Source organism: Miniopterus schreibersii (assembly GCF_964146895.1).
Source record: "Miniopterus schreibersii genome assembly, chromosome: 19".
NCBI lineage: Eukaryota > Metazoa > Chordata > Mammalia > Chiroptera > Miniopteridae > Miniopterus > Miniopterus schreibersii.
Window position 1 is genome coordinate 5,986,283 of NC_138119.1, and position 569,158 is coordinate 6,555,440.

Here is a 569,158-nt window from a genome sequence, read left to right on the forward strand (position 1 = left end):
CTTACTGATTATTTATTATGTGTCAACTAATGTTCTAGATCTAAAGACAGTGGTCAAGTTTGGATTTTATTGTAAGTGAGCCACGAAGCCACTAGAAGGGCATAGCAGGGATGGCGGGGTGATGAAAATTCAATATTGGTAAGAGGGGGCTGGGATAGAGTCACAGAACTTAGGAAAAAACGTTCATTGTGATTGCAGCTGATGTACTGAGTTCCGAGCCTTCATGTGACATGCCTTGGAGATTGAAGACATAGATATGGGTGGGAGACCAGGGTCCCCGTGAAGGCAAGGGGCAGTAAAATTGGGTATTGTTATAAATGTAATTACATCTCTAGCTAAAGCATGACAAAGCTTGGAGAAAAATTAACCTCTCTGAGGACAAGGATTTCTGTTCAGTGCTATATTCCCATTGCCTGAAGCAGTGCCTGACATACTACAAGAGTTTAACAAGCACTTGTTGAATGAATGCATCGAAGAAGGCAGGACGGGAGGTAGGACCTAACAAGTGGAGTATTCCAAGCGTTGGACTAGGTCCTTTAATATGTTATCTCCCATGTGGTGGATATTGTTACAAGTGAGGAAATTGAGATCGTGGGTGGAAAACTCGCCCAAGATCATGTAGTTAATAGTTAGCAGAGCTGCTTTTCAAGGTTGGGCTCCCTTGACACCACAATGCGTTGGTTTGAAGAAGCCATGTCACAAAGACTTGAAAGGGGACTTCGAGGGTGGGGCTGGTGCTTAGCAGTCAGTTTTAGTTACATCCTTCATTTGTTGGTTAAAGTTCACTTATGAGAGTGGTGACTCATGGAGACTGAACACTGGAAACACTGGAGGTTAGAAAGCATCTCTGAGTCTGAGATCTGGTCCAGAGCTTCTCGGAAATCTTCCCAGTCCTTGCTATTGGATCTACCTAGGACCACAAAGGTGACCAAGTCAACAAAGACCTTCCAGCCATTCCTCTGGAACTTTGATGATGGTAATGGTGTCCTTGAACTCTCGTACATTATGAAAACTCACTCCTTCAGTATTGGAGTCTGACTGGAAAGAGGTGGGGTGTGCACAGGGTTACAGAAGGACCCTGATCTGGGTGGGTATGGGGAAGTGCTCCTCTCACCACGTCACATGGGTGGCACCCACCCAGATGCAAGGGCACCATTTTTTGTAGTTGCTGTTGGTTGTCCTCACCAGAGGATATTTTTTCCATTGATTTTTAGAGAGAGTGGAAGGGAGGGAGGGGAGGGGAAGGAGGGGGAGAGAGAGAGAGAGAGAGAGAAACATCGATGTGAGAGAGACACATTGATTGGTTGCCTTCCCATACCCATCCTGACTGGGGCCTGGGATTGAATCTGCAGCCCAGGTACGTGCCCTTGACCGGGAATTGAACCCGTGACCCCTTTGGTGTACCGACCGATGTTCTAACCACTGAGCAACACCGGCCATTTTTTAGATTTGCACAAAGGTACCCTTGGAGTTAGCTGTAGCCCTGGGCATGGAGGTGAGAGATTGGAAGTGCACTGACATTTATTAAATGCCAATTATAGGTCAGTCCCTTGCCATGCAAGATTTGTTCTGCAGTGTCTCCTGAATTCTCATGGCAGCCTTAAGAGGTGACAATGATTAGAGACATTTCATAGATGAACCAAGGCTTAGGTAGATGGAGTAACTTCCACAAGGTCATGGAGCTAGTAAACGACAGACGAGGACCTATTGGGAACCGGCTTTGAGTGGCTTTAAAGCCTGTGTCCATTCTACCCCCAGAAGAGAGAGGTTGGTATCTAAGAAAGACCAGAAAGTAGGGCTTGGAAAGTCTATTTTCCTCTCTTCTGATCTGGACACATCCATCCTCCAGCATCCTTAGACCCAAGTCCTGCTTTGAGTGACAAATTCTTTTGTAACATTTCGAAACACTATTTTGTAATTATTTTATCCTAAAATCAAATTCATGGATAACATCACCTACCACATATGATTTCATAAACAATATAATGCCATAATATTAATGTAAAGAAGAAAAAATAATTCCCAATAAAATAACATATATAAATGCTCAGCTGTAACTGCTTTAGAAGACAATGAAGTAGCCAGGCTCTTGCACTGTATAATGACCAATGCCTAAGTCTAGAGTTAAGAGAGGAGGTGAGATGCCATTTCATGCAGGCTGCGTAGGAAAACAAAAGAGCAGAGTGATCACCGGACACCTTTATTCCCTGGGTTTATCTCTTTAGGGTCCCAACTAAAAGCCCAGGGTGTTTTCCAGTCCTCCCTCCTCCATGATCCGCCTAATTTTTGCTCCCCAGCTTTCAGAGACTCTGTTCCCAGTTCTGCTAGAACCTTCTGCTTCTCGGCCAGCTTTTTAATTAGCGAATGTTCAAAGGGAAGAGCGCGCCAACTGTTGGGCGCACGCACCACTTTGGTTTTTCTTCTGTCTGGGATCTTGGCCCTGCATGTTTTTTCTTCTTTGGTATATCTCTGACGACACCACATATTTTATTTAGTCTAGCTTTTTAATCTCTCCTCAGCCAGAGGATCAGTTGGAACCCAACCAAAACACCAATGAGGGAACGAGTCGTCATATTATCAAAGTACTTTGTAAGACATGTTGCATGTCACTAATAATGTAAACACTAATTTCAAAAACACTGTGGGTACCTAAAATGTTAATAAAAATGAAAGTTATCGATCAATGCCAAGATTTCTTTACACTTTACCATTCATGTTACTGAAATTTGAGTAGACAGAATGCTTGGAGTAAATTATACGATAATTTTGAAATTGTATCTTTGTTTCTCATAATGACCTTCTCCTATATTACTGGGCTTTCTGCATCCTTTCTTTTAAAAAAAAAAAAAAAGTCCAGCTATTATATATGTCAAGTATGGCCAATTATTTTTGTAGCATCCAGCAGGACATGTAGGACAAGAGACAATGCCCTGCCAGGTGTCCAGCCTCCCCGGCCCATCGAGAGGGGCATCCCTCCAATAATTTTTAGCAAGCAAAATGCTTTCATGAGTGTCCAAAATATCCTCCAGGACTCAGCAGCACTTTTTGGAAACCCTACCTTCGATTTATAAAATCATCCCCTGCTTACAATGCTAGCCCAGGGTAAGCGTGGATCCCAGGGTCGTCCTTAGGGGCCAAAGGGTTGTATGGACCAGTCACACGGTGCGCTCTGTTGCCTCCCACACCTGACGATTCCTACAGCCATCCTAAAGTCGAGTGCAAACAAGTTAGTGACAATGTCCCCGAGAGAGGTAAAGAAGTCAGCACACACCCAGCTGCTGCTGCTTGGGTCGGGGATGGGAGGGAGCGCTCCAGCTGGCTGGGTATTGTCTCCCGTAAGAATAACCCTTTGCACTGCCCCTTACCAAGTTCCAGACACCGAATTTCTTTAAATCTGTTATCTCGGTCCTCTCAACAACCCTGTAAAGAGGAATTATTCTCAATTTAGAGATAAGGAAACGGGACTTAGACATTTAAGTGACTGCCCAAGATTTTAAAACTAGCAGCACTTCTGTGATTCTGTTGCACTCTTACTGCTCCACTCACGGCCTCCAGCGATGCTAAAAGCTTGTGCTCCCTTTAGGGGGACAAGGGGACAACCTGATGGGAAGGGCTGGAGGAAAAGAAAGGTCTAAGATGCGCCTAATGGGGAACGATCCGGGCCCCATTCGGTCCCCAATTCCCCGGCTCTGGTCGTCGCCCCGGGAGCCCACCTCCTAGTCCCTGAGCCCAGTGGCCCGAATTTCCAGGCACTCTGAGCCCGTGTCCCCTCTGTCCTCAGCACATTCCCGATGGCCCAGTTTCCAAAACCCTTGGGCCCAGCCCTCCCCCGGAGCCCCTGCAGCCGCGGGCCCAGCCCGGCCACCTTCCCCCAGCCCCGCCCCAGGCCCCGCCCTCCCCGCCCAGGCCCCGCCCTCCCCGCCCAGGCCCCGCCCTCCCCGCCCCAGGCCCCGCCCTCCCCGCCCCAGGCCCCGCCCCCGGGTTCCCTCCGCGCGGCCGCCTCCCTTGCCGCGCAGGCGCGCTGGGAGCCACGCCGCGGGGCCCGCGCGCGTCCGTTCCCTTGGCAACGCGGTACACAAATGCAAACCCGGACCGGGAACGCGATGCGCTTCAACCGAGCGGGTGAGGGGGGCTGCGGCCCAGCGGGAGGAGTAGGGCGCAGGGGGCCCGGGGGGCTGGGAAAGGCCGAGGGCAGGAAACGCAGGCCGGTCCCCTTCTGGCACTGGGGCCTGGTGTGTGTTAAGAGCTCCTCTGCCCCGCCTCTCCACATCCACCCCCAAGTCCTCCCCCCCCCCAAGCTCCCACTTAGACCCCTCACGCGGAGTTTCTGCTCTTTCTGGACCCTCAGAATCGCTGGTTCACTACCACTTTGGAACGTGTCAGCAGAAGAAGATCTTCCCTCACTTCCACCCCCACAACTTTTTGGGGAACAAGTTTATGCCTATTAGGGGAGCACCCCACAGAGGGCCTGGATGTTACGGCACCGAGAGTGTGAGTACTCACCTTCCCCGAGGTGGCTCCCCGCTCCCCATCTATTTAAAGACAGCCCCCTTTAGTGAAAGAAAATCTCCGACTCTGTGGCCCTCAGGGTCCCAGCATGAGAAAGGGCTTTTGTTCTTTGCAACCAGCCCTCAGGGTCAATGTCAGAGCTAAAGGACCATTGCTCCCTGCTTCCAACCCGCACCCCCCCCCAAAAAAAAACGCAAGGCTTTGCTTCATATGGTTAACAGGATAGTCCCCACTCCATTCCCACCTCCACAGACTTGTGAGCCAAGCCAGTTATCCTGCCGTTAATCCAAACCTGGATTGCGGATGTGCTGGTAGGTGGGTTTATGATATAAAAGTCAGACACACTTGCATTAGAGCAAGTTCAGCTCTGTGGCGCAGGGGGCTGGATTCACTGGAAGGCATAGAAATGTCACTTACTCTGCCTATCCAGGCACATCCCGCAGCAGAGTACCTGTTCCTTATGTCATTGTTCCCATGGTCTTGACTCAGAGGAGTCAAGAGAGAGCAACTTTTGCAGAGAAAATTCAAATAAGACCATTCTAAGTTCACTCTGTTTTTGATGACTATAACGTTCTCTGTTTTTTTCTTTCTTTGTTTATTTTTTTAATATGTTCTACCCAAAGAGGTATGACTGGGTGTACAACCTCTCCAAGATCCCGACCAGTATAAAAGGATATACTTTGGGAGCCAGAACATCCGTGAGGTTTAAGCAAGCCAAGGTTAGACATGGTTGGATGTGCTTAAATTTTCGTGTGATCCGTGGTGGTGGTGTGTGTATTTGCACTGGGAGCACAGAGCAGTGAGTGGGAGGTTACCTAAATAGTAGGCTCTGAAATTCAAGAATTATAGGCAATTTATTCAAAAGCCATTAAGCCTATCTGAAAAGCTTGGGCGTTAGCATTGCAGATGTGTGTGTGAGCGTCCTGGGAGAATGGGAAACAATGCTCAGGAGAAGTGGTACCAAGTCAGTTTCGTTGCCCACTGAGACACCTGATGTTAAAATACTGGAAGCTTTGTTGTATGCATTGGGTTATCCTCTCAGTTAAAAACCAAATTCCACCCCGGCCAGTGTGACTCAGTGGGTTGGAGCGTCATCCAGGGCACCGAAAGGTTGCCGGATTCCCCGTCAGGGCACATACCTAGGTTTCAGATGGATGCTTCTCTCTCTCTCCCTCTTCCTCTCTCTCCCTTCCTCGCTCTAAAATCAATAAATCAACAAACATAACCCCGTGTGAGGATTAGAAAAACCCAAATTCCAACTTTTCCATCCTTTTGTGTCATTGGATTTCAAGTCTGAACGTTTTCAGTATAGCATCCTAATCTCGTGGGCCCTTTGCTGACACGGTCTCCGAGTGGGATGGAGGGTAGCAGCTGCACCGAGTTAACTTGGTTCTCCACCCAGCTTAGGTTGATTCCTGCAACTGAAGCATTAGGTACCTTCAGGCAGTTGACCCGCACGTGCCTTGGCTCTCTACCTATGGTAGGCCTACTTCTGTAGCTTGAGGGGGTCAAACAGTAGCTGATACATGAACAGGGAGAGGATGACTCTGTCTTGGTTTGGCTTTTGCTTGTTTTGTTTACTTAGAAAGCTTTATATGTGTATACCTGTGTGTCACCCTCTAACGTACTGGTCTTTTTCTTGGAAACAGGATGCGACACCTCATCCAGGCACGTACCAGTCAGTCAGTCTTCAGGAACAAAAACACAAACAAAGTTTTGCTCCATTTAATGCCATGTTGCCTCGATTTAGGACATGCTCAAAGGACATGTGTTATCCTGGGTATGTCTCCTCTTTTCTGGGGCACTTCCACAGAGAGCGATAAGAAAGGAAGGACAGCTAAAGAGCCACTCATCTTTCAGATTCCACCTCTTGCCTTCCAGATCTCTGGCATCATAGAAGTGAAAATCATCGTGATTCATTAAATAAATATTTATAAATGTGTCTACACCAAAAGACAAAGCAATCACGAACAAAAGCAGCTATAAAATAATCCCACTGTCAAGAAAATTTAACTGGTTCTGCTCTGCTGTCCCTAGATTGCTGATAGATTGAATTATCCCAGCACTTTTATCCCATTTCAAATGGTGGGCAGTACTAATTCATCACTGTGGTAGATTGCTCTTAACACCCACCACTCCTGGGATCTGGCCTCTCAGCTAAGATGCAGAATTGCAGAAATATTTTTAAAATTAGAGTCAATTTTTACCTTAGCTGGATGTCAAGACTAGATATCTTTCACACGAATACCTAATTAGAAATACATTAACAGGCGAAGGAACCAACATTAAAAACCTGGTCAATCTGTTGCCTTTTATCAGGAAGTTAGACCTGGTTCAGGGACAGCTCTGATACTGATGGATGGGGTTCCCAAATGGTCACTAACTCATAGACATCATGTCACATATTTTTATTTCCAGCCCTGGCACGTACAACCCAGAGATAAAGCCACCCCCAAAAGTTACCTGGCCAATGAAATTTGGATCTCCAGATTGGGCTCAGGTTCCATGTCTACAGAAAAGAACCATAAAAGCTGAGGTAATAAGACGGGGCATCTTCCTAACACCATCTGGTTCTTCCTAACTGGGAGTCTGTGAATGAGCTTTAAAAAGTCCTGCCCCCCCCCCCCCAAATTATATGTACAATTTTGTGTGTATATGCATATGGGGATTCGGGGAGAAAGTTGAGCAATTGTATTAGATTTTTAAAGGTGTGCATGACTGCATAAAAGTTACATTTTCTTATTTAATCCTCAAGTAATCTGTGGTAGGTACAGGAAAATTATCTGTATATGATAGAAGAGGGAATCGAGACTCAGTTGGATTAAGCCACTTGTGCAGGCTACACAGCATGAATCTAGGTCTTGTGACTCCTAGGCCCCTGCTCTTTCCATCACACCCCTTGAGTATTAGATCATCAGGGGGTTGTAGAACATTCTGGCAAGAGCATGGATTGCCAGGACAGACTGCCTGGGTTCAAATCCTAGCTCCAGTACTTACTTGCTGTGTGATCTTGGACAAGTCCACAAATTTTTCCAAGCCTCAGTTTTCTTTTCTTTAAAATGAGTACAATAATAGAATCAATCTGATAAGGTTGTAAAGATTAAGATAAGGTAGAAAAGCATTTAACACCGTATCTACAACATAATAAATGCTCAATCCATGTTAGCTGTCATAATCCCAAAGGTGCCTTTTATTTCCTAATGGAATTTTGCATTAATTTCATGAATATTTATTAAACGCCTGATGTATCAGTATAATCGTGTTAGGGCCTATAGGTAACATTCAAGAATGAAACATATAATCTGTGTTTTCAAGGAGTTTGCCAGCTAACTCTTAGAGATTTACCAAATAAAAAATAATTCTTAACATGATAGACACCAGAGTAAGATGACAAAGAGTCACTGTAAGTGCAAAAGTTGAGAGAATCAGCCCTGGCCAGTGTGGCTCAGTTGGTTGCCAGTTCAATTCCTGGTCTAAAGGTTGCCGGTTCAATTCCTGGTCAGGTCACATGCTCCAGTTGCAGGCTTGATCCCTGGTAGGGGGCATGCAGGAGGGTTACACTCTCACATCGATGTTTCTTTCTCTCTCCCTTCCTCTCTCTCTAAAAAAAATTTTATATATGTATTTTATATATATATATATACATATAAAAAACTTTTTAAAAAGTTGACTGAGGCTAGAGGCTAGACAGCTGTGGGCTGGGGTTTAGCTAGGTCACAAAAGCTGCAGCGGGCAGCTCATTTTGCACAGCCAGGAAGATCAGAGGCAGAGGGTTCTCATCAGAATCGGGTCTGAGACAACATTCTTTCGTTGCAGCTGCCCACTGACAAGGACTTCAGAAGACACCGGAACCGGTTGGCCTACTTGAGCTTGTTCTACGATTGAGAAGCTGGGCCTTCGCTCACAGGCTCCCCCTGGCCGCAGGATGTCCTGGATGGACAGAGCTGCTCTTCTCCCTCTGCCCCGCTGTGGTCCCCTGTCTGCCAGCACGGGGCCCGGGGAGGGGCAAGGGCTCGTGACCACCACGTGAGAGCATAAAGACAGTTCAGAACCTTCTCTTCCACGTGCTGGCTCGTTGTATTCCTGCTTAGATGGGTCTGGGGGTTCCTGTTGCGTGTTCAGTGGGGTGGCAAACACTGCGAACCATTCATCGATCAGTCTGAATTTTCAGCACAGGATTTGACTGAACACAATCAATTCAAGTTGGAAGGGAAATCAAATTAGTGATATTCTTCTGCCATTGACATGGATGAAATAGAATTGAGTACGGCTTTGGGGCTGTGGGAAAGATGGTGCCATACACTTCAAAACCCAAAAAGGAAGGTCAGGTAGATTTTTTTTTTTAAGTGAAAAGTGTTCCCCGGCCATCATCTCACCTTTCTCCAGGCTGCTGTGCTCAGAGCCATGAAAAGCCGGGGTGTGGGATCTCAAGAGTAGAAGGGTAGTTGCCCTGGCCGGGTGGCTCAGGTGGTTGGAGCTTTGGGTGCATCAGAAGGATGCCATTTGATTCCAGGTCAAGGCCCAGGCCCAGGCTACAGGTTCGATTCCCGGTCATAGAGTGTACAGGAGGCAACTGAGTGATGTTTCTCTCTCTCACAAATTAATAAAAGCATATTCTCAGGTGAGGATTTTATATATATATACACACACACACATATATTTATCCATATATATGTATATATGTGTAAATATATGCGGTTCCCCTCCATAAAAAACAAACAAAAACCCCCCAGCTGTTTCTGATCAGATTTCGGCCTTCAGAGCGCCTATTGAAATGCTAAGGTTTCTTTTTCTCTCTAACATTCCTAAGTCGGGGAGAAGTCTGGATCATGTTCTTTTCCAGAATATTCAGAGAGAAGTGTTGGAGGGAGGCTGCCGGGAGGGGCGGTGACCTGGGTCCAGGGCCTCCCGCAGAGCCCACGAGTCCTCCCACAGACCCGCTCCCCTGGGTCCTCGCCCGCTGGCCAGTGAGCAGATCCCCTGACACCGCCGCCGCTAAGTTTCCATTTCGAATAAATGACTGAAAGCAGAACACACACAAAAAGACGCCTTGGAAGGAACTTCAGAGACGTTCGGAGTTCCCTGATTTATTGGCTGTGGGAAGTAAGACGGTGAGCAGAAGGGGTCAGGACAGTTAGAAGGCCGCGGCCAGTCCACGGGCACGTCGGCCGCCGCAGCGTCCTGCGGGCAGGGTGCGGGCTGCCTCCGCTGTCTAGGCCGAGAAGGCAAAGCCCACCCTGTTGTTGGCCATGTCGTAGACGGAGTAGTACTCCTTGAGGAAGACGTCTCCCAGGATCCACAGCGGCTGCCCGCTGGGGGAGGGCAGGTAGGTGGCCTCAATCCCCAGCCTGCAGTAGCCATTGTCCTAAGGAGACGGAGGACGTGCGTGTATAACCAGTGACACCGTAGAGACCTCCCCCCACCTTATGTTCCATGGCACTCCTTGGGGCCTCTGAACCCTTGGCCACCCTCAGCCCTGCCCCTGGGGGCTCCCCATGGCTGCCCAGATGTGAGCTGGGACTCGGGACAGCTGTGGGGCCCATCCAGTCACATAGCCGGGGAGCCTGGGAGTGACTACGTACGTTGAAGACGTAGGCAGAGGGAGGCAGAGGGAACTGGGACCCGCTGATGGTGAAGGTGATGGTGGGCAGGCTCTGCACGGAGTTGCAGTCGACCACGAACTGGGAGACAGAAAAGGCAACGCTGTAGAGCCCCGACGAGGGGCCGAACCCCCTTTTCCTATGAGACTCTCTTCCTGACCTTCCAGCAGAGGCTCTTCCAGAGCCTGGACAGCAAGGCCCCACCCCCAGGTACAACTCTGACCAGACACTCCTGCTTCTTGAGTCCTCTCCTTAAATGCATCTCAGCCCTTAGGCTTTGGTTGTATCAATATGGTCAAAAGGAGTTGGGCTCATTCCAGAATACAATTTCTAACCTCAGAAAGTACAAATTACAGAGAAAAGGCATGGATATACAGGTGTAGAAATGCACACGCACACCCGCACTCCCCCACCCCACCCCGAGGAACCAGGATTTCGTCTGGGCCCCTGCTCTCGCATTCAGGGAAAAGCAAACTACGGATATGTGTACACAGGGAGGAGGGGTGGGGACAGGAGGCTTCTTGGTAAAACCCAAAGGTGTATTCCTAGTGAAGACAGAAACCCCGTGGAATGGAAAAATGCATTGGGCCCTGATGACAGTGCAGTCAAATGACAGTGGCCAGACCAAGCTGACGTGCTCCTAGGACCTGCGATGGATTAATAGCACCTCCTGACAACCGCTGAGCCCACAGTCACCGTCTGGATGGAGCCGGTATTACTCGTCCCCTTACCCTTCCTTGCATTGAGGGTTCATGCTGATGTGCCATGCTGTGTCCCCACGTGATCTGTCCTGCCAGGGACTCAGGTGCCCACCCAGCCCTCCCTCCTCCTTCCCGTGAACTCATTGCCCGAGCTTGGGCTCCTATGTGGAGGCTGCCTGGCCGTGCAGACACACCCGTGGCTTCTGGTTACTCACATCACCATTCTGAGCTTGCTGGGCTCCTGTTGCCTGCAGGAAGGAGCCCATGTACTGCTGGGGGACAGCCAGCAAGAAGGTGCCCGTGTCCACGATGGCCTGGCAGCCCTGGGAGCACCAGCCAGTGGCCTGGTGACCGATGGCAAACCTGAGGGGGACACCAGCACAGAGAGAGTCAGGAGCCTCTGCCGCAGACATGGTTCATGCCCCCCCTCATCCACCAACCCTGCAGCTTCAGCGTCTGGCTCTTCCAGGAAGCCAGGCCACCCCTTAACACCTCTGCCCCGGCAATGCTTTCGTGTCTTTGTGATCACTGGCGTGATAGCCTCAGTCTTGGCCTGGCAACCCCTCCGGCTCTGGCTGAAAGCTCTTGGAAGGCAGGAACTGGATCTTCCTTAATCTACCTGTATGTACTTGTATGGTTCCCCACACATGTCCCAAACACAGTCATGGCTTGAAATCAATTAATAAGTACATTTTGAGTACCTACCACGAGCCAAACACTCTTACAGGGCTTAAGGGGATATCAGGAGGGGGTGAGTTGTACTTACTATTTTTAAGGAGCTTATTCTAATAGAGATGAGGCAACATAGTGCATTAAACCATGACTAACGCCATGAGGCAGTAGCTAATAAACTCCATACTGTGGGACTTAAAGTCCCACGTGACTCGGCCCCGATTCCTTGCCCAGCTTTTTCTGCTGCTCAACCTTTCCTCTTCATTCCACATGCGTGTGTTTGGTGCTGTCCATAAGCCAAGGTGCTTGGAGACACGGTGGCGAACGAGACAGATACCACAGTCTAGCGGAAAAGCCGGACACTTAACGAAAATACACAAATGATGCAGCTCCAACAAGTGCCATGAAGGGAATGCTCTGTGCCTGAGAAGAGGGGACTTGATCTAGTCGGGGGGGGGGGGGTCAGGCAAGGATTTTTCTGAGAAAGTGATGCTTTTAAAAGGATGAGAAAAAGGCAATTCTATTCCAAGCACATTCAACTAGTCCCCAGACATGCCAAGCTCTTACCCCTCTCTCTTGCACATTGGGCCATTTCCCAGAGTCTTACCCAATGATTAGGACATAGAAATTGAGACAGGAGCACAGATAAATACTACAGGAGAGATAAGGGGTGGGGGAGAGAGAGAGAGAGAGAGATATCACTGTGGACTGAGCCCCCTGAGAAGACTTTTTGGAGGAGGTAGGAATTAATCCAGACTCTGAAGGATGCCCAAAATTCGAGTAAGCACAGGGGAGAGGAGTCACACATCAGGAGATATATTCAAAAGTAAAGAAGCAAGAAAGGCATGGCAGGCTGCAAGGACTTGCTGAAGTCTATGCTTCAGATCAGGGAGCAGTGAGAGGCTGTATTCATGGGCAGAGCCTTGCTTACGTATGGTCTTGAGCAGAGGCCCAAGGAGTTTTGTCTTCAATTTGCATGCGATGGAGAACTTTTGAAGACCTTGAGCAGTGGCATAACTGATTCATGATCATGAGCTTTGGGGTTAGATACACTTGTGCTCGGATTTTGAAATTTGTGACAGGCGTGCCTTGGGTAAGTTGCTTAACCTCTGAGCCGTGGTTTCTTTATCTATAGAATGAAATACACTGCTGACCCCCTTATGTTGTTGTGGAAATCATGTGCACTCCTCTACGTAAAGTATTTAGCATAGTCTCTGGCACATAGAGGACCTTAATGACAGCTATTCCTCTTCCTGATGATGGAAGCGGTAAAGATGATGTCAGCTGGGATCATGAAACTTCCAAGAATGAAGACAGAGGCACCCAGCGCCTAGGAATGGACCGATCTGCTATCATGACGAGGCTCGGTGACCAGGTCAAAAGATTCAGTCAAAAGCTAGACGCCAGAGCCTCTCTCAGCCTGAGGGTTTGGGGATTCTCTGAGAAAGCTGTGACAGGAACAGGAAATATTGTCATGCTGGAGAAACGCCCCATGAGTGTCCATAATCCACGGGAACTCTCTACTTCTCTACTTACTCCTGAATGGCGATCTGCCAGTACAGTTCCTGGGTCACCGGGGCCCAGACAATCTGACCCGAATAAAGTCGGTTGTCCACACCTCCCAGGATGAGCTCCCCACCATACTGATGGGTTGGTTGGCTGAAAAGAAATGTAGACAAACATGAGTTTCCATAACACAAATGGAAACTCCCCCCACCTTCCCTCCCTCCTACACAGGGGTGCCGCAGAAGGAGGAGATGTTCTTCAGACTTCGCCTGGCTCAAGGTACCGTGGAAAGGAAATTCTCCGAGAAGCACCCAAAGTATCAGAGAATTGGAAACACAGACCATGCCCATAAAGAAGATGGAATTGGAAACCAGGCACCAGAAAAGAAACTATAAAGGTATACCAGAGAGCCCGGCCGGCATGGCTCAGTGGTTGATCATTGACCCATGAACCAAGAGGTCACTGGTTTGATTCCCCATCAGGGCACATGCCCTGGTTGTGGGCTCGATCCCCAGTAGGGAGAGTGCAGGAAGCAGCCGATCAATGATGTTTCTCATTGGTGTTTCTCTCTCTCTCTCCCTCTCCCTTCCTCTCTCTCTAAAAATCAATTAAAATGTGTGTGTGTTTTTAAAAAGTATCCCAGAGAAACCCTGCCTGGGACAAAGTGAGAAATCCCTCTGAGAGTACCTGGAATGGGCCTGACAGAGATCACAAGGGTACTATGATGGGGCTGCTACTGTCCTGGTCAGTTGGCCACTAGGTGATGTTAAGAGGATATAGGCCTGTTGCTTTCACTACCCTGCACCTGCCAGTCATAGAAGGAAGACATTTGGACTTCAGGTTCCCTGAGGATCATGTGTGTAGGAAAAAGGAGTGAAGCATGTCACAGAAGTTCAAGGCCAGATGGAGTAAGAAAAACACTGGATTTCAGATGAAAATATTTGTGTTTGAGTCTCAGTTTTACACCCACCATGGGTGACCTTTCTCAACATTCACAACCTGTTCGAGCTTCCATTTCCAGGTTGGCAAAATGAGGCTAATACTAGGATTTTTAAGATGCCATTTGAAGTCACTGCTACAAGAGCCCTTCATAAAGCCAGAGGTGTCATTATAATTACCATCTCATTACCATCATTTGGAGTCACTGCTACAAGAACCCTTCATAAAGCCAGAGGTGCTGTTATAATTACCATCTCAGTATTGTGCTCTTCACTGGTAAAAGTCCATGGGCTTTTCTACGGCTCTACAGCTGTGTCAGTCTATTACAGCAACCTCCAGGATTACTGAGCAAATATCGAGGGCCTATTGCTTATTTTTTTAGAAAAGAGTCATCATATGGTTTATGGCCATACTTAAAATTTTTTCCAGTGCATTTAAAAGAAAATCCTCCCCCCAAACATGATTATAAATTTTCAGACATATGTGGATTATAAATAGCAAGTTCTGTTCATTGAGTCAGAAAACTTCATCCCCTGAGCCCCGCCTGATGGTGAATTGTCCAAAGGCCCACGGAGCCTCGCTTGCTGAGCTCTTCCCGGGACACGGCTTCTTACCGAGAGAAGTAGAAGCTGAAGATGGGCAGGGAGAGCTGGCCCTGCTGCAGCATCCCCTGCATGACCGTCGGGGCATTGCCCACGGCCATGTTGGGGTAGGCCATCCCCAGGATCCCGTCAAAGTCGGAGTAGTAGAAGGGGCTGCTGGGCTCATTCTCGCTCAGGCCAAACTCCTGGTTATTGACGACGATGTTCTGAACCTGGGGCGAGCAGACAGAGGAGCTGAGCAATTCATGTGGACGAATCCTTCATGGACATAGGTGCCCAGGCTCTGGAATCTAGAACTTCCCTTGGGGAGAGCAGTTGGCTTCCTTCGTGCTGAACTCACTCACGGGCGTGGGTGTGGAAGGTGAAAAGGCCAGAGCGTCGCCCAACCACATGTGTTTTAAGAAAAACAGTGGGGGTGCTGGGGAGGCAGAAGTGGTATTTTCTGGAGTTCTAGTTTCCATTTCCATGGGTAGTGACTGGTTTTATATTGAACTATCCATGTGCAAGAATAACAGAGAAACTGGGAAGGTTGTACCTAACTAGTGATCATGGATTTCTCTGAGAGCTTAAGTTCTAGAAATGGGAGCCCCCCATAGACCCCTGTAGGCTCTGAGAACATCACTCACAGTCACGGTGTCATATCCCAGGACCACACTCAGGCTGCCGCTCCCGTAGGACAGTGTGTAGGTTTGTCCGTTGTTCCTGAAGGTGGAGGACAGGCTGGGGTTGAACCTGTGGTGATTGGCTGTGGAAAGACAGAAGGAAATATAAGCGTCATTCACTGTCACCCAAAAGGCTTGGAGGAAACTTTCCCTCATGGCCTGCGATCATCAGACCAAGTCTAGGATGGGGCTCGGCCTCAGAGCCTTCGTAATACAGACAAGCTGGGTCAGGCCCAGAAAAGCCTGTCCCCTTGGGCAACAAACATTGCCCGAATCCTTCCAATCCTTCATTCCCTGAGGGACGGATCCCTTCAAAAGTGTCAGGGATTGTGGCCCACTGGAGAGAGCAGAGGGAAAGGGGCAATGCGGCAAGAAGTGGAAGTTTTAGTCTAGTTCTGGTGTCTGTCTCCAGAACTGTCGCTGAAATGCAGGCTGAGGGCAAGATTTCTAGAGGTTCCTCATTTAAGAAGGATGAGACCATGGCTAAGCACCAAGAGCCCTGGACTTGACATTACGAGCCTGGGTCCCCCCTCACTCTGCCCCCGTCATGGGCAGGTGGTGACAGGTATACTCACAGCAGGCCTGGCTCTGGCAGTAGGTGGAGGGCACCCACAGGTTGGAGGAGCCCGTGTCAAAGAGAACCAGGAAATTTTGGGGTGGTGTCCCAATGCTGATCTCCCCAAAATAGAAAGCCTGCAGAGAAAGGGTTGTCCACCTCATCAAGCAGCTTAGCCTTGTCCTAAGGATGGGCAAGAAGTTGACCCCCTGGGAGTCACATTTTGCCTAATTTTCTCAGGGGAGTAAGAGGCTTCTCCCACAATCCCCCCCCCCCATGTGGAGCCAGCTCCTCTCAATGTTTTACATTTTTGTTCCTAATTGTTAGCCTTTGACCAGCTGAGACAGTCTTGCAAGACAATACCCTCTTCTAAATGTGTTTTCTGCTTTGCAGTAAGGTGGTATCGCCATGGATTTGCCGTGCTTGACAGAACACCCAAAGTTGGAGAAGCAGTCGCTCTTTTCTCCTTTCCAAGTATCCATCCACTCTCCCCCCAACCCCCCCTCACACACACACACCCCTCCCCTTCTCTTCCAGTGCTAGATGCTTCCACCACCACTCTCCTCCCTCCTGGCCTCACTCTAGCAAAGGGTGCTAGGGTGTCTAAGGTGAGCGGTCTCGTGAAAAGCAAGAAGAGAATTCCACCGAGGGGCAGTTTGAGTTCTAAGTGAATGTGGGCCAGTCGTGTCACTTACCCGCCTCTATTCCTCCATCTGGAAAATGTGAGGCCCCTGAAGAGCCTTCCATCTCTGACGCTCTGTGTAACATCTCACTAAGGACAGTCCGCAGGACGCCAGTAAGCTGGGATGCCCTGAGCAGACATTGCAGCCTCAAGAACATTCAAATACTTTCTTTGGGGGACACCAGTGTATCTTTCCAAAGGGGCATTTTCCCTGCTGGCCTTGCACGTGTTTTCTTTCTTTCTCCTGCAGCTCATTGCTAGGACTTCCTCGGGGTCTCTTGACTGGGTTGAACATCACATCTATAAATCTCTTTACCATATAAACAGGGCTTTGGAGAGATGGGCCAGTAATGAGAGGAACGAGGGAACGAAAGGGCGCTACTATCCTATTAGATAACATCAACTCATAATTTATTCAGATACTTCCCATAGGAAAGTGAGACTTGGGTTTAGTTATTAGTCCAAATCAGAGCTAATGAGGGATATAAATGAGTATTTAAAAATGGTTCTCAGCCAAGAGTTATGGGCACCCCCTCTGCCTTCACTCACGTCCAAGTAGTTGGTGATGGGCTCGTAAGCAACGGCATCATTGTTGAAGCGATACTTGGCAGCTGGGTCATCCTTCCCATGGTTCTTCAGGAATTCCTCCAGGACACCCTTCTCCTCCATTGTCTGGCGGATAGACTTGCCTTTTTTCAGAATGACTCTGCAGAAAATAGAGTTAAAAAAAAGAATGAGCTTCACCTCGTCCCCTTAAAACAACCTCTTCGAAGACCTGACCTGCCATTTTCAATCCTCTCCAGTACTCTGCTCAAAAAGAGCCTGTTGCAGGAAATTGTCCTGGATCTCAGCAAGTTCTGACCAACAAATACACCCAACCCACCCTTACACACCCACACATCCACACGTACACACGCACACAGACACACACCCACCGTCCATCCATTTCAAGCCTTGGCCCCCAGCGCGTGTTCAGTTGATGGTACCAAGAGACGATCTGACCGCCTCTCCAAGAGACCTGCGCCCCTTTGCTCCCCCCTAGCTTGTCATGCCCCCCTTGGGCTGGGATCCACAATGAGGCTGAACCCTAATACACACCTTTCCACACCCTCGGAGAGGTGTAGGCAAACCAAGACCAAGACCAGGATCTTCATGGTGCTGATTTTCACCAACACACAGGAGGCGGTGACAGACCCAAGTGTTGGGACACACGGAGGGAGGCTGGGTCCCTCTCTTATACCTCGATCTCCCTGCACTTTTCGTCTCTAGGACACGGGCTTTTCCACCTGTGGGACAGCCCGTTCCCCTACACTTCCACGGCCTCTGTTTGTTTTTCCCTTTGGCAGGCGCGAAGGACTTTAATGTCTGCTCTGTGGTCTATTTAAAAAGCAATTAATGGCTTTGCTGATGGAATCTAAAGATTAGGGTGTGATAACAAATGTAAAGTGTACTTGGGACAAAAGATCCTGGTGCCGGTGTCTACTGGGAAGGGTGCTGGCAACTTCTGCCAGGACAACGGAACAGCTTGCTCTTTAGCTCCAAAGGGCAACGTGCTCTTCGGAGATTTACAACCCACCCCCTCCTTCCTCTCTGCTCCATCTTCCTCTGCCCGGGCTCACCTACAGCTTCCCACGTGTGATTCTCTGCTCTTCATTTTCAATGTCTCAGTCCCCAAATTAGCCAACATTTATTGAATGCCTACTCCACGCTCACCTCTGTACTGAGATCTGGAAATGCAGAGATCCTCAGGAAATGGCCCTTGTCTGCCAATGTCTGCATTCTTGCTGGAATGACTGGCCCGTAACTGAATTACGAGGCCACGTGATTACTCTAGAAATTCAAATGTGTGTGGAAGGAGTGAGAGGGGTAGCGACTGTATTCATGGAGCGAGCAGGGGGAGGAAATGCGGCTCCTCATGTCGTTGTAGCTTTGAAAACTCTTTTCTACTCCAGAGACCATTTGAAATGGAAAGGCCTATAACACTGAAATAGGAATACTATTGAGTCTACAATACGGTGTTAAAGCAGTACGTATTTGGTACTTAACTGTTATTCTACCCATTACTCGTGACATGCCTCGTTAGTGATTGCAACGCACCAGGGCTAGAACTCCGGGACGACAGGCCTACGTGTCTATCTGGACGTGACCAGGTTGTAAGGCAGACCCTCCATACCGGGCTAAGGAATATTGACTTTGTTCTGTAAACGGTAAGGAGCCGTTGAAGTTTTTTAAATCCAGCAAATGACACACTTAATGCCTTCTATATACCGTTTCTGCCATGTGGCGTTTTAGAAGCATTAGTGGAAATGGCCGGCTACCAACATGATTCTCTAAGTAAAATCGTAGCTGGCGTGGGAGAAGTTACTGGAACTTTGTCAGGAGCCTACCCTTGAAGCCACTGAGCTCTGCAGAGACCGGAAGAAGTTTCCAAGTTCGTGGGTATGATATAAAATTTCTTTATAGAAATAAAATTATTTGAGGGAAACAAGAGCTACAGAGGATATAACAATAACTCCCACTCGTCGAACACCGTGCGTGTCCCAGCACCTATTTCATGTAACCTTTGCTAAGTTAATTCCCCCGAGATCGCATAGTTGATGAGCAGCAGAGCTGGGGCTGGGGCTGGTTTGTCTGAATCAGCTTCTACTTAACCCCAGCCTCCTCTAGGCCTGGTGCACGCGAGCTCCCTTTGCTTCAGTGTGCGTGACCCTATCGACTTTAACCATAAAGAGATTTAGACTTGCTGTCCCCTTTTTAGCAGAAAGGTGTTCTAATTGTTTTTTCACACTCCCAGCTTTCCTTCAGGCCCCGTAAAAAATGTAACCCTGCGTGCTGCCGCCACCTGGTGGCAGCATTCCTCACTTACAAAAACCGTTTTTAAGATATTCCAGTCTTTTCTTGCACCTTCTCGGCCCCAGTCCAAGAATCAGTCATCTCTTCAAGGATCCCCAGATCCTTTTATTGGAAAACAAAATTTAGAAATCAAGACCTGGGCGTTAGATGCACGTACAGCTTCTGCAATGTCATTGCTTCCGGGCCCTCTCAGTGGTCCAAGCTAGGAATCTATTTGTGTACACACACTGTATTTCTATATCAATTTTCTATTGACCTATCTGTATATACTTTTAGAACCAGGATTTCACACTGATACCTCCGATGCTAACACCACAGGGTTCATTCTGGCCTTTCCCTGTCTAGCCTGTTTGGTCAGTCACTATGTTTTGGGGTTGTTTGTTATGCAGCTTAACTGATTTGTGATTTGTGCTGTTGGCAAGATGGGCCTGTGACCACGAACCCACACGTGTGTAGGTGCATCATTCATCTGTTTCAGTCATTTTTGATAGGTGCCTGGCCCCACAGGAATTTTATTTTGATACTTTTATCTTAAAAACTTGGAGACTGCACTTCCAAAAGAACTTGGAGACTGCACTTCGGTGGTAGGTATGGCACCCACTCTGAGCATCATGGTCTCCTAGAAGGGGAGGGCTAGAAATCCTGTGTCTGTACTAACTTATGAGGGTCCTTCATGCCCAGGAAAACACCAAGTAGGTAGATCGCAGTGTGTAGTAAGTGAGAATTGATGTTTCTGGAGGAGGCCTGGGAGAAGCGTGCAGGAAACACACAACAATAGCGTTTTCCCTTCCTCTCAACCACTTCTTATGGAAAGAATGGGTGGGAAATTGTTTCAGAGACAGCTAAGATTTTACCAAGCAGGGACTATAATTGGAAGATTCAACCTCCCCCTCCTCCCAGCCTCCCTTGTGGATTATGGAAAAATTCTCTAGAAGTGATTCTGGTTCTGACCAAAGTAAAATGAGAGGTGGTTCCCAGCAGAGAGAGAAGCACATAATCCACAATGGAAAACATCCGTGTGGGCCACACACAACTCCCTCTTTCCAAAAACAGCAGCTGGGGAAAGTGACCTTGAAGAGGAGCAGCTGACATTGAGTTGCACAGGTCACTTCGAGAAAGTGACTTCCAACTTGGGGTGGTGAACACACAATACATATACAGATGATGTATTATAGAACTGTACCTCTGAAACCGATATGATTTTATTAACCAATGTCACCCCAATAAATTAATTTTAAAAGAAAGAAAGAAACTTCAAAGAACTCAGATGGATTCTTTATTTCTAGTTTACTTAACAGAGAAGAGATTAGCTCACTGTGGCTTTGGGACCTCCTTTGCCCCATGAAAGGTTTGTGAATAGTTGGGCACAGGAGGCTTCTGCCAGGTGACCTGGAAGAATAGACAAGGGCTTTCCCCAGCGTCTGCCACCAACAGAGCTCAGGCTCCTTGATCCACAGCTGAGTTTTCTTTCTTTAGAGAGAGAACACTGGTTGGAAGGGTCGTCAGGTTGACAGAATGGTTTCCATCAATGGGAACAAAGGGGTTGTCAAAGCAAGAGAAATGTGTCCTGGGAGCTAGGTGACAAGCCAGAAGGTAGCATCCTGTTTTCAGCTTCCATCTAAAGACCAAAGTGACCTATCAGAGGTCGGTGCCCACCTCAGATGTCAAATTCTCTCCGCTTAGAGTCTTTGTCTTCCCAACAGGGGTCCCTGTCATCTTTCCCGAGGGGACAGACATCTTTGCAGGTGCTACAGCCTTCCTCCCGTGGACCATTCTCTTCACTCCAGAGGTCTCAGTCGGAAGATGCACAGAGGCCATCGTCATCTGTTCAGGGATCACAGGGGTCATGGCGTTTTCCCCAGGGGCCTCAGTCTTCCCTTGTAGAACCACAGTGTGCTTTACAAAGGATGCAGCTCCCCTTGTAGGGGTCACAACCCCACCTCTGGGGATTGTAGTCATATTTTCCATCTTTCTCGGGGTCTCAGTGGCCACACCCTCTCCTCCTGGGAAGAAAATCCCCGAATCTTTGGGCAGTGCCTTGGTCACAGCCAGCCATCCAGGGCCAGTCCTTGAAGAATTCATAGCAGATGAGAGCCAACATTTTGGTGAAAGGGTTGAACTGGACTCTACAGAAAATCATCAGAAAAGGGTGAGAGTCCTCCCTCTTTCTTCCCACCCCATAATTACTGGCAGGGCTAGCACCACTCCAGGGCAGAAGTACCTGCTCCCCAAATCCAGAACAGAAGGATCCCACAACGCACCCGCTTGAGAACATAGATTAAAATCCCGCCACACGGAAGCCCTGCTCCCCACCTCATCATGTTAACATGACCCCAGGCACCCGTGGGCGCCCAGGGGATTTGCTTCGGTCCCGGTGAATGGCCCTAGGAAAGAGCCTGCCAGGTTCTCTATCCTTACACCCTCACATTGACCCCGCGGACGACATCTTCAGCAAGACCTTGCTCCCAAGGCCTAAGTCCTTACTTGTTGAATCCTCAAGGAGAAACCTCCTGTGTCCCCCGGGGTAGGAGGCACCAGGGACAGCGTGAGGTCAAGAAGGCTGCTCTAGACAGCTTGTCGTAAGGAATCAGGATGGGGTCCCGTCTCCACCCCTGACTAGCTCTGGTACCTTTCTGAGCCCCAGGCTCCTTACCATAAAGTGAGGATTATCAACCATCAGGGAGCATGCCATCTCCTAACTGCCCGGGAAGTCTCTACTATCAAAGAGATATCAAAAGAAATCTAATTTCCTTTTCTGGCCCTTGACCAGGAAAGCAGGAGAAAAAAAACAGAACAGAAATAAACTAACATATACTGAGTGCTAACTAGGAGCTAACCCAGTTTTCATTCCATATCTCATTTGGTTCTCATACTAATGTCAGGAGTATAGGATCATTCCCATTTTACAGATACAGAAAACCAAGGTCAGAGAGGTCAGACGGAGGACACATCCAAACCAAGATTAGAAAACAGATGCGCCTGAGAACAGTCAAAACGTATCTTCTCCTCTCAGTGTCACGTTGCCTCACCAAAGCCTTGAGATCTAACAGAAGGGACCCACCCAGTGCCTCCTTATGCAATTTCCGACCCCAGCTTCCAGGTCATGGCTACTTACCAGCCTGCAGCAGGAGGTTCTTTAACACGTGGACAAGGGGGAAAGGGCCAGTGCCACAGAAAGTGCCCCTGACGTCATCCAGGTCCAATGTCCATACCATGGCCCCCCCATAGTGCTCTCTCTTTACGAAAGATGCCTACAAAGGGAGCAGTCAGTCAACCTGCTATACTGGCCACCTCCAGACTGGGCACCATGGCGAAAAACAGAAGATGGGCTCCCAGGAGGCAATACAGCAGGATGGGTAGGAGAAGAGCCTGTCTTTGAATCTAGCCCCTACCACTTATTAGCTATGGGACCTTGAAAAAACCGAGATTTCTTCTCTTTAAAATAAGGATTAGACTAGATGGGATTAGGAAATTAATTCAGGTGTGCCTGAGACTCACCGGATAGGGTCACCCTCACCCTCTCATCTTCCACCCAGTGCGCGCGCACACACACAGAGCACAGAGAGACACACACACACAGAGCACAGACACACACACACAGAGCACAGAGAGACACACACACACAGAGCACAGACAGACACACACACAGAGCACAGAGAGACACACACACACAGAGCACAGACAGACACACACACAGAGCACAGAGAGACACACACACACAGAGCACAGACAGACACACACACAGAGCACAGAGAGACACACACACACAGAGCACAGACAGACACACACACACAGAGCACAGACAGACACACACACACAGAGCACAGACACGCACACGCACACGCACAGCACAGGCAAGGGCCTCCTGCAGCCGGGGGGAAGCTATGTGCTGGATCAAGAAAGAACCAGGCCGCACCTTGTACCTGAAGCTGATGGGGTCGTCATAGCCAACCCACTCGTCCCCCTTGTGGGCATAAGGGACATGCTGATGATCGATCCAGTGTGTCCTCGCTCTCCAGACAAAGGAGCAAACCTGCCAGGAGGATGGCGGGTTAGCTCCGCGAAGGGCCGCGGGGAGCAGCACTGGCAGGCGCGCTGTCCCTCGCCCAGGAATAGAGAATCTAAGGCTCCCTCGCCAGGGACTGAGGAGAGGGTGGACCAGAGAGGGCCTGGGGAAGCCGGGTGGGGAGGCTTCACTGACAGACGGAGGCCCCTGTTCCTGTCACCTCGTAATAAGCCAAGAAGCCAGGCTGCTTGGTGTACTTCCCTGGAGGCGCAGGTCCCACCGCTTCAGCCTGCAGCCAATTCTCAGAGGCCTTGAGGAGGCGAAACGTCCGTCCATAGGTGGGGAACCCCATGAGGAGCTTCTCCGAGGGGGCCCCCAGTTTCCGCCAGTGATTCATGGCATAGGCCTGCACGTGGGACATCACGGCCCTCCTGTTACTATGGCCGGGGCTAGGGGGCAAAGGTCGGCTGCCTCTGAGACCCTCCCCTCTCTTACCGCAGATTTGGGGTCTCCAAGGCGAGAGAACAGGGGGCTGTTGTGTCCTGTGAACTTTTCCCAGCTCCCATGCATGTCATAAGTCAAGACGTTGATGAAATCCAGGAGTCTGTAGAGAGCAGGAGGAAGAAATGTGTATAAAGTTTGGGCTAGCTAGATGTTTAAGTCTGATCATCACAGTGCCAACTAGCTAACTAGCTAACTAGCTGCGCATTGGCCACCCAAGCTTCCCTGCCCGAGGGCCCTGTCCAAGCTGTGCCATCCACTTAAGATAGTGCCACAAGAACAGACTGCCACAGTTGTCCTCTGGGACGGCAGAGGCCAGGCCTATGGGACTCTCTCTTGTGAGACCTAGCAACGGGCTACACAGAAGATTCTACCTAGGCTGATGTTGTGGGGGCTGGTACTACATCACCTCCCTCTGACTCCTAAAGAAAGCCTGGGGCTAATGGAGCCGATCCTTGTCCCCAAACTTGCACTTACCCCAGCGCAGGCACACGGGAAGCTCAGGGACAGTTTGGGAGCAGCTCTGGGCATCTGAGCTTGAGATGCCTCCTTCCTTTCAATGCCCTGCCTGCCCTCTGAGGCAGCACCCACTCACCTTCCCAGACGGGGCACATCATAAGCTCTTTGGATGATCTTCGGGTCCCCAGAGACAGCAGCAGAGAGCAACAGCCTTGGGCACCTGCTGCGCTGGGCCTCCTTCTGGAAGGCCAACAGCAGCTCCTGCAAAGTAAGAGAGGCAAATGCAGCGAACCAGACAAACAGTGAGGGAAAGAGAGCACCACCCAGGGAATCTTTGTTTGTGGAGCCTTGATCCAGGCTCTGGAAACAGAAAGGTGAGTCAGATGCAGGCCCTGGCCACAGGCCCTTTAGAGATAACTGATTTCATAGAGGGGTGGCAGGCTGGCTCAGGAGCACAGGGCTCGGACCGCCTGCCTGCCTGTGGGAGTCCAGGAAGACACCCGAAGAAGGCATCACCTGAGCTGGAGGACTGGAGCAAGAGCTGGATACAACAGAGAAAAAGGGCCACCAAGGGGCACCTGCTCAGCAGCTCTTTGGCCCAACACCTCTAGGGCTTTCCTGCCCTTGCCCTTGGCCTCCTGCTCCTCCTGTGCCATGAGCCCACATTATGATAAAAATATAATCATTTCCAGATTCGGGAGCTGTCAGACTGGCCTTACTTGAATTAAGGAGAGAAAGTTCCACCGGTCATGCATGGGGCTGCCTCTTAGCCCAGGGTACAAGAAGCAGAGGTCCAGACCATCGAAGTTGTGTGTCCTCAGGAGGGATATAGCTGAATTGATAAACTTCTCCCGGGTGGCAGATGTGGACAGCATAGTGGTGAACCTGCAGGGAGATGGGGGCACTCTCTGTAGAGCCATGACCTCCTTGCAAGGTCCCTTAGCCCCTGTCCCATGCAGGGCACAGGGATGTGTCTAGAGGAGAGGAAGGCAGGTCTTTGAAACTCTCAAACCTCTTCAAACCCCCTCCCAGCACCAGGGGCTGAGTATCCAGGAATAGGGCTTCAGGCAGCAAGGGGGAGTGGCAGATCTTGACCTGGCCCTGGGCAGATGGCACACGGGGCAGCAGGCACAAAACAAGTGCCCGCCTGGGTGGAAAGTGGGCTGTCTCAAGGGCTGCAGAACACATGGTGCCCGAAGGCCAGGCACTCTACCCCCTGCTGTTCCTCATGGGGGAGGGGGGGAACTATTCAGTCCCTACCACTTGTCCTAGCAGGACATTCTTTGCCTGACCCAACTAAGGGAGGGAACCCCAGGCAAGGGCCAGCATTTCCACCAAGGTCTCGGAGCTCATCTAGGCCTGGGCTGCAAAACATCAGACGAGAGGCCCAGGCTCTGATAGGGGTTCTGGACTCTTGGCTCTTTTGTTCATTGGCTGTTTGGTTTTTGTACTTTTTCTACGTTATTGGAAAACTTCTGATTTATGGGAGTTGAACTCTAAGCAATTCTGGGCTAGTTCTTTGTGCAGTGATTAGACAGCAGATTTGGGGTGAGGCAGGCCCGGGTTCCGTGATCTATCTGCCCCCTCTTAGCCTGGTCATCCCTGAGGAACACCTGCGTGAAATACTGCAAGTTCCTTAAAGCCTCCACGCCTGCTTTCTTTTCTGCAAATGTGGAAGGTAAACGACCACGCTCTGAGTGTGTTCCCAGTAATCACGAGACAAGTGTGTAAGCGCCTGGCCCAGAGTCTGCACAGGTGCAGCGCTCAGAACCTGCCAGAGGGGGGAGGGAGGCGTGGCCACGGAGGGAGAGGCGGGGCCACAGCTGGGAGGCGGGGCCACAGGGAGGCGTGGTCACAGGGGGAGTGACCACAGAGGGAGGCGTGGCCATAGGTGGGCGTGGTCGTAGAGGGCGTGGCCTGGGTGGGCGGAGCCTTGCCCCCCAGCAGCCCCAGTCTTCTCTCCAGGGTCCACAGGCGCACCCTCACGCCCCCAGGCCGCCAGGGCGCCCTCTCCTGAAGCGCCTTCCTCCCAGGCGAGGAGACAGGCGCGGCCTCTACCCCTGACCTCCGCCTCGGAATTGGGGAAATGCTCCTTCAGGGAACACGAGGGCAGTTTTTCATCTCCGCGCTGCCTCTTGGAGGGTCCCGTGCGCACAGAGCAGCCACCGTGTGCCAAGGCCCTACTGTGGCATTTCATTTCTGCTACTCCCCCCCCCCCCCTTTGAGGTGGATATTTATAAACATCCATTTACAAAGTGAGGAAACCCAGGCCCTGTGAAGTTGGGGGTTTCTTCTTGTTCTAAACAAGATGCCTCCCCTGTCTTAAGACAAAACCCCTGCCTCTTATGAAAGGTTGAGGGGACAACTGTGAGGACGCCCATTTTGCCCCTCATTTCCCCCCAACCCCTTTCCCATCACCTGCTGAAACTTCCCTGTTTCTCTCATTCACCCTGGAGGAGAGGTCAGGGGGCCTTGATTCCAGGGCCAGGGCAGGACCCGCACAGTGTCTGCACCAGCCCTTCTCCCCAGGGCCACGCTGGCCTCCCGCCCTGTCCTCACTCCACCCCCCACCCCAGAGAGAAGATGGGGGCGGCAGACTCTCACCTTGATGTGCCGAAGTTCCAGCCGCCGATGGACAGCAGCGTTTTCAGCTGCCAGTTCCTGTGATGTGGGAGAGAGTCAGTGAGCTGGGTCCACACCCCAGTGGACAGCTGCAGTCACCACTGCTTGTTTCCTTCATTTGGGGGAACAATGGGAAGGAGGGGGTGGGAGGGAGGGAAAGTGAAAGGGCAGGTGGAGGGAAGGAGCAGAGCAGAGCCCAGGAAAGCGGAACAAAGGAGAAGAGAGGAGCGTAACCAACCCACAGGCATCACCCCCAGGAAGCCCCAGGCTGTCCAAAGTCCACCCAAGTCCCCTCTCCCCCCCCAATCCCCATAATGATCCCATGAACAGGAAAAGAAAAACAGTGTGCAATGTTTCTCTTCACTCGTATTCTTAGTCAAGAAATATTTATTGAGCAATTACTATGTGCCACTGAGTGCTTTAGGTTCTTGAAATACAACAGTGAGCAAGACAGCCGGGCTCCCCCCGCCCTCAGGGAGCCTGTGATCAGTGGCGCGGGATTTCTGTCCTGTGCATCTATAGCCATTCACGCAGGGACAGAGAGAGAACCCAGGAGCTGCGGAGAAAGGATTAAACCAGCATGTCCTGAGTGCCAGCTCTATGCCAGGCACTGACCTAGCCCCTGGAGCACAGGGATAGCGGACACCCTGCCCCTTCCCTTGGGGGTGCACAGCTTGGGGGTTGCAGGAGAGTGGCAATAAAAATGCCAGCATTTGTGAAGTGTTTGTGATGAGCAGGCCCCCTTTGAAGCATTGGAGGAACATTGATAAATAACAGGAGGAAATGCTTAATTCTGTTCCATCCGTAAAATCTGGAATTAGGACCCTCACATTCCATATGAACCCACCTCTCCTTGAGCTTGTTGAACTCGGGGTAGAGGATCTTCTCATCGTAGGAGTCCTTAGCCACCATCCGATTGTCGCTCATTGAGGCAAAGGCAAATATCAGGTGGGTACAGAGAAAGGGGTCCAGGTCTCTGGGCAAGACCAAGGCTGAGCCGGGTCGACTGTGTGCCCAGTTGGTGAAATAACACACCAGTTTGTGGGCAGCGCCTGGCAAGGGAGAGCTCACATTAGTTGGCAGAGACCAAAGGAGGGGATGGAGCTCAGCTTTCACAGACACAGCCACTGCAACATTCTCCCCCCCCACCCTCGCCACACACACACTCAATGCGACACCGAGGACCCCCATTGCTGAGATCTGAGGTCCCAGAAGAAAAGGATGCCTTCTGAAATCCTGGTCAGAACGGATCCTCGAGACTGGGTCCCAGCACACAGAGAGGGACACAAACAGCAGGTGACAAAATTCTCTGCTGGACTGGATTGGGCCAGTGATCCCTGACACAGGACCGAGGCAAGGTAAGGATGCAGGGGACACTAAACGCAGAGCACGGCTCAGCCAGAGGATGACCTGGCTCAGAGAGGGGGCACAATTTCCTCACCATCGTGTTGTTTCAGCATCAGAACCAGCCCTGCAGGAAACAAAGGGATCACACACAAAGTGAGTGGCACACCCCAGCATGCCCTCAGCCCCCTGAGAGCACCCACCAACCCGGCACCAAAGCCAGAGGCAGACACATGAGTGGAGACACACGTTGTTCACTCATTTGCTCATCTCTAAGCTGAGTCCGTGGAGCCAGAGCTATCTAAGCTCCTTGTCACTCTAATAAACACTATTATGAGTGTACACACGTGCTACACACAGGGACAGCCAGGACTTTCAGGAGCCCCGGCAGGAGCTCTCGGCCAGCACCTCTCAAACCTGCCTGCAAATTGCAAAGCAGTGGCATCCTGGCTCCTCCCCACGTAGATTCTGATTTCACTAGTCAGAGGTGGAAACCAGACATAGGAATGTTTAACGTGCAGCCAGGTCTGAGAATCACCTCTGGTCACCCCTCCCTGGGGCCCTCTGGCCCTTCACCAGGTCTGGTCCCACCTCTATCGAGCCCAGACCACCCGAGGCTGAGGCCCAGGCTGGTACCTGCTGGACTGAGTGACACACTCACCAACCCACAGCAACAGTCTCCTCATGTCCATGGTCTGAGAGTTGTGAGGCTAGAGCTTGGGTCCCTTTTATAGGAGCTTCCCCAGGGACAACCGTGGGACGGGACCGGGTTGGCCCAGCTGCACACACAGGAAACAGGGGCAGCGATTAATGGGCTGCTGCCCCAGAGTCACAGCGACCCCACCGCCTCCTGTCCTCCCTCTCCGGCTCTCAGAACCAACAAAGCAAAGCTCCATCAGACGATGGCATGGAGAGGGTGTCACCACGGGCCAGGGTGAGGGCAGGGCAGTGCCAGTCCCTCTTCCTGGTATTCAGTCCACATGGGCTGAGGGTAAGAAAGAAACATGCATGGGAGCAGCCGTTCCATTGTTATAAGATGATTAGTTAGGAAACAGTGTATTATAAAGTTTTCAAGCCCCAGCTGGGGACTCAGGCAGACCAAAGTCTGAATCTCAGTGTCACCAATTAGAAGTTTTATAGTCTTGGGCATACTACTTAACTCTTTGAGCTTCAGCTCCCACACTTGGGAAATGGAAACGATAGCTCATACTTACTCCGTAGGGTTTTAGAGGAATTAAAGAGATAACGTCTGAAAAGTATTAGGTCAGTGCTGGGCAGATAGTAAGGGCTCGGTGAAAGGTAGCTGTTGGCAGGGAGGCCAAATGAGTTGCCCAGCGGAGCAGGGTTCTCACACTCCAGTGTTGACACTCGCCAGGCAGATAATATGTATGGTTGGGGGGGTCTCGATAAAGTAGCTCACTCTCCACTTTATCAGACAAAAAGCAGTTTGAGCCCAGGGATGCACATCAGGTGCGTGAGGCGTCTGGGTCAGGAGAGAGCAGAGGTTGGTACGGGGGCCCATCGCTCCGTAGCCACTGGCGGCCACCACGCAGTGAAGTAGGCCCGCTGTTGGCAGATTCTTTGATTTCTCAAGACGGAGCCTGAATTTCTGTTTGAGCCAACAGCGTTTGAGCCAGTATATGAGCCAATGGGGGGGGGGGGGAATGTGTCAGGAACCTAAGGAATATAATGAACACAGTTCTGGATACCTGAGAGCCAAAATTTAAAAACACAACAGAGCAAGGTGAGAAATACACAGAACAGGTCTGCCGCCAGGCGCTTTTGTGACCCACCCGTTTCCTTTTTTCTGCCACGGAAGACCTCGGCCCATGGGTCGGTCCCAGGTCCCGGGATCTGAGTGTCAGCGATGGAGGACCCGCAATCGGATGTGCTCGGTGTATCCAGTACGCGCATCCTCGGGGACTGACACTATCACCTAATCCACATGTCACCGAGGCGCTAACCAGAGGCCACTATGGTAAATGACACAGAAAAATAACAGTGACTAATGGTTGGATTTGCTCCAGGGGAATGAACTTTCCTATCAGCAGTTTGCCTGGATCGCACAGAATAAAAACAGTGGGCGGTGCAGAGAGTTCAGGGCGAGGGCGTCTCTCTGGGGCTCTGGGAGAGCCTAACGGGGTGTCTGCCTAACAGAGACTGTCTCCCTTTGTTCAGCTCAGGCTCCTGCCAAGGGGCACGGGCGACTAACGCTGTACCCGTCGCAGGGCCAAGTTCGCCTTGCGAAGCGCGTTCGGCTGCACCGGGGCCAGTCCTCCGGGTGCGGTTCATGCCTGCGGGAGGCACCGGTACTGCCGAGGAGGGCGCCACGGCGCAGCGATGCCCAGCAATGACCCCTCCGCCTCGCTCGGCCACGGCCGTGCCAGGGGCTGGCAGCTGCGCCTCTGTGCCAGCAGGCGATGAATGTGAGACGCTGAGTGGGCGGCCTGCTGAGGATCCGTGAGCCGCGTCCCTCTGTCCTCAATCTTTCTCCTGAGTTCTTGCTGTCAAAAAATACAATCGCTGCTTTTAATTTTTATACATTCAACCGGATACTTAAAAACCCTCCCCTCTCGGGCTTAGCCTGTTCTCATGAAATGAGAAAAGACATTTGCAAATGTCCTACAGGTGACTTGCTGAAGAAACCCCTACACCAGCGCAACCGCTTCTGTATTATCCAACCCTCCGCGACGTGAGGGCAAGACCACGGGCACGGAGGGAGCCGTTTGGTTTCAGCAGAGCATTTGACCGCATCTTTCTGAGGCCCGTGAGCGAACTGGAGAAGTAGGACTTGAACAAAGTCAATCGGTTGAAGGCTGTAAGAACTCAGAGTGCTGGCTGCAGATCAGTGCGAACGTCAAAGAGCCTTACCACGTCTTTAAAAGAAAGGATATTCATAAAATAAAGGCTATTGACTAGAGCAGCATTTTCCAGCATTTAATATAAAAGATGATTTTTGGTTTGCATGAGCATTTTTTAATTTTAATATTTATTTTAATATGCATTAGAAAATGTATATTACCTCCCCAAACCATAATTTCCTAGATATTGTTTAAAAGCTGAGGCAGTTAAAAAGTCTATTTTAAAAAAGTAGGAGAGGTCAGTACTATGTCCAAATGAGCTTCATTACTGTCAGCCGGGGACCCCAGGTAAGGGTTTCTGCTGAAATGGAAAAGTTCCGTTTGAAACTAAAGTTCCTAATGCTTATGACATGGAGCCTCCCCAGGGGACATGCTTGACGGGAATCCTGCGGCACCACCGTGGACGGGACGGGGGAGCCGCGTCCCTGTCCCCTGAAGGAACCAGCCGGAGCGCTGCTGGGCCCTCACCAGGAAGCTCAAGGATGCTGTCTGGGGATTCGACTCTCTGTACCGATCTTTTGAATTTTAAGGACCAATTCTATCTTGAAGCTGCAGGACATGATTTATGAGACAAAGAGAGTTTCCACAATATGTTATGGACTACATCACACCTTATTCCACATCAAAGGACATTGCAAGATCATGGAGTGAGATGTCTTCTGTACCTTAAAACAAGTTACCCCCTCCTCTCCTGACCTCCACACCTCACAGTCTCTCTGGATTGTACCATCTCTAGTAATGTGACCATGTAATGAATCAGGAGGATGAACACCTCTACAATTCCTTTTTAATGGAGAACTCAAGAAAATGTGTTTTGGGTCCAGGATTGGTCCACTCGCTTTAGTTTTCCAAAACCGTGCTATATGGGCTGTTGATGTTCTTGGAGAAATTCTAATTAACTCAAAAGTGAGACTAGAGCTAGCTTACCCTTTTTCCAAATAGTTTCCTGCACGAGTGATTCTGTCTGTTGTGTGACCCACGGACTGGTAGTAAGAAACTCGCTACAAAAGTTAATTGTTCATGAAGTCCCAGCTTCTCGCACCTATGCTGACTTTCCTTAGATGCCCTAAGGCTGCCCTAGAACACATCAAAGCCTGCAGTGCATGTCTTACTGAACGACTTAAGTATACTTTGAAGCAAACCTATTCTTTTAGTTTGTAGATACAAAGTTAAGTCAAGCAACTACTGAGATGCAAATATGAAAGGCACAATAGTCACTCTGTCCAAATATATCAAGACCCTGCCTCTTAAAGAGCCTCTACTTTCAGGTCTAGACGTGGCAAGTCTTGGAGCCCTCTGAAGAGAAATGAAACTATGGGGACACTCCCCTCTGGCCCCATTTCCTGCCCTTTCTAACATGCTATTCGGAAGAAACATGGCTGGAAGCCCAAAGCAGTCAGAGCTTGGGTGACTTTGCTGCTGGAATGTGACTGAATCAGTAGGTGACGCCTGCACAGCCGTTTGTATGAAAGAACCCGCCTCCCACCGTCCTGGGGGGCAGGATACCTCAGGCATCAGCCCACTGCCTGGTGCCACCTGCATCTGGACCAAGCCTTCCTGCTTGCTGTGGACCCGAGGGCCACCCCAGGGTGAGCCTCCTATGCCCTGGACCAGAGATCAGCTGTGAAATTCAGTAGGTTTAGTTCTAAAGCTACTTTGTCCACCCGTATCAAGGGACTTCAGCATAACAAAAACAAGGAAATGGACTTACTCCGACATTCGGACATCTAAACCAGTGAAATTAAACACACATGCTTGTGTGGTTTTAAACAAAATGAGCCCAATCCCACCTGTCACAGCAAGTCCATGCTCCCTCTACGGAAACTATTCTCAAGTCTGCAATTGTGGTAGCCATTCCTACTGCGACTCTGATTAGGCTTACAAGTGTCTTGGTGGCAATCAATAGATGCGAATTACTCTCATCAGCACAGATCTGAATCCAAACTATTATTTTTTACAGTAAGATAATATGGTTCTTCAAAAGCTGTTTTCCTTCTCTGATGCCATTTTCACCACCTTAACATATCCACACACTTCCTTGGATTCTTCTCTCTTCCAGTTTCCTCTCTGCCATTCTCAAGGGCTGTGCGAGTTCAATTCCTACCCACCTTACCCCTGGCCTTCCCATCTCTAATCACAAGTTTTAAGTGTTTTGTTTTTTAAAAATATTTATTGATTTCAGAGAGAGGAAGGAAGAGGAGAGAGAGAAACATCAATGATGAGAGTCATTGATTGCCTGCTTCCTGCACGCCCCCTGCTGGGGATCGAGCCCACAGCCCGGGCACGTGCCCTGACCAGGAATTAAACCGTGACCTCCTAGATCCCAGGTCGATGCTCAACCGCTGAGCCACAATGGCCGAGCACGAATTTTTAAGTTTTTACCTCTGGGAAGAACTTGTGTTTCCACCCATTTACCCTATTACCTCCCAAGAAGTTACAGTTAAGAACAGTGAAGGCAAATAAATAAAAATAAAAAATAAATCATTTAAGATTTTCCTAAAAAAAGAACAGTGAAGGCTTTATTCCCACCTCACCCCAAACCCGGTAGATCACATGACAATTCCCACGGATTTTCACTTAAGGGTAATTGTGAGAACTGAGCTCGAGCTTGGCAATGAATAAATAAATAAATAAATGGCTGCAAGACTGATGCCCTGATAAGTGAAATATGTCGAACTGCACACAAGACGCGCTGGAAAAGACAGGCCCACAAAGCCTAAACTTTTTATTTCATCAGCCAGTATTTCCAAGTCTCTGATGCCACCATTTAAAATCTGCAGTCCACAAAAACAGTCTTCACACTGCCCATATCCGCAGAAAGGTGCCCAGAGACAGGAGAGGTCAGGCCCAGGCTGTTTCCAGGTAAGAAAAGTGGCAGACATTTCCCTGCCAGTCAGGTCAGTTTCTAACTCAACTGAAATGCCTCTAAGCTCTCCCCTGTCCCCATCTATGACATCTGACATCTATGACAGAAAAACACTCATCTGTCCTGTACACAACTCCACAGGGAGTGGGGGGCATTATCTAGGCCAGGAAATGGACTTCGGACTCAGTTTAATGGCAAGATGTGTAAAACTGTGGTGAGCGACCTGGCTCTTCCTCAAGGCAAGCTGGGCTGGATTCTGTGAATGGAGCACTGCCCATGTTAAAGTGAATTAAGTTCTATAAAAAAACTAAGCTGCTCCTATCCTGCGAGTAGTACATGGGCTGCTCCTAGAATCCAGAAATGCCCACAGCCCACACCTCATCCACATACGGCCAACTCCTCATGCACAGCTACACGGGAAGCATAAAAGCCTTTTATAAACTCTTTTTGTAGGGGGGCGGGGACAGTGGGTCCTGGGAACAATGTGGGATGGATTTTTGATCCCCTCCCCCCACCAAGAAACACACACACACACACACACACACACACACACTCAGACATACATACCTATCCATTTCCCAGATAGTTTCTCCCCTATGACTACAGGATCCCAGAATCCAGCCACCCCAGGCTGAAACATGCCTACTAACTGCCCAGACCTGGGGTATCAGCAACCGCTGAGGCTCCAGTGTGGCCTCACAGACTGAGAGGCCGGGGCAAAGGGTGAGGCTACTCCTGGGGGATTTGTTTTCTGTCTTAAATCCAATCTAGTCGGCAACACTGTTAGGTCCAGGGGCTGGGAGAGGCTCTGTGGGCAGCAGGTGGTGGATGACCTGGTGGTCCCAGCCCACGGTGGTGAGGAGGGAGTGATTGAGTGAAGACCAAGTGGCATCTCTCACAAAGTCTCTGTGGGCTCGACTTCTAAACCTAAAAAAGGAAAGAAAGTTTGAGCATGGTAGGAGACAGGAGGAAAAATGACCTGAAGAAGAGAACCCACCATATCCAGGGCGCATTTTTGGGATGTGTTATACACATGTCATCATAGACGGCCTTGCCACCAGGATAGCATTGTACCCAAAGGATTTCATCGATCACTATTTTCACAGACAAAGAAATGATGGCTAGAGCAACAACAGGGATATGGGCCAAGAGCAAGAGCAGGGATATGGGCCAAGAAGCAAGAACAATCCAGACCTGCTGTCTGGTGCCCCTCACCGGGTAACAGGCTATAATTCACTATGCGCTTCTTATGGGAGGAGGGCAGACTGCCCTCCCGGGAGACAGCTGGAATGCCAGCCTCAGAAATGCCACCCACCACCACACTCCCTCTACGAGGGACAGGGCTGGTTGTGAATCCGCCTCGGGGAGGGAGACGGTCAACACTCGGCCTGCTGCCACCACTGGGCCCCTTGAAAGGGACATTGTGTTTTGTGAAGAGGAAAGGGCCCAGCCACCGCTGCTCTCCTCCCGCCTGCTGACCACAGGCTCCACCCCGACTTACACCTGGGACAGGCTGGCGTCCAGCACAGCGAGGGAGCAGTCTTCACTGACAGAGGCCAGGAGGGGGGCACTAGGAGAGGAAGGAGACGGTGTGAAAGGGAAAGCATGGGTCCCAGGACAAACCCCGACGGGCCAGCCCCCACCCCCCACTCTAAAGTGGCCTGGAGAAGGGGGCCTGATCCCCACGTTGGGTTAAGGTCTGGCTACCACTCAAGCCCATATTATAGGTTCCATGGAAAGATGAGGTAAACGGAGGAAAGCCAGGGTTGACAGTCGCCCTGGCAACTAACCATCCCATCTGGTCCCTCCCTGCAGCTCCAGCAACAACCCAGAAACACAGGCTTCTCAACCACTGTCCCAGAAAGGACTCATCTTCAGAGGCCTCTGACATTGTGAAAGCTCAGCAGAGCAGTGTCTGCTTTCAGGAACCCCTATTGGCTAATGCTTGGCTGACATAAAGCAAGCCCCCTCGCTGTGCCCACGCATCCCCAGCAGGCCCGATGACAAAGAACAGTACCTGTGTGGGGAGAACACCAGCCTGGTGACACACTGGGAGTGCACAGCTGAGCTGAGGACACAGCTTGCACTCTTGGTGTCCACAAGGGAGATAGTCCCATTCTCATCGCCTACAAGAGAGAGAGAGCGTGGGCACTGGAGTCAGCCAGGCCTGGGTGTGAAGATGCTGGTCCCTCGATGTTGGACAAGTTAACCACTCTGAGGATTACCTTTCTCTTTTGCTAAGTAGGAATACTTAGTTATTGGGTGGTTGTGAAAAATTGAATTAATGGATGATGTAGTTATTAGTTTAAGCACAAACCATATCTCCACGATGGCACCACAACCATCCATAGTAGAACCAATTTACCCCAGGCTCACTGATATAAACAAGATTTAAGCTCCTGTGGTGTCTCGTCAATGTTGTAACAAAACAATGTTGAGTGAAGTGAGCTTCAAGGGCCTGCTGTATAGTAATCCATGTGCTTTGTGGCCCACTGACTTCTGGCCATGCCCAAGATACAGGAACGAGAACAATCAGGACTGAAATCCACTGAGGAAAAATCATCATGTTGTCCAAAGCTAACCAAAACCACTTTTGGCGCACGCCTCCCCCAGCCCCCATCAGCACCTTTCATCTGGCGCCCAGGGGTGCTGATGAGATGGAGCAGCCAGAGCCTGTGCGTTACGGAGTCAGCACTCCCTCTCCTCCTCCCCCTTCCCAGAGTCAACACACAGTTCGAGATGCTCTCTTACCCAAGACAAAGACTTCGCTCTGCTGAGGGTGCCAAGCCAGGGAGGTAGGAAGGTAGCCAGAGGCTGCGCAGCCTGCAGAGAAAAGGGGGGTGCTGTACAAGACCCAGAGCCCAGCTCTGAGAAGAAGTTTCTCTGGTGAAGTCAGTCCAGGTTCCAGGAGCACTCTATTCTGTTTCCAAACCCCACTAAGGCAGCCGTGTCCTTGCCCTTGACCCTCATAACCTCCATTTATCCATCAGCCTCCTGCCCTTTCTGGGCACAAGTCACAGGCAAGCTTCAGGCATAAACATGAAGATATCAACTCTGGCCCCTTTGTCGACCCATCTAGGAAATGTAAAGTAAATCACCCACCCAGAAACCAGCCCTTCCTCTTGGTACCAGCTGCATAAAATGGGGTCAGCAGAGCTTTGGTGGGAAAGAGAGCGATTATGTAACTTATGTCACAGCAACTGGGCATTTGGCAACTTTTCCTTTGACTCTGGCCAAGGGAAGCCTCTTCTGGTTGGGTTCCCAGTACCACTCTCCCACCACTGGCTCAAAGACTCACCCATCTGTGATGCTGGCTTGGGACAGCGGGTATCCCAGAGTAAAATTCTACTGTCCTAGAAGCAGAGGAACAGAAAAAGGGCTTCAGAATCCAAAGCAGCAGCTGCCTGCCAGGAGGTCTCCATGCTGGATTCTGGCCTAGAGGGTTGGAGTGTGGTTGGGGAGTGGGGAGGGAAGAAGAGGCCGTTTCTCACCTCACTGCACGAAAGAAACATGGAGTCCTGGTGGGGGGAGGCAGCAACACAGGTGACCTGCCCAGAGTGAGCTATAAAGGAAAGAGAGAGAGAAATATGGCAGAGAAGAGGCTGGAGCCACCACTATCCAACAGCCCAGACCCTACCAAGGGGTAGGAGGGAGAGGGTAAGAAACAGGCCTAGGCTAACAATGCAATTTAATAAATTTCATAAGAGATTCTGAACTAGACAAAACCTAAGAGGAGATGTTGATGGAGTTATAAAACCTAAAAAGGGCTTGGGGAAAAATTAATTAGCAAAGATAATGCAAAAAATTAGGGACTAAGCAAGAATAGTGAAGGGAGTCATAGTTAACACCCCAGAAGAGTAACCTTCATGCTGCAGGACACATGCCTCACAGGAGTTCTAGACACAGAGCTTTAAGGGAATAGAGTTCTTGAATGTTCTCTTTCCTAAAAGTGAATGAGTAGCTGCCTGTAGTCGTCAGTGCTCCTTTCCTTCCTCCAGCTTCACCATCAGCCTTCTTCCACGTCCCAGAAGGAGCACATGTCTGTCACCCATCCCAATCTTACCACGGCACAATGCTCAGGGGAATAAAAATCAAAGGTATAACACAAGAGGGGCTTCTCCCTGAGAGCCAAAGAGCAAAGGAAAGAGCCTGTGGGTGAAATTCAGAGGTGGAATTGGCCTTGCTCCATCCACACCACAAACAGAGTGGTTCTGCGCCTCATCTCTGCTTCTAACAATGAGAATTTTGAAAACCATGACAGATTCATAAGCCTCAAGACTCACACTTGAAGAATGCTAGGATCTGCTGTGAGTGGGTTTAGCTAATGTGGAATGCTCAGAGAGGGAGTGACAGTAGAAGGACTTGAATGCCATGACGAGAAAATGGGACTTCAATCTACGAGCCACGAGGAACCAATGAAAGAACAGAGATTACAGGTGCAGCGATGAGAGCCACTGTCTGTGTGAGTTATACCTGAAAGCAAATGGGAGCATAAGAAATGGAAAGAAGGTCACTGGCAAAATGGGAAAAGACTCAAAAGAACTTGGTGACCAATGGACAGCGGGAAAGCAGGAGGGATGGAAGATGGCTGAGGTTTGAGCCTTGGGTGGCCAAGAAGGTGGTGAGGCCATCAACAGAAGTGGAGGAATTAAGTAAAGGGCAAGGGATGGGCATTAGGGCCTGACTATAGCTTTGGAAGAAAACCATCAGGCAGGAGAGTGAGGACCTGCTGCCCTTAACATCCAAGCAAAGTTCAAAGAGCCCAAAGAGAAAAATAAAAACAAAACAGCGAAGGCCAGGACTGGAAAAGAAAGAAAAGGCACTCACCCCGGTATGAATTCAGTACCATCTGCTGAGCGAGGTCCCAAACCTTGATGCTAAGGAGCAAAAGGAAACCAATACTTCAGTGGGTTGCAAAATCTTTAGAGAGATCTTACGGACACTAGGTTAGTCACTAGGTTCTGGTAATGAGTCCCAAACTTTATATAACGAGGGTAATCGGATAGTAAAGACATCCAAAGGAGGCCCGGAGCCAGGAGTGGTGAGAACAAGGACCCACCAGAAGTCTTTGCTCCCGCTGACAGCCTGTGCGCCGGAGCTCAGGACACTGACGGCACACACTATGTCATCGTGCTCGTACTTGCAGAACTTGCTGACAATGAGCGTCTCATTCTCATCTAGCTCCCACAACTCAACAGCACCTGGTGGGGGCGGGATGCGGGATGAAGGAAACAAGCCTGAGTTACACTGAGAGAGCAACTCACTTCTTGGGTTCAAATAGTCCCCGGTCCCTGAACTAACAGAGTTTCTTCTATACAATCAAAGGCCCTATCATTAGAGGGCTTAGCTAACTTCCAAGCCATTTGCCTTTACGCTGGCATCACTCTCTTCCTAAGGACAGTCCAGATAATTAGGTGGGGAAGGCTTCTAGAGCAAGACAGAAAAAGATGGATCAGCTGGTAAAATCCGTTACCCAGCTTCTAGTGAGAAAATATTGGAAAACAAGTTCCCGGGAGAAAGGATGGCATCTCCACAACTGTCTGTGTAGCAAACAGTCCAACTGCAATGTGTGTGGGACAATTTCAATGAATGTCTTACAGAGTCTTAAACAAAATAGCCACAGCTCGGTATCGTGCACAGTGACTGGCTGAGTACCGACAACCAAAAGTTGTCTTGAATACATGTAGTGCCCAAGCTCAACAGCCAGAGAGGCTCAGTTTTTAACGCCCACATTTACCCTCCCCTGTGATGCCTGCCAACACCCCAATTCTGATTTTTTAAAATAATAAAGTCTCCACTGTTGGGTCTGACATTCGAAACAAAGAAAGCAGAATGGAGACGTTTAAGAAGAGAATGGGCCCGGCCGGGCGTGCCTCAGTGGTTGAGCGTTGACCTAAGATCCAGGTGATCGGGTTCGATTCCCAGCCAGGGCACATGACCGGGTTGCGGCCTTGATCAATGACTCTCTCATCATTGATGTTTCTATCTCTCCCTGTCCCTCTCCTTTCCTCTCTCTGAAATCAATAAAAATATATTTAAAAAAAAAAAAAAAAAAAAGAAGAGAATGGGAAGGTATGGAAAGAGGCAGCACAGATTGGCTTCAGCGCCACCTGTAAGATTCAGATTATCCTTGGTCTGGATTGGGGGGCGGGGGGATATGGGACAGATTACATAGAAGAAAAAATGGTTCCAATCCATTTCTTAATTTTGTTATGGCTTTTCCTAGAAATTCCCATCAGCGAATTCAGAATCTTGGAAAAGGTATTTCCACCTACACAGCAGTTCTTCTTGGGGATCAAACCCCTCAATACCCCGAGCACCGCATGTGGGGCATGAAAGACTGAACCTAGCCCGCCCCGTACTCCTCGGCCTCTGCTGCACCTGGGGGTGGAGGAGAAGGTGACTCACCTGAATCGGAAGCCACTAGGATACCTCTGTCCCCCACCCACGTGAGGTCAGCCACTCCAGCCTCCGTCTGGACTCCAGCGGAACAGAAACCTTCGTTGGGGGCGGCACAAGGGTCCTTGAAAAACCAGAGGGAGCCAGCCCAGCAGCGGCCACTCAGGCTGGAGGCCCCGAGCAGGAGCGCCCCGTCTGCGGGAGGGACAAGCTGTCAGCGCGTGCGGAGCGTGAGGGCCCGTCTCCATGGCGACCGCCCGGGAAACCACGCGGGCCCGGTCCGGACGCGAGCTCAGGATCGCGGGGCACGGTTAGGGACGGAGTTCAGCGAGGGAAGGGCCAGGATGGCAGGCGGGGCGGGGGCGGGCGAGGAGGATCAGCCTCGGGAAGGGTCGCCCGGAGCCGGGGTGAGGGGAGCCCCAGGCCCGGGATCTCGGCTCACCCGACCGGTACCGCGCAGCCTCCAACTGCCGCTCCATACAGGCGGGCGCATTAGGGGGCAGGTTCCACTCGCGATCCTCCGGGGGTACTAGAGGAGGCGGGGTTTCCTTCCTCATCTCCACGGTTTCAATGCCAACCTGGACCCAAACGGGACGCCCGAGGGAGATTCAGCTCCGACAGTTCCCACGTGGTACCCTCCTGGGCCTCCGCCCCTCTGGACGAGCGACTGCCACTCTACATCTCGCGAGATTTGCAGCTCTAGCCCGCTTTCGCTCGACTGCAGGTTCTCTGTGCTCTGTGCCCCTTCTCGCGAGAAAAAAAAAAATTCGAGAGGAAGTAGAAGGGAACGAGGTTTGCGTTCTCTCCTCGCGAGACTTGCGAGCGACCATCTTGCCCTGCCTCTGACAGATTCCTCCCTGCAGGTCACCGGGACGCCAAGGCCGCGGAGCGGACCCTCGCTGACCATGCTGTCCCGGGTGGTGCTTTCTGCTGCAGCCACAGCAGGTGAGAGGGGTAGACCCTGGTCGGGGCTTTCAGAGTGACCGTAAAGAGGCGCGTCCATGGTTACGCGGAGGGGGTGGAAGGCAGCGGGCGAAGAAACGCTAGCGAGGCTTGGGCCTGAGCTGGGAGTAGTAGCGCCGCTCCGAAGGTGAGCGTGGGGTCTCGGGGGACAGGAAAGGGGGGTGAATGGCCTTAGTGTTCGGGCCCCGCGGGGACCGAGGGAGGGGCAGACCACATTTCACCTTGACCTTGCTGACCTGCGCCTTGTGTATTTGCAGCCCCCTCTCTGAAGAACGCGGCCCTCCTCGGTCCCGGGTGAGTGAGAGGGGTTAATACTCCCCTTCGTCCTTGGTTTTTTTCGTCTCATTTCGCTTCTCGGTGACCTTGTCTTCGCTTTGGGCCAGAAATTACCTTTCTTTAGGTAATTTTGGAACGCGCAAAATTCAAACACTTGGGCTTTTGTAACTGCCTGGGACGACATGGTCGTAGCACATAGTGGCAAACGTTAAGATTTTTAAGTGGCGTGTTCTAACTCAACTATAAACTGGTTTTGATGTCTCCTAAGCCCCGCCCCTCTCCCCGTGACCTTCAGCTAGACACAGCTGCCGCGGCGCGAATCAGAGTTCTTGTAATCAGAATTTTTGCATACTCAAGAACAAGTTTTTGTTTTGTTTTTAATTAAACTTGTTGGGGTGACACTGGTAAATAACACAGTTTAAAGCGCACGGTTCCGTGATACAGCGTCTGTATGCTGCATTGTGTGCTCACCACCCAGTCTAGTCTCCTTTCCTCACCGTATATCGGACCCCCTTTATTCTCTACACCCTTCCTCCACCCCCCTTCCCCTCTGGTAACCTTCATACTGTTGTCTGTGTCTATGAATTTATTTGCTTTGTTTGTTTGTTTGTTTGTTGCTTCCTGTTTCATATCTCACATATGGGAGAGCAAGTTTTTTAAAGTAAAACAATGAATCGGGTTGTATTTTTACTGCTAGCTCATAAGTGAGGGGAAATCTGTTGATTCAGTCGGTATTTATTTGCCACCTGGAGATAGAAAAATGAGCAAGGCTAAGTACCTGCCTTTATGGAACTCGCGCGGTCTAGAGAGGAGGTAGCTATAGAGCGGTGGTTTGGAGCAGCTGTTTTCAACCAGTGTGCTGCAAGGATTTTTAAAACATGAGGTCCCGCTGACCTCTTTTCTTTTCCCTTAGATTGTCAAATAAAAAAATGACAACAGCCAACACAGCATTAGCCATCAGGTGTGAATTAATCAAAATTATACTTTTATACTTTTTTTTTTTTTTGGTAAGATAGGCAAAAAATATATTTTTTGGTGTGCCACAGAATTTTAGTAATTAGTTTATGTGTGCCATGAGGTGAAAAAGTTTGAAAATCACTGGTTTAGAGTGAGGTCTCCAAAGCTAGAAGAGGGGTACACCTGGCCTCTCCACTTACCAGCTATGTGACCTCAGTTTCCTCATGTGCAAAAGGGACATAATAGTACATTATGGGTTATGAAAATTAAAATACTTAATTCCTGTGAAACTGTAAAAACAGTGCCTGATACATAGTATGTGTTTAGTAAATGTTAGCAGCTGTTACTGTTAATATTGTTTCATAAATTGTGTCATGGGGCGGGGGTGTTTTTAGTCCTAAATCTTGTAAAATTTGATAACTATTCAGTGGCTTGAAAAAGTGGCTTAAATCTGTTTTTTGAGTATGCAATAAAGGCTGTAATTGACTGCTTCCAGCTTTTGAGAGAAAAAAGATTCCATACAGACAAGTAGATAATCACAATACAGGTAATGAGTAAAATACACAAAACACGTACATAAGATACAAGGAACATCCTCGATTTCTCTCTCACATTCCGTATCTAATATATCAGCAAGGCTCTCCCACCAGATTACACCTGGACTCTGACCACTTCTTCCAGTTCCACTATTCCTGGGGTATGACCCTCCATCACTTTCACCCAGGCTAGTCCAGTAGTCTCTTAACTAGTCTCCTTTCATCTCTCTTCTTTCCCATTATGGGCCATTCTCCCAGGAGCCATAGGAATTAAGTCAGTCCCCTTACCTCACCCCCACAAAACCCTCCAGAGCTCCGTATCCCATTTGAAATAAAATCCAAATTAACATAACCCAGAAGGTCCAAACTGAATTGATCCCATCCTACCTCTTTATTTTCTTCCGCTGTCTTTTTAGCTCATTCTGTAGCCTTATTGGCCTTCTTCCTTTGAAAACTGCCAAGCTTATTTTTTCCTTGCTCAGAATCTTTGTACTTGTTCTCTTTCCCCCAGGTCATTTGCTCAAATGTCCTCTGGCCTTCTACCGAAAACGTCTTTCCCCCATTCTCTGTTGCTCCCTATCCCCTTACCTTGCTCCATTTTTCTTCATAGAACTTAGAACAGTTGCCTCAAATTCTGTATGGATCTATACACACACTCCCCACACCCTACTAGAGTGTTGAAGGCTGAGACTTTGCTCGTTGCTATGCTTTCAGGGCCTGACATAAGTAGAAAGTCAGAGAATGTTTGTAGAATGAATGAATGTTAGCCCAAGATTAGAGCAGCCTTTATAAAGGATATACTTGAGATGTTCTAAAGGCTGGTTGGGCTTGGTAGTTATGAAGCAAAAAGCATATCAGGCTGAAGGAGCAACATGAAGTGTGTTTTTGGTTTTTGTTTGTTATTGAGAGCTCTAAGTACTTCCATATGGCTAGAGGGTAGGAGAATAGTGGAAGGTGAGCGCCTAAATTTGACAGGTGCTAAATCACCTGTGCTACATTAAGTAGTTTTTTTTCTGTAGGCAGGAGACACCCTGTTAGAGAGTTTTTAAGTCAAACTTGCATTTTAAAAACATTAGCAGCATGTGGAGGGGGGTAGGTTTAAGGGGTATTTGACCAGAAGAAGAGAGACCAGATTTTGGATTAAGTTCAGGCAAGAGATAAGGGCTACAGTAGATGGGAAAAAGAGTGAATTTTATTTCATCTGAAACCTAATGAGACACTAGTTTGTTATAACTACTAAAAATGCAGTCTTAGGCTACTTCAATACAAGAATAATTTGCAAATAATACAGTAGTTCAAGCCCAATAATGGCAAAGCAAGTTCAAAATATATATTTGTAGAGTGAGTGATTTGGTCATACTATGTTAAGTATTACATTCAGTTCTGTATACTACCTTATTTTTGTAAACCAAACCAGAGAGCTCTTTGTGGTGGACAATCAATATTGGATTGTGAGAGGAGTGAGATGTTTAACCCAGATACAGGAACGTTGTCTTTCTTACTGAGAAAAATAAAATTAGAGCCAATGGAAGGAGGTTTCAAAGACATGTAGCAGTTCAGTTCAACAGTGAACATAATTAGAACTACCTCACACTGAAAAAGCCTGTTTCACTTAGAATTGGTCAACACCCTACCACAGAGAATATTCAAAATGTCAAAGTTCTTGCCATCAGGGAACTCACAACACAGTAGGCATGTAATAGTTAACCACTTACATAGAACTTTAACGAATGCCAAGTACCATTCTAAACACTACATGTATTAACTCAATTCTCACAACCCCCTTATAAGGTTGTATCCTTTATTTCCCCTTTACTTAGAGAAACTAGAGAGTACAAGTTTACATCATTTGCTCAAAGTCAAGTGGCAGGTTTAGGATTTGAACCCAGATAGTCTGGCTGCAGTCTATGTTCTTAAATTTATTTCAGTGCTGATAGAAGACAGATGACTGATGAGACTTAGAGGAGGGATTCTAGTATTGGGTAGAAGATTACATACAGCTTTATGTAAGTCATTTTCCCTGGTCACACAGCTGGTGAATAGACCCTGACCTTCCCATGCTTGGTCTGTTCTCTTTCTGACACTGGGAAACCGCCCCAGTCCTCATCCCCATTCATTGTTTCTCCTGTTTACACACGGTGTTCTCTTTAAAGAACAGGCTTTAAAGTTGTGTAACTGCTACCTGTAGGGTGCTGCAGGCAACCAGGATCTTTCACACTGGGCAGCCAAGTCTTGCCCCTGTACCACCTCTTCCTGAATATGGAGGCAAAGTTCGTCATGGGCTGATCCCTGAGGAGTTCTTCCAGTTCCTTTATCCTAAAACTGGTGTGACAGGTAAGCATTTGCGCGGTGTTTGATAGTATGTTTGGATGGTGTGGTTTATATTAACCTAGGATTTTAGTGGCCGCTTACCTCTTCAATATACCACAGAAATCCAGTCAGCACCCCAGTTTCCCCGCTCCTCCACCGCAGTGTTCAAGGGTCAGCAGCATGGCCTTTAATCTCTAACACAGCCTCACATCCTTTGGTGCTCGTGTTGCTCAGAAACACTGTAAAATGCTGCCCTGAAGGCCCGCTTTGTCTGCTTAGCATCTTGTGAGGGAAGAAAAGGCTATATTTGAAGCATTTGAAGATGCCGCAGGAATTGAGAATCCTGGTATCAGATCTTCCTTTTTTATATGTACTACTTTATAGTTGTTTGTTTTTTGTTCTTATTTTCAGTTTCAGGTTCCTATTAAATAAAAATAAGCAGTAGTGGATAGAATTTATCCTGACCAATGTTCCCATTCAATAAATTGTACATTTTGCAACACAAGTTATTTCTGAAAGTTACCTGACATCTTTGTGGAATAGTTCCTGCTTGTTGAGCAGTTGTGCTAGGCACTTGTCATACATTATGTTTAATTTCGTCAGCTCTGTGAAGGAGGTACTGTTCTCATTTTACAGAGAAGGAAACTAAGCTCAGAGGTTATTTACATTGCTCAGTTTCTAAGTTGTAGAGACAGATTTTCTTGAGTCCAGGTCCTTGTTCTCTCAACTCTACCATAATGCTTCGCAACCCAGGGTTCTGTCTTTGAATCCAGTTATTTTAATCATCACTTAACTTTGCCTTCAGCTAAATAAATGCAGAAGTATCTTTTTGTCTTCTCCTTTTAGATCTAGCATATCCATCATAAAATACTTTTTCTTCTTTTAGGACCCTATGTGCTCGGAACTGGGCTTATCTTATATTTCCTATCTAAAGAAATATATGTGGTTACTCCAGAAACCATCTCTGCCATATCAACAATAGGGTTGCTTGTCTATATAGTTAAAAAATATGGTGCCTCTATTGGGGAATTTGCTGATAAACTCAATGAGGTAAGAACCATAAACCTTGTTTCCCATTTTAAACCATAGTAGAAGCATTAAGGCCATCAAGTGATGTTTTTGATATGAATGTATATGTATTTGTATAAATATTCAGTATAATTAGAAATTAATGATAATGAATACAATTTCAGGCATTAATATGTTACTAATTTGAGACCGGAAGTCAAAATAAATTTTTGAAAATTTACCAAACTTTTCCAGTCTTTTTGTAGCTTTGTTCATTCAACAGATATTGTGTAGCTGTCATGGGCAATTCTTCTTAAGGATTTGTGCATTTCTTCATATATGTGTATGTTTCTTTGTGGGTTTTTTTTTTATATATGAGGGTTATAACTTTGAGGAAAAATAAAATGAATCTGTTTTTATTACCCTTGGTGCTTTCATTGATCTTTGTTATAAATATTATAATTGCAGCAAAAAATTGCCCAACTAGAAGAAGCAAAACAGGCTTCCATCAAAGGCATCCAAGATGCAATTGATCTGGAGAAGTCCCAGCAGGCACTGGTTCAAAAGCGTCATTACCTTTTTGATGTCCAGAGGGTAGGTTTCAGAACTTTCTAAGGAGAATGAAGTTACTCATTTGTGTGCATTTAAAACAAAAATTTAGAATTTCTTACATGAAGAATGGCTGAAGATTGAGCATATTTTATTTAGAAAAGAGATTTGGGTGGGGTTTGACAGTTATGGCTGTTTAGATATTGAAGACCTATCAAGCAGACAAATGATTAGAATTATTACCCTAAAATTAGAAAGAGTAAAGGTTATAAATCCACACAAAGAAAATAGTCATTAAATTAAGCTGATTAAAGGATGGAATTCGGTGTCTAGGGCATGTCATGAGGAAACATATTTGCTGCAAGAAAACCTGATACTTACATTCCAAATTCACAAGCAGATTCAGGTAGCAGTAGAGCTTTTACCATAGTCAGAGCAGAATTAGATCCTAAAATATTTTGTTTCTAAATCCACTTTAGGAACATGTCCAAGTATTTTGTTGTTATTTACTTTGAGCGCAACACTTTATGCCTGATATTTAAAGTGAGATTTCCTTATGAGGAGGTTTTATGTTATAGAAGCGCCTATGAAGTTAAAAATGAGGTGTTAAGATAAAGTAGGTACCTGACGAGGATGGCCCTTTTCCTGTATTTCTTAGCATCATATGTGCATCAATCATTTGGTGCAGGGCTTTGGACCCATTCTAAGTCCTGTGGAATCAGAACCTCTGCTAGGAGTTATCCAAAAATCTGTATTTTTAAAAACAGGATTCCTAAAGATTCTTAAGTACATGGATGTTTGAAAACCTCAGAAAATTTTAAACCCTCTTTCCAATGCATATTGAGGTTACAACCAGAGAATGCTTTCTGCCTCATGCATAATTTGTACACACAAAAACTGGCTTTTGAAGATGTAGCTTTTTCAAAGAACCAAATGATAGTCATTAACTTTTTTATGTATTTAATATTTATTGAGTTCCTCTTCTGGAGACACCAGTCAGGCCAGGGTTCTGGGGTTACAGCAGAGAACAGAACAAAGTCTGCCTTCATGAGTCTACTTTCTAGCCAAAGGTTGAGAGGAGGCCAGAAAAAAAATTAATAAGACATGAGTGTCAACTGGTAATAAGTGCTATGTAGAGCAATAAACTAATGTTAAAAGGAAAGAGATTTTAGAATGAGGGAGTTACTGTTTTAATGGACAGTCTAGAAAGGCCTCTAATGTGATTTTTGAGCAGTGAAGAAGTGATAGTACAAGCTCTGTGGACTTCTGGGGAAATAGTATTCCAGGCAGAGGAAAGAACAATTGTAAGTTCATCCCTAAACCTGGAAGCTTGCTCAGTATAGTCAAGGGAAAGAAGGAGGCCAATGTAGCTGAAGTAGATGGATGAAGAGGAGAATTTAGAAAAGCAAGGTGGCCAGGGGCTCGATCATGCAGTCTTACAGCCTTCTGGAAGAACTTTGACTTGTTCTCTGAAGGAGAGAGAAAGTCACTGAAGCTTTTAAGCAAAGGAGCAATATGATCTCACATTTTGAAGGGCCACTCTGATTGCCTTGTTGCAAATAGCCTTTAGTCTTGTATGCATTGGTTTAAAATGACTGTGAGTTGGTGAAGTAGAGTTATTGGAGGACTGTTAGGTGAGTCTGGAATTGATGGGGAGAATTCCAGGCTGCAGATTTGGGAGTCATGAGCTTACAGCTGGCACTTAAAGCTGTAAGACTGGAACACAAGGGAAAAAACAAGGACTTTTTCAATTTGTGGTCACTCTACTTATGGTCAGGTAATAAAGGGCCTAAGAATTTGCCGTAGGATTTAGCAACATGGATTTTCTTGGGGCCCTTGGTAAGGACTATTTTAGTGAAGTGATTGGAGTAGGTTGGAGGGGAAAAAATGGGAGAAAAGAAATTGGAGTTAGTTTTACAAACTCAGAATTGCCAGGGAGTTATGGTAAGCAAAGAAATTAGTAGCTAGGAGGGGAGGGTGCAGGAACCGAGAGGGTTTTTAAAGATGGACGGTATCATTGCATGTGATCATCCGGTAGAGGTTAGAAAATTAATGTAAGAAAGGGGAGAGGAATTTGCTTCAGTGACATCCTTCAGTAGGCTAGAGGGCTTTGACTAGAATGCACAAGTGGAGGGCGTGGCTTCAAGAGTATAGATAGCTCCACCATAGTTTCGGGCAGGAGTGCTACGTGTATGAATATAGGATCAGGCAGGTTGGCTTGTGTGGTGGGAGAAGTTGGTGGGAATTCTTATCGCACCCTTTTTCTCAGTGGAATGGGAAGGAAGGTCATTTGCTGAGAGTTGACAGTAGTGAAGGGTATGTGAGAGTTTTGAGGAGAAAGAAGAGCAGGGGTGAATGGACTAAAGAACTACACTGAAAAGTGTTAAGGGCCTACTTGAGATTGATACATCAAGCCTTTACATTTGATAGGCAGACTTGTCAGGATCTCATCACATACTAGAAGATGACGATATCCTACCACCATTATTAATTTGATAAAGTTCTGGAGGCAGTAGTTGATATTAGAGAAGAGAAAGAAACAAGAGGTATAAAAATTCAAAAAGGCAAAGTTAATCCTACTTATAGATTACCTGATTATATACCTAGAAATCCTGAGAATCAGCATAAATCATAAAGCAATAAGCAAATTCAGCAAGGTGTCCGGATGCAAAATTAATATTGAATAAAATCAGTAGCCTTCTTTATATAAATAGCAGTCCATTAGAAAATATACTGGAAGAAGATACTCCATTTAGGAAAAGGTGTCTAGGAGTAAACTTAACTAGAAATGTATAATCTTTTTACTTTGTGAAGTGCTTGTGAGGTACAAGGCTCTAAGATTGGAAGGCTCAGTGTTATAAATACATCAATTCTACTTGAATCTCTAACACATTCCTAGACAGAAAATACTAAGAGATGGGGGGGCAGAGGAAGGGGAGATGTTGGGACTTGGACAAATTGATTAATAGAAAAAGTAAAAAGAATATACAGGAGTATTCTGAAAAAGTGAAGTCAAGAATTTTAAAATTCATTATAAAATTAGAATAAACTTGATATAGTATGGTACAGTGTATGAATAGAAAGATTGGCACAACAGGTTGGAGGGTTTAGAGATAGACCTAAACTCATAAGGCATTTTACATAGGTAGCATTTTATGTCTGTTAAACCTCAATAAAAGGAAAATTTGGAAACTATAAGAGTGGAAGCGATCCTTCAACTGTGCAAACAGTTTCATCATTTCTTAATTTTGCTTCAGAATAACATCGCTATGGCCTTGGAGGTTACTTACCGGGAACGGCTGCATAGAGTATACAAGGAGGTAAAGAATCGCCTGGACTATCATATCTCGGTGCAGAATATGATGCGTCGGAAGGAACAAGAGCACATGGTACAGTGGGTGGAGAAGCACGTGGTGCAGAGCATCTCTGCACAGCAGGTACATGATGCTTGAAGCTTCTGGAGTTGGAGTGGCACAAGCCTTTGACAGGCATCTGCTGATGGCTCTGTTAGGATTGAATAACTAGCCAGGAGTCTTTAGAGACAGGCTCTGGTTGATTTTCCTGGATGGTGAAACCTAGAAAACGCTGCACAGCTGCCCCGGTGGCTCCCTCCTTCCTCAAAGTTTGGTTAAGGGCCTCTTAGCTCAGGTTGGAACAGTGGAAAACTTGTTCAGAACACTGGTTGTTGCAGACTGTGTTCAAGTTCCATCATTTGGGAAACATTAACCAACATTTAATTTCTCTGTAAAACATAGAGACTGGACAAGGCTATTTCTGAGCCCCTTCTATTGCCTAATTCCATGATTTTCATTCCATTTCCTCTTCCCCACCATCTGGTGTATTGGTCTTGAACAAAAAGGTTTTCTATTATTTACATAAACTTGATTTTCTTTTTAGAATTTACATTATTTATTTACTTTTGTCATGATTAAACTGTCTTTTACATAAAAGTAATATATACTTAAGAAACTTGGAAAATACAAAAAGTACAGAAAATAAATTAATTTTTATTCTTAACAATTCTGTATTACTAATGTTCATTAGTTTGGTGTTTTTCAAGCAGCTAATAGCTGTACAAGCTAACACTGGTGGCATGTGGTTACAGAAGTATCTGGCTTCAAACTCTATAGGTTTCACTTATAAAAGCTATGAGCCAGGGGATTTTAACTGATTTTTTTGACTTGCTTAAAATAAATTGCATCTTCCCTCTGTAAACAAATAATTCCTAGTAGTCGATCAGATGAAACCAGTAATCTATCTTGAGATTGTGTAGGAAACTCAAGGTCTTGCAGGAGGTGAGAATTATAGGGTTCATATCCTTCCATGATTTAGAAAGGTCTAACCAGATTTCTCTTCCCTATCACAGGAAAAGGAGACAATTGCCAAGTGCATTGCAGATCTAAAGCTGCTTGCAAAGAAGGCTCAGGCACAGCCAGTTATGTAAATCATCTGTCCCGACGGAGACAGCTAGAAACACTTGACTGACAAATGGAAACTAGGCTGTGACAAAAGTTTTCTGTATCGCCACCTGCTGGAGTTACAGTTTACCCCACCTAAAATGAAGAGCGTGAGTTTCATCTAGTGAGAGAATTAAAACAGTGTTGGCCAGTGAGCTGTTTCCTGTCCTTCTTGTTCTGCAGTTTGAATTGCTCCATGATCACTTTTGAATAAGCAGTTTGCTTTTCGTACAGTTTGGTGCCTGACTAAAGACTACCAAGTTATAGTTTATATTTGTAATTAATGCTGCCATCTTACACTAAAGTAACAGTTGAAACAAGGTCTTTCGAATTGCATAATCTTCTGAAATATTATTTCAACATTTGCCATATGGGTGAAAATTGATAATCTTGTTTATAAGACTATTATTGGTAAATTGCTTCTGGCTGACAGGTTATGGGCAATTTAAAGCTTTTAGTATTCTTAAAATAATGAAAGGAAATATTGTACATCAAATCATACCATTGACTTTGTTATCATTTTAGTAGTATGTCAGTGGGAAATATTGTGGACTCAGTGTATTGTAAAGTCACTCTTAAGAATCCAGCAGATAAATCAGGAAGTTCTGCCCTTCTGTAGATTTGTCTGCATTTAGTTCTTCCATGCTTACATAAAGATTTACTTGTACACAAGTGGACAACTTACATAATAGGAAATATTTGAAAATATGTATCATATGGGTAATTGCTATTTTCTTGACTTCCTAGGATTTTAATTTATGTAACATCATTTAGGTCAATATTTATTGATGGCTAATATATCCATCTACTATAGAACTCAGAGGGACATCTTTATTGTTACTTAAAAGAGATTTTGATATGGTCAACAGGGGTGTTCTAAATTATTCATTTAACAATTACAAATACCTAGTTCATGCTAAGCACCATCCTGCGCTTGTCATACAGAGATAAAAGTCAGTCCCTACCTCAAAGAGTTTAAAATTTAGTAGAAAGGCAACAAGAATGTGTGATACAATGTCAGAGAACCATCTACTAGGATGTATGTTTATATAAAGGGATTTGACTTCACGGAACAGGCAGTTAAGAAGGGAAGATGAATATAAATTGAGAGAGGGTAGGAATGAGCGGAAATCATAAGCACACACCACCGAAATTGTCAGTTTTATTCCCTCTGACCTTGATGATAAGATTGTCCTACAAAACCCCAGGTCCTTTATCACACACACGTACATGGTCCAAAGGTTAGAGAAGCTGGAGGCTGATCCAGGGAAAGGTTGGGAAGTTGCAGGCCCAGCACAACTGGGTGAGCCAACAGATGACGACATGTCACTGCCTCACACCCACCCTCTAATCTCTGTGGCTCACTCTTGCTAGAATGTTCAAGGAAGAGAATTCTGGAAAGTAGTTCAGCCTAAGCAATTTGACGTGTTATGACCCACCACAACTATCCTATCAAATGTTTAGCTGGATGAGTAATACTTAAAGCAAAAATTCTAGTCCCAAGAAGGCAATGAAAGCGCCCAATAAAACATGGAGAGAGCAGAAAAACAACAGGTCAGAAAAGATGTCTGAGTTGGCATTTGAAAGAGGAAGTCAGCCTGGCTGGCGTGGCTCAGCAGTTGAGCGTCGACCTAGGATCCAGAAGATCACAGTTCGATTCCTGGTCAGGGCACATGCCTGGGTTGCCAGCTTGTTCCCCAGTAGGGGACATGCAGGAGGCAGGCGATCAATAACTCTCTCATCATTGATGTTTCTATCTCTCTCCCTCTCCCTTCCTCTTCCTGAAATCAATAAAGATTTTATTTATTTATTTATTTTAAAGAGAGAAAACATTAAGAAAAAGAGGAAGTCAGCCAAAAGTGTTGGGATTGGAGTCCAGGAAGGTGGAGCAGCATCTGTGATCATAGAGAAGCCACTCTAGAAGAGTAACATTTTTTAAACTCAAGAAGTTAAGAGTGAAACAAATAGTAAGAATTTACATTAGGGTTCCTAAATGCTATGCTTAGAAGTTAGATTTTGTTCTGAGGACAGGGACGCCAATGGAAAGGTCTGAAGCAGAGGAGTGATGAGCAGATTCTTGTTTCAGAGCAATCACTAGCAACTAGAGGGCAGTTTGGAGAGAATGTTGGCTCATTCTAACTAAAGGACATTGGAGACCTTGACTAAAGGCCTTGGCAGTGTGGATAGAAAGGAAGGAATTGGTGAGAAATACTCAAGGCAACATTAGTAGGACTTGAGTAGGGAGAATCTGGAAGAAGGGATGTATTAAGATGAGTCACAGTCTTGTTTGAGAGAGAAGAAAAGGGGAGAACTGTTCCCTGTGATTTGGAATATAGGGGTGTTTCAGGAAAGAACACGTCAGAGCAGTGTCAGAGAAAGCAAATTCTGCAAAAGCGAAAATGGCCAGTCATAGGAGGAAAACCAGGAGAAAGTGGAGCTGTGAAGTCAACAGACTAGAGAGTTTCATGTAAGAAGAGCCAATTTTTCAGGGAGACTAAGAGGATTGAAAGTACCCATAGAGTTAATAGCTTGGAGTCTTTGGGGGCCCTCCTTAGAGTCACTTTGGTTGAATGGCAGGGACAGGAGATAGATTATAGTGGTGGTAAGGGATTGAAAGGCAGTGAGGAAATAGACCTATGTAGGTTAATTTCCAGAACACTACTCATCCCAGTAGATGGTAACTAGAGGGAGCCACAGGTGGGCTCAGAGGAATGTTGTTTGAAGATGAGACAGGCTGGAACAAATAATAGCTGTGAAGGAAAAGCCATAGAAGGAAGAGGGCGAAAGATAGCAGGGATGATAGAAGTAGTCAAGTCCCGAGGTGGGAAGTGACACTCAGGTGACACGTGGAGGAATTAGCCTTCAGCAGGAGGGAGACTTCCCTCTGAAACCAGCAAGGTAAGGATGGGCCTTGAAAGAATGAAGCTTTTCAGTGGGAAACAGAAAACTCATTTGATAGTCACTTAGGAAAAGCACACTACGTGTCAGGCACTGCTCAAAACTAGGATTAGTAGGACTGTAATTTTTGCCCGTCAAGCTTACAGTCTAGCAATCTAGACATTGAACAACGTTAGACACTGTTCCTAATACTCACTGGGGTGTGATGGGGGCACATGCAAATGAACTTATTCTAGTATAGGAGATCATGAAATGCCTTCTGGAACAAACTATGTTTAATATCTGAAGGAAGGGAGATGTTAAGACAGAGAACCATTGTGCAAAGACCCTGAGATGAGAAAGCGTGGCACCTTGAAAAACAGTCCTGGAGCACAGAAAGGGAAGGAGAGAGGCAGGAGACTGCTGGAGAGGTAGGTTGTCCAGATTACGTAGGTTTATGCTCACCCTGAGGGGATGGGGTCAGAGGAGGTCTTTCTTCAGCAATTAAGTGACAACTAAAAGGGGCATCACTTTTATTCATAGTCCAGCAGCCAGAACTCATCACATGGCGCTACCCAGCCACCAGCGAGGCTCTGAGACAAAAGGAGAGGACATCTGGTTGTGGCTGAGCACTAGTACTGTCTACCACACAAATCGAGATCTCTTTCATGAGCCCCGGACCTGTGCATCCAACTACCTTCTCCACATCTCTACCTGAATGTTCCACAGGCATCCTAAACTCACTGTCCAAAAGCAAACTCGTTATTTACGCCCAATCCTACACCCCCTTCTTCCATATTCTGTGAGACAGTGCAGAACACTGGGAGTTATCCCGAGCCCTCTGTCTTCCTTACCTTCCTCTCAACTAATAAATGAATATATTCATCACTCATCTGCCCTACCTCTTCTTACCATGGCCTCGGCCTCTGATCGGATCATCTCCGTTTCTCCTCTGGAACTCTGCAGCACTAAAGCACCCAGTGCCTGGCCCCTCACCAGTCGCTCCTACTCTCTGTTGCCTGAGCCCAAATGTGATCATGCTACTTCAGCAGTCTCTCCGTTGCCTCTAGGGTCCTCCATCACATAGTCTTGCTCTTCTCTCCAGCCTTTCTTCCCTCTACCATCCCCATCCCCACCCCGCCCCGCCCTCATACCCTACAGCACCAGTAATGACGAAATACTTGCATTTCTCTGAAGATGACGAGGTGTGCCTGTGCTCATGCTGTTCCTCTGCATCGAACAGCTTCCTCCTAGAAAAGGTGACTCATCTTGCAAGATGCAATTCACACGTCTCCATTATGCTTTTCTTGACACCCACTCTCCCTCCTTTTCTCCCTCCTCCCTCCTTGACACCCACTTCTCCTTTTCTCTTTTGGGTCCCACTCCATCCTGTGGTGATGCCCAACATGGCATCTACAGCATTTCATTGCGTTGATGCACTCCAGAACATAGCATTGTGTTTGGATCATAGTAGGTGCTCAGTAAATGTCTGATTAACTCATTAATCCTCACTCTAAACCTTGAGCTATTGCTGTTTCCTTCTTCTATCTGTTCTTTGGTGACATCTTTGACCGCAGTATTTGACGTTTTGCCCTCCCTTGTTTTGTTCCCACTCTCCTAAATGCCTCTCAACTGAATTTATATCCCTTCACCTCGCTACTGCTGGTCAGAGCTACTATTATCCTTCAACTGGGTCATGGCAGTAACCTCTCAGCCAGGCTTTTCATACCTGTTCTGGTTGCCTTCCAATCTGCTCTTCTCCAGTTGCAGTGATTCTTTCAGGCTGCACGTTTGATTGTGCCACCCTTGTTCAAATATCTTTAGTATAGAGGAACCCGCTTCTCTTATAATGAAGACGAAAGCTCTGAGGGAACTGGCTTCTTCCTGCCTCGTTAGCTTCGTCCCCTCCATGCTCCACATCCCCCAGCAGCCTGCATCACTCACTCCCTTGCTTGGGAAACTATCTGCCACACTTGTTTGCGTGTTTGGGCTTCCTGCCCTCCTTTCTGACACAGGGCTTTTGAATTTTAATGTTCTGTTCCCTGTGATCCCCCCACCCCCCAGGGTCTAGTGAAACTCCAACTCACACCTCAGATTTTGGTTTGTTTTCCTCCAGGAAGCCCACCCTGGTTCCCTGTGTCACAGACATACACAGCCCGGGGGGCCTGCTCCTTCACAGCTCATGGAATTGCTACCATTTCTTTGGTCACAGCTTCCTTTAATTAATGAGAGTTCCATGAAGGCAGGAAAAGGCCATATTTTGCTCACTGTTATATCCTCAGAACTTAGACTCACACATGGCACAAAATAATTGTTCACTGTGAAGTGGGTGAAAAAATGAATTCAGCCACTGAGATTCAAAAACTTGACATAATCATGGACTTACCAAGTCATAACTTCCAATCTTATGACAGGTTTCCAGTGGGTTCCTCCTCATCCCTGCTGCTCATGCCCTTGTTAAATGCCTAAAATATTGCCCTACTCTCCTAACTTGTTTCCTCACCCCTCTCTACCCACAAATTATGATGTGATGGGGTGGAGTCTCCCTTAAAGGTCATGTTTGTTATATCCCAATTCAAAACCCTTTAGTGGTTCCTTATTAACACTTAACATAATATTTATTGCTTAGATTGAAAGACCTCCACGATCTGGCTGAAACCCACCTTTGGAACTGCTTTTGCTTCCCACCCCTTAAAAATGCCCCACCCTTAAACTGTTGATACCTCAGAAATACATCGCTTGAATGCCAGCAATGAGGCCTGGGCCTGGGCCCTCCTCATACAGTGATTTCTTTCTCCCTCCATCCAAACCCCATCCAGACCCCAGGCCCCAGCCCCAGGTCTGGGCATGCAGCCTCGCCAGACTTTGCCAGCTCTGCTAGCTCCTCCCTCTCAATAAACCTGTGAGTTGCCCTCTGCCTCCCCCAGGCGCTCTGCCTGGCCAGCTGTCGAGTCCTCTGGTTGTCACAGTGCTTGTCTCCTCCTTGCACAGGCCTGGCCGGGCACCCATGTTACTTAACGATCCTCCCATTACCCTCGAGCATGGCATTCTGCTGCTTGTCCCCAGGATTAGTCATGTGTTTATCGAGTCTCTTCTCAATTAGATGGCAGGCTTCCTGAGGAACTTCTCTGCTTTGCTCTCAATTACCCGCAGTACTCAGCCTGCGGTAGGACCCATCGTATTTATTTAATGAGTACATTTATGAATAGATGTTTGTAAATGATTTCCCTTCTCTTTGAAGGGCCCTCCAAGCTCTTAACACATTTAAAGTCTGCACTTAACTCTAACACAACTGTTTTGTTTTTTTCTTCACCTCAACTCCAGGGTTAGAATAAATGACACAGTAAGATGCTTGATGACAATGATCAGGTCACATTGCTGTGACCCCCCCCACCATATCTGGTGTGTGGTTACTCGACATGTACTTAATTAGAAATAAACTTGTCTTATCCCTTGTACTTGACATTCATGTATCAAAAGATACAAAAATTCTGTGCTTATGAGATTAAAAAAACTATGGTGTTGGCCTCAAAGAGGAAGTCTGCCCTGGAGTTTAGTTGATTTGCAACACATAGCTTGACAGTGGCTATTTTGGGTATTTCATCATTTCTGAAAAATAGGAGTAGCCACGGAAGCAAAAGTTCAGTTTTAGACCGTGGCATCTCGTGACTGGACTTTTTCTTTAAAGGTAAATGCATTTACACCATGCTTTTAATTTAGACAAAATAATCATTCACCAAAGGAAAATGTCATCTCATTGGGTTTCTGTCATCTCTTTCTTTTAAACTGTATTTGGTGGGGAAAGGGTTGTGTTTTAATGTCTGCATTGAGTTGGTGAATTTAATGGCAATTGAGAAGATTCTTCGGTGCCAGCCAGAATGTGAAAAGGTATGTATGGTATTGTTTCTATTTTAATTTATGCTTCTGTCGAGTGTGTGAGTGTTGTTTTTAAAGGGAAATGTGCTTCCTTCTCTTCTCGGCCTGGATCTGTAAGGAGCTATTGCCCCGTGGTGTCGTGTGATGGTTTTGTCTTTCAGGGTGAGTTGGCCCAACTTTTATTCAAGGTGGCTGTGGTAGCATTTCTTTGGGATGGTTGCAAATTCTGAGCCACTGATGTGAAGGTTAAGATTTTACAGAAACCTACAATCTTCTCTTCCACCTCCCCGGGGGTAAGGTCTAGTATAAGTTTATAGGTTAAGTTCATGCTCTATTTAGTACAAACACCTATTTCAGTATATTTAAAATGCTATATAAATATTTTATGGTGCTTTACAAAGAGCCTTGTTGACTTTTGAATGAAAACAGGAACAAAAAAGTGCTGAAAAGCCATTACCACTGCTGATTCTGCTGTGCGTGGTGTGCTTTCTGTTCCCCTGGCTCAGGGTTCTCACCCCGTTTCCCAGTGGGTGCCTTCCTGATTATCCCACATGCTGATCTGAAAAGGTTTGGTCTGATTGTAAGGCACTTGATATGTCGCTGCTGCTACTGGCCCATGGCAGTGAGGTCCGGCTCCCAACCCTCCCCATGTCCCCAGGACTTGGAAATTGCTTCACTTTTGAGAGCTGAACAATTAAACAAAGAATTGATGGCATTTGTTGTCTAAATGAATTACCTTAAAATACAACATATACAGGAGAGCCAAAAATTCTTATCATGGGTTTACTTAATATGAAGTAAAATTGTGGCCACCTAGAACTGTTTTATTTTATTATAAAATAATAAAATATAAATAATAATAAAAGTGGAAACAATGTTTATCAACAGTCAGGGAACTGGTTAAGCAAATAATAGTACATAGTTGTAACAGAAAGAACTGTCGCCATGAAAATGCTTATGGAAAGTTTTTAGTGACATGGGAGAATGCCAATGATAAAAAGCTTAGTTTTAAAAAACAGGATGTATGAAGAAATATCTCAACTAGTCTTTTAAAAATGCATGACAGACAAACACTGTGGTCTCACTTATATGTGGAATCTCTAAAAATTGACTTCATACATGGAAAGAACAAATGCCAGAGAGGAGTGAGGGGGGTGGGGGGGTGTGGCGGGGGAATGGGTGAAGGTGGTCAAAGGTACAAACCCAGTTATAAGATAAAGAAGTCCTGGGGACGTAATGTACAGCATGGTGATTATAATTAATAATACTGTATTGTATATTTGAAAGTTGCTAAGAGAGTAGATCTTAAACATTGGCATCACAAGAAAAATAATTTGTAACTCTGTGAGGTGATGGATGTTAGCTGAACTCATTGAGGTGATCATTTTGCAAATAAATCTATGTCAAATCATTAATTGGTACACCTTAAACTAATACAATGTGATATGTCAATTATATCTCAATAAAACTGGAAAAAAGAAAAACGAAAAAGGAATTTAAAATTCATGGAAATGCAACTAAAAAGAAATACACTAAAATATTAACCATGGGTAGTGGGAGTTTGGATGATTTTACTTTTCTGCTTTTCAGCGCTTTGTACTTTTTGGAACAAATAAATAAAAGCGGGAAAGTATAGAAAACTTTACATAACAAATAGAATCATAGCCTAGGCAAGGCTATTTTCACTCGAAAAGACAACATGTGAACGGAAGTGTCTGATGGAGCCTAGAGGAAGGATCTCCAGCAGCAAATTTGTTAAAGTTTGCCCAGTACTTGCCAGGGGAGGGGGAAGCAGAGGCGTCAGACCTAGATGACACTAAGTGTTAAAAACACGCATTCATCTTCTCCCACCCTGGCTTCAGTTCAATGTTTGCCAAGCAAAATTATGGTTTCAGTTCGGTTTCTTAGAGGTTCTGAGAGAATGCTGCTCGTTACAGCAACATGCTCCTTATGTCATTTCTGTTTATACATCAGTCTCCTGTGGGTTGGTTGGTGGGAGTTAGTTCCGGAGTAATCAGTCAATTCTAGGTGCCCTGATAACATCAAATTTCTGGACCTGCAAAGCTGAGGATGCTGCTGAGCTGTGGCAACCACACCACATGAAGTTCGTGACCACTGACTTCACTAGAACACCTGCCCACGACTTGCCTCTCTCGTTGTTACTGCTCTCGTATTGAGATCACAGTGGACTCCTCCACTGCCTCTCCTTTCCAGGCTTTCTCAGAGGTACCTTCTTTATTTTCAGGGGAAGACAGCATGGGAGGAAGTCAATCCAACACTGGTAAGTTCAGGACAGAAACCATTACCTGCCTCACTGCCGGGTTAAGATGAACTGGAAAAACTGGAAAGTGTGCTGAGGGGCCGTAATGGGACGTTTCTGAACTTGGAAGAATCAGATTTCACCATGCAGTAACGCCCAGGGGGGTGAAAAGGGGAACCAGAGGCTATGGTCTGATCCTCCAAATTTTGAGTAAAGGGTGGGTGTCTCTGTGCTTGGTATTAGACCAGTTAGGTAGTTTGTGGAAATCTAGTTTACTTCTCTTACTACCCACGCCGGTGGTGGTGCAGGTATTGGGAAAACTCACCGTGGCTGCCTTTGACTTGCCTGCAAACAAATGAACAAACCGAAATAAGGCAGCAGGTGCCAAGGTCAGATTCCCGAGGACCTTGGGAAACACTAGTTCTGTGATTCACCTTTGGTACTTGACTCTCTGGCCTGGGATTCTCTGCTTAAATCCAAGGGAGCATATCTACCTAGGAGTCCTATTAAAATCCTTGAGGGAGACCCAGGAGATGTTTTTGTTTTTTTTTTATCAAAGGGACATCTGGGGCTACAGAACCACCAGGCTTTTCTTTCACTTGTGTAGCTGATGGTTTTTTAAGTTCCAGTTCTAATTTCCACCTTAAAGGCTCTGGGATCTAACAAACGATGCGCTCTTCATTCGCAGACTTGTAGCCCCCTTCATTGATCTCCACTGGTTGCTCGGATAGGGCGAGGAACCTGGGGACACTTAAGCTGGAAAGTTCATGCGAAGTGGCAGATATGCTAATCCCCTTCATGTTCTCTCATAGGCAAGCAAACAGCCCTCACCACTATAGCTCCCACAGCTTCCCCTGCACCCTGCTTCTCCAAGTAAGTGAACATTCTCCTGACCATTTCCTCTTGTACCACATGGTGTTGGATTTTGTGTTGACAGTTTTGCATTATGGGCTTGGGGAGGGGCATCTGGAGAGAAGAAGCCAGAACCAATGGACAAACTCACTCAGTTTTTTACCCTCTTAGTGTTTTTCTTAACCTAGGGACCCCCAAGCCTCAAGAGTTCCATGAATCATTTACTTTTAAAAATAAGATTTGCTGTGTAGGGCCACTTATGGACATTTTAAAAAATGACAGTTGACATACCACGTTATATTGGTTTCAGGTGTATAACATAGTGGCTCAACATTTACATAACTTACAACAGATCCTGCTGATCCTTACAATACTTAACATCTGGTAACTGTCGATATTTTCTCTGTATCTATGAATTTGTTTCTGTTTTGTTTATTTTGTTTTTTGGATTCCACATATAAGTGAAATCATATGCTATTTTTCTTTGTCTGGCTTATTTCACTGAGCATAATATCCTCTAGGTCCATCCATGTTGTCTCAAATGGCAAGATTTCATTCTTTTTTATGGCTGAGTAATATTCCATATATTACTCACATATATATATATATACACACTCACCCCCCCCCCCCCCCATTTTCTTTATCCATTTGTCTGTTGGTGGACACTTAGGTTGTTTCCACATCTTGCCTACTGTAAATAATGCTGCAATGAACATAGGGATGCATATGTTTTTATAATTAGTGTTTTGGATTTCTTCAAATAAATACCCAGAAGTAGAATCACTGGGTCATAAGGCAGTTCCATTATTAATATTTTGAGAAACCTCCATACTGTTTTATATAGTAGCTGCATGAGGGTTTCCTTTTCTCCACATTCTTGCCAACACTTATTTGTTGATTTGTTGATGGTAGCCATTCTGACAGGTGTAAGGTGCTATCTTACTGTGGCTTTAATTTGCATTTCCCTGATGTTGAGCAAATTTTCATGTCTCTTGGCCATCTGTGTGTCCTCTGGAGAAATGTTCTATTCAGGTCCTCTGCCCATGTTTTAATTGGTTTATTTTCTTAGTGTTAAGTTGTATGAGTTCTTTATATATTTTGAGTATTAACCCCATTTTGGATGTATTATTGGCAAATATCTTCTTCCATTCAGTAGGTTGTCTTTTTGTTTTTATTTTTTTGATGGTTTCCTTCGCTGTGCAAAAACTTTTTAGTTTGATGTAGCCTCATGGTGGTTGTATTTTGCTGTTATTGTTTCTCTTGCCCAAGAAGACACACCCAAAAAGATACTACTGAGAGCAATGTCAGAGAGTTTACTGCCTGTGTTTTCTTTTAGGAGTTTTATGGTTCCGAGTCTTACATTTAAGTCTTTAATCCATTTTGAGTTTATTCTTGTAAGAAAGTGGTCCATTTTCATTATTTTGCATGTGTCTGTCCAGTTTCCCCAACACTGTTTACTGAAGAGACTGTCTGTACCCAACTATATTCTTGCCTCCTTTGTCATATATTAATTGATCATATAGGTGTGGGCTTATTTCTGGCCTCTCTGTTCTATCCCATTGAGCTATGTGTCTCTTTTGATGCTGGTACCATGCTGTTTTGATTACTATGGCCTTGTGGTATAGTTCGATATCAGCATACAACCTCCAACTTTGTTCTTCTTTTTCAAGATGGCTTTGGCTATTTGGGGTCTTTTATGGCTCCATATAAATTTTAGGATTATTTATTCTAGTTTTGTGAAAAATGCTATTGGTGTTTTGATAGAGATTGCATTGAAATCTGTAAATTGCTTTAGATCGTATGGATATTTTAATGGTGTTAATTCTTCCTATCCATGAGTATGGTATAGAATTTCATTTATTTGTGTCTTCTTCAGTTTCTTTCTTCAGTGTCTTATAGTTTTTGAGTACAGGTCTTTTGCCTCCTTGGTTGAATTTATTCCTAGGTATTTCATTCTTGCTGATGTAATTGTAAATGGGATTGTTTTCTTAATTTCTCTTTCAGGTAGTCTGTTATTGTGTATAAAAATGCAACCAATTTCTGAATATTAATTTTTTTATCTTGCTATTTAATGAGCTCATTTATTCTAGTAGTTTTTTGGTGGATTTTTTAGGGTTCTTTCTATATAGTATCATGTCATCTGCAAATAATGACACTTTTACTTCTTCCTTTCCAATTTGGATGCCCTTTCTTTCTTTCTTTCTTTCTTTCTTTCTTTCTTTCTTTCTTTTCTTTCTTTTCTTTTCTTTCTTTCTTTCTTTTTTTCCCCATCTGATTGTTGTGGCTAGGACTTCCAATACTATGTTAAATAAAAGGGGACATTCTTGACTTGTTTCTGATTTAAAGAAAAAGCTTTTAGCTTTTCACCATTGAGTATGTTTCCTCTATCCTCACTTTGCTGAGAATGTGTATCATAAATGGATGCTGGATTTGTCCAATGCTTTTTCTGCATCTATTGATATAATCATATGATTTTTTCATTATGCTTCTGTGGTGTATCACATTAATTAATTTGTGGATATTGAACCAGCTTTGCATCCCAGGAATAAATCCCACTTAATCATGGTATATGATTTTTTTCAATGTATTGCTGAATTCGGCTTACTAATATTTTGTTGAGGATTATTACATCTATATTCATGGCCTATAATTTTTTTTTTAAGTGTCTTTGTCTGGTTTTGGTACCAGGGTAATGCTGGCCTCGAAAAATGAATTTGGGAGCCTTTCCTCGTCATTAATTTTTTTGAATAGTTTGAGAACTATGTACATTTCTTGAGGGAAAACCTTTCACTGAAGCTTCAAAAGGATCTTGAACTCAAAACCAAAAAGTTGAAAACAGTGGGAAGTGTGAAAGCTATTTTAGAGGTTTTCCCATTGGAGGGAAATGTTACATTCTGGTCTTTAGAAAAGGCCTTCAAAAAGCCCAGAAGGTCATCTGCTCCCTTTATTTACCACAACAGCAAAGAACTTCATTTGGCCTTAGCCTTTCTTGCTGGGGTTCTACTGACACTGCTGCTGGTAGCCCTTGTCTTCCTCATCATGAAGAACTACAGAAAATGTAAGTGGCCTCCGAGCGATGGGATGGCTCTTTTTTCTCTGCCATTGAGAATAGAGTTAGTCTTGAGTGGCTAACAGGAAAGAGGGGATAAAACCTGCTCAGCCCACCTTCTCTGCAGACTGCAGATTCCAATCCCTCCACTTCTCACCTGCCCTCCTGACCCTCCACCTTTCCCACCTGCACCACCTCCTCCCAGCCCACGCCTTCACCCAAGACTGAAGGGAGAGACTTCCAATTCCTCCAGACCCCATTGGTGAGATTTGTCCCTTTTCTTCCTCGCACTTGTGGCAGGTCATTCAAGTCCCCAAGCTCTGGATCCTCACTCAGATTCTCTTGCCAAGGTAAGATGACCATGCTGTTTCTGTGACACTGGAGACCTGCTGCCATTGGAATTTCCCTCTACACTATGTCTTATCCACTAGACTAGTGGTATTGCTTTCTGGATGCTGGGCAAGTGATTCTTTGAAGGGTTCTTCTGATTTCTTTGGGTCTTCTCTCACCAAAGCTTCCAAGTTGCTCTGAAGAGGTCCTTGCTTCTCAAGAGGCACATTCCTCCAAACTGAACTCTCTCATTCCTCCTCCTTCGTCCTCTGCAGTTATCATCCACCCCGGAGGAGACGCTCACCTATGCCAGCGTGGATCTCAAAATGTCAGAAGAGAAGAGGGGCGACTTGATTGCAAACCATTCTGCAGGCCTGAACTCCGTTGTCTATGCTCAGATTAAGTGACAGATTCATCCTGAGTTTCCAATAAGGCTCGGATCCAGTTCCTCTCATGTCAGCTCCATCTTCATACATCACTTTCCCTTTTTAGAGATTTTGGACCACAGTCTGTGTGAAACTGCAGGTGGAGTTGTTTGGGTGTGATCTGGCAATCTTAGCCAGCAGTTTTGTGACCCAGGGTCAGTCTTTTTCCTGGGCCTCCCACTGGGACTAACAGGATGTAAGCTCTCTGAGGGCCAAGACTGCCTCCCTTTGTCCCTTCCAAAGTGTATGGTACAGGCTTGGTGCACCAAGAGTGCTCACTCAGTGTCCCAAGTGTCAACTTAGGAGAAGTCAACAAAATGGACAATCTAGCAGGAATGACAAATAAAAGCAAACCCTTTGCAATACTGGCTCCTTCATCCTGTGTCCCTGTTACCTGCAGATGTCAGGGCCACAAGTCCAGAGCTCATCCACAGCAGGAAAAGACTAACCGAGGTGATGGTAATCAAGTTCAGGATTGATTGGGGTACAGGTCTCAACCTCTACCACTAACTAGCCATATTCATTTGGGCAAGTTCGTTAAACTTTTAAAGCTTCAATTCCTTTATCTGGAAGACAGAGCTGAAAACACCTCTTAGCGTGGGAATAAATGAGATATAATACACACGAGCCGTCTGTATATCCCAGAGCTCCACACAGATACAAGGTCCCTGTCGATTAAAGCACTATTCAAATGTGGATGTCCGTCTCCTTACGATATCATGAGCTATGCATAACATTATACAGGAGCTAAAGATTAACTCTAAATCTCCCCAGTCCCACTGGATAATTCGGTAGACGATCCCAGTAAAAAATATCAATACAATTATTTTTTACTCAGCAAGATTACTCTAAAAATCCTATGTTAACAATAACCAGAAAAGCAAATCCAGGAAAGTTCATAAAAATAAGTAAAAGTAACGTGGGAAGCCTCACCCTAACAGGTAACTGGAAGTACTGTTTCATTAAGCATATTTAGACTAATTAAAATGATATGTAAATAGTACATGAGTAAACAAATCAGTGGGATACAATAAAAAGACCAGAAATAGACCAAAACACATAAGGAAATTCAGACTATGATGAAGGTGACTTACCAAGTCACCGGGGGGATGGGTTATTCTATCAACGGTACTGAGACAAGTTGGTGCCCTCCAGCCAGCGAGCGGCAGAATAAAATCTAAATCAGATCCTCTGCCGCCAGATTCCTGGCATCTGGCCTCCACCCCCCGCTGCCCCGGAGCACCCACAGTGGAAGAGAAACCAGAGGTGAAGTCAGGTGACACGGGCAGGAAAGGGAGACTTTCCCGAGGCAGGGAGCTGCTCCTGACAGCGGGCTCCGGAGGAGGCAGTGGGATTGGGGTTTGATGAGCGAGCGGCCCGCTGTGGGCGCCCACAGGTCTCGGAGGAAGGCAGGTTAGGGAAGCAGGGAGCCAGCCCCACGCGGTCTCTTCTCCAGCAAGGAGGCCTCGCTCACTTTCCGCTGTCCCCAAACCCTAGGCTGACACCAAACCAGTCTGCCCACCCTCACGCTAGGAGCCCCATCCGCTTTCCAGTTCAGAGCCAGTGCCTGAGAAACAGCTCACGGATGAGTAAGCCTTGTCCTGGGCCACCCACCTGCGCGTGGAATGTCAGATGAATTGTCCTGCCCTCTTTTCCCGAAGCTTCTCATTTTTAACAGCACAGCCCTCTGTTTACAAAGCCGTGCCTTTTGTCCCCCTGTGGTGAGCAGCGGTGCGCAGCTAGCCTTGCTGGAGAGTGGAATGAGCGGGTCAATAACTGATTATCGATTGGAAAAGTCTTTGCAGGTGAGGGAAGAAACAGGGCTCTTGAACCCTGGATCACAGCAGCAGAACAAACCTGTAGGGTCCTCAGGGAAGTAGTTTTCCAGACAGGTAAGTGTAAATCTCCCAGGACATCTAGAGTGGCTTCCTCTGTCGTGGAGGGTGGCTGTCTGCTCTCTTGCCTGGTATTGGAGGAGGTCCTAACGGAGCCCAGACTGGGCTGCTGTTTGCAGAGCCCAGGGGCTAGTGGCTCCTCTGTGTGGGTTCAGTGCATGGTCACAGAGCGGGGATTGGGGTTGATTTGTGGCTGAGGGGTAAGAGCACCTCTGATGTTTGAGCTGAGATTCTGGAAGGAAGGGAGACGGACTGTATGGAAACGCGGAAGATGCAGGAATGGGATGAGCTCCCACCTAAGGAGAGAGGGCTTCTTTAGGGCGGACGCCGAAGGAACCATTTTCATGGAAGGCTTTGTGAGAGCCTGGACCTAAACGTGCAGGGTATGTGCAGAATCGAGCCAATCTCCCTGTCCCAGCCCTGCTCAAAGGGCCACTTGAGTATCCTGAGCACTGAGACTGGCCAGCACCCTATTGGAAGAGACCAGAAAAGCAAGGTATTTATGAGGGCAGCAGAGGCAGTTTGGGGAGACCCTGGGAGCTCCCTGAAATAGCGGGAGAGACACTACATAGGGAGAGAGGGTGCAGACACGCAGGTGAGATCTAAGACAGGTGGGTGCAGACATGCAGCTGGGAGCTAAGAGCTTTGGTAATTCGGGTGTTAATGACAATACAACCTCACTTGCACCCATAGCGGCTAATGCCTTAGTCTTGATTTGTGTTCCCTGATTTGAATGAATATTTCATTTAAGTTTTCTCACTTTGGGTTCTCATGGACCAGAACCGGCATCCATTCACTCTGGAGGCAGTTTCCCATGCAGGACAGTCTTTTCACCTGGAGAATCTGTGAACCCTGGATCTAGCCTATCTCCCTCCCTTTCTTTGGGTAGGACAGCACATGACACCAATTCCGGAATTAATTGGAATATCATACTTTAAAGGAAAAGTTTCCAGAAATACTTTTCCAGTGACATCCTAGGAGAAGGAAGTCATACTTTGGAGTTCATTCAACACTGGTTAGAAATTTATTGGCTCACAGATAAAATATCTCCTAGGCGCCCAACCGAGATTCTGCCCCTCCTCTTGGCTTCCGGCTGGCCCAGTGCGTGAGAACTAAGATCTTGAGATGTCCTCTGACTAGTCTTGCTCAGGCGTGGCCTGGTGTAGCTCCTCTGGCCACCCCTGCTCTTACCTAACTGCAGATGTGGTTGCCATGGTGACTCTATTGGAGCTTCACTTTGCTTATGAACTACATAAAAGAAACCTTCAGTCACATCTGTCCAGCTTGAGCCAGTTCCTTTGGAGTCAGGACACACGAGAGGGGCGTCAAGGAGTAGTTCACTTTGTTGGAAACAGAAAGGAAAAGTGGGGTTGAGATCTATTGCCCACCCCGGAGGAGTGTTTCTTCAATGAAGCTGCCCACTCTCTCATGAGGGCTTTGTGGGGACTAAACACCAAAGTTGGGTTTCAGGGCCGAAATCAGATTATTAATACTTGGAAGTCGGCTGGTCGGTCAATAGGAAAGCTTGGTACATGAGCTGGCATTCACCTCTCACCAAGCCCGGTGATATGCATGCAACTGGACTCTTTCGGAGCCCAAGGCTGTCAAGGCCAGGAGGGACCTTGATTCAGGCTGCCGGGCTGCAGTTGCCTGAGTGCGAGGAAGCCGGCCAGGCTGTGCTACTGCTTGCTAAGAAGGGGTAGGGTTGGGGTCCGTTGCCTCAACTTTCTGTACTGACTCTAGTTGACAGTTTTACATTGTGTGTGTGTGAGAGAGAGAGATGGTTTGTCTCCCTCCCACGCTATAGTATAAGCTCCACAAAGACACGTGCTATTTCTTTCACTCATCTTTGTATCCCCACCACCTAGCATGGTCCTTGTTTATTTAATGAATGGATTGAATGTATGGATGAAAGGTCCTGGAGAGTCTGAGAATGGGGTCCTCAAGGTGTGCAGAAGAAAAGAGGCCCATGCTCTTGGAAAAGTCACGCCTTAAGTGACAGTGGTTTTTGTAAAAACCTAGACTACAGTTGTTTCCCAAAGGGAGGGTCTTGGGCAAAACTGAGAAAGATGTTGCCTTGTCTATAACCCCCACCTCCCTAGTTCCCCAAGCTCTTAGAGGACAGAGGCCAGGAAAGCTGCGGGGCCAGTACTCTTTATTTCTCAGGGGCTCCTGCTCGGGCCACGGGACCAGATGATCACAGGGAGAGTATGAGACCTGGGAGCCTTCCTTTGGAATCTCAGATTCTCCTGGCTATAGACCTTTGTGTTTCATTAACAGGTGTCTCCAGGTTTTCTGAAATGCTATTTTTCGACATTTTCATAGCCAGAGAACGTTGGAGTCTGTCTTGTAATTATACCTACAGTCTCTCCATTGCTCAAGGTATTTCCGTGCATTCTAAGCATTTAAAATAACAAAACAAGAAAAATCTATTGGCCAAACAGCGGCATCTGTGTCTGGTGTCCTCTCTACCCCATGTCCTTGTGGGAGGCTCACAGAATCCCCACGTGGTGGCTTTCAGGATTTGGGTTTCTCGGAGCTGCCCCATAGGAAAGGTGGACAGCTCTGCACAGCCCGTCCGGAATGGAGTTCCTGTTCCCTGTTCTCTGCTTAGGAGCGGGGAGCCCTAAACATCAGGCAGTTGTGGCCCACCGAGCCCAGGCCAGAAGATTCAAGGAGGGAACCTACCAGAGGTGTGGCGATCGCAGAAGCAGCTTGCCTGGTCTTCTGGCTTCTAGTTAGGCCTTTACCTGTAATCGCTCGGAGGGAGAGGAAGGCACAGAGCTTACCGGCCACTCCTCCCATGGCCCAAGGCTAGGGTTGAGGCCCTTGGGCCCATCCTTCCACTCCTGACCCTTCTTCATGTGCTGGGCGGGCAGGTGGCCCCGAGACACGGCACCTGCGGTGTGGTCGTCTCAGGGCCTCCCTCCTCCCTGGTCCGCACACACCTCTGCTTACGAAGGGGACAGTGCTCTCTCTGTCAGCTCTCGTGATGCCTTTGTCACCGTGAAGCAGAACCTCCCCAGGCCACTGGCTGGCCGCGCTGGCTTCCGGGGGTCCAGGCAACAAGAGGGTCGCCTTCACCCATTTGAAAGCTGCTCCTTGATCTCTTTCACCTCCCCGCCAACACACTACTTACCTCCTCTGGTTCTTTGATTGCGCCTCTGTCTGAACAAGTGAATCATTATGGAGATGATCCCCACCCCTGTGATGAGCATGCAGGGCACAAGGACAGACAGCCTGGAAGGAACCACAGACATCATGTCCCTTGGGAGGAGCCAGCTTTTGGCTCTTTGCTCAGGATCCCCTCGTCTGAGATCCCCTTGCCCGAGGTGGGTGTCTGACTGCTCAGGGCTGAGCCCCTTCCTCAGAAACTAGCCTGGGCCGGGGGGAGAACCCGGGCTGGGACTCGCAAGGCCTTAGAAGGGGAGATAAGCGCTCAGGAGCCAGACATGTCTCCCGGGGCCGAAACGAAGCGCAAAGGGCAGGGCAGAGCGGGAAGCCCACGGGACACGGAGCTGGGCCACCCTCGCCTTGGAGTCACCGCTCTCCCCAACTCCCTTTTAACGAAGACGGCGACAGAGCACTTCTGCTGCTTGCAACCCAGAGCCCTAACCTGCATCCTTCTGGAAGAAACCAACCGGTCCCAGGGAAGAGACCCCGAGGTGGAGAAGCGGCAGGTGCGAGTCAGTGGTCACCTGGGTTGTTACCCCCCGGCCCCCGCCAAATGGGCTTTTCTCCTGAGCCGCTGCTCACCTGAAGTGATCTGCCTTGTGCACGTGTTTGGAAGCCCTGCAGCTTCTGTTCATGTTCCCCGATGGCTCTGCGTCACAAAGGATTTGTTAAGGGTCCATCAGGGCCCGTTCCCAGGCCCACCCTTTGCCTCTGCATCTCTGTCTGTCATTTCCTTCCATCTCCGGGGCATGACTGATGGCTGGTCAAGCAGAGGCACCAAGCACAGCGGTATGAACGTGCCCCGCACAGGGGTGAGGTCCCTGAGCCACCACTGTGGGGGACCCCCAAGCAGACCCCTGGCGTGCCCCTTACCCTTCACAGACCAAAAGTCACTGGTGTGGGCTCCTCTGTAGTCAGTCACAACCAGCTCGGTGAAATCCATCTCATCCCGGGCAAAGTCCCGCTGGATGCCACACCAGTACCAGCCTGTGTCCTCCTTGGTCAGGCAGGACACGGTGACAATGAGCTGGTTGCCCGTGTCATTCAGGGCCACGCGGCCGGAGCTGTTGGGTGTGAAGGCAACGATGCTGCAGTAGTCCCGGTAGTAGCCTCGGCACCAGTACTTGGGGTGGTCCTTGTAGTGGGTGTCGTAGCTGCAGACAGCAGACGCTGTGTCCAGCACAAAGCTTTCCTTGACCTTGTTGTCCATGACCATGGCTTCTGTCAAAAACACGCCTACAGGGGGAGGGCAAAGGGGGGGGGTAAATGCTGATGGAAGGAGACTTGACTTGGGCCGGTGAACACACAATACAATATACAGACGATGCGTTATAGAATTGTACCCCTGAAACATATAATTTTATTAACCAATGTCACCCCAGTAAATTCAATTAAAAAACAAACAAACATGCACACGCATGAAAACACCATAATTTTTTTAAACACGTTGTAGCTCCTGCCCTCCTGGAGGAAAATTAATGAAAGCCTTGGAGGCTGGTTTTTGCCCGTTTGGGGCTGGCAACTGTTACGGGCTGAGTAGTGCCCCCTAAAACTCATACACTGAAATACTACCCCCAGTGCCTCAAAATGTGACTATATTTGGAGATAGGGCCTTTAAAGAGACAATTAAGTTGAAATGGGGTTGCTGGAATGGGCCCTAGTCCAACATGACCGTTGTCTTTACAAAAAAGGAGATTAGGACACGTGACAGAGGGAAAGACCACGTGAGGACACAGCGGGAAGGCGGCCCTCTGCACACCAAGAAGAGAGGCCTCGGGAGAAGCCACACCGCCAACACCTTGACCTTGAACTCCTAGCCCCCATGACTGTACGGAAAGAAGTCCCTGTTGTCTAAGCCGCCCGGTCTGTGGTGCTTGTTACAGCTGGCCTAGCGAAGGAACATGGCAGCCCTGGAGAAGTCTTCCTCCCTGGCCTCCGGGCAGGGAAAATACGGACCCCCCTCTGCAGGAACTGAGGTGGCCTCTCGCCCTTGCTCGGCGAGAGGCTCCAAGAGCCTGAGGCTTGCTGTTCGTAGATCCTCTGCCCCCAGGCCCCCCGTTCCACCTTGGACCCTCAAAAAGAAAGCGAGAAGGGCTGAGGGCTTCTGTTGGCTGTGTGGGGCTAAAAACAGAGGGAGTCAGGCTCTGTCCTTAGGGATCAAGAACTTCTTATTTCCTCCCCACAAGGCCAGTGTGAGCACCTCTATCATCTCAGGATATTGCGTAACGAGGAAGCTGTGCACACCACGTCCAGCTTGACTGTGGCGGGCAAGTGTCCAACCAAGAAGAGATGGGGGGCAGCAACGCGTCTGTGTCTCGGCCTCCAGACATGAGCTGGGGTCCCCTCCAGTGCCACCTCCAATGTGGCTCGCGGGGGGTGGGACCAGCCTACAAAGCAGGTGCATGTCCTTGATGCCAGTTGATACCATTTGGTATTTTGTTCTCATGTCAACCCCACAAGGAAGATCGTGTGGTGCTGTTTACTGACAGGGACGCTGGCCCAGAGAGACACCCAGCAAGTCTCCAAGGTCATATGGCTGGAGGGAGGCAGAGCCCGGGCCAGCCCAGTCCTCGGAGCTTTGTCTGTGGCATCAAGAATGGGAAGAAAGGGGAAAAGTCTCAGGCTCATATATCCGCAAAACATTTTTTAAGGGAAGAAGTGGAAGGGAAGCGGAACCTAGACTGAGAGAGACGATACAGGGCCCTCGTTTTAGCTGAGGGCTTCAATTTCCCCGAAGCCCTCTAATCAGAGCGAAGAGCAAGAACGATTTTGGACAGGATCTCTTTGCCTCCTCTGATTCCCCCATCCCGCTCCTTCGGTGGTGAGCTGATAGGTAGGAGAGGGAAGGAAACGCAAGGCCTCCGGGGAGCTGGGAAGGCTGGAGATGTCTCTTCCCGGCTTCTTACCTGAAAAGCCGGTCAAGGAGAGCAGGAGGAAGAGCCCCATGACGGGGCGGAGACCAGCCTTCAGCGGCCAGAGGGGCCCAGGGGTCTCAGCAGTCCTGGATCTGTTTAAGGGAAACAGGTATTTTTGAGCTCAAGGCCGTTTTATGCTCTTTGGAGAAGTCAGGGAAAAGGTAACGACCAGCTAATCCCAGGTGCCCAGGTCTGCGCTGCACGGGGGCACCTCATCGGAGGGGTGCCGTTCATGGACACAAACTTATCAAGTGGGGCAAATGGGAAAGTTCTGGGCTTCCTGGCAGAGCCCCAAACAGGAATGGAGATTCCCATCCTGGATAAACCCACCCAGACACGAAGCCCTGGACACGCTCAGAGCAGCACATGTGCACACCGTTGCTGGCACACACTCGTGTGCACAGCTGGGCCTGCCCTGCCAAGGGTCCGAGTGTCCCAGGGGCCACTCCTCCGGCCCGTCCGCCACTCTCAGAGGCCCGATTCCTCTTCAGCTCAGAGGAAGACTGGTGAGGAAACTCCTAGCTTCCCAGACTCCTGAGTGGAAGGACCCTGAAGCCTCGCTGGGGGTGGGGCTGGGGGTGGAGCATGAGGCTGTCACCAGCAGACGTGGCTGTGGCCAGCGCCTCTGCAGCACGTGAGCAGGCCCACAGCCAGCCCAGGAAGCCAGCCCGCTGGAAGTCAGATGGGCAGGAAGTCAGGCCACCCTCTCTAGCAAGAGCCCAGGCTGCCCAACAGCCACCCCTGTGCACAATCAGCCCCAAGTGGCCAGGACTTGATAATAACTGACGGCGTCCCTAAATTTCCCCCTGCTTCCAACTTGGGACCAACCAGAAAAAGTCCAACATGCTCCCCTAACCAAGCACACAGGGGCGCCCCTGTAGTTAGCCCGCCTGCAGCTTCCCCAGGACAACGGCCTCCAGTCAGGCCCCCAAGCCTCCCTTTCTCCCGATGCAGAGCCTCCCACTCCTCCTCCCGCCTCAGTCTCTGCCAAGGTGCCTGTGACAGTGGCCGACCCCCTTGCTCAGTAAACTCAGAATAAGTAGCCTTCCGTCTGCTTATTTCCATAGTTGACTTGATAGAACATTCGGGCAAACAGACCCAGCTACTCGGCATCTGTCTTTGTTCCAGCGAAGTCATACGGGGGGAGAGGGAGCGGCCTCAGTTTCGTCTGGGTGGTCTTTCTGCTTTATTCCTTCAGAGTGAAAGCCCGACAGCCACCCGCCCGCTACTGTTCAGCCGAGGGGAGCTGGCCAGGGATAGCGTCAGGGAGGCCCTGTGACATTATCTGGAAACCTGAAACCAGGGTGGAACTCGCCACTTCTACCCAAGCTCCACACCCAGGATTCTTGGTTCATCTTTTTTGAATTCACTCCAAAGGCCATTTTCTCTTTAAGGGCTTCTTCTGGGCTGATGGAACACCTTGGCCCAGGGGATGCCCATTTGACCAAATAACAAAAATCAGCTCCACGGGGAAGGAAAAGAAAGGGCAGGGAAAGGGGCAGGAGGAGCAAGGGAGAAAAGAAAACTGTTTTTCGGAATCTCAGGAGCTACAGCCTCTATGATGACATCAGATGACCCCGGACAGGCTGCTGTTTTGTTTAGAGGGAAATGATCGCTTTAAACCAAGTTTCCAAAAAAGGGCAGGTGCTGAGTGTTGCTACAGCAGCAGAGTTCGAGATTGCAAATTAAGAAGCTCGTGTGAAGATGGGCAGGAACTTAGAACGAACCAGTACTTCCCTCAAGTTACCAACTCGGCAAAGGTGGCTCCAGGGCAGAACAGTGTGCCGGGGTCACCAGTAGCCCCAGAGTAAACCCAGGGCCTTGTCCCGGAGGGACGTTTTAACGAAACACAAATATTAATTCAGGGGGGAAAGGCTTGACTCAAATAAGGAGAGACCACTAAGAAAAACACCAGGGAGTAGGTTGAATTCTTAAGGGAAAATATCCCCCAAAATGTTGAAGGGGAGCTCGTCAGGCATAAAGCCATCCCCTACCCCCAAGGCCCCAGGGAGCTGTGGCGCTGTGTTCCAGCCTTCTGCCCCCAAGATACGATTGTGAGGGACCGACAGGGAGCGGGTGGGTGCGGTGACCAACTCAGACTTCCCAGAGAGTGTTCACTCTTCCTGGGGGTCCTGGGCAAGGGGTGAGGGGAACACAGGTGACCATGCCACGTGGCTCCAGGTAGCCAGGAGGCGAAATGCCAAGAGCAGCCAGCTGGATCTTCAAGCCCCAAGCGACCCTGGCCCTCAGCAAAGAGCTACACAATCGCTGGCTATCGTCTTTTATTTACACAAATACAAGTACAGGTGAATTCAGCAGTTTAAGTCCCCCTTAAACTCCGTTCACTCCTGTTCCCACCGTCTCCCAGGCACCTGCGGGGAGCAGGGCTCTCTGCTTAGCTCCCCCACGGAGTGGAACTGAGTCACCATCACATGCACGTCCAGCCTGAGCGGGGCCTTCGGTCAGTAAGCCAGTGAGGCACCCTTCAGCTTCCATGACTTCTGTCTGGGAAGGAGGAACAGGGTCGATATTAACAATAGACCATTGTCCTTAAGCCAGGCATCCAGAAAATTGAATTAGGGAGCAAGGACAAGGGAGAAAAAAATCGAATTAGAGGAAGAAGGTACAATGGGAGACAGCCAGCCAAGTGCGCCCCACATCCGTGGGAGGAATCGAGTGTGTGAAAGACCTGGGCCCAGGTAGGTGGGCCCTGACGCGGGTGCGGATGTTGAAGCTGAAGATCAGGGGGGCAGGCAGTCATCCTTCACTAAGAAATCTGTTCAATATCTGGTTCCAAGGACTCAGAGGCCTGGCAGTTCATACAGGCTTTGAAGATAAAGAAATAGGTTTCCTTGAACTTCTTTATTTTAAAAGCATACACGATAGGGTTCATCATGGAGTTAGCGTGGGACAGCAGGATGCCCAAGTACATCACCCCTGGGGACACGTCGCCTTTGAAGTAGATGATGCAGTTGATGATGGACAGAGGCAGCCAGGACAAAGCGAACAGAAAGAGCACCAGGAACAGGGACTTGGCCGTCTTGAACTCCCGCCCGTAGAACGCGCCTGACTCCTTGGAGCCTGAGAAGTTCTGGGCGAGCTTGTTGCGGATGACACAGAAGATGTCAATATAGATGGCGCACATGGCCACCAGGGGGATGAAAATCCAGGTGAAGAAGCTGAAGTACACCATGTAGTCCATCCTCATGACCGCGCGGAACCGGCAAGGAAGGGCGGTGTCGTTTCTGTGCGACTCCGGGGACAGTTTCATGTTCCAGCCGAACATGGGGGTCAGTCCCACCAGGAGGGACAGCAGCCAGCAAAGGCCCAGGGCACACCATATTCTTTTCTGGGTGGTGACCCTCCTGTATCTGTTTGGATGGAAGAGAGCGGGTGAGTTCACAGCGTTTGCTAAGGGGGGGGGGGGGTTGGAGGCAGAACTGGCGAAGGAGAGGAGAGGCGGGGAGCGCTGGCAGGTGGATGACCGCGGCTGAACTCCACCAGGCATGAAAACAAGAGGAGCAGACAGTAAATTCGAGGGAAGTCAGCAAACCTCTCTGGGGGGACCGTTCCAAAGAGGGGCGATCTGTAATGGGTCAGGAATGAGCTCCCTGGGCTCAGGTGCTTGCGCGCTCCACTCACAAGCCCACTCCCAGCCCAAGAATTCTTCAGTTCCTGGGAGGTAGGAGTCATCTGAGTCTCCCGGGATCGCCTCCCTGGCGAGAAATGATCTCAAAGCATGTTTACCTGCATTGCTGTTTCTCCGGGGGTGTTTTTTGTGTGCTGGTGTCCTTTCGTTAGGCTCTGCCCCCCCCCCCACGCTCCCTCTTCCCTCTCACACTGACTCCACACTTGGTGTTTGAGGTCAGTGAATCCGTGGGGCTGGGAAGGTCATGCTGAAATGCTCCCAGGACCAGAAAAAGCTCATCCAACGAGAGTCACCATTTCTCCTTAAACCATCCCCCCTGACAACTTTCTGCACAGACTGCAAGGAGAGCACTGATCCTGTCGATTACTGTGTACTCAGCAGACTTCCTCTGAATGAAATCTCACAACAAACTGTATATATTTTGGGATAATCTCCATTCCATTGACGGTAATAGTGAAAATAAATGGTATATCGTTACCATTTACTGAGTCTGTCAGCCGTAGACGGTGGGCCGGGCATTTTTCTAAGAGCCCTTGCATGTGCTGATTCACTTAATCTTATGAGGAAGGTGTCATTCACCGTCTCCAGGTTACAGGTGAGAAAATGAATCAGACAAGTTAAGTCACTGGTGCAGGCTAGAAGCGGGGAAGCTTAAACTGAAAAGAGATCAGGCTGGGCGCAGAGCACCTGAGCCATCGGGGTGAGAGGAGGAACTGAAGCAGCGGAAGTTCTATCACGTGCCCAAGATCAGATTTCAAGATCTGGGATTTGAACGCAGGCTTGTTTTTATCAAAAGCTCATCTATAACTTTCTCACCATGCTCCTTCCCCAAGAGAAGAGAAAAACAAGACCCATGCAGTCAGGGCACTTGGGGAATTGGATGCCTCTGTTGGGAGGCCTGTTCTGTTCACATGGGCACATGAAAGACTGTCACCACTTTGGGGAACTTTTGTAGCCACATCTCAGCTCGGAGGAGGGAGCCAAGTGACAACCACCTTAACCTACATCTGCAAAGAACAGAAGCGTGAATTTATCTCCTCTTATTATCTGCCTGTTCGTTGTCTTATCTAGCAGGTTGCTATCGTTTGTGCAAGTCAAGAGCATTGTTTTGACTAGTTCAAGATGCACCGAGCTCCCCCGTCGCTAGCTGCCCGGAGCTCGCACCTCAGCCAGCGGAGGGGGCTTCTTGTTTCTTGTTTCTGAGCCTCAGCTCATCACTGCCGAACCCCTCACACGCCAGGTGGTGAAAAGAACCCCTTTCAGGCTCAGAGGCCAATCTGGATTTGTTTGTCGCTCCACTTCCCAGGCACCTCTCCCACTGCCCCACACCGCCCCTCCCGGAGCAGATTACCTGACCGTGAGCTTGACCCGCAGGTAGCGGTCCACAGCGATGGCCAGCAAGAACATGATGGAGGCGTGGGTGAAGATCAGCAGCAGGCAGGTCATGAGGAGGCAGCTGTAGAAGTGGACCGTGATGCCCAGGCTGATGACAACGGCCAGAGGCATCACTAGCACCCCAACAGCAATATCAGCCAGCGCTAGGGAGACGATGAAGTAGAAGGTGGTGGTCTGCAGGCTGGGGTTCAGCTTGACTACCCAGATGACCAGCGTGTTGCCCACGATGGAGCAGAGCCCGATGACAGTCTCCATGGTGATGTAGCCAATGGTAGCCAACGACGGGGCAGTGCTGTTGACAGTCATCTTGCTTTCCAAGGGGAGCCTGCCGAGTGACAGGTGCACAGACGGGATCCGCGTGGGCCAGTGAATCCAGCGCTTGCCGGGGGTCCAGGTGCAGCAGCCACAGCCTGAAACTCACAGCTCGCCCATTCCTCCCCGTCTCCGGGGGCGCTGTCCTGGGGGCGGCCTCTCCTCAGGGAGAGCCCATCACGGCGCAGTCACTTCCAGCCGCCCTTCCTGCCGCGCATCCCCGGCTTCCCAAAAGCCTGGAGGGCGGCTCTTTGTGGGCTGACTCGGAAAGAGCTGTCGCTGCTCTTAGTTCCCCAGGCAGATTTGCTCAAGGGCTCCGCCTTCCCCTGTCCCCGAGGGCTCGTGAGGCTCCATCAAGATACGCAACCCTCTTCGGGGTGTTTCAGGAAGTGAGATGGGACAAGAGGAAGCAGGAGCCGGGGACCCTCGGCAGGAAGGTGGGAAGAGCAGGGGGGCGTGAGCGGCAGGGAGAAAGCTCAGCACTCAATCATCGGGACCAGATGCCGGAGGCGAGCAGAGTTCGGGGAAGGTGGGAGAGGATCTGGGAGCACGGATGACGTAATACTCTGGCTTTCTGCTGGCTTAGCAAGAAACCCTGGGGCAGAGAGGTGAACAGAGACAGAGAGGGGCAAGAAATAGACTTTGGTGGCAGGCCCCTCACGTTAGCCGGAGTTTACTCTTCCAGTGCACAGAGCAGAGAGACTGACTGTGTGTCCCTCCCAAATTCACGTGTTGAAATCCACTCCTCAAGACAACGGTGTTTGGAGGTAGGGCCTTCAGGAGATTACTAGGTCAGGAGGGTGGAGCCCTCATGGATGGGATTAGTGTCCTTATAAGAGACCCCACGGAGCTCCCCGGCCCCTCCCACCGTCCATGAGCCAGGAAGTGTGTCCCCATCAGACACCGATTCTGCCTGGGCCTTGATCTTGAAGTTCCAGCCTCTTGAACTGTGAGAAATAAATTTTCCGTTGTTTATAAACCACCCATTCTGCTGGGCACAGCTGGAACCCAGCCTTCATAGCAAAGGTGTTTTGCCAAAGGGACAAGCTAAGACTCCTTGCTCAGGAGAGCAAAAATTCAGGACCTCCCATGAGCATTACATCTGCTGGGGCTCCACCTCCCCTTCCCAGCCCACACCCCACCTGACCCACCTCCCCTTCCCAGCCCACACCCCACCTGACCCACCTCCCCTTCCCAGCCCACACCCCACCTGACCCACCTCCCCTTCCCAGCCCACACCCCACCTGACCCACCTCCCCTTCCCAGCCCACACCCCACCTGACCCACCTCCCCTTCCCAGCCCACACCCCACCTGACCCACCTCCCCTTCCCAGCCCACACCCCACCAGACCCACCTCCCCTTCCCAGCCCACACCCCACCTGACCGACCTCCCCTTCCCAGCCCACACCCCACCTGACAGGCCTCCCCTTCCCAGCCCACACCCCACCTGACCCGCCTCCCCTTCCCAGCCCACACCCCACCTGACCCGCCTCCCCTTCCCAGCCCACACCCCACCTGACCGGCCTCCCCTTCCCAGCCCACACCCCACCTGACCGGCCTCCCCTTCCCAGCCCACACCCCATTGAGCCCTCACACCAGCAACCACCTGTGTCAAGTCTATTTGAGGAATAGCTGGACGACAGGATGACCAGCCATGTAGAAAGGAAGGAAAGGGTAACATGTGTATGTGATCACAAGGCATCCCCTCTTCCCTTGTGCCCCGAACCCCACGCCCACCCCCACCTGCAGGAACAGGTGTCTGTCTGGGAGTAGGGCCCTTTCCTTGAGGCCGCTCACCAGGTCTCCACTCCTGGGAACCAGACACTTGAAGGCAATTGTCATTTGAGGGCCACCTAGTTCAGGTGCTTCTCAATGCCACCCAAGGGGGTCATTTACAGAAACAGTTGGACCTAAGCCCACACAGTGGGTTAAAGGGTTTGTGAAATTTACCTTAAAGCACCAAAAACAAAATTCAGCGAAAACCAAGTGCTACTCTGGGGCTTACTAGCAGCTTCCACTGGGGCACTGGGAGATGCGTCAGCTGGGGTGGGCCAGGGTCTCCTTCATCACCCACCGATCCCCGCTGCGCCCTGAGGGTCCAGGTCTGCCTGAGCACCTGCCTTGCCTTGTCTCTCTGAGTGATCTCCCCAGACACGAAGGGGTGGCCTCTCTGACTGTGTTTCCTCAAATTAGCTATGCCCACATCCCTGTGCTGTGGGCACTTGCCAATCTTCGTGGCTTCCCATGTGGCCTTTCATAAACATCTCTCCTGCAACCGCTCTCTTTATCTTTGCTTCAGAGAAGGAAGTCACAGGGTGACTTCCAGGAGGCTGTGTGCTAATGGAACTAGCTGTTCTCACTCTACAGCGATCTTCGAGTCTCAGTGAGTCGCTCATTGAGGGCACTCTCCCCCGGCCCCGACCTCCCACCCAGTAGCACCCAGGAACCTGGTGAGAGCAAGACCCTCTGCAGAGGGGGACAGTTGTGCTGCCTGGTTGTGGCCCTGGGACAGCTGAGGAGAAGCTTTCCTGGAGGGCTTGGCAGCCCCGGGTCTGCTTGCAGCCCAGCCTGTGGTGGCCCAGGGAGGAGGGGCCCATGGGAGAGCAGAGCACAGGGTCTGTGTTTGAGAGCAGAGCACAGGCTCTGTGTTTGAGACAATGGACAGCTCCTGCTTTTTGAAAGAAAATGATTGTGGCCCTACTTAGGTGGCTATGGAAAGGTGGTGGAGGCCAGGAAAAGTACCTGAGCCATGGAACCAGCCACCGGAAGAGGTGGTAGGATTGCAGGTGACAGCTGGAGCTGAGGCCTGACTGGCATGTGCTTTCAGAGCCTGGCTCTCTTCTCTAGCACCCAGGTGAGTCCTTTCAGAGCCAGCCCATCTCAGCTGAGTGAGAGAAGCCAAGGACAAGGGGTTTGTCCGAGCACCGGTCACAAGAGCAGCGTGGTAGGGACAGGATGGCCCGTGAGAGATTAACCCATGCGACAAAGGAGAGGCGGGACACACTGGGGCCCCCCCGGACCAGGCCACCTATTCTCACCTGGGAATTCCGTTTCTAGAATTCTCTGGCAGACCTGGGACTTGCTCTCATGAACAAGGAAGTCCTTCCTTTACATTTGATGACTAGACAGAGCCCATCGCTGCTTGGGGGGCAATTTGAGGGGTGGGAGGAAAGGCCTTCACAGCCACTTAACATCTGGGCCCAGGACAGGGCCTTGAGTGTCCTTTCAGCCAAAAGGCAGGAGGGGAATGAAAACATAGAGGCCACAACCACTCCTGGTTAAGTAACTTCCCTCATCCCCTTGTGCCGAGGCCACTCCAACCTCCTAACCCATCCCCAGAGGCAAGGTTCCCAGGCAGCCTCCGTGTTGCCCCAAGGTCAAGTTCAGACTCCTTGGAATGGCGCACAGGACCCTCTGCAATGGGGTCTCCCGGCCCCTGCGGCCTCCTGTCGACTGGTTTCCCAGAAATCACAGGCCACACTGCTAACCACCGGGCCTCCAGGCTGCTTTCACTTCCTCTCCCCTGTGCGTATGCCCTGGCGGTCTAGAAAGGCCCTTCTCCCCACTCTGCCCAGCAGACACGCCCTGTTCCTTCCAGACTGTTCTCAAACAGGACCTTGAAGAAAAAGTCCCCGACACCGCCCCCTTCTGGGACCCCAAACGCTGTGTCTCTCCTGCAAGCTCAGGGGGCAGGGACCGCTACTTTTCCTATCTGCATGTTGCCATATTATCAGCAGGGGGTTCTGACCTCATGTCTGGCAAAGAAAGAAGCGGCTGAGACCATGGGAGCAAAGGGCAAGTGTAAAGTGGATCTGGCCCCAGCTCTGAGTTAGGCAGAGAGGAATGAACCAGACAGACGCTGTACGAGGGAGCCCTGGACCAGAAAGAAAATTTTTCATTGGACCAAGATGCCAAAAAAGAATTATTTTAAGTAATAAAATAAATTATCAGTGAAACATGGCTCTGGGATTTTCCCTTCTAAAAGGAGGGTCATGTCGGTTTCAGTTCTACTGGAAGAACCTGAACTTCATGGAGGAGGCAAGGATCTGGGAAAAACCCTGGGCCTGAATCACAGGAAAGGCCACTGGTGTCCTGGGGAAAGGCCTCACCTGTACCCAGCCCAGGCCAGGAGCCTCTTTGGGCTGACACGACTGCTTAACCACAAGGCTGCAACCTTGGCCTTGGAGTTCTGTTTAACATCCTGGCCAGAGACTCGTGTGATTTTTTGCAACTTCTCAGAAAAGCCTTGGAAACCCCAGCAACCGGCCTGCAAAAGCGGCAGGAGGCAGTGTTAGCGGGGGGGCCCAGGAAAGGGACCCTGAGCCCTGAGACTGGCGCAGGTGGCTGCGGAGACAGGATGTCAGGCAGGCGGAAGGTGGCAGGCTCTCCCAGACTCGGCTGCTGCCTGCAAAGTTGCACAAAATCAGTTTGCTCACTTCCTCTTGGCTCCGGGGCGACTTCCCCAAAGCCTCATAGTTGTACAGCGCTGTAGGCTTACTGGCCAACTGCAGGGGCTTAGGCGGGACGAGAGCCCGGGGGGCAGCCGAGGGAGGCGGCCAGCCCTTACTCCCTGCTCCCTGCACCCCTCCGCCCTCTGCCTCTCAGCCAAGCCCAAGGGAGAGCCATCTGGGCCCTTCAGATGGCTTCCTCAAGGGGCTGATCTGGAGCCACTGTCCCCAGGGGACTTCTTACTGGGCCCAGTGACTTGAGCCAATCGAGCTGTGGCCAAGGAGCCAGGGACTCCTGACACCTGTAGAGCTGCAGGAGACTCGCTTAGAGCCAGTGCGAGGGGGAAGGGGGAGGCCAGGGCTCCTTCGCTTTGAGTAACAGGAAATCCTGCCAGCAAAGGGGGACAGCTCCAGGCGCCACACCCCACCTACCGACCCCCCACCCACATCAGTGTGCCAGAAGGTCTGGGGCCCTAGGGGGGAATCCAGAGAAGGGCTCAGCTAGCTGGGTTCTAGGCGCTGGGAAAGTGAGGAGGTATTTGAACGACACGCGGGTCTTAGCGGGTAGAAGCTTCCAGGCGCCCGCTTGGAAAGGCTCATTCCTGCCCCTGCTGGGGCGCTGTGCTCAGCAGCGACCACCGGGTGGCAGCACATTTCCACTGCCACCAAGACGCAGGCCCGCCTTGGAGCCCTCCTCTGCCTGCGGGCTCTCCACGCGCCTCGCTGCCCCTGCGTGGAGCCCACGGTGGCCCGACGACATCGCGAAACCATACACTTTAGCCCCCTGCTGAGACCTTAACTCGGCTCTTAAGTAAAGGACTGCCTGGAACGCCGCGCGTCTCAGCGTTTCCTCGCCACTGCAGACGCCTCTGGGGCTAGGCTGCTAACGGGACGTCTCCGAGATAAATGCCTCTGGAGAGCTTAGGGCTGCGACAGAGGTCGCTTTCCTTCAGCAGCTGGCCTGCTCTGTCCGCCTGCTTCGTGGCGGAGCTCTGTGTGATTTCGCGTGGGCAGCGGAGGGGCTGGGAGCCGGTGGCCCGTCTCAGGGGCGACGCTTCGCTCTGTTTTCCAAGGCGCCTGTCTGCCCCCCGCCGCCCCCCGGCTCCCGTGGCCTGGCAACTCCATCAAACCCCGTTCTTTCACTCTGAGCCACTTCCCACCCTTTTTTGGAAGTAGGCAAGGCATAAATAATAAAGACGTAGAACTGACATCTTGTTAACACTGATTATTCCAGGCTGTTGGGCGAAAAGATTCTTGCCAGCTTCTCCACCCCCCCCCCCCCAGGACTTTGGGGCGAGAATCTTTTCCTCTACACGTGCTGCAGAATCACAGCTTAGGTGGTCAGTTTGGGCAAAAGAAAAAACCATCACGGAGACTAAAAATGCCCTCTGGGGTTGGGTGAGCCCTTTAAGGAAAGTTTTCAATATAGTAATTGGATCATCAATATCCAGTAATATGTAGTAAACGCTCCCTCAGGGATGGTGCTGAACAGGGCATAATATTATGGTTCCCCCAGGTGGGATTTATTTCTATTTGTGGACACCCCACCTCCTGCCACAAAGGACTGCAGCTACCACGAGGCTGAGTCAACAGCTTCCTCCTCTGCGCTCCCACATCGGCTTACACACTTCTCTATCTGGGCGCTTACTACACTATTTTGTGGCTATTTATTTACATGACTGCTTCTCCTGCTAGGTAGGAGACTCCCACCAGCTCATAAACAGCTTATGCAAATTCTACAAAAAATATGCTTTATTTCTCTATCTCCCTCCCACTCCCCTTCTCCCCAAAGTACCAAGAACCTGAAATAACACCTGGCACATACGGGGCCCGCAGTAAATTCCCACCGAGTGTCAAATGTACTAGTCCCTGGCTTGTCTTCTCCTCGCCTGGTGAGGATGCCGCCCGAGCCTCTCTACGCGCCACGAGGAGTCAGGAAGGATCTAGAAAGGCCTCCCCCTCAACAGAAATAGCCTTTGGCATCTGACTTCAATCTCAGACCGGTACAGGTGAAAAACAGCGTGAGACCAGCTGGGGTCTAGTCGAAGGGGCCCTGGGAGCGAATGTCTGATGTGGACATTACGGTTCGTGGTTTCAGCATTTTTACATACGATAACCCATTTCATCGCTCATCTGTGATTCTAAAACGATGCCCCCTTTACACACACACACACACACACACACACACACACACACCTGCGCGCTCTCCATAACCACACTATTTCCTGTGTTACCCCTTTCACAATCAGAACTAGTTCATTCATTTCCCCACTTGTCCTGCAGGGCCTAGAGCCACCTGTGGCCCCAGCTGGCCACTTCGTCTAACACATGATGTCACGGGGCTCATGAAGCCCAGTGACTTGCCCCAGATCACTGTGTTTGACATGGGGTTTCCTGGACCCAAGGATTGGGGTGAGCTGGAGCACCAGAGGAAACTGACGCTCGGAGTGGCTAGTTCAAGGTCAAACCTGGGTCCAGCAAGCAGCCAGGTCCTTCACTAACAAAAAGGGCCGGGAATCCACGAGGATCATTCCCCAGGTCCCGAGACTCTTCCGCTGACTCTCAGTCTCTCCGCAAGGGTCCTATTCCCGTTTCAAATCCCTGACGGCGCTCCTGGCTTCAGAAATGGAAAGCGTCCCAAGGGGACTTGGGGGGCAGTAACACCTTCCTCTCCCGCACACTTGGCGGGAAGCACCTCGCTTCCCCCATCCTGAGTGGCTGGTGAGCACCGGGGAGGCGCCCACCTGCCAGGGAAGCATAAGCAGATGGATGATGCTCAGTTCCCAAGGACGGGCCACCGCCAGGTCACCAGCCCTTGAGAGCCGCTTGGGCTCCCAACTTGCCGCAGGTGAAACTCCCAAGCAACTGTCATCGTTTGTTTCTCCTGTGTCGTTCGTCCCATAGGGCTTCGCAGTCCGCTGGGCACTGTTCACTGTGAAGGGGCCCCTCCTGCGCAGGATGTTAGCGTAGCCAGATAGGCAGCCAGCTCTTGCCCAAACAGCTGCAAGGCGAACGTGGGGGGCCCGCGAGGCCCTAATTTAATCTGCATTCCATTCGTTTGTACTTGCTCTCAACCCTCCACACCAAGCTTCATCTAATCTCTCATTAACTTTGGAATCTTTCCTGATTTCCAAGAAACAAGAAATAGAATGTGTTCTAGGTCAAGGGTTTGGCCTCAGGGCCAGGCTGGGCTCCGACCCGTCGTGGCCCCTAAGGTCCGCAAGAGTCACGCTCTGTCCCTGCCCTCCCAAGATGAGTCAACTGACCGGCTCTGGCCATCCCCAGAGGAAAGCTGGACCTCGCTGCAGCGACCAGGACTTCAGCTGGAGCAACGGGACTCTAGGTCGCTGCGTCCCCACCCCCAGCCCGCACCCCCGCCCGGCGCCCATGACTGGGGCTTTTTGTGTTATTGTGGAGCTGGCACCCTCTCCATCTCCTGCCTATAATGCTGGCTGTTGTTTCTGAGCAAATGGAACAAATGACCGATGTGAACCCCATGCCATCCGCAAACTAGAGACCTGCTGGGAGGCCAGGGCAGCGGGGGGGCTGGGGCGAGGCTGCAGGGGAGGGTGGGTGGGGCTGTGGGGAAGATGCCAGAACCTCGGAGAGGAGGGCAAAGGGCACAGCTCCAACCCAGCCACCAAAGGCGAGGGGCCCTGGAGTGAGGCCCTAACCTTTCTGCCAGGCCCCCCCAACTCCCCTCCCCCTTTTCACTGGCAAATGAAGGAAGTTTATGCACAGCCTTGTATGAATATCATTTTAAATGTTAAATTCTATGTTAAAGCTGAAATGGAGCTTAGGAAACAGTAAGTCCATTTCACAGATGTGAGCAAAGGCCCAGAGAGGGAATGGAGGTAGTGCATTCGTGGCAAAGTCTAAAGTAGATCCAGCACCGTGTGTGTGTGTGTGTGTGTGTGTGTGTGTGTGTGTGTGTGCGCGCGCGCGCGCAGTTCGGGTTCGGGACTTTCCTCTAATACAGGAATAGCAACCACCCCTCTTGTGGGCCTCCTATGGGCCTGGCACCATGCCAAGCGTTGTCACAGGCTCTTCCTGGATCCTGGGTGTGGCCCAGTGACGGAGCCCCCGACATTTTCATCACATCTGCTTTTTGCAGGTGAGGAAGTTGACCTTGAGAAAGGTTATGTAACCTGCCAAAGGCTGCACTGCCTGTGGATCAGGGAGCCAGCCTCCAGCTCAGCAGTCACTTGCCCGGGCAGCTCCTGGGGCCCCAGGGCCAGTCTCTACAGAGGAGTGACAGAGGTCGAGACTCTGGAATCCTTAATTCAACAGGACGATGGCCCCAGGGTTGGCTCTTCCCCTAAAGAAGGAGCCTCTGGAGCGAAAGCCCAGTTCTCAGCCCAGACTCTAAGGTGGTCCGGCCTTTATAAGCCCAGCATGGACTGGTCACTGGCCCGTGGGACACACACTGGCTCTTCTCGCCCCTTGTCCCATGGTCTTTGGAACCAGGATGCCTGCCCAGTGAGGACTGAGTCTCAGTTCCCCCAGGCTGTGGACAGAAAGCACCTATTTCCTACGCTGTGCTTGTCCCCAGCCCTGCTTATCTGATGGAGTCACCAGGGACCTGCGCTTTTAGGCCCTGGCTGCTCGGCTGGCCTAAGAGCTGGGGAGAGGGCAGGGGCTGTGGGCTCCCTGGTGGGAACTGGGGCTGTTGTCAGTCATCCCCAGCAGATATAAGGCAGGAGGTCTCCACGACCGTCCCCGGCACCAAAAGCTGCTGGGCTCTGGGGCCACACTTGCAGTGCCCCAGCTGTAGGTCTGAGAGCTGGAGGAAGCCAGAGGTGACAGACGTTGGGACTTGTCACCTGGGCATCCCCCAGGAGCTAGGGTGTGGTCAGCTCAATTCCCCATTCTGATGCGGAGGTGGAGAGGGTGAGACCGTCATGTGATTCACCAGGGACACGAGGATACTCCTACACCCTCCGGACATGCTCCTCTGAAACTGGAACTTCGTGACCCCAGGGCCTGGAGGGTATCCCCGCAGACAGCACAGGGAGCTGAGCATCTCCGTGCCGCCTCAGTACATGGCCCCGGGGAGCCTGCAGGCTCCCTGTGACTCCTGCTGGTAACCGATCCGGGCCCCTCTTCACCCCCACCCCCGCCAGGGCCTGAGCCTGAAGCTGGGAGGCCTCGGACAGCCCGGCCGTGAACTCAGTCAGGCTTGGACCCTGCCTGCCAGGATGGCACCCTTGGCTCCCTCCTCCCCGCCCGTCACTGTCCTACACAGCCAGCCCTCGCCTCCCAGGACCCGGCCCCACAGCCCCAGCCTGAGCTGGTCTAAGCAGGAAGCTGCTGTCAGAGGGGAGCGGGATGAAGGCCCAAAGGAAGTCTCAAAGATCGGCTTAAAAATAACCCCCTCTCACATCAGTCATGGGGGGGAGGCTGCGCAGGAGCCAAGTTCGGGCGATGGTGGCTCAGAAAGGCCTGAAGGCAAATTTGCAGAGGCTCATCTAGGAGCACGCGGGTCCTTATCAGACCCCAAAGCCACTGCCCGAGCCCTGTCTTCCCAGGGGCTTCCGCCCAACCTGCATCTGCTTCCTCTCCTGCGTTTAGACCACCAGGTTCGTAAGCTTGGAAGAGCTTTTCTGTTCAGGGAAGGGCACAGCCTCCTTCAGAGCGCACAGGGCGTGGGGTGGCCCCGGGCGAGCGGAGCCCAGACTTCCTGAGAGGGCCTCCCGCCAGCTTCTGCGCTCGCCACGGGCGGCCGGGGGGCCTGCCCACACAGGGCGTGATGCCTTCCGACGCCGGATGGGGCGACGGGCCCCAGGAAAGCCAGAAACCACACTTATCTCTCAGCCCAGCCCCGGTCATCGGTGTGTGCGACCCCCTAACGCTGCTGGTTTCGGGACCTAGTCAGGCCTCTTGGCTATTTTTAGGCACCGTTTCCGCCCTGTCTAAACAGAACTGTTTGTTTGGAGAAAGGCCACCGCTGCTAGCAGCGACCTTTTCCTGGTCTTGCTGGTTCCTCCCTCCTGGGCTATTGTGGTCTCATCCCACCACACACACACACACACACACACACGCACACACAGACATAGACACGCACATAGACACACACCGACATGCACCCACATATAGACACTTGCACACATATGTGCTCCTGCTCACTTTATGAAACGTTTAGAGAGAGGAAGGCTGCCTCAGGAACCCTCTGGAAAGCATCTCATGGCAGAAAGTACCAATACTGAGTAACCTAACTTAGCAACGTCATAGGCTAATTAAACTGGCCTCAAGCCGGCAGGCCCCCGCCATAACCAAGAACCGGTCCCCACGCGTGGCCTCGAGCTGCTATGACAGTGCCCGATGCCTTTCCTGGGCTCAGCGGCTGTCACTGGGGAAAGGCAGAGCCGTCTCCTGCCGCTGCGTCCTGGGCCCCTTTCCTCACCCCCGCGCACCCCAGGCCGTTTGTCTCAGCCAGGACTGGAGATGGAGGCTCGGCTTTAGGTTCTTCTGCCTCCCCTTGCACGTGGAGCCCAACTAGCCGAGTGTTTTCTAACCAGGAATTTCCCCGACTTGGCTCAGCCCCACAAAAACACGCTGGATTCAAAATTTCGGCTCCTCCCCTTGGGGCTGCGTGAGCTTGGGCAAGTCCCTCTCATTGTTTGGAACCTGTCTTCGTATCTGTGAAATAATAACACCGAAGTGGGTTAATAAAAGCCATTTCCGAGCGTTGTCAAGGGGACGCAATGAGATGTATTTGTAAACCCCGGACCCCTCGCCCAGCAGCTCTTAGCGGGTCCGTGGCGGGTCGATGAACTTTCTATTGCCATGTGAATTACTGTTTGGCTTGTGTTCCCCTTCGCACTTCTTATGAAAACCAGTGGCCCTCTCAGCACCGGCTCCATGTGACCTTCCTTGGAATAACAGCAAATACCAGTTGAGTATCGCTGTGCTACGCAGACTCATCTTTTGTGTCTTAACACAGCTCTGTGAGGCAGGTGTCCCTGTCGTCCCCATTTCATAGGTAAGTAGACCGAGGTTCAATGACTTGCCCGAGAGCACACCTGTAGTAGATGGTAGAGCCGGGACGTGGACCCAGGCAGGCCGCCGCGGTTCCCGGGACTGCCGGTACCACTGTTAGGGGAAAGCCTTCGGCCTTTCAGCATGACGTCTGCCATAGGTTTTCACAGATGCCTGATGCCAGACGGAGGAAGTTCCCTTCAACTCCCAGGGGGAGTTCTATGATGGGCATCGGAGTGCTGTTCGTGCTGGGGGGCAGAGGGTCCGAGATCTGAGACCTGACACCTGACAAGGTACCACTATCGATGCCGCGGCTCTGGTGCGGTGTGTGCTCCATGCCGGTGAGTTGACCGACTCGTGGTGGCCCGTGAAGGAGTGACGCCCACCATGTCCTGTCCTCGACAGCCCTCCAGCTCCTGCAGACTCCTGCCTAGGGCTTCTTTTATGGGGTGAGCCCATCTCGTGCTTGGTCTCCCTCTTTTCCTGGTGCCTTCCATTTCCCCAGCATTACTCTCTTTTCCAAGGAACCCTGCCTTCTCGTGATGTGCCCAAGTAGGACAGCTTCGGTTTCGTCACTTTTGCCTCCAGGGATGTTTCAGGCTTAGTCTGCTCTAGGACCCACCTGTTGCTCTTTCTGGTGGCCCAGGGCATCTGCAGAGCTCTGCTCCAACACCGTGCTTCAAGGGAGTCATTCCCCCCCCCCCATCAGCCTCCTTCACCGTCCAGCTTTCACATTCGTACGTAGCTATTGGGAACACGGGGGTGTGGGTGGTTTTAGCTTCGGTCTCTAATAACACATCCTTCCTGATTCTTCCATTGCTGCCCTTCCGGGTCTCCGCCTTCTCTTGATTTCTCGGCTGCGGACTGCATTTGAAGTGACGACTGAACCAACGTAGGCAACATCTTTAACATTCTCAATGTCTTTATTGTGTGTGTTTAACTTGGGTATCAGGGAACTACTCGATTAGAAAATAGCTCCTATGTGCACTGGAAAGGGCAAACTAGCATAATGTTATAATGTACAAACTTAATGCATACATTCGCCAGCTTTGGAGTTGAACAGAGCTGGGTTCAGATCCCACCTCCGCCACAAATGAGCGGCCAGGATAAGACTCTCCTCTGGTGCCCGGTTTCATCCACCTGTGAAAGGAGATGAGCTTCCTCATCGCGGCACCTCAGTGTGAGAAATGCTCGAGTATGATCCCACCATCCCCACTCAGCAAACACAGCTCCAATCACGACGACGGGAGCTACCTAGGGAGGAGACGGTGACCGTGGGAAGGAGGTGGGAAGGTGCTACCTCTCCATACCTGTCACGACAAAGGCGATCATCCCCCCTTGCTCTAAAGTGACGTCCACGCAAGCCTAGGGAAAATCTAAGGACATCTCATCTGTGCTCCAAAGATCAAAGCTGTCAGAAATATCCCGAGTGAGGAGGGCTGTTCTCGGCCCTGACTGGCAGTCCTTTAGAGGCTACCTTTCCCAGAAAGTCCGCCTCTTTTGTGACAGTGCCCACACACGAGACCCTGGGAGCCACCGGGCTGAGCGCCACCTGACCGCCAGGAAGGCCCCGGCCTGAGAGGCAGGAGCGCGCCCCTTCCTCCAGGGACCTTGGCTCCAGGTCAGGGAGGAAGGTCGATGGGCTGAGAGCAGACGCGGCAAAGGAGCTCCTGGGATCTGCTGAAGTGGGGCCACCTCACAGGGACCTGTCCCCAGGCCAGCAAGGCGTCCCGGCGGCTGGAACGTGATCCCTTGGCGCGTGGGTGTGGGTGGCCCTGTTGATCGTCGCCGCTCTACGCGGGGAGGGATCAACCTGCATTTGCATTTTCAGAGACACGGAGCCCAGCCCTGCTTTACAACGGCAACCTGTCCGCGCCGTACACCCGACACCAATACCCAAGAAAGTGTTGAACGCAGACTATAATAAAAACTTGAATTAAAAAAAAAATTTTAAAGTAAAATAAAACAGCAACCTCTCTTTCAAACTGGAAAACCCAGTCTCAGGATGGACACTGGTGCGTCGTGATTGAAATTCTCCCTGGGGCCCCTTGACCATCCCCCCGAAAGGATACTACCTGGTTAACTTGTAAAGTGTGCAAAATACTTCATTTCTGTGCATGGGCACACGGGGGTCTCCTTCCACCGGGACGTGGCATTTCAGCGTGGGTGGTGGAAGGTGCCCGTGTTAGGCATCCCAGTCCCTCGCCACACTCTGACGCGCCCATTTCAGCCCCTCTCCCTTCCCTGTTGCCTCTCCCGGCCTCTCGGTGCTCCTCCCTTTTCTCTCCTTTCTCTCTTCATTTTTCTTTTTTTTTTTTATTGCAGGAAAATCCACCTAACATAAAATGTATCATCTTAACCAGTTTTCGATGCACAGGTCAGTGGCATGAAGTCCATTCACACCGTGGGGCAGCCACCACCGCCATCCATCTCCAGGACCCTTCATCGCGTAAAACTGAAACCCGGTGCCCACTGAACACTAACCTCCACCCCCCCCCCCCAGCCCCCGGCGAGCGCCGCTCCCCTTCCTGTCTCTGTGATTTTGACTCAGCACCTCAGGGCCGCCTCTTACCTTTGAGTCATAGTCTAACTCCTCGCTGCTCACAAGCCCAACTCGCTTCCCATCCTGTCCCCCTAGAAACACACTGTGTGTAACCCTTTGAGGGTCAACGCTTGCGGCAGCCCTCGAAGGATTTCTAAAGCTGTACGCAAATAATAAGATCAATAATAATGCCGAAAAGTACAAACGTGTGGATTATAAAAATAACATTTCCTGCGCTGTCCTTCATCCCACCCACCGTTGATTTCCGCACCCCTTGGCCAGCCGTTGTTCGCGGTTTGCCGTGTGCTTGTCTAGAACTGGGCTGTGCTCAGTAACAGGCGCCCTGGGGCCAGGATGCGGGGCTTGAATTCTGACTTTGCCACTTAGCTGGGTGACCCTGAGCAAGCTACTTGACTTCTCTGAGCTTCGACTTCATATGAAACTGAGATGAGTGTCCATTTCATAGGATTGCCTTTGAGGATTAATACATTAACAAATACCCGAGGAAAAATGCCTAGTGCATAATTAGCACTATACAGATATTGCTACTTGTGTGTTTTTATTACTGTTGTTATGCAGGTATTTTTATCTTTGTCACACAAATGGGATGGTACTGTGCATACAGTTGCGCACGCTTATTTCATCTAATAAACACACCGTGGGCGTCTTACGATATTAATTCAACCTCCTTCGTTGTAATGACAACACAGCATTCGATTGTATGGTTGTAAGAGTTGCAGTTGTTTTGAAACCCTGGGTACAAGAAACTATAGAGCATATGACAGCATATCATAGAATATGTCCCCCTGTACACCTGACACTAATACAATATTGTATGTCAACTATAACTGAAAAATTTTAAAATAGTTAAAAAAAAATAATATGTTCCCAGATGACCACCTTGGGGCCCTGGGTTGTGGGCACGCGTGGGAGTGACACGTCAGGAATGGCGTTTGCTTGTGTCGACACCGAGCCCGTGAAGGACAGGACCAATTTCCCGCTGCCTTCCGAGAGCTGGCGATTGCACCGTCTCACTTGCAGAAACGGGGCCTTCACGGTTGCCGCGCTTACGGATCGACCCTTGTAAGTGTCCCTTTCCAAACATGGTTTTCCGGCCAGCCCTTGGAAAGGAAGTCATCCCCTCCCTGCCCCTTCCCATGACCGAGAGGAGAAAGGCCTGATCCCTCGGGGAAGGACTATGTATAACCTGGCAGGAAAGGAGCCTCTGAGAGCACATGAGTGATGGGAATAGAAAATAAATAAATGGACCAGCTTGTGAGTGTGTGCCGTGTGTGCATGTGTGTGCACGTGGATGTGTGCTTGCTCCATGCACGACTTCTTCCCTTACCCTACACCCCCGTCGACTCTCCCATTACTTTCTGCTCATCTTATGTCTGGGAACCTGAGTATAAAGACAATAAATAGTCAAGAATCGAATTCAGAACTAAAACACAGCATGGTCCCCAGGACACCAAGAGGCGTGAAAGTGAGGGGCACACTCTGCTCACAGGGGATTAATACAGTGTCTGGCTCCGGGCATCACACCTGGGGTCCTGGCTCAGCTACCTCGCAGCTTCATGATCTAGCCTCTCTGTGCCCCAGTTTGCTCAAAATTAACATTGAAGACAATAATATCTATTTTATGGACTCACTTTGAGGATTAAATGAATTAAATTCACAAAGAACCCCTCCCAGCGAGCGCTGACTAAATGTCCACTGCGTTGTTACTGTATCTAAGCCCACCTGCGGCCACCTCTGTAAGCCCCAGTCTCCTTCTGGGTCAGCTCCTTATGCTCCACGCGTTTAAGGAGAAGCCACAGGAAAACGATCCCACAGAGGCTCAGCAGGAAAAGTAGTTTATCATTTTAGAAATTTTTCGCAAAGACGGGGTCAGAGTTGCGTCAGGGGCCATCTGATGGTATCTACTGGGCAGTAGGCACAGCGGTCCCTCCGGACATTCGGAATCAGATGGGCGCTTGTCCAGCACATTCCTGCGCCGGGTAGTTTACAAAATTCAACCAACGCAGCAGAAAGGCCCGCAGTCCAGAAACTTCCCCACCGAACACGGCCATCAGAGGCAGGGCAAGCGTGAGACGGGGTAAAGGGGCGAGCGCTCCCTGCTTGGTGGAAGCACATGAGTGATTCGGCGGCCGGAGCAGCTCCTGTCCTGTCCGACGGCCTCTCGGCCCCTAGACTTCCCAGCCAGGCCCAGCCGGCGTTTCCTTCTCCAGGCCAGTGTGTCCTTAGGGCGTGTCTCCAGAAGAGGCGATTCGGGAGGAATCGGAAAGATGCTGGCCACTGAGCCCCAGAAAGCCAGCTGCCTTCGCCCCGCTTCTGGACTCGCAACAGCTCCACTGCGCGCGAAGGAGACAGCCCGCTGCGTTCCTGCGGGCGGACTTGAACTTGGCCCTCCAGCGCGGAGTAGCAGCCAGCCCCCAGCCGGGGCACCCCTCCTCTCCTCTGCTCTCCCCTCCATCTCGGCCGGAGGCTTTAGTTCCATTTAAGTCCAGGGGACGCGGCAAGAACAACACTCCCAGCGCCACTTCCATTTTTGGCCATGGGATCCTTCAGCCGGAGACAAACAGCCCGGCTCCTGGTCCTCCCCGCCCTCGCCCTCGGGGCACCTCACAGCCGGTGCTCTGCGCTCACTTCTGGGGGAAGCGTTGCGGTTCATTTTCTAACTTGTGTTTTAAGGAGAAAGAACATGGACATCAGCAGAGACGACAGAGTCTCGGGTTATTAACGCTGGCAGGATGTTAGCTAGTCACCAATCAACTGCCCCGGTTTTCAGATGGGGAGACTGAGGCCAAAGAGGCTAACAGCCCGGGCAGCAATTGGGACCCCAGAGAGGCTGACAGCCACACTTCTTTCCGTGTCCCTGTGCTGTTCCTTCCCATCAGCACGTGCGGACAAACTGCTTTGCACCGACTGCTGTATCAAGAGAAGGAAGCAGAATTCAGCCCTGCAGGAGTTTTTATAGCGACTAGTTCACTTCTTTTTCTTTGAATCCATTCTTCCCTCACACTCCTCAGCCCTGTCGTGTTTCGTGTCCACTCCCTTTTAATCCACTGGGTGCTGTCAATTAGCCGATTAAATACTTCATTATCCTCTGGACAGACTTATTCATCTCCCTCCGTGTGCCAAGCGCGGCCCCTTTCCACTGGGCGCCTCTCTTTTCTCTCCATCGGTCCTCTCATCACCCCAATCCCAGGCCTCATTACCTTCCAAGAGCCTGGCATTTGTCAGACCTGCCCGGCTGCCTCTGGGCCGACCTCTCTGTCTCCAACAGGTCACGTCCGACCAATTTTCCTTGAACAGCTCCCGGGTCAAGCTGTCCTGCCCCGCAGCTCGCAGCTGACTGCCTCCCGTTTCTCACCAGCTCAGGTCCAGTTCCTGGCCCTGGTTTCCAGGTTCTCCTGCGACCGCGTTATCTACACAAACTTACTTCCCCGCAGTTCTCACCTAACTCTTCTTCAGCTGGTAGAATTTCATTCATCCTTCAAGGCCTGGGGTCAACGCTCACTGGCTTGCTAAAAAGTCCCTCTTCTGCCCTGGCCGGTGTGGCTCAGTTGGTTGGGCCTTGTCTGGTTCAGTTCCTGGCGGGGCACATGCCCGGGCTGTGGGCTCGATCCCAGCAGGGGGTGTGCAGGGGGCAACCCATCGATGTTTCACTCTCACATTGATGTCTCTCTCTCTCCTTCTCCCTACCTCCCTCTAAAAATCAATTAAAAAATATATATCTTTAAAAGTTGCTTTTCCCTCCCTTTTAGCTGTCCCTGGGCACCCCCCCACACACACGAGGTGACTCAGGTTGCCATGAGGTTATTTGTCCACCTGCTGGCTTCTCACCCAGCCTCTGAGCTCTCCGAGCACAAGAAGGACCCTCTTTACTGTATTCTCATGTCCAGCAGAGTGCAGGTGCTCAAGAAATACCCGCTTGGAATGAATCAACAGCTCCTAGCACGGCGCTGACTCCTACTCAAGTGCTCAGTGAAGGCTGGCCAGGCGCTCGAAGGTAATCTGACACTAGAGCTCATGGCCCAGTGACGCCGGCGGGACGGTAAATGAAAATTATGATGCAAGACATATGTTCATGAGAGCATTGCTGCTTAAACGGGGGAGCTTCCCTTTTTGGGTGACCCAGGCCAACGAGGCTGGAAATCTGAGCAGCACTTTTGAAAGTTGTCCCTGGACAAGCTGTGTTAGGACACCAGGGAGTTCTCCTTTCCAAGGGAACCATGCCCTTTCGATATGTAATTTTAGAGAATGAAAACGGAGGTGGTCTGAACTTACTCGTAGATGCTAGGGAGTAACAATGTCATGCGTCCAAGGGGAACGGTCCTACTTCCCCAAGCCTATGGAAGACACGTCCAACCTGGAACTAATAAACTCTAAAATTAAGACAGTATACTTAGCAACATGAGATGGGGGGACATGATAATTAAGATTAAAATGGATATGATCACTTTGTTGGACTGTTTTAATTACTATTCATTTATTCAAGACCATCCCCCCCCCCCCCCCCGTGCTCTTACTTGTAAAATGGCCCTCTTACTGTTTTCTTTAAATACTTTCCTTACAAACCTAAGCATTTAAGATAAAAAAACACTTGTCTGCTTTTTCCCCCCCACACACTTGTTTGCTTTTTGTCAGCTCATGTGGCACCTTCACAATTTTTAAAAAGAATAAGTGCATCAGAAAATGGGACGTCTCAGGGTGATGCCATGGGTGTGACACCAGCCATTAAAAAACACGCTTCCTGTGATGTGCAGAAAACGACAGCAATTTCACTGAAAAACACAATTATTCTTCGGGAATGAGATCTCATATCAAACATTTACCAAGTGCATTGGATAAGTAGGCTGGACGGGTGTTAGCTAGGCCCGCATCGCCTCCCGCCTTGTCCAGTGGGCCTTATCATGGACACGATACTATGCAGAAAACCAGCTTGTACCCAAGCGACTCCTTACTCTTAGGTTTTCCAAATACAGAGAAAGGATTTGAGTTGGGAAGTTCATGACACACCCGTAATTCACGAGTCTGCAAAAACTGTGAGGTCTTCCCATGATCAAGTTCATTGTTTAGACACGCCATGTGTCTGTGTGTGATTAGTGGCGCTGAGCAGGGCGTGAGGAGGAGGTTCCTGTGAGGATGTGTCCCTTTTGTTGTGGCTGCTGAGTCAGCCTGCTCCTGGCATCTGGCCCTGTGCGGTGGGCACTTACACTGCGTCTACTCTGCCCTAAGCGCATTTGTTCATCTTTGATGTCGCAGGAACCAAGCCCACTGGGCCTCCTTTGGGTTTAGAACCATATCGTCTATGAAATAATTGCAACATCTACAGTTATTGGAGGGCGTTTGGAGAAACGTCCTCGAGAATTGAAAACCCAATATCGCATGAAACATGTTTCCATCTAAATGCGCCGTGGAACAAGGTCCCCGGGGCCTCTGGCATTTCTCCAGGAAAGCACAACTATAGCACAGAGGGGCTGGACTGTTGCCTGCCGGCCTTTGGAATGACCTGAATTTTATATACTTCTTCAAGCAGATGCCCAGCATAGTGCCCTGGCGACAGAGAATGTTCCCAGTCTGTGATACAGAAGTCATCTGCTACTTCCATGCCTCTGCAAGATTTCACCAAATATTCTACCCCCCCAACGAGCCTGATCCTCGGGACCAATACTAGAGGATTTCTCCCCCTGAGCCTCCCTTTGCCATTGGCAGTGACATCCATCCACCCTTAGCTGCAGGCACTTGCCTTGGAGACACAAAATTCCTTCAAGGTTTGTTAAACTAATTTTAATAGACATTATCTATGTGCCCAAAAGCGTGCCTAGCCACCAAAACTGAAGCAAAAGATCTGAGCCCTGGTCTTGTCAAGCTTCCAGACAACTGCAATGTGATATATTGTCTGAACCAAACAGCGTAGACTGGGGACCCCTGAGACCCAGGAGAGAGCATCGTATCCAACATGGGAGTTTGGGAAAAGCTTCTTGGAGAAGAGGGCAGGTAGCCTAATTCCTAAAAGAAGAATTAGGAGAAGTCGCTCCCCCCAAATAGGAAGGGTGTCCTTGGCAGAGGGAACAGTATAAGCAAAGGCCCAGCAGTATAGAGAGAATGGGCTGTGATAAGCAGCTGGGCATTAACTACCAAACACGTTCAAGGGAAAGCAGCTCCATAAATTCTCATTCCTTGACACCTTTAGCCAAATGCCTGTAAACTCTTTCTGAAAAGGGACAGATAATAAATATTTTAGGCTTTGGGAGCCACAGCTACCCAACTCTGTGGTGGGAGCTCAAAAGCAGTCATAGACAGGAAGCGTGGGAATGGGTGTGGCTGTGTTCTAATAAAACTTTATTTACAAAAACGGACAGCACGCCAGATTTGGCCCAAGAGGCATAGCTTGCCAACTTGTTGCACGAAAGGTAAAGCTTTACGTGAACAAGGGTTTGCTGCTGTGGGATATTTTAATGACAAAACCAGCTGTCATTAAATAGGATTGATTGGTGACTTCTAAGCGTGCCGGAGAACTTTGGGCGAGAAAATGATGAGCTCGGGGCTTTATTCTTAGCTCAAGGCCCGTGTAGGGGACCAGAAATATTCCATGAGCACCTGAAAGAATCCTGAACTGAAATCAGGAGATAATTTGCAGGGCCAGCCGCAAAAGCGGGAGTAAATCTGCAGAGGCTGTGATGTGGGTCCTGCCAAGTGTGAAGTGCCTGGGGAAGGTGCAAGCGGAGGTGTTTAGTAGGCACGTGCGCGATGGTCACGGTCACGGTCACGGTCACCGTCACGAGCACCAATGAGATAACCAGGAAAAAGCAAAGGAAGGAGAAGAGCCGTGGGCAGAACGCCAGGGGACACAACACTCAGCGGGTGAGCAGGAAAGACAGACGCATCTTTTTTTGCTCTTGTTAATCCTTCCACTGATTTTTAGAGAGAGTAGAAAGGAGGGAGGGAGGGGGAGAGAGAGAGAAAGAGAGAAACATCACACCAACTGATTGGTTGCACAGGGGCCAAGATGGAACCTGCAACCCAGGTGTGTGCCCTTGACCGGAATCAAACCTGTGACCCTTCAGTGCAAGGGCCGACGCTCTAACCACTGAGCCACACCGGCCAGGCAGGGACCTATCATCTTTTATGGGCCTGAGACCCCAAGGAGAGAGCAGCCTCACAGAGGCCAAGGAAATGGAGGGTGTCAAGAAGCTAAGAGTGACCGCAATAAAATATGTAAGTTTTATTGAGGCCGAAGTTGAGAAACCGGGTGAGGCAACACTGCTACTGCCCTCAATAAAAAACAAGGGAGACGTGAATTTTTACGAGGCCTATGTCACCAGGTCATCTTACTGGCGTTCCCTTCTTTAAATAGTCGTTGAATTGGGGACCAGGCACAAAGGTTAGATAAAGGAGAAGTGGCTCTGTGGCTCCTGGCCACATGGGTGAGAGGACGGCGCCGGATGAGAGGCGGGAGTGGCAGGAAGCGACCGGACGGCCTCTGCCATTTGATGGAGCAAGTACCAGGCACAGTCATTGAGGGGGGGAGGCCAGGGCTGCGGAGACAGTCCGAAGAGAGAAGCAAAATTTGGAACAGTCCCTTGAGGGTGGGGAAATTTCCCTTAAAGCCGTGCAGACCTCTTGCTCCACGGCCATATGACAGCGTCCTTTGGTCTGTGACTTATAATGTCAGGGAAGCATTTCTCTTACGTGCAGACTTACGATACCAGACAAGCCTGTCCCCATCCAGACCAGTTCTTGAATTCAGAATTTGTCGTGTAGATGTCTTTCTGTAACCATGGATAATTGAAGAATAAATTAAAACGTTCCTGGTTCTTAGCAGCTCTGAGAGCATCCTTTTAAGTTCCCAATTTTCTAAGGAAATTCTCGGAGCACTCAGACGGACGACCTAACCAGGCCTGCAGAGCTACAATGGTTTTGACTCCCCAATATCTCACCAGAGGACTGCGTGCAGGTTTCTGTTTATTTCGCTGTGAAACGTCCTGGGATTTGCCCTAGGAGCCCGCAGCCTGCCCGGCTGGAATGCCAGGCAGCCGCGTGTCTACCCTTTCCCAAACCCAGTGCGCTCCGGATCAAGGGAAACCTAAAAACCCTAATTGGGAATGCGATGGGAAGCTGACATCGCAAGTCCGTTTGTAGAGCCCCCCACTGGGTTAGAACATTTCTATAGAAATTCTTTGTGTTAAACACACACACACACACACAACAGAAGTATGAGTTATTTGGTAAAATGTAGTTTTACTGATGAAGAAGAAAAAAGTAATTCTGTGTGAACTCAAGTACATATATAGAAATATAATATTTAATAATATATATGTTGAACCTTAAAAGCAGAGGAGAGCTTGATTTTGAAAGGAAAACTGAAGAATTTCCTTCCCGAGAAGATTCACTACCAAACTCGGAAAGCGACACTGTCTGGCCCCCTCCCTGACGCCTCCTCCCGCACTCCAGCCAGACTGATCTCCCAGACACACCAGTGGACAAGGTCATCCTTCTGCCTCAGACTCCCAGGAGGGAGAGTTCACCGAAATGTTAACACACTCATTTCTTGGTGTCTCAGCGCTTTGGGGTAATGAAAAGTGGGTTTTCCGCACTGAAAGACTGGGCCCTGCCTTGAGAAGGAGCGGGGAAGACACTCGAGCACAGATTGGACAGCTTCAACTAAAAATAGGATTATACCTGTTCCTGCACTACCCTTCATCTCGGCGGCCAGAGCGGGCATCTTTGCAGGCGGTGGGGTTTGCTGATTTTCAGCCTTGGGCCTTCTCAGGGAGACTAGGCTGCGAGCTGCAGAGAAAGGCCCTTCCCTTAGGGGGCGCTGCACTCCCCAGGCCTCCCCTGTACGCCATGCTGAAGGCCCCCAAATCTTATTTCCAGCCCTGGGCTCTCCCTAGGCACGGGTTAGAGGCCATAATTTCCAGCCAAATGCACAGTCTTCGATTGGAAGTCAACATGTTCCAAGTCAAATTTGCCATTTGTCCCCAAACATCAGCCTCCCCTTTCTAACTCACTCGTCTCTGTCAGTGAAATTATTCTCCTAATGATCCGGACTTGAAACCTGAAGAGGGTTCGCTCATTTTTTATTCATTTCTCTTTCTTAAATGGAGATCAAGTCTGTATAACATAAAATTTACCATTTTTACCAAGTTTAAAGTGTACAATTCAGTAATTTTTAGTATATTCAAATATTGTACAACCACCACCTCTCTCTAATTCCGGAACATTTCCATCTCCCTAAAAAGAGACCCTGCACTTTTCACTTCCCTCCTCCCGCATCCCTTGGCAGCTACTAATCTATATTCTGTCCCTATGGGTTTGACTAGTCCAGACATCTGTATAAATGGAACAACAGGATACGTGACCCTTTGTGTCCGGCTCCTTTCACTGAGCATAACGCTCTCACGGCTCATCCACGTTGTAGCCTGTATCAGTGCTTCGCTCCTTTTTTATGGCCGAATAATATTCCAGTGCGTGAATAGACCACGTCTGGTTACTCACATTGTTGTAGAACAATCGCCACCACCCATCTGTAGAACTCATTTCATCTTCTATCACTGACGCTCACCCCAACCCCCCAGCCCCTGACAACCACCGTTCTCCTTTCCGTGTCCATGAATCTGACGACTCTGGGTACCTCATGTAAGTAGAGTCATAGGATATTTGTCCCTTTGTGACTGGCTTCTTTAACTTATTGCCCTCAAAGTTCATCCACCTTGTAGCACGTATCAGAATCGCCTTCCTTTTTAAGGCTGAAAAATATTCCACTGCGTGTATGTACCACGTTTAGTTTATCCACTCATCTGATGGGCACTTGGTTCGCTTCCACTTTGGGCTATTGCGAATGATGCTGCTATAAACATGGGTGTGCAAATATCTGTTTGGGTCCCTGCTTTCAATTCTTTGGGGCATATACCCAGACCTGAAACTGCTGGATCATATGGTAATCCTTTTTTTTTTTTAATTTTTTGCGGAACCACTATGTCGTTTTTCCACAACAGCTGCACCATTTTACATTCCCACCAGCAGCGCACAAAGGAACCAGCTTCTCCACATCCTCGCCAACACTTATCATTTTCTGTTATTTTGTCTGGTTTTGGCTTTCTTTTTTGAAAAAAGCCATTTTAATGGGTTTGAATGATGCCTTCCAAACAATGGTTTATCCCTAAATATTTTATTCTTTTTGATGGTATTATAAATAAAATTGCTTTCTTAATTTTATTTTTGGGTCATGTATTGTCCTGTATAGAAATACAACTGATTTTTATATATTGATCTCCTATCCTTCAACTTTGCTAAACTTGTTTGCTAGCACTAATTAAGTGTGTGTGTGCGTGTGTTCTTTAGGGTTTTCTATATTTAAATTGTACACAGATCACATCACCTGTGGGAAAGATGGTTTTACTTCTTTCTTTCCAAACTGGATGCCTTTTATCTCTTCTCTTGCCGAATTACCCTGGCTAGAACGTCCAATTGCATGTCGAGTAGAAGTGGGCAGAGTGGTCCTTTTTGTCTTTTTCCTGATTTCGTCTTGTTCCTGATTTCAGGGGAAAGATTTCAGCCTTTCCCCATAAACTATGATGTTGCCTGTCAGTTTTTCGTAGCCAACCTTTATCAGATTGAGGAATTTCCCTTCTATTTCTGGTTTAGTTGGATGCTTTTATTATGAAAGAGTGTTGGATTTCGTCAAGTGCCTTTTCTGTGTCTATTAAGATAATCACGTGCTTCCCCTTTATTCTATAAATAAGTTGTATTACGTTGTTTGTATACCATACAAGAAATGCACCAGTCTTTCATTCCTGGGTTAAACCCCACCTGGTCATGATGTAAGATCTTTTTTATACGCTGCTGGGTTCAGCTTGCCGGCATTTTATTGAGGGTTTTTGCATCTACTTTCATGAGGAATTTGATCTGCAGTTTCCTTCTGACGTCTTTGGTTTTGATATCCTCCTGGAATAAGTTAGGGAGTGTTCGCTGCCCTTGATTTTTTGGAAGTATTGGAGTGGGGTTGGTATTACTTCTTTGAGCATTGGGTAGAATTCACCAGTGAAGCCATCTGGTCCTGGGTTTTCCTTTGTTGGAAGGTTTTTGCTTGTGTGTTTTTTTTAATTACTGACTCAATATTTTTACCTTTTACAGGTCGATTCAGATTTTCTATTTATTCTCGGATCAGTTTTTGGCAGTTTGTGCGTTTCTTCAGATTTGTTCATTTCATCCAGGTCGTTGGCACGCAACGGTGGACGGCGTTCTCTTTGTTCGCGAACGGTTTCCTGTGGGTACGCGCTGTGTCCCCGCCCTTGTCCCCGCCCTGGTCCCCAGCGGGGAGGAAGCGTGGCCCGAGCAGGAGCCGAAGGGGACTGGCTGCAGTGGCTCAGGGCATGGGCACCGAGGCTGGAGATCCCAGGCTCAAATACCTACCACTCATTGGCTGTGTGACTCTGGCCGTATTTTCTACGCCTCCATTTCTTCATCTTTAAAATGGGAACAATGATAACGATCATGCCCATCTCACAGACTTGTGAAAATAAAATAATACACACAAAAATACGCTGAAGGTCAAGGTAGAGACATCGCAGAAATTAGAGCTACGAGGACCCGCAGAGGTGTGCGAGTATCGAAGGACTTCATTTCTGAAAACCTTGCTGCTTTAAACCTCTCGGAGCCACCAGGCCAAATCCAACAAACATCTTCTATTTGGAAATAAAATAAAAGAAAATATGTGAAGGTTAAAGATGAAACCACAGCACAAACCTAAAGAGGAGGTTGAAAGCTAAAGCTGGGGGCTGTTCCGGAGCATCTGTTTTTTGATTTTTTGTCTGTTCTGTTTTGTTTTTATTGAATTTATTGGGCCTAGAGCATTTGTTTTCATGGCCACTTGGAGGCAGCACAATAGGTCTGAGGTTCACACAAGTTGAAGAGTAAGGTCAGAAACCCAAACATTTACCCAGGAGTTGCAAAGGATTATACACTCCAAGAAACAGCTAAAGAAGACACATATATCCATCAAAGGAATATAGTGAAATTAAATTAATATATCATTCGTGGCATTTGGTACATGGTCCGAACGTCCTTTGTGAATTTTTAACCACACGTGAGATCTCCAATAGGTTTGGGGCCAGATTCCAGCTTTCCTTCATGTTCAAAAAAACCTAAATCAAAAATGTGGTCAAAGTGATTGGTCTCAGTGGTCCCAGATTAGTAGCACCCACACCTCTGGCAACAGCAAACAAATTCTCTCTACTCAAGCCTCTAAGAATTCCCACAGAGTTCAAAGAATGTTAGCTCACAATCAAAAATCACAAACTACATGAGGACACACAGTTCCCGGAGTGAGAGACAGCAGATGAATGGGGGGGAAATCACCTGTGGAGACTTTAAATATAAGTATTAATGTTACAGAATATTAAATAAGCGCACAGTGAAATTCATAGAGACAGAATGGTGGTTGCCAGGGCCTGGGGGGAGAGTTAGTGTTTCATGGATATAAAAATTTCAGTTTTAGAAGATAAACATTCTGGAGATGAATGACGGTAATGGTTGCAATGACGGTAAAAAAGTGACCGAGTGACCAAAACATTGATAAATCTACCACGACAGTGATAAATTTTTTACTTACCTCTTTTGGTAACTGATAGAACAAGCTGACTGCAATGCCAATAAGGTATGATTCACTTATGCAGTAGGCTTGATGAAACGGATTATGTATAAAACATGGTCCCAGCAAGTAAAGGTTTTACTTTTACATAAATTAAACATATACTAGGCCACACCTAAGACAGAGTGAATGATCAGTTTTATTTAATCACAGACCGTTACTATTCTCCCCTATTGCTAACAACTGTTGAATTTTTTGTGATTTCTCCTCATTTATGGAAGTTTCTGTTAGTGGAAATCTTTTTCTCGTGTGTGTGTATACATATAATTTAAAAAGGGCCTGAGTTGGGTCAATTCTACCAGAAAAGTGTCTGAAATTGATCTATTTGGGGTGCTGTACAGTAACACATCTACATTTATGTCCTTCGAATTTTCTGAACAAAAATCAAGATGCATGGTCTGAAAACGGGGCAGATGATTGGAAAATGGAAAATATATTTGAAAATATGTCATTGTGCCCCACACCTATGTCCCATAACCACTCCATCAACATCTCAGGATTAATATGCCAATACCCCTTCCTCTACCCAAAGCCACTCTCATGGGTCAAGTGAGATTTATCAGTTGTTGACCCAAGAAAATTGCTTTTATATTGCTTTTTCAGCCTCTGCCTGGGTCAGGAAGCCATAACCCTTTCGGTTCTTATAGCTACACTGTGAGAGTCAAGCCAAAACTGGTCATGAATTGCTATTTGCTTTCTTTGCTTTACTACCAGTTCTCAATCAAGTATTTGGGGAAAACCCAATACTAGTACATCTGTGCCTAGTGTCATATTAGCAGCTATTGTTCAGAAAGTACAATTGATTAGCCTTTTGCTATGTACTAGGCACTGACTCAAGAACTTTGGTGCCCTGTCCAGTAGCTCAGTTGGTTAGAGCCCTTGTCCCACACACCAAGGTTGCGGGATTGGCCCCCAGTCAAGGCACATACAAGAATCAATCACTGAATGTGTAAATAAGTGGACGCATTGATGTTTCTCTCTCTCTCACTCTCCATTCCTCTCTCTTTAAAATCAATCAATAAAACACTTTTAAAAAGAACTTTGAATACATAATCTCTTTTAATTCTCACAACACTTTACAAATGCTATTATTAAGATGTCAATACTGTGGATAAGACTAGTGCTTAAAGAGACTACCTTACCTAAAGTCCTACACAGCAAGTAAGTAGCAAAGCCAAGATTTAAGCCCAGGATTTAATGATTCTGAAGTCTGTGCTCTTAACACAAGCAGTTTACAGTCTATCTGGGCAGATAAGACATTCACAAGTGAAATAACTGGAAGATAGCATTCATTAAAATGCCAAAATGCGGCTCCGTAAGTCACAAGTTATGGTGGTTCTTCAAGGCCAGATTGAGATTTGTTTTTCTGAGCCCGATGGGATCTACAGGAGGAAAGGATCTGGGTTTTATAACAAAATAAAAGTTTACAAGAGCCCCGAGTTGTATATGATCGATAAACCCAATGATTGAATGTGTAGGGTTGGCAGACAAGAGGACACAAGGGAAAATGCCTAGAGTCCCAGTCCCTTCTATTTCTCAAACACGTTACAGTTCACGGCGCACTTTCCCATGTCTCATGTCGTGTCATCTTCACAGCTATTCTGTGAATTACAAGTTATCTCCTTTTGCAAGAGAAGACGAAGCATTGATTGAGTCGCTTGCCCCATGTCACCGAGTCACGTTCCAAAGTGATCAACATGCAGACCCTGCCCCAGATCGTCGCCTCCAGCTCTTACGTTTTCTGCCCGGCCCACTGCCCCTCGGGATGCAGGCAGCCCCCAAAGCCCACCCGGCTGCCTCTCCCAGGAGCTTCCCTACCTGGCCCCGGCCTCCTCCTCGCATCCTGCTGGAGTCCCTTCCATCAGTCCAACTGGTGGTCCCCTTCACCAACTGCCACGGAAGCTTCCAGCAGCCACGTTCCACCCCGATACAGGGGCAGAGGGTGGACACACTCATGGAGCCCCCGCCTCCTAAAACTCACGGTTGTCCTGTTTCTCCTACAACAATGTTTGCCCCGTAAATCAAGGAAAAGCTTGGGTGACTTTTCACGCATTTGGGCACTTTGAAATCTGAAATGGGAAAAATATTGTGATTTCTGGAACTCTGTGGCGGATGGCCTTGTCACCTTTTCCCTGTCCCCAAGCTCCCCTTTAACCTCCTTGCAGCCAATAAATATTTATCGAGCACCTGTTAGATGTCCAGGATTGTTCTAGAAATGCAGCATTGACCAAAACAGAAGAGTCCCTACTCTCATGAAACCCACAGTCTGGCAGGGAGATCAGGTTAATTAAGTCAGGAGCCGGGCTGTGGCACCTTGATGAAGAAGGGGGTGGGAAAAGGAATGGCAGAATCGGGGCTATTTTTAAGAGGTTGGCCTGGGGAGGCAGCTTTAACAAGGTCTCTAAATGTAGTGAGGAAACGAGCAAAGTCCGCTGGTCCGCCAGGTCCCAGAGCAGGGCAGGGCCCAGGGTCCCCGGCTCCTGCAGGGCCCAGAGGGCATTGCTGGTGCTCAGCCACTGGACCTCATTCAGACAAACCCAGCGGCTCTTTCGGGCCCGGATGGCTGGGGGCCGAAGATGAAAAGGAGAGTAGGACAGAGCCCCGACGGTCAGGCACAGACGCTATGGAAAAGGCCAGGGAGCAGGCAACGCTGTCCCAGCGTGAGAAGTGCCGTGGTCAGGCTCAGCACAAATGCTCCAGGGCCGCCTGCACCTGGGGACATCGGAGGAAGCGACATGTAGACCTCTGCTGTCTAATAGGACGACCACCCCACTAGCCACGTGGGGTCATCAAGCACGTCAAATGTGACTAGTATGACTGAAGAACAGAATTTTTCGTTTTGTTTAATTTAATGTAAAGTGAGGAAGCCCTGGCGGGGCAGCTCAGTTGGTTAGAGTGTCTTCCCAAGACACCAAGGTCGCAGGTTGCAGGGCACATCCGAGAATTAACCAATGAATGCTTAAATAAGTGGGACAGCAAATCGATGTTCCTCTCTCTCTCTCTGCCCCCCCTCCTCTCTTTAAATAAATAAATAAATAAATACATTTTAAAAATCAATAAAAATTTTTAACAGATGAAATAAAATAAATGAGAGGAAGGAGCTAAGTCGTCCCTAAGCTCCCATCTACCTGAGTGATTCTGAGTGATTCCAGGAGTTTAAGCTCTTATCTTTCCGGGATTCACTTTCATGGGCCTCTGAGGCCTGGAGGTCCCACACGAACGAATCGTTGTCTACGACTGGGAGGTACTTCTGGCCAGGAGGCCTTCCCAGCATTCCTCAAATCACCCTTGGGTGTACAGGGGACTGTACTACCTACTCCAAAGTCTCAAAATCACCCCAATTCTTAGCATTTTTGAAGCCACAGATGTGTTTGAGGGAGGCGGAAATTCAGAGGTCTCCCTGGGAGGTTCTGATTAACAAGATCCTCTCCCAGTTAGAGGAGCAGACTCTGTGGTTGGGGGCAATCAAAGCATAAAATTTCAAGGAGGAAACTGCTGAGTGCTGTGCCCTGAGTGTGTGGCATAGGAAAGCTTCTTAATTTCCCAGAGGACATGCAAACGTTTGCCAACCTAGCCTTCATCTTGGCACGGAGACTCCAATGTTCTAGGAGCAAACAGTGGCCAGCACCCGGCTCTCCCCACCAGGCCAGCGTGAAGGCTGGTCAGCGTGGCTGATCTTCCTGGAGGTCTCGAGTGCTAACAGAATGACAAAAAACAGAGGCTGGGGTGCTGTGTGCTTGGCACCTGCAGCTGAGAGGCCCGCCATGTCCCCATGCAGGAGCTCGCCAGCAGCTGCATCTCAGCGAGTCGTGAAGTGAGAAAACGGGGAAGCCGCAGAGCAGGTCCAGCAGGCCTGCTCTGGGTGAAACAGGTGCTGGGGTAAACAACTGCGGGGGATGCCTTCCAGAAGCTCCTTTCACCACAGTGCAAGCGCTCTAGCAGCTGAGAATAGTTGTCCTTCCCAAGGTGGCCAACTCAGAAAGGACCTTCAGGGCCTCCACAGCTACCACTGTCAGAGTTCCTCATGTGCTAACTGAAACGAAGATTATCTAAGCAAGGACAGCTGGATACTCAGAACTCGGGGGTTCCTGAATCCTCAGCTGAGGGACCTCAAGAGAGTACCTTGCTCACTCACAGTGCTCATGCTTGCATCGAGAATAGCCCTTGTTTGAAAGGCTCTGTTTAGTTCCTGATTCAGTTCCCATCTGTGTAGGCAATAGGCTGGCCCCATTATTTCTACTTGAGCAGTAGAGAAAGGCCTGGGTGATGCTGAAGTTGTATAGCCCACCAGTCCATCTGGATTCTGAAATTGGGCTCCGCTTATATGTGATGTCTGCACAAGTCAGGAATTAGTAGGATGGGCAACCACGGTGGTTTGCCGGGAACTGAACAGGCTCCTGGGACACAGGACTTTCAGGGCTCAACCTGGGAAAGTCCAAGTCCCAGGCAAAGTGGGAGGAGTCGGTCACCCTAGGAAATGCCCAGTACTGACCTGAAATAAAGCTGGTCCCATATAGGCGTTTATGAGGCAGGATTCAGACCCTGGTTTTGTTTGAAAGTTTGCTCGATTTTCTCTTGAATTTGGTAATAAATAATGATGTGAGGCTACACAAAAATGAATCTCTACAGAAGTAAAAGGGTAAGCATGTAGGCTCCAGAATAAAAAATAATTCACAAAAATGTAAGGTTTTTGAGAGCAGGAACCATGATTTCTGTATCCCTAGCACATACTACAATGCATAGCACAGAGTAGTTATCCAATAAGTAGATGCTAAATAAATGAGTAAAAAAAGTTCAGTTCTGTCATTACTAGCTGTGTGACATTAATCGAGTTAATGAACTTCGGAAAGGCCCTGTTTCTTCATCTATAAAATGGGGAAAATAATAATTAGCCACTTTATAATTGTTATGAGCTGACTTGTGTCCCTCCAAAATTTATACGTTGAAATCCTAACCACCTGGACCTCAGGATGTACCCATATTTGGAGATAGGTGTTTAAAGAGATAATTAAGGTGCACTCACACTCTCTCTCTCTCTGGAGTATGTCTGTGCCTTTTCTTTGCCTCTCTTTCTCCTAAGCTCCATAGGGCCCTTCTTTGCCTCTGTAACCTGTTTCCTGAGCCCACGGGGCCCTGCTGACTCGCTTCTCCCACGGCTCACTGCTTCTCCCTCGGTGTCTTTCTAAAGGAACTTTTGCTTGTATGTGAGTCTTGGCTCTAAATTCTTTCTTAGCCAAAACTCCAGGACTGAGGTCTAACATCTGGTACCATTAACATTCTGGTGCCGTGACTCAGATGGTCTTATCAAAAAAAAAAAGAGATAATTAAGTTAAAACGAAGCTATTAGGATGGGCCCTAATCCAATCTGATCTGTGAGAAGAGGAAATTTAGACACAGAGAAACCAGACACAGGCGCACATTGATAAGGGTCATGTGAGGACACAGCAAAACTACAGCCCCATCTACAAGCCAAGGAGGGAGAGCTCTCAGAAGAAAACTAACCCGCTGACACCTTGATCTTGGACTTCCAGCCTCCAGAACTGTGGGAAAATACGTTTCCGTTGCTTAAGCCGCCCAGCCTGCGGTACTTTGTTATGGAAGCGTAGTGACGCGTAAACCACCTAACACATGAAGGCTCAGTAACCATTTCTTTTTCTTCTTATTATTTATTACTAATAAAAAATACCTGTGTAGGGCGCTGAAAAAATAGATAATATGTACAAAAAATACAAAAGGGATCAGTAGAATTATGTCCATGCTGGAGGATCCTGGGGAATGAGAAAGCAGAGTTTCCCTCATATACTGACCACCATGCTGGGATCACAAAAGAGTCTATCAGCATCTCAGTAAACAACACAGTAGCCCGGAGCTGCTCAAACCTTAATGTGCCTATGAATCACCTGAGGATCTTGGTAAAATGCAGATTCTGGTTCAGTGGTTCAGGGGTGGGGTCTGAGAGCCTGCATTGCTTTTTAAAAAATGTTCTTATTCTTGTTATTAGTTATTATTATTATTTGAATTACAGTTTATGTTCAATATTATTCTGTATTAGTTCCAGGTGTACAGCACAGTGCTTAAACAATCGTATACTTTACGAAGTGGCCTGTCCGAGGGTCTGCCTTTCTAACAAGCTCCGAGGACCGCACCAGGTGACATTGAAGAAATGGGTTGTTTAGTCCCAACAGGGGGTTATCAACTATTTGGATACACAGACAAAACCAAATACATCAAGGTGGCCAGAAACGACTCACTAGCCTGCATCCCGTGTCTCCCCGTAATGACTAGAGTCTGCAGCATTTCAGTCAACGTATCATTTGAGCCGCGCTCAGGTGCCCTGGCCGGTCAGGTCGTCTGGGAGTGGAAGGAGGCCGGTGACTCAGCAGAGGACCGGGGAGCACACACTCTGCAGGACCTCTCTGCTCTCAAGCAACTTTAAGTGGCCGAGGTGGTTTCGGGGTGTCTCTGTTCCCCAATCCAAATAAGGACAGGAGCAGTGTTGGCTGCTCCTTCGAGGGGCGCGGGGGAGGAAGGCGTGGGCGTGTTTATGGCACTGTTTGCTACCAGCTAGCTAATGTTTGGTTTCTTTATCTCTGGAGAGTGTAATGGGCGCTGGTGCCAGCTTGGAGGCCACCTGATTTCAATCAGGCTGTAAAGTCATTAAGGAAGCTACCAGGAGGTGGGCCTCCCTGTGGGCCTGCAGCCAGGGCTGTGGGAAGAGGGCCTACGAGGGGAAGGACAGACTTGGCCTTGGGTTACTAGGTAACCTCAGGCAAACACCCTGAATAGAGCTCCGGAACTTGCACGGCCAGGGCCCACTGCTCTCACAGTGCCTCAGGAAGCAGTCCCAGGTACCTGACCCCACGCAGGTCAGATTGTCCCTGTCCCCTGAGACCCAGGGGTAAGCAGGTGTGGATCCAGCAGCTGGGTGAGCTTGTGTTTTTAGAGTTTTTCTAGAGTTGGAGGTGGGAAGATGGATTGAGAAGGGGGAACAGAAATCTCAACCCCTGTAAATTTGGATGATTCTACTGACATCTAGATGTTCTGCAGGAATCCAGGCCAGGCGACGTGGGACAAACTAAGGGTAAAAGTTCTCTCTGAGATGACTGTGAGACCCACAGTGGATGTATGGGTTCGGGACTCAGGAGAGAAATCTGGGCTGGAACGAAGCATTTTGGAGTTGGTGTTGACATTAGAATTAAAGCTTTGAGAACAGGGGAGTGTGCACCAGGTAGAGAAAGAAGAAAGACGACTAAGAAGAGAGCCCTGGGGCAAAGGATATTTTATTTTTATGAGAAGAAGGTACCCATGGAGGCTGATTATAGAGACTGGGGGGGGGGGGGTAACCCAGGGAGCAAAGTTCTAGAGCAGCTTTTCTCAACCAGGGGCAGTTGATGTCAGAAGACATTTTGGGTTGTCACCTCTGGCTTGGAGGAGTTGTTACTAGTTTCTGGTGGATTGAGCCCAAGGATGCTGTGCCACAACTTAGAACAAAAGGGACAGCCCCCCACAATAAAGAATTATCCAGCCCAAACATCCATAGTGTCAAAGTTGAGAAATCCCACGCTAAAGGAAGAAAAAACATACCAAGGATACAAGTGATAGGGTTAGCTGCCATCTGAGGTCATTAAATAAATATTTGTTGAATAAATGAATTAAAAATTTCATCTGGAAACCTTATATCTTAAGCATGGCATGAAGAATTTGAATACTGTGCGGATACGACGGACTCAGAGATAAGACACGAGCTCATTCATACTCTTAAGTTTTCGATAAAATCACGCTGCCTAGAGACTTAGGGAAGGCTTGGAAGATGGGCCTGGCAGAAGAATATTGGCATTTATTGAGTGTCCACTGTATGCCAAGCAGTTTATATAGCTGTGTGGCTTAATATTCACTACACTCCAGTGAGCGAGGTGTGAGCTCTGTTAACTGAGGAGGAAACATACTTCCAGAGCGAAGTCGACTTGTCCAAGGTCATCCATCTACTAAAAAATGGTACCAAGATTTAAGCCCAGTTCTGTCTCTTTCTGAAGTCCAAGTTCTCTCCCCTGTGCCTTGCTGTCTTCATGCTATAACCAAATCAAATGACATCTGAGCCCTAAAGGATGAGTAGGAACTTGCCAAACAAAGAGAGGAGGAGAGAGGAGGAGGGGCATTCCAGGTGTTGGGGGCATGTGAAAAGGCCCTGTGGTGTGAATCGGCCTAGCTGATGAGGCTGTGTGGCTGAAACAAATGGTACCCAGCCAGGGCAGGGGAAGGTGCGGAACCTGGAGCAAAGGGTGGATTAGTACCGTGCCCTCTATATGGCTTTCTGGAAGCCACCAGTCCTTAATTTTTGCCTTTTCCAATGTTACCCAACCAATGAGAGCCCCCCCATCCTCTGTTTTACATGGTTTTCCTTTTGCCCAGTGTTAAATGTTCCATATTCCAAGCGCAGAGGTGTCCGAATATTGGTTAAGTTTAGTCAGTCTGTTCCTTTTCTGTGACAGCAAAACCCAGCTATGTAGCTTAGGGGTTCCTTGACTGAGACACTCACCGTACAAGGCAGATGAGTTATTGATGAACGTGGCACTAGCTAAGCACCTGTTCAACAGCAACAGGCACACGATTGCCCAGAACACAAAACTGGGGCCGTCAGGGATCAGCTCTAACTCGTGAACTGTAACGCCAGATAAATGTGACCCTCCCTGCCGGCTATGTCATAGTTTCTTAAAAAATAAAAATAAGATGTTCTCAGTTGTACTTCCTAAGGCATTTCCTGTTTACAGGGTGTGTGTTCTAACAGCTGTGTTCGAAAGCATGACCTAAGTAAGGGCTTTCAGATCAAGTTGCTCTTTGAAGTTCCTAGGTGCCAGGCGAGGGGATTACTCCCACCCAGGCCAGCGCCCTCTCTCCTGGCCCCGATCCTGGCTGTTCTGGGTTCCCGGCTGCTGCAACCACACAGTCCTGTCGTGACGGCGAGAGGGTGAAGGGTGGGTGGAGGCCTGGAGTCCACGGTCTATGTGGGATGTGTCATTTCATTGGAAAGGCAAGGAAACATGATTTTCACAAAGTATTTTGCTGAGATGCCTGTGTTTCCCGGTCACAGATCCACACTGGTCCTCTAAACGCTCCCACTCTCACCCATCCCCAAAGTCTTGCCCTGCTCTGGAAAGGCCCAAAAGGCCATACCTACCACATAGGTAATGCTTACCAAAAAAAACCCCACTAAGTTGCCTCCCTGTTAGTCCTTCCCTGACGCTGGGAGAGCTAAGGAAAGCAGGGGTCCCAGCTTGAAAGGGAGGGTTAAACAAGGAGATTGCTTCTCCGACGGCGCGGACCGGGGGGGGGGGGGGGGTGCCTCTTCTAGTCACCCCATGTTGGCTTCGTCAGCTGGACGGGCCGGATGCCGTCGGAGAAGCAATCTCTTTCTTTCCCGTCCACAGCTCCTAATGTCAGTAAGAAAATATAGGAAAAGAGCGTGGAAACGCGATGAAAGATACTTTACGGTGTAGTTTTGCAGTGGAAAGCTGTACACGCCTGTTTTTTAAGTATTGAAAAAAAGAGATCACACCAAATAATAGATGGCTATCTCTATTTTAAAACCGTCTTACGCGTCTCGGAAATTTCTTGAGAAAAATAATAAAGGCCACTGAGAATGTGAGCTCTGTGAAATGTTTAAATTACAAAGCCAACAAGGCCAGTGGTTAAGGAGATTAAAAAGACATAGAAGATGGGCATTATTCCGGAGACATGTCAAAGATTAGCAGTTACTAAACCTGTTTACCGTCCTCCCAACAGAGAAAATAAACAATCATATTGTGCAATTTTTATCTTTTCTTGCTCATTTGCCAGAAGGCATGACAATATCCTCTGCCTCTGACGGGCTGTGGGGTGCAGTCCTGGGCCAGCCGGCTCCCTCCTGGACTCGATTTCCTCATTTGTCAGACCTTATAGTTCTGACATTTCTATGTTTCTCTAAAAGAAAATGTTCAGATGGACATGAATGATCACATATCATCCATTCTAAGACACGTTTAATTATAAGATACACCATTATTTTATGTATCACTAAGAGAAAAAACAAATCCTGCCTAAACTCTGACACAGAGCCTTCACCATAACCCTGTGACCCAGGAATTCGTCACACCAGCCTCTCAGCTTTGAAATACGGGACAATGCTCCAGGCCTTCCATTTCAGTTCTTGGTTTATCTCAGGCAATTCTTTGTGTATATATTAGAAACAGACAAAACACAATTGTATTTGTTTGTGGGTGTTTTTTCTTTCGAGGGTCCATAGCACACTTGGTTCTTGAGCTTTGCCATAATGTCTAGAATGGTGGTAATTTCTCCAACAATGAATATCTCTTTCCCTAATATCGGATTCATGTCCCACGATTTCCATGCCGTCTACAAATACAATAACTTTCATTTCAAAGCCAAATGATAGTGTAATTTTTTGGGAATTTAAACAACAACTAAGCTCAACATGTTATTACCAACAGTGTACTTAACTCAACTGAAGTAATGACAACCTGACCAGCTATGACTAAGTCTGAGCCCCGACAGACCATGACAACTGCACCGTGACTGCAGCCAGGCTGACATCAGTGTAAGAAGTGTCCCAAATGAGGCCTGACATACTCAACAGTTGGAGGAGAGTGGTGGGTGGGGAACGTGCGTCTCGGAACTGATGAATTGAGATAGATCTTGTTTGCCTCCAGTGACCAGGATCTGGCACATAATAAATGTTCAACCAATATTTTTAGGTTGCTGAAGGATTCGAACGAAAGGATGGGATGAAAGGAAACAAGTGAGTCGCTCATTAGGAATGCAGAAATGATACCTCACGGCCTTCTTTCAGATTGTTTTTTATTTGGTGGAGCTACCCTGCGGTCTCGAGTCACCGGGCCGGCTGGAATCACGCATCCCCTACCCTCCGCCTAGGACTCGCCGTCGGCTCACATCCCTTTTCTTCCCCCAACACCCTTACGCCTCCATCACATTGTGGAACTGCAGTGTCCACGTGGAGGACTCAAGGGCACGAGATCGCACATTTCTGGACTGCTCGGCGCGGTGGCCTCGCCCTCTCGCCCCCTCCGGCAGCCTGCGCACGGCCCTCTCCCCCGGTCCTGGCATCTCGGCCACCCTGTGACACCCCCTTGACCGCCGACGTCCCGCGTCTGGCGCTGGCGGGCCAGGTGCCTACGGCGCCGGGCAGGCACATTCGCTGCGGCCTCGGTGGCTGTCAAGGGGCCGCTAGCCGGTGCCTGTGGCATTCTGCTGGGCAGCCCTCCCATCCTTCCCCTGTCCCCTCAAACCCTCAGCACCTTCCCTTCCCGCAAACCACGCCAGTGTCTACGCGACAGAAATTTAAAGCCATCAGGTTGCAGCTCCCTGAGCTCCCCGCCAGCGCCTAAAAAACGAAGGCCTCTGCTTCTAGTCTCGCCTCGCCCGCTCTTTCAGGGTAAATTCTCCCCCGGCCGGGGCTAATCCCTCCACCTGGCCTCGGCCTCCTCCGGAAAGTGTCCCTCTGCTTGTCGCACCCCCTCCGGGCCGCTCCAAGCCTCCCCGTCAGCCCATCTTTCCTGGCAGCCTGCAAATATTTCCATCTCTGCCCTCTTGGAAAACGACCTTCCCCTGAGGCTTGACCTGGGGTGGCAAACACACAGCACAACACAGATGAGGCATCGTGGACCCGTTTACCCGAAACCTGTATAATTTTATTAACCGATGTCACCCCAATAAATTCAGCTGAAAAACAACTTCCACCCTCCCGCAGCACATCAATCCCTTGGGCACATGTGAAGAGCCTTCTAGAATCCCTTCCTGCGAGTCACTGTGCCGAGGGAAGGGTCAGGTTATACGCGTCCTCGGCAGGGCCAGGCACCCTCCTAGGCACTGGAGGTGACCCTCGGAGACCAAAGGCAGCCCCTGCTCCCCTGGAACTTACCTTCCAGTCGGGAGAAGATACAAATAAGACGCCGTGTGCACACAGCACCCCCACCAGCACGCAGGCGTTTCATTCAATTTTATTAATCTCCTAGGTATAAAATGATACCTGCTTGTTTTCATTTCTCTCTGATTACTAACACCCTTGGCCCTTTTTTCTTAGGTTTATTCACCAGTTTTAGTGTTTCTTTTTTTAAAGCATTTGTTTATATCTTTTGCCCATTTCCTCCGTGTTGAGATATCTTACTGTCAGTAATTTATGGGTTATATTATTCCTAATACTAATTTTGGGAGGTCTATACATTGGGTATATACACTGTTCCCTGCTGGCTTAACTCCTCACTTTGAGTGTTTTTGACATTTAGGAGTCTAATCTACCAAGAATTAATCTTGGTCCGTGGTACAAAGAGGTAACTGTCATTTTATTTTATTTTTGTATGTGGCAATCAACTGTCTTAGCCCCATGTCTTGACTTATTTGTAACACCATCCACTTGTCTTAGGGTAATTTTTTTAATATGTTTGGAACAGTTTCTGAGCTCTCTGTTCTGTTTCCTCAGTTACTTGCCTGTCCCTTTGGTCAAGCAGAATATCTTAATTGCTATTGATTTATACTGACTTGATATGTAGTAGCACAAGTCTCCCAACCTTGTTTTTCTTTGAAATTGTGTTGCCTATTTATGGCCTTCTGAATGCTCTACCTTCTGGATGTAGGTTGAGCTTATCAAGTGACACTCAAGAAAACAACCAAACCAAGCCAGACAGCACTTACAGATTTCATCTGAATTATACTAAACTTATAACTTACCTTGTGAAGAACTGACATCTTTATTGGGCCCTCCTTTCACAAAATATAATACCTCTCAATAGCTGTTTAGGTATTTTTTTATGTCTTCCAATATGGTTTTATAGCTATTTCCACAAACATCTTACACATCTTTGGTTAGATTCATTCTATTTTTTTTTAATTGCTACTAGGAAGCATTATTTTTAAATGACAGTTTTTAATTATTTTTTTCTCCTAGATAGGAACACAGCTGATTTTTTCATTTGATTTTGTTTCTATGGATTCTGCTGAACTCTCTTATTTTAATAGTGTGTAGATTTTCTTGAATTTTCTATATAGTCACATTGATTGGGAAGAGCAGCAGTTTGTTTCTTCTTTTCGAATCCTTACACATTTAAATCCTTTTTGTTTTCTGGTTGGTTGCCTGCTAGGCCCTCAGTTTAATGGAAGTCGAGACAGTAGACATTCCTATCTTACTCCTGACTTTCAAGGGAATGCTTGTAAGAAACATTAACCACTAAGCATATTAAGTATACTGTTAGCTGTAATTCTTGGGTGGATGCCTTTTATCAAGTTAAGGAAGTTCCTCCCATAATAAATTTGCTAAAAATGTTTACCATGAATTAAATTTTATCAAATATTTTTCCCTGTGTCCATTGAGATGATGATTTGTTTGTTTGTTTGTTTTCCCCTTTAGAATATAAATGTGGTAAATCACATTAATAGATTTTCTAATGTTTTAGCATTCTATTCCGGGACAAACCCAAACCAATCATAAATATTAATTCTAATGCATTGCTGGATTTAATTTTCTACTATTTTGTTTAGGATTTTTACCTTATGAGAAATTCATCTATAATTTTCCTCACTTATCTATCCTTGTCTGGTTTTGACATCAAAATTCTACCAATGTCATACAATATGTGGCAATTCTTTCTTTTTTTTTCCTGTTCTATGAAATAGATTATGCAAGATTATGATGATCTTTTTTCTGATGTGTTTGTCAGAATCTGCTTATGAACCCCTCTGGCCGTCACGTTTGTTTTGTTTTTGTAGGTAGATTTTAAACCATCAATTCAACTTTTTAAAAATAGCTGTAGCTCTCTAACTAGATTTTCAGTTTCTTCTTGAGTTAGTTTTAGCAAGTTTCATTTTTCCAGAAAACTGGTCATTTCATATAAGTTTTCAAATTTAGTTGCAGGAAGTTAAAAACATTCTCTTTTTCTTTTATATATATTTTTTAATCATCACCACAGGATATGTTCACTGATTTTAGAGGGAGAGGAGGAGAGAGCAAGAGAGAGAGAGCAACATCGATGTGAGAGAGAGACATCGATCGGGGCATCGAACCCACCGCCTAGGTATGTGCCCTGACCGGGAATCGAACCTGCAACCTTCCGGTGTAAGGGTCGATGCGCCAACCAACTGAGCCACCCGGCCAGGGCCATGCTCTTATTTCTTAGAAGTTCTATTATATATGTAGTGATTTCCCCTTTTAATCCCTGTTGGGTTTATTAGTCTTTTCAAAGCACCAGCTTTTTGTTTCCTTGATCATTTCTATTACAACTTTGCTTTCTACTGAATTATTGTCTCCTCTGATTTACCTCTTTTCTTCTGCTTTCTCTGTGTGTGTGCTATTCTTCCTTTCTTCCAGAGTCCTGAGTTGGACTCATGGTTAATTAATTTCTAGTCTTCTTAAAAAAAAAAAAAAGGCATTTTAAAGCTTTTGTAAATGTCTCTCTGCAAATTTCTCTGCAGCTTTTGCTGCATCTCACAAGTTTTGAAATATATTTCATTATTTAGCTCCCTATATAGTCTAATTTTAGTTATGACTTCTTTTTTTGACCTGTCAATTAGGATTTATTCTTAATGTTATTTAGAAATATTTTTAAATGTATTAATGTACGGAAATTAAAGTAAGTTTTTACAGATCAGAAAACGTGATCTACAGGATGCCGCTGTCTGGGCTGAGATGACGGCATGCTGTCAGCAGAGACCTGGGTCCTTTCTTTCTGCTCCATTATCCTAACACAGGGATTCCATGATATACACTTTTTCTATTTCTCACTGTTTCCAGTGAAATGGTTTGCATGTGGCAGCTGCTGGGTACAAACTACTGTTCTAACGCACCATGCGGCATAAGAAGGAAAGAATAGCCCAAATGAAAAATTATGCGATTTATCACGAATGGCTCCTCCCGCAGTCTCATCTGCTTCTTTCTCTTGGAGATCAGAACCCTGCTCTGGAACTGCCCCTCAGGAGCCTGGGCCGGACCCGTGTCCCAGCTCTGGACCTGAAGGGCTGGCTCCAGCGTTAGGCATTGGGGGGATATCTGTTGAATTTCAGAATGCATAATTAGAAAGGAATGAATCCTCCCAGCGTGCTAGTTTTGCAAGCCCCAAACTAAAAACGGATGGCAAATGTCACAAACAGTAATTTAATACTCTTACTAAAGAGATTAGAACTGAAGCGAGGCAGGCTTAGGGTACAGTGGTAGGGAGAACGACTTAAGGAAAATTAATTTCTAAACAATAACTTTCTGGATGCTTCTCAAACCCATGAATCTTCTGGCTGACCTGTCCCACATGGCTTTTCCATTGTTCACAGCATAGCAGTGTCTGTCTACTCAGCTGAGCAACGTCTCCCCGCCGGGCGGGCACTGTCCTCAGAGCAAACCTGGACGGCTGAGCCAAAGGCCCATGGGGGCCGGGGAGTCGGGGAGTGGGCGACTGAAGGTTCGGGCGAATGAGCTGAACTGCATTTTGTGGGCGCTGCTCGGCTGTCCCACGAGCGCTCCCTTCCACCTTGCTGGGGCCTAGTCAACACAGCCTGGGTGTGGCCACTCTTAATATTCCCAAAGAGCAATGACGATTCTTCTGGATTCCTGAACATTCCACCCCTGTCCTGGGAGGACTCTGGGGCGGAGGGGGGCTGTCCAGGCCTCTCAATGAAGTTTTAATCAAAGCCCTGTTTCCTTCCCCTTGTTGTTCTTGGAATGGCCTTGCTCTTTGAGCCCGAGCTTGGGCAACAGCACCTCGGCGGAATTTTTCCATCGCAGCCCTTGGATTTCTGCCCCGCTCCCTCCCATCCGCACGCCCCCATTTCCTCTCTTCTCTGTGTTGGCTCTTTGTGGTTTTCAGGGTAAACTGGCTGAAGAGGAATGAACCCAAAATACCTAAGTAACAAATGAGTCACCCGGCGTCATTAGCGAGCCCTGGCGGTGAGCCGGTGTGTCGGGAGGTAAATGGCAGAGGAGGTGGCTGCCCAGAGAGGGAGCGAGGAAGGAAAATAGAAACAAAATGAACAAGTTGGCGGAGGTGGCGAAGAGCAGCGAGGGGGCGCGGGGCGGGGAGGCCTGGGCTCGCCGAGGTGACGTCGGCGCGGCCCTGTCACGCCCCGGCTGACTCAGGCTGAGAGCAGGCCCCTCAGGAGCTGAGGACACTGGGCCGTCGAGTAAAGATCAGCTGGACCAGTCACCTGACTGCGGTCCTCTCCGGTTTCCAAGTTCTGAGTCCCGGGGCCTGGAATTCTCAGATCTGGCTGCTGCGGGGCTGCTATCTGGGTGACAGGAGTGGGGCATACGTGAAATCCCTTCTTTGGACTTTTCTGTTTGTCTGGATTTTGTAGAATGCATCATTTCCCCAAACCCTTATCTTGAAGCATAAGGGTGGAGCTGGATGGCCAGCTCAAGGCTTTAGGCTCCAGGCGGCCCTAAGGGTGGACGTGATGGTCAACCAAGGCTGTGGCCCTGCTGAGAAATCGGGGGCACCGGCCCATCAGGATCAGCTTGACTCAGGAACCACTGAGCATGTGTCCTGGTAGCTTAGGACATGACTCCTGCTTTTTATACCTGTCTAAGTAAAAAAAAAAGAGCAGAGTAAGCTGAGCCCTTGAAACGTGTCTGATGCCTGATTTCCTGGGGCTCTGCCTGGCCAGCCCCCAGTCCTTCTCAAAGGCTGTCGAACTGTTACAATAAGCCAGCATGGGGAGAAACAAACTCTCCTCCACCCTCAAGTTTCCTCTGGCATGAGACAGATCAGCAAGAAAAAATGACCAAATTTAATACATACGCACGGATGGGAACCCCACACACATGAGAGAGTCAGAGACCCACATGCAGGGGAGGCTCAGAGATAGGAATGGGGACTGAGGTATGTAAGACATCTGAGCTAGGGGTGAGGTCATGCACCTTGGAGGCTTCACAGGATCATTGCTGGGTGATAAGAAGAACAGAAGTTCAGTACAGGGAAGTTTGCCCTGCCCTACAGAGAGTAGTTAAAGGGAGGGGCCGAGTTTCTCTTGAGCCTGCAGCTAAAATTGCCTTTAGCTCAAAGTAATCTGCATGCCACCGAGGCACAGCCTATGGAGGCCGTTCTGAACCCACACACCGGAAAGTAAAACCACGTGTGCACGGAACAAGGCCTCAGAGGCATCCAGGACTGTCACTGGGGTATGGCTGCCAGGAGAATTTTTTGGAAAAATAAAATGATAAATGTCCCCTGAGATAGGCTGTCTCAGAATATGAGGATGACAGGATTAGGTCACTGACTGTCTGGTTTTTGTTTTAGGGTAAAACCCAGGCAGTTTGGAGACTAGCTTAAAAACAGGGAAAGACAAAACAAGTTGGTTTGTGTCTTTAAGCCCGCAGCCCTGTTCTGCTTCACCGGCGGGACTCAGCCTGTGGGTTCACCGCGGGCAGCCCTCCGCCCCTATCCCCGCATAAGTGCAAAATCAGATCCGTGACTCTGAAAGAGCAGAGCTTGATCTCAGGAGGGGGAAGGCTGAAAACTAACAAGGCTTGGTAGCTAGAAAGAAAACTAAAGCCCCTGTAAAGAAAGACCAGAACCCAAGACTTGACCGTGGCCAACTTTCTGATTCCCATTAAGTTCCTTAAAAGCTCTGCCTCTGCTTGCTTGGACCTACACTCTGCTGAGCTAGCCGGTGAATTACTGAAAAACCTCTTTGGAAATGATTCATGAAAATCATCTCAGGGAAATCCATATTCTTGGCCTTAGAAGTCTTCATTTCAAATGCTTTTTAAGACAATATAAACAATATATGCTCGTTATAAAAATAAAAGTAGAAAGAAAAAATTAGCCATAGTTCCAAGACTCAAAATGTTCACATTTTAATGTGTTTCCTTCCAGTCCTTTTATAGGCATAGATTTATTTATTTTTTTAACCCAGTTGCTGTCATTCTGTATGTAGAAGTTTGTGCGCTGCTTTTTGCTAAATGTATCTTACTGTTTCTCCCTGTGATCATATGGAAATTATGTCACCATAATGATTATGGTTGACTAATAATCCCTGGAGTTGACTTAATTATCCCCAATGTTTTGGAATTACATTTGTTTCCAGTTTTTAAAACTACAATTCTTTAATTAATGTACCCAATTTGGAGATATTCACATCAGCCCCATCACTTAGCCATGGGGGTAAATTTTACCAATACCTGGATGGGTAACCTGAGAACTGGGGAAGGGGCCCAAAGGACAGACAACCAGGCAGAGCTGCCAATTCCACTCCTTGGGAGTTGTAGGTACAGGGGTCTTAAAGGACACAGCCATTGCTTAAGGCAGTGTCACCAGCCTCTAGCTGTATATTTTCTGCCAAATGTGGCCCATGAAGTCCATCTTCAGCCCAACATTTTCAAGGATCCAGGAGAGAACAGATAATATTTTCAGTGAGTGAAAATAACAGTAAAATAAAGGAGAGGGCCTACACTTGGTGTGACAGAAGTGAGGATCTCATTTTAAAACATTTATAAAACCTCTTACTATCTCATATTCTGGTTTCCTATGGGAGTATTCTGATTTCCTCTGGGCCTCCCTGGTGGGGTCGCTTGCTGGAGAGGCGTGTTTTGAGCTGCAGAGTTAGGGCAGCAGGAGCAGAAAGAGTTGGCACCAGTCAGGATGGGTAGAGTCGGCTGTGGGTATAACTGATCATTTATCTCAGTTGTATGGCTGTCATTGAATAGTTCAGGCCAGTGCCGTTTCCTTACAAAAGCAAGTCCTGTGTCATGCAGAATCCAGTTCTTGGGCACAATGGAAGAAAACGAGCTCCACCCTAAGCCCCCCTTAGTGATTATTTCATTTAAGAATCTCAACAATCCAGGGTTAAGTGCTCTCTTCCCCATTTTGCACATGAAGCAATTAAACCACAGAAAAGTAAAATAACTTGCCCAAAGGAATGTGGCTATTAAATGTCTGAGCCGCGATTTGAGCCCAGAGCTGACTTTAGAGTCTGCGGCCTTCACATTGCATCATGCTGCCTCTTATTAAACCTAAGAGATAAACATGTTTGTAATAAAAAAATAACTTAATGCTTATTGATTAAGGGTGGAACTTTCTCTGAGGTCCAGAAGTCACCATTACAGACAGGCAGAATCATTCATAACATTCACTTGAAAAGCCCGTGAAGATATCTCATGAAGACCCGGGGTCAGCAGAGCCACGGTGGGTAAAAAGAAGTTCCAGGGATTATACCTGTCTCCTTCATTCCTACATTCCCACTTCTAGTACAGTGCTTAGCCCATAGTAGATGCTCAATAAAATTCGTTGACTGAATGAATGAAAATAATATGTTACCAGGTCTGGGCCAAAGGTGTGGGCTGGAGTTAAGGATGCCTCACGCTCAGCTCCCCAGGTATAGGTGTGTCTCTCAGGATGTACTGTCTGAGCCGAGGTGGCCCAGATCAGGAGTGTGTGTGTGATCAGTTTTCATGTTTTAATATCCATAATAAACTCCCAGTCGTAAGCATGAACCATCTGACGTGGGAAACGAAGAGTTTCCTCCTTCCTCTTGCCCTTGCAGCGTGGAGTGAAGATGAACTGTCTCTTGCTGTCTTCTCCTTAATCCCTGAGTCAAACCGGATTTATGCAAGGCTCCGGAAGGGGATCTCTCCTACAGGGTGCCTACAGCCTCCTGCTTGCTCCCCAGAGGGAAAATCTTGGACTGCAAGTGTCCATTAAGGCCAGTCATTAAGCCATTAATACTGAGCCCAAGATATAAGAAAGCAAAGTAGATTTTGTCATAATCCTAAATCTCCCAAATGTGTCAACTCGAGGAAAGTCCAGATCTCCAGCAGGAACCCATCTGCTGGATTTCTGGTGTGATACTCCTCTGTTTATATTTGCTCATTTCTCTCACAGAGTGCCAGGAGAGAAAAAGCGATATTTTAAAATTTTCATCTGCTAGTATTTATGCAAACACATTGCTCTCCAAGTGTGGGTTGAGGGATGTGAGTAAAGCAGGCACAGAGCCTCCAACGGACCACGGTGTATCCTACCCAAGGGCAGGGGAGGGGGATGCGCGCCCAGGCGGTGGGAAGCGGTGATGTCCTCCGACCGGCCACAAGGCCCCGGGGCAGTTCTGGGTCTTGAGCCCCGCATCTGGGGGCTCATTTGCATCTGTCAGTGCATCCGGCAGCGTGCTAGCCACTTAGGGGCTGGTAAAAGCTTTAGATTCCTGGCTAAGGATATAACGGTAAATAGTTATAAGAGCCTGTTACTGACATAAGGAGAAAGAGGGGGAAGGAACATTAGCTGTGCCAAACTCTCTGCTTAGAGCTTCACGTGCATCATTTCATTTCATTCTGACAGCTACCCTGTGATATTATCTTTGTTTTTCAGACCGCGCCTCACAGAGGCCTTGTAACTTTGCTTGGGATCATGTAACTCAGGCTGTTTTGAGACCCACGCCCTTTCACCTACATTACACACAAAAAGCTTCTAGGGCTTAAACTCTAATGTTATGTGCATTTGGAACCTAAACAGCTGACATTGGTTGAGTGCTTACTATGAGGGTTTTACTATAAAGAATGTCAAAGTCCTTTCTATGTTAACAGATTGAAACTTTGTGATCACGTCAGGAGCTGGATACTGCTCTGCTCCCCTTTTACAGATGGGGAAACTGAGTTTCCAAGTGAATAAAGTTGTCCCAATCACAAGGAAATATCAGAAGTCAGTGTGGATCCAAGTCGATGCATTTAAGCGCACTGCCTCTTCTTGGAAGAGTGCTTTTAGACACGTTCTAGAATCCTCCACCTCTTCAATCACCCCTACATTGATATAACAGCAAACACTGTATTTTAATACCTCCATAAATCCCTCTTCTTGCAGCCCAGAGACCTAATGCTCAGGCAGGTCAGGACTGTTACTTACAGCAAGCTTGAAAAAACAAACTGGACAATCAACACTCTTTAGAAGTTCAAGAACCACCACTTAGATTTTAGAGTTTCCCCCTCAGGATAAAGAGGCTGTTCCCTGGGTGTGATAGCGGCTAGCAGGCCTCCTCTCCGACCCCAGTTCCTGAAGGAGATGGAGCCGATGGCCGCGTGACAGGCCCGAGTCCCCTTGTCCTCTCCTGACTGCTCCTCTCCAGGTCTCTGCCTGGAGGAAAATTAATTAACTAGGACAACACCAAGGACAGGAGAGCTATGTCCCATTCCCCATGATGTCCCTTGTTGGGGCACCGTGTTTACGAGGGCACAGCCATGGGGTGAGGGAGCCAGGGCCTGGTCTCAGAGCGATTTTCCACCGGTGAGCCGCAAAACTTTTTAAAACATGCAGTCCCCTTCTATTGTCAAATGAAACAATTGACATCAGCCAACACAACAATAGCTGTGCGGTTTGGTGTGCAGCAGAATCTTGGTAATTAGTTTATGTGTGCCATGAGATGAAAGGTTGAAAATCGCTGATCGACAGAGAAGCCAGCAGAAGGGAGGAAGCTGAAAGTACCTTCACCCAAGACACAGGGTTAAGCTAAAAAAGAAACTGTTCAAATAACTGAATGACTGAGTTTTCAAACCTATTGAACTAAAATTAGTTTTTTCCCAGCAGGTGGGGGCTCAAAAGGTGACATTTGTGAAAATGGAAACTATGTCTTCTTTACCCATCTGCCTGGTATGAATAGCTCTGCGATCCTGGCTTACACCTGAAAGTGGGGGCAGATGTGAGTTTCAGTAGTCAGCCTGAAAGCGGAGGCTGCTCGGCCCCCTCAGTCCCTCCCCATAGAGACTCAGCTCTTTCTTTGAGGGCCTGGTGTCTCCCCAGCGAGGCCCACATACATATTTTTAGACAATGACAAGGCCACGTTCATTAACCTCAACCGCAGTGCGCGCTGTGGGTAAACTGCCTGCCTCTCTTTGGTGAGGATGACAGTGGGATCCTTTGTGTCCGAAGACTGGCTTTCTATTGCCCGTGTGTGTCCAGGACAATGACCACAGCGGGGGGTGATGACCTACGGCTGAGAAGGAAGACCCTCGTCTGCAGTCGCCCCTGTTCCCATCACAAGAGGAAGATGCCGAAGACCAGCCGAGGAGAGGGAAAGAACAAAGCTGTGCGGAGACGCGCTGGAGTTCAGCTCTGCAGAGTTCTCCAGCAGGCTAACGCGTATGTGCGCAAAGGGCCTCGTGCTTCACGAGGCGGAAGGTTGCTCTTACTCTAGAAACGGAAACTGAGGAAAAAAGAATCTTTTCCAAGCACAGGAACGACCCTTCCTATCTATGTGCAATCTTCCCCGATGACAGGCAGCAAAAGTAGGTGACAGGTGCCCAGGTTTGGAGGTTCATATCCCAGTTTTGCCACTTTCTTCCTGTGTAACCTTGGGCGAGTTGCTTGACCTCTCTGTGCCTTTCATCTGTACGTCCATCTGTAAAATGAAGAAAATAATAGCACCTTCCTCATAGGATTGTTGGAGGATTAGACACATATAAAACCTAAAGAACAGTTCCTGGCATATAATAAGACCTTGATAAATTTGGCTATAATTATTTCATGACAAAGGTAAGAACAGTATGATTTTGAAGGCCCTTCTAGTTAAGATATCCCTTAGTTGACTAACAAGTAAATAAGGGTAAACTCTAATTGGATTTTTCAACATACAAATTATAGAGCATCTCCCTCCTTAAGCTGATTACCCTTCACAAGAGCTTGCACCCCACACCCTGGAAAGAAAGATGTTCATTCAATGAATCAGACCCTTCAGCCAAGCAGGGTTTTGAAACAAGCTTGACATCTTGACACTTCTGTCCTATTAAGAACATGCTGATAACCCTGTTGTATGAAAAGACAGTCCCTGACTGCTGACCGTCTCCTCCTGTGGGCCGAGTTCAGGATCAAGTCAGTCTCTATTCATCATATGCAGTTCAGCATGAAAACAGTATTCATGGAGAGAAGGTGGAGTCGGGAAGCCCTGGGTTTTAAATTTTGGCCTCAGGGTTTCCTAACCGAGAGAGCCTAAGAGAGCTATCTGTTTTGTCTTATTTTTGTTTTTAAATGGTTGTGATAATAATACCTACATAGTAGGGTCTTGCAAGGGAGGATTCAACTAAATTACTTCTGTAAAGTGACCAGGGTAGAGTTGGCGCTCATTAAATGTCAGCTGCCACGCCCGCTTCCCCTCTTTCCTGCTGAGACACAGAGACTACCCTGTGGAAGGGGCATCCATTGAATGATACATCAGTTTCTTTTTCTCTCACTTTCCTGGGCAAGAGATCGTGAAGATGGGAAGAAACAAGCACCCCATTCGTCTAATCTTTTCTACCTAATGAAGCTATCCATCTTTCTCTTCTAGCGCTTAAAAAGTAATCGAAGTCCAGCTGATAGTGAATTATCCAGCTACTCTAAGACCACATTGATCAAGCTGGGAATAAGTGCCCTGTTAATCTCTCTGGAAGGTGGGAACAAATAGGGCCTCAAGAAAATCTACCCCAATGTGGCCCCTTTCCAAGTTTACAGGGTGTGTGTAACACCCAAGGGGGCAGGACTAGTGAGACTGGGGGTCGGGCTTGGCCATGGCACTGTGATGCTCGGTTGTCAAGGAAGGATCTAGTGCACGTCCTGCAAGCTCTTTATCAGCCTTTTAAGGACAACACTGTGTCTCCAACCCAATCCCCTGCAGCCGTATTAATTCACAATCTCAGAGCTTCTCCTTTTCTGCTAAGATCCATTCGAGCACCCAACCATTAAACTCTACTTGCCCACCCACCTCATTGTCTTCAACCACCTGAGAACTTTCCTGAGGTGCAGCAGAGCCCAAGAACCTGGGGCCCCTTGGACGGAGTCATCTTAGCTGCTGACACAAAGTGCTGACATTGGAAAGTACCGCTGCTGAATCAAAAAGCCACTTCCCAGAGATGACAGCCCGGCCCAAGGCTCGGTTCCTGGAACGCCACTGGTTTGGTCCAGAACCCAAAGCCTTCTGTGCCTCAGTTCCCCAGCATGTGGGAAGGGTAGTGACAATAAAGGAGAATTGCCACCTACTGCCCAACCTGTCATCACACGAAGTGGGAATGGCTTGAGCAACGTCAGGATGCTATGAAAACGAATTCATGTTTACAGTGTATTCTGAGATGAAAGGTGCCGAAATTAGGCAGAGCCAAGGCGAGTGGTAGGTAGGGTGTTAGCCAGGGTGCAGTAGATTCTGTCAGAATGTTCCTTTAGCTTGCAAACTGAACTTTAATTTTTGTCGAGGTAGAAAACTTTAGATCACAGCCGTTTTATTTTTTAACTTTGTAAAATACTTTCACCTCTCTCCTCCTAAGTGTTGGGATCTAAGAGCCACTCCACCCAGCTGAGTGGCTCGGGGCTGCAATTTAGAGCAGTGAACATACTTCAGATTCCTCCTCATACCCCGCCGACTGAGGAATAGCGCCTAGCTCGCTCTCTTTTATTTTCTTTCCTTCTCTTTTCAACAAAACAAGTAAAATTTGTAGGATGGGAACGCTCTGGGGTCTTGTTCAGCGTTTGCCCTGAAAGGTGCCATTTTCCAGGGGAGCTGCAATTCTGGAAGTGCACACGCTTCTTTGCTCCTGGGCCACTCATCCTCTGTCTCTCTGCGCAGACTTCAAGAGCACCAAAGGGAGAGATGACAAGGACCTGCAACCCGCCATCCCACAGCTCTGATGTCAGAGATGCAAAGCCGTGGGAGATGCAAAGCCGTCGGAGGAGAGAGGCCTGGGCGTCTCTGGTGAGAGGAGCAGCGAGGAGGGGGAGGAAGTGGGCAGAGGCCCTGCTGTGGCTGTGGCCATGATGCCACCAGCCGAGTCAGCACCTGCAGACCCAGGAGGGCGGCCAATGAGCCTGTGCCCAGGGCGTCACTGTGAAACTGCCACATACTCAGTGTCAGGGCTGGCGAGCCGGCTTTCTGCACCCTGTCTGCACTCCTCGGGGCTGCCTGCAACTCGGGCATCCTTTGAAGCCCATGACTGCTTCTTGTGGGACTCACCAGTCCTCTGCCTCCTTCTTATTTCCTTAGTGTCCCCTCTAACCCCCTAAGGTATGATCAAATTCTCCTCCAGGGTCCCTATTACCTGCTGGTTCCACTTGAAATCAATTCCTGGTGTCCACAATTTCGTTTTATACCCTTAAAACCAAAAACAAAGAAAGAAAATAAATATATCATCATGATAAAAAGAGATGAAAATGAGCCCCTACTCCCGACACAATTTTGGTTTGTTTTCAACACTACTGGTTCTACCCGCTTCTTGTCTGGCTTTGTCATTTGCCTAATTTGGTGCCCTTTTCCCACCTCCTCCTTTTGGGCCAACCCATTAACACTCACCCCACAAAACAGCTCGACAAACGATCGTTTAGTTAGAACAGTACTGGGTCCTCCATCAAAAGTTATCAGCAATGTGCTTTGGAGCATCCGGGCCTGTCGCCTCTCTGAACGTGTCTGGGACATGTTTGCCTCCATCTCTGTGACTCATCAACCTCTCTGTCTGGTTTCTATACCGTTAGATTACTTTGGGGCGGGTTGTGAGGTGAAGACCTACTTCCAGGAGCTCAGATTAGCAGTTATAACGCTCCACTGAACCTCAGACAGAAGACCAACATGGTTTCTTACCCACCAGGAATCAGCAACCGCAGGACTGAAGTGGTTTCCAAGATTCAGGGCTTTTTTTTGAGTGGCCCCAATAGCTAAGAGCCAACGAAGGCAGGGGACACCCAAATTTAGGCTGTCCTGGGAGGTGTCGGGCACACTTGGTCTACTGAGGATGGCGCTTTGCACAATTTTTGTGGTTTATCATTTCAACAGGATAAAAATCCCCAAAGGCCAACTTATCCCACTGACCACCACTTAGCAATGTGAAAACAAACTGACGTTTGTTTATTGAGGAGAAAGCCAAAGCGTTGGCAGAGAACAGGAACAATGTCCTTGGATCCCCAGGCCTCAAAAAATATTTATTGATGTCATTCGATTCCTCTAAGGGTTAATCATACGTAATTTCCCAATCCTTTTGGTCTTGGAACTGCCCTTGGAAGGTCAATCTCTGTCTTAGAGTACGACCAGGTAATGGGTTATGGACAGAATAGATTGTTGATTTTTATACAATGTGAGAAGAAGCACAGGAGTGGTAGAAGCCTGAGCCTCCCGAATGCTTAGAATCAATTGATTAATCCATTAACGACTTGTTAAAGACCTTTCTCTCTAAAAATTGGGGGGGGCGGGGAGCCCAGCTGGTGTGGCTCACTTGGCTGAGCGCCGTCTGGTGCACCAGTAGGTCGCCGGTTCAGTTCCCAGTCAGGGCACATGCCTGGGTTGCGGGCTCGATCCCCAGTGGGAGGCGTGCAGGAGGCAGCCGATGGGTGTTTCTCTGCCATCGATGTTTCTCTCTCTCCCTCTCCCTTCCTCTCTCTGAAGTAAGTCAATAAATAACATTTAAAAACTGGCAGGGAGACGGGATGATCCTAAGTGCTCACCAAGACAGCCAGGGACTGAAATGCTGTTACAGGCAAACTCTTGGCACAGGACGAGAGAAAATGAGGGGGTGAGATTGGACGGAGGTGACATCGGCAGTCCCCTGGGCCACAGCTTTCGGTTGCTCAGGATGTCATTTGTTCCTGCAGTGCCACCGGGGGCAGCTGGGCTCCGGGTACAAAAGGCTTGGCTGGTGAAACAAACAACAAGCTAATCCCCATTAAATTCCCATTATCTAAAAAATTAGAAACACTAATGAGAGGCTTCCAGAGCAAGCTGAGCGGCAGGAGGGCACCTCTAATGGACGCTGTCCTCTGTGAGGTTGTCACTGTCACCATGGGCAAGCTGAGTGCCCGAGTGTCTCCGAGCAGTTTCCCTGGAAGTGAGATGGATTGGGCACCTCAGGGCCCGGGAGCCATGACAAAGAGACGGAGAAGCAGCCCAGAGCAAGGCTGGCACCCCCGTAGGAGACCCTTGGCCTGAGGGTGATCACCTCGAACCCTGCATTTTGTTAACTGTTCTCAGAAACTCTGAATAGATGTCACTGTGAAGGTCACTTTGAAGGTTGCACATATTCTTTCTTTTTTAGGATTTTTTTTTTGTTGGGAGAGGGAGAGAGAGAAACATCGATGTGAAAATAAAACATCAATCAGCTGCCTCCTGCATGCCCCCCACTGGGGATTGAGCCCACAAACCAGACATGTGCCCTGACGGGGAATGGAACTGGCAACTTTTTGGGGCACAGGAAGATGCTCGGCCAACTGAGCCACACCGACCAGGGCGGTCACAGATTCTTTTAAGTGTGATGCTGTCTAAAAGCAGAGTAAAGCGCTCTAGAAAGGACTCCCTCACCTCTGCGGTTCCCAGATGTCAGGTGTGAGAGGAAGGTAGCCGGGAAGGCTTATTCCCCTGGCAGTGAGCAACCGTGGAAACATTCAGCTCACAGCCCTGGCAAAGGGCTTCCAGTGTTTTCTGTCCAAACACGACGTCTCCTCTCCAGCTCTGCATCTCATCTTGGCTCTGCATGGCCCACAGTGCCATCCCCTCTGGTGGCACTGGGCCGAGAGCTTGCCCAGCAGTGCTCAGGGCGTCTGCGGGCCTCCCTGCGCCCTCCACCGCACTCCTACTGGAGAGAGATTATCACACTGCAAGTCCCGGCGTTTTTACTATCACCCCCATGCGCAATAAATCCTCGAGGTGCAATAAATTAAGGCAAGGCTCCGTTCTCACGTTACACGCTGCCAATAGTTTTACTGTAAGAGCTCGGAGACAGGAGTTTTCCTTTTTAGGCAGAGCAGAGGAAGCCGTGAAAATTGAAGAGAGAACAAAAGGAGGCTTGAGTGGAGTTGGCGAGACAGGCGTTGCACAGGAGCCGGCTCATCAGGAGCCCCCCCCCCCCCCAGCTAACATTTTTGTGCTTAATGGTGTTAGGAACTTCGAGGCCTGACAGTGTCCAGGAGAAAGAGCTCGTTTGAATTGTCATATCAGGGTATCTGCGGTCTGCAGAGCCGGCCTCTTACAAGACTCGGTGCTTTCTCCCGGTGATAATCCCGAACTGATTGTTAAAATCACAAATTGGCTCTGGAAACTCATTGAAGTCAGCAAACGAGCATGTGTGAGGTGGGCACAGAGGCTGACACCGTGATCATTTGTTCCTTCGGGCAACTACAGCTCAGGGGGTGAAGAGGGGGGCTGAGAAACTCCCACTCCCAGCAGGGGGCTCCGGGTCTAGCAGGGGCCTGTCCAGCGGGCCACAGGCCCTGGTTTTCTTCGTCTGTACCGTGCACCTCGGGCTGCAGGAGGCAAGGGAAGGGCGTGGGCCATGCTCCCCTCTACCCTTTGCCAAGTTCAAAGCTTACCTGACACCTTCAGTCATGTCCTCGGCATACCTGACACTGAGTGAATTTTGTGTCAAAAATATTCCTCTTTGGCAGCCAATTCTCTGTCTAGTCTCTGTTTTAGGATTCAGTCCTTACTTTTTTCACTCGAATGTTATAGTCACTCAAGATCTCTTAACCATCTGGTTCCAGAGCCACCTTCTTACCATCTTCTTTTGTCTCACCTAGGCTCCTGGGTACTTTCTCCTAAATTAGACCTACTGGGTGCTGGTGCTCTGCTTTATGTGCCGTTGTGCCTCCTGAAGGCTTATGAAACTGGGGAGCACAGAGCTGATGTTCATATACAGATGGTTCTTCATACTATTTTTTGGTGCAAAAGTGATACATATTCAGCTGAAACTGTACTTTGAATTTTGAATTTTTATCTCTTCCTGAGGTAGCAGTTTGTGGCATGAAACTCTCTTGTGGTGCTGGGCAGCCACAGCTCCCCATCAGCCGCGTGATCATGAGGGTAGAGCACCCACATTCTGTGCCCCTGGGGGTCTTCGCATATTGTGCTCTGAGTGTGTTTAAGGTGGGTTGGGCCAAGCTCGGATGTTCCGTAGGTTAGGTGTATGAAACGCATTTCAGCTTACGATGGGTTTATAGGGATGCGACCCCATTGTAAGTCAAGGAGCATCTGTATAAACATTGATTCATTAATTGACTTTCAAAATAGTTGTCTAGCTCATTTTACAACCGCCAGCTCGACTCCCCTAGTTTACCTGTGTTGCCCTGCAATGCTCGCCTTATGCCTTCCAGCCCCATCCTACTGACTCCCTAGGTAACCCCTGGGCAAAACCCTAACACCCTCCCCCTCGCTCCCCCTTAGGCTCCTTCACCGAGTCTCACTTATTAGCAGCAAATGCTCATTCTCTGAGTCGGAATATTCTCAGGAATCCTAGTTTTCTCTGCTATGTTTCCCCCTAATACATTCTACATCCACTTACTCTGTAACTGGCCTAATCAGTACAAACTCTGGAAAAGCCGAGGTCCTGATTTCTGAATCCGGTTGAATTTGGGATTTGCTCCCTCAGCCCAAAATTAATATTGTAAATGTACTGGAAGTAAAGTTTTCACTTTCTGGACTCCAGCTAATATTTTTTACACGCCAAGTTTGGTATCTGGCTCAACTAGTTATTCAAAGGAACATTTCCGATTCCTTTCTTGGCCTTTGCCCTATCTCACTGCTGTGTGCCCCCCCCTACCCCCCCCCCCCCAGTCACTGGGGATGGGAACATTGGAGCCCTTGCTGGAGTTCCCCTTAGGTTGTATCACTGTCTGGAAGCCGTCGGTTCTCATCCAGAAGCAGGTACAGGCCGAGCGAGGGCTCCTGTCGTAGCTCAGCCACATAAAGCAGCACAAACCCTGGGCCTTCTTCTATCTGCAAGGCTGCTCTGGGCTAGTGTGGTCTCCCTTCTAATGAAAAAACAGATTCATATTGACGAATATTTCTCGAGCACTTATTTTGTTCCCAGGACGGCATTGTCCATTATATCATCCTACTTAATTCTGACCCTTCACAATAGTATTGATTTCACTTTATAAATGAGGAAGCAAATGTTCTAAAGTGTTGGGTGACTTGCTGGGAGTGGTAGAACCAGATTTTTGGGTTCCAGGTCTACTGTTTTTCACATTTCACCCTGGTTCCTCCTGTGTGCTTTTTAACTGTGCTGATAGATCCTCGGTGCAAGAACTGGAACTCCCTGGACAAGGCGACTGTTCTTAAATACCCTGCAGAGCCCAGAAATGCCAGTGCCACACAACCCATTCCAGAGCCGGCCTTCGCTCCCGAGTTCCATCTGGCAAATACTCTAGTATGTTCTGAAAGTTTACCCAATTTCTCAGTGGGAGTTTGGAGCTTAGGGCATCTTCCAGATTGGGCCCAGGTATTAGGAATCAAGGGAACAAATAGGAAGCCCGATGATGCTGTAAGATGCTGGTTGTATGTTCCTTCATGCCATAGATAGTGGGTGTAAAAGTCATATTCATTTAATTTGTTAACAATATTGAAAATGCCATGAAAATGGGGGTGGGGAGCATCCCTACCTAGATTTTTTAAAAAGACCCTTATACTATAATGTCAGTTTAAAAAATTGGTTAGTAAATAACCATTTATCTTTCCTATACAAGTAGCTAGTACTTTTTCCACATTTACTATGTGTCAGTTACCATTATAAATTTTTGTGTACTATTTAATCTTTACAACTCTATGAGGTAAATGCTATCTTCACTTTACACAAAAGGAAACTGAGGCTCAGAGAGGTTAAGTAGTATGTCCAAGGTCACACAGCTGGTATGTGGCAGGGTCAGGATTTGATCTCACACAGTGTGACTCCAGAGCCAACATGTTTAACCACACTTAGGCTTGCCAGATTAAATACAGGATGCCCAGTTAAATCTGAATTTCAGATAAACAACCCCAAATATTGCATGGAAAACATATTTATACTAAAAGCATATTTGTTGTTTCTCTGAAATTCAAATTTAACTGGACATCTTGTGTTTTTATTTGCTAAATCTAGCAACCCTCACCACGCTATCCTGCCTCGTATAAATTCATATATCTATATATATTCAGGTTGCTTAACTTGTGGTTTACATATGCTCGAGTTTTGTTGCAGAACAAACAATGTGAACTCATATCCACAAAGTTGGGGCGAGCCCTCTTGGATTCCCTTTCCCTCCATTTTTTGAAGGCTGGGTTGGTCTGGGGACAGTCTCCTCCTTGATAATGTGGTTGAGTGCAAGCTTTTCCCTTCTGATAAGAGAACACTTTGCTTACCGTTGGCACATTCTGATCACCTGCCTGCATTGGGCTTTCTAATCAGTGGCCAGCAGTGTCCTGTCTGGTGCTCATCCTGGATTCTTTCTAGGAGCTGCAGAGCTGCTTCCTTCCAGATGACGATGTTCACAGAAGGGATGGAAGAGAAGGAGCTGGCTACAGCTTAGCAGGAAGGGACCCTACATATAAAGTCTGTTATATACAACATATAAATGGGCAATATACACACCACCAAACAAACAACTTTTTGTTATCTGTGTGTGCACTCTCCCCACTAATGTACTTTATGCACCGCACAGCACACACCTATCTGACTGCCTTCTCTCACCACCCAAATAACCTCAGCTAAAGAAAGAAACTGCTTTTCATAGCCGCTTAGACAAAAAACGTATTGTCCCCTAGATCACACGGTGCATTTAAAAACAAATAAAAAGCACTTTGGGAATGCCTGATCTTTAGCATCTTTTAATAACGTGGATAATTGAAGACTGACCATCTATTTGCAAGCCTGGAGAGTTATAGAATTACCTGTATAGTCAAGATTTTAAAAATCTTTTGAACAGCATAAATTGTTATGAACCCAGAATGAAATAATGATAGATACTATTTATTATAATGTGTAAAAAAAAACATTTTGTCACTATGTAAAGCATTTTACATGCCTGATCCCTCAATTGTTATCAAAAACCCTATGAAGTGTTGTACTTTTATTAGTGCCATATTACAGATAAGAACACGAAGGCTGCAAGAAGTTAAGCAATCTGCCCAAGGGTGAATGGTCGATAAGTAGTGGAACCTGCATTTAACCCTATGGAGTCTCACTCCAGAGACCACAGGCTGAATTACTGTGCAATAATGCCACCATCGCATAAGATCATTGGATATTGCTTCTGGGCTGGGGAGGGGGCTTTTTTTAAGGAAATTTCAAATCCATTGCCGACTCTTTTACTTCAAAGGCATGAAGTGCTCTCCTTCTGAAAGAATAAAGAATATCCAAGAGGTAAATAAGGTGAGTGGCAAGTAGCCAAATGGTTAGGATTAAATTAGATGATTCAATTCCTAAAACATCCAACCTACCAAGGTTGGCTCAGAAAGAAATAGAAAGTCTGAGCATTACTAGCCAAGAGGTTGAATCAGTAAGCGCAGGCAGAAGGCTCCCTGACATGGTCTTGGTGGTGACTTATGGATCTGACGCCAAAAGTAAGAGCAACAAAAGCAAAAATAAGCAAGTGGGACGACATCCAGCTAAAAAGCTCCTGCAGGGCAAAGGAAGCCGTCAGCAAAACAAGAGGCAACCCACTGAATGGGAGAAAATATCTGCAAATCATGTCTGGTGAGCGGTTAGTATTCAAAATTAATCAAGAACTCATACAACTCAATAGCAAAAACCCCCCAAACAATCCAATTGAAAAACGGACAGATGATCTGAATAGACAGTTTTCCAAAGAAGACGCAACAGATGTTCAACAGGTACCTGAAAAGATGTTCGATATCAATAGTCATCAGGAAAACACAAATCAAGACCACAACGAGATATGAGCTCACACCTGCTAGGGTGGCTGTTACCAAAGGGACAAGTGCTGGCCAGCATATGGACAAAAGGGAACTCTTTGCACTGTCGGTGGGAATGTAAATTGGTCCAGCCACTATGAAAAACAGTATGAAGTTCCCTCAAAAAAAATTAAAAATAGAACTGTCATATGATCCAGCATTTCCACTTCTGGGTATTTAGCTGAAGAAAACAAAAACACTAACTTGAAAAGATATGTGCACCCCCATGTTCACTGCAGCACTATTGACAATAGCCAAGATATGGAAACGACCTAAGTGTCCATCAATGAATAAATGGATAAAGAAATTGTTTTATATGTTTTTTTCTTCGGCCATAAAAAATATGAAATCTTGCCAATATGTTAAGTCAGTCAGGCAGAGAAAGACAAATATCATATGACCTCTCTTATATGCAGAATCTAAAATAAACCAAGCTCATAGATCTAGAGGATAGATTGGTGATTGCCAGAGACAGGGGCTCAGAGGGTGGGAGAAATGGATGAGGGGTGTGGGTAAAAGGGTAAAAAAAAATTAGGTGCCAAATGACAAGTACAGAGCTCATACCACACGTGACTCACAGGAGTTGGACAACACCTCTACCGGTCCTTGCCCTGCACAACTAGACAAGTCAACTGATCACTCGCTTGTCTGTCATAGCAATGTCAAGTTGCCACACAATATTCTAAATGCTTACTCTCCTTTTCTGTACTTATCTTAAGGTCAACTGGTGGTATGGTCCGAATGGTTGTGTCCCTCCAAAATTCATATGTTGAAATCCCAACTTCCCCAAGATGATGAATTAGAAGGTGGGGATTTGGGAGGTGCTTAGGCCATGAGGGTGGAGCCCTCTTGAGTAGGATTGGTGCCCTTATAAAAGAGGCTCCAGAGAGATCCCTAGCCCCTTCCACCAGGTGAGGACATGGGAAGAAGACAGTGCAATGAACCAGAAAGAAGGCCCTAACCAGAACATGACCATGCTGACACCTGGATCTCTGACTTTAATCCTCTAAAACCATGAGAAATAAATTTCTGCTGTTCATAAGCGACTTGGTCTGTGGTGTTTTGTTATTGCAGCCCAAATGGGTTAAGACAGCTGGTAGTAAGCAATTCTGTGGATCAGCACCAGTTCATGGATCACATTTTGAGTAGCATTAATAGAGAGAAGATCAACTTAGCACAGATACATTCTATCTCTCTCTCCATCTCCACAACACATACACTCCTGAAAATATTGATTGAGAACCTGCCATGTGCCTGGGACTTTTCTAGGCTATGGGAATACAGTAATGAACAAAACAGATCAGGTCCCTGTTCACGGGAAAATTACACTCTAATTCAATCAATGTGTTGTCACCCAAAGATCAGTTCCAGTTTGAGATCTTGCCAATTAATGGCTCTGTGCTTTTGTGGGGTTCATTTAATCCCTCTGTGCAAGTTTTCCCCTCTGCAAAATGAGACCGACACATCCTTTAATGACACTGTTGGTAGGATTAAATTAGGTATTGTGGGATCATTTTGGAAACTGTAAAATGATATACCAACGTCAGGTCATAGTTTTACCTTCTTGAGGGCAGGGGCCGTATCTTTCCCATCTTTGCATCCTCAGCAACAAGCACAAGTGCTTGGCAAGTAGCAAGCGCTCCATTAGGGTTTGCTGAATGCATGTGTGTAAGGAACTAATTACACATGTAAGGTATATTTTTATGTAATATATGATACCTGCTCTTGACAATCACTGCACCAACAGGAAAAGTGTATTGGACATTGCAGGGCATTGCAGACGTAATTCTACTCTTGGGTTACAGGTTTCTAAGAGTCTGAGGTCTAAAAATACATTTTCTAAATGTTTATTAGATGGAAGCCTCTTGTTATTGATCTGTTTCACAATCCAAATGCTCCTTGAGGGCCTTTTCCATAAATCGACCCTAGGAGGAGCTGTGCAGTTCCTGACATTTCTAAGCACATCACGCTCTCTAGGATTACAAACTAGAACTGAATGGTAAAAATACCCTACGTTTGGAAAGCATGTGGAAGGAAAAGAAATATAACCAGTCTGTTTCTCTTTGAAACTTTCAACATCATGTTAGAAAATCTCATGGTTTTGTTTCTATTTAAGGTCAATTTACTGCATTCAATGATGAAAGCTATAAGAAAAATATTCCCCGGAAAATTATTTTTTCTTAGAGAAAAGAAAAAAAAGGAAAACCAACACCTCTCAGCATAGGCACAGATGCTGTGTTAGCCAAGCCTCTCTGCACAGGGGATAGTCCCTTAGTTAGTGAAGTCATTCTCTGGCTTCGAGTCACCCATTTCCCAGAACAAAGACTCATTTTTGTCCACATTGCTTCCAGAATCCTCCAAGAACTGGATATCAGGGGTCAAGATTATGATCTGTTTCAAATAGCTGTTTCCCACTGAATTTACTTTTTCCTGCCTGTTCTTTTTTCATTCATTTCCTTTGAATTTCCAAGAGTTCTGCATCAAGCATGGCCCTCCAACCAAAGGAATTCTCCGTTGTGACAGGAGTGCCATGGAATCGTTGCTTTCTGGCTGCTGCTTGGTTTTCTTTTTGTTTCTCCCAGGGCATAAAGACATTCTCACGGAGGGTGAGTGATACCACTCGGTTCCACAGAAGTGTACAGCTCAATGCAGTGGCTAGTTGAGGAGCAGTCCCTTGTGTGGAGAGCAGACGCAAGGCCGACACTAACATAATTAAAACACAGTGGTCTGCAAGGAGGAGTATTTAGTAATGGGGATAAAATAAATACACGAAATACATGACAAGGCAGCAGAGAAGGTGAAAAAGAAACAGTGGGATTCCAGAGGAGAGGAAAATGCAGAAAAAGTTCCGGGTAGGAGCCGCAATATGAGACAGACCTTCAAGGATTTCAACAAAGTTGGGGTCTGGAAGAGGGGTGGGAGGCATCGTTCTAGCAGAGACAGTTTAGGCAAATGAGTTGGCTCCTTTGTAAAAAGTTGGCAGGCGTTATAGTCGGTAGCTCAATTTTGCTTGAGAACCGGCTCTGTCTCTATCAGGGTGTAGTGCAGGGTCAGGCTGCGAGAGTGACATAGAGCGACGTCCCTGGGCAAATGGCAGACTAGGTAGTTTGTGCCTCATTTGACAGGGAACTACGGATAATTTTACAAATAGGGTGGGGTCGTGATCTGGCCACTGCTTTAGAGAGATGGTGCTGGCAAGAACACAAGCTGGATTGAAGGGAAAGCAACTGGGCAGGAGAGCAAATCAGTGGCTACAGCGAAAGTCTAGGCCAGGGGTCATCAGTCCCTGACCTGGCCCGGTGGCGACGCAGAGAGGAGAGGACAGATGGAGGACACCCTGTGCAGGAGTGGTCCATACCTGTCCAACATCATTGCCCCCAGCCACATGGGGCTGTTTAGGTCTAATTAAAATTCATTCAAGTTAAGAAAGATTTAAAATCCAGTTCCTCAGTTGTATTAGCCACATTTCAAGTGCTCAATAGCCAAGTGGGCACTGTGTTGGATGATGCAGATCTAGAATATTTCCATCGTGGCAGGATATTCTACGGGACAGTGCAGATTGCTATACCTTGGGGACTGACTGGTACAGGGATGGGGCAGATGGATTAAAGGCGGCTGAGGTTTGGTGACCGAATAATCGAGAAAGTTAGTACCCTGAGCTGAAAAGGGAAATCAGGAGGAGGAGCTGGATTTCGGAGGAAAGACGCCCTTTCGTGTCAAACACCAGGCAGGATAAAGTAGGTACACAAATGCTCGGGTGTCCTGGGTGAAAGGAGAGGTTGGGTAAAGCTAAGCACCCAGTGGGCTCTCCCAGGGCTTGTAAAGGGGCCGGGCAGTACCTGGTGGGCGTATCCCTTCCTGCACCCAGTTTCTCCCCAAGTCGTGCAGCCCCTTCAACCTCTCCCAGGCCAAGGCTCACAAATAAACTGTGCGCAGGGCAGGAGCCCCAGGGCGCAGCAGTTTCCGCCGGGCCCCCAGGCACTGTGCCTGAACCCTTTCGTCTCACAGAGGCCTTCACTTCCCCTCTCCCCACCGCCTCTCTCACCCTTCCCCAGGCTGCCTCGATCCTTGGAAAGTCCCCTTGCCTCCGCCGGTCTGATTGCTTCCTCTTGAACTATTTCCCACAGGGACCATGGAACCACTGGCCTCGCTGCTTTTTGATTTGCCCTCTCTTGGCCTCCCAGCTTAGATGCCAAGGTCCATGCTATTAGGCCTCCCTGACACTCCCGTGCCCCTCTCATTGACCTTCATCAGCAACCGCCAGCCCTGGGCAAATCCAACTCTCCTCCAACCGCCACCCCCCTGCCCCCAGCAGTGGAACGTGGCTGGAGAGAAACCATACGACCTTGCTGAGTGGTCTCACTTTAAATATAGGACCACCAACTCAAGAGGGCCCTCGGCGTTGTCTAGACTACTCCACTTCTCTAGTAGCTGCTCCACGCTTCAAGGGCATTCTTTCTCACCTTCATCTATCTCCTCGAGTGGCCAATAGCCCCTCCCCACTCACAGCTTTTTATTAACAGAGAGTCAAGGAAAGCACGCAGCCCAGGCCTAACTCATCAAACCCAGCGAGACCCTGGCATATGCAATACAAACTGGGAAAGGGTGCACTGTGTGTGGGGGGGGGTTGCTAAAAGGCACCCCCCTTTAGGCCGAGCCATTAGAAAAGGTGCCCCTTCCTCCAGGTTGACGTGGCTTCACAGGGGCTGGATTTCAGTTCCCACGGGCCTCCTTCTTCTGCTCCCCGGTGGCCCGAGCATGCCACCCCTGACGCACCTGCATTTGCACCCACAGACTTTGCCTTCTCTCCCCAAACAGTGTGTGGACACACGGTCTTTGCTCCTGTCCAAGGCCGACCCCTTCACTTCTCTGCCCGGTCCCATTGCTTCCCCCTACTTGAGGACAGTCTCTCTCCAGTTGCCTCCTCTTATCTTTTGCCCCATCACCTCGACCCGGCCTAGGGAGTCATGCCAGCGTGCCAACATGGGGGGACATCTCCCAACCTAAAATACCCTCCCTGGATCCCAAGGAATCCTCCGGCTGCGGCCGGCTCTCAGCCGCTCTTTACGGCAAAGCCCCCAGAGAGCTCATGAGACCTGCTAAGGACACCCTGTCTCCCTCACCTCCCGTCCTCCCATTCACACACCCTCGCCAGGCTTTCTCCCCGGTGACCCCACCACAGCCGCTGTCGTCAGGGACATCAGCCCCTTCCTGGGGCCTTCAGACTCTCAGATCTCAACTTCTTTGTATCATCGGCATTTGATAAGAGGGCTCACTCCTGCTCCCTGAACACAATTCTTATCTTCCCCCATTCCACCCTCCTCCTTTCCTCCTTAATCTCCAAGTGCCGGAGCTCCTTCCAGTCCTCTCCCACCCTCGGAGATTGCACGGAAACCTCAGGCTTAAAAGGCATCTAGGTGCTGACAAATCCCAAATGTATATCTTCAGACTCATGTATATGCAATTGCTCTCCGGCCAGCAGACTCCTCTGCCACGCTGGCCTCTGGGTGTTCTGTGCTCAGAGGTCTCTGCGTGGCAATACCCGGTCAGCTATACAGTCACTCCCCTCCCAGCTTTATTTTTCGCACGCCCCTTATCGATGGATTGAATTTGTCGCTCCTTTGCTGGCTGCCTGCCTCTGCTCCCCCATCCCACTAGACGGCGGGCTTCCCGGAGGCGCCGGCCTGCCCGCGGCTCTGTCCCCTGCGCCTAGAACGGCGCCTGACCCCTGCGAGGTGTGCAGTTCCTGCTTGTCGAAGGACTGCATTTCCTGCAACATTGTACTCCTCCTGACTCTTTGGACCCTTGCCTCGTTCAGCTCCAGCCGTACGCAACCCCACACCCCATCTTCCGCAGAGCCGCGACTCCCCACATCCCCCCCACGCCTGGTTCTCAGCTCTCCGCACCTTTTCCAGCGCGGCCCCTTTAAGCCGACTCCGGAAAGCCGCGGGGAAGGCGGGGCCGAAACCTCGCCGACGCGAGGCTCGGGGGGGCGGGGCGGGCCAGGGGGCGGGGCTTGCGTGCTGCGTGCGTGCGCGTTCTGGAGGCGCCGCCGCCGCCGCTCTCGAGGCCGCCGCCGCCGCCGCCGTCGTCGCCGCGCAGAACCCGAGCCGGAGCCACGGCCGAGAGGCGGGAGGAGGAGGAGGAGGAGGCGGAGGAGGCGCTGGACCGGGGGGGTGAGTGAGGGGCGGGGAGCCGGAGCCACCCTGAGGGCGCGGGGGGCGCGGGTCGGCCGAGCCGGGGCTGAGGCGACTCACGTCGCCGGTCAGTCGCCTGCTCCCCCTTCCTCCTCCGCCTTCCCTCGCTGTCCGGGCGGCGGCCCGGGGGCCTGGCCGGCGGGAGGGGCCGGGGCTCGCGGAGGCCCGGCCGCCGCCGCCGGGGCCGGAGCCAACCACGCCCGCGGACGGAGCCGGTCGACTGTGGCTGGGCCTGCGGGAGACGGACGGGAGGGGCCGGGCCGGGCGTGGGAGAGAAAGAGGACATTGTGTCCCCCACCCTGCAACTCCCCGAGGTGTCATGGCACAAGCCGGTCTCGCTTGCCATCGCCCGGGACGCGGTGCCCTCGCCCCTCGCTGCCCGAGGGAGGCGGAAGGTGGGACGTCGCCGCTGTCTCGCTCGTGCCCGTGCCCAGGCTGGGGTCAGACCTTCCGCTGAGCCGGGCTCTCCTTGCGGGGGGCACGTGAGGAGGGCACTGGCGGGCGGCGTGCATGTGCCGCCCCCTCCCGCGCCCGGAGGTGCGGGCGGACCGGAGCGTTGCCCCGCGCCCGCCGCTGTCGGGGCCCGGGGTCCCCTGGCCGCCCTTTATTCCCGGGCGCACGGGGCTGACATCCCCACATCCCGCCGCTCCCGGCCCCTTTCCCGCCCTCTCCTCCCCGCGTCCTCCGCAGCTTGCCATGTGTTCGCCTTTTCCGTGTTGCTTTTTTTTGGGGGGCGGGGTGGGGGAGCGGGGGGCGGTCTCTGCTCCCCTGCATTTTGTCAGGGACGAGGTCCGTCTGATTCTTGTCTCACCTTCAGACTGGGGCCAGCAGGGGTGTCGTTTGCTCCCTCTCGCTCAGGAAGTTAAGTGTCTTCAACTGAATTGTGTAATTTCGTGCTGTGGGGAGAAGACGAGGGAAGACGCTCGTGCCTGAAAAAAAAAAAAAAAAGGGGGGGTCTCCTCACGGGGCTAAGAACCCCGAGTTTTCAAGGGACCTTGTACTTCTTGGGGGTAAAAAGAACCAGCGTTGAGCAGCGAGGTATTTCTTTTTTTTGGGGGGGGGGGAGGATCGTTTTGTCATTGCTTTGAAGGGAGGAGGGTGTAAGAAATGAAAGGGAAGCGTAAGAGGGCAGGAGGTTAATGGGCCACGGCCTTACAGGTGGCCGCGGTCTGCTTCCTGGGTGTGGGAGGGGAATTCTTTCTGTTTTTAATCACGGAGTCAGGCATCAGCTCTCCGCGCTAACGTGGGGCTCCTACCTTCAAAAGCAGGCTGAAGGGCAGCCGCACAAGGGATGCTGCTGGAAACAGGATTTGGAAACTTTCTTTTGGTTTCCTGTCAGTGTGTGGGGGTGGGCCTGCGTATGTGTAGTTTTCTTTTGATGTAATTGATATCTGCCATATTTTGACATAAAAAGCGCGAAATCAAGCCCGGAGCTCCTTTGTGTCTTTATGATGATCTTCTCTAAAGCTTTTCTGTTTTGAAATTATATTTGCATTGGTTGAAGTTCTTTTTTTTTGTTTTTATTCTGGTGTTTCAGTGAATCTTGTTTCCTCTGTATTTTGAATTACGTACTGCAAACTGTGATTAGGTGGAAGCTTTTGAGGAGCATACAGTGCCTGGGGGCATGGTAGGCGCTTGGTATTTCTTGAATGAAATGAGTGCTTACAAAGGTGTGTTTAGGTATTATGTATTTTATGTCCTTTTGAGAGGTAGCTTACATTTGAATATTGCATTGCATTTCCAAGATGTAAAATAGTAATTCTTGACCTTTTCAAGGCCACGGATACCTTTGAGAATATGATGAAATACATAGACTCTGCAGGAAAAAAAAAAAAATAGGCGTTTATGCACAAAATTTTGCATTCAGTTTCAGGGACCCTCTGAAGCCAACCATGGATACCTGTTTTGAAAGTAAACTGGAGCCCCTGACTGAGTATTATTCAGTTTCATACTAGAGCTGTTAAAAAGCCTGTGTTCATTTTCTGTGTGTCCCTTGGAATGGCGGTATTTATACTTACAGATTAAACTTTGTGTCTTTGGGAACAAGATTTAAGAGTGATTGTTACTGCAGTTTTATGGAGCAAAGTTCTCATTAATAACTGTTAGCAGGTCAGTAACAGTTACTGATGACTTCCAAGGAAATAAGATTGCTACAGTTGTTTTTGGAAGCTTAAAATCAGAATCATGATTGACTTGATTTTTACTGTACAGACTTCTTCTGAGCAATATGAACAGCACTTGAGAATGTTCACAAATCTATTCAGTTTTCCTCTTCTCTTCCAAGCTTGTTGATATGCATGGTATTTCATATAGTTAATAATTATTGTATCAACATTCACTGTTAATTCAGCAAGTGCTTTTTGAATGTCTTTTGGAATAAAACAAGGTCCTTAGTGTCATAGAGTGTATATTCTAATCAGGAGAGATGGGCCATAACCACATACATAAAGAATATGCCAGATTTTAAGAGCTGTGCAGAAGAGTGAAGTAGTGTGAGGCGATAGAGAAACAGTGTCAGGGAAGGATAGGCAGAGAAGACGTGAGACTAGAGCAGACACCTGAAGGAAGTGAGGGATGTGTGCTTTAGGGGGAAGAAGGTTACAGGTGGAGAGAGCTGCAAGTGCAAAGATCCCTCAGTGTACTTGGCTTATTTATTTATTTATTTAAGCTAGTAAATATTTATTTATTAGAAGGCCAGTAAGCAAAAGGGAAAGTGAGAGAGTTGGCCTTGAGGTTAGAGAAGTAGCTGGGGCCACTATAAGGCCTTGTAGGCTGGGTAAGAACTTTGGATTTTACTGTGAATGAGATGGGAAACCACTGGAGGGTTTTGAGTCGAAGAGAGACCTGTTCTGACTTAAGTTAGTGAGAATCATTCTGGCTGTTGTGCAGAAATCAACTTGGCAGGAATGGGACGAGGCAAGAGTAGAAGCAGGAAGACCAATCAGGAGGGTAATTTTCATTTTAAATCTTTTTCAGTGGTTGCAAATTAGTCCATCTACATGCTGTGGGGATATAGGCAGTTTCCTTTTCTCCTATTAAAATAACAATAAAGTGAACACTTTTGTGTTTTCTTTTGGAGTATTTCCTTGGGATTGATATCCAGAAGGACTACTGAATCGAAGTATGTGAATATACTTGTGTTCTTGGTGGTGTATCTATGAATTCCTTCAAAGAGTAAGCTGTACTGGCTAAAATGATAGCCACAGTTGTTGACCTTACATTTCATGGCAGTGTCACTGCATTGAATATTATGATTTAATACTTTAAAAACAATTTTGGTTATAAAAAGACATTTTAGATTGTTAGGTTTAATTTTCCAGTAGCTTGCATTTAGAGTTCACATATTACTAATGGTTGGGGATAGAGAGATGAATTAGGGCCTCTGCCCTCAGAGAACTTTACATTCTGTCTTAATTTATAATCTAATAGTTAAATAACTTCAGATCTTGCCAGTGTTCACTGTTACCCATGAACTTTGTTCATATTTTGTTGATGATCTTTTATATACAATTGGCATTTCAGGCAAGCATTTAATTTTTCATAGTGATAATTTTTTCTTACAAAGGGATTTTTTAATGGTATCTGGAGTTTAATTTCTTTTCTGTGTGTCTTTAGAATTTTACAACTATGACAGCCCCATGTTTTGTTCTTTGCAGTAAATTATGCAACTAGTACTTAGTTGAGGACTCTCACAGTTAAATTTTTAAATTGTTGTAATTCTTTATAGTTATTCAAAACACAGAGACTATTGTTTCTGTTAAATAAGGTCAGCACTGCAGCTTTGAAATTTTATTTAGTTTTTAAAGGAGGGTGTTACCATCTGTTTTGATAGAAATTATACCACTGTCAGGGCATTGCTCTGTATTTCTGTTCTGAAGTCCAGATGGCTTCATTTGGCATGACCTGGGAACTCCAACATCTACAGAGTAGGTTGAACTAACTGAGTTACCTGCAAGCACCTAGCACTGTCTTTACATGCTAGGGACCCAGCAAATGTTCATTTAACCTCAGATAACCCCTAAGCTCCCTGTTATAAAATTCTCTCACTTTAGAAAGTCAATAAAAATATCTCATAGAAAGCATTTATATATTAATGTTGTGGTGAGTTTAAAATTATGAACATAAGCTTCCTCCTAATGTTCCTTTTCAAATTAAACTCTTCAATTTTAAAAAGAGAGGCATATTTCAAGTATTTTCTGCTCATTTTGATATCATATGTTACTGTCTGACTTAATGCCAATCACAGCTTATACTTAAGTTTTTATTTGTTACTGAGATAGATGAAGCATCCATTTTTCCCCCTTTTTGTGCATGAAATTTGGGGTAGTTTTTGTGTGCTTTTCAGTCTTTTCACAGAGACAATATTGGCCCATTCACGTGTTGAATTTTTGTAATGGTAGTTAACTGGTTTGCACCGAATGATTAACATACTAACTCTCTGATCCCCTTTATACAGTTTTGAGATGACTGGTTAAGAGGGCAGTTTGTTTCCAAGTTAAATGATCCAGATGAGTATTGAACCTATAAGCTTAGCTTATCATGATATTTTGATCAATAAAGCAGTTCAACAGAACTATGCCATGCTCTCATTTCTGCTTGAAAACAGGCCTTTTGGAGGTAGAAGGTACATGCATGTACCAGTAAAAAAAGGAAATTGTATGTAATGATTAAGGTGAAGTTCAAACAAGAAATAGTGTACTTTTATAAGTGGTCTAAAAATAATCCTCTTCATATAATTTCCAGAAATACATGATATACACATCGAGGATTGAATATGTTCTATGAAATTGGCTTCAATCATTAGACAAGTTAATGGGGTTTTTTATACTAATGACTTATTTATTTAGGCTGTATAAATTTAAGTTAGATAAATCTGGGGGAAAAATTCTTTGCATATCCAGTTTTCCCAGATATAGTTTCCTATCTCTAGCCTGTTTAGTTCACATTGATAGAGAGTGGTTTAAAGTGTGGAATGGTAAAGTTAACCAAATTTGGAATTAAATATGTAATCCTGTGTTAGGTTTCAGGATAAATTTAAATTAGGCCATATTTCATAACAGGAATATACCAAACTACACATTATAGCTGATAAAAGACACTGTTGGATTAATTAAAACTCAGAGTGCCTTATGTTGAACTCATTAAGTATATCCTTGTAACATTCATGGTTGTTCACAGTACAATGTTGATTTCACTTGTTCTGATTGTAAGAGAGGCACAAATAACTGGCTACAACTGTTTCTTTGGACAAATCCCAAATACAGCTTGTGAGATTCTAAGTTAGCAATAGTAGGAAATTCTCTCTTATTGCAGACTGAACATTTCAGATTTGTCAGATGTGTAATTTGGAGAGTAAATTCATTCGCTATATTTTCAGTGATATATTTAAATTCATTTATAAATATAATCATTCTGTTCTAGACAAGTATTATAGAACATTAAGCAAGCAACCATAACTTAATTTAGCAGTTGAAATTTTAACAGTCTTGGATTTTATGTAGTTTTCGGTTTCTAGCCCAAATTTATGCTGTTTGAAGTACCTTTTCATTTCCATTGTATGCTGGTGAAAATGTTGCATAATTTCATTAGTAGATTTCAGATTTAGTCATTGAACTATGTCTGAGTGACCTAATATTAGGTTCTTTGATGGAAACTGAGATGTGAGGCTGTGGTTTCTATTTAAAAAATTTATAATCTGCTTATTTTGTTGGCCAGAACCTGACGACATATGTTTTATAAATAAATGTTGTATTTCCTTCCTCCCTCCCTCCCTCCCTCCCTTCCTTCCTTCCTTCCTTCCTTCCTTCCTTCCTTCCTTCCTTCCTTCCTTCCTTCCTTCCTTCCTTCCTCTTTCTTTCTTCTTTCTCTCTCTCTCTCTCTCTCTCTCTCTCTCTCTTTCTTTCTCTCTTTCTCTCGGAAGGGGGAGAGAGAGAGAAACATCAATGATGAGAGTCATTGATTAGCTGCCTCCTGCACGCTGCCTACTGGGGATGGAACCCACAACCTAGGTATGTGCCCTGACCAGGGATCGAACCTAGGATCTTTCTGTGTATAGGATGATGCTCCTACCAACTGAGCCACACCGGCCAAGGCTTACATTAATTTTCTTAGTAAAATATTTTAAATCCTCTCAGCTACTCAACAACTATTTCTGTGGTCTTTTTTTTTTTTTTTTTTAACAGCTTTTTATTATTAGAGCAAACCAGTTACCCAGTTGTTTAAATTATAGTGAAATAAGAATTGTTTGCCCTCTACTGCCTATTTTACTTCAGTCCAAGACTTATTTTTCAAATTGCTTTTCTGCATATATGGCACAATGTGAGAAATTTTTTTCTTTTTCAGCTAGTAATTTTAATTCTGTTTAATGTGAGGGTTTGGGGTTTTTTTTTGCAGTCCAGCTGAATATTTTTCTACACTGATTACAATCATTCTGTGCCACTAAAGTTAACTATCCAGAAGAAAGAAATGTGCGTATAGACAAATGTATCACTGTGCATTTTTAGTGAATGTTGGTAGCTTGCCAGCTTTATTTTAAAGTTCCTCCCCCCTTCAGACCTAACTGATGTGCTTATAAGGCAACAACAGTGTGTTCAGTTAATTGACAAAATGAGAATCATTTTTTTGATTTTTCCATTTTGCATGGTTTGAGTTAGGATTAACTGGATGTTTTTTATTCTCAGTAGACAGACAGTAACACAGTTCACTTAACTGTGGTCCTTTCTGTTGGAGCCTTGCCCGACTTCTAGAAAGCGAGCCTTGTGTAACTTCACAAATACTACTGAGTCCTGGATAATATTCTTGACACAATCGAAAGGTAAACGTGAATGTAATAGAAGCTGGAAACAAAACAAGTTTGCCGTTTTCTTTGCACTAGGAAATGTAGTTTCTGTTCTGAGTTATATGCCCTTGTTAGGTTCAGGATCATGTTCAGTGGTTATAACTGCTTAAACAATGCTTTCCTGTTCAAGTAATCATGTTCCATTGTGGCAAATTTTGAAAAGAACACAAATGAAAGAAATAATTGAAAATCACCCATAAACTTATCACCCAGAGATAATTACTACTAACATTTTAATGTACATTTTTCTAGTTTTTTCCTTGCATGTACAGATTTTTTTTTCTTTTTAAAAAAATTGGAATTATACTTTTATATAGTCTGTTTGCTCCTACTTTTTTCTCTGAACAGTATATTGGTGTTTCACCTAGTGTGGGACTTTTAGGTTGATTCTTTGTAATACTACTATTTTAAATAACACTGGGGCAGACGTTTTTGTACATTTATCTTTGATTGCATCTTTGTTTTTTCTTTTCTTTAGGATAGATTCCCAGAAGTGGGGTAACTGGATCAGAGGGTGATTACCCAGTGTGTGAGAGTGTGTGTCTCACTGCACCTTCAATGGCATTGAGTAGGTCAGTTTTTATCCCCTTTGCCAATTTGATAGATATCTTTTACCATTCTTGGGTGGTAATCACAAAATCCTCATTATTAATAACCTATAAAACCATCATAGTGTATGATTGGTAATTTGCAGTCATCTTTGAAAAAGTTGGTTGGAATGAGTTTCTTTGAAAATATTTTAGGTAAAATAATCTTTGTGACATAAAAAGATATTTCTTGAAGTTACAATTTGAGCAGTTTTTTTATTGGGAAGAAATAGCATTTTAAAGTTTGCCCTTTGCAAAAATGACAAACATGAGAAAGCTTGTTGTAGTACCTAGAAATAACTTACGTAAAACTAAATTATTTCAGGTAGATGGGGGAGGGGTTAGTCACATAGTTCAGACCAAAAATAAAAACTTAGGGTTTAGAACAGTGGCTCTGGAATTAGGCAGCCTGGGTTCAAATCCTTGCTTTGCCACTTACTAAATATGTGATTCGGGGCAACTTACTGAGTATGTAACTCAAAGTAACTTACTAAATATGTATGATTTGATATTTCTGAAGTTTGACTTTCTCATCTTTAAAAGATAAAGAATAATACCTTCTTCATAGGATTGTTGAGAGGATTAGAAATACTGTTGGCATTTAGTAGGCATTTAATAAAAGCTAGCTATTGTTAAATTTGTTTTTATTTTGTTTTGTTTTGTTTTTGCCAGTTTGGGTGGGTGGGGCAGGAGATGTCATTTGTGTGGCCTTGCTTATAGGACTAAATGCAGGGATACAAAATGGCCTTGAGTAATGGCAGCTGAAGGGGAGTGGTAGTAGACTTTTTTTTTTTTTTTTTAAAGACAGAGGGAGAGATCGATTTGTTGTTCCACTCATTGATGCATTCATATTGGGTGATTCTTGTATGTGCCCTCACTGGGAATGGAACCCATAGTCTTGGCACATCGGGATGATGCTCTTACCAACTGAACTACCCTGCCAGGGCAGTTCTAGACATCGTTTATGGTAGGAATGGCATGAGCCAAGGTAGAAAGTACAGAACAAGTTGGAGGACAGGAGATTGATTTGACAGAAGCCTAAGCCTGAATAATTAGAAAATAGGGTTATAAGGCCATAAAGGTTGACTAGGGCTAGACTTGAAAAGTCAATGAATGCTAGACTGAGAAGTATAGACTTTATTCAGGAGTGCAAGAAGTTTTGATAGGAAAATGACCTCATCTGTTGGAAGGTGAAGCTGGCTCCAGAGTTCAGAATGGATTGAGGAAGACAGAGACTGAACATAGGGAGGCTGGTAATAACACAGATAAGACAGGATCTGAGGGTTTAAAGGAAACGAGGGAAGGTTTTGAGGGGAGTTGCCGGGAGTCACTGTTGTGAAGATCTGGATCTTCAAGTGTACCCAGTTTGGAGATGAAATTCAAGAGAGAGTTTGAATCTAAGATATAAATAGGTTCCATGGAGTTGGGCAACCTCTGAGAGAAGATAGGACTCAGTACACTTTGATTGTTGCAATTTTTTTTCTTAATTGAAAGGTAATTGTAATTTCATCAGTGAAAGCATGTTTATGCTGTTCCTTTGACAAATTTGTAACCTTAGAAATTTATTGAGCATTTTGAGTTCTTAGCTAACAGGGAACTCTCACTTTTAGACATTAGTATTTCTGGAGGTATCTTAAAACACATCACTGTAAGGTGAAATTCTGTGTGGTCATTCCAGCATTTGTGAATGTGACTGGGCTTTAGAAGCATCAGTTGTCTGAGCAGAAGTGATGGAAAGTGAAGGATAGACTTCTTGTTTGGTAAGCAGCTTAGAATGGAGGGCAGTGAAATACGGAGCAATGAAAAATAGGATATTGAGTCTATGGTCTTTAGAAAAAATGATATTAGTATTTCTCTTTCTTCCCCCTTAATTTCTTAATTAAAAAAAAATTAGTTTGTTCATGCCATTCTTAGTCATTCTGGTACTTGGCCCTAGCTCTGCTTTAATTGTACTTTCCACTTGGCTGAATAATACATAAGCAAGTTAGCCTAGAGATTGATATTAATGTTTTTTTTAACTGATAAGTAAACTCACTGCAGCTGTGAAGTACGAGCTTGTGGTCTTCCTTTTTAATATTAGCAGTAGAGAAAAGAAGCAAACTCCAATTTGTAAACATTAAATATAGGCTGTGATACTTTCAAGATGTTTGCATATTCTAAAGCATTGAGTTGTTACACCTTTCTAAATGTTTCTTTTAGTTTTCAAATATTTTCTAAACTCAGAAATAAAGTCCTTATTAATTTTTATTCAAATCTCTTTCCTTTAAAAGTGTATTTGAAAATATTTTTAAATTACAGTCATGCATCACTTAACATTTCTGTCAAGATGGACCACATCTATAACGGTGGTCCCATCAAATTATAATGGGACTGAAGAATTTCTTCGCCTAGTGACAGTCCTATCGATGCATCCATTACTCACGTGTTTGTGGTGGTGCTGGTGTAAACAGACCTGCTGCGCATACAGTTATGTACAGTACAGAATACTTGACAATGATAAACTGTGTTGCTGGTTTATGTATTTACTATACTATACTTTTAATCATTATTTTAGAGTGCACTCTTTACTTATAAAAAAAAGTTTGCTGTAAAACAGTATGCAGGGTTATGCTGGCAGCAGCCTCTTATATCACACGTTTACTGCATTTCTTGATTGCATCATTTTGTCTTGCACTTGATTTAATCTTGTGTTGTTTTAAAATTTAGTGTAGCCTACGTGTGCAGTGTTTATAAAGTCTACAGTTGCGTGCAGTAATGTCCTAGGCTTTCACAGTCACTTACCACTCACTTGCTGACTCCCAGAGCAACTTCCAGTCCTACAAGTACCATTTTTCATCTTTTATATCGTCTTTTTACCGTATCTTTTCTGTTTAGATATACAAATATTTACCATTGCGCTAGTTACCTACTGTACAAGTGTGTAGCCTAGGAGCAGCAGGCTGTTCATTAGAGCCTGGGTGTGTAGGAGGCTATGCCATCTAGGTTTGTGTAAGTGCACCCTATGTGCACTCTGATGTTTGCACGACCACAAAATCTCCTAATGACACATTTCCTCAGAACCTATCCCTGTCGTAAAGCAGCACTTCACCATCATAAGCAAATGTAGCACATAATATTGGGGATTGTGTGTGTGTTACTTTTGATAAATACTGGGTTTTTCTTATGTGAAAAGCCCAGATCTGGTCAACTGAATGAAATTTCATTTACTAAAGAGACTGCAGATAGTTAAAACAGTGATTTCATGTCTCAAACTAGACCACTACAGTTGAGTCTGTTTTGAATTGGTGTGATGATATTTCTGTTTGTCAACAGAAACCAGAACTACAGCCATTCTCCTGGGACTGATTACTTTTACCCTTCCCTCCTCTTCCCAACCATAGCTGAGAACAGAAGCTTCCCTAGTTTGGGCCATTTGGGCACTGTCACTATGCTGGCATTTGTGGCCTTCCCAGTATGTATGTCACACATTCTTTCTTAGAAGTCTACTTGCGTGTTGGCAGGAAAAATAAGTTATTAATAAGATTGAGTGGCGGCTAGCAGTTCGTGATATACTATTATAAGAAAATTCACAATTTTATATGTTAATTATACCTCAGTAAAGCTGAAATTAAAAAAGAAAATTTATTTTTACATGAGATGACATATGAAGTGTGTGAAACATGAATAGACTTTCCTGGTCTATTCCCAAAGAACTGAAGTAAAAGAAAGTAAAGCCCTGACATCTCCTTTCATCTGCATAGCAAATCTGCAAAATAGATATTGTCCATTTTTTACAGATGACAGAACTCAAAGTAATTAGATAATTTATGAAAATTCATAGACTCTGGTAGCTGACAGCAAACTCCAGGAGCAGGGTCTGCCGCAGTAGAAAGCATAAAATAAGTGATCGATAAGTATTTGTCCTTGGCTTGCAATGCGAACATGAATGAATGACTATGACCAAGTGAGTGGGCCAGCACGTGAATGATGGGAGACTTGCCTCTCTCACTGTAACCTTTTCTTCAGTGCAACACACCATTTTTCTTCTAGACGAGTCTAGAAAATTTTTCAGAAACAATTGAAGTCACCTTTCTTTTTTCTGTACAAAACTGCTTCCTCCCCCATGTGGTTTAAGTTACTTAAAGTAAATCACACAGTAAAAATCCTAAAGAGGGAAATAAAGACCAGAAACATGGAAAGTGTCATTTTCACTTCGATTTTAGCTGAGTAGTCTATTGCTTTTAGCTCTTTTAATAAATAAAAAGTGTTAAACCCTTCCATTCACATTCATGGTATCATCTTCTTTTGGTTCTGTTTGTATCTCTTAATTTTTTATAATTTAAAAATTTGCTGTAGTCTGAAATGAAGTGGTAGAACAATAGTAGTCTAAATGATTATGTAGCCAACATTACTTGACCATCTAATCTCTATTTCAGTTGTGTGGGGTGGTATGTGTTTCTGTTTTCTATTAGTACAACAAAGTGTGTGGTTTGTTTAGAAATATGAACTGATAATTTAATAGGGTTAAAAAAATTCATAATGTGATAAGTTATTTTCAGCTGATGCTAATACCCAGGCAGACTAGTAGTATAAAGTCTCTAAACTGCATATTTATATAGTTTCTAATTCTTCAAATGATTTAATATCTTAATAAATTTAAGTTTAGAATTCTTTTAAGTGAATATCAATCAGGAATGCAAGGATGAAAGTAGATGCTGATAATCGAGAGATTGAAAGAAACTTTTAGTGGAAGGTTGCAAAAGGGAGGGATTATGATACAGGATTTACCAGTGGAAGTTACTACGCTAGACCATGGGAAAGAAATTTATTTTCACAAAAAGAAATGAAATTGCTGAAGGGAGGGCGATGAGGAGATAAATTACTGTTGAATGGGTAGAAAGAGCCCTGTGGGTTAATACGGTGGCTTACAGGGACCTTCAGAGAGGGTTTCATGAATCTTGTCACTCCTGAAGTAGGGATCTCGCTGGTTTGAGTCCAAAGTACAGCATACTTAGAATGAAGAGGGCTGTTTTTGTAAAGAAGGAACATACTTCAGAATTTGTTTATAGTTGTCTGAGACTAAGGCTATAATATGACAAGTTTACAAAAGATAACTTTGTATGATATTTTGGTTCTTGGTGTCCTGAAAGTGCTCTTTTTGTTTTTTGGGTTTTTGTTGTTAGGTTTCTCTATCACTGCATTTAGACTGCTCTTCTGTTTTACCCCTGTGTTCGCTCCATTCTAATCATGCAGGGTGGAGCAAACGTAGGTTTACAATTGTTCAAATGGAAAATAATGCAATAATTAATAAATTATAATACAAAAATAAATTCTGTGTTTTGCGAACATGAATGAATGAGTGAATATGAACTGTAAGCTTACTTTTGCCCCACGCTGGAAATTGGTTTAGTAATGATATACATAACCCCCAGTATGAAATTTTCATACTTCAGAAAGTTTTGCATGTAAAGTACAAGTATCAATATGCCCTATAGATGTATATATCTAAAAATTGATGTGGGTAGAACTTTTATAAATTTAATTATTTAAGAATATTGTATTAATTTGCCCAGCCGGGCGGTGGCTCAGCGGTTGAGCGTCGACCTAGGATCCAGGCGATCAGGGTTTGATTCCTGGTCAGGGCACATGCCCGGGTTGCGGGCTGCAGCCAATCAATGACTCTCTCATCATTGATGTTTCTATCTCTCTCTCTCCCTCTCCCTTCCTCTCTCTGAAATCAATAAAGATATATTTAAAAAAAAAAAGAATATTGTATTAATTTAAGAAAAACCATAGGCAAGTGAGTTTGGAAGGTGAATCTTAAGTCTCAGACCCATCTTTATTTGTTTGCTTAGATTTCCCAATATTAAGTTATTTTGATGGTGTTTCTTTTACATCCAAATTATAAGTCTGGAACTTAAGTAACTCAAAATTGGTCAAATAGTATACTGTTTTTAAAAAAAAACTTCCTGTGCCTTTTGAATATTAAATAGCACATTTTGGACAAACTCCATTGTAATACATCCCTTTAGGTTTTTTTGTTTGTTTGTTTTTAAATATATCTTTATTGATTTCAGAGAGAGGAAGGGAGAGGGAGAGAGAGAGATAGAAACATCAATGATGAGAGAGTCATTGATCGGCTGCCTCCTGCACTCCCCCGACTGGGGATGGAGCCCACAACCTGGGCATGTGCCCTGACCGGGAATCGAACCCCGATCGCCTGGATCCCAGGTCCACGCTCAACCGCTGAGCCACGCCCAGCCAGGCCATCCCTTTGGTTTTAAATAAATGCTTAGTAACTTCTTACTTGTACTCAAATGTCATAATTTTTACATTGGAATATGATAGCATTATAATTCAAGAACCAACCAAAATCTGCAGTTCAAACCATGACTTGGAGGGTTTCAGATGAAGTAGTTATTCTATTCCCATAATGCTTTAGACTTGGACTGTCATAAGAGAACAAGCTTGAGGTTATGTCACCACTCTGTGCCATCTGCTTGCTGTGTATGTAAGCAGTAGGCCTGCGACGCTGGAAATAAAGAATCATCACTTTGTGGTGTTCTTAGCTGGCTCTGCTTAGGCTCAAGTGAACTGGGCTGAGCGTGTGTCTACAGAGAATTGTCACACTTTTGATCTTTTGCAACTGTAACACTTCCATAGCCATGTGTATAATTTCTTAGGAGTTTTTAAAACATTCAAATGCTTGCAAAAGAGAGAGAATACTTTAGATGAAGGACCCACCGTCCTCTTTCCACCTTGTGGTTAATTTTCACAGTATAACAAACTATTTTTTTAGTCCAAAGTGTTTTGTAGAAAGTCAGTCATGTAATTGCATTTGTCTGCACTATTTTTAAAAAGTGCTCTATTGTTGTGGGAGGAAAAGCAGATTATTAATGTTTACATAGTATGATTGCGGTTCTTATTTTTACTAAATGTTTATTCATATGCAGAATATAGGCTAAAAGGAAATATCAAAAAGATCTAAATTGTTGTCTTGAATGGGATTACAGGCGATTTTTATTTCCCTCTTTAAACCTTTTACTTTCTGAACTTTATACTTGTTCATATATTTTATAATTAGAAAATGAAAGTTCTAAAATGAATTCAGTATAGAATATGAAAATAAATTTAATAAAGCTTTTAAAGATGAAGATTCTTAAGGAATAAAGGCTTTACAAATCAATTAATAAACAATGCATTCATGAGATGTAAGTTTATGTAATGATGAAATCTGTACTGTAAAACAAAAACAAGAAAAATTAGATTGCCATTTCTGGGTATAAGGAATGAGAAGTGGAAAAAGTAATTTACCATTGGTAGGAAGACTTACACACTTACACTTTTGTCTCATTCTCCTGACTCAGGTGTGCCTCAGTTACGTTCATTTATACACTGCTTTATGGATAACTGTTTAAATATAGGATATAACCTTATGTATAAGCCAGATCTCACTTTGGATATTTGATCATTAGGTATTTGTGGTCAGCAGGCAAAATGCTCCGCGCAGGTTTGTGTACAGCACCTATCAGCTGTTACTTCACCTCTTTTTCTCCACTTTTCCATCTGCAAAATGGAACAAGAATACCCATTTTTTTACATGTTTGAGAATTAAGTAAGTATGCCTGGCCTACAGAAAGCACTCAAATATTATTGCTGCCATTATTACAACCAACAAAAGTTGGCATTGATGTCTATAAGGAATTAGGAGAGGATCGCTAGGGGCTGGAGCAATATCTGCGCTTTACAGTCCCCTGTTTTGACTAACCCCGTGTGTTCTTTAAGTGGGACTGTTAGTTGTGCACTTGGGTGGTTTCATTACGTATGTATACAATAAGTCTTGACGTTTGCAGCTTAATGTTTTAGACCCTAATGTGGGAGATTTGTAATGTGGTATAGGGGAAAATTTGCAGATTTCAAGATTAACGTGCTAAATAAGTATGTGAACTAGAGAATTGAGTGTAGCCAACAGCGTCTCAGTTATTATTACCCACCAGTGACTTTGGTTCCCTACTTGTTTAATTTTCATCACAGGGTTAAAAATTGTGTTTCTGTGTGAATAATGGTAGGCTGAGAAAGCCAGCTTTTAATGCTGGCTTTTGCAGATCTAAATGAAGTGAGTTTATTTTAGAGGCAAAATTTATGAATATTGCTTGTTTCTTGTATATTCTTCACGTTGCCTTGTGCCTGGTACAGATAATGGATAATGGGTGTGTTTGGTTGGTTGGTGAAGAAATTTAGATTTTCAGGTTGCTTAAGGGAAAGGGAGGAGTTTAGCAGGGATTCCTAGATTTCTGAACACTTAGATTGTTTTTATTTTCATCATCTTAGTAATATAATTTTAAAAATTTCTTGGACCAAATTAAAATCTGTCTGGATTTTGTATTTCCATGGATTGGTATGATGGTATAAATGTGCCTCGTTTAATAAAAGCCACTAGCCCCCATTCATGGAAATACTGATTTTATTAGGCCTGCACTGGGGCCAAGGAACCTGTAGTTTACTTCTCCAGGTAACCTCCCTACCCCCCCCACCCCATGATTCTGATGCAATAATTCTTTAATTTTTCTCCTATATTTTATTTTACTATTATATTTTTTAAATATTTTATTGTATTTTTAAAGTGTTAGGAGTATAGGAATACATTTTATATTTAATAATGAAAATTAATGTTATGCTTTAACTTTTCATTGTGTAGCCCTTTTTAATTAGTTCAGTGAACATATATTACTTAATCAAACCAAGTAATACCAAGCTCATTGCAGAAAAAATGAGAAAGTACCAGTGAGGCAATGTTTCTCAACTTTTTTGTCAGGATCACTTGCTTCGGCCCCCCCCAGCCTTTTTAGACATTTTTTTCCTAATTGTCCCCCTCATGAAATTTTAATATCGCAGGTATACTGTATATTTCTTTATGTATTACATATTAAATTGTGCTTTATACACTAAACGAGTTAGGGGGTTTTTGTTGTGTTTGTTTGTTCGTTTGTTTGTTTTTAAAATATATCTTTATTGATTTCAGAGAGAGGAAAGGAGAGGGAGAGAGAGAAACATCAATGATGAGAGAGTCATTGATTGGCTGCCTAGCCCGCAACCCAGGTATGTGCTCTGACCTGGCATCGATCCCGATCTCCTGGATTCTAGGTCGATACTCAACTGCTGAGCCACGCCCGGCCTGGCTGTGTTTTGTATTTTGGTGTGTTTTCTTTTGCCCCTCAAGAGCCACTTTTACCCACTTGGGGGCAATGTTGCCCCTGTTGAGAATGTATACAGTAAGCTAAAAGAAAAATCACTTCCGAGCCTGGTTAACATTTTCGTATACATCTTTCCCTGTGGTTTTCAATGCATATATTTTGTCTTTAAAAAAAAAAAAAAAAGAGATCAGGTGCATAATATTTTATGCTCCCTTGTAGAAATGTATTATGAATTTTTCATGAAAAAAAATTAATAGTTTTGTATCTAATGGATAAATATCAATGTATAGTAAGTATCCCACTGTGTGAATTTGCCATCATTTCTTTAAATGATGCCCTGTACTTTTCAATATAAAAGCTGTGCTGTGAATATCATTGTAGTTGACTTTTTCTGTGCATTCTTATTTTGTTCTGTACATTTTAATGTTTTTGGTACATATAACTTAGAAAGTGAAAGTCCCTTTCTCCAAGGACTTCCACTGTTAATGTGAATATTTGTTAAAGAAGAAGAGATTGACCTTTAACTATGGCAAATTGCTTTTGTGCCTAAGGTATTTTGGTCATCTTTTCATATCACTCTATGTAATTCTACCTTATTCTTTTTAGCAATATTCGGCTGTATTGATGTACAGTAATGTATCCATTCTTCTAGTGAAGGACCTTTTGTTTCCTGGCTTTGGGGGGGGGGGGGGAGGGTTTGTTGTTGTTTTTTTCAAATTACTAGTTACAGTTTTAAGTTAGGCTCGTTATTGTTTGTTTTTAAAAAGATATTATGTGTATTTTAACTGGGTGGGAATACTACAGATTTGGGGGGATTTTCCTTTCTAGGCTTGAAATCTTTTATTGCCTGGCAGCGATTCAGGACTCTAAAAGCACCTCTAACTTGCAAGTGAACAAACAAGGTCTTGAGCTGTGAGCTTTCTGGGAATATCTGGAACCGCACATTTCTGTCAAATATGCCTTTTAGTCTCAGGTTTATTGATTGAAGTATCTTAGACATACACTCTCTCTGCTCTCTAACTTTTATTCCTTTTAGAAGGAGATATATTCTCTCTTTTTACATTTCTGGTGGTGTCCTTATTTTAGATATCTCATGTTTCTGCTAATTTTTATAGAATTCCTTTACATATTGTCTCCAGACTTACTCATACATTTCCCTGAGGCTTAGAGTCTCACAATGTTCAAAAAATATCAGAATAGATACTATATTAGATAGCACTTTTGTGAATCAGCACCTGATTTTTACACTCTTAATCTAATTAGTGTTTGCTAGATTCAAGCAGATTTCTTTATGGGAAACCATTAAACATCGCAAAAGAATTACGCTTTATCAAAGTAGAAAGGTTTTCAACTTTTTTTAAAAAGCACTAAAATTTTTTTGAGGCAGTTTCTCCTGTAAATTTAATTGCTTACACCATTACAAAAATCCTTAAATGTTGATTCTGACCCTACTAATTAGGATTCTATCCATGAACTAATCTTGTGTTTTAATATACATGCTTGAGTGAGACTTTCAAATGGTCTTAATGTTCTGGAAGAGTTAGTAATGAAAATTCTCTCCTGAGAGTACTACACTCACCACTAGGATGAATGCTAGTTATGAAAAATATAATAAATGATATTCAGTACCTAGGCAATTCAGACAGGACTGTTTTCTAAGAGTAGCCTCTCTTGGAGTTGAGTTGTCAGCACACCTAGCTTAGTTGGGCTCATTACAAAGGTTCTCCTTGATTTGGGGCATGGTCCTTCATCTGGCAAAGTAGAAAGACAACAACTATTTTCCCTCGTGATGGTGGTATTTGGGGGGGGGGGGGGTATATTTAAAAAAATTGGCATCTCAACTGTGATTTTGTCTATTGTGGTTTACCGTTTAACCAGGATGGAGATTTTACTCTTTGGTGCAGAATTTAACTTGGCCACTTTGTGAATAGACATAAAGCTGGTTCCTTTACTCAGAGTGACAGCAGCAAGCATGACAGCCCACGCTTGAGCACTAACTAGTCCCTGTGACTTCAGACCTTTGGCCAAGCCTGTGTGATTGCTTGGATAATGCCTTACCAACCCTGTTGCCTGCCTAATTCTTGGTTTTCTGAAGCCTGAAGACATATCAAAACTTCACATTCATTTAAATGAATAGTCCACAGAAGGAGGATATTTGATTTTAACTAAATGTTATGTGAGATTATTGTTGATTATAAAAATAGAATGTGTAATAGACATTTGTGTTTGTAAACTTCAAAATGTTCCCATTTTACTGTTTCTCATTATTTAAGATATTTCCCCCTCACACTAAGTATTGTGGTAAATTAGTACCCAGTAAGACTTTAAGTATGGCCATCTGGTAGAAAGTTCTTTAAGGTTTGTATAGAGTATACATCTCCACTGCGCATAGAAGTGGGGGATTTTATGCTTTGTGCCCCGACAAAAGGTAAACTGCTTTTCAGGAAAGCATCAAGTAATTTTTACTAGCTCTTTATACAGTTATTTTCCTATTCAAAGTGCAATTAAAGTCATCCTGGAACATCACTTTAGTCACACTTTTTAAAATAAACTCATTATTTTTAAACAACTAACACATTATGAGAAAATACAGATCAAGCAAAAAATAGAAATGAGAAGAAATAATAATTATCAGCTTGCTGTGCGTCCTGGTGGGAATCACCTGTCTCAGAATACACGCAGGTTCAGAGATACCGAGTTTTGCCTTCATGCCTGCTCTGCTGCCTTATGCTCTTGGATGTCGAGGTGACATGGAGCCTGGATGCATTCTTCACGAGCCGGCTGGGGCCCCAAGTAAAAGCTCCATCTTCACAGACAGTTTGCCAAGTCCCCCTCTGGACCTCGTTCTTCTCCTCACCTGTATCTATTTTTAATCACCATCCTTCTTGAATGGAGAGAGAGAAGCGTGGTGGTGTCACCCTGCGCTGAGCTCTGCGATAGAATTAACTGAGATTTGAGAAACATCTGTACCCTGGCTCTGCAGTTCAGAGATTTTTATTTAATTGGTCATGACGAGACAAGACACGTGGGAGGAGAACGTGCTTTAAGGTAGCCTGCAGCTAGAAGCTTGCCTGAGCTTCTGAATTCCAGTATGGTTTGCGGGGAAGACGATTGAATTCAAGGGGGCATCTTCCTCAGTTTCCTGCCTTCAAGAAAGAAGATAGCATAGGTCTTTGGAATCCCTCCAGTTCTCTAAGGAACGCGTGCCGCAGACATCTTAATTTATTCCAGTGTTGGTTCATCTACAGAGTTTGTAATACTTCAGTTCTAAGGGGAATCAACATCATTAATGCAGGACAGATTCAATAGACAAGATGAGTGATAAAGCTGTGTGGTGTTGTGGTTAACCACACAGATGCTAGAGCCAAACTGCCTGGGTTGTAGTCCTGTTCTGTAATTTATTCAGCTTGGGCAAGTTGGTTTTAGCCCCTCTGCTTCATCTATAAAATGAGATGATAGTCTCCACCTCGTGGGATTGTTGTGAGGATTAAAATAACAATGTATGTAAAGTGCCCACCCTTTTCTTGCCCATTCCTCCTTAAGATAAGTTAATGCTTTCTCCAGTGAACTAGAGCAGGGGTCAGCAAACATTCTTCTGTAAGGGCCAGATAATAAATACTGTAGGTTTCTAGGGTTATACAGTCTCTGTTGCAGTACTCAGTTCTGCTGTTAAAGACCAAAAGCAGCCATAGACCACATATATAAACAAATGAGCATGGCCATGTCCACTGAAATGTGAATTTCACATAATTTTCATGTGTCATGAAGTACTATTCTTTTGATTTTAAAAAAAAATCATTGAAGAGTGCAAAAACCATTCTAGTTTACAGGCCACACAAAAATAGGCAGTGGATCAGATTTGGCCTGTTAGTCATAGTTTGCTGACCTCTGAAGTAAAGGAACCTGCACAATTTTAGACACTCTTTCCTAAACATGACTTCATTTTTTAATTTCCCTGTACTTTGAAGGCATCTAGAAAATTAGTTTTATTGCCATCAGGTTTAGAATTTAAAAATTGTACTCCCAGCCTTGATCTTAAACTATTTGCACATGTGTCAGATAGTGAACTCTTTGGGGGGACTGTCCTCTTCAAGCTGTGACATATACAACTGTACTTAGGGTTTTTGGGGTGCAAGCAACAGAAACAGACTTCGTCTTGTTTTCAGCATGTGGTAGGTGTTTGTGTTAGTCAAGGTTTTCCAGAGAAACAGGTCAGTAGGATATACATACACGCACACACAGTACATATGCATTTTGTGTGTGGGAGAGAGATTGAGATTTATTTCAAGGAACCAGAATACGCGATTATGGGGGTGGGCAAATCCACATTATAGGGCAGGCCGCTGCGAACTCTGGCAGCCTTGTGGAAGAATTCTTCAGTGAAACCTCTGTTTTTCCGTTAAGGTATTTCAGCTGATTGGATGAAGCCTCCTCACATTACTGATAACTCCTTAAAGTCAACTGACTGTGGATGTTATCACAGCAACACCCAGATTAGTGTTTGTTTGAATAACTGGGTACTGTGTAGCCTAGCCAAGTTGACACATACAACTAACCGTCACATAGTTCAATAAATATTTTTCTAATACGATGAGCAAATGGCAAAAAGTGGTTAATTTAAACAGAAAAAGTGTGTTTATTGGAAGGATGTTGAATAACAGAATTTAGGTAAGAAATGAGCATGCAAGCTTCAGGAAGCCTGAGGAGAACCAGGGCCGCCTGCTGGGGTCTGGACCTGGGTCGGGGAACATGCAGTGTACCACAGTCAGAGTGAATCAGCTCTGTCCGTTTCCGTCTTCACTTCGCTATGCTCAAGATCCAGCTTCTTAGAAAATTCCACCTGACCGGCCTGGCTCGAGCAGGGCGAGAAGTCTCCCATGGCCAGTGGAGGGTGGGACACCTTGTGAGTGACTTTCCCACCAGAACTGCAGTGCGGGAGACCAGGGTTATTTCCTTACAGTCGGGATGCTGTTCCAGAAGGAGGAGGAAGAGATACTAGATGTGCAAAAATAACAGATGTCCGCTTCGCACTGACTCTTGGTATCTGCGCACAGGACAGCTGGTGAGGCGGACATGGATCAGGGCCAGACCATGGAAAACCTCACAGGCCTGAGAATGAGCTTGGGCCCTACCTATCCTCTTTGGGTGGGTCATAGACCTCATTGAGAATTTGAAAATTTTGGACCAAATTTTGGGCCCTCTTCCTATCTTCAGAAAATTATACTTATGCTTAAAAAAAAAAAAAAAAAAGTTTGATTTTGTTTTGCATAGCATTTCAAGAAATTCTTGTACTTTCTAAAATACAATCCCTCATTGGTGAGAAGAGGGGCTGGTCTCTTAACCTAAAAGGTTAAGAACTAGTGGGAGGGTGGTACGTACTATTTAAGGGTTTTAGGCAGGGTAACAGCAATAGGGCTGAGTGTTAGTAAATGAGGAATGTAAGATTGGAGGCTGAAAAGCAATCACAATATTACGTCTCCTTCAGTTTCTGATATTTGCATTTTATTGATTCTCCTTAATCTCCTTGCTATGGGAGGATTTTGCTAAGAGCTGATGAGGGCCTTAATGAACCCAGTGGTAGTAGGGATGAAAGAGGTAAACAGTTTAAAAACAGGGCACATACCCAGCTTGCAGGTTTGGTCCGGTCTGGCATGCAGGAGGCAGCCAATCAATGTTTCCCTCTCACATCGATGTTTCTCTCTCTCCCTCTTCCTTCCTCTCTGTGAAAATCAATTTTTAAAAATAATAAATAATAAAATAATTCAACCACTGTGAGCAAAGAAACCTGAGACAAGGCTTCATTTTGAACTTAAAAAATATTAGAAACCGATATTGAAATATAGGCAATGTTATCTCATGTAGGGTATGTTATCTCAACCCTCATTCTTCACTATTTTGTTGTGTGGTCTTCTGGTATTTAACTACTTTTATTTAGTTTTGTAGTAATTAGATATGGCAAGAAAGTGAGAGGAAGCACACATCTGGAAATTTTTTTCTTTTTCTTGGATTTTGTTTTTTTGCTTTTACCATAGAAAATGAAATCTGGTAAACACAACGTCATAGAAAACAGCAGTTTAGGTTAAGAATGTGGACCTGGAGTCATGTTGCCTGAATTCTGATTCCAGCTATGCAAACTACTAGCTGTGTGACCTTTGGTAAGATGCTTTTCTTAGCTTCACTTCTTTAGCTGTAATATGAATGATGATAATAGTGCCCTACCCCTACTTTATGTTCATGAAAATCCAGTGGTACGGCCCCTATAAAGTACTGACCGTGGACTATTAGACGTTATCATTGCTGGGTTGTCCCTTCTTTCTTTTCTGTTAATCAAAACTTTACTACTGATTCTAACTTGATTTTTGAGGTTACTGTTCAGTTCCAGTTGAATTTTTAGCAGGCAGTTTAGTGTTTAAAGGAATATTTAGTACCTTATTCCTTTTAGCTAAAGTAAGCTAAAGATGCAAAAGAATGAATGTCGTCTTAGATTCCTAAGACCTGGGGAACCGGTCTGCATGCTTTTATGCCTTTGGTTAACCTTTATGCCATTCAGAATGTGAGACCAGTTTGTGCTGACTTCCACTCCTCTGTTAGAAAGCCTTATAAAAGAATCACTGTAGTGTTCACTGATGTCATTACGGCTATTAGGAAAAATACTTGTTATAACTATGAAGACTCAAAGAACTCATTTATATTTATTTATTTTAATAGTGAAAACTTGGTTTGGGTTTAGACTCCTTCTAACAATATCTGAGTAATATTTGTAGAGTGCTTTTTACAAACTTTTATAAACTTTGTCTCATTTGATCTTCACAAGTCTGTGAAAAAGGTAGGATGGATGAAATAGGTCCTACTCTTGAAGATGAGAAAATCTAGGCTTCGAAGATGTTCAGTGACCTGCCCAGAGATAAACAGCTAGTTATGTCTGCTATCTCTCACATTAGTTTTCATTCTGCTATATCAGAGTGCTTCTGTATGAACAACCAATAATATCCAGAATGTAAAACTCAAATTATTGAAGCTACTGGATTTTCACATTTGCCAGAAGTATGCACCTTGTGATTTTTGGTGGCTATATATCAAGTTAGAGGAACACATACAAGTTCTGCCATAGTATATTACTATAATTTTGATTTTATTTGTAACTTAAGGACTTAGATATTTAATTCAGAAGTGTGTCCTTACAATACATGTGGTGCTAGAAAGTTATTTTAATAAGTTAACTGACTAAGTATAATTATGGTTCAAAGGGTATTATGAAACTTTTTTTTTAATAATATTCTTAGTTAAGCTTTTTACTTGCAAAAGAAAAATGACTTTTTTTAGTAATCATTTAAAAAACTAGTATTTTTATATTGTGTAAATGCTCGTGGGGAGATACATAATATTCTTTTAAATTGGGGGCATTCTTTATGCAAGAAGTTCAGTTCAAGTATTTTTAGAACCTCTGTTCTTCTATTCATGGGTTCTGTGCAGATCACTGAAGGAATACAAAATAGTCCTTACCTTGCTTTCAAAAAAGTTGACATTGATAGAGAAGGCAAGACTAATTATGAAACAATCAGAGTAGAGGTTGCCAAACTATAGTCTAAGGCCTGTTTTTGCATGGTCCTCAAGCTAGGAATGGCTCTTGCTTTTGTTGTGTAAAAAACAAACAAACAGAAAAACCACACACAAAAACAGGAGAATATGTAATGTAGACCATTTGTGGCCCACAAAGCATAAAATATTTACTATCTGGCCCTTGACAGAAGTTTGCTGACAGTGAATTAGAGGAATATAGATCATATAAAAAAAAAATGTAACCAGAGACATTAGGGAATGCAAATCAAAACCACAATGAGATGCTATTTTATACCCACTAGGAAAGCCGTAATCAAAACATGGACAATAGCAAGTGTTGACAAGCGTGTGGGGAGTTAGAACACACACTGCTGGTGGAACTTCGGATGGTGAGGCTGTTGTAGAAACAGGTTGGCACTTCCTTCAAAAGTTAAACATAAAGTTACCATATGACCTAGCAGTTCCACTCTAGGTACATATACAAGAGAACTGGAAACATGTTCACATAAAAACTGGTACACTGTGTTCATAATATTATTAGTCCTAATAACCAAAATGTCCATCAGCTGATGAATGGATAAAAAATGTGGTATAGCCATAAAATGGAGTTTTATTCAGCCATAAAAAGAAATGAAGTACTGATACATGCTAAACATGGATGAACCTTGAAAAACATTATGATAAGCCAAACAAGGCAGACACAAAAGGTCACAGACTCCATTCCATTTATAGAAATGTCTAGAATTGCCAAATCCATAGAGACAGAAAGCAGATTAGTGGTTGCCAGAGGCTGGAGGGACAGGGAAATGGGGAGTGACTGCTAATGAATGAGGTTTCTTTTTGGGGTAATGAAAATGTCCTGGAATTAGGTAGTGGTGATGGTTGTACAACCTTGTGAGTATACCTTAAACCACTGAATTGTACACTTCTAAAAAATGAGTTTTATGGTATGTAAATTATATCTCCAAAAAAGAAAATGTGACCAGAGGCTAAGTAGTTCTTATAAAAGAAGTAATGAGAGGTCAGGTAAAGAAGAGAAGACTAAAGGCATGGCTTAAGGGATATAACTTTGAAGTTGGGGCTTGAAATGTACCCAAAGGGCATGGAGGATTTGGATAGAAAAAGGAAGTAGGTATGGCCTTACAGACCTAAGGAAGGAGTATAAACCAAGATACTGGTGTTTGACAGAAGAGGAAGCTGTGGCAGGAGGCAAGAGGAAGAAAGACAAGCTGAGTCTCTTGTTTTCATGGGGCTTCTAAACTGGAATATTTAACTGATTTGACCTGTGAGGGATCATGCTTTATGCTGTCATTTTCATGGAATAAATTGTATATTCTTCTAGCCTAAGGCCGGATTTTTTTATTCCAACCAGAAAGCAAGACCTAAAGACTTTAGTTCTCAGTACAGGTATGCTTTGAGGAATTTGCTACCATCTTTTTTATTCTTAACCAATTTTAAGTCATACACTTTATAAAGTTCTTTCATGTGTACTGCCTCACTTAATGCTCTTACCACACCTAGACAGGCTTTTGCCCCTAGGGTATTTCATTGAAATGAGCTCATCAAGTTTCCACTGACATCCAGCGGACAGTTCTGTCCTCTTGACTTGTCAGCAGCATGTAACAGTTGATCACTTCCTCTTCTGTGAAATAATTTCTCCTCTTTGTTCCGAGAAACCACACGTGGTTTTCTCCCTCCCTCATTGGCTCCTCTACCTATGAGTTTGAATCATGGCTTCTCTTACTAGATGTGTGGTTTGGGCAAATTACTAGGACCTACCTCATAAGCTTTTTGTGAGGATTTCTTGCAACAGTGCCTGGAACGTGGTAAGCTCTCGGTAAATGTACGCTGCTGCTGCTGTTATATAGCAAAGTGTAATCCATTGAAAAGAGAATGGCTTTTAAAATCAGGGGACATACAGCCTCCTAGTTACTTTTCACCTAATTCGTTTAATCCAACTTTTAAACTTTGTATGCCTTTCTCATCTTTGTAATGGGGATAATGCTCTACAGTTTTGATTTTGACAAACTAAAAAGTACAAAGGGAAAGACCTTTGTCAGTGAAAACAATACTATATAAAATTTAGTTGCTATTGGTCTCATCATTTTACTTTCCTTCCAGGAAAGGCCACAGCATTTCAGCTGGTTTTAAGAGTAGTCTTTAAAGACTAAAGATTTCAGAAATTTAGTGCCAGTTATGCCATTTTGTCTTAGAAATTATTCTAGATTCATGCTTTAGCTATGACTTGTTTTTGTGTTAGTCTTAAATGTTAAAGTTATGATTATATAATTTATGAGGCAATTCCTTTAAGAGAATAATGGTGCATAAATACCTCTATGGAAGTGTGTCTATCAGGAGTCTAGATTTGATATACTTAGCTATACTTAGCATAAATTGCAAATCTAACCTAGTAAACTTTATCTTTTGAGGAAACTTTTTTTGTCAATCTAGAAAGTATTAGTATACTGCCTATACAATTTTCTTCATGGTTTACAAACGTCTTATTTGCCTGTGATGATAACAGTTGCTAAAGAATATTCATTTTACATGGTGATCCCAACTGTGATGCACTTTCTGATGATTTACTATGTTGCTAAACTAGAATAGGCGTTTACTCTTTTCATAGCTCATGGGTCCAAAAGCACATGTCCTACCCAAAGGCACAGAGTATGGGCTATTTTGAGGGACTGTGATATCCTCCCTTCTTCTGTTAATTAGATGCATTCCCAGTATTCATCATTTAGGAGAAAAAGTTGTAGTCAGGTTAGTAAGTGGTAAAGCAGGATTCTAGCCAGACAGGATGTACCCTGAGTTCAGGCTTCTAAACATTTCACTGTACTGCTTGTGAGAAAGAGAATGAGACTATCGGGGGTAGGGGTGAACTTCTAGAAATGAAAAATATAAATAAAAGTTTTAAAACTCAATAGATAGGTTTAATAATAGATTAGACTAGAGAATTGGTGTACTGGAGGATGATCTGAAAAATAAGTTAACTAAAATAAAGAGATAGGGATGGGAAATATGTAAGAAAAAAAGAGGATTGGAAAATTGTGGCAGAAATTGCTGATTTTCCTTGATTGTTTCTCCTAGGTAATGGATGTGTTCGTTGGCTGCTTTGCTGACCAGCTGCAGCTTCCATTTCGCTGCCTTTGTGATAGTAAGGTTTGACTATAATGACAAGGTTTGGCAATGTGGATGCAAGTGAAAGTTACGGTGCCGAGGTTCTACCATATATATATATATATATATATATATATATATATATATATATATATGTATATACACACATATATATAGATTTAGATATAGATTACATCTGTAAGGGGAAAGGGATATCCCTTTCCTCCCTCCTCCTTCCTTCCCATGGACTGGAATGTGGACTTGGCGGTAAACTATTTTTAGCCACGTGGAAGAGGGCAGTACTTTAGGATGACAGAGCAACAAGATGTAAGAATTTAGCTCTGTCAGACTGCTGAGCTGCCAAGCCAGCCCTTACTGTCCCTTCCAACTGTCATATGAGAGGGGAAAAACTTTAATTTTGTTTAAGCCACAGTAGGGTCTCTTGTTACAGCAGCCTAGTCTACGTCCTGACTAATATAAGAGTGTGAGAAGATCTGACAGTTATCTAAGCAGAATCCAGATGTGAAGAAAAATCAGGTAGAGATAATATTTGAGGAGATTATGATTGAGAATTTTTAATTGCAGAATCACAAATCAAATAAATCCCAAACAGGCTGGATAAAAATCAAAACGTAAAGAGTATTTTAAATCAAGAAAAAACAGCCCTAGCCCGTGAGGCTCAGTAGTTAGAGCATCGGCCCACAGACCAAGGGGTCCCAGGTTCGATTCCAGCCGAGGGCACGTACCTGTCGCAGGCTCGGTCCCCAGCTCTGGTGGATGTTTCCCTCTCCCCACCCGCCCTTGCCATCACTCTCTGAAAAGTGATGGAGAAAAGATCCCCAGGTGAGGATTAAAAAATAAGTAAAACAAGAAAAGAGAAACCAGGCTATTCATACAGCATTATAATGAGATGTTGTATGTAAGTTAAGTGTATTATTTTCTAAGTCTTAAGCTTTTATCATTTGCGGGTTTACAAAATTAGGATTTAGAAGGATTTCTTTTTATTGTGTTGGGACTACTGGTCTGTTTTCTTACTCTTAGTACTTTTCTTTACTGTGGTTTATTTTTCATCTCATTCTGGTTGAATTGGTCTTTTCTTTGGCCATTTTGCCTCTGTTGAGTTTTACGTCCAGTGTAATCCAGTTGGTGACATTACATTTTCACGCTTAGCTCTATGTTTTTTCAACGTGTATGTGCAGAGGCCCAGGATCCTTGTCCCTCTCCCAGCAAGAGGAAGAGTTTAACAGGCCTTACTTCCCAGCTCCTCCCAAACCAGAACGTTGAGAGAATCATGGAGTTTTATTTCCAGGTTTTTGTATATAATTTTACAGTGATGATTAGATTTCTAGCTATAATTTTTGCTGATTTATTTGCTTACCATGATTTCTTGTTCTGGTACCTTTCTATTTCTTGAATCCTTTCCCTTTTCTTGTTAGATTACCAACTCTAGTAATTTTTGCTATGTATTTTTATCACTTAGTTCTTATTGTCTGTATTATTTATAATTGTGTTCAACTTACAAACATTTTGAGATTATGGAGTGATATTTTTCCATTGATTTCTAGTTTAATTTCATGATGGCTAAAATATAACTCTTTGTGGTTTCAGTCCTTTGAAATTTGTTGGGACCTGGTTTGTGGCCCAGCACTGTCTTCTTTAGTAAATGATCCATGTGCACTTGAAAAAAATTGTGTAATTTGCAGTTGTTGGATGTGGTGTTCCATATATATATATATCTCTCTTTTGGGTTAAATGTTAAAATCTAATCATGATTGTGTATTTGTCTAGTTTTCCCTTTAGTCCTGTCAACTTCTGCATTATATATTTTGCCTTGTGTTTTAATTTTTATTTTTTCCTATTGAATACTTATTAATGTAATTACTGAGATATTTGGATAGTCTGACATCTTTCTATTTATTTTCCAGTTGTCCATCTGTTCTTTATTCCTTTATTTTTCCTTTCTTCCTTCTGCTTTTAGTTATTAAACCATTCCAAAATGTAGTGCTGTAAAACCATAACCATGTATTATCACTCAGAGTTTCTTGACTGTGGAATTAGGGAGTGGCGCAGCTGGGTGGGTCTGGCCTAAGGTCTCCAGGGTATTGTAGTCAGATGGTGGCTGTCTGGGATCATCCTGAAGGATTCTTTATTCATGATTCTGGGAGGACTCAAGCAGCTAGGGCTCCTCAGGCCACTCTGTCTCTGTGGCCTCTCCAGAGTGGCAGCTTCAGGGAGGCCTGACCGCTCTGGTCCTCTTTCTAGCTTCAGAGGTCAGATGACATCACTTCTGCTCTTTTGTTTACTAAAGCTGCCCATATTCAAGGGGAGGGGGAATATTTTTTTTTCTCTCTAGAAACTTTTTAGGATGTTGTCTTTACTTTTAGTGGTTTGAAATTTCAACTATAGTATTTTCAGTTGTGAATCTTGGTGGTGGTGGTGGTGGTGGCCGCAGCGGCGGCGGTGGTGGTGGTGATTGCATTCACTGAGCACTGTAAGAGTCCTAACTCTTCAAATTTACCTCTGGAAACATCCTTCTATTATTTCTTTGGGTTTATGTTCAGTTCCTAGACTTCCTAGCAGATAGCTGGCAGAGCTTGGAGTTTAGCCTTATTACCTCTTTCATACGTTCTCGCTGTCCTTTCGTTCTGTGTTCTTCCGGTGGGTTGAGGATATTGGTTCACTAACTTGCTCTTCAGCTATGTCCACTTTTCTCTTCAGCCCATCTACCGAACTTTTGATGTTCGTATTTTATTTCCTAAGTTTTCCAGTGTGTCTTTCACAAATTTCTTTAAGGGTATTTCATTACTTTACAGTCTTTTATAGGCCCTCTTAACTCTGTTATCTTTGAATTTTGTTCTGTTTGTTGTATTTCTTGTCCCTGTCAGATTGTTTGCCTGAGTCTGTGGTTGTGTGCTGTCTCTGGGAATCCCCGTTGGTCCTTTCTGTTTACAGGAGTTTCTCTCCTTCCCTTGTGGGGCAGGGTAGGCAGTCCTGTTGGACTGGGCGCGCCTGGTTGTAAGAGTGTGGAGACTAATCTGTAAGCTTCATTTATAAGCGCATATGTCTCATCATTTTATCTCTGTATCATCCTCCCCCCAAGCTCTAGTCTTGGGAAGAACGAGAAGAAAATAGCAAGATTCTCTCAATGAGAAAATAATGTGATTTCACGTCACCAAAATGTTGAACCCATTATGCTACACTATGAAGAGCACTGTTTCTTTGTTTCAGAAACTTCCATCTTAACTATGATTTCTGTATTTACTCATCACTCCCCACCCCCCCACCCCCAGCACGTTGTGGTCAGTTGTAAGTTTTAAAGTACTCATGCTTCTGTAAATACTTAAATAAAACCAACAAAATAACTTCTTGTTAAGAAACTGCCTTCAGTGGTTTTTAATGTAAAAAATTTTTCTCTAAAATTTATTGTCACACTAAATTTTCTTTAATGAATTTTGTTTTGTAGGTTTAGTTGTAGAAAAACTATTTTGTCCTATAATTACTTAGTTTACATGTTTAAAAACAGAAACAAAGTTGGGATCAATTTGTGTCACAAAGACAATCACGTTTTATATTATTTTGTGAAGTTTAGAAGTCCTTTGGCTGAAGGAAGAATGAAAAATTGCTGTATTATAACTTTGGACCATAATGTTAGAGACTGAAGATTGACACAAACCTTAAACATCATGTAATGTTGATTCTTGTCCTGATTTGTCAGGGAACCGTAACCAGGGTGAGACATTTTCTGGTGCTGTGTTAGGAGTGCAGGGCACAGGAGATTTCCATAAAAAGGCATGGGGTTTGCTTGGAAGAACAGGGTGGTTTTCTAACTTGGCAGTAATGAGTTAGAACCAACCCCTTTAAAAGAAAATACTAATTCACATTATTCCTTATTGGGTATTTGTGTGCATGTGTATGTGTGCACTTATCTGAGCTGTACATTCATGTATTTACATGTGTGCATATAGATTTACATTTGCAAGCCATGGTATTTGTTATATGTAAAGAAAATAATTTTCTATGCATACAGTATATGTGAAAAATGACTTTGGAACTTGACTATCTTGCCACTTGAGTTGAAGAGCAGGCCAAATATTTTATTGTTGCAGAATACCCAGAATAATTTGGCCATGTCTGAGTGCTTTTCCCAGATTCTCTTGCCCTAGGCAGTACTTTGGGGAGTATAAATGAGCCTTACTATATTAGGATTCCCTCTTGAAAGATACACATTTTTAGTTGAATGAAATAATGAAATCACGTCTTGTTAAAATGACAGCAATCCTTAGACTAAGAATCACTTGGGGCCTGGAAAGGGAGTTACAGATATGGGGATCTGTCTGGATGAAATATACGCTCTTGGGTTTAACTGTCACCTAACTTATCTAAGCTGGAGATCTAGGAGTTATCCTCGACTCTCTTCATCACCTTAATAATGACCTATAATCAGCTGTGGAGTCCTCTCAGCTCTACCGTCAGGAAGCACTGCTCTCTCTTTAGCCCTGGTACTGCTATACAGGCCTCCCTCATTCCCCACCTGAGCTGTTCCAGCAACTTCCTAACTATTCTCCCTGCCTTGCGTTTCTCTTCCCTTCAGTCCATTTTATATACTGTTATCAGGTATCTTTCCAGAGTATATGTCTAACTATATTACTTTTAAAATATCAGTTTTCTCCCCGTTGCTTACTAGATAAAATGTAATCTCTTAAATATGGCAGATGCCTTTGTAAGCATTACCCAGTCTCCATACCCAGCCTCATTTTACAGACCTTTTCAAACCCTGTGTTCTAGCCACACTGAGCTATGTGGTCTTCTCTGGATCTTCTCTATCTCATGGTGTAGAGTGTTAGCTCAAGCTGTTTCTTCTGCTTAGAATGCCCTTCCCTACTGGAGCGTTCCTATTCAGTTACCACTTAGTTCTTACATAACTTGCATTGAAAAACTGTCCTGCACTCTCCTCTGTTCCTCTGCCCCCCCCCTTTAATTTTGTCGCTGTGATAACTTCGTTCACATCATATGGTAGTTATTTGTTTTTTTCTTTCTCTGTAGCTACTTGAAGATGGGAAACATACACTTTTGATTTTCGTGTCCCTGGCACCCAGTATAGGACTGATGCCTAGGAGACACTTTGTAAGTGTTGGACTCAGAACAACAGTCATACTTGCCGTCGTGTCTGTGCACAGTCTACTAATTTATCCTCACTATGTTACAGTCACTTTGGGCTCCCTAACAAATTACCATAGACTGGATGGCTTAAACAACAGGTTTATTTTTCACAGTTCTGGAGGCTGGGAAGTCCAAGATCAACACGGGCAGCTCAGGTGTCTGGTGAGGACCTGCTTCCTGGCTTGTAGGTGGCCTTCTTGTATCATAAAGCTGAGCGGAGAGAAGCAAGCTCCTGGGTCTCTTCTAGAAGCACTAATGCCATTCATCAGGGCTCTGCCCTCAGAGCCTCGTCTAACCCTAATTACCTCCCACAGGCCCCGCCTCTTAATACCATCTGATTAGGGGAAGGGTTTCAACAGAAGAATTTGCAGGGGACGCATTCAGTTTATAACACTATGGATATAGTTAGCATTCTGAGAAATTTCCCTTTTCTGCCCCATTGAATTATCTTAAGTTAATTCTGTTGAGCTATAATTTACATGTAATAAATGCACCTATTTTAAATGTGCAGTTCAGTAAGTTTTGATACTGGTGTGCACCCACGTAACCACCACCACATTAAGGTGCAGATCATTTTCATCACTCCAGAAAGTTCCCTTATGCTCCTTTGTTGTCATCAGGCCCTACCCTGCCACCACTGGTTAGTAGCTTTCTGGCACTAACTCAGTTGATCTTTTCTAGAATTTTATGTAAGTGGAATCATACAGTATTCACTCTTTTGTGCCTGGCTTATTTTGCTGAGCATGTCTTGAGATTCATCCATGTTATTGTACCTACCAGCAATTCATTCCTTTATGTAGATCTGTTTCTGTTCCAGCATTTTCTTCCACCTGAAGAACTTCCTTTGCTTGTTATGAGTGTGGCTCGTGAACTTTTGCCCCCAGCTTTTTTTTTTTCCCCCTGAAAAAAAAATACTTTCATTTTTGAAGAATATATTCATTGTATTTTCCATTTTAGGTTAACTGCTTTTTTCTTTAAATATTCTAAAATGTTTCATTTTCTTCTGTCTTGCATAGCTTCTCAAAAAGTCTACATATTTTCTTAAATTTGTTCCTCTGTATCTAAACTTTTTTCTCTCGCTTCTTAGAACATTTTCTCTTTTTTGACTTTTCAGAAGTTTGATAATTGTGCCCTGTACTTTTCTTTGTATTTATACTGAGGGCTCACTGAGTTTCTTGAATCTGTTAAGTTATATTTCTTATCAAATTTGGAAAAGATTTTTGATAGTTTGATCCTTTCCTGTGGTTCTCGTCTTTTATTTTTCTTCTCTCCTTTCTCCTTCGCCCTTCCCCCTTTTGCTCCCTCTCTATCCTCCTCCTCCTCCTCACCTTTTTTCTCTGTGCATCTTAGGTCTCTGAAAATTTCTTCTGCGCTGTTTAATGCACAATCCCATCCAGTGATATTTGCATTGCAGATGTTATTTTTGAACACTGGAGGTTTTTAATTTCATTTCCCTCTCCACATTTTTCTTTAAACCCTTGAGCACATTTATAGCAGCAGTTTTAGTGTCCTTATTACGTTACCTCATTTCTGGGACTGTTACAATGGACCCATTTCACCCGATTTTCAGTCACATTTTCTTTCTTCACATGTCTACCAATTTTTTATTAGACATTCTTTTAAGATAATGATGGAGATACAAAATACAGCCTATATTTCTTCTCTTTTTCCTCTCTCTTTAGCAATTTGGGCCTTATGGAGTATATTACTAGTACTTGCCTATATAAAGTTTTAACAATTTTAACCATAATCTCCCATTGGTATGCTAATAATTTTTGAGGTAACATTTTACATAGTTCAGCTGTAGTACAATAATGTGAACAAAATAGTACAGAATTTACCATATGATATTTTAAGCAAATTAAATAGCATGTATGTACATTCTATTAAAGGTCATGAATAAATCTTTCAAAAAAGCACATGAGTTGTTTAAATGAGAGCTTCATAAATAGAGTTTATGACTGTACTTATAACTGCTAGAAGTAACACAAACAGGCTAATGATGCTAGTCAAAAATGGTCTTAAGTAAAGTGCTTGGCAGTAGTCCTATAAATTTATGTTAAAATCTGCATGGTTTTACTATGTAGCCTCTGTCTTTGCTTTGATAGTCTTAAGGGGAAAAGCAAACAAAAACAAAATCCTGAATTATTTCATCTAACAGTTGTACATTCTTAGGCTCATCTTAGCATATGTGGTAATCTTTGATTTTTATTTTATTTTTTTCAGATTGTCAGTATTTAAACAGACCACATCATGCGTGAGTACAAGCTAGTGGTCCTTGGTTCAGGAGGCGTGGGGAAGTCTGCTCTGGTAAGTTAGCCACTTAGCTATAATTAATTAGTATAATACAAGAAGAACATTGATTTTTTTATTATTATTTTTTTTGCTTTCGAACCTCAAGTCACTAAAGAGAAAAGGTGGCAGTATTTTTTATGTGTTTATATCTGGCAGCCCAGAGGGAACAGGGATTCTTTCAGTAACCATGGACGTGTAGTTCTATTATGGTGGCTCATTCATTCTTTCGTTTGCCAAATATTTATTGGCTACCTGCTTATGTCAAACACTAGTGTTCCTGATTCAAAGAGGAGTAAGATTGTTTTCATTTTTAAGGAATTAACATTCCAGTGGAAGATACTAGACTGATTATTACAGATACCAGTGGAGTAAGTCCTACCCTTCCCCAGACTTAAGTGGAATGGAGGTCATTTTTTACATGCATGCTGTATTTGTTTGGTAAATATTTATTGAGCTTCTACAGTGTCAGGCTCTGGGGTTATAACAGTGAACACAAATCATCCCAGTCCCTTGCAGAGCTTACATCATCCTCAAGGAGATGTGATAAATACACAGTTAAACAAAGACCGCTTGATTATAATTTGGAGAGAGATACTTTGAAAGAAAAGTACAGATTGTTAAGAGAGGCCCCCATGACAAGTGAACCTAAATTAGTATTTAAACTACTAAGAGAAAAGTCGCAATTGCTCAGGCAGGAGTGAACCAGCCGGGGTTGGGGGGGGCGGGCGGTTTGAGGGAAAGGAGGTAAGAGGCAGGCAGGGGCCAAATCAAGACTTAAAGACCATGAGAATTTGGAACTTATCCCTAATGACAGTGGGAAGCCATTGAAGGTAGATTTGTGGGGAGGGAGGGACAGAATTGGGTATGTGTTCTAAAGAGAGCACTTGGGCTGCTCTGTGTAGAGCAATTTAGATGAGACAGAGTAGATGTGGGGGACAAGTTGAGAGTGGATGTGAAGTTTGAATGTGATTATAAATTTAATAAATTCAGTACATTAATTCCCTTTTCTCTTTCTCCCAAATTAGACTGGTTTAAGACTTTAAAATTTAGAACTTTTTGTCTGTCTCCTTTTAGAGCATGAAATAAAAGTTAACTATAGATACATAGAGGAGTAATGGGAGTTTACTGATAATTTTCACTTTTTAATAAATTAGAATCTGTGTCCTTATTTGTATCTTTGTTGTATTTTAAAACTTAATATAGTAATTGGCAGTGTCATGTCAGCAGCAGCATGGCTGAGTTTTTAACATGACCACCTGCTTTCATAGTAAGTGTACTCTTACATATCAGCGTGTCCTTATTGAAAAATAATAATTTCTTTTTGCATGTTTACCTAGACTTTTCACGTAATTTCATTTAATCTTTACCACACTATGAGGTTAATAACATTTAGAGGGGTTGATTTTTCTTTTAAGTCCTTAACTTTTCTCTGCTTTTCCTTTTTTAGACAGTTCAGTTTGTTCAGGGAATTTTTGTTGAAAAATATGACCCAACGATAGAAGATTCCTACAGAAAGGTAAAATGTGAAACTTGTGTGCTGCACCTGCTTGCAAGTTGCTCCTTATGACTTTACAAACTTGATCCATGGAGTTGCTTTTTTAAAAATAGTTTTGAGAAATGATACAAATGTTCTGTATCTGTTTTAAAAGTTTCACCAAGACAACATATATCTAGTTGAATATTACTTAGCTACAGAGCTCACCGAGTGATCTGTTCCTTAATGTTTTTCATTTTCCTGGAGGGGAATAATTTTAACTTGCATATAAATTTGAAAGATTGTGTGTGAATTAGTAGGTGTATTTTTGACAAACTTTTTATGAACTATAATTAAGACCACTTTTATGCTTGAAGTTTTCCGGTGAGTGAAAGCTTTTATTTATGTTTAGTTATATAATAACTTTAAAGATATTTCGTCTTTAGACTATAAAAAATTAGTTGTTGGATTTTGTATGCTACCATAATGGTGGATACATGTCATTACACATTTGTCCCAACCCATAGAATATACAACACTGAGAGTGAACTCTAGTGTAAACTATGGACTTTGTATGAGAATGATGTGTTGATGTAGTAGGTTCATTAATTCTAACAGAATCAGCTCTGGTAGGCTAGCTAGCTGGGAGCAGGAGAAGGGTAAATGGGAACTCTGTACTTTTGCCCAGTTTTGTTGTAAATCTAAAAAGTAAAGCTTTTTTAAAAGAAAAAAGTTGATCTTGACAAAAAAATACTGTTTAATTACAAGACTAGCTAGAATTGTGGAGAATTTTTATGATTTTATTTCCCAAACTTTATAGGGAGGGAAAGGGGAGACAGTGTTATAAGAAAGACTAGTAGCCAACAATATACAAAAAAAAAAGATTAAACCTAGCTTTCAGCAAACAGGAAATTAAATTCATCAAGCTAAGCTGTGCTGGCGGAGCAGTTTTATTATCTGCAAATTGGATACAAAATTGTGCTCTAGATACTTTGAGAAACTCCAGGCCTAATTCATTATTCATTGAATGTGCCCATTTATAAATTGGGCAGGTTACCACATTTGCCCACAAGTGGTGGGACAATGAATTTGTGGCCACCAGTGGTGCTCATCAGTCCCTGATCTGACACAGAAGCAGAGTGTAAAATAGGCCTTCAGTTAATTTTAGAAGACAGTGTTGCATTACTGAGATTTCCCAAAAATAAGTTGCTGGTTAAAGACGGCAATCTGTACCTGGAATGCAGGAGATTGACCACTTTTCTCAATCCCTTCTTTATTAAAATTGTCCACTCAGCTGAGAGTTGATACTTTCTTTAGGCCAACCTTCTCTCCTTTTCTAAGACGCTGGGAAAATAGAGTTTAGTGTATAACATTTCACCTCATGCACACAGCTTTTCCAAAGAAGTACCTTTTTCTTAAAGTCTTGGAGACTATGTGAGCTCAGTGTTATTTCTTAGTCATAGAACTTGACCATTTACTATCTAATAATAACAAAAATCATTACTCAGAGTTTACAGTGGTGAGAACATATCTAAACTCAGCACTAATAGTCCTGCTTCTATAATATTAACAGAAAATGCTGAGACCTCCTGTCTTAATTATAAGACCAAGTTAAGTCCCGACCAGTCAGCACACTGCTGAGGAAAGGCTTTGCCATTGTTGTTAGCATGTACTTGGGGTGAAGAGGTGGGAAGAAACACACTGACGTTTTGCTGTTGCTTTTCGCTTTTCCTCCCCGCACCCGCACAGCAAGTTGAAGTAGATTGCCAACAGTGTATGCTCGAGATCCTGGATACAGCGGGAACGGTAAGCACACTTTCTCCTTTTTGATAGATTTTAATCTATGAACGGATCTTAGCATCTGAAGAATTCCTGAGTAAAGGTAGTTGTCTTAAGAACAAATTTTCTAAATGTGGGGCTTCTTAAATGTTCTGTGTGCGTGGAACCATCTATGAGGGACTTGAAGCCCATGTCTCACTATTGGATTGTATGTTGAGTTCACCTATAGAATCTGTGTTGGGTTTCTTTTCCCCACGTTCAGGTAATGGTGGTGCTATTACTGCTCAAAAAAAGGTGTTTTAAATCCAGAATTTTAGTTAAGATAGGTATTTCACTAGGTTTAAATAAGACTTTGTCTAATTCTTGGTGACTGTCGTGTGCAGATAGAATCTCTGCGGGCGTTACAGATAATGCAGTAGCTCGGCCTGTCCGTTCCTTGACTTCCATTCTGCGTCAGCCATTCACACCCACGGTCTTACCTGACTGCATGATCCCCACACCTGCGACACCACCCAGCCTCCTTCCAGGCCTGCGCTCTCCGCTGGCCACGCCCTGTTCTCCGTCTCACTTTCATCCCCTTGAACTTCACTGGACCCTACAGTCCTCCTGCCCTCACACCCTCAGCCCCCCTTCACACAGCTTCACGTGAGTCCAGGGCCTCTTGTTCCGAAGCGGCCCCGCACGTGCCCTCGGCTCCCGACTCTTCAGCAACCTCAGCCTCGGCGGTTCGCTGTCTGTTCATGTGGCTTCCAGGGAACAGCACTGGCTTGGTTTTCCCCTTTGTCCTCGGTCACTCCTGGGTTTTCTTTTCAGATTCGCCTTCATCTTCTCAAGCCCTTGATAGAGAGCCCCCAGGTTCATCACTCGGGCTTCCCTTTTCTAACAACACTGCCTTGGAGGGCATCTTCAGTAGCATTGAGATAATTTAATTAGGGTCTATACGTAAAAAAGGAATGATAATACAGTTTTTTTCAAAATCTCACAAAAGCAGATTAAGGTGGTTAAGCTTTTCCTTCTAATTGTAGTTTATTGTCGTTGTTTTTAGTCATGGAAGTAGGGAGCAGGGACATTTGCCCCAGGAGTTTCTAGAAACCATACGTCATGTCTTATGTTCACTGTCATAATAGCATGTAATTAAAAATCATAGCTTACTTGTGATTATTTGGATTTAAGTTGTTCTGATGTATTCTAAGAAGTCATGTTTATAATTGTGTATTTTTATCGTAGGAGCAATTTACAGCGATGAGGGATTTGTATATGAAGAATGGCCAGGGGTTCGCACTAGTTTATTCTATTACAGCCCAGTCCACGTTTAATGACTTACAGGACCTGCGGGAACAGATTTTACGGGTGAAGGACACAGAAGATGTAAGTATTTTTCTCTCTGTGAGACACACTGCCATCCCTCTGTGGCCAAATAAAAAGTGTCTGTTTTCTCTGTCAGTAGAGTGTTTGGAGGGCATCTACCACATGCCTAAAAGAACCCCTGCCACACACAAAAAATGTTTAACTTTCTAAATTTACCTACAAATTATATGCTCATTGAGAGTTAGAAAGGGAGGGAGGACTTGTGATAAAGTGCTCGTTGTGGGAGATGAGGGGACAGTGCAGCAGAGAAAGCAGAGGGGTCGGAGGAAGATGGTAGACGTGGGACTCAGGCTGAGCTTTGAGAGGTGGAACCTATGGCAGAAACAGTGTTCAGAGAACATTATTAAGAACCATAATGATTTGTTCCTATTTCTAAAGTTCTCTTGGTATAGATCTTACTTACAGGTTTTTTGATTATGTTAAAGATTTTCGTTAACTGGGTTTTTATATTTTTAAATTTTATTTGTTTTAGAATTCTTGTCTTATTTGGTGAGTAGCATCATCGTCATTGTGCCTTTTAACAAAGATGAAATGCACATTTTACTTGTCTACTTCTGAGCTACAGAGAGTTCCTTTTCAGCTGTATCAGTTAGGATATAAAGTTTCATTTGTGCCTTTCCCTCTTTTGTGTGTTCTCTCTCATTATTAATGGGAACATATGCACCTGCTCGGGACCTTTGCTTTGGTATCATTGTAGGTGGGAGGGATTACCCCTGACTCATGACCAGCCGTAACCTAGTGACTGGTTCTCTTCCTTCCCATGACTAATTTATCTAAGAGAGTTCTGTTTTCTTAGGCAATTACATGCAAATCACTGAACGCTGGTAATATTAATCATTTTATCCCATATAACAGACTAAAAACAATAGAGTTGTAGGTGCTTAGTGTTTCGTCTAACTTGTGAGAATTGCCTGTTGTAGGTATAAGATCCACCATGTCCCTTAAATTCTCTTTTGTATCATGTCCATCACTTCACAACTGACTTTGCTCTCTGGGTACCTTTTTTTTTTTTTTTAATATATCTGTATTGATTTCAGAGAGAGGAAAGGAGGGGGAGAGAGAGATAGAAACATCAATGATGAGAGAGTCATTGATCAAGCCCACAGACCAGGCATATGCCCTGACTGGGAATCAAACTCCAATCGCCTGGATCCTAGGTCGATGCTCAACCCCTGAGCCACGCCTGGCTGGGCTCTGGGTACCTTTGAACTAAGGGCGTGGTGTAATTTGTTAGCAACTTATTTTATTGGAAATAGGGGGTTGTAGATGGACATAGCCAAGCATTTCTGGTGTGGAGCAAAAGAGAAGACATCACTGCTTTGTGGTGTTATTTTCTCCTTAACAACTCAGCCTGAACTGGTCTTAGATCTAGATGTCAGGTGTGGAAGCAGAACCTGTTCCTGTGTTGGTCTTGCCACTTTCTGGCATTTCTTGGGATGGAAGATGAAGCACTTAAACCACAGTTAGGTCCAGCAATACCTTCTCCTCCATACTCATATTTTTCTACTTGGAGGTAAACTGTCACTGGTAGCCTGCATGAAAATTTGGGGATTATATTCTTAAAATAATTAGCAGATCAGTGTAGTAGGATCCCTTCCATAATTTTCCTGTCTCTCCCCTTCCACCCACCTTCTTCCCCCCAGCACACATACACATACCTTTTTTTAAGCAATTGGGGAAGCATTTAGTTCTCACTGATACACTGCAGTTGGTGGCAGGTAGTTGCTAACTTATAAAAGGAAGAGTAACAAGTATGTTATATTCACTTTCTGTTATTTCCTTCCCACAGGTTCCAATGATTTTGGTTGGCAATAAATGTGACCTGGAAGATGAGCGAGTAGTTGGCAAAGAACAGGGTCAGAATTTAGCAAGACAGTGGTGTAACTGTGCCTTTTTAGAGTCCTCTGCAAAGTCAAAGATCAACGTTAATGAGGTAACCTACGGCTGCCAGGCAGCAGCAAGTGCCTTTTGCTCTCCTTTATTTCAGGCTAACAGCCGAAAACTACTTATGAAGAAAATTATTCTTTTAAACAATCCTGATTCTACCAGCTTATAGAAAACACTAAGTAATTCTTTGCTTGCATAGATCACTTTGATGACTGTAATGAGGATGTTCATGTTTACCTTATATTCAGAGGAAGTTTAAGTTAAAGAATGTGTTTCAAGGCCTGCTAAGCCTCTAGGTGATATGCCAGAAAGTAGTCTATGAAAATTCTCACATCACCCTGGTATTGGAACAGTTGCTTATGCAGATATGTATGAATGGGTTGTAAAGTCAGTAGGAAATCACAAAAATTAAAGTCGTTATTATAATGAATTTATGTTAACACGGAAGTATATTACCTCGTGGATATCACAGAATTTGGTGTTTTGAGTCCTGCCTCCCTTTAGTTCCTGACTCAAAGGGAGGAATCTGAGTGTGGACTGTAACTCACTCTTTTTGACCTGGTACAGCAGGTGCACAAGGCTTTTTTTGTCCATGACTTAAGCATGCCACTATCTTGAGAACATGGCTGTGGACAGGAATGCTTAATAAATAAGCTGCCTGCCTGAGTGTAAAGGGCCAGTAGTTTACTGTATCCCTGAAAGATTAGTTCAGTCCTCAACTGCCACCACCAGCCAAGCAAAAACTTGAGGTTCCCTTTGCTTTTGTTAATTTTAACATCAGCATTTTTTTTACACCTTCTTTCCTTTCCTGGAAGCGCATAAGCTGTGCATGCTGGTGTGCTCGCCATGTGTAGCATCCCAGGTGATTGGTCAGAATTCAGCTCACTCACAGCATGGACGAGACCCAGGAGCAGGTTAGGTTATCACAGTCTTGTGTTCTCACTTGCAGTTCCTTCTGGCCTTTGGTTCTGTAAGTCATTTTTATCTGACTAATATGGTTGTAGACTGTTGTCTGACTTCTGAAATGACCAAATTACATTAAATATCTGGCAAGGAACCTGTCTTTAACACAAAGCAAGATTAAAAACAAACAAAACAAGATTCAGATCGAGGAGTGGAATAATATTTAACAGAACCAAGGTGGTTTTGTGAAACAAGGTCACAAATGTTGGTTGAATAAGTCCATTTTCCTTGTTTTTATTTAGATATTTTATGACCTGGTCAGACAGATAAATAGAAAAACACCAGTGGAAAAGAAGAAGCCTAAAAAGAAATCCTGTCTGCTGCTTTAGACCCGCAGTGAGCAGCAGCTCTGAGCCAGGTGAGGCGCTGAGGGCAGAGCACATGCCTTTCCTGTCGTCTGGCTTCGTTGTGGGCTGCCCCCAACCTTAACCACTTCCCACTGCACCTGGCAGGGTATTTCCAGGCTTCTGTAACTTGTAAAAGTGACACCTGACTTGTAGATATGCTCATCTTTTGTCTGGAGGCTTGTAAGTAGTAGTTGACTTTAAATACTGCGTAAGTTTTCATTAAGTGAGCCCATTGGAAAGACATCAGCGCCAGCCTTGAAGCTGCCTATCAAGTGAGAAGCCAGGCCCTATAGGGCCATTTGTTTGTTTTTCTTTAATTCTGTATTTAAATCCCCTAAACAGTTTCTGCTTATCTTAATCAACTGTATAAACAACACTATAAAAGAATATTTTCATGCAGTGGATTTGTGACGTAATTTGTAAACTTGGTCTGCTTAGAGGAAAGTCAAGTTCCCACTTGAGAGTTGGTTGTGCTGACTCTTATCTTGGGTCTGTTTAGTAGATTGCCTCCTCCAGAGCACCACATTAGCTAAAATGTGCTTTCTTATGGATATGAATGAATCTTTCTCTCTCTCTCTCTTTCTCTCTCTCTCTCTGGAAACAACTGAGTAGTTGTGCCCTTTTAAAAGAAAGAGAGGGAAAATAGGCAGAAAGGGGTAGGGGGCATGGGATCACCTCTGGGAGTCGGATTCAGGAAAGACAGCTCCAGCCGAATGGTTGCTTTAGGCTCTTAGTGAAATCTTGATTCGATAGCTATAAATCATCAGCTCCCTGAAAGTGATTCTTGTTAAAATGCTGGTGTTCGTGTTTAGGTAAGCATGCAGAGGTAGGGAAAGCGAGGGCTCCATTCCTGTTCTGATGTATACTGTTGAACTTTTAGAGTTGACTGGCTTGGTGATGCATTACTTTGACACACCCTAATTTAATTTCCAAGTCTCAGAAATGTGCATGAAACTTATATTTAAAGTAAGAGGCGCCATCTCCTGGCCTGTTGTGAAAATTCACTCGTACACACCCTGCAGTGTATTGTGAGATTTACCTTAGAGGCAAGAGATCTTGGCCTAGATCTAGAAATAAGACTTTCATCCTGGTTGCATAAATTGTTAGGCTCTGCTATGTAATTCAGCTTACAACATAGTTAATAAGTCACCTGAGCTCTCTGTGAGTGTTTAGTAATAGGTCACTTAGCAGTCGGAATACTTTGCATGCAGAGCATTTTGTCCTGATTACAGACTTGAGGGCCATGTTGATCCCATTTGAAAGGTACTGAGATACGGCGCAAACATTTTTTGTAAGAGTACATGATCCTCGAGGGCAGCTTATCTAGACAAAATTGTATTGGAGCATGTTAATCTCGTTCTAATATGTACCATTTTTAAAGACCTAGGGGAGAAATTCATTTTTAGGAAATTCTTCCTTTAACCTAATTCTCTTCTGCTTAATCTTCTGCCCTTGAATACGGGGGTCAGCTCTTTTGGTGTCATTTCTTCTTGTCCTAACCTGTATTAGAAGTGGTAGTCCTAATATACAAAGTCATAAAATGGTTGAGGAAAGAATTTCCCATAGAGCCCTGGCCAGTGTGGATCAGTTTGTGGGGTTTCATCCAGTTCACAGAAAGGTTGCAGGTTTGATTTCTGGTCAGGGCGCATGCCCAGTTTGCAGGCTCTATCCCCAGTAGGGGGCGTGTAGGAGGCAGCTGATTGAAGTTTTACTCTCAGATAGATGTTTCTCTCTCCCTCTCCCTTCCTCTCTCCCTAAAATCAGTAAAATATATATAAAGAATTTCCCATGGAAAGTTTTGCAGGCAGGTGTTGTTTCCTTAGCGGAAAGGAACTTTCAAAATAAAATTATAATGGGATAGAAATGAAACAATCACTGTTTTCCTCTTTATAGACAGGGCTGTCATATATATTGTAAAACACTAAATGTAACAAAACCACTTTTTAATCACTTTTAAAAGGAGTTTAAAATAGCCCTGTTACTGGAGCTGTTTAGTATAATTTAGTTCTCTAGTAATGATCAGCCAAAACCATTGTTCTTTCTGTATTATTGAGTATCTGCTTGTTTACTATTATGTTCTGACATCGAGAGATTAATTATATACATAATATATAATCTGTATCTATTCATTGTTCTAGATTACAGGAATGAAGAACTGTTGCCTAATTGGAAAGTGCCAGCATTCCAGACTTCAAAAAATAAATCTGAAGAGGCTTCTCCTGTTTTATATATTATGTGAAGAATTTAGATCTTATATTGGTTTGCACAAGTTCCCTGGAGAAAAAAAAAATTGCTCTGTGTATATCTCTCGGAAAATAAGACAATAGTGTTTCTCCTTTGCAATAGCAGTTATAACAGATGTGAAAATAAATATACTTGACTCTAATATGATTATACAAAAGAGCATGGATGCATTTCAGAAGTTAGATCTTGCTACTATAATCCAATGATTTCATATTGACCTTTTTATCATGATTCCCCCTGCCCGGCACTAAAATGTTGAACTATTATACTTTATGTCTGTAATGATACAGATGATGAAATTCCCCCCCAAACTCATTACAGCAGATAACTTTTTTGAGTCATTGACTTCATTTTATATTTAAAAATTATGAAATATCATTCTGTCATTATATTCTAATTAAAATTGTTTGTGCATAATGCTTTGGAAAAATGGGTCTTTTATAGGAAAAAAACTGGGATAACTGATTTCTATGGCTTTCAAAGCTAAAATATATAATATACTAAACCAACTCTAATATTGCTTCTTGTGTTTTACTGTCAGATTAAATTACAGCTTTTATGAATGATTAAATTTTAGTACATTTTCATTTGGTTTGTGTGTTTTTGTTATTGTTTATGGACTTAAGGACTTTATTTTATAATGACCACATCGTTTTAAATGCAACAAGCAGCTCCTTTCTGCCTGGAACCTGCAGAGCACTGGGCTTGAAACCCCAAGTAACTGGTAGTTTCTCTACGAACAGATCTGGCACTGTCTGTTCTAGATTTATTTATTCCTACTATACAGTGACATACAATGGACTACATAGAGTAGTTTTGTATATTCTCTCTTGATCTTAAAGATTGTATCTCATTGAATAAAATATCCCACTGTATATTATTTTTATATGTAAAAAGATCAGTTTAATACTGTATCAGGGTTTAACTTTTGCAAATCTTCCATGGCTTGTAATTTCATCGAGGGAATCTTTTTGCCATTGTTAATTTGTGGGTATAAGTCCACCCATGAAACGTCATGTAAAATTGTTCCCATTTGCTTTCTGATAGATGACGACTCATGAGGAGTGGGTGTGAGTGGGTGCAGGATGCTTTTCCTTTGACTGTAAAGCAGCGTAACGGCGGTGGTCTGGGAAAGGGGGCTCAGCCATCATTTTAGCTGGCTGCAGAGGGCTGCTCGTCTCCTTCCCAGTTTTTCCCAGTTTTTACAAAAGATGGGGCTTGGGTAGGACATGGACCGCGGGTGATATGACTTGTGTATTCTCCATAGAGGTCAAGCAGAGCGCTTGTTAGCCAGTCAGTGCTGGGGAAGGAAAGAGACAAGCTTAGGGAGCCCCGTGCCTTGTCCCGTACCGTTAGGAGGAGACCAGACCGAGGAAGGCCGCCCGTTGCTCAGGGATCTAGATGCTGGCTCGCAGCCGCAGGTGAGGCAGTGTTCACGCCGTGCCGAGACTCCGGGGGTGTGGTCAGCCGGCCCGTCCGTTATGAAATTGAAATTTCAACTCAGATTTCAAGTGTAAGCTCTGACCAACCTGAGCAAATGTTCAAGTGTTGTAAAAACAAAATTGGAAATTGTATTCTTTTCAGTTTCTAATAAACTTAGTTACCTAATACTTTACCTCCTATTGATCCACTTATACTTATGTCTGGGATTCAGGGGCCAAATCTAATAAATGCAATAAATTAAAAAATAAATAAGTGAAGCATTAGGGCCAGTCTGTCCAGGTCAGGGTAGCATATTTTAAGGTCCTTAAATTCATTCTGCTTTAAAACTCACCTCTGACATTCCCTTGAGCTTAAAATCATAGACATCTCATAAACGAGTAAAATTTTCTGAATGTTACCTGTGACACAGACTATGTAGTTTTTCGCCAGATTAAGTAGAGATCGTTAAATAAGATAACTCCGAGTTACAGTGTGCTTGAGCAGTAGCATAAACTTGGCGTCCTCTGTTTTAGAACGAGGGTAGAGAAGGGTGACAGGTACTGGCTTCCTTTGTCACACCCTGGGATAGAGGTAGGACTGAAGAGAAATGCCCGTGTGCCACACAGCTGTGTGCAGGGTGGGCCCAGCTGAAATCAGACAGGCACTGCCACCCAGGAAACCGGCCGTGGCTGAGCAGGACGGAAAGGTGGGACAGGTGTGCTTTTGTACTGTCCCTGTGTGAACTCCTCAGCCTCAGTTCCAGAGGGGAGGGTGCCTGAAAATAAGGTAGATTTTTATAGCTCAAAAAGTCTTTAATGTTACATAAATCTCATGATCAATATCCAAGAACTGGCCCTATATTAGTATTTTTAGCTATTTAAAGTGTGATGGCTTTGGTTATATGAGGATTATATAATTTAAAGGTGGCTTGCTGTCACTGTCGATAGTCAGCTTTTTCTGCTGACACACAAATAACTTTAGTGGCTTAGTGGTGCCCCCAAACAATTTACTGTTCGTTTTAGAAATGAAGAGTGAATACATAATGTAGCTGTAATCCCGCCCTCCACTAGGGGGAGCTTCAGTATCAGTTAACGTTTCCGTGAGCGCTGAATTCATAGCACGGATTCCAGCCATTTCTAGGAACGCTGTGCCTCACAGAGAGGCATCGGGGCCTTCCCACGGGTCTGCCGTCCGAGTGGGCCGGGAGGTCATCAGGTTTATCAGGTCTGCGCTGTCGTTACCCAGCGGTGGCCACGGGGCTAGTTCCCTGCGGGATGTTTGGAGAAACACAAATGTGTTCCTCTCTCCCCCTGCGACTCTGAGCTCATCTCTTTGGCCCCTCGATCTGCTGTCACGACGGGCACCATGTACTCAGCCTGCTGCTTTGAGGTTAGAATGGACTTGGCAAAAGCTAATCCTTGGGAAGATACTGATCTTCATTTTATTACCGACTTGATTAAAACAGGTTACCTGATCTGGAGCTGTTTTTCATTTTCTGGACCTGCCCAGTTTCAACTGTTTTGCCTGGTTGTCCTCGGGAATATTGGTCGGCCCAAGTTTCCGAGTTTTGTTTTCAGGGCTGAGGGACAGAAAGAAAGTTTACCTCAGTGATTCCTGTGTAAGGAGATTCTTAGGAGACATAAAATACTCTGGTACAAATGGTGAGTGTGGTGAAACCAGACTGAAGAAATCGTCAGGTATTTGGAGGGAAATTACTTGGAAAATAACCTTTTGTTTTATTTGGGTCTTGTAGTTAACTAAGGTGCTACTTAAATGTATGTTGAAATAGCCCCCAGTGGGCTCAGCTCCAAGCTTAAAAGGGCAGCCTGGTTTGGGTGCTTCTCCGGGGCCTGGAAAGAGCCCATCTGGCAGGGAGGGAATGAATATAAGCTTTGAGGCAGGCTAACCACCCGGCTTCTAGCATTTCTGTTCCTCCAAAAATGTAAAATATGCAAGTTGCCCTTGTAAATGCAGTACAGACATTGCATTGAGCACGGACTCTTGCCAGTTTCCTCGGGGGGTTGTTGACTGTGTGGCCCACTATTTAATGCCATGTCTGCTCAAATATTCTCCTTGAGAGCGGCTGGAGACTGAGCTGGGTGCCTAGTTCTGTTTTCTGGGGAGGCAGCGTGGACTGTTCTGCAGATCTTAACACGAGCTTTAGAAGGGGACTAGGCCGGGGTGCGAGTTGTCTGGCTTGTTAAGAAGCCGCCTCCTGTGGCCTGGGCCCACGGTGTGACATACATTCCGTGCTAATTGCTTCTCTCAAGAAGCATGGGCTTGGCTGTTCCTCTTGAGGAAAAACCTTAATAAACCTTCCCATTTGAAGCAGTGACGTGACTCTTACTTTGACCTGTCGTTTTCAGTGCATGTATTTTTAAGTTTAACCATGTGAGTTCTTGTGCGTGCTTTTAACTGTAAAAGTTCCTGTAGGGCCTACAAAGCGGAACCAGGCGCCATCCTTACGGGCTTGTCGGCGAGTGTTTATGGGGCTGCTGCCGTGTGCCAGATGCTGACCCGCACGTTGGAGAGACCTCGGTGACAATGCAAATGCAGATCCTTCCCCGAGTGTGCGTGTGTAATGAGCGCTGTGGAGAACAGCTAAGCGGTTTAAAGGGGCGGGAGCGCTGGACAGAGGGATGTGGTGGGTGGGAGGCTTAGGTTTCACGGACGGTCCTGTTTGCATGAATATTTGAAATGTGCAGCCTGTGCTGCGCGGGGAGGGGGGGGGGAGGCTGGGGTGGCCTTCGTGCAGTGGAAGGGGCTGTGCAGACGCCATAAGGGGGACGGGTGCCTGGCATGTTGGGCGACTAGCAAGGAGGCCTGCGTGGCTACATGGCAGAGCACAGTGAGCAAGGGGGAGTGGGCAGTGGGGCGGGATTGGGTAGCGGGCACATTTCCTTCGGCATTTTTCTGAGTGGGATCCGTGGAAAGGATTTCGGCAAAGGATGTGGCATGATGTGGCTCCACCTGCCACCAGGAATACTCTGGCCGTTGAGTTGAGAATAGCTGTAGAGGGACCAGGCAGGAGACCGGCTGAGTCGGATTCAGGGGGAGGTCCAGACGGGAGTGACGGGCCGTATTTAGGAAGGGGGGTGAATGGGGGTGAATGGGGATCACCAGGGTTGAGCACAGACAGAAGGGGCAGGAGCCACCGCGGGTCGGGAGAGGAAGAAGACTCGGCAAAGGAGGGCCCGGAGGCCTCTGGCGACCTTGATGGGCTTCGGTGGCGGGGGCAGTGTCTGCAGCAGGAGGGAGTGGGAAGGCAGGCCTTGGAGAGGCCAAGCGCGGCCGCCTGTCAGGGTGGCGGGACCGCTCCACCGAGGACGGAGTGGACGGAGCGGGCCCCGCACCAAGTGGGGGGGCTGGCCCCCTCGGAGCCCGCGGGCGCAGCGGGAGGGCGGCCGGCGCGCTGCACGGACCGATGAGTGCACAGACCTTTACGGACGTGGGGAGACGGAGGAGGCAGGTGCCGTCGGTCCTGGGAGGTCTGAAATGCTTCCCCAGAGGACCAGTATCGGGCCGCTTCAGGGACAGGCAAGTGCGGGCAATGGGAAGCGGCGCTCGAGTTTCCGGAGGAGCAGGCGGGCCCGCGTCACGCGTGGCCACGGGGCAGGTCAACAACCGAGCAGGTTAAACCAGGCGACTAGGGAGAGCAGCCGCCTAGGTGAGACCTGGAGAGGGCCGGCAGGGGGACATTTCAGGGCTGATCAGAATGAGAAAGAGTGTCGCTCACTCCCCCCGACTCCCTCCCAGCTTCATTCCTCACTCCATTCCCCCCTCCGGGACATGATCTCCGCACGTGGCTGTGGCCGTCCCCAAACGGCTCAGTTTAGACGGGAACCGGCACTGATGCCTGGGTGCGCAGAGATGTTAGAACGAGAGCAAAGCCTTTCCCTGCTCTTAGCCCTCCGCTCCCCGGGCATGATTCCGCTGCCCTCGGAAGCTTTGGCACCTACCGGGCGTGCAGTAAACCTTCCCCCTCCCCACTTCTCTCTACTGTCAGCGCAGACAGCAGCCTTCTGGCCCTTCCCAGGGGATATGCCCATCGATTGAGAAGGCTGGTGAGAGGGGCTTTTCCTAAATCCACCCCTATTTGGTGGATGCCAGCTTCCCCACCAAGACCCCATCATTCAGGCCTTAAGGGCAAGAGGAAAGCGACAGTGGCCCCGATCACCTTACCCTTTGAGTCACTAGTCTCTCAACGGGGCCGATGAGTTGGGGGGTTTGAAGAACCACCAGGCTTAGGGGATGCTCAGTACACAGTCTTCCCAGTTTGGAAAGAAGGACTGGGAACTCGGACTGGGCAGGGGGCCTGCCTGCCTTCCCGGGGAGCCCACACATTTAAAGGAGAAGTTGAAAGAAGATATTTGATCTCTACCCTCCCAGCAGGGTCCCGAAGCCAAGGCCAAGCTTTGGAATTCTTCGGGCCCTTGAGACCACCGATGCAGAGCCTCACCGCTTACTTTCTGGGATATAAATGGACTTATCTGAACAGATGCTCGGAACTCAGATCAGGGACCCTAACACCTGCCTGAGTCCGTCTGGCCTGTGCTCCCTGTGACAGTCAGCAGCTCCCGGGCTGTCGGTGGTGCGGTTGGAGGGAGGCTCCGCGTGGAGGGGACGAAGCTACCAGCCTTTGCACCTCTGGCTCTGGGAGCTGAGCCTGTAGCAATTTTAGTTGCTTCACTTGCCTTATTTGGAAGAGCTGCTGTTTTTTTGGTTTGGGGCTTTTTTGGGGCTTTAAAAAAAAAAAGTGTGGCTCTGGCCAGTGTGGTTCTGTGGTTAGAGCAGCAGCCGATGCACCAAAGTGTCTCGGGTTTGATTCCTGGTCAGGGGCACACAGCTCGTTTGCAGGTTCAGTCCCCAGCCACAGGCCACAGTCGGGGTGTGTGCGAGAGGCAACCAATTGATGCGTCTCTCTCACATCAATGTTTCTCTCTCTTCCCCTCCCTCCCTCCCTCCCTTCCACTCTAAAAAAAAAAAAAAAAAAAATCAGTGGAAAAAATGTCCTCAGGTAAGGATTAACAACAACACAAATGTGTGCCTGACACCCTCCCCTTTCCCACCCAGTGATGTCTGCCTGGTGCCTCGCTGGCCCCTCAGCCCCGGGGAGACAATGCCTGGAGTGCGGCCAGGAGTGCGGCTGGAGGCAGGGAAGGCGCTGAACACCCAGCTCTCAGCTTCCTTCCCCACTGCCCCACCCTGGCCCTCCAGGCTCACAATGGCGGAGGGAGAACTGGGCAGACTCAGTGTCCCCAGGAGGGGTGGGGATCCCTGGCAAGGCAGGGTAGGAAAAACTAGGGCAGAGCAAGTCTGGGGCCAGAAGTTGTTGCCAAAAAGGAGGGAGACGAGCTGGGTCAGGGGGCCTGGTGCAGAGGGGGTGAGCAGAAAGGAGAGACTTGGAGGCTGGGGCAACGGTGATGTCCTCCGGGATGGCAACTGGGGTCCACCTGGGATTGAGCAGACACGGGTGACCAGTGCCTGTGACCATCCGAAGGGCCTGTGCCAGGAAGGGCCCGTGCTAGGGACAGGGAGCTGGGCAGGAGGGGTGGGGACAGCCTGCCTTAGACTGGATTGGCCTGTGGAGAGGCCCCCGTGCCAGGCCGGGGCAGAGGGGCCTGCACAGCCATTTGGAAAGGTGGGGCTGGGGACCCAGAGTCCGGCTGCTCTCTTGAAAGTGACTGGCAGCAGCTCCCCTCCTGGGAGTGGGCTGAAGAGTGGAGAGAGCCGTGGGCCCCGGAGGCAGCCGTGGAGCCTCGGCTGCTGGTCTCACCCAGGCTCAGCCCCCGGCGGGCTCTGAGGAGTGGAGGCCTCACTGACAGCCCTGGCTCGGGGCTGATTCACAGGGAAGGAGGGAGCAGTCGCTGCCCTGGGGGTGCGCAGCCTACGATAGACACGCACATGAGTGACGGTGTGAGTCCTGCGGTCGGGGCGAGGCACACGGGGGGGGGGGGGCCTCCAGGCTCCCCGGGAAGACAGGCAAATGCGGAGGATGAGGTCACAGGATCTCAGATGTTTCCTTCACTGCCTCTGTCCCCAGACCTGGTGGCACTTCCTCGCAGCTGCGGGCTGGGGCCTCGGGTCAGGGAGAGCAGAGGAGGAAGGGCTGAGGGAGGCCCGGAGGGGGGTGACATGTGCAGAGCGGGGAACAAGGAAACAAAACCTGATTCTTCCCTCAGATGGGGACACATCCCCCCCATAGCAACGGCCCAGAGGTGCCTCAGGCTGGGGGCGGGCGGCATCTGCTGTGCCAGGTGGAGGAAACGAGGGGCACAAAGGGGCAGGTGGACAGCCCAGAGCTGGGGCGTGGCGGGCAGAGGGCGAAGGGCAGGCGGACAGAACACCAGGTGATAATTTTTGCCGGTGAGTCCTGTGTCCCTGGAACGGGGCAGATGTGCTCACAGGGAATATCGAGGGAATGGCTTCTGTGGAGTGGAACCCACGGCACGTGGCATCTGTGGCCTGAGACCTGGAGCCGGGGATCCCGCTGCCTTCTCCATCCAGGGCCCGGGGTTTCGGGACCTTGGCAGGGCTGACTTCATTGTGAGGCGTGTGTGTGTGTGTGTGTGTGTGTGTGTGTGTGCGCGCGTGTTTGGGCCAGAAGTGGGGTGTGTATGTGGGCCTGGAGGTGGCGGGTAGAGGGGTAGGTGGGGACGGATTGAAGGCACAGGGACAGGGGCAGGAAGTCAGTCCCTCACATTCAGAGGGAATCTGGAGGAGAGGTTTCACCCTGTTTGCCCCAGGCACCGGCTAGGGGGGGCAAGAGAGAGGCAGGGGCAGCTCATAGTAGTGCCAAGTGGGGGACTGCAGGCTGAGGCTCCGCCCCTGCCCTTTAGGGTCAGGGTGAGGGTGAAGGTGAGGGTGAGGGTGAGCCCAGGATCTTCTAGGCTCTTCTAGCCCATAGCCCTTCCTCTGGCAGCACAGCCAGAGCCCTGAGACCTGTCATGGGGGCAGGCTTCCCGGATGCCTCCCTCCACTAGCCTGGCATCCCCTCCATTGGAGTGGATTCCAGGAGGACAGCCACAAGCCCCTTAGGCCATCAGTCCCCAGGGAGGCTGGGGCTGGGGAGGGAAAGACTGGCCTGGCAGAGACTCCAGCCCCTGAGGCCTTAGAGCAGAGGCCTGACTCCTCTCAAAACCATCAGGACTTGGCTCATTCAACTCTAGTCCTTGCCAGGAATGTGAGGGCCCAGGGCCCGAGGGCTGACCGAGGGCTGACCGGGAGGGAGAGCTGGGCTCAGGAGGGTGGGGTGCCCCCCAGAGCCCATCCTCAGGCAGTGGGGTCCTCAAGCCCATTTCTGAGCGCAGCCCAAGCGGCGGCCACCCCCACCCCACACACCATCCTTCCATGGAAAACTGTAAACGGGTAATATTTTTACACTATACAAAAACACGTCCACACCTATTGTCTTCTCTGATCCTGGCTACATCCTGTGAGGTAATAGAGCCAGTATACATTTTTTAACAAGGCTCAGAGAAAGCTTTTTTTTTAGCATTTTTGCCTCAGGTCCCGTGGTTAGCGCCTGAACTGAAGGTCAGGGAGTCCGATACATTCTGCTCAATATACAGATGGTGTGTTTAACCCATGGGCACATCTTGTACTTTAAATCTCATGGCAGCCCCGCACCATCCCTGTTCCACCAACGAAAACAACAAAGCTCCTGGAGGTCCAGCCACATGCTCGGGCTCACGCAGGGGCGGGGGTCTCGCGTTCTGTCTGTCCAACTCCAGATCCAGTGCTCAGGCCGTGGCACCGGCAGGAGGACCTTAGGAGCCCTGGTGGGGAAGTCACCTGAGGATACAGGCCCCTGCTCCCCAGAGGGACAGGCTGTGCTTTGGCTTTTATGGGGCCCTGTAGGAAATGTTCCTGTGACTTGGGGAAGACAGAGGAGCCCCTCCCCTGCAGGGTGCTGGGGAGCAGGGGCATGGGGTGGGGACAGAGCTGAACCAGGTAGGTCTCTATTCCTCAGGGCAAGTTGGGGTCCAGATCTCAACCTGAGGGGCGGGTGCAGGGGAAGTGCTTGAGGGCAGAGGGGTCCTGGGTGTGAAGGGTTGGAAAGAGACAGGCAGGAGGGGGACCAGGCAGGCCTGGCCATACCCAGCAGGGCCTCTTCCAGCTCCTGCTTATTGGTCAGGGGGCACGGATAGGCACAGACTCTGGCCACAGGGCCACAAAGCAGGTGGGGCCCCGAGCAGATGCCTGAGCCGATCAGTGGGGCCCTGTACCTGCCAGGGAAGCAAGCCAGGTGTGAGGCAGAGCCCCATGCCAGGGAGGGTATTAAATGAGCTTCCAGCTTATTTGCATGTCCTAATTAACCATAAAATGAGCCCCAGGGGCAGAATTAAGCTGTCAGTTTCTCACTGCTTACTTCCACTACCTCTACCCCTTAATCACACAGCTCCCCACCCCTACACTCTCCTGGCCCTCGCAATGCCTCCTTCCCCCAGCTTCAGTAAACACAGCCTCCATCAGGGTCGCAGGCACAGCAGGAGCCCAGAGGGGGAGGGGAAAGGAAAAATGATGGAGGGTAAATGAATGGGCCATAAGCTTTCATTAGCAAAGCATGACATAGTGAGGAGGCATCAATTACATCAGCCCCGTCAAGACCCGGGCAGATTTCCCCAGCGAGGTCAGCGGTCCATTCACTGTCCACGCCTGGGTCCTGTGAGGACAGGTTTGGGTGTTGTACCCCTTGACTTGGCCTTGGGGCAGATGTGGACAGCCTGTGGGGTCGTGTGAGGAGCACAAGGCTGGGCTGTTTCGGGTTGGAGCTCCGCCACTGCGACCCTGGGCCAGTTAACTTCTCTGAGCCTCTCCCTGTGAAAGAGTAACAGCGGCCACTTCCAGAGTGAGGTGGGAAGGAAATGGGAACATGAAGGTGCCTGACACCCATCAGTGACGTCGCAGCAAAGTCACTCCTGATTGTTTTGTTCCCGCCCAAATTAAAACGGGTTTCATTTCCTCGAATCCTCCTGGCTAACCGTTGGGTTCACATTGCTTCTTTCTTCCCACTGGGCCCCCCGCGAGTCAGGAACTGGGTCCTTTCCATTGCTTGTTCTTAGTTTCTACCGCGATGCCTGCCTTTGGGAGATGTTCATAAAGTTTTGTTCGATTGGTCTGAGTTGCTGCGATGGGTCCACAAAACAGAGGCGTCACGGGTGAATAGCCAAGAGGTGACTTGGTTTCCTGCAGAATCGTTCCTGATTGGTGCTGGCGCCTTCTTGAGGAATTTGCTGGATGGCTTCTCCTCTCAGGACTCAGGGAGCTAGGAAGTGGAATCTTCGCACTCACACATTCTACACACACACACATCACTGCCACCACCGAAGGCAGCCACAGCCAATGGGCCTTCCCCCAAGACTAAAATACCCGAGTTTGGGGGGAGACCCAGGGCAGGCAGGGCAGGCTCCTCCCCGAAGGGCGAGCTTCGTTGGCAAACACCAGGGAGAGTGGAAAAGACAGTCTCAGAGCCAGACGACCTTCTGCTTCCAGTCCTCAGAGGGTGACAAACAGTACCCTCTAGGGGCATTCTGAAGCTCCAAGGACGTGCATACTGCCTGGCAAATAGGGAGCTCTCAAAAAAAATTAAAATAAATACATATATAGCCTTTCCTCTTGTAGCTTCCGCCACCCCAAACTACACACCTACCATCTGACTGCGTGGGAATTTGGAAGTGACCCTAACCTAGCCACAACTAGAACTAGGGAGCTGCTCACTCCAAGCCCCACCCCACCTCCTCCAGGGGGCCCAGGAAGAGCCTTTCTTGTTACTTTTCTTCTCCAATTTGCTCTTAATGCTCTGAGGGCAGGAAGGCGTCCTGCCTCTAATTGCAGCTGTCACATCCCATCAGGCTGAGAGCTGACCAAGCGGGAGGGGCGAGGGGAGGAGAGAGGGTGTGCCCTCGAGGCTGGCTCGGCCCAAACGGGGACGTGCATTGTCTGTTCCCAGCCTGCGGGCTCTCGGTGCCGGAGTAGGCGGTCTGGTGGCTGCCTGGGGTGGCTTTGCTCTTGGGCCACGCACCACCACAGCCACCACCAGGCTGCAGGAGCTGAGCTGCTGCCTGGGGCCCTCCCCACCGGGGTGGTTCTGGGTCAGGTGGGAAGATGAGGCTGTTGACCATGCAGCAGCAGAGTGAGGCCAGGGATGGAGCTAGGAATTTGACACTGAGGGCTTGTGTCATCTGGGCACACCTTGGCCTTACTGGAGACTTTACAAGCCCTTGTGTCCTGGGTGGGGGCTCCGGGCCTGCGACAGGGTGTTGGGGAGGAGAGTGCGTGACTGCAGGGCCAGCTGCTCTCAGCCAGTCCTGGACCTGCCACCGGTGTGTTCTTGGACAGATAGCGCCTCCTCTGGACAGTGGGGATACCACCTTCTTACTTGCTCACTTACCAAGGGAATAATGGATATGAAAAGGCTTTCCAATGCTTCACAGTGCTATAGTATCTTCCCTGTGCCTTGGAAGACAAGGGGCCTCCCCAAGTATCCCTTATGCCTTTACTTATCCAGCCATTTTTCAGGATCCAGTACCCGCTGAAATCTCAAGGCAGCAGGAACAGGCGGGGTGGGGATTTGTCTCTCTGCTGCTCCTCTCCCAGGAGGGCCGGGGTTGAATTCCTGTGCCTGCAGCAGTGCTTTGCTGGGGAAGCAAACAGTTATGGGGATGGGAGAGACGAGGTCTTTATTGGGGGCCTCTCTGGGGAACCTGAGGCCAGGCGCCCTGATCCATACAGAATGTTCCACTGAGGTCTTTGGGGGGGCAGTGAGGAAGTCAGGATTTCCTGGTCTCCTCCCCCAACACCCCCTGCTGTCACCTCTATCCCAGAGTGAGCAGTGTGAGCCCATGCGTGCACACAGACACACAGACACACACACACACACACACACACACACACACACGCACACTGGCCTCCCCAGCCAGCCAGCCGGTCACAACCACAGGCGCCTGTCCCGCTCCAGACACTGTGCCTCCTCTCCCTCCTCTCTGGGAAAAGGAGCCTGGAGTCGCATTTGAAAGCCGCGCCAGCCGCTGCCCTCCCGCCCAGGACCCGCACCGGGACGGCCCCGGGGGTCCAGTCCGCTTTCGGTCCCCTGGGTTCAGACCCACACAGCCGTGTTGATGTCAAAGCCGGAGGGCGGGGTGTCCAGGGCCTTGGGGCAGCCCGGGGAAGTGGCTTCGGCTCGCCTGGGCTCCCCCGCGCCCGGAAAGGGGAGCCGTCCCGAGCCCTTGGAATGGCCCCGCTTCTTGACCTTGTGCGAGCGCGCGGCTCGGGGCTCCGAGGCCGCGGGCGTCACCCAGCCTGGCTTCTCCTTCAGCAGCCGGTCGCGGTCGGGCCGCACGCTCCGCAGGAACTTCCTGAAGATGTTGGCGGTGAGCGCGAACCTGCGGCCCAGCTCCCGGGGCGGCGCCCTCTCCGCGCGGGGCGCCCCCGCCTCCCCGGCCTTCTCCAGTTCCGGCAAGTCCAGCCAGTTGCCCACCAGGTCCGCGAAAACGTTGTCACCCAACACCAGAGGCTGGCGATTCCGGCCCCGGGACATCAATGTGGAGGTCCAGTCGTCTGCCTCCACCAGCTCTGGCCTCTGCCGGGCGCAGCCTTGGTGCTCTGAGGGCTGGGTCCTGGGTCCGAGGGCTGGATCCCTCCCACACACACTCCGATGGGACGGACACCTGGTGCTGCTCCCATGAGAAGGTTGGCTGGAGGGGGACGGGACAGCAGGCCTGGCAGGACCTCTGCCGCCCTCCCAGGGCGGGTGCTCCAGCTGTGTCCGGGGGCTTTCAGGGCAGCCGGGGGCCACACTGCCCCCTGAGATGTCCAGCTGTTCCAGGGCCGTCTGCACCTGGAGGAGCTTCAGCTCCTGCAGCGCCCCCATCATGGAGTTCATCTGGTCCTGCAGCCCATCGCCCACTTCCTTCATGGACATCTGCGGAGAGAGAAGACAGGGCCAGTGAGCCAGGGGGCGGAGGAGGGCTGCCCCTCGCTGGCCCTGAACCTGGCCCCCTCCCTGCACACACACCTCCAGTGTCATTCCAGCTGCCTCGGCCCCCCATCTGTACAACCTAGCGCAGGCCAGAGCCGGGAGAGGAGGGACGTTGGCACCGGGTGGCTGCAAAGAGGACTAACGTTCATGGCAGCTGCCTGCTGCAGCGGGCACCGCCCTTCACTCCACGGTGTGTGTACAGAAGCACTATTTAACCCCCCGAGGACTAGTGTCGTTCCCATTTTACAGACGAGGAGACTGAGGCACAGAAGTGACTTGCTCAAGGTTACACAGTAAGGGGTGGGCGGAGACCAGGGCGGGGTGCGCGGTGTCGTGCCCTGGACAAAACGCCTCCGTCCTTCCCTCCCCCTCCTCTGAGCCTCCCTGAGATGACGACGGTGACACGACAGGGACAAGGACACTTTGTATTAACTATGTAACAGGAATGGTGCTGAGGACTCTACAGGCGTCCTCTCCTTTCGTCTTTCTGTATCACTGTTCTCATCTGAACAAATGAGTTAGCCTGGGGAGGGGGGGTGTGAAGTAGCTCTCCCGAGGTCCCAGGGCTGGACTCAAACGCGGCGCATCTCTCCCCCAACGCCACAGTCCTCGCTACCGAGCACTCGGGACGCCGGCGGAGGCGCTGGGCTCGAAGGCTGCTCCGCGCTCCACAGGGAAAGGAGGGGCTCAGGCGCCCCGTGAGAAGGGTAGGCTGGGGCTTCCTTTCGCCGCTCTTCACATCTGGCTGGTCAGGGGGAGACCAGGAGGCCAGGAAGCTCCTGTTTGGGGAAACCCTTGCCCAGCTCTTCCCAGTCCTCTGAACACCTGTCGTCTCCCAGCTGCTCTTGGACTTGGCTCCAGTGCCCTTCCTGCCTTCTTGGCCCACTTGGCGCTGCCGCCCCAGCCAAGAGTGGGGACACTGGGGGCCGGTTCCCCAGCCCCTTTGTGGGTGTCCAAAGCCCGAGTCCCAGGTGCCAGCTGGAAAGGGCTGAGAGATTGACTTGGGTGAGGGCCGAGTTTGGAAGCTGGGCAGGGGATGCTTGGGCTGATAACATTCATGAGGTTCCAGTCCCCGAGCCCAAGCTGCCTGGGTCCCGCCAGCTCCCTCCCCAGATCCGCTCAGGTTACCAACAGCAAACCTCCTGTGTGGGGACCATCTGTTTCTTAAGCCCCCCAGAGACCCATGGGGATCATCTTACCTCCCAGCCTTGTCCTAATGCACACAGCTAAGCCCAGGGTGGAGGCTGGAGGGCTGGGGAGGAACAGGCACAGAGCTCCGCAAGGCAGCACAGGCCGCTGACCCTCTCAGGCTGCAGGGTCACCCCCTCCCCCGCCACCCTGGCCCTGGCCCTGGCCCTGGCCCTGGCCCTGGCCCTGGCCCTGGCAGGGGAGGGGGCAGGATCTCCAGAGCCCGCTGAACTAAGACAGGACTAACTGTTCCTGGGGGCGGAGAGGCCTTTGCTGAGTGGGGAATATCCACACTTGTAATCTTCCCCAAGACAGGGCAAGAGGTGGTGATCTGGGGCCCTGACAGCCCTGGGATTTGCCAACTGCCTTGGCAAGCACGTGGCATTGGAGTGGCCTCTGCAGCAGCAAGAGACACAGCCTCTGGGGCGGCTGGCTTACTGGTGGCCCTTCGCTCCGACGACCTCTTTGGCCTCCACCTCCCTGACCCCTTCCTCAGGGGAAACCCAGGGCAGAGCTGGAAGAGACACTGAGCCCCCAACCTGTCACCAACGTTCCTTGCTGGCAAACTGCTCCTGACTTCCAGATTCCTCCCCTGCCTCCCCCATACCACCTTCCTCCTCGCCCCAACCTGAAACCTCATTTTTACCTTTTTTTACCTTTCCCACCCAACCACCCCAGTTTCTGTCCCCAGATGTCTCGCATCTGCCTTTCCATCCCCTGAAACGCAGACGCCTCCTTGGAGGCCTTCCAGCCCCCAGACCAGTCTAACCAGAGCACACCTCTGACCGTGGCGCTCACCAATCGTATCTCCACTCCCATGTGCCTTCCCCTTGCTCCTGTCTGACCTCTTCTGTGCCGCTTACAATGCTCTTCCCTGCGGTCCTGCTGCTGCTGCTCCTGCCCCTGCTCATCTAGGAGTCTGTGGTTTTTTTAATGTTTTTATTTCTTTCTTTCAGAGGGAGGAAGGGAGAGGGACAGATAGAAGCATCAGTGATGAGTCATTGATCGGCTGCCTCCTGCACGCCCCCTGCTGGGCATCGAGCCTGCAACCCGGGCATGTGCCCTGACCAAGAATCGAACCGTGACCTCCCGGTTCACAGGTTGATGCTCAACCACTGAGCCATGCTGGCCAGGCTCCTCTAGGTGTTTAAATGCTCAGCCACTCAGGCAACATTTATTGAGCATCTACTGATTGAGGGAGGGGCTGGACTTCATTATGTCTCCCCAGAACTTCGCTAGCACCTTGCGCTTGTTCCGCACCCGTAAAACATTGAGTACCGCTGAATACCCCAAGTTATCCCTGCGGACTGCTTGCTGCCCTCGGGCGGCACCTCACTGCGCAAGGGGAAAGAGTCGGCGACAGACCTCAGGGTCTCTGCGCCGAGAGGCAAGGAGTGTGAGCTTGCAGGCTTCCTCCAGAGGCTGAACGCAGTCCAGTCGGAGGCAGTGGGAGGAATGAAATGACCCCATTCAATCTCTTCCAGTGTGGAAAAATCCTTAAGAAATAATGCTGACATTCTGTGCCGTTTTCCAGCGAGAATGAACGTGTGGGTATGTACACATTCAGCGCTGCGCATGAAACAGAGGCCCCATTTAATAAACAAGAGCCGAAAGGACACCCCTATGGGAAAGGCTATTCTGTGTTGCCTGTGATCTTGGGTTCTGCAGACAAGTGGAACAGGCCCAAACCCCACCTCTCCCAGGTAAGAGCGGTGTGATCCGGCAGGTTATTTAAATTCCGTCTTTTACTTTCTCCATTCTCTAAAATGTGAATGAGACTTCGTGCCCCGTACAGCCCGAAGCGATCAGATGAGGTAGTTCGCGATCATGAGCGGCCTAGGGGTGAACTGGGGCTGTTCTCTTAACTTAAGGCTTCCCAAGAACTTCCAGGACATTTCTTCCTCCGTGAACCTTAACGCAGAGCAATGACCGGATTCCGTCTCCACCTGGTCTGACCCGGCAGAAACCTCTCTCGTGCTGTCCCTCTTCGGCCCCCGCCCCACACAGCGGACGGAGAGGGGGAGGCAGGGGAAGCCCCGCGTCCTCCTGCCCGTCGCCGGGGGGCTCGGTCGGCCAGCTGTGGGGCGCTGACATGGAAGGGGGCGAACGGGAGAAGGAAGCCCGAGTGTGGGAAACGGAGGCAGGAGCATCAGCTGGGTCTTGACTGAGAGGCAGCTGCCTTTCCCAGCCCCGAGGGGAATGATGTCACCCCAGGAGGAGAGCCAGGGGCAAGCTGCTGTCTTGTCCAGAGCGTGGGACCTTCTCGGGTTCCAGGGCTTCTCTTGCCTCGGGAACAGAAGAGGGAGGAGAGAGGGTGGGGTGGGGGCAAAGGAGGGGGCCACCTAAGAGGAGACCCCAAGCTGGAAACTATGCGCGCTCAGTCCCGATCTCCAGGCTGGAGGGCGGAGTTCCTCTCTGGCCGCCCAGGCCTCAGGTCCTTCCTCGGAACAGGGACCAAAGCACACCGAGCTCAGTGTGAGTGGGAACAGTGACCAGCCGCCTCTCTGCTCTGCTGCGAACAGCTCTTTCTCTCACATCCCAGAGACGGTGGTCAGAAGCCTTTCTGAGAAAGGCCACAAAACGTCTCCCCATGCTCCTACCATCCATCCACCCACCTCACGGTCCATCTCCCACTCCCAGCCCCTCCTGAGCCTTCGCGTGTTTCCTTCTGAAATTTGTCTTCATGTCAAACTTTAGTGTCTCTCACTACAGCCCGGGCTCCCCGCCTGTATCAGAGCTGGACGCTGCCAGGCATCCTCCTGGGATCGCGAGGAGCCGCCGGCTGTGTGTGGTCTGAGACCCGGCCAGGGTCGGGCTGACCTCAGCCACACGACTCTGGGCAGATTCGCCAACCTTTTGTGCTTCGGGTCTGAGTCTATAAAATGATTACCCCTCCCACGTGGGCAGTAGGACTTGCCCTCCCCGTCCACGGCCAGGTCTGACCACAGTGACCCCAGGAGGCTGGCGGGAGTTATCCCCACTCGATGGACTCGGAACTTGGGAGCTGAGAGGTTCAGTTTCTCCCTCGGTGTTTCCCCAACATTCTCCCCAAGACTTCCCTCGTGATTTTCACCATATCTCCATACAGCCTAGTCTCTTGTTTAGCATTTTATTTAAGTCTACTGCTTATGTAAATGGTTTTATATAGGAACTTAGATGAGATGCATCTCACTTGCCAGAAGCAGATGGCCACTCTCTGAATTAGTTTTGCATCTCAGCGTCACCCCGTGCCTCCCTGAGCGCCTCCAGTGGAGACGCTGATCTACTGCCTGAGGTTCTGGCAGACTCGTGGGAGGACCGACCCGAGCCTGGCCCTGACTCAAAGCCAGCAGGCTTCCCATGTCACCATCACCCCTGACTTCTCAGCCTCGTGGGACTGTTGTGAAGAGACCAGGATGGCCAGTGGGACGTGCAAAGTCACCATCACACAGGGAGGAGAACATGAATTCTTGGAGGGGCGCCAAGACTCAACCCAGTTCATTTCCACGAAGGCGCCCCTTCACTAAACCATCGGAGGGGAAGAGGGACTGGCTGCCTGGGACTGGAGAGGATGGTGCTGCTGGGAAGCCAGACCCCAGCATCCTGGACCTTCAGGCCTGAGCCCTCGAGGGCGTAGCATGGGGTCAGCTGTCCGTGGTCAGTGTCCGCCCCCAGGCACTTTGTGGTGCCCAAAGAGTGGGGATGGGAAAGTGGGACCCCAGCATCTTCGGCAGCCTTCCCAAGCCCTCTCCTAGGCCCCCGACCGATCCCACAGCTGTGCCCTCCAGCCAGCCATCTCACGCCCTCTCCCAGCTCAGCCGGAATCCTTCGACAGGCTCCAGCTTTGCCCTGAGCCTGGCAGCGTGCCCTGCCTGGCTCCCCACCCCCATTACTCACAGGCTCCCCACACAGTGCCTTTCAGCCTCTCTGGAAGCCACAAGGAGGGTCAGGGCCGGAAATAGGAAGAGCCCAGCTTTTGCCAAGTGGCCCATTCTCCAGCCCAGTGAATGGGACCTTCACAGCCCCCTGCCCTTGGCTGGACCACTCAACAGGAAGGTGAAGTAGAAAATTTGCCAAGAGCCGGAGAGGGAGGCTGGGGAAGAAGGGAGGAAGTATGAAACGGATGAGTCCACTCTCCCAACTGAGCCATCTGCTGGGGGCCATGTGCTCCGGCAGGAGGCAGACAGAGAGAGGTGCCGATCTCGCCCCTCAGCTGGGCTCTCCCCGTCACCAAGCTCATCTCCCTGCCCAGCTTCAGCTCCTGTTCATGGCAGTCAGTCAATCAAGTTTCTTGGGCACCCGAGGGACCTCAAGAAGTTACCTTCCTTTTCCCCTTCCTAGTTCAGGCTTTCATACACCTGAAAGCCTGTGTGGACTCTCCTCCTAGCCTTCTAACTCCTCCTGCCTCAGTTTCCTCTCTCCCCGCCTCCCTCCCATACCACCTCTAGATCCCAGGGCGTGTCTCTGATCATCCGGCTCTATATGCAGACAGAAAAGGCCAGACTTCAGCGTGGCATTCAGGGCCCCCATCGTTTGCGCTCAGCAACTTTCAGCCCCGTTGCCCACTATTGCTTGGCACATACCCTATGTTCTGGCCAAACTCAAGTGAGTCTTCCAACGTGTGCGCCAGATAGTCTTCGAACAACCCCGTAACTTGCGTCTCTGTGCCTTTTGCTCATGTTGCTTCATTATCTGCCTGGAGACCTGTTTTTCTCCTGTTCACATCCCTATTTACCCCCCAAGGTCCAGCTCACAAAGTTTTCCCTGATCCCCAGCTGCAGGCCATCTCTTCCTTCTGAGCGCCCTGAACGGTGCCTCTCCCAAGCCCACATTCTCCATCTGTGTCAGAGGCTTGCAGCCGGGCCCTGGCTAAGACAGGTCCGCACTCAGGCTGGCTGGATTCGAATCCTAGCTCTGCCACTCATCAGCTCTATGACCTTGGCCAAGTCACTTAACTTCCTCATTATGAAGCAGCAATAATGGAAGTGCAGCTTCTTAGTGTTGCTTTGGCATTAAATTGACATAATACATTATATGCCTGTCATGTCAAAAATGTTATTGATAAATGTTATTACCTCTCTTATTAAACTGCGAGTTCCCTGAGGGCAGGATCTGTGTCGTTTACGTTTATAACCATAGCTCTAGTGCTTGGTGAAGTGCATTAAACATAGTAGGAACTCAGTAAGTGTGATCTAGGAATGAATGACTCGAGCGCACCAATCTGATCGTCCATCATCAGGAGTTGACCAATTGCCTACCACATCAGGCACCGTGTTACAAGCTAAGGACATACAGTCGGGGAGGCACTTTCCCTGTATCGTCATTTAATCTTCTCAGTAGCTGTATGAAGTCGGTATTCTTAAAACCCCATTTTACAGATGAAAGAACCAAGGCCCAGAGAGGTTAAGTAATCTGCCAGGGTCACACAGAGCCAGGATTTGAGTTGAGACCCACGCTTTTCCCGCTGCACACCCCACTTTGTCTCATCCAAACTCCTCTTTGCCCCGGCTCCAAACATCCAGGGAAACTGCACTGTGACATCCTTTGCAAGAGCTTCCACCTGCCTCAGGACATTTGCTCTTTTGCCCCAAGGGCTGAAGGCTGTTCCTGCTGTACCTCCTTTATCACCATCTTTCCTTCTCTACTTTACCTTTAGGCCCTGGACCTCCTCCAGATGCCAGAACCTCCTGAACTTGTGGCCACTAGCACCTAGCTAATTACCTTCGAGGAACATCACGTTCTGTCCTAGGCTGACAATCCCCAGCCTGGGAGAAGTCCCTCTCCTGGTTCACCATGCCTCAGCTAGGATGGACCTTCCTCCATCAACCTCCTCCTCCCCCAGGAAGCCTTCCCAGCCTGGCTGAACTCAAGGGGCCCCATTGCTCAGTCTTTATGCACTGTTTGCTCTATACTGATCTGAACTCATGAGGAACGTCCTGTGAGCATCTTACATCTGCCTCCTCCGTGCGCCCTGTCTACCCCTTTGTTAGAAGCCCTCCAGAGAGCGGTGTGCTAGGAACAGCTGGTCCCAAGGCCTTGTGTTCCAGGCAGGGCCCCTCTTTGGCGGCTGGAGCGGAGAGCGGGGAGAGATGTGTTCCCTGCTGAGCAGTTGCAGCCCCCAAGCCCCTCGACCTAATGAAGAAGCCTGTCAGCTGCTGCTACTCTCCTGCCACATTTCATCCCTGAAACACGATCCTCCGTCCCCTTCCAGGCAGGGCCAAAGGGCCAGCTCTCTAGACATTAACCAAATTGAGCCAGGATCCCAACGACGACCCCCCCCCCCATGCTCACTCATTACAGTGCAAATGGTCTGCACTGTAGAAAGAAATTGGGAAATTCTGCTACTTTGGTTTTCAGGAACAGACTCTTCTTGTCTAGATTTTCTGGGCCAAGGACAGGGCCAGGATGTAGGAGGGCAGCGCAGAGTACCCCGGACAGAGACTGTTTCACAGTCGCTAATGTTCCCTTTGCCAGCGGGTTTAACCTACAGTGTCTGCAGGGCTGGAAAGGAATTTGGTGGAATAAATGTGGAACTTGACTGATATTCCACAAGTGCCATTCCTGGGCACGCTCTGCAAAGCCAGTCCTCCTGGGTGGCAGGAGAGATCTGGCTGGATGAACACACACACACGCGCACACACACTCAGACTCTGACATGAACTGCGTGCCTTTCCCATCCCACTGCAGACTTGGTGGATAAATAAGCCAACACCTTCCTATCCCAGCCACAACCAAGCTGCACTGAATTCAGTCCCTACAGCCCTTACAAGAGCCAAAGGGCTGAGCCTGGGCTAACTCAGCTCTGCTTTCTCCTTTGCTCCCATTGGGGAAACTGAGGCACTGAGATTTGGCTTAGCAACTCTTAAGCACTGGACTGAGGTGTCAGGGAGTGAACGAGACTCTAATAGCTCTGCCTGTCACCCCGCTGTCTCCCTTCTGGGCAGACTGGCACAGGGCTGGGGGTGGAGCCCCATGGGGGCGGTAGGGAGGGTGCAGAGCTCTCCCATCTGAGTGTCATTCTGGGCCCCAGGCCAGGCATTTGGCTTCCTCTCCAAGAGAGTCAAAGGCTGAAGCTGCTCAGACAAAGGGCCAAATGAAAGCTAATGGGGACCTGGGTGACTTCAGCCTCTCCCCTTCCTCTTCCTGGGGACCAGGGGCTCCAGTCGCTGGCAGGAGACGGCGCAAATCAAGACCGGAGCTCAGCTCAGGGCAGAGTCCTAATTGCCTTTTTTATTCTCCTGGCGCCCACGGACTCTGCCTTCCTCCCCTCAGCACCTCCCACCTAGGGTGCTGCAAAAAATGCAAATCAGGAGGATTTTAAAATTCGAGCCCATGCCAGGAACACCCACAAACCCTGTATTAAGACAGATCTGGGGTGGGTGGCGTGCTCCCAGATTCCAAGCATGAAAAGGAGGGTTCTGTTAGATTCTTTCCTCAGCATGGGCCTTGGACTCCAGGCATTATCTGTGATGGCCCTGACCTTCCTTTCTGCTGTTGGACAAAGCATGGGAAAGGTCAGAACTGGGAACGCGTGGGCTGGGCCAGCCACCCCAAAGGGACAGGGGAAGCATGCGAAAAGTGGTTGGGAGCAGAGTGATGGAGGAGACCCTTCTGCCCCTCACCGAAGCATTTCTCTCAGTAACTTTCCCATCTGACTGTCACCACAAGAAGGCAGGAGTGGCACAGACAGGAAGAGCGCCTGGGTGACTTGACCAGGAAGCGTCACTGGGAACACCTGCGCTCCCAGCTCCCTCCCCAGCGGGAAGGGTGCAGAGTTTGCAGGCAGGAGGGGGAGAGGCTGCCATGGAACCGCGAGCCCAGGGCTGGCACTTTCTGGATCCAGGGCTGCTGTTGTGAGCCTGGGTGCCCCTGGCTCTGAAAAGTAAGAGGAGGAGAGAGAAAGTGAGGCTGAGAAGAGGTGGACTCCCGGAGAAACACACTAAAAGGGGCTGAAAGAGGCAGAGGCAAGGGCAGGAGAGAGCCCGGCTGACGCTCCGTCTGGGTCCTGGGGGTTGAAGGGCCGTGGTGGCAGGTAGCGGTGGAGGCGCATGAGGTCAGCGGGAGTCAACCGAGCAGTGTAAGCGGGCGCTCGTCCCCTCGCTTGGGCACCCCGCGCCCCCGCCGCACCGAGCTGCTCCTCCCGGGCCCCGCGCCCCCGCCGCACCGAGCTGCTTCTCCCGCGCCCCCGCCCCGGCCCCGCGCCCCCTCGGCTCGCCCCAAGCCCAGACCTGACATCGCAGCTCCCGCTCGCGATCTGCCAGGCGGCCCCGCCCCCCCGCAGGGCCCTCCCCCGCCGTTCCAGCTGCCAGCCCCCCCCTGCTGGCAGGCAAGCCCGGGCAGACAGCCGGCCCAGCGGGCCCCCGCAGCCGCGGCAGCTCTGCCAAAGCCCGGCAGAGTCGGGGGCCCCAGGCGGTGCCAGCTCCCCTCCAGCGACCGGTCCCCGGCTGACCTGCCCAGGGCAGGGATCCGGCCCGCGCACCCTCCCCAGCGCCCCGCCCGCTCCGCGCGCCCCAAATGGCCCAGAGCCGCTCCAGAAGCCGGGCACCCGCGTCCCGCTCGTTTTTGCTTTTCCTGCGTCTACGAGGTTGTTTTCTTTGCTTAATCCCGTCACCTTTTACACCAGCCCCGCCAACCGCGTCCCGCTCTTTCTGGGCGGGCGTCCGGGTCCCACTCCGCCTCGGTGTGCGCCCTCTCTCCTCCCCCGGGTTCCCTGGAACCCTTCGGTCTGGGTTTGGTTAGCTCGGTCTCTGTCACTTGTTCGCGCGGCCTCGCTCTCACACAATCTTTGCTTCAAGTTTCCCCGCGGCTCCTTTCCCTCGGGACAGGCCCTGCCCTCCGCCTGCCGGTGCGCGTCCCCGCTCTCCCCGGCCTTCCTCCCCCCGCGCGCGCCCCTGCTCCCGGGGTCCGGCGGCGCCAGGTCCCCGTCGGGGGCGCAGCCCGCCCCGGCGCGCGCTCCACTCTTACCAGCTCCTGCTTGAGGCGGCGCAAATAGCAATCCATTTTCCCGCTCTTCTTCCTCATGCGCCCATTTGCCGGGCTCGGCTCCGCCAGAGAGTCCCGGGTGGGAAAAGCAGCCCCGCCGAAGGCGCGCGCTCCGCGGGCTCCCGGACCCCGAGACCCGCGCGTCGAGCAGCGCGGAGCGGAGCCGAGCGGAGCTCGCGGACTTGGAGCCGCTGCCCCGACTGCGGGCTGCGCGCGGCCCGCGCCGCGGAGGGAGGAGCGCGCCAGCCTATGAGCGCGCAGGGGGGACGCCTCCAGCCAATCAGAAGAGAGCACGGGGGGCAGGCTGGGCGCCCACTAGAGACCCGGCCGCGGGGGGGTGCGCTCGGCGAGGGCCGCAGCTCCTCCGGAGGCCGCCCCGGGGACAGCAGGTCCTGGACAGCAACGCGGGGGGCGTAGTGCGGCCCCACTGTACCCACGCCCGCCGGCCAAGCACGTGAGCCCCGTTTGGTGACCATGAGGGGGCGCGTCTTACGGGTGGGCGCTGGGTAGAGGCCTCAGAAAGAGGCTGGGTGCCGTCGTGTCAACCCCCTTCGCCGAACTCCCATCAGAAAGGGCCCCCCCACCCCCAGCTCCGCCTCTCAGCAGCGCTTTGTTTGTTTGTCTGTGTCCCCCGGAGGTGGCTCTGCCCCCACCTCCCAGGGCGGGGTCCTCCCAGCCCACTGCTGGCGCAGGAGCAGAGGGAGCAGAGCAGCCGGCTCGGTCCATTCATTATTTAACGCGCTGGAGACTCGGCCACCCCCCCTCCCTGCCCGGCCGTAGGTCTGGGGATGCCGAGTGGGACAGGCCAGGTCTCTGCTCTCAAGAACGCGCATGGGGCGGGGGCAGGCGAAAAATGAGACGAAAGCGTAAAACAAACAAAAACACACCCCAAAACGGTAGTTTCAGGTAGTGATTCTTTACGAAAACATAAAGTGGGGTAGTGGGTGGGCTGCTTTCAATAGGTGGGCAGGGAGTGGGGGAGCAGGCCCTTCTCGTGCCCAGCACCCAGGCGGCCTCGGGTATCCTAACTCGGGAGCGCTCGGTCAGGCTGGGGAAGGGAGAGGGGCTCAAAGACGCTCCGACTGCATTCAACAGGCACCCGAGGTGTGCGAGCTCCGGCCAGGCCCTGGGGCTCCACAGACGAGCCGAGGGGAGCCGCAGACCCGCCTGCGCTCCTTGCATCTGAGCTCGGATCCACCCGCTGGCCCCCTGCGCGCCGGGCCGCAGGTCTCTCTCGGAGCCAGGCGCAGCGCCACCCGGCCTGGCCCGCGGGGGGCGGTGTGGCACGGCCCGAGAGTCATTAGGGCAATTAGGGGCCGGCTGTTCCAAGGCAATTCACGGGGAAAGTGTGCCCCAGGCAGAATGTGGGGTCTCTGGGCGAGACAGAACCTCGAAGACACCCGGAGAAGGCGCGGAGAGAGAGAGACTGCAGGCTTGGTGTCATTCGGAGCCCACCCGTGTCAGCAGAGCGCCACCTCTGCTTCCTATTGGAAGGTGAGGGAGAGGGGAGGGGAATAAAAATGAGCAGGTGAGGACTTTGCAGAGTCCAGTCGGATGACCTCCCAGGTCCTCAGTTTTAGTGGATGTGCCCACATGTTTCGGCCTAGCCCTGAGAGCCGGGTGGACGGTAGCTGAGTGATAAAGGGAAGAAAGAAGAGGCGCAGGTGGTCACAACCTGGTCCGAAGTCTGCGTTTGGATGTCCTCTTGTAAAGCCCAGATGCCCAGGCTCCCTTCGAGGTCGCTGTTCAGGAAGGATCCCTGGGTGACCTGCTCAAGCATTTCCAACGCCCGCTGACAGCCTGAAATTACATTTATTCTGCTCTCTTGGAGGCCGCCCAGCCAGTTCGTCCCCACCTTCTGGCTTCCTTGCAGTTGTGAGTGGAGATCCCAAGGGGCTCCTTTCCTCGGGACATGGGAGTGTTCAGAGTGGGAGCCACCCCCAAGGATGCAGCTGCTGTCTCCAGCCCACTGAACCAGTTCTGGTTGGATCCTCTGGTGTTGGGATAAAAAGAAGAGCCTGGCCAGGGAGGAAGCCTTACACAGAAGACCCCAAAGGGGGCTCCCAACCCCAGGGCCGAGCTTCGCCCACTGTGACACTGAGTAAACCTGTGCGGGTCTGTGGTTGAAACAGCCTTCAGAATCAATTTTAAGCCCAGGTTTTCTCCACCCCTGAGAGTTTGGGGACTGGACTCCTTCCGGAAGATAGGAGGGTGGCTGCAGTCAAAACTTCAAGAGATGAGGCTTATCTCATGGCAAGAACTTAGGACTGGGGGGGCAGGTCTTCGGATTCTTGAGAACACAGGATGACATTGCACATATGCTTTCCTTCTACTAGCCTCAGTTTCCCTTGCTTACGGTTTAAACCTACGTGAATCTAACACTTTTGTAGTCCTCACAAACCTCTACTTTGACAATGGTCTGTGAAGTCAGGACAAGAGGAATCCATCGTAGAGATCAAGTATATGTCATCAGCAAAGCCAGGTTGCATTCCATCCACTTTCAAGCAGATGGCAAGAAAAAAAAAATCCATGACCGTAATCTCAGTGCAATGCTCGAAAGAGAGGCCCCAGGCAAGTCAGGACAGGCGCTATTATTGTGTCGTTCCTATGGGACGTCGGAGGACAGTTACGGGCCAACTCTGAAGTCCTTCCGTGATGCTGGGCCATTGCAGCCTTCCTGCTCCTTCCCCTGAGAAGGCCAACGTCACCCCATGGCTGTGGGGGGCCCTCAGGTGGCATCTCAGCATTTGCCCCTTGCTGATGGGGAGAAGTGTATGGAAGTACTTTTCCTGAGGGAGATGGTGCAGCTCCTGGAAATGGTGTCTATGGGTTTTAGACTCTTGGGGTTTGCCCAGCCTAGTCAGGGAGGGTGGCCCCCTCTGTCCCACTGCCAGAGCCTGAGGGTCCTGGCACTGATGACTAAGCTGGAAGGGAGAGGCAGAACCAGCTGCGCCCCAACAGAGCTTAGATCCTGAACAAAACAATGGAAACACTACCATTCTCCTGGCTCCAGACCCACGTCCCCACATGGAGGGCCCACCCCACCCATCAGGTCCTAGAGAGCTCTCGAAGGCCCACCCCTGGGTGAGGCAGTGGCTATCTCATCTCCATTGGCAACAGAAGAGCTGGAGAGTTCATCCTGATGTGAGGAAAGAAACCCGTTGCCACATCATCACATCACCCTCCTGAGGGTGGGGCCTATGTCCGCGTTGCCTTCATGCCTCCACCCCTTGTGGCTGCCAGCAGCCATTACCCCCACCCCATTCCAGCTCCCCCCAGGCCTCCTGAGCACCAACAGGAAAGCCTGACCCTAGAGATAAACACGTGCTGTTGGCATGTGTTCAAATACCACTGCGGGACTGACCTTTCCAGGCGAGCAGGCCCGGGGGTGCTGAGCAGAGACTTGGTGTCTGAGTGTGAACACCCTGGGATGCTGGGGGAGGGGCTGGACTGAGGCCCAGCTCTGCTTGAAAGAATCTGACTCCTATCTTTCATGACATCTTCCTCTGCCCATCTTAGGGGACAGGGCTCCTTGCCTCTTACAATCCCACCGCCAGGGGAGACAGCAGAAGGAAGAAGTGGCCTATACCTTGGGAGGCCTCTCAGTTCCAAAAGGAAGATTCACTTTGGGTTTTCATTGAAAACTCTTTTGACTGGGTAGAGGAATCAAAAAGCTCCTTAGCTTTTCAGTGTCTTCAAACATAGTGTCATTCTCACGACTTACAGACAGAGCAACTGAGGCCCAAAGAGGTTGGTCTGTGTTGTAATGCAATAAAGTCTCCCTGTTTCCAGGGTAACCCTTTCTAGTACCCTAGTCTGCAGAAAGCAGGGTTGCTGAGATGACAGAGCCACTGAGGGAGTGAGCCCTGCCAGCTCCCCACCCACTGCATCCCCACCCACTGTACTAACTTGGACTCACTCTCACAGCCTTAACTTTACAGAGTCGCCCGCTGCAAGACCAGGCTGTCAGTTATGCAGGAGCTAAAACTTTTGGGAAGGAGACAGGGAAAGCGTTGGAGAAGAAATAGCAGTGCAGTAAGTCCTTACTTATCGCTGTCAATGGGTTCTGTGACTTTAACGAAAAGACATATAAGGAAACCAATTTTACCATAAGCTAATTGATATAAACAAGAGCTATGTTCCTATGGCATTTAAAGCAATACTGAACGGAATGACGTTATTCAAGGACCTGCTCTATAGTATTTTGAGAAAACTCCATGTATGCATGGGCTATCTCATCTCGGTAATTCAGAGGGAATTTTAAGTGCAAAATTAGACTAGTCCAAATAATACACAGTTAGTCTAAGGGCTGCTACTGAGCGCTATTTGGGATTAGTTGGAGCTATGGGCCTGGGGCTTGCAGTACCTAAGCAATGGCTTGTTGCTACTTGGGAAGCAAATGTTTCCATTTTGCAAACATTTGCTGGAAAAGCAAATATTTTTCAACTGCAAAACACCTGAAGAATGTCAGGGCACAGCTAAGGGAAATACTTGGGAGATTTGTGCAAACTAATGCTGGTGTTGTGCACTGACAAAGAAAGTGGCGAGCTCAGCACTCTCCTGGGGACATTCTGCCACATCCGAGTCCCCAGAGGCGGGCTGCTGGCTTCCCTGTAACCTTACCCTGGCCTGCAACTTGGAGCGAAGGCTCCTTTGATTGTACACTCCTTGGCCGTCTCCACCAGCTTCTAGTAGCTGTGAGCAAGGGCTGGGGGTTGGCAGCCTGCCAGGGAGAGGCTTGTTAGCAGGAGAGAAAGCGGCCCTGGCTGGGGCCGCTCAGCCAGGAGGAAAAGAGGTCACGGCTCAGGTTCGGCTTAATGTGCATTCGCTTCCACCGGCCTGGCTCCTAAGCCTCTTCTGGTCCCCTTCAGGGGCCGGAGGACTGTCTTAGCCTGGATCCCCCGTCAGCCCTGGGGGATGGTGCGGATTTCAGCCTGGACACCCTGAGGGGACCCAGTGTCCAGGGTGACAGCTGCTGCTGTGGAGGCCTCTGCTCACCCGGAGAGGCAGGCCCCCCTCTCCTGGGGTTTGTGGGGTGGGGCGGGGGGCAGGGACTCCCTGCAGCAGCAGCAGCAGTCTATTCCAAGAGAAAGCCTCCAGTTTCCAGAGTGGAAAGCCATTGAGGCCAAGAAACACTGTCGTCACTTAACAAATGAAGATATGTATAGAAAAATAGGAGCTGAGCGTGCAAAGGAGTTTGGGCTGTTCCTGCCCCCCCCACCCCCCCACCCCGCCTTTGGACAGGTTTTCTTTGCTGATTACTCCCCATGAGTCATCGTTCATACAGAGGGACTGAGGCGACCGGGAGTGAATGATGAACCCCCAAATGGGCTTTTGTGTCTCTGCCTGGAGGGTTTTGGAAATAACTTGCATTTTAATCTTTCTGACTTAGCATCATAGATGTGGGGAGCTGAGAAGGACCTGATAGATAATCGGGGAATTGTGACCTCATGGGAGGACCAGAAGTGGAGACACGTGGAGCCGAGCATCCGGTCTGTCACTGAAACACTGCTCCTAGCATTTATTAAAGGCTCCTCTTGTGTCCGGCTCTAGCCTATGGTCCTCCCAAGCCCTCGGAGGCAGAGGCTCCTGCTGCCTACATTCTGCAGATGAGGGAGGGAGCCGAGGAGCCAGAACCCCTCCGGCACACAGGCTCTGGCTCTGGCTCCAGAATCCACGCCCTTTGGATTGGGAAAGTACTTTTATTTAATTTCTGTTAATCCTAACCCGAGGATATTTTTTCCTTGCTTTTTAGAGAGAGTGGAAGGGAGGGAAGGAGTGGGGGGAGAGAGAGAGAGAGACATTGATTGATTGCCTCCCACGGGTGCCCCAACCGGGGGTGGAGATCGAAACTGCAACCCAGCTACGTGCCCTTGATCTGGAATCGAACCCACGACCCTTCCCTGCGAAGGCCGACGCTCTTAACTACTGAGCACACCAGCCAGGGCTGGGCAAGTAATTTTAACCTCTTTGGGTCTGTTTTCTCCTCTGAGCTCTCGCTGAAGTTTTAAAACTCAACAGTCCGAATTTCCTGCCCAAGCATATCATTTCACAAGTCAGGAAAGTGCAGCGCAGAAGTGTTAGGTGAGTGGCCCTGTCATTCACATTGCTAATGGCAGAACCAGCCCCGGAACCCAGACCACCGCTCTTTCTACCCTGCCCGCCAGGCAGGCCTCCTTCCCCTCCACCTCGCTTTGGCAGGTGTCCCTAGAAGAACCCAACTCCTTGCCCTAGAGACAATCTGTTCTATGATCTCAGATAGAATGATTGGAGATGCTGAGTAGGGGTGGGGCCCGTCACAGCACCAAAGGCGAGTTTAGGAGGCTGGCGATATTTGCCCAGGTACCTTGGACCTCTCTCTCTGTCTGCTGGGTGCTATCTTTCTTGGTGATCAAAATCATGCGGTAACCACGGGAACAAGCATGGTGCTACGGAGCCTGGTGCGGCACGTACACGCTCTCCCCGGGGAGTGGTGCTTCCAGTCGTTGGTCCTCATGGAGAAAATGCTGGTCTCTCACGCAGCTTCCTTCATGGTGAAAGTCTGCTCCTCTCCACCCTTTCCCGGCCTTTGTCCTGTCCCCAGATCTGATCATTCACTGGTTGCGGCAAGTGTGCCTTGGGAGGAGGCAGGGCCCGGCAGCCGGTGTGTCCTGCCAGCATTCCCCCTCTGGTGTCCCCCCTGTGGAAGAAGAAATTGGAAAGGGGCGGAGGTGTAATAAACAGATCATCAGGGTGCTGAGGCGGGAACAGGCACCCTGCGTGAGGCGTTACTTTGGTCTCAAAGGCGCTGGGTATCCACACGCGTGTGCATGTGCGCGGGGCTCAGACGCTCTGAAGTGAGCTCTCGCCCACCAGTGAGTGGAAAATTAGCTTTGGCAGGTGAGGAACTGGGTGACAGGTGAGGAAGCCAGCAGGGTATCGGTGTGACCCTTCTAAGGTTGCTGTTTGCTGGTGTCGCTAACAATCTCTCTCCCCACTCCCCGGAACTGAATTGTAATTAGGTAGAATGGCAATGACTGGGGAGGTCCTGGGCCTGTGGGAGAGGGGAGTGACCACCCCAGGGCGGCCTCGCCATCTCTAGAAGCCAGCTTCACGCTTTGCAGGTGGGCTGCACTCAGGCAGCTGAGAATTGGCCTTTTCCTGATGTCCCACAAAGCAAGCTGTGTGGCTTGTGTTTCTCTGGTGGGTGGGAGAAGGGACGGCGGCCCAGGGACTAAATCTGAGAAAGCCTGCCATATGGCTGAACGTGGGAGGCGACGTGGGCCAGGACCGGCAGGCAGGAGACCTGGGGTCTTGGACGGCCTCTGCTGCCTCGAGATGGCCCCACAAACTCTCTGCACCTCGTTTGCTCTAACTGTAAAGGGGCGCAGATAATCCCACTGCCACCCGCCTGTCGTGCAGGTCAAGTGTCTTAAGGCCCTTTGAAATGTCAAGAGCACTGGCCCAGACGAGAGGCCTGCGGGCCGAGGGAGTTCGCAGGACCCGCCTCGGCGCCAGTTTCGCAGCCTGAGCTCAGCATCTCACATCCATCAATCTCATCTCCTATCTACAGCCGGCAAGTGGGAGAAGAGCAGGCCGCCGCTCTGCCTCCGTCTGCTCCTCCCACCGTCCTGGCTCTGGGCCGCCCCCGCCCCCACCTGAGGCGGCCGTCCCTCTGCCCTCTCTCATCAGCTCCCTGCCTGTCAGTTTAATTTAACAAGGTTGCGGGAGAGGGTTGATTTCATCAAACCGGTTGCTGTATCCATTCTGCTCCGAGGTCCCTGGGTGTCACCACCGAGGCTCAGATTAGACAGTGACAATTACTTTTTCCCCCTGGCTGTTGCCTGCCCCTCCCCTTCTGTCCCTGGAGGGGACCGGAAGGCGGACCAGTCTCCTGGGACCTAAGAATAGAGGCAGAAGATCAAAGCAGGGGAGGGGCTCCGGCCTGAGAAAGCCCCTCTCTGCCGCAAGGCCTCGCTCAGTGAGCGACAGGACAGCCCCGGGGGTGGTGGGAATAGATGTGAGCGAGGCTGCCTCGGGAAGGCCCGGGGCTGCCTGAGGACAGAGCTGTCCCATCATCGATGGCCCCGGGGATAAACCCAACCCGCCTCACTGTAGGGACCCTGCTGGAGGGTGGGCCCAGGGGGTTCGGCAGCTGCATGCTTGCTCAGACCACAGGCGTTTATTTCCAGGTGCCCGGCCTGGATTCGGGGGTCTCCGGAGCTGGGCGGCATCAGTGAAAAAAGGCGAGACTCCATCCCTCTGAGTTTCTGAGGCTGTTCTTGGCATGTCGTCAGCAGTGGCAGGAGGAGCTGCCACATGAACCAGGGGTTCAGGGAGGCTGTGTGGGTGTGGGGTGACCGATGTGCGCGTTGAGGGGAAGGAGGGTAACTGTGGTGTGGGGTGTGTGTATCTCAGGGCTGGAGAGCAAGGCGGGGGGGGGGGGTCTCTGGTGCAGAAACCTCAAGGTTTGGGGAGTTTACAATTCCAGAACAAATCTTCTTGCCATTTAACCCTGACACGTCCCTCCTTTTTTAGGAAATGGGTGCTCTTTCTCGAGCAGGTTATGGAAGAGAGACAAAAGCCTCCTGAAATTGATGGAAATCCTTAGGGCGAAGTCCTTTTTGCCTTTTGCTCATTTATGTCACATTCTTCCATCGGGCTGGGCCACGGACAGGTGCACCCCTCCCGGGCCCCTTCAGAGTCCCCTCCCTGGCGTTGGTGTCTCCCTCAGATATCCAGCAGACAGTGTCCTCCCCAGGAGTCAAATATGATTAGCAGAAACCCTCCTGACAGCTCCAAAGAGAACCCCTCCAATGCATATTCTATTGAGCACATCTCACGGCGGCTGACAGCCGCTTTATCAATTAAATTCCACATTCCCAGTCTTCAGAGACGCCACGAACCTCCCTCCCTAATAAATCACAGGCCCCCAGTTATTGTTAAACGTCCCATCAGTCTCTAATAAAATCCCTGCCAACAGGGCCAGGTTATTTATTATGCCGCCTGGACGAGAATGAATCGGGCCCCGTTCTCACAAGGAGAAGAGCAAACGTGCCGCCTCCCTCCCTAAAGACTGAGGCTCTGATAGTAAATGGGGCAATTAATCAATGTGGGCCTGGAGAGAGGGAAGATGGCCTGGGGTTCTTCCCTGATACCAGCCGGGCAAATCGCCATGGCGAGAGCTGGCTTACAGAGCACAGGGGCCCCGCCTTCGCTGTGCCTCCCCTTCTCTGAATTCCCAGGTGAAAAGTTACTTAAGGCTGGTCACCCTCTAGGCCGTGGGACACAAGTAAAGACGGTTTTCTCGCCCTGGCCGGTGTTGCTCAGCGGTTGAGTGTCGTCCCATGCACCAGGAGGTTGCAGGTTCCATTCCTGGTCAGGGCACATGCTTGGGTTGTGGGCTCAACCCCCAGCAGGGGGCGTGCAGGAGGCAGCCAATTGATGTTTCTCTCTAATCGATGTTTCTCTCCCCTCCCCCCGCCTCACCCTTTGTCTTTCTCTCTCTAAAATTAATAACAACATATATTTTTTAAAAGACAGTTTTCTCCATGTCGGGAGATAGCCACTTAGGATTAAGCAGGGTCCTGAAATCATAAATTCTGTTCCAGAAGGCCAGGTATTAGTACTTGACAAACTTGATGTAATAAATTTCTTGAGAGTGCTAGTCCATGAATAAATGAACTGAATGAAGAATGAATACAGGAGGGAAAGGGCTTGGAAACACATGCTCAGTCACTGCTCGCTGGCTATGCCTCGTGCAGGTCGCCCTGGCACCCAGAAAGCAATGTGCTCACAACTACAAGCCCCAGGAGCTGTTAGGAGCAAAGCCGGCCTTGAAGTCACCCTCCACGACTGGTTCCCCAGCTCACGTGATGCTCCAAACTCTCCCCCTTGGCCGTCAATCAAGTCCCACTCGACATTTCTACCTGTATTTCTCTTTGTTGCCATATAACACTAGCCCCCTTTCTGAGGGCACGACACGCTCATTTGACATTGGTTATGGTGGCAGACGAGGTCCCCGGGTAAGGCGGGACGGGTCTCTCTGCAGCCTCGTTTCCTGGTAACAGCTGTCATGCTCGCCTCCCTTCGCACCGAAGGTCTTGCCTTCCCCAAACGACTGTGGTTTCTCCTGCTTCCACGCCTTTGCACAAACTGTTCCCTTTGCCCAGAATATCTTCCAATGTGTCTGCCTGGCGAGCTCTCCTCCCACCCTCGCTGCCTGGTGAACTCCTTACCTGTGCTTCAGGATCCACGGAGAAAATCAGCCCCAGGGCTTCAGGGGTCTTGAGCTTTGTCAATCCCGGTGCTGCGGTCTGGGCCTAAATGCTAGACTCTGGGGATTGGGGGAGGAAGGCTCTGTGCTTGGAGTTTTTCTCAGTTCCATGCACACACGAAACCATTTTGGTTTGGGGTGGGGATGAGAAGGGCATAGAGAAGAAAGCTATTGCTGTTTGCCTCAGTTTCTCAGAAGTTTCTCCTCTCCCCCGCATGACGGCCACAGGAGCAACGCAGGCCCCGAAAAAATGTCCTGCATATGGTTCCACACCGCCCTCTGCTACTTGCACATTTCCTCCTTCATTAGTGCCTCCTGTGTGCCCGTATCTTTCTCCTTGGAGGGCAAGGACTCTATTCTGTCCTATTTTTGTGTCTCCAGCGTTTGGCCGATTCATATGAGGTGTGCAGAAGATTTTTGTGGAAAGAATGAATAGAGATGTTTGTGGATTGAATGCAAATAATAATGTTACCTACCCTTGGTTGCTTTGAGTGTCAAATGAGAAAAAGTGGCTATAAAAACTTAGTTTTTTCCCTTCTTTTCACATTTTCCCACAGATCCTCAGGCCTGGGGTGGGGGTGGGGGGTATGTCCATGCCTGTATTTATTTTCTTTCCCCCTGGGCACAGAAACTTCCACTGCGGAGGAATGAATGGATGGGACCATCTGAACCTGAACATTCATTCTGTGGCTGAGTCTTACTCCCACTTCTTCAGGTCACAGGAATCTCCCCTTCTTCCAGCTCCCGGGTATCTGAGATGAGAAAGACTTTCCCGGCAGAAGGAATAGCATAAAAAGAGGCCGCGGGGTCCCGTTGTGATTTTATTCTCGGGGTGACCAGGAGGCAGACACCAATCCAAATGGTTTGTGTGCATGTTACCCTCAGGCCTTTCCTATTCAGTGGTCTCTTACCTTTGTGTTTTATCTTTACAGCGCTAAAATTTGCGATCGACCCCATTATTGCAATTTTTAGCTACTGAGGAAAACACTGTATTGATTTGTGTTTTTAGCCATAGCAATGTAATTTATTTTCAGCAACGCTACTGCAACATTGTGTCATAACCCGCAAATGCACTAACAGAATGCTGTTAAAACCATAAGTGTTCTTTTCTGGAAAAAGTCTTTTTGTTTCGGTATGAGAGCTGGTTCTTCCCCAGTGATGGGTTTGAGTTCTCCAGACCACTCCTGTGGGCATGGAGACCAGCAGGGATTCCCCAGCCACTCAATCAGTGTTTATTACGTCCCCTGAGGGCCTGGTGCTGGGCTGGGGAGCCTGGGGTGACAAACATTCTCTTCATTGAGAAGCTCATAGTTGATTTATTGGGAGGGACAGACATGTAAACAAGGAACAAGAACACAGTAAGAGACTGGAATTATCTGCCGTGTGAAAGGGGAGCTTGGGGTGGGAAATAAAGGTGGACCTAAAGGAGCGGGAATCTGGCTCGCCACTGTGCATGCATGCCCACACCCACACGCACCCGCAATTCAAATTTAATGACCAGGATCGTGACAGGACAAAGGAAAAAGTTGGGGTCGGATGCAGAATTTAAGTTTGCAATCGCGAGTTAAGATTAGGCTGCAGAAATGGAATGATGACTCACCTTCGTTATAGGAAGTCACTTCTTCAATAAATATTGAGCATTTTCTATGGGTCAGATTGTTTCTTTCCCACTAGGGACACAGCAGACAACAGGACAGACTAGGTCTCTGTCCTCAGAGTGGGGGCGACACCCTGCGCGCAGGTCATCTCAGGCAGTGACAGGGGCCACGAGGAACAGCAGGGAGGACGAGGGAACAGAGTGATGGGAAAGGAAAGGGGCCGGCAGGACGGGGGCTAACTCGGGGTGTTCGGAAAGGCCTCTTGAAAAGGTGACATCTGAGCGGAGACCTAACGCGAGGAAGCTGGTGAAACACTAAGTCACCGCCCGCGAGGCGGGGCGGGGAGGGGTCGGAGCCACTCCCGGGAGACCCGCTAACGCCGGGAACCCGCCGGGCGCCGGAGGGGCGGAGGGCGCGGCCCGCAGCTCGGAGGCGGCGCTGTGCCCCGGGCGGTGCCGGCCCGCTGCCCGGCTTCGGCCCGCTTCCCTCCGGCTAGAGCTCGCGGCGGGCCGGGTGCGGTGCCGCCGCCGGGCCGCAGGGGGAGCGAGCCCGGCCCGCGGGCTGACCGCCGACCACGTGGCCCGCCTGCCGGCTGCGCTCCGAGCTCCCGGGAGGCGGCGGGTCGCGGCGGGAGCGGGCAGGGCTCGGGGAGGCGGCGGCGGAGCGGAGCGGGAGGCTGGCCGCGTGACGCGCCGCGCGCATCACAATGACAGCGCCGTGCGGGTGGCGACGCGGGGCGCGGGGCCGGGAGGCGGGGCGGCGGCTCCCACGTGAACACGCGGCGCCCTCTGCCGGCCGCGGGCGGCGCCGCACCGGTACCCTCCCCCTCCCTCCCCCTCCGCGTCCCCCCTCCCGGCCACCCGGGTTTGTTGGTGTCGCTGTTTCCCAGTCCTCCCAAGCCTCCCACGTGCGGCCCTCCCCTTCACCTCCGGGCCGGGCGTGTCCGTGTGTCCGCGGGGAGAGTGCTAATAAAGTTTTTCTTCTCGCTCTCAGGCTCCCGCCTCGCCGCAAGTCCCGCGAGATCTCGTGGCGCGGCTGCCATGGCGGCGGCGTCTGAAGGCCCGGCGGCCTTAGCTCCGGAGGAGGCCGCTGCGCCCGCGGAGCCTGTGGCCGCGCCGGGCTCGGCCGCGGAGCCCACCCGCAGGCCGGCGCGGAGCCTGCGGACGGCCCACGACGTCAGCGGCCCGCGGACCCGCACGGGGGACGTGCTGCTGGCGGAGCCCGCGGACTTCGAGTCGCTGCTGCTGTCGCGGCCGGTGCTGGAGGGGCTGCGGGCGGCCGGCTTCGAGCGGCCCTCGCCCGTGCAGCTCAAGGCCATCCCGCTGGGGCGCTGCGGGCTCGGTGAGGGCGGGGACCCCGGGCGGCCTCGCGGGCGGGGAGGGCGGGGCGGCCCCGGGGCGCGCTCAAGCCTCAGCGGGTTGGCTCTTGTAAAACAGGCGCAGGATGGAGTTTAAAGGTAGTTCAGGCTCCACGCTCGCTGGCAGAGAAGAGAAACGGGGGGTCGAGCGCGAGGCCCGCTTCTGGGTGTGGCCGTGCGGTTTTGGAGGTGCCCGCTAGGGGGTCCCTGGGGGCCCTTCCAGCTCTGACGCGCGTGCGGTCCCTGAGCCGCGTCGGCCGGCACCGTCTAGTGACAAGTTTGCTTTTCTTTTCTTGGCAGATTTAATTGTTCAGGCGAAGTCTGGCACCGGGAAAACCTGCGTGTTCTCCACCATCGCTCTGGACTCGCTCGTTCTTGAGAACCTGAGCACCCAGGTGAGCGAGCGGAGCCCGGAGGGCGCAGGGGCGGCCGGGGCACCTGGCTTTTCGTCACAGGGCGGATGAAACACCAGTAGCTCCTCGGAGACAGGCGCGAATTCGATGAGTGACTGAGTGAAGCCGCATGAAAAGCGCAAAAGGAAGACATTAGGCCTATGGGCGTAAGAGACACTCAGACCTAGAGGGGATTTTTGAGAGTTTATTTGAGCCAAGCTGTTGACAGTTGCCAGGAAGCAGAATCTCGGGGGATCGAGATAATGCTCCGGAGAATGGCAGTTTTGCATCTTGTTTTATACATTATAGTCAAAAGAGAAGACGCAGGTGGGTTAGGGGAAGTCCTTCGGTGATTAGGGAGGCGGGAGAAAGCAAAGCCTGGGGTCGGAACCTCTGGGATTGGATGAAAAGTAGAATGATAGACCCGTCTTTTACATTTGTGGGTAGGGGACAGTTAACAGCCAGTAATTAACATGACAGCAATAACAATGAGGCTTTATGGTCTTCGCCCTAGAGCATCGGTTGTGCCCTGGAGGGGTCTGGAAAAAGGAATGTAATTGTAGATGCAAAAGACAATAGACAGGCTTAGTTGAGGCAAAGATTGACTTTTGTCAGGGACGATTCTAGCCTAGGGCTTGCTTTTAGTTAAAAGGTTTTAATTTCAGACCATCCTTTGTGGGTTACTTTAGGTCTCTGAGTTTGCAAGGCCACCAATGCAGGCCTTCCTGGAGCTTGTCAGGTTTTAGCATGTGGCCCCTTTCCGTCCATTGTGTGGTGATGGTGTGGCTGGTGACCAAGGATGTGTTATTAGTGTTAGAAGCTTGGAACTTTCTATTATTACTGCATCTTAAGTCGAATGTCTGTCACACGTGTCAGTTATGTCATTAGTTGAGAAGACAGATTGAGATTCTCTTTTACCCGCCCTTCGCATGTGGTGCTATTTAGCATTTGGCCTGATTCATGGTAGTGTGTGCTTTGGCTGTTGCTGATAACTGCAGCTGGTTCCTGCAGCTCTGGGAATTTATCATTGGTCTCCCATCTTCTAGGTTCTCATGGAGTAGGTCTAAGGTGGCCTTACCCAAGTTAACAGGAGATTTGGGTTTGGGGATCATTTCTTCAAAGATTTGTTGAGCCTATATTATTGATAGTTTGCCAGGCATTGGGGATACAAAGCTGACTCACATGTGATCCCCTAGTCTTACTTTGTGGCTTAGCGGTTACGACAGACTGTATTTCATGTTCTCAGTCATGTATCTCTATTGATGGTTCTTCACGGGTGGTTTTTTACCCAGAAACCCGTACACCTGGTCTGTAAAGCCTTTTGAGTCCTACCTTATACCTACCAAATCCTGGGTGATGCTGCCCACAGGAAATCCTTCTACTCCCCAAGGACCTGGGCTATTCTACTTGTGAACTGAGGCGTCTTTGAAATTTTGGCTTCTGATAATTTGGCAGAGGGGCAAATACCAAAACCCTGAATAAATTCCATAAATTAAATTTGTATTTTTTTAAATTTAAGATTTTTGTGTTATCAAGGAATACATACTCATTTTTGAAAATTGGGAAAGTTTGGAAAAATTAAGAAGTCCCAAAAAACAAAGTATAATTTCACCTCCACAGGGAGAAACTGCTGTTAACAGTTTTGACATGTTTTCTCTTTGTCCTTTATTTTTGAAGTTTTTTATTTTTTCAGTTGAGACCATGTAGTTTCTCCTCCAGTACTTTTGCTACACTGTTCTCATTGTGACTGTCAAGGCCTTTCATTACCTGCCCCCAGAAAACTCCGGGATGTCCCTTTGGGTGTCTGCTTGGAGGTTAGGGGAGCTTTCCTTAATCCCCCATTTCAAAGGACTCCTTTCTTTTTCTTTTCCCTGTTTGATTTTTCTTCATAGCACTTTTTATTTCCTGCCATTATTTATGTTTGTTTATTGTATATTTCTTCTTATCATTCAAGAATGAAAGTCCATTAGAGCAAGGATTTTGTACTGTTAACTGTTGACTCCCAGCTTAGATCACAGTAGGCACTTAATTAACATTAGCTGAATGAATACAGTATTCATTCAAAGAAAAAATAGTTCATCATATGATGTGCTGATCACAGGTATTTATTTGACTGTCTTGTTAAAGGTGTATTTTACGTTTTCTTAGATTTTGATCTTGGCTCCTACAAGGGAAATTGCTGTACAGATACATTCTGTTATCACAGCCATTGGAATAAAAATGGAAGGCTTAGAGTGTCATGTCTTTATTGGAGGAACTCCATTACCTCAAGACAAAACCAGACTTAAAAAGTGTCATATTGCTGTCGGATCTCCTGGTAAGATATCAATGCCTGTTTGTGATTGGAGCCTTTTGGAATTGAACACTTTTAATATAACAGTAATATTGGAATCCTTGATAACTATGGTAATTATTTTGAGGTTTAGAAATGAAAAGCCTTAAGCCAGTGAGATACAGACATGTGACTGGATTACCAACAGAATTTATGAACTCTCCAATCCTAAAGATGTTTAAGAACACGGATGGGGTAGGCTTCTGAGAAGAGGAGGGATGAGATGACTTCAGGAAGCTCTTCTAAGGCATGGATTAGGATTACTCTTTGCTTTAATCATTCAGTCATGAATCACTCAGAATCAGAATCTAGCATTCAGCGCCTTAGCCATGCAAGTCTTTTGATAGAAATAGTGTATTTTCCATACTTGCTGGTGATGAAACGTGAGGGAAAGATAATGGAGTTAGGCAAGATCAGAACTCAGACTTTCTAATTGGAGGTTTAGTGCATAAATGAATGAAGATTGGGTCGGGAAAGTCAGCAATATAACCTCTAAGTAGAGTGACATTGTCTGAGACACAAATTTGGTGCATCATAAATGTTTCAAATTTTTCTTTGAAATTTAGGCAGAATTAAACAGCTGATCGAACTTGATTACTTGAACCCAGGCAGTGTCCGTCTCTTTATCCTGGATGAAGCAGATAAGCTTTTAGAAGAAGGCAGCTTCCAGGAGCAAATTAAGTAAGAAAAATAACTAACTTGACTATTAAAATGGTGCCCCAGAGGGTCTGACTTTAGCTTTTCCAGGTGGTGGTTACAGTAAGAATAGTTTCCATGGCGTGTTTCTCTTTTATTTCACAGCTGGATTTATTCTTCCTTGCCTGCCAGTAAACAGATGGTGGCAGTGTCAGCCACTTACCCAGAATTTTTGGCTAATGCTTTGGCAAAGTACATGAGAGAGCCCACTTTCGTAAGACTCAATTCCAGTGACCCAAGTCTCATAGGTGTGTATAGATACTGGAAACTTACATTACCGGAGCTGTCCCTTGCCTAGTTGCCTATTGCTTTCACATATGCTCTTAGGAAATAGTGGTTAGGTTTGTTTTAACAGAAGACTCTTGGCTTCTCCATAGGTTTGAAGCAGTACTACAAAGTTGTCAATTTGTACCCTTTGGCCCATAAGATTTTTGAGGAAAAGGCCCAGCATTTACAGGAACTGTTCAGCAGGATTCCATTTAATCAAGCCTTGGTCTTTTCTAATTTGCACAGCAGGTAATGTACCTTAAAGGGTCGTCTGGGGGAACTTGTGAAGTAAAAGAATAGGTGTGGGGAGCGTCTGGAAAAGTATAACCCTCTGTGTTGCTTTTAATAGAGCACAGCATTTGGCCGATATCCTTTCTTCCAAAGGCTTTCCTGCAGAGTGCATTTCAGGTGGGTTCATCCTACTTTAACCCGTGTCTAGTGTCCTGACTTGAAGTCTGTCTCTCTTATGTCACAAAGAAATACCACTTCATGAGTCGTCAAGGAAATTCCAGGTTCATTTTCCATTGGGATTTGATATATCAGTGTCCTTGTTCTTATAAGAAGTAACTTGGTATATAATAAAACATTAGAAAATTGGAGTTATATCCTCACAAAATTTGTTTTTGTCATCTTAAGAGAAAAATATTTTGCTTCTTTAGTCATTGTTAAAATGTTAAGAATTGCTAACTGAACTGACTGTTTTATGGTCTGTGGAAGGCAAAAGTGATTCATTTTGACACCATGCTAATTTATTACTGCTGGCCTAGTAGGAGTAAAATTTTCAAGGAACTTTTGATCAGTGAGATCCTTTTTAGAGTTTTGATTAATATCTCAGCTTAGTCTTTTACTTGTTAAAGCTTGTCTAGTCCTGGTATATCAGAAGGTACTGGGGAGACTGTTTTCTGATCGACAGAAATAGTTTGACTATAGGTCACATTCAACACCAAATTTATAAACAGCTGATTAAAGCAATTTTATTTTCCTAATAATTGTTATATTTTATATGTAACTTTGCACATACAGTGTTGTATCTGCAGGCATAACCTAGTCACCATTTAAAATTGATTTTTGAGTTTCAAGTGGGTTGCCTAATCATACTTTTAAAAGGTTCTGCTAGTAGGTCTTAACCTAGATTTGCATTAACTTTGGTTGCTATATTTTTAAATTGTTAAGACTGGGAGTTATACTTCCTGCTTTTCGTGGATTTGATGAATGTGTATTTGGGTCTTTTTAGGCAACATGAATCAGAATCAGCGTCTTGATGCTATGGCTAAACTGAAGCAGTTTCATTGCAGAGTCCTCATTTCCACAGATCTGGTAAATTTCCTCTTCAGTTTGGATGACTAATCCCTCTTAACATATGCTCTGTTATCAGATGTACCGATTTCATCTGTTATTTTATGTGGGTGTATCTGACAAGATACCAGGAGATGGTCGTCTTTCCAGTGCTAGGGATGTGCTTTCTTAAAAATGTCGTTTATATTTTCATTTTTGTTCTTGAAATTAGTCACAGAATGAATTTCCTTCTCCTTTGCTCCTAGATATTTTCCTTCCTCCTAAATATCTTCCTATTCTTAATTTGTCTCTTGGTTATGCTAGAGTAAGATCGTGTACATTGGTACCATGCTACAGTTAACGCACACAGTTGCTCTCTTTCTCGATTCCAGACTTCCCGTGGGATTGATGCTGAGAAGGTGAATCTGGTTGTAAATCTGGATGTGCCACTGGACTGGGAGACATACATGCATCGGATTGGCAGAGCTGGCCGTTTTGGTAAAAAGAAAAGTTTGAATGTTTGTTTAAGGGGAGGAATCTGTAATGTGACAGGTGGACTCGGAGTGCCCTTTAGGTGAAAATGACTTACTACTTAACACTCCCTCTGTGCCTTAGGTACGTTGGGACTGGCAGTTACCTACTGTTGCCAGGGAGAAGAAGAAAATATGATGATGAAAATTGCCCAGAAATGTAACATCAACCTTCTGCCTTTACCAGGTATATTTTGTCTGTTTCATTCTGCTGTCAAAATAAGAATGGTAATGATGATAGGCCTAGTAAAAATAACAGCTAACACAGAATACTTAGGGTGTCTCAGCTACTCCAGATACTTTATGTTAACTCCTGTCATTCTCACCACCGACCTGTGAGGTTCGTGCTGCTGTTGTCTATATTTTGTAGGTGAGGATACTGAGGCCGAGAGAGGTTTGGTGATTTGCTTAAGTTCTTGCAGCTAATGAGTCGCAGGGAGAAGATTACAAGCTAACTACTGGCAAATGAAAATGTCTTACTATTCTGTTAGCTTCATTGTCTAGTTTGTAGCCTTGCAATTTGATTTTATTCTTTTAAAGGGGTGCATTTTGCCTCTTGTCACTGTGAAGGCAGCATATTCTCTTTTGTCACCATGGGGAAGGAATGGTATCTCTCATTTGAACACTGTTCTGAACATTTTATTTTATTTTAGTGAATCATTTGTCACGCTGATCTTTTTAAGTGCCATCTTGGAAACAGTGTGTGTCTGAAACTATTAATGGCTTCTTGAAAACTCTTGTGTGGAATCCATATAGTGTCTTTGCTGTATGTGCTAGTTTATGCATGTTAGTGTATATGTCTGTCTATATATGTGTATATACATGTATTCATAAATGTATACTTGTATAGTGTATGCGTCACCTAGTATATGGGATATGTAGTTACTGAATAATTATGACTGAATATCTTACCAATTCATGCTTAACTGCTTTAGTGATTTTTACAAAGCTGGACTAGTCACAAGTCTGGGAGTCCTGTGGATTCTAATAGTTCTGCTTTGTAATAACTCATTTTGTGATCTTTTTACAGATTTCATTAGGCTCTAAGCCAGTGGTTTTCAACCTCTTTCATCTCATGGTACACATAACCTAATTTCTAAAATTCTGCAGCATACTAAAAAATATATTTTTTGCTGATCTGATAAAAAGAATAGATATAATTCTTATTCATTCACACCGGGGGGCTATTGTTTTGTTGACTGTTGTCATTTTTTATTCGGCAATCTAAGGGAAAAGAGGTCTGTGCCCCTGACTAAATAGTCAGGTACTGCCTGTTTTAAAAATTCTTGCCGCACACGGGTTGAAGATTGCCGCTCTAAGCTTGTGTCTTGATTTACAAAGTACTTGTTCTATGAAATCTTTCAGAAAATGCTGGTCTAGAGCAGCTCGAGAATGTTACTGTGCTTTTACTCCTTTTTTGTAGACCCCATTCCTCCTGGTCTGATGGAAGAATGTTTGGATTGGGATGTGGAGGTTAAAGCTGCTGTACGTGCAAATGGTGTAGCAAGTGTGCCCAGCCAGCCCCTGAAAAAGCGCGTTCAGAAAATGGAGAGAGCCTCTCAAACCCAGAAAGTGCATGGTAACCACCTGGCTTCTTGCAGAAATACTTCCGGGTCTGCACTACCAGTCAAGTCAAAAAACACCACCAAACAGAAGCTCCCTATGAAAAGCCACTCAGAGTGTGGGATCCTAGAAAAAGCGGCATCACCAAAAGCGCTGGGCCGCGCCATACAGTTGGAGGAGCAGGTGAAGCATTCTGGTGAGACCCCTGCTGAAAGCTCCAACAGTCAGCAGCAGCTCAAGGAAGACCCCCCTGCGTCACTCCCCCAAATTCCTTGTCTCTCTTCCTTTAAAACCCATCCGCTGTGCGCTTTGACTTTTGCCGAATTGGTCGCAGATTATGAGCATTACATCAAGGAGGGGCTGGAGAAGCCTGTGGAAATAATCAGGCACTACACGGGTCCTGGGGAGCAGACTGTGAATCCTCACAACAGCTTTGTGAGAAATGGGGCCATCGAAGAGAGTGTGCGGGTGTTGGCAAGCAGCAGCCAATCTGGAGACTCTGAGAGTGACAGCGACTCTTACAGCTCCAGGGCTTCTTCCCAGAGCAAAGGAAATAAGTCGTGTGTGGAAGGCTCTTCAGACATTCCGCTGAAAGACTTGGAGTCCACCCCCGCGGGTGGCCGTACCTCTTTGGAACAACGTCTGAATGGAAACGACACCCCTACTCTAGTAGAGCATCAAGGATCACCTGACATCCAGACAAAGGCAAGACAGAAAGAGGGGGCCAGCCAGAGAGCTAAGCAGAGCCGGAGAAACCCTCCCAGGCGGCCCTCCTGTCGGTTGCAGACAGAGCCCCAGGACGAGGAGTGGTACGACCGCCACAGGGAAGCCCAGGAGGGGTTTTCGGGTACCTATCAGGATTATGAGGAGTACTGGAGAGCCTACTACAGGGCATGGCATGAATACTATGCTGCTGCTTCTCAGTCCTATTACTGGAATGCTCAGAGGCATCCAGGCTGGATGGCGGCCTATCACATGAATACCATGTACCTCCAAGAAATGATGCGCGGCAACCAGTGACGGTGGCCACACCTCAGACCACCCGCAAGTATCAACAAGCGGTACCTTTGGATAGCCATCCTCCGTGACCTATGGTAGAGTGGCCCATAGCAGCATTTTTGACAAGTCTTAAGGCTTTCTGCTGGGATTCATTTATTTTTCAGGTGGTTTTGACCTACAGGTATCTTATTTTAAGAAACTTCATGGGTCAGATTTTTGAAAGACTCTTTGGGACAAAGAGCTAAAAGGTCCCAGGGTGCCATTTCTATAAGCCATTCCAAAAAGAAACATTTGAAAAGACTTATATCACTGCTTACTTAAGAAAATAAAAAGTTAAGATTTGAAATGGTTAGTTGACGCTGTGGAGTTCTTTACTAAAGGCTTGGACTGCGTGTTCTTAGGTACATACATTCTTATAGAAATCTGTAAATGGTAGGTCAGAAAACCCCCTTTCTCTTAGGTCTAGGCAGGACGGAGTAAACACTGCTTCAGACTTTCCCAAAGGTACTTGATTTGATGCTCTTCACTTCCAGTAAAAATGTTTGTTAGCAGTAAAACCATAGACTTAGCCGAATGTGTTGACACACTGTTCATCCTCTGAATATCTTGTTTCTAAGATTGTGAACGCTGTCCGCCTTTTCACAGTGCATTCAGTTGCCGCACACCATCGGTGACTCATTTCTGTTTCTCAGGAAGAGGGGCAGTGCTTAATCTTTATTAGTTTTGGGTCTTTTTATGCATCTGATGAAAGCTATAGATTCACCCCAGAGGTATCTACAAACAAGAATTGATGTGTAATTTCAAGGGGTTCACAAACCCTCTGAGCCCATAAGGATTCCAGGGTAAGAACCGCCCCACACTGCTGGTGGGCTACAGGAAGGTTTAGCTCTTCGTGCTAAGGATTTGGTGGAGGCTGGAACCCATTCTGTTCAAACTTCCCACCATGTGTCCTAATCTGTGTCTTCTAGAGATTCCCCCCAGTTTTTAACCTCTAAAGTAGGGTCCAAGGGGAACAGCCATTTTTCTGAGATGGTACATCTATAAATTATGATTTAGAAAAATGTAATTGGAAGTTATTCTTTCATTTCTTCTCTATGGAAGTCCTTTCATGATAACACATTTGGCTCCCAGACCTATCTGAGTGGTATTTGTGGTGAGAATCCCTTCTGTATAGCAATATGTATTTAGTTTTGAAAAGGAAAGCTCTCCTTTCCTGCGTAAATACTTGTCTAGGCGGCGTAATCATTTTCCCTCAGGGCTGTAAGCAAACATCCAAGGTCCTCGTCATTTACCATCCTACACTCACATAGCACAGTCCTAAACTTCTGTTTAACTTGGATTCCTGTCATTTGGGATGGCCAGTGGTAGGGTTTGCTTATATGTATCAGTATTGCCAAATTAGAATGAATGGATTAATAGCAAATCCATAATTAGGTCCAGTTCCTCATTAAGAAGTAGAGACTTTAATTACTCATTTAAATAAAATTTTGTCATTGCCATATAATTGAAGGTACCTCTCTTTTTCTACTCTTTCCCCCTTAATGTAGCCAAGTTCACAGTTTGTCTTTGCTAGGGTATTTTAATTAGGATACTGCTGCATCTTAATTAGAAATGAAGTTACTCATTAGTCTTGAAAGTAATTGGATTCTCTCTAGGTTTGTCATATTTTGTGTTTCCCTTTTTTTTATAAGACGGAGGTGAGCATATGCATAACATGAAAATACTAATTGTTTTATTTTCCACTGCGTTTGCTAGCAAAGTTTTAGCCGTGACCTTCCTGAGTAAGGGGTGCAGTTGTGGTGGGGGATGTGGAAGGAATCTGTTTGTGTGTGGAAAAGACTGTTTTGTTTGCAGTTGTCAGTCTAGGTGCATGTCCCTGTGATCTGTTAAGAACCATAGATGGGTTTTAGGTAAATTCGCTTGAGAATGCTTTGTGGTGTAGTGGAAAGAGCATTTGTGCTGGTGATACCTACTTTTTCTTTAATCTTATACCAGTCATTTAACTATTTTTTCAGAATCCAGACTTCTCATCAAAATGTGGAAGCTGAAGTAGAAGACTTTTAGGGCCCCTTTCAGTTTAATACTATATTACTAGAGAGAGAAAATGCTTTCCAACTAGGAAAAAGAATAATTATTTTGTGAATATAGAAAGTCTTTATAAATTCAGGTAATTTGTGTGAATGGGTTAAATATCTGATGACAGCTATTCAAGTTGGGCTTAACCTAACTAAAATTAGGCTGGTGGTGGTAACATGTAGAGAAGTCTTTGGGGCACCTGCTGTTTTGGATAATTTTGACTTAGAAATAGAATGTAAATTATGATTTGGGGTAATTTTAAAGCATTATTTTCTAAAATAGCCTAAGTATTGCAGTAAAATTTACTAACCTTTTAAAAGCACATAGTTTAAAGCTAAACTCAGCCCCCAAATACTAAACATAATTGAAGAGTTAGTACTTGTGGATCAGCTTGGATGAGACAAGGGAGTAGTTTGTAAATAAACCTGTTAATCTTAAAAAATAAAATTGCATTTGTGGCAGTCACAGCTGACATTGGAACTCCATTACAAGGTAATTTTCTTCTTTAAAAAAAAAAAAAAAAAATTTTTTTTAGAGAGGGAGAGAGAGAAACAAATATTGACTGCTTCCTGCACACCCCTTACTGGGGATTGAGCCCACAACCTGGGCACATGCCCTGACTGGGAATTGAACCTGCGACTTTTGGTGCATGGGACGATGCTCTACCCAACTGAGCCACACCGGCCAGGGCGCAAGATGATTCTCTTGTCTTGGCAGAGTGTGTTTATGGTTTTGTGCCTCTGTGTTAACACTGTGCTTTTTAATGAAAAGAGTACATATTGCTCAAAGCACATCTGGTTTCCAGTCCCTTATCTCCAGATCGGTTGAGCTATGGATCTATAGTGACACCTAGTGGGTGACAAGGATATGAAATGAATTTCACAGCCAACTTCCAGGGCCTTTGGGCATCATGCATTTGCCCTGATGTTCCTTTTCTATTACAGTTGTCTTTGATTGGGATCTGGTTGTGGGGAAATGAAAAGGATCCCCATTGTTGTTGCCACATCATGGTGACATGGAAATGCCTGTTGCTCTTACTACCTGAATCAGCTTTGTTAAGATTACAGCAGATCTTCAAGATACATCATCCAATCCCCCGTGTTTAAGATGAGGAAGCAAACTGAAGCCAAGAGAAAAGTGACTGATGCAGCGTCGTGTAAGTAAGTGATGGAACCTAAACTGGAGCCTCTAATCTGGTCCCCAAGCGTTTGCTGCACCCTATACAGCCTTTATTTTGGAGTTTTCTTTTTAGTTTGAGACCGTGGCTTAGATGAAGAAGTGCATCCTCGATGTGTTCTTAGCAGACCCAGTACTGGTACAGAAAGGCAGAACCTCTTTCAATAATACAGGGCTGGCCTCAGAGGAGAACTGTTGACAAATGCAATCAAACGCTTTCTCTGTTAGTGAACATCCATGACGAAAAGACACAGCAGCGAGAACGGTCACTGGTGTCCAAGGAGGTGCTCACATCGAGGGAGGGTGGGGAGGGAAGATTAGACTGGACTTTTAAGCATCCTTCGGAGATTCTGTGACTGAACATTTTTTTTTTTTTTTTCAGTTACAGTTGACATACAATATTATGTTAGTTTCAGGTGCTGTGACTTTTTCTTTTTTTAAAATATACCTTTTTTACTTCAAAGAGAGGAAGGGAGAGGGCGAGAGAGAGAAACATTGATGAGAGAGTCATTGGTTGGCTGCCTCCTGCACTCCCCCTACTGGGGCTCGAGCCTACAACCCGGGCATTTCCTGATCGGGAATCGAACCTTGATCTGGATCATAGGTTGATGATCAACCGCTGAGCCACTCTGGCCAGAAGGTGCTGTGACTTTTCTCTAGCAAGGTCGAAAGCTCCCTTTGTTCAGATCACCCTTATTTCTGGTGTATAGCAAGGGAATTGGTATTAAAATACACACAATCGTTTTAGGGTTTGTGGCACATAGTTTAATCCAGATTGGATACATCCGGTACAGCAGTGGCACAGTGACTCAATACTGTAAATGATACACATTTTAACATATGCACTACAGTTTCAAAAGAAGACGACAGGAAACTCAAAGAGTTTTTTCTCTTTTTTTCCATAGAAAGTTTTCACGTTTCTCTTCCTGCGGGTTTGTACAGTAGTTCTTCTTTGCCATTGTGATGTTGGTAAGCAAAGCCCATTTATTATACGAAAATAGAAAAGAACACACTTGATGTTTTTCACGAGAACAGTTAACGGGGGAATTGACCTCTAAGGAAAACATTACATTGGAATGTCTGGTTATCAAAAATATACCATCCCTCCCACCTCCCAGGTTTGTAAAATAGTCTGTTGGTCCAAGGAGCCCCCAGGACTTGGGTCGGTGCCCTACACTGGTTAGAGTGACATCATCCAGTGTAGCGACGTAACCCAAGATGAATGTCATTCCCACACTTGATGAGGAAACACAGAACATTCTGAATAGAAAACAAGACTCGAAAGGAACCCCTTTAAAGCTTTTCTTTTGCCGATAACCACTCTCTCTTCGTTCTAATGATGCTCTTCATGATGCTGTTTGGGCTCCAAGGGCCACAGGTCATAACACTGTTTCTCCTTCAGTCATTTTAGAGCTTTGCCAATGATGAACTCTCATAAGGAAATCAGAAAGGGAAAATAGTCTTCCAGGTTTCCCGTTTGTCATGGTTACCATGTCGACTAGTTTAGAAGAGAAACTAATATTGCCTTAGTAATCTAAGATCCCAGCATTGAGAGCTTTCCGCCTCATAGTTACCTGGTAATTGAAGTGAGGGCGTCTGGACCACTGGAATTCATTAATAACCTCAAGATCCAAATTTAGCTCAGTTTCAATGGCTACCTCCAAAAAGTTAGGAAAAAGAGGAAGAAAATCCAGGTACATGTTTCAATGTACACTTTCCCTGCCTCTAGAGTAAGTGACATGATCCTGAACTGTCGGGATCATTGAAAACTGGGTAAATGCCTCAGCACGTCCAGGAGTTAACGCTTTTTATTAATGGAGATCAGCATGAACTGTCTTAATTTCTGTTCAGATTCTTTTTCTTTATTTTACTTCTCTCCTTGCTGATCTTAACACTCCTGTGATTGTAGACAGTTGTGTTCAACTGTCATTGAGAACTTCTGGCCTTTTGAACAGGATTCTACGCAGTTAGTCCTGAGCTCGACACTAGTTATGAAAACAGACGAAAGAGAAACTGTCCAGAGTTTGCTTCAGGGGTCCTGGCTCAGGATGGTTCTGAAAGGAATGCTTCCTCACCCTTAGTCACCACCCTTGACATCCAGGCATTAAAAATATAAGCAAGCCTCCAGGTAATGCAATGTGGCGTGGAGGAAAAGCCCCAGGACACGGTGCCTAGGCCCTGGATTGCAATCATAGTTCTGCCCTGTGAACTGGGGGAAGTCACTCAGCCGCTTCCTGCCAATCAAGGATTTAGTTCCTTGACTTACTATCACCAGTTGTCCTAGTAAGGATCGAAAGGACTACAGGAGGTATGCTTTGAAATGTCTCCCAGCCCTCTCTTCACTGAGAAGAGAGAGCACTTCACAAATGACCTGACTGTTCACTTGTTCCCCTGTTTTTGAGAGTTGATAGCCCAGGGCCAGGTCTACCCAGGGAATGGTGGTTCTTGGTAGCAGTCAGGTGGTTTCTGAGGGTCGTGTCCAAGGAGTACTGACATTTGCATAAGATTACATCTCTGGTCATAGCATATATTCTTTGATGAGTCTTCTCTGAAGCATCATTGCTTTGAGAGGTCGTGGGGAAAAGCACTAGACGTAACAGCCAAGGGACTTGTGTTCTGGTCCCAGCTCTGACACTGAATGACTGCATGACCTGGAGCAAGTCCTCTGGGCCTCAGCCTTCTCTACTGTAAATTGTTCTTTAATCTCTTCTAGTTCTGATACACTCAACACTTTATTTTCTCAGTTTCCATTCATCTGAATGTAGCCTATTGGCGTTTTTTTTTAATCCTCTCTAATGCTGAGTGGGGCAGGTGGTTTGGGGAACCTTCTACTATGCTGGGGTCATTGCACCAGAAAGCCACTGCCCCCGGAAGACTCTGATGTCTGGCTCTTCGGTCACTGGCCAGTGAGTGAGACTGACTAAGCTGGTTCGGCACACTGGCCCTCTTGTTAAATTCCAAATGCAGCGGCGCAGCCTGGCTGGACTCTGTTGTGCAGACGGGCCGCTCTCCTGGGTTGGCATCTGGCGGTCTCTTATCCGTGCCTAAGGCTGCACTGGGGGGTGGAGGCGAAGGGGACAGCCTAGTGGTCTTTTAGGAACTGGCATAGTGTGGGATTTGGAAATGAAACGGGAGGAATATAAAACATTTAGCTCATTAGGGTAAAAAATCGGGAAATTATTTGGAACATGATGGTTGAAATTTGTTCATTAATTTTTGTGGGAACCTCTGCGTGCTCCCTGGAGACAGGGTCAAGCGTCCTGGATTTTACCCGTCGTTGCTCTGACGCTGCGATGAGTCTTCTCAAACACAGGCAGTGTGGAGTGTAGGCAGCCGTGCTCTTATTTACCTCTATCCCTCGTCCCACTCAGTTCCTAGGATGTACACTTAGATCCTAGACGTTCCTGACTTTGTTCCATTACCCATGCTTTCAAAAGAAAAATTCCTTTTCCAGTCCTTTGTCTGCCCTCTGAACAGAGTTCAGCCCAGTCCTCCGCCTGCCCCATGTGTATGAAGTGACTGAATTTAAATGCTTGTTCTTAGGTGTGTTCAGGTTGTGTATACACATATTCCTCTGGACTGTAAAGCTTTTCTGCCACTTGCACCATAAGCCAAGCCCAGAGGGCCAGAGCCACCTCATTCTGGTGTTAGGGGGACATTCTGAGGCCAGACCCAGAGAAAGGACTTGGTCAGTGGTTGATGAGGATTGCCAGGGGGATGAAGGTGGAAGGCTCCCTTCCCCCGCCCTCTGCCCACCTGCCAGTTAGGTGCCACCTTATAACCCTGTGACTTTCCTCCTGTACAGGGTCAGTGGAGCTGGGATCATAGGGCAGGCGCCGAAGGTGCTCTCAGGCTCCTGGTAGTGAAACTCACCTAGACGGCTGTGGCGGGCAGATGGCCTGCAGTTAACAGCTAGCTGAGCTGTGGAATGACACGGACAGAGCTCCTGAGGGCTCGTGTGTCTCTGGGCCCAGGCTAGAGAGACTGCAGTAGGGTACCTGGGGATCATGAGGGCAGGGAGGGCTTTGTCACTAACCCTGATGCCAGGGAGGGCTTTGTCACTAACCTCGGCTACAAGCAGTGAGAATGGAGAGGAGTCCAGAAATGCTGTTCCAGCCCCACCAGGGTGGGAGCCATGTGACCAGAAACACTGTCCAGGCTCCCAGAAATAATATTCGCTCCCCACTCCGGATATCAGGAGTCTTCAGGGACATCAGGCCTGAAGACTCTTCAGACCTCAAGACACCTTTCAGACCAGGTAAGAATCATCTAGAATCTCTTACTTGCTTTCACACTTTGGCGCACCCTTCACGAGGTACAGGGGCTTAACCTTCTGCAGCCTGTGTGGTCCCCACCAACGCTGCCCTCTCTCCAGGGAGATGCTCCCGAGGCCTCTGGGCGGAGCTCGGGATGGGCTTCATGGTGGGAGCCAATGGCCTGTGGCAGCAGTGCCCGGGTTTCTGTCCTCTCTCCACCGGGAAGAGTTGGCTATTCCCCTTCTCAAGATCCCGGTGTGATAAATCAGGCCGTTCCCCGTATAAGCCAGACGGAAGCTGCAAACCCTGGCGGCTCCAGCCATGGGGGGAGCACTGAGCCCTCCAAGGGGGACTTCCCTCCTCCCGGAACCCTCTTTTGGCACCATTCCTTTCTCCCCCACAACTGCATTCACACTAACACACTTCCAGGCGCACGGCTGCAGGTGCCTGCGGTGGGGAAGGTCGCACTGGCATGTCAGGATCACCGGGGTCCATGTAGAGACAGACGCTGGACAACTGACAAACAGCCAGGGGTGAAGCAGAGGGACAGAGACGGGACAGGGACAGACCGGGACACGCCGCTGTGTGGTCGCGGCAGCTTTGCAGGTCAGCTGGGCAGGGGGGCCCAGGCTCAGTTACCTCCCCACCTGGGGGATGGAGAGAGAACTCAGCAGTAACTGGCTCCTTAGCCTAAAGCTTTTGCTATAAAAAGGGGAAAAAAGAAAAAAAACGACCCTCACAAAATGCATCGTTTTGGTTCAAAGGTACTGGGTCCACGGAGGAAAACGTTTCCTAAAAATCCAGTGGTGGTTTGGTTTCCACCTTTTCCCATGAATAAATATTATCCATTAAGAGCCTTGAAAAGGTGCTTAAATACACAGTGTTATATTTCCTTCCTGTTTTGCATGTGACAGCTCGGCCTCTGCTGCTCTTGGTCTCGTGTTTTCCTCACTGGGGTCTCCAGAAACAATTATTTGGTCTGAGGCTCCCCCTCCGGGCCCTGTCCTGGCAGGCAGCAGCCTCCACCCCCTCGGCACCATCCCCTACCCTGCCCCCTCCTCTGGCCCCAGTGACAGGCTGGACCACAGGGCTGGGTCCCTGCTGCTCTTGTTCCTTCCAGGCACGAGTTTCAGTGCTGGGGGTGGGGGTGGGGGCAATGGGGCAGGCAGGATGCGAGCAGGGGAGAGGGGGACAGGGTGGTCCTAGTGGCCACCCACCAACATGCCGGCCCGCCTCACTCCCACCCCCCGCACTGGCCCTGTGTCCGGTGGCTTTACAAGGCGGAGACCTTGACAACGTTGCTGGCTATGGCAGGAATGTTCCTGTTGGGGCCTGGGCTGGCAGGGGGCGGCCGGCTCTCGCCCTCGGGAGTTAGCGCTGGGGGCGTGGGGATGCTGATGATGGCTGTGGTGATCTGGGATGTTTTGCAGTTTGGTCTCAGTCCGTCGTCTGCTTTCAGATTAAGGCTGGAGCGACTGGGATCAAAAAAAAGGGTGAGTTGAAGATAGTGCCTCTTGCTAGTGGCCCAAAGTTTTCTTGACCCCTGACATTTCTAGCTCGTCGTAACTAGGGGGAGCTTTCGGCGTCCCTCCGGCTCTGGTTTGGGTATCAGCCCATAATCATCCATCCAAAGCTTCATTCCTAAACTACCAGCAACTGCAAAGTCGTGGATACTGGGCTTTGGGCTCAGAGAATAGCTTTCCCCCTTCGGTGGGTTGTGTACCTATCATTTGACTTTTGTTTTCCCTGAATTCCTTGCAACTCACTGGAGGGGTGGGGAGTGACCTAAATATTTGCAGAGGAAGGAGGGAAAGTCAGTCTGTGATTCAAAGTCAGCCTGGGACAAGCTGTGTCTTACACAAGTCTGCAAATTAGTTCCTTGGTCCATTCTCTGCACAGGCATAGGCCATTTGTGGATTTTTGGGGGGAGTTATTTTTTCTGGTATCTAATCACACATTGGGCCAAAGCCTGCTTACAGTACCCCCAAAGTGTATGAAGGGCGAGAAGGAAGGTGGAGCTAGGGGTGACCCGATGCATTAGATTAGGGGGTGGAAGGCTAGGGGTTCTCCTGAGGCTGAGATGGTTTAGCTCTGTGGGTGGGCCTCTGGGAGTGACGGGAGGGAAGGCGCCCACCTGGTGGTGAGGGAGGGCTGCTCACTGCCCTGGATGTGGATCGTGCTGAGCTCTTGCATGCTGCGCAGGCGGGTGGCCGGCAGGTTGGAGTTGGGCAAGTGTGTGGTCTTCTTACTACGACGGGAGCAGCAGGTGGTCGTGAGGCCCGGGTGGCTGGACAGCGAGGGACTTCTTGTGGACGGGTAGTTCTGCATTGAACTCTCCATGCAGTTCTGCTCGAACATCTGCTCATCTATGAATTCGTGGTTCTGTGGGAAGCAGGAGGAGGAGACGTAGGAAGGAGGTAGGAAGGAGGGGCACGAGCCCCCGGACTCGATGGCTGCCTCCCAGCTGCCTGGGGCACAGATGGGCATCAAGTGAAGAAGGGGAGAGGGTTTGAGGGCAGCCCTGGCCGTCAAGTTGAAGGGGGGGCTGCAGTTAAGTCATGATGTGGTTCACACGCCATCTCCAGCATGAGCTGAAGGGGTACAGAAAACATGGAGGGGCTTAGTAGCAGAGACCGGACTTACTCCGCAGGCTCCACACAGGACCCCGGGGGGCAGGGAAGGAGGTGCTGCTGTGCGTGGTGTGTGCTGGGTTGTCTTTTCTGGATTGAATGGAGGGAGCCTCAGGAATCTTGGGTAAGCGTGAGACAGAAGCTCAGAAAGGTGCTGGGTTACCCACAGAACTGGGAGAGCTTTCCTCTTGAAGGCCAGGGGGTCAAGCTGTCAGGGTCATGATTTCTTTTAATTATTGTTTTGGGTTTTTTTCACCTGATTATGGGATATGGGTACCTGGGGCTATGGATACCTGGAGGCATAGGGTTCCCTAAGTCAAAGGTAAGCATGGGAAGGGAATGCTAACAGCCTCCTGACTAGAGGCCAGCAGGGTGGGTTGGAGCTGAACCCAAGAGAAATACAAATGACTGTTTGCCCCAGGTGACTAAACATCTATGGCACCAACGATCTGGCCAAGGCTGCCAGGGTACAGGGACAGTCTGAGAGGTAGCACGAGACCAGAGCTCAGAGACCAGCCCTGACCCGGATACCAGCCGTCCCTGTGGAGCTGGGGAGGTGGCCCAGATGTGGCCCAGATGTGGCACTGGACACTCCCAGGATACCAACACAGGTGCCATGTTCCTCCACCCCCTCCAAGCCCCTGGGGAAGTTAAAGAGGGAATCGGAAAGGCAGCTGGACGGTTCACGAAAAACAAAGCCTGAGCTGGTGCTGGGAGTGACGGCAGTGGGAGGAGAAGCCGCAGAGGCGTCAACAGCACATGCAGAGAACCAGACCAGGGGCGCGTGAAGGATCCACAGACTCAGAGCAGTCAGAGAGGGAAACATCAATTAATTTTTAAAAAGTTATACCTTGATGGTGGACGTTCGTACAGACAACAGGGGATCATCCACAAGATAGGACAACCCCTACAGGACAACATGCCAACAGAAGATAGAAACACCATTGATTGTACATTCCGGCATTCCCAAGCTCAGAGCTGATGTTCAGCCTCTCAGGCCCAGCATTCCACCCTGGAGTCCCACATTCCAGCCCTGCCCCCAGCATTCCCCCTCCTCTCCCCAACATTCCACCCTTGGCTCCAACATGACCCTGCCCAGACCCCACGTTCATTCCTCCCACCCCAACATTTCTGCCTCTTCCATCCCGACATTCCTCCCCTAAGACCCAGCATTCCACCTCCTCGGTTGCAATACCCCACCCCCACAATCCGACATTCTCTCCCTCAAGTTCAGCATTCGCCCCTTGGTTGCCAACATTCCACCCCTAGATGTCCAAATCTCATTTCTTCAGTGCCAACATTCCAGCCCTTCAGACCCAAATCGTTTCACCCATTCTACCCAGCACATGCAACTTGGAAAGGGCAGTTGGGGCCGGGCCTATCCCTTTGGCAAGCTCTGAGTCTTTGAAATTCCAGATTACGCGTATGCAGTTCCTGACCCTAAGAAATATTTGGTAAGTCTGGAAACATGCGTTTTCAGAGCACCTCCCCATTTCGCGCAAGTCCTCGCTGGGCTCAGCTGCCACCCGTAGTGTCCACGTTTGGCTCATAGTAAGAGTCAAACCACATCAGGGAGGCCGGGATGTGGAACGTGGAGAAGCTGAAAGTTCCTCCTTAGTGTGCCGAGCTCTGGCTGCAGGCTCTCTGGGGAGGGAGTTTCTAGAAAAGTCTCTTTGACTGCCTACCCAGACTTTTCCTCCCTCCCTACTGTTCCTAACACTTCCTGCCAAGGGTCCAGGACGGGCCCACTGCCCTTCCTCCGTCTGTTAGTGAGGTACAGGCATCATTCCACATTCCAACTGTGACGCCCTGAGCTCCCCGGGTGGCAGGTGACCAAGAGGAAGTGGTCACAATAAAAATCCCTGCTTAGGGAGATATAGGTGCTGCCTCCTTTATTCACTGCCCCCTGTGAAGAGGAACGTAGGGAGCAAAGGGACCCACACATGGCATCAACCTAGCCCCAGGGACAGGACAGGGACTGACACTTGTCTCTGCTATAACACAGCAGTCTCGTAGGAATTCAGGCCTAGTTTTGAAGAGGGAGGCCCATCAGAACTGGGAAGTGGGCCATGGGACTGGTGTCAGGGGTGGAGAGGCTGGGGTGATGGCCTCCTCAGCGCTGCTGCAGGGCACAGCTGGCCCCTACCTTGGTGACTTTGCCCCACTGCTGGGGTCTTCCTCCCGAGGCTTGAGGGAGCCTCATCACTACCGTTTGGATCTGAAGGGGGCAGATTTTGACCTCCAAAGCTGGGCCCAGGATGAAGATGTAGGTAGAGCTCTCTGAGCTCGGACCCTCGTAACAGGGCCAGGGGCCGGGGTGAGGGAGGTGGCAGTGGGCGGGACTCACAGTGGTTTTTTCCAGGCAGTGCAGCAGGTGATGGTGCTGGCTCTCGATGAGCGAGGTGGTCTTGCCCATGTGCTCCTCTTCAGGGGTGCCCTGGCGAGACAGCAAGAGAGACGAGTGTAGAGCTTGCGAGTCTCCCTCTCTCTACCCCTCATTTCCCCACAGCGGTAGGAGGGCACCAGAAAAATCTGGGTGAAGCAAATTTTAGGGTCACCGTAGAACACGCCAGCCTTTGGGCTGGGGTCCTTGGTCTAAAGCTGGTTTAGGGGTAGCAGTGACAATCCCATGAGAGAGGAATGCGGAGGAGATGCTACCTGGGGAAAGTTTGGGAACATGTCCTCAGGGTTCAAACTGGGGCTTTGAGGAGGGACTGCTGGTGCCCCGACAAGAAAACAAGTCCATCAGCCCCTCCACCTCCCCAGCCCAGGTCCTCTAGGCCCCTCCCATCCCCTCCACCCCCCAGCCCAGGTCCTCTAGGCCCCTCCCATCCCCTCCACCCCCCAGCCCAGGTCCTCTAGGCACCTACCATCAGCTCCAGGGCCTCGTTGAGGAGCCCATTGCGCTTGCTGTGCAGGTAGGCATTGGAGCTGCCTGTTTTGGCCACACGGATCCTGGCAAGGCGGGCTTTCTGTGATTGGCAGAGATAATCAAAGAGTGAGGTCTAAGGACTGTGACCCTGGCAAAGCAGAGCAAGGGGTGTCCCAGGGACACTGGGTTCCCAGGTGATTTCAGATGCAGGGGAGGAGGCTGCCTCCCCAACCTCATGGATCTCTGTTCATAGGCCCGGGGACTGGGTCTGAGAGACAGTGTCATGATCAGAGTTCCCAGGGGTTTCCACTCGCTTCTCCAGCCCAGGTGTCATCCTGGCAGGAGAAACACTGTTCATCAAAGTCCCCTCTCCTTCCAGAAGTTCCCTGACCTTTCTCGACTCAGTATTGTGTTGGGTGTTTCTCACCTCTAATGGGCTGCGAGCTCTTCAAGGAGCATATGTTACTCCCGCGATCCCCCCCAAGGGTCCAGTGCACGTCGCTGCGTACAGCAGGTGCCCCAATATTGGTCATTTATGAAAAAAGCAAAAAGTGTGCATATGGGCCCAACGCCTCTTCACTCTCCGCTTTCTGTGTTCCCCTTAGCACTTGTTACGAAGGTGGTATCCCTTTTATATACTTGTCCCGTTACTGTCTCTCTCCCCGCCAGAACATAAACTCCGTGAGGGCAGGAGTTTTTGATTTTTTCACTGATGTATCCCCGGCGCCTAGCAGTTTTAAAATAAATGAATGAATGTGCAGTTGCACATCTGTCTTTGGGAGTGGGTGCGTGCACGGGTGTGTGAGTATATGCTTTTTAAGCCTATTTTTGCCGTGCATGGGGGTGGGGACGAGTGTGGGAGCGTGTGTGTCTGTGCGTGTGATGGAGGGGAGGGTGGGACGCGTTTCCATACAGCACGTCAGCTCGAACCAGGACAAGTGAAAAGTCCCGGCTCCCACCGGGCGGCGGGCAGCACGCCTCCCGCGGGAGGGTGGGTGGCCTCTCCACGTGAGCCCATCTCTCATTTGCAGAGGCAGAGGGAGGGGCTGGACACACCGCTCCCGCTGGCTGCTCTCCTCCCTAATGGTCACAATCAGTGTCATTATGTCAGCAGCAGAACCACAGAGTGAGGCCACAGAGGAAAGAGCCTCTGGGAGAGGGAGGAAGCACCAGCAGAGGGGTTCCTGCTGGTTTAGGAAAATGCAGCCTGAGGCGTGTGCTCTTGCAGCCCCAGCCCCAGGCCCTGGCCGCTGGATGCAGAGGAGCCCCAGGCACTCAGAGGGCTCGGCTGGGGCAGGGGGCTCGGCTCCCTCCTCCTGCCTCTGGGAATGTCAGCGCGTCCATTCCCATTGCTTTTCGCCCTCTCCCCAGCACGGGAAAGTGTTCCCTCCTAGTGTCCAGCTGGGCCAGCTCATCTGCTAAAAGGAAGCCAAGGACTCCGAGTTGGGCCATCGACAGAAGCACAAAGGACAATTTCTACCTCTTGTTTCCTGGGAGCCGCCCAGTGGCCAGCATGTCCCTGCAGGGACAATTCAACCCCCTTCCCTGGCTTCCAAATACGGAAGAGGCCAGGACTTGAACTTGGAAGATCTGCTGTGGTTTCTGAGGAAGACGCTCTCCTAGACGGAGAGGAGGAAAGGGGACCTGGGGGAGATAGGATGGTAAGTAGCCCTGTTAGTGTCCTCTCTCTGAGCCAGAACATTCATTCAAGGCCAGGACAGTTCTCAGTCCTGGGGTCCTGCTCCAGCCCTCGGTCAGCCAGTGTCTGCCTCCAAGCAAGGTCCTTGTGGGGGATGTTCTCCTTTTGGGCCCGGACTGGGTGTTGAGTAGCATATGGAAATGTAACTGCCTCGAGCTCATTACTGCCCTACGTAACTCGATCATGCCACTTAGAGCTCGACCTTTCTCGCGTCTGGGGTCTGTCTTCATTACGTTCTAGAGATGAAAGATTCTCCTGTTCTCCTCTGTGGCACTTCTTTTAATCTTATCTTACCCTGGGCTCCATTAAAGCAACAGATTGTCATATCAAATGTACTGTATCGTTTAATCATTTCCCACGCAGGATAAAGAGGTTTGCAACCTGTTTACAGAACCAGACCCAGAGCCTGAAATTTGGGGAGGCTCTGTGGCTTGGCTTTGAGCCCCTGTGGGCCGGCGTCTGGGGCTCACACATATCTTTGCCTTCTGCGTGCAGCCCAGAGCTGCTCACTGAGCAGGTGCTCAAGCGGGCTCGTGAGGCCCAGGAAGAAGGAAGCCAGGCCTGGGTCAGAGACCCACGCAGGGGAAGGCTGCAGTGGCTCCATCGTGTGGACCGGCCAGCTTCACTCCCATCGGCCATCAGGACGACATGAGAGTCTGAGGTCACCTCGGCTCTTTTAAAGACGAGAAGTGGCCCTGGCCAGGTGGCTGGGTTGGTTGGAGCGTTGTCTTGTGCACCAAAAGGTTGCAGGTTTGATCCCCGGTCAGGACACATACCCAGGTTGTGAGTTCAATCCCTGGTCGGGGCACGTACAGGAGACAACCGATGGATGTTTCTCTCGGACAGCTGTTTCTCTCTCTCTCCCTTCCTCTCTAAAAATCAATAAAAACATATCCTCGGGTGATGGTTTAAAAAAATAAAGACAAGAAATGGGGGGCATGCGGGGAAGTGACTGATCGGGGCAAGGCGGGCGGTCTTCCGGCCCAGCTTCCATACCATCCGTCTCCTCCTCCCCCGAACCTCAGGCAAGTTTCTAAACTTGATGCGCCAGGCCCGGGAAGCTGCATTTTCCACAGGCGTGGAGATGCCGGGGTTGGAGGAGGGGTCTGGACGGAGGATGCGGCCACCCTGGCTGCAGTCCCAGGAATGGTCTCTGCTCAAGCCTCTGCCGGTCCCCCGGGCGCCCCTTCCTCGCCTCCCGGTGACGGATGCGAGAAGCAGGCAGTATTCTCGTAGTTTCTCTTCTCCCCCCTCTTGTATTGTCTCTCTTTTCTCCCTCCTCTCCCGGGAAGTCCAAGGTGAGAAGGTGGAAGAGAGCTGAGCAACCTTGAGGGGAGACAGTACCCAGGGCAGTGAAAACGCTGTAAATATTTACTCTGACTTCAAAGGGAGCCTGGAGGGGAGCAGGAGGGGGGTGGACGGCGGGGGCAGAGGGCGGGAGTCTCATCTTTGGCACCGGCAGAGGGAGGAAGGTGCCAAAGCTGCTTCCTCCTGGATTTAATCACACGGCCGAGCTTTGCAGATTCCCCGGGGAAAGGGCCACTGTTCCATCCTGCGCGTGGATGGGATGCTCTAGGAGGCAGGCGGGGGCGTGAGGATGGAAGGGGCGGGAGCCCGGGGGAGCGCAGCTCGGGTGCGGCTGTTGTGGGCACAGCCTAGGCTCCGGGGCGAGCTGAGAATTCCTTTGACCCTCGCGGGCTCTGCTGCATTCCTGGCGGGCGGGGGTGGGGGCTGCAGGTGGCCCCCTGGGCCTTCGGCCTCAGGCTCCCGAATTTGATAAGGAGAGCCCAGTGTCTCCCTGCCCCTTGCTCAGGACGGCATCATGAATTCAGAGCTTGTTCGAGCTGGCTGCTGACGGGAACAGGCAGGAGATAAGACTTCTATTTCTGGGGTGGCTAGCAGGGGAGTGGGGGAGGAGCCCTGACCTTGGGTGAGAAGGTAGGAAACGGGCGCTGGGGGATGCGAGGGGACAGCACAGAGCAGCGCAGGCCGGCCGCAGAACTGGCCCCGGTCAGGATGAGCCAGGATACCTCTCGCAGGGCAGAGCAGGGAGACAGCGGAGCGAGGAGGGGCGGCCACAAGGTCACACGGAAGGCCATGTGCTGGGATTTACTATATAATTTTGCAACCTATACTCTATCATTAAGCACTATTACATGTAAATCAGTATACACTCAGGAGCTGGCTCACGCGCACATGCGGCTTTATGTCATTCAGGACACAGGCCGGCTCTGCAAACCTGCGTTCCGCCCCGCCTGGGGGGGGGGCTGCCCTGTGGGTGGCGGGCCAGCCGCAGGGACCACGCGAGGAGGAAGCAGCTCAGCTGCAGGGCATAGGGCCTGGCACATAGTAGGTGCTCAGTAAATGTTTGTGGAGTGAAATGAAAGAAAGAATAAAGTCGGGACACCAAACCTCAGGCTTCCGTAAGTGACCCTTTCACTGAGGTCCCTGTGGCCACTGCACCCGGAAGTCTCCCTGGAGTGACATGCTCCGAGGGATGGCAACCCTCTCTGTCTCCCCTTTCCTGGTAAAAGCCACCATCCAAGAACCTTCACTGGCCAGGTGTCAGGCGGGGTGGGGGGAGGTGGATGAGCTGTTCCGGATGGAAGGGGAGACCGGTCAGGACAGGCGGCTTCTGTCCACACACTCGAGCTTCCTGCTGTCTCTCCCCACTCGGGAAGGAAGCATGAGGGCCTCCCCCACCCTGCCTGCGCCACCAGGGGACACTGGACACACTGAACTTTCCCAGGGCCCACAGTTCTGCTCCTGATCCTCATGGCAGTTCTGTGCCTTGACCCTGAGACACCCCGAGGTGACTAAAGCCACTGTGCCGTCTGCCCCTGAACTCCACGGCCTCCGAACGTTCTTTCATTCATTTTTCTTTTCAGCAGATTTATTTTTGTCACTGTGCTCTGGGCAGGCTATTGTCGGGTATTGAAAAGCGATGTCCCCCAGGCAGTTCCGGGCTGGGAGAGGGAGGCGTCCAGAGCACTGCCGAGTGGCGGTGGCTGAGATCTAGGAAGGGGAGCCAGGGCCCCAGGAAATTGCACAGAATATCCAAAAAGGAGATAATCAGCCTTGGATCACTGAGGGCTTGTTGCATTTGCAGCTGGCTGGGGATGGAATGCCCTGGTAGGAGGAGGGGACATGAAGCTACCTTACCTTTCAAAGCCCGAGGGCATCTGCTGAAGTCCCCCAGGAACTCCGGGCCTGGCAACCAGACTGTGACAGGTGCCAAGGCAGAGGGCCAGGCCCCACTCTGGTCCAGCAGCCCCGCCCCGCCCCGGGTCTTGGGCTTACCTTCTGTGCCCTGCGTTTGTCAGCCCTCTGATTCTGGTGGTAAATCCGGCTGAAGTTGGAAACGATCACAGGGACCGGCAAGGCGATGACCAGGACACCACTCAGCGAGCAGATGGACCCGAAGATCTTCCCAGCAATCGTCTTGGGCACCATGTCTCCATATCTGAGGGGGAGAGAAACAGGTGTAAGGAAGAGGGGCCACCGGGGAAACAAGTCAGAGTCCCCTGCCAATCACTGACTAGTTCACTTATCCATCCAACCATCCATCCATCCATCCATCCATCCATCCATCCATCCATTCAACAACTGTTCAGAGTTCCTCATATGTGTCAGGTGCTGCGATAAGACCTGGGAATGAACAAAACAGACAAGACCCTTATGTTCACAGAGCCAACACCCTGCAAGGTGAAGACCATAAACAGGTAAGTGAACTCATAAGACCACCCTGACCTGTGGGTACTTCTCTGGAGGGGACACGGGTGCTGTGCCAGGTCGGGGAGTGTGGTCAGGGTGGGCCTCTCTGAGGAGAGAACATTTAAACGGATCTGAAAGGACCTTCGCCCCTGGGAAAGAGTGTGCCGGGCAGAGGGAACAGACAGTACGGAGGCCCTGAGGTAGAAGGGGCTTAGCTTGTTCTAGTCAAGGTTAAAGGGCCAGCGGGGCTGGGGGGAGGGAGCAGTTACACAAAAGGGGGTGGGGGCGGTAGGCAGGGGCCCGATCGCACGGCGCAACCAAGAGCCATGGGTGAAGTTTAAACAGAAAAGCAACACGGTCTCATTCGTGGTAATAAATAACACGTAACAAACCCACCTTCCACTGGCGTGGAGATTTCTAATTTATAAGCACTTTTTTTTTTAATATATCTTTATTGATTTCAGAGAGAGGAAGGGAGAGGGAGAGAGAGAGGTAGAAACATCTATGATGAGAGAGTCATTGATCGGCTGCCTCCCACATGCCCCCCGACTGGGGATGGAGCCCGCAACCCGGGCATGTGCCCTGACCGGGAATCGAACCCCGATCCCCTGGATCCTAGGCCGACGCTCAACCGCCGAGCCACGCCCGGCCGGGCTCTAATTTACAAGCACTTTTACACACGGAGCCTGTGGACATGGCGTCCTAGAGCCCATCCTCCAGACGCAGCCACTGAGGTGTGAGGTGAACTGCCCTCGGGCGGGTACAGCTGGGATGAAACCCACTCCTCTTGCTTTCATCTCTTTTCTACAAACCACGCTGAGTGAGGGAGAACCCCGAGCTCCAAAACTCAGGCCCTTGAGCCGGGAAGCCACTCTGGGGCAGAGCTGGCTCCTCTCGGAGCTGCTCCGAGAAACCCTTAAGTACTTCACACTGCGGCAGCTGCCCCCTGGGACCACTTGGCTGGGTCCCCCGCAGCCCCGGGCAGCTGGGCCAGGGCCTCTCTCCTCCAATCAGTAAAACTCTCCACAGCAGTTAAGTGTCTAGTCTCTTCTTTATTGAGATAATTTCAAGGACTTATTAAGCAAAGAGCAGGTGAGACTCCTTTGGCCACAGCCAGAAACACCATCTCACGGCTTCTGGAGCAGAAACAGGCTTAGGAGGACCAGGAATCGTTGCTGCTGAAATAGTGAGGTTCCAAGTCACTTGTCGTGAGGGGGCCCCAGCGTGGGCTCCAGCACGGTCACCTCGGGAGCACCTGAGGGCCTTGGGGCTGTGCCGTGGTGGGCATGTGTTTGGTGAGCGAATGAATGATTTCACCTACGCCTCTCACACCCCGAGAAGTCGGCTCCCATCTCGAGAAGTGTCTTCCTCTCCTTCAGTGTCCAGGCCTTTGTCCCGGCTCAAACTGTCTCAGTCATGCCACTAACGTCGAGGCCTGCGAGAGCTCCTAGGAACTCAGACACCACGCTTGCTTCTCGGCCACCATCCTCAGGAGTGGCCGCCAGCGAAGCGGTTGAGAACTTGGCTTCTGGAGTCAGGTGACCTGGGTTCAAGACCCACCCAGCTCCACCAAAAAATAACTGCGCGACTTTGGGGGAATGCGGCCCCCTTGGGGCAGGCCACTTCCGTGTGGAGTTCGGGCCACCGTATATTCTATGGGACACGGATGAACTGGACCATGTCCAGAGGAGGGGGGCTGGGGTGGTGAGTTGTCTGGAAACCCTCTCACAGGGGAAACAGTCAAAGAAATGGGGACAAGTGGACAGGGCCTGGGCTAGGAAATTCACGTGCGTCATGGGGTCCCATAATGACCCCATGTATCCGGTAGGGTTGCCCCTCAGAGGGATGGGGGGCTGAGGTCCAGGGAGGTCAGTGACCTGCTCAAGATCACTCAGGCAGCAAGAGGCAGAACTGCCTGGGTTCGAGCCCAGGTGGGTCCATTTCCACTGCCCTGCGCAGTCCTCCCATCTGCTCCCTGGGGCCGGGAGAGGGGTGGGGAGGCCCTGCGGAGTCAGCCGGAGCTCACCCTTCCCGTCGCCCCGCCTCAGCGGCACACGCACAGCGCCACGCTACCGGGAGCAAACCCTGGCCCTGCCACTTATCAGCCCGCGACTTTGGGCGCGTTGCTTGGCTTCCCTGACCTCAGTTTCCTGCGATTGATAAAACAACGATACCGGCTTCACAGGGTTATTGGAGGGATTAAATGAGTTACTATTTGGAATGCTCGCTTCTGGCGCACAGTAGGAGCTTGGCTTTAAATACGTCTGGCTTTAAATAAACCCTGGACTTAGACCACCGTCGTTTCTAGACTGGACTTAGGCAAAAGCCTCTTAACCAGGCTTCTCGCTCCCGATTTTGTTCCCCTTTAATTTACAAAGAGTGTCTTCTAAAAATACACATCCCAGGGCGTCATCCCCCTGCTCCAAGCGCTTCAGTGAGTGTTGCTGGAACGTGTGAGCGAATGAAGAAAACCCGTTGTTGCAGAGACGACGTGCCTGCGACACGGGACCGCTCGCTATCCGGTGGCAGCGGCTGCTGGGGATCGTGCCCGCCAGGGGCCGTGGTGCCCCCTGGGGCCCCGCCTTACAGTCCTAAAGGCTTCGGTGGCCTATTTTCTCTGCGGAACTTTGAGGAAAGAGAGGAGTGAGAAAAAGAAAAACGAAAAATGTCCTGGCCTCAAAAAAAATGGAAGCTGTGTCTTTGTTCCCTTTTTGGCCTCCCTCCTCTCATGCCAGTAAGGCCCCTGCCCTCCTACCTTCTCCCGGCTCTGCGCCTGGAGGAAAGGAAGGGACAAGAAAGCCCCTCCTGGGGGCGACATCCCAGGTACCGATGAGCTACGGTGCTCGCCCCAGACGGCCGGCTCACACCCGGACTTTACCTGGGAGCGCGCGGGGGGGGGGGGGGGGGGCTCAGGCCCAGCTTCCCTGCGCACCTCCCCCCAGCACCCTCTCAATCCGCGGCGCCGTCTGGGCTGTGGCGGGAGCGGGGAAGCTTACCCTCCCGATATGGAAGGCTAATTAATTTGTAGTAGGGCTTAGGGATAATTAAACTTTTTATCTGAACTTAAGCTGCATAAACCGCCCGCCTAGTACAATTAATCGCTGCCTTTACTTCCCCCTCCAGGTGCCCAGAGATAAGCGGAAGCTAAGCTCCCATCTGATCCGTCTGCCACTCGGGCAGGGGCAGGGGCAGGGGCAGGGCCGCCGTCGGGTGGGGGTCGGATCTTTCCTGCAGGCCCCTGCCCGGCCCCGCAGGGCCCAGCTCTGGGCGCTCAGCCAAGGACACGCACCCCAGTCCCGCCGGGCCTGCTCTTCCTGAAACTGGGCCTCAGTCCCTTCTCCTCAGTCTCAGTCCCCAGGAGACTTGTCCCACGGACCCCTCCACGCTCTTGGGAGCGGAGGTTGACAGAAAGGGCCACGAGGAGCATCGCGCACGTCTGGTCGACCACGGAGCTCCCTCGGCGCCCTCGCCCCGCAGGCCTGCGCCGTCTGCCTCTGTTTCCCCGTCTGTTCATCCAGCAGCCCCCTCCTGGGCGGCTGCCCGGCCTTCTGCCTCCCTGGGCCAGGGCGCATGCTCAGAAAGGGGTGGGCAGCCTCAACTACAACCGGAGCACGGGCCATGACAAGCCGCGTGAGTGCCCGAGTGGGCGCAGGCTGGGTCTTGGGGGGGAGTGGGAGGGGCCCCTAAAGTCTGTAGAGCAGAGGAGGGAGCGTGGCCAGGGTCGGACAGATGGCACCCCCAAAGGGGATGGAGCACTCAGGTCAAAGTCATGGGGGGACTGGGAGTTAAGATGCAGAAGTTGGGGCAGGTATGTGCAGAACAGGCCAGCTCTTGGGGACAGTGTTTGCTGGTGGTGCAGACCTTGTCTGAAGGTCCAATCCTGCCTCTGCCGGCTCTTCTGATTCTCCGGGAGCCCCAGTGGGATGGCCATGGGGACAGTGAGACAGAGAGGCGGGCAAGAGGATGACAGGGCCCAGAGGAGTCAGCCCTCAGCCGGGACAGAGGTGCCCAGTGATCTGGCCACTTGGCCCTGTATACAGCCACCAGGTGTCCCCATTCACCACAGCACTGTGCCCTCCGCTGCCCACGGGGCAGATCCAGTCTGCACCAGCTGCCCTTTCCAGGGCTAATCGGGCCCCCTGCCCTGCACCTTGTATTGCCTGGCACCGCCCTCCTCACCTGGGTGCTCTCCCCCCCCCCCATCCCCACCCTCTGAGGACCAGGAGCCGAGTCCCTCTTCCATTAAGCCTTCTCTGAGCTGCACTTGAATCCAGGTGTCTCAGTCTCAGATTCTGAGAGGGTCTTGAAAAGGCTCACAAGTGACAAGTGCAGCCCCAAAGGGGCACAGGGGTCCTGCCACAGGGGCTGCTTCAGCCTCTGCTCCACCCTGAGGGGCTCCCTTCACAGGCCGTGGAGTCAGACAGGCCTGCACTGAAGTCCCTGTTCTGCCTGCTCAGCTGAGAGTCCTCGGCAGTCACGAGCTCCCCAGGCCTCAGTTTACCCTTCTGAAAAATGGCGTTGCAATGACCTACCTGGCAGGGCTGTTATGAAAGTTATGCCTGTAAGAGCTTTTTATAAACTGGGAGATGGGCTTAGTTATAACGAGTTTTATAGAGATAAAATAGTTTGCTGTGTGTGTATCAACTATAGTTATGCATATATATAATTAGCTATAGTTACATATAAAACTTGTTATAATTCTACAACTATATATAACTAGTTACAACTGAGACCCTAGTTGTTATTCTGCATGGAACAACCTGGGGCATCGGCAGGCTACTTACACTGTCGGTTTACCTGTAACTTGCACCTCAAGTCCTGGTTCTGCCCTCACCCTCAGGAGCCCCAGAGTATGTCTGTCCCTCTGCCGGTGTGACAGCCCTTCTCCCAGCTCCTGGGGCACAGCCTGGAGCTGGGCACTGGTGGCTGCCACGTCACACCTGCCTGTCCTGTCCTCCCTGGCAGGCCCTAATGCAAGAACACGGGCCTCGGGTTGTAAACCTGCTTCTCTCTCCAATTGCGCAACTTTGGGCCAGTGACTCAGCTCTCTAGGCCTTCGATCCCTCGGCATAAAACCAGGAATCATGACTCTTTACAGGGGACGGGGACTGTGCCCTCACAGACCCCACAGCACGGCACTTACCATTGTTTGATCAGTGTGTTTCTATCCACTAGACGGGAAGCCCCTTGAGAGCAGGCATGGCACAGCACCAGGCACATAGTAGGTCCTCACGAATCTAACACCATCCTCTTGAAGACGGGGTTATAATTTCAGCGCCTCTGCCATTGGGGACACGTGATGCACTTTTGGGGTGATGGACTAAATCCAGTCATTCTAAGGCAGGTTCCCCTGGGGCCTGGGGCAGGACCTCCTTTATTTCTTGAGATCCACAAACGCAAGAACTAAAGTCACACCCAAAACATGTCTCCTGGCCCAGCGCTTCCTGGTCCACAACCCCATTCCTGCTCTTTGCCATGATGACGTAGGAAGGTGAGGGTTCCTTACCAGAGACATTGCTCCAAGGAAGGGGAGTCCGCCGAATTGCACAGTATGGTCTCCGTCCTGCCCCTGCCCCCAGTCGATGCTGGGGCAAGGCCACTGCTGACCCAGAGCAGCTGTAAATGCTTCTGGATTCAGGGCCAACAGGGAGCCTGCTTTCCCCTTCCTGAACAGCTCCTGGCCTAAGCTCATTCTGGAAATTCGAATGAGCAAAGTTGGCTACAGATGGCCACTGATGAGACAAAATCATCTGCCCCAAAGACGACGCCATTGCCTCTGCAAGCAGGCCCCGGTTCTCAGCGCCCAGCGCCCCAGGGACTTCTAGAACCATGAAGGGGCCTTGCCGAGATGCCTCCTGCAGGTGGGCTTGAAGCCCTGCAGTGAGGGGGACAGGGGTGCCCTGAACAACCCCACCCCGCCCCAAATCTGGGTCATCTCAGACCCCTGGCCCCTCGGACACAGCCAGACAGAGGTAGGGCAGGACCAGGGCAATGGCCTGTCTCCCCTTCGAAGGCCTGCAGCGCCAGGAAGAAGGTATGGAACTGGCTCTGGGGGAGACAGAGAGGAGAGGAGCCACGGGAGCTTGGCTGCTGTGGGGTCTCGGGGGCTTAGTGAGGAGCTAGGCAGGGGCTCCGGGTGGGTGCTGGGAGGCCAGGGAGGCGCTTTGTGTAGCCGAGGAGGGAAACAACTGTGTTTTGATTAGAAAGAGCCCCAGGGGATTGCAGAATCTCACACCCTGGCTTTACTTGTTCTGTTTCAACAGCAGAAAATCATTTTTCTAGACTTAGAAAAGATCATGTCACACTTCCTCCGTGTGTGTGTGTGCACGCGCGGGTGCACCTGCGGTCATGCACATGCACTGACCTACTCCTTGGATCGAGGGCTCTCCAAGAACAAGGGCCTGTGTCTCAGTTAAAACATTATGGATTGGTTGGTGGCCTTGGTGAGTTGCAGACACTGGCTGAATTCTGGGGACTCGAAAATGATTAAGGCAGGGTCGCCACCCTGCCCTCGGGACAGGCCCGGGCTCCAGGCAGACGCAGGCTCTCTGGACGGCACCCACTGCTCCCCGCCTGCCGTGGGGCCCTCTCCATCTGCTGATGGGTATCTGGTCTGGCCACAATGGATACTCACAGCCCTGCCCCGGCTCCCAAGGCAGCGCCGGAAATTTCAAGCAAGCAGCTGCTTCCTGGTCCAGTGTCGCCTGCCGTGGACAGGATATTACTGGGATGGGCTGGATGTGCCCAGCAGTCCCCTGTCTGCCCTCTCTGCCCCCGACTAGGGAGCAGGGGCCCCTCCTCAATCGACTGGTGGCTCCTTCTATAATAAACTGGGTGAGTCGTGAGTCTTGCTGCCTCTCTAACTTTTATTTCTTTCTTCTGATTTGGGACTTGGTTGGGTGCCTGGACGCAGGGACCATTTAGTCTTTTCCTGGTCTTGGTCCTAGAGATGGGCCTTTACCGCACAGGAGGGGCAGGTTGCTCTTGCTGAGACTGCAGCTTGGAGAGGAGTGGCTCCTGGTTGCCCTGAGACTGGGGAGGGGACAGTGGAAGGAGCTCCATGCACCCAATGTACCCTGAGGCTGCACCACACAGTCCCCCCGGGCACCGGCTGACACACCCTCGACTTCTCTCCAAGCGTCCCTCATGGCGGGAGGGACAGCAGGTGTCTGAGAACTGTCCCTTCTGTTCGCAGCGATGATCTGTAGCCAATTAGCCGAGCCCAGGAAGGTGGAAAATGCCCGTCCCCAGCCTTGGAGCCAGCAGCAAATCCAATGTTTCCTGCAGACATTTCTGTGAAGGGAGAGGATGGGTGACCTCCCAGGACCCGGGAGCTGGTTTTCGGCTGCCAGCCCGAGGCTTTCTTAACAGAAAAGGCCACAGAGCACTCCATGGAGTAGCCTAAAATAAGAGCAGAACTTGGCCATAGCTTTTCTGAATGTGTCTGGAATTTTTTGTGCAGAAGCTGGACTTTCCCTGGGGTCTCACAAATTGGGGTTTTTGCTGTGGCAGCTGGAGAAGGGGGCAGCTAATAACTGGGGGCTAAAATAATTGGTCTCAGCACATACGCCCCCTCCAGCCCCCGCCTGTCACTCCCTCCAGCTGCAAGGGCTTGGGGCAGGCTGACTCACACACCCAGCTGGGCCGCAACACCTTCCCGACACCACAATCAATATCCAATTTAAGCTGAGTTTTTTCTGTATGAAACTGTTGAGTAAGGGGGGGGGGGGCGGGATGTGCTGGCGTGATTGCTGATCGCTGATCGCGGGAAGGTCCGGTTCTATCAGTGTCTGTGGCATGAATTTCAGCCAGTCCCCTTCCCCTCCGTGTTTCCCTTTCCTCATTTGCTCAGCAGGTTTGGTGACCCCTGAGTCACCTGGGCTCAGGAGGGAAAGATTCGTGCTCACCGAGTCGGGCGGGTGTGGCAGATCCTGTGTCTTACACACATTGTTCCAGGATCAAATGGGATAAGAGAGGCCAAGGAGTTTGTACAAAACCAGAAAACACTATATTAACATGGGAGCGGATCTGTTTTTACTGTTTGTTCCTCACACCCAGGCAACCCTGACAGTGCCTGGCACCTAGCAGGTACTCAAGAAATATGCTGAATGGATGAACCATGGGCTACCTGTGAGGTGTCTATCCCTGCCTTGCCTGGGTCCTGGGCTCTGGCTCAGGGAGAGGGGTGAAAGGGTGGGTGGGTGAGCCGATCCTTTGTTCCCTGGGTGGATGCCGTCCCAATTCCTGAGCCAAATGTACCCCCAGGACCATCCGAGTAAGGGGTGGAAAATCTCAGCCTGGGCCTCTCCCTCAGTGCCCGGCAGCCAGTCTTGGCTGCAGAGGACTGAGGGGTGACTGTTTTTAGAAATCGCTGGGCTCCATTAAGGTATGACTGAAGTTCTATTTTAAACTTCCCCTGGAGAGATGTTACTCACCAGGAACAGGTGAGCGACACTGGCATTTTTCTTTGAGAAATTTTTCTAGAGAATTTAGACTGGGACATCTCCTCACCCCCCCGCCACAGGCCTCCTGGGCCCAGCACAGAGTGAGTCCAAGACGCCGAGAGGCAGTGAGACAGACAGGCAGCGGTGACTCCAGCTCTGTGACCTGCAGTATTACTCGGGCCCGTCTCTCTGAGACTAAAACCGTGTTTCGAGATTGTAGTGCGGGCTGCTTGGGGTGATGGTGCCTGATAAATGCTCAAGAAGCTGTAGCCTTGAGTATGGGGAGGGCCTGCCTAGCTGGCTGTCCCCAACAGTGACAATACTAAGAAGATGTCCCCACTGCTGGGTGTGCTCCAGGAGCTGGTTTTCACACCCCTAGGGGTAGCTACTCCTTGGGTTTTGCCTCTAGGCCAAGTGGCCTCACGTGCCACACCCTGCGCTGGGCATTCTGGCAGATGCAGAAATGACCCGGGGCATCCCTGGGCTCCCTCCACTGACCAGCATGGAGCAGCCAGAGGGCATCAGGGCTGCTGGGTCAGTGTTAAGAAGCTGCCAAGGTGCCTCTCCTCCAGGTTGAGCTGGGCAGGACCCCTGTCCAGAGGACGTGGTCAGTTACAACAAGGGCAATGCACATTTATTGAGCACTTGCTGTATGCCAGGAACTCTGCTAGCACTTTCTTTGCTTGGAGCTTCCACATTTTACTCTGCACAGGGCTCAGGGAAGGAGGTTCTCTATCCCTGTTTCACAGAGGTGACACTCAGGCTCATTTGTTGAATAACGTCACTGAGGCTGCCCACTCTGCAAGCACGAGAGCCAGGCACAAACCCAGTTCTGCTTCTCGCCAGTGTCTGAGCCAAGGATCCAGCACACTGGCTGCTGGACGCAGGCTGCAGGACACCAGTGGACCCCAGTTCCTGCCACACAGGTGCCTGTACTCAGCCCCGGGGTGCATCCAGGAAAGAGTTGTCCCAGCATCTTCTCCCCCCCTGTCCCCACAGGACAGGGCCTGATACCTAGAACTGTGGAGGCAGGGGCAGCTGGCTCAGGGTCCCAGTGACGGAGCAGGCAGGGGTCAGCACTGCACCTCCACCCCCATGCGGGCTCCAGCTGGAGACGGCAGGGGGCGCTCAGCTGGAGGCCCCTGGGCGGGGTCCATACAGGAAAGAGGGGCCGCAGGGGGTCCCAGTCACCCTCTGAACCCTAGCGAGGATCAGAAGCCAGAAATTCTGGTGCCAGCCCTAGCAGACTACAGTCCTTCAACTTAATGCACAATCCAATTTAATTTCCCTTTAAGAAATTACGTATTTTTAAAAAATACATGAAGAGTTGGAAAGGAGCCATGGCAACAGGAGGCTGAGGCTGAGCGGCGGAGCCGGGGCCACGCCTTTTCTCCCTGGGCTGGGCGTCGGTGTTTCGAGGTCAGGACCCCCCAACCCTCTTTCCGCCACAGCACATGTGCACACGGCGCTATTAGTCCGGGACGTGGGGTCAGCAGGGGTGGCTGCAGCCAGGAGGGAGCAGCCCACCGCTCTGTTTGTCCTGGGCCCTCTCGGCCACAGCAAGGGCAGAGAGGCCCAGGCTTGCACACCTGGGCCAGGTGAGGGGACTCTGCTCTGGGTGCCTCCCCGGCTGGGCGCTGGCTCTCTAGCTGGGTCACAGGGGGCTGGAGGGCTCAGCTGACCCTGACTGGGGCCTGTCAGGAGCCAGGCAGGCTTCACCCACTAGAGCCCTGTGGCAGCTGGAGTTGCTCTCCCATTTTGCAGATGAGGGAACTGAGGCTCCGAGGCATGTGGTGACTTGCTCAAGGCAACAGTAACAGTATCAGTAAGTGCTCATGGTCTGTCAGGCGCCGTGCAGAAGGCTTTATCCACCTTGCCCCCCCGTTTAGGGGGTCCTGTCCCACCTACGCACAGGTGACCTGCTGGAGTTTCATAGAATTTGCTGAACACACCAGTCACTCTCAAACAAAGAGTGGTTACCCTGTGCTGGGTCCTGGGGTAGGTCTCCAGGGCAAAGACAAAGGAGATGGGCCAGCCCTCAGGGAGCCCACCATCTGAGACAGACAGTAGCCAGGTGACTGGAACAGACATTGATTCATATGTGCCACGCGCCAGGCGTTATCTCGGCACCAGGCACAGTAAGTCCTGGTGCCCGTCCTAGGTGAGGAGCCCACCATCTAAACTGATAACTCCCAAGCGGCAGGGACGCCCCAGAATAGAGACAGCAAAAAGGGAAGTGGGCGTGGGCGAGGTGACCCCCAAGTACACTGGGGACATCTGGGAAAGCCTGCGGCCTCCACGCCGTGATAAGAGAAACATTCACTGACCATCCGCGACGAGACACGGCCTGTCCTGAGGACCAGAATCAGGGGTAGTCAGAATTGCATCCGACTTTATCCAGAGTGAGTCCTGCACACAGTGGGGGCCCGCAGGAGGGATTGGCGGAGCGACGAGTAATTGAGGTGCCTCTGTCATCGTCTCCTGTTCTTATCGCTCAGATTAATCTGGCTTGAACAGGCGCTAAAGCAGAGAACTTATTACTAGAGACACCCCCGTTGCTGGGTTGAAGGTTTGCTTTGGGAGCCTGGAGGTTATAGCAGGAGAGCTGATGTAACTAACACACCGTCCCCGGTCTCTTCAGATGACCTGCTGGTGCAGGGGACACAGGCCCCTACATGGCGACCGCCTCCCTCGTGGTACCCACCTCTGCAGCCGCAGCTCTGCTGTCCGAGGCGAGTGCTTATCTGTCTCCTCCGTCTGAGTCCCTGGGATGTGTCTGCGCAGCCAGAGCGGGACGGCCCAGGGCCCTAATATTTCTACTAAATAGAGGAACACCTGGCTACATTTGCACCCTGACCCACGTGGCGCCTTTATTCCAAAGAACACAAAGCAATGGGAGGACTTTGGCTCTGAGAGGCTCGATCCTCTCTCTTTGGCAGAAGGGACAACTGAGGCCCAGGGATGTGTGTGGACCCTCAGGCCTGGGTGGCAGCACCTGGACTAGAATCTAAGGGGGTGGGGGTGTCCAGATTGCACTCACAAAAACCGAGTCCTGCCTTCTGGGTGCCATCTCCAGCTCCCCGGTGGCCAAGCTGGCTTTTAGGCAGCCCCTTTGGCTCTCAGGAAATTTCATTCATCAGAGTGTGGTGATGTCCCCTCCCCTCCTTTCCCCTCCCTCCCCTTCCCTGCTCTTCTCCTCTTTGGTCACCCATTTCCCTTCATGATATTTCCGGTTCATAAGCACCACAGCTCAGAGAGATCAAGAAGAAAGTGGAAGGAATTTCTGGACTCTCCTGCATGATCTCACACAGGAGAAACTTCCTCCCGGGAATGCTGCCCTGCCAGCGCCAGCCTCTCCCAGGACCCTGGGGAGGAAGGGAGGGGAGGACAAGGGAGGCAGGGGTTACGGTGGGAATGACAGCTAACCTCGCTGGGCACTCACTCACACTGTGACAGGCAACAGGAGCTGTTCATAAATCACCCCCCCAATCCTCACAACAGTCAATGCGGGAGGTGTTATCAACACTCCCATTCTACAGATGAGAAAACTGAGGCACAGAGCGTCTAATCACATGCCACTGATCTCAGAGAGCTGGAGCAGGATGCAAATGCGGCTGCAGGGCCCCAGAGCCTCTGGGCCAGCGCCGGGCCTCTCCCTCTCTCACAGTCTTATTCATGGAAGGAGCTGGACATGTCAGGTTGAGGGTTCCCCTGACCCCCAAGCCTCTGGGGAAGGTGAGAATGACTGGAGTGGGAGGGACTCAGACCCCCCGGTTCTCCCAGCAGAGCTCCACATGCTCTCCCAGTCGTTCATTCCTTCATTCCACCAACATTTCCAAGGCTGCGGGGAGGCCAGGGAGGAACAACCTGACATCTGACCAGGGTGGGCTTCCCCTTCTGGGAGCCTCTGCTTTTCTCCCACTGATTCACCAATTATGCAACTGCCAAGCTTTTTCATATCCCCTAGAGACTGGGCTGAGACCCCAGGGAACAGGTGCGAGTGAGGGGACTGCTCTCCAGACCCTCTGGGTGCAGGGGAGACTGCGCATGGCCCCCCTAGTTTGCCTTCTCGCTCTGAGCCCTGGACTGGCTATTCCAAGGTGCATCCTCCCTGTCTCCTCGGGGTCAGCAGGGCAGGTCTAGGCCTAGCTCTCTGCAGAGCTGTCCCAGTTCACGCCCCAGGTGCGTGAGCCTCAGGCTCTGTCCCCTTTTGAGGAGATCCTGGGACAGGCCCCCGAGACACAAGGCCCAGAGGAGGCCCAGCCCCGCACCACAGAGCCTGCAAGGAAGGCTCCCTTTATTTCTTCCCTCATCTCTGAGAGGCGCAACTCAAGACGAGAGGCAACTCAAACCCAGAAGGGCTCGCTTTTCAGGAGCGCTCGCACATCCCCTGGGTGGCCACGCGCATGTGCACACAGCCTCACTTGCACGTTCACAAGCATGTGCACCGCATGCCCGTGTGTGCTCAGATTCCACCTGTGAACAGTGCGCGGGTCAGGTCTTCTCACCCCCGAGGAACCAGGTGGAAAGGAAGGCACCGCCTCGCTGGAAGTCAGATTAGAGACCTGAAACAAAACCCCAGCCCTACCGGGAAGAGCTCATTAACGCCCCTGCTCCCCTCCTCATTAAGCCAGAGCTCGCTCATCAATATTCATAGAATTCTAAAGCAAGAGTGAGGTGAGATTTAAGTTAATGCGCAACAATTAAGGCCGCTCACAGCTCCTGAGCAGCCTGACCCGGCTCCTGGCTCTTCCGAGCAGAGATCTGGGGTGCTTCTGGTCCCCCGGAGGGCAGGAGAGGGGACCAGGTGCTGGGACAAAGCTTTCAGTAGAAGACTGACCCTGTCCCCACCCTTGGGTGCCCTCGTGATAGCAGGTCCCGGGCCCTGCTGGCGTCAGGCTGAGAAGCACTAGTTAGGGGAGGGCCTTGACCCTCAGCGCCCAGCGCTGGATGCCCACCTTTGCTTTTTAATTTCAGCATGACTGAGGCGTAACCGACGAAACGGTAAAATATTTCTGTTCTCTAGGCAAGTTTCAGGGATGCAGTGTCGTGTTATCAGCCCTAGTCACCACGTTTTACATTCGATCCTCAGAACTCGTTCATCTTATAGCTGGAACTCTGTACTCTTGTACCGATTTCTCCCTATTTCCCCCACCCTCAGCCCCTGGAGACCACTTTTCTAGTCTGTTTCTATGACTTTGACTTTTAAAAAATTTTTTTATATTCCACATGTAAGTGACACCATGCAGTATTCGTCTTTCTCTGTCTGGCTTCTTTCAGGTGGCCACCCATCTTATAATGAGGTAACCGTAACCAGAGAGAGGGTGCATGCTTGTCCAAGGTGGCCACGCCAAGCCACGAGTCCCAGGGCACTTTCTGCCCTCCCCACCCCAGCCTGTCACTAGGACCAAGAAAGCTCTCACCTCCCCCGGGGGTCTCTTCTGGGGTCTGGACTTGATCTCTCCTCTTTCCCGAGCTCTTTGATCCAGTACACTGCAGCCAGATTAATTTTCTTAAACGCAGGTTTAATTGCATCACTCCTCGTAGCAAACATTCATCGGCTCCCCACTGACTATGAATTAAGTGCAAACGCCTCGTGTTCTGAGGTCCAAATGCTCCTTTACAAACTTAATCACCACGATTCCTTACTCACTTCCCGGCGATCCAGCCAAGTGGAACCTGGAGCTCTTCCCCAGACGAGCGGTGTCCTTTCCTGCCTCCCAGGCTTGTTTGTGTGGCTCCTGCTTCCTGGAATTCTGTCCCCTGCACCGTCTACCTGTCAAAACCCCATCCTTTCCCGGGCCTGTTTCAAATGTCATCCCTTCCATTAAACTGATTCCGTTTCCCACAATCTGATGTAATTTCCCTCCCGGGAATTTTGCTTGAACTTCTCCTGTATCACTACGCCAATATCTAGGCTGTTATTATTATTAATTGAGCTGCATGCCGATTATTTTTATAGAGCACAATACCCACGCTGTTATTATTAGCTGGCCTGGACGGAGCAGTGGCATACATCCATACAGTTCAGCTAATAATAATAATAATAAATGAGAATGATATAGTAGGCAGCCAGACAGATGTGAGCAGAGCAGGAACGATGGGCCAGGTACAGAAGGTCACCAGGGCCGAAAGCCCTGGGCGCCTAGCAACGGGTAGAACTGGGACCTCGCCCCCAGGGTGGGACCTTGCCCCAGGGTGACCTCTCCTCCCCTAGCACATTGCTGGTCCTGTGGTTTAGATCCCCTGACCTTCCATATCATTGGTCATGTGGTTCGGACCCTCCCCTGACCTTTCCTTCCTTGGCATGTCGCTAGTCATGCAGTAGACCCCCTTCAAGGAGGAACGAGGGGGCCGGAGGAAAGCCTCGCAGGACTCCCCTACAGGCCCTTGCACGCCCACTCCCTCAAGCGTTAAGCCCTCAGGATAATGGGGTTCGGACCCACATCAAATAATCTTAGCAACAAAGCCCCAGGTCTGTTGACCACAGACACAGAGTTTTGGTCTAACAAGAGAGAACATCTAGGCCTCAGTTGTATTTCAGCTCCAGGCCCAGAAAAGCGGCGAAACCAGATGAAGTGACGTCAGGACCAGCTGCAATGACTTATGACCCTCCACCCCAGTGCGGACCAATCAGTAGAGATCACAACCCTGAGGAGACACACCTGGAAAGCTCATGAATATTCTATTGAGATCCTCCCGAGACCTCCCCTAAAGTCCCCGCCTTTGGAAAACAGACAAAACCCCTTAAGCCGAAGGACCCAGCGTGCTCTGGCTCCCCTGCACACCCACGCCTTTCCTGCTCCTTTGCTCCCTTAAGGCACTAACCCTTGCATTTTTTCCTCCTAAGCTCCAAGGGCCCTTCTTTGGCCTCTGTAACTTGTTTTACTGAGTCCATGCAGCCCAGCTGGCTCACTTCTACCTCTGTGACACTCTAATTAAATTTTCTCTTATAATTAGAGTTCTTGGTTCTGAATTCTTTCTCAGCTGAACTCAAGGACCGAGGTCGAACTTCGCTGGTTACATCTGGTGCTGCTCTCCATTAACAAGAATAATAGCCATAATAATATTAGTTACCACGTCCTGAATGTCTACTATGTGCCAGTTGCCTTGCATATATTATACCCTGCAAGGCAGAGGCTGTTATCCCATTTCACAGCTGACTACATTGAGGCTCTGACGGGGGAAAAAGACCAACTCTAACTGGATGCAAAGGTTTTTCTCTTTCTCTTTTGCTGCACTGTTGCATGGTTACCTTCGGAAGCTCCCTGGGTTGAGCTGTATCCCCCAAAAAGATATACAGAAGTCGTAACCCTCAGAACTTGTGAATGCGACCTTATTTGGAATAGGGTCTTTGTGGATGCGGTCAAGTTAAGATGGGGACATATATGAAGTGACCCCTCCTCCAATGACCGGTGTCCTTACAAGAAGAGGGAAATGTGGAGACCGACACACCGAGGGAATATGACCAGGTGACGGTGCTGGAGTAACACATCTACAAGTCAAGGACCCCAGCCGCCCTCAGAAGCCAGGAGGGGGACAGGGGACAGGCTCTCTCTCAGAGCCTCGGAAAAGGAACCAATCTTGCTTGATTTCTGACTTCCAGCCTCCAGAACTGTGTGAGAATAAATCCCCATCGTCCTAAGCCACCCAGGTGGTGGTACCTTTTGAAGCAGCCCCAGGAAATGCACTCAGTCCCCAAGGGCAGCACCTGCTTTTACCTTCCTCGCTGTCTTTCTCAGGCTGGCGCCGTCTTCGCGTGGCAGGTGCCCACCAACGCCTACCGACTGGAACGGAGATTTCCATCCCTCGCCTGCAGAGGTCTCAGGGGCCAGGAACAGACTTAGCATTTTACTGATGGGCGTTAGAGACCCAGGGAGGTCAGTTCCCTCACAGCCAGCTGGCCGTGGAGTTGGTCCCCGGACAGGAGTCTGGGCAGCTAGGCCGTGTGGCGCCTGCTGTGACCTGTCTCCAAGTGTGAGTCAGGCCCAGCCCAGGGCCTTGAAAGTGCATGTGGGGGTTTTTTGGTGCTGTTGGGGGAAAGCCCCAAAAGTCAAAATTCAGGATCGATTCTGAAGAAATTCATAAGAGCTTTAAAAGGAGAAACTTAGACGGGGCAAGCAGCTGCTCCCCGTGGTGGCTGGTTGGGAATTATCCACACCCTCCCGGGACAAGGTGTCTTTTTATAGGGGGTCAATAGTAAAACCGTGTGGTGGGTAGTCATGTAGACCAGCAGACAGGACAGTGCATTTCTAAGTGAACAGATTCAGGCAGTTACCACTCTCCACATTCCTTACCCTCCTCCCCGGGCCTGATGTTCATCTTTGGGCGGATTCCTAGTCAGCCACGCCCGAGGCTACAGAGTTAAAGAGCCACTGAGGGTTAAACAGAGCCCAGCATTTCCCAGACGCTTTTGCCGTGGGAGCCACACTGCACCCCTCAGGGGGTTCCCCTAGAGGTGCCCTCAAGCGCAAGCCACTTAAAATGTCCTGGGTCCATGGTCCTGCTGGAAAGAGGCCTCGGGAATGCCTGGGTCCCTGCGTTGTGAAGACCGGTGGGGAACTTCCCCCGAAGGTCCCGAGGAGGGTCCCGGGGGCTGGCAGGGTGGGGAGTGGGGCACCGGGATGCGCTCCACAATTCGTGAGGCCCTCGGAGGAATCCCTAACTCTAAGCAGGCAATGGTATGTGTGCCGCCCTCCAGGTCTTCTCTTATCTGAGCTTCTTGGTTTCTCACGTGTGACAGCCGGCAAAGCCCCCGCCGTCCCCAACACAATAAGCCTGACACATCCCATCAGAGCCCACAGATCAGGCCTGACGGTCCCCTGGCGCCCGGGGACTGAGCTCATTTAAAGAGCGAGCTACCTGCTCTCTTTGCTCCTATTTTGAGCTCTGGCTCTCTCTTTAATGGTGCTGGGTTTATGCTCTCCAACCCGAAGAATACTTTCCTTGATGGGAAAAGCAAAAGAAAAATGGGAACTGAATAGCGTATTTCCTGGCGGGGGCATTATCCCCCGCCAGGCACTTTGTGACTGCCGGCTCCTTCGGCCTTTGCTGCGACCCCGAGAGCTAAGTAGGGCAGTGTTATTAGCTGCTCGGCGAGGTCCAATGACTCGCACAAGGTCCCTCAGCTAGTTAGCAGCCCAGGCAAGACCCGAGGTATGACCTCGGGCTGGAGACTGTTAGGGGAAATTCTGAACTACACAAGCACAAATAATCCCAATCAGGGAAGCAGCTGAAGACACTAATGTGGCCTCGCTGGGGACTCTCTGACAAGTTCACATTTGAAAGCAAAACCCAAAACAAAAGACGGAGGCTGCTTTAGTTGTGAATAGACAAAGCCCGGGATGGGGAGCAGTGTGGCCCCCAGAGAAGCCACGGAAGATGCTGGCTTTTTAGGGAAAGTGCCGAGGCAAACAAACGTTCTGACTTGTGCTGATAGTCTGACCACAGCAAAAAACAAGACGGGGGGAGTAAGTCTAGGCGAAAGTAGCTATCTACTTTGAATTTCATTTCAATTATGAGTAAGATTGAGGAATGGCCATCTTTTGGAAAGCCAGCTTTATTTCTTCTTTAGTGAATTGTTTATCACATCCTTGGCTCACTTTTCCATTGTGCCTTAGGGGGTTTTATTATTGATTTGTGTGAGCTCTTTATATGTTAAAGATATTAACCATTCATCCAATATTTGCTGCAAATATAGTTTTCCCAGTTTGACTTTTAAAATCTAGGCTCATTAGCGATTTCCCATGTAGCCACATGGATTTCTTTAGATTTCTGTTTTCTTTCTCGTTGGAATTCTATGTGATTTTTATTGCTATAATTTCATTTTTTAAGTCTCAGTCTTGGTGAGTTATGCTTTCTTCTAGAGTTTGCAGACATGGGACCATAATAACTTCACTTCTAACTTTATTTTATTAGCTTAAAATATGTTTTTATTGATTTTAGAGAGAGAGGAAGGGAGAAACATAGATCAGCTGCCTCCTGCATGCCCCTTACTGGGGGATCAAGTCCACAACCCGGGCCTGTGCCCTGACCAGCGACCTTTTGGTGCATGGGAGGACACTCAACCAACTGAGCCACACCGGCCAGGGCTTCACTTCTAACTTTAAGTCTAAGATATATGTCTGCTGTCTTCCAACTGCTCTTCCTTTGCGTGCACAGCCCCCACCATCCATGGGGACACACAGACACCCAGGCCGGGCCCTGAGGTGTGGTTCAGGCTTTTTACTCTTTCAGTTGTTAATGCTAATTGGAGTCACAAGGTCCTTCACAGGTATTTATTATACTAATGAATTCATAGCTTCTGTAAGGTCCAGAGACTGAAGATTCTCATTCAGGGCTTTCCCAGGACAGTGGCACCTCCGCAAAACCCCTCCTCCTAAGAGACCGGGACTTTCGACAGTAATAACAGCAACAGCTGACACTGAGTGATCACTTAAAACAGGCCCGATCACTGTTCTCAGTGCTTCACCCGAATGACCTGGGTTGATCTCCAACAACCCCGGGAGGCTGGCACTATTACTCTCTGTTTTCAGATGAGAAAACCCAGGCGTGGAGTGGTTAAGTGATTTGCCCAAGTGGGAGACAGGCACAGGTGGTGTGGGCTGCTAAGGGAACAGAGGTGCGTGCGGGTGACGCAGGGATTCCCGGAGTGAGTGACAACTGAGGCAGGACAGGAACACGCTGGGAAGACTGGGAAGGCAGTGGGTGTTGGCCTGGGGAGACCCAGCGAGCACCTGCTGGGACCCACTGGGCCCTTGACCCTCAGGGGTTTTATGGGTTTTACACTGCAGAGCCTTCCTGCATGGGAATCAGAGTTCTCCCAGGGGCCCCAGGACACGGAGCAGGCAGAATTTCCATACATTTCCATACCTGCCTACGTTGTTAGTTAAGTACTGGGATTCATAAGCCCAGTGTGGGCAGGGGACAGATGTCACAGTGTCAGTGTCGAGCCTGCAGTGACTGCTTAGTGCCTGTCAAGCACAGGGCTGAGAGCCTATGTGCATAATCTCATGCAAGCCCTATAACATTCCAGTGAGGCTGGTACTATTACTATACCCATTTTATAGATGAGGAAACTGAGGCTCAGAGGCGTTACACAGCTCACATTAGCAGAACCTGTGTGACTCCAAAGTCTATATATTGTCTCCACCTCCCTCTGCTGCCCCGTCCCTCAGGTGGGTGGCATTGGTAAGTCTAGCTTTTCTCTCCCTCCTGCTCTGGGACACCCCGATGGTCAGCCAAGGCTGAGCAGAGGAAGAGAAATGGGGCTCTGAGGGACCCAGCAAGGGACCTGGCCATCATTTCTCTAGAGCCCTGTGATAAAGAATCAATAAGAAAAAAGGTCAGCGATTTGCAGGCTGTTCTATTGTATCTGCTTCCCACTAATGGACACTGGTACCTGCTAAGGATTCCGGGAACGGGGCACCTGCTTGCTGCTCGGGGGCACCTGGGGCAGCTTCTGGGAAAGGCTGTAGGGCCCAGGCTCGCCCCACCCTGAGAGACGCCCCAGTGGAGCCCCAGGGGCTGCGGTTCCAGCCCCGGTCGCGGGCCCAGGGTGTGCCGGGCGCCGCAGCAGACCCGACAAAGGCCTTTTCCTCCGCTCGGAGCCCGGCGCTCACGCTGTCCCTGTGGCTCTGTGAACAAAGGTGGGACCGAGCCTTTGCTTCTGTCTACCTGACGCTGTCTGGTAACAATGGTCTCGCTTTGTGGGTTTCTGTCTCGGCTTTTCGCTCGTTACTGCTCATGTTTGAATAGATAAAGTGCGTTTATACAATTCAACTCCGTCTCCCATCCGTCCCAGTGAGATCCGTCTGCTGGCTGGGCCAGCTCCCTCACCGTCTCCTTCAGTGACAAATGCCACCTGTGGGCCTTGGGTGCTGTCAGCTGGTGCCTTCCATTCAGAGAGAGTTGCTCTCTGTGTCCCCCCTGCGCCCCAGAAGGCAGTGACAGAGGACAAATGTAGTCTGGAGATAACTAGGCTGCAGGGAGGTGCAGTTCTAGTGGGATAAATGCATCTTTGGTAAGTCTTTTCACCAAGATGTCTATACCTAAAGGCAGCCCCCCGCCCCATGGTCGCTATGAAGGCTGACAGGCTTTTGTATTTCTATGGGGCCATCTCTCCCCCCTCCTCCAGCTCACCACCAGCAAACAGGCATCATCTGGGCCCAGGAGGTAATTAAAATTTCAGGGGCAAGTGGGAGGGCAGAGGGGAGCGAGCCAGGAGAGCAGGAGGACCACACATCGGCAGCGTGGCCAGACTGGCCTTGGTCCCTGGTTCATGGTGACACATGCACTTGTTTTTATGGAGACTGAGAAGAAATAGGGGCTTCACTTTTGGCCAGTTTTTACACCTCTCTGCTTTGCACGTTAACAGGCTCACTACCTGACACCACGTCTGAGCTGTCCTCTGCTCTGTGGAGGTTTCAGACAAACTTGCTAGAGATTCTGGGTCCCAATTACAGCGCCCAGTTCACACTTGGATCTTGACAGATGCTGGGAACCTTTTAGACTCTGGCATGATTAGTGCAGCTCTTCCCCTTGCTTGCAAGTAGCCTGGAACCCTTGCTCTTGTTTTGTCGGCTTCCAATGTATCCTTAATGAGTGGCCTTTCCCAGTGTGGCCCAGAGGGGGAGTCAAAGGCTGGGTGACAAGGAGCCTGAGGCCCAGAAAGCAAAGGTGACTCGCCTGGAAATATACTTCAAGCCTGTAACAAATCCTCAGCGCCGTAGGAATCATGCTCAAAATAAGAAATTCAAACAGGTCGAGGCAACAGCAGCCAGCCAGCCAACGTTTGTTGGATGCAGGAAAGAAAACAAATTAAGGGGAGCGCTGTCCAAATGTTGGTGGTGCTGATTTCTGGCACCATAGCTCTGCCTTCTGCTGCCCAACAGGAAGGCCAGGGAGCCTGGAACAAAGTCTCTCACTGTCACTTTGTTTATCAAGTTCTTAATCCAGGGGAGCATCTCTCCAAATATACAACTGATAAATGGTGCGGAGGTAGGTGTTCGGGGAACATGGGGATGGGCAGTGGTGGCTAAGAACCTTTAAAAAAAAACCCCAAAAACCCTTGACTGAAGAAGCTGAGAAAGAAAGAATGAAAAAACCCCAGCAAGAAGCTGCACCAAACAGGGCTTGTTTCAGAAGGGACCTGTCCAGGGTGCAGGTGGAGGCCTGGGGCGCACAGTTAGGAGCAGGTGGACGAAGGTCACTCACAGCCTTGACAAGGTGAGTAGGGCCCGGAGTCACTTGAGATGGACACTTGGGAGGGCTGGCTTCTACTTTCTACTCTGCCATTTCACGCGGGACCAAATCAAGGATTTGCCCCGCAGAGGGGCTTAGGTGTCTTTGTTCAGCTCTCTCCCTGTTCCTGTGACCGCCTTTCAGAGTTGGGAAAAAAGCATAAGGTCCGGGGACTGAAAGTGGCCGCTGATGCCCGCTGGAACTTGGGGAGAGCTTTCCTGAGCAGAGCAGGTGTCTTTAAACACCCAGACGGAAGCCAGGTCTGGTCCTGGGGCCCACACTCAGGTTTGCTGCTCCTTCTGTTCAAAGGAGTTTGAAAAATAAAACAGCAGCCCTTAAAAGCAGCGCTCAAGACTAACTCAGCTTCAGGACCGTCCCTCAGCTCTAGGTGCTCATCGCTGTCCTTCCTGGCTGAGCTACGAGCCTTGGTTTCTGCTCTCTCTACTTAATGAGAACACACAGACACAACCCGAAGCTCGGAAAGGCATGTAGAGATCCTCTTGTCCAATCTTCCATCCAAAGTGGAGCCCTCCACAGCAACCTTCACAGGAGGCCCCCCAGTCTTGGGACCCTTGCCGTCATGAAGAACTAGTTTCTTTTCCATGCCAAGAGGTCAGCTGTGAGCGAGTGTTTCTCAGGATCCAGCCAAATCCGCCTCCCACTCACTTGGGTCCTCACTGCCTCCCGGGGATGCGAGGAGGAAGTTTATTACATCTTTTACATGACAACTCTGAAGGTATCTGAAGACAACCAACAGGCCCCTCCGAGTCCTCCCTCAATGTTCCCAGCAGGATACGGTCCAGCCCCCGCCCCAGGCTGCCCACTGCGGACACGCTTCAGTCTGTCAATATCTTTCTTAAAACGCGGGGCCCTGTTCTGAGCACAGAGAAGCCGACTCATCCGCTTCGGGTAGATTGGAACCAACCTGGAGGGACAGGTGGCTGCCTGAATCCCGGTGGCTGGGAGGGCGCTCAGTCCATCTAAGGGTGAAGATGAGGGCTGTTTCTTGGAGAAACTCTAGGCCGATCATCCTCCAAAGAAATCTGGGGAGATGGAGGCAGTGCTGGCAGGAGACCCGGGAGGGGATCAGCCAAACCCAATGAGGGTTCAACTCCTGACACTGGGCATCAGTACTCACACCTGCCGGGAGCTCTGCTGCTTGGTGAGTGTGTGTGAGTGTGTGTGTGCTGGGCCCTGCCGGGAGCTCTGCTGCTTGGTGAGTGTGCGTGTGTGTGTGCTGGGCCCTGCCGGGAGCTCTGCTGCTTGGTGAGTGTGAGTGTGTGTGTGCTGGGCCCTGCCCGGAGCTCTGCTGCTTGATAGTAGGTGTGTGTGTGTGTGTGAGTGTATGTGAGATCCATTTTAATTGTTGTTGATTTTATAAAAAAAAATATTCAGAAAACCAGTGTCTGTGTGGTTTTATGTAAATCCAGACCCATCTGTCACTGTCTATTGTACCTCCAGGCTCCGTATAATTTTTTGAATCCACTGTTATTTTTCTCCAAAAGCCTCTGGTAACATCTTTAGAAACCCCTAGTGTAAGGAGATTTGGGCACAGCACATGGCTTCACACCCCAAACGATGTCGAAATTCACACAGGTGGATAACTCCGGGCGTCTGAGACATGCAACAAGTCACCACGAAGCCCGAGGGACCAAGTGGCTCGTACGACATCTGCCATGTCCCTGTCACGGTGCTGCCGCTGGGACCGGGCACTGTCAGTCCGGGGCACTTGCCTTCTCCCCAGGCTTCCTTCTAAACCACAGTCGTCCCGGGGTAGCTCTGCAATGGCCTCCATCTCTCTCCCCAGCCCCCTTCCCCTCCTTCCCCGTCATCTGACTCCCTCTGGGCTCTGATTTTACCCAGAAGCCCCTCGACTGCTCAGAGCTCCATAAAAAGTGATTTTAAAGGATCTGGGATGGGTTATTACTCTCAGTCTGTACTCCGTGGGCACAGGCTCCGCTTGCTGTTCTCCAGGCTGTCGCCCTGCGCCTTCTGGCTTGTCTCCTGTGATGGGCTGCCCCCCACTGACCGCCCAGCGCCTCCAAGGGCGGCGACAAGGGCACTTCACTGCCAGGACCTAGGGGTGGGGGGCTCAGATCACCAGCACGCCCCGGGCTGATGTGCCACGGAACTGTGCGCCTGAAGCCCCACCAGCCGCCGGCGGGCAGCTTGCAGCCCAGCCCCGCTGACCAGCGCTCCCTGTGTGCACGACGGTCCCCTCTACAGACCACCCGAGGGCCACGGAGCAGGGCGAACCCCCACGCCCGCGCATTCTCAGCCCGGCGCAGGGCGCCAGGCTCCGTGCCCGAGGAGAACCTGTGTCCTTGACTTGCCCTTGCTGGCTTTACAGTTGAAAAAGTCAGCATTTCAAACAGCGCTTTCCCGTGGGCTCCTCGCCGCGTGAGCCGCGCAGCGGGCAACCTCACGAAGGTCGCTTTACCAGCAGCGCGCTCCCTGCCCACCGCTCTCATTCAGGGCTCCGCCACCTGCCATCCTCTTAGTCACTGGCACAGTTGACCAAAAGGTGTCCTTATCTCGACTTAGATGATAAAGGAGCAGAGATCCAGCTGGGCTTAGGGACGTACCTAGTGTTTCAGGAAATTAATGACCAAGACCGTCACCTCCACCTGCTGGCCCTCACCCTGCATCGACGCCACAGCGCCCCGGTCCAGTCTTTCGTCCACAGTAATTACTGCAAGTTCCCCGTCACTCCCTCACCTACTGCTGTCCTCCCGGTCGCGCTGTGGTGACCGGCCGTCTCCTCCAGGTGCGCCCGTCCCTGTCCCTCCTGTTCACCGAGCAAATCACTCCACAACCGCGTGCCAGGCACCGTCCTGGGCGGGCAGGGAGGGTACAGCAGTGGACGAAACAGACCAGGTCCCTGCCCCTGGGGACCAGCATGCGTCACAGCGACAGGAATTCTTTTCTGTGGGTGACAGTCAGTCTAGACTCAGTTCCCCTATTTGCCCCGTCCTACCTTTTAAGGGAGAAAATTATTAGCGGGGCGAGTAAAAAATTTATCAGCTCCTCTGCTTTTAGCAGAAAGATATTTGCAGTCGTCTAATTAGTCAGAGGCCCGGTCATTATTCCTCTCTGTCCTACGGGCAGTTTGTGGCGCATTGTCTCTGCAGGCCTCTCACCTGGGCCGCCCCTTGGCTGGCGGGTCCCAGGCCCGCGGGCACTGTCCCAGGACACGGTGCTTCTGCACCGCCTGGAGGTGGAACCCGCCTTGCTGCGCACTCCAGGCACGAGGCCCACCGAACAGGCGGGGAGCCACAACGGCACGAGTCAGCTCGTCGGCAGGTGCCTCTCTGGCCGGAGTCCTCAGCTGCCCCTCCCAAGGCTTCGTGGTGCCCCTTCCAGGAGAGGCCTTCTCTGGAACTGGTGTAGCCTCCACATGACACTGGGCAAGTTCAATTCTCGGAGGGTCTTTCATTTCTTTTTTTAAAAAAATATGTTTTAATTGATTTTAGAGAGAGAGAGTAAAGGAGAGAGATAGAAACATCTATGAGAGAGAAACATCAGCGACCGGCTGCCTCCTGCATGCCCCCTGCTGGGATGGAGCCCGAAATCAGGGCATGTGCCCCGACCGGGAATCGAACCCGTGATCTCTTGGTTCATGGGTCGACGCTCAACCCCTGAGCCACGCCAGCTGGGCAGTTTCTTCATTTCTACATCAAGGACAGTCATGCTCATCTCATGGGCTGATGGGAAGAGTGAACGAGACAATGGGAAGTAGCGACGGGGCCAGCTGCAGAATGAATTCCCACATAAGAGCACGACCCGCTGGTCCCCGTCTCTCCTGCTCAGTCACGCCTGTCCACCCCCAGGGTATCTGCCTCATCTGGGCAGTTTACCCTCTCTGCTTTCCCTCTTTTATGTTAAATTTATTGGGGTGACATTGGTTAATAAAATTGTGTAGGTTTCAAGTGTACAATTCTCTGATAAATCATCTGTATGTTGCGTTGTATGTTTACCACCCAAAGTCTTATCTCAGTGTCTGCTTGGCCGGGCATATTCAGGAGGAAAGAAAGGGTTGAGATGTCCTCAAATGGTCAAGGTGGCAAGGCTGTGCCAAGGTGTTCTGGGACAATAGGCCTTGGGGGGCAGCGGGTAACTCTTTGCCCAGATATGCTATTTCCAACAATTTGGGCATTCACAAGGGCCACGGGGCTGGGCAGACTCCTGGCAGGAGTGCCATGGGGAGGGTGAGCCAATGCTGAGCTCCCAAAAGGCCTCCGCTGTCCAGACTCTCCACCCGCCCTGGGTGGCCCTCCTTGGCCAGGCGACGGCCTGCCTTTTAATTCAGTTGCCCCATTCCAGTGTCCCTCTGAGGAGCAGCCACAGGGGCAGGAGGGACCTCTTATAGATGCCAGGGCCCAAGAGCGGGAAGCAGGGTGGCACCGTCCGTGGAGAGGTCCAGAAAGGCTCTGACTGGGGAGTGAATGTCACTGAGGGGTGTCCAAGCTGCAGAAGAACCAGCGGAGTCTGGAAGGACTGGAGAAAAGATTGCAGCCTGGCCAACCAGCGAGCAGAGGCAGAAAATGATTCCAGGGGGGTGTTCACTCTGGACAGTGACCCCCGGGCTCCATGGAGCAGCCATGTAACGCTGTGGACCTCTGCACAGGTGAGTGACACCCAGGTCCCTCTGTAGGACTGTGTCTGTAAGGCAGGTGCCCTCCCAATTCAGAATGAGGGGCAGGCACAATAAACCAGGGGTGTGGCCACAGAAGAGAAAAAGTGGGGAGAAACGGCAAACCCAGGGATTCAGCTAGGGAAGAGGAAATCTCCCCACCCCTGCTTCGGGTATCTGGGTGTGCAGTCCCTGTGACCAGTTATGGGACAGAGAACAACAGGGGAGCACCTTGAGGGCAAAGATCACGTGTTTGCTCCTGGCATCCTCAGCATCTTTACAGGCCTGTGCCCACCCTTTGCTTGCGAATGAATAAGTGATGCTCTTTACTATTGTCTGGGTTCAGCTCAACTGGGAGTCTCTTTATTGCTTTCCCTGCCCTTTACTCTCTGAGTTATAGATTTGTTCCCAGTTCTACAGGAAACTCAAGCTGAGCTCAGAAAAGTGCTCGCTGGGGTCTGGGGCGGGACGGGAGAGTCAGAACAGCCTCTGGCATTCGGGGCTCCCACAGCCCTGGGCATAGGATGGCCACTGTGGTTCCCACAGACTCTGGTCCCATTGGGGGCCCCACCATGTGGATTCCTGGCCTGGAAAATGTCGACATGGAGAAGGCTGAGTTCCCTGGCTTTCCATCCCAAGTGGTGGGAAAAGGCAAGGCCGGCTGGGTCCCTCTGCCACGGCCAGATGGTGAGGGCCCCAAGCTCTGTGATTTCAGAAAGTGGGGCAGGGCCCAGGGGCCCACTGGGGAGCTAAAAATAAAGCCAGTCTGTTTCTGCTCCCTTGGTGGGAGTCTGGGTGGCCGCCGGGGATAGCTGAGCTGTGGCCCTTGCCTGGGTGACATCTTGCTTTATTTTGCCCCCCGGGAGCCAGTGAAAGTGCCTTCTGTCCTGCATTTCAGGGCTCCCTGGTCAAGCCATGGGGGCCAGGCTGGGAAGTAAGGAAGAAGAGTGACAGGGACAGCCCAGAATGCTGTGAGCCCTAGGCGAGCATTTACAGTAACTCAGTAACAGCGAAGATGCGCGTGTGTGCGTGTGTGTGGAGGGGTGATCTACGTGGCAACTGGCATATCAGTCCCCATTCTTGAGGCTAAGCAGCAGCAAATTACCAAAAAATAATATTCCTACCAGGCCTCACACGGCTACAGAGTAAATATAATTATCCTTAATCAATACAGGCCCTTCAGCGCTAGCTAGTGGCTGCCCCGGGCTTAATTGTTTACAGCAGGTGGGTGAGAGGACCGAGGGCACAGAGGCCTCCAGCTTCCCTCCGGCAGGGCAGGGTGTCCTGGAGCTGCCGGCAGGATCCCCAGGCCTCGTGACGGGGACAGTTGGAGGCAAAGTTAGACAAGGAGACGCTCACGTGGTCTGTCCCAGGTTGACTGAGCCGCCGCCTGGACGCCGTCCACATGGCCGCCGCTGTGCCTTTGAGAAGGCCCTTGCTCGGCCCTGGTCCTGTTCATGAACCTGGCTGGGCCCCCCCTCTCTCTGTTTGCTGGTTCTCCTCAGAATGTGGTGGCCCAGTCCCCTGCTTGGACTCTTTTCCTCTGTGACAAAGCTCCTCCTTCGGTCCCTCTGTCCATTCTCTCAGGGACTCGGTTTCCTACCTGGTGCTCCAGCCCCCTTGCGACAGGGCTCCTGATCCCAGCCCGGTGGACTCCTCCTGGGCCCTCCACACCCGCCGTCGGACCCGCCTTGGGGCTGCCATCAGGTCCTCCTGCCTGACTCAGCTGGTATCTCTCTCAAGCAAAGGAGAGACCCCCTCTCTTCTGGGGAACCTGCCAGAGAGCCCCGTAACTGGTTGGCTTCTGCCCACGTTCCTTCCTGCTGAATCCCAGCACCTTTTCCTCTTGTCTGTCTCTCTGCAGGGCTGGCAAAGGCCCGATTCTCCTCCACCCACCCCCTGCCCGAGAATGTCACCTCTCCTGGTCCAGTCCTAACAGGCTCTGCAGAATTTCAAATCCCCTGGCACCTCAGCTGCCCCGTTCCCTGATTACAGAAGCCCGAACCGCCTGATGCTAAAAACAGCATCCTCATCAGTGACTAAACGGCCTGACAAGTAGCAGCAACGCCATGCCTCTGCCCCCTGTGCTTGGGGACACAGCTCCTGAGCCCCTGCTCCCTCGGGGATCCCTGGGGGCTGCAGCACTCTCTGGAGAACCCTCTGAACTGGAGCACAGGCCTCACTTCCCCTCGGAGCATGTCCCCTCTCGTGAAAGGAAGGATGGCCAAGGTAGGGACATGCGATTGGTCGGTCTCATCACAATCGCTCTGGGACTTCACGATGCACAGACCCTGGGTCACTGCCTGCGCTCAGTGAATGGGCCTCCAGGAGGACGCCCGGAGCCGCATGCTTACAGGGACCTCCGGTGATCCTGACGCTGCCAGTTCAGTCACTGGCCGTAGCCATCCACTGCACCAGGTGACTTCCCCATGTTTGTCTTTAGCTAATAGGAGGCCTAGGGACTGACTGAGGACATCACTAGGTGCAGGAGAAGGCTGGCTCCACGTTCAAATGCCCCCATAACACATTCATATGGGGCTCAAGCCTCAGTGGCTAAGAATGAACCGGGCATGTTTGGCTCATGCAGAGAAACCTGCATTGGATTTGTTCTCTGAGACCATCACTGGCACCTGGGAGGTTCGCCTTCAATGCTGGGATCCCTGTCTATCCCTCATTTGTATTACTGTCGACCTCCTGTATTGCCCAACTGTTTATGTCCTTACGATCATCCCCACTGACTTTATAACCTGTTACATCTGACCTGGAAACTCCTAATCACCCTTCAAAACCCCACTTGGACATAACCATCCCTAGGAAGTCTTCCATGAGCTGCTATTCTCCCCACGCTCCGTGATAGTCCCTTCCTCTCTGTACCTTGAAAAGGCTCTTCTTATGAAGGACATATCCCACTGACTTGTGATGCATTGTGTTTGTCTGTCTGTCTCCCCTCTAGACCACGGCAGTGATCGTATCTAACCATTTTGTGTCTCCTGAGCCTAGCGCAGCCTCTGGTGTCTAGTAAACGCTGCTGAGTAACCGAGCGCGATGTGAGTCTTCCCACCTGGAGTGCAGGCTACTGAGTGTGGGAACCACACACCTTCCACAAGCCCCACAATGCTCAGCACAGAAGCGCACACACGCCTCTGGGGAATAAAGGAACTGTTAGAGCTCTGGTTCTGCCCCCGAACTCATCTGTAAACAATGAAAATCTTGACACTCTCACCAAAGACTCCTGGCAAATTTCATCACTCCCCTCTCTGTGCTCAAACCTTTGTAAACACGCCTGCATCGTGGCGTTTATCCCCTGGATTGCAACCACTTGCTCACGCACGTATCTGTCTTCCCCACCAGACATGAGCTCCTTGGGGACTGAGTGTGTTTCTCATTCTTTGTACCCCCCCCATCCCAGGACCTAGCAGGGCACCTGGCACAATGCGAGTGCTCGGGGCCTGCATATGAATCACCGCCGCGACGGGGGCTGTGGCTATGGGACCAGGAGGGGCTCATAGCTCGATGGAGACCCAGGACGGAGCCTGGTGTGGCTCTAAGAGCCTCACAGAACAGCCTTGCCGAGAGCCCACTTACGCAGGGCAGTAAAAAAATGGCCAGCTCCCGGGTTTGGCTCCTCATAGTCTCCTCTTGTCCCTGTCCCTATGCCCCTGAGAGTACCTGAACCATCAATCTTTACAGCCGCCACCGTCTGGATACGTGACTATTTGTGGAGGTCAGGGAACATGTGGGTCACAGGCCCGGGTTTCTATCCTGGAGGGTTAATGGAGCATCCCTCCATCTTCCTGTCACCCGAACCATCTCCTGCTCAATATTAATCAGGTGCCCACTATGTCTAAGTCCGTGTTCCAGGTGCCGAAAGCACTTTACTGGACGGGGAGCCCGAGTGGTTAGTGGCTGACATGGCTGGAAGAAAGTGGGCAGACAGAAAGTGGGGTCGGGGCTGGCCAGGCCAAGCAAATGCAGGGAGAGTAAATGACAGATGCCAGGAAACCAGCTTCCACACCTCAGGGCAGCCCAAAGCTTCCTGGGAGCCCTGCTCCCCCACGAGGTGCGGCTGCGATGCCCTCTGGGAGCGGGACGGGCCCGCCCGGAGGGCGCCCGGCCCCGGGCACCCGCGGTCGGCCTGCGCTGGCCCAGGCGGCTTCCGGCCCGGCGCCGGCTCCGTCCCCAGCGCCTCGCTGAAGGGTAATCATTTTAATAAATCGGAATCGTGGGGCTCCTGCCTGCGAGTGAAACTGAAATCGAATCCATAATCCAGACAGAGGGGCTGCAGCTGCACCGGGTTAATGACGCACAGGCCAAGCATATGGAGGCGCACCTCCGACCAGCAGGCGGGAGCGGGCTCCGGGCCGCAATTAGCGCCTGTGCATGCATAAGAGATGAGCCGGCGCCTCGCCTTCGGAGGAAGAGACCGCTGAAGTCATAACCTCAGACCCGTGCAATCACCATCGCAGGGTCGCGCCACTTCCGTTTAAGCAACGGTTATGCCTCCCGCCCGCGCAGGTGGGAGGCCCGCAGAGATGCCCCACCGCGTCCCGCAGAGGCGCCCCACCGCGTCCCGCAGAGGCGCCCCACCGCGTCCCGCAGAGATGTCCCACCGCGTCCCGCAGAGATGCCCCACCGCGTCCCGCAGAGGTGTCCCACCGCGTCCCGCAGAGGCGCCCCACCGCGTCCCGCAGAGACGCCCCACCGCGTCCCTCAGAGACGCCCCACCGCGTCCCGCAGAGACGTCCCACCGCGTCCCGCAGAGGCGCCCCACCGCGTCCCGCAGAGGCGCCCCACCGCGTCCCGCAGAGATGTCCCACCGCGTCCCGCAGAGATGCCCCACCGCGTCCCGCAGAGGCGTCCCACCGCGTCCCGCAGAGGCGCCCCACCGCGTCCCGCAGAGGCGTCCCACCGCGTCCCGCAGAGGCGCCCCACCGCGCCCCGCAGAGGCGCCCCACCGCGTCCCGCAGAGATGCCCCACCGCGCCCCACCGCGTCCCGCAGAGATGCCCCACCGCGTCCCGCAGAGACGTCCCACCGCGTCCCGCAGAGGCGCCCCACCGCGTCCCGCAGAGGCGCCCCACCGCGTCCCGCAGAGATGTCCCACCGCGTCCTGCAGAGATGCCCCACCGCGTCCCGCAGAGATGCCCCACCGCGTCCCGCAGAGGCGCCCCACCGCGTCCCGCAGAGATGTCCCACCGTGTCCCTCAGAGACGCCCCACCGCGTCCCGCAGAGACGTCCCACCGCGTCCCGCAGAGGCGCCCCACCGCGTCCCGCAGAGGCGCCCCACCGCGTCCCGCAGAGGCGCCCCACCGCGCCCCGCAGAGGCGCCCCACCGCGCCCCGCAGAGGCGCCCCACCGCGTCCCGCAGAGATGCCCCACCGCGCCCCACCGCGTCCCGCAGAGATGCCCCACCGCGTCCCGCAGAGATGTCCCACCGCGTCCCGCCCGCACACCCTCCACTGTCGCGTCCTCTGCTCTCCCAGGGCGTCCCTTCCTTCCCCAGGGCCCCGGCACCACGCAGGAACCCTGGTCCTCCGGTGGGGAGGGGGGGGATTCGATCAGCAGCCCGTTATTCTTAGAATAATAGTAACGGCATGAACGTGCCGAATCTGGCGTGTTACATGTTGTATCTACCGATCCTCAGGGCGACGCGCGGAGGCAGGTCATCATATTAACCCCGTTATTCAGGTGGGGAAATCGAGGCCCGGGGAGTGAAATAAATTGCGCAAAGCCACCAGACAGACGGCCTGACCCAAGGGCTTCTCATGGGGCTCGGTGGCCGTGAAAATGGAAAAGCCAGGCTGGAAGCCCGGTGTCGGCGCTTCGGGCAGGTCATTTCATCTTTTTGAGTCATTTCATTTTTCCTCTCTGAAAAAAGTGTGATAATAAAACTTACCTTTAGGTTGTTCTGATGTGGGGATGAAGTGAAATCCTGTCAAAGGGACAGGCAGGGAGCGACCCTCAATCGAGGCGCGGTGGGCAGAGGTGCGCAGTGATGAGGCCGGGGGCCAGGATCAGAGCTGGGGGGCTGACTCTCCCCTCCCCTCCGCTCTGCCCAACCTCCCTCCCTCCCCTCCCAGCTTTGCTCAAAGGGCCGCGGGGCTGGGGCCTTCCCTGCCCACCCTCGTTTGAATTACAACTCCCTCCACCGGCACACAGTGATTGGAACAAGGAAGATATTCGCTAAACATCAGTCGAATAGATTATTGTTCGAAGGTCCTTTGAGTCTGACAAGGCACAGGGGTGTGTCAGAACACGAAGTCCTCTGATGTCCCCAACACTGAAGGACAACCTGTGGCTCACGAGGGTCACAGCCGAGGAGGTGGCATTGCTCAGAGCGCGGCCACTCACCAGAGCAGGCACTGGGCTGCTGACACCGTCTGGGAGCCTTCTTGGCTGGGGTAGGATTGGCAGGTAAAATACAGGACGCCCAGTTCAACTTGAATCTCGGATCAACACGAATCATTTTCAGTATAGGTCTGTCCCGTGCAATACTTGGGACACACTTACACTGAAAAATTATTCACTGTTCTGTGTCTTTATGTGCTCAGTCTGGCACCCTGAGCTGGGGGTGGGTTGTTCTCAGGTACCCTGAGAAGACGGAAGCATCGGGGAGACCCCCTTGGCCGCTATTACACCTCTTCCTTGGCTGTGGCAAGGGGAGCTCAGGGAGGGGCTTTAGTGAGCTCAGAGGCAGAGAGAGAGGCAAGAGAAGGGGGCCAGGGGCGCAGAAAGGGTGGGACACTGGCCTGGGACACCGGGAAGTGGGTGTCAAGTGTGAGGATACAAGTATCTCCCTGTGACACAGACATCTCCGCTCTTAGTGGCTGTTGGCTACTACACGCCTCCCCCACTGCAGACGCCCATACCCATCACTCTCAGGGCAGGTGTCACCTCCACTGCAGAGAAGAGGGAGCCAAGGCCCCGAGCCACCAAAGCACTCACAGGGGGTGGCCAAGGGAACACCTCCACTTTTCTCTCCCCTCTCCTAGCCATTGCCAGGACTCCTCACTGGCAAAGCCGGCGGAAGCAGAGAGCAGGGAGGTGAGGTTGGCAAGGCAGCCCCTGGAGGGAGCCCTCTGGCCCCCACTCTGGATACCCCCATGAATAACTACGGGGATCGGCCTTTCACCCTGCACCCCACGGAGGACAACAACTGAGGCGGGACAGCAGATGGGGTTCTGCTCTCCAGGTTAGACGAGGGGAGGGCACCGATGAGGTGTGGGCATCGACGAGGTGTGGGCAGAGGTTTTTAGAAGTTTCAGAAAAACGAACACACAACCTGGTCTCAGAAGCCTCGGGACCTGGACTGTGTGCGTGACCTCAGTGAAGTCACTTCCCCTCTTTGAGTCTGTGACGTGTAATACCGACCACCAGGCCCGCTAGGAGGACCACTGGGATAACGTGAGTGAGAACTCTCTGCACAGTGCGGGCACACAGTAGGTCTGCAATAAGCATGGCTCGATCTAAATGCCAGTGGAAGGTCACCAGGTGTCCTGTGCTTCCTCTTACTCCCAGGCCTCTCCCTGCTGCCTCCCCAGCCGCCCTCTGGCCAGAGCCACCTCGCACGTGTGAATCTCCAGCCTCTGCCCGGCCTGGGGTCAGCTCCAGGAAGCCGGCTGCCAGCCCTACCTGCCAATTTCCATGGCAACACTGTCCAGCACTGAGCCCGGCCCAGCATCCGTGAGCACTGACTCCATGTCCCCAAGGGCTGGCGCTCAGCTGCTGAGGTCAGCAGGAGGGGCTGGGGGCCAGACGGGGCAGAGGAGGGGGAGACCCTCCCTGCAGGACACCTTGGGTGAGCAGCTCGGCAGGGCAGGGGGAGAGGAAGGGCCCTTCCTGCCTGGGAGAAACCAGCAGCTGCCTGTCTACCTCCTTAACTGGAGCACAATTAAGGCAGTTAGGAGTCGGAGGATGGCTCATGTTTATTCATGTATTTTTCACACAGCGTTTCTGTGCCTGTCACAGTCCCCCGGGGGCCTTGGTGGCCGCGCCCCCTTCTTTAACTTTCTCTGCCCCCTCCCAGTGCCTGGGCACCCATCCTTCGCCTTCTCTCGTCTCGTTTACAAGTGGTAAACGAACATCTGTATAATGTCTTACAGTTTACCAAGCACTTTCCCATCCATTACCTCTTGTAAGTCTCCCTGCAGCCTGGCGTGCTTTCAATGATCACCACCATCCCCATTTTACAGATGTTCCTGGCCCCCAGGAGAGAGGGAAAGGCTGGCGCAGCCCTGGGCTTGGCGGAGTGCCCGAGGACAGCTGAGAGTCCCCTCCACTCACTGGGTGCCTGGGCCTCAGTTGTGGGGACCAGAGAGGAAGTGTTCACCCTGAGGGACCTTCTCAAGGTGAGCTGTTGGATGAGCCCGGAGCTCCTATCTCCCAGGAGGTGTGGGAAAGCTTTCCCCACCCCCAGCCTCTTTTAGGAAGGAAACCTCTGCCTTCTCCAGTACAGCAGACTGACCCGGGAGACAGCCAGGGGCAATCTGAGGAGACCACCTCATTGGTGCTATCCTGCTACCTACAGCTACATCTGGAGTTGACACAGTCCCACAATCTTAGGTACCATCTTAGGTGCCTGGAATATGGTGAGCACTTAAAAAATACTTGGTGAATAAATTCGTTTGTTGAGCATCTACTTAGTGCCAGAGCTCTGAAAGATAATTTGCACAAGTCATCTCATTGAAGCCACACAAAAGCCCCAAGAAGTTGTTGTGAATTCCATTTAACAAGTGAGGAAATAACGGAGGCCCTACCACTAATAAATGCTGATGCTGGGCTCTGTCCCCAGGACCGTCTGACTTGCCCCTAACAGCGTAGGCGCTTGATTAATATTTGTTAGGTGGCTGATAAAAACTGGGCAGCTGACAGCTCCACCTGGGATAAAAACACCAACATCGTGTGGCCGGCCCCTGGGGAAGAGGTGCTCTGGGCGAAGGAGAAGAATCTGGGTCTTCCCACCCCCACCTCCCTGGCCTGGAATTTAGCCCCATCCACGCTACTAATGGATGACCCATGCTCCTAAGTTCCCTCCCAGCCCTACCCACCCTTGAGCTGCAGCTGTGAAATCGTAGTGACAGATCCAGTTTAGCTCCCAGGATGAGTCTGTGATTGTGTCTGCCTCAGCAAGGAGGCGACCCCTTCTCTGTCCTTGCCCTGTGGTAAACGAGCTCTCCTCTCTCATTCGGGTACCTCGGAAACATCACCTCCTCCATGAAGCCTTCCTGGATTGAACAGATATCAATTGTCAGCTGACAGAGTCCTTCCATCCATCTAGAGAAAGCTTGGGGCCCAGGTCTCAGCCAGAGCCTGTCCTTATCTTCCTGGATTACGGATGGGACATCTCTCTGAAGTTTCAGGTCCCAGCAAGGAAGTCTCCCTGCTGTTCTGGAGGGAGGTTCTCAGTCAAGCTGGAGCTGCTGGTAGGGCCTGTGCCGCCAGCTCCCATTTCCAGAGGGCCTCACTCGGGAAGCACACTAGTCGAGGGAGCCTTGTGAAAGGCCAAGGGACCGGGGGGGGGGGGGGGGGGGGGGGAAGTAGATGGCACAGGTAACATTTTGTGGGGAAAAGCTTCCTTTAAAAAGAGAAAGGAAGTGTTTCCCAGGGGAGGCTCTGCTGAAGGTCCCTGGATAACCCCAAACAACCCGAGTCTACACCCTGGGCTCCAATGAAGGTGCACCCTAACCCCAGGCTCAGGGATTTCGGCACATGGAGACACTTCTGTTTAGATATTGGGATTTTCCAGACTTCTTGCAAATTCCATTCCTTCCCTCCCTCCGCACAGTCTCAGGAACTTGGGATAATAATGTTTACGAGATCACTTTAAAAGCCTTCTTTTACAGATAAGAAAACTGAGGTGCTAAGACTTGCCGCAGGCCCACAGCAGCCCCTCCTTGCAGGAGGCTCATCCTCTCCGGGCTGACGGAGGGAGGCCAGAGGCTGGAAGGGCTGCTGGGATCGGACAGAATGTTCCTCTCATTCCTCCCCTGCCCGCTCCGCTCCATCCCCACTCCCTGAGGCAGTGTTTCCAGGGTGGCAGAGCAGGGGTGGGGTGCAGGGAGGGCTCTGCAGGAAAGGGGGGGCCTGCAGGGCCGGGGCAGACGCCAGTGACAAGAGCAATTTATTTCTCGGGCACAGATTAGACGGCAACTGAGAATTTCTCCCTCTGCCATCCATCAGCGAGACCGCCTCCGGCAGCCTCCGTAGGGTCAGGAAATTTGTCTTGACTGCAAGGCTCTGCCGCTTTATTTGGGCTCCTGTGGCTCGAATGATGCCAGAGACCCCCCAAACCAGCAGAAGGACTGAAACCCAAAGGTTATGCACAGGGCTGGTACCTCACAGTCTGCACCTGCCGGCTCCCAGGCTGGACCGCACAGATGCGATGCGTTTCCTCGGGGCCTCGGGGAACAGCCTGCTCTGCCCATATGCTGCCCTGGCGGGGGAGGGAGCAGCCTGGGCACAGCCTGGGCACAGCCTAGGTGGCCGGGACCACGGGGATCTATCCAGCTTGCGTTGACAAGAGGGCTCTGGCTGAAAGTGCTATTAGCTGAAGGGGGTGGCAAACGTTTTTCTAAAGGGCCAGACAGTAAATATTTTCGGCTTGCGGGCTCTCAACCACTCAGCCCTGCCCTGCAGCGCAGAGGCTGCCACAGACAACACGTAAGTGAACAGAGCAGCCACGTTCCAATCAAACTTTATTTACAGAACACACGGGACTGGCCCACAGGCCACATGCTAATGGCCCCAAACCCTGGAGAGTTTGAAGAGACTCCACCTTCTTAACAGGATTTATCAATTAAAATGATAATTTTTACAATGAAAAACTGTAAATCAAGCGTTGGGGCCATTGGCGTTTACCCCACATCTAATTCGGCGCCTACACATCGCCCCACGGAACGTGAGAAATCGCAGGATCTGCTCTTCCCCGGGCTTCTGGCCATTACCTCCAGGAACAGCCTTAATCAGCGTTGCCCAGAACTGGCAGGAGCTCTGAGAACAGGCTCCAGAGGCATCAGTCCTCACTCTACTACGTACTAGTTGTATGACCTTAAATTAACCTCACTTGTCTCAGTTTCATCTGTGAAATGGGGACAACAGCAGCTCACCCCCCCAGGGCCCTGCGAAGCTGAATGCGTTCCTACAGAGAAAGCACCTGGAAGGGTGCCTGGACTGTGGGCCGTCCTCACATGTACCTGTTACCAGACACTGGTTAAGCTTCATGAAACACTGACCAGAGGCTGGCAGACCTCGGGTGACCTTGGGAGGTGTGAGGACACTGTTCCTGCCAGATGGGCAATAGGTGACGGTCCCCATCCAGGCACCTTGGCACCGGGCATTTGGGATTTCTTTGTTGCCTCTGCCTATTTTGATTAGTAAAATACAAATTTTGATGTTATCCTAGGACCAGTTATCTGGCTTTTGAAGGGCTAAACAAAGACGAATTAATGGAGACCTTCCCTGTAGCCAGCCTTCTTTTCATGTAGCTTGAAAAGAATCGTCTAACTCTCTCCATCCCCCCAGCCCTCAATCGTCCCCGGCCGCTGCTGCATTCGCCTCCTAGGACATCCCCGGGGCCACGGAGGGCATCTCAGGGGGAACTCCTGGCTCAGCAAGGGCAGGCAGCTTCCCAAACTACGCCCTCCGGAGGGCTCACGGCGGCCCTCAGCCCTGACCTAGAGAAGGACACGCCGGGAGGAAGGGCGAGTCTTCCGAGGAGAAACAGGCCAGTGTGCATGTCTGTCTGTGTTCCTGCGTGTAGGGGGCGGGGAGGGAGGGAAGGCCCAGAAAGTCACAGGGGACAGTGCGGCCAGAGCGAATGCTCACACAGAAGACGGGCCCAGTGAGATGGTAGACAGATAGGAGGTGGCGCGAGCGGGAGGCAGGAAACGGCAGGCAGGAGGCAGATACCGGGTGGGGGTGGGGTATCGGGGACAGCCAGGAATTCAGCGACTGGCCTTGGTCTTAAAGTGTCCCTGGCCATGGTGCTGAACCCCAAGGCCCCATCAGCACCCGATTCCTGATTGTGGTTAGTGAGTTTCCCCTGGATGCCAGACACTCTGCCATTTGCTTTCACACATATCATCTCATTTAATCACGCAATAACTTCCCAACACACTATCTTGTCTTCAGTTACTCAAGCCAATCCATAGCTGCGAGTGGGTACTGACTAAAAGTATCTTACTTTGTTATAAGGACCTTAAAAATAGGCAAGGGAGGAAGGGAGAGACCTGGTCTCTTGTTACATTTAAATGATGACCACAGGGGTCAGGGCTACAGAGAGTGAGCCAGCACGGACTTTGCCAGGGATGTGTCCCACGAGAATACAAGGGCCGGGTCCTGGGGAATTTTAGGGGTTGCTGTAAATTTGTATCTTTAAAAGAACATAGAAATGATGTATCCAAGAGAGAACCTTCCAGAGCAGAGATTCTAGTAGCTTGAACCCATTTCAATTAGTTGCTATTACACAAAACTGTTTTGGGCTTTTTTAAAAAGTTTTTTTAAAGACATTTATCGTTTCAATTATAAACAATTCTTCATTTTGTGGGTGCAAATTATTTTTGGGAATAAAATATATTGACTATTTTGTTTTTATTTAAAAATTTTAAATAGATTTTATTTTTTAGAGCACTTCTAGGTTCACAGCAAAACTGAGAGAATATTACTTCATTTTTCTGTGTTGTTTCTCTGGTTTTGCTTGTTTCTTTAGACATACACACAGTGGCTGAGAAGCCGAGCCAGTGCTATTCTGGGTCAAAAACAAGGTGTGACTTTAACGTAGTAAGGCTGCCTTTTCTATTTAATTCCTAAATATGCCTTCATGGCCATTTCCAGAGAGGTATCCCCCCACCCACCGGCGATGCCAGCACCACCGACTCAAGTATGCAGCTTCCCGAGGAAACCCTTTGACGGGCACCGCGATCTTTTCAATGCGCATCATGGACGGATCCCTATGTGTGCTTATTTTTTTTAAAATTGAATTGCTTTAAAGTCCTGGCTCTGCTCCTTACTCACCTGTGTGGCCTTGGATAAGGTACTTAACTTTTCTGTGCCCCTGCTCTTTCATCTGCAGACAGGGGATAGTAATACTTGCTAATGAGTCGATATAAGCAACATGCTTAGATCAGTGCCCAGCCCAGAGTGAGCACACAGGCCCTGGTCACTTTTCACCATCTTACTATGCACCCTCTTGCCCTCCATCTTCTGGGCACATCCTCAGGCAGGAACCCAGTGAGTTAAGGCACTTGGTCCAAAGTCTGGCATCAGAAGGTGCTCAATATATGTTGATCCAACTAGAGCTAAATGAGGCCCTTTAGGAGCCGGAGGGCTTGCATTAGGATTCACTGAAATCAGAAAACTCTCCTGTGTAGATTTCTAAGCCATCATTTTGGGGTATTTTCTGTAGGGCATCCCAGTCCCAGGTCCCAACTGGGTGAGACTGTGCATTTGGAAGAAAAGCAGACCTTAGGGTGCTTTCAGGGTGTCCTTTCCCCGTGGGAACGCCTCTCATCGCCATTCCCATGTGGGAGGTGGGATGGGACTCTTCTTGCCATACTGGAAAGCAGAACTTGCTAAACTGTGAGTTTGAGTCTTAATCCCCTCTCTTGGGGTCATAGGCACATTTAAGAGTGAAAAAGCTTTAGAAGCTCAAAGAACAGACCTGCCAGTAAAAGCACTCAGGCGCCCCGGGAAAGGTGATGAGGAGATTCTGGAGATTTTGTAAGGAACTTTGAAGAAAGCTCTTCTGAGCACAGTGAAAAGCCCAGCCGTGGATGAGACACTGCTCCGTGGGCAGGAGCAGAGGCTACGGAGCCAGACAGACCCCGCTCCCGCTCCAGCTCCTGCTAACATGCACTGGCTGCGACCCCGGGGAAGCTGCTCGCGGCCTACGCCACGGCGCCCCGTCAGCGCACCAGGGACGGGCCTGGCATCTGTCCTGCGGGGCTGTTACAAGGCCTTGGGGGAGAGAAGCCTTCTGCAGGGGGTCGCTGTTATTATTCTAAGCGGCCGACTAACAGTAGCTACCACTTACTGAGCACTTACTATGTACCAAACATTCTGCTAAGGAGCTTTACTCACATTATTTTATTGGAATGTTGCAATAACTCTTTGGGGTATTATTCCCATTTTCCAGTTGAGGAGACCGAGGCAGGGGAATTTAGGCAGCTTTATCCCAGAGTCATACAAATATTAAGCGGGGAGCCAGGATTTTAACCCAGATGCCTTGAGGCCAAAGCCCATGTCCATAAGCCCCCCATTCTACCCACAGGCCCTCTCACAGCAGGACACTAGCAGTGCTGGACCAAAATCACAACCATTTCCCCCTCTCCTTTCCATTATTATATTTCCTTTCAAAAAAGTCTGCTTAACATTCATAGACTACAGACCCGGGAGCTTGTTCCCAGAGCACATTCTCTCGGCCACTAGCGTCTTGACTAGCCTCTTGGTAGCTGTGGGTATTCCAGCCCCGGCAGGCAGGATCCCAGAAGTCCCTTCTATTATTTCATATTTTCTCCAGACACCTGACTCGCTTCTCTGCAATGAACACTCATAGTTCCCTAGCGGGCGCAGGCTTCACAGTGAAAGTTTTTGGCTACGGGAATCCTGGTGGAGGGGCCGGGGCGTGGTCGACACTGGGAGCTGCCAGTCTGATTTCGACTCCCTTCATTCTGACACTGGGCACGGGAGTCACTCTGCCACAGACGCACTCAGACTGAGCCCAGATTCAGAGGACAGATGGTCACTTCGACACTGAAGGAAATTGCTGGGGAAATAAAGGTTTACGGCTTTAATTAGAGGGCCGGCTGGTGCTGGTACCATTTTGAAGACAGGGGCATCATGAAGATACAGGTGTTCCAAGGGGGGCACTGCTTGGAGAGCTTTCAGCTAGGGCACCTTGTGATGAGAGCCTCGATCAGGGGAGGGGAGCGTCGCACCCGAGATTTAGAATAGCAGCCGTGTGAGCCAATGAGCCTGGTGCTACAGGTCTCTTGTCTACGATGGTACATGGGCTTGCACTCGGTGAAACAAAAAAGATGCGAAAAGGAAAGAGGTGGCCTCCATCCAACCACTTAGCCACCCACCCGACCATCAACGCGCTAATTCGTTCATTTTACCAACACCTATTGAGTTATTAGTGCCAAGTGCATGTGGGGTGAGAGCCAGAGGATGGACCCTGTCCTGAAGGAGTCTGACCTCCAGCAGGGAGATGAGAAGAGGGAGCGGTGACCTCGAGCAGGAGCAACTGTGACTTCAGGAAGGTAGCAGCAGCTGAGGTGGGGAGGAGCGTGTGGGGCACACGTGAGGCACGTTGAGAGCTCTGGTGGGTTGCAGTGGAGAGAAGAGTTGTGGAGAGAAGTCATGGCCGTGACACTGGAAAGAGAGCTGAGATTATATTGTAAAAGGCCTTGAGTCTGGATTTCATTCCAGCGGGGAGTAACCTAATGTTTTCAAGCAGGAGAGGCAATGAAGAACATTGCTTTTTAGAAGAGTATTCTAGAAGCACGGTTAGAATGGACTGTGGTCCGGACGTTGGGTAAGAAGTTGTTATGACGGCCGAGGCAATGAAGGCGTAGCGAAGGAGTGAGTCATGAAAGAAGCAGAGAAAGTGCAGACAAGGAACTGGACTTGAGAGCAAGATGGTAACCCAAGTGGCAGGGCCTGCAAGAGGCAGGTAGGAGTCAAGCTTGGGTGGTAAAGAGGACGACTGTGTCACTAAGAGTAAGGGGGGGGACATGAAAGAAAGAAGGGAGCTAAAGGGCTCAGGCTGTGAGTTCAGCTTTGGACGCACTGAGTTTGAGGGGCTGTAGGGATTCAGGCTGAGATGCCCAGCGCGTGGTTGGGAAAGATGGACAGCGTGGAGTTCAGGAGGGAAGTTGGGAATGAGAAATTAACCTGGTCTCATCTGCCTTCACCAAGGTTAGCAGGTGAAGCTCTGAAGTGAGAGACCATTTCCTAAGGAAAGAGCACTGAGAGAGGGCCCAGGAATGATTCTTGGGAAAAATCTAAGTTTACAGAGTGGAAGGAAGGAGGAGCCCAAGGAGCAATGCCCGGGAGAGCGGGAGGGCTGCAGGAGGGGGCCGTGGAGAGTCCAAGCAGAGCGGAACCAGCGCCGCCCAGAGGCCACGGAGAGGGGGAACGAGACGAGGCCACAGGGTGTGGGGGCTGAGAGAACGGTGAAGGCCGGAGCTAAATTAAAAAGAGCCAGAAATAATGACCGCAAAGACAATAATAAAAATATAGCCAGGCCAGAGGCGGGGCCTGCTCGCCCCGGGACTGTCGCCGAACAGCATATTAAGGAGGCGTGCAATGGCCTGGCCTGGCATGTGGGACAAGACATGTGCGGTGTGACAGGTGGCGGGAGTTATTAGATAAGGACTTTTGAAGAAAAAAGGCTTAAGCCAGTGGCCTCACTTGGGGGCAGGAGATTGTGGGCAGAAGGAAGCCTGGCTTGGAAATTCCGCCTCATGAAGAAGAGACTGCCTTTGGGGCCAGATCCATTCCTCGGGGTGAGAAATGCCGCTCGCTCCACCTGCGAGGACAGGCGAAGTGTATTTCCCTGTGCAGCTGCAGCCTCGGCCCTGCGCCCCAGTCGGGCCCTGGGCATCTGGCTGGAGGGTCTCTTTTAAGCAGATGCTTATAGACTTGTTCTGAGCACTTAACATGCCTCCTCTTTCCCAGCTGCTAAATGCCCATTTCCGAGTGATTGAAATTCACCGGAAAGTATGGTTAATATGCAAATATAGATTAGCCCCCTTGCCACTGATGCAAAAGCTGCCCGCTTGGCAGCCTCTGGTACTCAAGATTCATGAAATATTTGGCACAAGCAGGCAGAACAAGAGAGGAACTGGCCGGGGCCGGGGCTGGGGGCAGGTTTAATTCTTGCGAGCCTAATGAATGCAATTGTGGCCAACACTCGCTTATACCCAGGTGGATTACACACGGGGCCACTTGTCTGTACAAAATGTTAAATCCCCGGAGACGTCCCCCATTGCTCCGCATACCCAGAGAGCTCTGAGGCAGCCTGACCCAGCCATTAAGTGGTGCGCGCTCACAGCCGGCCAGCTCATTTCCATACCGGCTGAAGCAAAACATAATTAGGAAGGCAAACATGCCGAGAGATGTCTACAATGTCTATACATCACACCACACGCTGGAAGTCAAGCAACTGTGAGCCTGTTGGTTCTCTGCCGTTTCGAATGAATCACCCCCCGCCCCACCCCCAGCGGGAACCCATTTGAGGAGCTGTGGGCCATGAGGCTGTTTAAACAAACACCTGAGAACATACACACTGAAGTGTGTTGTTCTTTCGAAATGGCCACCTTGGGACTAGCGGCTGCCTTGTTAACACACTCCTGGAACTTTGGTTTTTTTTTTTAAAAAGGGGGGAACTGCCTTTCCCACTTCTTGCCCATTCCTCGAAGTGCCTGTCTGCTACCAAGGGGCAGACCCCCACCGTGGGAGCACGGAATTGATTTCGGTGACAGCAGAAAGCATTTGGAGTCAAGTTTAGTGACTCAAGTGTAATCTCACAGTTCTTACTCATCGAGGTTTGTTGTCCCAATTCCCTCTCTCGTTTTTCCCCAAGAAAGTAGTCAAAGATGAACTTCCCATTTGTGAGCATTGCGTACGTGAGGGGTGACCTCATCAGAGCTCCCCTGAACGAAATGAGCAAGAGAACGCCAACTCCCTCCACCCCCCAACAACGGCACTCAAACCCTTTCTTCTTCTGAGGCACAGCTCTCGGCCTGGCACCCGCTGCCAGCCACGCGGGCACAGTGACATCGAACTAGCCTCCAGGGCCTCCCCTTTGAGAGTCGCCAGAATGAACACTGCCTCCAACATCTCGCTCCAGGCCAGTTTCCCTTGCCAGCCAACCAACTCCTCACCCACCTCCAGAGCCACTCATCAGCCCGTGCCAGGAAAGGCACATTCATGTGAATGTCAATGTCCAAGGTAATCAGAGGATGCAACCATGGCAACAGCCTCCAGAGAATGAACCGAACGTCCCAAGGAGACGTTCTGGTTCCAGAGGGGCAGCGTGGGCTCGCAGTGACCTGGAGGGACACTGTTCCAAGGAAGGCCTTGAAGCCTTTCTAGGAGATGTGGCTACAGTGTGTGGAGCCCCAAGAGGACCTCTCAGGGGTGATCAAGCCTCCTGGTTGGATTCTGATGTATTGGTTAAAAGCTAAATCAAATGTTGTTGTTTGTAGTCAGAGGGAGTGCGGACCCAAGGGAGAGGAGGCGGGCTGGGCTGGGGTGGCTACATGTTCGGTAAGTCTGCTTTTCACTTATCAAGTAAGAGACACCAAAGATCCACGATCAGGTCTCTAGGAAGGCAGGAGCGCTGTTCCTAAACCCCTCTATTTCACCTAACCCACCCCTTCCCCTTTATATTATCTAGGCTGCAGGTGCTACTTTGGGGATCAACCATTGTGTGCCAATGAAAGAACGAGATTTCTAAGAATGAAAATCCAGAAAGCTGGACTCCAAGGGAGGGGTCCTGCGGATCAGCGGGGGCTCTCTCCATGAGGCGGCATCTCCGGCTCTGTTCCCTCCAGGGACCCACGACCTCTGCCAGCACTGGTCCCAGAGATGTCCCCCGACACTGGGGAGAAGTGAATTCTGGGGCTGTCCCTGCTGCCTCCTCCCCTGAGCGCTGTGACCAGCTCCAACAACTTCCATGGCTTCATTTCCCTGGACACGGGGCCCCCAGATTCAGGGAAACCAGAATCCCATTCTTTCCTCTGAGGAAAACCATTAGACCTGCACTTAGCAACCACCAGGAGGGTATTTTTAGCTCCCTGGCAGAAGTGTAATGTACAAAATGTAATAATCTCGGCCTTGAAGTTCCTCACAGCCCCATTCAACACACAGTTGTGGCTGATGGATGTTCACAGAAGAGGCAGGAGAACGGAGCCCGCGCCTGCCTGCCATTTGCCTTCTCTGCCCGGGGTGTGGGCACCAGGGTTGGGGGTGAAGCTCAGGAACACACAGGCCGAGGAAGTTAGCTATTCAACTGGCAAAGAAACTAGCCCCCCACGTGTGTGTTTTTTCCTTAGGTCAAGGTGATAGCCCGTGGGCTAATCCACTAAGCTGCCTTTTTCATTTCCAAGTGCACCAGTGGCCCGGACTCCCTCTCCTGACCTGTGCTGTGCCCTTAGGTAAGTTCCTTCACCTGTCTGGGCCTCAGCTTTCACACCTGTAAACTATTTTCTTTTTTTAAAATATTTTTATTGATTTCAGAGAGAGGAAGGGAGAGGGAGAGAGAGATCGAAACATTGATTATGAGAGAGAGTCATTGATCGGCTGCCTCCTGCACGCTCCCCAGTGGGGACTGAGCCCGCAACCTGGGCATGTGCCCTGACTGGGAATCGAACCAGTGACCTCCTGGTTCATAGGTCGATGCTCAACTGCTGAGCCACAGCAGCCAGGATAAAATGACTATTTTCACCTAAGACTTTCTAAGTTCCGAGGGTCACTACATGGAATTGATTCCAGTCAAACCCCGTGAGTGGGCAGAGGCCCGGGCAAGCCAGCAGGGCATTTGCTGAGTGCCTATGAGGTTCACCACGCTGCCACATGGCTGCTCTGGCCCTGGCCCAGGGTGTGCCCTGTCCACTTCCCAGGCCCTCTTTAGACAAATGTTAATTCCCAAGATGCAACCCACACTGTCTGTCACCTCCGTGTCCAGGCTGCCCCGACTTCAGCAGGTGGGACCCCAGGAACTGTGAGTGTAGTTTAACTCCAGCCCAAGCAAAACAAAACCAGACAGGTTCAGTCTGCTCCAAAGCACTCACAGGACTTATTCTGAGGTCACGGAAAGGCGATTTTTGGATTAGTGACTATTTTCAGACACCCTAGAAAGAGGCGGATTTGGGTCTCCCTCTTCTGACCATGCTCTCTCCCAAGGCAGTGAGGCAAAAAAAAAAAAAAAAAAAAAGGCAAGGGAGACAAACAGGGACATTTATCTGGAGAGGAGAGAAAGGGGAAAAGGCGACCTGGAGCTGTTTCTCCCACCCAGAGGTGGACACAGCGGGCGGGATCTGTCCACGGTCCTGACTCCCCACCGAGCCTGGCTCCTGGGATCCTCGCCATCTTTTTGTGTCCAGGGAGGAGGGCTGCACATCTACAGGGACCGTCAGGAATCCCGTCTCAGGGCCCCACCATTCAGCCACTCGCCCATTCATTCAAATGCATTTAGGGAAGTTCCCACTCTGCCGCTGGCACTGTGCTAGGCTTACCAGTGGTCCTTGTCTGGAGTACCGGTCATCTCTAGTGGAGCAAGGATAAGTTTCTCTATATCTTAAATTCACCTATAGACAAAAATGCTTAAAAGGCCATCACACCCATGTCCCTGACACTTTCTGTTCTTGAGTACCTTCGTGCACACGCTTGAGACGCGGGCACGGGGCCTGGGAAAGGAGAGAAGACACTTGAGTTTCCTGTGGGAGGGGAGTTGGTCATTCACTTCTGACCTCATCATCACCAGTGAAGAAGGTCCCCGGGGGACCAGGCTGGGGCTCCAGGGCTGGGAGAGGCATGGGGGCCCCCAGCCATTCTTCAGTTTTCCATGCCAGGAGAGGGGAGTGATAGTGGAGCATCTTACATATTATTCCCAACCCCACCAACCCATGTTGTTGACCCTCAGCCTCAGGACATGTAGTGAGGTCAGTGGACAGGGTCCTTGACCTTCTTCTGGTGTAAGTTCATTGCCTCAGAGCACACATTTGGGGATCCAGCCTAGGGCTTTAAATTCACGGTGGATACTCCACTAGCAGAAAAGTGAATCTCCAAGTCTCTGGAAGCAAAAGAAGGCTGGTGGGATTTAATAATAATATCTAACATTTACTGGGGCCCTACCAGGTGCCGGGCATTTTAGAATCAATGCACATATGTAATGTATGTGTGTATAGATATATATATGAACGTATCTGATCCTCACAAAAACAATCCTATGGTGTTGTTAGTGTTCATCTCATTCTTCTCACATGAGGCAGCTGAGGTGTGACAAGGTTACTTGACTCGCCCAAAGTCACAAGGCTGGTCAATGGAGGGTGAGGTGTGCTGGAACAAAAGCCCTGTGTGAGCCTCAGTGATATCTCGTCTCTGGGTTACTGGAAAGGAAAGTCTGCACTTCTCTGCTTTGTCTTGTGGCAACTGCCAACTTCCCGACCAGCAGGCAGAGAGGCGTGTACGTCAAACCTCTTCCCGTCTCTGGCGGATCCCATTTCCCAGAGTGTGAAATGAGCTTCCCTCCTGCCAGCCACAACATGGTCCTATTATGCCTAATAAGACACGGGACTTCTAGTCAGCATGAGCTCAGACGCTGAGCAAAGGGGAGACACCGACACTCTGTTTCCACTCCAGCATCCTCCTATCCAGGGTGCTGAGGGTGGAGGCCAAGGCCACAGACAAGGCAGGAGCCATGTGTGGACCCTTCTCCCCATCCCTGACTTCTCTGCTCCATTACCCCTGCTAGTGTGGGGTCTGGGGAGGGGAAGAAGGGGGTGAGGGGTGGAGGGTGTACTCCCACTGTCCTGTACTGATGCTTTAACCTGAACAGCTGGCTGCCAAAGATGACAGATGTAGGAGGCCAACAGAAAGGGCAGCCTCATTAGATGAGCTAATGGTGCGCTCTACTAAGCACTCTCCCCACATTCCTGCCTCTAGAACAACAGTTGGAGGGCAAGGGATAGAGAATGCACCAGGCAGGGGCCCTGTGAGGCTTAATATTATGTGTCAACTTGACTGGGCCATGGGATGCCCAGATATTTGGTCAAACATTATTCTAGGTGTGTCTGTGAGGGTGTTTTTGGATGACACTGACATTTGAATGGTACAGTGAGTAAAGCAGATTGCCCTCCCTAATGTGGGTGGGTGTCATCTAATCAGCTGAAGGACTACATAGAACACAATGATAGCTTGAGCTGTTGCATGGGTCTTTTTTGGCCTTTGAACTGAAACATCAGTTCTTCTTGAACTTACACCCTCAGCTTTCCTGGTTCTCAGGACTTTGGACTCAGATCGGAACTACACAGTGACGCTCCTGCATCTCCAGCTTGCCAACTGCAGACTGGGGACTTCTCAGCCTCTATAATTGTGTAAGCCAATTCCTCGTAAGAAATATATACATATCTCCTATTGATTCTGTTTCTCTGGAGGACCTTGACTAATACAAGCACCATAAATATTCATTGGTGGGGAACTGGCTTGGAACTTGGTCGGTTGGGTTTCTGCGTGCAAGGGAAGGTTCTGAGTCAATGCATTTACATTCTTGCCTCTCAGTTTCCAGGGATTACTCTAATGGCCCCTGAAATGAAGCCCTGAGCAGGAAACCCAGCATGAAGTCACTTCCCTGGCCAAATATTCCTAGACATGGCCTATTTTTCAAAGCTTGAAATTCAAGTCCGTGCATAGAGCTCTTCACTCTTTCCCAGCTCTGTCTGTGCTACGGGGCTCAAAAGAACCATATGGTGTGAAAGTTTGAACACACTTTATCTCAGCCTTTGAGCGAGAAGCTTGCTTGGGTGTCCAGATGCAAGTATAGTCCAGGGAAGACAATGCTGAATCTAGGGGGGCTGTCTTTACCCGTGTCCTGCCTCCAGGAGGAAGTGCTCTCATCCAGGCATGTGCCTCTGCATTCCTCAAGGTCTCTGAGGTACCACCACAAGCTTTCCTCATTTATTCCAGTGTTGGCTCCTCTGTAAGATTTCAAATACTTAATTCTAAGGAAAGTCAATGTTTCTGCAATGCAGCCTTGAGTAGGTGAATCCAGGGTCATTCTGGAAGCTAACCTGTCTATGTTGATCCCACCTCTGACATCGACCACCTCTGAGATCTCAGGCAAGTTACTTAAGCTCCTTGTACCTCAGTTTCCTCATCTGAAAAATGGGATGATTATAATGATAACCACTCTTTGGGTTGTTATGAGGATTAGATGAACTAATACGTACCTATGTATGTGTATATATATGGCTTAGTAAATGGCTGGCCTATAGGAGCACTACATACATTTTAGCTATTAATAGATATTTATTTTTGGCAGAATGGTTAACCCTCTGAGCCTAGAACTTGCCTTGTATTCAAAGAATTATACATAGGACAATAATATAGGGAGACACATCTTAATATCAGATTTCAGACATGACCCACTGCCAGGATCCCAGCCCAAGCTAGACTCAGCAGGGGGATACATGAGACACAGTCTTCATCGTCAAAGGACTGATCAATTGAGTTATAAAAGCTCAGCTACTCTCACCAGATTATAAATCGGCAAGTACTAGAGTAGCAGGTACAACTGAGAACATGAGCAGAGTTTAGCCAGCCTGGCAGGAATCGACCCAGGGCACCGCTGGGATCTGAGGGGCGAGCCATGGATGGCCTCAGGCTGCCCAGCTGATGTCCCAGGGGGTGGAGGGTGCCTGGCTCCTCTGGGGCATGGGTTAGGAGAGAGGCATGAATGGTGTGGCACATAAGGTTCTGCAGTTTCCTGCTGGGACTTCCTTGCTAGTGCCAGATAAGTACTGTGCAGGAGCACAGTGTCTTAAGTCATAGAGGTGGAGGAAAAATCCAGGGAGAAACCGACTTGTGGTTTATTTAAACCTTACTGAAATTTCGACCGTGGCAACATTTAAATATCATAGTTACTGCCGTGTGTCTTCGCTCCCGCTATTCCCCGGCGGATGTTTCTTGCACATTTGGTTGGGGAGCAGAACAATAAAGCTGCTGGGAAATTGCTTTCCTACTGCTAGATAATTACAACAGGTCTTTATCCCCAATGGTAAGAATGAACGGCTGCATTTGTAATAAAGGGAGCGCTCGGTGGGTTCCGGCCCCCCGTCCCCCAGCCACCCCCCAGCGGCCGGCTGCATTGGCCCTTCGCTCCCCCCACAGCCTCTGCCCATTCCCTGCCCCCTCCCGTCCCCTCTGAGGCATCTGGAAGGCAGTGCTGCAGGCTGGGCTGTAGGCTCCTCTGTCTCCCAGACAGGGAGCCCGTGTCACTGTTTAGAGCAAGGGAAGGCCCCCTCCAGGTCTCTGTCAAGATCATTAAATATTTAGCCTGACTCCATCCAGGCCATCAAACACACTCCTGCCTCCCTTTCCTACCCAAAGTGACATATTCCCCACCTCCAACAGGGATTAACGCGCATTTGCCAGCTCCGAGCGCAGGCATGAGCTCATCGGCTCTCCCACGGGGCAGCCGGCGGGCACCCGCCCGAGGCCACGGGGCTCGAGGCCCCACCAGCTGGCCGCACGCGGCTTCTCTCGTCTGCTTTCTCGGGTTTAACTCTGGACCGGCTTCCCAGTCTCCTGACACCTTTCCTTCCTAACTCCTGACTCTGGCTACTGTGTGCTGGGGAAACAAATTCCCTTCATGCGATGTCACCTCTGATGTCACCAGGAGGGAGAAACCATGGCAACAGCATCTGTACCTCATGTGACACAGTGGGAGTCCAGGGTGGACTCCAGGACAGGGCAGATAGCAGGGCCCCAGAGGTCACCCCACTGTCCTGCAGCTGTGTGGCTCTGAGCGCCCCTCCCCCCTCTGGGCCTCAGTTTCCCTCTCTGTAAAACAAGGGAGGTAGGCCAGATATCTTTGCATCCCTTTGAACCACAATAGCCCACGACGTGACATTTCAGTAATATCCACTTCGATCCACTATCTGCCGTTTTGCCTTCTCCAGGCCCACGTGTCCTTCTCTGAGTCTGAAGGTAACGGCAGGAGCCGGGCGAAAGCACCGTGCTAGGCTCGGTGACAGGGGCACTGTCTCTTAATTTCCCGGTTTGTTCCAGGGAGAGGAGGAGGAGGATTGTCACCGTTGCCCTGGTGTGTGGAAGAAACATAAAAGGAGACCCTGTGGCCTTGGAGGGAGGGGGTGGCGGCCTCTTCGGGACAGACCAGCGGCTGCTTTGGGGGCTGGCTCCTCCACTCCTTTTCTGGCGCTGGCCTTTGGGGAAGCCGCTTAACCTCTCTGAGCTTCGGTTTTCTTCATGGGTTTAACGGGAGGCCATTATCCACACTCCCCGCTTAGGAGCATCAATGAGGGAAACAATGTTCTCTGGCAAGGAAAAGCAGCCAGAGGGCCAAGAGGGAAACCGAGGCACAGGGCGTTTCGAGGAAGGCTAGAAGAACTGACAGGCCACACTGGAGCGAGGCAGGGGCTCCGGCACTGGGTGTACATTCCTCAGGCAGGGCCCCTGCACTCCCCCAGGTCAGTGTTAGTGCGGGGAGAGGTCACCCACCGCAGGTCCCTGCCCCCAGCCCAGGCCCCGAGCAAGAGAAGGGGCCTGGAAGAGGTGTGTCATCTGCTCTGGGCCTAGAGAGAGAGAGAGAGAGAGAGAGAGTGTGTGTGTGTGTGCGCGCTGGGGTGGTGACCGTGTAGAAAGAGGCCTCAGTGTGTGAGCCAAGGCGTGCCCAGGCCCAAGGTGCCCTGAAGCTGGTTTCTGAGGTGTGGCCGGGAGCGGGTGGGGGATGAGGGGAGAGCGGCGGCTGTGCTGGGGGCGGACAAAGAGAGAAGACAAAGATTATTTTAAACCTGTATTAATCACCGCTCCAAACAGGGACTGGGGGTGGGAGCCGCAGCTGTCACAGGGAGGCTGGCGGAAGAGAGGCCAGCAGGGAGGGGCCGGAACTCTCCAGTCCCCGCCAGGACCCGGGGCCAGCCCCCTGGGAGCCTGGGACCTTGCTGAATCTCCGCAGCTTGCTCCAGATGCCAAAGCAAGTGGATGGTAAAAGCTATACTGAGGCCTGGTTTTCTGGGCCAACTGGTCTCCCTGCCGCTAGGCACCCTCCTCCCCTGCCTTCCCTGCCCATTGCCACCAAAAGTTAGCCTAAAAGAGTTTGGATCATGTGACTTTTCTCTCAAAAGTTGGTAATGACCTCCTGTTGTCGGAACAACTGGCCTCCTCCTTGACTTGGCTTACCAGGTCCGTGCTAATCAACCTTTCTGGACCTTCCGGCCCCAAGATCAAGCCCAGAGGCTCGGGTCTAATAGCGATCGTCCATTCAGCACTTACCACGTGCCAGGCACTGAGCTGCCCGCTTTCACACATGACTTGGCTGAATATTCACATCCACCCTGCAGCTTGCTTCTTACAGATGAAGACACCGAGGCTTAGAGAGGTTAAATAACTTGGCCAAGATCTGCGTGACACCCAAAGCTTATGTTCCTAACTTCCTGGCGAGTTCCACAAACACTCCTGATTTCCTGTTCTGCTCAGCTCTCACCTCACCCCAACACATCTGCGCATTGTGGGAGGAAGGAGAAAGATGGGCTTGACTCACGGATGGCCATCAGCCTGGGCCACGGCTGTGGTGACAGGCCTCTGGGCTCCACACGCTTTGACTATCAACACCTTGGATAAAGACATTGATGAAACGCTTAGTTTCTGTACAAATGTCCCAAGTCTGGCGGATGTTGAAGTTATGTCAGATGAAAGGCTGAAGACTTAAAAGGATCTCGGACAAGGTGAGAAAAGCAGGCTTCAGAGCTGTGTGTGCCACGCGCTACTGTGTGCGGGCAAAGCAGGTGAAGTATGAGAACCAATATCAGTACTGACTTGTACCTGCATAAAGAAACTCTAGAAGGACACAGAAGAAACTAAGAGGGTGGTCACTGCCTATGTGGGGAGAGGGAAGGCTGGGCAGCGGGGGTGAGTGGGAGCTTTTCACAGTTTACCCTGTTACATTTCCTGATTTCTAAATATGGAAATATATTAGCTATTCCAGTAATGAAATTAAGAACAGATCTTCAACCTACAGCAGGGGTCAAAATAGATACAAGGCAATTGAACAGACACAACATCCATCCTGCATTCATTAAAAACATTAATTCGGCAAATATGATGAGGTCGGGCTGGAGAGAAATCAGGGGTTTTCAGTTGGTTGCAGGTTGCCAAGTCAACCAGTCAACAAACACACACCAACACACACCAACGAAGGCTTGGACTGTTTGCAGCATCCAGAACAAGGGCAGTCCCATCTCTACTCCAGACAAGTCAGACCAAACTCATAGTCACACCTTCACTTCCCTATGCTGCATTTTTTAGAATTGAAAAGTGTGTACAAAGGACAGTGACCTTGGTGGTAAATGGCCGGAAAACCATGAAAAATATAAAGACTAGGTGCTGAAACTAGGGATACTTAAATTGGAGAAGAGAGGTCTTGGAGGGGACATGAAAGCTGTCTTCAAGCATTTGAAGGGCTGCCCTTCGCAAGAGGGATTAGGTACCTTTTGTGCAGCTCTAGACTGCAGAACCAGGCCCTCTTGAGTTTATTGGGAGGCCAATTTTAGTTCAAAACCATGCAAAGGCTGCCTCATGAGATAATAATAAAATAGCTGATCTACTGAACACTTACAAAGCATCCGGCACTGTGATAAGGCCTTCTCCCTGCATTATCTCCCCGACGTTTCGCAACACCCTGACAAAGGCATATTCTTCATTGTCATTTTAACAATGGGGAAAATTGAGACTTACAGAGGTTAAGTAAAGGCGCCTGAGGTGACTCAACCAGGAGATGGAGGCTCAGTGTGACCCCCAACAGGTATATTCTTGACCAGAAAGTGTAGCGCTTAAAGGTAGTGAGCTGTCTATCACGGTCAGCTTTCAACAGAGATGCAAACACCGCCTGACCACGAAGCTATGAGGAAATTCCTGCAGAGTTTAGGAGAGGCCTGTTTTATGCCTAATGCACCGTAGTCTTCTAAGGAGATAAGTTCTGAGTGTGCGAGAATGCCAGGGACTGGAGTGAGAGGCATTCAGGGTCCTACTCACATTTGGGGGTAAATTTGGAGGTTTGGGTGGGGGTGGTGTCAGAAGTCTAAAAGGTGAGAGCCAATGAGAAACGCTGCCCCAGAGCTGGAGAGCTGCCCTCCGGCCTGCGGAGGGTGCGGGCACTTATGGACCAGGCGTTGTTATGCTTTCGGGCTCACCAAGCCCCTTCATGGGCACGATCTCACTTAAATATTCAACAGCCTTGTAAGAAAATATCCCTATGGCAGGTGGGGCTGAGGAGGGGTGGGAAGAATGACAAAGGGGAGTGTGACAAAAATAGAGGACAATTTAGGGGCGGTCATAGTAGGGACAGAAGAAGGGGGGAAGGAGAGATAGGACAGAAAAGATACGTCACTGTTCCCTATTTCATCTGGGGGCCTGGCCAGACCTGCTTGGCAGCCCTCAAGTACTTCACAGTATTTCCAAATGAAACCACCCCTCTCCCCAAAGGAAAGGACCCCCGAGCACCCCATGAATCCTCTGTCATGGAGTAGCTGGGTGAACCTTTACTGGATGCAAAAAGGAAGGGCCAGCAAGTAAGTCAGATTTAAAACAGACAGAAGGGGGCTTCTGGTCAATATGGTGGGCTAGGTAAACAACTCAGCCTCCCACAACCACATCAAAACTACAACTAAACTGCAGAACCACCTGAAATCTAGCTGAACAGAAGCCTCATAACTAAGAATATAAAGACGAAGGCACATGGAGACTGGTAGGAGGGGCAGAGAAGTGGATGGGGCTGGTCCCACACCCATGTGTGGCGGGTAAAAATTGGGAGGGATGTCTCAGTTGCGGAGGTCCCTGCTGAGGAGCAAGGGGTCTCAGCCCCACACCAGGCCCCCCAGCCCAGGGTTTCGGTGCCAGAAGAAATGTCCTCATAACTTCTGGCTGTAAAAATCAGTGAGGACTGTAGCTGAGTGAGGCAGGGGCTGCTCAATCCCAGGCATCCCTCTTAAAGGGCCTGCCGTAGGCTTACCTGGACTCTCCCTCTGAGCACCAGCTCTGGGGCAGCAATTCAAAAGCCACCAGGGACATACAGAGAGGAACTGAATTCTCTGGCATCAGGGTGAGAGCTGGAGGGGCAGCTTTCTCCCAGACAGAAGTGCTGGCAGAGGCCACTGCTCCTTTGACGAGCCCTCCCCCCACAGAGCCAGCAGGCCCGTGCCATACCTGAGTCTCCATCACCTGGTTAACTCTGTTCGCCCCACAGTGGTGATTCCCTGAGACTCCACCACACCCAACTTTCGGGCCCACCCAAGCGGCTTCCAGTGGTTCTTCCATACGAATGGCCTGTCCTGTCTCACGCTTCGGACTTTCCTAAAATCTCTCAAACAAGCAGCATCTGACCTCAGCTTGCCCATACCTCTTGCTAAATGACCCCAGGCCCGGCACCAGCGGCAGTCGGCCTCGGTTCACAGCTTGGCCTCTCCGGGGCCTCTCCAAGCCCAGTACAAGTAACAGACGTTTACAGATCACTTTATAGCTCAAGACAGGTGGCCCTGGGCAGAACACAGGCAGGGGCTGACCTTGGCCTGCACCTCCCAGGAGGCTCCAGAGCCAGCGCACATGGTGGACAGCTTTAGACCTCATTGAAGCACCACCCAACCATCTCCACAAGCAACACACTCAAGGGGCAGACTCAGCGGGCACCAGAGCCCCGCTGAAGTAAGTCCTACTCTGTGAGGTGGGACCCTGCACAGCTGATACATCCACAGCCAGTCCTTGCAGCCAGTCGGCCTGGGGGTAAATCCCTCCTCCCATTGCCATGTCAACAGCAATCAAGGCTCAGCTACAACAGGAGGGTGTACGCAGCCCACATGGGGGGGAGGTGCATCTGGAGTGCCAACGTTTACACAAGAGACTCAGAAAATTAGCACAGAGTCTTGAAGAACAACCTGTGCCTTAGGTCCAACTACAGGGTCAGCCCCTGAAAGGGGAGAAGTCCCAGGTCCTAGCAAAGAACGTGGGTCCCCAGATAAGCCAATGCAGTGGGGCTGGGACAAGGTCTCCCTGGGTGGGAGGACCGGAGCCTTGGCCCAGCAAGATGCAGGATGGCTGAGGAGCCCGCAGGGCTCTGCTCAGACCAGAGGCCAAAGTCATGGGTGGCAACCCGAGCTGGGGTGAGACTTTCCAGGGAACACCTGGGGACAGGAGGCAGAGCACTGCCCCTCACAGGCCAGAGGCCAGGAGCAGAAGCTTCCGAGGCTGCAAAGATGAGAGAGACAGAGGCAAATGGACACACAGAGGGAGCCGGAGAACAACAGGGAGACCCTGAGACAGAAACTCCGAGACAGAGAGAGAGAACCCCGCAGGGGCTGCAGAGAGAAGGGACAGTGGGGGAGCAGCAACAGGAAGAGGAACACGCCCGTGTAGAGGGAAACTGAGAGGAAGCTGGCAGATGGACGGAAGAACCCTGGGGTCTGGTAGGCGGGGCTGCCGGGGAGGGGATCTGCTGTCTCAAACTGTCTGAGGTCCCCTCGCAACCCACGTCCCTGTCACTCACTTGGCGACCGCTTTGCTGGCACGGGGCTGTTCTCTGGTTGTGCGCCGGAGGCAGGAGGCCAGGGGTCAGCTGATCACTCTTTAGACCAGGCTGTGTGTCTATCTCCACGTGATGGGTCTATCCGGGTACATGGAGGGGGGGCAGGGGAGGAGGGAGAGGAGGGGAAGGGGAAAAGAGGGAGAGGAGGGGAGGGGCAGGGGGAGGGCAGGGAGGGCCGGCCTCGGAGGCTGTGGACCTGAGTGCCCCGACCCCTCCGCCTGCTCTCTGAGGCAGGTCCCGGGTAAGGCGCCCTCGTCACCTTCCCGCGGCCTCACAGAGCAAAGTGTGCACCCGAAGGGGAGGTGGAGGAAAGAATTAAATTAAAAAGAATTTTTAAAAGTTGGAGGAACACGTTATTTGGAGATGGAGCAAAAATATCTGACACGCCGAGCGCTGTGTTAATGACAGTGCATGTGGGAGGACAGTTTAGTCATAGTTTTCATTTTCCCTTCCCCGGGGAGCTGCGTCCCGGTGACGGGCCCTGGTTGACGTGTCCCCTAAGCCAGCCCCTTCCAGGGTTATTCAGCAGATGAGTCAGGGGCTGCGGTGTCGCCCGTCCACGCGGGGGCCGTGGGCGCGGGAGGCTGCGGGGAGACGCTGCGGGCCCCCAGCAGGGTGCCTGGGGTGAGGCCTGGGTGCGTCCACACCTCCCGTGAACTTCCAGGGGCGAGGATGTGCCGGGTCCCCCATCTGGGGCACAGCGACCGTGGAAACGGGTTTCTTCGAAGAAAGCCTGGTCAGTGCCAGGAGGGGGAAGTTAGGAAGCAGCTCTGCCACCCGGGCACGAGCGCCTCCAGGACTAACGGTGAAAACAGGGACAATGATTTTAAGTGACAACCAGGACTCGGACGCCTGCCGTGTCCTCGCCACAGCAGGGGGCCCACCCATGGCACGGACGCAGGTGGGGGGCACAGACAGAGGCCCAGGAAGGTGGAGTGACTTCCCCAGGAACGCAGCTGCCGCAAGGCAGAGCAGAACTTGAACCCAGGTCTGTGAGATCCCCGAGTCTGCCTCCTTCCTGCAGAGCAGAGGCCAAAGCCCACCTCTCTTCTGAGCTGGGCATGGCGAAAACAAAGGACAGAGACATGGGGTCCCCTCTGGCAGGAAGGGGAACCCCTCTACCTCCCCTTGCAAGCCTGGTGGATGCCGTCTGAGAAGAAGGTGCAGAGGCATCTCCCTACCCTCCCTCTCCTCCCCCCAGGGAGCATTTCTGGGAAGGCTGGCAGGTCTGTTTACCTGCCAAACACCCACCTGCATAAGGTGATGTCAATTTCTAGAGGAAGGGAACAGAGATGGCTCACCTTGCAAACCAGCTATAAACCAGTTTGCAGAGGGGACACCATCTCCCGGATGCTGTGGAAGGAAAGGATGGTTTAGATGTAGTTCCGCCACTCAGGAGCTTTGTGATCACAGACAAGTTACTGAGAAGTGCAAACAAAACTGTTTACCTGGTGTGCCACTGTATGCCCAGTGCCCCACAAAAAATACTGGCTGAATGGATGAATCAATGAACATAGAAGGATTGTTACTGGAATGAAATGAGACGAGAGAAATAAAGCACTTATCACAGCAATGTCACATATAAGCATTCAGTGTAAGGTAGTTATTATTGTTAGCGATGATTCAGGAGCAAAATCCTACTCTGGTCACACTGGTTCCCAGAGCTCATATAAAATCAGGTAATTAAAGCTAAAGAGTGACTTGTCCCAACGAATCCAAGCAGTCGCCCCTGGGGTCCAGAAGGTGATACGTTGTATTTCATCCCACTGGTTTTAATGAGTTTAGACTGAGCTCACCTTTGTGTGCAGAGTGGGTGAGGTCCTGAGCAAGATATAGAAGAATTAAGTCAAGCTGCCCCCCCTAAAGAAGTTACTTTCAGGGTGCAGAGGCAAGATCAACACTCATTAGCATAAATGCTTTCCAGCCTGAGCCGAGGATGCAGACCGCATTCTCAAAGCCCATGCAAAACTGTCATTTATTTCTTCAACAAATATGCACGCTTGCTTGCTGTGCAGCGCACGCCCCTAGCTAGGCACTGGGGACACAGATACATCAGCTGAATGAGAGGAGCGGCTCCCGGACCAGAGAAGGAGACCTCATAAAAATGGGTCAGGACAATAAATGCTGAAACAGAGCGCGTGGCTCAGAGCACAGCGTTTGCGCGGGGCAGAGGTGCATTCTCAGTACTCCCAGGGATGGGTTAGGAGGGATGTTTACACGGACCCGGGGCAGAGGTGCATTCTCAGTACTCCCAGGGATGGGTTAGGAGGGATGTTTACACGGACCTAGGCCAGACCTCTTGACTGGGGCCCCAGCCTGACCTCACCCTGTCTGGAGGCGGGAGAGCCAGGCTGCCCCTCCAGACACCCCATGTTGACCCTGAGAGCAGCACCTCTCACCTCTCACAGCGGCCCTTACCCCCCCGGTTCCCTATGAGAATCCCCGAGTATCAGGACTGGAAGGGAACTTATCACCTGAATGAAGGCAGAGCTCTGTAGAAGCTGAGGACCCTGGCCACTCCCTCAGGCAGGACAAAGCCCAGAAAGAGCCCATGTGTCTAGATGCCTGGCCAGGGCTGGTTACTAACACACGAAGATGCTCCAAGGCTCAGAACCCCCCAGGGCACAGGCCCCACCGGGTCTCGCTTGGGAGCCTAAGACATTGGAGGGCACCTGTCAGACACAGCAGATGAACGGACTGAGATGGGGCACACATGAGTGGTGAGGGGGAGTGAGTGGGAGAGGGCAGATGGTCCAAATGTCCCAGCTTACAGGAAGCCCGGCCACCTGGGGACAGCGCCCACTCGGTGCGCCCCAGGCCTGCTGCAGTTCAGGCCCCTCTGAAAGCAGCTCCTCACAGGCGCAGAGGAGAGGCTCCAGGGAAGACGCCACTGATTTCTCATCTGTCTTTTAACTTGCTCATTAAGCAGGAGGGTCATTTGTATCTACTGCCATATTTGAGCAAAATTTCAACAATGCTAATGAACTTGGCACCAAACTCCTCACTTGGCGTGGCTGACATCCTGAAGAATGCCAGGTCGGCTAGATACCCCAATTCCACCCCCCCACACACAAACACAGACTGGCTGGGGAGGGGCTGCAAGGTTTGAGCCAGGTGGGTCCCTGCCTTTTGTCTCAGTCCCCAGGCCCTCTGACTGCTCTCCCACGGCTACTGGACTAGTTCACACGTGCATTTGCACAAGCATCTGTGTCCAGACTTCAATCTCCTTTTTTTGACATTTAAATATGTATTTCATAACGTTTAGTAGTACTGTCTGAGCTTTTTTTAAATTGATGTAACACTGGTTAGTAACATTATATAGGTTTCAGGCGTACATTACCATTCCCTATCTGTATACACTGTAGTGTGCCCACCACCCAGGGTCCAGCCTGCGTTCCTGGGAGTCAGGAACATCTGGAGGCCAGAGCCTCCATCTCTCAGGAACCTTTCTCTCTACCATGCCCGAGGCTGAAGGAGCTCAGCACCCACCACCGGATGGGCCACCTCTGGGGCAGCAGCAAGGCAAGGGACATGCAATGACCTGGTGCAGTCAGGCAACTAAACCCTTTCTGGGCCCTCTGGCCTCTCTGGCGAGCTGCCTCCCTTTCACTTGCCTTTGGAAGGACCTGGGGGAGGCAGAGGGAGGTTCAGAGCAAGTCTCAGGCTGTCAGGCCACTGACCTGGATTTCCAGTGAGCCTAGTTCCTCCTGGGCCCCCTCCCTCCGAATGCAGAGCCCTCCAAGGGGTCATTATCTAGGGCTCTGCTCTGGGCAGCATCTCAGGAACCAAACTGACTGCTCCACAGTCCAGAGTCCCATTCTCTGAAGCTCTGTTCCAACATCTGCCCCCCGCCGCCGTCCAGGGCTAAGGATGAGGCTGGGGTCAGCGGGCGGAGGGGCTGTTTCGGGCCAGTTGCTATAAAGCAGCTTCATTTTGTTTTCTTCCCTCTTGCTTTCCTGTTTGCCAATTTTTTTTAACCCTCTTAATGGGCAAAACAGCCCCACGTAGAGCGAGCCTAATTGAGAGATGTTAACCTCCCATGCTGGGCTGGAAGGCAGTCTCCTCCGAAGCCGGCCACCGGGCTGTGCCAGTGCAGGAGCTAAATTTAGAAAGGGCCGCCTCCTCCCCCAGCCTCGCTGTCCTCTGCGGGCACGGGCACTGGGAGGATCGATGCTGTGCTTGGCGGCAGGTCACACCACAGCTGCCCCTGCCCAGAGACCCTTATCTGCACCTGCCGCCCATTGGCTGTGACAGGGCCCTGACATGCCGGGGACAGAAAGTCACCATGACGACCTGCACAGCCCAACGGGGAGGGTGCAGGGACTCAGCTGCGGACTTGTCCGGCTGCCCTGGCCACTCAGGGCTGGCACTTTGTGTCCAGGCCACCTGTGGAGGGGCAGCCCTGTGGGTGATGGAGGGGGAGGCCGGCTGCCTTCTTCACGCCGGAAGTCCAGGCCGGCTCCGGGGCCTGTTCCCCGAGCCTCCCCAGAACCAAGGATGGATGAATCAGTCCCGGCTCATCAGAGCCTTTCATGCTCACCCAGCCCAAATGACAGATTTAGCAACTGTGTGGTCTTGTTCTTTCCGTGGAATCTGCGGAAACTCCAGAGCAGGCCCAGGTCCTCATTATCTCCATGCACACCCTCTGATTAAGCATCTGGGTGCTGGGGGCTGCACCCGAACAGACAGGGAGCGGGATACACTACGGCAGAAACACTTCCCCAGAACACTCAGACCACAGGAAGATAGTGACACGATGCCATTCGTACCAACATCTCACGGGATTGTCCCGACCCTGCGAGCAACTGCTATAATTCAACTTTGATATGAGAATGGGGGTTCAGTGCCTTTCACAGGGACCCCCAGTAAGTGACAGAAGGGACACACTCAAGCTTCCCAGCTCCGATGCTGGGTAAGATACCTGGTGTTTGTCGAATTCTGAACTGTGAGCCCAAGGCATTGGAAACACCTGGGAGGTTCCTAAATGCAGACCCCTGGGCCTCACCCTGACCTGGAGGTGTTTCCCCAGGAGGGAGAGCAGGTGTGGTCAGTGCCCAGGTGACATCCATGAAATTGGCAATGCTTCCAGAGCCTTGGTGGTCGCATGATCCAGGGGTTCTCAACCCTAGAGCGTGTCAGAACCCCAGGTCAGTTTACAGGGACAGTAATGTCCAGGCCCCACCCCAGGACCTTATGTTAAAGTAGACCCCACCCCTGGTGGGATCTGGGTGTCACCAACTTCAGAGAACTCTTTGGGTGATTGTAATGAGCAGCCAGAGTGGAGGACCACTATTTTAGGCCCCTTGCTTTTACCCCACAACTCCGGGATGGGGCATGAGTTGTCAGAAGTCACGCACCTAGGTAGGTGGAGAACCAGAAGAAATCAGGTCCTGACTCTTACTTTGAAGCCCTCTCCACCTCCGAGCTCTGTGTTCTTGGGGCTGTGAGCCCAGTGTGGTCATGACAGTCCCTTACTTGAGTGGGCAGTGCGTGGAGAGGATGCTAATTTTTCTTTCCTAGACTCACGAGATTGAAGAAAGAGCTATCTGGCTGGGAAAGTGGGTGTAGACAGACACACAGAACTCCCTGCTCTGAAGGGCATGTGGGGGGAGGGGGGGAGGGCCCACCCCACCCTAGCAGTTCCTCGGACCCTAGCCACTGGGCTCAGCAGCTATGTTTCCATTCTGGACACACCCAAACATTTGTGCTGCCTCTCCTGCCTGGGACACAGCACAGTCTTGCTCAGCAGACATCCTGCCCATGCTGTAAGGCCCATTTGAAAGAAGATCCAGAAGACAATCTTTGCTTTGTGAATGTGCAAAATAACAAAGGGAAAAGGACCCTCAGTCCAGCATACTTCGGTTCTCCCTTCTAATTATTGGACTTGGAAGAAAAAGCATCCTATGCCCACTCGTTTGTTCCCAATGACCCCTGCCTCCTGGTAGTCACGCCTTATGTATTGCACTTGCATGAACGCAAAGGCTAGACTGACTGACTTGTTTCTAACTAACAGAATGTGGCAGAAGGGATGGGATCTCACTTCCAAGATTATAAAAAGACTGTGGTGTCCATCTCAGGCTCTCAGATCAGTTGCCCTGGGGGGGGAGGGGGAGCCAGCTGCCATGTCAAGAGTCAGGCACATGGTGAGGGACTGAGAGAGACCAACAACCATGCAACTCAGGCCTTCAGGTGACTACAGCTCTGGCTGACATGATTAACCACATGAGAGTCCTTGAGCCAGAGGTACCCAACTAGGCCATACTTGGATTCTTGACCCACAGAGTCTGTGAGATCATCAATGTCTGTTGTTTTAAGGAGCTAAGTTTGGGGCTACTTTGTTACGCAGCAATAGCTAACTAATACATGTCCTTTGCATTCCTCCTTTGTGTACATACATGATGGGCATCCCGAGGGTAAGCGGCACCTACTGGCACTCAGGGCAGGCCAGTGGGTGGGAGGGAGGCTTCAGATCCCAGAGTCCCGAGGAAGACAAACAGGTTCAACTCTATCCTTTGGGAGCCTGCTCACACCCTAGCTTCCCTCCCTACCTTTCTGACATCCGAGTGCTCACTTGATGCCGCCTCTGTAACATCTCCAGCACACACTGCCTCTCAGTATTTCCACTTAATTTGTCTTCCTCCTTAAATTCATTCATGCAACAAATATTTGGAGTACACCTACTGTGAGCCTCGCACTGTTCACGTTGCAGGGGATTCTGCAGCTCAGGAGGCAGCTGCTATCGTTTCACCTGCATTTTCCTTTTCCCTTCGGCTGCCCTGGAAGCACCTTGAGCCAGGACGCTCTCTCTGCATCTCTGGACTCTCCATGGCACCCCGCCTGGCTAAGTGTTCTGCCCACATTTCCTGACCAAGGAGGAGAAAACCAAGAGTTGCCTGTCAGAGGCTTTTTAAAGGCATATGTTTGCGTGGGATGGGACCGAGGGATGGGCAGCTGAGAGTTTTGAGAGCCTCTCGAGTGCCTTCCCCCTTAGAATAATGGATCAGCATGTGACTGGCATTTCTCTGGCACCTGTGGTGTGTCTGGAAAGCAGCAGCCAGGCACTGTCCCTCACCCTGGCCTGCGTCATTCTCACAAATAGCTGCTCGCGAGGCGCATGTTGTTCCCATTTTACTACTGAGTAAATCAAGGCTCAGAGAGGTAAAAATAACCTGTTCGAGTTGCACAGTAAAAGCAACAGCTAACGCTTATGGAGTGTTCCGAGTTCGCCCACGTAATCCGCCTCCAGCCCAAATAAATATTCGATGACGTGTCCAAATTTACGCTTATAATGCAGTAAGTGCCAGAGCCAGCATGGGCCTGGAGCCTGACTGTAGAAGTCGACCCTGCCGACGGACACAGAGGAACTGACGGTCAACGGCAGCCTCCAGGCCCCCAGCCTGCGCTCCCGCCCTGCCCAGAGCCGCCCTTCCCGCCTCCTGCCCAGGCCGCCAGCCCGCACCCAACTCCAGCTCGCTCCTCGTGCCAGCGGCTTCCCAGCCTGGCAGTGGGCTCGCTCGGTTTTCCTTTGACCGAGTTCAACATTTTTAACGTCTCGAACGTAAAGAAATCAGAGCTCTTCTCCTAGGTGCTGCGGAAACGCCACCCATTTCCCCGCCTTCCTCAGCTTTTTGGGGGGTGCGTGAGGACAAGGCAGGCAAGGAGGGAAGGCAGGAAAGAATGAAAAACCACCCAGAGCAACAGGGGGCTTCTCTCATCTCCGTGGGGGCGTTTCGGTTCACAGGGAGTTTAAAGCCTCAGTCCTGAGCCTTTTCTCGGGAAGAGGATACATGACCCGGCAGGAGAGACGTGGGGACCTGGGACCCAGCAGGCAGCCCCTCCATTCCGAATCCACCGCCTCTCTTCCCGGCGCGAGAAGGTCCGTCTTTCGGGCCCCACATGCTCGTTCGTGCAAGTCAACATTCTTGCCCCACAATAGGTGTGATTGCTTCCCATTATGTTGTCATGGCAACACCCATGGCCGTGGGGGGGGCGGGGGGAACACGCGAGTGGCCAATCAGGCTTTCTAGGAAAGCCTCGCAGTGACACGCTGCTCATGCCAAGTGCTGGAGCCGCGCAGAATGAGGGTTAGCGCACAGGGACCCTGCTAACGGGCGCGGGGACCGTCGCCCTCGGTGTCAACGACGGAGGCGCGCCGAGCCCCTGTTCATGGGCATCCGCTGATTGATGGGTGACTGGCCGGCGCGAGAAGGGAGATACAACTAGGGAACAGAAGCGAGAAAAGCAAAAGGCCCTCAGTGTTGTCACTGTCATGCCCACGAAGATACACGGGGCTCATTCTTTCCTGCGCCAAGATCTGTGAAAGATTCCAGAACCTCGGTGTCCCCGTGGTCACTGCCAGCCCTCTCGCCCAAACTCAAAAAGAAATGGACAAGACCTCCTGTCAAGACCCCCAAAGACAACAAGTGGGTGAAGCTCTAGCTTCGGCACCAGGCACCCGAAGGGCCCGCCGGTTGGCACCTGTGTGTCCCCCCTGCCTTTCACATCTCCCCTCGGTGAGGCGGGGCCGTCACACCACACCTCCCGTGAGGCTGTGTGCAGATTAAATGGGGCAACGCACAGGTGAAGCGCCTGCCTCCTGGTAAGTACTCAGCAGACGTTAGCATTCTTATTACAAGTAATCCCAGATGCTCAATGACGTCAAGGATGGCGTCACCGCAGAGGGCCCCATCTCTCCACCTTGAGTTCTGTGCTCTCGAGAACAAACACAGCAGGAACGAATTTTCAGTGGTCGGCGAGCCACAGCCGTAGCCTTTTACTATAGGAGACGCGTAAGCCCTCTTTGTCCCCCTGGGTGGGAGAGAGCCACTGCCATTATCCCCTGGGGAAAAGAGCCTGGCAGCTGGACGTTCCTCTTCACAATGATTGCTGACTTCACACAGCCATCAGCTGAAGAGCTCCTTCAGCCCCACCTGGGCAGGTCCACGAGTGGAATGGGCCTTGCCTTCAAGGGGAAACACGGTTCCAGCCATGGGGGCCTTTGCCCGCGTTTGTGGGACATCTCTCAAGGCTCAGATCCAGAAGTCTCGGGCTCGCATTCCTGTCCCAGGGGCCACTGCCTAACTTGGAGCCCCTGGGGCCTCCTGATCACGGCTGGGGAAGACAGCCAGCCAGAGGAGGCAGCTGAGGTCGCCCGGAGCAATTAATCCTAAAGGTTACTGGAGCCTGTCCTGCTGGGGAGCAAGAATCCAATTACCCAGAGTGACAGCAGCTTAGTCCCCGGGGAGACACTCGTCTGCAGGGCGGCCCAACACCTGTCTGCTTGAAATCTTCCTGACAAGCAGTTCCCCACCCTCTCCACTTCCTCCACTCACCACAGCTGGGCACAGACCTCAGCCGGCCAGGACATCACCAGGCTGCGATGCCCGGGTTCTGGAGCAAAGGAGTGAATTCTGGGGGGCTGGGCCAGGACCAGCCTTGAGGTCTCCTGAGAAGAACCTGTTTCTTCTACAGAAACAAAGACCAGAAGAACTGGTCATTTTTCCCGGCTGAGCCAGACCATGATACATCAAAAGCAGGAGGGAAAGAGGAGTGAGAGAATCCAAATGAGTTTATTTGGGTATAAAATAAATATGCAAAATTATGCAAATATGGAAGTGGGCATATAATTTTCAATCAATTGCTCTGCCATCATCTCAAACAGATTTATAGGTCTGGATACGGACACCACTGAGAGAGAATGCTGGCTCCTTGCACCCCCCAGCCCCCAACATGTAGGGTAGGGCGCAGGGAGGTTGGAGGGAGGTGTGCTCTGCCAGATGACCTTTCTTCTCTTGAATGACTCAGACCAAGATGAGCTCCTACTTGTCCACGACTTCCACTCTGGACAAAAGTGAAAAAGAGGTCAGATTTCTTGCATGGCTGCCACTGGGGAAAGGAATTTGACTTTTGTAATGCAAATTGGCTTCCTGGCTTGCAAGTACATGATTAAAATGATATGTTTCAATGCGCGAGCCAGACGGCAGATTTGGTATTAGAGAGCAGCAGCTGCTTCCACACAGGCGGGTATGCAAGGTGCGTGCAGGGGTAGCTAACAGAGTATCTGTGGGGCTTGGGGTCCCAGGACTTGCTAATCAGCATGGACCACTCAGGTGGGATTATATAAACACAACTTGGGTGTATTATAAAAAAAGAGTGTCTTCTCTGTCCTTCCTGGGAAGAGCTCCATTCAGTCCCAGATTGGTCAATCAATTATGCATTCATTCATTCATTCATTCAACATTTACTGAATACCAACTGTGTGCCAGGTGCTGTACTCGGTGCCTAGTACACAGCAGTGAACAGGACAGGCAAGGTCTGTGACCTCAAGGAGCTGATAGTTCAGTGGAAACTGCTGACCTGGACTCAACTCTGGACTCTGCCAGTTAAGAATAATGTTACCCTGGGCAAGCTGTTTAATCTCTCTGTGCCTCAGTTTCTTTATCTTTAAAATGGGCATAATGAGAATACATACTGCCACTTCTGCTTCCAGCCACGATAGTGACAGGGACTGGTACCTTCCTGTCTTCAACAATTGGAAAATCATATAAAATATATGAAACAAATGATTCCAGACATTGGACAACAGGCAGGCAGCACAAGATTATGATCCCCGAGAGAAAGAAATCAAATAATGGGGGGCTAAAAATTTGCCATCTTACTGTCTGGACTCAGTCTCTGGGCTGCAGCACAGAGAAGGGGAACCACACAGAAGCCAGCCCCTTAGACTTCAAGGAAACTAAGGCAGCTAGAACGTTCAGGGCAGAATAGCGGGAAGAGCTCTGGATATCTGAAAGGGATCCCCTTAAATCTTTGGCTAAATATTGATTTGTACATACAAGAAATGAAACTCCATAAGGCTGGGAAAAGAGCCACCGCAAAGAATCAGGCTGAACAACTTTCAGAACTTAAGTGGGGCTGGGAAGAGTTCGTTTTCTTATGCGCAGAGCAGACAGACCTTATAATAAATGCACAAGGCATCAGGGAGGGTCCTCAGAAAGGCACTACCTTAGTAGTAGAGCTAAAGAGGCAGCTCCAACTCAACCTAAGAGAGCTTAAAAATAAGCCTTAAAAGGATCAAACTGATCCCAAATAACTGTATGCCAGAACAGAGGCCACCACTTTTTAAGGAAAAATAATCAGCACCCAGCAAAGTAAAATTCACAATGTGTGGCATCCAATAAAAAATCAACAAGGCAAGCAGAAAAGTGAAAGAAAAAAAAAAGACGAAGAACCAGGAGAAAAATTAATCAATAGAAAATGACTCAGAAATTACAGAAATGATGGAATTAGCATTCAAGAATATTAAAATTACTGTAACAAATATATATGCCCAGGAATGTTGTGAAATATGATAAGGCTATAAATGGAAAATATAAGCATGACCCAAAGGAAACTTCTAGAAATGAAAGAATACAATAACTTAGATTAAAATCATAGCAAATTATATTAACAGCTGCCTGTCGCCTGAGAGACGTATGACTGATCACACAGGTGTCAGCATGAAAGGGCTGTCGGGTTGAGAAGCGAGTTGTTCAAGATGAGAGGCTTTTGAGAACCGAGGTTTGACTGTATCTTGTGAACTGCAGATAATTCACTAAAATAAACAAAACTAAGAGCTGTGGCTAATAAGGCAGCAATGGAGATAAAATGGAATCATAAAAATAGTTAATACATAATAAGGAAGAAAAAGAAGACAACAGGAACAAAGCACAGATGGGACAATAGGAAAGTAAGTAGCAAGACAGACTTAAACTCAAACATATTACATTAAATATAAATGGTCTAAAAACTTCAACTAAAAACACTGTCATGTAAGATTTAATAAATGAAGACCTAGCTGTGTGCTGTCTATAAGAAATCTACTATAAATATAAGACACAGGTAGGTTAAAAGAAAAGAATGGAAAAAGATAGACCAAGAAAATGATAAAAACAAAACTGGGGCGACCATATCAGACAAAGTAGACTCTAGAACAAGTGATATTAGCAGGAGTGTATACGTGGACTGACAGACACATGGACACTTTGCTTACATTATAGCAAGTATTGGGGTGCTGGTTAAGTCCGTGTACTTGGGGGGATGCAGAGGAATTCTGGGAAGAGCAGAAGATACCTGCTACTGAGATGGGCAAAGAATGGTAGTAGAAAGAGTAGTTTTAATATGAATGAGGCCCAGACAAAAAACAACAACAAAAAAACCCCAAAACTTAATTCCCCTGTCACCAAAAGGAACTGATAGGAAGTAGTCTTCCAGGCTGGAGGCAGTAAATGATGAACCAGGAAGCACAACTAGAGATGATAGAACAGGATTATCGGAGCCGTGAGAGTATTCTTCTGTGTGTGGGTTACACCCGCAAAAGTTTGCCACGTAACGTTAAAGTCATGTCTGCATTTCCACTGTCTGTGTGTGTAGAAGGCACTGTAGGGGGAGGCACTGAGGAGGGGTGACGAGGGGAGCTGTCCAGGGGATGGTAGGAGAGATGATAAATCTGTTGAGAACACCTTGTGTTGAGCAGCACTAGCCCAGAGCCTGAGATCAGGGAATTGTCTGACCTCAAGGCCCCATTCATCCATTCATTCATTCATTCATTCGTTCATTCGGCAAAAATTCCTCAAGCACCTACCACGTGCCAGGTGCTGTTCTAGATGCCGGGGATGTAGCAGTAAACAAGACATTCCTTGCCCTCAATATGCTTACATTCTGGATGGCAGAGACAGACAGTAAACAAGTATAAATTAAGATAAATATAGGTAATGATGGGTGCTATGAAGGGAGGAAAAGAGAGAAATGGGACCAGACAGAAGCTGATGGTGGGCGCATGGCTGGGCAGTGTGGCAGCTCTGGACACAGTGAGCGCTCAGGGAAGGCGTCTCTGAAGATGTGGCATTTGCCTGAGACATGAATGACAAGCAGCAGCAGCCCTGAGAAGATCTGGGGGAAGCTGGAGAAACAGCCGGTGCAAAGGGCTAGAGGCAGGCATGAGACTGGCACATGCAAGGACTGCAAAGGCCACAGGGGCTAATGTCCTGAGGGCAAGGAGAGGGGGCAGGGGTCTCATCAGACAAGGTCCGGAAGGCCAGGGCAAGGGGTTTGAATTTTACTTTAAGTGCCTCATTTTGTCTCTTACCAAAGTGGCCAATCTAATCCTGATTGGACAATATCCCTGAAGCAGGCTGGGCGAATTTACACACTAACAAACACAAAACCTCAAAATTTAAGGTTCTCTGTCAAACGCTTGCTGGCGTACCCCTCAGCCACATTCTTACCAAAGGATTAACCCAGCTGAAGCTGGCACCTCTCCCTCCCGAGGTGGCATCTTTGGAGCCTTAGGACTTGATTGGAAACAAGTGCTACTCTTCTCTGAATGAATGACACTGTCCCTGAAGGAGCTGACCTGGATGCAGGGAGATGGGGCTCCAAGGCTCCAATCCAGAGCTCAGGCTGTTGCTATACCAGCCCCTCTCCTCCTCTTCTTCTTAGGAACAGAGCAAAGGACAGCTCTGCCCCAGGGCCACTGGGCACTTGCCCGACCTGATGTCATGGGGAGCACGAGGGAGGGGGGAGGAACCCCACCTAACCCCTCCAGCTGGTGGCTGAAACGGAGGCCTCCACTCCCCGCCGATGCTCCATCTGGGAAAGGTCACCCAGACCCTGGACTCACAACCGACTGGGCAGAAACAAGCCCTGCGGGAGGGCAGGGGCACAGGGCCACGCAGGCACTCTCCACGCGAGTCCTGACCCAGGGAACGACAGGTCCTCTGCCCACAGCTCGGCCGCATGCATTCCTTCTGCATCTCCGGGAAATAATCACACTCCCCACACCGAAGAAACACAGTCAACAGATCCTGGTTTCCTAGATACGCCAGTGGCTTCTAAAAATAGCCAGGCGATGACAAAGCAAATTGGCATATGGACTGCAAATAATTCCAGTACCAGCTTGCCTGGCATCGCTTGAGCCTCCCCGTGCCGGCCGCTTCCTCCTCGCCCCTCTCCTCTTTCTGCCTCTTGTTGCCAAACCCCCCAGACCAAGCGTAAGCTGGAGGGGCAGCCGGAGGCCCACAGCGCGCCCTGCTCAGGGCTGGTGCGTTTGGCTGAGTGGGACCTGCCCCAGGCTCCTCCTATTTCACTCATGTCCACCCCCAGGCCCTCTGCAGCTCCACCCCACACTGGAGGTGCCCCCCTCATGCCACCCAGTACGTGTGTGTGTGCCATCCCACGCAACGGCCCCCCCTTTCTGCAACCACGTGGGGCTCCCCCCTGGCATGCCCACCTGTGCGCTCCTCTCCTGGAGGGCAGGTCACTGTCCACGATATCTCTTCCTTTGACCAACTGCTCTCCTGGCTCAGGAGGAAGATTTTGCAAAGTATCTCCTTGTCTAAGCATCTTCGTTCCCCAAACCCTGCATATTGGGGATGCTGACTCCAGGCCGGGCCCTGTGCTGGCAAACCCAGAAGTGGGACTCCAGGAGGAAGAAGATGGAAGCCATGCCCAGAGAGCAAGGAAAGCTAACACGATTAAGCTCCTACTATCTGCCACTCAGAACAGCAGTGACCAGAGGCTGCCACTATCCCCAGGCCACCGGGGCAGGGGTGGGAGCACAGAGCACCAGGGGCTGCCTGGCAGGTGTGTTTAGCATGGAGTGGTGCCCAAAGCCCTGAGGGAGTGGTCTTCCCACCCCCAGTCCTCCTGCGGTCACCCTGCTGGATGCCAGATGGCCAGGGAACATGGGCTGTGCCCAGGGCCCAGAGCAGGCTGAAAATGATGGAAATGAGGCTGCATGGGCCACACAGAATGGCCTGTACATGAAAGAACAGCGCAGGCCCACATCACCCCGATGCTCAGAGCTCATTAAGGCAGAGTTGAGATAAGGCAGGGACATTAGGGCTGTGTGGGCAGAAAGGAGAGGAAGAAAGGTGAGCTGGGAAATGTGAGCTCTGGTCTGGCTCCCTTTGGACAAAACGCTTTATCTTGCATATTAATTTAAATTCTAAAATAATTTTAAAAAACATCTGAGTGCAAAACTTACCATTTAATTTGCAGTCTATGCCTGGATCAATTTTTTTTTTTTTTGCATCTCTCTGTCCCGTGGGCCTAGTACAAAGGCTCTGGTTTAGTGGTATTGGCGAATTGGCGAACGAACGAAAGATCTTTTTCCGTGGCTTTCCTTCTCACTTGGCTCTTTCCTCAAGGAGAGACCAACCTCTACTGGAGGGAAGTGCAGTTCTCAACACACACACACACACACACACACACGCACGCACTCCTAGTCAACGACAAAGGACAGAATCAGAGGATCTTAATACGTAAGAGTTCTCATTAAGCAGGTGCTCACATATCATCCAGGACGCTATATGCGTGATCTCAGAATCCTCCCAGCCGCGCCTTGGACAGGCCGTGTTGTCATTCCCGATTTTCGGGCGGAGAAACTCAGGTAAGGAGAGCGTGCCTGTCCCGCACCTCTTGGCCCTGAGATGCACGCCTTGCGCTCTCCCTGGCCTGCTACCTTTCCCGTGTGTCCCGGTACCAATTGGCTTCCAGTTGGATTCAGCCAATGGGAGGCACAAGCAGAAGATCAGAGGGCGGGGGAGGGAAGAAACCAGGGTAACTCTCTCTCCCTTCTCTGCAGTGTGTGGTCTCTCCCTCCAAACGGCCACCATAGTTCCACCTTCTGCTGAGTGATGCCAAGGGGAGGGCTCCTGGGACACAGCCTCCCCTCGGGAGTGGTGGCTTCCTGGTGATCTCTGCCTACCCCTGCCCCCTAATCTGGCTCCTCACTCTTTGTCACCTGCTCACCAATTCCCTGTATTAAATTCTCTCTGTTTTCTTGGTTTGAACTTGGACTTTGATAAGCAAGGTATAGAATGCTGTCCAAGGCCACAGGTAAGGGAGGGCACAGTAGGAATTCAAGCCCCAGTTTCTGAATAATGTGCTCCTAACCACTCACATCAGCAGCACCTTAATTCAGAAATCACCTTAGGCCAAACTTCTCACTTCACTAAAGCCCAGAGAGGGTGAGTGACTTGCCCAAGGTAACACAGCTAGTTAACAGCAGAGTACAGGTTCTGTTGCCAGTGATGTTTTCCCTCTACAGCACCATCAACACCCTGATTTCTCCAAGGCCTCGGATAGGAAAGGTGGAATTGCTGCTTATTTTCAGAACTGATTCTTCTCTTCTGCAATAGAGCTGAAAGAGCGTCCTATCCTCGCCTCTCCCAGAGTTGTTAGGAAGATCAGCGTGATAAGCCAGGGCTCTGAGCTCCTGGGGAGATAACGTGGATGCCTAAATAGAAGGCATTATGGCGGTGACGATAGCAGGGGAGAGCTCGTGGGTAAGCAGTGATTTAAAAACAAATTTAAAGTTACTGCAACAGCCACGGTGTTCTGTTTTCAAGGCAGTAAAAACTCATTCTGTAGACATTTCTGTCTCCAGGTATTAGTTGCCTTGAAGCCTGAGAGTGCCTCTGGGCAGCCCTAATTTGTCCAGATGAACACAAAGGAGGCGAGGCTGTTATGAACCCGTGGCCACAGGCGGCATCTTTAATTCATGAGCAGGGTGGCAACTGGCAGGAGGAAAGGAAGGGAGATGCTATGAGGCCCTGCCTGGAGCCTCCGCCTTGAACTCAAGGTGAAACCGAGACTGTAGCCAGTTCCAGCTCAGCCACGCACCCGGGTTCAGTGTGTGTCTCAGGGAGAGGAGATGTGGTCCTGGTCGGAGGGGAAGAGTTCAGACAGTGCAGCCACCATGTGTGGAGAGTGCAGCCGAAGACCTGCCGGCAGTTGCTCTGTCCTTCTGTCCGTTCATCCAGCAGACGTCCACTGAGTGTGCGATACGGTATGAATAGTGAATCCTTCTGAGTCAGGAAGTCTGCATTCACACCCTGGCTCTGCTCCTTCCTGCTGTGTGACTTGGGGAAAGATACTTATCCTCTCTGTGCCTTTATTTATTTTTTTACCCGTTTCTATAAATTTTTAGAATGAGAGGAAGGGAGAGGGATAGAGAGATAGAAACATCGACGAAAGAGAAACATTATTGATTGGCTGCCTCCTGCAAGCCCCTTACTGGGGATTGAGTCCGAAATCAGGCCATGTGCTCTGACCAGGAATCAAACTGGTGACCTCTTGGTTCATGGATTGATGCTCAACCGCTATGCAACACCGGCTGGGCCTCTCTGTGCCTTTAAATGGGAATAATAACAGCCTTTCTCTCATAGGTTGTTAGCAGGAGAAATTAAGTTAGTGCACGCAAGGGCTGGGAACAGCACCTGGAACATAGGGAGCAAGCTGGAGCCTAGCCAGGTAGGTACATTTGGGCTCTGAAGTCACATCTGAATATATGTTCTGTTTCCAGCCTGTGTGATCTCAGGCGAGTTCCTTGGCCTCTCTAAAGCCATGGTTTTCTCATCTACAGGAGAAAGGCAGCCCCTGCTCTACACGGCAGTTTTGAGGGTTCGGTGAGATAGCACTATAAAGCATCCAATCAATGTTTATTGAGTGTCTCCTCGGTAACGGAAACACTGATAACGGCCCTGCCTAAGGCTTATGTCTGGGGATGAAGCAGATATATACACCCAGGTCCGATTATTCCTGCGCGCTCCAGACACTGGGCCATGAGTCCACAGGCCTGGTTCTGTCCTGGCTCTGCCCCCACTGGCTGGGTGAGCCTGCGCACTGCCTGACCTCTCAACCTCAGTCCCCCTCCTGCTCCCCCTGGCAAAATGAACAGGTGGGAATATGTGGCCTCTAAGGCCCCTTACAGCCCAGCCATTCCAAGAGCAATGGCACGTTCTCCAGAACTCTAGAGAAGAGCAACGTGGAAGGTGGACAGGGCAGGCTCACTGGATGGATGTGGGTGCATAGAGCCTAGCACAGTGTCAGACATGCAGCCTGGGCTCCCAGGTGGCCTCCTGTTGGTCCCCTTGCCCAGCCCGCAGTCATTACCACCCGATCCCACAACATGGGGCTGAGTCTCAAAAGCTAGGAGATGCCCTCAGGTCCTCCCATGATCTTCCTTCTTTCTGTGCCCTACCTATGACCACCTCTGGTTCTCCAACCAGCTTCAGGTCGCCATCCCACCAGGCTTCAGGGCAGGACCTTGATATGCAGTTGCCCCTTGGCTGGGATCCCACCTGAACAGCAGGCCTGGTGGGAGGGAGGGAGGTAAATGTGCGAGCACGCACGTGTGTGACCTTCTCACTTTCATCTCCAGGATTCTAATCTCTGGCGGTATAACACCTAGGTCAACATCTTGGAAATGCATTTCTGTGCCTCCAGTTACGGAGGCAGCACACGTGTCTGTGCCAATGAAAAATGGTGGGGGCGTTTATTCCCTCCCTCCTCGGGAGCTCCCAGCCCCTCAGTGGAGATGCCAGGCTTGTTGCTCAGGGCAGGCAGATGACCCTCCTTACCGCTCCCCTGAAGAAATGCTGCTGTGAGCACCACTGGCCAGAGGGGGCTGGGCTGAGGGGTGGGGGTGTCCGGCTGCTGGGCAGATAGACTCTCAGGGCTCAGGATTCTAACCCCAGGGGAATTCATGAGCTGTACCTTGGGCAAAGGGCATGACCACAGGCAATGACCACCGCACAGCCCTAACCAGGCTTCTGTTTGCAGGAGTGCAGCCCGCAGGAGATGGCTCACCCAGGCTAGTGTCACTCTTCCCACCCTCCCTCCGGGCACATCCATTCCACAAAGGATCACCAGCACCTGTGTGCCAGGCATTGGGCAGGGACAGCAGAAACAAAGGCAGGTAACCCAAGCACCGTCCCCCTGAAGAGCCACAGTCTAGAAAATAAGATGATGGACACAGAAACCAATAATCACCATAGCATGTGCTAAGGGCTGTACTAAAGCAATAAACATGGTGCCCAGGCTGCATCTGAGATTCTGGGGACACCAGGCCTTGCAGGACACTGTTAAGAGAGGTGGACACCGGGGCTCCATCCGGCTGCACAGACTGTCAAAAGCATTTCTAGCTCCCGCTTCCGGCTCGGGTGGCTTTTCTGTTCTGGCTGTAACATGTGGGTAGGAGACCAGGCCACAGGCTGGCAGCTCAGCTTGGGCCTCCCAGCAACACAGCCATCCCAGCAGAGCAGCCAAGGGCCCCCTGAGCTCAGAAGATGCCTCCCTGTGAGGTCTTTGCCAGCCTAGGAGGAGCAGAGAGGCCAGGGCTGCCACAGCCCTAGGCTATTTCAGGACACGAGGCCCTTGAGAAATAACAGCCTGACCTGTCTTCCTCTCCGACAAGGGCTCCCTCACACCTGACTCTAATTTCCCTGGAGGGGGAAACATATCGCTTCTGGCTATGACCCCGAGGGGGACAAGAGCATCCTTCTGATCGCATCTCCTCCTTGGCACAGGAGCCAGACGCACTCGGTAAGTGAACACTGCGCAGGGAGCCGTGAGACCGAGGCCTTCGCTGCTGTTGTCCCCACATCTTAGACGCCCCCCACATGTGCAGGGACCAGGTGATGCTTCAGACCTCACATCAAATGCCCTTGACCTCTGTGGTCAGCTGACTGGGGGAACGGGCAGAGCAAGGAAGGGGCCGCCGGCCTGGCTCCCCACTCGCAGGGCTGCATAGGCCCCTTGCCACAGGCACAGGCTGCGAGAGTCCTTTCCTCTGGGTGCTGGCATTCTGCAACCCCAGAGTGTGTGCCCACAGCATGCCAGTTACGGAGACGTGCTGAGCAAGAGCTGCTGCAAACGGGGTCTCTGCCCGGCCGTGTCTACAGCTTTTTTTGGCAGATGAGGCCATCTCTCTCTTCACAGGGGCACACTTGGAGCGAGGGGTCTGAGTCACGTTCTCGAGGTGACAGGGCCCACCTGACCAAGAGGGGTGTTGTCAGCCACAGTCCGGGGCCAGGCTGCAGCCCCAGGTCCTGCCTGTGTTAGGGGTCCCCATCCGCCAGGCCACACTCCCCTGCTGGGGCTCACCCTGAGCTCCTCCGGCAGGTCAGCTGGCGCTGCCACCAGGAGGGGCTGGCAGTGGGAGTCCTGACTACCGTTCTTGACAACAGCTGACACACACAGTGCTGACTCTGTGTCAGGCGTTGTTCTCAGCACCTTATGGGGGTCACCTCACTCAGTGCTCCCAACAGCACTGTCACAGGCTCCTGCTCCTTCCACCACTGTGCAGACGGGGCCACGGAGAGGTTGTGACACTTGCTCAAGGTCACTCTGCCAGTAAGTGGCTGGGCGAGGATTCAGGCCCTAGGATGTGAATCCAGAGCCTGTTCTCTCAGCGCGTGACTCTCACTCCCAGTCCTTGTTTACCTTTGGCCTTTCTGACCAGCAGTTTAAGTGGTGAACGGGGCAGGCTCTAGAGTCAGACACAAGCAGACCTGGGTTCTAACTGTGTGACCTTGGGAAGACCGCTTAACCTCTCTGGGACTCAGTTTCCTCAAATGGGTTGAGAACACTCGCTTAGAAGGATATAGAAATGTCCTCGTGTGTCGCACAGGGGCGTTCACTGGACAACTCCCAGAAAATGTTAGCAATTATCATTGTACAAGTGTGTTTTCTTGGCTTAACAGGTAAGCTGCCCAGTATTACTAGCTGGATGACCCCAGGTGGGTCATTTCACACCACCCGCCTTCCAGGTATAAAATCCAGGCTAGACCGTGGGGAGAAGGCAGCTTCTGGCTGGCCTGGGATTTCAAATTTTATCACAGAAAAGCCACAAATACACACACAGACACACATACGCAGCACTCTCTTTTAGGGCACCCCCACCCCAGGCTCCCTTTACCCCCCCCCCCCCCTTAATTGCTCTCCACAGCACTTAGCACTGACTGACACGCTGAATATTTTATTCGTCTATGAGCCCTCCTCCCTGCTGCCTGTCAGCTCCGAGGGGCGCCTGTCCTGTCGCGTTCTGTACCACAGGCTCCTGGAACAGGACGCGCTGGGTGCTCAGTGACTGGAAACGTGAGCTCAGTGAATGAAAGAACGACCCAGAGGCTCTGAAGCTGCGAGTCCTGTCTCCACCAAGGGCTCCCGTGTGAGCACTGCCTCCTGTCGCTCCCTCCATCTGCCCAGCTCTCTGCTACTAGAGAAGTGAGTGACTCAGCTCCAGGAGACGCCGACGTTTACAGACGAGCCATAAAGATGGCTAATAAATGTCTTCATTCGGCCCTGATGATGGACCCTGCCCTGGGCTAAGCGCTTTATGTGTATTCACTATGTTAACTCATTTACTCCATATCTCAGCCTAATTGTCTCCAATTCACAGGGCGCAAAACTGAGGCAGCGAACAGCGAACTGCACAGGGAAGCAGGCCAAGCGGGCCAGTGTCAGGACCGACACGCCTCACTCCTCTGTTCTAGGGTCTCCCGAGGGGCCACTGCACCCCTGCTTGTTTCCTCTCTTCCTCCCCCAGGATTTTCCACTCTTCCCATCGCTCCTCAGTTACCAGCATCTCACACTCAGGCATTCCTATGCATTCATTCATTCATTCATTCATTCATTCAAGAGATATGGGTCGAGGCCTTCCACGGGCCAGCCACTGTCTCAGGCACTGACTATCCTGGCAGAGAAAGGAGTCCCTTCCCCGTGGGTGCCTGGAGACCCCCAGGGACAGTCAGTTGTGTCCTTTCTTTTCTTGTCACAAGTCCAGTATTTGGAGAGCACCTGGATAAGTGGTTTGTCAGACCCTCGTATTGGAGCCTGGGGCAGGATGGCTCATGGGGTCTGGCCTTGTTGTGACCTGGAAAAGGGACCAGCCCTCTCCCGTGGGATAAAAGGATGGGGCCCGGGGCATCCTTCACCCGTCCTTTCCTCTTCCCCAGCCCTACCATCCTCCCTCCTCCCAGCTCATCATAAAAAATGCCTTCTTTGCCTAATTATTACATATACTAATTATTTTCATTTACATGCCTAGCTTACCACTGATGCCTAATTATTGTGCAGCTCTGAAACAATTATGCATTTCCATTAAGAACGTATCGGGTAACTTTGCGGTGAATTTAACGTCAATAGCAAATAGTTGTGTGTGATTAATCTCCACGATTTGTGGTTCCTATAGCACAATGCTTCCCTCCGCTGGGTTGGGGGGTGCCCTAGGGCGGGCCACGTTGCTCTGTGATGGTGCATAAGAACTATACAAGAGAGCAGTTAAGAAGAAGCAGTGACAGTGACAATTTATTGAGCAAGTATGTACCAGACAGCATTAAGCATTTTATATATATTGTAGCACTTAACTGTCCAGACCTCCCTATTGTGAAAGTTGAGGCAAGTAACACATCCCATGTCACACAGTTGGGAACTGGTAGATCTGGAGATCGAATCCAGATGTATCCGGCCTGATTCTGACCACTTTTCTGACTCCCAGGTGCCTGTCCCAAGCAAAGGCACAGTGAGCCCTGGGGTAATCTGGGAGGCCATCCAATCCACTCCCCTCATTCCCCAGAGAGAAAACGGAGGCCAGAGTGGGGAAGCGGTTCACCCAGCCAGACCAGGCCGGAGCTGGACAAGCCCCAGTTCAACCCCTGATCCTGGCTTTCCCGATGCCACTCTAGGAGGCAACCGCCTGGGGACTGAAGCAGCCTCTCTGAATGTCCCTTCATCACTTGGGGCTCACGCAGGCGAGGGTGCACCTGCCCCTCACTGCTGGATCATCACCCTGGTCAACGCTGGCATTTGCTACCGATGGCCAATGGACACATGAAAAGATGCTCAATGTCACTAATGATCAGAGAGATGCAAATTAAAACCACACTGAGATATCACCTCACACCTGTCAGAATGGCTGCCATCAATAAATCAACAAACAAGTGCTGGCGAGGGTGTGGGGAAAGGGGACCCTCATAGACTGTTGGAGGGAATGCAGACTGGTGCAATCCCTGTGGAAAACAGCATGAAGCTTCCTCAAAAAATTAAAAACAGAACAGCCTCATGACCCAGTGATTCCACTCCTGGGTATATATTTGGAGAAACCCAAAACACTAATTTGAAAGAATATATGCACCCCTATGTTCACCACAGCGTTATTTACAATAGCCAAGATATGGAAGCACCCCAAGCGCCCATCAGTAGATGAGTGGATAGAAACTGTGGTTCATACACACAATGGGATACTCCTCAGCCCAAGGATTCAAAGTGGCTCCGAAGTTGACACCCTTCCTGCTCCAGAGCTCTGGCCTCTGCTAACAGTACGGATACCTCCGTATAGACACCAGGTTAGATTCTAAGACGTGTTTCTGGAAGTTACCTGCAGGGTCCCTGCTTCTGGGCACCAGGAGAGGGAGCTGCGCTGACTGGGAAGGCTCTTCTGATCCTGGCCTATTGTTAGAACACTCCACGGGCAGGAAAGAAGAGCAAAGCAGGCATTCCAGTTCGAGCGGGAACACTCCCAGTTCTCAAAGGGCTCTGACCTCTGAGGCCCCATGTGGCCCAGTCCCTCCTGCCTTCCTGACCTCATCTCCCCCTCTCCAGCCACACTGACCTCCCTGATGGGCCTCGAGCATCCCAGGCCCGGTCCCACTTACACTTCTGCTCCCTCTTCCAGAACTTTCCTCCTCCCAGACAGCAGCTTGGCTCAGTCCCTCGCTCCCTTCTGATTGCAGCTCACCTCTGAAAGGGCCTCTCCCGCCTGCCGCGTGGAAAGCTGCCCTGCCCGGCCCGCTCCACCCCGGAGCCCTGCTTCAGCGTCCCCCAGACAGCACTGCTCACCGCCTAAGTGCTGCTTTCTCCTGCGTATGTATCTCTAGGCTATCAACCCCCGCTAGAATATAACATCCATGGGGGCAGGAGTTTTATTCTATCTTATTCACTGCTACATCCCACATGACTAGAATAGGGCCTCTCACCTAGGAGCTCAACAAGGGCCTGCTGAGTGATGATGGCACTGCAGGGGGGGCTCGGGATGCAAGGGAGTCAATGGCCCAGTTCAGAGGCTCTCCTGCTCCCCCTGAGGCTCAGCCCCATGGGATCCCCTGCCCTTCAAGATCTCCAAGGGGGCCTCTCTCCAAGGGCTTCTCACCAGGTGTCCTGGCCCATGGCCTCCGGGCAGCCCCACACAGACCTCACACACTCTCTACACAGCTCTTCCTGGGGCAAAGTCACTGTGGGATGTGACAGCCTCTCTCCCTGCACCTCCCATCCTGCCTTCCAGTGTTGGGGAAAAGGCCACCCAGCCTGGGACCAAGGGAGGAAATCTCTGCTCCGCAGACAGGACTGTTCAGAGGAGAGATAGCAAGCCTGTGACGGCATTGGGGTTAATAGAGCCTCCTGCAAACTTGGAATCCGACAGGCTCCGGCAGCTGCATTAAAATCTAAACAGTCTTTCCTGTGGATTTTTCCGATTAATGCAAATGTGTTTTGCTTTGCAAATTGAAAATCAGTTGCAAGCACCTGGTGTAAGAGTTCCAGCAGGGAGTGGAGAACCCTGAGGGGAAGCCGGGCATGCTCACTCCAGCCAGCCAGCCAGCCAGCCGGAGACCTTGCCCACCTCCGGACCCTGGGCAGCCAGGCCTCCTCTGAGGTTCCAGCTGGGTAACACCCCCATGCCCTTCTCAGCTCTCCAGCCAGCAAGACCGACTGCACCTAGTGGTTCCAGATGCTGGGCTTCCCAGGCCTCTGCCAGTGATGGAGGCAATAGGTGCAATCAGGGAACTCATTCAAGCCCTTTGCCAGGAGCCCGCCTTGGCATCTCCTGGGGGGGACATCGGCATAGTTATAATTATCATAATAATCGCTACTTATTTTTCAGCAAAGAAACAGACAGCCTTCGGGATGCACCTCCAGGTCGAAACTGTTCCTTCCCTGTGCCTGTCCCAGGTCTGAGCAGGGCCCCCTCCTCCTGAGAGCTGGAAGCAGTGGGGAATACTGGGGGCTCCCCAGGAGAGCTGAGGGACAGGGAAGGTGCTGAGGGTACCCCACAACCACCTCTCCCGCAGAGCCCTGCTTGGGCCTTGCTACCCATCAAAGCCACTCCGTGTGGAGCTGAGCAGAGGGAACACCTCTCGCCTGTCCCCTCCTCCACCAGCAGCCTCGCCTCATTCATTCAGCTGGAGACGAAGCCTGGAGGGAGGGCAGCTATGAACGGGCCCCGTCAAGCTCCCCCTTCCTCTGCTACGCAATTTAAAAGCAGGAGACCGAGAGAAACGCTCTGGAAATCCAAATTAAAATGTATTCCTGCAGCAATCCTGCACCCAATTAAAGTAACCCGGAGCCTACTGTCCTTCGCTAAATTTAGAAAATGCTCAGGTGTGTCTGATCCTACTCCTCGCGGATATTTTTAATACAGATTTAATCGCATTTTGGGTTAGGAGAAGCTAATTAGGTAGGCAGATTTAGAAAGTCTGCTGGAATGCGGGACAAAGTGAGGCGATTTGATGCAATTCACTGTTTTTGATTTTTGGCGTTTTTTTGTGTTTTTTTTAAAACAAAAAGTTGTGTTGGGACTGGGTTTTGGATTCACAGCAAAATGGCTTGAAAGCTGAGGTGCCAGTGAACAGGAAAGGCCCCCTATGAATCCTGGGCCTGAGGGGGAACCCAAAAGAGAGTCTCACCCACTCTCTGCCTCCAGCGACCACTGAACCCAGACACACCCCGGGCAGGGGGCCTTGTCTGTTTAGCACGACACCTGAATGTGCTCCTCCTCCAAGGACAGGAGAGCGGTTGCTCAGCTCTCTCCGCAGGAAGGCTCAACGAGCGCTGGATGGCCGGACAGCCGAGTCAGGGGCTGAGCAATGGACCGAGATGCTGCCACCCTAGACCTGGCACTTGCCTGCCTCTGGTCCTTGGTCCCCGGCTGGGTCCCACCCCCACTCAGAAAAGTGATTTCCATAAAACACCGCTGACTGCACCCACGTGTGACAGAGACAAGAGGCCTCTTGGCTCCGCTCTGCGATGTATCATCCTGTGACCGAGTCAATGACTTAAAAAAAACACCCTCGGGGCCTCAGTTTCTCCTCCAGCAACATGGGGATTCTGGTCTCTCTCTTGTTTTTCCTGGTTCAAAACAAGGGGTCGAGGTAGGGGCAGCTTTGAGAGGACAACTTCCCCCTGGGGCTCCACGTGAGCTTCCTGTAAGGAGCTGTGGTGGGGAGCCCTGGATTCCAGGGAGAGCACGCACAGAATTATAGTAGCATTTCATCCAGATGTCAAGGGCGGCTGCTCTGGGGACGAGCCTCTTTAGGTAGGGGGCGGAGAGGCGTCCAGAAAGCAACACCAAGGCAAGAGTGGTGTGAATGTGGGAAAGGAGGCAGGGAGGCCAAGGTTCGCCTTTCAAAGCTGATGGGCTTTCCCGAGCCTGGTTTTAATCTCCTCCAGGAAGCCTTCCATGATTAAACCCACAGAACTCCAGTGACTTTTATTAGACATTTCCTCTGCATTCGCCTCTGGAGTCTGCTGTATTCATGTGCTCCATCTGCGAATGGAATGAGGCCTCTGCACTCCCTCATGAGGACACCGAGGCCAGTCCCTGTCGTCGCAGACAAGTCCTAATTCTGAACCCACTCTGCGTATTGCCAAGGCCTCCCCATTTCCTCCCTCTCTCAGCAGCTCTCCAGCTTCAAGCCCACGCTTTATGCCGCTCTTAAAAAACAGAACACAGTGAAGACTTGGTAGTTTTGACTGTGTGTTAGACACTTTACAGCCGTTGCTTGATGTAATTTCATCCAACAGCACAGCGACTCTATAGGGCTATTCCTACGTTACAGATGAGGGAACGAAGTACTGAGCTACGAATGGCTTGTGCAGTGTTGTTCACAGAAATGGGGGAGCGGCGAGCGATGGCAACAGTGGGGTTTGAGACTCCAACGTTGCCCTCCCCTCTGTATGACCAGAAGCAGCTGCTCTGGCCCCCCCAGGGCTAAGCCCCGTCCTAAAAAATGCAGGCTCTGATGTTGACAATGTATGTTACGATTTTTTTCTGATTGTATTCTTCTAAAGGCAGCTCCTAAGATGAATTTTTATTCTGAATCCATGAGCCCCTGGGTGGGAGGAGAGGTAGCAGGGACTAAACAGGCTGTGTGTCCTTCTGTGGCAGCTGAGAGTTGGCAGCACCAGCCTCAAAGGGAGGGACAGCAGGCTCCGAGGTCAAGGCTGCCCTGGGCCCCGATGTCACTGTCCCCAGGTGGCCATCACCTTCTGTCCCGGTGAGAACATGTCGTAATCTTTCCCAGGAACCTGTACCTTCCAGCCTGTAATTGGGCCACTGGTGGTGTGAGGATGGCCTGGAAATGACGCGAGGGGCACAGGAGGGAGGCTGTTTTCCTGGCGCCACAAGGCCTGCCAAGGTATGCCGACTCCCCCATCCCCCATGGCTCCCCATCCCCCATGCCCGTTCACCTCTATCCTGAAGGGGGGCATCTGAGTCAAAGGCATGGCCTGGTCAGGGGAGGCTCTGCCCAAGCCCATGTTTTATGGTCCTTAAAAATGAAAGCCTGCCAAGGGGTCAGGGCAGCTGATCACCGACAGGATCACGGACACCAGAGCTAGGAGATGCTGGCCACAGCAAGGGGCCTCAGTCCCTGGCGTGGGAGGCGTAGACAGACCCAGTGAATGCAATCCTCTGACCCACAGGAAATCTGCACATTAATCTCAGACCACCACCCTGCCAGACTGGTGTGCATTCTGGAAATGTCAATGTCATCCTTAATAAGAAAGCAAAAGGGATGCAAATCTGCCAGAAAGTGTGCGTGTGCGAGTGTGAGTGGCTTGTGTGCGAGCGTGTGTATGCGTGGGTGTGAGTGTGAATGTGCATGAGCGTGTGTGGTGTGTGCTGTGAGAGCATGGGTGTGAGCATATATGAGCATGTGTGTTTGTGGCGTGTGCATGTGTGTGTGTGTGTCTCCGCCCCATGCCTGTGTGTGCACAGTGCAGGCAGAGATGCAGCTGTACACAGAGGCTTTGGACACCATGTCCACATTTGTTCACCTACCAGTTGGTTAACTGAGCAAGTGCTTCAACCTGCTAAACCTCAGTTTCCCCATCCATAGGGACACTAACAGTCCCTAATTCATGGGCCTTGTGGTGGTTATTACGTGACTTGATACACAGAGAGCACTTAATGCTTGTAATAGGACTCACACTTAGTAACGGTCAGCTAGCCTGCCTATTTTTGTTTATTGATCCAGGTCAATTGGCTGATAAGTGTCGCCTCTTGTTGAAACCGAGGCAGGGAGGGATCCCTGGAGGTCACCAGACGTAAAGCCACATCCACCCCTGCATTCAGCACATATGGAACACAGAGTATGTGCATAAACACAGGCCTACGCTTCTAAGCTGATGCTCAAATCCACAAGGACCTTCCCCAAAACACCATCCCTGGAGTCCACGCCAACAGGACCCTTTATACATTCGACCACCTTATAACAAGCTCCTCCAGATCCTCATCAGCCAAAACCTTTAAAACTGGTCCAACCGGACCCGCCGATGCTCTGACTGCAGAGGGATTTCCGAGTCACCCATAGAGCTCACACCCTTGGCTTTCCGGATTATTGGTGCAGCCACCTGCTTGCCGCGCTCCCAGATAGCTGACTTGCCTGTTTTTACCCATTTATGTAGAGAGATATCTACATGAATGGAGTCATTTCAATATCTTGTCTTTATTTGGTTGTAATTGCTCAGAGAGTAAAACACGTCCTTTCCCCCCCGGGAGATGCAAATCTTTAGTATAATGGGTGCAATGAGTGGAGGACTTTGGTGATACAATTGGTGATAATGATAATGAAATACTGCGTGCTAATTAAAATGGCAACAATGCTAACGGCGACGAAGAAGCTGCTGAGCATTCGTAGGCCAGGCCGTGTCAGCCCTTCCTGCACTGGAGCTCGTCTCATTCGGGCACAGGGGCAGAACCTGTGCTCTTTGCTGCGAACCAGTGGGCCAGCTTTACCTGTTCAGGTGTGTGGGAGGAGGGGCCGAGGTCAGAGAGGGTGAGCGTGCAACAGGGAGAACGGAGCGCCTGCCCTTGGCACAGAACACCCCAACCGACTTTGCACTCATCCACACACATGTGCCCCGTGTGATCATGCCAACAAACGCGCTATAGGAAAAGAAGCTCTGTGAGACAGCCTTACAAAAATAGCAAAATGCGCAGCGCAGGCCCGCTCTCTGTAATTCATGCAGGAAACATGGAAACATCTTATCCTGATAAATCGTGCTTTCTGTGAATTTGCTGATCACACACTCGCACACACACTCTCGCACGCACACCCAGACTGCCTCGGTGTGGCTTGTGTTTTGATAAAGAGATGGAGAGAGCCCAAGTCTGAAGGCTGGCTGTGCCCTGGGGGAGCTGTCAGCTCAGGGCTGGGAGCCTGAGTGGCCAGGCTGGTGACCACTTCCTGGCAGCCTGGGCATGTTTTTCAGTCCAGGCTGTTCAGCCTAATAATATTGAGCAAGTCTCTGTCACATGCCAGCAGGAGGTAAGCAAAAGGGTCAGGGAGGAGTGAGGGTCGCATGGAAAAAGCAGACCCCTGAACAGAAAAACATGACAAGGTAGGCAGGATGACAATGCTGAAGTGGAGAACCAGGTGGGCTCCCTGGAGGAGGAGTCTGAGCCTTGAAGGCTAGTATGGTGGCCAGGGGAGGGGAGTGGGACGGCATTCTAGGCAGAGGAAATAGCAAGAGCAAAGGTGCCCGGCAGCGGAAAGCAGAGGGTGGACGGTCAGTTTTGTCACGCCAAGGCATGCAGGGGACACACAAGAGCTGAGGCTGGAGTGGTAAGGGGTAGCCAGACCTGAAGGGAAGGCCCCGGCCACCTCACCAAGTGACTTCTCACTTGGCCACCACTTAAGGCCTGTCCACCCTTCAGGGCCTGCTTAAGTATCACCTACTCAGGGAGGCCTGGATTAGAGCCCCTGCCGACACTCTCAGTCCTCCTTCCCTTCCTGCACGGGGCTTCTAACCCACGGGAACAGGAGAGCTGTCCGTGTGATTTTGGGTCACTGTCTCCCTCCCCCACTAGAATGAGCTTTCTCGTTCACGCAGTGCCTAGCACAGTTCCTGGCTCATGAGTCACTCAACAGATGCTTGTTGAATGAATGAATGAATGAATGAATGGCTAATAAATGTTCTTGCAGCTCATCACGGGCTGGCTGGACGGGGTGAGACCGGAGACGGGAAGACCAGCTGGAAGGCCAGTAGCATAACCGTGCCTGAAAGGCGCCAAGGCCTGACGCGCAGAGCGGCCGTGAGTGCGTCGGCCTCCTCAGGAGGCGCACAGCGGGCAGGTGCGAGGGTGCGGGTGTGGGGAAGGGAGAAGTCTGGGTGAGTCCCAGCTGGGGCCACCTCCTGGACAGGCCATGGGCCATGTGCAGAGATGAGAAGCAACGGACAGGAGCAGGTTTGGGGGAGGGAGCGGAGGGGTGAGATGAGTACACTGTGGACACAGTGAGCCCGAGTTCCCAGAGGCTCAGAACAGTCCCTTCCTGGAAAGAGACACAGTGACCCCGGTGGCCACTCGGCATCCTCTCCGCAGGCAGCATTACCATTCGCGCTGACCCCGCGAAGCCCAGCCAGCCCCTGCGCTGTGCCATCCTGCCAGCCCTGCCCAGGGCACCCGGCTCCAGGGCGGGGGGCGGGGTGCAGCCTGGTCGCACCAGGAGGATGACAAGGATGTCTGCCTGTCAATGGAATTCACCGACTCAGGGGACAGGAGGCTGGCTGCCCCACCGGGCGGGCGCTCATCCCTCCAGAACCTCTCTCCTCATCAGAACAAGTCCATGCCCGCAGGCATGAGACGGCCGTCGGCCCAGCCCTCCGACGGACAGGACAGAGGCCACAGGGAGGGGGGCCTCCTGACCTCTCGGCCTGACTCCAGGAACATTGCAAGAGAAGGGGACAGGCCTCAACCCGGCTTCAGCCCCTTCCTGCCCTTCTGTGGCGTTAGCATGTGGTCCTGAAGGCATCCGAGGCACTTAGATACATGGGATCTTCTCTTAAGAGCCCTGGTGACATTAGAGGTGCAGGTTGACCGAGCATTCCTGCTCTCCAAGAACACGGTATTAACACTGTGCGCTGTGTTTCTATCAAGCCAGATTTCAATTACGATTTTCTTTCCATGTTACTAGGTTTGGAAATGACTAAACAGACACTTTAATTACTCTGAACACACACATCGGCAGAGGAGCCTGATGAAGGGTTGGACAGAGGTTATGAGTCGTAGCCCTGCCCCCGCCCAGTCTGTGCACCTGACCAGTTAGTGCTGCAAAAGTGCCACACTGATGGAGCCATGCCCAGCTCATCAACCTTCAGTCACTCCTCGCTGCCTTCTGACCCCAACCTACCTTCCCAACATTTCAGCTCACTTCCTCCCACGAGGCCACTCACTCTAGCCAGAGGGGACTCCTCGCTGACTTGAGGCCTCACAAAAAGTCAGAATCATGGACTGTTAGCAATGAAAGGAACCCTTCAAATTACAGACAAGGATGTCCAGGGCCAGAGAAGGTCAGAGGTTTGCCTCAGGCCAGGGTCTGGGCCAAGTCTAAGGATGCTCATTCATTCATTCATTCATTCATTCATTCATTCATTCATTCATTCATTCATTATGTATTAAATGCCCATTTCCTGCCAGACACTCTCCTCGTTCGTGTAAGAGCATGGAACCTATATTTAACAAAAATATATTAAGTACCTTCTACATGCCAAGCTGGGAGCCAGGCACAGCAGTAAACAAAACAGAGAAGTCCCTCATTCTTGGAGATTTGGGAGCAACATAACCAATAGACACTCGTCTGACGGTGACGGTGACGATGACCGTGATGAGCACCGAGGAGAGGAGCGGCGCAGGGCACAGGGTGCAGAGCAGTGGGGGACATGCACATTCCATCGAGGTGCTGATGGGACACCTCATGGTAAGCAGCAACTGAGCAGAATCCTGAAAGAAGTGAGGGTTCCCCGGGGGAGGAGTGGTCAGGGGAGGAAGAAGTAATTGCGAAGGCCCCTGGGCAGGGGCTCCTTAGGGAATTAGGAGACTAGCAGGGAGGGGACAGTAGAGTGTTTCCAACATCCGATCAAGTTTTTGAACTTTTGTGGTAACTAAATGCTTTCGTCTCCCTTCTTCAAGTAAGTCCCGCTAGAGCAGGGACAGCATCTGCCTCCTTTACTACTGTTCTCAGCTCCCTTCTCCTGTTCTTGGTGCCCGCACAAAGTAGGTGCTCAATGAAAATCTGTCAAAGGACAGCAGGGAGGCAGGCCAGCAAGGAGGAAGGGAGGGTGTCCCGCTCTGACAAACTGATCTCAGCGGAGCAGCAGCTGCTATTTCGGGGATAAAACGAAGAGCAGGGTCGTGACCTCGGAGCTGTGGACCAAGTTCACCCATAAAACCTGACCTGTCTCCTATCCTCACTCACTAAGCGCCCAGGAAGGCAAACAGTCTGGCTGGGTGTGGGCCCTGCCTGTCATGAGAGGCAGCGGTTAAGACACAAGAGTCTCAGTGTGGGGAGGAGAGCCTGCCTTTGCTGCACACAGTGGTGCTACACAGGTCCTCTGTGCAAGATGACCTGCTCCTGGGGGCCGGGGGGCCTGGTTCCATATCAACTCAGGTTTTTACCACGGAGATCAATCAGGACCTTGTTTCACCCCAGAGCACACATTACTTTTCCTCTCTTGCTAAAGCAAACTTCTCTCTGTGCCTTCTGGAGAGGTTCATTTAATAGTGTGTGAAATGAAATGTCAACAAGAATTACAAAAAAGGGCATCCTAATCCCCAGCAGATGACAGGCAGCCAGGGGCTAGTGGCACCCACAGCCCTGCAGGGAGCTGGCCTGGGGACCTGAGCCCTGGCTCTGGGCAGGGGGATCTCTAGACTCAGACTTGCAACTGGAATAGGGTCTTGGAGCTTCTAAAAGCAGAACAGAAGCTGCCTTTGGTGGAGAGAAGAGCTATCCTCTGACACAATTAGCAAGGACAAGTACTCCCTGGGGCAAGAGGCCCATCAGTCTCCCATCAGGGGTCCTATGGATGAAGGGGCCCTGACCTACTGCCAATAATCATCAGCTCACCTTGCCTTGCACAGCCAGCTCCAGCTTCTTTTCACCGTCCCTGCATCTGTCAGCTCACTGCCCTGGGGACTCAGAGGTGTGAGAGAAACACCTCTGCCCTTTGCCCACCTGGACCAGGAGGCCTGGGCCACATGGACTTAGTTTGATAAGGGAAACAGCAAGTGTTTGTTGGATGCTTACTTACTATGAGCTGAGTCCTGTGGGACACCGGGCCATCCCAGCTCCTGCCTCGCTTCAGTGCATGGGGATGAGATGCCAGGGTCCTTGCTGAGTGGCACCTTGGGGTCCCTGCTCTGCTGTCTCAGTCCTTTCTCTGAAGACTGTGGGAGCCCTGACACTCACAGGGCACAGCCGATGGCAGACAGGCGTCAAGTGCTCCAGCTCCATGTGTCCTTGGGGTGCCTACGCAGTCCCTCAGAGGTCCCCCATGACAATCAGCTCACTAGCCCAATGCTGGCCTTTCTCCCTTTCTGTCTCACTCACACCTGCCACCTGGGCTCTCCACCCACACCTGTGGCCCCCAGATCTTGGTCTCGGACTCTGTTTGCTGGGGAACTCAAACTAAAACCCAAGGAGATACATATTGGGGAGAAAATAAAGTGGCAAAAGGAATGGAGATTTTAAGTCCAGGAAAAACTATAGCATTCCCATTTTCTAGATGAGCAAATGGGGCTCTAGTTCTGACATTCTCAAGGTCACCTACTGGGGCTGGGACTTCCCGCCTTCCTTCTGGTGTGACCGTGGGTGCCTCAGGCACTCTCTACCCCTTGCCCTGCACATGGCTGAAGAACCAGGGCTGCAATTATGAGGTCCTAGGGCGACCGTGCCCACCATGCTGGAGGGTAAGGGAGGGGACGCTCAGAGCAGCAGAAATCCCTTTAGAATCCCCGCCAACAAGAGGAGGCAGCAAACTGGGCCGAGGTGCCCTGGCCTCCATCCACGCAGCTCTTTCTCCACGGAGCACCATGCCCAGCCTCACCTCACCCACAGGTACGGCCCTGGCACTGGTAAAGCTGGAGGAAACCCAGGCGCTGGCTCATGGAATGCCTTCATTTCTCAGGGGTGGAGGCCAAGGCCCAGAGAGGCTCCAGCCTAACTCGGCTCCTGTTTGAGAAACAGGAGCCGAGTTAGGCTGGAGCTCAGGTGTCCAGACATCCACTCTGGGCAGGTTGGAGCCTGGAGGAAGGAGGCTGGTGAGACCAAGGGGCCACCCAGAGGCCTTCGTGACAACTGCTATCACTCTGCCCCACGAAGGACGGGTGCTACTCACTCACGTTCCAGGGGAAAGAGACCGAGGCTCAGGGAGTCCATGCAGCCCAGGAGTGGCATGGCCACGACCCAGATCCACAAACTCCAACTCCAAGTTTCATGCTTTTCCAATTACTCCAAGCTAAACCCGGCAGGGCCTCCCAGTGATTACCTTTCATTAGCTTCCGAAAAGCCTCTGCTTTGCTGAATGTCATCAAGGACTATATCTGTCAGGAAAACCTAAAGACGGGGCCCTCATCCATCTTCTGGACAACTATTTATTGGGCTTATAATTATGTAAATACAGAAGAGGAGGGGGCACTGCATTGAAAATCCAGTCAGGGGCTGCCTCTGCGGGCAGGGGTCAGGTGGTGGGGAGGTAGAGAAAGGCCCAGGTCCCTCTGCCCTCATGGAGGCCCCCGGGGAGGCTGGCCAAGTGGGAGCCTGGGGAGTGGCACAGGTGGGACACAGGCCCCTCAGTGCCCCCTCAAAGCCCACAACCGCTGCGTGCTCGGCATACGCCACCGCCATCCCAGTCCCAGTTAACGAGAGGTTAGGACAGAATCACTGCGCCAAACGGTGCCCTGATCGCAGCAGCTTAGTGAGGCCCGAGACTCGCTCTGTCTGCTCCTGTAATAGACTCTTTGGCACATAAAGGGAACGCGGTAAATGTTCTTTCTCGAACACGCGAATACGTTTCCTGGAGGTGATTACGCTCCAAGGGGAGGGAAGTGAAAACAAATATGGGCATTTCAGCCATTACCGTTGCAGGAGGCCCAGGGTGAGCTCCGCAGCGCCTGGCAGCCAGCTCCTCGCCCCGCAGTGCCTTGCCCGGCCCACTTTGGCCTCTGCCCACAGCACACCGTGCTGTCCACGGTCTGTGGGCCTGCGGCCGCCACTTAACCATGAGCACCGTGATGATGAGGCTGGATCTCACCCCCCCACACACATAGTAGGCTCACAACAGGGGGAGGGAGGGAGGGAGGGAGGGGCGGCGGTGGGTTGCGTCCTGCATGGCAGTTTGCGTGGTGGCACAGGAGAGAGTTCTAGGGGACTCACAGAAGACAGATTTTCACTGGATTACCAGTGCAGCCTGAGACACATGGTCCATCCAGCCTTCCAGGTCAAGTGCATAGGCCACGGATCTTCTATGGTTATCTCTCACCAAGGAAGCACCGCCAGCTCTAGGCACTCGACGGAGACTGACGTCTATGATCCATCCCCTTTAACCTTCACAACGATCCTGCCAAACAGGAGCAGTTATTTCCCGTTTCACAGATGCGCTAACTGATGCTCACAGAAGATTTAAGCACGCTGAAGTCATGGCTGGGAAATCCTAACCTGGAATCAGAGCCCAGGGGAAGGAGGAGAGAGCTGCTGTGCTGGCTGGCACAGGGGGGCTGTACAAAAACCACTCAGGCCTCAGCCAAGGTCTCCACCTTGTCCCATCCTCACTCTCCCAGGACTCTGAGGTCTGGAGCTCTCGCCTCGGTTGGCTTCTGCACGCGAGTACCTCAGCAGCTGCTGTGTTCTGCCAGGGAGAGCCCTGAAGGAGGTCCTGGGCCGTGACCAGCGATGGGGACTAGAATAGCATTTGCTGAGAACCCACCTCGGGCACTGCCCGGCGCCTGCACCAGTGAGGGGCCTCCACGGCCTCAGCACGCCAGCCCCACGCCTCTCCATGCCTACAGGAGGTGCAAGGAGCATGGATTTTGGTGGTAAGTGGACTGGGCTTGAGTCCTGGCTCCACCACGAACTTGGGCTTCACTTACAGACCTGTGATCTTGAACAAGCCTCAGTTTCCTCTTCTGAGAAAAGGGGAGAATACGACCCACCTGCTGAGTGTTGTGAGGGTTAAGTGTTGATGTGTACAGCAGCGGGCCCAGTATACATAGCACATAGTAGGTACTCAAGATGTGGCAGCTGTCATTCTACATAAATTGCCAGCTCAGCTGCCCCATGGCGTCGCTGAAGTACCATGAAGTGTCATGGAGGCCACGGCAGACCCATGCTCAGAGCGGGGACACCAAGGAGGAAGGGACTGGTAACACCCAGCGTGGGGGGGGGGTAGGGGGAGTATCGGGGTGGTCAGAAGGGCCGCACAACCCCTGATCTGAGTTGGTGTCACGTGGTGGACAAGGGGAAGGCGTCCCAGACAGAAGCATACCCTGGCGCTGAGCACGGCGCTGCAGCGGACTGGGGCTCCCTGTGTGCTTGTGGAGTAAACCAGATGGAGAGGCTTGTCCCAGTCCCCTCGCCTCCCGGGGGAGAAGGCAGCCAGGCTTCTCTTGATGACCGACAAAGCCCCTGCTGGGCTCACTCCCATCTCCAGCTCCCTCTGGCTCAGCAGTGCCTGTTTCCTCCCTACCCAGCCTCGCTGGACTGGGAACAGCCCGTCCTCCTTATAATGTCCCCCAGAAACTGGCAGGTTATTATTCAATACCGAGAAGTGGGAGCTCAGAGGGTTACGTGGCTCTATGTTCGCAAAGGGCTTATCCACATGCTGTGAGAGCTTTCTCTGCCCCCACCCCCCACCCTGCAGGGGAAGCGAGTCCGGGGGCCCCACTGGACGGGCAAGGCCAAGGAGACAGCTGTGCACGGGCCGATTGACACACTCAGTCAACCAACCGAGAGCAAATAGGTAGGGTGGGACCGCAGGGGTCGGGAGCTCTGCTCAGTGGCGGATTGAGGGCGAGTCCCTCTCTCACAGGCCAGTGGGCTGTGCTGGAGATGAGTGGTGACTCGCTCAATTTCTTCGTAATGGATAACCAGTCATTTACTTATTAATCTGTTCACCGTGTGAGAGATTACTATGTGTCACGAGCTGTGCTAGCTGCTGGGGATACAGCAGTGAAAAAACAAGGCTTTTACCCTCATGGAGCTTTCGTTCCAACAGGGAGAAAGCAGTACATCGCTCAAGCATCAGGCCAGCCTTTAAAGTTTATGATATACGAGCTTGAACCTCATCTGAACTGTCACGTAGTCCTGGGGCAATTGTATTTTTGTTATTCCCATTTCATAGATGGAGAAATTAAGACTCAGAGAGGTCAAGTGACTTGTCCTAAATCACACAGCAGATGATCAGTGAGACCAGGACTCAAACCCTAGTTTTCAGACACATGAGAGCCTGTGTTTTTGAGGCAATACTCTGGTCAGGACAGTCGCATTATTGGAAGAGCAAATGGGAAAGGGGGTGCTCATTGTGGGGGCTTCCCTTCCTCTGTCTGGGGCGATGCTAAAGTCTGGAGGAAATCCACAAACCTAATGGCTGACAAATGACCCACGGTAGACCAGCAGTCTAAGAATTGTCACAGGGACCTATGAAATCCTGGACTGGGATAATACGTATTTGATTCACGTTTTTTGTTTATTTGATTATATTATTTTGTTTCACTTTGTAAAACTTTGGTTACGATGACAATTCTCCAAAGGGGACTGTGTGTGTATAGACCTGAGGAGGGGGCCAGGTAAGCAGACTGAGGGAAGTGAGCAAGGACAGAACGTGATGGCCTGACCTCCAAGGAGCCCTGTTGAGCCACCACCCACTCCTTCCATGAACGTCTAGTGAGTTCCTAGTGTGCCTCGGGACAGAGAAAGGCCAAGGCAAGCCCCGTCTGCCTGCTCTGGGTAGGCTGCCCTCGTGGCCACTGGACACATGGTTTTGCCGGTGCCCCCGCCATATGTCTGGCTGGTGCCCTCACCTGCTTGGCCTCTACAGAAAGATCTATTTCCACGCCCTGGGCTGGCGCTGGGCACGGGGCTCCCCTGCCGGAGACCAGTGTAGTGCTGTTCTGTCTGTAAATGGCTCCAACTCCTGGAAAAACAGCCACACACGAGTGCTCAGCAGCAAGCAGATCGCTCCCCACTGAGCCCTGTGTGACTCACCAGGGCAAAGAGCCAGCGTCCCCAGGGGCCAGGAAGGCAGCTGCGGGGTGGGGGGTGGTGGACAACGAGGCACAGGGACTCTGGCCCACACTTAAGGACAGGATTTATTTCTTCCCCTCCCCATAGCCTGTTGAGCTGTTCTGTTAGTTCTTCCCCGTCTTTTTATTTTTGTCCCCAGGGTAGAAGAGAAATTCCAGCTCAGCAGGGCAGGCCATTTCCCCAGAGAGGCTTGCAAACCCTCAGACCAATTAGCTGAGTGTCCGGGGTCCGGGCTGCTCTCCCCCAGCATGCAGACCTCCTCCCAGGCCTTGGCCTCTCCACCGCCATCCAGGGCTCACTGTGCAGGGCAGGGGAGGGTGGGAGAGGGGAGGGAGGGGGAGGAAGGAGGAGCTGTGAGCAGGGAAAGGGTTTCTGGAAGGCCAGGAAGGAGGGGGGAGCAGCAGAGAAGAGGCAAGTAGAACCGGAGAAGAAAATAAGAAGTGGACGGTTTATCCCTATAGATATGACAGTGATCCTTTCCTTGGGGCCCAACGTCATACTCCGGTGCCGGCAAAAAATTACAACCAGCATTTCTGGGCCCCATCCCCGGTGCCTGACACTGTGGGAGACGGGCAAGTGCAAGGCTTGGCCTTGGTCCCCGAGGGGCTTAGGACTGGGCGGAAGGGTGGGTCTGAGCATCCTGTGTTCAAGGTCCAGCGTGACAGAAATAAAGGTGTAGAAAATCCAGGGACAGTTCTGACTCTGTCACTCCCAGCTGGGGAGGGAGCCTGGGCCGGCACCGGGCCTCCCTGGGCTTCGGTTTCCCTTCTGTAAAGTGGAGATGACACATGTCCTGCTGACCTTCCATGGCCGTGGGGACCCTCGAGGCAGCCACTGTGGGTGAAAATGGACTGTAAATTCTACAACTGGACATACGTGCAGGAAACAGAGAGCTTCGAGGGCTGGATGCTGAGACATGGAGGCCACGCAAGGGTGGTCAGAGTCCCGGAGGCCAGGGTATCGGGGTGGGCTGGGAAAGATAACCCATTTTAGAAGAAATAAGAAACAGGGAAGCTGCGGGGAGGAGGGGAGAGGGCACCGAAAGAAAGGCATGGAGGCAGGAATAGAGTTGTTTTATTTGTGGGACAATTAAAAATAATTTTGTTTTTGTTTTTTCACTAGCTCCCTCCTCCCTCTGTCTCCCACCTCTGGCATTTTTAGGCAAATCCTTCTGCCTAGAACAGGCTCCCATTACCCGACCCTCCTGTTTGATGAACTTTTACTAACATTTTAGGTCTTTTTTAGATGTTATGTGCTCCAAAAAGCTCTTCCTGCTCGTGGTTTTTAAACAGTTTTACTATGACCCAAAATAATAAATAGGTTTTATACCACACACACAGCAATATATAAAATGGGAACAAAAGTTGTAGAGAAACAACATTTTCCCCTTATTATGGGTGTGATCCCATAATATCACTCTGGGATATTTCTATTCTGCTCTACTTAATTTTTTTTTAAATGCTGGTCGTGACCCACTAAGTTAATTTCATGACCCACTAATGGGCTGGTCACAACATGGCCCCTGCTTGTTCGTCTCTGCTACTCGCCGGGGCATCTACTCCCTGCACTGCCCACCCCCCCATCTGCAGCTCTGGCCGACTGCAGACTCCCCGAGACAGGGATCTCATCACGCCCTGCCCCGGACCTAGCCCCAGCCCAGCAGGTGCTTAAATGTGCTGACTGGGTTCATTATTGAGTGCAGGGGTACCTGGCTAGAGCAGCAAACTTAGAGTAGGACAGGATGATGGTGAGGTGTTTTTTGTTTGTTTGTTTTTTAAGCCTTTTAAATTGATTTTTAAAGAGAGAAGGCAGGAGAGAGAAAGAGAGAGAGAAACATCAATCAGCTGCCTCTTGCACGCCCCTGACCGGGAATCGAGCCCACAACCTGGGCATGTGCCCTGACCGGGAATTGAACCGACAACCCTTCGGTGCACGGGACAGTCCCCAACCAACTGAGACACACCAGCCAGGGCTAAAGGTGAGTTTTAAGAGAGCAGCAGGACAGACGTCTCAGGCAGGCGAGGAGGAGGGTCGGGCCAGGCACTGCCTGTAGGAGTCGTGAGGAAGGGCTCTTCCTTGAGGCTGCTTGGAGGGAGAGGTGACAAGGTGTTGCTATGGCACAGAGCTGGAGGGGTGGCAGAGGAAGCGGCAAAGTGGACCCCATGTCTCTGGCTGCAGGCAGGACGCCCTGTGATGGCTGTTCCCCCCAATCACTGCAGCTCAGTAAAGACCCACGGTCACGGCAGCTGGCACTTACTGACCACCTACTCTGTGCAGGCGCTATACCAGATCCTTCGCATACATCCTCTGTTTACAACCACAGGCCTAAGGAACTTGCCCAGGGTCACACAGCTGGTGAGTGGCCCAGACAGGACTCAAGGCGGATCAGCCTGAGTCCACGATCCTCACGCTTTCCCCTGCATCACCTTTCCCTCACCCCACTTCTCACCTCCACCTCCTGTCCTGCAGCTTCTATGGCTGGAGGTCTATGAGCCCCCGATTTCTCTATAATTGGGAATCACGATCAGGTGTATGGAGAGGGGTTGGATGGGTAGGGTGGGGTGAAGATGGCATCTGTGTTGAGCACCCTAAGTACATGAACATCAAAGAGATGAAGAGCATTCATTCATTCATTCATTCATTCATTCAACAAACATTAATCTAGCGCCTTCCATGTGGCAGGTACTGTCCAAGGTGCTAAAACCACAACGCACAAAACAAGGTTCCCAACCCTTGTGGAGTTCACATGCCAGAGAAAGGAGGGAGCCGGACAACAGCCACATAAACATAAAATCATGCCAGAGATAACGAGGGCTGAGAAGAAAGAAAAGCAAGGTCGGAGTTAGGCGACTGTAGATGGGGCCGTCTGGGAAGGTCCCCGGAGGAGGCGACATTAGAACAAAGACCCAGGAAGAAGGGGAAAAGCTCCGCAGGATCACCGCAGGCCGTGGGACAGGGGGCCGAGGAAGCCACAGCAGAGTCCGAGAAAACCTAATTCACTTACTCAGTGTCACGAAGCCGGTGCAACTGGATGGCACAGCCTGGCCGGGAGGACAAAGGTGATCCACACGCCTTTGTAATAACAATGAGCGCTTACGGGATGCTCGCTGCGGCCAGGCTCAGCTCATGACCCTGGAAGACGGGGCCATGATTATCTCTAATTTACAGACGAGGGCACGAAAGCTTAAAGCTACCCAGCTAGGAGGCGGCACACCAAGTTCCACCCAGAGTAGGGAACATGTAGGGCCAACTGTAGATGTCACAGGAGGAAAGAGAAGGGAGCTGTTTGTGGGCTGCAGGACCAGGGGTGCTCTGAGGGAGAGGCTGGCCTTGGGCTGAGTGGTGAATTCCCTTCCCCTAGCCTTCCCTCTCACCCTGCTGGCATCCAAGACTCTCACCCCCCTGCCTCTGGAGCCCTGGGGGAGACCACTGTACACGGGGTGACTTTGCAAGGGCGCCGATGTCGCCAGCGCTCCTGGGGCAGCTGGCGCCCCGGCTCCCACCAGGCGCCTCCCCAGATCTGGAGCCCGAGGGGGCAGGAGCCCACAGCAGCCGCTGATTAATTTCCACTGACAAGAGGTTGCGTCTTCGGCAAGCACGGTATTAAATAGCTCCTTTTGATCATAATTAAGTTTCTCTCGGGCTGATGCTATAAATAGCCATGCCCTATTGATTGGAGGGTCTGGGCTGTGAGCTCACCGTCCGCCGGGAGCCTTTCCAGGCCTGGCCTGGGCTCTCAAGTCCCATGTCTCTCTTCCTGACACGCAGCCTTCCTCATTTCAAGGGCAGGTGCGGCCAAACACCAGGCTGGGGTTTGGCTTGTTTGCCCAGCCCTCCCCCACCCCCACTGCCAGGCCAGCCGAAGTCAGGGTTGACTCACTGGGTGACCGGGCTTCCCGAGGGAGTACCAGGGGGAGACCTCAGGAAGCAGGACCCCTGTCCTCTTGGGCCCCTCAGGACCTGAGCCTCCCCTTTTTTCTGCAATGAGAGCAACATCCCTGTCTGGACACTTCCCTGTTGTACCAACAGGAAAACTGAGGTCCAGACAAGTGAAGATCCTCGTAACAGCTTCCAGAGAAGAAACAAACTTACATCTAGGGTTGTCCCTTCCTCCTCAAAGAAAGAACTCATGGGTAGGGGCTGGGTTCTCCAAATCCCAGGGCCACAGCGGGGGGGGGGGGGCATCTAGAATAGAGCACATCGATTGCAATGCTCCCTCTGCCCAACATGGTTTTATACTCATGGAAAATGCACCAGGTAGAACTCCCTCTTTCTCCCCAATTTCCAAGAAAGCAACAAGGTTCTTTCTCCAGGACTTCATCCCAGCTCCCTGGGGGCCCCCACAACCACTAAACACACACCGTGCTGCTTAGCCCAGCCTGGGGTACCTTGGTGTTCAGTTCTGTTTCGGCTCCACTCTAGGGACGGGCTGGGTTGGGAACAAGGCGGTCAGCAGAGAGGAAGATCTGCCCTGAGGCTGCCAGGCTTTGCATGATCCCACCAACTAGTGCTACGGTCCTGAGCAAGTAGCTTACTCTACGCCTTAATTTTTTTTTCCATCTGTAAGATAAGTAGATGGAATCAAATGACCTTTTCAGTTCCAAGTTCTACAATGGTTCGATTCTATGTAAAAAGGGAGACGTGCATGCACAGACCAGGGAGGGAGCACAGAAGGGCTGAGACGAAGTCTTCATTTTCAAGCACGGCGTTGCTTGGGCCCCCAAAGAAAGAGGGCGTTTGCAGAGGGCAAGTCCTGGTGTCAGGCTCCTGCCCCCCGCTCTTTAACAAAACCACAGTTCTTAGAGCAAATCTGTTCATCGCCTGTCTTTATAAATAAAACTGGCGTACAGCCATGCTCATTCATTTACCTATTGCCTGTGGCTGCTTTTGTGTTACAGGAGCAGAGATGAGTAGTTGAGACAGCAAGTGGATGGGCCAGAAAGCCTAAAATATTCACTCTCTGCCTTTACAAAATAAATCTGCTGTTCTCTGCTGGGGCGTGTGAGTAGTGGGGAAGGGGGGAGAGGACATTCCCACTGAGGTCAGGAGTACATGCGTGGGGGGCCCTGGGCAGAGCAGCCTGCCTGCTCCCTACTATCCTGCAAATCAGGGCACAGTAGGAGTCGCTGGTACTTTTCTAGGGGACATGGACAAGGACCCTTGAGTCCCTGGGGGTTCTGTCCCGTGACCTGATAACCTGAAGATAAGATGTCCTCAAGCCACCAGACATACACACAGACACACATATGTGCAGGTGTACATACACACACACACACACACACACACACACACACACACACACGATTAGGGCAGAGAGATAGCCTCCTCCTGAGTATGAGACAGAGAGAGGCTCCTAATCCAACCTGTATAGACGCATCCAGCCCCACCAGGCTGTGCTCTGGGGTCCCACGCTCCAGAAAACCTCCCTGATCCCTGGCAGAGCCCAGAGCTGAGACCAGGGTGGGAGAGAGCCTCGGGCCCAGTCGCCAGCGCCCAGAAGCAGCGCCAGTCCCCTGGAAGAGCAGGACAAGTTGGTCACTGACAGAGAGCGCAGACTGGAGGCCCTGGGAACTTCGCTTAGCAACCTGACTGATGCAGGAACAGCGTGTGAGCTGCCGGGGAGCGGGGAGCGGGAGGCGGCTGGGGCCCGAGCGAGGGAGCCGAAGCAGCAGGATGGGCACGGAGGAATCAAAACTCGCTGCCAGTGCGTCTCCACGCCCGTGCCCCGCAAAGCTCCCGACTGCGCTCAGGCTTGGGCTGCTCAGCTTGGGGTTTCTGGGGGGCTCCTGCTGCTCCCCATCCCTCTCCCAGCCCTTGATCTCCAGCGCCCACCCGGCGGCTGGGGGCTGGGATGGTCTTGCCTCCTTTGCAGGAAGCTGAGCTGGTTTTTCAGGGCGGTGGCGGGGGAACAAAACCTGGGGATCCGTTCTCACCGGCGCTGCCCCAGGCCATATGCTGTGTGCTCCGGCACTGCGATTATGCATCTTGCTTGTAATTGCTTTCGAACGACACTCATCATGTTCTATTTTATCACCCAATGACAGATCCATACAGGGGCAGGAAACACGCGCGCACACTCACGGAGGAAGCCAGGCTGCGCAGCGGTCAGGAAGAGTGATGGTGCGAAACTCCGAGAGCTGGACTCTGTCCACTGCCTAGAGAACGGGCCGGGCTCGCTGTTGTCGCCTCTGTGAGTGGAAGGGAGGCGGCAGGGAGGCCCGCCTGGCCCTGCTTCCAGGGTCATCTCTTTCGCACGCTCATGGGCTCCCTCCAAACCAGGGGTGGGGAACCTGTTTTCTGCCAAGAGCCCTTTTGGATATTTATAAAATCACTCACGGGCCATACAAAATTAACGACTTAAAAATTAGCTTTGAAAAAAGCTCCTAGACTTACTGAGTTTCAAGTCCCACCTGTGGTTGCCGTGGAGGGGCCAGAGCAAATGATCTCCCCAACCCCTGCTAAACTCTCCACAAACCCTCAGCCTTCTTTGCTGTAATTACTCAAAAGATGAAGCCTTCTTTCCAGGAGCAAAAGGCAGCTATAAACAGAGAGGGAGAGAACCCCCCTGAGGTGAACAGCACCTCCCACCCCACCATGGGCCTGTTCTTCCCTTTGCTCCAGGTGGCTCACCCCAGCCACGACCCAGGGTCAGCAGGCAGGGGCCTCCCTTGTTCCTAAAGGTCACAGGGGCTGGAAGCTTCCAGGGGCTATGAACTGAGCCACAGACTTGAACTCCACTGGCTGACTCCTGCTCCCTGGGCCAGCAGGGCAGGAACATCTATACTCCCTCCCTGCCCACTGCTAGGAAGGGTGACAAACCCAAGAGGCCAGGGGCTCTGGCCAATGAAGGGAAGCATCTTGTGTCATCACTGTCCCTGTGGGGTGCTCTGTGGCATGTTGTCGGCACCAAGGAGAACACTAAGAGAGCCCCTTCCTCGAGCCCTGAGGAGGAAATGGGGGGATGAGAGAGCCCCACAGTCAGAGGGTCCCACAGTCCTCTCAACTTCTCCCTTCCCCGTCTTGGACCAAACCCTGCCCCACCCTGCCCCACCACTGGAACCTGTCTCCTCTGCCCCCGCTGGCTTCCCAGCAGACCCCAAACAAGCCCTCCACGGTCCTGCCATCCATAGCTATTTAGGGCTTGAAATATGGGCCCAGAGAAAATACCCCCAAATTCAAGATCCTTTCTGGCTAAGGATGCGGGTCCTCAGAGCACTTGCTGGAGCCCCATTTGGCAACTCTGAGGAGGATAGCTCCAGGTGGAGAAACAGGGTCTGCCATGGAGTGGGGACACTACGGGGTCCAAAGGCCAGCCACAGCTGGGTGCCCTTCCTGCCTCTCCATGGAGCTGGTCAGGCCCAGAGGGTTCCCGAGCCCCTGGGCCCCGCAGCCCCCTCCCCTGGCCCAGAACGCGGTCAGGCTCAGAATGCTGGGAGGTCCTTGGGGAAATGTGGGGCCAGGTTTGGGTGGGGGGAAGTCCCACGTTGACCTCCCAGGCCGAGACGGGGAGGGAGTCTTGACTGATGCCTGGGCAGCTATATATGCAAAATCTGCCTCCACTCCGGGGAGATACTTTCTCTCAAACCCCTTCTCATGTTAAGACTGGAATGAGGGAATGAGCTTACATCCCCAGAGACAGGGGACAGAACAGAACAGACTGTCTCCAGAACACTTTCCCATCAGCACTCATCTTTCTATTTCTTAATGAGGAGCCCACAGGGAGTCTGGGGCCTTGGCGATGGGGCAGGTGAGTGAGTGATGGGGGGAACCCCGTCCAAACACCTGCTTTCCACTCAGGAAGACCCCAGGTCATGCTTGCCTCCTGCCTCTCCCTGCCGGGGCGGGGGGGCATTTGCCAGGAGCCTGGGTGGGGCATTTGCACAGACAAGGCAGCAGGGACCTTGCTCTTCTCTTGGGGAGGAGGGAGGTGCCATAGAAGACAGAGCTCTCTCTTTGCCCGGGGACAGGGCTACAGCCTGGCCTGCTTTGCTCTTCCTTGGCTGACCTGCCAGGGGCCAGCAGCCAGGATGCTGGCCGGCCGCAGAGGGTCTGTCCACCTGTGCTCATCATGCATGCAGTGGCTGTCCTCAGCTGTCCCTCAGAAAGCAAACACTGACGCCAGCCAGGCCGCTGTGCTCCCAGCAGCCCCGTCACCCCCATCAGACCAGTTGGCACGACGTTTCCTGGTCTTTGTTGAATGTGTCCAATTTCCTGACCAACCTCCTGATAAATAATCATTTCCTCGTTCACTCCCGACAGCTCCAAGTGCGGGAAGGGAGGAGGCTGGTTGGAGGGGACGTCCCTTCCTTTTGTTTCCTTAGAGTCTGAAAGCCAGGGCTGACCTCTGCTTAGTGCAGAGGGCACCTCTGCTCCGCAAAGGGCTGTCTGTCTCCTCCTGGGCAGCTGCCAGCAGCTACCAAGCTCCATCCTCACTGCCACCCTTTGCAGCCACTGTGCATCTCTGTCCCCCTCCGCTATGCTGAGGCTCTGCCTCAGGGCATGGAGGCTGGGTAAGGAGCCATGGATGGTGGAGGTGACGAGACGGGGGATGTCAGATCTCATGGCACGAAGGGAAGAGCATTGTCCTGGAAGTAAAGTGCTCTGAGTTCCAGTCTGACCATGGGCGCTGCCTGGCTGACACTCTGCTGTCATCTCAGCTTTCTCATGGCTGAGACATGGGCTCACCCAGGGCTCTCTTCGCCTGTTGAGTGGCGTCCGCAGAGCCAAGCCCTTGGGCAGCTCCAGTCTCACTTCCATTCTTCCCGCAGCTTCTGCCCTGAGCTTCCCTGGCCCAAGTTGCTGGCACACCATCTGGTATTCCTGGGCAAGCCAAGAGTTATTTACCAGTGACAACTCTGTTCATCTGGCCACCCTGCCCACGTGCCAGGGCAGAGGAGCCCCTGAGCCCAGTGCTGGCTGCACTGGGCACTCGCACGGGCCAGGCCCTGGCCTAGGCACTCCATAGACGTCATCATTTAAAAACCCCACAGCTATTCTCATTTGCCAGAAGAAGAAACTGAGGTTCAAGGAGGACTTCTGTTGGATCACGTGGTAAGGATGTGGCAGAGCTGGGGATGGACCGGGTCTGTCTGTATTCAGAGCTCGTGTCCTGATAACACATGCGCTACAGCGGGGCCTCCTCAGTGAAGCCAGGCCTGGCTGCCAGCAGCAATCACACTTCTCGGGAATGAACAAGCCGATGGCCCCGAGCCTCTGGCCTCAGGACAGGAGGAAGTCGGTGCTGCCGGAGAGGAAATCCTGTTCTCTTCACTGCCTTCCCCAACCCTGACCCAAACAGCCACACTAGCCCACTGCACCCCATAGTCAGGGCCTTGAGGCCACTGTGTTGGGTTGGCACCATGGAAACAAGTTGCACTTCTGACCAGGCTAAGGTCGGAGTGGACCCCCCACCCGTCCAAACCTCCCCACTCTCGCCCACTGTGAAACCGAGTCCACGTCGTTCACAGTAAAAACACTGTGACATTGCAAAGAGGGCCACCAAGTCTTCCTATCCCTTTGTGTCCACACCCTGTGCAATGTGACACTGTGGCTCCTCCCATCGAAGACACAGATTCAAGGCAGGACCTATTTCTCTACCCCGTGAATCTGGGCTTGCCCATGTGACTCACTTTGTCTCTTGGGACATCAGCAAATGTTAACACCAGCAGAGACTCGAAAGGGGCCTGTGTGTTGGGGGCTGACCTCTCTGGTAGCTCTGGGGAACTCCGTGACCGACACCATTTGGAGGATCTGGGCTAGCGAGCTGGACAGTAAGAGACAAGAGCCATGTCGTCCATCCTGTTGCCCCAGCTGATCTGGAGCCAGCCACCAGACAAGTGACAGCAGACCATCCATCCCCAGTTGAGCCATAGCTAACCAGAGAGATCAGCTGAGCCAGCCAGGCCAAGAAAACCACCCAGCCAACCCGCAGAAGCATGAGGAATGATACATGTCTATGGCTGAAGCTACCAGATTTCTGGGGTGTCTGTTATGCAGAGTCCCTCAAAGGAACTGACGAAGAATATTATGAACACGAGAGTGACAATCCAGGGTAGTGGAAAGGGGGAGCCAGAATGCCTGGGTTTGAAGCCCTACTTTGCCATTGAGTAAGTGACTTTGATAAGTTACTGAATCTCTCTGTGCCTCGGTTTTCTCCTCTGTAAAGGGGGGCTCATAATGAAGCCTACTTGACAGGGCTATTGTGAAAACGGAATAGATAAATGTAGACCATTTAGGACAGTGCCTGGCTCACTATATGAGGGTTTCCCATCATTTTTATTAGAATAAACAGCCTTGCCAACGTCCCAGTGGTCGATGAGTTGCTCCGTGGAGGGAGAGGCTGATAAAGACCTCGAGCCCCAGGGATGGCTGACTGGAGGCAGTGACCTCAGGAAAGACTGACTGACCGGTGTTAAGAAGGCTCCAGGGGGCCCTCCAGCCAAATGGCCTCTGGGACCCAGAGGAGCCCAGGCAGGCTGCACGGCCTCACCAGCCCCTGCACCAGCACACACAGGATTTCTTCTCCTTTGGAGGGTTTCCTACCTAAGCAAATCCTTCGCTTCTCTGAGATCATCTCACTGCTTCCTTGAGGCAGTCTCGGGGTTTGGAGGGAATTAGTGTTCCACAGAATAGGAGCGGAGGACTCATGCTTATCCCACTCCTTAATCCCACCCACCCTCCAGCGCCGCCTCCGAATCGCCTTCTGGTTATAACTCTATTGCAAGTCAGGGAGAAAGGGAAACAGGCACTGATGTACCGGCATGGCTGCCTGGGCTCCCAGCCAGGGCCGGCGGGACAGGGAGGTCACCAGGACGCCGCCTGGGCCTCAGAACACTGGACTCAAGGGTTGGACTGTCTTGCTGGCTTGGCATAGGGTGCTGGGCCAAAGCAGGCTGCCACCAAGGGTGGCCCAGCTGGGACCCTGCGACCACCAGGTGGGGAGAGGTGACACCCAGTCTGTGAGCTGAGTGAGTCACACCCATGGGCAAGAATGGGCTGCACAGGCATGTACAGATCTCAGCCCAGGGCAGCTGCGTGTGGGGGGGCAGCAGGGCCCTGGTCAGTCACCTCCTGCCTCAAGCAGCCTGTCCAGCCCCAGGGAAGCAAGGTCTAAGGCACGGCCAGCCGACCGCACTGGGAAGCACAAGTCTAAAGAAGAAAGACCGTCAGACTTGGAGCGAGGGAGGAAGCACAGCCTCAGAGGGGCTCCTCTTGGACAGAATCAAAGTTTATCTCGTTGACATTCTCCTTGTTGACAAGGAGGTAGACACAAAAATAGGATGGAGAACGGAACCAACTCCTGTTCTTGCAAAGTTGGGAAAGGGAAAGGCCATAGTTCCCCGCCCCGCCTGGGTGGGGCCACCACCAGGAGAGGAATCCTGGGTGCTAGGTCACCGGAGAGAGGGGGCTGTCCCCTTCCCCTTTCCCTTTTCTCCCCACTGCCCATAGGGCATGGTCCCAATACTGTATAGGTTACCCCTATAACGTATATTTCATTAAATAACACTGCCGCACCCATGAGAGGCACTCACATGCGTAGAAGGGGGTTTCACAGATGTTGCTTAAAAGACAAGACTTTATTCTTTGTTTGATATACTTCACAATTTTTTAGAAGTGAAAGATCTAACATCTTCACTTATACAAGTAGTCAATTCATAGAGACAAGATCCCCACCAATTCTCTCTGGATTCTTTGGTTCCAGAGTTGCTTTCTGGGGCAATGGGGCTAGCAGGCCTTCGGGTGCACGCACACATGCATGAACACACACGTGTGCTCACACTTGCGCACACGCGCACGCGCACACACACCGTGAGCACGACGCCTGCTTCGGACTCTCCAACTCTCCCTTTCGCTGGAACGCTCCCCCTCTCCCGCTCTGCGAGCCAACGTTCGCGCATGATTTACGCACTCCTAGAAGGTCTGTCTCCTCCATGTTATCTCCGGGCTGGACAGATCCGAGGATGGCCTTGGCTTTGCCTCATCTGGGCAGGAAACATCCCAGAGCTACACACTCCACCCCAAATTTGGGCACGAGAGTCCTCCCTCACTTCAGGCCGAGGAACACACAGACCCGGCCCTGACTTGCTGCCCAGTCCTGCTTGATTTAGAATTTTTTCCTTCGGGCCGTCTGACCCACGCGTGTGCGGGTGCTGCTCGCTCTGTCCGCGGTGAGGGGGCAGTGACGGGCCAGTGCCTGACAACTGAGACCCTCCTGTGTGCCAGGCCCTCTGCCGGGAGCCGGGGACCTGGACCACAGTGCCTGACTTTGAGGAGCTGCCTGCGTAAACGGCTGCTGACCCAGGTTTCAGGCGGTGGTGACGGGAGGGAGAGCCTCTCTGGGGAAGACTCCCTGCCCTGCCCCATTTCTGCCACACGCCCCTGGCTGCCACCATCCCGCTGCCCACTCTGCAGATCTCGTCCCCTCTGCACACTGGAAAGAAAGCTCCCAGGAGGCCCACATGCTCACCCTCTTCCCAGTCCTCTGTGATCATTTAATGGTTTGTTTCATTCAAATAACTCAAGGTAATGTAAGCCAAGTTGCCCACATGGATGCTAACAGCAATACAGAGTCCCTTGCATTCCCGTGGGAAACTCATGCAATAAAATAATGGGACTGGAGAAGGAAAGGACCGTTTACAAACCAAAAGGATTAACAGGGAAAGAGAAAGAAGCTGGGGGTGTGGGTGGGGCAAGGAAGAAACCAGCCCCTGGTGGAGGTGAGGCCTCACTGGGCCCAGACCCCACTCATCTGTGCTGCGAGGGCCCTTGGCCGCTCATCCCACAGGGCCTGGTGAGGAGCTGGCTCACCCAAAAAGCCTCCACTCCCCGAAGGGCTTGGATGTGCCAGGGCTGTGTCTGCATCACAGTCTGTGCCAGGACAGGTGTCCCAGGGTCTTCCTGCACTGAGTCCCCTAGGGATGTCCTGACCATAATTATACTTGCCTCCCAGAGCCATTTCCTAAGAGAGCCTCTGGGTTCTTGAAGCCCCCATCCTGCTGGGTTACAGAGGCCGTGGATTTGGGTTTAACACGGAGAGAATGGCTGTGATCACTGACCCACTTCAGGATGGAACGCACTGCCGCCCAAAGGGTCCACTGCCATCCCTGATGTTCAGGCAGACCTGCTGCCATCTGCTGAGGAAGCCCAGCTCCCAAGGGGGACAGTGAACCAGACTCTTTCTAAATCTAGGCTTCATGGGGCTTACACAGCTGTCTGATGGTCTCAGGGCTAACATCCGATGCCTCCCTCATCCTGCCTATCCAAAGGTGCCCAGGGGGCTGAATTGATAATCCCCCTGTGCTCTCCAGACACAGTGCTGTGTGGTCAGGGGCTGCTGACCTTGATCTTGTCTTTCTGGCTCACCTCCCGGTGCCCTGGGGCCCTCTGGAGAGTCTCTGAGCAGGATCTCCCAGGACCCTCTGCACGCTTGCATTTCTCAGAGCCACTTTGGACAAGGACTCTTAGCTGCTGCCTCATGGAGGTAAAGAACTTGGAATTGGAAGGTCCCAGTGCTCGACCACCAAGGGGCTGGTTCCCCAGGCTGCGGGTGTCCCTTTGAAGACAGAGAGACTTGATAACAGGCGAGGAGGCAAGAACTCACCAAATCCAATCCCTCGTCACTCGTAAGAGGACGCTGAGGACCAGAGAGAGGAAGTGACTTGCCGAAGGTCACACAGCCAGCCCACACTGGCCCCACAACCCACATCTCCTGACTCCTGATCCAGTGGTCTTGCCAAAGTCCTACAGGGCCCCTCCCCAGCCGAAGGAGGCGGCCGACCCACGTGAGGCAGCTCAGGCATGAAGCACCTAACCCGGAGCGTGAGAGCAGCAGCCTCTGCTCCTCAGGAGAAGCTGGCCTTACATGGAAATATTAAGAAAGTCAAGCACGGTGTGTGGGGGTGGGGGGTGGGCATAGCGCTTCATCATCTCTCTAGGCCCGGCCCCAACTCTGAGCATGCCAGTCGGGCTGCAGGAAAATGTTTTATTAATCAGCACAACGCCCTTTGCCAGCCCAGAGATGAGCGTCTGCTGGAGGGGGGCAAGGGGGGCTCCGCTCAGAAGATGGGGACATAGGCCCCAGGTGCTAAAGTCTTGGGAGAACTGGCAGCTTTTGGAGGCAGAAAAGAGACAGGCAGGGAAGAGGGGGGAAGGGGAAGCAAACGTAGGGCCACATACGGCACACGGCTCTTCGCCTCTGCTGCAGAAATGGTGGGGAAAAGGCAAACTCAGTCCAACATCAAAATGTCACAAGACCCAGCAGAGGGGGGAGGGGGGTCAGGACTCACGAAGAAAGAGCCGCACCTGGTACTGTGACTCCTATGGAGGCCTCAGCGCCCGTGACCCCCCAGGGGTGACATTCCCCAAGGGTCTTCCTCCCCCCTCCCATCTCCTGGAACTAAAGGCCGGCAGATCACTGCGAGGGGCCTAGAGCTGCGGGGCATGGACAGCAGGGCAGCCTGTGCTCTGTCACGGGCTCTGGCAGGCTCCCCACAGAAGCTGCTTCCCTCTGCTCTAAAACCCGAGGACTGGCGTCCTGCTCTGCGGGGCTGAGCCTCTACCTCTCTGCGGGGCTGGGCCACTGCTCTCTAGTACGCCAGGAGGGTCAGCTAAAAGGCTGAGTTACCCCAAAGGCCCGCTGTGGGGGCGGGTAAGGATGTCACCAATGCCCAGATGTGGGACAAGGGCAACAAAGCCACCGGGGACCCGAATCTCTCCAGACAGGGAGGTGGCATGAGATTTTGAGCAGTAATTCTAAAAGATACCTACACAGGATATTGACATACTATGTATATTTACCACTTTTCCTCTCCCTTAAATGTTTTTTAGCGCAAACACTATTTCTACACGAAAATTTCCCATCTCCTTCTCTCTCTGTCTTCCAGCCCTCACCAGCATGCCTTCGCCTGTGGGGGAGCTCGTCTCCTGCCTGTCACAAGGGTCGGTGCTCGTCCCTGTCGGTCCAGGCTTCGTCCCTGTTGGTCCAGACAAGCCTGGGTCCCCGCTGGCCTTGTCTCCCGCCACTCAGATCTTTCCTTTGTCACCACCCTGTGTCCACTCTACTCTCCTGACCTCTGCCAACAGGCTCAGGAGTCTCTGGCCCTGGCAGGTGAGGAGACCGGGGCACCGTGTCTTCCTTCCTCTGCCTCCCCGGTGGAAGCCTGGGTGGTTAGTGAGGGACTAAGAACCGACGCTGGTCAGACCCTTGGTGAGTCCGAACCCCAGCTCCCCCTTCACCAGCTGTAGGCTCCGAGCAGGCCTCAGTGTCCTCAGCTACAGAACACAGGTGACAGTAACCTCTTTCTCGCCCGGGCCATGGGAGGTTACTGGGAGGGTTAAATGGAGAAATGCATGGAAATCACTGATATTTAGCCCAGTACCTGGAACATCAACACAGCGCGATATGAGCTATTATTATTGTTGTTGTTGATGAGGAGGGACAGTGGTGCCTCGCGTGTCAGAGGAAGCCTATTTCTACCCATTCGGTCCCCAGCGGGAGATGGCAAACAGCTGCTTCCCCGCCTTCTGATAACAACCCTAAAGAGACTCAAACGCCGCTATTAAATTGTCATTTCTGTCCCGGGGCCAGCCTCTCTCCAACTCCTAAGCAACTGTGGATGGCGCTTTGCTTGGGGACAGGCAGGAGTGGCTGTCTCCTGCTGCTGTGACTCCTCCTCTCGCCCACGGGTCAGGCTGGTGGCCTCCTGCTCTCCCTCGCCAGCTCGCCCGCCCCCCGCCCCAGCTTTGCCTTCAATCTTTCATTCTCAGTTTACACACCCATTTATTTATTGTCCGCTGCCCCCACTAGAACGGCAGCCCCGGAGAATCTGTCTGTTCCGCTCACGACTTCAGCGTTCTTTTGCACCAAAGCCCATCAATGAATTTCGGGTCAGTGCTGTTTATTTAATTATCATTGTAGGAGACTAAAAAGAAAACCTTGTTTTACTCCAAAAACCAATATGACCTTTCGCTCGGGCAGAAACAGTGTGGAAGGGAACTTCCAGGGGCTGGAGGAGAGGCGGACTGAAGCGTGGGCAGAGCTGCTCACAGGTGGCACCCACATCCGCGGCGGGGTGGGGTGCAGGAAGTGTCCCCCATGCCCCCTCCTCCCCCTTCCCGTCCTGTTGTCCTTGGCAACCTCAGCCATCTCCCCCGCTTCAGCTGATGGTTTTGGAAACTGCCTCTTTAGCCCCCTTCCCCTGCCTGCCAGCCACCTCAAGGACATCGGGGTGAACTGCCAATGCGCCAGGTGCAAAGCCGGGTTCACTGCCTCTTCCTCCCCCCAAGCTGTTCCTCCTCCAAAGTCTGCAATTCCATGTCTCTAATCGGCCCATCTTATAACCCCAGAGTTACTTCGACTTTCCTTCTCCTGGATGTCTTCCTGCCCTAGTGCGTTCTCGCCTTTTCCACGGCGACTGTCCTAGGACCCGCCTTCTTGACCTCTTCCTGGCTCAGTCTTCTGGCTGATGGCACTGTGTCTGAGGTCTCCTTCTAACGTGTCCAGGAGACAGCTGCCGATTAAACCTCCCTGATCAATGTGTCACTGCAACACCTCCAGTGGTTCCCTAATGCCTTCCAAATACATTCCTTAACCTAATATTCTGGGTGCTCCCCGCCTCTAGCAAACTTTTCATTCCCACTCATCTCTGGCCAAATCCTCACATCCCCAAACACTAGCAAACGGCACATTCGCTAAGCTCCCCAAGCACCATGCCCTTTCGCAATGTACTCGCATTTCCTATTTTCACATATCAAAACCCTACCCACCGTTGTTGGCCTAACTGAAATGTCACCTTTCCCGTGACGCCGATCATTCATCGGCAAATATTTACTAAGCATTTACTCCGCACGGGGACTTCCAGATGATTTTGGTCCCTGCCCCATTCTCCCCTGTACACTCATAAACATATTCAAGTCCCCCCACCCCAGCTAGATTGCAAATTTCCCAAGGACAGGACCGAGGTCTCATTTATTTCTAGATCCCCAATAAGCACTAGGTGCTCAATAATACTGGTCGAATTGCAGCGAGAGTTGTGCTGTCCATGGTTCTGATATAGTTGCGTTGACTTTAATTCTCCTAGTTGGGTATTTTTTCTGCTTAAGTACGTGTGACCAGTAAGAAGTAAAAATAAACTAATGATACTTCCCAGCAGCTATAAACCTGTGATTATGGTTAACTCTCAGTTATACATGCCGCTGGGAAAACAGTGGTGGAGAGAAGCCACCGGAAGCATAAAACCATTATTTCCCCTCAGCCTGACATGCATTGTTTTTAGGGAACCGATTGGCCTTTTGAATTGTGTTTGGCTGATCAGGTTGTTACTTGTGATTACAGTTTCTCAATAGCTGGCTGGGAGAGGGGGGGAAGGGGAGATGGAGGACTGTGCCGGTGGGAGGAACCCGGGTCCCTAACAAAACGCCTGCTCTGTATGACCTCAAAGGTGACACCGGGCTGTCCGAACACCACTGGCACTCGGGCTGTGTCAGCAAGCCCTGGGGCTTGGCCAGTTTCCCTCAGATGACTGCAAGGGTAGAGAGGTCCCAGCCTCCAACAGCCCGCTGTGGTGTCCAGAATTGGTTTTTGCTTAAGGGTGACGGCGTCAAAGTGTCCCCGGAACTGAGCAAGGTTCCGGGATGGAGCAGTCTTGTTGGCATCAGGACAATACCTTGCTGGGCCACCGGGAACCACTGGATGCAAGTCCAAGAAAATGAGATTTGCAATTTAGCAACGATAGTCAGATAAGATTGGGGGGATGTTCCCCTCTTCCTGCTGAAGCAAACAAACAGTGCACGGGTGACTCGGCAGCTGCATTAGTTGGGGAAAATTGATGCGCATTTCATGTGTCAGGGAGCTGAATCCCAGAGAATAGAGCTAGCCTCCCAGAAAATGGTTTCTTTATATAGTTCCATTCATTTATTGTTTGATTGGACTTTCTGTATATTAAATTCAAGCTGTTCTGCTGCTCATGGGTATTATGATGCGTTGGCTCAGTGGGAAATAAAGAAGGTGATGGGATTTTACAGCAACGCATTACAAAGGAGGCGTCCCCAGCCTCATCCATCTCTCCATCAACTAGCTTGTGTGTGAGGTGGCACTTATATTAAAATGATTTTTCTGATTCAGTTTAACGACGCTCATTTGAGTCCTGACACACGGAATATAATTACACGAGCTCAATGCCATCTCCCTCCACTCAGCCGTGGTCAGCCAAGGCTGAGTTTATCTTCCCTCCCCACCCCCACCTTCCCACCACCCATCATTTGCACGGAGCTGGGCAGAGGGAGGTGGGGGCTGGGAAGAAGGGGCCCATGTGCATTCTGGCCTCAGAAAAGCAGGCTGGACAGAGGCAGGACTCGACCTGGAGGCCACCGTATCTCAGCCTTTTGGCCAAGAACTGTGGGTGCTAAGAGGCATGTGGAAACCTCTTCCTGCTTGTCACAAACAAGCCCCCACTGGATGTTGGTCTAAGGCCACTACTGTACACACCTTCAGAGAGAGATGCTGGGCTTGAGTTCTCACTCCCACACAAGAACAACTTATGTGGAGACTGCCACAGGATGGACACTTGAGATATGAGTAGATTGTCAGCTTCTTGGGAGTGGTTGGTTGTGTTCAGGGCCATCTGCCTGGGGACAGGGAGTGAGGGGACTCACAGCTGAAAGACTCTGTTCCAGACATGGCCTGTGTGCTCAGTGGTTAGAGTGTTGGCCATCACACCGATGGGTCAGGGGTTCGATTCCCGGTCAAGGGCACATATGTGGGTTGCAGGTTCCACCCCTGGTCCCTATTGGAGCAAGTGCGGGAGGCAACCAATTGATGTGTCTCTCTCACATTGATGTTTCTCTCTCTCTCTCTCTGTCTCTCTCTCTGTCTCTGTCTCTGTCTCTCTCTCTCTCTCTCCCCCCTTCCCTCCTCCCTTACACTCTCTCTAAAAGTCAATGGAAAAAATAACCTTGGGTGAAGATTAACAAAAAAATCAAATAAAATAATAACATAAAAGTCTCTGCCCCTCTCCCTGCCCAGGAAGCGCTCACAGTCCTGATGGCGCAGGATGAGGAGCCTTGCATGGCCTGGGACAGGCGCTCCCTCCTGGGTGAGAGAAATGAAAATGCTGAGGAGAGGGAGGGCCAGGCTTCCTTTTATTTACGCTATTTTCAGGCAGAATAATTGCTGCTCTTCAGGAAGAGTCATGTTTGTGTTTATATCGGTGTGTTTAAAGAGGGAAACCCAAACAAAACCAAACACAGAGAGTGAGATTGATTTTGAAGACTGCGGAAGAGAGCTGTGAAATGGGCCGCAGCCTGGAAACCCTGGTCCAAAAACTGCAGTGATCTGAATGGCTGGATCGGAAGACCAATCTAACACAGTGCCCCTGGCATGAAGCACCCAAAAGGCTCACATCCCAGCTTTGCAAATGAACTTCTCCCTCCTCTGCAGCCCCGAAGCCCTCCACCTGCTCCTCTGTTTAAGCAGCCACCACAGCCAACGTCTCCGAGAGGTGAACTTTGTTTCAGTTTCTGAGCCAAGACTGTCCCCCAGGGTGGTAAACACTGTGCCCAGCCCTCAGCAGGTGCCTGGTGAGTGCCACTTGGCTTGGAAGGAAACCTCAATCCAGGCACAGATGCCCCTGCTTACTGCCAGCCTTGCACGTGCATATCCCGCTCTAACTCGGGATCTTGGGCTTCTGCGTCCATGCTGGGGTCTCGGGGTCCTGGGCCTGGGAGCCACCCTGCAGTGCCCTGAGCCCTCTTCTTGTGACATGCATCTCCTGGGAACAGAGAAGGTCTTTGGGACTGTGTCTTCCTGGCCAGTTTCTTGTTATGGGAGCTGGTGAAGCTTCCAGCTGGCTTGGAGGGAGGGTGATGGGCCTGCAGGTGCCTCTGTCACCTGTGCCTTCAATATCTGCAGAATCTCTCACTTCCCGCATCGCCATGCTATCTATCACCCCCGGTCCCAGCCACCCTCATCTCTTGCTGAGATTACTGTGGTAGCTTCTCTCCTACAAGGTATTCACTACCCAGGACCTGGAGTGATCCTTTCAACAGATAAGTCAGATCTACTCAAAACCTTCCAGTGGCTTCCCATTCTAAGAAGATTAGTAAGAGGCCAAGGGCCAAGTCCTTGCATTGACCATGAGCGCCCTGCATGAGCTGCTTCCTCCATTACTCCTGTTTCCTGCCCCCTGCTCTTGGGGCTCCACTGTGAGAACCTTCTTACTATTCCAGGAACAGCACCCCCAGGCCCCTCCTGCCCAATGGACTTTGCATTCTCTGTTCCCCGAACTACCCACATTCCTTCAGGTCTCCGCTCAAATGTCACATTATCTGAGAGATGCACCTTGACCCAATATAAAACAGCAACTTTCCCTTGCTCCATAGCCTCCCACACTCGGCACCGCCATTCATCATATCATGCTTTATTTTTCTCTGCAGCATAAATCGCTGCCTCGTAGGATGTATTTATTTATCAATTTGCTGTCTGGTCTCCTCCACTACAATGCAAGCTCCACAAGATCAGAGACTATCTGTTTTCTTCGCTGCTGTAAGCCCAGTGCCCAGCAGCTACTCCATAAATACCTGTTGAATAAGTAATTGATTGGAAGGAAACTCCGTGGGTAGGGGGGCTCATCTATGGTTCCCTTTCTGTTCCTCCCTGGCCCCTGAGTCTGCCGTGGGGAACATGGCCAAGTAGCCAAAAATGGGGAAGGACAAGGCTTTAAACTCCCCTTGTAACAAAGTGCCAACCCTGCTAAGGCCGACATCAGAACAAGAGAATGCCCTGCCTGGCTCCTCAGCACCACCCTGCCCACAGGTGTCCTGTCTAGCCAACACATGGGCAGCACTTTCACTGGTTCTTACAATGGCCGGGAGATGGTGAGGAAATGGGAAAGCTGGGGATGGGTAAGCTGGGGCACATACTTATTTGGTTGAACAGATGTTTACTGAGGCTACTGCATACCAGGCCCTGTGCTAGGCACTGATGATACAATGATCTTTTGGACAAAGATCTACCTTGAGGAGCTCACATCCTGGGGGAAAGACATATAAGCAGATAAAGTTAATAAGATGTGGCAACTGACAAGACAGAGATATTCAAGGGCCACCATGGGGGCAAGGGTGGGGCGTATCTAGCTCCTAGAGGGCAGGGAAGGCCTCCTCCTGGAGGGCTAAGTTTTGAAGGATGGTGGGAGTTACCCAGACACGGAGCGGAGTGAGGGCCAGCCCCTGGGGTGGCGGAAAGGAGTAAAGGCCCCTTCTGACCCTTGGTCTACTGCTCTTCCCGCCCTCCCTTGTTCTGGTTCAAAGGAAGGGAACGGAGTCTCATTCCGTTCATTTTGTGGGTCCCTTACACTGATTGCGCTGACATGCAATCGCAGGGCCCGTGTATTCTCGGAGCCGACCCTGCTGCCTGGCTCACAGGAGGCACTCAATAAATTTCGAGGGAATGAATGACTCCTTGTTGGGATGCAGGTCTGCACCCTCTCTTAGGAATTTCAGCACCAGAGAACTTAAAAAATGGCAAACCAAGAAGAGACCTTGAGGCCATTCATTCCCAGTAAGTGCATTAGGATCAGATCCTCCGGGCAGGGGCCTACTGCCATCCAGGCGGGCACTACTGAGCAGTGTCCCGGGCCAATGCACTTGGGAGCTGGAACGAGAGTTGGTGGAACCCAGAGGCTGTGGATGAAGGTGCAGCTAGAATTTTACGGATTGAAGGGTTAACACAAACAGACCTCTCCGCCTCTGCCCCCGGGAGCCTGATCAAGTACCCCATTCTGAGCTGTGCCTGTACTGATCCCCCAGGCTCAGCTCCTGTCTCCTGAAACCTCAGGCTAGTCCCCTCCAGGATTAGGTTTTAAAGGGAAATGCAAATCACCCGGAGGCTGCTTCATGCCTGGAAGACGTAAAAATTGATTCTGTTCTCGTTAAAGTGATTTTTGGACAGTGTCAAAGCTTTCTCATCACAGGGCACAGGGTGGTAGAGGTTGTCTCAATTACATAACCAAGCCAATGGGCAGCCTCGGGCCATCTCACCAGGAGTGACGCTGTCCCTTTCCCTTCCCAAGCCCCGTTTCCCCTCCCTAAGATATCCAAGAGGACTGCATCTTATTCAGGCCTGTAGCTGGGCCTGGAGCTGGCCCTCAATGGCCCTGGTGGATGCCTGCTCACAAGGCTTTCTTCCCCGGGTGCTCCCTTCTGCCCCTCTCCCCGCCCCCCAGAGCTTCACCCACAGATGAGCTCAGGCACCAGGCCAGTTGTGATATCAAGCAAAGTCAAACAAAGTTAAGAAGGAAAATCGGCTTTGAAAAAGCCTGCGACACAGAATACATTCCCAAACTAATTCCCCGAATAAGATGTGTTGGTCTTATTTAATATTGGGAGTTCTGCGTTATCCCTTCCCTCTGTTAACTGAGATAAATGAGGATTGATTTTATTTATAGCATCAATTATGAGCACAGGAATTAATCCTCTAATGGGGCATTGGGGGGCTCAACTGTCAAGGGGGCAGGAGGGAACCATGGGCCAGGCCCAAGTGTCTCCCCCTGGGCACCGGAGGCTTCAAAGGCAGGCTACCCTCAGGCCTCGGTGGTGGGGGGGCTGCTATTGTTCTGTGTGCTTAAGATACTTTGAGATATTAAATAAACGGGAATAATTGGCTCCCGGAGATCCCTCCCTGGAGGGCACCTGAGTAACTCATCAGCGAGTCCTAGGAAAGCAGGCAGTGACGGCCACCGGAGCCAGGAAGAGCCAGCTCCTTCCCTGACCATATGGCCTCTGGCCTGCCGGTTGGCCCTGCTCTCCACAGGAGCTGAGGACAGTCTCTCCAGACTGGAAATGGGAGCTCAGGTAGGGATTAGGGCAGGCAGGGTCCAGAGACAGGAAGAACTCAGTGTCTGCTAGGAGCTGGTAGAAGCAACCAGATAGAATATGGAACATGGCAGAACAGTGGCCATTGGTATTCCACATGCACCTGGGGCTCAAGTGACAACAAAGAGTAAAAACAAACAAACAAACAAACAAAAAGACAGGCTTTCTGGAATGGTCCACAGGCTTACAACTAGCCAGTGAATGTGCTCAGGGCAGAAACCAGCCCAGGGAGATAAAGGTTTCCAGGGTTGAGTTGGTAAGACCCCTGCTAAGGGCAAGAAGACCTCCACAATGCCACAGAGCACCCTTGGGGATGGACCAGATGCCAGGCGAAGGCCGCGCTCCTCTCTCCCAGGGGCCAGGGCTGGGGCAGAGAGCACATCTTAGGTCCACCCTAGAGAGAGGACAGGCGGGTCTGGAAGGTGCCAAGAACAGCATTAGACCAAGCAAATGGAAAAGGTGCCCAGGGCAGGTCCTGGCCATGGGCGAGGTCCCTTCAGGAAACTGAAGGGATGGCCGGGATCAACCTGGAAGGGGCAAAGGTGCCCACTTCTTCTGACACAGTGGCACACTCTCCAGCCCATTTTATCCCTGATATCCCATCATACCCAAAAGCCCACATCTGCTACCTGAGCCACGAAAGACAAGGTCAAATGACTAGACATTCTTACCCACTCTGGGTTGGAGCAGTTGTTTGAAGAAGTGTGTGTCAGAGTGGGAGGAGGGGGCAGGATGACCCCTGTCAGACAGACAAGAGGTAAAGGGAATGCCCCCACCCTAAGTTGCCTTCACATATGGACAGTGACACCTCTGGCTCTCCCCCCTGCTACTCCCTTGAGTGTGGCAAAATGACAAATGTAATCATTTTAAAAGGTCCCGTCTCCTGTTCGGTCATTCCCAATAAGCACACCCAGCACTATGGAAAAACCCACACCAGCACCAGAGGGTTGTAGCCGGGAAAAAAATCTAATCACCAGGACACCACCAACTGAATTGTCAAAGACCAAATAAAAAGCTTCATGAATTGTCCATCAGCAATATAACGCTTCCCGGCCTAAGCAAATACAGACCCGGAACATGAATTGTGAAGGGGGTTTGCATTAGCTTCAAGGACTTGCAAAGGCTGAAGCAGAAACCCCAAGAAATGCAAGTCTCCCCAAAGCAGCCTTCATTGGCTCTCACCTGTTAGGGGAAAGACTATAATCTTCTTCCTGAGCCCCCTTCTAGTGACAGAAAGTTTCACATCCCAGCACCATAAATACACTTCTGTGACCTCGGTTGGAGAGGGGACCTCTGGGAGATGGTCACCTGTGACCTCTCTGAGCACGTTCCTCTCCCTCCCTTTGACAACATTGCTGCACCTGTGTCTGGCCATGTGATTCATTCCGACCATCTCACAACCGCCCAGGTAGGCCCGTCACTCAATCCCAGACTCAGGCGGAGAAAGCAAGGCTGCTCCTCCAGCGAGAGGGAAACAAATTGGGTGCCCGCTTTTCAGAAAGTCCGAGTTCAGGGTCACTTAGAGAAAACCCACTCAGGGTTACCTACTGAACCCTCGGGCCTCTGAGGTGGCAGAACCGAAAAGTAAGGCAATAGAGAAAACAGCCTGCAAACATACTGCAAACAAATGCAGGGGGGTGTCCACAAAGAGCATTGCTGGTGTCTCCTGTTAAGGGAAATCTGTACCCTCCTTACCACACTCCCCAAACTCTCAGCCTCGGTCCTTCCCACCTGCCACAGCTTTTCTGCCTTATAGGCACAGAAGCATGTAAAAATGCAGCAATCATCCCCCCCCACCCCCGCCTGACACACACAGGCACAGAATGCACAGCTTAACTTTCTAAGTTTCCTAAAACACACCAAAAGAACGCTCAATTTGGAGCAGGCCTCTGCCCCCAGACGAATCCGCCACACGCCTCCCTCTTCTGCTGAGGCCACTTCCCTTGGGCACACACGCTGGGCGCTCACACATCTTCCTGGGCCCAACCCCGGCCCGGTCCGGGGCTACACCGTCCCACCCAGCCCGCGGGCCAATGCTCCGGGCCGCGGGCGCCCACTTACCCCAGGGTGGTCATGGTGACGATGGTGTACCAGAAGGAGGCGGGGATGCTCGTGAACTTGCTGGCGGAGGAGCCCTTCTCCGCGTAGAACATCACCGTGGCGAAGATGATGATGGCCATGGTGAGGGAGAAGAGCAGAAAGCCGAGCTCCGAGGCGCAGCTCTTGAGCGTGTAGCCCAGGATCCGCAGGCCCTGCGAGTGCCTGGAGAACTTGAAGATGCGGAAGACGCGGAAGACCCGCAGCGTGACGAAGGCGCCCGACACGTCCTCGTTGTCGGTCATGACCAGGCCGATGTAGTAAGGCATGATGGCCACCACGTCGATGATGCTCATGACGCTGCGGACGAAGCGGTAGCGGCTGGGCGCGGCGAAGAGGCGCAGCAGGTACTCCACGGTGAAGATCATGACGCACGCCGTGTCCAGGCAGAAGAAAGCCACCGAGTAGCGCTCGCCGCAGGGCAGCTCCTTGCTCCCGGGCACCGTGCCGCAGGGCACCGTCTCCACCACGTTGGTGATGACCGAGACGGCGATGAAGAAGCCGGTCACGTAGTAGAAGACCAGGGCCATGGTGCTGGTGTGCGGGTTCTCGAAGGCGCGCCACATGGTCTGGCGGAAGCTGAGCGAGGGCATGGACTCCTGGTTGTTCTCAGAGTCGTTGTCGTCCATGAGGCGCTCGGCGTTCTCCCGCTTGCGGTCCTTGTACTCCTCGTAGCAGCAGTCGCCGATGATCTCGGGGAGGATGCCGTAGAAGGCCAGCTCGTCGTCGTAGGCCGAGATGCACTCGTAGCGCGGGTAGTGCAGCTTCCCGGTGCGGTAGAAGTTGAGCACGCAGCGGAACACCTCGGGGTCCCGGTCGAAGAAGTACTCCTTGGTGTCCTCGTTGAAGAAGAACTCCTTCTCTGTGCTGCCCAGCAGCGTGTCCGGGTAGCGCTCCAGGGTGGTCCGCCAGGTCTCGAACCTGCGCCCGCTCACGTTGAGCACGATCAGCTCGTCCTGCCGCTTGCTCTTGTCAGCCGGCGCCAGGGGCATGGGGCAGTTGGCCACTGGCATCCACCCGATGGCCGCGGCCCGCGCAAAAGGCAGCCAGGCTGCCACTCCCGCCGCCATGGTGACTCCAGCTCCTGGGCCGGCCACTGCGCAGAGGCTGTGCACACCAGCTTGGACTCAGGTCGGCGACCCCTGGGAGACAGGAGGAGAGAGCAGAGAGCCCTGTGAGTCCTGATGGACATCCAGGTGGGAGTGGGACACGGGAAAGGGTCAAACAGCAACCGTCTTGAAGGCAGATTGATTAAACTGAAACGACCACCCAAGAGAGAAGATTCGTTTCTTTTATTTTTTAAAAAATATATTTTAAAAATATGTTTTTATTGATTTCAGAGAGAGGAACAGAGAGGGAGAGAGGGAAACATCAATGACGGGAGTCACTGACCGGCTGCCTCCTGCATGCCCTCTGCTGGGGATGGAGCCCACAACATGGGCATGAGCCCTGCCGGGAATCCAACCGTGACCTCCCGGTTCATAGGTCCAGGCCCAACCTCTGAGCCACGCGGGCTGGGCAGGGCTTGGTTCTTCTGTTTCCTCCCCTGTAGAGAGGGCACCTAATGCTGGCAGTGCAGCCGTGTGGGATCGCCAGATGTTGTTGACTGCCTGACAAATTGTCAAGTTCCAGGAGGGCCCAGGAGCATGTGGAGGGAAAGCCTCTTTAGCAGGAAGATCTGGGAAGGCACGGGAAATAATCAGCTCTGTGAAAGGTTATGGCGTTATTGCGAATTTAAATTGGGAGAGGGTAAATGAGTTCTCATTAAACGAATTTCAAAGTGGGATAAACATGCTAATTTTTATTTCTCTCTTCACCCACCAGGGTAATCAGGAGTGGGGTGTGGATGAAGGCGATCAGGTAAACACATTCTTTCTACTCCTCGCTGGTGAGGTGGAGGCTGGGGCTCCCCAGGGCTGGAACATTCTCTGAGATCGCACGTGACTACAGTAGGCCTAGGGCTTGGTGGAGCTCTGTCCCCAAGCCCAGTGGAGAAGGCTGTCCCCACTGGAGTGCTACTCTCGGACACCTAGCAATCTAGTGTCCAATCTCGACCCTCATGGCCATGACAGAAAGACATGGGGAAGGCTATGAGGCTGGGCAGGGTCCCTTCCCCACCTCGTGAAGGGCCTCTTGGATTCTTGGGTCGCCTGCCTTCCATGTACTGTCCCTCTCCCTCCCAGAGGAAGCTGATCCATGCTCGCTGCCATCTCCGGCTTCCTCGCCTCCCGTCTCCATCTGCCCACCATCCTTAGCTCCCTTGGGTTACATAACAATACTCTTTCCCATGCCAGCCTCTGTCACCTGGCCCTGCCCGCCCTCGGCGGTTCCTCCAGAGCTGGGTCCCCTCGTCCCCGCACCCACCGCACTCTGAGCCTCACTGCACACACACCGCCCATCCCCTGCCTGCACAGGGGGAACAATGGCACGGAGAATTATATTTGGCTTTGGGAACCAGATTTACCTTCCCAGATCTGGCTTTTTAAAGACGGTAGAGATGACTCCGCAATCCCCAAATGCACACCATCTGCGGATGGCCATGTGGTGACACAGAAACACACGTAACAGCGACGGAAACTGTTTGGGGATAACGCACTCGTGCTCACGAATCCTAAACTGATCCCTCAGAACCAATCCTGACTCAGAGTCATGGGGACCCTCTGGAATGCAGTCGGTTCGACTCTGTTTACAGAAATGAGGCAGAGGATGAGCCTTATAACGGGGTTTGAGCTTCATCTCTCCCTGTCAAACCTGCTGCCTTCTCCTGACTCCCGGCCCTTCCAGGATTTTCAGATCTCTGCCTTCTCTCACTCCTGAGCTGCCACTGGCCTGTCCCACCTGGATGCCTCTGGACCTGGGCAGGTCTAACCTGGATCTCTCTCCTTGCAAGGAGCTGCTCTTTGCCCTTTGCTCTTGGCATCCCTGACATCAGGCTGTCTCCTTGGCCACTTTCCTCATTTCTACACCCAGAAAGTTGCCAAATAATGAGACAGTGACTCTCACTGCCCTCATTAAGGCCCCAGTTCCCTCAGGCCTCCATCCCCGGGGCTTGCTTGTCTTCATCACCACCCCAACCCCATTTCTCCTGTTCCCCAGAAACCCATTCTGCCCCGAGTCATCTCCCTAGAGCAAGGTTCTGATGATGCTTTACCTCACAGCCTCCAAAATCAAGTCCAAAGTCTTGGGCCCAGCATCCCAGCATTTCCACGATCGGATCCTGGCTTACATTCCAGCCCCGTGTCCCATGCACCCATCTAAGCCTCCAGCAACAAGACCACAGACTGGCTCACGCATGGATGTGTGGGGTCAGTCTCCAGGCGCCCTTTCTTTTCTTGGCAAATTCTTCCCCTTCAGCCCTTTTAGAATTGCAGCTGGCCCTCACCCTTGCTGTGGTGCCCCCACCTCGCCCCACCATGAAATTCTCTCCTCCTTCTGGCTCGTGGCACTGTGTTTGCCCTCTAGCACCCATCACCCTCTGGCCTGGATTACAGATGCTTTCTGCGTGTCTTATTAATAATCACGGCTAACGATAATTGAGCAGTTACTAATCACCTCTCAAGGTACCCCTATAAGGAGAACAGCGGTGGAGGTAACCGAGGCCTGACTATGTGCTGGGCCTAGGACCATGTGCCTACATGGACCAACTCAGCCAAGCCCACCAACAACCTGAGGGGCAGACACCACTGCTGTCCCCATTTTGCAGATGAGGAAAACAAAGCGTGAGGAGTTGTACTAACTGATGTCATAAGTAGGCAGAGAGATGTAAAGCCAGACAGTCTCACTGTGGAGTTCAAGGGTTCACATTTCCTGAGCCCTGACAAAGCTCTGGGAACTGTCTTAGGCACTGTTATGACAAACATTTCATTTATCCGCACAAAAATTCTATGACATGGACATTTCTGCCCACAAGTTTCAGGCGAGGAGACTGAGACCCAGAAAGTTTCCTTCAAAGTGTTTAAATTCCATGTATCCAGGAATGGATGATTGTCCAATAGAACATTGATCAGCTCACTGCCTGGGAGTAGCCAGGTCCTGAAGCTCCCCCAGGGGAGAGAGCAGGGTGCGGAGGAGGCCACGAACATGGGCTAGGGAGGTCCTGCATTCCAGTGGCAATTCTGTGTCAACTTGTAAAAGCAAGCAACTGTCACCCTGTGGGCCTCACATTCCCCACCTGCAAAATCAGAGAATGGGACAAGAGAGTGGCCAGGGGCCCTTAGGCTGCAATCATCTCAATTCCACTGGATCCAGGACACCCGGGCTGTAGCTCGGGGCTCACTGAGGCCTTTTCATAACCGTCGCCCATGCAGAGCAGGAAGTAGAGCATCTGGGTCTGTTGCTGTGGGGACGGAGTTAGCTGGAGCCTCTTCTTAGCAAAGGCAGTTCTGGGAATTCCTGATGAGGCTGGTGGCCAGAACAGGGCAACCAACCTGCATCACTCAGAGCTCAAGGCTGTTGGAGGCCTGGTCCATCCACTGAACCCCTGGAGGGTAAAGGGGCCCTGGACCTCTGACCCTTAAATATGCCTGCTTTATTCCAGAATGGTACCAATAAAAGGAGCAATCACCCCCACTGCTACTTTATGTGTGTTTGGGGGGGGGGTCCACGGTTTGGAAGGGGAGAAGAAGTCCCATCGGATACCATGTCCACAGCCACCCCAGCCATACCCTCCACACAACCCTGCAGGCCTGACCCCACTCAAGTAGGGCTTCTCTGTGGCTCTCACTGCAGCCTGGGCCCCCTGACGGGCACCAACACCTCCTGGAGCCGACCTGGGTATGAATTCCTGCAACAGGCACAACAGAGCGGCCCCATTTCCAGCCAATGGCACTGCACATGCCTCAAATGCCAAGGTTTTACTAGGACGTGGACGCCTTACCAATGAAAAATCTGAAGCTATTTTTGTTTTTGGCAGAAGAGTTTGACAGTGGGAAAGATGGGGGCGGGGGCGGGTTTGGGAGGAGACATTTAAAACAGGTGAGCGCTGAAATGACAAAGGCAAAAAAAAAATCCTGGAAAAGGGTCCTCTCCCGCTGTAGAAAGTCAGCTCTGCGAAAGGGCTCCTGCTGGGGAGGGAGAGGGGCCCAAAGTGGGCAAAGCGGCCTGTCCTGGGGATTGACGCCTAACCCGAGTGCAGGCTCAAGGCAGCAAAAATGTCACATCGCCAAGGTCTGCCCTTCAGTGACCTCGGAAGGGTGCTGGGGGTGCAGACTCTGGAAACTTTTACTTTCTGCAATTTTATATCATATTGCTGGGCCCGGAATGGGGCCAGTCTGGGGGAGGGGAGGGGAGAGTCCTGACAACCCAACGGGCTTTCTCCTGTGCCCACAGGGTTTGGGCAAGCAGGCATGAAACCAACAGGGTGCCAAGCTGGGGATCCTTGGGGTGCAGGCCTGGGACGCACACGTCCTGTTTTCCCACAGTGCCACTCCTAGGCTGACCAGAGCACTTTGCCGAACTCTCCTTTTTTCCCAGCCTCCTCAACAGCAAAAGGGAACAAGCTACTAATCTCTCTTCCTCTGGGGGTCTCCTGTGTGCTTGCGTTTTGTTGCATTCAAGTAGTGACAAGGAAAAATAAACACATCAATTCCTGACCATGTGCCAACATGCCCACATGAGGGAAATGTACACATGCTCTGCGTTGAGCTCCTGCACGCCCAGGCCCCCTTTCTACAGACAACACCCCCAGGTGCCCTTGAGCTAACAGTAAACAAAGCGAATTGACCCAGCACCTACCTTCATGCAAAACACCGACGTGCACCCTACAGCAGCCCCCGTCGGACCTTACAAGCAGGCGGCTGCGTGCCCAGGACCCTGAGAAAGTTCAGACACCCTCTCTCAAGAAACACGACGGAGCCTTTGCTGTGAGGTTCCAGGTCCGGAACCTCAGCCTGTTGCTGGCCTGTCACGGCTGCCCCGGGATTAAAAACAGCAGGACACCCTGGACTCCATTCAAATGTCAACACGAAGCAAGTGCAGGAATTCGGCCGATTCCAGGTAACTTCTCTGCCCAGTCCCTTCCGCCCCATCCCCGGGGCCGACGCCGCGCAAAGCGCGTCTTCCGAAGCCCCTCCCGGGCGCGCGGGCCCCGCGTCGTCGCGCTGGGACCCTCCCCGGGGCGCGCGGGGTGGAAGCGGCGTCGGGCGGGACCAGACGCGCGGGCCCCCGGCCTCCGGGAGGCGCCCCGCCGGCTCGCCGGGCTGGAGAACTTTGCGAAGCGCCCCAAACTGCTCCCCGCTTCCGACCTCGGCCATTTCTCTTCTCACAAAGAGCCGGGGTATCCAGCAAGCCGTCGCCACCTGCCGCCCGGATCCCGGGGCGCTGCCTCTGGCACCCCCCGAGGGAAGGCAGGCCAATGGAAAGAGGGCAGAGGTTCACACCCCCACCCCCCAACCTCGCGTCGCCTCCCCGCCCGGAGGTGGCTCCACAGCCGGAGGGAACGGACGCCTCCCGGCCGGCCGCCTGCTCCCCCGCGGCGCCGGCCCCACCCCCCATCCTTCCGGCGCCCCAGCGCCCACCCACCCCGGGCTCGTGGGTGGGAGGGTGCCGCGTGGGCAGCTGGAGCAACAGGCGTGGGAGCCGCGCTCCTTACACTTCCTGGCTCCTGGAGGCTCGGTCGCGTCCCTCTTACCTTCGGCGAAGCCAGCCCGGGCCCCGCGCCCCGCGCCCCGCGCCCCGCGCGCGCGAGGAAGCTCCGGCCGGGGGCCGCGGAGGCGCCGAGCGCCCAGCAGCGCGGGGAGCGCCCAGCAGCCGCCTCCTCGCCGGCGAAGCCTCGCTCCCTCCCTCGCTCGGTCCGCTCGCGCGTCCGTGTGTCCGCGGGCCCCTCCCTCCCCCGCCGCCCCGGCCCCGGTTCCGCAGCTCGTCCCCTCCCCGCCTCGCCGCTCCGCTCGCGGGCTCGCGGGCTCGCGGCTCCCTCGCTCGCGCCCTGCCCCCGCCGCTGCCGGCGCCGCGCGGAGCGGAGCCCGGCGGGCCACGGGCTGCCTGGCGAGGTCCCTCTCCCGAAGGGGGAGGCGGCGGGGGCGCGGCGCGGGCGGGGCGGAGAGGAGAGTCCGGGGGAGGCTGCGAGACTGCGCCCTGGGCTCCCGACCGATCCCCGCCGGCGAGCGGCTCGGGCCCAACGCGGGAGCGCGGGGCCGCCGGCAGCCGAGCAGAGACGAGCAGGACCCGAGGCTCGCCGCGGAAGGGTGCCCGGGGCGAGGGCGCGTGAGGGGGAGTGACTCCCCGCGCGAGGGTGTGAGTGTGCGTGTGTGTCTGTGCGCGTGTGTGCGCGTGTGTCTGTGTGTAGAGGGGCGCGCGCGTGAGCGGGGGCTGGGGGCGGGGAGACGAGGCTGAGCCTGGTGCGTCTCCCCGGGCGAGTGGAGGAATCCTAGGGTGTGCCTGGAGGTGGCGGAGTGTGCGGACGCGGGCGTGAGCGCGTGTGCCCGCGAGGGTGGGCACAGGGGTGAGCGTGGCAAGGTGAGCTCCGCTTGGGTGGGGGCCGAGCGCGTAGTAGGCGTGTGAGCTCGGGACTCGGGGAGAGGTGATCGGGAGAGCCGGCGGGTGCGCGTGGGGGGGGGGGGGACCTAGCTGGGTGTCTGTTTCTCACCGACTGTCCACGCGACACCAGCCCTTGCTTTCGGCGAGCCCGGCCACCTGGCGAAGTGAAATCCGCCGCCGCGCAAGCTTCCCGGCCCGCGGCGTTCTCGGCTCCGCGCGCTGGGACTCGGACGGGTCCCGGGGGAGGGGTCCCGGGAGCGCGGGGGGGGGGGGGGGGGGCCCACAAACATACCGCCCTTACCCCGCGCAGGAGCTGCTCTCCCCCAGAGCGCGAGGGGCACGACCTGAAGGTAGGGATTCGCCCTCCTACCCCGCCACGTGGACCCGGTATCCAGACCCGAGTCTGGACTTGGGAGCGTGAACTCAACCCGGGTCGGCCCAGTCCCTCGGGCGCTAACCGTGGATCCCCACTGCCCGGTGCCTCCGCCCAGGCTGGGGAGCGAGCGGTCGGCACGTGCCCGGGCCGGGCGGCTGGAGCCCGGGCATCCCCGGAGAGCAGTCTCCCATCCGGACTCCCCACACTCGCGGGCGCGGGCGCGGAGAACTCGGCCCCCGCCGACTGTGCGGACCCTCGGCTCTGAATGTCCCAGGGTTTCGGGCCGCGATGCCTGGAACCCGGGACCTCGGCCGGGCGCCGGGCGGCAGGGACGGGAACGCGGGGCCCGAGCGGTCACAGCTCGGGGTGTGGAGAGGTGCGCGCCGGAGAGACCGGCGAGGAGCGGGGCGTGCGGTGGAGGGAAGGTGTGCTCGGAAGGACTGTGCTAGCTGGGCCGGGGCTGGGAAAGGACCTCTCTGATGCAGAAAGGGGCTTCTGGCTTGTGAGAACCCCCACCCTGGTCCAGATGAAGGGGTGAGGGCGGGTCACTGTGGTCTAGGCCCCTGTGGTCCCTGGGAGCTAGGAGCCCCTTTTCCATGCACTCCTCCCACTCTCCCCAAACCCCCCTCCAGGGTGCCAATCTGCAAAGCGCACAACTGGCCCTTCAGGAGGTGGGCGTGGGCTGCATTAGCGTTGGCCCGGAGTCCCGGAGCCGCGTGGGATTTGCATGCTGATTTGCATACAGTACTAATGATTAACAACACTGCCACTCCCTGGCAGACGCGGGAAGAATTCGGGGAAGGCCCTGGCCGCGCTCCCACCTTCCTCCTCCCTTCCCTGGGGGAAGAGCTGATTTTCTGGGGACTGGCGCCATCAACTCCTGTGACCCCTGGGAGTGCCTCAGACGCTGGGTGGACAGGCCCAGGAGGGGCCTTCAGTCCCCCACTCCAGGTCCACCTTGGGGCAGTTAAAACCCAGTATTTTATTGTGGCCCAGGTGTGAACTCCTCTACGTTCCCATCTTTGTTTTGCTTCTTGGGGGTACTCAGCAGCTGGGGCTGCCCCAAAACTTGGAGGCTTTGGGGAGCAGTTCTCTGAGAGCACCGGTCCTCCTCTAGACAGGTCCAATAGCAGGACCTGGTGCTGTCCCCCACGAGGCTGTCCTGCACCTTGTAGCCCTGCTTGAGGACAGGACACTGATTTAGACACCCGACCTCCTCCCACACACCCGGCCCTGGTCCCTCCCAGACCCTCATCTATCACTTAAGTGAAATATCTGTAGACAATATTTTCCTTTCTGTCGAGAAAATCTAGAGGAAAATATGACAGACTTGACTGTCTACTCTAGGCCAGCCTGGGTTTTATTTACCAGCCTTTCTCACAACCAGGTGACCTGGAAAATAAGAGAGAGCAAGTGATGGGCGGAAAGGAGGCCCCTTGATTGGGGAAGCAGGAGGAGGCCCTGCCCGGGAGAGGCGTCCCTCCCCCCTCCCAGGCTCCCACCCTCCCCTGCCTCTTTCCAGCGGCCTCGCCCTCCCCCTCTCTGCCTCTGGCCTGGCCTGGCCGGGATTTTCACTTGCTTTTCCCCCATGACACGGCCGCTTTTCCTTTAACTCTCAGCTTCTATTTAAAAAGCTAATTTGGGAGCTTGTCGATGCTCCCAATTCAGACATTTTAAATAGGAACAGAAAGTCAGGAGCTGTCAGGGCACTAGGTTTCCTCCCCTTGCCACCCGCACAGCTAAGGTGTTTGCTCAATCACTGGGCTGGCCCTGGGTGTGGGGTGTGTGTGTGTGTGTGTGTGTGTGAGAGGGGGCGGAGGGAGGGCACTCGGGGTGCATTTCAGACTCTTTTCTATTTAAAGACGGTGCTCCTGTGGACAACTGTTGTCTACGTGTATGTCCTTTCCAAGCTGTGCACACATGGGAATCTTTAGTCCCGTGGCTCTGGCTGCTATTTGCAGAGTTTGTCACCGTGTGGACTGTGAGGCAACCCAGCTCTAAGTCTGCAGCCTGCTCACTGACATGTCTGTGTGTCTGTGTCTGTTCCCTGGGGCTGTTCTGCTCAGGCTCCCTCTTTGAACGTGTGCCCAGAAGGCTTGCCCCCGCCCTCACTGCTTGTGGCTGTCCTACTTCAGCCACTTCCCCCGTGACAGGGTGGGAGTTGGAAGGGTGGGACTGCAGGTCTGAGGGCTGCAGGCCTTCTACACTCAGGGTGCTGTGTACCTTGGGAGTAAAAAACACACACTTTGAGGTCAGACTGCCTGGATTTGAACCTGCCTCTGCCATTTACTAGCTGTGTGATCCTGAGGAAGCTACTTAACTTCTCTGTGCCTTGATTTCCTCATCTGCCGTAAAATGGCAATAACTAGTACTATCTACCTTATGGGATCATACTGTCCCAGATAAAGCACTCAGAACAGTGCTTGAGACATGGGAAGTATAAAAGTGTTGATTGTCATTGTTGTTCAAGGCAGGAGTGGTGGGAGCAGGAAGTGTGAAGAAATCGACCAGGGGGAGATGCAGACTGTTGGATTGTACACGCTCCTTTCTGCCTTACCTTCTTCCACTCATGCACACACCTTTCTTTCCAGTACCCAGACCTTTTCTGTTATCCGACCAGAGCACATCCTTTCACACCTTCGTGCCAGAAATACCATCTTCCAGAAATATCCTCCACCACTTCCTGTTTCCTTCTGTCTTCCTAGCAAACTTCCACTTGGCTTGAAACCTTTAATACCCAGCCCAAAGGTCACATAAGACATACTGGTCAAGTCCACCCCCATTCCCCACTTGGGCTTCCACAGTCCTTCCTCACACCTCAGACATAGCTCGTATTACCTTAGCTGTTTGCATGCCTGTCTCACTCTCTGCCTTTAAGCTGTTTAAGGCCAGGACCGTGTCTGAGCCATCTCTGCCAGTGCTGGCTCAGTGCTTGGCACATTGCGGACGCTCAATAAATTTGCATTAGGAATTTATTTCAGCTTCCATTCAGATAGCTCCCTTTTGACTGTAATTGAGAATGTGCAATAAATTTGTCAGCTGGTCAACCTCCAGGCGCCCTCCACTGGGATGAGAACAGAGAGAAAGGGTGAGGGTGTTTGACCTGGGGCTGATCCTGGATGAAGAGAGCTCCGAAGCACCCCCTCCTCCAGCCTTTTCAGATCTACAAAATGAGCCTCAGTTCATGCTGCTTGCAGAGACCTGGCCAGTGTTCTGCTCTTGAACTAGATTGGTTTTCAGGGAACTCTTTCCCTTCTGGCAAAATGTTAATCACACCCCCAGAATATCACCTCCTTAGGAACAGCCAGGACGTGGTCAGTGGGCAATGTACCTGGCTGCCTGTAGCTGTGACTGTGCCTGCCCATAAAAACCAGCGTGGGAGCCTGTCAGAAACCCATTAGCCAAAACCCTGGCCAGGCTCAAGGAGATGCCCAAACCAGAGCTTGCCAGACTTGAAGTTTAAAATTCTGTGAAACCCACAAGACTAACCTGGTACAGCAGAGGCTTAGTAGTGAGAACACCTGGGCTTGGCGTAGACCTGGTTTCAAATCTTGACTTCAATTTACAAGTTGTGGGACCTTGGGTAAGCCACTTTACTTCTCTGATCTTCAGTTTCCTCACCTGTAAAATGGGTTATGATGATGGGTTGACTCATAGGGTTCGTGAGGATTGAGTTAGAGAAAGTATACAGCATGTTTCATATGCAATTATAAATAAAAATATTGCAACTGAGTTTACATGTGTTCGAAACTAGTTTGTTTTTTTTTTTTGTTTTGTTTTTAAATCTTGGGCACAGCTCTCTACTGTGCTTGTTTATGAAGCAGTTTAGGAAGATGATTCAGGTTCTTTCCATGGGGTTATTGTTCATACTGAGACCTCAGGAAATGTGTGAAATCAGAGAAGTTTGTACATACATTTTATTTTTTCAGCACTGGTCTGCCTTTATCTAATGGACACTAGTGTGTCCCAGGCATTTCCTGTTAATAAGTGCAAAGAAAATCATGCTTTTATTCAGACCTCAAATCATGATTCCCCAAGCCAATACATTTTTCTGTTCGCCTCTTTCTCCATCCTGTGCCACCCCATTTCTGCTGCCTTAAGCTTCAAGTGCCTATCTCTCCCCATTCCCTCTTCTTCAGGAAGAACTATTAAAATTATTTAAACTAAAGTGTAAGTGACTATCCTGCCCAGAGATACAGCATTCCCATTTTAACAGAACACAGCCTTAAGCCAAAGCAGTGAAATAGAGTAGGATTTTAGGCACCCATCAGAGTAATGGAGGCTCTTGCCAACTCCATAGTCATTGTCCACTCATAAAACTGGCCCCATTAATGCAACCATAAACAACAGTGTGGGTTGTTTCTGAATTCTGCTGCTAGAAAATCAAGTCTCCAACCTTTGTAAAAGCATTATAATAAGTGGATTTGTGCACTAGTTTTTTGTACCACCATCCTCTTGGTAAACAGACACAGCTCTTGAGCGCCAAGGCCCCTCCCAGCTCTGCACATCTATGATGTTCATGTTCAAGTGCATTTTTTCTTCAGAGCTTGAGGCTGGGGTTGGGTGTTTCTGCTTCACTGGCTTTGAGGGATACCCAGCTGCAAAACTGCTAATTGCTTTGGTGAGTCAACAAATAAACAAAAACTGTCCAGCTACTGTCCCCATACTGCAAGGTCATAAGATGTTTCTGGATTTCTCTGCAAAGCCTCATTAAAAAGAATCCTCATGTCCCTTTTAAAATTCTTCATTATGGAAAATTTCAAACACAAAAGAAGAGAGAACTGTATGATATATCTACCCCCCATGAACCCATCATTTAGCTTTGATACTTACCAACTCAGGCCAATCATGTTTTATCTATACCCCTACTCACCAGCACCACCTCCCCAATAGTTGTGAAGCAAAATCCAGAAGTCATATAATTTCATCTGTAAATATTTCAGTAATTGTGCCCTCCTATGGCCAACAGAACCCATTTTTCTGGGGAAAAAGTCCTTCCAACCTTCCCCCAAGCTGCTAAAAGCATTTGGCCAGTATCTGCTTCTGTGCCCCAGGGATAGTCCTTGGGTTAGACAAGTTCAAGGGTCTACTGAATTCTTCCCCAAGTCAGTCCTGCTCCTTGGGGAGGAAGGGGCAAGCATAAACTGCCATGCAGCAGTGCCTACGTGTGCAAGCTTTTTGGTGTCAGGAGGGCTGCTGCTCCAATAATTGAAATGAGACACAAACTGAGAGGCAAGAACTATAATGAATCTCAACTAGACTCAGCACTTTTCACATTTAATCTTTATTAATTCTTATTTTACTTCCATCTTACAGATAAGAAAACTGAGACCTAAGATCACACAGCTAGTAGGTACCTATGGCAGAGACTGACTTAATTCCTCACCCAACTTAATTCCTCTTTCTCATGGGCATAGCCAGATCACATTTCCCAGGATCCCTTGCAGCTAGGTTTGGCCATTTGACTAAGTTCTAGTCAAGGTCACATATGCCAGTCTCCTAAAAACATGCAGGGCAATCCTGCATGCTCTCTCTCTTTCTCCATACACTGGCTGAATGGAGAGAATTTTAAGGACAAGAAGGAAGAAGCCTGGTTCCCTGGATGACTGTGTGGAGCAGAGACCCCCCTCCAAACCTTTACTGAACTGTGAAATTAGTAAAAAGATACTTTTATTTTGTTATTATTTTATTATGTTAAGCCACTGAAATTTGGGTAATGTGTCTTAAAGCAGTAATCCTACCTTGACCAATACAGTGGCACAGATGGGATTTAAACTGGAGGTCTAGCCAGCAATCAGGTTGCCTCAGGCCTAACAGGCCTTTCCCCTTACCCAGAACTTGGGTCTTTGCTTCCTGCAGGGAACCCTCTAGCTATAATCTTGAGGTCCTCCTGTCCTCACAGGCAACATGCTTTGCCATGACCTCCCCACACAGAATGAGCTCTGCCTGTCTCATTGGACTGTGTCTCCTGCCTGTCCCACTGGATCACGTCTGTTGAAGGTGCTGAACATCGGACACCCAGACACTGGCCAGGCCCCAGGGCCATGACTCCTTGCCTAGGCTAGAGATGCCCACGGAACTTTCTAGAAATGGAAGCCCAACCAAGGGGGCCTGTATTTCAGTCCACTCTCCACACAGCCATCTTTGCAAAACACAAATCCCACCACATTGCCCATTGGTTGAAATCCTTCTATAAATCCCCTCCGAATTAAGCAGACATCCCCCGACCTGCCTCCTGTTGTGTTTCTAATGCTTGTTTACTTCTCTGCTTCTCGCTTTTTACTCCCGGGCCCCTGGAACCTTGTGTTCTGGCCACATTGAAAGTGCTGCCGATCTGTAAACTGCCGTTCTTTCATCCCTGAGTGTGTTGCTCAGGCTGTTCCTTCTGCAGGAACTCTGCCCACACCGCTTAGCCAAGCCTGCATGTCAGGCCAAGCTTGGAAACACATCTTCCTGGAAGCCGTTCCTGACCCTCAGCTTGGGACGGTCTCCTCCTCGCCTCCCTTGGCCACCTGCCCCACTAGCTACAGAACTTTCCACACTTTCTAGTCTCCCCCTGGGAACAGGAAGGCAATGCTCACAGTTGCTTTAAGAATCAAAAGCAAAGACATCTTGTGGAGGTTTTTCTCAAGAGACTAATCCTTCCTAATCCCTCTAAACTATGAGTCTAGGTTTCTCTCTCCCCTCAAAACACAGGCACACACACACACACGCACATGCACACGCACATGCACATATGCACATATACATGCACGCATATGCACACACATGCTCACAGTGCATGCATGCACACACATGCATATATATGCACACATGTGTACACACAGGCTTTCCATCTATTTAATTTCTCTGCAGAATCACCAGGGAGGCAAGTGGACACCTGCAAATCTCTCATAAGCTGTGATGCCCAGAGACCTCTGCTCCTTGATCCCAACCACCTGCCCAGAACAAATGCCACTAAATCCATGAAACAGGCCCCTCTCCTCCCCTTTCCTACTTGCCATGGTCCCATCACCCAGAAGGGGGCCTTCTCTACAGTCTAGGGTGTGGCAGTTACAATCCAGGCAGGTGCCAAGATGCACCAAGGGCCTTCCCTTCACAGGGTTATTTTTATGGGGATCAGAGCAGGCTGAGGCGGTGGACTCCAACTCCTGAGACAACATCACGATAAATCGCCACGGCGCCTCTTCCAGGGCTCCCACCTAGTAAATCAAATCTATTGAACAATACATTTACTGCAAATTTAAGGAGTTGTTCTTCCATTTTTTCAGTGTATGTGTTAAATCATGCCCAGAGTCATAAAAAATGGAGACAGCCAGGCTCCGTGTGAAAAAAACAATCCCCAAACAACCACATGCTTAAAAGAAGTTAGAAAATCTGATGGCTCCATGGGCGCTCCTCCCACCCAGACAGACTGGAATCCCTGGAGTGGTAAGCGCGTGACATCTTAACTAATGCCTGAGTTATTTTGCAAATACAGGTTCAATGTTAGAGGCTGGCTCTTTGCTACAGATTCCTGAAATGGACAAAAAAGGAAACACACAGCCTTCTCAGCGGAGCACAGTGCTGCTCGAGGTGGTGGGATGGTGGCGAGGGATGTGTGTGAAGGGGAGCCACTTACAGGCTGTTTTCCCCAGGAAGATGGCTTTGTTTCCTACTAAACCCTAGTCACATGCCATTGAGTTGAAGTCCCAATTTAAGGTGCAGTCTTGCCCAGAAGATGTGAGTATGCTTTTCTTATCTGTACCCCCATCCCACCTAAATATTAGCAGGGGAGCCCTAGGGCAGAGTCTGGCATTTCATAAGCATTTAAATTGAATAAATGGGTCTTCATCCAGTAACATTAGCTCAACAAGCACGAATTAAGCCTTTCATTCATTTACCACATACTGAGCACTCACTAATTGTTGGGCTGGACGTCCAGTGGTGAGCAAGGTGGACACAGGCCCTGCCTTCTCGGATGTCTGCACTGGGGTCAGACTTACTAAACCTCTTTGGGGGTTACTGGAGCCTGAGGGCGAAGAGAAGCAAGATTTGCAAACTCCAAACGAGCTCATGAGGTAGATCTATTATTATTTCTCAGATGAAGAACTGGAGGCGAGTGTCACACAGCTGGGGTGGTGACAAAGCTGGTGCATGTGATGTGTGGGGTGTGGCTGGAGAGCTAGGGAAGCACTGGCGGGAGGCACTTGGTCCAGCCCTAGGGGCCAGGGAAGGTGCGCCAGAGGAGATGACATCTGAGCTGAGTGTGGACAGAGGACAAGAAATTGGCCAAATGGCCGAGGGGGTGAAGTGAACACCAGACGGCCAAGATTCCAGGGTATGAATGAGCTTGGGGTGCCTGGAGCGCGAGGCCTGAGGCGGGCACAGTCAGGGCTGGGGCTGGGAAAAGGAGCCGGACTCCGGCCTGCAGGCCGCAGGGGCTGCCGATGGCCTCCGGGCAGGCGCAAGATGCAGGCAGATGCAGTTTGAAAACCTCTCCAGCCAGCGGCGTGGAGTCTGGATGTGAGGAGGACCAGATGGGGAGCAGGGGGACCAATTAGCAGGCAGGAGAGGACGAGGGGCTCAGCTAGGGCAGTGGCGCTGGGCATAGAGAAGAGGGGGTGTGAGAAACACGCTGGAGATTAAGATGAGCGGGACTCTGACCGCTGAATGTGAAGCAGCACCGCGGGCCCCACGTCAGGCGCCCTGCCTGGAGGACCACGGTGCCCATCTGGGACAGGGACACAAGCAGAGCCAATGGGGCGGGGTGGGGTACCTGCAGCCTTTCCTGGGCGGAGGGGTATCAGAGTCCCCTCTTGGGCCCCTTTTCAGACAGAGCTGTTTATGCTGGGCTGGAGGAAGCTGCCTGCTGGGGACATCTGAGACCCTCGAACGATGTAGACCCTAGGAAATAAGCGCGGTTTCCTAAGACAAGCTCAGCAATTCCTTTGGCTGGAAGGGAGTAAGTTTTCAGTGTAAGGCTGCCAACCCCCAGCGCAGCAGGCCGCAGTATCTAGAGGCTGATAGGACTGCCGAGCTCCTGAGAGACAAGAGGAGAGGAGAGCCCTTGGGTCTCATCCCTACCATTCTCCTTTCCACCCCTCACTGTCCCCTAACATGCATGTGCACGCACCACCCCCTCAACTTCCCACCTCCCCCAGATACACCAGGCCCTTTCTCACTCCCTCTTTGCACCAGCTGTTCTCTCTGCCTGCAGAGTCCTTCCCCTCCCCCTCCACTGGGCAAACGTGCTTCTCCTTCCAGCCCAGTCCAGATGCCAGTCCTCGCTGATGCCCAGCCCCACCGCCCCAGGCATCCTCACCACACCTCCCCTCGTGTGAGTTCCTCTGAGGTCTTCCTTCATCACCAGGCTGAACCCCTGAGTCTCATCTGTCTCAGCTCCCCTGGCAGCTACACAAAGTCTGACCGTCACTGGTGCTCAAAGATGCGTGTGGGATGGATGAGCAGGTCCCTGGAGGTGGACCAGGAGCACGTTCCCCAGGCCCGCTCCCAAGTCCTTCGCATCATTAAGGAGGATTCTCTCTGCCCTCCGGATGCTCCCGTGTCTTACAGGAAATAAAGCCCACACATGAGACAAGGCCCGAAAAGGCAGTGCCTGCGTCCATCCTCAGTACTACACGAACAGGCCATTGTTTCTCTGAAACTGGCCTTAATTTTATCCCCATTTTACAGATGAGGGCTCCCCCTTCAGGGACGACAAACATCTCTTTTGGGCTGAAGATCATTTTGGGTGAAGGAGACCATTCAGGCTTCTGTCCTTACTGAGATTCCCTAGGCTGGCCACAGCTGGCCGGCCCAGGTGAAGGCCCCAGAGAGCAAGGCGTTGAGTCATTTGCCAGGTGGCCTGTGTAGTCCCTCTGGGTTTCTAACTGGCTTCTGAAGAAGGAGGGGATTGGCCCTTGTGACCAGCTTGTTGGCCTCCCGGGGATCTTTCCTGCCTCCCTCGGGCTGGGCACCTCCACCTGGCAAAGGTGGTGCTCAGAGCAGGGAAATAAACGAGGGCTGGGAGGGGCTGGAGCCATTGTTGTCATTGTCATCATCATGACAACACCAGTGACACAGTGACAGCAAACCCTGGCCTGGCATTACCTACCGCGCACTGCGCTGAGGCCTTAGACACATTCATATTTTCAGTCCTTACAGCACGTCTATGAAACAGATACTGTGGTCTCCCTGTGTCGGTTGAAAAAACCAAGGCACAGAAAAGTTTAGCAATTTGCTCAAGATCATGAGCAGAGCTGGGCCTCGAAACCACACAGTCTGACTCCAGAGCTCCTGCTCTTGAGTATTACTCTGCGGAGAGTCGCAGAGACTGGCCGGCCCGCTGCCCATCTGTGGAAGGACACGCAGCTGGGGCAGAAATCGGGAGACCCTCAGAGGGCCAGCACCCGCTCACTGCCAGGCCTCTCCAGCTCCCGGCAGGGCAGGGACGGGTGTCTGCTCCTGGGCAGGTTAGAGCTCCGAGGAGTCCCGGAATGTGCAGGTGAGAGGGGTGCCGGCTAGGTGAGCACAGTGCCCTCCCAGCGCCCCAGGTCCCGGCACCACTCTCACAGCCATGGCCTCTGGATTGCTGCCTCCCTTGGCTGCCTGGCTCGCTGCTGTCTGGAGCCTAATCCCCATTCTGGTGGTTTTGGTTGCTATGGTAATTGAATTCACTTAAAGTTGTCTCTGAGCTAGTCTGCCTCCCTCGTTCTGCCTGAAGCCCGAGAGGGCACCAGCCCAGGGCTGAGGGCAAGAGGCAGGAGGGCCCGTGGCCTGGGGGACCTGTGTTTTTTTTTCTCATCAGATGTCCTCCTCAGGGGCATGCAGAGGGGAGATCTTGGAGAAATGCCCCCCCCCAGTCTCTCCATCTCCCTCTTTACTGCCCCACAGAAGGCTGGTGCCTTTTTATTTTCTTTCCAGGATCTCGGATCAGAGCCTGAGACACCCTGACGAGGCCCTGACCTCCATGCTGGACACCCCCCCCGGGCGACCCGCCCTGCCAGGGGAAGCACAAGACTTGAGTCCTATTTTCTACCAGCGGAGCGAGTCCATAAAGAAAATCCAATTCGCTGGTGCCCAGGAGAACATTACCAAGACAGACGAGACACCACGGGCAGTATTTAATTATGACCAGGCAGAGCAAATAGGAGGGACGCAATAAAAATGCTAATCAGGGAAGTAGAAAAAAGCAGGCTTCATTTCCTTCTAGAATAGGCTAAAGCCCTTCCTCCCCCTACCCCTACCCCTCCTGACCCCAGGCCAGCATAGCAGGCCTGCTTCTGACTGTGACTTGGTGACAGGTGGGTCTGTTTTAGCCTCAGTCCCCAGCCTCTTCCTGCTTCCTTCCTCCCAGCCTCCCAGTTCCTCGAAGCCCTGGCCGGGCCTGGCCAGAGGGAGGGAGGCTGGCTCTCCTTGCAGGCACTTCAGCTGGAAAGAACTTGGAAAGTGAATGAAGTTATTATTCAGGGCTCAATTCCATGCCCAAGGGGACACTTTAGGAAGGGATTGGCTCCTCCTTCGCCATCCAAATCTGCAGGAGGAGAGGGCATGGCTGGAGAAGGGCCCCTAGACCTGTCTGAACCCATCTGTCTCTGGCCTGGAAGTCAATCCAACTTAAGAGCCTCTTCGGAAGAGATTGGGGACCCTCTGCCAGGCCCAAAGCCTTATGTTCCCAATTGCATTTGGCTTGGCTGAGCTTGACTTTGGAGCATGATTCAGGATTTTGCAGGCCATCCCTGCCTCGCTCCCAAGTTGGCTGACTCCTCTCGTAGCAGGATCCTTCCTTGACTGCTTGCTCAACTTCCACGTTGCTGCCAGACACAGATTGATTTCTCTCGCTTCCCTCAGTCTCTGGGATGCCTGGGCCCAGGCCTCATGCTGGTTTTAGGTAAAACTTGCTTTCTTTGCAGCCTTGAGGATCCTGACTCAGCCCAGGCCCTTTCCCGAGGCTGACCTCTTCTGTTTCCTGAGCTCACCCGTCCCCCTGGCTGGTGTCCATGCAATTTACTGCTTCCTTGATTAGTGTCATTCCTGCCTCCTTCAATCTCGTGCGGCCACGAGCTCTTTCCAACATCCCCAGGGCAGGAATTAGCTGAGGATCGTCTGCTATGTCTTCCTGGATCCCCCCTCTCTGCACACCGCAGGGAGACAGCATGCAGACCCTCGACTCCCGGCTCCTGCGTCTTCCTAGAAAACAGCTGTTAGACAAACCGTTTACACACCAGCTCCCTTGCCTGCTGCGGGATCTTGGACAAGTGACTTAACATTTCTGGGCTTCGGTTTCCTCATCTAGCAAATGGAGATAACATTACCTACCTCAGATTTGTGATAAGAATTCAGTTCAAATGCATGCAAAGAGCTTAGAAGAGTGCCTGCCACATAATAAACCCCAGAAAGTGTTTAATATCATTGTCCTCACCATCGTCGTCCTCATTCCTATGATATTTATTATCAAGGTCAGTGACTGTCTTATTTGCCCATACGTCCAGATAAATAAATATTCAGTAATCACTCAATCAATGAATAAATATACTCTTAAGGTAATTCTTCCAAAGACATTACACATTTCAGAAAAATGCAGGTTTGAATTTAGAGAGAGGATCCACTCGTGGATGACCGTGCTGAGGGGTACAGGGCTAGAGGCGGATTCCCTGTCTCGGGGGAGGGATTTAGAGCGAATGCCGGGCTTTCACGTCCAGCCAGCCAGCCAGTTGCTCAGCCTCGCTCGCCATGCCCGGCAGCTCATAGTTAATGTCTCTGAGGTGGAATTTCCCTCCTAACTCTGACACCATAAAACCTTAGAAGCCAGCGAGGGACAGAGGAGACAGAGAAACCCTCCCAGCTGCAGGGACAGTATTTCCTGGGCTCCGAGTCAGCACAACCTGCGTGGACGTTGCTGTAAAGCCTACATGGGCTCCATCCCCACAAGAGGGAGGGAGAGTGTCGCAGGCCTATTGACCTGGCCTGACGGTGCTCCTGGACCCTCCGGGGAGAGCCTGGCCCTCCCACACCCCAGGGAGCTCTGCAGGGTGGAAATGTTTTATCTCGGTGTCACTGGAAGGACGTGCTGTAAATGTGCTCCGGGTGATTGAGACGGGACCTTGGTTGGCAAACTGTTTCCGCTGCAGATTCAGAGGCGAGAGGTGAGGGCAGGCGCGGGAGCAGCAAGGGTCCCCCCACCCCCACCATGGTCTCACCCCGTCCCTGGCATCTACTTCATCGACTTTGTCACGTAGGCTCCTCACAGCAGAGGCACTGGGGCCGTTATTCCTTTTTCTTTCTTTTGGTGTTCTTTTAAAATAGATTATTTTCACATGGTTCAAAATTTAAAATGTCCTGACGTCTATATGGTGGAAAGACCCTCTGTCTGCAGCCATCCGCACATCCCCTGGCACAGCCAGTCACCAGCTACCAGGGCCACCTTCCAGAGGTATTTCATGCACTGCAAGCAAACACACCTAGTCTCTCCCCGCGTTTCACAAATGGCAAGCTTGCTCTACACGGTTATGCACTTTGAACTTTTTTCACTTAAAAATATATTCTGGAGATTATTCGATATCAGTACTCTATTCTATAAGTTCATTTATTTAACAAGCCCATTCCAGTCTTTTTAACCTTTCACTTTTACAAATAATGCTGTGGTGAGAAACCCGTGGGCAGGTATGTCTCTGGGATGCATGTGAATGTATCTGAAGATAAATTTCTATTAGAGGAATTGTTTGGTCAAAGGCCTTACCCATTTGTAAATTTCATAGTTATTGACAAATTGCCTTCCATCGATGGCCCATTTTTTTTTTAATCAATTTTGGGTTTTTTTAAATCCTCACCTGAGGATATTTTTTCCATTGCTTTTCAGAGGGTGGAAGAGAGAGAGAGAGAGAAACATCGATGTGAGAGGGACACATCAATTAGTTGCCTCCTGCATGCACCCCAACAGGGACCGGGGATGGAGCCTGCAACCGAGATGTGTGCCCTTGGCTGGAATCGAACCCAGGACCCTTCAATCCATAGGCTGACGCTCTAAACACTGAGCCAAACCAGCTAGGGCCCATTTTTTTAGAGATGACAAAACTGGAGTTTAAAGAGGGTGAGTGACTTGACATTAAGTCATATACGTTGTAAATAAAGCAAACGGGGTAAGATCTAAGATTTTTAGGTTTTCAGCCCAAGACCCTGTGGGCCCACAGAAATCAGGAACATGTGAGAAGTCACAGACAGATCCCCGAACTGTAAGAAAACCCACAGCTTAACATATTCAACATTAAATACTGTGGCCTCAAAACTGAGTTACCCTGAGGGAGCCTACAGCCTAGAAGGAGAGACAAGGAGATACACTGGTACCACGGGAAGGGCCCCTGATCAGCGCCGGCTTCCTGGAAGAGGAGGCATTTATTTAAAGTGACATGAGATCATCTACAAATGTCCCCTGCAACATTACTTAAGACTTCCCTCTTCATCAGTCCTCACTAAGCCTCGTCCCAAACCCTTTATCAATGTTATTGATAAGTAGCAAAATGGATTGCCTGGTGGAAGCCTGGTGCCGTTGGAATATTAATAAAGGCTCCCACGTACTGAGTTCCCATGTGTGCAACACTGTGCTTTCTGGCTGAGCCACTAACGGGCCCTGTGCCCTGGAACAGGTGACGTCTCCCAGGTGTGCATTTGTGCCCGCGTCTCTAAAATAAAAAGGTTTTCATCAGCTGACCTCGCACTCCCCTCCAGTTCTCTCAGGCTGTGGCTCTACCTCTCCCTAGACCCCTAAAGCCTTCGCTGGGGCTGAAGGACAGGGGAGCGCCCGGGAGGGGGAGGGTCAGGGGAACAAGCGTAAAAGGACCGTATAGTCCTCACATCAACCCTGGGAAGTTCGACTCTGGGAGAAGATGTCACACATGTCAGATAAACAGTAATACTGATGACATCTACTGTTCCAGTTTCCCAAGGTGATGTCATGTGCTGTTTTGTGTGCTCTGCATAACAATGACGTGAGGGAGGGAGCAAGGGAGGTACTAGTCTCTTCTGGAGGTGGGGAAACTGAGGCTGGGCCAGGGCGGGTTACTCAGCATAAGGGCCATGTAGAACAGAGGTGCAGCCTGGCTAGAAGCCCACCTTCTGTCCCGACACCTGACTATTCCATTCTGTGCCTCCAAGTTTGCTGAGGGGCATGATTTCAGTTGGGAGGGATACAAAGTCCCTGTGACCTCCAGGAGTCTGAATGTAAACGGCCTTCGAGTGCCCCCCCCCCCACTGTCCTCAGCACCTCCCAGAGCACAGTAAGTCTTCCCCTGGCTGCTGGGAGTCCAGCTGGGAGTCCCGGAGCCCCACCTGACACCCAGGACCTGCCCCAGACCATCGCACGTTGCCTGTGTCTCAGTCCCCTCTGCCCTCCTCTGTTCGACAACCAGATGCCACCTGCTGGACCTCCCTGATGCCAGCCACCAGTGAGAATGGCTGTCTAGCTCCCATGCCATCTCCTCCAAATAATCCTCTGCCTGCTGGGTTGCCCACCTCCCATAGCCTATGGCTCAATTTGCCCCTAAGCTGCTCGCCCACAATGGGATGTCCCCACTCCAGGCCCAGCCTGGGTGACCTTATGATGTGATTGTCTGTGGGCTCTAAATTCTGTTTTGACAGCCCCCCCAACCCTCCAATCAAAGCTGGAAGCTGATGAGCGGGGTAACCCAGGGAAACCTGTGATCTGACCCTTCTGGGGGCCTACCAGTCTGCCTATGAAAGTGCCCCCGAGCTTCCCTTTTTTGCAGGTGTGAATAGGAACACAGCCCCTTGGGGTCCCTTGAGGGAAGGCTCTGTCTGAAAACAGACATGATTGCTATTTCCATCACCTGTTTAATCCTTTAATCACACATTTGCAGCAGGGAGCCGGGCAGGGTGAGTCCATTTATATAAACAGCAGGCTATATGCCAGCCAGGCTTAGTCAGGATGTAAGAATAATTTCGTGACCAGAAAAATGAATAATCCGAGGACTTATCCCCAAACAGTTCACATCCAGGCTGCCGGGACCTGTGCTCACATCTCGAAGACTTTGACAGGGACCCAGCTCCCCTCCAAGGCCAGCGGGGCCGCCAGCCTGAGCTCCCAGCAATGTCTGTGGGCTGGAGAGCACGAAGGACGGGACTGCTCAGCAGCTGGCTCCCCAAACAAGGAGTCTCCCAGGTCCCTGGCGCTTGGGTCCTGGTGTTAATCTGGAAGCCTGTCCCTCTCGTGGATGGTAGAAGGACACTCTGAAACCACTGTCTGGAATGGACAGGTCCCTAACAGATGCATGGAGGGTGGTTCCTTCCTTTTGGGATGGTGGGCGGATGGGACAAATGGGACTAGGACTCTACAAGGAGACAGGGAACATCCAACCAGGGCTTGTACACGTGACCAGGCTTGTGACCAGTGGCCCAGTTGGACAGGATGACTGGGGGCCCTCAGAAGGAGGACTCAGCCCAGAGTAACTTGAACTCTGACTCCCTCTGTGCCTTCCCTTGGGTGGGATGTGGGCCCATGAAGATTGGAAAGACCAGGTCTGCACTAAACCAAACGATTACTTCAATCTCCTTGGTGCTCAGGTCCTCATGAACTGTAATTTTCACGCCTGATATTTTCCTGGGAAAATAAAGCGGCCAACACACATCGGGGAGTGGGAAATGGAAAACTGCAGATTCCGGCCATGTGCCCCACGTGAGCGGGGACACAAGTGATGCTGAGCCCAACCTCAGCCCCGGACCCACACGCAGAGCCGACATCTCGTAAACGACCCGAGCGATGGTTACACAGAATCTCGATAAAAGAGCCCGTCCTTCCCAAGACCCTGAACTCTCCAAGGCGACAAGTTCAAATCACAGGCTGTTAAGCTTCTGCCGGCGCAGAGTGGCTGCGAACTTGGCTATGGAGACATCAGCTCATGATTTTCCAAAAATCTGTGCATGAAACATTCCCTTCCCAGCCCCCTGACCCACCCCCACCCCCAATTAAACAAACCCTTGTTTTCTTTCTGCCATGAAGTATATGATTTCACCGTGTCTTGTTTACGAGAGATCGCGGAAAGCAAGCTAAACTGGGATTTGGTCAGCGGCTGACAACGCTTCGCTGTTAACCCGCGCTCATTTTCGGTGGCATTTCAACACTTCGGTAATGAATTGCCTCTGCCGTTTCTGGCACAAAGAAAAGAGGGTTTGAATTAATTTTCAGCAAGGGACGCTATTGGTCCAGGCGACTTCCCTCCCACTGTGTTAACATCAATGTCTAGTCTCGTTAAATGCTGATAAACAAGTGTAACACTCTAACAAGCCACCAATTGGCTTATTGACACCTCTGTCAGCTGTTCTCGGTTTCCCAAACCCTCGGCTTTATAGACACAGCGTGGTTATTAGAAAAAAATGGGGGCTCTCATGCACACCAGGACTGGGAGATGTTAGCATCTGGGTTTGCTGGCTGCTCATTTTTGCTGTGTCTGACTCTCATCTAATAATAGACTGTATTCATTTGGTTTCCACACCCTCCGGGGTTCAGGTGGGGCATGTGTGTCTGTGGCTGCTCCACAGAGGGGATGGGTTCCCTCCCCTTCCCTGTCCTCCCAGCTTTCCCAAGCAATGGCCCCGTTGACTGTTACCCTGGGCGATTCTCACCAGCAAAATCAGCAATCACACCACCGAGGACAAAACTGCCACTAGCCCTTTTACCTGCCCACTCTGTGTGCTGCTGGGACCTGAGGACACCAGGACGCAGGTGAGCAGGTCATGTCTTAGATGATGCCCCACCGTGGACAGCCAGCCCTCACTCCACCGGTGACCTCACCTGGTCTTCTGGCTCTGAGTCTATGACAACTCCGACACGCTTTTACCTCCTTCCAGACTCCTTCCCGACCTCCCACTTCTCACCTCCACTGGACGTCGGATGGAGATCTCACACTTGACCCGTCCCCAATCAGACCTCTCCCTCTGAACCTGCTCCTCCCATGCTCTTTCCCGCCTGGGTCAGTGGCAGCTCCATTTTGCCCGACAGTCAAGCCAAAAGCCTGGTGTTCTCTTGCTTTCTCTTTCTTTCATAGCCCACATCAAGCCATCATCAAATCTTATGGCTCTACCTTCAAAATATATCCAGAATCTGACACCTCTCAGGACCTCGGTCCCTCTATCCTAGCCCGAGCCCCCAGTCTCCTACATGGTCTCCCTGGGCCCACCCCTGCACTGGCCCCCAAGTCTATTCTCAACCGCAGAGTGATCCTTTTTAAATGTGGGTTGGATCACTTCACTCTCCGGCCCGAATCCTCACTCAGCGAAAGCCCCAGTCCTCGCAGTGGCCTCCAAGGTCACACAAAGCCCAGCCTCACGGCCGCCCTGGCCCCATCCATACCTGCGCCTGCTCACTTTGTTCTGGCTGTTCCTGCCTCCTTGCTTTCCCTCCAGCCTGCTAGGCACACTCTTGCCTCAAGGCTTTGCAATGGCTGTTCCCTCTGCAAGGAGTGCTTTTTCCCCTGAGCTTACCCCTCAGCTCCTTCAGGCCTTTTCACCAAGGCCTTCCCTGACCCTTCTATACAGCATGGCACCCTCCATGCCCGCACTGGCGCTCTGTGCCTTCTTTTCCACACTTATCTCCATCATATTTTACCTTTACATGTGTCTGTCTTCTCCACTACAATATTAAGTCCATCAGAGAAGATCTTTCTTCGAGGGGGGCTGTTTGCTCATCTCTATTTCCCAGCATATAGCAGGAACATGAGACCTATAGATGGATGGATGGATGGATGGATGGATGGATGGATGGATGGACGAACGAATGAATGAATGAATGAGTGAAGGAGTGAGTGAGTGCCATTATTTCTCTAAATCCCAGCTGGAACCTCAGGTAACCATGGTGGCATGATAGCAGGCAAGTCTGAGAGAGGGGCCCAATTCCCTTCTCCTCGCAGCTGGTCCTTCAGGGCAGAATATTCTTCTCTTGTCCCTCAAACCCCAGCTCATCCCTGAGGGGTCAGCTTAAATATCACTCCTTCAGCCGAGGGGACTAAATTAGGCTCCTCGCTAAATGCTTCGTAGTTCTGGTATTTCCTCTTGCGGCACTTTGCATGTTCAGAGTCTTGTGATAAATTATTCATAGCTGTTGTTTAATGTCTACTTTCGCTGTTAGGCTGTGAGTATCGCCGGGCGGGGTCTGCATTAGTCTTTGCTCACAGCCGGGTCCTGGCAGGCAGCACGCCGCTTGGCACTGGCATGTGCTCAGTTAGCGACGGTTGACAGTTAAAAGGATATGGGGCCTTAAGATGTGCAATTCAATCTTGAAGACACAGGGAGGCCTTGTCACCTGAGCTGTGAGGGGCCGCCAGGGTCTGCCCTGTGGTTGGGTCATCACATTATGGGTTTGGTTTGCTAATCCAGCTCTCAGGAGGCCCTTTGTTTGCCCATAGTCAGGATCAAGGTCCTACAGATGAGGAATGTCTTACTTAAGGCCTAGACCTCAGCCTTCACACTGACAGGTAGCCAGCCCATTGGTGTATTATTTGTTCACAATTCTTCCTGCTTTTCCTGCATGTGCCAGGGCTTATCTGTGAGTGGAGCACTCCTCCCTACCTCACGGACTTTCAACTTGGCCTTTCTTGGCTAACGGTGTGTTAGTGGAAGCAAAGTACACTGTGTCTGACCAGGGGCTTTAAACATGCTGACATGGTTTGGCTTAATTCCTTGGAGCTACTTTTCCTGCCACAAGAAGAGCTTTTCTGTACAGCTGTTGATTTTTCTCCCTGAGATCTGATGAGGGCCTGAGAAGCTGACCCGAACCTGGCCCCGAGCCCTGAAGGAGAGCTTTCCCAGCCACCCTGCAGCTCCATGAGCTGGAAAAACAAATGTTTGCTGTTGACAGCCACTGATATTTTGGGGTAGTTTCTTACGCAGCATTATTGTAGCAACCGCTGACTATTACACAGCCTATATATAAAAAGCACTTGATAAATATTTGTTGACTAAATGAAAGAAACACTTTCCTTCAGAAAGTCAAGAGGTAGAAGTATAAAAATATCTTGGGGACTTTGCAAGTTCAGACCCAAGAAGAAAGAATGGGGGGTGGGGGTGGGGGGTGGAGAAGCAGATCCCAGAGATTCTTTAGGACAAATCTCAGGAAAGATCTTTCTGGCCCAGAAAGAACTTTGAACTTTGCCCTTCTAGCCACATTAGCATTCAAGCATTTTTGCCCCAGTGCCCCTCTGCCCCTCTGCTACTCCGTGTTGAGTCTAATGCAGTTTGATGAGGGAAGAGAGGAAGGGCCCTTGTGAGATGACATGTCAGCTCAAATGAAGCTCAGGACTGAGGAATGTCACCTTGCTTCACTCCCAGCAACGTCCCCGTAGGAGAGGGCTGTGGGGCGCGCACCGAGGACTAGAATACAGGGTCCCCTATGGTGTAAATCTTAAATCACCTCTTGAAACAGGGCAAGTTGCCAAGGTTCCTCCAAAGACTCAATTGCATTGACTCAAACCAAAGTACGGTCAGATTTTTACAAAAGCAAGTCTCTTACCTCTCCAATCCCATTCTGACTATCCTCCCCCACCCCAAACAGCATGCAGGCTGGGTCAGGGCATTTCATGAATTTGGCTCTTTCCAGAGGCAGAGCCCTTCTTCACGCAGCCTGGCATCAGGTGGACGCGGGAGGGACGCGCATCTTCTGTGAGAGGGGCCTGTCCCGCAGCTGCTGTCTCCTCAGCCCCTTGCCAGCTTCCCTGGACATACATGGTCCCCAGCGACCCAGTCAGATGTTCCCAGGAAAGGCTGTGGCTTAGGGATGTGAAAAACATATTTTGTCACTTTCCTGGGCTTTGCAGAGCCTGGGATCCTGAGGGACCTGACATTGGCTTAAACCCTTCTATGCCATTCTCTTCCTGCTGACCCTTCCTCCTCCCCCCACCCCAGCACATTCTTCTTGTCAGAGGCCTGGAGGGAGACCATGCCAATGGTGAGTATTGGGGAGCCAACAAAAATTTCAGCAGGTCTGTAGCCAACTTTTCGGCATCTTTCTACAGAGAGAGTTCTGTGATCAAGAAGGCTCTGTCCAGTTTGAGAGGCCGAGATGGCGCCCAGGCCATGCTGTGGTCAAGGAGCCTCCTGGGGTCCTGTCTTGGGATCTGGCCCAGTAACTGTGACAGGGAGTGTGGGATGGGCCAAAGTCCAGAATCAGATCTGTCTCCTCAGGTGGGGAAGACCCTGAAGGAACACAACCAGAGGCTTGCTGGCCTGCCCAGGAGGTTGAATGCTGATGTCTCCAGAAGGTAGTCGGTTCAGGGAAATGGGGTCCTACGTGTCTCCGCTTCCACCATATCTGCACAGCTCACCCTGGATGGAGCTTCAGGCTGTGAGACAGCCAACCAGGCTAGTGACCCTGCTGGAACCTAAAGTGAGGTCCAGGTACCAGCATGCACCCCTGCCCCATGCCCGGCCCTTCTGCAGGGCTTGGGAGGAATGTCCTGCATGCCACATGGTCCACTGATGATGCAGGAGGCTGGGAGTGAGATGGCACCGCCAGGGCCACCAGGTCGGTGAGGGGCCTGCTCTTCTCTGTGGTCACAGTGGGGTTGGGGGGGCATAGAAAGGTGGTTGTCTTAGAAGCAGCAGGACATAGCGATCTGAGCTTCTGGGAACCCACCCACTGGCAGGTCATTTTTCTGGGCTGTGGTGTAGACATTGCCACATTTCGCCCGGGAAGCGATGAGCAGACTGGGCAGAAGGTAACTCATTCCAATCCCCCCTCCCTGCTGCAGGCAGGAGGAGACTGCTTCGTACGGGGACAGTCTTGCTGCCTCCTGGCTGCAGGTCAAGTTCTCGGGGGGGCTTCAGCTTCGCGCTCAGGAAACTGAAGCAGAGCAGGCGGCAGGTGGAAAAATACCACCGCTGAATACGTCCTGAAGGACAGTGAAAAAGGACCTTGGCCCCAAATCAGATTGTTTCTGATCTAAAATTAAAAGTGACTGGAACCTGAACATTCGAGAAGAGCGGCAGGCAATGGTGGGGAGGGAGGGGAGAGCGTTAGCTTTTCTCTTCACCTCGTGGCTGGGAGCAGACGTTTCCAAGATTTCTCTGGATAGGATTTATTTACTGTCTTAAAAAAAAAAAAAAAAAGTTGCACTTTGCATGAAGATTTGCAAATGCCAGGCACACGGCATGCCGGGTGCCCGGCCAAACCTCTTGTGGCTAGCCTAGAAATGAGATCATTTCAGAGTAAGGAGGTCAGGTCGCAAAGAGGGGAATTCATTTGGCTGCATCAATATGTAGGCTGCTGCGAAACCACAGGACACAATTTTGTTGGCCTGCCATAGTGGCAGGCCCCGGACACAAACATGAACACCTAAGGCATCTCCTCCCATGTCCCCATCTCCCGCACGTCCCGCACGTCTGTGTCCAGCGTCTTTATAGAATGTGATTGAAATTTCCTTTTACGAGGCAGGTGGATCATACAAAACTTCTGGAAGTATCTAATGCACTCTCCTGAATTCAAAACGTACACTTATGAGAGGGGCACACCTACCGCTCCTAAATGGTCCTCTCTTTGCCCAGCCAATGTGAAAACTGAGGGGTTTTCCTTTGCCAACCCAACTCTCAGAGGAGGAGCCGTGCCCACCCCTCCTCCCAATTTAACTTGATCAGGAGTCAGTGAGCACCTACTATGTGCCCAGGACAAAGCCAGGTGTCCCAGAAGCATCGAGAGCACACGTGGCCTGTTCCCTGACCTAAATGCATTTAGATCCTTGTTGGAGAGACAAGCAGATATGACATGATCAATGTAAGATGACAGATCATGAAAATGAGTGGGAATCTAACCGAGCCAGACCCCAGTGGGGCACGTGGCAACTGAGACGGAGAAAGGGCTCCATGGGCCAGTGAAGAGGTAGGACTCAGGGTGGACTCCTTTCCTTTCCATCTCCATCTCCACTGATTTCTATTTTGTCTCTGATAAAATTCTACCAAGCATCATGCTCTTGAAAACACACTCAGTTCAAACGTTGGGCTTCCCGAGGTATACCAGAAGGCTCTGCTGGTGCAGCTAAAAACGCCTGGGCTCCTGGTTCTCCATGAGGCAAAGCTGGTGAGGGCTCCTGCCCTTGCAGCCAGAGCACTACGCACAGCACCACACAGCCCAGGGATTAAGTGTCAGCTGCTACTTCAGCCTGCATAACAAACTGAAGTCCTCTGGGCCTCACTTTCTCAACTGCGAAGCGGTGATAATGACAGCGCCTGCTTCCTAGGTCTGTTGTGAGGATCGAACAAAGTGAGTATTTTATGTGCATGTGTAAAATGGGTATCTGACGCATAGTAGGTGCTCGTATCTATTCACTGTTGCTACTTCTCTTACTTTTGGAATTCTAAAATGTGAATCCTCTAGCAACAGGGTGTCCTAGTGTCCAAAATATAAAGAAACAAACAAACAAGCAAATAGGGTACCAAGAGCTTATGGGCTGAACTCACATGTTGATGGTCACCCCAAACCATGGGCTTCCCTGTTCATGCGGGTCCTGCTGGGGGATCCCTATCTGGCTCTTTCTCTAAAGAGGTCAGAGGTGTGTGACCCCCTCCAGGCACAGGCTCTGTCTGTCAGTTCTGACCTCTTAGTGGAAAGTTCACTGAAATGAACCACAAAGTTCATTCCCCTTCCTTCAGTTTGTTTGTTTGAAAGCAGAAAGGAAGCGACAGGCTTAGAGCATATTTCAGATCCATAAAAGACAAATTAATTATCCCCAAGCAGAAGCTGACCTTTAGCTGGCCCGAGCCTCAGCGCCCAAGCCACAGCTGCACCTGCTTTGAAGATGACAATATCCACTTGCTAAATACTAATAATTAGTCACCAAAGCGGGATAAAGAACGTGGAGCAAAGTGAACCTGCAATTACTGTACTTGTGCGCATCCCCTGCGCCCTTGGAGGGCCAATTACCCCAGCGCATTACCATAATTGGACTGACATGCTAACAGCATCCTCCATTCTTTGAAAGTGTCACTGTCCCTCTTTCCTGTCCCTCACACCCTCGAGTCTGTGGCCCTGTCTGCACTGTGACTTACGGCTAGGGCTGGCTGAAGATGTCACAGCTATGCGTCCTCTGAGGGTGCGGGGGGTTTACTAGATGGCCCATGTACAGGCCTAGCATATGCACAGAGGATTCTGGGATGAAGGTCACTGCTACCCCACCCCCACATCTCCCTCCTTCAGCTCCAGTTTTATGGAAAGAAGACACAATATGCAAATGGCTGCATTAAGCAATGGTAAAATGTCCCATTTGTCCCCCTGGAATTCCGCTCTTCCTGCGGGCCACCTGTGCCACTTATACTCAACAGAGGCCTGAGCCTTGGGAGACAGGTGGGTGGCCTGATTAATGGGGACATCTCAAAGAAGGATGCTCCCAAGCTTACAATCGTAAGCAAGAACAGCAACCCACGGAGCTGCACCCCTGAAAATGAGGAGATGGTGGCCCTGGGCTCCTAAGGACAGTGGAAGAGCTTGGACAGGAGCAGTTTGAGGTAGCATGGGCTCAGGCTATCGCCCGCAACCAGCCGAGAGAGCTTAGCCCTGGTGGCAGGCACCCCTCCCCACAGCGGCCTTCACCCTGGCCCTGCTGCCTCAATACCATTTTTCATGAGGTGATCAGCGTCGCATTGATCGCGAGAAGACTGCTGAGTACCAGATCCAGCTTTGTGTTGGCAAAGAAGCAGGCTTCCACCGCTGACCTTTCCAAAGCAAAATCAGTTTTTAATTTTTTTTGCCTCCCCACCACCTCCTTTCCATCTGATTTCTTTCCCCATGAGCAGCAAGAATCTTTTTCTTACAAGTCACTGCAAACTTCCAAGGGAAGAGGGCTTGGTTTCCAGCTGGGTTCCCACACCCTGGGGAGCCCAGCCACCAGGAATGGGTTGGGGCCTTCTCCTGCCCCAGCCTCAGCTCAAAGAGCTGTAGCAAGAAAGAGCCTGGGGTGGCAACCAGCTCAGGGAGGGAACTAAGCCCAGGAATGTGGTGGGAAGGAATCCTGTGTCTAGCATCCTGCCCAGGGCCTCTGTGTTGTTCAAGCCCAAGGGGTACCACTTACACTGTAATTGCTGTAAATGGTGCCTCCTGGAACTCCACAGAGGACACAGCCAATGGGGCCCCTGCAGTTGGGCAAAGTGGTGGCCACACACACACAGGCACACACACACACCCTGTGCCTCTGTCTTCTCCTGTAGCTGCTCTGGACTTTATGGGCCCCAGGCTCTCTGCAGTTCATGCATGAAATGGCCCACAGGGACAACTTCTGCTCTAATAAGCACCACAGCGTACCCTCCCCAACCCCATCATAAGCACACACACAGATGTACTCCCTGGTTACCTCTGCCATCACAATATTACTCCCAGTGCCTACCGGGATTCCAGAATTATAGCACTACGGAGTCTTAGTGGATGCTCCATTGTGGCTATTACTGTGTCATATTAGCAGATGTTACTATGTTATGTTAGTGGATGTTACTATGTTACCATAGTATGTTACTACATTCCATAGTGAATGTTACTATGTTACTCTAGTATATTACTAGTATAATACTCCATAGTGGATGATACTCCCTTAGTGGATGAATTGAGTCAGTGTTCAATCTCCTGAACTCTAAAATCCAGGAAAAGGGAGAATTTATTCTTCGCTCATCAGATGTCTTGCCCTCGCTATTTGCATTAGTCACAGAGACTCAGAGAGAAAGCTACACACATACTCACAAGACAAATAGAGCCACCAACACAAAAAGATATGCAATCCTCACAGGCACACACACGTCCCAGAGACAGTCAGTCCCTGTCCACCATAGCACAGACAGACCCAGGCAACATCAGAAGGCACACGTTTGTGCCACACAAAACACACCCGTACGTACATCAACACGCTCCCTCCAAATGGTAGCTACAGCGACCCACCCATATGCACAATGTCCTTGGGCTGTAAACGTGGCCTGGAATGTGCCAGAATTAAGTCTAGTCCGTTATTTTATGATCATAAGTTTGGGGCTGAGCTCTGTGGTAGGCATTCCTTTCTGGGTGGCCAACCCTTTATTCCTGGAAATGTGCAGGGCCAGTTGAATGCTTTTGCAGTGTGATTTGCAGGACTCTGCTCCTATCTGCCCATCACATTCCCTTGAAGAAGTCAAGAGTTTCAGCATCTCCCCCAAACAGCTGTGCACAGCTGCGAGCTCCAGAAGCCAAGAGATTCCAGACAGTACTTCCTTTTGTCCAGAATGTGTTCTGAACTTTCAGAAAGGAACTAGGTCCAGGTGCTCTGATTCTGCTTCAGGCTGCAGAAGGTAATTCATTACAGCCAAGAGGTAAGTGCTTGGAACTGAGGCAGCCGTGTTGGAGGGGAAGTGACAGCCTGTGCCTCTCCAAGTGGGATCTGACATCACTGAGCCTAATTGTTTGGCCTCCGGCTTGTCCCTAAGTCGGTCTTAGCAGCAAGAGGCTAGGCTTTGTAGATGGGCTCCTAAGACTGCTAGAGAGCTGTAAGGATGTGACCAGCCCAGGCTGAAGAGGGGGCCTGTGTGGCCTGGGTCATGAGTTAGGGAGGGAGAAAAGGGAAGTTTCAGGGGAGAGACATAGGTCCTGCAGCTTTTATTTAAAAATCCCCACACATATTTGTGCTTCTATATTGACTGTTTAGCCTGAAGTGGAGTGAAGCCGGGCTCCAGGGTGGTAGCAGAGCCCCTGAGCAGGGGGCTGTTCAGGGGAGAGACAGGGAGGCTTCTGAGAGCAGGCAGATCCGGAGAGAGGCTCAGGAATCCACCCCCAGGGCAGAGAATGTGTGCTGTGTGCTATCTCCCATCTCCCCGGCAGCCTCTGCCTCACCAAGAGGCTGCTGCAGGGAGACAAATGATCCCCATTAATTCCATCAGGTAATGAGCCAGTTGGTGCCATCATTAATTATACTAATTAAAACACACTGGTCTTTGAGGTTGGCACACACTTCCGAGCCACCCCCATTTCACTTCACATTGCCTCTGCCTGGGGTGACTAGTTGGCCAACGCAGGTCCCGAGATCCTACAGAAAGAAACCACTGGCCTAACCAGCTAACCTGAAGCACTTGCCCTCTACCTCGCTCGCTCATTCATTCATTCATTCATTCATTCATTCTACGAAGAAGCAATGGGCACCTACTGCCCTGGGTGCTGGGGACATGGAAATAAGACCCAGGACTTCCCATCAAATCAAAATCCCAGCTAACAGACCAAAACCCAACTAACACAAAGTACCAAGCAGGCCTGTATACTGATGTGTACTTAACAGTTTCTAAGTCATTTTCACAAAACTCACTGGATCCATTCTTCAAACCCTATGAGGGAGGTGCTTGCTTCCCCATTTTGCAGATGAGAAAACTGAGGTTGAGGGCCATTCCAAGGCTTGCCGCCCAAGGAGAGCAGGGCTGGGAATCCAGTCCACACATTTGACCCCAGGCTCTTCCCTTGTCCAGCCAGGAGAGCAGCAGAAGCTGTCTGGAGTGAATCCTGACTGGTTTTAGGGGGGGCTTGTCCAAGGGGATTACACGTGACTTGAGCTTTGGTAGATGAGCACGTCGAATGGGTGCAGTAAAAGGGTGATTTAGGGTGAGGGTGGCATGATCGAGGCCGGGCTGGGGAGGTGCCCAGTCCGCGATCTGCCCCATCTGTCTGGCTGTGCTGCAGGTCACATGGAGAAATGCATTCATGAGGCAGAATGGAGGTACATTTAAAACACCCTAAAATTCCAAAAGGCAAGAGAAGTGACCCTGGACTGTCTGTCTGAGGCCAAGTGGAAAAACCAAGGTGGGTTTCGCCAGGGCCAGATGAAGTTTATGCTCCGCGTTGGTCGCGCTGTCAGGACTGGAGCAACAGGAGGGTTTCATTGTTCAGGCCTCTTTTTCCATCGCCCACTTCATCACCCTGCACTCGGTTTTTCCATAAACCAAGCACGCCTTCCCTGTCTAAACACTTGGTTCCAGGCCCCTCTCTCTGCCGAGCGGCCTGTCTCCTCTGTCGCCCGGGCTGTACCCTGTGCGGGGTTTTGGCCCAGCTCCAACCCTGTCTGGTCCTGCCTGGGGGGAGGGTGCCAGCCTGGCCTTGCAGCCCCTTGGTACAAAAAGGCCTCTTGCCTTGCTCAGCCAAGAGGGGTGGGGAGGGAGGGAGGGAGGGAGGGAGGGAGGGAGGGAGGGAGGGAGGGAGGGAGGGAGGGAGGGAGGGAGGGAGAGGGAGAGTGGGAATGAATGTGTGTTGCAGGGTGAGATTCCAAGCTTCGAGAAGCAGCCCTTGCATGTAACTGTCCCCCAGATTTCTATCCCTCCCCCCACAGCACCCACATCACCTCGTGCTCCTGGGGAGAGCTGGACACCTGGCCCGTTCTGCCCCTGTACCCTCGCCCACAATGGTGAGGAGAGCACAGAGTGGGCTCGGGCACGTTTACTGAATACATTGGGATCTCAGACAGCAGGCCTCTGTTTCACAGGGCAGGCTGTGTGACACAGGCACAGGGACCTGGTCCTGGCCCATCCCGAGCGGAGAATTCATATTTAATGGTGCCTCCTGGAGTCACGTCTTCCCACCCTCAGCCACCACCGCCACCAGATGCATGACTGCTTAATTACAATTCATCAAGCCCTCGCCTATTAATACAGCCTAATTAATCCAGTCACGCCACCCTGCGATGCCAGCAGGGATGTGGGGCGTCGCCACCTCCGCAGCAGCCCTGAGCAGGAAGGGGTTAAGAGCCCTTGCCCCAGATGCAGTCTCCCCCCACCAGAGGGCTTTGGAGGGGGCTCCTCTTCAGAGCCTGGCTGTCCCCAACCCCTGCACACACAGCCTGGGGCATTATGCCACATCCGCCTCCCCCAGAGGGCCCAAGCTTCTCTGAGGACAGGGTTTGTTGATTCATCTTTGTGAGCACCCGGCCCTCCCTCCCCCAGCCCGGGCGCCAGCTCAGGCCCAGGATGGGCTTGTGTGCCCGAGCCTGTGCAAGCGTGGGGGGCTTGGAGAGCTGGGGGGGATGGGGTGCCTGGTGACACCCTCCTGTGTATGGTCCAGGGGAGTAAGGAGGTGGAGGGAGCACCCACCAGAAGCCCCTGGACATGGACCTGGACCTTGACCGCAGGCCCTACCCTGCCATTTCCCAGCTGTGTGGCTTCGGATGAGTTCCCTGACCCTTCTGGGCCTCGGTGTCCTCACTCGTGAGGACAGCTGGGCCCGTGGTGTACGCAGCTGTGAGGATTCCATAAAGTAACTTTTCCCAAACAATAAAATTGTTGACTACATATAGAGCAAAGTCTCGTGCCATAAGTATTCAGTTGGACACATTTTCATAAACTGAACACATTTCTGCAACCAGCTTCCTGAGTAAGAAACAAGCAAGCACCCCCTCCTGAGGGACTAGCCTGGGCTCCGGGTCAGCCACGGGGCTCCCGAGCAGGGCTCAGTGAGGGCCCACAGCCCTGTGGAAGAGGCTCAGCGACTGTTGCTGCTATTACCCCGCCCTCGTTTCCACACACCGGGCTCTGCAGCCCCTACAAGACTCCCGACGCACACACCCAGCAGTGCCCCGTGCGGGAGCCTTCAGGGACCTGCTGCTGTGACACCGGCCTGCCCTCCCTCGGAGCCGGTACCGTGGGACTGAGTGTCACAGGCGCGGGAACCAGAACCAGGTCTCTGCTGGGCCTGCATCTGGCTTCTCCTCGGTGCTCTGGGGGAGCGGCTCACAGACCCCCAGGACTGGAGGGAGCCTGCAGGCCATCACTCTGAGCTCCTGGTGTGAGAATGACACCTGGCTCTGCAGCACAGGCCTCAGGCCCAATCCATGCGTAGCCCTGGGACATGCCTGGAACCATGAAATGTCAGAGCTTGGGAAGCATCTATCCTAACAGATCATTTAGGATCATTTAGTGGCTCAGTCCCTCACTTTAAAGACCGGAGACCCAAGAGGGCAGAGACTTGCCCCAAGTCACCCAGCAGGGAGGGAGGCAGAGAGCACAGAAGCCAGGGCTCTGCCACGCTTCCCTCTCCATTCCTTTGCCAGGCCTCGGCGGGGGGTCACGTTTGCCAGGCAGCAGACCTGCAGCTTGGTGTCCAAGGCTATGGGGTCCCATGTCCCTTGTCGGATGGGGGGATTCACAGCAGGAGCAGATGTAGCGGAGCCGTTGGGGTAGGAGTCAGAAGGGGTATTTATCAGTCCCCAGCACCACACACAATGAAAGAGGTGCCCCTTCCACCAGCCCCTGTATAAAGTATGAGTTCAAATAAACCAGTTAACCAGCCCCCAAACGTCAGGAAGCCCAGCGCTACAGAGGCCGCCCTGTCAGCTGCTGGATAGGTCTCCCCACCAGCAAGTCGTATGTTGGCACAAATGAAAGCCGTCTCCCAGTCTCTTCCCTTAAGATCCTGGCCCTGCCCACTCTCCACCCCTCCGCCTCCTCTTCCTGAGCCCAGAGGACTAATCTGTCTCCACCTACAGAAAACAGCCCTTCAGATAGTTGATGGCTAGCTCGATTCTCCCAGCCTTCTTTCCTCTGAGCAGACTGCAGGCTTTCCCACTGCCTCTGCCCCTCTGCCACTCGTTTCCAGAGCCCTACCCGGCCGGCGCCCACAGACGGGCTCCCCTTAGCTGCGCGCGGCCAGTGCCAAGGGCTTAGTCATTCCTTTAGAAAGGCCTGGGTTTTGGCACTACATCAATTTGCCACCCCCTTCCCCCCCACAAAAAAAGCCATGAAGGGCAAAGTCTATTAATGTCCCAGATGCTCATACGTCTCTATTTCCAAAAGAGTTTTCTGCTTGACCTTTTAAACCGAAAGGTCGTCTATGCTCACGTTTGGAAAACTATAGCGTCCTGTGCAAATGGCAAAGGTTTATCTCAACATTCGGGCTGACGCTCGTGACCTCTGAGACATGCCAGGAGAGTGCGGGTGTTAGCTCTACAATGAAGAGGAAAGTTCTACACGCAACCCTATCAATCGAGGCAGGCTGCCTGTAGGAGGAGAAAGTAATTGGGGCAGACCGCCCGGTCCCATGCGAGTGAGCTGTTGGTGCTCCATGGTGGCTGACAGTTCCGTGTTGGGGAAAGGCTTGTGTGTCATGCCAAGTGGCTGGAACTCAGGGGTTGCTCAATAAATCCCACCGAAGGGCCTCACGAATTAATACAGTGATGATCCTCCTGCCTCCTCCATATACACGGATCCAGTAATAACTGTAATCATCATAACGTTAAAATAAAACATGATACGCTCTGCTGTTAATTCAGTGGCAGTAAGGAGGAAGTATGGGGGCTTCCCATCTCTGCATTCATCATTTATTTCCCCCCTTAATTATGGAACAGTTCCCCAGGCCGAAAGGCAGAAGAGAGAAGCAGCGTTCCACCTGGATGGGCTTCCTTCAATGTCATCGCTTGGTTTAGACGGCCCCAGCCTTCTCTCCTGGTGGGGCAGGGGGAGCGACAGGTCTCAACCAAGGAGCTCAGTGAAATTGTTGGATGGATGGATGGGTGGGTGGGTGGATGGGTGGATGGATGGATGGGTGGATGGATGGATGGGTGGGTGGATGGATGGATGGATGGATGGATGGATGGATGGATGGATGGATGGATGGATGGGTGGGTGGGTGGATGGGTGGGTGGGTGGGTGGGTGGGTGGGTAGATGGATGGATGGATGGAAACACTGGAACTGTGACCCAGTAAGGGACAGTTTTCCCAAAGCAGGCTGTTTGTTTCCGTTGGACTTAGGTCACTGCCCCTCATTTAACCCTGAGAAAGAGCAGATACTCCTTCCAAGAGGGTGTCCCCAGGTCAGGTGGAGAAGAGCACTGTGGACCAGTGACAGGAAGTTTCCCACCGGAGCCCTGACCCCAGGCCCTGGGCTGCAGAGCAGGGCCCAGCACAGGCTGAGACTCCTTGGCCTGAAAGCAGGAGGTGGGGAGAGGACGCCTGCCTGCCACCGATGGTGCACAAGGCGAGGTGCCTCATTCATTTGCTCAACAGTGATGTTAAGCACCCTCTGGACGGGCCCTGACCAGCTGCCTGGGATGTAGGGGTGAACATGAGTGACAGACGTAGGCCCTGCCCTCAGGGACCTTACAGTCTAGAGGAGCATCTAGACTCTGTCTCCCACGCCTCTGGGGACCGGGGTCCGGAGCTGGCCTTGCCTGCCCTTCCCTGCAGAGTCCTCCTCTCCTGCAGAGCATAAGGGCTTCTCCAGGGGCACAGACAGACGGACAGTGATGGAGGAGCCCAGTCCAGGCCTCTCCTCTCACCAGCCTGTCTCAGCCCGCTGCTCTGGGCTCTGCAGTCTCCACGCTTTGGGCTTCCTTTCAGCGGGGGGACTTTCTCTGCATCTGCCCCCCACTCTCTGAGGGCAGAACTGGAAAATCAGTGCCAGCCAGATGGAGACTGCGAGGGCCCTGGAGGAGGCCCCCTCTGGTAAGGATGCCAGACCTGACACTGTGTAAACGCCTCTCGATGGGACATGGCTGGGCTTTTCTGCCCCGTCTCCCTCAGTCCTTGGCTGGAGACCACCCTCAGAGGAGCGCGACCTGGGGCAGGGCGGCTCTCTCTCCGCACCTAAGTGTGAGCGGCCCTGGTTTCCACAGAGCCCTAGCTCACGTCTGCGTTTTGTCCAAAACTTTTTGAAATTTCTGGAGCTAAGTATAGACATAAAAGTACAAAGAAACCCCCTAATTTGGGGGAGTAATTAAAACTGTGGTTTCCTTTTTCAGCAATTGTTTGAAGTTCTGGGCTTTCTTTCAAGTGCCCTGTCTTCACGGGCCTCCTTTCTGGCGTGCGGCCAAGGCGGAGAGAAGACAAACAGGATCCGGGAGCCCCTCCAACTCGCTGCCCCTCGGCTGGGCCCTGGGGCCTGACTCCCACTCCTTTCTCGAACTCAGAGCCGCTGCAGTTTGGGTCCTAGGTTTAGGGGGCTCCATGAAATTCTCCCTCCCCCTCTCCCCTGGCAGATGGAGTCAATAAGGATTAGACTCAGACTCTGAGCGTTTCCAGTGCTTATTGGAAAAAGGCGGGTAAGAAAATCCTCTTTTCTCCCTCCCCACCTTCAAAGCTGATGAGAAATCGGCAAGGCCGTGTCGGGAGCTCCCAGCCATCTCCCCCCTCCTCATCTCCATGGCACCCGCTGCCTCTCTGCTTAAATCCGGACTCACGGGTGCCTCTGGACATCTTTCTGGCTACTTCCCAGGCCCCGTCTAACCTTGAGACCTTCAGAGGAGACTGTCAGATGCTGTCCCAAGGGGCGCGATCACACGCAGGTGACCTCTCCAGTCCTGGGCAGGCGGAGAGTGGAGGCAGAGCCTGGGGCACAACTCTGGCAGGGGGCAGACTGGGAAACCATATCCCCGGACGGCTTCTGGCCTCCCTGCTCATCCACAGCCCTCAGCGCGGGCCAGTCTCAGCGGGTCTCACATTTCTCACACACGCGCGCGCACACACGCGCACACAAACACCACGTACACACCTCCAAAACCACTGACGAGCAGCGTAGCCTCTTCCTGAAGGTTTGACGGGGAGACAGAGGGGATGATATTGCGCGCCAGGTGCCCAAACTTCCCGACCATCACCATTGACCGACTTCCTGCTTCTTCCCCAAATTTCCTCCCCTGCAGCAGCTACTTCTTTGCTTTTGCTAGTTTTTTTTTTACCCTGCCTCAAGTCCCTCTCCTTACAGCTCCCTTCAGGCCTGCAGGTCTCCAGTCCCCTTCCCACACTAGCCTCTCAAAAGCAGCGAGGCCGAAGGGCGCCAAAGAGAAAACGGCACACAGCCCGACGCGTGGCTGGAGGAGCTGAACTCCTTCCTCCCACGGCCCTGCCCCTTCATCCCAGGAAAGACCTCTGGACCTGCATCAGAAATGGAACTTTGAGTCCCACCACCTTTTTGTTATGGGATCTGGGGTCACAAAGATACGTGCGTATTTCACCTTATACTCCCAGTGGCTTTGCCTCAGGAGCCAGTGAGGGATGCGTAGTGACTCAGCAGGTGCCTGCAGGAGTTGGGAGCCCTCAGAGCAGGCAGGACGGGGTGGTCCAAGCTTGTGCCAAGGGTTCTGCTGGGCAGGAAGAGCCGGATGGTGAAGGTGAGGGTGACATGGGGACAGCGAGGCCACTGGGGAGATGAGAGGGCGGGGCCACAGCTGATCTCTGCCCACGCTGCCGCGGTGGGGACCAGAGATGGGTTTCTCCCCGGTGGCTCTGTCTGTGAGAGGGAGATAGCTGGATTAGCCTCGGGCCTGTCAGCCCAGCCCCTGACTTGAATGCCAATGAAGGCAGGATGACATCTCTCCTTCAGGCCTCTGCTACCCCGTGGCTCCGGCGCAGGCTTGGGAACACGTGAGCCATTAGCTGGTCCACACGAGGCTGCGCTGATCGGAGTGGGCACCTGCACGTGACACACTTGTTCCTACAGGACCGAGCTGCTCACTCCCCCGTGGGCACCCTCACTCTGCTATAGGATGGACGCCTACCCCTCGGTGGCAAGACCATCTTCCCCATCAGACCAGGTGGTCCCAGGCGATGGAGGGGAGGAGAGGGTACTGAGGGCAGGAGCCTATGTGCTGGGGGCCCCTCCCCCAGGGCCCAGCCCCCATCTGTCTGGTGCATCGCTGGGCCTGCAGGTCTCCAGGACAACACTGCTCACCTGGGCTGCAGGAGGCTGAGGGAAAGGGCAGGATCGGGGGTTTGGAGGGCCTGCTGTGTCCTACTCCCCTTTCATGACGTCACCTCTACTTTCCCAGTGCCCAGGGTCATCTGACTCATCCCTCCCTTCTCTTCAACCCCACTCCAAGTAAAGAGTCAGTGTCAACTAGTAAGTGTTTTTTGGGGGGTGAAATGGCCATTATTTGCAAGTAGTGGGATGTTGATGAGTTTCCCATCCCAGGGGTGTTTGCACTGAGCCTGCTGTCTCACTGGGGCTCAGGGCTGGTCCCGGTGAACAGAATGCCTGATTTCAGCGACAGAAAGCAAAAGAAGCTTGTGTTTAGGGGTGTCTATCATTCCCATACAAGACCGACCGCAGCATAAGTTCCTACAGCAGCTCCGGGTGGGGAGTGCGCTCTGGAGACCAGCAGAAAGGGCCAGGGGACAGGAAGGGGCTTGAGCAGAGCTGTTTAAACATCTAGGTGACAAAGCGATGAGGTCGAATGCTGTGGTAGAGAGAGCACAGGATGGTCCGTGGGCCTGACTTCTAGTCCCAGCTAAGCCATCCTGCGGGTCTTAACTTCTCATTTTCAAAAAGAAGCAGGAAGCTCTTTTAGAGCTAACACTCTGTGATGACAGAGAAGGGAAGGTGAGGCCATCTGGGAGGGGCAGGGATGCCTGGGGCTTTGTCAAGGACGCGATAGGACCTCCCTGGAGCAGGACCCAGCCCTCGGAAGACCAGGATGGGCGTCTAAAGACTCGGGCCCAGCTCATGCTCCCATCAGGACAGTGGTCACCCACTCAGTGAGGAGAGAGTCCCCAGGGGCCGCCTGGGTGCCAGAGGAGTTCCATGTACTGATCCAGGGGGTGGTTACATGGGTGTGCGCATATAACAAAATGCATCGAGTTGTCCACTAAACAACAAAATCAATAACAGAAGAGAAATGATTCCAGGCCAGGGAGAGCAGCGCCAGAGGCAGAGAGCAAAGCGGGGCAGAGAGGGCCGTGAGAAGGCCATGAGGGCCACGAGGAGAGAGCCACACGGATAAAGGGCAGGCCTGAGACAGACAGCAGCCCTGGAACGACAGAGAGAGTCATGGAGAGAACAGGGGAGGAGGGCCAGGCAGGACAGACTGCGACACCGGTCCTGGGCATGGGCGGGAGGAAATGACAGCCTGCCTGAGATATCAGTTGACCTTGAGATCCCTGAAACCATCCTCCATCCTTTTACAGACTGAGTTCTAGGGACATCGGCACATCCGGGGCTGACCTGAGACACATGAGCATTTGCCAAGCTGCAGGGCTAATGCCGGTGGCCACACAGAGTGCCCATCCTCTTGCAGAAACTCAGAGCTGGAGAGGAAGGACCTCTCTCCTCGTGGAATTCTCCGCCTTCCGCTGCTCATCTAACATTTAGAGTTTGCAGACGGCTGGGATGTGACACGCGCCACTTACGGCAGGGCCGACAGTGATGTACAGTGTTAATATTAAGCTCTAAGTGGCTTCTGTATGTTATCCAAAAATGAGGAATAAAAATGAGGAAATTCATTTCTTCCTTTAAAAAATGGGTGGTTTGTAAAAATGATGATTTCGAGCTCAAAGTGAGAGGATGGATCTGACACCAGCGGCTCGAGCAGCCTTCTCACGTGGGGTGAGCACGAGTGTTTGTCTTCATTCATCTCAGCTGAGTCGGGAAATCTCCGGGGGCCCTGGGTGGCCTCCTCTGCCCTCCTACCTCACCCACCTGAGTAGAGCCGGACTTGGGGCTCCCGCCGGGCCCCCTCGGTTTTCCTTTTCTCCACTGGCTAAGAGGGAGGGCCACGGAGCAGGGGGCCTGGATTAGAATCCTCTCTCCACTACTTACTAGCTGTGGGACCATATACCTCAACTTGCCCATCTGTAAAATGGCATAATAGTATCTACCTCTTAATGCTCTTATGAGGATTAAGTGGCTTAATATATATAAAGTACCTGGTCCTACACGTGCCTGGGACATTATAAATACTGAATAAATGTCGTGGTTATGATTTTTTAATCATGCTGATTTTCCAGACTAATATATGGGTGTAGATAAACATGGATAAATAAATCAGCAAGCACACACATAGAAAGAGGGGAACGCAATGAAATATTAACACGGAGGGAAGCTACGGGAAGGTATGATACAGGTGTTCTTTGCACTGTACTTACAACTTTGCAGTACATATAAAATTATTTCAAAATGAATTATTTTTTAATGCAGGGGAAAAATAAAGAGTAGCCTAACCCTCTTTTTCCCCCGAGGCTGTCTCAGCTCCTCAAGAATCAGGCTCTGACGTCCCCCCGTTGTTTTCCCGGGAACAGCGACAGGCACCCGGGGAGTCCTCGGCATTGACTGCCGGTGGGCAGGCCACGGCGCATTTGCTGACCGCCTGGGGTTGAGGACGGGCTGCCATTCACTGCAATGGTCTAGGTAGAATCTTGTCCATTTGGGTCTGATTAGATGTGTCATTCAGGAATCGGTGACATTTAAGTGTGGTGTTGTCAGTTTTGATCCACCGGAGTATTATTTTTGGTTTTTCAGTTAACAAAAAAATACACATTGGGAGCTCTAACAGCCCCTTCTTATTGAAATTCCTGCAGAAACGATTCTGTTACACAAGTCTGCAATTCTCCGGCTTCTCATCTCTTTTGTTCCTTTGAAATAATTGTTTATGCAACACAGTTTTTTTAATGTTTCTTTTCTAAAGAGTCTAGTGCTAGGCTGGAACATTCTGGAACGCAGACGCAGAGTTGGAAGGGGACTCAAAGGTTGTCTAGGGCACAGCATCCAACCCAGACCATAGACTGATACTGCCCCATGGACCCGAGGGTGCAGCTGAGGAGTGATGGAGCGGGAAGGGTCTCGGCCACAACTCCTCTCTCCTCGGAAGGAATGAGCCTGGGCCAGCCAAGGTTTGCCTTGCTCAGCTACGACCCGGGTCAGAGGGCTCTGATCCCCTCAAACCCCCAGCCTCTGCAGGATTCTGCCAACACAGCCACAGTGGGGTCCAGCCTCAGGACAAAACCTCCAGTGGCAGGGATCTCGGCGGCTCCCCAAAAGCCCCTGCCGAAGCTCCCAATCTAACCCTCACCTGATGTCCCGGGGTTTGCTCCCGCTCTGCCCTCCTCTCCCCACACCTCACCCTGTCTCCCACTTTTCTGCACACTGGCCGGCAGGGCTGGCTCAGGAGGCCCATTTCTGAGACAGCTCCATGGACTGGGAGAGGTCCCAGCGGCCCCCGGAGGGGTGCTGTGGCTGTCGCTTGCCTGAAGTCTCTTTGACGGCTCTGTGCTCCGCGTTATAAATAAATTATTTTGGATGCTTATCTGCCTGCCTTGCTCAGCTTTTCAGGTTATTTTGGGTAGCAGGCCTCTTGTGTGTGAGGTGGGCCTGCATTATTGAAGACTATGCCCGCCTGTAGGAGGGAAATAAGGTCAGAGGGCGTGTGCTGGAGGCTGGGGTGGGGATGGTGGGTGCCGGGCTGTGGTCAGATTCAGAGCAGTGCTGTCTCCTCCTGCTGAAGTGTCCCAGGCAGAACCCGGGGCCCCTGGGACAGTCCAAGCTACTCCCCACTCATAACCTTGAGCCTGAGTTGCTCTCATCTCATTTAACTCTGCATCCTGGGCACTGCTCTTCAAACAGGCACCAGGGATGTGCAAAGGACCCAGAGCAGGAGCTGGGACCCCGGGGCTCCCATGCAGGCCTGCAGCTCCCTGGTGACCTTGAGGGAGTCACTGCGTCTCTGCATCTCAGCTCATTTAGCTATTAAATGAAACTACTGATGGCCACCTGCCTGGTTGAGGGCTGTACAGTGGGCTCATTTTCCCTTCCTATGGGTCCCAGCATTCCCACCGTCCAGTCCTGAGAGGCCCTTGGGGGCCGCAGCCAGGGCCTCGGACATTTCTAGCTTCGAAAACCAAGCTGTATTTTTTTGACCTTGTGTCCATGCAAGAAACTCAAAAAGGGGCTCACTTAAGATCAAAACTCAGAGGAGGCGTGAGACCAGAGCTGCTCCTAACAGCGCCGTCCTCCTGCAGACCCTGCCTCTCCTCCCAGAGCCCCCAGCCCTGCCCCCTGGACTTCCCTGAGCCCCGCCTTTCTCTCAAGAGGACCCTCCTCACCCTGCAGGCCCTCCCCACCTCCATCAGTGCCCCTCCTCCAGTCTCTGTGTCTTCCTCCGGGTTTTTCTGGCCTCCAGAGCTCAACCCTGAAGATAGACCTGCGCTGCAACCCGGGAGTCATCTGCATTTATCATGGATGTCTGAGTCTGAGAGAGGTTGAGTCGCCCATTCGAGCGGCATTTGTACAGCCCAGCACGGGATGTTGGAATTTCAGGAGGATGTCCACTGGCCCCAGGAGTCACCCCTCCTATTTTCAGGAGCTTGTTCCACTGGCTTCTGTCCCCGCCAGGTCATGGCCCCCAGGCCTTCAAAGCCTGGACGTTCATCTCCCTCCGGGGTCCTGTGCTGCTGCTCCCACCGCATGCACGGCCAGCCACCAGGTCCCCTGGCAAGATGGCCTGTTCCCAGCCCGCCTGGCTTGTGGCTCCGCATCAATCTGTCACCAGCTGTAACCCCACCTTCCCCACCCCCCACCCCATTGCTCAGCCCAGTTCATTATCCAGACCATTACTCCTTTTTACCCTCCACTGGTTTGCAGCGGGTTCCAATTAATAATTTCAAACAGTCACCAATTTCCCTTAAGCCTCTGGCAATAATGGAGATATAGGTCTAAGTGAATATTTGCTAATTTAGAAACATTTCCCCAGGAATCACTGAGAAGCGCCGTCACTGGGCAGGCCTGGCCTCTCTCTCTGTCCCTGGAGGAGTTGGCCCCGTGCTTCTCAACCCAGGCAACTTTGCCCCTCTGGGGACACTAGGCGGTGTCTGGACACACTTTGCTGGGGATGCTATGTATGGAATTAGTGGGTAGAGGCCAGGGGTGCTGCTCAACATCCCACAATGCACGGGACGGCTCCTCCCAGGACAGAGATGATCTGGCCCCAATGTCAGTACCGCCAAGGCTGAGACCCTGGATGTAGAGCATCCCCGGGCTTGTCCCCCAAACACCTTTCCCCACATAGCCTGGCAGCCTCCAGAGCAGGCCTCAGAGCTGGGTTGTTGTTTTTTTCTAGAGATCTAAACACTTAGAAGAGCAAAACACTCTCCCCAGATGTTCTAGAGCTATTTTCTTTGGCCCATATCATTTGTTTTAATGGATCCAATATTCAAAATTGAGAGATTTTATAAGAAAATCAGGGTTTATGGCTTGTTTTGGATAATGGAAGATCTGATCACACTGGCTCCCCAAATCCCCAATGGCAACGTTCAGTGAGAGCTGAAGAGCGGCTCCCCATAGTCCTATACATGGGGTACTTCTTGTCAAGTGCACCCCAGTCTCCACCACGCCCTATCGCCTCTCTGACATGGAGTATCGGCTGCCACTTATTACCAAGATCGCTCACAGAGAAACACATCTGTGCCATCCCTCAATCAAAAATGGGAAAGAGAAGACAGACTGGGCTGCACCCAGAGCCTTCACTCATTTTCACTATCCACGATGCTCGTGGGCATTTGACGGCACAACTTCTGCTACAAATGGCTCCTGTTGGGTCAAGGGATTGAGCCCTGGACCCTCTCGAGTCCCTCCCAGGCCCAGCCCGCACACTCACAAGACTCCAGGAGGTAGGTGGACAGTAACTCTGTGCTCTTTTTCCAGGTCCAGGTTTCCTGCTGGGAGGTGGTGCTCCTGAGGACTGGGGTTCCCGGAGGATCCATGTCAAACACTGCTGCAAGAGAGGGAGAGAGCAGGCCTCAGTCACTCCATCTTCTAACACAGGGTCAGTACCTGGTGGCCCCGCTAACACTGGCTGCCGCTCTGTGAATACAGTTTCCATGTACCTTACCAGTAAGTACCTTTACCTATTGTCCGGGGCCGCTTTCCTGCTACACTGGCAGAGTTGAGAAGTTGTGACAGAGACAACATGGCCCACGAAGCCTAGAATATTTACTGCCTGGTTCCTCACAGCAGATGACCCTGTTCTAACCAGGCAGCGCCCCCATTTGTACACACCCTGCATTTACAAAGCACCTCCCCGATACTCCCAACAGTCCCAGGGGGTGGGCCTGGAAAGGAGGGTCGAAGGTACAAGCATTTGTTGGGCATCGGCTGGGTGCCAGGGGCTGAGCTCTGGTCTCACATGCATCTCCTCACAGCGGCCTTGTGAAATCATTGTTTTAACTTTACAGATGATGCAACAGAAGCTCAGAGAGGTTAAGGGACAGACCCAAAGTCACCCTCGTGTCTGTCTGGCTCTGTGCCAGGCGGCTCTGCTCTCTGGCTGGCTCTGACCCTTTGCTGCACTGCGGGGGAGGCTGACCACCATGACACCCCCATGGACCCACCCTGGCTCCATCGCTAAGGGGTGGCCTGGCCTCCCCCACTCCTCACACTGCTGAGCCACCTGGGAGTAGGGAACTATTGCATTAAGGGCCAGGCCGCCGCAGTTCATTCTGGCCCCCCCTCCCCAAGTCACCAAAGACTGGCCTCCCCTGTGGACCACTGGGCTAACTGCCCTTGAACCTGACAGCTCCCCATCCTGAACTGGTGCTGCTGGGTGGGAATAGATGCCGTGAATGCCACGCCCAGCTCCCTCCTAACCCGCATCACTGGTAATGACAGGATAGAAGATCCAGAGACCTGGGGGGAAGGGTTTAGGAAGGACAAGGGAGGGGCTGAGCTGAGAGGAGCACAACCCGGTGGCTACGGTGGGGACTGGGACAAGGGCCAGGGAATCAGGGCAAACAAGAAGCAACCGTGTGTTTCCCCGCGAGCTGCCCGCTGGCCCGTGAAGGGCAGGAGGCAGAGCTTCACGGAGCTGAGACGCAGCCTGACAGGCCGGGCGGCACGGAGCCCGGCACCCTGTGCGGTGATTTACGCCACATCAGCTCCCCGCCCCTGGGCTCCGTGTGCAACCGCGTGTGTCGCGGCGTCTGTGTTCTGTGTGCGCGAGCAGGGCTGGCCAGCCCCACGGGACCAGCGGATGGCGCCATGGGTGGGAAATGGTGCCAGGTGCCAGGAGGACGTGCTGACCCCCAAACAGCTGGGCCTGCCACGCAGCCCGATGCGCTATTTCAGATGTGCGTCCTGCCTGGTACAGTAACCGGCATCTGGCGGATGCTCAGTAAATGTTAACTTGAACTCACTCTTTCAATGAGGTAAAATATTGTATATAGACACCTGTATATACACATATCCTGGATGTATATATCCTACTGCGTGTAAAGTCAAGTACAAATGGTATCTATTTTGTACACTATCATTATCAACATATTTAATAAAACTTGAGTGCCTCCTGCATTCATTGCTTTCTTCTGTTAAATCACAAAAATGGGCTGGTGGGAGAGGACGGTAAGCTGGGCTGAACTGTGCAACGGCCCGAACTGTGTGGCTGTGAGAGAGGAGCCTGGCCGGGTGGGGGGGGGGTTGTGGGTGGAGACTCCATGTGCCAAGCTGGGTGGTTTAGACCTGAGCTCACAGGCGTTCAGCAGGGCCTGTGGCTACTCAAGCACAAACGACAAAAGTGAGGAGTTGGGAAGGCCCATCTGGCATTGGCACCGGGGGATCTGCAGGAAGGGGAGCTAGCTGGGAGGCAGATGATGCTGGCGTTCCCGTAAATACCTGGCCGTTCCTGGCACTGGCCAAGGGCTCCCGACGAAGCAGGTTGGGCACTTGATCTCATGGAATCCTCCCAGCCACCTGCAGGATAGGTTCTCCTGTCCTTGTTTCCTAGCTAAGGAAGCTGAGGCTCAGAGCCATGGGGTGGCAGAGGTTCTTTGAAGTGACAGCAGGCCTGCAGGGCAGGGCTTAGTGATGAAATAAGTAGGAGACAAAGCAGGGAGTGGATGGCGTGGGCCGCCCAGCTCTGGGGCCAGGAAAGTAAGAGAATGGTGGGGCCAGTCCCAAGCTCTGGGCCTCCGGGGCCCCTCCTAGGGGACAGACAGGGCCACGTGCCTTCCTTAGCAGGAAGCTGCTGCCCCCCAGGGTCCACAGTGGCTTTGGCAGTTGGGTCAGGCCCTCCCAGGGGACACTGTTCATCAGGTTGTGAGCCAGTGATTCCTTACTGACTGGGACGCAGGCCGTGGGCTGCTCTTCAGCCCAAGGTTCTCTGTCTTTTTGTTTTTAAATTTTTTTAAGTCCTCACTTGAGGGTATGATTTTATTGATTTTATAGAGAGAGGAAGGAAGAGGGAGAGAGAGAGAGAGAGAAGCCTCAATCAGTTGCCTCCCATATGCACCTCAACAGGGGATCGAACCCTCAGCCTGGGTATGTGCCCTGTAGGAATTGAACCCACGGCCTTTTGGGTGTATGTGACAACATACCAACCAACTGAGCCACACCAGCCAGGGCGGTTCCCTTTGCCTTTGGAGGACTGCGTACACCCCCTTCCAACCCCCTTCCCCACAATGCCTTCCTTACTGCAGACTTTTTATGCCGTGATAACCAAAGCCACCAAAGCCAGGTGTGTCGAGAAAAGCCTCCTTGCTTTAAAGACCAATTCTCTCCTCTGTCTGCCTCTGTCTCTGTCTGTCTCTGTCTCTCTCCCTCTCCCTGGACAGACGCCAGCCCTTTACTCGCTGGGCCTGGAGAGCCGGACATGATATAAAACAAAATACAATGTAACGGCTTCATTATCTGCGGGAGAAAGACGATTAAACTGGTCCACTCTGTGTCCTGACGGGCTGTCTCTGAACTGTGTGTCCAGTATCGCTTTCTGTCTGGATTAGGAGGACGGGATCAACTGTCTGCGGGTTAATTAGCTTCTCAGAAAGTTTATTCATTTCTGCCTCTCCCCTCTGAAGGCACAGAACATTTCACACTGAGTCAAATGCTCAGTGTCTATTCTATGTGGCCAGAACATAACAGGACCAGCCTGACAGCCCACTGAGCTGTGAGATGCCTTCCCCTCCTCTGCAGTCTTGTCACCGACACTGGCGACACATCTGTCCACACCCAGCAGGCGTGGAAGGTTGCCCCTCAGTGGGCCTGGTCTACAGCTGCTGCCAATGGCTCCTGGGAGGGGCTAGAGGGAGCTGACAGTGACCCTGCCCTTCTCTTTCCTATTCTCACCCGCATCCATCAGCGTTTTCAGGGCTTGACAAGATAGTCACCACACCCAGGAAGCCACCCTGGATTAGCTACCCATCCATTCTGATAGAAAAGCCAGTGCAAGCCCCCTGCCCCTGCCCAGTTCTCCCCCAGGACCCCAGGTGGAGAGGACCAGCCATCCTGCTTTCTGAGACCAGAGGCACTTCTGCAGGTCTACAGTTTCTTTTCTTTTCCTTCGGCTTGTTTGCTTGACTGTTAAGGTTGTCCTTTTTCATTGTTTTTGAGTCATTTTGCAGGTGTGTTTTTCCTGCCACCACCACGTCGCTGATTCCTTTGAGGCCAGAACCACATCTAATTACCTCCAGCTTCCAGCACCCGGGTGCACTCAGCACGCGGCCCACACAGTCCAGGCGGCAGATGCTCAGAGCACTGGCCACCTCCAGACGCTCGCTCGCAGTGTCCCCTGGAGGCCGGGGGTGGGGCGGAGCAGGCTGCGGGCACGTGCTGGCTCTGCCCAACTCATCCCATCCCTCTGTTGCCTCCCTTTGCGCATCTGTAAAATGGAGATGACAATGCCGACCTCGTCGGGTCCTTGCCAGGATTCCATGGTTTACAACACACGAAGTATCTAGAAGAGGGCCTGACCCCCAGGTAAACACATGATACCTGCATGCAGAGGTCCTGAGTCCTGTGCGCACACAGCACCTGCTCCCTCCCCCTCAGCCTCTCGCTTCTTTCTGGACACCCCACATCTGGCTTAGCCAATGAAGGGATGAGACTGGAGAGGACCCAGCATGAGCAGAGCAGAGCCCCAATGGCTCGACCCCTCCCCCCCAGCCAGCATGGAGAAGGAACCTCACTCAGACCTGGAATCGGGCCTGGAGAGTTCAGGGCCCGCTGACTTGTCCCCAGACTCCCAGCTCAGCCTGCAGAGGTCCCTCCCCACCAGCGCTGTTCACATTTCTATTCCTGCCTCCTCTCTGTGCTCCTGAAACCCATCATCTGTGGTTCTCCCCAAAGTCCCCGCCCCCCAGGGCCCCTGAAAGCTTCACTCATTGAGAAGAAAAGAACCACGGCTCAGCATTGGTGACCCTGGAGCAGGACTGAAATTCCCAAGGTATTTGTTGCAAAGAACCACTTCTCTTTGTAGAACAACTTAATCAGGCCGAGGTGTGATAAGCAGGCAGGTAGCCATTAAGCCAGGCTGTTAATGCAGAATCACCTCCTGCGGATGGAGGTGGAAGTGGAGGCAGGGCCGTCCCTTAGAAATTAAAGGGAACTGAGACCTGTCGGCTGCCTGGTGGGTGGAGCGCTATTGTCACAGCCTCGAACAGTTGTCTCCCATGCGCCCTGGGGCAGAGCAGCCTCCTACCCCTGCGCCAGCTGTAATCCGGACACGTGGCCCTTTCCTGTGCTCTCTCTGCCACCACGGACAATTGCCTTCGAGACCCTTGATTTTCCTGGAGTCACAGGTTGGAGGTGGTGGAGAGCTGGTGGGGAGCGGGGCCAGGAAAGGGAGACGGAGATGAAAGACAGAGATGAAAGACAAGACGTGCCCTGGAAGTGAAGGCAGGCTCTCCCCACCCCAGTGCCTGCAATCACTCTCCACTCGATGAGGCCACAGTGGTCTCTTTTCTTCCATCAGAGCCTTGTGAAGACTCCCTCTCCAAGTGTTTTGATGTCATTGTTGTCATAAAGGCAAGGCGATGTCAAGAAGGAGACGGACAGGCTCAGCCAGACCTCAGGAGTGGGCAGGGACAGCTCAGGGACCAACCCATGTGCCTTACCAGGCGGGGGAACCAGCTGGTGGGGCTGGAGGGTGAAGCCTGGTCTGTTCTGACGGTGCCTACGCCTGGGACACATGTGGGCATCTGCGACTCAGGCTCCACTGCGTCCTGAACACATTCCCCGACTTAAAAAAACACAGCAGGTGGCTTATTTGTTTTAGTATCACTGGTCACTGGAATAGTGCCGAGCACACAAGATGCCCAACAAAGGTGTGTTTTGTGATTAAATGAATGGACCTTTGGACCAAGCAGAATGTTCCAGGCTGGCTGTTCTCTCTCCGGAAGACGCCTCTCTCCTCCAGGCATTACCCTAGGGCTCTCCCAACACTCGGAGCCTCCAATACATTTAAAATCCAATTGGACCGAATCTGCCCATATCTTCCCCTGAACACAATCAGATTTATGTGTGACTTTTCAGAGCAGTCCTATTTCATAAAGTAATAGGTTCGTGCACTTAGGCTCTCGATGGAATCTCAACACTTAGAGGCACCGACAGCGCATCTCCAGGTTGCTGCAGGAGAGAGGGGGTTCCCTCCAGCCGGTGCACAGACCGAGCCCGGGAGGGCACACTCGCCCAGCAGTCCCAATGCCCAACTTCATCACCGAGCTTCCTGAGCTCTAGTTCAGGGCCAAGAAGCCTCCAGAGCAAAAGGGGAAACAGAGGGGAGGCTGTGAGCACCGCTCTCCCGGCTGAAGGAACAAATGTCCATCTGAGGGGCCTGTCAGGATGGGGCCGCTCATTAAGCAGACGCAACGGTCTCCTCTGCAAAAGCAGTTCCTAAACGGGTCTGAGTGTCAGCCCACCCAAGGATTCGCCAGACAATAATTGCCTCACAAAGCTGGAAGGAAAGAAATACGGCTCCTGAGACCAGATCACATTCTCCTTCAAGATCTTGCCGCCCTCTCCAGTCCCGAAGTGCAGAACCAGGCCTCGTGGCAGCGGGTGCGGACCCAGAGTGTGCAGGAGCATTTTGGCCAGGTGGCCTTGGGTCCCCTCCTGCTCCCCAGTGCCCATCCCCACAAAGGCCCCCAGAACCCGCACTGGCATTGTCTTCGTCTCACACGGTTCTCTCTATTCAATGAAAGTGCCTGAGAGAGGTAGCAGATTAAACCTTTTCCATCAGGTGGTCCTCAGGTTAAACGTCCATCAGCATCACTTCCCGATCCCACGGGACAGGACAGAAACCTGGGCCTGGGAGCCACAGGGGAGGGGGCACCATGCACCCCACTTGGCACGTCACCCTGACACACCTCATGTGGCCACGCCTGCTTCGTGCGCAGGCCTCCTGGGGGAAGGAGGAGAGAGAATATAATGCCGGCTGTCTCCTTCCTCGCCTGGGGGCCCACAGTCCCTCGTCCCCCCGGCGTTCAGGCCTGAAAGTGAAGGGAGGTTTGAACAGCAGGTGCGTAGACGGAGCCCGGGGTCCTGGAGCCCTGAGAAGGTCAGGACGCCGCGTGGACTGAGCGTCTGTCTGCTCCGCACCGCGCTCTCCACATGTGCTTACTCATTTCCCATTCCGAGCTCGCCTGTGCAGTGGTGTTATTACCTCTGTCTCCTATGAGGCGATCGAAGCTCAGAGAGGTTTGCTCAAGACCACCCACGGCAAAGCCAGGGCGCAAACGCAGCCGTGAGTCCCAAATCTGCTGGTATCCCAGACGTGGGCTGCATTGGAGAGGCAGTTCTTTTGAGGCTGAGAAATCCAGGCTTCCTCTGGCTGATGGGGGGAGGGGTTAGTGGGTGAAGCTGGAGAACTCACACCGGGAAGAGGGACCTCCTGTGTCCACAGCCTGCAGGAAAGAGGGACCTGCTGTCCCCGCAGCCTACAAGAATGCAGTGCTTGGGTGCGGCTCCTCAGCTCCCTCCTTCCAGGCCAGGCTGGGCAGGGTGGGATGTAGGGCCCAGCCACTTTCACAGCGCGTTACCTCTAAGCTACGTGGATGCTTGCCGGCGTGGGAGAGGGTGACTGAGTCCTAGAGCAGTTGTCTCTGGTTGCATCATTAATAGTCGGTCCCTCTGGTGAACAGGGGCTCCGGAGGGTAGAGGCTCAGGCCACAGTGTGAATTCCTCACACCTTGGCCTGTGGCTCCACTCCCAGGCAGGGTCCCAGGCACTACTCTCTGCACGCTGACCCCCTCCTTCCACCTCCATGCAGTTGCTCTGTCTGGAGACTGGCAGGAGCAGAACCAGACGGCCCCAGGGCCTGCTCAGTTCAAAGCCAGATTCTCTATAAAGTCTTCCCTGATTCCTACATCCCCCCCTTCCCTTGCCCAAATTTGGAAGCAACGGGAGTGTGGGAACCTTATTTATTCATCCATTGTGCCCTTGGCTGCGTCCCTAGCGCCTGTCACATCACCAGCATCCTTGTTGTCACAGTTGTCATCATCAGACCTAACAACTGGCTCTGAGCACAGCTAAGAAACATTCTAAGCATCTTACTGTATTAATTCATTTAACCCCCACATTAATCCCAAGGGATCAATACTGCTCTTATCTTCAATTTCCAAATAAGGAAGACTAAGGCTCGGGGACATTGCCTGTTGTCACTCAGCTAGAGGTGATAGCAGGAGCTAGGAATGAATTGCAGGCAGTCTGGCCTGAGCCCACACATTTCTGCCCAGTAATGCCCAAGAAATGCCTGAACGAAAGAAGGAAGGGAGGGAGAGACAGAGGGCCTGCATTTTTTTAAACTTCTTCAAAAAGCTGTAACTTAAAATACTAGACAAAAATAGTATGTGAGCTGGAAAGGGGGTGATGAAAGTTAAAGCATTTGAAGGCTCTTAAATTTGGGGGGAGAAAGATGAAGATACTGATTAGTTTTAGAGCTGCTAAATTAAGCCTGCGAATTAAAATATCTAGGGCAACCACGGGAGCAATAGGCACATAAAACGCAATTTTCAGTCTGGCAGAGGAACGTGGAAGAAGGGCATAGAAAGCACATCAGTCAGTGCAAGACTTCCAGGAAAGAGCAAAGCTGAGCCTCAGAGAGCGGGGCCAACGGAAAGCGCAAAGCAAAACGTGGGAATGAATCTGAATATATCAGCCATTGGAGTAAATACAAATTGATAATCTCCCCGGTTAAAAGACAAAGATTGCCAGACTAGATTTTTTTTTTTTAAATCCAAGTAAATTTGTTTATAATATAAGAACACAAACGCTGAAAGTAAAACCGTGAAAGCAGACGCGCCGAGCAGGTACTAACTAGAAGAGAGATGGGGTGTCCGTGCTAATATCAAAGTAAATAAGCTAAAAAGCGAAGCACCAGCCGGATGGAAGAAGGTTAATGACTACTCAAGGGCAGCTTGGAGTCCCTGCAAAGAGGCAGGTGTGCTAAGCTCAGCGGCGGGGCTTCAACGTCCAATGCAACCCAGGGCGGCCGCGGAGAGACAGGCGCGTAGGACAGTTTTCAAAGGAGTAAAGGGGAAAGCGAACGAATAAACGTGTAAAAAGCACTTCAGCCTGATGGTGGCTACAGGTCACTATACATTCGCCCAAACCCCTAAAACGTACACCGCCAGGAGTGAGCCACAAGGGAAACTACGGACTTTGGGTGCTTACGATGTGTCGATGTAGGTTCGTCAGTTATAACTCTGGGGGGGAGGGGGATGCGGATACTGGGGAGGCTGTGCATGCGGGGGGCGGGCGGGGGTACGTGGGAAATCTCTATACCTTCCCCTCAATCTTGCTGTGAACTTTAAATGGCTCTAAAAAAGTAAAGGTTTAATCTAAATAAATAATAAACCAAGGGTAAAAGAAAAAAAAAATAGCGTATGTACCTAAATAATTAGTGTAAGAAACAAAACCCAGAAGAACAGAATAACAGAGGGGAAAATAGCACTAAAATCAACCCAAAAGATGGCAAGAAAGAAAAAAAAATGAGAAATAGAAAATACAAAATAAAATACAATGTATTTAGAAATAAATCTAAATACCTTGGCAATCGCAATAAATACAAAGCTTGAAGGAATTGCTAGAAGATATTGACAAATCCATCATCAGGTGTGAGATTTTGACATACTTGTCTAGGTTATTGATATACCCAGCAGACAAAATGATTAGGAAGGCTTGAAAAACACAATTAAAAGATTGATCTAATGAACACACACAGAATATTGCATCCACCGAATGGGGAATACACTCCTTTCAAACACCCTTGGGATATTTACAAAAAAATTGATTAGCCGCTAGGCTATAAAGCAAGCCTCAAGAAATATCAGTTTTATGCGATCACTTTATCTGACAATTATGTAAGTTAGAAATTAGCAGCAAAAATGGAACCAGTAAAAACAACAACAACAACAAAACACGTTTGGAAAATGAAAACTCATTTCTAAACAATTCACAGACCAAATAAGAATCATAATGAAAATAAAAATTTAGAAACAATGGATAACAAAAAATACTACCTATCCGAGCTCATGGGATGCAGCTAACACAGTGGTTAGAATGAAGTCTCTAGTTTTGAATTAGCTCTGTCTCCAACTTAAGAAATGGGAAAAGAATATTAGATCACTCACACACACACACACACACACACACACACACACACACACACAGTAGAAGGAAAACCATGATTTCCAGGGAGACCCTGTAATAGAGCTGACGTCTGATGAATCATCTTCAAGTCACCTATTTCCTCTCCTAGCACAGGCCCTGGGAGTTCACTGCTCCCCACCAGGGCACTAAGGACTGTGTGGCTCCTGCAGGGCGCAGGGCGGACATCAGAGGTGTTGACCGCAGTGGGCGGGTTTCAGGGCTTGGAAAGGAAGGTGCCTGGCCACCCCCAGCTCTCTCTGGCCCTGGCAGGTGAAGCAGTTACAGGTGTGAGCTGCACAAGCTGGCTGATCCCCTGGCCCAGGAGGATTTAATGCTCCCTCTGGAAATTGGGCCAAAGCAAGAAAAGATCAGCATTTCTTGAGTCTCTTCACCTTCTGGTTTGGTTTGGTTTTGGGGTTTTGGGGGATTTGTTGGTTTGGGTTTTTTTTGGTTTTTGTTTTTTGCCTCTCTCTTCTTTCTTTATTATTTTTTAAACTCTCCATTAGGAAAGGCAAGGAGGGTGAAGAGAAAGTCGCCATCCAAAGCGGGGGAGTGTGCTCATGAAACGAAGACCCTCTTTGGAGGCCCAAGGTCAACGATGACCTAGTGGAACTCTATGGAGACCATTTGTCAGGGAAAGGGAAGTACTTCCCCCCCAAAAACAAGAAGAAATGGAACCCCGAATTCCAAGGCCAAGAGCTCTGCAGTTTCTATGGACCAGAGGCAGGCCCATAGGAATGAAGGGTACCTGTCTCCTCCGTCTGCAGGGGAGTGGTAACCCCTCTTGCACTCATTCCAAGAACGAGCCTCTGCAGAATTCATTAAAGTATTTTAAAACCAGTGGAGAAAAGTTAGCCCATATGTTTGGATTAGCCAGGCATGCACAACCAAGAAATAAATAAATTAAAGGAGGGGGAGTGGAGAACAAAACAACAAAATTAACTGAGCTTTGAGCGAGTGTCTAATAAACTTGACATTTTTAACAGGCACGTTGAAATTTCCACCATGTGCTGGTGACAATGATAATAATTGGATGCGTGAGAGATAAAAGTCTATTAAAAATAGTGACAGCAACTAAAGCTGTTAGAGCTTTAAAATTCAGATTTTTGTTTTAAATTCAAGGTCTGTGGCCCCTCCTCACTCAGCTCACTGCAGCACTGTGGCTGGTGAGGCTATGGAGGGACCCAGCTGGGAAGCCCACCAGATCCCCCTGCTGGGGCCGGGGCCACAGGGCCCACAGTTGTCAGGATCCCCCAGGAACAGGTCCTCTCAGTTTTAGGGTGCCCTTCTGTAGGAAAATCCCCCTGTTCGTGAGGCCCAGAAGCAGTCGCATGGAGCCCCCTTCTCCAGTCCAGGGCCTGAAGGAACTAGAAAGTCCTTTTCTTTTGTGAGATAAAATGTACATAACATAAACTTTACCATTTTAAAGCATACATTTCAGTGGCATTCAGTACATTCACAATGTTGTGCAACCATCTGAAATATCAAGTTCCAAAATGTGCTTTATCACCCCAAAAGAACACCCTGTGCCCATTCAACAATCACTCCCACTCTCTCCTCCCCCCAGCTCCTGGCAACCACCATTCTGCTTTCTATTTCTACGGATTGACCTATTCTGGATATTTTATATAAATGGAATCATATAGTATGTGATCTTTCGAGTTTGGCTTCTTTGACATATTTTCAAGGTTAATCCACGCTATCCCACATATCAGTACTTCATTCCCTTCTATGCCTAATGTTATCCATATAGCTTTGATGGGTCTAAGGTCCTTTTGGGACGAATGGATGAATGGATGGCTATGGATGGGTGGATGGCTATGGATGAATGGAGGAATATGTCCTTTAGATATTCTGCTCCAGTTGTCCCTACTAGAAGTTGTATTTTTCCAAATTTATGACTTTTTTCCTCTGGTAAAGCAATTGGGCTCTGAAGGCTGGACTCCTGAACTGAGAGGCTGAAGTGCTAACGGCCTGAGGTCCCCGGCAGCCAGCACAGGTCCCAGAGCTGACTGCTAGTGGAGGCCATTTCCCCGCCCAGTTACCACCAACATCATGCACTTGTGGGTGATTTTCTCAACAAACATGTGTGCAGAAGGTTGCCATGGAAATTAAAATGACTTGTTGGTATTGGTATTTTGAAAATAAAGTATGAGCCAAGCTGAAAACTACCAGAGGTAAAGGAGGGGTAGGGCTATCAAGAGACATACGAAAGATTTTTTTTCATGAAAGGTGAAGAGGAAGCTTCTTGCATTACCCCAGGATGGAGATGGCACTGGAAAGAGGGGACAAGGCCATCAGATGCTAGACTTGACCCCACCGAGGCTGGGACAAGAAGCTCTTGCGGCTCTGTCCACTGTTTCCTCCCCACTAATGAAGATTAAAAACAACAATTAAGTCAGGCCCTGTAATCTGACCCATTAGGATGCGTCTTCCCCAGATCAGAGGGCGGTTATGTTGGGCCGTGAGCTGGCCTCATGGATCACTGTGATAGTAACAAGCTGCAGGTGGTAATTGCTTTGGCTTCAAAGAATTTTCTTGGCAGCGCTCCTCCCTGTGGCCCAGAGCTCGGCTCCTTGCAGGATGATCACGGAGGTGACCTCCTGAGAGCCTCCCCGGGATGGAGTGGCTCTGATGGGCCACCACCCCACCCCTCACTGAGTCAGCCCGTCAAAGAGGAAGCCCCTTGGCGTAAGGATTGGAGCCGCCTGGATCGACCAGCTCAACTTTGCGTACCATTCCGGACCTAGGATTTCTCATCTTTTAATAGGATTGAACTCATTTGTCTTCTCTGGTTGAAACACTATGTGAAAGCCCCTGGTGTAATGTTGGACACACGTAGATGCTTAATAAATGTGTGGGTTTTTCCTCATAGATTATTGCAAATCCAGACAGCCCTTCCCAGGAAGTGGCTCCTCTGGGGCAGCCTGACATCTCCTGGATCATCACTCTGCCTTGGGGCCCAAGGCGGGGATGGGAGACAGCAGCAGAGTCCCCCTGGGACGCAGAGCAGGAGTGTGGTGAGAGGGGAGGGTCTTCCCGCCCTTCCACCAGCACCGTGCTTACCGGTCATGCTTTAGAGGATCAGTATGTGGTCTCCTGCTAGCCACTCATCCCTTCGAGTGCCTTCTAGTTGTTGTGTCCCTCCTTTCCCCAGAGGACGTGCCTCTCTCTCATCACGGTGGTGGCGGGCTTTGTATTCTATTAGAGGACCTTCAGGCTTAGTGGAAACGCAGATATGGAGTCAGGGGTCCTTCCCAGAGCCTCAGAAGTCATACCAAGAAGGCAGCTTCCTACTGCACCTGTGGTCACAGGTGCGAGGGCCGTTAGGGAGTGTTAATAAGCAGGCATGAAGGAGGGACACACAGCCACCCTGCCTGGCTCAGCCAGGGTCTCTCCCCTCACCCTCCTGATCTTGACCGTAAAACTGGCCCAGGCTTCCCACAAAGCCCGAATGACATGCGGGTCTCTGAAAATGCCTCAGATGCCATCAGAGATTTGGGCCCTGACCCCAGTGGCAGCTTGCCTGTTGGTGGGAAGAGAATCAGATTCGGCATAAGGAGACCAGAGTGGACAAGCTGTGTGACTTTGGGCACATCACTTTGCCTCTCTGAGCTGCTTACTCATCTCTAAAATGAGGAGATTGGTTTGGCTAATCTCTGAGGCATCCTGTGGATCCAGAGAACCTAGGATTCTACCTGGAGGGTATTTGTCCTGGGAAATATCAACTTCAGTAGTTCAGCTGCTGTTGTCCACACATTGTCGCTAGTCCGTTGTAGCGAGTGAGATGGATCTCAGGGTTCGGAAGTTCATTTAGCTATTCAACAATTATTTATTGAGCATCTACTATATGCCAGATGCTCTTCTAGACATAACAAAGGTGTGAAGTCCTTGCCCACCCAGAGCTTACAGTCGAGTGAGGGAGACTAAAAACAAGCCGGCAGAAGGCGAATGAGGTCAGTCTGGTGGTGAAAGTGCTATGAAGAGACTAAAGCAGACTGAGGAGGGGCCTGGGGGGGACTCTCTCCTTGAGGTCAGGGAAGACTCTCCGATAAAAAGACATCTGAGCAGAGACCTGAAGGGAAGAGGGGGGAGACGTATAGGAAGAAATTAGGGAGGGAAGAGAGAGAAGTTCGAGCCACCTTGTTCAGCTGCATCCAGGCAGGCAGCTTTCCTGTCTTCCTAGGAGGCAAAGCTCATTTTAGATCCAGCTCCAAAGCCGCTGGCTGTAGGGGCAGGATTTGAAAATGAAGCTCACACGGCCATTGGATCACCCCTCCTCCTCCCTCCCGGTAGCCCGGCTCAGGAGTCAGCCTAACCTGCGCGAGAAGGTGAACCCTGTCACCTGCTGTCACCGTCTGAGCTTGGACAAGTGGCTGAGCCATTCTAACCCATATTCTCTCATCTGTATGAGGAAATGCAAACCTGCGTTCCAGGTTTGTGGGGGTTCATGCCCCTCTTTCTTACTTCTCATTTGGGGGGCTCTCCTGGGTCTCCAAAGTCCTCAGAGAAGGCGAGCCCCTTCATGAGAGGTCCCTCATCCCAGGGTCTCAGTTTCTTCCTATACCCATGATTTTCTCAGGGACTAAACCAGCACGCTCTGCCTTCAGCCTGAAATCCTCCCCTCCCCTCTCCAGCAGCAAGCCCCGCAGTGCTGGACGCCTCGCCCAGCCTGGAGACGCTGGGCCGGGCTCCTGCAAAGAGCCGAGCTGGGCCGGCGGTCTGGATGCCCAGAGCAGGGGGGCACTTGGACCCCAGCTCAGTGTGACCACCCCACAGCTTGCCAGAACTCTGTGGCTAAGGACCAGCTCAGGAGCTGCCTACCAATTTGATGGTACAAGGAGCAGTTTAAAGTTTTATTTTACAAAACAGAATGAATTAAAAATGCATTAGAAATGAGGCCCTTACTTAACTACAGGGTGTGCTAATGGGCCCGGAGCCGGCACTCCCTCCGCCTGTAAGCTCTTAATGACTGAGCTTTAATGTATTTTATTTCTTGAAAAACAATCCCACAAGCGCTCAGTACAGTCGGAAAAACATTTCTAAAATCATTAGACCACTGCACGGTAAATATTTATCACAAGCCAGCTCCCACCTGCTCGCCACCAGGCATTGATTTTCCCCCTGCCTCGTTCTGCTCCCTCTTGCTTTTCACGTTTCTTCTGTTCCCCCCTCGCCCCCACCTCCTTCCCGCAGGGCCTCACTGGAGCTGCAGCAAGGCTCGGTCAGACCTCTGAAGAGACATCTTTTCAAAAGGAGAAGCGCCTCTGTCAATACTCAGTCCACTAGGTAGGTGAGCTGGAGTTGGAGGCAAAAAAGAGTCCCGTGGGGATGGGCCTCTCACCATAAAGACTTGTTGGGTCCCCTCCCCATCAAATGGACCAAATGACAAAGAGCTAAAATAGTGGTGACGACTGGCAGGAAGGAGCAGTAACTTGCCGAGGGTGGTCACATAAGGAGAGGGTTTTCCCCCCATGTTTCTCCCCCGAGGGCAGGGAGGAGAGAGGGAAGGTGTGAGAAAGAACAGATGATGCCCCCCCCCCCGCCCCCTCCAAGCTGCAAATCCAGCCAGTCCCCTGGGGGCAGGAGCAGATCTGAGTAAAGTTTTGAATCAATAAGATAAGAGGTCGAAAAAATTTTAATGTGAAAATTTTTACTAGGCTTTATAGCCAAAAGTGAGACGGTTTTAAACTGAATGACTGAAAGGTATGGAATCCCACGAGCTGTTGTCAAGGGTATCTTCTCCCCAGTGGGAGAGGGAGATTGGACACAGCACAGCGGTAACAATTCTTAGAAAAGTAAAAATATTCCATGCTTATACCCTGGCGAGTTTGAGACTTTATCACCCAACTCATTATATTCATGATGTAATGTAAAATGCAAAACTTAGGATATAAAACTGTACGTTTGAAAGCATTCTCTTCTGTAAAATATACAAAGGCTTAAAGGAAACACACCGTAACGTTATTATGACGAGTAATTTTAATTTTCTTCTTTATGCTTTCCTTTACCTCCAAAATATCCTCAGTGGGCATATATCACTTATGTTGCTTATAAAATCAGGAAAAAATATTTTAAAATTTTTGCTGTGTGCCTTCCTCCCAGTTCCCCCTCTGGGTGCAGGCTCCCGATCGTTATTGGGGGCCCTGGCGCTCGCATCGCCTTCAAGGACGGGAGACAAGTAACATCGGGGGGTGAGGTAAAGTTTCGGCCTGGCCAAGATTCAGCGTGAGGTGCTGATTTCAGCGTTTGGTGAGATCTTTATCCCCGGGCTGCTGAGTCACCACATCCCAGGAGCTGAACCCGAACGCAAAGCTCACGGTCTTTCCACCGGAGTCTCTGAAAATTTTTTAAAAACCATGTTCTCGGGGCGGCTGATGATTGTGTCAAGTGCAGTGGGTCTTCCTAGGGCCGAGTTGCAAAACAGCTTGTGCCCGCAGGGCATAGGCCACAAGCAGCCCGGTGGGCTCTGTCCGTAGGAAGGGCCTGCGTGGCGTCGGCTCTGACTGTCCCTCCCTGGCACAGGAGCGGGCAGGGAGCGTGAGGCCGGGCAGGCAGGGGGCGCGGAGCTAGGGGCACCCGCCTCCCCAGTAACTGCCAGCCCGGCTTCTGTCTGGAAATCACTGCGCTTTCCTTCCCAAGAGCTTTCCCGTTACAGGCGGTATCTCCTTGATGCCACCTCCAAGAACTGCCCATATTCTTTGACCAAAGGATTTGGCTTTATCATTCAGGCGGGACGCCGGCCAGAGCTTGAAAAGCTTTTCTTGTACAGAGATTTCCATCCCAGTGATACTGGGTCAAAAAGTTATAATGCGACTTTGCCCAAATAGCCCATCTTAGCCTCAAAACAGTCGGTTCCACTTCCCCTCCCGTTTCCTCCACCGCTTCCATAACCAGTGTTTGCTGGGGGGCCCCCTTTCCCACCTCCCCTGCGGGCAGAGCTGCCCTCCCACCGCCCCCGGGCTCTGGCTCTTACCCCAACCACATCCCTGCCTCCTCCAGGGCTAACCTCAATTAGCTCCTTTCTTTTATCATCTTCTCTTCTAAGACTGGCTGCTTCCTACAGTCACACAAACATGCTCAAGTCTCTCCAATCTTAAGCAAATAAACACCCCCCTTGATTCAGTGTTTCCCCATCTCCACTTCTCTGTACAGTTCAGTTCTTCAAAAGCGTGGGCTCCAATCGCTACCTCCCTTCCTCACCCCTCATTCACGCTTCCGCCCACCAGCTCTCCACGGTGATCTTGCCCATCTCAGGACCCTCAAGCACTTGATATCTCTGTTGAGACACTGCTGATTTGCTTCCTTGCACTATAATTATTTACGTACATGTACTACCGACCTGACACTAGCCCACAAGTGTGTCTGGAGCCCTTGTTAACAATGTTAGCACCCCCCAGCCTCAATACAGGGCCGTGCTCAGAGAAGAATGAAGCTGTGAAGCTGTGGGTGGGGCGATAGAGGAATAGAGCTCTGGGGTTTTAGGAGGATAAAGATCCCACCTGCTGAGGTCTCCAGTGTCACCCACCTAGAAAATACTCTCAGCTGGCTTTTTCCCACCCCACCCCCCAAGGGGAGTAACAAATCGGTCTGAATCTGGAGATGGGAAGGAGGGAGTAAGACAAGGGCGTCTTCCTGGGTAGATAAGATTTAGAAATGACTCCGGACGGGAGCAAGGTGGGGTTTCAGTTGAGGTACAGGAGGAAGGCATTCGAGGAAAGAGGTGGCGGGTGAGCCACAGGATGCAGAGGACGTGCGTGATTCGGTGGTGGACAGGGAGCAGTTTTGGCTGGAGCAGCATCTCTGCGGCGGCAGTGAGGAGAAATGAGGATGCTGGGATAGGAATGGAGGGGTTCGTGCGTGGACCCCAAGGCCAGGCAAAGCACGGCTTCCTTCCCCAGGGCCCGCTGCTCAGAGAAGTTTCACATCATGGTTAATCAAGGGTGCGACAGACCAGATTATAATCCTGCTCTGCCACTTCCCTGTTTATGTGACCTTGGGAAAGGGGGCTAATCTCTCTGTGTCTTTAAAACAGGGATAATGGCAGCCCCTACTTAATGGGGTTATTATGGGACTAAACGCCTAAAGCACTTAGGACTCTACCTGGGCTATATACGTTAATTATTTTATTATTCCAGGGGGTATCCCAAGACCAGGGTCCAATACCTGGCATCATAAAATTTATCTAAACAGATCAATCTCAGAAGTCAGGAGACCTACACCAAAAAAGACTTCTTTAGGATCCTAACGAAGATAGAGAGAACTGAAGCAGACCCCGGGCAAAGGCAAGGCCCGAGAGGATGCCCTGAGGTTTGGACAAAGAGCTCATGAGGTTCCAAAGTCAAGTGTGGAGAGCCACACCGGGCCCTGACCTGGGCAGGAGGCTCAGTGGCGGCATCCGGGCCAAGGACTGGGCAGACACACCAGCTGCAGTGGGGACAGGACACAGGCAGGCCAGAGAGTGAGGGTCAGTCCAGGGCCCAGGCAGAGGGGCAGAGCTGCCCCCCAACCCCGCCAGTGCTGGGGAAGGGGCTCAGCCTGAGCCTCATTCGCAAGAGGAAGCCAACTGACTTCAGAGACGCCACATCCTTGAGCCAGCTTGGAAGCGCTCTGAGAAAGTCAGTAAACAGGCATTTAGGGAGGCGTTTCTGAAATCCCTGTGAACGCATTCTTAGCCAAGAATCTAAGTTGAGAGAAAGCAGCTGCCAATTTGTGAGAGGGGCTGAGTATTAAGGAGAGAGTATTCCGTCCCCCTCTGGGAAAGGTGACTGACACAGCAGAGGAGCTTAATGAGACTCCGTATGGTCCTGCCTTCTCTCCTGCTCCTTCCCGGGGCCTGGAACACAGATTTCTGGAGTGGGGAGGCTGTGAGCCGAGGGGTAAAAACAGGGCGGTTTACAGCGAGTGTTACGTTTTCCTTGGACTTAAAAGGCCAACGGGGGCTTTTCTTTGCAAAATAAGAAAGAAGAGAAAAGAAAACCTGTCTGGAGATCCTGCAAAGTTTTCCTTTTCATTAAATTTTCAGAAACTAACAGAACGGAGCCCCAGTGCTGACAGGAGGGCTCGGCTCTTCGAGTGTCCTTGAAAGGGTCGGGCCATCTGCGAGGCACAGCGCTGGGAGCAGAGGAAACACCAGCCTAGCGGGAGAGACAGACTCTCGACCCCTGTGAAGCTAGAAAAAGGCTGCCTCCTTTCTACTAAACACAAGTGGAGAGGAAGTAGTGATAAAACTTCTCTAGGTAACTTGAGGGAGCGACGGGTAGGAATTAACATAATTCAAGTGCCTCCCATGTGCCAAGTACTGAACTGGGCACAATGCATAAATTATCTCTAAAGAATGCTAAGATAAGATTCTAACCTTAGCCAAACTGATACATGATTAACTGGGGAAGGAAGGAAGGAAGGAGGGAGGGAGGGAGGGAGGGAGGGAAGGAAGGAAGGAAGGAAGGAAGGAAGGAAGGAAGGAAGGAAGGAAGGAAGGAAGGAAGGAAGGAAGGAAACGAAAGTTCTTACAGTCAAACAGGATTGAAATCCTAGTTCTGTTCATTGCTAATAAGCCAGGACTTCATTGTCCGCCCCTATAAAACAAGATTGTCTTTAGATAGATGAGAATACGGTGTGAAAATTCCTAGCTCAGAGCCTGGTGCGTAGTAGGCGCCCAGTTAATATTCGTTCACTTATTTATTTGCTGAAAGGTACAGTTGCCACTGTGGGAAGAGAAGCGGGTGTGGGCTCTGCAGACCGGAATTCAGATGTGATTTTGCCACTTACTGACTGAATGACACAGAACAAATCACTCAGCCTCCCTCGGCTTCAAATGTTGCCTTCTCCTGACTGATCAAAACCACCTACCAAATCGGATTGCGGTGAAGGTGAAACGAAAGACTGTCTGCGAAACGCTGGGCCCAGTGCCCCGCCCCGTGAAGACGGCGAACAGCAGTTAGCATGCCAGCTGCCTGGTGACAGGGCTTTTGTACCGAGGACAGGAAGGTATACAGAGAGGTTAGCAGCCTGGGCATTTAAATAGTTCCATGTTCAGATTGCAAAGACCTGAACCTGATCTTGCATAGTGTGCCCGCATGCAAATATTTAACCTGTAACCAGCACGGCAGTTACAAAAATGGAAGCTCCGTCGCCTGACTGCGCCTTTGGTTTGAGCGGAGAGGTCCAGGGAGCCGGCAAAATGGAACATGCTGGGCATCCACCCACCCAGGAGCGTGCTGAGCCGCCCAGCTCAGGACACAGTGTCTGGGGGCTTTGGGAAATCTGTCTCCACTGTAACATCCAACTTGAAAAGCACTGTTCACCTACCCCCTGGCTGCAAACGTGTTCCACACAGACCACACACAGCATCGCCTCCTGGAAAAAGACAGCTGAACAGTCTCACTCTACTGCAGACAGTGATGTCCCCGAGGGGCAGTTAGGGGAATGAGGAGGAGGAAGGGAGGCGAAGGCCGACCCTACTGCTTCTGGAGGGTATTTCCTCCAGGATTCCCACCCTGCTTCCTTCCCTGCATTCGCCACGCTGGGAAGTTGGGATGCTCTGAGCTGTTGCAGAGTCCCCTTCATCTCCAGTGACAGTTCGAGTTTATTAAGAAGTTGGTGTTGCCTCTCCTTTGTCAGGTCTTGGGGAAAGTTGCAATCGATTCACACTCCTGAGACCAGGAAGAGGAGAGAGGGGCCTATGTTTCAGCTGCAAAGAGAGGAAAATGAAGTCAACTGGGTGTCTGAAGGGCAGCAAGGGACACCGAGTTAGTAGCCTACCCAGCTTGGAGGCCACATGAACACAGCCCAGGGTTTTTATGGTTTGCAGGGACTGAGCTCAAGCTCATTAAGTTTGCTCTCAGGCCCTTTGATTGGGATGGTCCCATGTTTGGGAAAATGTGAGAAAACGGCTGGTTGCCAATTGGCTTTCTGGTGCTCATTCAAGTTGCATAGACTCAGTTCTGGAAGGAGCTGACTTGGAAAAGCTGAATGCAATCAACTCTCCCAAGGAATAGCCACTGAGGGGTTAACTCAGCCTGGCTATGAGGAGATCCAGACCTCAGGCCTCCACTCCTCCACTGACCAAGTGTGTTGGATTTGGAGAAGGGGAAGCCCCATCTGAGCCTTGTTTTCTGCATCTGTAAAATCAAGAAAGTTATCATCACAAGGAAAAAAAATAAATGTTTTGCTTTATCTTTTTATTGTATCTGTATGCGATGAGGAATGTTAATTAAACCTATTACGGTAATAATCTTCTAATAAACATTAAGTCAAACAATTGTGCTGTACACACTAAACGTATACCGAGATCAGGTCTCAGCACAACCCAAGCTGCAGAGTAGTCTCTGGTCTGGGAGGAAGTAGCTTAGGCGCTAAAGGAATTGTAGAATCTTGATAATATGTACCGGCAGCAGCCAGGGGAAGTGTGTGTAGAAGTGGATCATTGTGGGAGGGAAATAAATAGTAAACTAGATAGGAAATAGTTTTTGACCTGGGGGACCTCATCTGTACTCCAGAAAGGACACCTATGGCTTATCCTGTTGTCCCGATCTGTTGGGATGACTTCTTGACTTGGACATGACAATGACCTATAGTAAACTAGGCGATTTTTTAACTTCCTTGGTGTGGTATTAAAGAAGGGATCACACGGGATTGGGAAATGGGGAATGTTAAAATGTAGGTACTTGATAAGACCTGAGAACCTATCGCCTGACCATGAACTCCAGGTTGGCCTAGAGGACAGCCCTTTCACGAAGGCATTGAGGAGCACTTGGGTGATGGGGGCACCAGCGTCCTTGAGAAGCGTAGGGGTGGCTTTCCTCTGTAAGCTGAAATTGCTGGTGGGAGATGCTGCCACGGAACTGGGGTTCCTAGTATCAGTGAGTTTGATAGGATAAAGGAGGCACGGTGCCCATTACATAGTTACTGTAATGGGCAGCAAACTCAGAGTAGAAATCAGGGTGCTTTGAACATTAGGAATCTGTGGCAATGATGGTGATAAGCTGGTAAACATTGAACAACGAGCTCTCTGGGAAAAAAAGTAATAAAAACCTTTCTTGTAGCATTTGCTAATTTCCGTGGTGTAAATACTCCCACCACAATCATTTCCAAGCTACCAATCTGACTTCACTGAACATCAAGTTGAGAGAGATATGCACAGTCAGTACATGTGAACTGATCTGAACTGGCTTCAGCACACCACTGGGCAATGGCTAACATATCATGGTGCCCCAACAGTCAGCTGGAGTGTTTCTCAATTTGTGCATTAAAGGAAGTTCATGAGCTGGTGAGCAGAAGACTGTCGTTCAGCCATCAGAATGGAAAATCACGGTCCCTATTTACTGTCTTGATCTAAGGTAGTACGTAGACACAGAGCCCACTGGTTGAAGATAAGACTGGGTCTCCTTGAGTAAGGACCCTGAAATGCCACTGCAAGTACATATGGTAAACATTTCTCTGATCTTTCTCAGTAGGGACATATGACCCTTTGCTAGAGTATATGTGCACCAGGGAAAGGAGAATACCCTGACTTTTCAAGGACTGTCCTATATGGGCTCCGAGACTGACCCATGGGACCTGAACTCCTATTGTAGTCCTAAAGTTAGAGAGAGAGAGAGAGAGTTCATGGAGGCCAGGTGATTAATAGAATCCTGGCCCTGGTCCATCTCAAAATGGGTCCATTGGGTCTGCAGACCCATTCTATGGTTATATCTCTGGTCTCCAAGAGTACAATTGGAACAGACGTACTTAGCAGCTAGCGGAGTCCTCACACCAGTTCCCTGGCCTATGAAGGAAGGGTCATTATGCTAGTAATGACCAAGTGGAAGCCTCTGAAATTGACCAACTCCCCAGATTCTTCACTGACCAAAAGAGTAATCGGAAGCACAGTCCAGGAGAAATCGCAGAGGTTGGCGCCGTCATCAAAGGTTTGAAAGATGTAAGAGTGATGGTCTCATCACATCATTTAATTTACCTGAGTGGTCCCTGCAAAGACCAGATGATTACAGGCACTTGATGATAGACTATCATATGTAAGTGGCCATCCCAGTCAGAGCTGCTGTGCTGGATGTGAGATCTTTATGGAGGAAGACTAACATAGACTTCGGTCCTTGGTATGCAGCTATTGAGCTGACAAATACATAGTTCTCGGTTCCCATCAATAAGAGTATAAAAGCTGTTATCTGTATGTGATGAGACAGCAATATAAATATTCATTGTCTTTTTCCAGGGCTACGTTAGCTCTCCATCACATTACAGTCCACAGAGGTCCTAATCACCTGAAAATTTCACAGAACCTTATCACGGTCCGCTATGAACGATGTCTCACTAACTGGGCTGGGTGAGCAGGAAGAGGCAACTATTCTAGATGCCCTGGGAAGACATGTGCTATTAAAGGGTGAGACATAAACCATAGGAGGATTCAAAGGGCCGGCCTATTAGTCAAGTTTTACAAGTCCAGTGGTTTGGGGCATTCCCTCTAAAGTCAAAGTCAACTTACTGTACTTTGTTCCTCTGAGCATTAAGAAAAAGGCGCAATGCTGGTAGATTTCTTTGGAGTTTAGGATAGGATAAATCACACTGGAGAATAATGTTCTGACCAAAGTTTTGGATGACTCAGAAGGCTGCTGGTTTCCAGTAGGGCCAAGAACAAGAGAGCTCTGTAGCAGCCCCAGTAGCAAATAATCCACCTGCCACTGGGGATGTGACTCAGCAGATCTGATGGTGTTTAAGATATCCGTGCTGGACGAGCCTGCTCCTACTGGCAAGCGTCAATAGAATTAAAGTGAAGAACTAAGGTTTGGGAAAAAAGCTGCAACTTCTGCAGCAGAAAACTGCTTTCTATTTGCAGAAGAGCTCCTGGTATGTGGCTGGCCCCTAGCAGAATCTAAATGCCTCATAATGGGATACTGAGTGACTATGTGACCTAAGCTACCCATCGAAAACTCAAACTATCATATTTACCAAGTCACAAGGTCGGGCAAACAGAGCAACAATCAATTGTCCAACAGAAATTATATTTTTGGAATCAGACCGAAGTAGGCTCAAAAGGCCTAAATAAATCACACATACATGTGACCTGGCGTCCCATATCATCTACTTCCAGTGCACTAATGTCCCCTCCTCAACTCAACCGATGGCTTCATGTGGGTTTCCCTTGACAACGGATGGGGAAGGAAAGAGCTCGGCCAGGTTCACAGACAACTCAACCCAGTATATTGGTGCTGACTGCAAATGAACTGCTGTCACAATGTGGTCCCATTCAGAGATGGCCTGGGTGTGATGGAGAAAGAAATTGTCCCAGAGGACAGACCTGGGAGCGGTATACACTTGTTCATCCATTTGGATGGGGGACAAGTGGCCTGGAGTATATAGACACAGGCTCCTTGGCATCGGTAGATGGCAAGGCTGGTGAGTCAGGCACTAAAAAGCAAGACTGAGAAATTAGAGGGTGAAGCCTAAGGAACAGGAACAGAGCATGTGGTTCTCTGCGTCTGAGTTACTCCCCGCCAGAGAGCATTCGCCCTTGAGAAGGGTCTGAACAGCCAGGTGAATGGGTGCCTCGTCTTGTGATTGTCATCAAGGCTCTTCAGCCACTCCAGAGCTGACACAATTAACCCGTTGGCAAAGTAAACATGAGGGAAGGGATAAAGTACGGGTTCCTCTCACCAAGGCTGACCTACACGCCACGGGGCCAGGCCCTTGATTTGATACGACTGCCCAAAGAGATGAGTCAAGCCTTGGCTGGTGTGGCTCAGTTGGTTGAGTGTCATCCTGTGCACCAAACGGTCGCGGGTTCAGTTCCCAGCCAGGGCACATAACTAGGTTGCGGGTTCGATTCCCCGTTGGGGTGCGAGTGGGAGGCAACCGATCAGTGTTTCTCCCTCACATCGATGTTTCCCTGTCTCCCCCTCTGCCTTCCTCTCTCTCTCAAAATTCAATAAAAACATATCCTCAGGTAAGGATTAAAAAAAGAGAGAGATTAGTCAAGCACTTGGTGGTGGGTCGATTACACTCAGCCCTTCCTACCTTGGAGGGCACATGGAGGGAACGGGAATCCATTATTATTGGTCATTTTGCAAAATGGGAGCCAGATATAATCAGAAGCCCCAGAAGGTCTGAGCAGTGCAGGGGGTGGAAGGTACCATTTCAGGTCCTCTTGGGTCTTGTCTCCCGTCTCTCGTTCAGTCAACCAGCGCTGTACCTTATTTACTGACTTCAAGTAAATACGGTCTTACAGCATCTCAACTTCTGTCTGCACCTAGAGCAGCTTGCCACCTGTCATAGGTCTTTCCTGTTGTCCCCAAAGCTTAACATGCTCTGCAGGGTCCTGTATGGCACTCACACATCTGGAGCCCAAAAGTATGGGGGAGTTCATGCTGAAAGGACAAACTTTTGACTAGTAAGAGAAAGGAGTCAGCAGATAAATCCCTTCCCCCGTTTCCCCCCAGACTGACTACTCTGAAGTGTCACGTCTGCAGCCCCTCGGGGAGCTATAGCATGAAATCGGGCACACGCAGCAGCTGCCAGTCCCACGGAGCACCGACGGTGCATCCACGTGTGGGCGCTCTCTCTTTCCCTGGTCAGCGGCCATTCTCCCTCGCTCTTGCTCCCGGGGCTCGCATACCCTGGTGAGTTAATATTGCATAAGCCTTCATCTCAGGCTCTGCTTTCTGGAAAACCCAGATGAAGACCTGACTTGACAAAATTGCTGTGAAGATTAAATTTTGAAAAATAGCAGAAATCAAAAGGCTTTGTAAGCACATTATGTACTAGCACATTATGTGAATAGTAGCTTATAGTTATTGGGTCTACTTCAAGTTTATATTGCAGGTACAGTGGAACAGAAAAATCCATAGGCTATAGAGCAGGTAAATACACACACGCTGTCTCTACTCCGGGTTCATTTCTTTGAATTCTAATCCTGATCATCCTGAGTTATAGAGTATTTGTCACGCCACCAAGTCTCCTTAAATGTCAAAGGCCACCTCCTCCAGGAAGTCTCCTGGATTGATCCAGCTCCTTTTCCAACCCAGTGATGATCATCACCTCCACCAACAAAGACAATCTGAGTCCACAGTTTCACGGAGACCCTTGCTGACTAGTCTCACTCTTCTGCACTATATGTGTGTTCCCTGAGAGCAGAAACTGTGTTTACCCATTAATGCGACTTGGGTGGATACAACATTAACCACCGGGATCTGCAGCTGATTCTCCTGCAGGATGTCAGGTTGTCCTATCACAGGGGGGGCTGATTTGTGCAAACCCCTCTGTACTCTCTCCTGAGTCCCCCCAGACCTATAACCTGACTGTGATCACAGGGAGTCAGTGTAGTGTAGGGACAGGACCGGGAAGACTGGGACTTGTGCTTCCGTTCAGGTCCTGGATCTACCACTCAAACGCTGCAGGATTCTGCGTCCAGGATCTGGGTTTAGAAAATGGGCATGCATCCCTACAAAAGCGTCCCCGAAGTACTGCCGTGAGTCACACATGGGAAGTGTATTGAAAACGGATTGTTAAGCTGCAGAGGCAGCTTGAGCCGATTAACTGGAGTTTTCACTGCCTGTGGTGCAGGCCCCGGAGGAGGGGGATGGGCGGCCTCTTGGTCTTGAAACAGAATTTGTTTTGCAAGTCACAGAACACGTCAGGGACCTTTTCTGACATTTGACTTTAGGGCCAAGAGATTTGCCCTAAGCAGCTGGGATCAGGAGAAGCCAGAAGAACGTAGCAAGCAAAGCTGTGGTCTAATATTTCATTTTAACCCAAAATAGCTTCTATTTGTAAAGCATGTTAGCATTTACAAAGCACATTTCACCAAGTGCATCTCATTTTTTTCTCACATCTCTGTGCGGCAAGTATAGTTCCCCCCATTTTACAGATATAGCAACTGAGGTTAGGAGAGCCTAGGCATCTGGTTCAGGTCTTTAGTGTGAGAATAGTGGGTTTGGACAGAGCTCACTCAGCACCTCAAGTCCTGAGTGCGTGCTTTTCCCCTTAAGACCTGCTAAGCTAAACTTGGCCTGATCCATCCTGTGGCTTGGGGACGGGGGCGCATTGGATCCAGTTGCAGATCTGATATACTCCTGACCCTTTGGAGAAACTATTTGGATTGAAAGGAAAAAGAAATTCTCAAGATTTTCCTAAGACCCTAGTGCAGAGCTTGGGTGCTGCCCAATACCTTTGAAAAAATAACAACAAACAAACAACACATTTAATGTCTGTCTCATTGCCTATTGAAGCTAAAATGATGGCCTTTTCCTTGTGGAAGAACCACCAACCCAAGGAAATCAGCCGAAGTTCACATACCCCAGACACTTAACAGACCGGCCAGAGACAAAGGAGTGAAGTGAATGTACCAGCCCCGACCCCGTCCTGCTCACTGGACCCTTGCTCAAAGGCAGAGACCTTCATCTATAAGCATGAGAGTTTCTGCCAGGGCTTCCGTCTTTGGGCTCTGGCTGGGTCCTCAAGGTTGTAGGAAAAAGGAGTACATCCAACTTGGAAATCATTTCTTAGAAAAGGGGAAAAAAAGAGGGAGCATATGGTAAATGGAGTCAGATTCCTTTAATGTGGTTCTTAGGAATTATCCACTCCAAAGAGTGGGTAATTCACCAAATGCTGGGTGATCTTTGCAGCTGGCTGGTGCGGTGGGGCACCACGGAGTAATTGAGACTGAATTACAGGGACTTTGATTATGAGATTGCCTTTTCTGAGAGGCCACCCAGCTGACACAAGCCACTTGCATCTGCTCCAGTGGGAGCCGGAGTCATTCACATTGGCTCAGGTTTGCAAACGACTCTTCCCCTTCATTAGCGATCCCAGGATAGATCAGAACTGCTGGTGAGATTTTAATGAAGTTAAGTGTTTAGCATCCTTCAATAAGGCCTTTGGTAATGCCAAAAAATCATGATCTCCCTTCAGCACACCAAAGCGAGGGCAGCCAGGTCCTTCAGGAGGTCATTCATCTATCCCCTTGGCTGTATTTCTTATAGATCTTCCTAAAGATTTCCAGCAACAGAGCAAATGCTAACTTTTCAGAGCTGTTTCCTCTCCTTCCATGAAGGTCAAAGCTATAAAGCATGGAGACGGATGTCTAGAATGTGACTTTAGAGCCAGAGAGCCCTGGACCAAGTGACAACAATATAGTGTCAGGAATCCTGCTATCACTTGAAGGGTCAAAACTACCTCATCTGACTGCTGCCTCCTCTCGCCCGTCTTGATGCTCAGGTGGGCAACTGCTGGAAGTCTCCTGGCAGCAAGTATCTGAGTGAGTCACTGGCCTGAACCTCAGAAGCAGAGGCAGAGCTCCCATGGACACTGTGCGCCCCGCCATCGAGTGTCTTCCATCTACAGCTTCTGCTTTCCATGTTGCAATCGCTGTGTTTTTTAAGTAAATGATCGCTTTTGTTTATTGGGTGGCTACCATTAGCCAATTGCTAAAAACGTGCATTTTGCATACCTTGGCTCAATGAATCTTCAACCAGCCACAGAGTAAATAGTGTTATTTCCATTTTACTGAAGCGGAAACTGAGAACATAGAGGTAAAATAACTTGTCCAAGTTCACACAGGTAGTAAGGGTGATGGAGCCAGGGCCTGACTCCAGGGAGAAGGGCACAGGCTGTCCCTTAATGGTGCAGTGGCTGGTGTTTTCCTGCCTCTTTCCCTGCCTGGGGCTCCTTCTCTCCCTGCAGCCCTTTAACAATGTCACCAAGCCAACAAATGAACCAAGCAGAGAGGGCAGTGGGCAGCTGCGCTGTGAGGCGGAGGGCCCACTACAAATACTCTGGTCAACCAGCCACCAAGTTGTAAAAGAGAAACCAGCCCTCTCCACTCACTCGATCAACTCCATCTGTCCAGGAAAGAAGGATCTAAGTTATACAGACAGCAGCCTCCTGGAGAAACTCCAACTCTATCCCTGGAAATAGTACCAAGATAATGTACGAAGAACTCTTGACAGGCTGAAAAAATATGGTCTGATTCTAACAAAATAAAACTTAATAGAAATAAATGTATAATCCTTCACTTGGGTCTAAAACAAAACAACATAAAATCAAACATCTACCAGGAAGGACTTGGGAAACTTTCCAGTCTAAGATCGCACCTGGCTAAAGCTCCCCAGGGACGCCTTTATCGACTTTCCCTCCAAACTACCCACGAAGCAGAGGTAAGGGTGAGAACTTGCAACGATGGAAATGAAGAGTGATGGGGACGTAATGACGGCAGCCCTTCCCGACTTAACCTCCTATCGCAGGGAGGCTCCCTCGCGCGGGGGGCCCCCCGGTTCTCGCCCCTTCCTGCTGGGCCCGCAGAGTCCACATTCTGCAGCCTCCCTGACGGCTGGGTGTCCTCGCGTGTCTGGTCAACAGGATATGAGTAGAGTGACGTGTGCCATCTCCAGGATGGCCCGGCACAACCTGCCCGGCACAATCCTCCACGCTCTCTTTCTCGATGCTCTGACTGACTGGAGAGCATCCCAGATCCCAAAGATGTGGAAGATGGAGACACAAGACGGCAGGAGCCCAGGTCCCTCGACGAGTAGGAGGACTGGTCCCCGCCCCACTTCCCGACACCAGCGCGCATGGTACTGGGGTGCGAGTCCGGCCGTTTGCTGTGCCACCCAGCTGAGGCGTGGGGTGGTCTGTTACAGAAAGCGGGCTGCCCGGGGACACCCCGAGACGGAGATGACCTAAAAAGCTGGGAAGACATCACACAGCTGTCCTGCTCTGGTTCCTAAATGATACTATTGGTGGACACAGGAAAAGGGTGGTATCTGGAAGCAGCAACAGGGAAAATCTTGGCTGCTGTGCATACTGCTAATTGTAATTTTTCACTCATTCAGTCAATAAATATTTATGCGTACATACTATTGCAGGCTCTGTGCTAAGTGTTGGGGAAACAACAATAAATAAAACAGGCAGGGACCCTACTCTTGTATGGCTGACAGTCTAGAGGAACATACCAAACATGAAAAAAAAAATCACTAGTTTATGAAAGGAGGCCACCTTGGGGGATAACAGTAGCCCAGGCCGAGCTGCAGCATCCTGGCAAGTCCCCCGGCATCATCTCACGATCTCGGCTTTGTCTGAGCTTCCAGAGATCCGCTTGTTTCCCGAGCCCAGGTCTCTGTCTTCCCAGTCACCCCACTGTCCTTTTCCGGCTTTGGGAGATAGATGAGCCTTCTGTGGTGTACAAACAGGAACCTAACGGCCACGGCATAAAACAAAACGATAGCAGGGAACCCAATAGATGTTATCGCAATAACCACAGATTTAAAAGTCCCTTTCAAAAGATAAAACAACAACAACAACAAAAATAACCTCGAGTTGAGTTTAAAATGTTTAAACTAAAAATCAACAACAACACTGAAACAAAATAGCTCAGAAAAACTGAAAGTAACAGAGTCGCTAAAGAGCTATCAGGCAAACGCAAATAAAAGACAGCAAAGGTGAGATGTTAATACAAGTAAAGTTGAACTTAAAAAGGATGTGAGGGGCCTTAGAGGTTAAATTCATGTTTATTTACTTTCAGTCACATAAATTATTACTATGGGAATGAATTACAACAAAATTTAAATCAATGCAGAAATAATGGAATAAAAGGTGAGTGTCTTCCTTCAGTTCTTTTACTATCACTCCATTGCCAGAGGTCACTTCTGTTAAGCTTGGTGTGTCTATTTCTAGATCTCCACGCAGGTGGACACTCACATATTCACAGACTCAGGACTTGGGAATCTTGTTAAGTCATGGCTGTGGCTGTTGAGGTGCATCTATGAGAGCTGGCGACGGCCTCCGGCCACAGCACCTTCAGGCCACTGCAGTGTTTGAGCCAAGGTCATGCTCGCCTTAGGCAGTGACCAGCCAATCTGAGCACAGAGGGAATCCTAGGGCCGGGCCATTTTTGCCCCACAGCTGGACCGTCCTATGAGCAAGCTGCACCCAACCTCCCAGTGTCTCCAAGCTGCCCCTCAGCCCCAGGCTCTTCCTGGACCGTATCCCTTCCTTCCTCCACTTCGTTCATGGTGCCCCATCTGCACCATGGTTTGCCGGCTTTTCCTGCCTAGGCCAGCTCTCCCTTCCCCTTGTGTCTCATGAGCAGACCTCCGTCACGCCTCCTGCAGGAGTGGGGTCACAGAGGAGCCAGGAGATAAATGCAGCCTGGTCAAAGTCTGCTTCCAGTGACCCACTGGGTCTGTGGGCCCACCTGGGGGTCATTCCCCTGGTCACTGCAGGTATAATTGGCATGGACATAATTGGCAACTGGAGTAAACTCCAGTGTGGTCCTTGGCCTGTGAGGTAAGAGCTAAGCTAACATACAGGAAGACCAAATAGAAGTCTCTGATCCTGTTTTCCTTTTGGCCAACATAGTCAATAAAAAATAAGAGCATTTCTAGAGGGAAGGCAAAGATGTGTGCTGTCTTTGAAGGATGCAGGGCTGGTAGTTCCTTCCATATCTATTTACATCTCCAGTCTGCCTCCAGAGGAAACTGGATGGTCCTAGAGAATGACCACAGATTCCCACAGGCTCAGCCATGTGGAAGCCCAGCCACGGCGGCCACGGCAAATGTGGTACCTTTACTAGAGCAGAGTACCGAGGTCTCGGGCACATGATATGCACCCACTGATTTGGCAAATGCATTCTTTTCTGTGCCAACCAAGAAAGGGAATCAGAAACAGTTCACACTTCTGTGCGCCCCAAGCAGTCTGTCTCATTTACTTCACTTCCACTAGCAATCAAGGGTTGAGCCCCACAGACATCTGGAGTCTTAAAACCCAGTAACAATAAGCAATGAAATCATTAAGAAAAATCTTCAGCCACAGATGATGTGCATCTGTGAGGCCCTGAGAGCTCCAGTCCCCAGGCTTGGTGACAGCGGACAGGGAGGCAAGGTTGGCAGAAGTGTGTCCCTTTTTAAGAGCCAGAAATCAGTATTGACTGTGGCTGCCAGGGGCCAGAGCCCGCTGAGAGGGCTTGAGGCAGCCCCGACATCACGAGGGCCCTGGGTGTCTGTGGAGTCAGCAGCAGTGGGTAAGGGGGGGGGGAATAAAGGGACAATCCAAGAGCTAAAGCTGCCCCGACTGGGACAAAAGTCACTATCCTAAGGACATTGAACCCTGGACAGTATAGTGGCTGCTGACGGGTCAGGAAGCAGCGTGGCAGAGTGGAAACAACATCGCACCAAGATCCGAAAGACCCGCAGGAGTGTCCTGGGCGGCCACCGCCGGCCGTGTCCTTCTGTGGGTGCGTGGACACAGACGGCCGTGGGAAGGATTGTGTAAGGCTAGAGTTGAAGCTGCTCAGAGAAATGCCAGCGGCCTATTTCTGTGCCATGATTTTAATACGTTCGCTTGCATTTTCCTACCTCTCTTGGGGATATGAGGCCCCGGCAGTGGTCTGGGATTTTGGACTTTGTTGTAGACTGACCCTGCCTGCTCCCTAGGGAACATCACCTGAGTCCCAGGCTCCTGGGGGAGGAAGCATTCCTCTGCATTCAACTCAGTGGCCACTCAGGAAATGCACAGTTAAATCTGCAAACCGGGCAAGGCCAGTCCTTCCTTGACTACCTCGCAGGGCTGTCCTGAGTATGAAAAAATAGGCAGGAAAGTGCTTTGTAAACTGCAACACGTGTGCAAAGATGGAGGACTTGTTACCGTTATACTGATGTTTCCTAAAATCGCCTCTCATTCCTCCCCACTGGGCCGTCAGCAGGTGGGTGTAAGACGCTTTTCTCAATGGTCCTCATGAGGATTGGGGGAGGCCGCTGTGCAGAGCGCGTGTAAAGGAAGCGCATGGCCAGTAAAGTCAGGCAAGACCACTAACCGATTCCGGGGGCTCAGGTCCCCTCTGCCCCCCGCCCTCCACAGTCTCTTTTCACCCCTCTGGTAACCTGCAGGCGTTTGTGGGATCCCGGAAACCTCTTGATCACTCTACCTCTCTTCCTTCCCCTCCTGACACCTTTCCATGTCCACAGTGTGTTCTCAGCCTAGGAGCTGCTACGCAATGTGCCCTTGGACTGGGTGGACCCTCTTCTGCCCACAGGTGGGGTAGAAGGGGCCTTTCAAAAGAAATCGGGGTCCACCCCCTTTGTCGGGTCCCTGGGGCAGGTTAATCACATGGAGCCGTGACGGCACCTCCCAGCTCCTCTCACCCCTTCCCAAGCGATGGGTGCGAGCCACACCCACCCCAGAGGGTGGAGAACCTGGGCCCGTGGGAGGATGTCGGCCACGCTTATCAGGGAAACTGAGGCAGAGGGACGCTATAACAAGCAAATCACTGGGGAGAGGGAATGAAGAAGCCCAAACAAGATGGAAGATTCTTTCTTTAATCCTAAAATCACACGGCTTCCTGGACCATGTCCAAAGACAGGACTTGGGAGGCGAGGGCAAGGAAATTCCAGCCGCGTGCCTCAGGTAAGCAGGGGACACGCTGGGTGTGGAGCTCTCCGAGGTCCTGACCGGGAAGCCCCCAGCCATTGCCAGGTTTCTGTAGGGTGGGAGGAGCTGAGCTGACACAGGAGGGGACAAGGGGAGGGAGGGCAGAGTCTGACAGCCGGGGGGTGGCGGGGGCAAGGCTGAAGGCTGGATGCGGTGAGCCCACCCACTCTAGGTGCTGCCCCGGCACCGCCAGCCTCACTTGAGAGCCACCGGCCACGTCTCCCGCTGAGAGGAATCCAGCGTAAACGATGTGGAGATTAGCGCTTGAATTATGACATGAAGGTGACTCACATCTCAGCAGAACAGGGAACTGGGCAACCACTGAGGTTCGTGGGCGTGGGAGGTGGAGATGGGGGGGGGCTATTCTCCAACAATCTGTCTTCATCTTATAGCCAGTCTCCGAGGTGCCTTTGCCAGCCTGAAGACACAGGGTAATGTCCCATGTAATTTCCTTGGCTCTGAATGATGGATACAGGCTTGTCCTGTGCTCTTTCCCCCTCACTCACTCTGCAGACTCCATTTCTGCCCGGCACCCCTCAAACAGGGCTGAGCGTTGGAGCTCTCTCAGTCATGGGTGCGGGGACTCTAAACTCTGCCTCCCACCTGAAGGTGATGGCCAGCTGCCCTTGGGGGACATGGGAACCAGGGGACAAACAGGACCGAAGCTGCCTCCAGTGACAAAGCTGGAAGCAGCCCCTGGCTGTAATCTAAAGCTCTGCCTGGGGCAGAACCCGAACTCAAAGCCGGCCTTGCAAGTCCAAGGTTTCACATCATAAATATTCTGTCTGCGGGAGAGACTTCTGGCATCACCTTCCGTAGGGGGCGGTTTATCTATGCTCAGTATCCTTAGGAGACCCGGGGCACAGCTTAGATGAAACAGGCATGAGCTCTCATCTGCAGCCGTCTCTGCTGCAGACCTGTGGGGGGATGAGTGTGGCCTCTGACTTCCGCTCTCCAAGGCCATATGCCAGGCTCTCCCCTCCCTTCCTGGGTCCTGCCTTCCCTTCTCTCCTTGTCAGTCTTCCTGCATGTTCTCCAACTTCAAACCTAGCACGTGGCCAGTCCTCAGGACTACCTAGAACTTCTCTCAGGTCCAACTCCCCCTGCACGGAGCTGGAGAAGACAGTTGCCTAGATTCTGTGATTTCACAGTCACTGAGATTCATTTCCTTGTGGCACTTACTGCACCAGTTGCCAGTGTATCTGAAACCTTGCCATTAAAGATGCATTCCTCTCTACAATAAAGATACATTTTTATTTTTTGTTTGTTGATCCTCACCTGAGGATGTTTTTTCCATTGATCTTTTTAGAGAGAGTGGAAGGGCGGGGGAGAGACAGAGAGAGAAACACCGACGTGAGACACATCGATTGGTTGTGCAAAGAGCCAGTCTGGGAGGGGCCTGGCTCAGAGTGTCCCTGAAGCTCGGACCCTGGTGGCCTCCCGGCAGCTCAGGCTTTCAACATTTGAATGAGTAAATAAATAGATGCCCTCGAAGAAAATGCACATTGAACTTGGACAGCACAAGAGCAGTTAGGCCTGACAGACCATCAGACAGAACCAGATAGACAGACCGTCTCCTAAAATGGGAGTTATAATAAAGAAGCTTCTTGTCACCCTGGGAGACAATGCTCCTTTGATGTCACCTGATGTCTCAGAGGTCCCCTGAAGAGTGAGCTTTGGCTGCCCCAGCAGACACCTGCTCATTGCTGCATTTTTACAGGTTCCATCCCTTCTCTGACTCACTCTCTGTCCCATCACTATGCTCCCTGGAATCACCTCCCAAAACACTCTCTTCCCTCTAACACAATTCTCTGAGAGGAACACAGTCAAAGGGATGCCGGGAAGAGGCGCCAAATAAAACACTGATCCATCTCCCTTAATCCCTTTTCCCCAAACCTCTATGCAGGCAACCACTCTTCTTGCTGGCGGTCTGGTGACTTTAAGAATCTCCAAGTATGTAAACACATTTTTGTTAAGTCATTAAGCTTGTAGAAATAAGAAATTAATTAGCATTAGCATGTTGAATCACTTAGGTGTCAGTAGCTAATATGGCTAATTGACATTTAATAAGCCTTGCTATCTAATTGACTATGAATTGCATTTAATGTTAATTAATTGCTTAGCTATTCTTTACACCATTATTATCTGTTAATGTGCACTTAATGGCTTATTATTTGGGTGACCGTCCTGATGACAAACAAGTTACCTGTTCATTTTGGCCTAAGCATGAAGAGATTCGGCACAATCCTAAAATCATGCTCTTTAACGTGATCAGTTAATGGATTAATTAATGAAATTTAGAACCATTGAAGGAGAGTCGCCAGCGGACTGGGCCACAGTCCCCTGGTTAAACTGGCTGGGTTTGTCTATCTGCTTTCGGCTTCCCTAACACACAATGCTGTCCTTACTAACGCCATTAAGCTAGTTCCTGTCTCTGATGAGCAGGAAATAGCGCATCTTATCGGGTGTAATTTTTGGTCCATGTGTATGTCTTAGAAGGCTCATGAACAGAATAATGGTGCTGACCCAAAAGCCGACGTGCCCAACAGAAGCACAACGTCTGAAACAAGGGAGGCGCTGGTCCTGCTCTGCCTGGTGCTGGTCGGGCCACACTCGGCGGGTTTGTCAATGAGCTATAACTTACACCCTATAAAGACTGGTGAAGTTGAGGATTAGCCAGACTGAAGAGAAAACTCCGGGGACAGCAGAATCTCTCTCTTCAAATACATGATGAGGTTTGTGGAAGATAAATTCGTTCTATCTTTTTTAACTTATTCACTCAATTGGGAGTCCTAGGACCATAAGTTTGAAGTTAGAGGGAACCAATTTTGGACTCAGCCAGAGCTGTCTGGGACTGGAATGAGCAGCCTCAGGAGTAATGAGCTCCCTGTCACTGGAGGAGTTCAAGCGTCATCTCAGCAATCTTTTGTGCAGAAGGGACTCAAGCTTTGGATGGGTGGCTGCAGGAGGTGACCTTTATCATCCCTCCCTAGACAGAGGTTCCACGATTGTCAGGATAAATTGTTGGCTCAACCACCTCACTGGCCTGGATACAGTCTTGAGCCCACATGGCCTGGCTCACTTTCAACCTGAGGAAAAACCTCATGTGCGTAAGACTTCGGGTGCAATTTGGATTGGCTGCTCGGCTTTGAATGCAACCTGCCCTGTTGGTGGGAAAAGGCAGACTTGGGGAGATCATCTGGCTGGTTGATTTCCCCGGGTTCCGCCACACCACGCTTCCCTTCAGGTGTCCTTCACCAGCTCCAGGTTGGAGGCGACGCTTGGAGGGATCAGCTGAGCCACTGGAGTCATTTATCTCTGACAGGACAGGACGGGAGAAAGGGCAGGCGCCTGGCAGGCAAATAAACTTAATGAAGTTTGTAATAGACCACGGAAATATCAGCCTCATGATCAAAGCAGAAATAAACCACAAGAAACTATCAATTAAGACTCTCTTGCTATCTCCCTTTTTCCATTTCCTTCTTTACAGTGGTGGGAGGAACCACTCTAATTGTTCCCAGCCTTTCAAGGATTCAAAGGCCGCTTTTCTGTCTCAGGTTTCAAAGGGCTGCTGGGCAAGGGTCTGGAGCCGGCACTGGCAGGCTCCAAGGGTCCTGATGTCCTGAGCTCCTCCCTTTCAGGGGGGAGGGGGCGGTGTCCTGTGCCAAGTGTCTGCTCCTTCAATATTCTACCCCAGAATGTTCTTGCTGACCCTTCCAAACCTGACTCAAAACTCCTCTCTCCCAAGGAGTCCTTTATCCTTGTGATCGCCTGTCCCCCCAGCCCCTTCTCTGTGGCCACGCTTCCAGCCTCCTGGTCCCTACTGCTGGATCGGGGCACTGGGTTTCTGTCAGCTATCTGACCTTGAAACTATTCCTGGACTTGGAGTATAGTATACATATGTCTCAGCGAGAATGATATCCAAAATATTTAATAACCAGGATAGTAATTAAATCAATACGTAAGCCCATATATAAATTAAACATTTTAAATCTATTACTTGTCCTCTAACTGCAGCTACCTACCACGTGACGCAGGCTGCACTCCAAGCCATTCATCAAACCATGTCAATAACATCCTGCTCATTTCCTGATTTTTAAAAATTGTCGGCGTGACCTTTGGTTTGGTGGGGCTGTCACTCACTGAGTGACGGCCCTCCCTACGATCGGACGCGGGAACTGCGTTACACTCTCCCAGTCGTCTTCCTGTTCGATCGGGTGCGCGCCTGATGCCCACGCTTCCCGCGACCCACACCCAGGCCCCTGCCCTAGGTTCCCCTGGCGATGCTGCCGCTCGATCTGCCTGCCCGGCACCTGCTCCAGGGCCCGGCGACCCTGGGCCACTCTGGAGCAGGGAGGGGGGGCCGGGTCCACCCCCACGGTCTCAGTTGGCTCACAGCTGCTGGGAGTTGCCTGTGCTTGCTCCACACTGTCCCCTGACCTCACTGCCACCACTGCGGCCACCTCCGGGCCACCTCAAGAGGAGACTATGGTCCCAACCACTATCCCATTTACCAACTAGCATGGAAGCGGTTACCGCTTCGATGACTGGTTCGCTGAACAAATGTCGCCACATATCTTGCCTCCCCTGCACCCTGTCAAACCCCTCAGGGCATCTGCCCCTTTCAACAGTGACAGCAAAGGGCCCCCCAATAGCCATGAATGACGCAGCTGTTTTGCCAGCCCATCAGACCTCAGAAATGACCCCCACATTCTCTGTCTCCCAACACACCCCCAGACAAGGCGAGGGTCTGGTCTCTGTCCCCTCTCCCTGACAGGCACTGAGGCGACAACCTCCCTTATTTGTACGTAACAGAGCCATGGTTCTCTTCCTGGAGGTGACCAGAGGCCACACAGGCAGGGCAGCCACAGCACCTCCATAAACCTCCATGAACTCAGGAGACTTCTGGAGACGGATGGGAAGGTGGGGGTGGGGGTCGGGAGCCAAGAGCAGAAGGAATGGCGTGACTGCTGTCCACACTGGCCGGCCCCGGTTGTTGGAAATGGCTTTCTGGTGGCCTCTGTTGGTTGAAGGCTCAACACTTGTAGAAGGGTGAACTGGGGGGTCCCTGCGGGGCTGAGGTTTCCCAGGCGGAGATCATTAGCAAGATACTGCCCCCCCAGGCACAGCCCTTACCTTCCCCATCCATGGTGGGGTGGGGGATCTGGCACCTGCAGAGGAGATCAGGGGACAGCTTTAGGTCAGGATGTGAATGACAGGGACATGAACAAATCCAAAGCCAGCATCTCTCACTCCAGTCAGCCCCACCTCATCCTCAGAAGAGTCGGGCCCTTCAATTCGTTTCAAGACACTGTCAAGGATGGAGAAACAGCTGGGCTGTGATCGCTCTGGCTGCTGATGCGAAGCATGTCAGGCGGCCTCGTAGTGACACAGGGACCCCATCAGCGTGACACACATTTTGGGGACGCGCCTGTAATTCAGTCCGGACACCTGGATCAACGGCGCCCGTTTCAGAGAGCTGTCTTCCCAGGGGGACAGGCCAGGCGCTGGCCCCAAGGGCTCCGCGGGTGCAGCGGTGCTGTGGCTCTCGGCCCACTGCTGTCTGACGTCGGCCACGGACACACCGGCTGAGCGTGGGCTCCGGAGTCAGGCGTGGGTGCGAATCCTGACTCCACCGCTCCTTCCGCGTAGCCCCAGGCAAGTTGCTTCCCCCCTCGCTTTCCCCCCTGAAAGTGGGCACGACCACCGGGGGCTGTGGGGTGAGAACGGGGGAGACGAGGCACGTGAGGGGCTCCGAGCAGGACCCTGCACGCGGGGAGCCTGCATGAAGCCCGAGCCACCACGCCGTGCAGTTTGCTCCCCTCTCTCTCCAGCTGTTCTCGTCTCTGTTGGTCTGTGTCTCTGTCCCCACGTGTCCATCACTAAGCCTTTCTCTTCTTCCGTCTCTGTCAGTCTATCTCTGCTCCTAGCTCCCTCTCTTTCTCTCTGCTCTGGGATCTCTGGGTCTTTGTCTGGGTCTCCACTCCTTCCTCGGTCTCTCTTCTCGCATGTCTGGAGTCCTGTTTCATTCCTCGGGCTTGGAGCAGGATGGTATCGGAGGGTTTCAAATCCCATGAGGGGAAAATGACCTCTCCTGAATGGTGATCGCCGCCGCCTTGGTGAAGTGTGAGCTGTGAAGTCCAGAATTTACTGCTGTAATTACTCCCCCTGAAGCTGAGCCAACTTGGCTGGGCTGTCAGAGCAGCATGCCGGTCAGGAGCCAATTGCCACCCTCCCATTGAGCATGGCCCAGCTTTCCAGGCCTCGGCTAGGTGCTAAAAATAGGCATCGGGGGCCAGGGCAGCTAAAAATACGCTTCTTAAAACGTGGCCTTCCTGTGCCCCACAGACCAAAGGCAGGCGGGCAGAGGCCTTGGAAACCCTGGGCTCTGTAGCTGCAGGGCCACAGCTGGCAGGGAAGAAGGGGAAGGAGGGGGAGGAGGGGGAAGAGGGGGGAGGAGGCCCATCGGTGTCAAGGGAGCACACAGCAGGCCAGAGTCAGTCACAGAAGCCCTGGGGCCACAGCGCACACATGGCAGTGAGGTGGTTCATGGCCACCACCCCAAGCCAGCAGGGCGGAGGTCAAGGGTAAGTGCTGGGCACACCCAAGACTCCTTTAGCACGTGTCTCCCCACTCTGATCTCGGCTGTTTCCCCCTAAGACTACAGTTGCCTCCCTGGCCGGTGTGGCTCAGTGGTAGAGCATCTTCCTATACATCAAAAGGTCACCGGTTCGATTCCTTCCTCCCTTCCTTCCTTCCTTCCTTCCTTCCTTCCTTCCTTCCTTCCTTCCAGGAGCATGGAAATTTGGTGGCCCCGGGGGAAGGTGCCCTCTACCCGAGGACCCCTGAACAAGTACTGAATGGGATGGGTTTTTAGTCTGAGTTTAAGTAGGTAGCAGCTTTGCTTTTGTCTCTACCGCTCAAAATGCTGGCCTCGAAGGGGCAGCAGGGTTCCCTGTATGGGACTGAAGGTGTTGCTGGATTGAGATGGGTGACACTCAGAATTGAGAAGAAAATGAGTTTATACCCACAGGAGGAAGATATTCTTAGCAAGCTGTCAGGCTGACAAATTGAGGAATCTTGACAGACCAGGAATTGTTGTGTGAACAGAATTATATCAAACAGGTCCTCCATGCATCTTGCATGCTGCAGATTTTAACTATGTGCCAGGCTACAGTAGGTGCTCAATAAATATCTGTTCAACGGGTGAATGAACCCTCGCTGTAGCAATGGACATAAAGAATGCTGGGTCCTTTCCTTACAGGCCAACTTCCATCATGTTCTCTTCACTCTGATTCTGGCTATTTTATGCATCTTGAAAATCCAGAAGGATACCCAGACCCTAACAACTTGGAAGTCCCAGCCTTTGTTAATGCCTGCTGCCCACGGTACACTGGTGGACTTGGTCTACCGTCCCTCAGGTTTCAACCTCCGTGGCTTCAGGTGGGGCCAGGCATGGACCCAAGCCGGGACATGCACGTGTGCAAAAAATGGTATTGAATTCCTAGTAACAAAGCCACAGTGCTAGACAGTGGGGATACAATGGTTAGCAAATAATAGACGTGACCTTTTTTCATCTAAACTATATTCTAGGAGAGAAAGATATTAATCCATTGATGATGAAATTATGAAACTCAGCTGTGATAATTGAGCGCTCCGGATGACAGATACAGGGCAGGAGGCTGAGAGCACTTGGCAATGATGACCCAATGAAGTCGGGGGGAACTGAGAAAGTCTCCCTTGAAGAAGTGGTTATTTTAGCTGACAGCTGAATGATGAGAGGACTTCGAGATACTGAGGTGGGAGGGCGTAGTTTCCTGGGCAGAGGCTCCAGAAAGGAAGCCAAGGCCCAGGAAGGTGAAGGAAGAGAGGAAGCCAGTGCAGAGTATGGGGGGTTCAGCAATACACCTTCAGGGTGGCTGCCCAGAAGGGTTTTCCCCACTGAACTTGCTCTCAACGGCCTTCACTACAAGAAAGCCCGTGTGGCAGAAATGTAGAGAGTAGAGAGAGTGGCCAACAATTAACGCAGGATGTCGAGGATTTAGGATTTTCTTCTAAACTCAAGGGAAATCCACTAAGGGGTTTTAAGCAAGGGCCTGATCAGATTTGTGCATTTGGTTGTTGCTAAGTTTCTTCTGGCCCAATATAGAGAACGCCCGGAATGTTACAGGGAGGGTGGAGGTGGCTCTGGGGAGGCTACTGAAGAAGCTACGGCAGTGATCTAGGGACTGAACTAGGGCGGCATGAACGCTGGGTGTCCGGGAAGATGGAGAGAAGAGGTCTGGTGTAAGAAATATTTGGGAAGCAAAGTCTATACATTTGATGATGGACTAGATGCGGGGAATGAAGAAAGGGCAGATGCCAGGGTTGACAGGGAGCTCACCTGGATGGACAATGACAAGTGGAACACTGGACAAGTGCCTGACTGAATGGAGTGGGATGGGGGGGACACCATGACACATCAGCTCAGAAAAGCACTCCATGGGTGGGCTCTGGGCTTCCTGGTCTCCCAGCTCCCAGATGAAAGGAGTGAGTTTATGAGTTAGGGACTCATCGGCGTGGTGAGTGAAAGCCTGAGAGTGGTCATGCCTCCCCACCGGGTCACCTAGGTCACCTAGGGAGAGAACAGCAAGAGAACAGCAGGGCTGAAGGAGGTCATGCCTGCAGAGGATAGGAGGAGTGGTCGGAGGGACAGGAGGGGAGCCCGGCATGTGGCATCAGTGAGTCTCTCTCCCACGGGTTTGGAGCTGGGACTCGGGGACTGGAGTGCATTGGCTTTAGGCGCCAGAACTCAAGGGACGTGGGGAACGGGGCCATTCTGGTCAAACATACATGGTGACAGGAAAGCCCGTCTGCAGGGAGCCCTGTGGGGGGTGGAATAGTAGAAGCGGAGAGGAGACAAGCCTAGGAATGCAGGGCTGTGGGGAATGTGGAGACTGTACAGGAAACAGGAACCGGGGAGAGGCGGCCTGGGGACAGGGCTGCTGGAACGGGGACACGGTGTGGGGAGCTGGGAGACCAGGAGGCCCGGAGCGCACCCATGGAGTGCTTTTCTGAGCTGATGTGTCAGGGCGTCCCCCCCCGCTGCCCCCATGTCCTAACACTGGCAAGTGTGAGGAAGGGCCCTGCGGAGAGGGGTGCACCGGCCGAGGCGGGTGAGGAACAGGTGGCAGTCAGGCCAATGGCTTTCAAACGTTTTCCATCAGGAAGGAAAACCCTGTCACCTCATTCCCGATTTTATTTCATTCCGTTTCACCTCATATTTCACTTAATGGGAGCTGTCAAGGAGACTCTGATTTCCTCCCTCCTCCTGCAGCTCAGGCAGTCTGACAGCCTGAGAGACGCGGGGTTTGGGGAGACCCATGTGAAATACAGCCACAGCCTCCAGTCTGGGGGTGCATGTCTCTGGTGCACTGCTTGAGCGCAGCCTTGTGTAATATTCCAACACCAGTCGGTCAAAGCAACCTGCCGGTCTTTGAACGTCCTGTGCTTTTTCCTACTTTTCCATTGGACCCCTCCCCTCATTATTCTGGACAGGCTGCCTGCCTCCACTTTCATTTTCCTCTGCGGGGATCATACGGACCCGAGTCCCCGCACGATTCCACTCTCAGAAGGCCTTCCACACTCCCTAGCCCACACCTGAAAGCCAGCCTCCCTTCTCCAATTGAGGATGTGGCCAAGAACACTCAATGATGGGCCCCATCGCACACAGACCAAAGGGACTACTCTTATTCCAGGGGCGAAAGGGGACAATCACGGAGCTCTAGGTACCAGAACGAGGAGGGGCGTGGGCAGGGGAGGCCGAGGGGCTCAGAGAAATCAGTCCACACGGGTGGCTACGGACACAGCTTCATGACCAACACACGGGTCTACACCTAGTTCTCAAAACTCAACGTTTCTAAAAGGACCGAAAATTATGTTGAAAATGTAAATCCACATGGACAAAAACATGGAAGCAGAGATCACAGCAAGTAAAAAATATCAACATGTTTTTAGTAACTGGGAAGCAAATGGAAGAGAGAGCGTGGATTTAGCAGAGCAGGAGCTAACGAGAGGCAAGCCGGTCCCCACCTCTGTCAACTGCCTCCCACGCATCTAGGCGCAGGATCTGAGCAAGTTCACACGGCACGATCCAGCAGGGCCTCATCTCATGTCTGTCTGCAGTCCATGCACGCTGCCCTCGGAGCTCAGCACCCATCACACACAGCCCAGAACCGCAGGGAAGTGAGCTCCCGGTGGGGTGGCTGTGACCTGTGGGAGCAAGGGGCTGGTGGGTAAACTCTTCCGCCTTCCCACCCTCAGACACATTGCTCCCAGGGGCACTCGCTCATATTTGGAAGTCAATCCTGTAAAATCGAGAGATCAGATGCTCTTGAACCAAAGGGTGCCGAGCTCAGTGACAATTTCTGTGTTGGCTCCCCCTTCCCTGCCTGACCCCCACTTCCCCCTTACTTCTGTACCTTGGAATTGTACCACCTAATAAAATTCAGGATGCAACGCTATGGTTCTGAGGACATACAATGGGACAGGGAGCTTGAAGAAGAAATTGAAAAAACTGAATGGCCACCCCACCCCACTGCTGGTAGGGCTGAGTTACGAAGAAAGAGAAAAGTTGAAATTGGATGTGAAATGAAAGTATTGATTTAGAGCCACCCGGTCTTTTTAACACCTGAAAATAAAACTTCTAATACCTGAAAGTGCCCAGGAAGCTCTAGAATCTGGCCGGGGGCAGGGAAGGGTGACCCAGCAGGGCAGGTGGGAAGGACAAGCGCTGATTTGCTGGCCCATTTTTTTCTAAGTTACCTTGTTTTTGAAAAGAAGAGAACCAACATGCGTCGACCTCTCCTGTGGGACCCACCAGTGCATACACTTATCTCATGTGATCCTCACCACCTCTCCAAGCGGTGGTCACTCTGTCTTACAAATCAGGGACCTGGAGCTCAAGAGCGGAGGCTCCCGAGGTCACACGCTAGGAAGTGATGGGCCAGGACTCAGTCGTAGATGTGGCCCCAGAGCCCATATGCATCCCAGCCAAAGTGATTTAAGTCCAGCTATTGATGTCAGGCAGATGGGGTGCAAGCCCCAAGGCGGCCAGGAACTAAGACTATGTCTCCTGGACACGTGATTTACTCTCCTTTGGCCCTGGTTTCCTCATTGATAAAATAGAGAAATAATACCCTAGATACAGGCTTGTTGTGGAGATTAAACGAGATCATTCATACAGAGTTTAGCATAATGCCCAACACAGAGCAACTCTCAGTCAGCAATATCTACTATCACCAAGAAAATTACTGTCCAGTTGAAATGCAGCAATAATTCAAAGTGCCCAGAACACGACTGGACGTGTAGCAGATATTCAATAACTGGTTGACTCTACAGCTGAGTTTCTTCTCTCCTGTGATAATATACACACTCATATGCAATGTGTTACATTGCGCATTGTATTGTAGATATTTCCTAAAAACAGAATCACAAAATCGGGAGGGATCTCTGAAGTCTTTTAAGTATTTTCTCTCTTAGAGGCCCGTAAACTCCTTAAAGGTAGAGGTCTTGTCTTGCACTCCCTTCATTAATTTCCTTCTTTTTTTTGTTTTGTTCAACAAACATGTGCAAGACTTATAGGCAAAGGATTGAGTGTGATATTTAGAGAGAGAAACAGAGAGGGTTAGAACCTAGATCCTGCCCTTGGGAGCTTATAACCTAAGCAAAGCTGAGAGCAGTGTCAGGAAGGGAGGTGCAGATGAGGTTCTGGGGGCGCTCCAGCATCTACCCCATGCAGCATCCCCCATGGTGCCTGGCTCGAGTACCAAAGGGTTGTTGAACTAAATAATGAAGGAGAGTGCCTGTGATTAAGGAGAACACACGCCCAGAGGGACAGAAGATGGAGTGACCTGAGTGCACATTTGTGGGCATTAAAATTTCATGGCGTTTTGGGGAATGAACTAATGGTGCACTGTGCTCCCTGCCCTTGATCGTTTGTTCAGTGCCCGTGACCAGACCTCCAGCCTGCTCTGCGCCCACGTTGCCCTCTATGGTGGATGTTTATCGGACCTAGCCAGGAGCCCGGTGGTGATCTGATTTAGGATTCCCAAATTCCAGGCAGCCATGAGCTCTGGCCAGGGTCTTCCCAGATGTGTCAGAAGGGAGAAGGGCCTATGTTCTAGGCTCTGTTCTCAGCACCATGGAGAGCCAATGACTAAGATCCAGATCCAGAGCAGCTCACAGCTCAGTAGCTAAGACCAAGTAACACACAAATGAGAAGTAAATAAGTAAGTAGTAAATGCTGTCATCGAGGTAAAGGTCAGTCAGAGTCCAGGGGAGGGGTCCCCAAACTGAAGCGGAGAGGTCAAGGTCAAGAAGGAGAGCTTCTTGGAGGTGCCAACACTAGAGCTGGTGAGCTAAGGGTGCACCCCACCAGCATTTTAAAAAGAAATGGTCATAGAGGGTTGAAATTGGACAAGAGTGCTTTCAGAGTCTGGGCATTTTCCACTAGAAAGCAGGATGCTGGAGCAGAAAGCACTAGGGCCTGGTCTAGGGTGCTCTGAGCTCGTGAACCAGCCTTGACATCCTCCAGCCAGATGGCTTCTGGAGAGGCACCTTTCTCAGCCTCATGTCCCTCAAGGTGCCATCTGCCCTGCCTGCCTCCTCAAGTTGTCCCGAAGGCTTGAGACAACCCAGGTGCAAATATCTGTCAACTGTGTAACCATAGGAGCAAGTCACTGTTTCTCTCTGATTTGGCAGAACCCTTCCTCTCTGCCTCCCTGAGCCCCAGGATGAGTTTAACGAGGCTTCCTTTCTGGCCACATCAACTCCAAGCTTCTAGACTTCTTCCTTGGGGCTGCAGTGAGGTTCCCAAGCATCTGTTTCCAGCTCCAGGTCCCAGTCTCAGGAAGCAAGAGTCTTGGTGGGGACATGAGTAAAGTGAAGTCTCAGTAGGAAACAAGCTGTGTGGGATCTGGGGGTAATGAGCACGTTGGTCATGCAGAATTAATAACCACACAGTAAGGATCCGGCAACGGTCTGGCTCAGTCCTCTCCCTGCGAGTGCCACAGACATATCTAAGCAATAATTGTAATATTAAATATTTCATGTTTTCATAAAAATAATAATACTCTTGCAACCTCTGTAACCACTGATATCCCTTCTCTCTACTCTGCTTCTTCTGAAAAATCCACTAACAAGTAGAACAGAAACGGAAGTTCAAAGATGAAAGTCAAGACGAGGACTGGCTGAGCTGCCTTGATTTTGTCACTCACAGATTGTCAGTGTTCATGACTTCAAGGCAACAGTCTCAGATACACGGAAGCGTTTAATAGGAGAACCAAAGACCTAACTCCCTGAAGGGCTGGACTTGGCAAGAGTATGAAATAGGTGAGCTCTGCAGAGTGGTGATAAGAACACTTGGATTCCAGACCTGGTGAGCTTCGGGCATGTAGCTCTGTGAGGTTCAGTGTCCTCAGTGATATAAAATAATCCCTGTCTCATCTCCCTCTTGGAGCTGTTATGAGAATAAAATGAAACAATGGAGGTGAAATAGATTCGTGGGTGATAAACTAGTTATCATCACTGGTACATATCTTCCTATGGCCACCTCCTTTGTTGCCGCTTTCTTGGTCCTAGCCTGTTGCCCAGAATACCATGCTAGGGAACTCTCTCAAAGTCTGCCCTCAGTGAACGGAGCCTCTTTTAATAAACATGTATAAGTCAAATTGCCTAATTTGCAAGATTTACGACAAGGGATGTGGCCGTTTCACTGGCTTACGCTAAGCGTAAATACATGCTTATATTTGGGAGCTGTGTACCCCCAGGGGCCTGTTACTCCAAATGTATTAATTCGCTAACGGAAATTCAATTTAAGCTCTAATGAGCTAAAGGGAGGTTGGAAACTTTCCAATGTTCCTCAAATTAAACATGCTCAACCAAGTTATGTCACTCTCTGTGACCTCAAGTCTGTGGTTCTTAGGGTGGCATTCAGGGCCTTTATTCAGAGCCCCTCATGCACTGACCCCAACATCTCTTCCAACTTTATCTTCCATTACCCCAAAAGCTCTTCCCCTAAGAAACAGAAGTTTTGCTCCACACTATATGCCCTGTGCTTTCTTTTTTAAACTGCTTTCTTGTGTGATTGACATACAAAAAGGGGATTATTTTATATTGCACATATTTAACGTATACGACTTGATGAGCTTAGCGTATACACCCATGTGACCATCACCACGATCTATGCTGTAAACACATCCACCACCTCCAAGCCTCTGTTTATGCTGTTCCATCCGCCTGGAATGCCCATTCTCTCATCTCTGCAGATCCAAATTCGACCTGTTCTTTAAGACCAAGCTCAAAGTCCATTTCCTGCACAAAACATTCCCCAACTCCCTGGTATGGAGATGGTCTCCTCTTCCGTCCACAGCACCTCTCCCACAACTTCCACTTTCTACTCTTAGCTCAAGAAGGAATCCCAGCCTGAACTACATCCCCCACTGATATCTGAATTCTCACGCTGAGGCTCTCAGTTAATCAGCACATCAATGAGTTCGCACCTGATACAAGACAAAGTAGAAGCTGTGTATGTGTGGGAAGAGGGCTTGCTCAGAATGATAAGGCCCTGAGGAGCCTGCAGTTCCTCCGAGGATAGCCCAAGGGCCTAGCAGAGGGCGCAGGCGAGGGAGGAGTGCTCCCTGGCTAAGAGAAGGGAAAGGGAGAGCCAAGGTTGAAATGCACCCTCTTGGGGTCAACTATTGCCTTTCCGGAAATTCTCTTTGAACACATGTGTACTCCTGGCAGTGGGTAACTCAGTCTGCTCCCAACACCCTGACGTGAATTCGTTCATCAGATGGTTTTCCTGGTGACAAGGTAGGGAAGAAACATGTGAGCACCGGCGTCAGAACACTAGGTGTTTAGTGTGAGTGGAGCAGGACCTGGATGAGGGTGAGGCAAGCATGGTGTCCCGGGCCCCAGGCGCAAAATGTAAGGAGGCCGCTGCGCGCAGGTCCACGCAAGGGCAGAGTTGTCACTTAAAGAAACCTTTTTTTCCATATATATATAGATAGATAGATAGGTATAGATATATATATGTTTTTATTGATTTCAGAGAGGGTAAGGGAGAGGAAGAGAGATAGAAACATCAATGATGAGAGAGTCATTGATCGGCTGCCTCCTGCACGCCCCCGACTGGGGGGTTGAGCCCACAACCCAGGAATGTGCCCTGACCGGGAATCGAACCACAACCTCCTGGTTCATGGGTCCTTTTCTATTCTAGGCAGCATGCTTGCCCTCACCTTAGTCCCGGCCCTCGGATACAGGACACAGAACGGGACCAAAGAGCACAGGTTAAGGACCAGGATGGCAAAGACAAAATTCTTTTCCACAGTGATGCCGAGAAGCATCCTCGCATAGGAGCTCCACTCTCCCTACCACCTTCTCCCTCCCCTGCATTTCATAGCAGCACAGAGGAAACAGTGCTGCCAAGCCAGCCTCTAACCCCTGCCGGAGCGATCCAAAGCCTAAAGATTAAATGATCGGAAATCTCTTCCAACCTGAATGATGCCTGAAGAGGAGGCTGAAGTCTCCTGTTCGGCTCAGGTGTAGCTTCCGTGACCCGCTGGGTAGTCGCCTCCCCAGCCCCAGCTCCTGCACCACAGCCTATATTTGCAAGGACAATGCTATTTTGGGTGCTCATCATGGTAAATAATGCAGGGAAATGGTACGAAGGCTCCAGAAGACACTTTAGAAGGAAGTCTTTCCCAATGGCTCTCAAATAGCTTTTCAAAGTGAAACGCAAAGAATTTATTTTAAAATTTTTCCAACACCACCCCTGCATTGATTGAAATCTCAACTTCTTTAAATGACATCCAGTTTCTAAAACACCGATTAAAAGCATCTCTGGAACTTAAGGGGGAAACGAATGAGACGGATATAAGGCATTTTAGCTGTATTGCCAAAAAATGGCCCCAACCTGTCCTAATTCCTTCTAAAATACCTTTTTATATGGTACTCTTAAAACAGATGTAATCTGATGGGATCTTAAAAGACCTCATATCTGGGTCATTTTATAAAACCCAGAGAAACAGTCAGGCAATGAGGCCCTGGGTGTTCTCAAATATTAAACTTTCCATCAAGTCCACAGCTCCCAGAAACTCTAATTTAGCGAAATGCTGCGAAGGTGTTTCATGCAACCTGTGGCATTCAGATTTCTCTAGGATCAGACCACACTGCTGGAGAAAGCCCACCTGCACCATTAACTTAAGAAGAAAAAAGTCACAGCACTGCCTTAAATTTCTACGATGCCCTACAGCTTACAAAGCACATTGTATGTATGATCTTGTTTCCTTCTAGCCTATCTCACTGCAGACTCCACCAGATACCGTATGGGATGTGGAGAGGTGGTGCTGGGAGCTCTCCATTCTCATCTTCTCATCCCTCAAGGTGGCTTAGAAAAGTTTCTACATCTCTTGTTTTTATGATTTCTATTCCCCATGGGCTGTGTCTCCCTGACCATCCAGAATCAGGAAAGCAAGGGGGACACTGGGGGGAAATCAGAGACAAATCAAACTGTGGTGACCTCACCGGAGTGCGATGATATGATGGTGTTGATCTGAACAATGCCACAAATTAGGCCTTATAATCTATGCAAATATTCTCAGTAACCTCCTACTTCATATCAGTGGGATGTCCTTGGGCTGCTCTGATGGGTCTGGTGAGTCTTCGAGGAATCCCAGGAAGGCTTCAGGGCCCGGACACCAAAGGCTGATAACTGAGGTTATATTGTTGGGAGTTGCAGCTTCCCACTCCTCAGTGGATATTTCTATATGGTCTCTAAAAAATTTTAAAGTGGCAATTCAATACTGGCTATACATTAGAATCACCTATAAAAGTTTTAAAACACACTAAAGCTTAAACATCATTCCCACAAACCCTGATTCAATTTTGGGGGGTGGGGGAATCTGGCCTCAATATTTTATAAAGCTCCAGGTGATTCAAATGTGGAGCCAGCATTGAGAACCATTGCTCAAGATAAAAAGGCTCTTAAACATCAGAAAGCACCAGAATCACTCGAATTTGTTAAAACCCAGATTTGAGGGACCACTTCCAGGGTTTCTGACTCAGTGGGCCTGGAGTGGGACATGAGAATTTGTATCTGTAATCAGTTCCCAGGTGTTGCCGAAGCTGCTAATCCAGGGACTGCACTTTAAGAATTGTGGCTCTGAAGTGTCACAAAGCATTTCACTTACATACCAAAATCAATTCAGCTAAACCCTTTAAATTTACAGGGAACGCCACGCAGTGACTCAGATAATCCTACTTACTTAGGTCGAATTATTGGCCTGGCTCAGTGTGAGGCAGCAAAGAAGCACAATGACGCTAGCTTTGTGGCTCTGGCTCTCTCCTTCCCTCTCTTTCCTTTTGCTCCTTTGTATGGATGGAATCTGGAGAGCATTGTATTTTTTGAAAAGCCCAAGAAGGTCATTTCTAACATCCCGCCTGGGGGCTTCAAATGCCTACCCTAACAGTTAGGGTAGCTCCGTGCTGGGCCCGTCCTTGGCAGAGACTGATGGGTTCTGGTTTCAGCACCCAGGAGAGCAGCTCCGCGTACACACAGCGATAGACCAAGGACAATGTAACCGCAGCCATCACTCCCGTGAAGGGGAGGAATGAAAGACACAGCGGGGCCTGATCTGTAGCAAATTCCCCAGGCCCACTGGGCAAACATTGCCAAATCTCTTAACAGTACGATTCCCTCAAAAACGGAATGAACCTTCGTTCCATTTGCTTCTAGTCAGTTGCACATGCCAGTAATCAAATGAGAAGTTTTCAACTCTCTTGCCTTCCTACCCACATGCCTCTCTCCCCCTTTTTCCCTCAACTTAACAACAACTATCTTGAGTCTACCGGGCTGTGAAAGACTGTGCCCCCAGCATTCAGAATAGTGCCTTGCACCTCGTAAGTTCTCAATAGCTATTTACTGAAGGAAATATTTACCAGGAAGCATATCAATATCTTCAATTTATCTTGAAATGCATCTAAAAGTTTGAGTGGTTCTTAAATGTGAGCGAGCATCAGGATCACTCGGTTTGTTAAAGCACAGACTGCGGGGCCTACGTCCAGAATTTCTGATTCACTTGGTCTGTGGTCTGGGGTGGGAGCTGAGATGGTTTGACGGATGGCTACAAGAACAGAGAAGTCAATGAGTATGTAATTAGTACAGCATACTGTTAATGATGGAATTGGGATAGTGGGTATACAGGTGATCACTGTAAAATTCTTTGAGCTTTATGTTAAAATTTTTCATGGGGAAGCTGAGGATGTTTGAGTCTTGGACTTTCCAGACATTAACTAGTTAGCTTGTCATGTTGGGAGCAGCCCTGCACCTGCAGCCTGGCCAGCACAGGCCTCCAGCAAATGCCTCCCTCGGGGCCAGACACAGGATTGTTGGTGCTCTAACGGCAGGTGGGAGAGAAGGGTTAGAAGCCGGAGAGAGGGCATTCTCTCCTGGGGCCTCAGGCTCCAGAGAAAGAAAATACATGGTTGTCCTCAGCCACCAAGAGGCAGGATGCAGTGGGCCCTGAGCCCACACTCTCCCTGCCTCCTGCTGTCCCAGGAAGAGAACTGCACCTCCTTCCTCTGCACACCCCCAGGGTCCAGGACAGGGCTCTGCATTTATATGGGGTTGCATCGCAAACCGTGAGCCAGCGCTGGAGAAAGTCTGTGTCGTATCAGGAATGGAGCAAAGTCTCAGGCTGGAGAAGCTCCCCTGAGCTGTTCCCAGGCCAGACCCATGATCAGGATGCCAGGTATCTGTCCCATTCTTTCTCTCATACGTGGCTTTGGACAACAAGAAAAAGGGTTTTTTCTTGGTCACGGAGCCTGTGGCACCCCCTTTTGTGAAGGTCCTGAAGCAGCAGCTCCATGTGGGCACACTTGTGCCAATGGCACCAGCAGGCTGCAGACCGTGAACTCTGCCGTCCAGTAGAAGACGGCATGAGTAGAAGAGCGAACGGGAGGTAGGGGAACAGGGGTGCAGAGACCACCTCAGGGCCCGGCAGCCTGGGCTTTAGCTCAGCTACTTGAGAAAGGCCTTTGTCTCCCCCTCACCCCCCGTCTCCCCTCCCCCCCACCTGTCGGCCCTCCCGCACGTCATCTGGCCAGTCTCTCAGGCAGAGGATCATCCTTCGAGCAGAGGCCCATCCCATGGGCAGAGGCAGGCTCCAGCAGGGAGATGGCACAAACATCAACCCCTGGATGCTTAACACTCTCCTCACGGAGCTGTCACCGGCACCAACGTGCTCTCCTGCAGAGCGGGCCCCACATAGATTTTCTTCTCTGAATCCCCAGGAAGATATATTGATCCAGCCCAAGTGACATCAATAGACCCAGGTAACTAAATAACACTTCTGGAGTTTGCCTTAAAATATGTATGACTTGGCTTCAAGGCACCACCTGGTAGCCTCAGCCCTTCCCCTCCCTCGCTCTCGATCCACCACGACTATTAAACGCCACCCTCATCTCAACCCTCCCCTCCCCTTCTCAGCCCAGGCTTTTCCTGGCCAGTCCCAGGATGACACAGAGAGACTGTGAGTGGAAATTAAAGCTAAGGGCAACAGGAAATGGAAAAACCGTGCAGATCCATCCCTGGTCCCCAAACAGACCTTATCAACCCCCAACACAGGGCTCTCAGACTCTGGGGCTCCATTTCCCAGCATGAAATTACTCAGTGTATGGATCAAACCCAAATCTGTCCCCTTGCCCCACCCTGGACAATTTCACTCACCGAGGGAGAGGCCACGGTCCTCACGAAGCCACCACGCCGACAACAGAGGTTTCTGTTTTGCCCAAATGGGAAAGGTTGTCTTCTTCCTCCCCAGGCGACTGGGCCACAGGCTGCTGGAAGGGACACCGACTGAGCTTTCTGGTCTCCTTCCAGGGGTGAGAAAGTCACCATGGTTGAATAAGCCCCTTCAAAGAAGTGCCAGTGCCACTAAAAGGTTGCCACTGCAGGGCAAGCTTGGGGGACAGCCAGTTGGGGGGGCAGCAGTGTGGGGGCCCCTCACCTCCTGGGCAGCTGTCACCTCTGGGGCCCGGCCTGCAAGAGACAGAAAGGACGCATTTTGAGTTGATTCATTTTCATTTGTATTTATTGGTTTGTGGGCAGGGGATGTTTGAGATGCCCATATGGTTCCCAACGCAGGTTACAGCAGAAACCCAATTCTGGAGCTGAAATGAAGCCAGAATTAAACAGTCAGGTCCACGGGCCATGTCATGTCTAGTGCTGAGCGCTTTGGGGAGGGCAGGGGGCAGGAGAAGGCTTGGGCTCCAACCACCAAGGGCCTACCCCACTAAGCCAACTCCTGTTTATTTGGGGCTGCTGCTTTGGCCCCCTTGGTTCTTCCCTCTCCCTCCCACCTCTTTCTGGACCCAGCCTCTGCTCCCCTCCTGCCCAGGGCTTCCCAAGGTCAATGGCTCCACGAAGAGCCCAGGCCATGGGGAACCTTTCACTCCAGGGGCAGGTTTAGCAACAGAGGGAGGTGGGGCTGCAGGTCGTGGTGTGGTACCTTCGGGTCTGCTGCTCGAGCATTGCTGAGGTGGGCCACAGTCACCAGCCGGTGTATCTAAACCCCCGGGACAAAGAGGATGCACCTGCCCCTCCCACACGGGCCTCCCTGCCCCACCACCTGAACCTTTCACAGCAGACTCTCTCTCGGGCTCACCGCTTGGTACCTCACCATCCAACATCTCATATTCTCCTCTAAAGAGTCTGGATGCTCACTCCCCAATTATAAAGGAAGCTCCTTGAAGGTAGGGTTTGACATTCAGAATAATAGCAGTACCTAAAAATGCTGAAGACAATAACACCCTCGTGGATCAGGCAAAGTCGCCTCCCTGTGCAGGGCGGGGTTGAGCTCACTCCCACCCCGCAGCCTCTGGAAGCACATCCCTGTGTCTGGAATACCCGTCCCCACCACCAGGCTCCATGTGACCAACGCCTTCACATCAGTCAGGTCCCAGCTCAAACGCCACCCCCGGAGAAGCCTTCTCTCGTCACTCAAGCCAAAGTCATCCTGAGCCGTGCAATGATCGCTGTCTCCGTTTGCAGCGGAGGAAACTAGGGCTCACTGTGATTAAGAATTACTTAGCCGTGGCCACAGAGCGACTTCAAGGCACAAACTGAGCTCTTCTGATGCCCGAGTGTCAGCATGCCAGCATTTTTCCTGTACTACAGGGCACCCTGCGGTTGTAATTTCTTACTCAATACCCATCTGTCTACCCCAGCACCCTGTCAGCTCTGCGAAGACAGGGTTTGCGCCTGTCGGGTTCGTTGTGCGCAGCTCTGCCGTCTATGACAGCGTGTGGGACATCACCATCGAGTGTAAGAATGATCCCGCAATAGACTAATACGGTCTAATCAATAAATTTCCACCTAGTTGGGTCAAAATAAATATTTGTTGGTAGACTGGGAGCATTGAACCCAGAGCCCAGATGCAGAAGACAGGAGCCTGCACTTGTGCTAGTCCTGTACTTCAAGGAGTAAAATGGCCTTCTCCTGGGGCACCCCTGGCATCCAGGGACCACGGGGGGGCCAGGGGGGTTCTCTGGGAGCTTGGAGCAAGGACAGGGAAACTGAATGTCTAACATAAGCAGTGTCTGAGCCAAGTTATGAATCCCAGCTCGTGACAGCGCCGCCCTGCTCCTTCGGGGTGTCCCGCCCAGCTGGGTCCCCTTCGCTCAGGAACCAGTGTTCATGCCACTCCCCGGCCCCTCCGATCCCAGCATGCGCTTGAGTCTGGGTGAGAGGAGTCGGAGGCAGTGGGCTCATCTCAAGAGAGCTTCATGGCTGGGAGGGTAAAGAGCAATAAAGGCCGAAGTTATGAGCCTGCAGCCGGCAGGGAGACGGGGTGGGGGAGGCTGACACGCCGCATCCATCTCTGGAAATTTCATAACATTTGATCCACTCTCGTGTCACGTACTAACCTCTTTTTTTCCCCTTCAGGTTAGATTCTCCTTCATTTTAGTCAACGACTTTTTTTTTGCAAGATCAAGTACATTTCTTCTCTTAGGCTCCTCCTCCCTCTCTCCACCTGCGGGCCCCCCGCCCCCCACCTTCCATCCAGTGCTCGGTTTGAGGCAGGCACCGGAGAATAGTTAGGTGCATGGGCCTTGCAGTCTCACTAATCTGGGTTTAAATCCTTACTCTGGCAGTGATTAGCTATTCGTCTGTTTTAAAGTCTCAGTTTTCTCATCTGTAAAATGGAGATAATCCTCACCGAGGCATCGTAAGAGTTCAACGGTAGGTACGGCCTGAAGGGTTTAGCACGGTGCCTGACATGGAGTAAGAATCCAGTACATGGGGGCGGCTGCTACTCTCACTGCTAATCTCATTTGTCCCCACCAAGCTCCCTCTCTTTCCCTTCCCTTTGGCTCTGTGGCCGAGAGAGCGGGGATGTCTGCCACTGAGAGCCTCTTTCGCCTCGCCCACCATGTTTAATTCATGTGTGTTGTAGGCCATTTAAAAAGGCTCAACGAGCTGTGAAGAACGGGATATGAGCCATACAGATTGTACATTATTGAATTAAGATGCTAAATATGGGACCTAAGTGATGCCAAGGAGGGAACAGTGAAAGCCCTAATGGTTTAGGATGATGGAATGCAGGGTGGGTCAAGTCAGTAGCAAATTGAAAAGATGCATGACTTCAAGGAAAGGGCCATTTGTCATACTAGAGTCATCCTCAATTTCTCCCTCTCCCTCACTCTCCACGTTCAGCCCGTCCCTGAGGCCTGTCCCTTCCATCTCCAAATAAATCTTAGGTGTCCACTCCTCTCCACCCCACCGCCACCACCCGAGGCCACGCCCCTAACTCCGCTTTGACTCTTGCCCTAGACACGCTTGTCTCTCTTTCTGTGTTGCCCTCCTCTAATCCAATCTCCACCCGGCAACCTTTCTAAAATGTAAACCAAATCATGTCCCTCTTCTGCTTGAAGTCTTCCAATGGCTTGCAATTGGTCTTATAATAAAACCCAAACTTGTTATGGTGGCTTCGAGGCCCTCCGTGGCCATTCCCATCTGCAGCCAAGCTCCCCTTGCTTACTGTACTCTGGCCCTTCTTATCCCGTCTGTCACTGCACCTGCTGAGCTCATTCCCACCCTGACTCTTGTGTCTCCTGTTCTCTCTGCCTGCGGTTTGCGTGGCCCGCGCACTCCCATCCTACAGACCCCTTTTTTGACCGCTTTCCAGTGTAACCCAGGTCACTGACGCTCCGGCTCCTCCCCCGCTCAAGTCTTCAGCAACCTCGCTGATTCTTGTTAACTTTCTTCTGTCCGCTCCATGAGGGCAGCAACCACTTCTATCTTAGTCATGCGTGTCCCCTGCACTTTCGCGGCGCACGCAATAGAGTCCTTGACCGGTGAACATGTGCTGAAAGATGAAATGAATGGATTTGTCCCAGGAGGCGCCATTCCAAGACCTGCTCTTTCATTGGCCAACTACAGACAATAACAATTTCTCAAACCCCTTCACTTTCTTGGCTCTGGGCTGAAAATCCACAGCTACCGAGATCGCTGAATGCAGAGTTGATCCTCAACAAAGCAAGAGAAAACCATGAGACTTCCACAGTGGTGAGAATGAACCAGTCCTCCACTAGGGCCGCATTCACCGAGGGCCTGTAATGCACTAGCTGCTGATCGCTCGCCCGCAATACACGGAGGTTTATCACAGCCCTTGAGTGGCGCTTAGGATCTGGGAGAGGCAGCCTTCAAACATATAAATATGTAATCACACCCGGGTTAAGTGCTCGGAAGGAAAGGAAAAGTGTCATGTTGAGAGTAATAATGGGGGAGGTAGGGTGCTCAGGAAATGCCTCTCTGAAGAGAAGATGAAGCATTTAAGCTGTGACCTGAAGGATGAGTGACTAATGAACGGGAGATGGTTCGGGGGAACTGCTTGGCCATCGGATGGCCTGTTTCTTAAGTAGCGGTGAGAACCGTGGCGGATGTGTCTCCACAGACGGGGCGAAGTGAAGGGGCCCTGACTCCAGGGACCAAGGGGACTCCACAGGAGCTTTCTGCCACTCTCGCTCCCTTTAGCCATAAGGGAAATAGAATTTTTAAAAATCAATTCTTTTTCCACAAAAATAACTTTGGTGACCCAACGCTGGGCATTCCAAACTCTGAAGGAAACCTAGACAGGCTCCTCCTCGGTCCCAGCAGCTCCATTCTTTGTTTATTATTGTTGTTGTTAGTAATCCTCACCTGAGGATATTTTTTCCACTGATTTTTTAGAGAGAGTGGAAGGGAGGGAGGGAGAGAGAGAGAGAGAAACATCGGTGTGATGGAGACACACCGACTGACTGCCACCCAGTGTGTGGCATCCTGTTATGGCCCGCGCTGACTGACACAGCCCCAGTGCGGAGTCCGCGGCCTCTCAGTCCAGGCGTGAGAGTGGCCGTCAAAACTCTGACTCCTTCAGCGTCCCAGTCTGAAGGCAGAGGCACACTCCACCTCCTCCACGGTGGCTTCCCCACCCACTCCAGCCACACAGATCTCTTTCTCCCCTGAACTCTCCCTGCCCCATGCCCGTGTATCTTAGTTAAACACGGAAAGTCAACCTAACTTCAAGTTATACAGGCAGCCAGGTCTTTCCAGCGCTCCCTCCGAACTCGCATTTTATTCCTCCGTCCAACAGTCTCACTGACTCCCTAGGAGGGAGCAAACAAAGAACACAATGTCACTGGCCCCATCCTCGCCTCCCATACCGCCCCCTGCAGGTGGCCCAGACTGTGGGCCACTCATGGATCCCACTACAGGCCTGTGTTTTTCTACTTCTGCACAGTTTACTGTTTCTTCGTCCCATGCCTCCTCTAGCGCCTCCGGCTACCTAAATCCTGCCCACCCTTCAAGGTCCAGCTCAGATGCCCCCTTCTCCATGAAAGCTTTCCTGAAACCTCCGGTTGGAAATACCATCCGCCTCTTTGGCACCCCAGTCACGGCCGACTATGCCCACCGTGGCACACGGCACCCATTTCCCCACTACAACAATCAGATAACTTTTTAAATTTTCTCCCAGGTTGTAAATGTCTTGAGGACAGGGACCACATCTTACTCACCTCTAATCTTACATACGCCTGGCATGGAGCCTTGTAATTAGAAGGTGCTCAATAAATTATGGTTAAGTGAATGGATGGGTGAATGAACCTGAAAATAGCGGTATCTGATTAGGTTGGGAATAATTTAAGTACAGACAGAGGTTTTAATATGCCTGTGCACAGAGGAGGAAGTATGAACCTGGAATAGGCGATGAGTTTGGGGACAGATGTCAGAGATGAAGGTGTAGTCACTCATAACTCATTCAACCGGCGCACGCTTGTTAAGCACTAACAATATGCTGGGAGCTGGTACGCCTTCTTGGATCCTGCAATGGAGGGGGGAAAGTGGATATTAAATAGACACTTGAATATTATATGAAATAATAATTATAATTAGTAGCTGGTTATAAAAAGGAAGAGCCTTTGCTCTAAGAGGGAATGAGAGTGGGACATGATCTAGATTGTTCCTGTCCAAGGAGGGGGCATTTTGGATAGAGATGAGCCAGGTTAAGATTTGAAGGGTGATTAGGAGTCAGCCAGGTTAGAGGCAGACGAAAGTTCTGAGGCAGGAAACAGAGGCGAGCAATGAACCTCGAGGCCAGCAGGGTCCACAGGAGGTGGCCGGGGACTGACAGGCGAGGAAGTGGGTGGGTGAGGGCCCGATCACACAGGACCCTCGGGGTAAGGAGCCAGGGCTTATTCTCAGTGCGCGGGAGGTCACTGAAGGGTTTCAGCAGTGGAGAGACGTGACCCTCCCTCATTTGGGCTGTTGCGGGGAGAAAAGATTGGAGCAGGACGCATCTGGCTGCAGAGCTTACAGTTTGAAGACCATCGCAGGCAAGAGTCTAAAGTGGTTTAGATGGAAGGAGGGGCAGTGGATGTGGAAAGAAGTAGCGAGAGTGGAGAAATATTTTGGAGAAACGTAATATTTTAGAGGCATTTGTTGATATCTACTTCATCACGTTTTCTTTTTTATGGTCAATGTATCATGATAATGTCTCATGAGTCCACAAGAACAAGGACCGGTCGTATACGTTGCTGAATCCCCCACGCCTGTAACGGTGCCTGGCACAGAGTCAACTCTGAGTAAACATTTGGTGAATAAACTTACGACAAGCTAATTTCTAGATCTGAAGTAAAAGTGGGAAAGGAAGAAGTGTAGAGAATGACTTCCAGGGTTTGGGCTCAGCAATAAAACAGAGCAGTGAGTCAGTGACCCAGGGGAACATCCGAGAAGAGGCAAAATGATCTCAGAATATGCTTGTATCGGAGAGTTTCCTCATTCCAGAAATGCAGGGGACAGAGAAGTTCTAGGCCTTAGATAAATGTCACATCAAGTTCCCTCTTGCTGAATGGCGTTCTCAGTGTCCTGATGGCAATGGATGGTATTTGAGCACCCTGCCTTGATTCTTCGTACTAAGCTGCCTCCAGACACGTGACCTGAGGAACTGGTGCCAAAGCCTTTAGTGCCAAAGCCTTGTAGCAAAAGCTGGGGCACTTGCCTGGCCTTGGCCTCTGCACAGGCTGCCTCCAGGAGCGCTGCAGAGTTATCTGTGGCGTAAACAGCCAGGAACCCGGAACCCTGGGTCACCTCCGGCTCAGTCTCCCCCTTACCGACTGCTGTGATCACCCTCAGAGGTAGAAAGACCACCGCTACCCAACGTTTGGCTCCGAATGTCAAGACTGAGGAGACACACGCCGAGAGGGTATGGAAGGTGTTACAGCTCACAGAAGGACACTTTCTGGGAGGAGGAGGGTGGGCTCCCCAGGGGCCAAAAATGGCTTGAAAGAGAGCAATGAAGGACCCCTGGGCTGGGGCCTTCCAGGGACAGTGCAGTGGGCTGGGGTGATGGCCTGGGCTTGAGGGTTTGACCCGCTTTCTCAGCACCTTCCCAGTGTGGGGCGGAAGGAGAAAGGACATGGATTTTAAAGGTGGTCATCAGTCAGACATCAAAAGTGGAGACTGACCCTTTGCTACAGCAACACTCTCGGCAACCCCTTCAAAGGGCCGCCTCTCCGACTCTCCCCCTCCGTGCGAGGAGCTCCCACGGCCCCCACCCCGGCAACATCTGTTGGGGTGGAAGTATCGCTCCCCCACAAGGAGCAGCGTTTGTGTGGAGGTGACAGGACCTAATGAGCTGGCAGAAAATATTTAAATTGGTAAACAGAATGGCATATTTACGACCGTGTTTATCCCTAAGCATTTGCAATAAAAATCAAAGTGATGGCATTAAGTGATCCCCCAGTGGCATGTACTTGGAAGCTCTCCTTTTTTAGCCAAAATTGATTTAGGGTTGTGTATAATTCCCCCTTTCAGACGGCAATTGAAAATATGAATGGTGGGAATTGAGCAGAGGACGATGGAGGTGCTTAAATCAAGAGCAGGAAGGAATCCGCTCGCTCCCCTGGGGAGCCTCTCCCCTCTCTACGGCCCTCCTGCCGGGAACACCAGCAGCGAGGGGGAGAGGAAGCACCTCGGCTCTGGAGCCAAATGACTCCAATTTTCACTCTGGCTCAGTCACTTAACATGTGACCTTAGAAAATTAATTCTCTTATAACCTCACTTTTCCCATCTGTGCATTAGGGATAATAATACCTACCACACTGAGATTGTTATAAGGAAAAAATGAGAACATTTGTGTAACGTTTGCCACGTAGACAGTAGGCACTCAGCAGACGTTAGCCGTTCCCACCACTACGCTCACCATGGACAACCACCAACACCTAAGAATTGTGAGTCTGAACAAATGACTGTGTTTCTTATCTTTCCATTCTTCTGTCCATGGTGCATAAATTGCTCTCTAAAATTACCAGTTAAAAAAAAAATCATGCCTGCACTTTAAAACCCCCAGAGAAACCAACCCACCTCCTCGGCAACACACCCCATCTTCTGGACCCTCTAACAGAAAGTCCTTCCTTCAACAGAACTGAAGTCCAGCCACTAGTACGCGAATAGCGGTGGCAGTGGAGACCGGTACAGCCACTCTGCAAACAGTTTCTGGTCGAGTCAATGAGATGCAGCCTTCCTAGGACCCAGCAGTACCCACCCTGAGGGACACACCACAGAGAAACCTGCCCACACGCACAGGGGAAAGTGTGGGGATGTAAACACGGGTTGAAGGGGTCATCTCTGGGGATGGGACTCGCAGGAAGCAGTCATTTCTGTCTGGAATATTCATTTCCTAGACTTTCTACAATATGTGGGTTTATCATCAGAAGAGAAAGAGTTGGAGAAATAAGCTCCCGAGGAAGCTGTCTCTTTTTCCCCTCCTCCTGCCAGGATAAATCATCTCACCCGCACCCTTCATTTTGAACCCAGAGCTTTTCTAAAACCTCCAGGTTTCTCAGCTCCAGCCATCCCAGCAACATCAGGCCCTGCGGGGACAGTCAGCTCAGCCCTACCTTTCTGGGCCCTGTGGGTATCTACGGGATAAGGCGGTGGAAAGCCCTAGCATATCTGCCACATGCACCAGTTACATGGACACTCTGCTGCCCCGGCCAGAAGGGCGTTTCTCTCCCCAGCCCCTGTGACCCCGAGCCTGGCCCGATGGCCCCGGCGCCCTCAAGAACAAGCAGATTTAACGTTGGCCAGAGGAGCCCATAATGAATGAAGCCAACGGGCTGCCCCCCAGGCCGTCAGCAGCCGGGGCCTGGTGCACTCCACGCGGCCTCGGCAGCTCTTTCCCGCTGTCTGCTATCTTTAGCCTACCCCTGCGATTCCTATTAGCCCGAGTCATCGAGAGTTCACGGTTGGTGCGGCTGAATCACTGCCCAGGTGACTCAGCCTCTTGATTAAACACAGAATAAAAGAGCCTGTTCGTTCACCGTGGCTTATGGAATGAAGTCTCAACGCCCCAGCAGGACGTTCGAGGCTTCATAAACTGGCCCTAATCAACCTCGCCAGTCCTGTCACCATCATCACCCTGAAGCCCCTATCTTTTCTCCCCACACCACCACGCTCCGTGTCTAATGCCTACTCGCCCTCCAGGACTCAGCTCAATCACCTTCTCCAAAAAGCCTTCCTGGGTTGCATCTAGGCACCTCGGCTGAGCTCCTTCTCCTCCGTTTTTGCCGTATCACCCTGCTTTGGAATCACCTGTCTCCGTGTCCTTCACGAGACTGTCAGCTCTACCACATGATAAGTGGCTGTGGACAAGCCCTTGAACCTCTAAGCTGCAATTTCATCGTTTGTAAATGGAAGTAAAAGGGGAACTTTCTCATACAGCATTTTCTCCCTAGTGAACTCCCACTTGTCTCTCAAGACCAAGATGACATGTCCCCTCCTCTCTTCTACCTTCCTGGATTCCCTTAGAGCAAATTCACCTGAGCTTACACAGAACTCTGTTCCTTATCACTGTCATCACGCTCACGAAGTTTGTCTTACAATCATGTGTCAATCTCCCCCCTTGACAGTGAGCTCGTGAGTGACTGGTCCTCCTGCCCCGGTAGCTTGCACTGTGCTGACAAACGTGAGGCCCTTAACAGGCAAAGAAGAGATTCCCCCCTGAGTCCAGAGGTTGATCCCCGTGTCACAGAGATGGTGAAAGGAAAAAGCCCAAGACCCCTCTCTCCTGGGAAGCAGGAAGCAGGATGTGTGCGTAGAGTAACACTGACATTTCCTTATTTCTGCTACTTACAGCAACAATAGAGAAATAACTCATAAGAGAAGAAACACCATCCACCATCCTATTAAACCAACACATCAACTGCTCTCATTTTGCCTTGTTCCCCTACGCTGCTTTATTTATAGGCGTGCATAATTTTACATAGTTGCACTCATAATGTAGACACAATTTGGCATTCTGTTTTTTCTTGCTTAACCATCTCTCATGAGCATTTTTCCAAGTTATTGCACTGTCTACAAAATCATCTATTCTGGCTGCATGATACTCCACTTGATTGCTCCTAAATTACAACTATTTAATATAATACTATGCTAAATGTCTCTTTCCATAAAGCTTTTCTTCTTCTAAATTGGTGGTATTTTTCAACCATTTCTGCCTAAGGCTTCAGAATTTTCCTGGGGGCTTGACACAAGAGCTGACACATTTTTTAAAGTCCCAGCAAACAAGGAGTGAAGTCCATGCTGATGGCAGATCTTGGATATTGTCAACCTTCATAATTGCATGAGCTAATTCCTTATCATAAATCTCAATCTCTCTCTCTCTCTCTCTTGACAAATATGTATCTGGAGAACCCCGACTAGTACACACAGTAAAATCCCAAGTCCTTCCAAGACCTACAGGGTCTTACATGTCACACATCCCCATTTCCTCTCTGACCTCTTCTCCTTCCCCTCCCCTTCAAGTACCTTGCTTCCACAATGCTGGTCTCAAATAAGTCAAACATGTTTCCACCTCAGGACCTTTGTACCTGCTGTTCCCTCTGCCTGGAAAGCTCTCCCCTATGGCTCACTCGTTCACCACCTTAAGTGCCTCTCTCGGCTCAATGACATCTTATTAGAGAGGCTCGCCTTCACACACACACACACACACACACACACACACACACAATGGCAACATGTCCCCATATGACATTCCTCAGTCATCGTCTCTTGCTTTAAGTTACTCTGTCACCTCATGACTGCCTGGTACATTTACTGTCTTTCCCTGCACTACAATGATTCAGACAAGAGAAAGCGCAGATATAGAATATACTAGGTAGTGATAAGTTCTCTAAAGAAAAATAAATAGGAGAGGGGGACAGAGTGTGAGACGGGGCCCTTTCACCTAGGGGGGCTAGGAAAGGCCTCCCTGAGGACAGGAAGTGGAGGGACCTAGGGGGAGTGAGCGAGAGCTAGGACTGAAGCCGGAAAGAGGCTATGAACACTGTCTCACCCACATCCCTTGCCATCCTTTATTTAGACAAAGCCAGTGGTGTCCTTTGCCAGTGCCTGCCGCTTCTCAGGCTTCTCACTTGCACTTTGGTCTGCATCGCTGGGAGCAGCTGGGGGGGGGGCAATGCCAGCAGGGAGGCAGGGAATCAGTGCCCCAGCCCCCTCCCCCTCAGGTGAGCCACATCGGAGGCATATTCAAAACCCCCTCCCAGAGGCCTGGGTGGGCTGAGCCTGGGAACCTGCTCACTAACACCCTGCATCGGCTTCCTTCCCCCCCCCCCCCGTACCCCCCTCAGTGCCTCCCAGGTTCACCGCCCCCTGAACTCACTGGCACCCAAGTCCCCATCTCAGGATGCAGCTTAAGACAGAAAGAGCTCACCTGGCCCCCAGGGCCTTCCCCACCTTCTGATGGAGGGCCTGGCCCGAGGAGAAGGCCTCTGCTGTGTGCCGTGGGGGCCGCAGGCACAGGAGGGAGGGTGCTCCGCTGTCTAGGGGTGGCTGTGACCTCAGCATCCCACACAATAGAGTGTGATATTCAAATCAGGCTGAGGTCCTGGAGGGAGAAGGCGGCTGCACAGGCCTGGTGGGGAATTTACAGAAGCCTGTTAACCCAATCTGCATACTAAATAGCATGTAAATTATGTTCTTTCAACCCATACATTTAGACGTGTCCATAGGAATAAAAATTGGTGGCGATGACAAGATGTATGGCCAGCATAAATAAGCTTGCCCAAGCAAAATATGCTGAAAGTGTCATGGAAATTCTCCAAGTTAAATGAGGGATGCCGCCCCAGCCCACAGCCAGGAGAAGGGGACTCCGACTCCTGCCCTTGGGGCCCCTGGTGCTGCTCAAGTCACTGCCAGGAGAGGGAGAGATTGGTTCCTGCTCAGGGAAGGGGCAACTGTGCTAAGAAGTGACTGGGGGGTGGGGCATGAGTTGAAACTAGGAGACTATTCCCATAACCCAGGGAGTTAGGGGAATAACTGGTGTGGCTTCACTAGAATGGAGGCAGTGGTGAGACTCAAACATCCATTTTGAAATGGATTCAACGTGACATCCTGATGGCTCTTGTGTGGATTGACAGAAAAGTGTCAAAAATGACTCCGAGATTTCTTGCCAGAACAGTGGGAATGGTGGAATCGTCATCAGCCAGGACTGGGAAGATGAAGAAAGGCAGATGTGGGGAGGGGGCACCCCCTGATTCATGTGGGGCCCCATGTCCACCTCTGGATGGATTGCTGCACAAGACAGGTGGGGCACTCTGACTGGCCAGCCTGTGTCATGTGCCAGTGGTGGGAGGCAGGACAGCACCAGTGGCAGCCCCTGTAGGACCCCACGGGATGGGAAAGCCGTAATTCCTCAAGGGGCGGTCGCTGGGTATGTCTTCCACACAGCTAGAGAAACTAGAATGGAGCTAAGTGGCTTGTCCAGGAACAGGTTCCTTCCCCTGTCTGCTCACATGCACAAAACCTGGCTGACTGTAAACCGAGTCCAGTCCCCTGATATAAGAGCCTGAATGGTACACGCTGGAATGAGGTTAGGTGGGCAAAATGTACCCCAGGAACTAGATGGAGGCACTAAATGGGGGCACCACTGGTCACAAGCAATAGCCACTGAATCTGCAGGGCCTGGCACGGTGCCAGGCACACAGTAGGTGCCCCGGAATGCTTACTGAATGAATGATGGATCAGATAGGATTTCCTTCCCTTCTAGGAAGCTGCGGGCACCTGCCACATAGGACATGGGACTTCACTTGGGAGCCCAATGCAGGAAAGGAGGGATCTCAGTTCTGCCTGGAGCTGGCTCTACAGAAAGCCTCCGCCCCAGATGGAGGCCAAGTGGCAGGTACAGACAGGTGGCAGGTCCGAATCAGTGAAAGAACAAGGATTCTGACATAGGGTCAGAGTGCAAACCTCAGGAAGACCACATACGAGCTTGTGCCCACAGGAAGGCGGAACCTCCCCAAGCCTCACCTAAAAAGCCAGGGGTTGAAACAGATGAATGAAACGTGCAAGGCCTGTGAGCACTAACACTGAGCTGCTTTGTCATCGGTGCCCTTGCACCTTCTACTCTCTCGAAATGACTGCAGGAAGCGCCCCTGGTTCGGTCGGATGCCTGGCAGCTCTGCCCAGAGGAGAAGCTGCCGGCATATCCCAGTGGCTCGGAGGCCCCTCTGAGCTGGCCCCATTTCCAGAACTGGCTGAGGGCTCCTCCAGAGAGAAAGGGCCTCCAGGAGGCCGAAAAGAAAGCCTGCGCCAAGCTTTGAAGCGCGACACGACGCAGGCCGGCCGCTCCTGGGCGCGGAAGGCGACACAGAGAGTCTGTGATGAGCCAGCGCGGCACAGCCGAGAGCCAGGATTTGCATCAACAGCTTAATTCTCTGCTTGCTTGTCAGCCGGGGCCTGCAGTGAGGGTAATTTGAGATGAAGAATGTTTTTCAAGGAGGAGCAAGAGTCTGTCATCCGAAACTAATTTGTTGTCCAAAACTGTGCTGCAGAAGTTGTTTAGAAGCTGCGGATTTAAGCTGCGCACAAAAACGCGGCCAGCGCTTGCTTATCCAGGCCCGCGGATAATCCGGGAACAACGGATGCCTCAGGTGATTTCTGTCTCCCAAGGCAGGATTCTTTTCCCACAGCGTTTTTTGTTTGCATTTCATTGTCTTCAGGGTGTAAGCCTGAGAGCGAGGGGATCTATAACCCTCCGTTCACTGCACACCAACCAAGTTTTCAACGCCCTGCCCTGCAATGCGGGCAGGCGCTGCCTGGGCGGTGTTTAAAAATGAAAACACCATGCAGGGGAATGAAGGAGGGAGTGAGAAAGAAAGGAAACTGCTGGGCTTTGTGCTGTTCACGCCCAGGCCAGGAAGAGAGGACTAGAGAGTAGCTCTGGATTCAAATTCCCGCTGTCTCCTACTAGGTGCGACTTTAACCTTCCCAGCCTCGGTTTTCTCTTCTGTAAACCGGGGTTCATAACAGCAGCAGTGGTATAAGGCTGCCGTGGAGATTAAATGAGATCATCTATGTGATGTGGTCAGCACAGGGCCTGGCACTCGGGAAGCGCTGAGTGGATGTGAATTAATACCAGTAAATGTCAGTCACGACCAGCTCTGAGCAAGCTGGGAGCTGACCTCCTGCAGCTGGTGCGCAGTAACATCTGTGGGATTCAGTGAAGGACCCAGGGGGCTGTGGACAGGGCAGCCCGTCGGAGCCCCCGGAGTGGGGATGACCCAGGTTTCGGGGGAGGAGGCAGCGGAGCTGTGGACGGGCCCTGGGAGAGAGCCCAGGGCAGCTGCCAGCCTCCCCGGGAGCTCAGCAAACAGGTCCACCATCCAGTCTCAATTATCCTGCCTAATGGGGTAAAAGCGATTTGATTCATGGAACATTGGCCCTTAGCAGCTGGGAAAGTGAACAGCCCTCAGTGGCGAAGCACAAACACCAGGTTGGGAGGGAGCCCCAGGTGTGCGGGAGGGAGGTGTGGGGGCAGGGACTCCACTCCCAAAGCTGCCATCTGGGACAGGGGAGGTCCGAAGACCTTGGGCCCGCTCTGATAGGGGTCTGAGAAGAGGGGAAGTAGACAGGGGGAATACGGAAGAACCAAGGCCGATGGCTGAGAGTGCAGACACCAGAGAACTACTACAGAGCCCGAGTTCCAGAGTTCCGCTCAGCCTCTCCCTGCCCCTGAGGAAGCCAAAGCAGCTCAAGGAACCCCAAACAACGAGGTCAGGCCAAGGCCAAGGTTCGGATAATACTCACCCTAGAGCAAGGTGGCCTGGATTCCAGTCTGGCACACAATTGTAATAATAATAACAACAATAATAATAATAACGGCAACAGCTTCTTATGACCTGGGTACTGTGTGCTAAGCTCTTTACATGATAATCCCACCTCACCCTCACAAACTTTATGAGGAAGGCATTATTTTGTCCACATTTTATAGACAAGGAAATGAGTCTCTAACTGTAAAGAAACTGCCTTAACTCACTCAACTAATAAGTGGGTAATCTGGGGTTCAAACAAAAGTCCCTGTGATTCCAAAGTCCCTGTTTTAACCAATCTGCTGGCCAGTCGCTTCAGTAGGACAAGCTCCCAGGGGCCATCCCACTACCCCCAGCCCTCCCTGGCCCCCAGCTCCCTGGCTTTGGCTCTCTCAGCACTTGGATCTCTGAGCGAAGAATTTCCCTCATCAGAGAGTAATTGCCCCTGGCTCCCCTCACTTCTAATCAACAAGCCAAGGTATTAGTTCCTGGGAGCGGGATTGATTTCCAGGGACTTGGAACTTAATTACATTTTTGCACAATCTGTTTGGAATCCTCAGAGAAGCGAGACACTTTCTGTTCTATGAACTCACATGTAGGAGGGCTTCCAGCGCCTCGGATATTTCACTCATCCTTCCTGGGGCAAAGGGAGGGCCATGCCATGGCTGTCAGTTTTCATGTTTCCTTGCCCAGGTTCCCCCACCCCTGATTATGGCCAGAGAAACTTGGTTCCTTATAAGAAAGAATTTCTCCCGTGGTCCCCCGCACACCGGCAGTCACCCCGGATGCCCAGGGGAGGGGGAGTCCCACCTAGAATGCAGGCCCGCACGCCCCACCCCTCCAACCACGGCAGCCCATCCCGCTGGCCCCACCTGCCCCGTCCAGTGGGCTAGGCCTCTGGCTCCAATCCCAACCTCAGGAGCTATTCTCTTCATTATCAATCATCACCAGCATCGTGACCATCCTGAACAACTAGCACTTACTGAGCAATGCCTGTAAGATAGGTTACACACATCGGCTCATTCCACCCTCACAAGAAAGCTGCTGGAGTTGACTTGACTCTCACATTGACCAAGAAGGAAATGGTGCTCGGAGCTGAGCCAAGATGACAGGACTAGAAGTGGCTGATGGGGCTTTACCTGCCCCATCCTTCTGGAAAATCCCCTCAGTGGCCAGGTCAGCACATTCTCTGTCCACCGTCTCTCCAGGGCCACCGGGCCTGTGATTGCAGCCCTGTAAGGCAGGCACCCTCTCCTCGCTCCCTGCTGCCAAAAGCACCTGCCCCATAGCATAATAAGCGAACGGGGCAAAAAGATAACTTTGCTGTACGTGTGAAATTCTATCAAAATTAAAAGCTTAGACAAGTGGCTAGAGCTCTACTTCAATGTGTCTATTTCTAGTTCGGCCATCCTGATCTGTTCCTTTTATATATCGTATATTAATGATAGAAAGCTCGAGAATAATCTTAGTAATGTCTATACGATAAAGCCCCAGGGGACTGCTTGAGAGAAAACAGTGTTATAAATAAATGCCGTCAGAAGCGAGGTGGGGAGAATGTACTCAGTGACAACCACGTGCTGGTCTGGCATCCAAGAAACCCGGAGCCGGGTTCCTTATCCATCCATCTGCGGAGTCCACCTGTCAGAAACCTCTCATCACACCTGCCAGCTCCCTGCCACACCCTCCCCCGTGGGGACTGCTCACCTGGCCGTGGCTCCCTACCTCTAGGTGCTTACTCACAGCCGCTTCCTCTATACCTGGGTCTAGTCCACACTCTGCCCAAGCCTGCAGGGTCACACTATGTCCCAAGATGTGTCCCAAGCACTGGACCATTGGGAGTAGCCCAGAGCAAAAAGAGACTGGGCCCAGGGGGAGCCACCTGCCCTGTTGCCATCTGCCTTCCTTTGAGGGTCCAGAGCCTCTAGTATCAGACAAGATGCAAGTTCATTGGAGGGTCTCCCTCACAGAGTCAGGTTTTTAACCCTGGTTGGCCTTTAGTGAAATTTCAAATCTGGAAGCTTCCCATGGACCATGGGTCTGGTCAGATCAGCACAAATTTTGAGGGCATAAGAGGGAAAGGGGGTCAATATTTTTAGAAGTAGATTTGCAAACTCAGATCTCTGTAGCGTGGTGCAGACGGACCCACAGGTGAGCTCCAGTCTACCTGCTGAATGTCTAGCTCAGTGAGGTGTGCTGCGTGTGCTATAAAGAGACCGAGGATGTTAGTAAATCTGAGCACGGCAATGGGGGACCAGTGGACATGGCCATGTAACCAGGCCAGCCTGTGATGTCCCCACCCATTTCTGCTGCCAGTGTAGACGCAGTGCCAAAACCAAAACCTCTGTCTTCAGACATTCCCGGAGGACCAGTGAGCCTGCTCCCTGGAAAGACGCGACTCCACCCAGCCCTTCCTGGGGCAATGCTGCCATGTCCCCTGACCCTGGCTGGCACCCAGGCCAAAGCGCCAGGTCCGGGATATCCTGGCTCACCAGCACCCGGGGGCTCCTGAAGGGCCCACTCTAGGGCTCATGAGAAGCAGGTGTCCCCTCGCTGCAGGAGTCCCTGAAGACACTGGTTATTTTGAGAGCCACCGAGTCATTGCCGGAAAGAGGAAGTGACAGTGGGGGGCACTGAGGATTGAGGAGGAACAAGGAGAATCCACATCTGCAGAAATTTCCACCCCTTTCGGAGAGGGCAAGGAGAGCTGCCCTCCGTCTCCTCCATGGGAGCTGTGGAGCAGCCTGAGGTGAAAGGCTCGCAGTTCTAGGGCTCGGAAAGAGGGCCGGGTGCCCGGAAAGAAACTACCCGAGGGAGCTTTCTCCCTGGACCAGGCCAACACCCCAAAGGTCTGGGCACAGTGGGTGCGGGCAGAGGGGGTCCTTCCCTAGGCAGGAGGGAAGGAAGAGGGAGAAAGCATGGAAGAGGGAGACAAGACTGTTTTTTACACCTAGGAATTCACCCGAATGATCAAGCTGCAAAAACTGAGCTACTCAAAACAGATGTGGATTCTGCCTGGCGTGCTGGGCTGGGCCGGGCCAGGCCGGGCTGGGCTGAGAAGACACATTTATAAAACATCAAAAGCAAAGTTCCAGTAGCTGCTCAGAGCCCTCAGACTCCACTCCTCTCTGAATTTGTTTGCAAAGGGATATTTCTAGGGTCTTGAGCATGGGGAAGCCAGGACTGGAGATTCCCTTGGCCAAGCAGCCCAGCCACCTCAGTAATGATGATCGTGGCACCTGGGGGAGATGGGAAGGCTGAGGCGCTCGGAGAACAGATGTCTTCTTTATGTACCGATTTGGGGCATGGTACAGCGGTAACACATTCATTCAGTCCCTCACCTAACACTTACTGATTCCTTGGGGCCGGCTGTGAACTAGAGTGTGGATGTGTAGGAGTGAAGATGTGGCCCCTGTGCCCCAGGGACCCGTGACTAACGGAAGAGACAGACCCATAAACAATTAGCCACCGGTACACAGTACGCTGGGTGCAATAACAGGTACCAAGAGCGTGCTGGCGGCCTAGAGGTGGATAGAGGGAGTCTTAGCAGATGTGACATTGCTCCTGTGATAATCTCCTGGTTATCAGAGGAGAGCTGAGAGTTATCTAAATGGGAAAGAGAAATGAGGACTCTTCCAGCAGAGGGAGCAGCTCCAGTCAAGGCAAGATGACATGAAGGAGTCTGACAGGTCTGGTTTGATTGGAGTGTGGAGCTCATGGGCCCGGAGGGGTAACCTACGATCGGGCTTCATAAACAACCATCTACTGGGCACAGAGGCACCATGAGATACATTCACACTCAGCATGAATGTCTCTCATCACAGCCCTTCCCTTGGGTAGTCATGTTGGAAAGAACATCCGGTCTTTCACCGGATTCCTGAAAGGATCATTAGGATATTTACTGAAGACCCAGTTTCCTTCCTGAAGCCATTCCCAAATCAGAGATTTTAAGAGGGTCCAGGTGAACCAGATGCGGGGCTCTCCTTGCGACCCCCCGTCCTGGGGCTATGCTCTTCCTAGACCTGTTTACCCTCAGACCCATCCCTCCCCCTCCTTTGCTGTATTCTGGGCTGTGGTGGGAACTGGGAAATCGGCCCCTGCAGGTGGCACCTCCCAGGCTTCTGCTGGGTTTAGAGTGGGAGATGGTGTCAGGAGAGCAGTGGGCAGGAGGAAGGGAGAAGCCGGGAATTTTTCTCTCCCTCTGCCACAGGTGGAGTCTCTGCAGCAGCTGGGACTCCTCCATGCCTCCAGCTCCCCCCAGACAAGTGCATTTTGGCTCAAGGACCCACTGAACACACGGTTCCATCTTCCACCTGATAGCCCCAACCCTTAGGCTCAGGTAATACCCCCCGCCCCGTCTCCCCAGTCTGAGGGCAGCAGTGTCTTTCCACGTCTTGCTGTGTTGCCCCATCTCTTGTTTGGCTCCCCAGTTCTCCTATCATCAGTCTCTTAGACTAAATCCCTCTGTTGTAAACACGTAAAGTGTCTCTCGGCTCTGACCCTGACTCATACAGAGACATGTTTTACTCATCTTTGAGTCCCCATCACACCTGATACAGAGGTTTTCCGAGAAGTTATTGGTTGGACAGATGGATAGTTGGTTGGTTAGATAGATAAACGGTGGTATGGGTAGACGAAAGGATTGATGGCTCTTTGTGATTTCCAGAGGACGTTTTAATTTTGTGAAAATAAAGAAGACCATTCCAAGAGAGCTACTAAGAAGGTGATTCCCAGAGACTCCTAAGAAGAAGCGGGGGTTTAGTCAGCTGTGCTGCCCCAGTCAAGCCACAGGAGAATCCAGCAGCTGGAAAAGCACAAAAGCAGAGAGGCACTTGGCCAAGTGTACATCCTTGTTGTGTCTGAACTGAGTCCTTCACTTCTTTCTGGATCTCTTCCTGTACTGCAGAGGCCAAGGGGGAAGGTGTATTAGTGGCAAATGGTCCTAATTTCCATCTGGCAGGCACCTCCATCCCATTTATTATGCCCGAGTCTCTGCAAAGTGAAGGCGACGTAACGGAAGGAACTTCCTCACCATTGATTCTCACTTGAGGAAGTTGCCAAATGGCTACGGTTCTAGGCTGGAAAGAACCTAACTGGCCAGACAACTGTCGTCTTAGGGGTTCTTGGGGATTTTCAATAATTACATTCTCAGAACCCTGCATCCTTCTTCTGAGTATATCGCCTTGAATAATTAACAACTCAGACGCCAAGCCTTTCCAAAGCCACGCTGTTTATCCCCTGATAAGCAGGGTTATACCGAAAGATGCTCAATCAAATATATTTCCACCTCAGCTGTGGACAGTGTGGGGTAGGAGAGCACCGAGCACCCCATTCCTGGCTCTGCCACACAGCTGCTGAGTGTTCACAGAAAAGGCAGCTCCCGTCCACGGGTCTAAGAAGGTCCTCTCCTGCCTTCCTCGCAGGCTTTTGTGAAGACCAGATGAGATGATTGTGAAAGGAAATTGAAAACCATAAAGCTCAATACCATAATGTCATTTGTTTTGTAGCCAATCAGTTATCCACAGAGGTGTAACCTAAGACCCTCTAGCTGCACTGCAATCCCCGGCCTTGCTGCCATATCATATAGGAGGGGTCTGCCTACTGAAAAGTGAGAATGCAGCAGGCCACAGGGGGAGTAAGAGAGCAGCCAGGATTTGCCAAAGGCAAAGGGGCTGCCACTGACCCGATCTGGGTTGGTAAAAATTACCAAAGGAGATGAGGCATCTTTGGTGTACACACACACACACACACACACACACACACACACACACACCGCAATCCTATCATTATCCTCAAACATAACACTTCTCATCTAAAGTTTCCTCCCAGGACCAATGCTCCAAGACTACCAAATCCCGACCATCCTTCCCATTTCCCTACACCAGCTTCTTTCTTTTCTGGTGCTGCGATCTCACCTCGATGCCAGAATTTAAAATGCCACTGTGGTCAATTCACACCAAGATGTAGGACAGCCTGGTGGTCCCCTGGATCCCCGAGAGCCAACTTTCTAAAGACCATGTGTCTTCTGGTTGGCCTGAAGGTTTTCAGATAATATTTCTGGTCGAGTTAAGCAGGAAATATTTGGAGAGTGGAAAGTGAAAAAAAAGGGCCTTGTTAAGACCCTTGCAAGGCCAAAACAGCCATGCTGAGACTTCCTTTTATTCTACGTTGCTTCCTCCCAGCCCAATTCAAGGTTGGAGGCCAGAGATAAGTCCACCCAGAGGATTGGTATCACCTCGTATCTCCGGGGGGGCGGGGCACAGAAGTGGGTTCTTTGTGCTCATAGCTCTTGGAATGGAAGTGATTCCCTGACTATCCAAGGTCAGTTTGCAGCCAATCCCACGACATTCTCATGAGGACAGAGCATTTTATAAAGCTCCTCTAGCAAATGTTTCGTGCCAGGCTGGCCTCCCCTGCCACACTGGCTGTTCCCCCCCGATTCCACTCTGCACCATGGGCTGGTGAGTGTTCAGAGCATAAAATCTGCTTTTCAGATTAGCCTGAACAAAACATAAGGGAATGAGGAAGTCTGCTGGCACTGACTCATTGCAAAACCAATTTAAATGACCAAGTCGATCAATAGTTATTCGTTGAATATCAACCGGCTCTGGTTATGCTCTACTCAGAATACCCACCCCTCACCTCCTCTTCAGGGCCTCCTTTGTGACTCCCCTCCTCACTGACCCCACTGCCACCCTCACCCCCACCCCCATGGGCATCACCAGTAGGCAAGGTGACAGCCCCCCGGGAGCTGTCCAGCGTTTCAGCACCGCCCATAAACCAGGGAGGCGGGTAACTGACTTCCTTTTCCTCCCTTTGCCAGAAGCAGATGGGAAGGGTGGGAGGAAGGGAATTATTTTCTTGTTAGTCTTGCCTAAAGCGATCTCTATTTTGAGGGTCAGTTCCCTCCCCCCCCACCCCAAGCCCAGTATGGGCTTGACTGACAGTGGCCTCAGCCCAGCTCCAGGAGGCCCTGGCTGACCCTGTTTACTTTGCACGGGAGCCTCTGCACTGCACAACTTTCAGCTTCAGGATTTTGCAAATTTTATGAGGATTTTCAGTCGAGCTGGTTTTGAGCTTCCCCTTTTCCCTCCAGCTAAAATCAAGATCTTTCATCCAGCTCTGATCTCACAGGGACTTTTTCCGCCACACTCGGGACATGATTAAATAACAGGCACACGTGTGCACACCAGCCCCAAACCCTTTTATTTCCCAGATCTTTCCTCAGCAATGGAGCCTGAAATGGAAAACTACTGTGCAGAGAAACCGTGCAACAAGGGGAACAATGAACCAGCCCAGTTCCTTCTGGAGACAGAGTGAGGAAGTTTGCTCATGAAACGGGGCCAATTAAATATTCTGTATCAACTGGAAGTCTTTCCGAGGACAACTTGGGGAGGTTCAGTGATGAGCAGCTGGGGGTGTCCATTAGCTGCAGATAAAGGGGAATCGGGAAACCTCTATCTTTCCATGATCTCTAGAGAGCCCCGAGAAGATGAAAAGGGAATCGGTTTTAAGGATTATCCTTTTGTCTAGTTGCCATGATCATTAACTCTGCCAATTACAGCAATATAAAGAAGTCATTAAAATGTAATTATTACAGCTGTATAAGTTTATAACTGCATAACTACATCAAAAAAGCCACCTCTGTAGGTCTTTATGTGCTCCATAAACCTGGATAAACTGCAGCAAAGAAAAGAAGATTATTTCAATATGATTTGAGAGCAAATCTGAAATCTCTCTCCTATTCTGTGGATAGCAGCTGTGAGAAGCCTGGGTCCTTCTGGGACCCCTGGCCTGCTGGGAGTGCCTGCCGGAGTCTCCTCTTTGCTCTAGGCCTGCATCTCCCAGCTAAGCAAGTACAAAAAAATCATCACAACCCCATATATTTTCTAGAATGCCTTATAGTTCTCACATTCAACAGCCCTATGGCTACCTAACTACCCTCATTTTACAAATTAAAAACTAAAAATCTAAGAATTTTTAAGGGACTTGTCTAAGCTTGCACAGTGGGCTTGTTGCAGGTGGCCCTCTCCTCAGTGACAGCTGCGTGCCTCTCAGGTTCTGATAATCCATGCCTCCCTTTGCCCCTGCAGGTCCAGGGGTGGTAGCAGTGTCCCTGCTATCGCTAGCCTCAAGGCTCTTCATCATTTCCGGTCAGTTTCCCTTAAACCCACACACACACCCTTTTACACCCTCTCCACTGACTCTTGAATGTGCCCACTGGTTCCTGCCAGGACCCTGACTGAGACACACAACTAATGAGTCCTGGGATCTGAACTACAACCTAGATCATCAAAACCCTAGGAGTCCAGGTCTGAATCGTTTAGAAAATTTAATTTGCTCCAGACACAGACGTGCTAATTGTCCCATACTTCACTTGGCACTGTGCTGGGTCACTTACAGAAAGAATCACAAGAATACAGGCTCTGCCTTGCAGGAACTTTCATGTTGCATCAAACATATAGACACAAGCCACTGCACCAGGCAGACTCATCCCAAACCAATGCCTGGATAGACACTGCTGGGGAGAGGGGCGCCCCATGGACTGAAAGTAAACACATTTGGGAGCTGAGAGTTGAACATCTAGAAAAGTGCATGTTCTATTTCCGAACTAGGTGGAAGGGAGCAATGGGTCGGAGCATCCAAAATTGCAAATGAGCCCCAAACGTTTCTATTTGGCTTTGACATGCATGATTAGACAAGGCATCATCATTTTGTTTGAGGATTTCTGATGAAAGAAAATAATACGTCAAGTTTAAAGTGAGACACTGTGCCTGGCATATAAGGCATTGCTAATGAATGCTGGCGGAGCTGAATCATAGGTGAGCAAATGCTGTGGAAGTGTTAAAGTCTATGTCTGCACTATTACTATAGACTTTTAGAATTGGAACCGGTCTTGCCTAGTTTGTAGATAAACTTTACTGAATTCTAAGCCACGGTAAAATAATAAAATTTTTTTTGGGGGTGCAAATAATGATGGCTGGTATATCTATGGTGCTATCTACCAGGCCATATTCTAAGCACTTTACCTAGATTAAGTCATGTAATCTTCACAATTTGTCCACTGAGTAGGCTCTATAATTAACCCCATTTTAAAGATGGAGAAACTGAGACTCAGAGAGGTTATGTAGGCAGTCAGCAGCTGGATTCATTGTGGGTCTGGTTCCAGAATCTGAGCCGCTCATCACCTACCACCCGTATTGCCAGTGACAAGTGAAGATTGATGTTCCAGAAAAAAGGTACAAATCAAGTGCTCTCAGAGTGCAGAGGTGGAGGAGATTGCTTCTAGCTGCGTAACCCGAGAGGGCTCCGTGGAAGAGGCAACTTTCGAGCTGGGCCTAGAAGACTGAGACGACGCTGGGCTCACAGAGATGAGGTGGAAAGGCGCCAGAGCAAGCAAAGGCATAGAGGCGGCAACGGCAAGCAGCTCGGTTTGGAGTCAGGAAGAGGTTTACGGGAGACAAGAGTTAGAGTTCTGAAGGTGGGTTCAAGCGAGGACACCCCAGAAAGTTAGGCCAAGCTCCATGGATTTTTTTTTTCCCCTGGAGGACATGGGGAGCCACTCAGAGTGTTTGAGCAAGAGTTCAACAGGATCAGAATCGTGCCCACGAAAGAGTTAATGTGACAGTTGTGTGTAGGACGGTGTGAGGGGGAGGACTTGCAGGCAGCAAGACCACGTGTCCCCAGCATCTAATAGGCAGCTCTGCACCCACTGAGATAAATAAAGACTTGTTGACGGACTGGCAGACTGGCTGATTGACACACTGCCTCCAAACCACAGACCATCTCCACCAGAGTCCCCTCCTGCGGGATGAACCACAATGGCAGCTCTGCCTGAAAGCGGGGGCAGAGCTCCGAGGTTAAAACGATTGGAAAGAGACCCAACCTTACATTTGTAAACAGAGAAAGCCTGAGAACTAGACACCCCCCCCCCCAAAAAAAACACACAAACCACCTGGGACAGCTGCCAATGGAAAGAGAGACCCCCCGTGAACTGAATATAACCCTGATCCTTCTTTCTTCTCATATCCTGGATGGCGAAGAGAAAATGCATGGCCGCTGAACAAAAATGATGGTTTTATTTCCACATGCGCGGCTGTCAGGGAATTTGGCTGTAACCTTTTATTAGACGTTAATAATTTAGAAAAGGGAGAAGTATTCCCCAGTCAAATCTAATCTCCTACAAATAAATACTTTGCAGGGGAGCAAGAGCATCACACTCATCCTGGGATGAGCACACGATCATCAAGCCTTCACACGTTGCTGGCATCCATCAGCCAGGCCGTTCGCTCTGGTTAATGGCAATGACATTGCTTTCCTTGAGTCTGTTTTCAGCAGTTAGATTCGTAGCTCTGGGTGTCTCTCTCCTCCACTGGCTCTCCAAGGCTTCCCTCTATGTGTCTGCGAGGATCTATGTTCTCTCTGTGTGCTCAGTGTGCTCTGGAACAGCCATACATAGGAAACAGTCTGAAGTGTTTGATGTTCGCCAATAGGCTAATGCCCAGCGTTAACCCCAGGGGCCCCTGTGACTTAATGTTCGATTAAAGCCAAAATGCTCACTGGAGAGCGCAGAATGACTCATGCTCACAAGTAGGGGCCTCGGCATCCAAGAGGCCCTGGTTGACCAGATGCATTTGAGCATCTGCTTCACAAGTGAGGTCGTGTCTTGTTGTGTGGTTCACACTGATAACTGGATGTGAGTCAGCCCTCTGCAGCACCGCACACGCTGGCAGTAGAGATACAGCTGTCAGCTGCCGTTAAATGTTAGTCTAGACATTTAGACATCTCTCTATTGGGGTTTGTGATTGCAAAAGAAAATGAACCTTAAGGAAGCAAGGATGTGGTCGGTAAGAGAACCAAGAGAGGAATATGTTGACTAAAAAGTACCTCTGAGCTCATTTTTTCACTGAGAAGAAACAGTCATTATAAACTGAGGAACAAAACAGGTCCAGAGGCATGGAACAGACTCATATCTCAGAGCGGTGGGGGGGGGGGGGGGCGGGCAGGAAGACATTAACAAAGAACTTAAATGCATACATGCAAAACCAACGGACACAGACAATGTGTGGTGAAAGCCTGGAGTAGGGCAGGGGCTGGGGGGGGGGTAAAGGGGTGGGGGTTTGGGGGACATCTGTAATACTGTCAACAATAAAAAGAAGGTCATTTGTGACGCTTTTGTCTGCTATCCTGGGTCCTGAACCAGGTAAGAAGCTGGGCCACAGCACTGCCTTGCTTGGCAGAAGGAAGTTGACCCTCATTTACTTTGCTGCTTCTCTCCTATTATCAGCCTCCCACTCCCATGGCAAGCAATTCTCCCCCACCAGGCCTGGAATCCCTCCGATCTGGCCAGATCCCTGGACAAAGCCTCAAGGATCTCAGGCAGCTGCCTCTCTCCCCCACAAAGTGCTCCACAAAATGGGGGTGGCCCAGTGGAGTGCTGCTAAGCTACTTCTCCGGGGAGAAAAACAACCCCGATTCATAGTGTTGGCCCATCTCCATGGTGTAAATACTCCCACTATGGCCAATTTCAAGCTCCCAACAGTTTAACAACCAGCATGGGACATTCCTAAGCATTGAACAATGTACCCGACTGAGTTAACTTCAGCACCACACTGTTAGGCCCCGCGTTCTCCACTGCCCCAAGGGCCACCAGGCCTGGGCAGGAAGTGATTGTCCCAACCCACACATGGTCTTCACACTCATTGCTCAGCCTCTGGAGCCTGTGGAACAGTAAGAACCCAATATGCTCTTTAATCAACATCTTGTTCAGAAACTGACACTTCCCATAAATATAAGCTTTTAACCTGTCTCCTTGGCAGCTACCTCTAAGAGTGGGGACAGGGAATTCATCATAAATTTCAAAGCTGGTAGATTTTAAGGGAGCAAGGGAGGCTCTGAGTCCACAGGAACCATGGAGTGAGAATGTCTCCCAAGCCCCATCTTGGAAAAGGGTGTGTCACTTTCTGTGTCTGTCACCGCCCTGGGGGCCCAGGCCAGGCAGAACAGCCTGGACTCTGTTTTCATAAAGTACAGGAGGGAGGCTAAGGCAGCACCGACCTCGGACGTGTGGGGATCGGAGATCTGTGAAGGTTCAGAGTCGGGAATCCATCAGCAGTTATTAAGGGGATTACAGGAAACATTTTGTAAGCATAAAAGCTGCTGCCAGAGACCATAGAGAGGAAACAAACAGGACACAGAAACAGGGAGATGGAAACTGAGACAGGGTCAGAGACAGAAATAAAAAGGAGAGGCAGATGGCTAGAGAGGGGGCCGAACCAGATCTTGTTAAACCCAAAAAGCCCGACATGGCCGTATCTCTTTATTGATTCCAAGCTCCTGGGGACAGTTCAAAGTCTATTCCACCCAGGCTCCCCTGTCCCCGACCTTGACTCACTGTCAAATTTTTCATCACAGCTGACAACATACCCTCTACTTTTGTTCACTCATAGACCCCAACACAATGTTCTCACTTGTCTCGGCTCTAAGCCATTCCCCTCCATAAGCATCCTCTTGCCTTCTAACCGGCCTGGCTCTTTACTTCCCTCCTGCTCCCTTAGCTCTTGGGTGCTCAGTTTGGACAAATCCTTATTCTGGTGATCTCATGATGATGATGCCTCAGCGACCATTCTTCAGGGTGACTGGTCTTCACCAAGTTATGTCCCTCCTCACAGCTTCACTCTTCACTGGACAGAGAGGCACCACCCAACCACCTCCACAAGCAACACACTCAAGGGGCGGGCGCAGCGGGCCCCGGGACCCCGCTGAAATCAGTCCTGCTCCATGGAGCAGGACCCAGCACAGCTGGTCCTCCAGGGCGGTCACAGCCAGTCCTTGCAGCTGATTGTCCTGGGGATAAATCCCTCCTATTGGTGCGTCAACAGCAATTGAGGCTCAGCTACATCCAGCAGACAGAAGCAGGCTCATGGATGCGAAGAGCATTCTGACGGTTGCCAGGGGGAAGGGGGATGCAGAACAGTTGGTTGTTACAGAGCAGTGAAGGGAATGGAAAGTACGGCATAAGGAATATAGTCAATATTATTCTAATAACTATGTATGGGGCCAAGTGGGTACAAGATTTATCCGGATGACCACTTCGTAAGCTATTATATAATAGTGTATGTCAACTGTAATTGAAAAAAATGATTAAAAATGAAAGAAAGAAAGAAAGAAAGAAAGGAAGGAAGGAAGGAAGGAAGGAAGGAAGGAAGGAAGGAAGGAAGAAAGAAAGAAAGAAAGAAAGAAAGAAAGAAAGAAAGAAAGAAAGAGAGAAAGAGAAAGAGAAAGAGAAAGAGAAAGAGAAAGAGAAAGAGAAAGAGAAAGAGAAAGAGAAAGAGAAAGAGAAAGAGAAAGAGATAAAAGAAATAAATGAAATAAAGGAATGGGGGCAGGGGAAGACAAACTCCTGGATCCCCTCCCCAGAGACCAGTGACCCTCCAGCCTGGAGTCCTGCTGCCTTCTCCCTGTTGTCACCCCAGGACAGTCCGTCCTGCCCAGGGCCTGAGACTCCTCCATACCCCTGGGGAGACCTGAGCCCAGCGGTGCTTGGACGTAAGAGATTGGACACATGGACACACTGGCTCCACTGGACTCCTAACACCCTGGGGTGTGTGGGTTCCTCTGTCCCCAGCTCCACAGTCCTGATCTCCTCGCTTAGCCCCCAATTTCCTGAAGCTCCCTCGGACAGCCCCCTGGAGGATGCTGTGACCCTGATCCTTGACTCTCTCTAAGGGAGAAGGGAAATACAGTCCCCTGATAAGAGTCTCTTCAGCAGCCCCCAAGCCCCAGGCCACCCTCTGAGAAGCAGGGTGTCTGATGACAAGGATCCTCATGCGGATCTGCCCTGTGTCCCTCAAACTCACTTTCTGCCTCGGTTTAGCAGGAAAATATTTCTACCCCCTGCCTTGCTTCTACCTTCTGGAAAAGAAAAACAAATAAACGAACAAAAACCAGCACAGCTACTGTTTAAGTCTGTCTGGAACTAGAATGTCAGCTCCTTGAGGGCAAATTTGTGTGTGTTTTTCGTGGCTAGATCCTGCCACAAAGCAGGTACTCAACGCAGAATGAATGAATGAATGAATGAATGAATGAATGAATGAATGAGTGGATGAATAAGTGGATGAATGAATGAGTGAATGAATGAATAAGTGGATGAATGAGTGCATGATTGATGAATGAATAAGTGCTTGAATGAGTGAATGAATGAACAAATGAATAAATGAGCGAATGAATGATCCCCCAGCCTTTCTCCTCTCTCCTGAAAGCCTTCCCCACACAGGCCCTGGCCCACAGTCGAACTGAAATCCAGGTCATGGGAAGAGGACAGACAACCTGCCCTCAAGGTGGCACGGGGCACGTGAAACAAGGGCAACCAGACCCCGCCCGGCTCCGTGATTAATGGCTTCACCAAAGCGGCTCCCATTAAGTCCCAGGATGGTGACTCAGGTTGAAGGACAATCAGGTGACTTAGAAATAAAATAAAATGACCAGGACCTTCCACGGAGTCCGGAGGGAGCTGCAGGAAGGGGATCTGAGCCTTCCTCATAAATCACTCTCGGCCTCAGAGCATGTGTCCCCAGGACTGGAACCCACCGTGATCCCCACACCACCACACTTGATCGCCTCCCAGGCAGCTGAGCGAGGCCAGGGTACCCTCCAGCGCTCTGCTGGAAAGCACCCCACAAGCCCGCAGGAGGCTCTGCGAGGACGCAGAGGCGGCGGTCTCTGTCACTGGGGAGGGACACTGGCTCTCCTGAGCTGTCTTTTCCCAGGCCCCATCGCATGCCCAGCCACCCTGGCAGAGCTCCTGGTGGGAGGTGGGAGCGCCCAAGGCCTGGGGTCCACACTGCAGGGTCAGCACACCACACCCCAGGGCACGGGGGTAAGGACGGTTCACCAGGTGGGGACCTGCCGCTCTCACCACAGCACTGTGCTGTGTGCCCGGGACGTGGTCTGAACACAACCTTTCCTTCCCTTCTTGCTTCTGCTTAAAAATGTAAAGAAGATAAAATAGTTTAATTCTGTGAAATTCCTGGGGTATTGTCTTACAGTAACAGCAACAACAAAATGAAAGGCAGTCCAATCAGGACCAAGAGTTTTCCTTATACCCAAGGATCCAAATCATCTGGTGGTTGGCGTGGGGAGGGAGTGGGGAGGGGCACCGGGGCGGCAGCGGGCACGGTGCAGAGGGAGCGGGAGCCCCCGGGGCTCTCCCGGGAGTAAGCCATGTTTCAGAAGTGGCACAACAGGCTGAGCTCCTTCATGTCCTCCACCTCCGGTCCTCCGCTGAGCCACTAGGTCACCGTCCCATCCCCCCAAACAGGTGTCCCTAAGTGTGAGCTTTTCTACCTCGTGATTATGAGATTCAAGAGAGAGCCTTGTCCTAACCTGGGACCAGCCCTCAGCCAGAGTATCTGTTAACACGCAAGAGAGATGCGTTAACCGTAGGCAGCTGATTGCGGTGGCCAGATGGATGGCATCGGAAGGGACGGGAGGCGTGCAGGTGAGGGTGGAAAGGTTGCCAAGGGCCAACTGTCCCTCTGCAGCAGTTCAGCAGCGCCTGGAGCTCTGTCGTGGGAGGAGGCCCTGTGCCCCTCCATCCATTCTCCACGTGGGTTTACTAGTGGCTGCCACGTGGCAGGCACTTCACCGGCGCCGGAAAGGGGGAGGTGAGGATCCCCCCTGCCCACAGGAAGCCCACAGTCAAGGAGGGAGGGACACATGGGTACCGCTCACTGAACACAAGAGGGAGCGGGGTCAGTGCCGAAGGCGGTGGGAGCACAGGAGAAAGAAATGACCAATCTCTAATGAAGACCCAGGGAACCTCACGAAAGAAGTGACATTTGAGCTGGAGCTTAAGAGAGGAGAAAGCTTTGCAGGACTCTGCGGGCTGACGGCAGGATGGCGAAGACACATCCCAGAGGTGATGTATTAGTCTCCTGGCGCTGCTGTAACGACAGGAGCTTATTCACTCACAGTTCCGGAGGCCTGACGCCCAACCTCAAGGTGCCGGCAGGCTGGGTCCATCTGGGGGCCTCTCTTCTAGCTTCTAGTGGTTGGCAGCCACCCTTGATGTCCCCCAGCTTAGACTCATCACTCCAATCTCCACCTCCATCTCCACACCGCTGCTTCTGTGCACGTCCCTGTGTCCTCTCCTCTTCCTATAAGGACACCAGTCACTGGATTTAGGGCGCCCTCTTAACTCCAGGATGACTGCATCCAAAACGATGGTCAGATCCTTAACTAACTACATCTGCAAGGATCTTATTTCCAAGTAAGGTCCCGTTCTGAGGTTGTGGGTGAATATGAACTGGGGGGAGGGGGGAGACACACAGGTGGTAAACGTAAGAAGAAATGGTTTGGTTTCTGACGTGACGTCTCATATTTGATTATGCAGATCTCTGTCCCACCCTTGCAGGTCCCAGCTGGACGTAGGCCCAAAGAGAGTGGTGATTCAGACCCCACATCCCAGTGTCCCAGCCCTTGGGGAAGGGACTCGCGGGTCCCACCCTCGGATGGAGGAGAGGCCAGGATCAAAGACCCAGGCAAGCCAGTGATGGAAATCCCTCCCCAAGCCCTCAGGTTTCTGTGCATTCAAAGGCCCCCACTTCAATTCCAACATTGCTCAGACTTTGCTAAGAAAACAAGCGATGCTCCCTCGAGTCGCTGTGCCCCTCCTCTCTCCTCACAACTGGTACAGCGTGTTCCGAACAGAGAGGAGCTGCAGTGAGGTATGAAATGAAACAAATCCGCCAGCAAATAGCAGAGGAAGCTGCCGTATGTTTAATATGCAGGCTCCATTTCGGGCATTGCGGAGAGAGTTGTGCCTCTCCCTATTGAAAAAGCAGCCTGCCGGAGAGGGCGCTGGGGGAGGGGGACCGCACACCTCTCCCCCATCAGCCGGGCTCTTCTCAAAGCAGCAACTGATGGAAAAGAGACTGGGGGAACCAGCTGCTCACACTGGCCAAGTATTTCTAAAGGCTTCAGACGCACTCAGGGAAGTGGGTTTTTTCCCATAACCTGTCTACAAAATCTATCACCCTGGCATCCAGTGTTCAAACAGGGCAGTGTCTTAGAGAGTGACCTGTTCCCGGCTCCCGAGCGCGCTGGCCTGACCCCGCTCCTCTGCTCCGTGTCAGTGTGAAGCTGCTGCAGAAACAGCTGCACGGGGCTCGCCAGCTGCCAGGAGCCAGAGAGAGTGGCCTCCACCCCCCAGGCGGCCAGTCTCGGGCCAGCACTCCCTTGTCCCCCACCCCCCTCCACTTGTGACTAGGAGCAGGACAAGGGCTCATCTTCTTTAGTTGGAACTAGGTGAACGGGAACCTCACAGAGGCCAAAGGGAAGCCTCCAAATGACAGACCTGGGAGCAGCCTTAGTGAGTCACTGATCCAAATCCCTTCTTTCTACAGACGAGGAAACTGAGAATCAGAGAAAGGAGTGGCTCGCCCAGGAGCCAATGGACGCCTACCATTCGCTTTGGCTGTTCAGTCATTCAGCCCCTTCCTTCGTTGGGGGAATTCACGGCCATGGGAGTCTTGGTGGGGATCGGAGCCCATCTCCCACTGTCGAAGCTGAAAATGCCAGATAATCACTTCCCGTGTTTCTTTTGTAGAGGGAGCATAGACGTGTGGCCTAATCTCTTGCCACCAGACACTCCCGCCCCTATCATAACATCACGCTTGGGAGACAGTGACTCAAAGGCACAGTGATGGAGGAAGATTTTACCTCCAAGGTCCTGGTTTTGGATGTTGTTCTTGGCTGTAAAACTCCCGATTCAGTGAACTACCCAATATCCTTTCGATTCATCTCTCTTTTTCTCCCTAACTTAGCCATAGCCTCTTTCTGTTGCTTGCAAATAAAAACTTTGGCTGATGCGAAATAAAGAAAATGATACCAAGAGCAGGAACAGACCCTCCAGGAACCGGCAGGAAGCTGGGAGGTGTGCTTGGCGCGGTCAGGGCGGAGCGCAGTGAAGCCCGGCCAGGACTGACAGATGCCACTCTGCCGAAACGTGGCGAACAAAACGGTTGCCTAGACATCGAAGTCAAGGCTTACGAAATAAAAAGAGCAACATGAAGGCCATGGGAGAGTCAAGGTCTGCGGGATAAAATGCTTGCTCCTAATAGCGCTGGATGGATTTTTTAAAAAGATTGAAAAACACAAATTCTTAAGTTCTCAACTCAAGGCACAAAAATGAAAACAGAGGATTTTCTATGCCTGTGCTAGAGGAATCTCTTTTGTCTTATAGCCGCGGTGCTGAGATAGACAAAAACCAAGCACACAGTTTTTTTATCCTGCGGGTTGCTGAATTACAACGTAAGTTGAATTTGCAGCCTTCCACTGTTCTTAGGTGAAAATTAGAGCATTGATCAGGAAAGAGGTAGGCCTGGGAATTGAAACGGAGATTTATGGGAGGATTCAGATAACTCAGAAAGCATTGAATTTCTAAACTCCATTGATTCCTATCTTTCTTGTCAGCCAGATCAGCCCCTCCTTTCCTCTCCTGTGTCTAGTTCCACTTTGCTTTAAAACTCCCATGATCTAACCTGAGGGAGCTGCTTTGCAAGGGGGAGCCAATTCTCTACCCCTCCACCCCTCATTGTCTCCACACCTGCAACTAGAGTTAGATCTCAACATACTCCTGGTATAGGGTGGGGAGGGGTGAAGTTTAGAATCTCTGAAGAGCAAACCTTACAGACAAAAGTGAGTGACTTTAAGAATGAACACAGCAGCCCTGCTGGGCGTGGCTCAGCGATTGAGCATTGACCTAGGATCCAGGAGACTGCGGTGCGAGTCCCAGTCAGGGCACAAGCCCAGGTTGCGGGCTTGATCCCCAGTTGGGGGCGTGCAGGAAGCAGCCAATCAATGACTCTCATCATTGATGTTTCTATCTCTCTCTCTCTCCCTCTCCCTTCCTCTCTGAAATCAATAAAGATATATTTAAAAAAAAAAAAAAAAAAAAAGAATGGACACAGCAGAGACCTGGGAATAGATCCGGAAGGGGCTGGGCCAACAAAGGAAACCATGACTGTAGGTCAGCTGAGTTCATTGACACAGTGGCACCTGGGGGACCTGCCAGTGATTCTGCATTTAACGAACTTGAGCATCTAGGAATCACTTCCATTGTTTGCTGGGTGGGTTGACAGAAACCTGGACTCATTAGTGCTCCATACTAAATGTAGTTGAGATGCCAGAAATTATAAATGATCGTGTAGAGGAAGTAAATTCAAAGACCACGGGAGGTAGGAATGTTCGGGTGGATTTATCACACCTGCTTACCAGCCTCCTAACTATGTCTCCCAAGAGGACCCAGACATGCTTCCTTTGTCATGGTACATACATTAGTGAGGGCAGCCACAGCCTTTATGAAAAGCTAGAGGGGCTGTTATTTGTCAGCCAAGGTTGCTGATGGAGAAAAAAAAAACAACACAAAAAAAACAAAACTGTAGTCGGAAATGAGACACACAGTTTCAACTGGATTGGGAATGTCACAAGGTAACCCAGGCCTGGGAACAGCACTAACTGCCGGAGGCGCGGGGAGCTTGGCCATCGCAGTGGGCAGCCCACCAGCCTAAGAATCAGAGTGGCCTGACCCGATGGGATCCTTGCTTTGGCAGCTCACAGGGTCCAAAAAGGAACCGAGGTGGACACGGCAGCAAGGCCCTCGCTGTGACGTGGCGGGCCCGACGCACAGAGGCCTGGCCTGAGCCATCAGCAGATATTACTCATTCCCGTTAGCAGCCATTCACGAACCCCTTCCTCCTTCCTGACAAAGGCCTGGTGGGTCCCCTGGGAGAGGATTCCTTTCTCAAAACAAACTCTAAGGGAGGAAGGGTCCCTCTGCCGCTAGACGTTATCTGACTCAGGTGGCTCGGCAGCCGGGTAGCGCCAACTGTAACCATGGAGGGGAGCAAACCAACACACTGAGGAGGGCAGGGCGAAGGCATATAAGGAGCCCAGAGCCCACTAGCGTTCCTGAGCTGTTGAGTTAACCCCCCACCCCCCGTCCTCCCTGCCCTTGGGCTTTTCATCATGAGATACATTCTCTTATTCTTCAAGCCAGTTAAGACTTGCTGTTATTGAAGCCTAAAGTGTCCTGATGATACATAGCCCCTTGCTCAATCCTCACGCCTGAGTCAGTTCTCCATGGAGGAAGGGGACGTTGAATGCCCCTGAGTAAGAAACCTGTAATCACATGGCAACTACACCCTGAATCTTCCTCCCAGAATCCCCGAATTACCCTGCAACCATTTACCAGAGTGTCTGTGTACAAGGGAGAAAAAAACACTCAGAGCCCTTCTCATGATCACTAGACACTGGCTCGGCTCTGAGATCAATGGCGAAACCTGAAGATCAGAAAGAACATCATTGTGGTGTCAGAGCAGGTGGCCCTGGGAGACAATCAACGAACGGAGTTTTACCGAAGAATGTCCCATGGTGTGCCCAGCGGGCCCTCAAGCCCAAGCCCAGGGTGTGAGCACATGGCGAGAACAGACATAGTTAGGAACCGGCAGCATCCTCACGCCGGCTCTCTGACTAGCGAGCAAGGGAAGAGTCAGGTAGAAACACCTGGAGCTCCCTCTCACCACCAAAATGGTAAATAAAATGCAAAGGGAAGAACCTCAGAGATTTAGTATCACCATTAAATATCTGAAAGATGCAGAGGTAGTGATTTCTCCCACACTCCAATTTAACTGGATGCTTTGGCCAATTCAGAAAACAGATGGCCCTTCACACATGGCCATGAATAATTATAAATACAATCAAGCGATAATTCCAGTTATAATCATCGCTTCCGATGTGGTCTTTTTACTAGAACAAATCAACATCCCCTCTGCACCTGGAAGGCATCTATCCAGCAAATACAGTAAGTCATTGCTTAATGTCGTCGACAAGTTCTTGGAACTGCGGTGAGATGGTGTGTCACTAGACCAGTTTTCCCACAGGCTAATTGATATAAACAAGAGCTAAGTTCCTGCAACGTCTCATCAATTTTATAACAAAATGACATGAGGGCCCGCCATACTTTTCCTCTCTCCCTAAGCAGAGAACACCCAAGCTTTCCCCCGGCAGAGACAGGAGTCCCCTCACACCACCTACAGGGGTGTGTTTATCCTCAAATATGTGCCACAAATCAGTTTCCTGAGACCCTGATCATCTCACACACCCACCAAGAATATGCTGGTTCACAAGGATGTCGATGCGACAGGATGTGAAGAGCAAGTAGTGGCTCATAGATGCCTTGGTCAGATACACACATGCCAGAAACATGGGGAAAATACTGTGAAAGTGGATGGACCTTCGACTCTAGTGGGAGGGGTCAATGAGGAGGATTTCTGGTCATCCCTCCCAAAATAAAAGACACCGCCCACACCTTGTGCTGCTTACAATGAAGAAAAATGGCATGACATTTTGAGGGTCTCGGATTTTTAGAAGCAACATGTACCACATTTTGGTTGCAGCTCCGGTCCATTGTCCAGGAGACCAAGAAGGCTGCCAACTTCGAGCAGAGTTCAGAGGAAGAAGAGTTTCTCTAACTAGTTCAGGCTGCACTGTAAGCATCTCCTTGCTTGGTTCTTGTGATCTCTAAGACCCAGTGCTATTTGAGGTGTCCTTGGCTGATCAGGGTGCTGTATGGCATTTGATGTAAAGTTGGACAGGAGAATTGTTGAACGGGTCCCTGAGGCTTTGGAGGAAGCCAGGTCCTCTTCAGCAACTTACTATTAAACAGCCCTTGGTTTGCTATGAGACCCTGGTTGAATGTGTGGCCATTAGACACCAGATAACCATGCAGCCTGAGCTACATACCCATCCAGGACTGGATATTATCTAACCCACCTAACTATAAATCAGGCAGGCCCAACAACACATTGTTATCCATGGAAGTGATAGAAGCAAAGACCAGGTTCAAGAAAGTCCTAATGGTACGAGTGAGTTTCATGAGTTATATTCCCAGTAAGACTACTCTTGAGGTGTTGCTACTCCTCACTCAACTCACTTCCATGGCTGAGGCATAATGAAGTATACAGGATGGAGTATATTCTTTGAGCCACATATAAAGCTGTTTCTTACATAACTAGAAATCATGTCTAGAAACCAAGGGGTAGAAGTGGGGACGGCGTGTCTCACAATTACACTAAATACGTTCACTGAGTCTGTGCTTCTGATCTTTATGACTCTGGGCATTGCAGACTTAGAAATTTTAGCACCCAAGGAAGATTGTGTCTACTAGGAAACATAGCAATTAGCTCACTGAGTTGAAAATTGAGGCTCTAACTTAGCCATTTGTGGTTCCTATTCCCTCCGAATGAGTAGGCTATAAAATAAGATTACTGTGCTGCTTAGAGTATTTGCTCTAGACCATCGAGGGGAAATAATATTGCTGCAACACACTGAGTCTGGAAAGAGTATTATAGCACGAGGATCCCATAGGTGACTTACGGTATGTCTATGTCCAGTGGTCATAGATGCATGGGAAACAGCTAAAGGGTAAAGTCCTGAGAAAGCGAATGTTTGCATCGCCTGCAGTTTTAAAAAACTGGACGGACTGAACACTGAACAAAACTAAAGAAATATGGGCAAGTTAATGCAGGAGGAAAATTTAATACCAACCATAAAGAAACTATATTCAACTAAAGTGAAATCAAGGATAGAAGTACCTATATGAATTACCTTCCATGTTGTATTATGTGTATATTTATTATGTATTTTAGAAAATGTTCACCTACATTCTTCTGCCTTTCCCTCACTTTTTTATGTACAGTATGTTTCTTGTGATTCAAGACCACTAAGTTCACAATTTACTCTATAAAATACATAATGTTCATGGATATTCATGCCATATTTAGAGGAGCAGTAGCCGTCAACCACAGATCCTTAATTTGAAGCTAGATGCAATATCTGATGAGAACCTGGAGAGGAAACAAGCTGTCTTTGGTTAAGTAAGAGACGGCTGAATTACATTAGGCAGGGTCTTTTTCTCTTAGAAGCACAAATATGGAAAGAAGAGTGCACATTGCTGATCTGGAAAAGAGGTGGGCTGTAAAGGACATTGGTCATTCTTTTTTGGACCACTTCCTACATCTGGAGACATCCACCATCTTATGGGTCTGCCTCCCATTATAACAGCTTGAAATGACAAATACTTGGTTTCCAGAGTCCCTGTGGTTAGGATGCAGATACATGATACAAAGATGATCAATCAGAGGCACCCACCCTGGACTTTGAATCAGGTGCTAATGATGCAAGGAAACCAGGGGTAATATGGGATTTTTCTCTCTGGCACCACTGACAATTCTAGCAAAACTGAATTCCTGGCACTACGTCATAGGAGAGTTGTGAGGAGTGAGTGAGATAATGTCCACATGATCAGATTCCCCTCCCTGTAACTGAGGGAAAGCCTCTGAACCTCCTATCCTTCCTGTCTCACATACACATTTAAATCCTCTCTATCCAGGCACATCATCACTTCCTTCGCAATATTTCTACAACACTTGCCCTTCAGTAAGCTGCTCCTTAACGGGTTCCTTCAACTCCATGACTCTCTAGATAAAATCATTGTCCCTGGAGTGGTGCGGTGGCATTTCAAGTCTGAAGGAGCTCTCCCTGAAAGGAAAGGGAGAAGCTGATAGGCTCAGATCCTCTCTCATTGGAGGGGCCTAGTGGCTCCAAGAGGTGATAACGCTATAAGTAGCACATCCTTAGAATTAGGTGGCTCCTCTTCCTCAGCAGAGCATGGGTCCGACTCTTGGACCCAGGAGAAATGCTTCATGGAGGGAGGGAGGGAGTTCAAGAGTTGTTCCTCACCCCTGGAACTGGCCTAAACACAACTCTGACCCTTAGGGAAGGTGACAGCAAGAGGGAAAGCTGCCCCAGCATAGTCAGTCCTCCCACGGAAAGTAGAGGTGTGAGAAGCAACCTAGTGATGGCTCAACTGGGCCCCAAGAAGCCTTGGTTCTGGTGTCACTAATGTCACCGATTAGCTATTGACCTTGAGCAAGTCTCATCCCTCTCTGGGCATAACCTCCTTTCCTATAAAATTAAAGGATACACTCAGATAAAGATATCTGAGGCACCTTCTAGATTTGATTGTCTATGAGTCTAGAATTCTAAGAGGCTGAGAGCAATTGCCCACCCAACCAATCAAGAGCACCCAGGGGCATGAGGAAAGGGCCAGAGGGTGCCCTGCCCAAGTAGCGTGGGCAGAGATGCTTATTCAGAGACAAACTCCTTCTCACTCTCCAGGCCACGAGATGTCAAACCATTTGCCTGATAAGCAAGTGAAAAGGGGTGAGTGGCCAAAGACTCATCTGCCCCTTTCATGTATCTGCAAAGACACAGCAAAGCAGCATCCCCGGCCTCTGGGAATTCTGCCTGAGGCCTGGAGGACACAGTGAAGCAGTGAAAGACCCCACAGGCTCCAAGGCTGAGCTTGATTCCAATTTGGAGCTGTCAGAACTGCAGCTTGAATTGTGAGCAGCCCTGGTCTCCAGGGCTTACGGCTCCTCCTGGCTGCCTGAGAAATTATTCACTTGGATAAACCCAAATTACACTTAGGAAAGTAGCCCATTTCTCTTTGCCCCCAGATGTCTACAGAGTCTCTCCACTGCCCCCCCACACACACACACACTTCTACATATACATTCTCCCTCCCCCCAAGCCTTCAAGTCACAGCCTTGGAAAATTCTCAGGACTCAGACATTTCCAGAGTTTGTGAGAGACATTGGAGGACATCCTGAAGCCTAGCAGTGCTGGAGCTGGTTGTGAGGGATCCATTCACAGGGAGGGATGGTTGGCATGGGGAAAAAACCAACAACAACAAAAAACCGTGGGCCTTGCAGATAAATGCAGACTGTTCCCAGCCTACAAAGACTCAGCGGAGACATCAGGAGCCCTTCCCTAACTTCCTACCTCCCGCTGCATGACTCTGGGTGAAGTGCCCTTCCTGTTTGCACTTTAAAAAACAAAACAAAACATGAAGCTGATGGTAGGATTCACAGGGATCCCTCCTTGGCCGTGTGACCCATACTTCTGTTTTCTGCCCGTGCCTGATTGATCCAAGGCTAGAGACACCTGAGCCTACCTGAGCCAGAGTCTTCCTCCCAGAAAGCTGAAGACTTGAGCACACAGAGACCAGGCAGTTGGAGCTCCTGGCATTCATTGTCCTGGTGACAAGACCTAGGAAGATCCACAGTGAGGACCCTGGTTGTTCAGGTTTCCCTTCGATTCTGGGAACCACCACAAAGGCCTTCATCTTGAGCTGCTTGGAGTCAACTCAGTGGTCTGTCTCTAAAGACACTTAATTGGTAAAAGCTCCCTTAAGCATCACCCTTCCCGCACCTCAGTACTTGCATGTTATTGCAATCACATTACTGCCAAGTTCTTTCCCGAGACCAGAAGCTCCTTGGTGTCCTGGATCACGGATTGGTCCCACCTTCACCTCCCCACCCCCCCTTCAGCCTGCTGACTCCCATGCTTCCCCCTGTCCCAGATGAGACCTCCACACCTCTGAGAAGCCTTCCCTGTCACCACCCTTGCACACCTGGTCTGGATCAAATGCCCTGGAATGTGTTCCCACAGCACCAGGTACCTCCCCTCAGGTAAGACTGTAGCTCCCTGAGGCCTGTTTGCTGTTCTGTTCCCAGCACACAATACAGTGTCTAGGACACAGTGAGCACTCAGTAAATATCTGTGGACTGAATAAATGAATATTATAATGAAGACATACACTAGCCTTCTCATTCGCACAGTAAATTAATAGAATTAATTACCTGGCTCAAATTATTATTCATCTCAGAATACAATCAGTCAGTCAATAAATTAGTACTAATTGATGTGCCAAAAGCTGTATTAGTCACTATGCAGCTGGGGTAAAGGTGCAAAGATAGGCAAATGAGAGGGGGTGGGGTTTCTTAGGAGAAATATAATTGACAGCAGGGGATTCTAAGGTCCATCTTGCCTGGTCTGAAGCATTCTGCCTCTGTTTTCTGTATCTTGAAAATGAACACGTAAGAATTACCATCAGGGATTTACTGGGTTTGCAACAGTGTCCTGAATCAGCAGGCAGAAACTTCCAGAACAGAGCTAGACCCAAATGAGGTAGAAACCTTTGGGCAAAATGCCACCTCCGGGCTTGCTAATTCCTGGGGCCCCTAATTGCTTCATTTTAGGCTCCTGAGAGGGGCTCTGGGTCTCTTTTTCAAAGGCCTGTTGCTGGCATCCCTGCTACTCTGGCAGGTATTGAGAGGCAAGAGGGGGGCCTCTCCCCCTGCCCCCAGGCTAGCAATTACAAAACCCATTGTCTCCTGCAAGAGGCATTGTTGTCCCCTTGTCATTTCAGCATAAAATAAATTGCCCTGCCCGTCAGCCTGCTGGAGGCCAGCACTGCTGGCAGCTCCCACCAGCCCTCAGAAAGAGCGAACTCAGATGTGAAGACAAGTCAGCCAGCTGTAGCCGGCTGCAGCCGGCGCTGGGGGTGACCCTTCTGGCCTGGGGAGCATGATTCTGTCATGCAGAGCCCCAGTGCACGCCTGAGAGGGCACAGCTTCATCCTGGCACCAGCGACAGCTCTGCCATGCTGGGCTCCTATTTGTCAAGTCTCAGCAGAGAGCCAGATAAACAACTCAGAAAGAAGAGGGTAGCAGGCCATCCATGTGAGTCTGTTTACAATTGTGGGTTCATGTGCATGTGAGTCTGCCTGTCTGTGTGTCTGCATGTGCAGACCTCTGACACCGCCCAGTTCAGTCCTGTCACCTCCTGCCTGGGCTGCCTCAATCACCTCCTCCCTCAGCCATCGTCTCCCAGGCCACAAGACTGTGTTTCAAAATCATAGATCTGATTGTGTCAAATCATTAGAAATACAGGCTAGTTTCATGGCTTCCTCGGCCCCAAATCACCTCTTTAAACCTGCACCAAGCTTTCCTTCTGGCACCTGGACTCCAGCCAGACTGGATGTGTAGCCCCATCTCAAATATTTAATTGCTAGAACTTTACGGCCCAGATCAAGTGTCCCCTCCTTCAAGACACTCTTCCCTCCACCCTCACGCTGCCACCCAAAAGCTGAAAGACCTCTCCTCCTCTGAAAAATTAAAAGCAGCCAACAATAAAAAACAAACTTAAAAGCAGCCAGCATTGATTGATTTCCCAGCACGCGCTTCATATTTACATTTTACCTGTATTATCACATTTATCCATAATATCAATTCTACTATTATCCCCATTTTACAGATGAGAAGGCTGGGTTTCAGTGGTTTGCCTAAGATCACAGAACTCCTAAATCACAGAGCCAGAACCTAAAGCGGACTCCACAGTGTATGCCCTTAACTGCAGTGCAGCCCTCTCTCTTCAGCCCCAGGGGGCGAGCAGGAGGGATTCATCACTCCCGCCATCTCCATCACTATCCCAGATCATCGAAGCCGTGATCGACTATTCTGAGGTCAATGAAGCCTCACGCATCAAGGCCCCTCACTTCTCAGCCGCCATCGAGGTTATGGGAGAGGCCCTGGCTATGTGTTCAAATGACCCTAAATTTTTATAAAACTTTCAAAAGTAATATATTTTAACCAAAATGGGTTAAATCAGCTACCTCCTTCCATCCCAGCCTCCCTCCATCACCCTTCCCCTCACGCCAGTGCTGCCAGAGTGGCCGACGGCACTTAGGAATCGGTTCAGGGCAAGTTGAATTGGGAAAGCTTTTAATTGGGCTAGTTATTGTTATGAAGTTCACAGTTCTACACAGAGTTAAGTTATTGCTTAGAAATGAATCTGGGTGTCCATTTCCTATCCGCTGTGTCAAATCACCTGCCACCGTGACATGAGGTGCGGGGTGTGAGGTCACCCTGCCGAGGCTTCTCACACTGAATTCATCCCAATTCCAAACTTTCAGGGCACAAACCTGCGGCATTATCACAAAAACACATACGTCTGTACGTGGAGTCATGTGTTCTGTGAATCCCAACCATCAATAATAAAAACAGCCTGGCCGGATGTGGCTCAGCAGTTGAGCATCGACCTGGGATCCAGGCAATCGGGGTTCGATTCCCGGTCAGGGCACATGCCCGGGTTGCGGGCTCGATCCCCAGTCGGGGGCGTGCAGGAGGCAGCTGATCCATGACTCTCATCATTGATGTTTCTGTCTCTCTCTCTCTCCCTTTCCTTTCCTCTCTCGGAAATTAATAAAGATATATTTTTTTTAAAATAAAAGTAAAAATAATAAAAACAAATTCTGTTCGACTGTGCTGACAGAAGGACAGAATTACCTATTCTCTCTCTAGAAAATGACATTTCAAGCCTGTTGTCATATGCAGGAGCATCGAAGAGCACGAAACCAGACAATGTGGGGAGAGAGGCCTGCAGAGGGGTGCTGTTGGCTTATCCCTTTCTCACTCGATTATTTATCTGGAGTTTGCGGCGTTTGTGGTACTGTCAGCTTTTATAATACATAATTTATTGTGATCTGTTTTCTTATTTGAAATAAATATTTAACTTTATACCTCATTCTATATTCACAATTCTGTTTTCTTTTTCTTAATTAAACCCCTCTCAATCAGTAAGCTTCAGGGCCCCAGAAACCTGGATCTGGCCCGAATCTCAGTAAGAGGAGTCGTGCACACGCCACTCCAAGTGCCCGCGGCCCTCCTCCCGTCCAGCCACAGCCCCCGATGCTGTTGCACGCGGGCATCCAGGAGCCACGGCTACAGTTTCACACACCTCTCTCGGGGCACCCGTCACTGTTTACTTCTGTTGTACTTATTTATGGTCCTGTTTTATCTCTTTCCAGCCACCACCTCAGGGCCTTACATGGAGTAGAAACTCAATAAATGATTCAAGATGGGAAACCAGGTAGTGGGGCAGGTGGGAGCCCTTAAATCCTGGACCTGCATGCTGGTGATGGCAGGATGTCTCTGATATCTATCTTTTCTATACTCAAATTGCATGGGCAAAAGGTTTCCTTCTTTTTCCCTGGATCTCAATCCCTCACTCTTTTGTGCCTCTTTGATTCTCTCTCTTTGGTCCTGATGGTAATAGGGCTCATGAGACAGTCTTTGGAAGGAGCAGGAATGGGAGACAATCACCACAGATCTTCATCCTGGGCAGAAATTCGGGGAGAGGCACCCACAGATAGGCAGCATTCCAGGGAAGGGATAAATCTAACTCGGGCTCGCCGGGCCGACGTGGCTCAGCGGTTGAGTGTTGACCTAGAATCCAGGAGCTCGCGGTTCAATTCCCTGTCGGGACATATGCCCGGGTTGTGGGCTCCATCTCTAGAAGGGGGTGTGCAGGAGGCAGCTGATCAATGACTCTCATCATTGATGTTTCTATCCCTCTCTCTCTCCCTCTCCCTTCTTCTCTCTGAAATCAATAAAGACATGTTTTTAAAAAAAAAGCTAACAGGCTTTCTCCATCAGCATGGCTTGAGCCAGGAGAATCCAATAGCTAATGTTCCCTGAAATCAGGGACCAGGCTCCTCAGCGGCAGGTGAAGAGGGAGGTCTTCTCTGGAGGGAAGCTGAGCAGTAAAATCCATTCCAAAGACCACATGGTTTGGACCCCACCCAGGAAATGAGTCTTCCAGCCAACTCGATGGGGATGAAAAGGAAGTGTATTCAAATCATGCAATTGCTGTCTGGCTAAATTAATTGTTGAATTCATTTAAATGGATTAAGCATTTTAATTAGCCAGGTCTGGTTGTTTGCCGAAATTGAATTTTTGGCATGTGAGTGTTATGTGCACATGTGTGTTTGTTCTAGCGGAGCCCAGGCTGGAGCAAACCTACAATGACTACTTTCTCCATAGATGGAAGGATCTGGCAGCCTGGAACAAAGCAGCCTTCTCTCCACAGGTTCCCATCCCTGAACTGGAAGGAAGACCGTGGCATGCTCACCTGGCCTCCACAGGGGGCCTGTGCAAATGGAAAAACATCTGTGGGCTTAGAGGCAGCTGGTGGGGGAAGGCGGTGTGGACAGAAGAAGGGAAAATGTGTAATGGAAGAATGTGAATTCAGAGCTTTTCTTTGGTTTGTACTATATGTGGAAACTGTCTCCCAAATCGGCCTGTAGGATGTGCGCCCCCAGGGGGCAGCAGAGCACCAACCCTCGGGAAGCTGGCTGCCCAGTTACTCCACGCAGGCCAGAGGCACTCCGGATACACAGGGTCCTTTGTGGCAGGAGGAAGAGTGATCCGAATAGAACAGAGATTTGAACCGCCCTGGGGCCTTGGGAGGCCAGTGCCAAGTGGGTGAAAAGAAGAGCCAAATGGGTACAGGAAGAGGGGGGGGCTGGAACAAACGGGGGCTAGACACAGGGTGGCATCACTCAGGGGAGGAAGCTGGAGTCAGGGCCCAGCACGCAAGGATGAGACTTCCCGAGCAGATGCAGCAAAGAGCAAAGGCTGTGGTCTGAATGGAACTGAGGGTGCACCCATCGAGCCAAACCCCAGATGCCATCCATACAGAGAACTGAAATATCCCCAGAGACGGAAGAAGGTAGAGAGAACGTGTTTGCCAGAACTCCCCCTGGGAGGGGCTGCAGGTGTTGGTAGAGTACTTTGCTGAGCCTCACTGGTGCTGGGGGTGCGGGGTAAGAAGTGAACTCGAGGATGAAGGAAGCCAAATGCAGGGCATGTCCTGGTTACAGGTCCTTGCCCTACAAGGTGGGGTAGGCAAGTTTGAAGCCAGCACTGAAGTGATGGGGACAACAGGGGCGAGGTGAGACCTGCCACCAGCAGTCCCCACCAAGCTCTCAGCCTTGCCTATCAATGACTGAGCCAACTGGACGGGAGTCTAATGATGACCCCGCCAGATGCTCCCTGTCTGGGTCAGGCCCTGCTTACAGCTATTGTGTCCACACAGCCCTGGCACAGGCGGATCCCCCCATACCCCACCCCTGTGCTTGCCCATTGACTGCTCAGGGCCATAGCAGGACCTGAGCCTCCTTCCAAAAAGCCAAAGCAAACTTTTCCTCTGTCTTCCCCGCACTGGGCCGGGGAAAGAGCCTCCGACCTGCAGGCAGAGAGGAGATTTAATGCTGTGCCTCGTTCCACTGCGATATTCGCAAGTGAGTTTGAACAGCAGCTCTTCCCTCTGCTCACAGGTTTGTTCCACATCTGTTATGAGAGCGGCAGTAACGCCACTCGAGGTTATGTGGTCTGTGGAGCAGAGGCAATGAGATTGTCTCTGGCTCGGGAGGAAATAACCTCATTTGCTTTGTCTTTTTGATCACAGTAGCAGGCAGGAAAATGAAATTTCACACAGTTTACTCCTTTATGCTGCAGCTGATGATAACAGTTATTTAACATTATTTGAGTGCCCAAAAGCAGCTAGGCACCCGGGAAGCTCTCCCCGGCTGAGAAACTGGACTCAGCAGACAGGCACAGAACAGTCTCAGGGAAAACAACATCCCAAGATCATTTTATCCAGGTCTCACGCCTCTGAATGGGAGTGTGCATAGAATATTATAGAAAAGGAGGAGTGTGGCCAAGTGTTACATTTCTCCCCCTGGTCGTTTTGGGACATGGCTGGCACTCAGTGAATTTTCTTTCTAGCGTCAGCCCCCACTCCCCAGTTCCTCTCCCTGCCACCCCCACCACACACACACGCACAAATACACACACACCTGCTCACTTTCAGGCCACTTCTTCTTGATATTTGGAGTGGCACTAGGTAGCTACAGCCATCAGATCTGGCCTGTCACATGAGAAGACTCTAAAACCTTCTGCCACCACCTCCCCTCTACCCCTTCCCACCACATCCCACCAAGATCCTCCTCTAAAAATAAAGGCGGGCAGCAAACTGAGTGAACGTGAATAAATGCTCTCCTCCCCGGTCTCAGTGTCCTCATCATGGTCATGATCTCTTACGGCTCTGGCCTCAGATGGACTCTCAAAGGGACACAGTCCAATCACAAGGCGTAGGTGGGCTCCGGACTACTGGCTGTGACCACGCTGAGGGGAGGCCAGTGCAGCTGGGCCTCAGGTGAGAGCAAGGAAAGAGGGAAGGAAGCGAGGGAGGGCTGCAGGAAACTATGCTAAAAGGGTCTTTAAAGTGTGTGAGGCCATTTCTTCCAAGGCTGCCATTGAAAGCAACTTAAAATGGAAAGTCTGAGTGTCCTGGGTGGGAAAACCTCTATATTAGGACCCGCCCAGCTGGGGGGCTCGGGTCTCTGAGAAGGCAGTGGCACTCCATGAGGTCCCAGCAGAGTGCCCCCTGGAAGGCGTCTGCAGGCCCAGGAAGAGGCAGAGGCCCCCTGAGACAGCAAAGTCAGCTCAGGAAGCCTTGGTGAGCCCATTCCATAAAGCCCTGGGTCCAGTTCAAACCACCGCAATCCAGTCCTCTCTGAGAGCCCACAGCGAGGCCTAGGGACTGGGGATGCGGGAAGCTCTTCTGGGGGTGCCAGAAGACAGGAAGGTAACCTGGCGACTCTAAAAGCACTAAATCCGGACGACAGCGCCAGGAGGGAATGGAAGGTGTGGGAGGTTTTATGGAGTGATGGCAATAACCCCTCCCTCTGCAGAGCTTTCCAGTTATAAAGTGCTCTCACCCCCATTACCTCATTGAGCCTCTCTGCAGCTCTAAGAGGTGGGCAGGGCAGCTGTCCTCTTTCGTTTCACAGGTAAAAGAGATGCAGTGTAGATGAGTTACGTGACCTGCTCAAGGTCACACAGCCAGGTAGAGACAGAGCAGGGCAATTCTACCCACTCTGGAGGAAGCCCCAGCCTGGCAGGCACACAGACCCAGGCCCCATGATGATCCACCTCCTCTGAGCTTTGCTGGTTTTATCTGCAAAACTGGGTAATAACAACTTGGGCAGCTCAGGCAGATGACAGGTGTATAGGGCCCAGGCCCAAGTAGACAAATCAACTTATCTTCCCTGTCCTTCTGCTAGAGTTTAAGATTCTCCCCACCTTGGGGTAGACAGGAAATGAGGGGGGCCAGCAGACATGGTTTCAAATCCTGCTCCCCACTTCTGGCTGTGTGCTCCTGGAGCGAATTACTAGAGTTTCTAGCAGGTTCCTTCTCTGGAAAGGGGGAGCATCATGCCCAACTCACGGGGGTGTTTGGAAGTTAAGTGAGAAAGACTGTAACGCACCCAGGGCCGCATCTGCCTTAGTGAATGCAGTTTCCTCTTTTTTTTCTCTCTTTCCATGATAGCACAAGGCAGCCACCTCCATGGACCCTGCCAACAAACCCCTGAGCACAAAGTGGAGTCTCCAGGCCCGTGCTGCCTCCTCCACCTTGAAAGTAACAGTTGTTGATTTATTTACTGAGCACTTTCTCTCGCTCAAACACTATTCATTGCTTTACCTGCGTTACTTCATTTAATTCTTACAACAGTTCAGAACTCTTAGCCCCATTTTGTGGATGAGGTAACTGAGTCACAAAGAGTTCAGAAACTTGCCCAGGGATTTATTTATAGTTAATGGCAGAGCTGGACTGAGCTCTAAAGCCAGAGCCCTTCACATGACGAACCTCTAACTACCCTGTGCCCGCCTGTGGCCCACAGGCTTAGGGGCAAAAGCCTTGCTCTCCCTCAGGCCGCAGTGCCCACCCCGTGAGGAGGCGGTCGCTAAGCAAGCTGGGAAGCACCGTGGCCCGATGTAAAAGCCCAGATGTAATCATTATGCAAATGCCATGATTCTATGTGCTGAAGAGGGTCCTGGTTGAGTTTCATTTGAGAAGCTGGAGAGGACGATCCCTAAAGCCACTTAGCACACAAAGGGATATTATCCCTGCCCGAAAGCCAGGCGAATACTGAAGGCATTAAGGAAATTTGCTCTGTGTGCAAACTATTCAATTAGATAATCAGCCCATGGGTGTAGGACCAAGAATGAATATGAGGAGCGGAAACCCCTCCCTTACCCCCTGGAGAGGAAAGATTTCAGTGTCAGACCTCCTCCCCTGCAACTCCAACGAACTGTGTCTCACAGAGGCCCGGACACCCAGGGCCCAGCACAGAGCTCGGTCCTTGGTAAATGCTCAAGGATAACTGAATGGATGGATGAATGAAGGAGGAGACGAATGAAAGAGAAACAGTTCTCTTACCTAGAGATAGCGAAGAGCCTGGAATGTTTCCCAACACCCATAACCACAAGAGACTTGAAAAAGAACTTCCTGGCAGTGTAAAATAAGAAACAGATGAGGAAGGACATGCCAACTCCAAGGAACGGGACCCTGAACACCAGGCCAGGGCCAGAGGACCTCAGGGAAATGCACAGAATGACACCTACCATCTGAATCCTAAAACAATGAGAGAAATTAAAGAAGGGTCAATGCAAGTGGAATAAAAACATGTCAGTACTTGATTTTTAGCATATTTTTCCAGATGGTGAAGTACTCGGAAAATCAGGATGGCCTATACCATCCTCCTGCTTCTGCCCCAAATCCTGATCCCACCCCAAGTTTCAGGTACTTCCCGCCAAGTGACAGTTCTACAGGACCTGGCCTGGGGCACGGTCCCACTGGCCACACATACAAAACAATTCTCATCCCGATGTCTGCCAGCTCCAGGCCCATATTTTTAAAAGCCCTTCTAGCCCTGGCTGGGTAGTCAATTGGTTGGAGCGTCACCCCAATACACCAAGGTTGCGGGTTTGACCCCAGTCAGGGCACATTCAAGAATCAACCAAGGAATGCATAAATAAATGGAACAACAAATCTCTCTCTCTCCCTCTAAAAATCAATAAAATATTTAAAAATTTAAAATTAATAAAAGCCCCTCTTCTCTTGAAGCAGATAGTCACGTTATGAAACTAGTAACAGCTACAATGTAAAAGAGTTTACTATGTGCCAGGAGCTGGGCTTAGGGCTCCTGTGGATTTTTCCTTGTTATTCTCAGAATAACCCAATGGGATGGGTATATAATTTGCCCTTTTTACTTATCTGACCCAGGTCCCATATCTAATAACTGAAAGATCCAAAATTTAAAAGCCCAAGGCACTGAAAAGATTATGACGCTCTCTTGAAACATAATGTGAAAGAAAAGCCAAACTAGACCATAAACTGAGTGTAAAGAAATCCAGTTATTTGCTTTCTCATGATTTTTTAAAATATAAATTGAACAAGAATAATGCTTCATTAACTATTGAATAATCTACCAGGATGCCGCCCCCTCTGGCTACTCCAGGCCTGAATGCTTAACCGCAGCTCCCCATTACCAGGTGGACTTCGCCTTTTCCCAGCATCCAGTGCTCTGAGTCCCCAGACTTTCCAAGAGGCCCAAGCATTTGTTTCTCACCAGGAGAGATCACAAAGCAGATACTGCCAGGGGTGGGGGCGATTGAGGTTGGCTGAGCCCAAGTCTTAGGAAGGAGATTATAGGAAATCTGCTGGCTCGCCGGCCACTTGCGCTCCTTATCTGAGCCGAAGTAATTGCCTGCAGAAGGGCAAAGCCATCCATCGGGCAGCCTGTGTGGGAAGATGCTTCTCTTTATCTTCGCCAGGAGCGGAAGACCTTTGCCCTGTAATCCGCTTCTGGGAAGGCGCTGCCACTCAGGCTTGGCCGGGGTTTTTGACCCTCCCTTCCCCTGGTGGACAGGAAACGCGGCGGGGTCAGATGGGGGGGGGCTGGACCTACAGGACCCTGCCAGGTGAAAACCCAGGCGCGGGTGCTCTGCTGCCTCCCTCACCCTGGACGACGGGGGTCCAGCGGCGATTTGGGGCCAGCACAGTGATTTTCAACCTTTTCCATCTCCCGACACACACAAATTACTAAAATTCTGCGGCATATCAAAAAATATATTCTAGTTTTTGCAAATCTGACTTTTAAAAAGGTATAATTTCAATTCACCACAAGCGACGTCTATTGTTGCGTTGGCTATTGTCATTTTTTCACTTGACAATCTCAGGGAAGAGAGGTCAGTGACCCTGACTAAACAGTCAGGTACTTCATGTGGTAAAAATTCTGCGGCGCACCCGTTGGAAATCGCTGCACAGCTGGGATGCACAAGTCCAAAGTGATCAGCTGAGAGCGTCCAAGTTGGCTGACGTGGGCACATAGACTCTGACAGGCTTCAGTTTTTCTACTGCATTTCATGTAAGAGGCACGTTCCGTTGTGTCTGCCTGTTGCCCACCACCTCTGCACCAGCACATAGCACCATTTGAAGAATCGCTCCTGCCACTCTGGAGGGTACCCTTCCTGTGCCTGTGTTTGTGGAACGCGATCCTGAGGGCACTCAGCCTCAGCGGGTGCCGATCACGCTTCTCTTCTATAAATATTACTCGAAGGACCAGAACAGCAGTTGGTGGCCCTGGAGCTCTGAGAGGTGACAGACTCCGGGGCAGGGGTGGCCACAGTCTGCCATGCACACAGAAGAGCAGAGGAAGCTCATCCACGGAGAAAGAGAAGAGCAAAGCAGGTGCATGGGGAGAGATGAGACCACATCACTAACTGCAGCTGTCCCAGGCCTGGCAACTTTGTCCTTCCTGGTCCATGACTCTAATGATGCCCAGATTTATGTCCTGCCCTTGAGGCTGGGCTCCTCGACATCCCCTGGCGTCTCTTTCTTCCTTAAGCTCCTCTGAGTCAGTTTCCATCATGTGCAATCAAAGAAGGAATCTTGAAGGGGAGTTCACATTATTGTTCAGATTAAGAGTCTACTAATGATTATAGAAAACCTATTACGTGCCAGGCACAGCTCCAGAAACACTACCATGATTCATCTCACTTAGTACCACCTTCATCAGCATCACGACGAACATTAGTATAAAAAAATGTTTATGAAGAGCCTCCTCGGCTAGACTGAAAGATAGTGACACCAGTCAGGTCCAGGTCCCCTGACAGTTTTCTAGACAGGAGCTCAGATGTGAAGACAAATGTGCAGGACATTAAATGAAGACACGGAGAGACGGTGAGATATTTGCCTCATTATTCGTTTAGGAGGAAGGAGGGAGACAAGAGCCAGGTGGGGCAGGTAAGGGAACAACTGAGGACATTCTAGGTCCGGGGGGGGGGGGGGGGCGGGGGGAAGAGCCCCAGCGGAGGGGAAGCTTCAGGCTGGCTCAGTGTGAACAAGGAAATGCATGGAATGGAATATAAAAGAGGCTGAGGACTGTGAGGTTCTGCGCCTGCCTCACTTGTAGGCGATGGTTTGGTCTCTGAATTCAGGGAGAAAGGAGAACCGGGGGGACTGAGACAGTTGGGGGTGGAAGGGCCAGGAGAAGAAAAAAAAGAAGTCTTCAGTGTTGATACTGATCCACCTGCAAGACCTCGATAAGCATTCAGGTCACCAGACCCCTGGCAGGAAAGAGAGGCTGGGAGGGATCAGCCTTCGAAGGAGTAAGTAAAAGGGGGAACTAAAGACGGGGAGATGGGCAACGGGAGGCACAGGGAGAGGAAAGCGGTGGGGGCAGTTAGACAAGAATAAGAGGTGTTGCGTGGGATCTGAGGCAGAGGCGGCCAAAGGCTAAGAAACGTAAAGAGGGACCAAGAAAGGGAAGGGAGAGGAGCAAAGCGTCGAAGCTTCGGAGCGGGAGAGCAGGAGGCCCGCAGGACCCCGAGAGAGCGTGCCGCCCAGCCGCCTCGCCATCGCCTGTCTCTTCATCTATCTGGCTGGAAGCCTGAGGAGTTTTCCCTCCCCTTTATTCTATATTTGGATAGCTGGGCACTGGGCTTTGTTGTTCTTTCTTTCAAATATCTGACCTTCTCAATTCCTCTCCACCCTCACGTCACGCTGGAGCTGGCCCCTGCGCCCTGACTCTCGCCATGGTCTTTATCCAGGTCCCAGTAAGAACAATCTCTCCCATTCGCCCTACCACCGCTCTCCCGAGAGCCTCGAGGTGACCTCTGATCGCCCCACTGGCTCTGTGGGTGAACATTACTATACCTATGCGACAAGTCCACCCTTCATTAGACCAATATTTCTTGAGAACTATTTCCAGTTCCATGCTTGGGGACAGGTAGAGCTCCTGTTCTCCTGGACTCGCAGATATTAGACAACTAATTGCACCTGGGACGAGTGCCACAGGGCAGTCGTCAGGGATGCCGTGGACCTAACTTAACTGGACTATCAGAGGAGTAACGTTTCCACTGAGCTCTGATGCGGTGGGAAAGCTGAAATTTGTGGGAGGTAATTAGACTTACGCAAGGTCTATAGGCTACAGATCTGGGCTCAGAACTGTCATCGTCTGACTCTCAGGACCCTGCTCTGTCCTCTATGCCACCATGCCCTTGGGTGGGCATCTTCCTAGGCATGGTATATGCAGGAGTAGGCACAGCTCTCTTGCCTTCGGGGGAGATGCACCCATTCTCCAGAATGGGTTCCAAACTCAATGCCTCTCTCCAGGCCTCTCACATCAACCCAACATCCACTGCCTGGGTCCCCAGGTCTCCATAATCCAGCCACTCCCACCCATTCACGCTTCCCCCTCAACTGTTCTGCAGAACACGCCCCGTATTAGTGAAACCATTCTCTAGCCCGGGGATTGTAGCAATAAATTTCCATTTAGCCATGACAAATGGCCCTGCTGCTCCTCTCCCCGTCTCACTGGCCCAGGACGTGGCGCACTCATGAATTCATTTGTATATTTAGTCATTCAGCCAACAGTCCCGAGCCTCTGCTATGTGCCAAGCGTGCTGCCTGCTCATCGACTGCTCCTCCTTGAATTTCATTCCCTTGCCTTTCCACTAACCCAAATCCTGCCCGGAGCCTTGCCCACCCCCCCCCTTAAATCCCTGACACATTGTAATGAGAGGAGCAGAGAACCCAAAGTAAGAACACTGGTGTTCAAGTCAACTTACGGCAACCATTTTCCCAACCTCGGTTGTCCCATCTTTAAAATGGTGATATAATAATCACCGGCAGCAGAAACATTGGCATAACATAGCATCAAAATACAAGAATTGGATGAGTTTTTCTAGGAAGGCATTTTGTAAATTGCTATACGAATGTAGGGAATGAGCTGATTGACTCCTAGCTCACCTGAAGCTCTCTCTCCTCCAAACTCCTGCTCTTGCGTGCCCAACATCAAGCCCTTGGCTTGTCTCAACTTCAGTCATTCTTGGCCTCCTCTCCCCAACTAGAGTGCAAGCAGTTTGAGTGGTGGAGACACACTGTACTTTCTTCCACCACCCCCAGAGCCTAGGGAAGTGTCGGGCACTTAGTACACATTCTCCAAGGTCTGCTGATGGAGCTCCCCTGAAGTGGAAGCTCAGTGTCCAGGGAGCATTTGTCCAGCCTCACAGGAAACAGAGGAGGCAGGCGGGAGAACTCACACTTTGACCCTGGTCAGCAGCTGCCCAGAGCTGATGCCTGCAGGGCTGTCAAAGAGATGGGCAGCCCAGCTCTTCCTGCCACCTGACCTCAGGCTACCCTGTCCCAGAGCTGCCAGGGGGTCAGTGCCACCACACCTTGGAAATAAGAACCACCAGCCAATTGATTTATTTGGGATGTAGCTTATTTCTCTAGTAATTGCTAGAGTTCCTGCTGCCTTGGCCAGCCTCGCCGAAGCTCTTCTCTAGCCCTGGGATTATAGCAATAAATTTCCATTTAGCCATGACAAACGACTGCTGCTTCCCTCTCTCCGCAGCCCCACCCCCTGGTTCTGAAGTGTCCCTCTCAGAGGCGGCTTGAGGGCTTTTCCTTTATGTGACATGGGCAAATTCTGGCATTTCCAGTCCCCCGAAGCTGGTATCACCGCCCCCCAGGCTGACTGCGACCTGAGGAGGAGAGAGGCTCAGGTGGCACTGTGGGCCAGCCTTCCCCAGGCAGAGTCATCAGGGGAAATCTGAATCATGAGAGGCTGATCGGAGAGAGGGAGGGTAGAGAGGAGAGAGGGGAGAGGCAAAGATGTTCATTAGTTGCATGGATTCGAGGGGAAGGACAAGGGATTAAGCAACTTGCCCCCAAGGAAGAGGCTCCCGCTCGCACCTTCCTTCCTTGGCAGGAAGTAGAAGTCATTTCTTAGCCAGTGGCACTGCCTTGTTCCATAGAGCTGGGGTTCGTGAGGGGAGGGGATGCTGAGGAATGGGCTCCACTGTCAACACTCAGCCGTGCACACTAATGGAAGGGACCGCGGTGTGGGCAATGTCCCAGCGTGGATGATCCCCTCATTGCCTCTCTCAACTTTGGAATTTATAGGCTGGGCTCAGTTAAGCCTAAGAGCAAAGCATGGCCTAACATGAAAGTCTCCAGTCCCTGAGCACAAGCCATGAGACTAGGCCGCTGGGAGGGCAGAAGAGCGCAGGGGCAGGTGGAAGCAGAAAGAGGCTGGAAAGGTGGACGTCTTCAGCGTGAGTTCCTTCATCCTCAGGGGCAGAAGCCAAATGCAACAATATTCAGAAGCGGGGGGTGCTGGCGCTGGTGCTGTGCTACTATGTGCGGTGCTTCCATTTGATTGACTGGCCAACACTGACCACACCCTGGATGCCTGCCAGGCACAGATGTCTGGACATGGAAGACAGTCCCGCAAGGCCCTCTCAGTCCAGATGGGGAGACAGTGTCAACAAATTGTTTCCACAAGCTGCGGTGAGGGCTAAGACTGGGGAATGTACAAGGATGCGGCAGGGAGTGGTGAGGCTGAGGGTCTCTGGACGGTCTCCCAGAGAAGGCGCGTGCTGGAGCCTCGTCTTGGGCCCAACTCCGTTAGTCTGGCTGGTTGAGATGGTGTCTCCAGGTCTGCTGCTCCCGATTCTCCAGCTCATGCTTCCTTTGCAAGTTCACGAATTTCCCAGGTTTTGCTGTCTTCCCTCCCACTTCCTTTAGCAGATCCCTGCAGAGGGAAAGGAAGCCTCGGACCTTGGGCCCACCTGCCAGAACACAGTGTACTCCAGGCACTTGTTAGGAGGACGCTGGATCCTCATTAGAGCCCTTTACACCATTTCCATCCTGGGACTTTGCCCTGCTAACTCATTACCACATTTTTGGCAGGTACAAGGCCACTCTTAAAAGCATTCTCTTTCAAAGCACTCCTTAGGATATATAGTCTTAGAAAAAAGAACGGATCCCAGCTGGGAGACAAGAGGGTCCAGCTGTCCCTGGGCTGCACCTGCTCTTAAGAGAAGTAGGAGAAGGCCCCTCCATAGCCTCTCTCCTCCTCCTTGGCCAGGGATTCACTAGCAGCCAATTGAAAGAGTAAGAACAGGTCTTTTCTCTTAGGAAGTACCTCAGAAGGAACTGAGCATCAGTAACTCCCAAAAGGGCTGAGGAGTTAGAGGTCACCATTTATTCTGAGTTTCCGAGAAAGAACGCACGCTGTCCCTTCCCCGCCACGCGACTCCAATGCCTGCTCCCCAGCTAAGCATGCCACCGGTACCGTGGTCTCACGACAGTTCCGGGAGAGCTCTGCCTTGGCTCTGCTTCCTCTCTCCAAGGCAACGTGCCTGAAGGGAGCCTCGGTTGTCTAGGATGGAGGGACCCCTTCCTCCCTCTCCGCTCAGCAATGTCCCTTCCTGCCTGATTTTTCCACCCAACTTCCTGGACGGAGCCCGGCTGCTTGTCTCCACTTTCTTGGATGAAGCACATGGTCCGACTGCTCCCTCCACCACACTCACCTCACCCCCACCCAACACACACCAGGGACCCTGGAAGGCAGCCCAACAAACTGATCGGATTAAGCCAACTTCAGCGAAGTTTAAATAAATAACCCTGAACAAATTGGTAGTCTCGCCCCTCCAAGTAGTTGCAGCCAAAGGTGTCAGTGGCCGGCTCAGAACAAAACTTTGCCACAGTTCCTACTCCACACAGGTGTGCACACATTCACCTAACCTTTCCTCGACGTGAGCTGGGGCTGCGTAAGGAGAGGGGTGTGCTGAGTGTGGCCGGCGTGGGCACAGCCACGGTTAGGAGGAGAGATGGGCTGACCATATGACTGAGGGCTCCTTAACCCATCTATTCTACTCCTCAGCTAAAAACAATTTACAATAGCGGCGAATTCACAGGAGCCAGAGGAGCAGGGTGCCAGCCTCCCAAGGGGCTTCCAACTGTGGGCAGTGGAATAGGAACAAAGTCCTTCTCGGTGGCCTGGGCTTGGGACCAGCAGCCTTGGGAGTGGCTGGCTCTCCTGGGAGGTGATCAGATCATCTGAGAACTAAGCAAGCTGCTTTCTCTCTCTCCCCCTCCTCCCCTGAGCCCCAGCCAAGCCGGCCACTGCTGCTGCTCGGATGTGGGATGTGTGTGCTGTTTACAGAGCTGCCTTATTATTCCTGAACCTGAGAGCTTTCCCGGTATTAAATTCCGGCACCGGGCTGCCGTGTGTGCTCCTGAGTGAAGGAAGGAGAGAGAGCTTGATAACGCTCTGCAGAAAATGGGGCCTGAATCGTTGATGAGCGGGCATCTCAGGGAGCATGGAGCCAGTGTCAGGACAGGGCTGCTTCCAGCTCTGCCCTCTCCCCACCAATCACAGGATCACATGAACTGTCCCTTTATCATTAAAGGACATCCTGCAGGTGGCTGTTCACTAGTTAGAGCAGAGCCAGGGCAGGCAATTATCTCTCCGTGATCAGAGAAAAGCACTGTCCTGGCTTATTTAGCTTTAGCTTTGCTCTTGGAATTTTTGAAAACAGCCTGTGACCCTCAGGGGACTAGGGGACTACGCCTGGGGAACGCCTGCTAGCAGGTGGCTGCCTCACAGAACAAACCCAACGATTCGGGATTGCAGCCACTTTTTCCAGCCTCGCCTTGAGCTGGGAGCATGTGGATGCAGATGAAAGCGCTCCGGTGGGTTTTTTTTCCCTTGGAGCCGCCAGCTCAACCCCTTCCTTAGACAAGTTAGAACCGAAAACGGAGTGTTTCATTTTAGAGCCGGGGAATTGCAGTACTGAGAGGAACAGGAGGAGGAGAGAGCAAGACTCGGGTCATGAGCATCTGGGGGCCGGTCCTTCTCCCTGACCAACCCACCCCCTTCCATCTTTGTCCCCAAGCGACCTCAGAGCGTGCAAAACAAAAGGCAACTTCCGGTCCTTTTCGTGACTGAAAGGACTTGGTCATTTCCAGGCACCCTGGACTAACCGCCCACTTTTGGGGCATGCCCTTGAGGTGGCCGAGGCCCTGAGGTACAGGAAGGGACAGAGCCACCCCCCGATGCTGGTCTAGGCCGAGGCCCATGTCTGCCCCATCCCACAGCACCTCTCCCAGCAAATCCTGCAGCCCAAGCGGGACCAAGAAGTCAGGTCTCCGAGCACTGGTCAGGCCTCTCCCACATCTGGGGTAACAGGCTGAGCCCCCTGCTCCGCTGGCCTCACAGAGCCGTGGGGAGTTCAGGGAGGTGATGTTGGTTCTTGGCAGATGGAGGGAGGTGTGGGGGTGGGGAGGAAGTCGTTGCTTTGAGGCTTTGGGGAAACATTGACTCACCTCCCCTTTCTGGACCTGAGTGTCCTCCCCTGTCACATAAGGGACTGAACTTGGTTCCAAAAACCCCTTCCAGCTCTGACATTGTGGGATCCTATGGTTATTTTATTTAAATAATAATCATTCATTCATTCATATTGAAACAATAAAAAGATTTGAGAGCAGCCGAGGAAGGTGAGAGAGAAAAGTGCAAGGAGAAAGAACAGCAGCCACCACCGGATGGGAGCACTTTTTAGGGCAGCCGAGCTCTGGAGAGGTGGACAGAACCTTTGGAGCTGTTGCCTTTTTGTTGTGCTAAGAATTAATTTGTCAAGGCCTTGAACTTCTCTACAACTCAAGCCCGGCCAAGGGGGCCCGGGTCAGCTGGAGCCCTCTGCCTTTCAGCTGAGAGACTGCTCTGGAGGCCCCAGCCCAGCCAGGACCCCGCCCCAGAGAGCTCAAGTCTCAGAACCGTGGGCCCTCCGCCTCCGACTGTATTGTCCACACACAGGTGGCTGAGAGGTGCCTGGGCCTGTGGCCACAGCCAGAGGCTGCTGCTCATGGCTGAGTGGGGCAGGGCCAGCCCAGGCGGGAGGATTAATGGCAGTGATTGAATATTTTATAAGTGGAATATTGTGTATTTTCCAAAACCAAATGGAATGTCATTTTTTTTTTCCAAGAGAGATGGGGGACGTCGCTGTCTTCGTTTCCCATTCAAACCACATACTCCCTGGCAAGCAAGATTAATGGGACTGGGAGTTTCCAGGGGAGACGGGAGAGAAAGGGACCAACAAGATCCTTCCTCGCTTTCTCCTCTCCCTGCCAGCCTGGCCCTCATCGCTGCCTCCCTCGTCACCCAGTACTCAAACCCACTGTCCCCTGGACCACTGCCGCAATCCACTGGGGATCCGCCCCCTTCCCTGACCCGTATGTCTACACGGAGATCAAATCACAAGGTCACCTAACCCATCCCTCTATTGCCAAGAAGCACAGAGCACCAGATGTGAAAACTCCCAGATCTTCCTTCCTGTGCCTAGTCCAAGCTCTTACTTTCTTTAGGAATGCCTTCCTTTGGTCTAACTGAAGTCCCTCTCATTGTAGATGAAGGCCATGTCCTCCAAATGTTGACTTTTGTGGAGAGCGAACTATAACTGGTCTCCCTCCTCAGGGCAGAAGTTCCGCCTGGTTTAGATATGAAAGGTTTTGGGATTGAAGCACTTCTGAAACTCTGGACCTAGGAGGGCCTCCTAACCCACCCTCTCTACGCACTGCTGGCCTGTGCAAATGGAACTACTTGATTGGCGCTAGGATGGCGCAAGGTCCCGTCCTTTCTCAACACCCCGGTCCATGCTCCGAGGCCACCCACATGCTCCGCTACTTTGCATCTGCCCTGCAATCTTTCATGCCAGTTGACTTTTCATCTCCAAATCCCTGTTCAAATTAAACACAAACCCACACACTCCGTCCCATTTTCCTCGGAAATAAATCATAAGCCCATGCCAGAAACGACTCAGGGTGTTCTCTGGAATTTGTAAACAGCATTAAAGTCTTGTGGGAAATGTCACAGAGTGTTGGTCTGAATTTATTAAGTAATTTCTCAGCTTAAAATATATCTTTGCAGCCTGCTGTTGGACAGCATTTACCTCTAATGGAATTTTATCCACTCTTGATCGCTGAGCACACTCCCATCCCAGAGCACAGATCCCTGAGCTCGTCCTGTTAGCTTCCGCAGGTGGGTAGGTTTCAGACACACCCTCGCCTCTCAGGGGAGACGGTCCCACCGCGGGGCTCGAGGGCCGCCTGACTGCTCTGTATTCCCGAGGGTGTGTGCGCCATCACACCGCACGCACGGAGGTAACTGAACTTCCAAACACGTTAATAACAGCTGCATCCCGCCACACCGGTGGCAGACCAGGGAATGGCTCAGGGAAGGCACTTCAGTCTCCCCAAACCTCCATCAGCCTCTACGATGCCCCAAACGCACATGCTGTTGAAAGTCAAGCCAGGACTGACTGCACAAAAGAGCTTCGAGACAAGTCTCCCAGCCTGCCTCCTCCTCTTCAGCCAGGGGTCATTCTTAGGCCTGCCTTTATAGAAGTGTTGGCACTGTCCTTGGGATTCTGTAAAGAACAGCTGTTCTGGACAAAGCTAAAATGAAGTGAGGAGCCATAGCCAGTTTGGCTCAGTGGTTAGAGCGTCGGCCTGTGGACTAAAGGGTCCCGGGTTCAATCCCAGCCAAGAGCATGTACCTCGGTCGCAGGCTTGATCCTGGGCCCTGGTTGGGGCTCATGCAGGAGGCAACCAATTGATGTGTCTCTCTCACATCGATGTTTCTCTCTCTCTCTCTATCTCTCTCTCTCTTTCCCCCCACCCTCTGAAAAGCAATGGAAAAAATATTCTTGGGGTGAGGGTTAAAAAGTAATTAATTAATTAATTAAAATGAAGTAAGAAAATGAAGAGGCTATCAGCTTGTGTCCTTCCTAGATCTGTCCCAGGCACTGTGGCTTCCACCTGTGGCCTCAGGCCCTCTTGGTTCAGGGCCCATCCTGACCAGGGCAGGGAGCGTTTCATCAGCATCAGCCTACCACCTGTTGGGGCCTGGATTGGTCACGGTATTCTGAGCCCACTATCCAGGGTAGTTAATCCCTAGGCCTGTCACAACTCTGAAATGTCAGCTCTTCTCTACTCCGTACTACACAGGGGATAGTATGACATACTGGTCAAAAATATGGAACCTGGAATCAGACAGAGTTGGAATCCCAGTTCTGCTATTTATTGTCTGTGTGATCTTAGACAACTTGCTTAACCACTCTGTGCTTCAGTTTCCCTATCTGTATAATGGTAATAATATTAGTGACAAGCTCATAGGAGTGTCCTAAGAACTTAAACAATATGTATAAAATGCATAAAACAAGGTGTGGCTGTTGCTTTTAAATGATGAATTATTAGTGATCATTAATAATTATTTACTTTATTATTTTTAAAATACTTGCTATTATTTAATTATCTGCCTGGCAGTGTCTGCTTTGCTTCTCTCCTTCTAATTAAACACACAAGTTCCTCAGTCTCTGTAAGCTGTTTACTGTTTGGTGACTGGGAGAAGATCAGTAGATGGCTGTGCATGCTCAGGTGTGGCCATGGGAGATATTCCAGTTTCTTGCGGAGATTTGCAAATTGGTCTGAACTCACTGGAAATACTGTGACACACTCGTAGTGGATCAGTTATGTGTACTCAAAGCTCCTTGTCCAAGTTCAGAAAATGGTTTTCCCATCTTCTCTTCAGCATCCAAAGGATAGTTCGAGTCAGTTGGAAGATGGAAAAAGCCATATCTTTATTTGTATTTATACTGTGGATTTTTAATACGTATAAGAAATTATGAGACTGTTTAAGATGTTTAATTCTTCCCTGACTGATTAAAGCCGTAGAGTAAGAGGACCGTCCTAATATCGAGACAAGTGCTTGGGCAGCAGGCGGAAGACAGGACAGGTCCTGAACAGCCAGAGTGAGGAGGCCTGACCCAGGAGTCCAAGTGTCTTCCTGTGAAATCTCACAGTTAATGAGCAAAACAGAAACACGGCAGAGCTGGAAGACAGGTGGGAAGGTCAGATGCAAACAGGCCAGAATGGAAAATAAACCTAGGATTAATTATAAATGAATTAAACCCACCCGCTCAAATTAAACAGTCAATTTTGCATGTAGCGTTTACGAGTATTTTTGTTAGTTACGGTTTTTATTTGTGTGTGTGTATCTGTGTCTATGTTTTTAGAACACATTCCATTTGTATTTTCTCAACACTCATTAGGAAACTTCTCTTTTAAAAGAATTCATGTGATATTTTCTATCTGTAGAATTTGGCGAGTCATGCCCCTGGAAACTTGTCCTCTAGTCTTGGTCTACACCAGGATCCCTGGGAGACTCTAAGTCAGTGTAGTTGGACATCTGCACCTTCTACAAGCTGCTTGGTGAGTCTGAGGACCACAAATGCTTGAGAACATCACCCCAGAGAATGGCTCCCTCCACACCAAGTAAGTGATGTGAGTAACTGATACTTGGTGCTATAACTCCCTCATTTCTCTCCTTCTTTCATAACCAGGACCAACAAAATATGAGATTCACATGACTAATAAGAACCCCTTTAGAACTTTTTCCTATCCTCAAGTTGCTTATCTGGAGAGCCTAGTAGAAAGAGACCACATCCATGTAGAGTTCATCTCTAACACAAGGCAACCTGGGCTGGGGGGAGGCTGGGGTATGTCACATTTGATGCATGTGACTAGGAAGTCAGGTAGGTAGGGGCTAGGGCTTCAACGAGCAGGGCAGCCTTTATAATAAAAATGAGTCTTGAAGGAAACCCTAACAGATGGACAGGATATGCATAGAGAGATATTTGGAGGCATGTTACAGGGTGACAGAGGCTGTTATTTGAGGTTGCTGGGCAGTTATCAGGTTCTTCTCTTTGCAGTAGCAAGATGCTAATTAAAAGTTGCCTTTGGCTCCCACAGGCACTATCTAGTTAAAGTTCAAAGAAGAGGGATTTTTTTTAAGAGTCCATAAAATTTACGAGCAACTTAATTTTTATTCATTGTGAATCAATGCAGAAACCAGAATAGACCTAACACATTGTTGATGAGTGTGTTTCAGACTCATGACACGTTCTCAGCTGGAATCCAAAAAATGATAAAACTAAAGAAAAAGGTCTCAAGTCCCCAGTCCCACCTCTGGTTACAGTTCCACCCTCACCAGCTCATGATGGGCACATCTCCAGGAATAGAAAGTCAGCAAAACCCGGAGTGGGGTAAATCGAATGTAGGGGGTCTCTAGGAGATATATGCAGTCCTACTCCTGAACCTGGGCAACCAGGACCTCTGCTTGGCTCTACCGTTTAGAGACCCCCCTAATCCCTCCCCTCCTCCTGGTTCTGCCCTTCCCCACAGGGTGAGGAGTCCACAGAGCTAAGAGGCATGGCCAGCAGGAGCCTATGACCTCCCTTCTAGATCGCACTCTGGGAATCTAAGACACTGGAACTCCCCGCCCTTCACAGGCCCCTCCCCAAGTCCACATTCCCAAGGGCATATAGTGCCACCAGTGTGGACATACCTAGGCCCAAGAGGTAGCCAAGGGCACACTGTTGGGAGAGAGTACAGACAGAGCTTGGATGAGTGGGCTAAATGTGCAAGGCCCCCTTGTAGGGAGAGATGGAGGGGAAAGAGAAAGGTCGGTTAGGAGGATCTCAATTTCTACTCTTGCCTGAACCCTGGGAACATTCGGGGAAGACACGAAAGATTCCCAGCCTCATGGGAATTGTGACATGCCATCATAATCACAATCACCATCTTCCTGGTCCCTTTCTATTCCCTGTCCAACAACCAAATGTTGGGTGGTGATTTGTGCTCCACACCTCACATTCCCATGGAGAGGGAGGCATTCCGCTCCCCCCCCCCACCGGGAGGGAACACCAACACTCTCTCCATTCTCTCCCTCCTGCCTTCTGGTGGAGATGGAACACGCAACCTAGGCATGTGCCCTGACTGGGAATCAAACCCACAACCTTTTGGCGCACGGGGATGAAGCGCCAACCAACAGACTCACCTGCCAGGGCTGACACCCTGTGCTTTCATGCACACTTTCACTAATCTAAATTAAATGACGGTTTGGGAGGGAAGGGTTGGGTCATTTTGTTTTAGAATTCCCTGCCCCTGTTTTGGGTTAACTGAAGACAGCTTGGATATCATAAAACCAACACTGGAATTCACAAAACTACACATGTGGGATGGTATGTGCCCAAAGCTGGAAAGATGAATTAATATACCAAAGCATAGAAGATGTAAAAAAAATGGGAACAAAGAGAAACAGTTAAAGAGTGTCCTTGGAGAGAAGAAAATTTCAATGTCAGTGGAAGCAGGGAGGTTCTTTTCAGTGAAAGGGAGGAAAGAAGGGCAGAAGGGCGCAAGGAAAGCGGGGCGGGGGGTGGTTAGGTAGGTAAACAGGGAAGCGAGGAGAGGGAAAACAAATGTTCCCTGAGTAAAAATATCTTCATCCACATAGAAACGAGGCCGTCTTCTGCATTTCATTCAACCCTTTGCTGGGTGTTTTGTTTTAAAGAGCAGTGGGGAATGTCAAACAGCTGTTTTCACAGCTTCTGTCGCTGTCACAGCCGGGCACACCCAGACGGCAGTGCGGGTGGCCAGGCCTCCGCGAGCAGATGGGCCCGGTCTGCAGGCAGCGGCAGGAGACAGGCCCGGCCCCATCTCGTTCCTGGGAGCCAGGGGCCAGGACCCCTGGGAACGCTGCTGGGGAGAGATAAGCAAACACTCGAGGCAGCGTTTCTTCTTCCTGATTTAAAATGTGAAGATGAAAAAACCACCTAGTTCCTGATTTTTTTTTTAAGGAAAAAAAAGCACCCAGGGATAATCTCCCCTCAGTGCAAACAGCACAAAAACACAGGACTGAAAGTCAGATGACATGGACTTAGGCCCCAAGTCTACCAGTTCTGAGCTATGTGGCCTTAGGCTGGTTGTTTCACCCCTAAAAGCCTCAGTTTCCACATTTATAAAATGGGTGTAATACGTCACGGGTTCTCATAAGGATTAAGTAAGGGAACAGAATAGCACACAGCCTAGAATATAGGAGGCTCTCAGAAAATATGCTAAAAACCCCATATTTGGTTAGAAAAGAAAAGAGAGGGAGGGAGCAAAAAGAGGGAGGAGGGAAGGAGGGAAGGAGAAAGAAGAGAAAGAGAGATAACAGATAAAGAGAGAGATCTAGAGACACCGAGATGAAGATCAGGCCCCGGAGCGTCCTGTAGGGGATGTCTGGTTTCTGGTCCCTCCTCTCCCACGCCCAGCCAACAGTGAGGCCATTTGCGATCACAAAAGTGAACCCTCCTTCCTATCTCCCCTCCCAAACAAACCCTCCCTCCAGCAGCCAGCTCTTAACACCCCCCCAAATCCAGCAGAGGCCTGGTCACAGTGGGGCCCCGAGGGAGGGGCTTCCTCCCGGTGGCCTGTGCCCTCCTCACAGCTACTGCACAGCTTCGCGTGCGCCTGCGCTGGAGGGAGGAAGGACACCCTGAGGGGGACCAGGAGGAGGGGAAGAGGCAACAGCCCCAGATTATAAGGGGAGACAGTGGTAGGTCAAAGTGTGGTCAAGGTCGTGGTCAAAGGTCAAGGATTAGGGCCCTTTCGTCACAAGACCGGGGGCTCCAGCCAGCTCGTCAGCACCCTGGGCTTCATCACTCTTATCCCAGAAGACAAATGTGTGTTTTCCGTGGGGCCTGGACCATCACCCGGTTTTGTCCTTTGCACTGACCCTGTGCTTAGCCGGCTGGCCGCGTGGCGCTGGCCCGGCCTGCTTCAGGGAGGCCCTGGAGCCTGCTCTCACCACCACCTCCTCTGGGGCCCGCCCTGAACACTTGCGGGGCCAAGAGTGAGAGAGTTCAACGCTATAAATCAAGCTAACAAACTGTGAGATAAAATATACTCTCCTTGACAAATGTATCTTCACAGCCTGGAAAGTTTAAATTTAGATTCTCAGGCTCCATGGAGCTCTGCTCTGGCAGGGGGAGCCACGGGGACAGAGGACTGCTGACCCCAGCCTGCCCCCCATGCCTTCCCACCCTCGAGGGACCTCACACACACACACACGTGGACTTTCAGCCACCTGTACAAGCTCTGTCCACACCCCCCAAGGACATGTGGGATAGAAGCTTACATGGACACTAGAGGCCAGCTCAGGGCCATCTGGGAAGGAAATAGCAAGTTCCCCGGTATGTAAAGTGTGGTGGAGAAAGGGGACCATGGGCCTTTGATAGGCAGGTCCAGTTGGCCCCCATGGGGAGGGTTATGGCTAGAAGAGGGCCCCTCTAAAGTGCAGGGTCCAGAGAGGGCTCCCCTCTTGCCCAGAGCTTCCTGCATAGCCCCACTGGCACCATGATCCCTACCACAGAGCACACCCACTGCCACCCTCGGCCGCACAGACATTTCTCTTGGATCTGCTCCCCACCTGGGCTCTCACCCTACCCTTTCAGACACCTTCTTAGCAGCTCCGGCCAGAAACTCAGAGTCCCTCAGGCTCAGGCCCCTCTTAAAAGGGTTGCAGGGCGGAGAAGGGAGAGCCAGGCTGGAGACTGAGGTAGGCCTGATTAGAGCCAGGACTGCTGAGGCAGGTTCCACTGTGAAGCGGCCCCCACCAGACTTAATGGAGCAGTTCTGCTGTGCTTTTCAGTGTTGTGGCTCTTAATAGGCTCCCCTGGCGGGCGCTAAGGGCCCACGCTGCCTCTGAGCAGCTGCCGGAGCGAGGGAGCGAGGGAGCGAGGGAGCGAGCAGCTCGTTTGCAGGCCACGTGCCTGTCGCCTTCTTGGGAAGCCATCAAGGCATATCCTAGAACAGGCTCCCAGGGAGGCCTCACAGTTTAGTGTAATTCATCAACCTCACAGCTGCTGCTTGGGAGGGAGGGGGCCTGAGAACAACAGCGCCTCCTCCAGGCCAGCAAGTGAGAGCGAGCCCCAACAAGAGTGGGCAGGGCCCCAACAGGCCTTGGGCATCGCCTCCAGCCTATCAAAGGCCTGGCAGGTCCCCAGAGGTGGTCTGCCACTTGCCCAAATCTCTGCTAGCCAGAGAGTGCTGGGAGGCTGGAAACTCGAGGAGAGAGCCAGGTCTTTGGGGCCAGGCAGACTGGATTCACACCCCATGCATCATCCACTGGGTGTGTGACCTACAGCAAGTTACTTCAAATCTCTAAGCCTCTATTTGTCTATCTGTAAAGTGGAGGCAAAAGTCATACTTACTCCTGGGCCTGATGTTCAACTAGGGCTGTGCCAGTTTCAATAATATTGAAACACTTGGTAAAGAACAGTGGTTCTCACAGTGTGGTGTCTAGACCAGCAGCAGCAGAACCTGGGAACTTGTTAGACATGCACGTTCTGGGCTCCATCAGGAACTCCAGAGGTGGGCCCAGTGATCCATGTCTTTCAACAAGCCTTCCAGGTGATTCTAAAGCAGGCTGAAGTTTAAGAACCCCTGGTCAAGCCTCCCCCACATGGCCACCCCTGCCCGAGTGTGCCCCCCATTCTGTCTTCCAAAGTGGGTGAACCATCCTGCATTCCCACCAGCAATGAATGAGGGCTTCTCATGCTCCACATCCTTGCCAGCATTTGGTGTTGGCAGTGTTTTGAATTTGGCCACTCTGATACGTGTGTAATTTGCATTTCCCTGATGACGTATGATGTGGAGCATCTTCTCATATGCTCATTTGCCTCCTATATCTTCTTTGGTGAAGCGTCTATTCAGGTTTTTTACCCACTTTTTTTAATCATGTGGTTTTCCACTTGTTAAGTTTTAAGAGTTCTTTGAATATTTTGAATAACGGTCCTTTTTCTGATGTGTCCTTTTCAAATATATTTCTCCCAGTCTGTGGCTTATCTTCTCATTCTCTTGAGGCTGGCTGATGTTTTTTGTTTAGTTTAGTTTTGTTTTAGTAATATAGAGAAAATGGGTAAAGATAATAAATATTTAGAAAAAGGTGACTGTTACAAGAACTCTCCAATGTCCCACAGTGAAAGTTCTCCTGAGGTCTGGGGACACAGGCCAAATGGCTCTAACAAGTCCCCTGGCTCCTGTCCCTTATTTCCACTTATCTCCAAAGACAAAACTCTGTCCTCAAATAAGGAACTCTCCAGGCAAACATCCCAGAACAATGTTCTGCTTCAATGAACAAATAATCAGTGTCTTAACCCTTTGGGGACCACTGACCTCTTTGAGAATCTGAACAGAGCTACAGTTTTCCCCCCAGGGGAATGCACACGCATAAGCACACACTGTACACGCCAACTCAGGTGTCCACACACTTCTGAGGCTCCTACAATGCCCAGTGATCCCACTGGAGAGGGAGAAAAGAAAGACCTGAGATGCTATCAGGCACCAAGAAGCATAATACCAGCCATTTTCAAAGTAAAACCCAAACTCACAGTTTCACCTTCAAAGCTCCCTAGGCTCTCCCCTTGCCAGTGCCTTACTCTGTTGAAATTGTGGGAGGCAGTGAAGAAGTACCAGAGGCCAGAGCTTGGAGAGGTCACCCAGCCCTGGTCACACTGACCTTGTGCAACCCAGAACCAGTTTGTCAGCTGCCTAAAGCCTGGGCAATGCCAGCACACCAAGGGGACAGGCCACCCACCCCCTCCTTACCTTGTGCCCTCTGGCTGTGGCTGCTGAGGAGAGGGCAGGGAGTGCTGAGCAGACAGTAACTGAGAATGGCAAGGAGAAGGGAGAGCTAAACAGCTACTCAGGTGTGAAGCTGGTGAGGCCCCAAAAGCTAAGTAGGGTGAGAAATTCACCCTAAATCAGTTTTCAGAAGTGGCAGCTCTCACCGCTGGATCCCCCAGTCCAGGAAATCCAGGAGGCAGAAGAGGTGAGGCTGCAAGCCCTCAGTTAGGGTGGGGCTCCCTCTTCCTCCAGCACGCAGCTCTTCTCACTGTCGCCCACTACCAGACCTCATCCCACTCCCTTCCCTGGGCCATCAGGAGGACACGTGAGGTAACGGTCAGGACAATACTTTGAGCTCCTTGGCCTAAGAAGTAACCAACACACCAGAGCCAGAGTCTCTCCAGCCCATCATCCAACTACTGCTCCATCTCCAAGTATGGGAGCAGCCTGCTCCTAATTGTCCCGCTGTCATTCAATGTCCTGGGCCCTAACCAGAGGCACTGACTAGCAAGAGCCATGGCTAGTTACAGGCAGAGGATCTGTGTAAAAAGGGGCAATGGATATGTTCTCTGGGGCCCAGACACCACAGGCAGCTTGGGAGATGGGGAGCTCTGCTTTCCCCCAGAGCAGATGCTGACTGATCCATCTAACCATTCAATAGTTACTAAGTTCCCACTGTGTGCCAGGCCCCAGGGTGGGTGCCGTGCTCATAGGGAGTCCCGCTGTGGATGGATACAGTCCAGACAAAAGCACACACTGGAAAGGATTAGACCAAAAGCGCCATCCTGCCCCTTCTAAATCTCACACACTGCACTTTAGGTTCTCCAGGCTTTGCTGCCTTGCAAGGCAGGCTGCCATATTCGGGTCTCAGGAGGTGCCCGAGAGAGAATCAAATTGGAGGAAAGCTGCCCCCCTGCTTTTCTCTCCCAGCTCTTTGCAATTCCACCCCATTCTGTTGCAGAGCAGCTAGCTCAGCAAATAGCACCCGATATGGAAATATATATGTATAAAATAAGCCCAAGTGCTTTTATTCAGCCCGGATTAAATGGCACCTAATGAAAAAAACATTAAGTAAAGGAGCTATTGACACAAGCGCTTTGCGGACGCAGAAGCTCCGGTGAGCGCGCCTTTGCATAAACAGATGAAAAAGGTTAGAAACTATTTACATATCAGATGCAAAATTTAGGTTCAATCCGCACTTTTTCTGAATCTTGTGATCATAAAGTTGAGCTTCCATCTAAGTCTAGTCATGAAAGAGGGAAAACTTTCCTGTAACACTGAAGGGTTTAAGAGTTCTAAGGGCTGTTGACTTGTAATCATGGGACCTTTAAAACTTGCTACAGGAGACGATGTGCTGAAATGTTTGCTGTAGGAAACTGTTCACTTGAAGCAGCTAAGCTGTGTTTATCGAAGGATGCTGGATTTTCTCACCAGCCTCGCTGTGATTAATGCACCGACGATGACCTCACTGGCCTTATTATAATTCAGCCAGTGAGAGAGACTCAGCAGAGCCTCTCAAATTAGGAACATGACCAAAGGTATCCTTCCCTCAAAAAATAAAGTAAAATAAACAAGTTCCAACAAATTAACTTCAAAACACCATGCAGAATCTCCATTTCCCACAAATTCGCATGTAAGGTGGTTTAATGAGACTCTGTCTGAAGACTTTCCCCTATCTAATGCCAACACGTGGGTACAGTGCCAGGTCACTAGGGTGGGTTCCTAGAGGCTCAGCTGCCCATTCCTCCTTCACTCCAAGTCAGCGGAAAATACAGAAAGCGCATCTTTTCCATCGGCCACTAGCCAGAATCCTTACTTCCCTCCCTGGGGCTCAGCCCCATGGAAAGGCTCTGGGAAAGCTGGCGGGAGGCCGAAGGGTGGCGGTGCTGCAGGAAGACGCAGCCGTCCTCCAGCCCAGCCCAGAGCCTCCCCAGGACTGCCCCTGAGAAAGCCATTGCTTTTTAATGCATGTTCCCCTCCCGCTCAGGATCAGAGCCCTGGTGCTGACTGCTGCTGAAAGCTTTTTGGGCTAGACACAAATATTAATAGAATGACAATTGGAAAATAACAAATACAGCATTCTTATGCCAGGTGTCCCTCCAGGGTGCTGGCTGGCCAGCCCCGGCACAGCTGTCAGAAAACCGTGGGGCGGCATCCATCCGGCCTCCCAGGCCAGGCACTCCTGACGGGAAGGGACGACTTTTGTCCCTGACCAGCCCGCACACATGCCAGGAGGCAGGTTGGTGCTGAAGATACAGCTTGTGCGGCCCCAGGAGGAGACTCAGAGTAGGCAGGGCGACATTTTGAAAGATCAGTTGCCCAACTGAAAATATTTGAAACGGTCCTCAATTTCTAGGTCAGGCTCAACTGAGAACCAGCTAGGTCCCAAAGAGGTGTCGAAATCTCATGGAACCCAGACGCCCCCAGGGCCACCCGCCCCCCCACAACAAGAACACCCAACTCAAGATAAAAAGCTCCAGGGAGGCATCTTCTACCTCCCTTCCCTTTCCTTCCAAGTCTGACCTCAGCTTCTTCTTCCCCCTTCTTCCTCCTCTCCCCTCCCTCCTTCCCCTTTCGTCTCCCCAATACCTCCCCCACCTCTGCCCTATTTCCTTTTCCTGGTGGCCTCTACCTTGACCCGAGCCTTCCCACCCATGCTCACTGACAAGCATCTCTCCCAACTCAGGAGATAGGCCTGCCAGTGCGAGGGGCAGAACCTGAAGGAGTGCCAGGACAGAGCCAAGGGTTGCCTTTCTCAGCCTCGCCTGGGGGACAGGACTGTAACTCTACCCTGTTGGGAAGGCTGCAAGGTACAGCGTCAAGGACACAGGCTCTAAGTCAGGAGCCTCTAGTTTGTATCCCGGCTCTCAGTCACTAGCTGTGTGATCCTGAGCAAGTTACTCCACCTCCCTGGGCCCCAGCTTCTCCATCTGTGAGAGTGGGAATAGTGAGACCCATCTCGGAGTTGCTGCAAAGATTCAGAGAGTGTCTGGCCCATGACTGGTGATTGATAATGTGAATCCATGCCCTTTCCTTCCCTCTCCTCCCTATAAGTCAGGAGTGTGGCTCCCTGTTTGTCTGTGGCTTCTGTGGAGAAACAGTCTGGAGACTGTCAGGATCTATCCATATTGCACCTCACTCCCTGCCGAGATCGCAGAACAAATCAACGCCTGCAGGGTGTTCTGTCCTCCATCGGGCCTCTGCTGGGCCAGGTCAGAACACCATAGTTAAGAGTCAAGTGGGATCTGACTCTGGGAGTAGCCACCTGTGAAGAGAACAGAGTTCTGACTGTCTCACGTGGTCACCAAGGTCTCCCAGAGTCTATTAACAATTGATTACATTTCATCTCCCTTTTTTAGCCCTGGAGGACTCAGCCCTCGAGCGGCTGATGCTCAGACAGCTGGCCCCAGGCCCACAGGAAGGCCCCTGTGCTGGATGCTGCCACCCAGAGCCTATTCTGAGACCGGCTGCTCCTCCCAGCATGAGGGTCCATCAGGGCTCCCCTTCCTGGAAGGATGCTCACCCCTGGCACCAGGCATGCACACCTCTGTGCAGTCAAACCACTGGATATTTTCCAAGGGTCTCCCCTGCTCCCCTCTCTCCATCCTCAAGAATATTCAGGGACCATATAGAGCCTGGGGAAAATCTACAGCTGTGCATTCAGAAGGTTTTCTAGAATAAAAGCCATGATAATGATCAGTAACATTAGAATAACACTTTGAAGCTTCTGCAAAACTTTTATCCATTTAAACCCTGTCAAAGTAAGCGAACTACTCTAAGGAATTTCAGTGTCTCAACAGGATGAAAGAATTTCTTGTTCTCATCACGTTTCAATGCAAATGGGCAGAGGGGAGGGGAACTCCATCCCGTGCAGACACTGGGGACCCATTCTCTTTTCATTGTGGCATTGCCATCCCCTAGAACCTCCAAGTCCTTCACTTCCGGAGCCCAGACAGGGAAAGAGAGAGTATGGAAGATGCTGGGGAAGGTTCTAAGGGCCAGGCCTAGAAGTGAGGAACATCAATCCCACCCACGTTCATTGGTCAGAACTCAGGAGCACGGCCCACCTAATTCCAAGGGAGGCGGTGTGCTCAGGAGGAAAGGAGACGGGAATTGGTAAACAGCACTCTATCTTTGCCACAAAACCACAAGACAAGTATTTTTTTTTTCCCCAAAGCAGGAAACCAAGGCTCAAAATGGTTGACATGCCCAATACCACTATCAATAAATAAGCAGAAGCAACACTTGAACCCACATTTTCTAGCTTCAGTCCATTTTTCCTCTCACGGAGAATTTCTCCCTCCTGCGGGTACATGCCACTGAGCACGGGAGTGAGTCTCAAGAATGACTTGGGTTTTCCCACTTGTCTTTCTGCGTATACCAGGAGCTCTCTGAGGCCAAAGCCCACACACTAGTTCTCTTTGGATCCCCTGTACTGAGTGCTATCCCTCAGAGGAGGCCGATAAATCCTTGTTGATTTATTGATGAACTGAGAGACTGGAAGTTGTGCCCACCAGAAAACCAATTCCTCTAAACTTATTAAGGTCAGTGTTCTTAATCTTTTCTTGGTTCCTAATTTCAAAGTAAAATTTCTTTAAAAAAAAAAAATTCCATCTCTCTTGGTTGAACCACAGTGCGAGGGACTTGTCCACGCCTACGTGCAGGGGTAGCTGTGAAAGCCAGATCAAGGTCCACTGCAGGAGAGATGAAGACTCTTTGTGAAGGAAATTGTCAAGACTCACACAAAACTCTTAAAAGAAACTGAATCAAGAGTGTACAACTAAGCCTCGGGCTATAGAAAGTCCAAGGGTCATTCAACACAGAAGAAACCAGTGTGAGAGTAGATGCTAGTCAAAAAAACAGACAGTTGATCCAGGAAGATCTAGCGCCAACCTGCTAAAATGAATTTCCATGGAAAGAGTCCCTGAGAATTCATCACAGGGGATAAGTGCAGCCATCAACCCTGTGGTGTCCTCCCGGTGGCACAGATAGAGTGGGAGACCACTGTCGCTGCCTTTTTCTGTGATCTCTCACAAACTTTTTGCTTGTGCCCCAAAGGACACCACTTTTTATGTTTGTTCCCTGCTAAACCCAGAGAGAGGGAGACGCAGGGGCTTTGAGAGTTTGATGACCTTAGGAAGTTAAGAAGGACATGAGCACTATCTGGACAAATAAGGGGACACACTGGTTCCCTGTAGTTAGTTAACACAGTTCTGTTCCCATCTGACCACCAACTCAGGTGGGACCGTCATTCCACAGGCACAGATCAGATACGCCCTCTCTCACTCCCCCTTCTCTCCCCCAGTTCTCCAGTCAGTGGGGTCAGAGGGTCAATCAGGGCATCCAGAGCTCAGGCTGTCACTGTTTTCTCTTCCTCCAGGGAGAAATCTGCATTAGACAACCCCCCTCCTCTCCTCTGGACCTGACTGCTCCTCTGTCAAGTTTGGGGTCCTGACCGTGGGAAGGAAGGAGCTGGGCTTATTTGGGTCCAGCCATGACTATCGATTGCTTCCCCATCGTCGGCAGTGCTGTGCCTACAGTCTGGGCTCCTGGTGCTCCACCTGTCGGCTTCTATCAACAGCAAGAGTAAACACAGGCAGATGCTGCCTGTTCCCAGGATGCTCCGTAACACCTCTCATGCTCAGCTTGAAAAGGAGCATCTTGTGGGATTGACTCGGGACGTGATTCTGTAAGAATCCAGATTCCAGCTGAGAGAGGACAAGGAAAGAGCTGGGACAAAGGGTCCGTCACTTAGAGATGTGAGGGAAGGAGGCTTCTTTATGACCTAAGAAGCTCCGGGCCTCAGTTTCCAACAGAGGCATCTGATTCCTGTTTCAGTGGATGAAGGATCTTCTACAAAGAGTATTGACTCAGGAATTGACGTGAGTCATGGATCTGCCTGCAAGGCATCCCCCAGTGATTCGTCTCTGTCTTTGACTTCGTCCTATAGAGCATCTAGTTCGACAGTTTGAATAAAAGCATGCCATTTAGGTTTACAGATGAACACAAAGGGGTGGTGTGATGCGGGGGGGGGGGGGGGGGATGCGAAGCCAGCTGGGTAACCTTGGGCAACTTGCTTAACCACTCTGAGCTGCAGTTTCTGCATGTGTAAAATAAATAATAAATTCTGCCTCTCTAGACTGTGCTGAAGATTTACTGAGATGCCCTAGGCGAAGCACCTATCCCAATGTCTGGCACAAAGGACACACTCAATAGAGAGTGGTTCCCTTACCTCAGTTTTGTCATCTGTAAAATAGGGACAATAAACATATAAATGTCATTAGAATCTGAAACCAAAATGACTCTGGAAAGGACGATAGTTGTTGGATAACTACCATGACTTAGAATAATAGACCAGAATCAAGAAAATGCACAATAATTATTCACAGTGGCAAGACATGGAAACAACCAGTGTCCTTCGATAGATGGCCAGATAAAGAAGATATGGGACATATACAATGGAATACTACTCAGCCATAAGATGAAATACTGCCATTTGTGACAACATGGATGGATCTTGACAATATCATGCTAAGCAAAATAAGTTAAGAACCATATGAGTTCACTCACATGTGGGACAGAAAACAAACAAGACAAATAAACAAACAAAAACTCATAGACACACACAACAGTATGGCGGTTACAGAGGGGAGAGGGCTGGGGGGAGGTAGCAGAGGGTAAAGGGGGTCGAGCATATGGCGACAGAAAACTTGGCTTTGGGTGATGAACACACAGTGCAATATACAGATGCCAGGCCAATAAATCTAACACATTTTTAAAAAGAAAATGCACATTAATTAGCCATGCAATTAAAAATTAATAACAGCACAGAGAATACAAGCTTGATACCAATTCCAGTGAAAAAGACCCAAGAGTTTTCATTAGCCACGAGCTCAGCTTGAAACGGGAGTGGGACACGTTCACCATGAGGAGCTTATGCAACAGTAGGTTACATAATAATAATAATTAACATATACTGAATATTTACTATGCCCCAAGTGATACTCTAAGCATCGCACTTGGCTCATTTAATGCCCCTGATGACCCTATGGGCTGCTACTTTTATCACTGGCTTATTGATGACAAAACACACAGAAAGAAGTTGAGTAAATTGCCTGTGGTCACAGAGCTTGTTAACAGCAGAGCTGGAGCAGAAGTAGCTGAGCTGTGCACACACTTCAAAACATATCTGGAGTTACTGGATCAGTTCCGAGCACCCTGTCCGATACAGCCACGTGGTCCCCACCCCGATGTCACCCCAGCCTTCAACTCTTCTGTGCCCACAGGCCAGGAGGGGGACGCTAAGGATGACATGGCTTAAAATTAAGCCACCCACTCTGGCCCGGGCTCTAAAGGCCAACCTATGACATCAAGACATTCACATTGTCTTTCAGATCATCTCACCGCCTACAGGGTGAGAGTCTGGGCCTCTCAGAAGGGCCCTGGGTGCCCTGGACCCTGAATTGTCACATCTCTTCCCTCTCTCCTCTCACAAGGCCCATTCAGCTGATCCCCGTGAGTTAAAGCTACCTGCCATTTAAAATGATGGCACAGCCCTGGCCAGTGTTGCTTAGTTCGTTGAGGGTCATCCATGCACAGAAAGGTCGCTGGTTCAATTCCCCGTCAGGGCACATGCCCAAGGTGTGGGCTCAATCCCCGGTCAGGGTGAGTGTGGGAGGCAACTGATCATTATTTCTCTCTTTCTCTCCCTCCCCTTTCCTCTCTCTCTAAAATCAATAAAAACATATTTTTAAAAAATGAAACGATGGTACAAAAGAATGAGGCAAGCTGAATATTTCTTTGAAGTCTCTTATCTTCTCTGAAAAATTCTTGCAAATTTTGTACTCTCCTCCAGACTATATCTGGGTTTGTTTTAATATAAAAATAATAGTGTAAGTGAGTTACCACTGAGTGAAATTGATACTCTGGAGTGATGAACCATGGACTTCCCGCAGCTTCAGAGAGCTCCTGGCATATGGTTATGTGTCCCCAGAAGTTCAGAACCACAGATGCATATTTCATAACATGCAAAGATGTCCGGAGCATATCATTAGGTGATAAAAGCAGGTTACCAAGCAGTATGCACACTAGGGTTCTATTTTTAGATACTGTCTGGAAGGCTACGTGTACCCAAAATGTTAACAGAGGTCATCTCTGGACTGTAGGCATGTGGGTAATTTTTATTTTGTCTCTTGCTTCTTATATATCACACAATTATTCTACATTGAGCATGTATATTATTTGTGGGGTGGAATATGGGGTTTTGTGGTGGGGGAGATTGGCAGGGGGAGGGGTACTTTTGTTTTTTTCAGATTTCAGAGTTCCTGGCTGCCTGAGTTTTTCAGACACTGTTACAGCAGCTGTACCTCTCAGACCCTGAGATTGCTGCCTCCGGAGCAGGGGAGGCCGAGCCACAAGAGAACACCACGCACACAAATTTGACCAGGCATCCTCCTAGCGCCCCACCTGTTGCTCGGTTGACTCTGCCAGTTGTGACCTTTAATATCCAGCTGCTCCCACAAACCCCTCTCACCTCAGGCTTGCCGTGGGGCACTCCAGGGGCCAATCCCCAACTCTCTTAATCTACAGCAAAAGGTTTCTGTGTCCTGCCCTCCCAGCAACCAACTCCAGGTGTGGCCAAGCTCCTGCCCTCTCACCTCCAGCCTTACTGCTGCGGCTCACACGCACCACGCAGTGAAGTAAAGGCTCCCACGCTGGATGGTCTCCCTCCCACTGGGTACTGCCAGAACTTTGTTACAACTCACTGCACATTTGGAACCTGGGCCCCACTCACAGCTTCTTCCCCGGGGGTCACCCCACTGCAAGTTCAGTTGCCCAACTTTCTGCCTCTTCCTAGTTCTAAGGTCTCAGTCCAGATCTGCTTCCTACCCCACTCATGATGTCACTAATCATAATTATTTATTGCACAACTATTATGTGGCAAGCTCATGCCAAGGACTCCAGATCCAGTGTTTTTTAATTCATATAACAATCCTCGAAGGTCGATTTCACAAATAAAGACACTGAGGCTCAGGGAGACTGGGTGATGATTAGGAGAGCTGGTCTGATTATTGCTGTCTGACGAATCGCCCCTAACTTAGTGTCTTAAAACGAGTCTTATTCTGGGGGTTGGCTGGGCTCAGCTGGCTGATTCCTGCCAGAGGTCGCTCAGGAGGTTGCAGTCAGATGGTGGCCAGGAACAGAGTCATCTCTGAGCCTTCTCCACCATGTCCCTGGCTATAGGCTAGGACTTCAGCCAAAACCCCTAGGCATGGCCCCTCCATATGGTCTCCACTTGGGCTTCTTAACAAAATATAACTGAATTCCAAAGAGAACCAGATGGCAAGGCATGGCATTTTTATGACCCAGCTTCAAAAGTCACACACCATCCCTTCTGCCATCTTGTATTGGTCATGGCAGTCACAGAGACCTGCCCCGGTTCAAGCAGAAGGAGCACAGACCCACCACATGATGGGAGGAGTGTCATCACATTGCAGGGAGAGCACATGGGATGGGACGCAGTGTGGCGACCAGCTTCGGAAACTGCAGTCGGCCACAGTCACACGGCTACTAAACAGGGCAGAGACAGCACTTGAATCCAGATCAGTCTAACTCAAAGCCTATGCTCTTAAACCTCGACGGCACGCGGCCGAGGGAGGCTCATGTGCCTCCAGCCCTGCGTCTGGAACACAGAACACAACATTTCACGAAGACGTTAACCAACACGCACGTCCTGAGAGGGAGGCCAAGATGGGAACGTGCTCGGAAGCAATGTCACATGATTTATAACAAATCACTGAGGATATTTAGCCTGGAGAAGACAACACTGAAAAGTGACATGACAGGTTTCTCAAATGCATTGCAGGGTACGTGTGGAAGAGGGAGGGCAGATTGCGCACTGATCCTCCAGCAAGGGAGGTGAGAGGAAGGTGGGGTCCGGCCCACCGCGGGTACGGTGCTGGTGGCAAAGCACTGACTTTGGATGTGAGCAGACTGGGCTCACTCCTGCCTGCGCCTCTTAGCAAATCACTCTACCTGGGCTTCCTTTTCCACATCTGTAAAATGGAGACAATAAAACCTATCCTGCAGGGCCACTGTAAAAACCAGAGATGATATAGGTATAGCAGCCTGGCATACAGTAAGTGCAATAAATGACAATTCTATTATTTTTGTTGTTATCATCGTTTATTAGAGCTATTCAACAAGGAGATGGGCCCTGGCAGACATGAGAGGTCCCCAAAACGGATCCATTCTTGGTAATGAGAAGTATCTGGATGGAACGCTGGACTAAAAGCCAGGAAGCTCTGGGTCCTTGCCCACCTTGTGCCCACCCAAGATGAAGTCTGACCCAACAAGACCCCGCTGTCCCTCGGGTGGACTTAGCCTTGGGGCCTGCTGGGGTGCTGGCATCACTGGATAGGAGAGAGGAAAAGGAAACCAGGAGGGCATGGGGCTGACAGGGCAGCACCAGATCCCTGAGAGATGGATGGGGGGAGGCAGCGGAGCCAGTGATTAGAATCACAAAGATGTCAGTGGGTTCTGGAAGCATCCATCTAGATGGGGGTAATTTCCAATCCCAAGGGGAAGGACACGGTCAGACTGAGTTAGGATCTAGGACCCCAGATAAGAAGGGTGACCCCAAGAAGCACGAATTACAAATCAGACACTAAGACCCAAATCAGATCTTGTATAGCCTAGCAAACAACATAGGGGCAAGAGGGAAGGAAGGGAAAGGGGGGGAGGGGAAACAATAAAAATAAACAAAAGAACAATTTGTATACCACGCAGTATGTGCCAGGCATGGTTTTAAATAGTTTAAGAATGTTCACCCAGCCCGGCCGGCATGGCTCGATGGTTGAGCATCAATCTATGATCTAGGAGATCATGGTTCGATTCCCGGTCAAGGTACATGCCCAGGTTGCGGGCTCGATCCCCAGTGGGGGTGTGCACGAGGCAGCCGATCAATGACTCTCTCGTCATTGATGTTTCTATCTCTCTCTCACCTCCTCTCTCTGAAATCAATAAAGATATATTTTTTTAAAAAAGAAAAAAAGAACATTCACCCATTTATCCATCACAATGACCCTATAAAGCATGTGTTATTACTACCCCCATCTTATGTCGGGGAAACCCAGGTATAGAGAGGCTACGTTACTTGCCCAAGTTCCCATGGCTACAAAGCGGTCAGAGTCAGGTTTGAACCCAGGAAGTGTGGGTTCCTTCTCCCTCTCTAGGTAGCAGGAAGGGTACTAGCCAGGTGCCTATACTATTTAATTTCTAAAAGTAATTATTGCCCCTATTTTCAGAGGAGGAATGCAGAGGCTGAGAAATAGAGAAGCATCCCCAATATCAAACAGCTGGTGAGGACAGACACAGGTCTGTCAGCTCTCCCACTACACCAAGTCCTCTGTTTAACAGGTACAAGGACTTAGGGCCCACCACAGGGTGCTGGGTACCAGCTTAGCCCAGCAGGACCAATTGATTCCATCTGCAGTATGCAGAGGCCATGAGACAGGCCAAAAGTATCCTGGCCTGTCTTGGGCCAAGTGGGCCAAAGAGATGGATGGTTGGTCAAATCTCAGGGTCATGGCAGGGTCTCAGTGCCAATGTCCCCAAGACAGCAGTTCCCTCCCCACAACCTGCCACTTCTCTCCCACAAATGCAGCCATGCCTGGGCTTGGTGTCACAACGATAAATTCCAGTCTGATGGCAAAACTCTCGGGCCCCATCCCTATCTACCTATTAAGCTGCAAGACCTTTCCCTGGCTCACCAGGGAAAAGCTCGGAGGAAAAGGAAAGAGACTGGGTTTCCAGAACATTAACCTTCCGTTGCCACTACTGCCTGCCAGTCTCCCTGCTAGTCACTAGAAGAAAAGAAAGCCAACACCTGGAGGAGGGGCACAGGAGGGCTCACCATCCTCTCCTTTCTGCAGGAAGGGACCTGGGGAGGTCAATTCATCCCACTCATCCCTGCTCCGGCCCTGGCCCAGGCTCACTGCACGCAGAGAAAGAAACCTAGCCCAGCAAAAGGGACCATTCTCCCTCCATATCTGGTGACTAAAATATCAACCAGAGTTTATTCAAGAGCCAGCAAATAGTGAGCACTTCCCATGTGCCAGGCACACCAACCCTCTGTCTCCAAAGTTTAAAATCAGGAGCTTAGGCAACAAAGACAAAGGAAGGGAGGAGGGGTCCTCAGATTTGAGGATGTAAATGCTACAAACCTTTCTCCCTGACCCTGACTCCATCGCCTCCACCAGCACCTCACAAAATACATCCTTTCTGCTTCCTTTTCTGGCTGGACTCAATGCAAAGGTTTGATGGAATCCACCCGGGTTGCGGGCTCGATCCCCAGTACGGGGTGTGCAGGAGGCAGCCGATCAATGAGAGCATCATTGATGTTTCTCTCTCTCTCTCCCTCTCTCTTTCCGTCTCTGAAATCAATAAAGATATATTAAAATAAAAAAAGAGGAACAAGCTGGAGGCGTAGGTAACCGCGGTCCCCGCTGCCTCCCACAACCACATAAAAATTACAACTAAAATACAGAACCACCATCACTCAGAACCTCCTAAAATCTGGCTGAACAGAAGCCCTACAACCAGGGAACTGAAGAAGCATCCAGACCTGTAGGAGGGGCACAGACGCGGGCCAATGGGGGCTGAATCTGGAGACTCTGCGCAGGCCCACGCCCGGGGCCGCGGGGTAAACCCGGGAGGGAATCTCAGGGGTGGGGGTTTCCTGGAGGAGCGGGGGTCCCAGCCCCACAGCAGGCCCCCAGCCCAGGGCTCCAGGGCCCGGAAGAGACGTCCCCACAACTCCAGGCTGTGAAACCGGGGGACTGTCGCTGAGGGACGTGGAGGCTGCGGGAGCCCCAGCAGCTCCTCCTAAAGGGCCCGGCGCGGACTCACTCGGACGCTCCCTCTGAGCCCAGCGCCGGGCAGCAGCCGGAAAGGACCCGGGACACTCGGGGAGGAACTAACCTGCCTGAGATCCGGGCGAGAGGCGGAGGGCGGCTTCCTCCCAGGCAGAAGGGCTGGCGGAGGCCGTTGCTCCTTTGGCGAGTCCTCCCCGCACACAGCCCGCAGGCAGGCGCCATATTTGAATCCCCAGCATCTGACCCGAACCTTTGGCCCCGCCCCGTGATTCCCGGAGGCCCCGCCCCTTCCTGCCTGCAAGCTCATCCAGGCCATTTCCGGTGGCGCTTCCATGCAAGTGGCCTCTCGAGCCTCATGCTTAGGACTCTCCTAAAATCTCTCAAACAAGCAGCAGCGGGCCCCATTAGGGCTTGGTAAGTGGCCCCAGGCCTGGCACTAGCGGCAGCTGCATTGGCTTATAGCTTGGCCTCTCCTGGGCACCTCCAAGCCCAGCACAAGTAGCAGCCAACTACGGTTTTCCGTGTAGCTCATGCTGGGTGGCCCTGGGCAAGGCACTGGCAGAGGCTGACTTTGCACCTCCCAGGAGCCCCCAGAGACAGTGCACCTGGTGGTCAGACTCGACCACGCTGGATTACAACCCTGCCACATCCACGAGTGACACACTCAAGGGGCTCACTTGGTGAACACCAAAGCTCCACTGAAGTAAATCCTGCTCCATAGGGGTGCCTCCAGCACAGCAGCTCTTGGCTGTAGTTGCAGCTGGTCCTCACAGCCGATTGGCCTGGGGGTCAGTTCCTCCCAGTGACGCCAACAGCAACCAAGGCTCAACTACAACAGGATAGTGCACACAGCCCACACAGGAGAGCACCTAGAAGGCCCAGATCAGGTGACTAGGGAGGCTGAGCCACTGGACCCTACAGGACACCCACTACACAAAGCCACTCTACAAATTCCAGGAGACATAGCAGCTCTACCTAATACATAGAAACAAACACCTGGAAGTAGGCAAAATGTGGAGGCAAAGAAACATGTCACGAAGGAAAGAACAGGAGAAATCTCCAGAAAAGCAACTAAATGAAATAGAGCCAAGCAAGCTACTAGATACAGAGTTCAGAATTATGGTTATAAGGATGCTCAAGGATATTAGTAAGGCTATTAAGGAAACAAGTGAGACCATCGATGACATAATAAAGTACCAGTCAGAAATGAAGGCTATACAAACTGAAATGAAGAATAATTTACAGGGAATCAACAGTAGAGTAGAGGATGCTGAGAATCAAATCAGCAATTTGGAACATGAGGAAACAAAAAACACCCAACCAGAAGAGCAAAAAAGAAAAAAGAATCCAGAAATGTGAAGATAGTATAAGGAGCCTCTGGGAAAACTTTAAGCAGCCCAACATTCGTGTTATTGTGATGCCAGAAGGAGAAGAAAGAGACCAAGAAATTGAAAACCTATTTGAAAAATTAATGACAGAAAACTTCCCCTACCTGGTGAAAGAAATAGACTTACAAGTAGGAAGTACAGAGAGTCCCAAACAAGAGGAACCCAAAGAGGCCCACAGCAAGACACATCATAATTAAAATGCCAAAGGTTAAAGACAAAGAGAGGCTCTTAAAAGCAGCAAGAGAAAAGCAATTAGTTACCTACAAGGGAGCACCCATACGACTGTCAGCTGATTTCTCAACAGAAACCTTGCAGGCCAGAAGGAAGTGGCAAGAAATATTCAGAGTGATGAAAAACAAGAACCTACAACTAAGATTACTCTACCCAGCAAAGCTATCATTTAGAACTGAAGGTCAGATACTAAGAGCTTCTCAGACAAGGAAAAGCTAAAGGAGTTCATCACCACCAGACCAGCACTACATGAAATGTTGAAGGGTCTTCTTTAAAAAGAAGCTAATGAACAAAAGGATCTGACAAACTAAATAGATCCAGAGACATCGGCGCATGCAACAGAATCATATTTCAGAGGAAAGAGGGAAGGGGGTGTGGAGGGTGGGAAAAGATTAACCAAAGAAGTTATATGCATATATGCATAACCCATGGACACAGACAATAATGGGGTGAAGGCCTGGGGAAGGGTTGGGAGCAAGGTGGAGGGGGTCAATTGGGGGGGAAAATGGGACACCTGTAATACTTTCAACAATAAAGATAAATTTTTTAAAAAAAAGAAATTTACCTTAGATGTGTGAGAAGATACATGTTATAACAACAGTCATGATAACATCATTTATAACTATTCCATTTTTATTAACCATATATATAAACTGTATATATAGTAGATATTTGCACTTATTATTATTATGTTATGCAATCAACACTTATTTACATAGTTACCATTTCTTTCCTCACCATTCATTCTTGAATTTCTGGGATAATTTTTATTCTTCCTGGGGCATATCTGTATAAGTTCGTTCAGTAACCGTCTCTTGGTAGTCAATTGTATCAATTTTGTTTTTAAAACATTTTTAAATTGTCTTTATTTTGCCTTCATGCTTAAGAGATAATTTTAATGGAGGTAGAATTCTAGCATAATATTCTCTTAGCACTTCAAAGCTATCATTCCATAGTCTCTGGCTCCCGTGCTGCTGTTGAGAAATAAGCCGTAGGTGGAATTACCATTGCTTTGTAGGTAATTTATCTTTTCACTCTGACTACTTTTAGGATCCTCTCTTTGTCTTTAGTATTCTTCTGTCTTCTACAACATGTGGGTTTCTTTTCCTTTATTCTGGTCTGGATTCACTGGGCTTGTTAAAGCTGAGGACTGGTATCTTTCATCAGAACCGGAAATTTTTCAGTCATCTTTTATAAAACTTCTCTCCCATTCTCTGTCATTCTTTGACATTCCAATTATATGCATGTTCTGTCGCCTCTGTCCTTTATATCTCCTAACTCTGTCATATCTTTGCTTTCTATTGTATTCTAGGTCATTCTTCAGAGAAACTTCCAGATCAATTCTCTCTTCATCTTGTCTAATTTATTATCACATCCATTGAGTCATTCATTTCAATGACTATACTTTTTATTTTCTAAAAGTTGTATTTGTTTCTTTTATATCTTACTAGGTTATTTTTATAGTATTTTGTTCCATTGTTATATTTCCAATATTCTCTTTTAGTTCGTAAACAAATTAAATACATTCATTTTATATTCTATTTGGATAAGTACAGGTCTTTGAGGAATTTGGGTGGTTTTTTAAAATTTTTTTAATTGATTTTTAGTGGGGGGAAGGGAGAAAGAAAAAAACAAACAAACATCAACTTGTTGCCCCACTTATTTATGTTTTCATTGGTTGAGTCTTATATGTGCCCTTACCAGAGATCAAACTCACAATGTTGGTGTATTGGGACGACACTCTAACCAACTGAGCTATTCAGCGAGAAATTTGCTATTTTCACTAAGTCTCATTCAGAGTAATTTATATCCTCGTGTTTGTTGAATTTTGACTGTGAGGTCCATGTCCCTTGAATTTATCTGTGATAATTCTCTGAGGCTAAGGTATATTTTTTCAGTGAGGATTGTTTTTTGTTTTCAGACATGGGGGAATCTCACCAATCCAGGATGCTTCAAATTTTCAGAATGTGGTTTTGGGTAAATTCAGATTTAAGATTAGGAATTCTCCAACAAAACATTTTCCTTTATGTTTTTCCTTCTATTCCATCCAAAGTCAAGGATGACAAACAAGTATCTTCACCAACCTTCTCTTTATGTGGACTGTTTTTCTACTTCCCCTGCTGGAAGTTCTTCCCTTCAGGGATCCTAGCTTTGTGCGAGAATTCATCCTGTGTGGGCCCTGGGCTCTCTCCCCCATCTGTCCTGTACATGGCCTGAATTACCTATTAAACCCCAATTAGGCTCCAAGACAAACACTGGCTCCACAGCTCACTTATTCTTTTAAATTCATGTTTCCTTGTTTTGTTTTGTTTTTTGCCTCTAAGAAATTCCCTTTATTTTGTGCCAACTCAACCATGCACTCATGCATTTTATAAAGGGGGCAGGAACGTATACATATTCCATCATTTAGAAGCACACTGTCCCCAGAGGAGTTTCATGGAACATCTCGTTCACCATATTTGATGAAATGATAAGTGCGATATTTATTGGCAAGGGAAAATGTCAACATAAGGAGTAGATATAAAAAATTAAGTTATATAACAGCGTTCTCTCTGGATCATGGGTTGTTGGATGGTGTTTGCTTTGCCTTTTGTGCTTTTTTCCATGTTGTTTTAATTTACTTGCAACAGGAATTACTTTAACAAAAACAGTTGTCCGGATTCTACTCGCACTACTATGCAGATATGGGAAACAGTTGTGGCTTATTTCTCTGTAACATGCCAGGTTGTGATTCTGGAGACTCCATCCTAATGGGAAGCATAGGACTAAGGAACAAGAGTCTAGTGGACTAGACCCGGTACGTGGGTCTCCCCAGATTTGCTTGCCTCTCCCCTCCACCATGTGCCCGGTGGACAGTCTCAGTCGCTGCCCCCGCTGCCTCACCTGGCACTGCCAGCTATGTCAGCCTTCTCCACAGCGAGGGCGTCAGCAGCTCCTCCATCGTCCCTGCCCTGCAGGAGCCACAGCAGCTGCGGTGTCCAGGTGGGACTCAGCAGGCAGGACCCATGAAGGTTCCGGTTCCTTTACCACTTCCAGACTCAGATCAAGGGTGTGTTTTTACTCATTGCTTTTGTAACAAATTATTTCAAAACCCAGGGCTTAAAGCAGCAAACATTTATTATCTCACAGTTGCTGTGGGCCAAGAACCTGAGAGATGACAGTGCAGATGTTGACGGGAATCGCAGTCACTGAAGGCTTGAAGGCACGTCAGGTGAGCTGGCAATTGGAGGTGTGCTCCCAAACGGCTCCCTGTCAAGGCCATTGCCAGCAGGCTCTGATCCTCGCCAGGTAGGCCTCTCCAAGGCTGCTGAGTAGCCTCACAACAGGGAGGCTGGCTTCTTCCAGAGCAAGTAGCTTAAGAGCAAAGAGGAAGACGCAGTGCCCTATGGCCTACGCCCTGAAACCACACACTGTTGTTTCACTTCATTCTGTTTGTTAGAATAGTCTCTAAGACCAGCCCACACGAGCTGGAGGGGACTCAGGCTCTACTTCTTGAAGAGCAAATGAAAGCATTCATATTTGTAAACTACTACAAAGGGCCACAGCATGGGCATGGGATCTACCTACCTTCTCTGAATCTTCGCAGACGGACCAGGTAACAACCTCACAGTGCAGTAGAAGCAAATGTTGAGCACTGAAAGACAGGAAAGAAAACAGTAAACAAATTCAAACCATCTGAGGTGCGGTGGTTTCTCGTGGCGCATCTGGAAGAAGTCTCGTGTGTCTGAACAACCAAATGGGTTTGCTTGAGAAGCTGTGGCCAGCTCAGCAATGGCCTGTCGCCTTCCTCGCCTCACTTTCCTCTTGCCTTCCTCTTGCTACGTTAGGGCTGCGCTATTCAATAGAGCTTTGGCATCTACGCTTTGTCTCAAGTTCTGTGTTCATGAAACTTGGGTTAAGACAAGGAGTCAATCGTGGAAATCAGTGATATTGACATAAACATCTCTTTGGTTGGCTCAGTCCCTTCAGAGTAAGTGTTCGGACTCCCAGATCACTCCACCGCCACCCTGACTCTCCCTGAACAGTAGCTACAAAAGATGGTGGAGGTTACTGGATCTTGTAATAACAGGGAGAGAACTCACCACTGATCAATGCTGACTCTGCCACTGGGTTATTCTAGTCTGGCTCCTAGACTTGTCCACACTGATCCTGACTGACTGGTCAGGATAACACACAAACTGCACAACTAAAGACCATAATTCTGGTCCTTTCCTTCCAGTTGCAAAGTCCCCTGCTCTGTGAACTCTTTATTCCATCCCCAGCCCTCTGTTCAACTACAGATTCTCTCAGCATCTCAACCAGGGCAAAAAGGAACCTCTAAATTCTACCGCACAGCATGCCCAAGTAATGGAGACAGAACTGCCCCGGTCTCATCTCCTTACCCAGCTCCTTTACTTGAACTACTGTGCCAGGCTGCAGGGACTATAAGGTTGAGATGCTAAACCCCCTGTTCTTGGGTACCCTCATATTGTCTCAATGTTTCTCCAGTGTCCAGTGATTTGGCCCAGGAGAGTGGGAAACAAGGAAACTGGATTCTGACTCCCCTGTCCTTCCATCTTGCTGTTCTCCCTCCATACCCGGAATTATCTCTACCCTTCTGTTTATAAGGAAAGTCTACGATCATATTATTGGGAAGGTAATAAATTCAGAAATTTTTTTCATTATAAAACCTTACTCTAAAGGCTATTTGTCCTAATGGACTCAAAAACAGGAGGTTGCCTTTGACATTTAAAGCTAAACAATGATTTCTTTGCTTAAGAGATTTCCAGGATGTGGATCTGAATTCAAAATACATTCTAAATACGTTGTGTGCCCCCTTTAGGCAATTAAAGTATTTCCTCAAAAAATACCATCATTAGGGGGGAAGGGAGACTGGCTGGAAAAGGGGAAGGGATTGAGAAGTACAGATTAGTAGTTACAGAACAGTCACAGGGATGTAAAGTACAGCACAGGGAGCATAGTAATATTGTAATAACTATGTATGGTGCCAGGTGGGTACTGAAAATATCAGGGGTAGGCTTTGTGAAGTACATGATTGTCTAACCACTATGCTGTACACCTGAAACTAATACAAAATAATATTGAACATAAACTGTAATTGAAAAAATTGCTCTAAATTTATTTTTAAATACCATCATCATTGACTCATTGAGCCCACCTCCAGCTTGCCTATTAAGAAAACCCCTCCTTCCTCCTCCAGGTCTAAGTCCCAAATACTCAATCTTCTTTCTTCATAGGCTGCTCAGTGTAAACCATTTTTCTGGTTTTGAACTTATTAATCCTTCCAGGGTGTGAGTTCCTATACTCCCCCTCTTGACAGAAGGTAGGACAGGGCTCTCTCCAGCCCCATTCCCCCACCCCATAGTCGGAGCGATCACAGAGGGATGTTGTAAGACATGAAAAGATCTATGTAATTTGCAAACTGTAAAGCACTGTACAAATGTCAGGTGTAATCTCATGAAAGAAGCCTTCTGAAAGTGCTAGAAGGGTACTTCTGAACGCTGCCTCTCTGGATGCTTGTCCCAGGGGCCAGGATGCCGGCAGTGTCAGGAGGCAGGCTGCTTCAAGCCACTGGGGAGAGAGCACGGAGCGGGAGGCCACCTGTGGGAAGTCATTGCAGATGCATCTCGTCTGCCTAGACAACCACCGGCTCCAGGCATCGGCTGCTGGGCAGGAGGAGAGAGCCCACCCTAGGAAATGCATCCAGAACACCCTAGGAAATGCATCCAGAACACCCTAGGAAATGCACCCAGGACACCCGAGTCTCAGTGTTGAGATGGTGGCAAACCTGAGCCCCAGAACCTTCGGGCAGCAGCACACTCAGTGGCCATGGGCAGAGATCCACCCAGGCCGCTGTCCAAGTTCACTCTGCTGGGTGGAAGAGGAGGTGATTTATGTCTCCAGCAGGTATGCCAGAGAAAATTCAAATTGATCAAAAATTAAATATTCATAGGACATTATTCATTAAGATTCATCTCAGCGAGTGGATGAAATGAGGCAAGGGAAGAAATTAGCTTGCTTGAGAGTGTCAAAGTGATTATGTGATTAAATTGCAATTTATAATTTCTCCTTCAAAAAAAGCATTACTTCTTGATTTCTCCTCCTTACTGTGCCCCCTTGTTGTCTAGGCCTGAGCCAAGGGCACTCAGGGTTCACCGGAGTTGGGAAGGCTCCAAACAGTGCCTGGGCCACTCACTCCATCTGCCCCCACCACCGCCACCCACACTGATTCCAAGAGAGGCCCTTCCACCGGCCTCTGGACCCTGCTCTTAATGCTGAAAACAGGGCCCCCAGAAGCAAGGGGCAACCTCCTCTGAGGGAACCAGACAGATCTCCACAGTGCTAATCAATGGGATGATTTCTAGCCTCGGGACACTGTCTCACCTTCCCCTCTGGAAAAAAAAAAAAAATTGTACAAAGTACACTTTCCCTGTAGGGACCTAGTATTCCCTAGGGCATCCTTGGATGGTCTCTGGAGAAGTCCCCTTCTGGCCACCATCTAGTCTTCTCAGGCTCTTGGTCCCCCTTCTAAACTTGATGTGAAGCTATACAAAGTCCTGGGCAGCTGAGGACTCACAACACACCCTGAGACTCCATCACCGAAGGTCAAGACGCCAGTGCCCCAGTTCCTTCCACAAAGGTCCTCGGAAGGGTAAACATGGGAGTTCAAGAACCCAGCAGGTTCGGGGCCGAGAGAGTAGGTGTCCCCTTAGCTAGCCCACCTCCTTCACCGCTATCACACTCCCCCTTCTGGTGACTACCCAAAAAGGCTAAGCCTGATTCCAATAGGAAGCCAGGGGCATCTCCAAGCCCTGCCACACAGAGGCCAGGCAGCCCTGTTGTCCAGACGTGTTCTCTGGAGCCCTGACGCCCCTGAGGACACCCAGCCCCGGAGAGAAGGGAGAGCCCTCTCGGAGCAAGAAGCTCCAACCACAGGGCTCTGCTTTTATCTACTCTACACGAGGAGAGTCTGCTCCTGATTTCATAGCGAGAGAGGGCTTTGCTGCTAAAAATAACTTTAAAGCCACTGAACTAGATGACCTCTTACCAGCCCCTTTCAGTCCAGAAGCTTCTGCTTCTCTGACTTGAGTGGTACAGACACAGAATGTACTCTCAGCTAGACAGAGATGCAGTTTTCTCCTCTGACCTCTCCCTGCCAGAAGAAATGCTGTCTGTCTTGACATAGATGGGCAGGGAGACAGGTGGATAACTGTATTTCTTGGGCTCTGTCTCCTTCCATCTTGGCCTCTCACTGTCTCTATAAGTGTGTCTCTCTCGCTGCTGCCCAGTAAAGATTTAGAGGCTGGCTCTGGCTGCTGAGAAGGGCGGTATTAATTCCAAGCTTGTTTCCGGACACCACGGAGGCTGCCCAGGTTAATTAGCTGTGCAGATTTTTCTTCAAGTGAGCGGGACGGCGGGTGCTTTACAGCTTTCCCACTGCAGCTGTTTGTTCCTTCCCTGCTTTATTTGGAAATACATTTATCTGACAACAAATAACACCCATTGTGACAGGCAGTGAGCAGCCCCTCCAGGGGCCTGGGGGTCAGAAGGCTTCCAGGTCTGGTCCCCCTACCCGAGAGGCACTTCCAGGCCTCGGGAGAGGCAGGGAGGATGTGGGAGAGGCCAGTGAGAGGGGACTGGGAGAGACAGGACCAAGGGGCACGGGCGTGGCCGAAAGTGAAGACAGGCCATACCCACCAGTGAGCAGAGCCCGCAGCGAGGGGACGGAGTCTGAGGGTCTCGGGGGGAGGGCACTGAGGATGAGCCTGCACCATAATAGAGTGGAGGCAGGAAATCTGGTTCCAGTCCCAGTGCCTATAAGCTACGTGGCCGCAGGCAAGTCTCTAACCTCTGTGCCCCAGTTTCCTCGCTCATAAACTGAGAGTGATAACATCTCTCTCCTCAGACCGGTTACAAATATCTAGGAGACCGTGGCAGGAGATACTACACAAACCACAGAGGTTCTCGTTGTGCAGATGCAATTGCTCAGGTGGACCGTCCCCGGATATGTGGACAGGGCTACAGGCCTCCCAGGGAAGTAACTGAACCTAAATATGTTGGAGGAGAAATCTGATGAGGGACCTTCAGCCTTCTGTCACAGGAGTCTGTGCTGATGACTTCGACATGGTCACCAAGTTTGGTCCATTTACAGCTCGACCACGAGCTCAGCATGGCTAGTTCGGCTCCTGCACAAGCACCCCCTGGGCAGACTGTTCATCCAAAGAAAAGTTATCATGGGAAGTAATTTACACTGATCTGCAAGTACTTACTTATGACCTAAGGGGTGACAGGGGCACAGATGATGGGGCAGAGGGACACTATAAAACCAAGTAGGAAGAACAGAATATTGGTGGTGGGTGTGACCATGGGATTCAGACTGCCTTCTTATAGCACTTTCTGGCTATAAACCTTGGAGAAGCTATTTAACATTTTTTTCCATTTAGTTTTCACATCTGTTAAATGGACATAATAGTGGCAAGGAGCTCCTTGAACTGCGGTGTGAGGACTGAATGAGGCGAAGCATGTAACATATTTTGGATATCAGTAGATGGCACGTGGCAAGAGTTCAATAAACACTAGCTGTCCTTAGAGCACAGGAAAACTAGTCCAGGCACATAAATACACATTCACAGGCGCATGAACTTACTACCAACTGGGGGCCCGAGGGCTGAGGGGGTGCACAGCAATGCAGAATTTCTGCCTGATGGGATTTAATCAAGGATTCCTTCCAGGAGGAAGAGCAACTGCAACACAGTGAAAATGAGAAGAGACAGGATGTTCTTGAATACTGTGGGCAAATCCGTGTTTTCCCGGTTATGCTAGAATCACAGCCAAGGCCTAAGGAGCAGGATAGGAGCCAGGTAACCCCAGGAGAGCTACCAGCATCCACCAGCAGGTGGAGCCAGCCGCCGCCACACGGGCCAACGGAGGCACCAGAACCCCTGCTCCCGGCGCCCAGCCCACCTCGGATAGGAAAGGACTGAGCTGAGCGAGCACAGGCCGGAGAGTTGGCAGCCTGCGGGACAAGGCGAGGCCTTCCTCTCCCCTGTGGAGGAGAGACGGGGTGCTTTCCTGCCCCCATAATGCCTCTCCAGCACAAGCGTTGTCAAAAAGTCCTTGGATCCCGGGAGCCCGGGACTGCAGCCCAGTGCCCTTCCTATCCCACCCCCCACTGTGGGAAAGAAGCAGAGTGCTTGATGTTCATGCCCTGAGGCCTAGGATGATCCTGGAGTGTAGACACTGGCACCCACTTCAGGCCAGGAAACTGCGGAGCAGGACGAGGCCCTGCAGGAGCCCACCCAGCAGGGCCTGAGGGACCTGGTGCAGCACGAGTGGGCAGGAGATGGGGGCAGCTCTCTAATCCCAGGTCTGTGTGGCCCTTGAAGGTCACGGTCATCCCAGCAGGCCCGGTGGCTCCATGTGGAAACGCACAGACGTCAGCTAGAAGGCAGGAACCAAAGGTTTGCCCAGGTTGCTGCTGAATTGAGAGGTAGATTCCTAAGCCAGAGAGTGGAGCCACCAGGAGCCTGTCCCACTGGTGAGGCCACAGGGAGGTGCAGCTGGGGGTGGGGCGTGGAGGGGGAAAGGGTGGTGCTCGGTGATGGAGGAGGCTGTGTGGGATCGCTAGCATCTAACAGTACCAGGGAGGGCCAAAGGACACAAGGCATCGCCTCGGTTCTCATAAGTCTTTACAGAAGCCTCTTACTCCTCCGTCCCTCCCCCCAGCCTCAAGCAGAGATGCCGAGGCCTTGAATAGGAGGGAACTACAGTGCCATCAAGCCCCTATCAAGCCCGGCTCTATTTCCCCATCACTGCCCCAAAGGGCCACAGCCACACTCTCGCTTGCGCTGGAGGGAAGAGAGAAGAGCTTCGAATCAAGCCTGCAATGGAAGTTTAAAAATGTAAAAGACTGAGTCCTAATTACTGGAACGAGGCTGTTCTAAGAACTGAAAGTAGCTGGAAAGTTATGGAACCCGACCAAGATGTCTTTAAGGGAGCTGCTTGCTCCCCAGCAGGAAAGCAATCTGGTGCAATGTAGCGGGGGCAGTTACTGGAAGAAATAAAACTGTTTCATGTTTATACTCAGAGTTCAGACTCCCCAGTAAATCGGGTCCATTTACATGCGCACAGGAAATAACCGGACCTTGGAGACCTGTGTGCCTCTGGTCGGAGCACACAACGTGCTCCTCTTTCCCACTCAGATGCTATCTCACCTCCTAGGGGAGAGACCGACCCTAGCGAAGGAGTGGGGGTCTGTCCCGGGGCTTTTAAGGGGGTAATAGAAGAGGTAACACGTGGGTTTCTTCCTACAGGAATCACTGGCAGAACGCACTGGCAGGCAGCTGAGAGCGATGCATTGCCCCATCTCTCCCTCACGTCAGCCAGGTCCCCGCTGGGAGGGCCCACAGCCACGGAGGCCTGTGAGTCTGCCTGAGGAACAGGTCAGGGGACACCACAGGCTGGGGCACAGGGGCAGCATCTGCAGGCGCTCAGGAAACTGCCCGAGGGGCTTGATCCCCTCGTGGAAAGTGAGAGGAAACGAGTATATAAAGAGCAGAGCGGGAACTGGTTCTTGGAACAGGATGTTCCCTTGGCTGATGTCCATCCGGGGAAAGGAGGAACATCATGGGCAGCCTGCACCATTTCAGGCACTGTTCTCACCCTCATCTTATTTCATCTTCCCACAGCCCTGTAAGAAAGGCCTTCTCTCCACTGTACAGATAAGAAAACCGAGTCAGGGCTGTTGGCCTGAGGTCACATGTTGCTGGGATTTGCACCTCAGGTCTGTCTGGATGGCATCCATGGGGATCTACTGTTTATATTGCCCCTTCAGTAAAGGATGTGCTGCCCTGCTGCTCAGAGTGTGTTGGTTCTAGTTGCCCCCAGCAGTCAGCTCCTTCAGGAACCCATCTGCTTTTGAGCAACTCTCATGCTTTTCTCAGCGGCGGCCTCCAGCCAATGGCTGAGCAAGTTGGTGGTACATGTGGTGACCCCTTTTCTACAAACATGGAGCTCCTCTAACAAGCAAGTTTGCCCCAGGGTGCCCCACTGGACTGGCAGAGGCTTTGTTGGGTCTGGGTCTGCATGGCGGGCTGAGACCTCTCCAGGTCAATCCCACTTCCTCCCAGAAGATGCAGGAGGCTGACCCTTCCCCAGATCCTCGACACAAAGTTTTCCTGTATTAGGACACCCTGCCCTCCCTTTGCCCCTGGTGAATGCCATCGCGTCTTTCAAGCCCAGCTCAGATGTAATCTACTCCTTGAAGCTTTCCTTGTCTCCTCCAGGCAGAGTTAGTGGCCCAACCTGAGCCTCCAAGCACCTAGGACTCCAGTATCTCACCCTGCGGCATCCTTGATGTCCCATTTGTGGTTCCAGCTGCTCCTGAAAGATCCTAAAGGTCCACAACTTGCACTGACTTGTCATTTTACTGAGGCACAAATGATTCCAGTCCGCTGTGAGGTCTTACAAAGGAGGAGTGAGATCATGAAGGAATAAACCCCCACCCACCGCAGGCCCTCACAGCAACCCAGCCCACTGGCCTCTGCTCAATATAAAAACTGACTCTTCCTTTATGAAGAGTAGGCTGCCCGAGTAGATGCCATCACCCTGTGATGGAAATGATGAGTGAGTGAAGCAGTCCAAGAAGGGGACGGTTCTTAGCCAGAAAATGGCTTTGTAAATTACTTTAATCTTTTATTAAGAATGTGGAAGTATCACTTAAAAACCTTTGTTGTACTTTATAGCACTTTATGGGAATAAGTTATATACTATGGCGGCATTAACAGGGTTGCAAATTTAAAAAGGCTTCAAGCCTTGCCGCTCAATAATGTCAAAGACTCCCAGTAGCTCCAGTGAGTACCTGTCTTGTTGCATTATAATTAGGTGTTTAGCTGTCTCCCCTCTGGTCTGAGAAGCACATTAGTCTAGGCTCTAGAGCTAGATTTTCTGGGCACAAATCTCAATTTGCCTTATAGCTATGTGACCTTGAACAGGTTATCTGGCCTCTGTGTGCCTCGATTTCCTTGTCTTTACAATGGCAAGTAAAATAGTACCTGCCTAACAGCGTTAATTTAAATGATGGAACATGGCAATACATAAAAAGCACTTAAATCAGTGTCTAACCCATCAAAAGTGCTTGATAAATGTTAGTAATTAGTTGGAGAGCTTCCTCTAGGGCAGAGTTTACGTATCGGGGACTTGATTAAAAATTTCTAGTTCTTCAGAGACTCATGAGGAGGCTGGCCCATGGTATGTGCTCAGCAAGAGTTAGAAGAATGAAAGAAAAAGCTCGTAAGGAGTTACGGCTCTGCCACTTTGCCCCTGAAGTCAAAACTGCTTTACTTCTGGCAGAATGAGGGCATTTTGGTGGCTGATCTGGTGTCCGGATACCACTAATGTGGCCAACACCCCTATCACTATGCCATCCACCACCGCCACCGATTTGACAATTGAGAATCACGGTGCTATGGCCGGGAGGGAGCAGGAGACGCAGAGGTTATGATGGAGGGGCACGGCCTGGTCTGCGTTCCCCATCTCGCCACCACGGTAGAGACGTGAAGGCTAGAACCAGACAAAACTATTCAAGAGAGGTGGAGCGCTGCCCTGGGGTTCAGCTACACCCTCGACCCTCTAGCGTTTACTCTCAACCCAGCACCCAGAGTGATCCTGTTAAAACCTAAAGTAAATCGTGTCACTCCCCTGTCCAAAACCCTCCAGTGGCTTCTCATCTTCTTTGGAACAAAACCCCCAGTTCTCACAGTGCCTGCTCCAACCCGTGCCGCCTCTCCCATCTCGCCTCCTACCTCGCTACCCTCTGCTCTCGCCACTCCAGCCTCTCGCTAGATACTGTGTCTTGCAGCTCCTGCAGCGCCCCCGAGAGAGCCGTGCTTGGAGTCTTTGCACTCGCTGTTCCCTCTGCCTGGCATGCTTTTCCCCAACAACTCACGGTTCACTCTATCACTTTATTGAGGTCTCTGCTCAAATGCCACTCTGCTCATCGAGAGATCTTCTCTGTCCACCTAACTAAAATTCCATGAGAGCAGAGACTTCGTCTGCTTTGTGCATTGCTCCATCCCCAGCATCTCGCCAAACGCCTGGCACACCGTACTCAGTAATTATTTATTGACTGAGGAGGTGCACAAAACCCCAACAATCTACCTGCTTTCCGCTTCTGTCTCCCTCCCAGGGCTGGGTCCTCCCCATATGGAGGCTTCTTCCCAGGAGTCAGTTGTCTGTGTCCAGACATGGTTCCTGCACCCCCAGCAGAACAAGGTGGATAAAAGTGTATCGCTGGGACGAGAGGGAGCTGCTAATTGTATAAAACTCTGTTGGGGAAATTCAGGGGTCCCGGGCTTGACAAAATGAATTTGTATTTGCCAGTGTTTTCAAGAAAAGGTATAAGGAATTTGGGAGATAGATACTAATTACTGTCACACCTTAAACAACTAAAGTAACAGAGGGGGGACATGGAATGAAAAGAAAGGAAAACCCTAAGCCACTGACAACATTCTCCCCGGGTCAGGGGCAGGGCTAAGAACGTGCATTTTAACAAGTTTCCTGAGTGATCCTCACATAACCAGCTTGGCAGGTACTTAGAAA

At 50.5% G+C, this 569,158-nt stretch overlaps 11 protein-coding genes and 1 long non-coding RNA gene across 28 annotated transcripts; 5 read left to right on the plus strand and 7 right to left on the minus strand.

Moving 5' to 3' along the window:
• Positions 1–4,010: 4,010 nt before the first annotated feature.
• Positions 4,011–8,565, plus strand: CIMAP3 (ciliary microtubule associated protein 3). The gene is made up of 6 exons (XM_081121456.1): positions 4,011–4,122; positions 4,349–4,491; positions 5,133–5,228; positions 6,159–6,289; positions 6,928–7,045; positions 8,326–8,565. The coding sequence occupies exons 1-6, from the start codon at positions 4,080–4,082 to the stop codon at positions 8,392–8,394; spliced, it is 600 nt and encodes a 199-aa protein (XP_080977582.1). The 5' UTR covers positions 4,011–4,079; the 3' UTR covers positions 8,395–8,565.
• A 1,156-nt stretch (positions 8,566–9,721) lies between these two features.
• Positions 9,722–17,608, minus strand: LOC308549126 (pepsin B; the record flags this gene model as incomplete). The annotated part of the gene is made up of 9 exons (XM_081121452.1): positions 17,528–17,608; positions 16,979–17,135; positions 15,767–15,884; positions 15,156–15,274; positions 14,542–14,741; positions 13,019–13,141; positions 11,026–11,173; positions 10,092–10,190; positions 9,722–9,874 (listed from the first exon to the last, which is right to left on the minus strand). The coding sequence occupies exons 1-9, from the start codon at positions 17,581–17,583 to the stop codon at positions 9,722–9,724; spliced, it is 1,173 nt and encodes a 390-aa protein (XP_080977578.1). The 5' UTR covers positions 17,584–17,608.
• A 3,466-nt stretch (positions 17,609–21,074) lies between these two features.
• Positions 21,075–28,900, minus strand: OVGP1 (oviductal glycoprotein 1; the record flags this gene model as incomplete). The annotated part of the gene is made up of 11 exons (XM_081121871.1): positions 21,075–21,106; positions 22,398–22,533; positions 23,199–23,315; positions 23,509–23,694; positions 23,784–23,892; positions 24,385–24,509; positions 24,968–25,133; positions 26,853–26,909; positions 27,718–27,922; positions 28,312–28,341; positions 28,876–28,900. 11 exons carry the CDS (start codon positions 28,898–28,900, stop codon positions 21,075–21,077), a joined length of 1,188 nt encoding a protein of 395 aa, XP_080977997.1.
• Positions 28,901–33,783: 4,883 nt separating this feature from the next.
• Positions 33,784–40,986, minus strand: WDR77 (WD repeat domain 77). 2 transcript variants are annotated; one of them, XM_081121148.1, is made up of 10 exons: positions 40,783–40,979; positions 40,350–40,535; positions 39,001–39,142; positions 38,769–38,818; positions 37,433–37,503; positions 37,240–37,294; positions 36,693–36,764; positions 35,959–36,067; positions 35,443–35,511; positions 33,784–34,868 (listed from the first exon to the last, which is right to left on the minus strand). In XM_081121148.1, the coding sequence occupies exons 1-10, from the start codon at positions 40,895–40,897 to the stop codon at positions 34,709–34,711; spliced, it is 1,029 nt and encodes a 342-aa protein (XP_080977274.1). In that variant the 5' UTR covers positions 40,898–40,979; the 3' UTR covers positions 33,784–34,708. The 2 variants fall into 2 exon arrangements, with proteins under 2 accessions (XP_080977274.1, XP_080977275.1); XM_081121149.1 differs by lacking the exon at positions 35,443–35,511 and having other exon boundaries at positions 40,783–40,986.
• Positions 40,987–40,994: 8 nt separating this feature from the next.
• ATP5PB (ATP synthase peripheral stalk-membrane subunit b) lies at positions 40,995–51,551 on the plus strand. Its single transcript, XM_081121150.1, has 7 exons — positions 40,995–41,285; positions 41,561–41,597; positions 45,261–45,406; positions 46,269–46,432; positions 46,859–46,984; positions 50,197–50,376; positions 51,306–51,551. The coding sequence occupies exons 1-7, from the start codon at positions 41,246–41,248 to the stop codon at positions 51,381–51,383; spliced, it is 771 nt and encodes a 256-aa protein (XP_080977276.1). The 5' UTR covers positions 40,995–41,245; the 3' UTR covers positions 51,384–51,551.
• A 6,346-nt stretch (positions 51,552–57,897) lies between these two features.
• LOC308549107 (transmembrane protein C1orf162) lies at positions 57,898–65,761 on the plus strand. 3 transcript variants are annotated; one of them, XM_081121431.1, is made up of 7 exons: positions 57,902–57,961; positions 58,311–58,442; positions 60,395–60,430; positions 61,222–61,282; positions 64,222–64,319; positions 64,611–64,660; positions 64,916–65,754. In XM_081121431.1, exons 3-7 carry the CDS (start codon positions 60,406–60,408, stop codon positions 65,045–65,047), a joined length of 366 nt encoding a protein of 121 aa, XP_080977557.1. In that variant the 5' UTR covers positions 57,902–57,961; positions 58,311–58,442; positions 60,395–60,405; the 3' UTR covers positions 65,048–65,754. The 3 variants fall into 3 exon arrangements, with proteins under 3 accessions (XP_080977556.1, XP_080977557.1, XP_080977558.1); XM_081121430.1 differs by lacking the exon at positions 58,311–58,442 and having other exon boundaries at positions 57,898–57,961; positions 64,916–65,761; XM_081121432.1 differs by lacking the exon at positions 58,311–58,442 and having other exon boundaries at positions 57,918–58,161.
• Positions 65,762–68,248: 2,487 nt separating this feature from the next.
• On the minus strand, positions 68,249–78,796 carry ADORA3 (adenosine A3 receptor). Its single transcript, XM_081121875.1, has 9 exons — positions 78,050–78,796; positions 75,818–76,420; positions 75,739–75,783; positions 73,041–73,141; positions 71,008–71,355; positions 70,717–70,783; positions 70,100–70,200; positions 69,649–69,719; positions 68,249–68,300 (listed from the first exon to the last, which is right to left on the minus strand). The coding sequence occupies exons 1-9, from the start codon at positions 78,397–78,399 to the stop codon at positions 68,298–68,300; spliced, it is 1,689 nt and encodes a 562-aa protein (XP_080978001.1). The 5' UTR covers positions 78,400–78,796; the 3' UTR covers positions 68,249–68,297.
• A 64,875-nt stretch (positions 78,797–143,671) lies between these two features.
• Positions 143,672–190,279, plus strand: RAP1A (RAP1A, member of RAS oncogene family). Of its 9 annotated transcripts, none has more exons than XM_081120585.1 (11): positions 143,695–143,848; positions 150,550–150,683; positions 151,186–151,279; positions 171,118–171,184; positions 178,534–178,617; positions 180,050–180,118; positions 181,826–181,882; positions 183,083–183,223; positions 185,013–185,156; positions 186,316–186,431; positions 188,559–190,279. In XM_081120585.1, exons 5-10 carry the CDS (start codon positions 178,561–178,563, stop codon positions 186,400–186,402), a joined length of 555 nt encoding a protein of 184 aa, XP_080976711.1. In that variant the 5' UTR covers positions 143,695–143,848; positions 150,550–150,683; positions 151,186–151,279; positions 171,118–171,184; positions 178,534–178,560; the 3' UTR covers positions 186,403–186,431; positions 188,559–190,279. The 9 variants fall into 9 exon arrangements, with proteins under 9 accessions (XP_080976714.1, XP_080976707.1, XP_080976715.1 ...); XM_081120586.1 differs by lacking the exon at positions 143,695–143,848 and adding an exon at positions 144,244–144,264 and having other exon boundaries at positions 150,553–150,683; XM_081120588.1 differs by lacking the exon at positions 150,550–150,683 and having other exon boundaries at positions 143,672–143,848.
• An 8,349-nt stretch (positions 190,280–198,628) lies between these two features.
• Positions 198,629–212,398, minus strand: INKA2 (inka box actin regulator 2). The gene is made up of 2 exons (XM_081121921.1): positions 212,198–212,398; positions 198,629–202,009 (listed from the first exon to the last, which is right to left on the minus strand). Exons 1-2 carry the CDS (start codon positions 212,252–212,254, stop codon positions 201,185–201,187), a joined length of 882 nt encoding a protein of 293 aa, XP_080978047.1. The 5' UTR covers positions 212,255–212,398; the 3' UTR covers positions 198,629–201,184.
• A 12,669-nt stretch (positions 212,399–225,067) lies between these two features.
• DDX20 (DEAD-box helicase 20) lies at positions 225,068–233,831 on the plus strand. Its single transcript, XM_081121715.1, has 11 exons — positions 225,068–225,409; positions 225,726–225,820; positions 227,966–228,134; positions 228,716–228,830; positions 228,951–229,093; positions 229,223–229,361; positions 229,462–229,520; positions 230,347–230,429; positions 230,780–230,885; positions 231,003–231,104; positions 232,341–233,831. The coding sequence occupies exons 1-11, from the start codon at positions 225,109–225,111 to the stop codon at positions 233,498–233,500; spliced, it is 2,472 nt and encodes an 823-aa protein (XP_080977841.1). The 5' UTR covers positions 225,068–225,108; the 3' UTR covers positions 233,501–233,831.
• Positions 233,832–237,477: 3,646 nt separating this feature from the next.
• Positions 237,478–379,280, minus strand: KCND3 (potassium voltage-gated channel subfamily D member 3). Of its 5 annotated transcripts, none has more exons than XM_081121286.1 (8): positions 379,203–379,280; positions 371,585–372,762; positions 251,489–251,651; positions 246,488–246,589; positions 245,965–246,054; positions 244,468–244,524; positions 243,122–243,369; positions 237,478–242,462 (listed from the first exon to the last, which is right to left on the minus strand). In XM_081121286.1, the coding sequence occupies exons 2-8, from the start codon at positions 372,688–372,690 to the stop codon at positions 242,261–242,263; spliced, it is 1,968 nt and encodes a 655-aa protein (XP_080977412.1). In that variant the 5' UTR covers positions 372,691–372,762; positions 379,203–379,280; the 3' UTR covers positions 237,478–242,260. The 5 variants fall into 5 exon arrangements, with proteins under 5 accessions (XP_080977412.1, XP_080977410.1, XP_080977411.1 ...); XM_081121284.1 differs by lacking the exon at positions 379,203–379,280 and adding an exon at positions 378,249–378,400; XM_081121285.1 differs by lacking the exon at positions 379,203–379,280 and adding an exon at positions 377,354–377,698.
• On the minus strand, positions 318,159–341,559 carry LOC308549055. Of its 2 annotated transcripts, none has more exons than XR_013997703.1 (3): positions 341,486–341,559; positions 340,117–340,359; positions 318,159–318,377 (listed from the first exon to the last, which is right to left on the minus strand). It is a non-coding gene; the product is annotated as an uncharacterized lncRNA (long non-coding RNA). The 2 variants fall into 2 exon arrangements; XR_013997704.1 differs by lacking the exon at positions 318,159–318,377 and adding an exon at positions 337,186–337,374.
• Positions 379,281–569,158: the final 189,878 nt, after the last annotated feature.

Excerpts from the sequence above, each read along its gene's own strand:
- DDX20 (XM_081121715.1), top strand. The coding sequence starts at position 225,109 with ATGGCGGCGGCGTCTGAAGGCCCGGCGGCCTTAGCTCCGGAGGAGGCC. Across the intron at positions 225,410-225,725 it reads GCTGGGGCGCTGCGGGCTCG|ATTTAATTGTTCAGGCGAAG; the intron begins GTGAGGGCGGGG and ends TTTTCTTGGCAG. Across the intron at positions 230,430-230,779 it reads TCCTCATTTCCACAGATCTG|ACTTCCCGTGGGATTGATGC; the intron begins GTAAATTTCCTC and ends TCTCGATTCCAG.
- LOC308549107 (XM_081121430.1), top strand. The coding sequence starts at position 60,406 with ATGGGAGGAAGTCAATCCAACACTG. Across the intron at positions 60,431-61,221 it reads AGGAAGTCAATCCAACACTG|GCAAGCAAACAGCCCTCACC; the intron begins GTAAGTTCAGGA and ends GTTCTCTCATAG. Across the intron at positions 64,320-64,610 it reads CATGAAGAACTACAGAAAAT|GTCATTCAAGTCCCCAAGCT; the intron begins GTAAGTGGCCTC and ends CACTTGTGGCAG.
- ADORA3 (XM_081121875.1), bottom strand. The coding sequence starts at position 78,399 with ATGACTGTCAACAGCACTGCCCCGTCGTTGGCTACCATTGGCTACATC. Across the intron at positions 70,201-70,716 it reads CACAAGGCAGATCACTTCAG|GCTGTCTGTCCTTGTGCCCT; the intron begins GTGAGCAGCGGC and ends GGTTCCTTCCAG. Across the intron at positions 69,720-70,099 it reads CAATCAAAGAACCAGAGGAG|CGATTACAGGTAAAGGCCTA; the intron begins GTAAGTAGTGTG and ends TCTCCCTCCGAG.
- KCND3 (XM_081121286.1), bottom strand. The coding sequence starts at position 372,690 with ATGGCGGCGGGAGTGGCAGCCTGGCTGCCTTTTGCGCGGGCCGCGGCC. Across the intron at positions 244,525-245,964 it reads ACTGCCTGGAAAAAACCACT|GGGTTGTCCTATCTTGTGGA; the intron begins GTGAGTCCCGCC and ends GTTGTCCTGTAG. Across the intron at positions 243,370-244,467 it reads TACGAACGTCCACCATCAAG|AACCACGAATTCATAGATGA; the intron begins GTATAACTTTTT and ends TGCTTCCCACAG.
- WDR77 (XM_081121148.1), bottom strand. The coding sequence starts at position 40,897 with ATGAGGAAGGAAACCCCGCCTCCTCTAGTACCCCCGGAGGATCGCGAG. Across the intron at positions 39,143-40,349 it reads CCTAGTGGCTTCCGATTCAG|GTGCTGTTGAGTTGTGGGAG; the intron begins GTGAGTCACCTT and ends CGCCCCCACCAG. Across the intron at positions 37,295-37,432 it reads TGTTTCTTTCGTGCAGTGAG|GACAGTAGAATTTTACTCTG; the intron begins GTGAGAAACGGC and ends CTCTGCTTCTAG.
- RAP1A (XM_081120588.1), top strand. The coding sequence starts at position 178,561 with ATGCGTGAGTACAAGCTAGTGGTCCTTGGTTCAGGAGGCGTGGGGAAG. Across the intron at positions 178,618-180,049 it reads GCGTGGGGAAGTCTGCTCTG|ACAGTTCAGTTTGTTCAGGG; the intron begins GTAAGTTAGCCA and ends TTCCTTTTTTAG. Across the intron at positions 180,119-181,825 it reads TAGAAGATTCCTACAGAAAG|CAAGTTGAAGTAGATTGCCA; the intron begins GTAAAATGTGAA and ends GCACCCGCACAG.
- CIMAP3 (XM_081121456.1), top strand. The coding sequence starts at position 4,080 with ATGCAAACCCGGACCGGGAACGCGATGCGCTTCAACCGAGCGG. Across the intron at positions 4,492-5,132 it reads GATGTTACGGCACCGAGAGT|AGGTATGACTGGGTGTACAA; the intron begins GTGAGTACTCAC and ends TTCTACCCAAAG. Across the intron at positions 7,046-8,325 it reads AAAGAACCATAAAAGCTGAG|CTGCCCACTGACAAGGACTT; the intron begins GTAATAAGACGG and ends CTTTCGTTGCAG.
- ATP5PB (XM_081121150.1), top strand. The coding sequence starts at position 41,246 with ATGCTGTCCCGGGTGGTGCTTTCTGCTGCAGCCACAGCAG. Across the intron at positions 41,286-41,560 it reads TTCTGCTGCAGCCACAGCAG|CCCCCTCTCTGAAGAACGCG; the intron begins GTGAGAGGGGTA and ends GTGTATTTGCAG. Across the intron at positions 45,407-46,268 it reads TCCTAAAACTGGTGTGACAG|GACCCTATGTGCTCGGAACT; the intron begins GTAAGCATTTGC and ends TTCTTCTTTTAG.
- INKA2 (XM_081121921.1), bottom strand. The coding sequence starts at position 212,254 with ATGAGGAAGAAGAGCGGGAAAATGGATTGCTATTTGCGCCGCCTCAAG. Across the intron at positions 202,010-212,197 it reads GCCGCCTCAAGCAGGAGCTG|ATGTCCATGAAGGAAGTGGG; the intron begins GTAAGAGTGGAG and ends CTCTCTCCGCAG.